General features: G+C 42.5%; 3 protein-coding genes, 3 long non-coding RNA genes and 1 other non-coding gene across 14 annotated transcripts; 5 read left to right on the top strand and 2 right to left on the bottom strand.

Moving 5' to 3' along the window:
• The first annotated feature begins 57,778 nt into the window (after nucleotides 1–57,778).
• On the top strand, nucleotides 57,779–66,722 carry CCKAR (cholecystokinin A receptor). The gene is made up of 5 exons (XM_031436349.2): nucleotides 57,779–58,354; nucleotides 59,038–59,289; nucleotides 62,255–62,516; nucleotides 64,546–64,673; nucleotides 65,624–66,722. Exons 1-5 carry the CDS (start codon nucleotides 58,243–58,245, stop codon nucleotides 66,166–66,168), a joined length of 1,299 nt encoding a protein of 432 aa, XP_031292209.1. The 5' UTR covers nucleotides 57,779–58,242; the 3' UTR covers nucleotides 66,169–66,722.
• A 30,134-nt stretch (nucleotides 66,723–96,856) lies between these two features.
• Nucleotides 96,857–296,264, bottom strand: RBPJ (recombination signal binding protein for immunoglobulin kappa J region). Of its 6 annotated transcripts, none has more exons than XM_031436391.2 (12): nucleotides 296,115–296,261; nucleotides 154,495–154,677; nucleotides 134,913–134,951; nucleotides 119,483–119,578; nucleotides 111,716–111,881; nucleotides 107,325–107,499; nucleotides 103,202–103,339; nucleotides 102,942–103,054; nucleotides 99,033–99,173; nucleotides 97,832–97,987; nucleotides 97,384–97,487; nucleotides 96,857–97,225 (listed from the first exon to the last, which is right to left on the bottom strand). In XM_031436391.2, the coding sequence occupies exons 2-12, from the start codon at nucleotides 154,509–154,511 to the stop codon at nucleotides 96,910–96,912; spliced, it is 1,461 nt and encodes a 486-aa protein (XP_031292251.1). In that variant the 5' UTR covers nucleotides 154,512–154,677; nucleotides 296,115–296,261; the 3' UTR covers nucleotides 96,857–96,909. The 6 variants fall into 6 exon arrangements, with proteins under 6 accessions (XP_031292251.1, XP_031292245.1, XP_031292234.1 ...); XM_031436385.2 differs by lacking the exon at nucleotides 296,115–296,261 and adding an exon at nucleotides 188,268–188,509; XM_031436374.2 differs by lacking the exon at nucleotides 154,495–154,677 and having other exon boundaries at nucleotides 296,115–296,264.
• Nucleotides 189,934–213,784, top strand: LOC116148146 (uncharacterized). Of its 2 annotated transcripts, XR_010381723.1 has the most exons (5): nucleotides 189,934–190,037; nucleotides 195,134–195,219; nucleotides 207,498–207,680; nucleotides 212,112–212,373; nucleotides 213,497–213,784. It is a non-coding gene; the product is annotated as an uncharacterized LOC116148146 (long non-coding RNA). The 2 variants fall into 2 exon arrangements; XR_004131662.2 differs by lacking the exon at nucleotides 213,497–213,784 and having other exon boundaries at nucleotides 212,112–212,413.
• A 16,010-nt stretch (nucleotides 296,265–312,274) lies between the features above and the next one.
• LOC116156539 (uncharacterized) lies at nucleotides 312,275–379,381 on the top strand. 2 transcript variants are annotated; one of them, XR_004140394.2, is made up of 3 exons: nucleotides 312,275–312,420; nucleotides 378,063–378,171; nucleotides 378,993–379,381. It is a non-coding gene; the product is annotated as an uncharacterized LOC116156539 (long non-coding RNA). The 2 variants fall into 2 exon arrangements; XR_010381736.1 differs by lacking the exon at nucleotides 312,275–312,420 and adding an exon at nucleotides 377,354–377,432.
• Nucleotides 379,382–412,346: 32,965 nt separating this feature from the next.
• On the top strand, nucleotides 412,347–438,126 carry LOC116148147 (uncharacterized). Its single transcript, XR_004131663.2, has 3 exons — nucleotides 412,347–412,470; nucleotides 415,328–415,451; nucleotides 438,101–438,126. It is a non-coding gene; the product is annotated as an uncharacterized LOC116148147 (long non-coding RNA).
• A 48,669-nt stretch (nucleotides 438,127–486,795) lies between these two features.
• SMIM20 (small integral membrane protein 20) lies at nucleotides 486,796–498,600 on the bottom strand. The gene is made up of 3 exons (XM_010991062.3): nucleotides 498,379–498,600; nucleotides 488,246–488,302; nucleotides 486,796–487,476 (listed from the first exon to the last, which is right to left on the bottom strand). The coding sequence occupies exons 1-3, from the start codon at nucleotides 498,485–498,487 to the stop codon at nucleotides 487,439–487,441; spliced, it is 204 nt and encodes a 67-aa protein (XP_010989364.1). The 5' UTR covers nucleotides 498,488–498,600; the 3' UTR covers nucleotides 486,796–487,438.
• Nucleotides 498,601–520,807: 22,207 nt separating this feature from the next.
• Nucleotides 520,808–520,880, top strand: TRNAD-AUC (transfer RNA aspartic acid (anticodon AUC)). Its single transcript has one exon. It is a non-coding gene; the product is annotated as a tRNA-Asp (tRNA).
• The last annotated feature ends 21,758 nt before the right edge of the window (nucleotides 520,881–542,638 follow it).

Below are 542,638 nucleotides of genomic sequence, written 5' to 3' on the forward strand. Positions count from 1 at the left end.
AAGGCATAGTGACATGTGCAAGGCAATCATATATATCAGAATAAGACAGCCACGATATTAAGTCCTTGAGATCAAATTGAAGATTGCAGTGGGTCCTGTCTCTGTCTACTGTGAAAATTGTCCCTATGGATACAGATGGGGAATTAGGATCAAGTTATAAACCTAGAAAGAATATCAAAAGCCATATGTCAGAGGCCCGGTCATCTGAGAGCAGAGCTAGTGAGGGGCAGAGTAAGGCCTGCTGGTGCATAAGCAGCATCCCACGACAGGTTGTTAACAGGAGGGGGCCTGGGGAAGGGGCCGACAGGTCTGTTACCGGGACTTAAGCCCGAGCGAGACAAGCTCTATACAGTGGAAGGACCAAGGCTATGAAGCCTGGAATAAAGTGGGTGTCACAGCAAGGAGAAACTTTCAAATGGGAAACTGAATTACATGTTTGATAGAGGGAACTTGATAAAAACTACACTAAAATAGTGGTTCTCGACTAGCTCAAGGCACCTTTGAGTTCTCATGCTTTATCTCAAATATTCACGAGACCATGTAAGTATTCCAAAATATGCCTGTGTTTATTTTATTTTATTTTAAATTTTATTTATTTTTAAGCCTTTGGGGGGGGGTATAAGGTAATTAGGTTTATCTAATTTTTTTTAATAGAGGTACTAGAGATTGAACCCAGGACTTTTTGCATGCTAAGCACACACTCTACCACTGAGCTATACCCTCCCCGCCAAAATATGCCTGTGTTGATTTTAATATAAAAACATTTTAAGTAATGCAACATCTAGAAAATTGATGCACCATTTTTTTCCTTGATATTCAGCACATTCCCTGGCACAGAGCTGTATGTCCCCAGCGCATAGAGGGCCCCAGTGTCAGTGGCATTGAACTTAGCCCACAGCTGTACTCCACTTACTAACATTCACTTCCCTGTCTGCTTCCCCACTCCCTATCTGTTTTTGCTGGGATCACCTCAACACACTATTTATGCTCAAATTCTTATTTCAGAGTCTGCTGCGGGGAGAACCCAATCTGAGTGGAACACCAAATAAGTTGCCCAGAAGGCAGCAGGCCCAGCTGGTCAAAGGGGAAAAAGACCACTTCTCATTTTCTGTAGGCAGGGCTGCTTGGCTGGAGTCTTGCAGCTTTAAACTCAAATTTCCAGCCCAAGAGAGTCTTCCAAACTTTACACCCTTGCATTAGAGAAGAAGAATCACAAACAGAGATATTATCAGTCAGGATCCTCCAGAGGAAAAGAATCAGTAGGTACAGATGTAGATATAGACAGAGATAGATTTTAAGAAATTGACTCGCATGACTGTGGGGACTGGAAAGTCTGAAATCTGTAGAGCAGGTCAGCAGGCTGGAAATTCAGGTAAGAGTTGATGTAATCTTGAGTCCAAAATCCATAGGGCAGCAGGCTGGAAACTCAAGCAGAATTTCTAGGTTACAGTCTTGAGGCAGAATTCTTTCTTCTCCAGGAAACCTCAAGTCTATAACTGATTCCATGAGGCCTACCCCCATTATGAATTTATGTAAAGTCAACAGATTGTAGGTGCTAACCATATCTACCAAGGACCTTTACGGCAACATCTAGTTTAGTGCTTGACCAAACAAATGGGCACCATGGCTAGCCAGGTCGACATGTAAAATTAACTAATACAAGAGGCTCTTTAAGAGCCTTGGTCATACCTCCCTCCCTCCACAAAGTCCCATTCTATTTTGACTCCTCTTTGTCTCCCTAACATCCTGACATTCTTTACAGAATTTCCATTCTGATTTTCTGTTTTATGGGATTCTGGCCCTTTACCGGGCTGCATTGTTCTTCTGTCTGGGTTTGTCCGTACTGAACTGGACTCCACTTTTGGGGACTGACCCCTTGAGCTGGGTCCACAGCCCCTTCCAGGGTGCCCCTTGGACCTGGGTCCAGTGGTGCATTGTGCTGGGTCCCAAATAAACTGTGAGATTCTCTTTCCAGATTCCCCAAACAAAGTTTAATTCATAGAACTAAACATGAAATGTATGTCAAATAGCACTTTTGTTAAGAAGAAGGGAAGGTGGCAAAATCAAACTGGGATCCCTAAAGGGAAAGGATAGGTGGCTGTGATTCACCACTAGCATTTTCATCAGACCATATATGTGTTTGTGTGTGTGTGTGTGTGTGTGTGTGTGTGTGTGTGTGTGTGTGTGTGTGTGTGATGCTGCTTAATATCAAAACATACTGGAAACACTTTAAAAGAATATCATCCATACATTACATCAGATAAATAAATGTTTCCATCTCAACTGACTCATTTGCTGAAACAACACTCCACAAAACAAAGAAAAGGGCCAAGAAATGGAGATGGTTAAAAAACACATTTTAAGGTTTTTAGGATATGGGGAAAAGTGTATATCTTTAAATAAATTTTAAGAATTACATTTTATATTCCTGCACCATAAATTGTCAGAATTAGAACAAACCTGGGAAGCCAAAAATTTCATCTCCTTTTGACAAGAGTGAAATTTGCTCTTTCCAAGAGTAAAATTAAGAGAATTATTTCAAGTCACACAAGAAGATGGAGGCAGAACTCCAAGTTTACACCCAAGTTTTCTGACAGTTTATCTCAGGCATTCTCATGATTCCAGAATTTTTATTTTGGTATGTGTGGTTTGTTGTCATTATTTTTTTTCTTTCCCTCCCTCCCTCCTTCCTTCCTTCCTTTCTTTTCCTTCAGAGCTGCAGAGATTCAACCTGGAGGGAAAAAAATTAATATTATCTCATTTAACTCTTGTAATGCCACATAAGATATGAGTTATTTTCCCTAAGTTTTATAGAAACTGAGACTTGAAAGTTAGGTAACTTGTCAAAAGTCACAATACAGTGCGTAATAACAGAGCTGGGATCTGAACCAGCTTGTTTAATCCCTCATCTCCTCTCTGGGGCAAATGAAGGTAATTTTTGCCTCAAAAATGTTCAGGTCCCACTTTTGTTTTGCAAGCCCAAGTAGTGACAGGAATGAAAATTCCAAAAGTTTTCAGAAATCCTCCCTTTTAATAATGATAAAATTTAAATGTGAGAACTTCTATTGACTAAAGAGATTACAAAGTACATGAAGGAAGAATATCTTCTTCTCATTGTGCATTTCTGCGCATCTCTATAGGAAGTTCCTCTGGACAGCGTCTAATATCTCCTTCTACATTATTAACTTCTAGGCATTAGAAAAATAATAGGATTTTACTAAATCATAGAGATGCAATCTTAAGACTGTAAGGAATATTGTTAGTAAGGGGGAAAGTATGGGGGACTCCACAGCTAAATAATACTATATCGATCTTTTCTTCTTGCAAATGTAAGAGGTTTTCTCTAATAAATGGGTGGACCTAAAGGTCAGTTTTGTCATTCTTCACTTCAAAGATAACAATAAAATTCAGGGAATTATTAGTTTCATTTAAGAGAAATTATTCCCTCAAGCTATTCCTTGATTTAAATCGGCCTCATTAGACTTGGAAGTAGTCTGGCATTTATCCAAGAGACTATCGTTTGGTTGGAAAAGTTTTTGTTAGCCCAATATTTGTCTTTAGTAATTGAAGGACTTGGTCAGAGAGACTGAGATGTATTTAAGTTTTAAAAAATTACTTGAAAAAATCTGATTTAAGTTTAAATGAGATTCATCTTTAGGGTCTGCAAAGAGAGATCATCCAAGCAGAAGACTCTAGTGGTCATGAACTTGGGGCTCATGGTCTAAGCTCCTGGGTACTTGGGGTCAGATGCTAAGATCTACCACTTACTTGCAATGCGATTTTGGGTACTTTTCTAAGGCTCTTTATGCCTCAGTTTTCACATCTGTAAAATGGAGATAATACTACTTTTGACTTTATAAAGTCAACAAGTCACTAAATATCCAGTGCTTAGAAGCATGTCCTGATCCCTGGTAGGCTTCAGAGAATGGTTAAACCAGAGTTCCTCAAACTCTGGTGAGTATTAGAATCTCCTACGTAACTTGGTAAAACTACAAGGACTAGGGCCCTGTTCTACCTCAATGAGCCTGGGCCTTCGTGTTCTTTATTAGCAGATTTAGAACCACTCATTTAGACAACAGCAATTAACATTTGTTCATTGTATCATGCTCAAGGCCAAAGACACAGAGGAGAATGCATCAATGTGGGTTCAGTTGTTAAACCTTCTAGCTTTCTTAAGCAGAAGGAGATTTTATATAAACCATTAAAATACTTATGGAATAGGAAAGACTTGAAGAGCGAGTTCTAGACCAGGGTTCCAGAGACAACGCTGTCAAGGTGACTCACAAGGTGGCTGCTACCCCTGGCACAGTCAGCGGTGGGAGAATCAGATCACCTTCAGGAACTGGGAAGTTTGCAGATACACTGCCTGGGCGGCCATCTAGCAATCAAGAGGCGACTTCCACCACGACGACAGCTGTCTTTCAACACCCTCAAAGCTGGGATCTGGATACAAGAATGCTGTTGCAGAACAACTCAGCATCTTCATGATCGTGATTGTCCCAGCAACACCCACGGCAGCCCGAAGACAGCCCCTGCCTCACTTCCACCTTCCAAATCTCCCATAAGGACATCTAACTGGGGAAGCTAATTTGCGTTCAAGACTGAAAGAGAAGACTTTGAGCTCTCTGACTCTACACTACAGGAAGACACATTGGAGGGAGGCTGGAAGGCTTGCTGAGTGCCAAGCTACCATCTCCACCACAGAGGACGGTATTAGTTGGACAAGGCTGCCATAATAAAATGCCACAGACTGGATAGCTTAACCACCAGAAGTCTGTTTCATGTGTTTTTTCTCCACTATTTCCTGGACACCAGGAATTTCTTGGTTGAACTCTCGGAAGGTGCGTGTGAATGCTTGAAACTGAAAGTTATGTGTGGATGTTCCTTCCTGTTAGTTATCAGTAGAACTCAGGGCTTAGCCTTCCAGAGACCTGCCATTATATTGAAACTTAAAATGATTGTCTTAGCGAACATTCATGTTTAAAATATACCTCATTATGTCGACAGGATGCTGGCTTCTGATTATACACTGCAGCTGGATTGCCTCCATTCTATCTCTTATGAGATATTTTTCCATCTCATTTTTGATTATATGAGTTGTACTGTTTCATATTCAACTAAGCAATGTTCATTCATTAAGCTAGCAATCATTGAAATCTGTGCCTAAAATTTCCAATTATATTCCAGGTAGAAACAAATTGTTCCTTGAGGGTAATGCAGGTTTGAATGCAACTGTGTCCATGACTGTAAATCTGGATGATAAAATAAATTCAGGTAGTCATATGATACTTGCAGAACAGCCATATGTTTGTCATTAGGTAGCTAAAATACCCAGACAATTGACTGTTGTTTTTTTTTCCCCAATTTCCCTCCAGATGATTCAGCGAAGATGCAGCCAAGGAAATCTTTGAATCATAAATTCTCAATTTTTATAGCAGATTACAAATTTCTACAACCAGCATGAGTCATCAGGTTTTTCTCAGAAAGAACAGCTCCTCCAAGGACCAGGATCTTGGTATTTCAGTTTTTTAAGGACTTCTTTGATATTAATCTTGATTGTAACCTTTGGTCTTTAAGATGAGCTTCTGAATTTTCAGCACAAAATGGAAATACTTAATGAGGGAAACAGACAACAAACAACCAGTTCAGATGTCACTGGCTCTATCACTCAGTTAAGCATCTTCCTTTCTTGTTAGGCCAAACAAAACAAAAAATTGCTGAATGGAAAAGTCAACCTCTTAAAGACAACCACATCATCTGAGAACATTTCCAGTGAGCTCAGAAAGCCTGGGAAAGAACGCTTAGTCTCCTCTCCTCTTCCAAAACTGGATTTACTCTAAAGGAATCACACCAGTCAGCATTCTCTAGTTTTGAAATACATGGGATAAGTGTCTTTCTGGAGCCACCTTTGGGCTTATTGTAAAATGGTCCATGAGGTATAGTGGACGAAGAGCTGGACACAGATTCAGGGGATTCAGGCTCTCAATTCTGGCTCTACAAACTAGATGTATGGCTCTTTGGGTCTCAGTGTCTCATCTGCTTAGCCACAAGGTGTATCTGAATAAGATGATCTTTAAGGATCTTTCATCAAAAATCTATGACGGTGTAAGGCCAGCAAGGGGCCCAGCAACTCAGTGATACCATATTTTAAGGAAGGACATCTTTGGCAATGTGATTAAAGAGCTCAGTATTAAGGAGAATTAGTTGACTTTTCTAGTATTCTGCTATATATTAAATTTCATAAATATACAGAGAATAGTATGAAATTAATGTAAATAATAACGATTAGTCTTGGGACAAAAAGTAATGATTACGCTTGATCAAAACGCCACATTGAGAAGCACCGGAATTGTAACATCCCACTGCTCAGATGTAGTTCAGCTGGCTTTAAAAAACCACAACCACCACCACCACAACCACAGCAACAACCACCAAAAATAGTGTTCCTGGTCTGTATCTAAGTAGCAACAATACATCTCAAGAGACTTTTAACTTGAGGTTTAGTCTTTATCAACTTCCTTGATTATTAAAGCACTTGGATCTTGTGGCTTTAACTAATCAGATTAAGACTTTCTTGCCCTCAATTTTCTTATCTATAAAATAAAAAGTGTGTTCAAAATAGTTCTAAGATTCTCCCAATGTCTAAAGTCCTGAGTCAGTATTTTTGGATGGTTTGAAAATCTGGACTCTAATTAATTAAATTCAACTAATCTAAGAAACCTATGACATCAACTATGCAGACCTGGAGAGAGAAATACCTTCCCAGAGAGCAAAATGGCTTCATAAATAGCTTCATTTTTAAGGATATCAAAAAGGACATTTCAAATCTCTCCTGCTGCCTGACCTATAGAATTACAGATTCATCTGTTTAACTTAAGACCTTATCTTCGGGTAAAATATAAACGCCTGTAGAAAGGTCACACATTAAACATTATCAGTCATTTTTACCTTTGTTTGAATGAATTTTTTTTTCAGTTTGATCTCATCTTGTTCCATAAAGGATATGAAGCTGCTTATTGAGAATTAGTGGAGCAAATGCATTTCTGAGATCAGATTTGGTGAAAGTCCGCAGGGACCAGGGGAAACCATGAGGAGGAGGGTGCCACCAACTAGAAAAGCTCTATGTAAATTGCAAAGTGCTGTAAAAATATTAGAGATCATTATTAATAAAAGGAGGAAGGTGGATGGCTAAAGATAAACCTCATTTCCCAATAATTCAGAGTCTGTTATGTCAACAGGTCAAATTATTCTTCATTCTTCTTATGGGGCTTAATGTTCCTTGTCTAATTCTTTGGACGCTTTGTTAGAAAAAGAAGTCCATTCATAATTTGCTCTTTATCTTGCTCGGGTTGCTTTCCTATTTCCTGAAGGGCATAAAATTCTATTAGCCATCACACTGTCTGGGACCACTATTTGCACAGTCTCATAATCGCCCCTATTTCCTGGAAATGCAAAGATCCGTTCTCTGTCTTTGCGTAAATAGGTGTCTATTAAGCCCAGGAAGGAAAAGATGACTGATTTTAAATGGTTTTCTCAACTTTGTCAGAGCTGATTGTAGTGAAATGGATGGTTCTGCCATTAACAGCAAAGAAAAGTCATAGCGCATTTTCAAAGGTACAAAATGGCAAAACACAAAAAATTCAAGAAACTTCTAAATTGTACTGTACTGACTATTTGGTTTAGATCACAAAGATAACACAACCTTGAAAAAGAAAGAACAAGAAATTTTAAGCCCTGTCAATTAGACTGGAAATATCTCACTTTACTGAAGATGCCAGTCCAAGAATGAGATCTACTTCTGGGTATATAACCTAAAGAATTGAAAGCAGGGTCTTTTGTAGGGGGAGGGTAATTAGGTTTTTAAAAAGTTTTTATTGATTTATTTAATTTTTTAGAGGAGGTACTGGGGTTTGAACCCAGGACTTTGTGCATGCTAAGCATGCACTCTATCACTTGAGCTACATCCTCCCCAAAAGCAGGGTCTTGAAGAGATACTTGTACATCCAAATTCATAGCAGCATTATTCACAATAACTAAAGAATGAAAGCAACCCAAGTGCCCATTGATGGATAAATGAATAAACAAAGTGTGGTAGATACATACAATGGAATATTATTCAACCTTAACAGGGAAGGAGATTCTGACATACACTGCAATATGGATGAGCCCTGAAGACATTATGCTAAGTAAAATAATCTAGGCATAAAAAAGGCAAATGCTGTATGACTCCACTTCTTGATATACTTAGAGTAATCAAAATCATAGAGACAGAGAGTGGAATGGTGGTTGCCAGGGACTGGTGGGAGGGAGGAGAGGAAGGTTAATGGGTACAGAGTTTCAGTTTTGCAAGATGAAAAGAGTCCTGGCGATGGATGGTGGTGATAGTTGCACAAAAATGTAAATGTTTATTAATATCACCAAACTCTACACTTAAAATGGTTAAGATAGTAAATTTTATGTTATGTATACTTTACCACAATAAAAGATTGCTTATTAACTTGTTTTAAAATAATAACAAAAATTAGTGAGAAAAGGACATTATTTTGGATTTATGCACACTTTTTGATGTCTGGCTTAATAGAAGACAGCTGGATTCTTCAGTCTGTGTGGCATTCAATCTGTGGTGCTGTGTTGACTCCAGTTAATGAAAAAAACCCAGTGTCACACAGATATGTAACTGGGAAAGGGAGAACTGTCTTAATATCCTTTTCAGACATAGTGGATATTCTCCACTGATAGCACATCAAGTCACATCACAAAAAAAAAAAAAAAAAATCAGGCAGGCAAAACACGAAAGACCTCTACTACTTTTCAGCAATATTTAAAATCATATGGTATCGGTCTAGTCCTTTACAACATTTTGTTACATTGACTGATAAATATTTAGAACACTCACATGAAATGTTTTTAGACTTGAAACCAAACAAGCCGCACATGATAGGTGGAAACACTGGTTCATCCCATGGCTGTGAAATGGCTGAAATGATACATTGAAAATAATATGATTGCAAACAAAACATTCATCTGTCAGAAAATATTCTTGGAAGATGTACCCAAAAAGCTGCCACAGAATAGAATAAATCAGTATTAGTACAAAGTTAGCAGCATGGGAAGTTTGCTGTTCTGTTATAGGTAAACACAGTCATGACTGCATGCTTCACTGGACAGAGTTTTGGAGGTTCTGTTTCAGTAACAAACAAAGGAAAGACTGACTCCTTTTGTGTATGCATGGGAACCTCTAAGGAAAAGTGTCCAGTAGAAGAATTCAATAGTGAATTCTTGGGGGAGGGATAAATTAGGAGTTTGGGCTTAATGGATGGATACACACTACTAAATATAAACTAGATAAAGAACAAGGACCTACTGTATGGTGCAGGGAACTATATTCAATATCTTGTAATAATCTATAATGGAAAAGAATCTGAAAAAGAACATATATATATATGTATGTATGTGTATATGTGTATATATATGAATCACTTTTCTGTATCCCTGAAATTAACACAATATTGTAAATCAACTATACTTTAATAAAAATGTTGTTTGTTTTGAAAAAAAAATAAAGAATGGCTTCCATTTAAGAAAAAGAGAGAGAAATGTTTTAGTGCAAATTACTGACGGGGCCAGAGCGTTGATAGAAATACACAAACACATTCCCAGGGAAAGATGACAAAGTTAGCACTCCCTGTGGGAATGCTTGTGTAATATGTTTCAGTGAGATGAGAAATGACCGCAAAACTCGGGAATCTGTGGTGAACTGAATGTTTGGTTTCAATTCTTCATTCTCCAGCTGGAAAATTATACTTCAATAGCTTTGACACAGATTCAGCGTGGGCAGAATGTTCTTTCCACTCTTGACTTCGCGTTTAGGGTGTGACTAGTTTGGGCCAATCGGATGCGAGAGGCTGTCACATGCGGAGAAGCGTAAGATGCGCTACCCAAGCCCTGCGCACTTCTGTAGCCAGGAGAAGAATATGCTCTGAATTGCTGCCACCTGTCTGTCTGGGTTCCAGACTAAGACACATGAAGCAGCCCAGAGCCAAGCCCAGTCACCCACAACCAGGACCAGCGTCTCCCAGATCTGTGAGCAAGAAATGATGTCTATGCCGTGGGTCACTGAGGTCCTCTGGTTGTTTGTGTTACAGCATCATTGCAGCAACAGTAGAGTTGCTGCAGACAAAACACAGACAAAGCAGCTCTCTCAAGTTAAAATCGTCAAACTTTTTAGAAATGATACTCATTTTTCTTTTACAAAAAAGCATAAATATTAGAAGTCTGCTGACCTTTCCTGTGATGACAAGTAAATGTCACTAGAAGGCTACCTAGCAAATGTTTTTGAGACAAGTAAATATGTTTAATCTGTCCCTTCAAGGTAAGGGTGATTTTTAATGATGAGGGGAAAAAATGTCATTGTTTTAAAAACAGTATTTATGCTATGGAGGGATCAGTTTGGAAACTAATGTTGAGAGTTTTCCAAGGTTGTTTCATTGTTGCTGCAGACAGGTTATGTTTGTTACCTATAAAAGCAGCCATATCTGTGCACTTGAAAAACTTGGAAACTGAAATTTCTACTGCTTAAAAATCCTCTATCGAGCTTGAGATCAGTGTACTTTACTGTGTGCTATCACTCAGTAAAAATAATTTTTTTCCTAAACAAAGAATTTCAATAGGTTTAAAACCCATTTGTTAAAAATACAGACAGAATGCCTTACAGTTAATTTATGAGAACAAGTGACTGACACTGGGAAAGATGGAAATTTCCTAGCTGAATTTCAGTCACAACCTTTGCATAATTGATGAGTGGGAATAAAAAGTGAATATCATAAATTAGTAAGTAAAGCAAATGATAACACTACTTCCAGTCAAATCTGCGTTTCTCTGCAAGGTCTCTTTTTCAGCTAATAATCAAGTATTAAAATAAGCTAAAATTAGAACCAGACCTTTGAATAACTATAATACAAAATGTTAAATCAAGATTTTCAAAAATAGTGAAGCACACTTAATCACTTTGCTGCGACTAAAAATATTATTGCTATTAATAATATATAGTCATGAATATAAATATTTTAAAAAGGAAAGATTTATGTGTCATGAAAGTTAAAACTATTTTAAAAGATTTCATTTTCTGTCATCATTTTAAATGCACTTGCCTAATTTTATAATGATTTAATAATGCCACATAAGTAATTTGTAAGTAAATAAATACACTTGAATTCACTGTAAGCCCTCAAAAATATTTTATTGATGGGAGTGGCACAATCGAAAATTTCAAGACCACTCACCTAAGAAATGCCTATCCTTCTTACATCTGGGTGCTCACACATATGCCCTTCATCTCTAATATTTTTAGTTCCCTGTTGGTGCCTCTTCCTTCCTATCTTAAGCCTCCACACCTCCATCCTGTCTCAAAATCAAGCACATAAGAGCATCCTCATCTGATCCTGTAACTTCCTCTGTCTGAGATTCGACTTCTCTCCTTTTTATTGCAGAATTTCTGGACCATGTGAGCATCGAATATTCTCTGTTGCTTGAATAATGATACCTTCATTGATTCTTTTTGTCCTCACCACCAGCCCCAGAATGTGCGCACGCACAGACCCTGTTGGTGAGTCCCTACAAATATGACTTCATTCCTTGAAACCAATGGTTTGGATGTTCCCACAGATCTTAATGCCAAATCAAAAAATCTTTCCTTGATTTTTGACCTCCTTACCCACAGTCAAATGTATTGCTCTTTCGTGTTACTTTTAAAAGCTATATTCAAATAAAATCTTTTGCCCTCGTTCTGCATTCCTGCAAGAAACCCAGTGTCTTGCCAGATCTAGCAGAAGATTACTAAGTGAGAGATGCTTGTCCCCTCCCTCAAGCCTAGTTATACAAGGCTGCCCTGTTGGGGACCTCTTCCCATCTTGCTTCTGTTGCCCAAGTGTGGGCACAGCCCCTTCCCTCATTCCCCGTTGCCCTGCTAACACAATTTTACTATGAGGAATTACCACAGAGGACAAAAGAATTCAATATGGTATCAGTCATAAGTTAGATACCACAAATCCTGAAGTTCATTGGCTGGCCCTTTCATGAGGGACAGGCGTGAAGAGGGGACTTGGGGGATAGTCAACATTGGCTGTCTACCTCCTTAGCCCAAGGCCAGCCACCATGATGATGAAGGTCCACTGCTCATCAGATCAAAGTCCCCCTCCTATCTTCTCTCTCACAAGTTCCAGCCTCCCATGTCTAGCCCCAGGCAGAGGAAGATAAACTTCCAAAAGCCTCCTACTATCTCTACCAAGGAAGACCGTGTTTTCACCTTATCATATAAGACAATTTAGTTCGGTTTAGCTCAGTCCGTAACATAATTGCAGTGATTGGACTGTACCTGCAGGGCTTCTGATTCACATGTCCTGAACTGGGGTCAGGATGCAGTTATGTTTTAAAAGCTCCCCATGTGGTTTAATGTGCAGCTGGAGTAAAGAAGTCCCAGCATCCCTGCTCACTGTTTCAGCTTCTCGATTCCAGTACGGGTCTTCGTTCTTTTGCCCATAAAGATCTAATCTCTCCTTTCTCTCACCCGAAGTGAATCCCAACTGATGACCTTTAACAAAATAAATAACAAGCAGAAGCTTTGAAATTGTTCGTTTTTCTTAAAGGCTGCAAAGACCCCAGATCAAATTCTTAGGCTGAAAGAAGGTCAAGTGCTCAGGCTTTTTCTAAGTGGGGGAGCTTTCTCTGAACCATGGGGGGACCAGTGCTGATGTGGGTTAAGAGGGATTATGGTGGTGAGCTGAGTCTCATTTCTCGCTTCTAGAACTAGCTTAAGGGGCTGTGACTTTACAAATTTTTTTCACCCTTTTCTGATTCCCTGCAGTAAACACTGTCATGTCTCCATTTTCAAGGAAATTTTATCCTATCCTGGCTACAGTTTTTACCCCAAAAGGGGAAGGGAAAAGACCTCACTTCTTGTCTTACCCAAAAGATAAGAATTCAAATGGGAGATGGAAGTGTTGTGTAGCAAAAGATTTTAAAGGTTTTGTTTAGCAAAGGGAAAGTACACCTCTAAGAATGGCAGACAGACAGATCCAAGCAGTGGTCTTTGTTTTTCCCTTCTCTTATACCCTTGCTTAGAGGTGGTCTCTTGATTGATTGACAGCTCTGGCCCCTGGAGTGCTTTGTCATGCTTGTCCCCTTTGCACATGTCCTTACCCATGATGCACACAGAAAAACCCACGGTGGCGAGGGAGCCTCAACTGCAATGCTAATTATATTGCAATAAGTATTGGGTCACTCAGGTTATCTCCTTCTCACTACCACGCAGTTGCGGCTGTCGGATTCTAACCAGTTCCTTGCTGGCACTCATTTAGAGGAAGTAAAGCTCCTTTATGCTGGAGGCGGACATACAGCCATCTTCCAGACCATCCTCCCTCTCCACCTATCTGCCTGGTGCCCCTATTTACCTAACTACCTAACAGAGTGGTGCTTGGGTCTCCCTCCTCAGGCTCACCTCTGTTTGGCTCACCTCTCCCTCCTCTTACTCAGTTTAATTTAGGCTCTTCCCAAGGCTCAGTCCTTGGCTCTCAACTTTACTCTGTCTTCACATTTCCTCAAATAGGTTGTTCGTGTTGATATCTGCAGCAATTATATCCTTTATTCCAAGCACTGTGTGCTCAGTGCTGAGGATACCATGGAGCTTAAACAAATGGGGCCCTGCCTCATATCACAGGGCTTACACTAGTGGGAGGACATCAGCTTATCCAAAAGAGCCAACAAGCAAGTGCATCAAGGCAAGTTACCTTATGGAAAGGAAGAGGACTCTCTAAGAATATATAACAAAGGGCTTTGCAAATTAAGGAAACTGACATTTGAGCTGGGATCTGAAGGATGAGAAGATGGAATCAGCATGCGCAATGGCGTTGAGCATCCCTAACTCCTTGACACTGGGTCTCAAACTTGCTGTTCCCAACTTTCAGTGTCAATCTTTGGAAACTCAGTAAATATATATTGATATCAGATTTATTCCAAATAGCAAAGCATTTCTGAGGTGACTGTTGTTTTTGTCCACGTAGCACATCTCCTCCAAGTAGAGGAAGAGATCTTCCTCCAACTGAACGATGCCCCACTCCTGCCCTCTTCCCCGGCTCCTCAGCCGTTCTCTGTGGAAGGTCACAGTCTCCCATTCCCCTGGCCAGGGAGGATGGTTCAAGGGTGAGAAAGTGGCCATGCAGGACCAGATATGACTTTCTCTGGGATTTCTCTATTTGAAGTTGAAGGGACAAGGAGATAAAAAATATATATGAAAACTGGAGCTGCCAGTGGGCTTTTCCCTTCCACACCAAGAAAGCTCATCTTCTGCAGATGAGAATGAAGGGAGACCAGAAATATGACAGATAGGTGATACAGAGTCCTGGGGCACTGGAGTCCAGTTTCAATCCCATTTGTCCCTGGAGCTGCCGTGATTCCTACAAGACTTGCTTTACTTTTGTGAACTACCCATCACAGGATCCACAATTAACTTCAGCCAACTTGAGTTAAAATTCTGCCCCTTACAACGGACAGATCTTGTATTTGTTGGCTTAACTACAATTCACAAACAGGTTTGAAGGGAGGGGTCTAATTTGTCTTTCATTAATACGAAAATTGGTGGCCATTATTTATTATAAGTAAACTCAACAAACCATATAGCACTGGAACTATAGCGATAAAAAGAAGTGGGTGCTGCTGTCACGCCCACAATCAACAGAGGAAACACTCAACAAGTAGCTGCACCGCAGTACGGCAGGGAGCGATGGCAAGTTACACACAGGGTACAGTCATTTGACTACTGCCTCATACTTCCAGTCTCATCTTGTCATTTCAACTTCCTGGAGAACTAGTGTTTAAATGGCATTTGCCTCAGTCCTCTGACTACCCCAAATGTGTAAGTGGACAATTTAAAGAACAGTGCAATTTTTATAATCTTTCAATTACCCTTTCCTATTCTATTGTACGACCATTCATAAGTTCAAATGAAGTAGACAATCAGCCTGCGTTTTTCTCAGTTGCAAAGTAAGAAATCGTTTTAGAGTAGAAAGGGTTAGGAAACTTCGTTTCAGCCCTCTCCCTCCTTTACCATGGAAACGTTGGCTTTTAGGCTTTCTTCACACATTTCCATTCCTTTAAATCATTTTTTCTTGGCTCCTTCTCGGGTTGTGTCAGATTCTGTCTAAAGCAGAATAAATTTGGACTCAAAGCTTTCTCAAGATAAGAAGAGCTCCCTCAGATTTTTTTGTGATTCCCCTGGGCATATATTCAGTGCCAGACTGGGTGTGCCTCTTAGGGACTTGTGACCTGGGAGAAGTTACTTACCTCTGTGAACCGCGGTTTGCTTGTCAGTTAAATGGGGAGATAACATTACCATCTTATAGGATTCCAAAGTGCCTGTCTCTTAAAAAGTATCCAATGAATGCTGGCCACTATCATGCTATAGTGTTAGGTCCAGCGTGAGTTGCACTAAGATGCCAAGCCTCCATCTGTCCCGTGTACACTCAAGTCTGTTACAGCCTGACTCACTGCCATTCATTTCCCCCAAAATTGTTTCACTTGCTTTTTTTTTTTTTTTTGAAGTTTATTTTTATTTTCGATAGACCATTTGTCTTTGGTAAAGGTGACTTTCAATTACATTTATTTTCCCCAATGTGTTAACAAGAAGGCTCAGTGGAGTAATCAACAAGCAATATAAACAAGCTTTGCAATGTTTTTATTCACATAATAAGAACTAAATCGTTCTGACCTCTAACTTACGGAGCACCAATCAGTGTGATTCCCCGGGGTGACTTTCAGCCACCTGTCAGTCTACTTGTACTGCATCTTCTTGGTTTAATGAGAAAAATCATTATCATAATCAGATTTTTATTAACTGCCTGAAGCAGTGCTAAGAAGGAGGGAGGAAGAGAGAGAGAGAAAGGGAGAAACACCAGAAAGATCTGATCCTGCTTACAGAGAGAAAAATGCAGAATACGTAAACTTAAATAGGCCGTGTAGGGGGAGAGGGTATAGCTCATGTGGTAGAGTGCCTGCTTACCATGAAGGAGGTCCTGGGTTCAATCCTCAGTCTTCCTCTTAAAAAAAAACAAAAAACAAACAAACAAAAAAACCCCCCAAAACAATAAAACCTAGTTACCTCCCTCTGAAGAAAAATAATAATAACAAAAGATTAGAAAAATAGGCCATGTAGGTAACTAGAAATAAGACAAAGAATAATATACTTAACTGTCATTTAGGGTGGGAGTCACATTTGAGGACATTTGCTCCAAGAAATTACACTAAGCCAGATCCTGTTCTAGACACTGGAGATATATGACTAAATAGTTGAAACTCCCTACCTTCATGGAAGTAAATCTAAATTTAGTGGGAGGTGACAGGCAAAAAAAGAAAACAAAACCCAAATAAACATATAAGTGTATATATTACACTGGGTGGTCACTTGTCCTTATGAAGAAAATAAAAGCAGGTGATAGGGAAGAATGGGGTGGGAGGTGGGGTGATTGCATTATTTTAAAAATAATGGTCAAGAAGACTTTTTTATGAAGTGATACTTAAGCAGAAATCTTACTGGTGTGGGTTATCTGGCCATGCAGATATCTGTGGGAATGCTTCTTAGGCAGAGAGGCAGTTGGTGCAAAGGCCCTGAGGCAGGAGTAGTTTGACGTATTTGAGAAACAGAAAGAAGGCTAGTGTGGCTGGAGCAGGGGAGCAGGGGAGCAGGGAAGGAAGGATGAGGAGATGAAGTCAGAGTTGGTGGAGTGGGGATGTGGGTGCCTGAATCATGTAGGCTTTTATAGGACATTAAATGGCTTTGGATTTTGTTCTGAGTTAGCCAGGAAGTTTCTGGAGAGTAGTGGCAGAAAGACCATTTAGGGGGCTTTTGCAGTGATACAGTTGAGAGAAAATGATGGCTTAGACAATGTGGGTAGTGTTGGAAGACAGCGGGTAATTTTGGAGGTAGAACGGACAAGATGTACTGATGGATTAGATGTGGAGGATAGGAGAAAGCAAGGCATCAAGGATGAGTCCAAGAGTTTCAGCCTGAGTGACTGGGAGAGGGAACTAACATTTGCTGAGATGAACAAGGAACAGGTTTGACATTGGGGTCAGTTGGAAGGGGGTGGGCTGGAGAATCCAGAGTTTGGTTTCCTATTTCAAGCAGGACCAGGATCAGAGTGAACAAGTGTAGCACTTGCCTTAGGCAGAAAATTGAAAGGGCACCAAAAAATTCAGTAATCAATAAAAACAATATTTTAATGCAATATTTTTAATCAAAACTAATGCGAAACTTGATGTTGAACAAAATATCACACTTTTAAATAGAGGTAAGCTGTTGTTATTTATTTGTTTGCTTCACGACCCTGCATTATGCCACAGGAGCAATCATTTCCATCAGCCTGTGGTTCCTAATGGAACCTCCTCGCCCCACTTTACAAGGGTTGACAATGGCATTCGAACAGATGAGGCCACCCAGGGCTGTACATATAGTCATTTTTTTAAATGTAGAGCTTTTAGTATCTTTCTTCATTTGGTTCAAAATACTAGAGTATATTCTGATAAGCCTAGGGGCTCACATGTCTTCTTTTGCCTTAGGCAGCAACGTGCTCGGAGGGGCCCCACATCCAAGCAGAAATGCTGAGTCTGGATGTAGACCGAGTACAGGAGAAAAGTTGGAGCAGGGGATATAAATGCAGGCATGTGGGCACATAAAGTTGGTATTTAAAACCATAAGACTGGTTGAGGTCGGATGGAGGAAAAGTGTGAAGACAGAGGAGACAGGAGCTCTGAAGAGAGCACCCTGGGGAGGGACAGGAGGAAATGAGGGGAGACCAGAAAACGCGACTGAAAAAGAACAGTCAGAAAAGGACTCCAGAGAGAGAGAGAGAGTGAAGTCACAGAGATCAAGGAGCAAGAGTATTTATAAAAGGATACAGAGATTACCTTTTTTCCTGTGTCCAGTATTTTTGCTTAAGTTTCTTTGCCATAAACATCTTTACCATGAGTTTTTTTTGCCACTTAACTAATCCTTCAGGCAATTTTGCTGTGAAATTTAAAATAATCGGTTGACAGTTTGTTTTGACAGTTTGGTTTCAACTGGTTGAAATATGTTAGCATTTCTTCCAGGTAGTGACATTATTGATGGCTTCGTGGGGCTGACAGATGATGATGATTTTCCCCAAGAGATGGTTTCTTATTTTGAAACACACTATGTTGGACGAGAAAGAGTCTAAGGGCCTCAAAGTCATGAGTTGAACCCACATCTCCCATAGAACTTTGGAAGGTCTGTTAACAAACACGTGACAATATGCCGAGAACAAGAAACTGTAGAGGCTTTCACAACAAGATGCAAAGCTCAGTTACAAATGTGCATCCTACCATTTGGAAACTGATGCCTCTCTTTTTTTAATGAGAAAATGTATATTTTATGTTTAGTAGTGGAAGTGGAATATGACCAGAGTATTAAACTTTCATACACATCCAACATATGGGGATATCGTTAAAGTGCTGACTCTCACTCAGTAGTGGAAACTAATACCTTTTAATGAAGGAAGAAATTTCAGCAAAGGACACAAATCAATAAGCAAAAAATATGTATATAAACTACCATGAACAAAAGACTTGTCAGCAATACATTGACATGAGAAGCCCCCTTTGGAGGGTCTGGTCAACTCCCCATTCTTCAGAACAAGTTGGCTGTCCTTTGCTCTCTTGTGAGCCAGAGACACTGACCCACAATTGGTGAGTTACCCATCTAGGGCTTGTTTCAAGGGAGAAATAAAGACTATTACTGTTTGGGGGGAAAAAAAAAACTTGGAAGACAAGGGGTTAGGCATGAACCACAAAATAAAATTAGTTATTTGCATAGTATAGCCATGAATCTATATACATTTTAAATCTTTCAAATGTATTTTGTGTCTTGCAATAAAGTCTTTTAAATCTTATTATTCATTTTCATGTTTCATTATATCTTTTTTATTGTGCCTCTTTTGTGTTTCATTGTTTTATTTTTTATGGGAAAATATGGCAATAAATGTGCAATTATTCTTACCACAGGGGAACCATTTGATGCCCACTTGGTCCAGAAATTTGGAAATAAAAATGAGAGAAATAGAATCTTAGCCAGAGGAAGTTACAGGATCAAATGAGGATGCTCTTATGTGTTTGATTTCAAGACAGGATGGAGGTGTGCAGGCTTGGATAGGAAGGAAGAGGCACCAAGGGGAACTAAAGATGTTGGAGAGGAAGGGCATAGGTGTGAGGCCACAGATGTAAGAAGGGTAGGCATTTTTAGGTGACAAAAATGCTTGTGGCAAAGATGCTTTATGGCTAAAATACCTAGAACCTATATTTTCATCTGTAAGGTTAGTAAAGAGTTTTTAAAGTTTTAGTAAACTTGTAATGGGTTGAATAGTGACTCCCAAAGAGACAGGTCTTTGCCCTGATCCCTGGAACCTGTGAATGTTACCTTATTTGGGAAAAGGGTCTTTGCAGGTGTAATTAGGTTGAACATCTTGAGATGAGAAAACCATCTCAAATTATCGAGGAGGGTCCTAAACCCAATGACAAATGTCCTTATAAGGGGGAGACAGAGGAGCATTACACAGTCAGATGAGCACAAGGCCATGTGAAGATGGAGGCAGAGACTGGAATGATGCAACCACAAGCCAAGGAGCCACCAGACACTAGAAGAGGCAAGGAAGGGTTCTCCCCTAGAAACTGTCGAGTCAGCTTGGCCCTGCCCACTTCTTGGTTTTAGACTTCTGGCCCCCAGAACTGTGCAAGAATAAATTTCCATTGTTTTAAGCCATTAAGTTTTTGATAATTTGTTATAATGGCCTGAGAAAATGAATACAAACTCTATAAAGAAGGCATGGGGAAACAAATTCTCTCCCCACTGACGAGAGTAAATTGGATGGCAACTTTTATGGAGGGTAATTTGGTAGCATTTATCAAAATCACAAACACACAAATCTTTTGAACCAGCAATTCCAATTTCAGGAATTTATCACACATCTATACTCACATGCCTATAAAATAATATATGTGTAAAGTTATTCATTGAAGCGTTGTTTGTAGCAATAAACTGGAAACAAACTAAATGTGTTGACATGGGTGTTAAATGAACTTGACTCTCTAAGGTACAGGAAAAGCACAACTTTAAAACTTAACTTTATTTTTTTCCCTCACCGTTCTCTGCTCTGGATGAAATCTCAAGCTATTCTTGTACTTTTTCCTCTAGACATTGAGATAATAAAAACACCTTCAGTAATTTTAATTACAAGGCTGACCCTATTGTATTAGCCTGAATATCCAGCTCAGAGGAATATTAAAATTAAAAATCATATTCTTATCCTACCTAAAGATGTCCCCTCCCCGTTCAACCACAGGTTGGAGGTTTGCAGTGGGCCCAGGACGGGGCAAGGCTGGTTACTTCTTATTTTCCTTCCTTGCTCCTTCCTTCCCTGCTTCACACCAAGTCTGCCTCTTGGAGGGCTGGGGTGGGGAGGAAGGAAATAAAGGTAAGGAACATTAAAAGTCTCAGTTTTTTGTCACAAATAAAATCTGGTAATGGTGTCCGCTAGGTGTCCAAGTATACTAATGAGGTTTACACTAGCTGCAAAAACAACAACCCCAAATTAGAGTGAATGTTTATTGAGAAATGTGAGTAGGGTAGGGCAGCAGGACTCTGCTCCACACAATCATTCAAAGCCCCCACTTCTTCCAGTCTGTCGCTTCTCCATCTTCTAGGGTCTCACCCTGCTCTGCTCTTGGTGGAAAAGAGAAAAGGCACTGAGGATCCTGGGGATGTACTTTAGTTGTAAAGGTGTCTGTCACATCACTCCTGCCCACACTCCACTGGCTGTAACTCAGTCACATGATCCCACCGAACTGCAAGGGCAGCTGGGAAGTGTGGTCTGTGTATTCAGAGTTGGAATGCACAGCATTGTCTCTACTGTATGGATATTCCCAAAGCTGATTCTCTCTCCCGTGGGTGCTTTCATGGATTCCCCAGAGATGCCCCATGTGTTCACAGCTTGCTCAGTGTGGAGGATTCCCCCCTCACTGGCTACTTATAATTCCTCTAAGCTTGGGGGCATCTGGCTGTCCACTTACCCCTCTAGGTTTTCTTGGGTAGAGCCCAAGATAACTCCAACCTGGGTCCTTCACATTTGTCCTGCAGCTGGTCCCCCAGGAAGCATCTGTGCTCTCCATCAATGAACTACATTTTACTCCCCAGTGTGATTTCTACTCAGTCACCTCAGGCATCATCACGTAGCCACCTGCCTGTAGAATTTTCCAGAAGTGGGTCAAATACAAAGCCCTGTGCTTCTTCAACTCCAGAGGACATGCTCTTTTGCAACCTGCTGAATGTGGCTTATGGTGGGAAGGCAGCACTCTGCTTCCCATCCTCACCGAAGGAAGAGAGAACACATAGCAGGTGCAAACCTCTCTCCTCAACGCTGGCTCTTCAGATCATTCATCTTGGGGCCACAAAACATCATTTCGGGGTTTTTCAAAATATCTTTTGCAAGTCCTGAATAGACGGTCTAGCACCTCAGTTTGACATGTAGGAGCCCTTGACGGATTGCTTTGCTTATGATGGTTTTGTAAAAAGTTTTTGTTGTTGTTCGTTTGTTTAATACAGTTCAATTTGCCATGCTTTTGACCTTGGGTCCAAGAAAAATTCTTATCCTACTCCTGATGTAGGAACTTCAATTTGCCTTTCATTTTTCCCGTTACTAACTGAGCTGCTATGGGCAAATTACTTACAGATTTAAACCTTGGTGTCTTTACCAGTAAAATGGAGTGATAATATGTAATTAATGGAATATTATCTGGGAAAGCACCTAACACTGTGCTCAGACAGACTAAACGTTCAACACGAAAGCTCTTACGCCTTCATTCTATTCTAGAACAGAGATGTCCAAGCTGCTTCTAAACTGTGAATAAAGAAATAAAGATGGTTTTCAACTTATGTTTATGATTAACAAAAGGCTTTGAAGAGAGGTCCTACCAAGAGAATACATTTGCTAGAAATCTAACCCGGACTTTTTTCTTTTTATATGCCTCTGGGTTAGACTGCTGCAGGCAGCCTGCTGCTGATTTAAGGTAAACTAAGAGCTTGGAATGAAAATGAGTTTAGATTTCACTTCATTTCAGCCACCTCCAAACCCAATCCTGCACAAACACTGCCAAACTGTGAAAGCTATCTATCGCTCCCCAGGAAGATCTTCTCTGACTATGACGTGCCCTGGGGAGATAATCGCTCTGAAATGAAATAAAGAAAATATATCCAACTTGCAATGACCAATCAGTTCCTGTTCAGTGTTTAGACACTATTTAGTCCTAATATAGCCAGGGAGACCTGTTAAGTCTGCAAACCCGAGGACAGTGACACGTGTGGTCCTGGTGTGTTACAGCCAGCCCCTGCAAGTGCAGTTAACACAACAAAATTGCAAGACAAGCCTGACGGGTTACTCTGACCTGCTGGGGGGCTTCCCTCACAGTTTGCTCTAAAAAGGCATCTTTCTCTGAAAAACTCAATGTGTTTGAAAAAGGAGCAGCTCAGTTAATTTCAGGAGTCAGAGATGAAAATTTCAACCATTTCAGATTCCAGGGGCTTCAATCAAGCTCCTACCTTGTGTTGGGGTCCATGCCAGGACCCAATAAGTTCTGAGCTAATTGAGAAATAAGGCAAAGGAGTTCTTTTTTTAGCCAATATTTGTTTGCTCTCCTCCTATGTATTTGTCTCTAAATCAGGAACTCCGTGCACACGTGTCCGGCTGAGGTGGAACAAGTCAGTGCTCTGCCTTCTGGCTTCAGCTCTCGTGCTGTAAATAAGTGCCCCTATGCAGTCTATTTAGAGCTATGATTTTTGCATTTTTGTGCTTTTTGTTAATAACGTCTCTCTTTAAAATAGTCCTCATGTGTAATGGTGAAGGGCTGTCTAGTCTTCCTAAGTGCAAGTGTTACAGAGGCAGATAGCTAGATATGAGCAGAGAAAGGGTGAGGCAGGCCAGATGGCAGGAAACCATACAGCATGTGAACAATGGGGGTCCTTGGGCAGAGAAAAGTAGGAACCTTGGGACTCATAAGAAAGCACATATTTTGTGGTGACAAGTGTCCTGGAGGCAGGCAAAGAAAGGTGGAAAAAGGCAGGAATCTCGTGTCCGAATGTAACTTTTTGCTCATTATGCCCTCATTACAATAAAATTAGCCTTGCAGATTAGAAGTACCCATCATGTACTGACACCATGACACTTCCGATTCAGACTAAATAAGGACAAAAGTCCCTCTGTCCCTCAGGAAGGTGGAGTTGGGATGAAAATCAGGGAATGTGACCCCAAACCCCTTCCTCTCCAGTGAATATTCCCTTCATTCATTTTTTAAAAATTCTTATTTTTCATTGAAGTGTAGTTGATTTACAACGTTAGTTTCAGGTGAACATTAAGGCAATTCAGTTATACACATACATACACAGATATATACATTTTCAGTTTCTTTTCTACTACAGCTCATTACAAGAAATTGAATATAGTTTCCTGTGCTATCCAGTAGGTCCTTGTTGTTTATCTGTTTATATACAGTAATGTGTATCTGTTAATCCCAAACTCCTAATCAATCCCTCTCCTCCCCTTGCCCTCTGGTAATAATAGTTTGTCTTCTATGTCTGTGAGTCTATTTCTGGTTTGTAAATAAAATTTGTAAATGTTTTTTAGATTTCACATGTAAGCAACATCATATTTGTCTTTTTCTGTCTGACTTACTTCACTTAATATGATCATCTTTAGATCCATCCATGTTGCTGCAAATGGCATTATTTTACTCTTTTTTTAATGGACGAGTGATATTCTATTATATATATATGCCACATCTTCTTTATCCAGTCATCTGTCGATGGACATTTAGGTTGTTTCCGTGTCTTGGCTGTTGTAAATAGTGCTGCTGTGAACATTGGGGTGCATGGGTCTTTTCAAATTAGAGTTTTCTCTGGATTTATGTCCAGGAGTGGGGTTGATGGATCATCTGGTAACTCTACTTTTAGTTTTTTAAGGGACCACCACATTGTCCTCCATAGTGGCTGCACCAATTTACCCTCCCATCAATAGTATAGGAGGGTGCCTTTTTCTTCATGCCCTCTAGCATTTATGATTTGTAGACTTTTTAAAGATGGCCATTCTAACTGGTGTGAGGTAATACCTCATTGTAGTTTTGATTTGCATTTCCCTCATAATTAGTAAAACTGAACATCTTTTCATGTGCCTGTTGGCCATCTGGATGCTTTCTTTGGAGAAATGTCTATTTAGGTCTTCTGCCCATTTTTTGATTGGGTTGCTTGTTTTTTTTAATATTAAGCTATATGAACTGTTTGTATATTTTAGAAATTAGTCCCTTGTCAGTCACATCATTTGCAAATATTTTCTCCCATTATGCAGGTTGTCTTTTCATTTTGTTGATGGTATCCTTAGCTATGCAAAAGCTTTTAAGTTTAATTAGGCCCCATTTGTTTATTTTTGCTTTTATTTCCATTTCTCTAGGAGCTGGTTAAGAAAATATATTGCTGCAATTTATGTCATAGTGTTCTGCATGTGTTCTCCTCTAGGAGTTTTATAGTATCTGGTCTTATATTTAGGTCTTCAATTCATTTTGAGTTTATTTTTGTATATTGTATATTTTTGTGTATTCCACCCATTCATTTTTACACTCTGTATAACCAACTTGCCAAAGAAACTCAGCACAGCTGCTCACCTTAGCAGCCTGCTCTCCCCTTGAACGCACACTCTCTATCCCCTAATAAATCTTCACTTTACTTTCTTGACCTCTGTGTATTTTCTCTGAATTCTTTCTGTGATGAGACAAGAACCTAATCTCTGCCCTGCAGAGAAAACACATGTGTGAGCTCAGAGTCATTCAGGTATGAGTTATGGTGCTGTTGGCCATGAGTTCAATGTTAATGAATCAACATGATGTGCCAATTAAGGTGTCTTTAAATAGAAATACGCATGAAATAGGTATATATTGATCAATTGATGAAAATGTTGTGACTAGAGGCTTGCAGGTTTGTAACATTGTATTTCCTCTAGGAACAATGGTTCAGTATTGTTACTGAACACAAGTTTGTGCACCCAACGTACAGTGAGGTTAAAGGAACCAAAATGTTGGAATCTGGAGCTGAGAAAGGTTTATTCCAGAGCCAAAGAAGGAGAATGGGTGGCTCATGCTCAAAAAGCCCAAACTCCCTGATGGTTTTCAGGGAGAAGTTTCCACAGGCAAAATTTGGTGTGAGGGCTGCAAGGTGTGTGACTTTCTTCTGATTGGTTGGCAGTAAGGTCACAGGACAGTGTTCCATGAATCCTGCTCAGCGTGAAGTTACATCCCCCACCTGGGTGGGAGCCTTAGTCCCTGCAGAAGAACTCAAAGATATTGCCACGTATCTCCCTTGAGGAGGAGCCGGGACCCTGCTTTAACAGCTGCGCTGGCCTTTCTTGATTGTTCCTCCATTGCTCTGGCATTCCCTGACTTCCCTGATTAGCAGCTGTTTGCATCTGCTCTTCGGTATTCAGGAAGGTCTAGGAGGCTGAAACCTTTATCCTGCAAATAATAAACTGGGGAAGTGGAAAGGCTTTGTTCCTGCAAGGGCTCCACAGGGTTCTTCTCGGTTTTAGTATCAACTAATTTAAAGTTCTCAGCAGGTCTTTGGAACATAACTATTGCAAATGATAAGAATCAATTGTATACAACATTGTAAACTAACTATATTTCAATTAAAAAAAGAATCAATTGTAATAATAGCATTAATAATCACATAGCAGTATGGTCATTTTGTTATCATTTATGATATAGTCATTAGAACTATTATTATTATGAAGGAAGAATAATTGGCAATGGAACATTCTGGTCCCCAAGTCTCATGGTAACAGAAGTTAAAGCCTGCTCCTGTGGACCAAGCAGAATCCTAGAGGCCCCCCTCCCCCCCATCCCTGCCACCAAGTACAAAACTGAGCAGTTAATGATTAGGACAATAGAGTCACAGACTCAATGTCTGATGCACATGCCTGAGTTGTTTTACAGGTACTATAACTGCCACTAGAGGGGGAAAAAAAGCTAACTGATGACCAGACTATAGGCATGGCATAAGCAACTCCACCTTGGGCAGCACTGAATCTGTGGCCAGCACAGTTCCAAGAACTGGCCTCAAGAGAACAGGATTAACACTACTGCTCATTATAATCTATATCTTTGTGGGTATCAAAATAATTGTAGCTTGCTCTGCTCTTATAGAAGTGGGCAACCAAAACTGTCAGCAAAGAGATGCTGCAGACCTATGTTGACTTCTTCCACTCTGAGGCTACAATACCCTGTGTCAGCACGAAGAAGTTACAGAAGATGGACTTTTGCCCCTAAACCCATAGAAATAGAATGATGTTTGACAGGGGGGAATTGAAAGTAGCTCTTTGCCCCTTTCCTGTTTGCTCATTTCTGTCCCTCTCTAACCTTAAAAGAACCTAGTTATTGGAATGAGATTACTAAGCAATTGAAACTATCTCCTGACTTATGCTCTCCTGAATGCACACCATGCCTTGCCTAACCTGTTGATTCTTTTCTTAAATGAAAAGAAGAAATAAGTAGTTAAAGAATTATTTGCTCTCTACTCCCAATAGCCCCCTTAGCAATCCTACAGGCAGATCATGAGGGCAAGATAACATCTGAAGAGAGAGTCAGCCAGTCTGTGTGCAATGGAGAATGATGCAGAACCCAACCTCCTGCCTCAGTGATTGGCTGAGAGTCTTCCCCCCATTTTTCCCTTTAAAAACTGTCATGGCTGAGCAGAATCTTCAGGGTTAGTCTTGGGACATAACCCACCTTCTCCCCAGATTGCTGGCTTTCTCATTAAAGCATCTTTCCTTTCTATTGACACTTGCCTTTTGTTTATTGGCTTTTGAGCAGTGAGCAGCTGAACCTGAGTTTGATGACACCTGGATAAGAGCTGCAGGAACAACTTAAAGTGTGTTGGTGATATAAGCATTGCTGGAGGCCTCCAGGGGCCCACTGAGTCACGATGCCTTATTTAGCCCTTTCTCAGATACAAGTGATCTGGTAAGCTTGTATTTCAGACTCTCCAAATGTCTGCTGCAGGAGGTGAGTGAAATGTAATTATTTTTCATAATTGGTGGGGTTGCCGATAGGAAGTGTTAACATGATGAAAGAATTGGGAAAATCGGCTCTAGGAGAAAAGATTAACAAAATTGGTGTCATTTTCCTCAAGTAATGGGGGAGAAACTTCCGAATAGCCTTCCAACAGTGGAGAAAACATCATTAAGGTGTTCTATGAATAGGTGTTCTCTTGGTCTGCTAGGGACAGATGAGTTGAGCTGGGGGTAAGCAAAGATTGATACTGGAGTTGAGACTTCTGGTGAATCCATAAATCCCAAATTAATAAAGAGTTCTGAGCTACTTTTTATTTGTAATGGCTTTCTTATTTCTATGACAATAGGAGCAAAATAATTTTAAAAATCAGAAAATACAGAAAAGTATAAAAGAAAAAGTTAAATTTGGTGTAATCCCATCAACAAAAGCCAGTAATTGATAGAGATGAACTTTGAACCAAGGTAGTCTGGCTCCAATCTGTCTAACAGCCTCTCAAATAACATTTAAATACTATTAGAGCATTGCGTTTATAGAGAATAAAAGGCTGGAGAAACCAATAAAAGGCAAATGAAATCCTTAAGTCTTAAAGATTGCTTATCTGAACAGTAAAACATGGGAAGAGGCACAGAAAACAAGATGACGTGGAAAGAGTTCAAGCAACAGTATTAGAGAGAACTGGGTGTGAGTCCCGCTGCTGCCCCCTCTAGACCGCACGACTTCAGAAACTTCACTTCACCCCTTGAAGCAATTAAGATCCCACTGATCAGACAGCTCTTCTTTATCTCCTCCCCACCTGAGGGTATTGTTCACCCCTTCACCTGCCGCGGAGTGGGCTGCGCCCCCCACATCTGTACTGCGCAGGCTCAGGCCACCAGCCTCACACCCTGCAGCGCTTCTCTGTGTCAAGTCCCTGATTTGCTCTCCTTCTCCATTTTCTTTGCAGATTCAGTTGATTATCATCTGAATGATACATTTGAAATCTAACAAGAAGTCAAAAAAACATAAAGCACGTATTTTATGTTGTCAGTAAAAGGCACTTGTCAGACCCTAGCTAGCCACAGGAGCTAAGTCCCAGTGTTCCCCAGAAGCTGCAATGAAAGGAATAAAAAGGATTCTTTTTGACTGCCCCACATCCGTCTCCACTTTAGCAATAATACATTCAGCAGTAACCTTGTAAACAGAGCTAAGGGAACGGCAGGAAAAGCTGACATTGTGACCCAAGTCATTCCTCTTTCTAATTAAAAGAATCTCATAAGTCTAGACATGGATTAACTTAGATTCCTCTAAAAGACAGAAAGTAATTTGGACAGTAAAAATAATTAAACTCCCAAATATGTAAGAGCAGTTCTTAAGAGACTAGGAAAAACAAAAGCTTCTTCCTTAGAAATATAAATAATCCTCTGGGGTAGAACAGAGCTGGATTTTAGGCAATTCTGAGAGGGCTGAAATAGTTTCATTTGGACTCAAATTGTGTGATTGCTGAGGATCTTCCAAATATATTTTATTCAGCTGACTTCGGCCTTATGCATGTGCGTATATTAAAGGGGGCAAATGCCACGTGGGGTGATCAGTCAAGCGGTTCATGGCTTGCTTGATGTGAGAAAAATTGGATTTTTAAGCAGTCCAATCTATTGATCTGTTCCTTTGTGACTTATTCGATTGCTTTTTTGCTCAGAAAGTCCTGCCTTGTCCCAAGATCAGTTTAATATTTGCCTGTATCTTTTTCTAGTCTTTTTAGGGCAACTTTTTCTTTTTTCTTTTTTTTCCACAGTTAACTCTGTAATTCCTAGAATTTATTCTGAAGTATTATAGTGAACATTTACTATGTTTTTGGCTGACCATCAACTTAGACACCATCCTTCTAGTGCGTGTGTGTGTGTGTGTGTGTGTGTGTGTGTGTGTGTAGGGAGTGTTCCCACCTTATCTGTCTGTATTTCCCTCATGGTAGAAGCCAAAAACTCAGTGTTCTGCAGCTTTGCAAATGGGGCTCAAGTCTGTGACCAAGGCTCTACCAATCCCTGTGAAATTTCAATTTAGAAGCCAGTGATAAGCGGAGCAGGGGCCTCCAATGATCCGTTCCGTGCAGGGTGGTGGCCCAGGTGGCCCGACCTCAGATGCAGTCGTGGCAGAGGTGCTGGTGGCCCCAGCATTCGCGCAGCTACAGTGGCGAGGTCTGGAGGTCAGTACTCAAGAGTGTCGACGTGCGAGCTGGCCTGTGCTGTAACTCCTGGCTGCCTAGTCCTCAGGCGTGGTTCCTGGCCATCAGAGAGAGGGAGTCTCAGAGCCACTTAATACCCTTCAATAACATAATTTCCTTTTCTGCTTAAACCAGCTAGAGAGGGTTTGATTGTCTGCAACCAAGGACACTAACTATTCAAGTATGCCGTGAGGTTAAGAATAGAACTCAACTTTTTTCAAATAGACAATCGCTTCTGTACGAATTGTTGAATAAAAAACAATCTATTTTCCCCCAGCTAACTTGAAATGCCATCTGCTATAGACTGAACGTTTATGCGCCCCCTAAATTTTTATGTTGAAATGCCGATCTCCAACGTGATGGTATTTGGAGGTGCTTAGGTCATGAGCATGAAGCCCTAATAAATAGGATTAGTGACCTTAAAAAAGAGAACCCTCCACCGTGTGAGGATACGGAGAAAACAACTGTCTATGAACCAGAAGCGGTCTCTCGCCAGACACGGAATCTGCAGGCCCGCTGCTCCTGGACTTCCCAGCTTCCAAAATTGTGAGAAATAAACTTCTGTTGTTTATCAGCCCCTTAGTTCATGGTATTTTGTGATAGAGGCCCAGAAGGACTAAGACACCACCTCACTTTCTTAAACACACTGGGGTCGGTTTCCATGCTCCCGGCTGTGTTTGACTGATTGACAGCCAGTTAAATCGTCTGGAAGAGGAAGGAAAGCAGATGACCACAGACCTCCTTCTGGACTGTGACAGCAAATCTTTGCTTTCTGATTCCACCTGAAGATAATTGGATTCTTGTCTTGACTGCTATTCATATCGTATAAAGTAATGTGATTTTTACATTCTGAGTCACCGCTCGAATTTTTTTGCTTCGACAAAGCCAACTGTGCAGACATCTGACCCTCCCCACACCTGTGTCAAGCAAACATCCTGATGGCAATTAGAGAATTCTGTTATTAAGCTGTTTGGGACTAGCAAATACAAACTAGGGTGGTAAACAGAAGTTTTCCATTTCATTGTGTGGAACAGGCTGTGTAGACAGCTCTCTCCCTTCTTTTCTTTGGAGGAAGGGTGAGAATTAAGCAACAAGTGTTCTGAATCAGTACTTTACGATCCAGTCGATAATGGTCAGGATTGATGACATCAGGGGCTTTTTGCTTCAGCTGCTTCATTCTCCACTCTAACCAGGTGTTCCCACATAAATTCCTCCTACAAGCCTCAAGCTAAACAGGTAAAGAGTCTTAACTGAGACATCATAAGGACCAGGTTCAAATCCCATTCTACCACTAACTGGCTGTGTGACAGGGGGCAGAAGTTTCCGTAGGTGCTACAATAGCCAGGGTGGGGTTGGAAAGGGTGTGTCTGTTTCCTAGGGCTGCCACAAAAATGACCACACACTGGGTAGCTTGAAACAGCAGAAATTTATTTTCTCACAGCTTTGGAGGTCAGAAATCTGAAATCAAGGTGCTGGCAGGGTTAATGCCTTTAGGTGGTTCTGAGGGAGGTTCTGTTCCATGCTTGAAACCTGGGATCAAACCACCTTAGCATTCTTCAGCTTATAGACACATCACCCCAACCTCTGCCTCCAACTTCAAGTCACCTTTGCTGTGTGTCTCTGTGTCCTGTTTCTTATAAGGACACCTGTCATTGGAGGTAGGGCCCACCCTAAATCCAAGATGATCTCATTTTGAGAGCCTTAACTTAATTGAATCTGCCAAGACCCCATTTCCAAATAAGGTCACATTCTAGAGTTTTGGGTGGACACGATTTGGAGGGGGGACACCATTCAATCCATTACAAGGAGCAAGGAGACACCAAAAACTAGAGTCTGTCTGAGGTCAGCACCTGATCCCTGCATCGTGATCTGGTTGCCTGGGAGCCCAAACAAGCTATGGGTCAGAGCCAGATGGCTAAGTGAGGGGAGCAAGAAACCCAGCTCATCACAGAGACGTAAGGCAGGAGGGTGAAATGGGGATGTCGTCAAGATTAAGCAGGAGGGCAGAGATACTTGGAGATGTATGAATAGAACCAAAGGACCAAGGGAGGTTGCTGGTCTAGCTCCCTACACTGCCCTCAGCTTCCCGAGTAAACTGGGCTGGGCTCCAGCCTCCTGGAATCCACAGGAGCCAAGCCGCTCATTCCCATACAGTCCTTGGGCTCATACTTACCAGACAATCAGCTCATACCCTCCAGCAACTGGAGTCCAAAATTTGTTTTGCAGAACAAGTATATGTTTTGCCTGGGAAAGCTCTGGCCCACCAGGCCAGCTTCTGGTCCCTAAGCCTTCTCTTTGCTGCTCCATTCCCAGTTCCTTCTGCACCACCTCCTTGCTTTTCACTAGGGTTCCCCACATGGACCAATCCCCTATTTATCTGCCAGGTTAGACCTTCTGGCCCATGTTCCACCACTGCCTGGGGGCCTGCTTCAGGCTGGACATCTTGCTTTTGCTGCTCACACACATTTGCCCTCTTCTGGTTTTGCTCTGAAGGACCAGTTCCTCCCCTACTTTCTGTCCTTGTGCCACAGGTAGACTTCACTCTACCCCAACTCTAGGGGGAGCATGTGCCTTGGGATTAGCCAGTCAGATATCATGTATCATGTTTCCCTGACCATAGTGATGAGTTAATGGATGGGCCTGTCACCCAGTACAAGCCAATGAGTCCTAATTAGGCTTCTACTGGGACTTTCTGGAGAAGGGCACACACTCTTTTCTACTGATTATGAACCTGGGAGAACGTGGCCCTGGGGCTGCTGGTAGCCATCTTGCCACAAAGTAGAGCCTGAGTTCAGAGTAAACATACAGGAGCATATTGTTCAGAGATGGTGAGACTGGATTCTGGTAACATCACTGGAATCTCTGGATCAAGCCATATTTAAAGTCAAAATATTCTTGTACATTTCCATTTCACTGGGCAATAAAATCCTCTTTTTGCTTAAGGTATTTTGAGTTTGTCTTTATTTCTTGAAGCCCAGAATTTTGATTACTATTGCTCCAAACTTGCTAGATCCTCTCTACCCCAGAATTAAAACCCTGCTGATGCCTGGCTTCTGGGGTCACCACAGCTGGGAGTTTCTTGTGGTCTTGCCTTTTCTCTGCACCCCAGTATCACTCAGGATCCTCTTAGTGGGATGGGTATTCATTACTTTTGGCTACCCCGAATCTGTGCCCCACACCCTTTCTGGTCAAATGGATCCTTCTCCCTGGTCCCTGGCCACTTTAGCAGGGGTATCTGGACAGGTTTTGAGACTCAGTTATTCCATCCAGAAGATGATACAAAGATGCAGGGACAGTATTTATAGCAGAAGCAGCAATTTTTAATCCAGTGGCCACAGTGGCAATGGTTGCCTTGCTGGAAAGCTCCTGAAATGTAGTCATGTTTATGTTTCTGCTAACCTGGACTCCTGCCACTTTTCCCAACTGGCTCTTTAAATTTTCCAACATTCTTATTAGAAACAGAATATCCTTCTAATGAGTCCCTTTTCTGTCCCAGTTTACCAAATTTAGTTTCTGTTGCTTGCAGTCAAAAGCCCTGGTGATACATTTGGATGTGTACACCAGTGGAAATGAAACCTATGGTTTCCATGGCCCACTGGACACAAAATTTTGTACAGAATGGAGGTGTTCAGGATGAAGCAAGCAAGAGAGGTGGTGAACAAAGAGCTTTCCTCCTGAATCAAATGCTGCTTGAAGCTGAAAGCAGAAATATATACTGTTCACCGCATGTAGGATGGCTTAGTTAGTAAGTCAACAAGACAGGTCTCCTTACCAAGAAAGAGCTTAATAGAGCCACCTAACTTCCATGTGCTTTCTTTTCCTCATCTGTCGAGATGATTATGTGACCCTTACAAGGTTTTGAGAGACGTAAATTCCCCACTAGGTTATATATTCTGTGGGCAGGCACCATGCATACCTTGTTCACTGTTGTGTCCTTAACACCGACGGTGCCAAGAACTTGGTAGGCAATCTGTAGACATTTCTTGAATAAATTAATAAAATAATGTTTGTAAATCACTTAATGAGCTCAATTGTGAAAATGTAACAAAATTATTAAGATCACTCATCACAAGAAAAACATTGTTTTCCTATTTTTTTAATTTTGTGCATGTATGAGATGATAGATGTACACTAAACTTACTGTGATAATCACTTCATGATGTATGTAAATCAAATTATTATGCTGTATGCCTTACACTTATACACTATTGCATGCCAATTATAGCCCAATAAAACTGGAAGAAAAAAAATATTAGGATCAGATAGACTCAGCCCCAGGATTATTACTCAAGTGTGATAGATCTCCAAGGTCAGGATATCTTCCAAGCAAAATTCCTAGTCTCAAGAAAGAATTTCAGAAAGGTCAGACCTTTTCATTGGATTTTCCAGACAATAATGTATCTAAGTATATTAGTTAGGACAAGTAACTCTAGCTGCTGTAACATGTCTCAATGACTTAACAAAAAGACATTTACTGCTAGCTCATACAAAGTCTGATACAGTCAGATGATGCTATTGGACAGAGTGCCTTTTATGATAACTCAGGGATCCAAGCTCCTTCTACCACATGGCTCTGTCATCTTAGAGAACTTTATTTCCAGCCATGCAGCTGAGGAACAAAATAGCATGGAGAATGGCACACTGTAGCAGTTAGGGTTCTGCAGAGAAACAGAATCAGTAAAATGTGTGTGTATATGGAAAGATTTACTTTAAAGAGTTAGTGCACGTAATTATAGAGTCTAGCAATTCCAAAATCTGCAGGTTGGGTGGGTGAGCTGGAGACTGGGCAAGCGCTGAGGCAGCAGGTCAAAGGTGAAGGCCGTCTGCTGGCAGAACTCTGTCTTGCTGCAGGAATGCCAGTCTTTTGTTTTATTCAGGCCTTCAGTTGACTGGATGAGGCCTACCCACATTATGGAGAGCAATCTGCTCTGCTCCAAGCCCACCAATTTAGATGTCAATCTCACCCCAAAATACCCTCACAGAAACATCCAGAACAATTTTTGAGCACATATTGGGAAATTGTGGCCCAATCAAAATAACACATAAAATTAACCACCACACACATTGTAGTCTATTGTCAGACCTGAAAGTAGTGTGTATCACTTCTGATCACATTCCACTGGCCATAACTCAGCATGAGGCCCCGATCTACCCACAAGGGAAGGCAGGGCATATAATTTTCCCATGTGTTTAGGAAAAGGAAACTGGATTGGTGAGCATCTAGTTAGTCTCTGCCAGTAGGTTTTCAACATAAAGGATCTTTGATCCAGGAAAGAACAATCCCCAAAGCATTGGAACCAGCTGAAGAGGATGCCCATCAAATTGCCAAAAAAAGCAGAGGGTGGCAGAGTGTAGGATGTCCTGGGAACTCAGAGCAGAAGGCAAACCGAGGGCACAGTGACCAAATCTATTACCAGGAATACCATTTTAAAAGTTCGGTAGAATTAAAATAATTGTAAGTTTTGGTCAACAGCCTATGCTGAATATTGTTTTTGATAACATAGGTATGAAACCATGAGAATAGAAAATGTATTCCTGTTTTAGGGTTGGTTCGTTTGTTTTCCCCAATTCTTAGTGCAAGGGAAATCCCTTAGGAGAACAAACTGACACAGGCATCCTTCCTCTGCATGGAAACCAGGGGGTCAAGAAAGGGTAAAAAGCAACAGTTTGGGGAAAGCTGATTTCAGATCCAGGGGCTAGTAATACAAACACGATATAAGAAAAACAGGAGTCAAAAATTACCATTGCTGCACAGTGCCTGGTGTTTAAAAGGAGGATGACAGAGAGGAAAGAGCACTTATCTTACCCTGAGACAGTTTAGGACCAGGGTTCCACCACATCACACATTAGGCAAGTTTCTTAATATTTCTAAATCTTATTCATTATTATTTCCAAATGGAGATTTAAAAATATATCCACAAAAGGAGCACAGGGCACGTAGTGGGTCTTGGACTTGACGTTCCCTAGGAATATACCACTTTTAATGAGCCAGGCATTCAATTAAATGCTCGCCATATCTTATCTTAACTGATACTATTATTGGTCATATTTTCCAGATGAGGAAAGCATGGTCCAAAAAGGATTAGTCCCTTGCCCAAAGTCACACAGCTAGTAAATGGTATAGCCAGGACTTGAAGCCAGGCAGTCAGTTGACTCCAGGGTCTGTGCTTTGACCATACGCTGCATGTAATGGGTAACTTAGAGCACAGATATACGGCAACGCTGGTTCAGAATATGCATGTATAATCCTGGAAGAGAGCAGGGCGTCCAGAAACAGAATAAAGACAGGTTTAGGAAATATGATAAAGGTGGTATTTCAAATCAAAAGAAAAAGAATGAACTGCTATTCAACAGAGTATGTTGCAATAATTGACAACCAATTTATTAAATTTAAATGAAGATCCTACTTCATACCAAATAAAATAAAAATAAAATTAAAAGGGTTAAAATGTATTGGAGAAAAATCAATTATTGATTGCAGGAGATTTTCCTAATGATGAAGTGAAACCAAGAAAACCACTATATTAGGAAAAACTGACAAGTTTGACTACCTAAAAATGGGGGGAACTCTTCTATTTGGAAAATTAGAATAAAATAAATAACCATGGATCACAATGTAAGTAATCCAATAATCTAAAAGCTTTCAGGGGACCTGAGATCAAGCAAACAAACAAAAAACAATATAGAGAGTTCCTACAAAATCAGTAAGAAAAAGGCAAACAACTCAATAGGAATATGGTCAAATGACATATTAAGGAAATTCACTGAAGAAATATTAATGGTTAGTAAATATTAAAAAGAGCAAACTGCTACCAATAGTAAAAGAAAAGGATTTAAAGTCGCAACAAGATTTCATTTTCCACCTGCTGTCTGGCAAAAATATAAAAAATTGATTACCTCTGGTATTGGCAAGGATGTTGAGAAATAGGTACTTTATATAAAAAGTGTATGCAAAGTATACAATTTTGATGACAGTATAAACTGATAAAACATTTTTGGAGTGTTATTTGACAATATCTAAAAAATGAAAAAGTACATATATATTTCATCTATGACCCAGAAATTCCACTTTTAGAAACTGAACCTTCAGAAATACTTGTGCCTGTTTATAAAGATAACATATATGAGGATATTTGTTGCTTTATTGTTTATAATTATAGAAAATAGACAAAAATTAAGTGCTCATCAACTGGAGAATGATTAAATAAATTATGGTATAAATAGACTATGAACTATCATGTAACATTTGGAAAGAATGGAGTAGAACAACGTATGTTGATCCATCATATAATCTTAAGTAAAAATCAAAACTATTGCAGAACAGTACAAAATATCCAATTGCTGCCCTAAGGGAGTGAAATTTGAGAGTGGGGAAAAGGAGTATTTTTATAAATATATGTACTTTTCATTTCTTCAAAGAATATGTTTGAAATGCAAAAGAAATTAGTAGGAAAGATTCAAATATAATTTGTTATATTTCTGGATTCCCTGTTCTGTGATTATTTTCTGGAGAATTGAACTATTGGAGGGTGGGGGTATGTTTTTAATTTTATGTTCTTTATTTTAAAATTTTGCAGGAAATATGTATTAATATTGTAATAAAAATCTGAGAAAAATTTTTAAAATGCAAAAGAAATAAACAAAAATATCATCACTAAGGTTGGCAGCTCTTACTGTTTTCTCCTTAATCTCTGTCTCTACAAATAGAATGGCTGAGAGTATTTAGAAGTTGAACGCACTCCAGTTAGCCGAGCTTGATGGCATTTATTCTAAGGTACCCAGGGGATTGGAAAATGCTACTGCAAAGCTATGAACTATTATTTTTTAGTTCTTCAGAAGGACAAAGGAAGCTTTTAAAAAATGAGAAAGGTCACCATTCTACTCAAAATGAGAAATGGGTGACCTGAGGTTTACAGGCTGGACATTTTTACTCTGTTTTTATCACTGGAAAGATATTAGAGAAAAGCCTTAAACAGGTAGAAGTGCAGCTGCTGGGAGAAACATGAAGTTCTTGGCGGTGCTGGGGAGCAGTAAGGGGGTGACATCACAATGAAGTGGCCCCTGTGCTCTCCAGTCACCCTCAGATGGGTGGGACAGCTGGTCCTTCGAAGGTGGCTCTGAGGAAGAGCAAACACACCAGGGGCGGAATCAGGTGAGCTGGGTCACGTTGGCTGGGCTGCTTTTGTGCATGTGGGCTGTGATCAGGAGTTGGCCACAGAAACCCAGCTCACCTGGCTTAAGTCAGAAGGGGTGGGTCTTGGCTCGCTGAGCCGAAACTTCCAGCTGGATCCAGGTTATAAAGAAGCCAACTGTCTTCAACTCCGCGTCCTTCTGCATCAGCTCCGTTTTCAGTCATCTCTTTCCTCCTGTGGGTCTTCCAGCTTCACAAGCAGTAAAAAAGAAGGCCTTTCTCAGAAACGCTCCCAGGATGAGTTTGGGTTGCCTCTGAGGAGGTCACTGACCAATCTGCAGTGACGCTCAGGTGGTGTGTTACTCTAATATCCGTTTGTGGAACCATTGACTGATTCAGCCTCACAGGGACCTCACGCCCTGAGACCGGGGAAGTCGAAGCCAAAAAAATTGGGACAGTGTTTAAAAAAAAGGGGAAATGGATGCCAGGTAAACAACAAGCATCCACCACAATCGCATTGGACAAAACACCAAAATCACCTGGGTCTCAGTTTTCTCATCTGTATGATGGGTGTAAAAATACCCATCTCATGAAACTGTGGAGACGATTAAAGTCAGTGAATGAAAGCATTTGTAATTCAGAGAGCACTATTCAAACAGAAGACATTAATATCACTATTAACCTTGAATAACAGGAAGAAAAAAACTAAATGAGCAAAGAGAAAAAAAGTAGACAGGAGTGAATCCAGAAAAGATATGTCATTCACAAAAGAAATGAATAGGGCAGTAGGAGAAAAATTAACCAGGGCAACAAATGAAGGAGTAACACAGCAATCTGCTGGAGAATTATTCCTGGCATTGGCATAGAAAATATCTGTCCTTACTAACTATTATATATAAAATAGATAAACAACAAGGTCTGCTGTGTAACACAGGGAACTACATTCAGTACCTTGTAATGGCCCATAATGAAAAAGAATATGAAAAGGAATATATATATACATACATATATATATCTTTCTGTATAACTGAATCAGTATGCTGTACACTGGAAATTAACACAACACTGTAAGTCAATTATACTTCAATAAAACACAAAAACAAACAAAAATATCTGGAACTGAGAGCAGAGGCAATCTCAACATCCTGAGCATGAAGGGGGCTTTCTGTCTTGGCAGCGGAGGGGATGGGGAGCAGCAGCCCCAGACAGTGGTGGGAACCCAAATGTTAGCGTTCTTCTGTGGACAAGGAAAGCGCTGGACAGTCCTCTCAAAATGTAAATAAAGGCTTACTCGGCCTGCCTCTGTTCCCTGGCTCCCTGAACGGCCTTGTCGGCACTACACACATTTGGAAAGATAAAGGCATTAAGGTTCGTTTTATGAAAAGCAAACATTTGTCCAACAGTTAACTCGTTAAGGGCTGCGTGGGCAGGGTCATTAGATAGCACTTTTCTCTCCCGAGGGAAGGGGCCTTTTCACTCCGGTGGTAAAGTGGTGTCTCTGTAGAGTAGCAGCTTTGAAGGCCAACATCTGGTTTAAATCTCACCTCTGCCCAATCTTTGCTAAGTGCTTCAAGACCTCTGTGCTCCTTTGTCCTTATCTTTAGAATGGGGATAACGCAGACACTTGATTTATAGGCATGATGTGAGGAGTCAACACATTAACACCCCAAAACCCCTCAAGTGCAAGCAGCAACCATTAGCCAAGATTCTTATTATCACAACTAATCAATGTCACGTCAATCAAGGGGGTTGCTTGTCTGTGCAGGTGTGAAATCAGGATTGCAACGAGACCCAAAATTTCCTTTTGGTTGAATTATCTCCTAAACTGAAGAAAAATGAGGACAAGGTTATAGCTCAGTGGCAGAGTAAGTGCTTAGCATGCACGAGGTCCTGGGTTCAAACTCTGGTACCTCCATTAAAAAAAGGGCACTAAAATAGATAGATAGATAGATAAACTTAATCACCACCACCCCACAGAAAGAACAATGACCACTTATTAAGATCCCTGAGGGCAAGACCATGTCCGTCCGTTTATTGCTTCATTTCTGCCACATGGAATAGTGACAGGTACATGTTAGGTGCTCAATATAGCAATTCCACATGCCTTGATTTATTCCTCATAACATGAAAAGGTAGATTTTTGTGTTGTTTTGCTTTTTGTATTCTCCGAAAGGTAGATGTTAATCGCGCTTTTACCCACAACCCAAATAAAACAAGGCCACCTTAAAAGAAGCACCAGTTTGACCTGCTGGCACTGAAGGCTACGTGACTCTCTACTGAAGGTTGCACTGGGGTGGGAGACGGATGGGGAGTCGAGGAGGAATCAGAGCCTCGCTGTGTATCAGGACTCCCCTCACTTGGAAACTTTTCATTCTGGAGTGATTTGTTTTTCAGAACCTCCTCAGAGACATTTGGAATCGACTCATAACTTTATCCATTAAAAAAAAAAGAAATGTATTCATGATTCCTGTAATACGCATTATTAAAAGGCAAGGCTTTTAAAAACAAACGTGATAAGCTTTCCTTATAACCAAGTAGCTGCTTCTACACTTGCTGCAGTAGCAGCGGACGGATGCCTGTCTGCAGCCTCTGCCTCAATTGATTTTGACTCAAAGACAGAAGTCCTCAGCATCCTTACTGTTTGGCTTTAGCAATACTTTCTGTGAAATGGTAGTGAAAACCATGGCTTTACGTAGACAAATGGATTTCTTCACATTTCTCACACTTCGCTACCTGTGTATTCAAATTACTCACTTGCTCCGTGATTTGGACTTCTCCCCAGTTAGAATTCTCTGCTTGTCAGTAAGGTTGAGCTCTCACAAAAGACATGGCCAAATTCAGTTTCCCCATGGCTGTGACTTGGCTGATATTAAACCAATGAAATCTGTAACTAAGAAAAGTTTCACCTTCAGTCCCCAGCATGAATCCTCTGATATGAGTAAGGAGTGACACGGGCTAACGGGGTCTCTATGTTCTTTTTATTTGTAGGGTTTGGTCAATGTATGGATTGCCAGTGTCTGTTAAAGTCTTCTCTACCTTCCATTATTTACCTGGGAATTCTGAAATGTGGATCGATGTTTGAGCTCTGTCTAAAGGACTTCCTATAAGCATTGCCTTTGTAGGGCTTTTCTCCAATATGTTACTTCTTTTCATCTTATCCTTTTAAAATTCATACATAATTTAGAAATAAATAAATATCCTATAGTAGGGATACATGCTCAAAAACTGGGGGCTGATGGGGGATAAATGAAAAATGTTTGAAAACCTGTTTTAGTCTCTCATATTTTGAGTATTCCAGACCCTTTACATTTTTTCATTTTTTTCATTCATTCACTCATCAGATATTCATTCAGCCCCTATTGTTCTACCCCCGTCCCAGGTGTGCAAATACAACACTGAAATCGGTCATTTCCTTGCCCTCATAGAATTTCCTGGGAGATATAGATGGTAAGAAAATTATGTAAAATATTTTATATTATATTTATGTAAAATATTTTATGTAAAATATCATATTTTATATCTAATATAAAATATACAGATACAATTAAGTCAAGCAGGTCAAGGGGCTAGAGGTGACGGGAGGTGCTATTTTAAATGAGGAGATGTGACCCCAGAAGAAAGGCCAAAGCAATGAGATGATGTAAAGACCTCGTTGGCTATTGCTGGCTTTGGAGATGGAGGAAGCCAACCATGAGTCTTCAGAGCTTGCAAAAGACCAAGAGACACATCCTCTCCTAGATCATCCAGAAAGATACAGCCCTGCCAACACTTACCTTTAGCCCAGTGAGACTGCTCTTGGACTTCCAACCTATAGACCTATAAGATGTAAAGTTGTGCTGTTTTAAGCCACAAAGTATTTGGTAATTGTCAGAGCAGCAATAGAAGAGTAACACGGCCAGTTGAACAGTGACTATCAACCCTGCAGCCATGACGGTGTATAGGGCGAGAGCCGTCTTTACCCCTTCATCTACAGCAGACATGGGAGCATGCATCTCTAGTCTACCATCGAGAATGAACATGCGGTAGCTGACAGCCTTGTGCTGCAGCACCTTTGGCACCTTTGGCACCTTTGACAGCAAGAAGAGTAAGGCCATCCCTCCCTGGGCTGCTCCCAGCCAGTGTGCGTGGTGGAGGGTACTTGAGCCCAGCCATTGCTGCCAGTGCATGCCTCCTCTCCCGGGCAGTCTGGGCTCTGGGGCTCCCATCAGCCTGGCCAAGACTCCCTCAGAGCTGCACTGCAGACGAAAGCTTTCATTCAACCTCCTTCCTTCTAAGTTTCTTCACAGATGTCAAACTTCCCTCCTGTTCTTCCCACTTCCTCTCTCTTTTATTTTACAGGCATTTCCCCAAACAAATCTCTCTACTGCTAATTCCATCTGGGCATCTGCTTCTAGGAAGATGCAAAATGACCCATCTTCTAAGCCCCAGCTCCACAGCTCCCGTGTCCTTGTAAATGGCCAGGAAAAAGGCTCCCACTTGCCCCCTTCTGGCTCACCACCGCCCCTACCTATCTTTCTTCAATAATGTAATCTGGCTTCTTCTGGTTTCTTTAATTTACCTCTCCCCGTCTCACCTTGGTGGAACACATCTAAAGCCCAGTGACTGATTACATAGGCAAAGAATGCTTGCTCATTTCAGGTGTGTTGTATTGTGGAGTGTGTGTGTGTGTGGAGAGAGTGCAAGTATTCATAATCTAGTATCTTTTCTTCTTTCTCTGTCACATGAAGATAAGGGACCCAAGGCTCAGAAAGGGCACACACTGAGCATGTGATGAAAGCACTTTCAGTTCCAGCTCTTGCTCACGGCAAAGCCCCTGCTCTTTCAACAGAACCGTGTAACACTCTCGTATGCTTTCGTGGGCACTCCCATGGGCATTTCCTCCAGGATTCAGCTGCATCTCTGGAAGAGCAGTGCGGAGAATCCTATCAGGACCTATCTGCGTGAAGAACAGAAGCTCACCCCAGGTAAAGTCAAGAGCGCAGACATGATCCAAGCTCTGCAGGATTAGTGCGGAGGGAGGGCTGGAACTCAACATGAGACCCACTTCCACAGTCTGCCCTGTGATCAGCCCCCAGGGACTCACGCCTGAGTCCTGGGAAGAAGGAATTATAACAAACAAGCTGTTTTTCCACGTGTCAGTAAAGATGAAAACACCCAATGTTAGCATATCCAGTTTTAATAAAGCAAGCAAGAAAGACACTCAGAGAACAGACACGGCGTGGAAAACATTAACCATAAAAAAGCGCCTCGCAAGGGGGCCAGGAGCAAGAGCAGGCTGGGGCAGGCTGAGCAAAAGAAGCAAACTGCCAACAAGACAGGAGCAGGAGGAGGCCCAAGGGAGAGCAAGGTAAATGTTCCAGGGAGCAGCTGCTCACCACTCCTGCGGGGCTGACCCCAGTGTTAGGCGCTAGAACATTCAGTGCTGGGCAAAGTGCTCTCTATGCTCCGTAAGCAACAAAGATCATTCCACATGAGTGCTCCTCCCTTGGTTTTTTTTCCCCCTCTCATTTAAAAGGGAGGTTTTGAGAAACTTGCTTTTTTATTTCAACTCCCAGCTTAGCATGGTGCCCAGCATGTGGAGTGTGTTTAATAAATGAATGAGAGCTGGTCTATTTAAAATAAAAGTAGCAGCAGGCACTCCAGACAACTTAGAAATTAAAGGAAAGAAGATGCCATCCTCACTCCCAAGCTCCTGTGCTAAAGAAAAGTAGAAAAGGTTCTACTTGGTCCTAATGCCTGTTCATGTGCTGTTGTTATTTCATGGCTGGGGTCTTCCCCCAGATTCTACATCAGTTGTTCAGGAGGGTCAGCTCCTTGAACCATTCCCCAGGGGTGACAGGGAGCATCAGCAAAGATGCGGGGAAGGACAATGCCCTCAGAGATTTTCTCGGGGATCCAATAAATCACTGTGTATATGCGCTGGTGCCTGCGTTCTTTCTCCGTCTCCAATGCCAGCTTCGATCTAGGCCTTCTCTTACATCACTCCTAATTCAGTGAGCTCCAAAGAGGGTACCTGAGAAAATTCATTGATACCTAGGAAGTTCTATTTCTCCTTTTCACCTTGTCCTTTTAAAATTCATACATACTTTAGAAATAAATAAATACCCTATAGTAGGGATACATGCTCAAAAATTGGGGGCTGATGGGGGGGGTAGATGAAAAAAGTTTGGACGCCTGTTTTTGTTTCTCATATTTTGAGCTTTCCAGATCCTTTAAATTGATTCATTTTTTCATTCGTTCACTCATCACACGTGATACCCCCGTCCCAGGTATGTGAGCGCAACATTAAAATTGGTCATTTCCTTGCCCTCATAGAACTTACTGGGAGATATAGACCATAAAAAAAATTTAAGATATTTAATATTATTGTAAATCAGCTACACTTCAATTTAAAAAAATATTTAATGTTATATAGTAACAGATAAAATTAAAAAATCAAGCAAGTTAAGGGGCTAGAGAGGATGGGAGGGGCTATTTTAGATGAGGTGGTTGGGGGAGGTCTCTCTGCGAAGGTGGAGATCAAGTACAGGTTTTAGACAGAGCATAAGCCAAACAAGGGCAGGATAGGCTGCTGTAACAAAGACACCCCACAGTACAGCTGCTTTAACAGGTTAGATATTTATCTCCCTCTCACCCAACAGACTAAATATAAGTAATCTAGAGCTGATAGGATAGGAACCTGGAATCTTTCTCTGGCTTATCTGCCATCCCCTAGAACAGGAGTCAGCAAACCATGACCCATTCATGGGCCAAGTCTAGCTCACTGTCTGTTTTCATCAATAAAGTTTTATTGGAACACAGCCATGCCCATTCCTTTATATATAGTCTTGCTTCCTTCATGCTCTAAGTGGAATTGAGTAGTTGCAACAGAGAACACAACGCTCATAAAGTCAAAAAAATTTACGCTCTGCCCCTTCACTGAAAAAGTTTGCCAAGCCCTGCTTTAGCTTATTGTTTGGAGAACACATTTTAAGGGTCACCTTTCCCTGTCATTAAGCAGATAACTTCACTGATGCAGGGAAGTCCCAGCAAGGAAAGGCAGGGGCCATTTCCCTTGTCCTCATTGTCAAGGTCATTCAGAAGGGCTGGGGATTAAGAGTGTACAGTAGATCCTGTAGTCCTCATCTGCACTCTCCCCTCCTCCGATAATGGGATCTTTGTGTTGTGACCCCATCAGAATCACCATCCTCAGAAACACCTTCATCCTGCACCCCGGTCCTCCCTCCTCATTGCTATCTAGTCTAGATGCCCCAGGGACAAGGTAGCAAGGCCCAGCTAGGGGGCAAATGAGGTTCTGATGTGCCTATAACCCTGTCAGTATAGGAGGGGCCACAGCATGCAGGTCTCTGAGCTACAAAGCCTATGAATGATTTGCATTGTGAAATAAGGAAACCCCAGCAGGCCAGTCAGGGAAGCAGCCAGCAGGGCAGGATAGTCAGAGGGGATCTGTGGGGCAGATCTACCTGAAACACCACCTCCAGCAGGCAAGCACCAGCAGGCCTGGGCCCACGTGACCCTCCCAGCTTCAGAGGCCAGTGCTCCACTGATGGACTGCACCACCGCCAGGCTGGCCAAAGGCCCAGGAGAAGAATGTGGATCTGCAGCATGTCAAGATTTCACAAAGAGAGAAAGGCAAAAAAGGAGCCTCTTCTATCCATCCCCCGTGTTTGTGAAGTTGGTCAAGAGTGAAGCAACTCAAATAACTTCATGATTTGTGGCTATGAGGTCTGACATCATCATATCTCATTGTCAGAGTAATGTTTAAATCGCAGATAAAATAAAGAGCATGGGGCTTGAATTATTATGCATAGATTATTTTAAGAGGCCGTGGTGCCTCTTCCAAAGTCTTGAGGGGGCAGGACCATCTTTGATCTAGTAGCCTGTATTATATCAGTATTCCCCACCTCCCCACCACCATCTTGGAGTCAAGTTACGAGGGATACATTAGACCCAAGGGAAGAAGCCGTGATGTGAGATGCCGCTGCACTTGGGATCTGATAATCCCCTAATCCAAAAGTGTCTAGCCTGGGTCTCTGTGCTAATCATGCAATATGAAAGGTTCGGTGAAAGGAACCAGTTGCACTGTGTTCATTGCTGTGAAACAAGAGGGGAGAACTGGTAGATTATAGGGAAAAGAAGGGGCGGGGCGGGGGTCACCCTGGCCAATTACTGAGAGTCAGTGTGAGTGAGCAAAGCTGCTTCAGATGAACAGGGCTGACAGACAAACAGCGCTGCATCCCTCCAGATACCCAACTCCCCTGGTTTCTCTATTTCCCGGACCAGGTCCACACTCAGGAAAACCCAGATGGGGTTTGTTCTAAGGAGAATATGACTGATAAGAGCCTATTGTGTCCCAATCCTGAACATCTGCTTTTTCACAAGGATGAAAGATGGAATCTGGTGCTTGGAAGGGAGGACATTCAAAAGCCAAGCAGGAGAGGCTTGGAGGGGGTACATCTTCCAATGCCCCTTATGGATAGCTGCTTCCCGAGCCCCGGAGTTCAGGGAGGCACCTGCAGGCATTCTGGCCTTCTGCAGGGCGCAGAGAGGGGAAGTCAGAAAAGGGAAGCCTGGGAAAAGGATCCTATCCCAAGAGAGGGGAAAAAGGAGTTTTGTTTTGTTTTTTTTAAAGTTTTTATAGTGCAAAGGTGAGAATGTTCGACAAAGCCACTCCGGAAAACAGTTTGGCAATTTCGTAAAAAGTTATATACATAAGACTCAGCAATACCACTCCTGGGAATTTGCTCTAGAGGAAGTAAAACATAGGTTCACATAAGAACTTGGACATGAGTGTTCATAGCAGCTCTACTTAATTAATTGCCCTAAACTGGAAACAACCTAAATTGTCTTCTGTAGGTGAGTGGATAAATTCTCTGTGCTTCAGCCACACAAAGGCATACTTCTCAGCATGAAAAGGACAAACTATTGATACACACAACAACTTGAATGGGACTCCAATGCATTATACTGAATGACAGAGACTAGTCTTAAAAGGTTCACACTGTATGGTTCCCTTTATGTGACATTCTCAAAAGACAGAATGATAGTGATGGAGAGCAGACCAGTGATTACCTGGGGTTGAGGTAGAGGACAGTGTGACTGTAAAGGAAAGTGAGGGAGGATTTAATGATAATTGAATAGTTCTGTCACTTGATTATGGTAATGAGTACACAAAATCTACACATACCCTAAAATTCATAGAACTCTATATATACACCCACAAAAGTCGATTTTACCATATGATAACTTTAGACTTTAAAAAAATGTATTAATACATCTAAAAAAGAAGTACTCTAGATGGCTTATGAAGACCTGGGTATCATTTTTCAGCAGCTATGACAGTCATCCATCTATCCATTCACCCACCATCCATCCATGCATCCATGCATCAATGCATCCATGCATCCATGCTAGGTAGATATTAAGGATGCGTAGACAGAAGATAGAGTTTCTGGTGACAAGGAACTCATCTATTGAAGGAAATCACACCTCATACACATAACTTGAACATGGTTTCATAGGTGTGTACATGGTGGGATGGAGGTGCCAAGAAGGGGACTCCAAATCAGACTGGGAAAGTCAGAGATGGCCTTGCCACCCAGAGCCTCTGTTTCTTTATTTGAAAGTTTAGAGGAAATAGTTCTTCCTGTCCTACCTATTCTAGAGGCTAGTAGAGGGAATCAAGTTCATGAGCAGGTCTCTGACCTGTAGAGCATGGTTGTTCAGAGAGTCTTATGACCATTCAGACCACTCAGAGGGAAATGTTTGGTCTCTTGAAACAAACGGGTGGTTTTAAGAGCAATGATGTTGTGGTTAATGTGATAGCAGGAAGAAGACGGATGTCTCTGCATCTTCCCAAGCTGTTATGAAAAATGTTTTTTATAAATTTGCTTTAAAAGTTTTTTCAATAAAAACAATTTTACTTCTATTCAGGCTTTCCCCTGCTGTGCTAACAATTTGATTTCTACAACATTGGCTGGAAGTGAAAATAAAATAGACCTATTCTGGAATTTATAAACTAAAATCAGGTGTGATGTTTTCCTACATTCATCCTAAAAGATCTTTCAGGTTTTCATTTTTGTTTTCCTGTAAAAAACAGATCTATAACCATGGGGTAAAAGTTGAAGGTAGGCATTATTTTTAGTTATACATGGAAGAATCTTTAAAGATTGTCAATGAATAATAGTAATAATAAATTTTGAGCGCTTATTATATGCCAGGCACTGGGCCAAGCATTTTATAGTCATATAAGCGTGTATAACAACAACCCTAAAGGTAAGTGCTACTTCCAGTTCGCAGATGAGGACTCACGCTCCGAGGGTAAGTATTTATTCAAGTCATTCAGAAAGTCAATGTTAGAGCCAGGAGTTTAATCCAGATGTGCATATTACAAGCACAAGAGACAGATGGACAGAAAATATTTGAAACATACTAATATATGCTTAGTGTCAGAGTATAAGAGAGAGCTCATAAGTCAATGGCATAAAAGAAAGTGCATAGAAAAATGAGCAAAAGAAATGAGCAGGTCACTCACGAAAGAAAAAACACAAGTGATCAATAGAATGCCAAAAGATGCTCAACATCATTAATAATCAAAAATGCAAAATAAAATTTTCCCATCAGATTAGGGAAAATTGAAATGATTGGTAAAAGTCATGACTGAATGTGGTTAAATACAGATCTTGTACATTGTTGGAGGGCTGCAAACTGATATTGCTCTTTTCCAGGGAAATTTGGTGGTATTTTTCTTTTATATTTAAAAAATGCACATATTCTATGACCCAGAATCCCAGAGTTTTGGTGTCCTTCTAGACAAACACTGGCTCACACACTTGAAAAATCTGTATGAAAGTGTTCACTGTGGCTTTGTCTGGAAGAGCAAAAATCTTAAAACAATCTAAAGTCACTTAGACTTTAAAGTAAGTAAATGGTAATAGTGTGGTGCATCCACGTTATGGAATACTACACAGTAGCTTAAAAGGATACGGCAGATCTAACTAGGCTGAAAAACCTCTAAGACGACTCTTAAGTGAAAAAAAAGCAAGTTGGAGATAAAAAGATATAACACAGTGTCATTTTTGTAAACTCCCCAGTAGCATGCAGCCATACCAAGTAATTGCCATGAGTACCTAGAGAGGTAGTTAATGTACAGAAAATGGATATAAAATGATGACCGTCGTTACTTCTAGGAAGGGTCCTGGAATTAATTGGCCAAAAGGAATTTAGATATTACGCCTAATGTTTGATTTTCACTAATGAACATGTACTCCAATGTTAGTTCTTAATTAATAATTAAAACTTTAAAAACGATAACAACAAAGACAGAAACCAGGCATGTCTGATTCCAAACCCTAAGGATATTGTCACATTGGTTGTCAACCTGTGGTTTACGGTTAGATTTTGGCAAGTCCATAAACGTCCTGAAAGTGTGCACAGCTGTGCATGTTTTGAGGCATGTGAGCTTTTCCTTAGGCGGAAACTCATAATATCGGATTCAAAAGGAGGATTTATAACCCAAAGAAGATCAGAAACAAATCTAGTGGAACATGTTCCTTTCTGGCTGTGGTTTTGGGGAAAGTTACTCAGCCTCTCTGGGAAATGGGGATCATAGTAGTTCCTCCCTCCCTCAGGGGCTAATGTGAGTACTACATGAGTCAATGTGTATCAAGTTCTTGAAACAGAAGTCAATAAATACTAGCCATTATTATTACTTTCATTGTTGCTGCTATATTATTAATGGCTTGGAAAGAGCCCTTCGCTCAAGAGACTTGACTTCTGAAAACAGTTCTATCACAATTAAAACAAGGAAGATAATTCTATGCAGTGTGGAAAATCCCACAATTTCAGACTCCTAAGTTTTCCTCTGTCTAGAAGAATGATAAAATGACATTAGATGACATCAATCCTCCCATCTGCTCATGCATTTACCCAAGAAACATTTAGTGAATGCTTACAATGCGCTAGACATCGTAGGAACAGCTGGAGATGTAATTGCGGCAAATGTGGCCAACAGGGTCCTGCCTGCAAGGAGCTCGTCGCCCCTGAGGAGACAGGAGGAAGGCGAATTACACCACCGCAGACTGGCTGCTCAGGTGCTGTAATTACTCTGTGACCTGTTAGTACCTTTCTAAGATAACTGAGTTTCAAATCTAAGCTTGCATTATTGACAGGCATAGAAATCAGATTTTTAAATCCTTAAATCTGACACTTCTCCTTTAATGTATTAGGCCGTGAGGGGGGCTGAGATCAAGAGTTCTGTTCTGACCCTACTTTCAGTGGTAATTAGGCCAGATCAGCATTATGGTGCTTAAACATTTCAAGGCACTCGTGCTTCCAACTGCTTTCACGTTTAGTCCAGTTAATGGATTCCGTAGCTGTTAGAATCCCAAAATAGCAAGTGGACACGTGGGTGGACCAGATGCCAGCAGCCACAGCTCTCTAAAAGCTTCCGGTAAGAGCAGTGTTGCTGGCTCCCCACACCTCTGAGGCATGTGAACCCCAGGTTTTTAGTGACCTCCCAGGGTGTGGCAGCCTCTTCCTGGCATAACTGGAACACACTGAACAACGGTAATCACAATGGAGTAAGACATCTGGCCGGCAGGGTTGGGACACAGACCTCCCATCACATCCGGCTTTTTGCATCCACTGACATCCCCGGGAACTCTGGATTTTTTTTTTTCCCTTTTTCTTTCTTTTCTCTTTAAATTAAACTATAGTCAGTTTATAATGCTGTGTTAATTTCCGGGGTACAGCACAGCGATTCACTTATACATATATATTCCTTCTCATTATAGGTTACTACAAGCCACTGAATACAGTTCCCTGTGCTCTACAGTAGGATCCTGTTGTTTATCTATTCTGTATTTAGTAGTTTCTATCTGCCTGTCCCAGGGCTTTGGTCTTTTAACTTAGGGAGGAGGAAGGCGTTCGGGTGGGGGAGTGCAGCAGGAGAGTGGGAGATGGGGAGGAGGGGGCCAGCGTGACCTTTGCATGGGATTTGAGGACTGAAGCTGATGGAACAGTTTTCACAGGAGGCTTTCTGAGGTTCTTGCCCAAATAGAGCCATTCAGGTGCTCGGTTCCCATCTCTGCCCAAGGACTGGCCACGGCAGAGATGGATGGGGACAGCATCCTTTCCACGGCCTGTGGCGTTCTCCTGTGGGATTCCAGTGCTTGCAAGGGTAGTGTATGTCCACAGCGGGATCCAGGGTGGGAGGCAAAGTGACAGATGTCATGAGGGAACAGTAGTTAAGAGAACAGCATGGAGGTGCCCTAGAGACCTGCTTTGAGGACTCCCACACTAATTGGAGGGCACTCTGCGGTGGGGCAGCGGGTCTAATTCCTGGGACTCTGACTCCCTCATAGGTAAAATGGGATAATCGAAGCCACCTCACGAGGTTGTGTGAGGAAAAGCACCTCATGCTCAGTGAGGGAATGTTCATGCTCAATAAATGGTGCTTTTATCACACAACTCTCTAGTGTCAAACAGAACTTTCGCACACATACCCCATCCCATGGCATCCTTACATGAGCCTGAGGGGTTCTTCTCATAATCGACACTTTACGAATGAGGATCTGAAATTTAGAACCATGAAGGTCAAGGGTGGAGCCCAACTGAAACCAGGTCATAGAGCTGGCACAGAAAGGACACACGCTGGGGTCCTGGCGTGTTCCTCTCCTAGCAGTTGCCCACCGATGTCCTGCTCTGAGTGGTCCCTGGAGACCCCACGGAAGAGTGGGAAAATTCTAAGCTACTTGTATTTTGCCCTCCTGCTGACTCTCAAGTTATGGGATCCTCTGCCCCCATGTGTCTCCCCCAGTGTCCATCATAGACTGTGAAATTCCATCTGGAAATTCACACCCTTGGGTCTTAAGCCCCTTCCACATCTGTGCTGAGGACCAGACGGGGTGGCAGTAAGTCAGTTGTTGGTCTCTGTTCTCATCAGACTCTGAGAATTGTTCTGATGGTATTTGTACTGTCCTGTAATGAAACGAGTGCAGATGTTGGCACCAGTCCTACTTGGGTCTGAAACTGATGCTGCATTTCCAGTCTCTTTGTATCTTATCCTCATCTACCAAAAGAAATTATAATAATAGATAATTATTACTTCCTGGAGGTTTCACAAGGAATAATGCTGGACACTTCAGTGGAGGAGTTACTACAGTGATGAGCAAAATGGACATGGCCCTTGTCTTCACGGAGCTTCAGGGCGGTGGAGAGACATGGTGATCCCACAACCTCACCAATGTAATATACAGGCCATAGTGTGTGCTGTGTACCATGCACAGTAAATGAAAGAGAGGAGACCTGTATGAACATCCAACAGAGAAACTGGTTCAGTCTGGGTCCTGGGGAGAGTTCCCTGAGAAGGTGACATCAGAGAGTGGGGGTGAAGGAGGGTGAGACAGAGCAGCTGGGGCAGGAGAACCATGTGTGCCAAGACTCTGGGGAAGAGAGTGGATCCGGAATGTGGCCCAGGAGGGGGAAGAAAGCACGCAGGGCACCTGCAGAGCAGGGGAGTGGGGCGGGGGGAAGACTGTAAGATAAAGCCATGAAGGGAGGCAGAGACCATCCATTCTGAATTGGGCTGGAGAGTTGGAGGTAGACAACGACATTCTGGTCTGTGTTCTTCAAACACCACTCAGGTTACTGCATGGAGAAGGAAAGGGAAAGGTCAAGGGAAAGTCAGGACCTCAGTTAAGGGTAATGTGCACGGGGGTACAGCAGTGGAGATGGAGAGATGTGAGGTAATTGGAAAGAAACTTATCTTCAATCTGAGAAATAATGAAGCAGTTTGGTTAAGTCTCAGTAAGGGGAAGGGCGGTGGCAATTAAGAGAATAAGAATAAGAGAACAACTAAGAGAATAAGAATAAGAGAATAAAAGCCACAAGTCTGCAAACTGGAAAGCTGCTTGGAGAGGGCCTTGAAGAGTGGAAGACTTTGGTTAGGTGGGAAGGGGTGGCTGGGGACTAAGAGCAAAGTTGGTGAACTGAACCCTACCACGATGTATCCTGACTGCAGTTGAGAAGCGTGAGAAAAGATAAAATGAAATATGCAGACTCTAATTCACAGTGTTTTAATCAGGATTAGGTTGCAATTGGCAGAAAACCCTAAATAACATCGGCTTAAAAAAATTAATTTATTCTTCTTTCTCACATAAATGAAGTCTGGAAGTAAGCAGTAAGGAGTCCAGGGCTGGCTAGCATATAAATTCTAAGACCATGAAGAATCCAGGTTTCTGTTATACTCAACACTTCACCCCCACCTCGGGGTACAAGATGGCTGCTCCAGCTCTAGTGCTCACGTCTTCATTCTCACCAGAGGAAGGGTGAAAATGAAAGAAAGGGTACATGCCTTCTTTATAAAGAGACTTTTCAGGAGCTGTGTATTCATTTCTGCCTACTTCCCATTGGCCAGATTTCGTCATAGAGCCACATTTAGCTGCAAAGGAAGCTGGCAATATACAATATTAATTCTAGGCCGTTACGCACCCCTGAGGGTGCCGATGTACATCAAATGCCTCAAAAATATATGTGCACAAGTGTCACTACAGGGTCACTTATAAAAGCTGAAGGCTACAAATAATAACTAAATATCCAATTGTGTGGAAATCATTAAATAAACTGGAGTACTTATTCTTTTTTTTTTGGAGTATATATTCTTAATGAAATGATAGAAATCTCTAAAAATAATACTATGGAGAAATACATGATGATACAATAATGCTAAGGGAAAATAATGAATCTACAAAATAGTATGGACAGATGGATGTAAAACACTTGTTACATTCTCTGGATGATGAGATTGTGGATTTTTTTTTAAACTTTTTAATCTAAATTTAAAAAAATACATTTTCCAGAACACTACAAAAACCCTATTTTCCAGTTTGAGGGAAAATACTGTCTTAAAAACACATTTGCAAAAAGTGATAGGTAGAATGAACACCATATAGAGTATGATTCCAAACTTGCTTTTTATTATTAAAAATTTTTTTGCTACATATTGCAAGTATTTTTATTCTCACTTTTCAGAGAAGCAAACAGTAGTATTAAGAGTTTAAATTATATCTTCATTTCCTAATTCAATGTCTCCACACATCAGATGCACTAGATTTTCCAAATTTGCTTTTTAAAAACTGTGTTTAGAGGTAAAGGCTGGATGGATGTCCATGAAATCACTAACAAATGTTATCTTGAAGAAGTTGCATTAAGTATGATTTTGATGTTCCAATCAACATGAAACATGGCTTATTATTATCATCATCATCATTATTATTATTTACTGAGCCCAAGACATGCCAAACACTCTGCTGGGTGCTTTACATGCACCATGACAAGTAATGTCCCAGCAGCCTCCTGAGGTAGACGTTACCTCTATTAACCCATTTTACAGGTGAGGAAATGGAGACAGAGAGGAAAAGCTATTTGCCCAAGCTCAGCCATGACTCGCTAAGTGATATCCTGGCCAGACAGACAGGCATGGTGCTCGCCTTCCTCTGCAGCAAGGAGGGTTTTTTTTAATTCATCAGAAAGGATCCACCAGGATTTCTCAAGGAGGACAGCCAGTGGGAGAAGAGCTCTGGGGGGTGGTGGCACACAGACCTCTGAGGGCAGCAGGGCTGCACCAGCACCTCGGTGTCCATGCTCCTGGGGAACCCAGCATGGCCAGTGCAAGGCGAGGAGGGAAGGGAGTCCCAGTCAGGCCTTTCCAGAAATCTGAGACGGTTAGAAGAAGGAAAAGAGGAAGATCCTAGCAGGCAGCAGTCTGGGTGAGTTTGGGAAGAGAATGAGGAATAAGGAATTTAAAGAGTGACATTCGGAGCAGCAGAGCGGGAGCAAATTGTAGACAAGGGGCAAGAGGATTTTAAGAAATGTCAGACTGCCCTAGGGACTGAATCTCCTGCAACACGCAATTACCGGTTAACTACCTCTGGCTTCTGAACTGAGTTTCTCTGAGGATAAATCACATGGGGACCTGAAATATATCTGTGCAATATTTATACTCTTTTATATTTTTCTTTATTTAAAAAATTGCAGTGAGCATGTGATTAATGTTATCATGAGGGAAAAATATACATCTTTTCAGTGTTTTAGAACAACTGTTTCTCAAGATGGAGAATGGTTTGGGGGAGCAGCTACCAGTGTCTTTCTCCAGGAGCCCACTGAGATTGCTCATGTTCCATCTTCCTAGGGCAGCGTTTGCCAGAAGGGAGTTCCCAGCACCCAAAGGGTTTGTGGACCGCAGGAGGCACCCAAACGGTGTGTCCCGAAGGAAAGGGAGGCACTTAAACCATTTCAATTCAATTTAGCATCTTTTTTACCAGTTCTGGATCTGCGCCCCATCAGAGGATAGGGCTCCGTGGCGAGAAGGCTGCTTCTGTTTTGCCCCATCTGTTTATGACCTGAGAATTTCCTGAGGGTGGGATTCCATCTATGTGCCTTAGGGCTTATCCCCAACACCTGACACAGTGCCTGGCACTCAGGCGGCTTTCAATACATGTGTGCTGAGGAATTAAATCAGGGCTAACACCCTGAGAAATGCATCAGCTCTTCCCTAAAAGCCCTAATGTCTCTGATTGGAGTTCTTTCTTGTTAAATTTAACTCTACAGCTTGGAAACCCAAGAGTGAAAAACCCAGAGTTGACTAGGAAAAGAACCAATACAACAGAGACATAAAGGGATAGACTAAGCCATGCTACCTCGGCTCTCCTGACTTTTCACTCCTTACTCATTTCCATTTCCTGAGCACATACTGTGTGCCAGGCACGGCACTGGGATGCTGGAGATATGAACCCTTAACCCAGCCTTGATAATGCGGGTCAACAGAGCATCTGTAGGATTAATCTTATCCTCTAATAATAATAATTAGAGCCCAGCCCTATGTTCCAGGTATTGTTTGAGGTGCTTTCTGTGCGTTACTCTGTTTCTAGGTAGTGTGACATTATGTTTTACAGATGAGCAAGCTGAGACTCAGAAAGGTCATCTGTTCACGTTCTGCAGCTGGTGGGAAGACCGGGCTTAGGTCTCTGCTGTCTGACGCCTGCACTCATGCTCTCAACGGCTTCCAGGGAGCTTCCTGAGAGGCAATCCTGAGATCACTGGCCTCTGAATCACCGGCGATGCTGGATGAAAATGCAGAGTCCAGGCCTGGGGCTGAAGGATCAGAATCCCTGGGAGGGGAGCCTTGGAATCCCCATTTTTCAACCCATTCACCCGGGTGATCAGATTTGCGCTAAAGTTTGTAAAGCACAGCACTCAGATGTGCCACGCTTGCCCCTTGTGAGTTTATGAAATCTCTAGTACCCATCCACCCTTGCCTCCTGCTAACAGATGACCAGACGGATAGACAGGGAGGGAGAAGGGCAAAAAGAGTGAAGGAAGGAGGGAGGGAGGGACCTGCTTCAAATTTGGCTCCATTTCAATTCAGGGCAGGCTGATACGGAGCCCTCTGCTCTTCTGCTCTTGGACCCACAGCAGCGTTCTCCCTGAAGTGGCTGAAGCAGCAGCCCATGGACCAGAGGACCCTCAGCAGGAAGCACCCTCTAAGGATGGAGATGTCAGCCCAGTTAAAGCAGCTGAAGCAGCCAGCTGCGAGGCACAGCAGTGTAGTGGAATTTAGCCATGCTCAAGGCTCAAACCCTGAATGTCCATTTCTCCCCAAATCAGGGCAGTACTGCACGGGGTCCCCTCCTGGTGGGCAGGGTCTGTATCAATCTGCAGACTGGGAAGACTCAGCCAACAGGAACTGTGGCAGAAAGGAGAGGCAGAGACAGGGGTTCTGGCTCCAGACACGCTCCAGGACACTAGACTGACGAAGAAAGCGCTACGCCAGAGGGAGGGGAGGAGGACGTGGTGCCGGTCCACGAGGGTGTCACCGCTGGTTCTCACTGACAAATCACGTGGCCACTCTGGGTCAATTTCCTTGAGTGTAAAGGGAAAGGAACAGTAATTATTATTACCATCTGTGATTTATTGAATACTTGTTGTGTGTCCAGCATTGTCTTGGGGCCATCAGTCATTCATAACAAATAGCTATGAGGTTATCTGGTCCTCATTTGACGGAAGAAGGAAATGAGTCTTAGGTTAAGAAGCTTGCCCAGGATTTCCCAGCAGGTAACCAGTGGAGCCAAGATTTGATCCCAGGTTGGTCTGATGCCAAAGCCTGTCCTCTTAATAATTACTGAGAGCTTCTCCAACATTCCTGCCATTCCTAGTTTCAATGACTAAGGGCCTCCGACAGGAGCTGTTCATGGCTTCCTCAGCCTGGATGGTAAAAATGCCCATTAGTTCATCTGGGTCCAGCAGGGATTCAGCAGAGGCATAACACAGAGCTCTGTCGACTGAGTTATCAACACACAAGGGGCCCCAGAGGTGTCTAGAGCAGGTCTCAGCTGGGCCAGGCAGCGTGGGAGAAACACTGGGCCCGCCGCTGTCACCTGCTTTCCCAAAGGTCTCAACTGAGGAGCCCACGTGTACAGTGGAGCTGGAGGAGATTTCAAGCACCGGAAAGCCTCACAGAAAATCCAGAGCCCCAGGCCAGCTCCTCTCTCTAACCTCACCTCCCACCCCTTGCCCCTCATTCACTCCTACTTCTAACTGTTCCTCAAAAAGGCCAAACGCATTCCCACCTCAGGGCCTTTGCTCTTGCTGTGACCCTCTGCCAAAAAGTCTGCTCCTCCTGCTTCGAAGAATCTTTCCCTAGATCTTCACAAGCCTTCCTTCTCCCTGTCATCTGGGTCTCAGTTCATGGTCACATCCTCTGGGAGTCCTTGCCTGACCACTCTGTCTAAATTAGTACCCAGATCTGCTCCTCTCCCTTACACTTTCCTGCTTGACTTCCTTTGTGGTGCTTTATACATCCAAAATGACCTTGTTCGCTGCTTGCTTATATGTTTAGAGAAGTACCTGGCAAATGGTTGACTCTCAGTGAACGTGGGCTGAATGAATGGACGAATGAATAAACAAATGAACGGAAATTCTTACGAAGTGTTTTTGTAATAACGATCCAGGAACCTGTATTTAAAAGTGCCCGCCTCCTTTCAGTTAACAAGGGCAGAGACCACAAGAAATAACCCTGTGGTTGGTAACAACTTAACAACCAGCTGACACTGATATCCACACACACTGCTGGGCACGCTTCCAAAGCTAAAAAGGCACTAATTGCTTTTATATAAGGAGGCAGAAATGCAGTCCCTCCGTGTCCTTTAGTCCTGATGGTCTGCATTGTGGTATCTGTTACTGTGTTCATTGTTTCTGTCTCACAGTTGGGGCTTTCTCCTGCAAACGTCTGGGATGGTGACAGGTCCCCAGACAGAGAAGAGAGGTACTGGGGAAGCACGTGTGTCTGCGTCCATGCGTATGTGTATCCACGCACGTGTGCATGTGTGTGGCAAAGCAGCGACGCTCCGGGAAGGGTTAACTTGCAGTCAGGCCGCATGTGCTCAGGGCCCTCCGGCTGGCCTGGGAATGGAAAGGGGTGGGCCTGGAAGGTGGGAGCGGGCTTGGCTCGCATGAGCTGCCCTTTCCAAGACAGGAGTGCAGATGCTTGCCCAGCTGGACTGAGCGTGCTGAACTCACGTCGCCTTGGAGAATGGCTGCAGAAGCCCACACCTGGACATCACCCCCTGCACCCGCTGCCCCTCCACGGCAGGTTGCATTTGGGAGCCTCTCTGGCCGGTCATTAGAGGAGTGAGCCGAGAGGGAGCCGTTCGCGGGCTCACCGGCACTTGGTGGAAAGCAGCAGGCAAGGATGGATGTGGTCGACAGCCTTCTTGTGAATGGCAGCAACATCGCTCCCCCCTGTGAACTGGGGATCGAAAATGAGACGCTTTTCTGCTTGGATCAGCCCCGTCCTTCCAAAGGTAGGTGTCAGAGTCTATTATTTAATTCGGAAAACTATGAAGTTGGGGGAAGAAATCAGCAAAGGCAAGGCTGATTGAGAGAATATAACAACGTCTTCGTGAGACAGGCTGGATATAGTCATCTGTTCAGAAGTTTGGGTAAGAGATCAAAAAGCAGAATTGAGTCCAATCCTCTTATTGTTCCCCATGGAAGAGCTGGGCTTCACGTAGAGGACTTGGGGGCACAAGAGCAGTGGGAGGAGGTGCTGAAGTGTAGCCAGAAGGGAGTACAAGTGTCGGAGCCTGAACTTACAAGCAGCAGAGAAAAGGTGCTGTCACAATCGAGCTGTCGCCTTTTCTTGGGGGAAATCAGTGTGAAAAAGTGATTAAAGCGAAATAATGCTTAGCAGCTAGAAAAGAAAGCAGCCCCCTATTCACTAGAGGAGCTTTGTTCTTAAGAAAAAGGGGTTCCCCGAGTGATCCTTTAACAGACTAACCTTTTAGAGGCAACTGAATGGCTCTGCACTCTCCTCACTTTGTTTCTGCAAAATATTGTAAGTACAGGGAGAGCTGGGTTCGATGATGTCCACCCCTGGAAAAAAAAAAAAACAGCAGGAAATCCCTGTTCACTTGGTGGGCTAAGTTTTTAGCATTCTGCTCTCATCACCTCCGTCCCTCCATCTCGTCCCTGTTGCTCCCTGCAGAGTGGCAGCCGGCCGTGCAGATTCTGCTGTACTCCCTAATATTCCTGCTCAGCGTGCTGGGAAACACGCTGGTCATTACGGTGCTGATTCGCAACAAGAGGATGAGAACAGTCACCAACATCTTCCTGCTCTCCCTGGCTGTCAGCGACCTCATGCTCTGCCTCTTCTGCATGCCATTCAACCTCATCCCCAACCTGCTCAAGGATTTCATCTTCGGGAGCGCCGTCTGCAAGACCACCACCTACTTCATGGGTAAGTTGCGGCTGGTGACTATTCCTGGAGCTCAGCCCAGACCCCACTCAGCCCCAGACCTTCCCAAACCCCTGACAGCCTTAACAGAGAAGCCCTGTGGAGTGTAAAAAACCAAACATCTGGCTTTGTGGGGCTGGCTATGTGCAAGAACACAGGATCTGGCTTTATGGGGGGGTCAGTCCTCATAACTCCTCAGAAGTCAGACCCCAGTTTTAAAGGTCAGTTTCTCAAAGTGGAATAAGTTGGTTAAGATGTACAAAAGATGTTGCTTTGCTTGCTTCTGTTAGAAAGAAAGACAGATTTAAGCTTCTCCGTCCCTTCCTGGAAGTTGATTGTACTCTGAGCTCCACCCAACCCAAGGCATGGCATGCAGGGTGGCGAGGGTGATGGAAGAAGGCTCTTTCTGCTGTTGCTCTGGCTTTCCTAGGGAACAGGGGCTATTTGAAAACCGGTCTCATCAGAGGTCTAGACTCCCTTCTTAGGATTCACTTCCCAGTGTGTTTTCCCAGGGGCTGGGACCATCTCAGGCAGAGAGACAGACAGACAGACAGACAGACAGACAGACCTTTGCCACTAGATGAGGAATTGAATTTTCTTCTGGGGTCTGTGGGTCACTGAACTGACCCTGACTGGCTGAGATATGCAGCTCTCTGCCTTTGCCAATCGAAATGATGATGACGATAATAAAAATCACAAGAGTACTTTTTTATTTTGAGCACCAGATGTTCTACTAATTGCCTTCAGTTTTCACTTCCATGATCATATTTTATCTCCCCACCATCCTATGAAGTATATTCACTGAGGAAGAAACAGAGGCACAGAGAGGTTAATAATGTACCCAAGGACACACAGGTGGTAAGCCACAGAGCTGAGACTTGAACCCAGATCGGCAGACACCACAGTGGTGAGTGAGTACACTGCCCCCGTCTGCCAACTACCGTGACTCTCCTGAAGCAAAAACAAGACATGTCTCTTAGTCCCCTCAGTTGGCTAAAATGCCTTGTCCTTTGCCTGTTCTGAGAACTAGCTAGGGGAGGAGGAGGCCAGGTGGCAAATGAGAGAGGAGTTGGTTTTTGTTCTGATCGAAGACTAGCAAAATCTGCAGAGCTGAGTTGGGCTGGGGCGGTCTTCAATGACCGGAAAACTTTAAAAGCCTTTATTTCTCCCAGTTGAGGAATCAAGACTCAGCACTGACAAGATGATGATGAATTACTGATCTGCCTGCCACGGACAAATAACCAAGAAAGCGTCAATCTGTGTCCAAGTCCTCCAAAATAAAAATGGACTCACCAATGAAAAGGATCGTTGTTAAATGATGATACAATCGTAATAACTAGCATCTCATGGTGCTTTAGGTTTTCAAGGCCTGTCCATATAGGTATCTTATAATAATATTGAATAATCTTAATCAGGGTTTGTGATAGGAGATTTAAAATGAGGGCATGTGTAGTTGCATAACATTGTGAATGTGCTAAATGCCATGGAACTGTTCACTTTTAAATGATGAATTTTATGTAATGTGAATTTCACTTCAATAAAAAAGTGTTTTTAAAATAGTTGGGGTCTCAGCTGGGGGCATTAAAACTCTTCCTAAAAACTTCTAGAAAATTAAAAGCAAGATAATTCTGAAAGTGGGTGCAATATTGTAATGATTTGGTTGGATATCTGATTCTAGTGATTTCAATTCTTCCCTCGGTTCTGTGTTCTCCCCAAGACTATTTCAATAGTCAACACTCACTAAACTCCTAATACATTGACAAAAAAAAAAAAAAAAAAGAGTGCCTGTCTGGTGGTGAGCTTAAATTACAGTGGACCCATTATACAGACTTGACTCTGAGGAGTTTGGGTCTGTCCTCTCTAATTTAAACGTCATGAACTCCTTAGGGTCAAGCCCTAGAAAACACAGCAAATCCTGCCCTCAAACCTGAGTACTTATTTAATGGTTTTGGGGTTATAGATTCCTGTAAGTCTCTAAGGAATACAAAGGTTATTCTCCCTAGAAAAAGAACATTTTTATAAATACTTTCACAAAAGACCCCAGCCTACGAATTTCTCCTCCCAGACTTAGTTTAATTCCAAGATTTAAGAAATCATGGTAAGAGATAATCATGAATGGTAAGAATTAAATCATGCATGGTAAGAATTCACGGATGAAGAATTAATGGGAGTTTAAAAGGGATAAGAAATTATAATGAGGATCCACACGCAAAACACAAAAATTAAAGACAATTAAGCTTTTTTGACTCGGTATAAGTATGTCATTTTAAATGAGGCGTTTTGATGTCTTTCTCACTGATGACGCATGTTCCTTTTACAAAATACAGAAAAGCAAAGACAATGAGAAGGAAGACACTAGTTTTCCCACCCAGAGAAAACTTTAGTTACAATACCGGATTTTCATCCTTTTTTAACTATTTTTTTTCAACACTCCATTTTGAGTTTAGAATGTTTCACTCTTAAAAATATTCTGTAGTAGAAGTTTTCAGGAAGAGATTTAATCCTCCCAGCTCAGACTGCAGTGAACTTTCGGCTCACAGTCCTTGAGAATATTGGGTTGAAAGGTCAACTTAACTATGCAGATCATGCTCAGAATTAAAGATACTCTGCAGGTTACTCAGAAACCTCTTGTGTGGGACAGAAACATATTTCATCTGCTTGGTTATTAATTAATGAGCACCCTCAGCCTCAGAAGAAGTTAGGTTGTAATCAAAGTTCAATAAACTTATCTAAAAATTGGCAATAAAATGTATTTGCAAATACATTTCTTTAACCACCTCAAGTCCTTTTTGGAACAAAGCTGGGAATAAATCATTTTTTAAAAATATACATACACAGTATTTCTTTACCTTCTCAACGTTTTCCTTTGATATCCATCAAGCCTGTGTAGATCAGGTATGCTTAAGCTAATGTGCAAATAAACGTTGGCTTAGAGCCTACGTAACCAGCTTGTTTGTTCCTTTCCCAGGCACCTCTGTGAGTGTATCCACCTTTAATCTGGTGGCCATATCGCTGGAGAGATATGGTGCAATTTGCAAACCCTTACAGTCCCGAGTCTGGCAGACAAAATCCCACGCTTTAAAGGTGATTGCTGCTACCTGGTGCCTCTCCTTCACCATCATGACGCCGTACCCAATTTATAGCAACTTGGTGCCTTTTACCAAAAATAACAACCAGACCGCGAATATGTGCCGCTTTCTACTGCCAAATGATGCTATGCAACAGTCCTGGTAAGGCTGTACGGGTTTATCTGTTTCCTACAACTTGATATAATTGTACAGCGTTGATAAAAACTGGAATGTATTGTCCAGAGTGTCTGGAGGATCAGTTTCCTGGAGACTTTTTGAGAAGAATCATTCTAACCTCTTTCTGGGATAATAGTGATAGCAAACACTTAAATGCCATACATATATTCATTCAATCAATCCTCTCAAAACCCTATAGGGTAAGTACTACTATTGTCCCCATTTTACAGATGAGGAAACTGAGACAGGGAGAGGTTGAGCATGTTGTTCAAGGTCCCAAACCTGGAAGAGATGACAGAGCTGCTGTGTGCTTCTGGATGATCTAGTGGGGTTTTGGCTTTATGACTTAAAGTATTATAATTTTCCAGGAATTGGAGACGGAGCTGAAGGTGAGTTTCAAATCCCATGTGGTCTTTCTCAGAGCTGTAGCTATGGAACTCACACAGACCACTTTATGAGAAATAAAAAGGCAAAGTTCTCATATCTGTTTCTATACCCACTAGTGGGTGATGTTCCACAAGGTCACACAACCTCCCCGACATTCAAGTTCTGTGTCTACAAAAGGATTTAATGACAGACATATTTTTTAAATCTACCTCTTATAGATGGATGTAAGAGACAAATGAGAGTATGTTTATGAAAATTCATTAAACAACTTTAAAAAGGCTACACAAATGCAGGGCATTATGTTTACTGCTTCTAATCATGTTTTAGAAGCAGGGAGCAAGACATTCCAAAATGGCTCAAAAAAGGAGATAATCTCTGCGTTATTTGCCTTTTTTTTTTTTTTTCATCTCAACCAAGTAACACACAAAAAGAATTATGTTGCAAATGAGGGACATTTCCAAGACTTGAAAAGAAATCTTATCAAAACATGTCCTATTGAAATGAGAAATGGCTCAGCCACTGTGAGCCTCTGACAATTTTATGGCCTAATCGTGTAACCTTACACATACCAGACTGCAAAAGTGATTTAGGGGCCAAACTCATAAAGAAGGAGGCTGCAATTCTTCAGGAATCAACTATGTTTAGAGAAAGCATAGCTCTGGCCCGCCAGACACTAGAATGAGCTTACTACTGTGCCAATGGGTCAGAACAGCCAGAATGCCTTATTTTGCAAAACCAAGGAGGGTTTCCATCACTGCTACCTACACATTTGATGATTCTGTTTTATAAAATCAACAAATGATATATTATGATGCTTAAGAACATAAGTTCTAGAGTCATATTGCTTGAGTTCAAATCCCACCTTTGCTACCAGCTATGTGACTTTGGACAAATAATTTAATCTCTTTAAGTCTCAGTTTCTTCATCCATAAAGTGGGTATTATGTTAATAGTACCTATCTCAGAAGTTGTTATGTGAATTAAATGTAGCAATATATATATACTATATTGACATTTAATGTTATCAATGAATGTAAGCTCATTAATTATTATTATTATTATTATTATTATTATTATTATTATTTTGGTAACAGCTTTATTGAGATATTCACATACTCTCATTGGTTTGGATTTTCTTAAGCTCTCATTAGTTTTTTGGGGTTTTTTTAAGATTTTTTTTGTTTTGTTTTCTGGTTTTTTTTTTCCTGTTTTGTTTTTGGGTTTTTTTGTTTGTTTGTTTGTTTAAAGTGGTACTTAGGTTTATTTATTTATTTATTTAAATGGAGGTACTGAGAAATGAACCCAGGACCTCGTGCATGCTAAGCATAAGCTCTACCACTGAGCTGTACCCTCCCCGTCTCATTAGATTTAAATGTAGACTTGTTTCAGGCACAGACTTACACCAAAGTTTCCCAATTTAACTAGCCCCTCATAAGAGAATTCATCTGAAAGAAAGAAAAGAAGTAAACAGCGTCTAATGACTGAGCCTCCAGACATGGAATTTCCAAGGCTATTAAATACTCGTAATTAATGTGTTTGCTCAGACCCGTTAAGATGGAGATGAACTCTATTTATTCCATCCCAAATACTGGAGCTGCTGGTTATTGGATTGCTTTTTATTTTATTAGGCACACGTTCCTGTTACTCATCCTCTTTCTGATTCCTGGAATTGTGATGATGGTGGCATATGGACTAATCTCTTTGGAACTTTACCAAGGAATAAAATTTGATGCTAGCCAGAAGAAGTCTGCTAGAGGTAACTATCTTTTAGCTTCATGTTTATGCCAAAAGATTACCACAGCTTGTTCTCTGTAACTTAAATAGATAGACCCAGAGTGTGCACAGAGTATATTCAAGACTTTACAAGGTATTCTTAGGAGGCCCTGGGTCATAAGATACAGTCATGAGACCCAGTGTCTCTATTTCCTCATCTGTCAGATGGGAAAATTATTCCTCTCAAAAGGGTTCTGAGTGGGATAAAATGAGGTAATGCACACATCGGCCAATTACAAGCTGAGAGCCCATGGGTCCCAGGCATTCTGTGATGTTGCATCCAAATGGACCCCCTTCAGCAACCAAAGCAAATTGTAACTGCAGCCCCCAGACTCTCTCCTCCCCTTCACTCACGCTGCACCTGCCACAAAGACCCCATCTCTCCCCACCAGTTACAAGCCACCCTCCCCTGAAACCTACACGACACCTTTGTTGGCATAAATCCACCCCCTTCTCACTCCATCCCTTTCCTCAGTCCTTTTTCAAGTATACAACTTACAGGTCTTCTTAGGTCTTCTTTGGTTGCTGTTGATTTTTGCTCGTTATCCAGAGTCTTCACAGTAAAAACAGTCTGGAGATCTACCAAGTGAACAGGAAACTCCCCCTTGAAAAGGTGGAGAAAGGAGGAGGAGCATAAATATTCATTCTTTGATAAATTTTAATCTTTATAACCTACATACATAAACTATTATTTTACCATTATAAGTTGTATTATGTCCATCATATACTATACATCATTTTATTAGTTTTAAGCAGGTGTTGAGTTGCAGGAAGGGACTCGTGTAGTGCGTCCCCATCAGTGCGTCCCAAGTTGCCCACCCAGGTCTGCAGTTCACATTTGGTCCGGCTCCCTGATGGAGGCGGCAGGGGTTCCATGCCTTCTGCCTGACGTGACCCATCCCGAAAACTAAGCGATGTCGCTCGCCCACCCAGAAAGGAAGCCGAGCGCCGACAGCAGCAGCAGATACGAGGACAGCGACGGCTGTTACCTGCAGAAGTCGAAGCGCCCGAGGAAGCTGGAGCTGCAGCAGCTGTCCACCAGCAGCGGCGGCAGGGTCGGCCGCATCAGGAGCAGCAGCCCCGCCGCCAACCTGATGGCCAAGAAGCGCGTGATCCGCATGCTCATGGTCATCGTGGTTCTCTTCTTCCTGTGCTGGATGCCCATCTTCAGCGCCAACGCCTGGCGGGCCTACGACACCGCCTCGGCCGAGCGCCGCCTCTCCGGGACCCCCATCTCCTTCATCCTCCTACTCTCCTACACCTCCTCCTGCGTCAACCCCATCATCTACTGCTTCATGAACAAACGGTTCCGCCTCGGCTTCATGGCCACCTTCCCCTGCTGCCCCAACCCCAGTCCTCCAGGAGCGAGAGGCGACGCGGGGGAGGAGGCGGAAAGCAGGACCACGCGGGCCTCTCTGTCCAGGTGCTCGTACGGCCACGGCCACGGCCACGCGAGCGCCTCTGCCCCGCCCCCGTGAGCTGCGCCCCGGCAGCCAGGGCGGAAGGATGGAACGGGGGCTGAGGGTGAAAGCAGAGAAGGAGGGAAAGAAGAAAGCCGGAGGAGGAGGAGGCAGGAAGTGAAGGAGAAGGAAGGCACCATTCCCAGCGGGAACAACTTAACAAGACAAGTCCACTTGGCATCCTTCATCCGGGTTCCAGGGGAAGACTTCCAGGTTGGGGCCATGGCTAAGGCCCCACCTTAGTTCCTGGCAGGACATTTTCAGTAACATTCATCATCAGAAAAACCTCAGCAGGCCAGTAACAGGCGTCCAGCAGGGCTCCTGCTGCTGCTGGTGTAATTGCCAAGCACGTGTTCAAAGGGGGATGTGGACCCTACTGAGCTTTAGAAGGTTCTGGCACATCCAAAGTGGGCTCTCATTCCCCACAGAGACAAGTTTCTGTGCTCTGCTACTTCTGTGGATGCAGAATTGTGGAGGCTGCTTTGCCCCTGGGGAGTCCATCACTCTCCTGTACATTTGGTAACCACCCACCTCGTCAGGACCACAAACAGGAACAGGAAGCAAACCCTCTTCTGGCCATTTTCTGTAGAAAGAGAAGAACCTGGCTTGTTCTCCTTGAGGTCGGTCAAGGACATTCAGAAACACAAGTTTATGTTGTCATCAGAAGAGCATACGGAACATCATCTCAAAGATGGAATTTGGAACTTATATTTCTGAAAAACAAAAAGGTATATAGCAAGTAGCTAGAAGGAATGCTGTCTTAGCACAAGGAATGTTAAATGCCAGAAGGGGCATAGAAAAGTTTTTCTTATTTTAATAATATATATTACTTAACTCCACCTTTATATGGTGATATTATAGCCCATGGCTTCTTTGCTGCAACTTAATTTCTTACACTTACCATCTTTTCTGGAAAGGCCTCCAGGTACAAAGGAGAAGTGTAGCTTAGGTGTACCTGGCCAAGATGGAAACACGTGGAATCGGGCCAGAATAAAAACTGGCATACTTGGACTCAATTAACAAATAGCTTTTGAATGTCAACTTTGTCTATGCCTTTTAAATACAATCTGTGTGTTTGTTAATAATTGTCATAATTTTATGGTTATGTGTAAAACGAACAAAGAAGTATGTTCTTTCCATGTAAGTATACTCTTTGGTGTGCTTCAAAAAAGAAAAAAGAACAGTGAATGGAGGTTGGAATTCACAAAGTGTTATCGTTCCACATTCCTCTACAACAGTTGGAATTTCATGTGAACTTTTTTTCTTTGCAGAATTAGTGTTGAAATCTCTCTCATCCAATGTAGAAATCTCAATTTAAAATAAGACATGAGCTGTGCATTTAGATACCAGGAAGTGCATTTCTAGAATAGAATGTGTCAGTCCAGTCTACCAGCGCCCCCTTCTCTCTCTGTCTCTCCATCTCTGTCTGTCTCTGTCTCTGTCTCTCTCTTTCATAGTTTTCATGCCTCCAAGTGTCTGGGAAATGAGCTTTTCTTTTTCCTGTTTTCATGTGTCCACAACCACCCATTGATCCATGCCTGACTGATATTCTTTGTTAAGCACAAGTGCTGGTGATTTCAATTCTCAAACATATCCATATGGAAGGGGGAAGGGGCGGAATAGTGGCAAGAAATGATCATGAAGAGGGGAAAGGATGTTGTATAATTTAACAAGATGCAAGTGTCACCATTTGTGGGGTTTTTTTGGTGGGGGGAGCAGTGGAAGAGCCATGTGCTAACAGAGAAGAAATTATTGAAGATGTGACCATTTATTATAGGGGATTTTCAAGCCAGATGTTAGTTTTTTTTGTTCCTAAGATTGCAATCTACTTTTACTGTTTATAACCAGTCATCTCAGTCAAAAATTTCAAGGGAAAAATTCAACCAACTAAAATGTGCACTGCTAAAATGGGAAAGATAAAAGGTGTAAGAAATGAAAATGTCTCCAATATTTGAGTAAATCCTACAAAACCTACAATTTTTCTACCAAAAGAAAAAGCCTTCCCCTCTGACAGTGTCAGCATATAAATGAAGAAAAATTTGGTCCCCCCAAAATATTGGGAACCTCTGGAAATGCCAAACATTACATTAACCTAAAAATAGGGTTGCCAGATTTAGCAAATAAAATACAGGATGTTCAGTTAAATTCTACTTTCAAATAAACAACTAATAATTTTTTTTTTTGGTATGAGGATGTCCCATGCAATAAAATACATCTTCTATTTTATCTGGCAATCCTACTTTAATTTTAAAAGCATGTAAGGATATAAACAAGCCTTCCCAAATATAGAGCAATAACATGCCTCTGTTCACTAAATTTATTGGAAAGTCTTTCACGTAATGGAAGCTTTAAAAAAAAAAAAGAAAAGAAAAATAAAAATGCTGTTAACTTCAGAATCTGTGCCTGACCTTCGGAAATCGTACTATCCACAGAGTGATTTTGCTTTAAAAGAATTTTTTTTAACATAAAGCTATTCTAGTACTTTGTTGAGTCAAAAGCCTTTATTTCATGCTAAACTGAATTATTAACTTAAATCTGAAATAAAGTGACCAATAGAGTTAAGAAAACAGATTCACCACATTCCTGGTGTTTTCTAGTATCTTTTGGTAGCTTCCACCCCTCTCCAGGGTGATACGTTTGAACTTGAGAATTGAAATGTATCTTTGATCTTTACTTAACCCATGTGCTTCAATGGCTTCTTGTGCCCCAGTTACTGCAGCTAACTCTCATAATAAACTTGTACTAGTGAGTAAGGAATGCATGTGTCTAGATGCTGGTTATACGTGTTCATGTCTGTATCTTACCCATGCATGTAAAATATAATCACGAGACGAGTGACTGGAGCTGTCGACCCTTCCAGTGTTTTGCCCAGTACTCTGTACACCACGAGTCTCAATAAATGTCGTGACTGACTCCTATTCCGCTCCTGTGCTTTGGGGAACTCTCTTTCTGGCCACAGCAGGGGGTAAGCTCTTGGGGGAGTTCCAGAATATCTGGAGGGCTTTTTCCAACTCTGTGTGTATCCCTACCCCAGACCTGGCTGTGTGAGCACTGGCAACCATCTCTCCCTCCCCTGGGGGTGTGACTGCGTGAGTGCATATAATCTGAGGTGTTCCCCATGGGAAGCTGTTGTGCCTGTGAACGGTGCTAAGACAGATTTTTTTTTTTTTTAAGGACAGGGGAAAAGGACAAATACTGTATGATTCCATTCCTATGAAATATCTAAAATTGTCAAAAATTATAGAAATCAAATGTAGAAAGATGATTTCCAAGGCTGGGGACTTAGTATTTAGTGAATATAGGGTTTCAGTGTTTCGAGATGAAAAATTTCTAGAGATCGCTTGCCCGACTATGTAAATACACTTAACACTACTGAACTGTACACTTAAAAAATGGTTAAGATGGTAAATTTAACATTGTTTCTAACAAAATTTTAGAGAGAGGAAGGGATGTTAACCACTGGTCTATAATATCCCTCGGTTTTGCTCCTTTCTGCCCTCATTCCCTTTAAGAATAATAAGAACCGTCAGCACCTCATCCAAGCTCAAGTCCTCATTAGGGCTGATAAGTATTATCAAAGCCCACTTGGTGCCCTGAGCTGTCCCCCGCCACCTGTCTGCTCTCCAGCAGGACTCCCCTGGGACAGCCTCTGAGCATCCTTGAGAGCCCTCCTCTACCTGCCCTACATCTGAGCCCTGTGGCTGGCTCTCAGCTCCAGCCAAGGTGCTTCCTCGATTTGGGTCCCTCTGGCCCCTCCAGCTTCTGAGTCACCCTTAAGTAAAAACACAGATTCCAGCTTGCCTACACCTGCTGTGGCAACAGCCGAGGGCCAGCCCCACAACTCTACACCCGACCCCAGCTCTGAGGAGCCCGGCCTCGGAGGAATTTCAGATCCTCCTTCTTGCCCAAGAGGAGAGGTCAGACAAGGGTAAATTGTCCAGCACCCACCCTCGTGCGTAGCACATAACAGGGGCTCAGGACGTGTTTGGGGGTGAATGACAGAGTGAACGGGCGAGTACGTTTGGAGTCCTGCCTCAGTGCCGGCTTTTCTGGGTCCCCTGGGGGATGGCACCATCCTAACCAGAGGCATCCTGCCTAGAGTGCTGAGGGCTCCTGACAAGAGGTGAAGCTGGCTGAAGAGCCACACCGTTTCCAACTCTCTACGCTGTACATGGAGTCCGTCAAATCCTGCTTTCAAGTTCGCTGACCGCAAGCACCTCCTCTGTGGGTAAAGAGGATGTACCTTGGAACCCAAGTCCAGAAATCTGTGTCCGAGTCTTAGCCCTGTCACTGACTTGCTGTGTGGTTCCAGGCAAGTCATACACCCTCTCTGAGTATCAGTTCCCTTGTTCAACATGAGGGGTTGTCGCTCCATCTCTGGTACTGTGGGACTCCGTGGGTCAGAATTGGCTATGTGCTTTTATTATTCCACATTCTCCTTTAGTTTCATTGGCTTCCTGTCGTCTTTGCAATCAGAGAAGCTCCCAAGCAGAGAACCACCTCTGAAGAGAGCTTGATCTTCAGGGAACCTCTAAGAGAAGGGAATCAGGGTGAGAAAAGAAAGGTCTCAGAGAGGAGTCTGCAAGCTCTCAGCCCCTTCTAGGTCACAGCTGCCCAGAGCACCTTGTGGGAAACTAGTCCCTGGAACATGAGCCCCATTTTCACTGAAATGTAGGCATAAAAATCCACTCCAAAACCAAATCTGGCCTTGGTGAGAGGGGTACCAACATTCAGTAAAGCCTGCTTCATGCATCAGGCAAGTTGCTGGTGACGGCAGGAGCCAATAAACTCTCGCAGAAGGATGGATGAACATCTGGAGCATGTGGGGTTAGAGGACGATGTTAAAAAGCTGTTTCCGCCGTTGACCCCCGAGCTGGACCTGGGTAATTGGAAGCTCCCCTTCCCCTCTTCCATCCTTGGAATGTGCTTGACACTTGCCTTCCCCACTCACAGGAGCTGCTCCAAGGATATAGCTTTGAGATGGGAACGTGGTGCTGAGGCTGCTGAGCTGTGCAGGGGACTGAACCCAGGTGAGTGCTCTGCGTAAATTTCTGAGTCTAGTGGGCGGGCTTGGGGACCTACTCCTCTTACCGCCCCCCGGGAAAGTTCCCTTGCTTGTTATACCTGCCACTGACCAGTCTGGAGGGGCTGCCTCTGTCTTCCGTGTCTCCCTGCCCTCCACCCAGGAGGCCAGTTTCAGGTCTCACCTGGGAAGCCCCTGAGAAGGTTACTCATGAAGCAGCATATGGTTTCTTATTTAAGTCTCAAAACAACGTGTGTAGCGTCATTTTCCACATTTCAGAGATGGAGAAGTTGAGGCTCAGAGGAAGCAGCATTGTGTACAAGGCCAGCTGTTGAGCGGCAGGGACAGATCGGGCCCCATTCTAATGCCACCAGGCTGCTGGTAGGAATCTAAGTAATCAATAGCTGGTGATTTCCTTTCCTACGATGCTTCACAGTTTCCAGTCCTGGTGCTGTAACAACCAGAAAGGTGAGAAATCCCGTGTCTACGCCCACACCCCCCCTCCTCCCAGGGACATTTGGTCCTCACTCTGAGCTCCCTGAATGTGGGAGATTTGAAAGCTGGCCTTCTGCACTGGTGTCTTGGATGCTTCTAGCCCTATGTTTATTTTTAGAAGGAAGATAAATACACTCTGCCACCTCATGGGGAAACCAAGAGATAATATCAGTCAATGAGATTTCACCTCTTGGACGATTTATCAACATTATTAAGGTAGATCTGTTTTCTCAGAATAATCAGAGAGGAGACAAATACAGGCCAACTTATCCATCAGCCTCAGGTGGAAAGCTTCCTGGTCTGCCTCTTAGCCTGTTACCTTTCTATCAAAAGTCCCCCTTCCCCAGTGAAATTTGCAGATTGTTATTACCCACAGGCTATCACGAGGATGTCAGGATGTTCCCACAGCCCCAGACTTGTTATATCTGAACTGGAACGATCTGTCACATCTCACACCACTTCACTGCCTGCTAGTGGGACCCTCGTTGTGTCAGATTCTCAGGCTCAAAATCTGGCTCATTTTTGAAAAGGTGGTATCAGGAAGTACTGGAGAACATGGAGCACCCCCCTCACTGTCCAGGAATTCTCCGTGGCTCCCCACTGCCTGAAAACCCCACTTCCTTAGCGTGCCTTCAAAGTCCTCAGCAGTTGAGAGTTCATCTTCTTCCCTGTCAGTCCGTGTCCTCTTCCTTTCACAGCAGAGCGATCTGCTGTCCCACGAGCACTGCCTCGCATCCACGCCTCCCTCAAAGTGTGATCTTCTCCTTTTCTTTTTAGATCTTCCTGCTAAAACCCTATTCTTCTTCATGGCTCAGCTCACATATTATCTTCTCCATAAAATGCCCAAAATCCTCTGTTGGAAAGGATTTCCCCCTCTTCTGAGCTCCCAAAACACTGACTTTGTATAAGTCTAATTGCCTAATTAAAGCTCGTTTCCCCACACCTTACTCATCACTGCTTGCTAATGAAGTCCTGTTATATGCAGGTATTGGTGGCATTATGCTCAGGGGGGAAGTCCAGGTCCAAGGGGTAAATAATGGTGGGTCTGTGTCACACAGGACAATCTTACCCCTTTTTGCCAGTTATTGGTTTAGACATAAGTGTGTGTCCCATTTCTGGCCAGTGATATTTAACAATGGACCCTCCAGTTAAAAAAAAAAAAAGGCCTTAATTTGCAGCAAGTTTGCTGATTTCCATGGTGTAAATACCCCCACTATGGCCAATTTCAAGCTGCCAGTGTGACATTGTTGAACTCAGAGAGCTTGGAAGGGTTGTACAGCAACACAGCATTTCGTAGGAATTCCACCCACCATGCCAAGACCGTAGACATAAATAACCTCCAGGGCATGAGTAACAGCTAAGGGTAGTAAAATAATTAGGAAGTGATGCATTTTGAGTACAAGCAACACACCACTGGTTCTAGCCCATCGCTATGGACAGAATGTGAAATTTGTATGTTGAAATCTAACGCCCAATGTGATGGTGAGGTCTTTGGGAGGTGATTAGGTCATGAAGGTGGTGTCCTTAAGAATGGGATTAGTTCCCTAGTGAAAGAGACCCCAGAGAGCTCCCTCACCCCTCCCACCATGTGAGGACACAGCACAAAGATGACCATCTATGCACCAGGAAGCAAGCTCTCATCAGATACCAACTCTGCTGGTTCTTTGACCTTAGACCTCCAGCCTCAGAACTGTGAGAAATGTTTGTGGTTTAAGCCACCCAGTCTGTGGTATTTTGTTATAGCAGCCTGAATGGACTAAGACCCCAATGCAATATAAGGAGAAGTGTGCTTGGGGTTTCTGGGTTTATTGGTCAATTTTTGCTGCCTTATGCTTCATTAGCAAACAACCCTGAATCTAGCACAGAAGATCATATATGAAGTTCAAGTCACATATTTGAACATGTGTTCAAAACATGTTTGATATATGCATCCTTCATCTATAAGATAAAGTATTAGAATAGATGAGTGGTTTAAAACTTTTAACACAGAGGAACCTCTTTTTCCCACCAAGCAATTCTGTATGGAAGCCCAAGTGGAAAAGAGATGAAGGAATGGGAGCTTTGAGATACTTCCTTCAAATCTTGGTGGAACCCCTTGGGTTCCACAGAACATGATTTGAAAACCACTAATTTAGCTCCATTTGAGGACTAATAATCTGTGGTCCTGGGAATTGTGATATTAGTGTGTCTTCCATCAGGACTAGCCAGTGGCTTCAGTTAAGCTTGGCCTCACAAGGTCAGGGTCTTGATTTCCAAACATGCTGTGCCTTTGGCTTTGTTGAGTGAACAGACCACTTGATACACTGCAGCATTCAGCTGTAAGGAGATCCTGGGACTGTGGGTCCAATGTGCCTCCTGTTATGGCCTGAACTGTGTCCCTTTAAAATTCCTACATTGAGGCCCCGACCTCCAGCATCTCAGAATGTGACTACATGGAGATAGGGCCTCTAAAGAGGTAATTAAGTTAAAATGAGGCTGTGAGGGTGGGCCCTAATCCAATCTGACTGATATCCTTATAAGAGGAGGAAATTGGATACTCAGAGAGACACTAGGGATACACGTGCACAGAGAGACAATTGTGTGAAGAGGTAGCCCATCCCCAAACCAAGGAGAAGTCTCAGAGGAAATCAGCTCTGCTCATCTTGGACTTCTGAGCAGTGCGAAAACAAAAATCTGCTGTTTAAGTCCCCCAATCTTTGGTATTTTGTTACGCAGCCCTAGCTGACTAATATACCTCCCCTCCCAGAAGGATACAGGGCTCAGAGGGCCACTCTCATTCCTAAGGCCCTGAACCAGCCCAAACTGGTCCAAGAAGATGGAGCCTCATAAATGCCCCTTGGTTGGTACCCCCAGAATCCCTGAGAGTTAGTTAAGTCTTCATATCTGCTCCTAGGTCTCTTCTCCCTCAACTGCTCTTTCTTTCTTGGGCCCTAATTTCAGTTCCATTCCTTGAGCACAGAAGCAGCAGCAGCAATAATAAAACAGCCAGCAAATAAACGAGATGGGCGAGTGAGAACAGAAGCGCCAGCCGAGTGGGTCCAGCCCAGATGAAAATCTCCTTCGGGTGAAGCCAACGAATCCCAAGACCTAACTCAGCAGGTGTTTCCCTGGGAGCCTTCCAGGTGGAGGCTTGCCAGACGAAATACAAGATGCCATTTAATCTTAATTTCAGATAAGCAATGAATAATGTTTTAGCATAAGCATGTTCTGGGTAATGTGTTTATTCACTCTATCTGGCAACTGCATTTAGGGGCTCTCAGGTGCTGGGGGTGGGGAGGAAGAACAAGAAATTGACTGAGAGGAGAGAAATTAAATATGATCACATGCTGCACACACAGAGGACACCACGGGGATTAGCACATCATAGATGCTGAACCAAGTTGGGAAGAATGAAAGGAGTGCTTCTTGGTGATGTGTCCTGTGGGCTGTGGGGCAGCCAGGAAGATTGGTTGAGGTCTTCCATTGTCAGTCTTGATCTGTCAGTTTCTTACTTTTAACTCGGCATTAACATACACTTATTAACTATGAAAATAACTGTTATGATTGAATTTCCTGTGGGAAAGACAATCTCTTTATGGTGACTCTGAAATGCTAGCTCCTGGCCCCCTTACTTCTTGTTTTTACAGAGGGAATTTTGAGAAATTCAGGTATACTGGACAATGGCTGGTTTTTGTCAGGGAGGGTGGTGGTGTTGGCCCCTGCCCCCAGGATCTGAAACAAGAATAAAAAGATCCAGGGGAGGAATGGAATGTGATCAATTTGGGCCCAAAGAAGTAAAGTAGAGCAAGGAGTGTTGGAGTGAGGTGAGAGTGTTGGCCAGGGGAGGAAAAGAGACTCCTTTGCAGAATAAAATGATGGTGCATGAGAGAGTGATCTGATTTAAAGACCCTGAGCCTCACTTGAGATTCACTGTCTTAATTCTGTGAGGACCCAATAAAACTGAATAGGTTGGTGCAATGGGAGGCTTACTGTGAGGATGGTCAAAGTAGCCTTCAATACCCAGGCCTGTGGAAGACTATCGTTCAGCAAATATTCTTTCTCTTGATGCCACCTGCTCATCTACAGGAGGCATATTGTTCCCTGCCCCACAGATATTGGGATTGGCCATGTGACTTGCTTTGGCCAAAAGAAGCTGGGGGTGGGGAAGTGAAAGTAAGTTTTGAGCCCATGACAGAAGAAACATAGAGTGCTTCCATTTATTCCTCCTATTTGCAGCCAGTCCAAGAAGGATGAGAGACACATGGAGCAGATCTGGACTTTACCAACAGTTTGGATGGAGCCAAGCCCAGCAGAGCCTAGCACAGATCAGCCAAACCCAACTTGATCAACAGACACTTGAGCAAGAAATAAATGTTTTTATGTATCACTGAGCTTTGTATGATTTGTTATGCAGCAATGACTGATGCATCGTCCTTTCCCTGTTTTCTACCACCTCTCTCTAAGTGTCTTCCATCCTTTCTCCTCTGTCAAAATCAAAATCTTTCAACCTAAAAGATCTAAGATCAACCTCTTACCTCTTAGACTGAATCTCAATTACAGACATTCCCCTCCCCAGTATATGTGCTTTTCAAGACATTGTCTTTTTGCAAAAAGAAAGACCTTCCTATGAGGATTTCAAGAATCAGCAATCAGATGAGAAAGGCATTTACAGACTGGGTCTCCTGATTTCATACTCCTAGTAGCCTAGGGTGAGGCTGACCCCAACATGTAGCTGATTTTTCAGGAAGGCTCAAAATACTAAAAGCCAAGCTCAGCAAAAGCCACTCAGCTGCTTCCTTCCATCATTTTCTCGGTAGAAGTGGAAGCACAGATTGGCAACTCTAGCTGAATGGATGAGGACTTCTCCTGTCCACCCCGCCCTTAGAGTTTGGCCAGCTCCCCAGTCCAAGCGGCAGCATGTGTTCGGGAAGATGATGAATGTTAGCAGAAGGCTCCAGAGACTCTCTCAGGGCCCTATTGTTTATTAAATATAAAAACCCATGTTTAAATATAACGTCGAAGTTACAATACAGACCAGCATGACCTACGACAGACTGCTAGCTCTAATCTTCAACAGCTAGACATTCTTCTAGTTCTGACTTCTGAGTTTAGAGCCTCTAAAGATTTTCCGGGAAGGCTCAAACCTCTCAACGAAGAGGTCAGCGGAGGCCGACAAAGCCCATCTATTTCTTTCCATCATCTATTCTTAATGGCAGAAGCTGTGACTTTCTGTCGGGCATAGTATGTAGTCGGTCTAAAGCTTGCCCCATGGAAGGCGGGCGTTCCTGACTGCTTGGCCTGGGAACGGCTCTGTTCTCCCAGAGAGCCCAGATTCCATGCTCACACGTCCACCCCTTTAATAAAGGGCTGGGTGGCCTCCGCAGCTCCAGGACCTGGAGGCGCATGGAGTGTGGACAATGCCCAAGTCCCCTGGTTTAGGCTGTTGAGGTAGAGACACCAGTAAACGCAGAGTGGTTTGGGAACAAGGACTCTGAAGAAAACAAAACAGGGTGACTTGGTACATGTGAATAAATGAGGCACCTCATCATTAGGTAGGGTGTTCAGGGGATAACAGAAGTGAAGGTTTCCGTGCTGTTTCCCCTGCGACGGACACTGTTTGAAGTACTTTGTGTGTATTAGCTCATTTAATTTTCACAGCAACCCTGTGGGGTAGGCATTATTACTGCCCTTTTACAGGTGAGGAAACCAGCGCACACAGAAGTGAAGTAAATTGCTCTACATCACACAGCCAGTAAGTAGTGGGGCTGGACGCAGGCCCAAGGGTTGGCGCCCCAGTCCTAATTCTCACCCGCTATGTGAGCAGGGGACATTGGAGCCAAAGTCTGGGTTATAGGAAGGGGCCGGCTGTGTGAAGATCTGGGGAAGAGAGTCCTCCCAGGTGGACGAGGGGACCAGTGCAGTCCTCTGGAACCAGAGTGGCAGCTCTGAAATCTGTTTTCACTCTGCGGTGTTACTCCTTGTTCGAAAGCCACGTTTCCCACTAAAGCCTATGAGGGCTTGTCCGTCACTGCTTTGCTCATCTTATGTCCGAATGCCTGACCCCGTGCTTAATTCATAGATATATTGAATAATTCTTTTTTGGATCAATGAACATGTTAACTAATTAATTAATAAGCATGAGACCCACCTGATGTTGGTTTGAATCCTAAAGCCTTCACCTGTTAACTGTTCAACCTTGGGCCAGTTACTTAACTTCTCTGATCTTCGTTTTCATTTTCTGTACAATGGGGATAAAAAGAGAATCACAAGGTTGGGTACTGAGAGGGTTAAATGAAAGACCTTTTGTAAACAGCCAAGAACAAGGTCACCATAGGAGAGGTCCTACAGAAATGTTGGTGTCCAACTTTCTTTCCCCACTACATGCAAAACCAGGATTGTTCCTGTGGCATGAACCTATTATAGAATCTAGAGTTGAAAGGGACTCTAAGCCCTTGTTCCTTGGACTGTGGGCCAAGGACTAGCCCATCAGAATCCCAGGGGAGCTTGCTGGAAATACATAAGCCCAGGTCCCACCCCAAACCTACTGAATTAGAATTTCTGGAGGAGAAGACTGGTTACCTGTGTACTTAATAAGCACCCCTCTCCATCCCAGGTAATTCTTATCATCATAGAGAAAGTCAGGGTAGGTTGAGCCTGCTCAAGTCCAGGGTTCCATCTCCTTCATATTGCTCCAAACGCATGGACCCCAAATCATGACCGCTGCTGCTGCTTGCTGCCTGGGCCTCCACATTGCTGCTAACCCATTTCCTGGCTGCCATGTATCAGACACCATCCACTCCGAGCTGGGCTCCCAATATATTGACAGCCGCCGCATTAGTTGTCCATTCTGGACCAATCATCTGGGCTATGGAGGGTCCAGGAGCATCACACAAAACAGGAGCCAGAGCCTGACTGGCTCGCTGACTGGTGTCACAGCTCCCTGCTCCCTGTGAGAGGTGCCTTCTCTCCTTTGTAATCCCCCCGGGTCACTGGCTGTGCCTCAGGAAACAGAACTGGATTCTGATGGACTGTGGAAGGCAGCCTCATTTCTGAATCATCAACCACATCAACAAACCCTAAAGACAGGCACAGGAGAGGACAAATTCTTACTAACCCATCAAACATTCTCCAGGCCTGTTTAGGCTCATGGCTCATTAATCAACTCTGATCTCAGGGTGTCACAAAATTTTGTTTTCTTTCATTTCTAAGATATGATCAAACCTTCCAGAAACTAAATTTTCTTAGCTGGTGTGGAGCTCACTTTAGTGAGGTGTGGAACCTTCTATTCATTCTTGGCAATTGTACCCATTTGGAGTTTCCAAGGAGCCAAAATAAGAATGCCTTCCACACCACTCTGTAACTCCATGCTTTGAGCCTCAGTACACCTGCTTGAAACATTGTTTAGAGACCCTCTGTGTTGGGATGGTAACCCAAGTGATGGCGCAAGGACATAGCTTCAAAATGGTGGTGATCCTGTCTGCCATGATGGCCCCGCCCGGCACAAAGTGGGGTTTTGATTTATACTTCTTGATAAATAAATGCCAAAAAAGCATAGAGATGTAAATGGACTTTACAAAGATGCTCATCAAAACAAGGATTGGAGAACATATTGGGCTCACACATTGTTTGCCTTTAAATCTTTACTGTGCAAGGGCTGGCATTCATACTCTGTCCTAGCTCATTAGATAAAGTCTATTTCCCAGGCCAAGTTCAAATTTGCTGCCATCTACTGGCCAACACTTAACATTATATTTACCTGTGTATATTTAAATTTTAACTAAGTCATGTAACATGTAAAACTTAAAATATTTGCAGAAAATTATGGAAACATGATCTATTATAAAGACTTGGTAGTATTATTCCATTTCAAAAGAATAAATATAAATTTTTTTGGATTAAGTGTTTTTAAAGCTTAGATTATAAATTAGAGCACAGTGAATTTTCTAAACAGTAGATAATGTTACAGCCTCAGTTGCTGGAGGTGTTGGTTCTACTGGGTTTTATGGTGACTCCTTCATAGTCTGTGAGTTTGAGAAAAAGCAAATTGAGTCTGAAAGTCGAAGAATGTCTCCTAAAGATCCTCAGGCCCAGAATGTAAACATTCAGAAAAGTCTGGCAGGTGCAGTGGCCCATTCAGTACAACATGCTAGGAAGTCCATCTTCTCCGCTCCCTATCAAAAAAATGTGTGTGTGTGTTTGATATACTTTTTAAATATCTGAACTGCAAGCCCTGAAGAACAGTAGATCTCACCCTCCTCCCTGCTGCATATCAGAGGGAAGTCTGGCCCACGTAAAACTCCCGCAGAAAGAAAACACACAGACACACACACAGCTCTAATTTCAAAGGTGTTTTTGAAACTCAGTGTGGCTCAGGAATGGCTGAGAAGCTGATGGTTCTGGAATAGGCCTGGATGTTTATACTCATGGACCCAAAGTCTGGCTGGTGAGTCTTTAGACTGATCAGAACTGCCACTGCCCCACAGAACCACAAAAAGCTCCCTCTGGCCAGAAACGGGCAGACAGACTACATTGTAGTCCAGGAAATGTTCCCCTTTCTTGAAAACAGATTTAGCATCTCTGAGAATTAATGTTTTAATGTTTGTCCTTGGGAACAGAGTGCGTGTGCGTGTGCGTGTATGTGTGTGTGTGTGTGTGTGTGCATGTGCGTGTGAGTGTGTGTTTGATTTAAGAGTTGCCTCTTGGACAACTTCTCACTGGCAGGGATCACCAAATCTCCCCTCACCTCTCCACCCCTAGCCCTGCCCAGTGACCCACTGGGCAACCCCCACAGAGCCCATCCATTCTACAAATTCATCCAATAAACATTTATGGAGCCTTTACAGACACTGTTCTAGGCTTTGGGGACACAGTGACAAGGCAGACGCTGCTTCCCTTCTCCTGGACCTTGCCCACCAGCGGCGGACGAGGGGACCACACAACGCAAGCTCAGAAATGCAGGGGCGCTGGGCGCTGGTGGAAAAGAGAACAGGGAGCGCAGTGAAGAGGGCATGAGCCAGGCGGGCCCGGACGGGCTCACTAGGATGGCCGTCTTTTTCTGGAAGAGCAGACACCTGCACAAAGAGGGGCGACAGCCAGGTGAAGGTGTGGGAAGCTCAATCCAGGCAGGAGGAACAGAAGGTTTCAGAGGTGGGAACCTCTCTGCACATTCAAGGAACCGCAAAACAATCCACGTCACAGAGCCTCAAAGAATCTCCCCAAAGACCTTGAGTAGTTAGTGCTCTTATTATCCTCGCTTTACAGATAGAGACACTAAAGCCCAGAGACGTTAAGTAACTTGCCCAAGGTCATCCAGGTGGCAGATGGCAGAACTAGGCCAGGAGCGCGGGTCTCTGGCCCTCGAAGAATCTGAATTGACATGAGAAGGAACAAGTACCACGTGTCACCTGGAAGAGCTGCAGGCCGGGGCGTGTGGAGGGTTGGAAGGTGGATCCCAGGACCAAACCAGTCTTTGGGGAGAAAGGGTGTTTTCCTTCCTCTTGGGGAGAATTGTAGAAGAGATTCTTCCAGAAGAGGGCGTACCAGCTGACAGGAAAGGGAAAGGAGTACCTAGAGTGTGCCTGTGGGGTCCCCAGGGAAGTGTGTTCGGGTGTGTGTTCCCTCTGTTCCGGGGACAGTCACACCGAGTGTGTCATTTTAAATGCCTCCCCGCTTTAGACCTGTGTGTCCTAACGACCTGGGTCCTCTGTGGAGTCAGAGGGTCTACACCGCTGCCCACTGACCTCTAGGATGAGCATCTTATATTGGGAAGAAGAGGGAAGGGCGACTGGGGAGGAAATACGAACGTTCTGTACCATCAGAGACAGGGAGCTGGGAATAACAGCAATAATAATGACAGGCATTTGCAGACAGCCAGCTTCTGCTGGGCTCCATTCTCAGCCCTTTACAAGTGCTGACGCAGTCCTGGTAACAGTGCTGTGGCTAGGCAGTATCCACGGTCCCCACCGCACAGAAGAAGCTTAGAGAGCTCAAGTAACTTGCCCGAGCTCACACGGCCGAAGATCATCAGAACCAGGAGTCAGCCTGCGCAGTCTGTGCCCTTAACCGCAGCACCTGTAAAAACTGCTGAGAAAGCACCAGCAAGGGGCAAATTAGTGGGCAGCACTGCAGCTGATACCCAGGGCCAAGCAGGGCCCTGACGCGCGACAGGTGTTCACTGTTTGTCAAATGAATAAACGGTGCCCTGGTCCCACCCATGTGCATTCGATGTCCTCAGACTGCAAGTGACTCGATTTCTGGGAAGCCGCGTTCTGCTCCCCCCGTATCCTCTCGGGCTGGAGGCTCCTAGTGGGTGCTGACAGTTTTATTTTTAGGAGAAAATGAATAAATAATCATGATTGGAAGAAATAGCCTCTCCACCCTCTCCTTAGGGAGGGTTCTTATTCTTTCATCCACCTTGAATTTTCACCCTGGGCAGAAATTCCTGAAATGACTTTTCTGGGCGATCTTGATACCAGTTCTTATCTCTGCTCTCCTGGGAAATCTTTCTTCAGAGACCACACCTATGCCACTTGCCAAACAGCAGACAGGGGCTGCCGGGCCCCACGTGCTGTAGACTCGCAGATCTACGCAGACACCTGCCCGACAGAGTGCCTGGATGCTGAGGGTGCTGGGGACAGAGACAGCCCATGGTCTGGAGCCAGGCTCCCTCTCTGGCCAGGGGAGTCTGCTGGGCCCAGGTGGGCACTGCCCAAGCTTGGAATTAGCTGCTCTGCTGGGTGGTGCTTTTCCTCTAAGTAAGGTCTGAATCGGACCACCCAGGGGTGCGAGTAATGCCCAGAGCATTCATTCATTCACTCACTTCCTCCCTCCCTAGTCCATCCTTTCACTGACACTTATGTGAGCCTAACCAAGTGCTAGTCACGCTTTCAGTTGCTGGGGGATTAAAAAGAGGAAGAACAAGATGCCTCCCCGACGCCCTCCTCCCACCAGACCCCTGCTCATTCTCCTGTGAAGCTGAGACCTCGGGGGATCAGGCAGTAACCAACTAATCACACCCATCTCTGAAAGACCAGGAGCTAAGTGAGCATGTAATGAGGCAGCTGGCAGGTAGGGCCGACAGCGGAGCAGGGAGTGACAGCAAACAGCTGCCAGCAGAAGTGCTATCTAAGCCTAGTTCAGTAGAGTGAGAGGGAATTCAAGGTGAAGTGGGTTGAGGGGACAAGCATTCCGGCAGAAGGCAGAGACAGGGCAGAGGTGGTGAAGAGGGACTGACAGAAGCAGGTGGGGGGTGCAGAGGTGGGGGAGGAAGGAGCGATGACGCTGGCAAGACCAGGAGGGGTCTGACCCTGCAGGACTTTGTAGGATTTGTTGGGAATTTTGTCTTTCACTAGAGGACATTGAAAATCTAATCCTGGGGAATGGATTTAAGCACAAGAGATGTGATTCAATTTCTGTTTTAGAAAGTCCCGCTGGCTGTTGTGTGGCAAACTAGAGCAGATAAGGGGAGAACCATTAAGGGGTTACTGGAGAAATCCACACAAGAGATGATGGAGGTTTGGACAAGACTGATGGCCTTGGAAAGAGGCGGCATGGACAGGCCAAGAAATGTTTGGGACTCAAGTCCACAAGGCAGCTCTGTGACCAGGGCAGATTCAGAAATGTGTGTTCTACTCACCCCTCCCACCCAAGACAATCGTAAGACCCCGTGGGCCCTTTTCTTGGAGGCCATGCGCTACATTCATATGAAATACCCACATCCCATATTAAACATGGTTTTGTAGTTTTTAAAAAATTTTTTAAAAATTGAAAATATTTTAATAACTGCCTTTCAAATTATCTAGCTACTTGTAAAATTAATATATTTAATTTGAGAATGATCACAGTTTCTTGGCAACCATCAGGCCCATCCCCAAATCCTAGCCAAGTGAGAAAATCAAACTTTCAAATTGTTTCCAAATATAATGAAAATTGTTGAGTGTTACACACTGCATAATAAATTAGGTCAACACCTTCACACAGGCCACAAATTTAGACCTTGGACATGACCTCCACACAGGGCATGTGCTATCATTGTTTTTATCCTGGATGTGACAAAAGTGTGGATTTATTCAATATACCACAGTTTTGAGAACCCTGTTTTGGCATTTCTTCACTAAAAAAAAAACATTAGATTTACTGTGGTACCACTTACATCCAGGAAAATTCCATCTTTTGATGTGCATAATTCTACGGATTTGACGAATACGTAAAGTTGTGACCCGTGACCACAATCAAGAGATAGAATATTCCCTTCACCCCAAAAGTTCCCTGGAGCCCCTTTGCGTTCAGTCCTCTCCCTGCCCCCCGGTCCCTGGCACCACTGGTGTGATGTCTGACCCAGAGTCTTGCCTTTTCTAGGTCCTGTGATGGAATCGCAGAGCACGGAGCTTTGGTGTGTTGGCTTCTTTCACTCAGCACGGCACGTGTGAGATCAACCCAAATTTGCACATGTCAACGCTTTGTTCCTTTTTGCAGCTAAGTAGCATTACAATGTGCAACGTACTACCAGGAACTTGTTTATTTCTCATAAGTTTATTTACAGAAATGGGTCTTCCCACAATTCTGGAGGCCAGGACTGCGCCTCCTCCAGAGGCTCTCTAGGGGTTTGCTTCCCGATCTCCTCCAGCTTCTGGTGGCGCCAGGGGTTCCCTGGCTTGTAGCTCCATCACTGCAGTCTCTGTCTCCGTGCTCATGTGGCCTTCTCTGCCCCCTTCTCTGTGTGTCGTTTACAAGGACATTGGATTTGGGATCCACCTTGATAATCCAGGATCATCTCACCTCAAAAGTCTTCATGACATCTGCAAAGACCCCTGTTCCAAAAAAAGGTCCCATTCACAGTTTCCAAGGATTAGCACATGGATATGACTTCTAGGGGGCACCATTCAACTTGTGACACACAGGTGGACCGCAGTTTGTCTCTTCTCTTGCCAGCCAATGGGACTGTGAATGAAAAATCATGCCTGCCATATCAGTAAACAAAGGATGCTGAGGCCATCAAGCTAGCCCATTGCAGCCTCCCCGACGGTGTCCCCAGGAGATGCAGAATAGAGACACAGGACACTGACTGGCCCTAGAGAGCTAAGTGCAGATCAAAGGAATGATTTCAATGAGCCCAGACTTTTGTATCCTCCCCTACACAGAAAAGCGCTAAATTCCTTAACTTGAGACGTCTGGTTTTCTTTTATTAACACTAATCTTTTGATTTTCTGACTACCTGGTCTTTGCTGCAAGACTCCTATACATCCTGGATCCTCCTCTACCTCAGTCTCTTAGAGTGATCTGACAGGCTGCCTCCTGGGCTTAAAGTCCTCTGAAAATGCCCCGAATAAAACATAACTCTCAATTTACACGTCCCGCATTGTTTTCAGTCCACAGGCATTCAGGCGGTTTCCAGTTTGGGGACAGTATAAATACAACAGCTCTGAACCTCCCCGGGTCTTTGCCCAGAGCCATGCAGTCATTTCTCCTGGGTGTGGGATGAGGGGGTCATTTCCTACACTTTGTTACACAGGAGGCACTTCAAATCACGGCAGTGGGCTGTCGCCCGGTCCACCTCTGGGCAGCCGTGCCCCGGGGTCTGTGCCCCCCAGTCTGCTGGGCTTCAGGCCAGTTCAGGTCCTGTCTGCCCTGCCCCCAGGCCCCTGCACTGATATAAAATGCTTTCGGAGAGGAAGAGCCCAGCAGGGTGCCGGATGGAATCTCATTGCCCTGGACCTGCTTCTTCCAGCGGCTCCAGCCTCAGACGTGGCGCTTTCTCTTCCTGTCACTGTCCCTGGGAAGCCAGATCCACCGTCCTGCTGCCGTCTGAGCCTCTGCTGGCCCACCCATGACCCAGACCAGCAGACGGGGCCCCGCTGGGCTGCCATTTTATCATCAACCTGTAACTTCGTTATCTCCAAAAATAAATGAACAGTCGATACCGCCAAGCCCCTCGGGGTCCCCCGCCCAGCCTGGCTTGTGTTTGGCTACACATGTCCTCCTGTTGGTTCAAAGGACTCCTCTGTTTAATGTCAACATTTGCTTTCGAGCCCTTTCTTTCTCACTGTTTGCTTCTGCTTGTCCTTGCCCAGTGTGGGAACATCCGGATGCCGGGCCCTTCTATTCCCAGGCCATCCGCCCCTGTGAGACCCTGCACACCTGTGTGACCCTCGAATCCCAGCTTATCTCACTCACGCTGACGGCGACACCTTCAAACTCCCGGACATGAAAGAGCCAGTGAAGTTGTTTGGAAGAAAGGCTTGCTGGGGACCTCACCTGTTCCCCAGGGAAGGCGCCTCCTCCCCTGCAGGGGGTGGGGTGGGGACGGGGGAGAGTCTCGCTGGGGACCAAGGAACCTAGACTCTCTTCCGGGCTGAATTCTGTCCTTGACCCTCCCAGCTGTATGGCTGCACTAACTCAGCGGGTCACGGCTGAGCTAGCGCTTCCCTCCTGGATTCGTTCCCTCCATTTCAAAAGCCCCTCTTGAGCCATCTGTGGGTTGAAATGCCTGCTTTTGTTGTTGTTGTTTTGTTTTGTTTTGTTTTGCAGGAATTCAAAATCCTAACAGAAGGCCCGCTTTTACGGGAGAGATGGAGAAATCTGGCTAATTTCTTCCCAGCTTAACTTTTATATTCTCTCTGAATTTGCAAACTGCACTCGGGAGTAAGGGAATCAGTTAGAAATGAGGGTTTTTGTTTTGTTTTGTTTTGTTCAAACCAAAAAGTTTTACGACTCAGGAGCTGGTCAGCGTTCCGCAGACTTGTGGGTACAGCAGTTTGGTCTTGGGTGCTACAAGGTTCTGGAGTTTAGGACGTACAGTTTATGTGACACAGGCCTCTGTGCCGCGACAAGGATTGCCTGTCTTTAGGCAGGCGGCGTTAACAGCCCTGTAAGGAGAATCTGATGAGCCTGTTTGTGACTTGGTGTAGAAGGTCTTCTCAAGGGTGTGAATGAAATACTGCAAACCATATCAGTAAACAAAGAATGCTGAAGTCATCAAGTCATCAGTGGCTACCGCCACCCCCTGGGGAAGACAAGCCCGCAGCCCAGCCTCTGCAGCCACTCACAATGGTGCACCCTGAGGGGAGTCAGAATAAGAAAGGACAGGATACTGGCCCTAGGTAGCTAGGGGCTTGTCAAAGGAATGAATTCAATGAGTCCAAATGTTTGCTTCCTCCCATACATAGAAAAGTGCTAAATTCTTTAACTTGAGATGCCTGGTTTTCTTTAGTTAACAAGTAATCTTTTATTGTTCCAACTACCTGGTCTTTGTTGTAAAGCTCCTATATATCCTAGCTCCTCCCCTACCTCTTCGGAGCAGTCCCTCACCGCGATCTGGGAGACTGTCATCCCGGCTCGAGTCTTCCCGCCAAATAAAACATAACTCTCAACTTTTAGGCTGTGCAGTTATTTCAGTTGACAAAGGTAAAGAGAAATCTTGACTCTGTACTTCAAAAACAGGCTAATTCTAAAACCATCATGAGTTAATTGTGACTTGGAAAGCAGTGATGTTAGTTAAGAACAGTCATTTAGTGGAGTGAAGAGGCAGGTTACTCTTTTTGTCAATCACTCCCATCTCTGTCCGGGCATCCTCAGGGCCCTCGCTACTCAAAGTGGGGTCTCTGGACCTACAGGACCAATGCAGCATCGTTAGAAACGCAGGATCTCAAGACCCCTGCCCACCGACCTAGAGTCAGATCCACATTTTGACACCCTCCCTTGGGCTATTCCAGCACAAAAAACGTTTGAGAAGCAGTACTTTAAACTGCAGGGGTCCGGGGTTTGGTGGTCTTGGACCTCTTTTCTACCTACCCTTCCTGGTGATTTCATCAGGCGGATGGCTTTAAATCTCATCTGTATGTGACTGACTCCCGAATGTGTGTCTGCAGCACACACCACCCTGAGCTCCAGGTCTGGACCTCTAACTGCTTACTCAGCTTTCTAACTTGAAGTCTAATAGGTATCTTAGAGTGAACGTCCGTGACCCTGACTCTTGCCTCCCGCACCTGCCTTTCCCACCACCCCCCACCTTCTGCCTTCCCTGTTTCATGAATGGCATCTCCATTCTTCTGGCTGCATCTCGAGGCAGGGAGAGAGGTCACACCTTAATCAAACCAGCAGAGATAGCAGGACGTTGCCCCTGCAGGGCTCCTGCCCTTCCTCAGACTTGCTGCTCCTTCCTGGCCTCCAACAGGATTGGCTCTTCGCTGGGGAGGGTCTCTGTCCAGAAGCTTCGCAGACCCCATGTAAGTATGGGAATCCCAGTGGGCTTCCCCTGACAAAGACTGTCTTGTAGTCAGCTCTCGATCGTCCACAGGTCACAGCACCTCACCCTGCTCAGTTAGCTCAAGACCCCAGGAAAGACAACAGGGACAAGCCCAAGAGCCTCAGCCAGCTGCACGTGACTGTGATGTGTGCACAGCGTCCCCACTGAAACGACTGGCCAAGTACTCGTCAAAGACTACAGATTTTTATATTGAATGTTACATACTCAGTACCTCCGGGACACAGTGATTCTTCCTTTTATGCTCCTGGATGCTGCTGAGGACTTTTGATGGTCAGGTTCCATCATCTCTGGGCTCTCGATGGTGGCATTTTCAGTAGGAGCCCTTTAATATGTAAGCATACATGAGGTATGCATTCATTGATTTTTGCCTGTCTCTCTCCACTGGGAGAGCCCCATGAAGCAGGACTTTGTTACTGTTTCTGCAGTTCTTGGCTGGAGCAGAGCTAAATTAACTCAGCAAAGTTATTAATATTGAGTCAAGGGCAGAGGCCAGGAATCTAACCAAATACTAAGGGATGGTGCCTCCACCAGGAAGACATGAATTGCACGACACTGTTACAGATGTGGTTGGAGATTCCTACCCATCTGACCCTTGTAACCTGTTAAATTTACACAAAATCATGTAGTAGTCAGTCCCTGAGAGCCCATCCCAGGGGGCATTTCTAGGGAAGTCTGGAAGGCTAGATGAGATGGGAGGGGTTTTGATGACTGGCTCATGATCTGAGCATCATTCACAAAACTGCCTGTTAAACTGACTTAGGAATTTGAGGAATATAAGAAACATTTCTTGTAAGGCCCTTAGCATACAGAATAGATTCTTAACACATTTTATTATATAAGTTATTATTTGTAGCCACCTGGAGCAGCTGCCCAGCACCTATTCCCCTGTCCTAGCTACCTCAGTTTCCCTTTAGGGAAATTCTCTCTTCTCCTATTGGTTCTAAATCCAGGCCTCATTATGGACAGCAAAGAGCCTCCTGAGGTTCCTTTTAAATGACCCTTACCTCTAAGTGCACAGGGCCAGGCAAGTGACCTAGGCTTATGCGACCAGTTGCTCTCATCTGCAAAACTGAATCTGGAGCAGCTGACTTAATGACAAGAGGGAGTGCACTAGAGCAGCGGCCCCCTGAGCAGACGACTTCCAGGATCCAAGGGTCCCTACCCTACAGGACCCAACTTCCTTGTGTGTCTAAGCATGATTCAGGCTTTCCCTCAATCCTGCGAGCTTCTGCTCTCCTTACAAAATCCTCTTTCCCTAAGTTAACCAGGCTTGGCTTCTGACTTAACTCATTACTCTAATAATGGCTATCACATTGAACGTGTACATTTAAAAATCTTTTAAGTATTAAATGCAAATCCACCATATCACTATTTTCTTGAATGAGCAGCAAAAAGTCCGCAGACTAAGCTCACAATGATTCTGGAAGACCCAGGCCAAGGGGTCCCCCGACCTTGACAATCATAGCGGAGACCCGGGCTCTAAGGTGAAGAAAGCCAGGACCACAGCTGAGGGCTCTTCATTTGTGCTTCTCTTAAGTGCTGTGTGTCATTTACCCCATTACAAATGAGACAAATGAGTAGTGGAGACCTGCAGAATCAGCCACCCCAACGATGTTTATGATTTGAGCATCTAACCCTCAGGTCATCATTTCACACTCTTGTCTTCCTGAAGCCAACATATGAGGTCCAGAAACTCACCTGAGTTAGAATTAACTATTAGATCTATTAAGAGATGAAGATCATTATCTTCACTCAGAAGATGGAAAATGTTCTGGAGTGTCTAGGATGGTTCTCTCTAGAGTTGTATAATTTAAAATCACTTTTGTTGTTGTTCTTTTGTTTGTTTTAATGGAGGTACTGGCGATTGAACCCAAGTCCTTGCACATGCTGAGCACACATTCTGCCACTGATGTGTACCCCCATGCCCTAGTTGTGTATTTAGCACATATTTATGTGTAAGGCTTGGCTAGGAGGACCACAAGCACTAACCAAGAGGTCAGGGCACCAAAGTAATAATGAAAGCAAACACCTGGCAATTAAATAGCACCTTCAAGCAAATAAAGCATTTCCAATCCATAAGCACATTTAGGTTTTTCAACTTCCTTAGGGCTCGGTTTTCCTCAACTGTAAACTGAGGATGGAAACAGAATGGCTGTTCCCTATGAAGCTCCTTAAGACAACTTGTCATAGTAATCCCAGCCCCTGCTCCTTTGTGACTTGAGAAGTCTAGTGGCACTTAGAAGCATGACTCTGGGCCACCTGGGTCCACAGCTGAATCCCAGCTCTGCTAAATTTACCAGATGACGTTGGACAAACCCTGAGCCTGTGTCTTCATCTCTAAAACAGGCACATTAGCTCAGAGTTGTGGTCAGGATTAAATAATGGCCATAAAACAATTAACAGTGGTTAAAGTGACTTCTTCCTCAGTCTTGCGTCTCCCCTTGTCCCTCAGCCCAAGTCCATTTTATCATCTTAGCTAACTAGTGAGAACTCCAACCAGGACTTAAAAGTGCAGGAAACCTAAATACCATCCTGTAGACGGGCATCAATAAACTGTAATCTAGGTTTTGGGGAAGGGTCCGGTTATGGACTGAATTGCTTCCCTCCCTCAAATTTCACATTGTAGCCCGAACTCCCAATGTAACTGTATCTGGAGATGGGCCTTTAGGAGATGATTAAGGCTAAGTGAGGTCACGAGGGTGGCGCCCTAACCAGATAGGACTTCAGAAGAGATGAAATCTGTCAGGTGAGGATACACCTGAAGAGCACACAGCAGGAAGGTGGCCATCTGCAAACCAGTAAGCGTCCTCTCCAGAACCTGACCATATTGGCATCTTGATCTCAGACTTCCAACCTTCAGAACTGTCCATGAGAAAATCAAGTTCTGTTGATAAATCTACCCAGTCTATGGTATTTTATTATGGCAGCCTGAGCACAGTAAGACAAGCCCTTAGGGAAAATTTTCAGGGAACAGCCACACCCTACTGAGCTCAGAGACCAAAATATTATGGGCCATTTAAAAATTCCTGGTTGAGTCTTAACTAATTCCAACCTCTGGCACTACCCAGATATAAAAGGGATGGATATTCATGCTTCTAAGCAAGTAAGGTGCGTATTCCATTATCCTCCATGTAAGGTTCTTCCCAAAGATCACACCATCTGCACCTTTGGAATCTTAACGACAATGTGAAAATTCCCAGGGGACCTCTTAGACTCTCTAGAATAATCAGGGATTAAAGTCACAATGATTGTCCTCAAAGTCATGGTTATTTTCCAAAATTTTTCATTATATTATCTATTTATCTGAATTAAGAACTTAGTTGTGAACGCTTAAGAAGAAAACCAGAATCACTCACATTGTGTTGTGCGGCGAGGAAGGAGAAGTACCTTGCAGGGAGAAAACTCAGTTCTAGGAAGAAAGAACCACTGTTCCGGACAGCTCAAGAGGCCACCGGGCATGGCCTCGTCACACTCGAATCCTTTACATGAACATCAGGGGGGTTTCTGGATTGAGAGTTTGGGATTTAACTGACCCCAATTTGTCCAGCACCAGGAGAAAATCATCCAGGCCAAGGTGCTGGGAAGGACTGACCTGGATGTCTGACTGGCGCGAGTGAGTGGGCAGTGGAATACAAGGAGGTGGAAAGCAGGGACTACAATGGATTATGCTAGAAAGAACTGGACACACACCTAAAAGTCATACTTACCTTTTAAAAAACGTGCCATAGAATACCACATTTTAAAGTACCACTTCCCCAAAGTAAAACATTCCATCAATTCCAAAAGCTGTAAAATCACCTATTTGTTTAGCATGTTTCTTATTATAGTTAAAACTTTGTCCCTTTTCTGGTTATTAGAGTAATTATCTGCCTTTTCTATAAACCAAGATGAGTCATGGTTTTTACATATGTGTGCATAACACCTTAAACTATTGACTGAATACCTGTGTACCATGCACACAAACGACAGTATCCTTAACACCGAGAACTGTGTTTAACTGTCCAGTCTTGCAGGTCCTGGCGGGCTGTGACATACAGTTCCAGCTCTTGGCCTTAAGCTTTAGCGTCTAACATAGGTCAAGGTGAATCATCTCATTTACACTTTATATGCATCAACTTAATCTGTTGCCCTCACTGTTACTAGCACTAAACCAGGGGTTTTTAGGGTTTCTTTAGTGTATCTTTCTAGATTTTGGTTGTTTGCTTGTTTGTTTTGAGGAGAAGACTTCCTTCTGTCATCACTCACTACTAGAACCTGATGTAGCTGCCCTGTGAATTTTTAACTGGAAACCATCTAGGGGTTCAATGACCCCCCCCCACACACATGATGCTTCTTTCCTAACCCTGCTTAGAAAGTGATCATGCACTGTTTACAGCAAGGGGTACAAACATTACTCTCTTCTAAATTCTAAATTAAGGAACTGTTACCAATCTCTGCTGTTAAAGACCTCACAATTCAAATTCCAACTAAAATGTTTCTTATTTAACAGTCACTATTTTTAGAGGAAGGTATCTTTCGCAAAATCCTGATAACTTTGCTCTTATTTTTTCTTTCTGGGGGAGGTCAGATAAATGAATTTGCTGATTTAAAAAGATACGTAACTTCCCCTTTTACTTTCTGTTTCCCTATTAAGCAAAGTATACTCTCTCTCTGATTAGGAGCCTCCACCAAAAAGCACAAACCATTACACGTTCTTTCGTACACCAGACCAAATGACATCCTTATATTGGAAAAGCAAGCTGTTGTTAAATAATGCTCTCTAATCTTGTTAAGATTAGCTCAAAACGTTCCTGAGATACCCCTTGAGTGACAAAGTCCATCTCCCCATTTATAAGGAAGGAAAACACAGTAACAAACCCCCAAAACAAACAAACAAAACTCTCTTTAAAGCACTACATAGTTTTTAAAAACATTGTAAAAAAATCAGCAAGGCCATCACTTTGATGTGATGTAGATTAGACAGCAAGGTAAGACTGTAAATACACAAACTAATACAGAATTTAATATCATCTTTATGAAATATTCTGAAATCAAAGACGGTAATACATGCATCAGGCACATCCAACAGAAGACTTTTACAATGGTTTACATTTCCTTTTTATTTATTTCTTGAAACTGCCCATATTGCAGGTTTCTCATGGATGAAATATGGAACTGAGCAGATTCTTTTTTCTACAAAATTATGGTATAAACTTGCTCAATGTTCTATCTTATTGCTAATAAACCTTACAGGCGCACAGTTTGTAAAATAAACCCCTTAAGGACTGAATGTGTAGAGCATGCTGCAAGGTACAAGAAATAAGCTAAAAATGAGCATATAAATCTACATCTGGACCAACACAGTACTGAATGCTGGCGAACATTTATCACAACACAGGGAAAAATTAATAAAAGGAGATACAGTTCAGTCCTGAAAGGGTTACATAGAAACCCTAATATATTATTGTTTCTAACCATTCATCCCACATTACAGTGCTTGAAAACAAAGTCAAAAGTCTGGCACAGAAAATTACACACATTTGTTCAGTACTCATCAGAAACACAGCTGCTTTTGAAATCAAAATAAGTAACTTGGTTAATAATTGAGTAACATTTTGTTTCAAAAAGGACCTTCCCCAACCCTGCCCCCCCGCCCTGGTGTGGATTATCTGATTAAACATGACTAGTTAGTTTAGTTCTCAAAACTGTGTTGGATAATTTCTGTGAGGGTACAGATGGTGCCGGTTTCATTAAAAACAAACAAAAAATTAACCTGTTGTAATCGCAAATAAGTCTGTGCAGTAAGAGTGACAAGTATTTCACTAATTAATACATACATGAGGATGCCTTTAGTTGCCACAGTTTAAGAAAAGTCAGCAGCAGGTTAAATATTTAATACTAGTGTTCAACTCGATAAAATCATTCCAAATAAAAAGGGCACTTTACATTTAAAAAAGGCTTTACATTTAAAGCCTTTGGCTTGCCTTCCCAATCTATGTGATCAATTCATTGTAACTAATAAAAACATTGGATAAGACTCAGCTTCTATGCATATTTTGAGAAACTGCATAGACTCATGAGAGCATAGGATACACTTCCAAAATAAAACATAAAAAAAAACCCCCAAAACTTAAATGTGCTATACTTTAATTGAAGTGGTTACCATCCTGAGAGTCTTTATGAGGAAAAATGACCAGCATCGTTAATAATGCCACCACTGGGGGAGGGGCCATGTTCTACTAAACCAGAGGGCAAGGCTCCTATAAATTATACTTGAAAGTAATTCACAAATCCGTGAAAAAGGTTTTTAAGCAGCTGACAAAAGAACTACTGATAAACAATAAGCCACAAAAGACAAATCATTTCAGTCTTAAGTTTATGGTATGCAGAATGGCATAAAATAGTGGGGATAAATGCCTGTATAAGTATATTCTTGGACTTTTCAAAAAAAAAAAAAGAAGAAGAAGAAAAGGGTTTACAGTCTAGATATAGTTAAACAGTAAACAAACAAAAGTTCATTTTAATAAAGTCATAAACTTGAAAAATTATTTTGAATTGCAATCTGGGCATGGAATAATTTGTTCTTCAAAAGCATCTCATATGCTATCAGTTAATTAAATACAATTTTGTAACTAAATACAAAACCTGGGAAGTGGAGGAAACTTGTGGCCAATTCAAAGTAAAGCAGCACTGAAAACATTTCTGCGCTCTGAACAAAAAGCACTGTGTAAAGACTATTTCCAGACTCAACAGAGAGAGGAATAAATACTACTCAGAAATACACAAGTTTGCAAGAAAAAGCAGTAAACAGTTAAAACAAAGAAAGATAAGGCCACAATGAATTCTGCCCTTGGTCACTGAAACAGATTTATAGTATGAGGCAGGATTAGCTCACAAGAGAGAAGCCAGTGACTGGAGCAGACTTGAAGAGAGAAAGGCCATATACAGTATAATGCGGCCTGTGAGTAATTTAAAAGGCTTGCAGTAAAGAGAGAAGCACAATAACTTTGACTTAACCACTAACGTGTTTTACAAATGACCTCCCCCTTGAAAACTGAGGAAAAAGTGATTTAAAGATGCGAGGAACTGTATTTACAATGACATAGTCTGAGCAAAAGAATGAATGCTGAAGATATCAAAGCTGAGGGGGAGAAAAGCTACAAACAGTGAGGTTTTAAAATGTCTACTGATGGAAACTTTTCAAAATAGCCCAGGACACCAGAAAGACCATTTCTGTAGGGAAACACTGAAGAAAGTTACAGTTTTGCATTCGTAAGGTACTTGTGGCTCCTGTTTTATGGGACAGTAAAAGCTTACCACAATCTAGAGGTAGTTTTTACTCTAAGAAAGATGATTGTATGACTAGACCGTGTCCTTGAACATTACACACATGGTTCCTGTACTAAATGTAGCCCAACGAGTCTGCTGCAATTTCTAAGAAACTGAACAAAGGTATAACCGAAGTGCAGGAACAGAAGTGACATAAAAACGGTGAGCCCAGCATGCACGGCCAGCACACAAACCTGAATCTCAACTGAATGAAAAGAAATGCTTTCTGAGTAGGAGACATTCGTGAAGACACTCAGTACTGGGGAAGACAAGACAAAAAAAGAAAAAAAAAAAAAAAAAAAAAGGCAGGGAGAGAAATGGAAAGAAATTATATTTGCATTTTTATAATCTTACAACTATCTGTTACTTAAGTACTGTCTTCCAGCTATTTTAGTTGGTCATCTAGTAAAAGCATCTTGCTTTAGGGTTACAATGATGTTTTGGCCTAGGCTACCAAAAAAAAAAAGTAAATAAAAGCATGCTTTTGCTAAGATTTTCCTCATTATACAATAAGGGCACCATCTACCAATTGGTAGCAAATACTTCTCATGATATTTTTTTGTTATATGTCAACAAGGCAGAAAAACTCCCTGCTGAATGAAATCACTGGGAACATTCCAAGTTCAAAATAAAATGTTTAACTTACACATAATACAAGTTATGTACAAGATTAGGAGGGGGAAAAACCTGAACAAATCCTGGAACACAAAGATACATTTCTGCAGGGGAAAGGAGGAGGGAACACTGCAAAAATCAACATGTTCCATGCCATTAAACTCATTAACGACTAAATGGCCACATTTAATTCCAGGTAAAAGTTAGAACCTCTTGGATTACCACTATAAATACATTTAAAAAAAAAAAAAAAGGAACACAGAGAAATAACTATCAATGGTGACTGAGAATAGAGACTAGGTTAACGTATGTTGCATGTACTGCAGGCAAGGCAGAGGCATTTTTTTTTTTAAAGCTTTTGCACAGACTTCATATAATCTTAAAAAAAAATAGGCAGGCCTTTACAAGATTTGACTTGCTGAAATCCAAACAATTTCAACCCATGAAAAGTCATAAGACTTCAGCTTTAAAAAAATAATAATAATAAAATAAAAAGAACAGTTCCAGCCTTAGACCAAAAAGACCTGGAAGAATATGGTAATTAGATTAACAAGCATGGTCAGGCTTGGAACCTGAATGTACTTAAGAGCAAAAACTCCAAGGGGGCAGGGAGAACCACCTATTTGGTAACAAAGGTGTGCTATATATTGTGATATAAAAAAAGGTATGGTGAAAATGTACCTTTTACTAAAGCTTATACAAGTTCCTTGGTCCATGAAAACTATGTTAGATTTTTGTCTTCTAGTTTGATTAACTTTTACTCCGGCCACATCTCTATTTTTTTGCCCATTTAAACAAAACCAAACAAAACCCAACCAAACAAAAATTACAGCTGAAAAAAAAAAAAGGATTTCCAAAAGTTTGTACATTTTGATGGGTTTTTTTGTTTGTTTTACTGTGGCTTCTGCACTTCAAATCAGCACTTGTAGGTAATGGGGTTTCTGAATAGTAATTATCACCTGGTATGAAAAGTTTTCCCAAGAAACCACAAAAGATTGTTCATTTTTTTCTTTCTCCTTTTCTGTCAACACTGTGCAGCACTTAAGTCAGTGTGAGTCCTGGCAAAGGACGGCGGTTAGGACACGACTGTCGCTGTCGATGACGTGACGTTGGTTGAATTTGTGCTGACATTTGTGTAGCTTCCCTCGCTGTTTGTGTTTGATTCATTAGGGGGCACTTGGCTTGAATTGGCTCGAAGGATTGCTCCCGCCGCACTGCAATGTGGCCGCGGCCCTGGTTCTGGTGTGTAGGTAAAGGTAAGGCTGGTGGAATATATGATTCCGTCATTACGGACCAAAGTTACTGGAACCTGGACTGGCTGCCGGACCCATCTCCAACCTTCTCGGAATGCAGAAATGTCTGGGACAACACAGAGCATACTCTCTCCACATCTGAGGAGGAAACAGGAATCACTTAAAAGTGAGGCAAAGTTTAGAACTGAAACTTAAAATAAGGTTGCATAATACATTAAATTAGTATCAGGAAAGAATCTCACATACCCAGCCCCCATCAAAAACTCGGGATGATGTAAAAAAGTTGTTTTAAGTACCTGTACATAGTTTCAGCTTCTACATCCCCAAACCAAACTCGTAAATTTGGAGTGAAATTCTGTCCTGTAAGTTCAAGCATTGCTACGTCCCCACCGCCATTCAACTGCAAATCACAGAAAATCAGAACAATGTTAAGAAAACTTTCCATTTTTCATTCAAGTACACAGATGAGTTTCTCATTCGACTATCTAATTTGTGAGAAAATGGATAGTTAAAATGTTTCCATTAAATGAGATGATTAAGACAAAGTGAACTAAAAATATCTCAAGATAACATACAAATTGACTTAAATTTAAATTTCTTGCATAAAACCATGCTCCTTCTATTTTCTTTTTTTAATCAACAAATGATATGTAACAAAAATCTAATTTATTGTGAAATGAAACCATGCTAAACCACAGCTGGGAGTGGCTGCGAAGGGCTCAGTCAGTGAGTAAGTGGTCTCACCTGAAGGCTTTCTACGACAGGCACAGGCGTGACTGGGGCCAGAACAGGGCCCATCCCCTCATAAAACGTATACTCTGCCTTATCCGTACTGATGATTGTCCAGGAAGCCCCATCATTTATCATCTCTTTATTTGGTTCTTTCGGGCATGGAGTGGCCTTATGAAAAAAGAATGTTTAGAAATTGAGTTTTATATACATCGCAGTGTAAGAATTTTACCAAATAACACTCATAGACTGGCATTAACATGAAGAGAACTTAGTATAAATTTATAAACTTCCCAAACATGGTGCTTAGCCAAAGCAAGCAGAATGTTAATATGCAAACCTCACATACAGGTAGCAGTTTTATTTTAACACAAAATATTTCAGTGATATATTAAAAATCTTTATAAACCAACACAGCCTTTCAGGGTAACCACTTAAGAGTACACCAGCACCTGCATAATTTCTTTAATAAAAGATGAGTATTTGTGATATAAACAGCTGTTTAAAACTCTTCAGGGATCCCTAAGAATGAGAGGGAATGAGAGCCCCTCCTGCTCAGAGATCAGCTGGAATCTTCCGTACTTTCAGCAGGAAGGAACCAAGATGCTAACTGACGATCCTCTACCCCTACCTTCAAACACCTAGGCCAGACCACCAGGGCTGGGCTGAGGAGACTGCCTGGGTGCGGCCATCTCGCTGGAAAAAGTCTCCAGGTGTTCACAAATGAGTGTCACGGGAAAGTGTAACTTCTATTAAATGACTCGTTCGTGTCACAATGTCCTCGTGAGAAAAGCCCTCAGAGTAAATACAGGTAAGAATTAGCTCTTGCCACCTGCCTTCATTACCACCTTGAGACCCCACTGTAAATCCGATGCGAATTATAAACCCTCCCCCAAAATACGCGTGCATCTATACACAATGTCATCTGTATGTAACCTCAGGGGATTCACTGAACATTCAAAATCTACTTTTGGATAACCTGAGGGGCTTTTTGTTCCCTGTTTCTCAGAGAACATCTTTATGGTTTTGAGTTCTTCCTTGAGGCAGGATGACTGCCATGTCTGAGGAACATCTGGGCTAAGGACCCTTGAACTTGAGATAAATACCTGAGCACAGCTTCATGTATTTGGGTACAGTTAACATTAAATGAGCTTCTATATGCTGCTAACCTAATAGTTCGCACATTTTAGATTTCACTGGTAATTTAAAAACATACCTGAAACTGGATTATTCTTTCTTGAGAAAGGCACAAGTACATTCTTTCTGTGTCCTTAAGGTAGAATGCACACTTATGGAGCTGTGACACAGGATCGTCTGCATCCAGTAATGCAGTCTGCTTATCAACTTTCCTAATTATCTATATTTCAACAATTAAAAAAGAAAAGGCCATCACATATGGAGAGTTTTCATTTCATTCACTGTCAAGAGTATGCAGAAAGAACATGCTATATAATAATACATCACAATTATCTGTCATATACTTACATATACAAAAGCATTTACAAACAAAGCTAGGTATAAAAAACACTTTGAGATGTCAAGCATGTTAAGAATGTGGAAATGTCACTTTGTTCAATGAACTAAAAAAAACAGAGCAGGCAGGTACTTGTTTTCTGTATCAGTGCTTTTCAAACTTTAATGTCCATACAAATCATATGGGGTTCCTGTTAAACATGTATCTGTTCTGATCCTATAGACCACATGTGGGGCCTGATAGTCTGCATTTCTAGCAAATTCCCAGTTGATATTAATCCTGTTGGTCTATGAATCATATTTTGATCTGCAAGTTCAGATGACCTTTCCAAATAGACATAATTGACAAATATTCATTCCAACATCAAAGGAAAAATTATCTCTGAAGGCCATTACGGGTATGCTAGTCAGGACAGTCCATTATTATCTTATATGTTTTTTTTTTAAAAAAAAAAACCTCTAATAGGTATCATTTTGCAGATTGGGAAACAGGCTCAGAGGTCAGGTAAGTACCTCAAAATCACCTGGTTAGTAGCTGACCGGCCAGAATGACTCCAGTGCTGGCTGCCTGCCTGGCCTGAGCTCTCTCCATTACACACTAGGACCTCACAATCCATATATTCCACAAAACACACATGGATATCCGAGATCATCCTATCAAACCTTAGATGTTACTTATCACATGGAAAGTAATCACTGAGTGTTTGATGATTATGAAGATCACTCCCAACAGCATACAAACACATTAGAACTATTTCTCTTCTAAAATCAGAAGCAGGGTGGGGAGGGTGTAGCTCAGTGGTAGAGCGCATGCTCAGCATACGTGAGGTCCTGGGTTCAATCTCTAGTACCTCCACCAATAAATAAGCAAATAGCCTAACTGCCTCCCCCCTAAAAAAAAATTAATTAAAAAAAATCAAATCAAAAGCAAAGAAAACTCTTCCATGATTACACGTAAGTGCCCTTCCCTCTTACCACCCTGTTTCTCGTTCCCCTTTATGGAAAAATTCCTCTTCTTTACCGCCCCATCTCCTGAAATCTCCAGCCTTTTGTCTCAAAGTCTCCACTGCAACTGCTCTTGGCGAGGCCACTAAGTACTTCAAGACAGATGAATCCCACGGGCACTCCTGTCTTCATTCTTACTAGCTTTCTCAGAAGCATCTGACCCACACGTTCTTCTTCCAGGGATACACCTGCTGTAACTGGCCTTTAGTGGCCCAAAGCCAAGTCCTCAGACCTCTTCTCTCTCCACACCCCATACTTGCTACACTCTTCAAAGGCTAGCAACTTCTAAATTTCTATCTCCAGCCATAGCCTTTCTCGGGCACTCAGCTTATATATTTAACTACCTATTCAACAGTTCCACTAAAATTGCCTATTAGTAGGCCTCCCAGTCTTAAACAAAAACAGAATTTTTGATTTCTTCCTAAACGTGATCCTCCCTCAACTCACAGCTCAATAGATGACACCACATTCACTCGATCCCCAAACCTTGGAGTTATCCTAGACTCCTTGCTTTCTCTTACATCCAATCTGTCAACAAATTCTGTTAGTCTGTTTTCAAACAAATCAGTCACCTCTCATCACCTTACCAGTACAATCCCAGGTCTAAGATATCACCTCCTGCCTGACTTATGACAAAAGCCCCGCCACCTTCCCCTCTGCTTCCACTGCTTTATCTCTATGCTGTCTTGTCCATAGAGCAGCCAGGATTATTCTACCAAGCACAAACCAGCCATCATTCCCTGTTTAAAACCCCCCAGTGGCCTCTCACCACACATAGATAACGTAAAGTCCTTACCCCAGATACAGAGAGGGACTTGACAAGGTGCTGTCCTAGACTAACCTGGCGGCATCGTTTCCTGTCACCTGCCCCTCCATCCCTCCCCTGGCTCTGGCAATGGCTTCCTTGCTAGTCTTCACACATTCCCTTCCACCTTAAGTTCTTTTTGTCCTCATTCTGTCTGCCTAGAATGTTCCTCACCCACTTTTTGGTTTCCCAGCTTCATTCTGGTCCCTGTTCAAAGAGCCCTACTTCCAAAAGGCTTCCCTGACCACTCTAAGCAGTCCCCCAGCTCCCCATCCCTTTATCCTGTTTTAATTTGTCTTCCTATCACTTATATTAACCTTTTTAGTGCATTACATGGGTATTTCTGTAGCTGGTTTTTGTCTGTCATACTACCAAAACGTAAGCTCCAAGAGGAAAGGAAGTCTACCTTGCTCACCAATGTATCTCCAGCATCCAGACAGTGCCTGGCACATAGAAGGTTATCAGTACGTTGTTAATAATGGTACTGCAACTTTCCCTAAGGTATTCTCTGGGTCCTTCTTTTTTATTGCAGTATTTTTATACTCAGAGCCACATAGTTTTGAATGTTAAAATATTCAAATAAAGAGGACTTTCAAGCAAGGCAGACTGGTACTTTACATGAAACTGTAAGTGAAAACACTATTTTAAGATTTGAGTCTGTCTTCTAAGTGGTCCATATATAGGCTGTTGCTGATCACAGGCATAACCTCTGAATTGTGCTTTTGTAGCACAAACATTTAATGCCAAAGCAAATAAACATTATTGTCCTTAGAATAGAATGACACAAAATGAATGAGAAGAGAAAAACTAGAGCAGAGGTTGCTTTGATTTGTTTTTCTTTCCAATTTTTACACCCTTCTTTCCCTACCTTTCCTCTTTTTATAATTTGTTTTAGTTTCAAGCTTTTATAACTTAATATTACTATGTTTCATATATTTTGGCTTATTAAGTTGAAATGGGAAATAAAATCACCTTGTACAACCATGATATAGAAAAATATAACAAAACAAAAATAAAATGATGCATTTACTTAGATTAATTATAGATCAACCCAGTACTGCTGTAATAGTCCCAGAAAACATCAGCCAATGAAATAGTCCATCAAAGAGATAAATACAAAGCATATTCAGGAACAGTAAAGCTAAATGATCTTCTGTTCACTCAACACTGACCTCGAATCAAACTTACTCATAAATCCCCTCCATCTTTAATACAACTACATCGTGTTCTGTTTCAGAAAAGGAGGGGGAATACAGTAGAGGGTGTTTAAGGGGTTTTGCTTCATTTTGCTAAGAAAAGCAGTTTTTTTTTTTTTTTTTAGTTTCAAAAAGCCCTAACCACTAATCCTCTCTCCAAGAGTAAAAAAGATACCAATTTTATTTAACTTTTAAATCTATCTTCTTGTGGGAGAGTAAACTAATAAAAATTATGCTTGTATTTTTAAAGAAATTTAAAATTTCTATGCTTTTGAAAACCTGGTCCTATGTTGGGATGCAGCAGGTACCACAAAAAATGAGTAATGCATCTGCGTTAAGAAATCATACATCATATTATAATTTTATAGTGCCCTCTATCAAACATGTTTAATATACAACCAAAATTTATTAAACATAGTATAACAGGAAGTCATTAAGAATGTATTGATAAAAATTGAGTAATTGCTTTAAAGCATTTTTTAAATAAGGTGGGCTATAATTGCCAATGATAAACAGCAATGATTATTGATATATTCTTTCTAAATTAAAAAGCATGAAATTGAGGTGTATTTTTACATTTGAATGTTGTGACTTTTCTGTTTTCTTAATTTTTACTACATATATCACTAAAAAAGTAGAGCCATACCAATCTTGGGAGTGCCATGCCAGTAACTGAACATACAAGTTTGACCGTTTGCCCATAATGGATGTATCCATCGCGGACTGTGAATTCCTCTCCTTCTGATTCATCATCATCCACTGCAGCGCAATGGAAACAGAGATCAAATTATCATCTATTAGAATTCACTAATCTATGACAAAACTTAATATATTTGTATGTCTTTCTATCAAAAAGAATTTAACAATTTCTCACTAAAAACATCAAATGCATATTTTTATACTTACAGAGATGAATGTAAAATGCTCCCCACTGCTGAGAACTGGCATGGAAATTACCTCCTTCTACATGCAAGTATCTGGTACTAACTGTCTGGGATCGAAGTCGATTAAACAGAGCCACCTTTGTTCCTGAGGCAATGCATACTGCAAAGAAAAAACAGCTCTTATTTATGTGATGGGAGTGGGGGTGGGAGTGGAGAGCAAGAAGGGAACTGTATCTGGTAAGTTATGACTATTCTTTATTATAGTTTAATAATTAATAAATTCTAACAATTTTTAATCCTCCAAGAAAACACAGATACCCCCCCAAAATCAAGAGAACTCTTTATAATGCCAAGCTAAGGACACATAATATGTCCATAAAAATCATTTTTAAATGAGAGCTACACAGTATGTTTAATGTAGTGCTATTCATTAAAAGGAAGTTACTTTTAAAATAATAAATGTCCATAACCATAACGTTACCAGGGAAAGGGGGTGGGAAGGGACAAATATGGGAGTTTGAGATTTGCAAATGTTAACCACTGTATATAAAAATAGACTACAAACAAAATTCTTCTGTATAGCACTATATTCAATATCTTGTAATAACTTTTAATAAAAAAGAATATGAAAATGAATATAAGCATATATATGCACGACTGGGACATTATGCTGTACATCAGAAGTTGACACACTGCAACTGACTACACTTCAATTTAAAAAAAATTTAAAATAATAGCTGTCCAACAGGAGGAAATTGATTGAATAAACTATATCATTCACCTATTTAAATAATGTATCTAAATGTACTGAAAAGAAAATACCTCCCCGAAATGTCACTGAATGAAAAGCAGAATATAAAACACTCTTTATGCTGTGGTTTCATTAGGTAAATATACATACATTTTTAAGTGGCTGCATGTGTCTCCATATGTTCACATCCAGTCCTATGGAATATATTCATAAAGAGGGGTCTAGAAGGATGTTTACCAAAGTTGATGGCATTGCCTCTAGATACTGTGATTTTAGAGATTTGGTTTCTTTTAAATACTTTAAATATAGCAAAGCATGAAAATTCTTGAAAAAATAACCACATCTATGTAAGTGGGAAATACTCCAAAAGTGAAATACGTTCTCTGCCATCAAGAAACTTAGAGTCAACAGTAATACAAAGTTAAAGAGGTTAAATAAAACCATGTAATTTGAATTGGAAACAGCCTAAACGCATATTATCTACCTCCTGATGCAAGGACACTACATCACTATGAAGTAGCCTTGCCCTCCAGCAACAAACAACAACAAAAAAGGACCAAAGAACAACAAACTTAAATCTGATCAAGCTTCTAAGAGTCTCATGCTCTACGGGCTGAGCTAGCCGGGCACACTGATCAAGCTTCTAAATTAACTACTGACAAAGACTCTCTCTGGACCAAACTTCAAACAGGCTTCTCTGAGCCCTGTTTTCACTAAGATCCTTCCTTAGGCCCTGTCACTGCCCTGCCTAGACCAATTATTGTAAGAATCCGAAGTCATCCTCCCACCTTTGATATGTGATCAAGTTCCTTGCCCCCAGCTTTATATCTGATCACCTAGGCCTGTCTTTACAAAACTACTGGTAAGCTAGTTTGTCCAAAATCCCCCTGCCCTTATTATCTCCTCTTGGTAATTTTCCATCTACTGACCCCCTCAACTCTGCTCCTTGGCTATAAATCCCCACTTGTCCTTGTTTTTATTTAGAGTTGAGTTTAGTCCTATACTGAAGTCTCAGTTCACTACCACAATAGTAGTGAATAAAATCTGTCTTAACCACTTTTAGTTAGTTTCCAGCTCCGTTTCTAAAGCTTTGGCACCCAATTTATAGAAAAATACATTAAACTACACCAGGGAAATACAATTAGCAAATCCAGTATGTGGAAATCTCTTGTGGTCAACTGACTCAGTCTCTTGAATAAATAAATTAAAAGAAAGGAGAGAGAGTGAGAGTGAGAGAGAGGGAGAGGGAGAGAGAGAGAACAGAGAGATGGAGAGAAAATCCACAAATAAAAAATGCTCAAGGACATGTCAACAAAATATATAGTGTAACATCTCATGGATCTTACTTGATTTTGATTCAAACAACAGGCTAAAAAAACTCCCCACATTTTAAACAGTTTTAACTTTGAGCACTGACTGGGTATTTAATGACACTAAAAATTATGTCTTTTTATAGTTGGCTTATGTTTGTTTTTATGTGATCATGGTACTGTAATCATATTAGAAAATGAGATTCTAGATATTTCAGAGATACACAGAAACATTGATAGATGATATAATGTTTGCGGATTTGCATAAAACTAAAATGATGGCAAAGGAGAGTGTGGGTAAGGTAGAGTTACAGATGAAGATGAATTAAGCCTGGCCTGGAGTTAAGATCACTGCTGAAAGTTAAGAGGATGAACACAAAAGGTTTCATGTCATTATGCAAGCTACCTTAGTATGTTTGAAAATTTCCATAATATAAAGCAAATGATGATAATAATGACCAAGTGGACTAAAAACCATCCATTATATAAACCCCATAAGTTCATAATAAAACAAAACAAAAGCAAGGAAATAGACCAAAATCCTAAAACCTCACTGGTCACCTTCAAAGAATACATTGCTATTTTGCAAATTATAAACAAGCACTTATCCTGCCTTTTCTCCAGACTACATTTAAAGCAAACATCCAACAAATGTAAAGTTTAAGAATAAAAAAGAATTAAGAAAAGCATCACTTTGTGACCCTTAATGAAATGCTGCATTTAAGCAGCCATCATCAGGGCTACTAAAATCATTTGGCTACAGGTTGCTGAGGAACTTTATAACTGATGAATTAGGCTAACAGCTCACCTTACTATAACCCATCTTAACATAACAAGAAGTGGGATAACCACATATTGTGACTTCTGATTGGTCAGAAATGAACACTTATAGGACCAGCTAACTCTAAAATAAAGTCTAACCAGCAGTTTATGGAAAATATGAGAGGCAGAGGAACGTGTAATCAGCCAGATCCAGAAAATGGAAATTCCACGGGAAAAATGGTCAGTCTCTTCAACAAATAAATAACACGGAAGGAAAAAAAGGCTAGTGGGGAAGAGAAGAAACTATTACAAATTATTATTAAAATTTATGAATTTTGTTTGGATCCAGGTTTGAATATATAAGTCAACTTAAAAATAACAACAAAACCACAACTGTAAAAAGATATTTCTGAGATGATATGGCAAATCTGCACATGGACTGGCCATTAGGTGGCATTAAAGAACTACTATCAACTTTTGTTGGCATATTGATGTTTAAAAGAAAACGATCTGTTAGAGAGTCACTGTTGCAAAAAAGGTTGAAAGGATAAGATGTTTGAGATTTACAATAAAAAATTCTAGGAAAAAACTAGAGGAGGAAGGTGGTGGTGATAGAGATAATGAAACAGAAGTGGTAAAACCTATTGAGGCCAGGTGGATGGTCACCTTACACTACTTTCTCCCTTTTATTTAAGTTTGAACGTTTTCATTATAAAATGTTAGAATGAAAAAAGAAAAATGGCTGTAGAGGTTGAAATGTATAATTCAAACAGCATTTATCTGCCATAGTCTAAAAATGTGCTGGTGAGATAGCAGTCTCTGCCAGAGCAACCATGTCAAAATTTTTGTTTTAGGTCTCAGGATGGCCTTCCAAAGCCCATTTGATGTAAGAGTGTTTCTCAAAGGGGTGCTTTTGATACTCTGCATGGACCAACTCTTTGTGGAATAGGAATTATCTTTGGCACTGCAGGACACTTAGACACTCAATGCAAACATTACTTCCTCTGTCACTGTGACAGCAAAAAGAAAAATAACTCCAATATTTCCAAATGCCTCTGGGGGGGCAGTGAGGAACCAACTCTGGTTAAGAATTACTTCCCTAGACCAGGCACTGCCCATTTTGAGTTTAAAAAAAAAAAAAAAGACAATAAAGACAGCAATAATAATTGAATGTGATATTTTCAGAAGTGAGGGCCACAAAAATATTTGTGAAGAATGAATGGGCTACTGAAAAGCAATTTTTAATTTAAAAAATAGTTGAATTTGTCTTACTAATTCATGCTGAGAGTTGGGGATAAAAAAGAAAACTCAAGTATACATACAGTCAGCATTTTTCAACGACTGCTTCTTTTTGGAAGGTTTGGAGATGACTTTTATCCGCTTGCTGAGGAACACACCGATGTCATCACTGTTGCCATAAAACATCTTTACAGACAACATGAAGTGCTTTCTCTTGTCCGAATCAGATATGTACAATGTTTTGGCCGTGCAATAGTTCTGCAAAAGAAAAGGAAAGTTTTAGTGGCACCAATACCCTGTTAGTTATGCACCTACCACTCAGAATGGCTATCACTAGGTTTGGTTAGACTTAAAGGCAGTAATTCCACTGAAGAGCTTGATAAAACCAACTGTAAAAAGTACTGAAATTGATCTCTGAAAACAAAGTACAAAGTCTTCCTTATCAAGTATACCAAATACTAACATTGTATTGTTTTGCCCATCAAAAAGACTTCTAAAAGATAGTCTTTTCTTGTTCTATATTGTTCTACAACTATTTCACAGAATTACCAGTGTTACAGCAGTATTTTTTTTAAAATAAAATTCTACAGTTAAAAAAAATCCACAATTGTCTTTCTGCAAATAAAAAACAGAAAGAAGGCTATCAGAATTCAATCAAATTATGTGAAAGATTTTACCACTGGTCCTTCTCAAAATAGTACATACAATTTTTTTATATATAGCCGAACACTAAAGTAACCACTGTATGTCTGAAGAAAGCAATGTTAGACTAACTGGATGATTACACTTTAAAGAACTATTTTTTTTTAAATGGCCAACTTTGCTGAATGGGATAATTCATATTGTTTCACCAAAAGAACAGAATTTAAAGGCACTAGAGAAAATAAATACAGTAAGGTATTACATCAGTTTACCAGAAAATAAATTCTGGTAACTGAGAAGACAGTATTAAAGAGTAACAGCACTTGCAAAACAATTAAGATACTCTGAAATGCTGCTATTTCAACTATATATGACAATTCTAAAATCTTTTCTATTCCCCTGATCTCTGTGAATTAGGGAAGAGACTAAATTATTGATCTCCGTTTCCAGATTGCGTAAGTAATGCTCAAACACAGCTTAAACATTTAAAGTACCTGAATTACATTTAAAAAAAAAATCAATGCTATACTTTAAAATTAGGCTGAACAAATTTCTTTTACTACCTCTGCTGTGTGTTCCTTTTAAAAAGTAGGGCAAATGCCACTCATTCAGAAAATAGCTAATGTGTGGAGGTTTTTGAGTCTTTAAAATATTACTCACAGCCAATTTTAGTAACAGAACAAAAATAGTGCCATAGTTTATTTAATTTCTTAACAGCAAAGTTATATAAGAAAATCTAGGTGCCATCTTGAATATTTTACACTTGATTAAGTTTTTATAAATTCAAAAGCTTTGAGAGGCTTTGTTCGGCAGAAAACAAAGTTACGATAAAGCTAATAATAGTAAAATAAGAAAAATAAAAAAAAAACAGCACTTTGCACTCACACAACTCCTTTCACTCAGGGACCTCCAAGTGCTCAGGGATGCTGAGTCATCAGTCCGCTATACTTTAAAAAGCACTGAGGGTCAAATAAAGCCTAAATTATGGGACTGTTCTGCAACATAAGACAAAGTCTAGGAAAATGGGTATTGATACACTAAAGCAGACAGTTGCAAATGAAATTTGTATCTAAATGATGGCAATTACATTCTAAAGGCATAACAAAAATAATGAGATCACTTAATTTGAGTGTTAACATCAAGGGATATGATCTATATCAGAAAAGAGAAAATACTGAAATGTAGCATAAATTAGAAGATAGACGGGCAAACAGGAAAGGAGAAAAGAGCAGAGAAGATTAGATGGTAATACCTACACTCAAAGGACTTGATTTCGTTTGGAAAAAAGCAGATATACGTATACCTCCTTGGAAGGAAAGGAAATACATCCCTAATCACAAAAGTAAGTATTTCAAATCTAAATCCTGAGATAGCTTTATTAGCTTATATTTTAAAAGACTGTAAGACCACTAACCACAAACTACTCAAATTTCATAAGAGAAAACCGGGGAAAGTCACTGACTCAAGAGAAGTATTACGACTTTAAGAAAATAAGTAAATAAAAACTGAAGTTACATAGGCTTCATCATACCAAAGGCTAAATTAGATAACAAAATTCTAGAACATGGCATATAATAAATTTTTCTATAAGACAAAGAACAGTTTAACTTAAAAATTTTGAAGCTCTTCAGGCAAGAAAACGTTTGCCCTGAAATGAAAAAGAAATACTAGGTATAATGCTACAAAGATATTATAGAAATATTTGAATTTTAGAATTTGAATTATAGAAACAAAATAATGCTAGCAAAAGAAGTGTAGGGGATATAATTTTTAAAAATAAAAATACAAGTGTGCTTATTAGATAAATAATTCATGTTGCAGAGCAAACTATGCAAGACATAAAACTGAGGAAACGACTATTTAAGAAATTAAAAACATCAGATCCAAAATATTATCAACATATAGTCAAATATCATGACAATAAAAATAGGGGCTACATATACTAGAACTCTGCCATAATGAATATTAAAGTAAGCACAAATACCAAATAATGCAAAATAAATATTCCTCCCTTTTCTATAATGACTAATTAATTCAATGAACAGACTTGAAGGAAAATATTACCTTAAATGAGTGGAGGTTGAGACAGGAGTCAAAGTACCTCTTTCTGAGGTTCAGCATCCATCCCACCACTTGGTCCATCCTTGCCTACCTGGATCCAAACTTACCTCGTTTTTGTACCTTTATGCTCCAAGCATGTTTATGTTGTTCTTTGTGCCCAGAATGCCTCCTCCTGACTCTCAACAAGTCTTACTCTATACAGACTTCTCTAATAGGATTTTTGATTAAAACTAAATAGTAACATATAATTTTGGCTTATAGACACTCTACCAGCCTATAAACGAGGTGTTTCAAGTACTAGTTAATGCTCAAGCTCTCAGGTTTTCATTTTCTCTTCTGCAAATTTCTAGGGCTTGGGGAAAGGATATAACAATAGAAGTTGAAGAAAGATGTGCTAGGCAATGATGCTGAGAAAGGCAAGTGGGGATGCTGTTTGGCATCGCCTCCCTTAAAACTGCTGGAAGCTGAAATCGGTCAAAGTGAGCACTGAAGGTCAATTAACACAGTTACATGCACATGTAGCTAGAGTCCCTGGCTTCTCACGACCTATCTGGTTATCATTCACAGTTCCAAGTGTCTAGATGCACAGCTTGGAGACATGTAACTGAGACTTTCTATACAACGAAAAACAGATGAGATATGACCAAGGATTATTTGTTCAACCCACTACTTAAATATATCTTTTACTTTGGCTCAAGGGTTATAATTCAGAAATATTTTATACTGCTCTATTTTAAGATGAAACAACTTTTATTGTAGGTTTTATCCCACACCTAATTTAAAATACATAGTTGACAAGCCTTACCGATGAAAATTATAAAGACACAAATGACATAAACATACTCAGATTTGAAGAGGTTGATATTAAGTCTTCTTATTGTGCTTGCTATCTGTAAAGTGACTAAAATTGAATTTGAGAATACAGATCCCCTAGTTCACCACCCTCAACCTTGCCCTCGAACTCCTATCCCTAGTGTCAACTATAACACAGCAAATACTAAGATATTCAACAAGACTTACTGAATAAGGATATAGCTTTTTATGCACTATTTTAAAAAACATTCTTGTGGTCAGCTGGGATCAGAATTAAATATTTTTCAAATTTTAATATCAAGGGAAAACAAAGTAATAGTTAATGCTAAGTCAGTGAAGAACTATTTTTGAATACTAATGGTAGAGACTGAAATGACTGCTTTCTAATTTCATAATACACAATTACTAAAACTAATTCATAGATTTTATTCCCTAGCAAGTTAACCAAAGAAAATCCCTGTAAGTGAGTAAAGCTAATTATGGCTGTTCTTGTCTACACAGCATAGTTCTGCTCCACAGTGAAAGTAAGTAAAACATTTACGATCTTTATATAACCCATTATACTTTGCTTCTAGTATAAGACTAAGATTAAAAGAGTGGAGTAAAACATTATTGAACTAGTATCCTCATTGGTGTTTGAATACCACGCCCCTGTCAGACGGATGAGCAATTAGCCTCCTAAATTTATGACTGGCACCCAACAGAAATCAGATTCACAGCCTGCTAAAACTGCTGGCAAGCTGAGGACACTTTCTGTGTGCCACCTTTATGCGTCAACAGCTCAAGCTCCATGAATCACGACTAGACTGAGAAGTTTAATTCTGGTTCTGATTTATATATTCAAAAAGTGCTGCCAAAAGCCATAAAAGAAAAAAAAATCAACACACAAAAACAAATAAGGAAACTATATTCCGGTACCATAGAACTTTTATGGGGAACCAGCATAGTATTAATTTACCTTTCCTTCCAAGTTCAGCTGCTGCATTTCCTGGTCACTATTTCCTATTCCAATAAATGCACATGGTTGAGATTCTTGTTCAGAACAACCATCGCGTTCCATTTGTTCTTTTTTTTTCTTCCATCCACTGCCCATAAGATACACACAAGGAGGAGGGCAAAAAAACCTAAAACAAGGGGGAAAACATAATGCAATTACATTCGAGAAAGCATTTCCTTTTTTGAACATATGAATACAAAATCATATTCAACTACACAAAGTTAGCTCCTAAACATTTTGGTGAGGCTTTTTGTAATGCAAATAATTATATAACTGAAATTACACACTCAGTTCACCTAGATATTTTTTAGAGCAGAGAATATCCCTTTAAATTTTTGCACAGCTGAGTTTTGGACTACTGCAGTTCAACAAATTCAGCGTACTCTAACATATTACAAAACATGGCATGCCACCCCAGAATCTGCAATTACTGATTAAGGTCTACTAGAAATGAGGTATTATTAATTAATGACATTCTTGGTATAGATATTACACTTAACTTTATTTGGTAATTAACCTGGAAAATGGAATTAGAGCAATGGCCCAAAGTACAAACTTTCAAAATATTAATACAACTAGGTAAAAAATTAAAAACAAAATGAATCACTGGATTACTATGTCTTCTATATCTTACATCCTGCTGCATAAGGATGACTGCATGCATGTGGATGATGGACAGAAAAATACACTATATCCTTTCAACTCACAGACAACTAGCAGATTTGTTTTGCTAGCTGCCAAAACCAACTCACAAATTCTTCCCACCTAGATTAACTTCTGTATAATATTCTCTTAGCAATTATAAAATTATCTATTTCAAAGCATAGCTCAAGGCCCATACTTTACATAGTCTGGACCACCAATCCAGACCTTACGTAGGGTATAATTCTTTTGTTCAATCACACACACTGACTTATACATACTTTAAAACATTTACACCATGTCTCATCAAGGGGCCTGAAAACTCAAATACCTACTCAAATAGCTGCCAAGTAAACTCAAATAGTAGCCAGGTAAGTAACATAAATGGGTGGGCCAGGTGTACAATAAGTAAGTAGGAATTTAACCCAAAGAAGTAGGTTCCCTACTTGCTTTCTTGAAACACAATAGCCCTCATGGTAAGTCCCATTTTTTTGTATAGTTATGAGCATAGAAAATATTTTCTTAATTCTTTTAAACCCACCGTAAGGAAGAAAAAAAAGAGCTTAACTGCAACGATGAACAGCCACTGGTGTGTGACTCTCGTGACAAGGAAACAATAGGGAATCAAAGCAGCGAGGATACGCGCGCTGCTTGCTTGTGGCTGAACTATGGGCACGGGGGCCCAGTGATGGTCACATCCTCCAACAGTTCTGATAGATGCTTGAAGTCAAATTTTATATGAAATTCCTAATTTTAAAATCTGGCAAAAATTTACACTTTTTACCACTTTTTAGGCCAACAATGTGCAGACTTAAAAAAAAAAAAGAACTGTATTCACGCGTATGTCTATATATACACACACAGACACCATCAAGCTGACTGAGCTCTCAGGCCATCCTACGGGAAGGTGTGTCTCCTTGTTTGCTCTCCCCTCAGTACCTACCACAGTACTGGTTGAACTGAGTCAAAATATATGATAGCACCTACTTTCTACTCAACTCTCCAAAAGACGACGTTAGAGGTAATTTATATATAATTTATAAGAAGTGAGCTGGGTTTATTTAATATTCATTAATTCACCAAAAACTTCTTTACATCCCTAATCTGTACCAGGCACTGGAAATATACTAGTTAAAACAAACAAACAAAAAATTCTTGTCCTGATGGAACTCACACTCTAATAAGAAAGACAATTTAAAAAAGGTAAATGACTAAAATAACATATATACTCTGTCAGCTGATGGTCTAAATACTGAGGGAAAAAAATAAAGCAGGGAAAGGGTACTTAAAATGTAGAAGACTTGGGTGGCCAGGGAAAGCTTCTTTAAGAAGGTGACCTTGAGTCACAACATACAGCCATGGGTATCTATGGTAAGAGCACTGCAGAAGAGGGAACAGCACGTGCAAAGGTTCTAATGCAGGAAGGACCACAACGGACAGTGGGTAAACAACAGACCAGTGTGGCTGGAGCAGAGAGGAGGAGGAGAGCAAGAGGAGATGAGGCCAGAGTAATGGGGAAGGAGACCAAGTAGGCTGGAGGGGTCAAGCTAAGTGAGGAGGGAAAACTTCTGGGGTCTTCTCCTCTTTATCTGAACTAACAGAAAGGAATTGGAGCCACTTTTGTGCCTGCATACTGTCATTGTGGCCGTGGACACAGAGGTCACAGGCGAGGCAGTGGGCTCAGCTCCAGGTCACTCCAAGTGTGGAGGGATGCCTGGACTAGCTGGGTTGGTTCTGGAGCTGGCTCAGTTCAAGCCTACAACAGGGATCTTGCTGGCCTCTGATGCTGGGAATCACCCAATGCTTACCATGGCCAGACTCAAATACCTAGCTGGCATACTATCAGGAAGTTGAGAAGGCATCAATTTTGGAAACCTGTTTCCTATTGGCATTTTATTGAACAGTGACAGGTATTAAGACTCCTTTAGTAGGCTGGTATACTAGTTATAAAACTCAAAGAGCTGTGCTTTAGTATAATGTACCAAATATAGTAATCAAATCAACAGGTTATCACAAAAGGTACTTGTATTTCACATCCAAAAAATATAGAGGACTGAAACTGTAAAAAGCTCAGGTGCTCCTGGTTTTCTCAAGGGCACTGTGAAAAAATGGCCTCAAACCAACAGGGCACAAAATCAGACAGGTTGACAAGAAATTCTTTATCACTTAAAACATTGACCAAAATTCTATACTGAAAGTGCTTTCCAATCATGTAATAAACCTAAGAAAAATGAGGACTCTGCAACTGCCTCTGAACTAGCTTTATTCTTCTATCAATTGTACAACCACTCAGGAAAAGCTGTGATGCACGGGAGCACCAAATCCAATATAAGCATTCATATTATTTCCACCACAATGACAAGATCATATTTTAAATATTCCAACATTGCCACTCCCTAAAAGTTAGTTGATGAATCAAATCTTTTATTCCAGAGACTTTAGTAGTAATATAATAATCAAATAAAAGATGAGCACCTATACAAAAAAATGGGGGCAGGGTATAGCTCAGTGGTAGAGCACATGCCTAGCAAGCACGAGGTCCGGAGTTCGATCCCCAGTACCTCTATTACAAAATAAATAAATAAATAAAATATAATTACTTCCCCCTCACCCCCATAGAAGTATACAGTGCTGTATGTCAATTATATCTCAATAAAAACTGGAAGAAAAAGTATGATTTTTTAAAAATACAGACAAAAGAAAGGAAATTAAAGAGAGTAGGGGGTGGGGAGGGTATAGCTCAAGTGGTAGAATGTATGCTTAGCATGCCCAGGTCCTGGGTTCAATCCCCAGTATCTTCTCTAAAATTAAATAAGCCTAATTACCTCCACCCCCTTCCAAAATAAACTAATTAAACAATACAGTAATAAATAAATAAAATACAAAACAAAGCTGAAAAAAATAGAGTGGGGATAAGAAAAAATGCCACTCAATTAACACAAGAAAAATTAGAATACACCTTTATAATGGGATACGAATTGATGCTTTTCTGAATTTGGACAGTTGGCCAGTTTGCACCACTCAGTGAAAAGTCTGACCAATAAGTGGCTAGCTTCCAGCTTAACAGCTGCTATCAAAGAATATTTTATGAAACAATGTGTCTTTATTTTCTAATGTTTCCCAGTAGCTACCTCTAAGCAATTATGACAAACAATGCTTTTGTCTGCCACTTGGCGGTGATATGCACACATTTATGATTTTATTCATTTCCTAGTTCAAACAATCAGTCTTTTCAGAGAATGATTCAACAACTTTTTCCTCAGATTCTGAGATGAGGTCTGGAAAATACCTTACAGATTCAAAGGAGCCTTTTTATTCAGCCCAATATATAAGGTTAGACAAAATCCAAACACTTCATCATTTACATTATCTGACTATCTTGGCAGAATCACTGCCCTTTGATGATTATTCATACTTCCCCTGACACAAAGTTGAAGGAATGTTAGTATGTCAAATGGCATTTCCATCTCTTCAATGGAAATTTTCCTCCAGACAAAATAATTTTGTAAAATTTATTTTCCAATATAGAAAGACCTTCTTTAATAAAACAGCAAAACTAACCACTAACATAAATGGGATACCGGATGTGTTATGCAAACAAATACTCATTATTAGGCAAAAAAGCGGATACTGAGAACAATTTAATATTTTAGGATAAAACTTCCTGACCAAATATTTCTAGCATCATTCACTGGAATTATTTTGTATGCCAAGAGGACTGTGGTCATGTCCCCACGTTACCTCATGCCTAATGCCTTAGCAGCTTTTCAGAAAGGCCTGAATCTGATCAACAAGAAAGAAATCAGATCTTCCTCTTTCCACTGCACTCCACCGATGAGTAAGGGACAAGACCTCTTCCAGGAAGAAAATAAGTCTTGCCAATCATCCAGGAGGCTGGACTGTGCTAGCAGTCTCTCACTACTAATACTGTTTTAAAAATCAAATACTTTTAAGAAGTTTCTACCCTTATTGTACCATCAATGCATGTCTTTTCTGGAAATTTTAATAATACAAATAAGTTAAAATATAGGCAAGTAGTTACTCTGGCTTTTTCATCATTTTTTCTTCACTCTTGGGAGTCTCGAAGCTTAGATTCTTTGAGCTTTCTTTAACTGGGGTTTTAGACTGACCAGACTATTGCCAAATAACAGAAAGAAACTGAAAACAGAGGCAACCATAATAAAAGATAACCATTAAATCACCCACTTTAACTTGGATAAGCCACTATAGCTTTGTATTTTTAATAATGATTAACAAACTGGAATCTTATCTGGACTTAGGTGTAATTTTGAGTAGCTCTCCCCCTTCTGTTATCCCCACTGAGCCTCAGCTATTCACTGTAGTATTAACTTAGACAGGAGGGAAGGGGGCAGGGCACAACCATTAAAGAATGACACAGCAACTGCGGACAGGACATAAATTGGTTAGAACCAAGACGGTGGGAGAGTCAACCCCCAGTAGACCTTGAGGCCCAAGATGGCAGAAGATTCGACTTCCAGTAAACCTTGAGCTTCATTATGCACCCATTGTATTATACCAGCATGGGAAACGGCATACCCACAGGTGCCATGACATTTCCAAGGCTAACCATTCAGGCCAAAAAGTGGGTGGTGGCCCAATTCCTGGGAATCCCCACCCCTTCCCCAAAGCAGCTGGAATAATTCTCCCACTTGCTAGCATATGAAGTTACTGAGCCCTAGCCACCTCCACACCTCATGGCCAATCCCACTTTCCTAGGCTGACCCCATGCTCTAAGGCTGCCTCTCGCCTCATGAGATGGCACGAATTCTGTCCATGGAATGTGTGTCTCCTAAGCTGCTCTCCCTTCTGAGTGAGACAGGCCACATTCTATGGAACGTGTGTCTACTAGGACCTCTCGTGCTCTCACCCTTGGAGACAGCCCACACTGTCTATGGAGTATTTATCTGCCTGAATAAATCTACTTTCACTCTACTATGGCTCACTCTTAAATTCTTTCCTGCGCGAAGCCAAGGACCCTCAATTGATAGGGCACGTCCCCAGGAACTCGCCTGGGACCTGGGACATGGCCATCCTCTCCCGTCCCATTTTCCTGCAACAAAATGACATAGTGACTTTTAAAATTCCTAGCAAGGAGTTTTTTGCATAGTACTTGGAACCTAATGGGTTGTTAGAAATGAAGAATAAATGAGTTAATAAATGAATCCAATTGTATGAAAATGGATCTTAAAAAATCCAGAGGGGAAAAAAGCAACACTGCCACTTGGCAGCTATACAATGAACATCTGTTTAGTCATAGTTCCATTAGATCCAGCCCAGGCTCACTCACTAATGGTAAAAGAGATAATCCAGGGCAAAGTTAAGATTACAAAGTTTGTGTTCTTTTGGCATCTTTAGGTTCTCTAGTTCTTCTCCATCCTTAAGCCATGCTGTAGATAATTAACACTCAAACACGACACGGAAGGCCATGAAAATTAGAGGAAAAAAACCCTGAAATTAAGAATTACAGACCCAGGAGTTCTAATCTTGCCTCCCTCAATTCCTAACTACAGTGAAACTGAGCATATTTAAAATCTCTGATTTTGTTTCCTCACTCACAGAATGGGGATTACAACATGCCTACTCTACAAGATTACTCTGAGGGCATCTCCAGAACAATGTCTAGCTCACGACTGATAAAGGCAAGCGATTTCTTCTTCAGATTCACTATGAAGTGCAGGGCTAGCCTTCTAGACTCATCTCAGGTAATGAGGGTACTGACTTGTTCTGTTTTGCTTAGGGGGAAAAAAAGACAATCTCCTAAATACACACAATTCCATTAATGGAAAAAACAAAACAAAACAAACAGAAACAAACTCCTGAATTTCCAGTATCAACTTCATACAAAAAGGGACCTCTATCCTGATCTGGTTTCTATGTCCCAAACTGTAGATGCCAACTTCTTCCCATACTTAACTCTAAATATATGATTGTTTTATTAGTAAAGTAAGATAAAATAAGCAGAAACTTAGTAAACTTGAATAACTAAAAAGGAAAACTTGGTTTGAGTCCTAAATACTGTTTTCACCTGTTTATCCTCTTTGAGGATAAAATTATCTAGAAAGTTTCACGTTCTTTTCAGCTCAGATTTAGAGGTCTCTGAGGAAGATACTACTCAAATTTCTTCTAGCACATAAATCATTGAATATACTACATTTCCCTTCTCTTATGCATATGCTGAGATTTCCTTTATTTCCCAAACTCTAAAATTCCATTCATTCCTTTCAACCCAACACCCAAGCCTGAGTTTCCATTCCTTCTCCCACTTCAGTTTTGGTCTTTCTAGCCAATCCAAAAAATATCTTTCATCTTCCCCCATAAGCAACATTTGTCCACAAAATGCTTATCGCAAAAATGCTATCTGAAGACAAAGACGTGAGAAACTCAACAAGAAAATTCCAGGAACCAAGTGAGAAAACAAGTAACAAAAGCCCACAATTATACTCCAAAAAAGCTGAAACTTGAAAGATATTATGACAAATATTAAACATACACAGCCCTGTTATAACTGAATTTGACTAGTCTGATGTAGAGGTAATTTCTGTGGTGTCACATTCATGTGGAATGAGTACCAGCTCAGCCTTGCTGGTTTTCTTCATCTGAACAGGCACAGGGTCATGGTGGAGAAAGCTGGGAGGATTTTTCTTTACAATCACCCCATAATTCAATTTAGGGGGCTGTTTAGCCTTTTCCTTTTAAAATGGTACTTTGGGGTCACCTTTCTTTATAGAACTACATTTTCCACCAAAAGGAAAGCTACTTTTTGTATGAGCTAACATATCACAGAAATACTTAGGGACCATCGTGCAGCCCAAAATAAAAATTATGGATTATTTCATTTTGTGAAATCAGAGATCCTGCCATAGGACCTTTACTAAATAAGCCACAATTTACTTTGTTCTGCCTCTTCAGTAGAGACAAATCCTCTAATTTTCATTTTGTACTTGCAAATTAAGCCAAGAATAGAAACCACAGTCTTACTTGCATAATAATACATCGTTTGCAAATTCTTGTGATAGTTATTATTAGCTATTAATTAAATATCCACCAGAAAAACAATAATCTTACCTTTTCTCGTTTCCATATGACTTCTGTGCAACTTTTGCGTGAAGAATAAGTACTGTTTGATCCCCTCGCTCTTTTAAATAATTTCGCATAGCTTCCCTAAAATAAAATATAAACATTACTATTACAAGGGTAAGGTTTAGAATGTTACCAATCTCTGCAATGAGAAGAATGCTTAAGAATATTTTCCAAACAAGCAAATCTAAAAAGGAAAATAAAGCAAAATAATTTCATAAACTAAATTTAAAGATGATACAATGGGGAAATAAATACTGCTCATCTTCAACTCTATACTTTGTTCTTTAAAAGAACTGTCCCTCACTCTTGGAATTTATGATGTAACTCAATTAAACCACAGTTACAACTTACAGAATAACTAGAATCACTGTGTACATTGTTACTTTGGCTTTAAACTGTTTATAAAATTAATAACATACAATATTTTTGTATTTAATAATCTAATTTAATACCACCACCTCTTCCCTGCCCCTCTCAGCTATTAGAATGAGTGTTTTTCACTGAATACAAAGCCAAAAGAAATCATTATGTCATCCAAATTTATTATTATATGTTCTTAAAACAACCTTCCATAAGGACTAAGGGCTATCATTTATATATAAACACATAATTACCCTCAAAGATATTGTTAAACATATAAAATTTAATAAAAGCTAATACAAATTAGTGGAAAATTGAATTAAATTTTGGAAAAAAAATACATTACTTTAAATACAAAATACTCCAACTACCTATTTATTATGCAAATACTGTATAAGAAGTTCAGTGTCCTAAATATATTTATTCACCCAATTATTTTGCTAAGTAATACAAGAGTATAAAGAACACAAGGTCTACATAGATTAAACTTTCACATTTCTGAATTAACTGCATTCCAATTCTTGAGATATTTTATACATTACAAAATCAAAGACAAAGTGCTTCAAAGACAATCATCAAGAAACCTCTTTTAATAAATTGAATGCTATTTTATTTATAGTATAAATAAAAGACAAATGTGTAAGGGGATGGCTGTACAACAGGAGTTATTAAATGTGGCGAATTCTAGCTTTGTAGCAGCTAGAAACTAAGTGGCCTGGGGCAAATCGCTCAACCTCATCCAGCTTCAGTTTCAGTATCTGATAATAACAGTGATGCTGACATATACAGAGCGGTTGTGAGTGGGGATTAAGTGAGATAACCTGGATGACAGCGCTTATGTTTACTGACTGAAAACCTGCTGGCTTAAGGCAGGACAGGTAGCACTGGGTTCCAACAGATTTGAGAATAATCCCTACCACTGAGAAAGAGCTCAAAGTCCAGTAAAGACAATAAAAAATGTTTGGAAAACAAACTGAAATGAAATACATGAGCCAAACAAAAGTATGACAAAAAGCTCCAACAGGGGATGCTTATGTAAAGGAAGAGAGGGGTGATAAAGGACCACTTCCCAGGAAAATTTTCTTAGAAGAGCCGACTACTAGAAGAAAGAGGACTAGACACAGGGAGTGGGAGGGAAGAGCATGGCATTCCAGGGCCTGGGAGTAGCATGAAGAGGCAAGAATGACCCTGCACATCTGGGTACAGGGAGAGACTCAGGCTGAGTACAAGGCAGCCCAACAACACAACAGCAGCTGAGGTTTCTTGAGTGTTTACTACATGCCAGTCCCTGAACTAAGCCCTTCACATGCATTATTTCATTTAATCCCCATAATCCAAAAAGATAAGTATTGTTAACACCATGCTGAATGTCTTGCAATTAATAAATAAATGCTAGTCAGGAAGTTGAAACAAATTCTCTAAGACTGGAAAGTAAGCCACGGCAACGAATAAAACTGACCAGCTGGGTAGTCACATTGTGAAAGGCCTGTCAAACGCCTCAAAAATCTGACATTTGTAAACTTACATAGTATGTATAAAAGTTTAAGCCAATTCAAATACCACCCTATGACAGATGATGATAAAAGTGGTTAGCAGGTAATAAAAATTTTTAAGGGACCTAGAAAAAACTTAAAATGTTAAAATAAAAAAAAATCCATCTCTTTGAGAATTGGTTAAAGATCATCATTTAATTTGATCTCAACTCCATTATAGAAAAACACCATGCCGTGGAACGTGGATTTTCAATCTACACAAATGGCAAGCAGAGATTTTTTTTTTTAACATACAGTTAATTTTCCTTTTTAGTTAATTCTAGTAGTGGAACAGAGAAAGGGTTTTAGAAAGCATAGAGAAAAGACAAACTTGAAAAAAGACTGACACTAAGAAAGAGGTAATGGAAGACAATACAAAAGAAGAGTCTGCAAGTCTTTTCTTATGGGAGAAGGGTACACTGATAGGTTCTGTTTGACAAATGTCAACCCTGAAGGGCCCTGAACTCCACACTGGAAGTGTTCAATAGGTCGTTGAAAACAACCACCTGTAGTTCCAGAGAGGGATCTGGACTGGAAAAGTGGGGTTCACTGGTATATAGTTCACAAATGAAGCCACGGAAGTGAATGAAATCTCCCAGAAAGAAAACACAGTGACAGGAGAGTTAAGAAAATGCATAAAAGGAAATGAAGAAGAACCAGTAGGGGCAGAACTGAGACCGCGTATTAGATGCTATGGAAGAGGCAACCTCAAAAGAGGGGAACCATCAAAAGGTGAGATGCTGCAGAGGTGAAGGTCACTTTAGAGCAAGTCTAACAGATACTAGCTAATAGAAAGCCTTACAAACTATTTGAAATGAGAGGCCATTTGATGTTTAACGGGTTTAAGAAAAAAAAAAGCTGTAAGTACAATTTGGAGACACCCTCTAGGGAGTAGAGAAGGAAACTGACTGCGAACAAATAAAATGACTAAAAATCAGTACTGAAGGACTAGCTACTGCTGGAATCCATAAATGATAGTGCAGATTCCCACTACCATTCCTAGAGTGGGACTGGAAATAGCATACTCTCAAATCTGCTGGGCACTGGACAAGACACGTAGCCTGGAGAGGATAATGGTAAGGGATTTGAGGGGTTGCTAGGTCAGGTGAACAACCAGAGAGTTCAGGGTGGGTGAGAAAACAAAAGCAAAGCTAGGAGAAAGCCAGTATTTTGACAGAACTAGCACAGAAGTCCAGTTGCTGGCATAAAAGGTGAAAAGTGGCTATATACTTGAAAAAAATTTTTTAAAGAAGTAATTTCAAATCTACTTCCCCACACTAAATTCTATTTGCATTTATAGTCTCTCTTACGTCATTTAGCAATTACTTGATACGTTTCACATCTTTTTACATTGTCTTCCCAAACAGTATGGAAAAGCTTTAAGACATACTATTAGGTGTATTTTAGAAAGGAAGGAGGGGTTAAATAACTTTCCCAAAATGATACTGAAGTTCCAGGACTCAGAATTAGTCTAGCTCTTGTGGACAAAATTACACCATCATATATTTTGCACTGGCTACGAGCACAGCTTTGGTACAAAACAGACAGGGGTCTGAATTTTAACTCCTGTCACTAAGCCTGAGTCTTCTCATCTGTTAAAAAACGAAGACAGTAATAGTTCATAGTGTGAAAAATACTTTAAATTAAGTAACTCTAAGTAACCCTACTACTGAGTGTCAGTAAACTCTATTATTATTTTCTTAGAACGGCTGCAGGAGGGAGAGGGAAGAAGGGGCCAGAGGAATTCCACTGAAGTTTGAGAGCAAACTTGAAAAAGACCTGGAGGCAAGTGATCAGGCATCTTACCTGACTTGCAAGGCACACATTCTGCAGACATAATAGGTATGCTGCACTTTTACCCATTTTCCCATTAAAGATTTACTGAGAGCCTATTACACCCCAGGCACTAATTACTGTGCTAGTCGCTTGTATTGGAAGTAACTTCACAGTAACGTACATGACAAAAGAGTTCAGGTCCCAAGGTGTTTACGATGAATACAAGATGACAGCTCAAGTTTTCCTTGTCCTTTCCCTTTATATTTATAATACAAGTTCTTGAAAAAGCAACTTGAACTTTAAGTAATCATTAATAACAGTTGTCCTGTAATAGTAATTTGCCAAATAGCTTCTTTCAACAAGAAAAAAAACTGTTAGTAGAACATGAAACATTAAAATTATGTTCTCTGGCAATTAAAGGCTGATAGCTTCATTCTGCATCTTAAGGAGCTTTTTTTTTTTTAAATTTTTTAAAGGCAATATACTCAAAAGAAACACAAGTAGTAAAGCCCATGGACTGACAGCCCGTGTGCTTTTCATTCAAAGTACGGTTTCCGTTTCGGCACTGTGGACGTACTGGACAGAACAATTCTTCGTTGTGAGGGGCTGTCCTGTGCACTGCAGGGTGTCTGTCAACATCTCTAACTTCTACCCATTAGAAGCCAATAGCACCTTTGGAGTTGTGACAGCCAAAAACGTCTCCAGATACTGCCAAATGTCGGGGGGTGAGGGGAGGTACTTGGGTTGAAAACCAATGGATCAAAGAAAACCAAACATATTCCAACAATAAGATAAGAAAATCACACAATGTCTTTTAAGGAAAGAATGAGGGAGATTTTACCACTGGAAAACATAACGTAGGTGCTATGAGAATCTCACCAGTAGAATTACTACTTTGTATACCTCCATTGTTAAAAACCAGTACTGACAAAGCTAAAATTCATAATTTGTTAAAACAGTTCCTAACAGGTTTTGAAGTGTATTCTTTATTATTATTCCTTATAAAATATTCATTCTGAATGAGTCAATTAAAAATTATCTGAAGAACACAATGGAGCAACTATTTCTGAAAGTTTCCTTACTTAAAACATGAAAGCTTTAATGTTTACAAAGTGGAAATTTTAATTTTGTCAATGTTTTTACTAACATGAAATCATGGCAATTGTCATCCTAGTTTGACATGTTTAAACTATCATCCTCTTGGTCAAATTTTTGGCTGTGTTTTCTTTGATAAATTTCAAAATTTTTAATACTGCAAACAAAATTCACAAAAAGAATGTTCTTTTGATGTTAACCCCCATTCTTCTGAAAATAGATCCTCTAACTTTCTTACCACACTTACATACACCACCGTGATTGTGCCAACGGTGAACAAGTGGTTTAAACCAGAAGTAGGTGTGTGAGTGTGTGTGCGTGTGCGTGTGCGTGTGCATGTTTGTGTGTGTTGGGGGCTTGGGGGGAGGCATTTGAGCTGGCAGCTAAACATAGCGAGCCCCAAGTACTCAAGGAGAGAAATGGTCCACAAAGATGGGAAACCCAGCCATCCTTACCAACAGCATTAGTCCCTGTACTTCTCAAGTTGGATTTTTGTCACTTGTCAAACCCAGATAATAAAGGTTCCAACACGAACTGTCTTCTAGTAAAGGAACCTATTTTGTTGTATCAAGTGTTTCCAAAGTAACTGCACACACGCACCCCACCTGCAAACATTTCAGAGAGCTGCAGAGTATGCTTTGAGAAACAGTACTATAGGCCACAGGTCACAAGCAAGCTGGCAGCCTGTTTCTGTACTTTTTAGAAGCTAAGAATGCCTTTTACATTTTTAAAGGGTTGCAACAGAGACAGCATCTGGATCTCAAAGCCTAAAATATGTACTACTTGGCTCTTTTTATAGAAACATTTGCTGATCCCTCCATAAGCAATAAAAACTGAAACGATTTTAAAAGAAAAGCTGCAAAATAAAAGACATTCTAAAATTGTTTATTCAATTAAGTACATCACATGGCTGATATTTAATAAAGTTTTGTGATTTTTTTTTTAAACTCTTCATCAAAATTGGACTTGGAGACAGCTGAGAGTTCAGGAGGCTCAGCCGGACTCTTCTCACTTCTTCAGAATGCTGCCAAAAGGCATTCCAGACTTACATGTGACCACCACCACCACCGCCCGTCCCCCCACATAAACGCCAAACTCATGGAGCTGCTCTCATTCTGTCAGATTCCGGCAGTTAAGTCTTCTTTATTATCTCAGACAACATTTCTCAAGGTAACTTCCACAATAGTTATGATTGGCAATTAAGATGTTCCCTTCAAAGTTTTAGAGAACCAGCTCAAATAAAGTGAAACCAACTGCAGGACTACTCAGTCTTAAACCTTGAAGAGAGAGTATCTGTATACAGTATTCCCAACTGTTAAACTAGACCAAGATTTGTTTTTCCCCCAAGCAGAGAAAACACTTCTCAAAACTGCATGCTACGAATAGGAAAGAAGAGATTCAAAATAAAATTTAAAAAAAAAAGGATCTTACTCAAAGACAATGGAATCTCCAAAGCAATACAGGAAATACAGAAATATTTACAAAATAAATAAAACCCATGCTGAGGTGGACAACAAGAGGTTATGGTTATTTCTTAACTATTACCTTAGGAGGTTATTACTTACTTTGGGGCAATCTCCAAAGCAAGCCAAGAAACAGCTTCAGAAACTGAGTTTTTCCACAGTCTGAACAGGGCAGTAACGGAGGCATGTACAGGTACAATGATAAAAGAGAGGTGTGGCAGTGAGACTGACAGGGGATGGGGCTTCAAAACGTGTTAGACCGAGTGATGGAGAAAAGGTTTTCTGAGCAGAGAAAACAACATAAAATTGTTCCAGCAATCCTTAAAGAAATGAACCCTGTGAATGAAGTCCCAGTACTAAATAAATTCAAGCAAAAGCATGAGTTAGTAGGTATCAGTCTGGAGTGTTAGAGGGGAAGAAAGTTAATACTCAAGCCTTTGAAGGTTGCTTACAACGCAAGGGTCTCCAAGATTCAAGTTCTTACTTTTTGGTTATTGACAACAGGACCAAGTCACTTAGTACAATGGTGTGTTATGCTGAATAACATCTATGGTTTTTTTTAAAGCATGTGGTACAGGCCTGCTGCAGTCATAACTTCAGAGCACAGACCTGTTCTTACATGAGGAATGAGCACACTCACTGTGATCTGTCCAGCATGCCTGGAGACTTGACACCTAACTGCGTTGACAGCTAGTGTTTTCACTGATGACATCAGGCCCTAAATGATAAAATGAGAAGTCTCCACAATAAAAGAACAGTCGTTTCTATAACTCAGTATAAGATCTGGTTATTCTGTGTTGGTTTTTAATCCACAGTGAAGTCATTTACACCTGTGTACCACATTAAGGGGACTATTTCAAGAGGATGGGATGCCCCTGAGAGTTACCAACTCCTACTATCTGTATTTCTGAAAGAATGTAACACTTAAAAAAGGCGAAACGCTGAATAGTACACAGTGTTAACTACTCTTAATCAAAAATTTAAATGCTGTGCTTTTCGAACACTACCTAAAATATTGTCCCCTATATAACAACACACTTTTCAATATTGCATAATTTTGGAAGATAGGAGTTAGGATATGATAGGTAGGTTTAAAAGTTTGTTTTTTTAAAAGGGAAACTGAATGAAACTGCCCACTCCTCATATACCTCAATGAAAGTGGATATAAAATTCCTTTTAAGATATTTAAGACTAAAGTTTTTGTAACAGGGAAAACTCTTTAAAGAAGAAATGGGAAAATATGGTGAAAAAGAGCCAGATGGGAACTAAATTTGCTATACTATCAAAAGGGGAAACTCTGATTTTTAACTTTGGGATCAAGGTTAGGTCTTTATCACAGAACTGGGAATCGATTTTGTATTCCAGTCTTCTTTTCTATCCAAACTGTTTAGGTAAATAGTTTTGATAATTAAGAATAAAAATCTGTAAGTCTGCCCTCTTTGAGAGGTTTAAACAGAAATGAACGTTATCTAAATTCTCTTTTAGAAGATATACTAATTTCTTTTCAGGTATTTGGGGGGAGAGGGGTGATCAAGATAGTGCTTTTAGTACTTTTAATTTTTCAAATTGAAGTAGGAAGCAACCCAAACAACCACTGCCAGATGACTGAATAAAGAAGTTGTGGTGTACACACACACACACACACACTCTCTCTCTCTCTCTCTCTCTCTCTCTCTCTTTCTCAATGGAATACTACTCAGCCATTAAAAAGAATGAAATATGCCATTTGCAGCAACATGGATTGGCCTAGAGATCATCATATTGAGTGAAGTCAGACAAAGAAAGACAAATAGCATATGATATCACTTATATGTGGGATCTTCTGCACTTATTTTCAAGTATACAGTTTGGTGAGTTTGGGCATCTATATACACCATCACCACAGTCTAGAAAGACAGTCATCATTCCTAAGTTTCCCTTCTGCCTCCCCACCAAACACCAAGAAACCACAGATCTGCTTTGTTACATCAGTTTGCATTTTCTATTTTATATAAATGGAATCATATAGTATGTATTTTTTCTTGACTTCTTTAGAAAATTGAACACAATTATCCTAAGATTCATCTACATTGTTGCATGTATCAACAGTTCATTCTTTTTCACTGCTGAATAGAAACTCAGTGTAGTGAATACACAATTTGTTGATCCATTTACCTGTTCTGGATTATGCTGTGTGGCTATTATGACTAACACTTCCTTTTCAATCTTTGCATTAACACATATTTTCCTTTTTCTTAACTAAATATGTAAGAATGGAATGGCTAGGCCATATGGTCGGGGAACGTTTAACTTCTTAGGTGCCAAGTTACTTTCCTAAGTTGTTGGACTATCTTACATGCCCACCACTGTATGACAGTATTCGTTATTCCTAACAGGTATATGTAGGCAGGCAGACCTCATTTTATTGTGTGGCACTGTACTGCGCTTCACAGATACTGTGGGGTTTGTTTTTTTTTAAATTGAAGGTCTGTGGCAACTATGCACCAAACAAGTCTATCGGCGCCATATTTCCAATGCATTATTTTTTAAGTTTTTTCTTTTGGACATAAGGCCACAACATCTTAGACATGATGCTATTATAATATAGTATAAATGTAACTTTTATATGCCCTGGCAAACAACAAAATTTGTGTAACTTGCCTGATTTGCAATATTCACTTTTTCACAGTAGTCTGGAATTGAACATACATTATCTCCAAGGTATGCCTGTAGTGGTATTTCACTGTAGTCTTAATTTGCATTTCTCTAATGGTCATTTACCTTATGTATATATTATTTGGAGAAGTCTCTGTTCAAATCATTTTCCCATTTAAAAATGGGTTATTTCCTTATTATTGACTTTTGAGAGTTCTTTCCATAATCTGGTTATAAACACTTTGTTTCTAATTTTGATGAAGTTAAGTTTTACATTTAGGTCTATTTTGATCTAATTTTTGCATACGGTTCTAGGTATGAATCATAGTTATCAAAATAACTATGTTATTTAAGTGGTACGAGCATATGGATATCCAATTACTCCAGAATCCTTTGTTAAAAATCCTTTATCTAACTTTATTGCCTTTGACCTCGATTGAAAACCTTCTCTCAAGAACAACTTCTGACCACCATTCTGTTACAATGATCTACTTGGTTGTCTTTAAGCCAGTACCATCCATGATTAATGTACCTATCTAAGGAGTTTTGAAATCAGGTAGTAAGTTCTTACCGTCCTTTTTCAAGGTTGTTCTGGCTATACTAGGTCATTTACATTTCCATTATAAATTTTAGAAACAGCTTGTCAACTGTTACAAGAAAAGCCCACTGAAATTTTGATTGGGATTACATTGAATCCATAGACAAATTTGGGAAGAACTGACCTCTTAACAATATTGAGTCTTCTGCCCAAAGAACATTTACTTAGGACTTCTGAGCAGTGTTTTGTACTTTCTAGTATATAGTTTTTGCACATCTTGTATCAGATTTTTTCCTAAGAATTACATACTTTTTGAAGCTACTATAAGTGGTAGTTTTTAAAATTTCAATTTCCCACTGTTCATGACAAGTATAAAAAATAATTCATTTTTGTATATTTTATACATTGGTCATGTAGCCTACCACCTTGCTAAACTCATTTATTAGTTTTAATACTTTTTTTTTTAAAGATTCCATAGAATTTCCTGTGCAGAAAATCATGACATCTACAAATAAAGAATGATTTACCTCTTTCCAGTTTGGCTGCCTTTCCTTTCTTTTTCTGGCCTTACTGTACTAATTAGAACCTCAAGTACGTTAAATGGAAGTGGTTAAGAGTGGACGCTCTTGCATTGTTCCTGATCTTAAGGGAAAATATTATCTTTCAAAATTAGTATGGTGTGACATTTTGTTCATAGGTATCCTTTATCAGAATGAGGAAATTCCCTTCTATTCCTAGTTTGATGAAAATTATAATCAAGAATGAATGTCAAAAGTTTTTTCTAAATGCAATGAGATGACCATATTATTTTCCTTTTTTGTTCTATAAATAGATTAAAATGACACACTGGCATCCATTTCTGAGATAAAGCTCATTTGGTCATGATGTTCTATTATCCCTTTAATATATTGTTGGATTCATTTTGAAAAACTATTAAGACTTCTTACAACTGTGCTCATAAGGATATCAGTCTACAGTTTTATTTTCTTTTAATGTCTTTGTTCTAGTAACAGGGCATTGCTGTCCTAACAAAATGAACCAGGAAATATTTCTGCTCTCCAGTTTTCTGGAAGGATATCTATAGAACTGGCATAATTTATTTCTCACATATCTGGTAGAATTCAACAATGAAATCATCTGAGCCTCAAGTTTTCTATGTAGGAAGGTTTACAATTACAAGTTCAATTTATTTGGATATAAGACTATTCAGGTTATCTCTTTCTTCTTGAGTAAGCTTTGGTGGTTTGCCAGTTTCGAGGAATTTGTGCATTTCTTCAAAAGTTGTTGAGTTTATTGGCAGAAAGTTATTTCTAATATTTGCTTGTTATCCTTTAAATATCTATAGAATCTGCAGTGACATCACCTTTCTCATTCTTGATACTAGTAATCTGTACAGAATTAGATTTCTATTTGCTATGATTATCCTTTTGCTTGAAGGATTTCTTTAACATTTCTTGTAGCTCAGACTTGTTTGTGATTAATTCTTTTTCAGTTTCTTATACCTAAAAAAGGTCTTTATTTTGCCTTTGCTGGGTACAGAATTCTAACTTGTCATATTTTCCCCTTGAGTACTTTAAAGCTCTTATTCCACTGTCTTCTCCCCAGCAGGGTTTCAGATGAAAAGTCTGTCATCCTTGTCTTTGTTCCTTTGTATATATCTCTTTCCTCTGTTGCTTTTTACATTTTCTCTTTATCATTGACTTTAAGCAATTTGATGATGATGTGGTTTAAAACAACAATAGTTTTTACACTTAGAGTTCATTGAGCTTCTTGGAACCATGGTTTTATAGTTTCTACAAAATTTAGAAAATTTTCAGCCATTTATATCTTCATATATTCTTTCAGTCATACCTTTCCCTTCAATGACTCCAATTACATGTATATTAGTCCATTTGAATGTAATCCACACCTCATGATGATCTCTTTTTCCAGACATCTTCTTCATTTTGGAGTTCCTATTGCTATGTCTTCAAGTTCATTAATCTCTTCTTTAACAGCATATATCTGTAATTAATACCATCAAGTGTCTTTTTTCCATTTAAATAGTTTTCTTCTCTAGAAATTTGATTTGGTTCTTCCCTTTTTAATCTTCCATGTCCTCTATTTAACTTGTTCACTCTTTCCTTTGGCTTGAGGATCTGCAATTAAAGTCTATAAACCAAATCTGATCCACTGACTATTTTAGAAATAAAGTTATTCTCCAATATACAGACATCTCCATTGGTTTACACATTATCTATGGCTGCTTTTGTGCTGCAACAGAGTTGGGTAGTTACAACAGAGGCTATTTGGGCCACAAAAACTAAAATATTTACCATCTTACCCTTCAAGAAAAAGTCTGCACACTCATATAGAAGACAAATAAATGTAACTGTTTTAACATCTTTGTCTACTTCTATCATGTGTCATTTCTCAGTTGGTTTTAATTGACTGATTTTTCTCATTATGAATCGCATTTTCCTGCTTTTTAGGACTGATGTATTCTAACCAGATGTTAAGACAATGGATTTTACTATCTTTTTGAGTGTTAGTTATTTTTCTATTTCTTTAAATATTCTTGAGCTTTGTTTTGGTACACAATTAAGTTATTTGAAGAGTTTGATCCTTTCAATTTTGCTTTTAAGTTTTGTTAGGTGAAACCAGAGGAGCATTTAGTCTAGTTTTAATTTTGCACCATTACTGAAACAAAACCCTTCTGAATACTCTAGTGAATTAATGTGAATTATGAGACTTTTTCCACTCTGGCTACTAAGAACAGGCATAACTCATAGCATTGAGGAAGCTCAAGGAATTCTTTCCTCTGATTCTTGAACTTGTTGTTACCCACAAAGGTTGATCACCTGCTGATCAATACTCAACTCAAGACTAGAGAGGACCTTCTACATATTTCTGAAACTATGCACAGCTCTTTCCTCTTCAGTTCTCTGCCCTAAGAATGCTGGCCACTTTAGCCGCCCTACATTCCCAGCTGCATTTCCACAACACAAGGTGCTTACTAGGCTCCACCTGGATTCCCCCTCCCTACCTCCTGTCCTGGAAACTTTCTCCAGGCACTGAGCTGGGGCAACTGCAAGGCTCACCTCATTTGTTTCCTGTCTCTCAAGGATCACTGTCCTCTCTTGCCTGTCGTCCAATATCTTGAAAACCGCTGTTTCATATATTTTTTCCAGGTTTTTAGTTGTTTCAGGCCGAAGAGTAATTCCGGTCCCTGTTACTCCATCTTGGCCAGAAGCAGAAGTCCTAAAAGCTACTAAAATTTTCCAAACAGGGAAAACTGCTTGAAGGGTAAATGGAAAATCATGATAAAGTAGATGGGACCTAACTATATTATTGTATATATTTAAGGGGAAAAAATTCCCTTGTATGATATTTATTATCATCATATTGATTGCTATTTTTATAGAAGTATCCATTAAAGTCATTTATTCATCAAAATATATTTTATTGTTAGCAGTCACTTGAACCTATTGCTGTTGGTAACAAAATAAAAATAATTATCTATTAAATTTTAAATTTCAAAATGCCTATACATGTGAATTAAGCAATTCCAGTTTAATTTCTTCAAGATATATAAAAACAAGTAACTGAAAATACATTTACATGGATCTGTGAGATAAGTTATATTTTCCTAGCCGACTTGATCAGAAATATTTACAAAACGCCTTAAAATTTTTTTAAATTTTTATGTAATTTCAGACATACAGAAGTTACAGAAATAGTACAAAAAATTCCTACTCCCCATTTCTCCAAGACTCTCCAAATGTTAACATTTTACCATATTTGTATCTTATGTATTTAAAACCATTTAAGAGCACATTGTAGACATTAAGCCTTTTTACCTAAAATACTTGTGTTTATTTCCTAAAAACAAAGATATTTTCTTATACAATCACAATGTAATTATCACTGATATACCTTTATCTACAGATTTTATTCAAATGTTTCCAACTGTCCCTCTAATGTCCTTTCCCCAATAAAGGGAAATGGTGTTGAGAAACTATTACCCTCAAGCCAGAAAGGCTACCAGTCTGTTTTGTTGTTTTTAAATTAAATTAAGTTGAGCTGGAACAGGGACACCCTATTCATTTACATATTGTCTATGGCTGATTTAGGGATACAAGAACAGAGCTGAAAAGTCACAACAAACTCAATGTGGCCCTCAAAACCTAACACGTTGATTCTCTGGTCCGTTACAGAAAACATTTGCCAACTTCACTTTTAGGGTACAAGTAAAATTTGTTACTGGCACAGATTTAGTTGAATTTGTCATGTTTAACTTAGCTTTTTGGTCTCCTTTACTCCGGTATTCCGCAGTCTTTTGCTATTTATTTTACAGAATGCCCTTCCATTTGTGTCTGTCTGATGTCTCCTTATGCTTAGATTTAGTTTATGCATTTCGGGCAAGAACACCACAAAAGTGATATTATGTCCTCAGGATGCATGTGACATTTATCTTTCCTTTGTTAATGATGTTAATTCAGATCACTTAATTGAGATGGTATCTGCCAGGTTTCTTCACTGTCATGTTACTATTTTTCACTTTATAATTAACGCTTACTTCATGAGGATATGCTTAGACACTATAAAAATACTTTGTTTCTCATCAGACTTTAAACCAGTAGTTTAAACATTCACCAATGATTTTTGTCTCAAACAATTATCACTGTAGTGGTTGCCAAAGTGTGGTTTCCTAGTTCCATCATTCCTTCTACATTTATTAGGTGGAATTCTTCCGTAAAGAAAAGCTATCTCTTCTCCTCCATTTATTGAATCATTTATTTAACTTAGTGCAGACTTCCAAACTGTCATTTTATTTTGAGTTTTAATCCATTACTGTCATTATTTTTTTTAACTGAAGTATAGCTGATTTACAAAATGTTGATTAGATTCTGATGCACAGCAAAGTGATTCAGTTATATCATACCTGTGTGTGTATATATATATTCTTTTTCAGATTCTTTTTCATTATAGTTTATTACAAAATATTGAATATAGTTCTCTGTGCTATACAATAGGACCTTGTTGTTCATATATTTTATATAGAGTAGTTTGCATTTGCTAATCCCAAGCTCCTAATTTATACCTCCCACTCCTACCTTTCCCCTTTGGTAACCATAAGTTTGTTTTCTGTATCTGTGACATTACTATCATTATTTATTTTGATGACCAAAGTGCCCATGATTTGTGTGTCCTTCTGGTATGTCCCTCATCATTCTTTGAGGGAAACAGCTTTTCTAATAATAGCAATAATGTGGAAATAACCCAAGTGGCCATCAATGTGAAGTGTCAAATAAAGAGCAGTGTGAAGACAATGGAAAACTATGGAGACATTAAAAACAAGGCATGAGATCTATAGTTCACAGAACAATGACAGAGCATGATACCAGATTCAAAAAGGAAAAGGTATGTTTATATATGCATACAATTTTCTTGAAAGAGTCTAACAATGCAGGATAGCATTAAGTCTAGGACTGTAACTGTAGAACTGAATGTCTTACTTTTTATTTTACAATCACTGCTAGAAATTTAACAAATCATGTTTAAGACTAATAGTTTTAAATTTAATATTTGTAATTAAAATGTATACTGTAAAATTATATAATTAGAACACAGTAAAATATTTAGTCTCATTAAAAATGGATAAAACCTTTAAAAATTTTTTTCTAAAAGCATTTAAGTATCTTTCAAGTCCCATCTGTAATCAACAAATTGTGATTAGCTAAATGACGTTAAGACAGAAGAAGCTATCTTTACATTCTAGCCCTTGTTATATTTACTATAATACTCAATATTAATTCTTGAAAGGTTTCATTTTCCCCTTTGAACTGTATCCTCTTGCCCGGTTTTTGTGGGAAGGAAAAGGGGAGACGTGGAGGAGGGAGAATGGGAATAAGCTTCTATGATCCAAATACCATTATTTGAATAATTCTTTTCAAGAACATCTAATACAGTTTCCAAAATAACAGGATCTAACACTTTAATGAAATGTTTGAGTGAAAGACTAATATAATGCTTACCTAGTAAGTCGTTTAGGTGGAGGCCGCTCACCAAATTTTCTGGAAAAAAATAAGAAAAAGAAAATTTAATGGGCTGTATGACGCACTCCACAGTAAGCTTTTCAGGTACCATGAAATCTCATTGATTTATATGTCAACCTACTGAAGACTAGTGTAAAAAGAAATCCTCTAATAAATACCTATACCCAGTAATAACAAAATATATACTCTAAATAAAATTGTTCCTAAGTAGAGTGGATATAGAATACTTTACAAAAACCAAGAAGTTTAAGACAATCTTTAAATTACTTCTTCATGTATAAATTTAAGAGCAGAGTTATTCTTTTTAAAGAGAAGCAAATTGGGGTCTAGCCAGAATCTACCTAAAGGCTTAAAGTGGTGAAAATTTTAGAGAGAGAAACAGTTAACAAATGAGATAAAACTTTTCAATGAGCATCATAACGCCACTGCCCTCTGCAGTAGCTAATAACTCCAACCATCAAGCACCCTTTGGGATCCAACACAGAATTTTAACATAGGTTTATCACATGACTAGGAGATCCACTGCACTCAAAATTGAAGTCCAAATTTTGTTTTTTGGTTCTCTGAAATACTTTCAAAATTAGATTAACAACAATGTTGATTAAAATATCTGTCCATATCCTTTTTTTAAATATCCATTAGGTGAATTTAACAACCATATAGCATGCTTGTGCAACATCACTCCTACCCCCATAGAAAACAGGAGGAATGGAACACAGCCATTTGCCTGCTAGGCTTGAACAGCATTTCAAAATGATACATTGTTCTATCTAGGCACCAACCTAAGGCTAGAAATTTTATAAATGTTGAGATTAAACTGCTTCTTCAGTATATAATAAAGCATCTCCAATAATTGTTGTGTGCAATCTCAATCCTCTCTTTAATGCACACGCATCACATTCCTGTTTATCTCATTAAAACTAATGGTTACTGTATGTATTAGAATGGGGGAAGAATAAGAAATTGTTTTTTTGAGAAAATTTATGGAAGCATTTAGTTCATCATGAACTAAATTCTAATTATTTAATAAAATTCATATAGGTCTACATATTTAAAACTGTCAAGTTATACCAAGATACTATATGTATCCTACACTTATCAAGATTCATTTTCCTCTACTAATCTGATGCACAACACACAAAACTTCAAGAATTATCTACTACAGAAAGAAGGTCTATCTTTAAACATAAGTGACTGAAGAAAATTCATGATGTAGTATTTATTATGCAATCAAAATAACCACTTTTCAAAAGCAGAAGTAACAACAGTCAGCTATCAATTACTCAGAGGCTGATTATAATTCAAAGATTAAGTTGCCTCTCCCTTTTGCAGTAAGGGATGGTGAGACAGGCTGATACAAATTTTTTATCTTTACCTGTAATCTGTTTTTAAAACAAGATATCTACTAACATATGTGTTAACAACTAAATCAGAAACAAAATTGGATGAACGAAGTTTAGACCACTCTTCTGTAAGACACATTTCATAATAGGTGCATGGTATACTTAACAATGCAAAAAAATAAATAAATAGATCCTTAAGTACCCTAGGGACACTTCTGATTTTATGAAATACTGAGTTAATTCCTTATTGTAACAAAGAGCCACTGCTATCCAATCTATCGTTTTGATATTGCAGGTTGTCAATCTCATTTGAGTCAACAGGTTTCTCAAATTTTATGCACACTGTGTAACGCAGTTTAAAAAAAAAATTTTAGGGGGGCAAGGGGTAGTTAGGTTTACTTATTTATTTATCTTCAGAAGAGGTACTGGGATTGAACCCGGGACCTTGTGTATGCCAAGCATGAGCTCTACCACTTGAGCTATACCCTCCCCTCCAAAGCATAGTTTTGATTAAATGTAATAACCAATCCTGTTACATGTTTAAAGGAAAAAAAGCTATGATTCTGGCCTTTCTTAAAAAATAACAAGCAAAAGTTAGTTTATATAAAGTTGATTATACCCATGTCCTTCTCTTCTTGTTATATTCTGTACAGTTTTCCCTCAGGTTGGGATTGCTGAACAAAAAACACAAAGCCTATGAGCCACCTTACTTAGGAATGCTCATACAACACTGTAGCTCAAGAAAACTTAAATTATCCAAAGTATATGTCTTAGGTATAATTTTAAGCTAGCAAATTCATTTTACTTTAGTTCGCTAGCTTTCCTTTTCTAAGTTAACAATGATCTTCTATTCAAAATAGAAATAGCTAGGGAAAATGTTCATTATTCATTCAGTAATTCTATTTCATATACCTGGCAGTGTGAGGATTTTTAAAAAGTTGCCATCAATCATTAAACATAGTAGTTCCTACCTATAAATAGTACTGAGGTTCCCACATATCTGCCAATCCATTAGAATTTTCAAGTAAGTTTTAAAAATTAACCTATAATGGAAAAGAATCTGAAGAAGAATATACTCTCTCTCATACACAAAAACACTGAATCACTTTACTGTACACTTGAAACTAATACACTGTAAATCAATTATATTTCAATAAAATTTTTTTTAAAAAACCTGCATACACTTTACTTAACTTCTTTTTGCTCATGGTGGAGATGCAATATTGTTTTCTCCCACAACGGATACATTTCCTTCTATATTAACCACATCTGTTAAGGAAGTATATATGACCACAAATATATTAAGGACAAACACGATAAAGGTTATCAGAACTTCACCATCCTAACACCTTTTCTAGTTAACAGAGTCTTCACACAAGAAAACCAGGTCAAAAATCAAAAGATGGGGTGCAGAAAGATAAGAAAAAAATTTTAAATATAAATAATTTAGTAATTATACTGCTAGAATATCATCTAGTAACAATATTAAAATTTCGATTTTAAAAGCATGGAGCCAGCTAGAAAAGCAAGCTCAAGTCATGTGGGAAACTATTCTGCCCTTGGGTGTAGAACTAAAAGTAATTTCCTCTGTTTTTCTGTATTTCACCAATTTTCTGCTTAATGCAGAAATGAAACTAAAATAAATTAAGATGATACACTGGTGCACTATTTGCAGGAAAAAAGTAGAAAAGAAAGCATGAACAAACCACTCATAATTAAACCAAATTTTACATCGAATCTGCTGTAAATAGTATATAAATTTTATATCGTTCAAAAAAGTACTGGAATTTTTGAACCATGATTTACGATAGTGAAACGAAAAAGCATTTTGATCAGGGAAAAATAAGGAAACTTGATTTATACCCTCAAGAATCCATACCTGGTCATTCCACCAGTAGAAGGAAACATAGGTGATACATGTTGTCACTATATTCTATGATAACATGTAATGTGAAACATAAAGCAAATGGTACTAGGAAGCTGTTCAGTAATTTACTCACAAAAAATAGAAGAGGTTAATTAGAAAGTTACACATCATGTTGTGTGTCCTTGTCTCCAGATTCATTCATTCACCTAGTACAGACCAAGTATAGGTACTTGGTATACAACAGTGAACAAGAGACACAAAATCCATGCCCTTAATGGAACTTACAGGCTGTTAGGACAAATGGATGACACCACTATGTTCAAAGATGTTCATCTATATAATTTATAAACACAAAAATTTTAGAAACAAGTATACTTATTGAACATGACTGAAGAGATAAATATCTGGCCAATTAAAAATATATTTCAAGTAAATGTAACTTTACTTCTAAAAGCATATTCATTCTATATCTATGGCAGGAAACAGCCTATGTATTAACTCACAAAACGTTGAGCAAGACATGTCATCTTTCATCACACTTCAATTGCTAGTTCTGAACCTACTGGTACCTTAAGAACCACATTTAATAAATAGCAATAATGCTCAAAACTTATCAAGGTGTAACTAGTGATCTTGGCTACTGCAACAAAGACAATCAAGGCATGATGTAATCTCCTGAAGGATCACATTTATTAAACAAATAAATGTGTTCTATCAGAAATCCTATGGGGCAGACGTCAAAGACACGCCATGCTTGCAGCTGGCCCCATCAATGGAGAAACATGCTCCCCTTCTTACTAACATACTGGGTAGAACATTTGAAAAGCACTGTTTCCTTAATTTTTGAAGTCCCTTTAGTCTACCTTTCCCTTTTCAATTAAGACAACAACAACAAACTTAACTTTGTAACAGTCTATCAGCAGTTTGTGAGAAGCAGGAAGATGAGAAAGATGCAAAGGAGGGGTGACTGAGACCTCAGTCTCCAGCTATTCTCAGCATCTGGGTTTTTAGGCACCTCCAATGTTATTACCAGGTTAGGTTACAGGTGCCTGCCTCCAGTTAATCTGCAACTGCCATGAGCCCCACCACCCAGATAGCACAGCATTGGGCATCCATTAACACTGCATATGAAGATCTTTTATAAAAAGTATGTGTCTTAAAATCTATGGTGTCAACAAGAGGGAGCAATGAGACACTGCAACTACTCCAATTTCAAGAGACTGAATGGGACAGACTGATATCAAATGCTTCCTAACACGGCGCATAAGAGCACAATATCACTTCTCTGATATCACTGACAAATAACAAATACCCTAAATCTAAACGTGAGGAAACATAACCAACCTAAATTGTGGAATAGTGAACAAAATAAATGGACTACACTTTTAATAGCATCAAGGTTATGAAAGACAAAAAAACTGAGGAACTGGCCCAGATTAGAAGAGACTAAATGCACATGAACACTGAATACAAGACTATCCAGATTTACTTCTATAAAAGGACGTTATTTGGACAACTGACAAAATCCACATAAAATGGTAGAATAGAGAATAGGATTATATTAATTTTAATTTCCTGGTTTGGATAACTGTACAGGGGTCACATAAGAGAATGTCTTTTTTTTTTTTGAAACATTCATTGTAGTATTTAGGGATAAAAAATCATGATGCCTACTTACCTTCAAAGGATTCAGGGAAAGAGTGTGTGTGTGTGTATGCATGTGCGTGCAGATACACAGAGGGATAATGCAAATGTGGTAAATGTTAATGACTGAAGTATCTGGCTGAACTTCTTTGTAATATTCTTGCAATTTTTCTGTAAGTTGAAATTAGATCAAAATAAAAAAGGCCACAATCAGAGAAGCACTAACCTCCTGATCAAGCTACTGGCCTGACCCTGCTTGCCACAGAACCTGGTGGTGACAAACCTATTAAAAAACATTCATTGGAGGTGACACGTAAGAGACTCTAGGGACAGCTTCCTGGCATATCTCTTATGTTCTCATGTCAGTCATTTAAGAATCGCTTGCTGTAGATTTAAAGTTTGATAATACCCAGTGCTGGTGTATAAGTGGAGAAACAGGAACTTTCATGCACTGTTGGGAGTTTCAATTTGTGCAATCTTTTTTGAAGACATTTGGTAATATCATAATTATAATTAAAATGTGCATTTCTTTGAATTCCTAGCCATTTCTAGTCTGGAAATTTATTACATGGGTGGACAATTTGTGACTATGCAAAAATTTGTATAGAAAGATATTCAATAGAGCATCATTTGTATTAACAAAAAATTTTAAATACATGTGTACAATAAGGAAGAGTGCTGGTTACACAGAGCACCTCCCAGTCATGCCCATATACACCACTCTCTCCCACTGCAAAAAAAAAACTATCCTGTTAGCATTAATTTTGGATGAGGAAATGAGATGTACATTTTCATACTCCCTACCCAAGTGCATAGATAAAACAACACACACATATATACCCCCCCTACACACAATTACTAGTGCTAACGGGCAGCAGCAAAAATTCTATTTTGCTCTAGAATGCATTGTATAATTTGACCTGTTTCATTCATTACTAAGTTTGGCTTAGGTAAACAGCAAAATAAAATTGCAATATCTAAGTATCCATTAAGGCCACTCACAACAAGTCTAGAATACAGGTGGCTTAAAATAAAAACAGAGAAAGGCATATAAGTTAAGAATTTACACCCCAAAATTGTCTCAGTACAATTTTACTAGCTGAAACATTTTAGAAAAAAATATGCCAGACTCAAATAAAGAAATTTACACCCTTATGGAAAACATGTACTTCCACAAACGAAAATACAATACAATCTAAAGAACTTTAAAGAAGTTCCAATCTTAAAACCGTCTATTTTGTTTTTGCTAAGAATTCAACTTTTGCTAAGAACTCCTTCAGACACCTCACTTGATCTCATACACTCCCTTTAAGGCAGTATTTAAGAGGTGAAAAGTGTCATCTGATGAGAGCACACAAAAAGCCTGTCACAAAAACAAGTCATGAAAGAGGCAGCCATGTATTGTGGTAAGGGCATGGACTCAGGGACTGGGTTGCTTCAATTCAAATTCCACCTTAAATGCGAATTAGTGGAAGTTAAACTCTCTGTATTTCAGTTTTCTCAACTGAAAACACAGATAAAAGTATGTCCATATAGGATTCTTCCAAAAATTTAAAAGGCTCCTAAGTGTACAGCACCTAAAAGAGTTCTAGGCACTGAGTAAACACTTGATGAAACACCTTTACTCCTTCAGGGCTGGGTTACTGAGTGATATTTACAGTAATATAGTAAAACTGAAATAAACCCCTCAAAACAAATACATATTTATAGGCCTTTAAAAATAAGTATAATGAATCACACATATTATAAGAGATTAATAAGATCCAGAATTTGTAAAGAACTCCTACACAGACATAAAAAATAAACTTACGGTTACCGGGGGAAGGGGAGAGGAATAAATTGGGAGTTCAGGATTTACAGATAATACATACTATATATAAAACAGATAAACAACAAGGTCCTACTTTAGGACCTAGCACAGGGAACTATATTCAATACCTTGTAATAACCTATAATGAAGAATAATATGAAAAGAATATATATATATATATATATATATATATTTATCTGAATCACTATGCTGTATACCAGAAACTAACACAACATTGTAAATCGACTATACTTCAATTAAAAAAAAAGAACTATTATAATTCAAGAACAAAAAACCTTGAAAACCTGATTTAAAAGCAGGCAAAGGATGTGAACAGACAGAAGATATATATATCTTGAAGAAATATACGAATGGCCAATAAGCACATAAAAGAAGCTCAACATTACTAATTATAAGGGAAATGCAAATCAAAGCCATAATGATACCACTCCATACCCATCAGGATGACTATTATTGAAAATAACAAGTGTTGGTGAGGATGTGGGGAAATCAGAACCCTTGTACATTGGTAGTGAAAGTAAAATAGAATGGTGTAGCCACTGTAGAAATTAGTATGGCAATATTAAATGTACATTTACTACAGGATCCATCAATTCCACCTCTGGGTATACACCCAAAAAAAAATCTTTTGAAATGTTCCTTCCAACCCTATAAAAGCTTCAAAAAAAAAAAAAAAAAAAAGGAAAGGAGAGGAGAGGAGAGAAAAGGGAAGGGAAAGGGAAAGGAAGAGTAACAAAAGTAGAAAAGACATTTTTTCCCCTTACCTAAAATGAAATTTAGAAAGCCATAAGGTATAACCATCTATAACAGGATTCCATCACCTGTTCTCCTTGGGTTCTATTCTTGAAAATATATGCAACATTTTGCGTATAGTACATTTCTCTGGGAAGGTGTCCAGTTACCTGCTAACCACTCTACAGGATAGGTGTTTGGCACTGATAGGTCAGATCCCCAAGAAGTTACCATCAATGATTTCTGGTAGGGAAGCTTGGCTATAGCAGAGAGGACACTTTTAGTGAGGAAAGATACAAGGAAGATAAATAAGTTAACATTCCACAAGGCCTCTCAGAGAATTGCTTCCACAGAATTAACAAATGGAAAAATATGTAACCTATGGAAAAATAGGTAATTTTCCGTTTTAAAAAAAACCTACTAAGCCAAAAGACCTTGCAATTTTAAAGCTGGACTCAATATAGAGTCCTAACACCCTACAAATAAAAATTTCCAAGCAATTGATGAGGAATCAAAGGATTAAAATTGGTGGAGAGAGGCCAGGCATTGTATGTATGCTTCCATCATGGGAAGAAAATATGAGTAGAAAAGAAATATTTCCCTGTAAAAGTTAGGCTCAGTGGGCCTCTCCCTAAATTAATCCTGGTTCAGCCTGTAGAATGGAATAGTCTCAGAATCGACACCATGCAATTAGGTGGTACCTGAAGGCTCAGGACTTTTCATTAATAAAAGTACACCTGAGAAAACAGTAATACTGCTAGACCTTTGGCAATAGTTTAAAATATATGCTTGTTGACTTGAGATTATTACTGCTGATGTTCAAAAGGAGTAAAAATTCTATACCCCTACAAATGTGAACAAATGTGTACCAAAAGACATGAATAAGAATCTCCACAGCATCACCAGACATAATAACCCCAAACCAGAAACCCAAATGATCACTGCCAAAGCATTAGAAAATCACAAAATTAGACAACAGAGTCTTATTCAGCAATGAAAATGAACAATCATTACAAATTCAGTAGTGTTGGTTACTAGCAAAAGAAGCCAGATTCAAAAAGGTACAAAAAAAAAAAAAAAGATTCTATTTATATAGAATTAAAAAAATTTTAAAAAGCAAAATGAATCTACAGTATTTACCAAGATACAGGCTACCGCTGGAAGGAGGGTGCCGACAGGAGGGGCTGTAAGAAGGGCTCCTGAAGAGCTAGTAAAACTCTTCGTCTGTGTGATGGTCACACATGTATATTCACTTTATGAAAATTTAATTTATTGCACATTTATGATTTGTGTGCTTTGCTTTTCTGTAGATATATTACTTTAATTTATATATTTCTAGATATATAAATATTTAAATTTTTTGAATGAATGATCAGTTTTGGGAAAAAAGCTCTTCCCTAGATTTTACTCCTATTATCTTCAAATTTTATTTTAACATCAAAATCTTAGAAAGCAGTGATTTCTAGTCGTTGGGTGTACCATTTCAGAATGTACGTATTTCATACCAAGAAAAGCTAGCATAAGGATGTAAGTCCTGAGAAAACTGGTCTTCTCTCCATCCAAATAGCAGATCAAAATTTCCAACAATCTTCTCTCCTACTTAGTAAGCAAAAAATTAGGATCAACTGTGGTCCTCTGTTTGGCAAATCATCTATCACAAGAATATGCATTTTTAAAAAATTACTAATTATGCAGTGTCATGGGAAAATGCTGACTGTGTACTAGGATTAGAATGTTCCTACTGTTAATTTTTGAACTGGCTTCCTTTGCCTATCTCAACTAAAACCAAAATGAAGAGGAAGGAGAGAGAACGGCGTAATTTTTTCCCCACGTTCTCATTCCTTTGTTTGGTCTTTAATCATTTAACATACATTTCAGTGCCTATTGTATGTAAGCACCGCAGCAGACACTTGGAACATACAGCAGCAAATAAGAAACATGGTCCCTATCCATACAGAACACACTACAACAGCAACATGAGGCTACATGCTATGCATGCATATTTCACTTCAAACATGTATCAGTCTTATTAAGGTAGGTGCTATTATCCTCATTACACAGATGAGGAAATCAGCTGAGAAACTACCCTGCCCAAGTTCACACAATGGTAAATTTGGTTCAAAATGTAACTAGAGTATAATGTCCATGATTTTCCAAATACTCTGTGTCAGAATTTAATTACAGTTCAATTCTGGATACTAACACGTGAAGAGGGTGCCCAGGGTATGAATTTTTATGACATGCTGTAAAGTACACTAACTGATCCTAAAACCTTCTATGATGTAGTATAGACTTGCTTTGCTTCAGTGAGGGGTCAACAAAAAATCTGAGAAAAACTTTTTTCACTACCCTCCCAATTTTCCAGCTACTGACTAATTTTTATATAGGTAAAGGATAAATTTTTCTTTGATTACTAGAAAGTGAAAAAATTGTTTTCTAGAGCTATAAATACATAAAAATCAGGAAACCTAAAGACACCTGCTGTAGGAGCCATACCTCTACTACTGCATACATGTACATAAACAGGCACACATGTGCACATATATGTCAAAAATTTGACAATTATTCTTGCATATGCCCTGCACAAAGACAATATGTTACATTGCTCATGACTAGTGTTTATACTATCAATTCTAATTCTGCAAAGTACATTTCTTTTTGAGTTGAAAAGGACCAAGAATACACAGACTTCTTCAGTTTTCTGTTGGTAAAAACTATAAAAACACAATACCAGCCCCAACCTCCATCAAACTATTTTTGGCCAATTTCTTAAACAGCCAACCTCTAACATATAGTTTGGAATTCTAAAGTATTTAAATTCATCAGTCTGGCTGCCTTTTATTTTCCTTTTAAATAATGCAGACCAGAACATTTATGGATGTATAGCCCAAATAAGGTCTAATTCATAAAGCAAAGGGTATGATTTAGGTTTATAAGGAGGTAAATTGTTTCAAAGAAGCCTGATCCTAAGGGAAAAAAACAAAAGATGTCAATCATCATTTTAAAACATGCAAAATAGGGCAGTGAAGGGAGAATACTTAATAAACAAAAATAACAAAATGATCAAAATTCTTATGTTCAGAACGGGGAAGAAAAGATTTCCAGAACGTTTTTTATAACACCATTGCATGAATAAGGACATGCCTTTCTGCCTGAGTGTTTATACCCAAAACAATACATTTCTTTGAACTGTAACTTAACTTTCTGTTATCATATGTCATATTACAATAATCAAACCTATATTTGTGGTAAAGCCAGAAACCACTGTGAAGAAGTGGTCTTAACCACAATGCAAAGCTTATGAATGGCTTTCTGCCAAAGTGTATCTGAGCCATTAACCTGTCATGCTACTTTCATACACTACTAGGACCAAAGGAGCAGGCCCAGCAGCTGGTATCTGCTCACGCAAGCCTTACAAGGGGCCGCGGGGCTCTGCAAGGGGAATACACAGCACAGGGCACAGAAGTTGACGGTAGGAAATTTGACGGGCAAACTGCTTTGCCTGGGGTGGGTGGTACTACAGGCAGCCTAATAATTCCACAATCTTCTGAGGAGACTTGGCTCGGCACAGGCAAAAGAAAGATTCTGAATTGAGAATCACTGAGAAGTGACTAAAAGTACTGATCATCAGTAACTTGGAGTAAAGCACTAGAACAGGAGGCAAAAGCCTTGGGAGTCTGACAGCGGCAGTGAGGAAAACAAGGCAAGACTCAAGCAGGTACAGCCTTAACAGTCACAGCTTGGGCCACTCATGCTGTATATTTACTTGGTATATCGCTGTGCTGACTTTAAACTACGCAAACTGCAAAGCTGTTGTGGTGTTAGTTAATTTACTAGTTAATTGGCTAGTCAACTGCCCTACATCAGACTGTCAAACTAGAAAATAGGAGGGGAACAGTTTTCCTTTGAAGATGAGCTGCTCCAACGTAGCAACTTAATTTTTAACATTCTCTCACCAACTTCCACACATGCACATTCCCTAAAGACATGTGGTCTCTCTTCTCTGCTGTACTAGTATCACTGAACTTTCCCCCTCATTTTTGCCTTCCATCACAAGCAATTCATTGGCAAATGCTGTCAAGAGCATTCCCAAATTATCTATATCTCCACTCCCCGATTCCACAGACAAGCACATAGCAACAAACAGAATACATCTGCTTATATACGCTCTCATTTAACTCTCATTAACAATCCCGAGACAGGCATTATTTCAAATTTAGAAGGGAAAACTGGAGCTCAAAAAGTCACAAGGTAGGGCTTTCCCCTACTTCTGATTACACACTGATCATTACTAAGGTTGAAGATTATATATAAATATATAAGGAAGCCACGCTCTAGTGTTTGAACCATGTATCTTCTTTGCCTTCACAAAATATTGACATTTCCCCCTCTACTTCACTGATAAATTAATGCCTATTCGATTTTTTCATTAAACAAACCACCTGTCACGTGAAAATTTATTTAAATGTGTTAGAAAAACAACTTCTTAACCTGTAAACTATTTCTCAGCAAACCAGAACTATTGACTCTCAAGGATGAAATGCTGTACTAATCCAACTAGGGAATATGAAACAATGCTATAAAGTTAAGTAAACCAGGAAAATCTGATTGTTTTAACAACTCTATAACGATTAGTCAAATCTAGAGCCTTTAAAGAATTAGAAGTATCCCAGTAATGAAGAAAATGCCAACCTGTTCACATAATAAACTGGAGAGGCACCAGGGATTTTATTTTTTTGGCCATAACTTTCACGCTGGACAAATTTTCTTTTAATATCAGAAGTGTATGTTAGAGAAATACATCCAAAGCTATATGCTTGTATAATTCACATTAAGGTTGACTCAACTGCACACATTAACATCACGTTTTCAAATACAAGTCTGTATACAGTATATGCTCACCAAACAAATGAACTATAATAACGGCAAGTCATCTGTCAAAAAAAGACACTAAAGCAAAAAACTGTCATGAAATCATAGTTCTTAATTATTTAGACCAACAATTTTGAATTAACCAATGATTATGAACAAACTGATCTGAAATGTCTAATAAGTTATTTTCTAAAATAGAGGAAAAAATTACAAACTGTCCACCAAATGAGCTGGTACTAACGTCACAAATTTTATAATAAGGAGAAAAAAGGAATTAATTTTACCAAGTCCAAAGAGCTAAAATGATGATTAATTTTCTCACCTTAATGAAACTATCTACTTTTCCCATGAAGAATGCCCTGCAAAGATACCATGCTATAGATAACTGCTGTTGGTCCACAATAGCAATGTACTTTAATGAGGCATGCTGACACTTCAAAAAAGTGATAATCCACAGTGTTGACAGATTCTATTAAGAAGTGGTATCAAGATCTAAATGGGGCTACAAACAATACAGCTGAAAAGAGGTCCTTAGAAGTTTATGTTCTTTTATGTAGTTTCGTTGAGTCTAAAACTAATTGTTAGGAAAACTTGCATACATCAGGAGCAAGTCTTTAGCAATTTCACCCAGGCAATTTTTTATAATAACAAGAATCAAATGCTAATACAAGACCTATTGTGTGTAAGCAAATATTAATGATGCCGTTAACAAATTAACTCCCTGGGCTCTTTAAATGGTAGTGTCTCCTAGGTATGAAGGATAGTTTAAGACTGAAATTAAATCCTTCATTCTAAGTATAAATTTGAACTTTGGAATGAAAATTAAAGTCAAAGGAGAGTCATTCTAACTTTTGATTTTTTTTTTCTGGTTATCCATCGATGCCTTGATTTGGTTCTAGTATTCCTCAAGAAATTAAGCCTGCTAGTCAGGCATTATACTCAACAAACTGTTTATTCTGAAAGAGGACTACTACTTTGTCCCGGGTCAGCCCTCTTCACTCTTGGACAACTTCCTAGGACCTACATTCTATGCTATTTTCATAGCATCCTCATTTCTCACTTGGCTTGCCAGGTTCTCAGACTCAAAAGCACTGTTCACATATTATTCTAAATGGTAGGAATGTAGAGTTAATGTTCTCATTTGCTCAGGTTGCATGTAAATGAGGGAGAAGGAGAGGTGAGGGTTAGAAAAAAAAAAAGAAGAGAACATCAGAGTGCAAGAGATCGGTAAAAAAGGAGAAAAGACTGCTTGAAGAAGTGTTACAGTCACTAAGTTGAGGAGACATAAAAGAGAGCAATGGAGTGTCTAGTGGCCATAAAAGGGCAACTGTCCGCCTCCTAACAAACCAAATCTGGTCAATCCCAAGTATGGAAATGTTTTAGTTCAAACACAGAGCTTTTCTTCTGTGAGATAGGAGCATAGCTTCTTTCCCTATAAAAAAACTCACACTTGGATATCTCCCATTGTGAAAAAATCTACTGAATTGCTCTAACCAAAAAAAAAAAAAACAAAAAAACAACTCCAGCCCTCTCATAGTTATTCTAGAGCTTCAGTTTCCACATTTGTAAAATAGGAAAGTTAAGTGTAAAAACCTGGAAAGCTGGCTGAAGACTGAATTAATCCACTAAAATACATGGAGGGGGGCATTTTGTAAGAGCTGTACCTGCTAAAATGCTAGCTATTATTACATATACAGATTTTCTTGGCCTTTAGATTTACAAACCCCAACTCACCAAAGAGCTAACAAATGACAAAACTGTACATATTAAGATAATCTCAAAATAAGAGTACTTCCTTACATACCCACTCATTCTCTCCATTTCTAAATTAAAACATTGATATTAAATAAGAGAAAGGCCTGTTCTGCCAGGAGAGGACAGATGCATGTCTTAAGAATCTAGTACTATCAAAAAGTTCATTCATTCAACAAATATTTGCTAAATAACTGCTATGACTAGTCACTGTCCTGGGGCTGAGGATACAGAAGTCGACAAAACAAAATTTAAATAATGTGGGAGTGGGGGTGGGGAGGGAAGACTGGAAATTGGCTCCCTGCAGAGGAAACTACAGCTTTTATTTCAAAAGTGAATGCTTTCAGTGGATTTTACCTGCTCCAAGTCACACTTGTTTTATATATTTATGTTACCTGCCTCTGCCCAGTCCCTAGGCTAATTAAATTAAATTTCATGCACTTAATTAATCTAGCTGCCTAGCTGCTACCACCAGCACTTCTACATACATTTTTTTAAAGGATGCATGCATGTATGTACGTATGTATTTATTTATTTAGTATTTATTTTTAGTAGAGGTACTAGGTATTGAACCCAGGACCCTCATGCATGCTAAGCACTCACTCTACCACTGAGCTATTACCTAATCCCCTCTACCTACATTTTGAATCACCATCATCTACCCATTACTGTGATAAAACACAAAAGCACTCAAAATAAACGCTTTGAAAACGTTTTCTGTCTTATCCCCCTCCCCAGGAATCCACAGGATTCCTTACAACAAATAATTATGGGGTAGGGGAAAAGGAGGCAGTTGTCCTTCCTGAACACTATCTGCTAAAGTAGCACATTTTCAGTCATTGTTTTCAAAGATGACAAGTTGCCCTGCTAGCTGGTAGAGCAGCACCGGCAGACGTGTCGGGGTCGGCTAAAGCTGCCATCACTCCATTTGCAGCGCTCTCCTCCGCAGCTGTGGGCACCTCGCAGCGCTCACTAGTGCGCACGTGGACTGTAGGACCCTAGCTCAGGGCCACCTGGGCTCCATAAACGAAGCTGCACTCCTCACGGACGCAACAAGTTCGGCATTTCCAGGAAAGAAGGCATCCACATCTTCCTGCTCATCTACACACTTTCCCCATAACCCGCTAACAGTTCAACAGAACAAGATCAGCCAACCTCATGGTATTTTTCAAAAGAGATTTTCTAATTTTCACAACAATTACTGACACAGCATATTCTACTCAAAAGATTTTTTAAATCTTTTATTATCATCAGAATCTAAAATATCTCTTAAAATACTTTCAAAGCAGTTAATCTTCATTCTTAGAGGGTGTTTTTGAGTTTTTAGTAACCAAATGCATACTGGAGCCATATCTAATAATTAACATAGTAATTTATGAAATGTGCTTACTTCAAAACCTAGATGTGTGATTGGGGTTCTGCCTTTGGCCACTGATCTCGGTTCTGGGCCAACTAAACTAGAATGTAGTTTCCTTTTAAACTACACTTTAGGAGGAAAAAAATCTCTGCAAGAAAAAGATGACAGGTTGCTCTCGCGCTGATGACCAAAGTAAATGGGACACAGTTGTGAAGAAACAAATGCCAGTAAGGTGAAAACATGAAACCCTGCACCCAGCAGGATACGCACCATGAGGCAGAGAGTGATGAAGCTGGGAGTAAACACGACAAATAATGATGAAAAGCCAAGCAGTGCTATTGATACCAGTAGGAAGAGTTGGACAGTCTGGGAGAAGACCACGACTAGACAGTGGCTAGAGGAATTTGGGGAAACAGTAACAGACGAAAGAGAGTCAACTCTCCCATTCTCTGAATCCACAGGTTCCTGTTCTCCGCCTGCATCACTAGCAACATTGTGTCTGTACTCACTGATGCTAAGAAAAGCAAGCATCCATCCCGAAAGTAGTTAACCCACTGGGGTGCGGGGTTGGGGGCTGCTTTGCATACCTTCTTTTAAAAGACCATTTCTAAGTTTAGTATCTTACAGTCAATTCAGAGCAGGAGCTATATATGTCTGACTCAATTTCCAAAACTTGGAGAGAAAGATGAATTGTGCTTATTATCTTTTAACCTCTTATTTTGGCAAAGATTTTTTCCACTTTTCAACTCCCAAGTGTAGAAAACTAATGTACAAATTCCATTGCTATGAAACAATTTACCAGAAGTCTTCATTCTCTTGTTTTCTAGGGAGGAAGAACCTGTATTTCAAACACAATCTTAAAACACACATATGCTGACACTGCCCTACATTGAAGTTTTATTTTTTAATAATCCACCAGAAACTCTGATCATCTTCAATAAATCTATAAAGCAAGTGTCTGCTGTTACTAGGACACTGTAATAGGCAGAGGTACTAATCCAAGAAAAATAATACTTTAAATATTATCAAAATCCTCACAAAAACAGAAGCTCTAACATTTTGACCACCTTAAATACTTGTAACATATCTGATTTATGGGGGTTTTTTTTTCAACATTAAACTTCATATTTAACTTCTGAATTAAAGAAGTACCAATTAATGAAAAAGTCCTAAGACAGAAGGAACGGGGAAAATGCAGTAGGTGGGTTTTAGTATGTATCATCAGGTTTTTGTACTTTTTCATTGCACAGGTCACCTTAATCAATGCAAAGAAATTCCTCTGCAACTAGGAAATACTATAAATTTCTTACCCATGAGCCTTTAAAGTATTTATCAGGGCAAGTGTGCGCGTGTTTGTGTGTGAACCCCCCCCCCCAAATAACACAACAAAAAACAAGGTTTCATAGCTAATTAACTGTTCCCTTCCATCAGAGATAAAACTACTGAGATAATAATCCTGTTTTAGGTATCTGACTGAAGTCTTCTCTGGCTGAGGTCAGTTGGCAATATAGATTGATAAGATTGAGTTTCACACAGTTTCCCAGTTGAGCATTACTAGAACTTAGGTTTGCAATCCAGTACGCGTACATATCCTAGAAACATAAGTTTTTACAAAACTTTATTGTGTGACACATTCATGACATTTTCCTATTCTGTTCTTTTCTGCTTCATTTAATGGGACGGGGAAAGGAGAGGCAGCAACTTATTAAACTGACTCCAGAATGGCTGCCACTGGCAGTTTGAAAACCACTGAGTTGATTAACACCAGAATGCATGAGAAGGGGCAGTATACTGGATTACTCTGCTTGATAAAACGGACTTGGTTAATGCTGCTCAAAAGCTGCAGCTATTACGTTCTCCTTTTCTTCTCCACTCCTTAGATAATTCTCCTGTAATAACCTTCACTTCAAATGGAAAGGATGGTAGGGGTATCCTTGAAGGCAATACAGAGAGTATGGTATGTACCATTAGAAGCCACAGACTGGAACCTATCCTGATCACTTCTCAGCAAGGCAAAACAACATAAAACTAATACCACTTCTGAGGGACATCTGCGACATGGCAGGGGTACACTTTAGTGGAACTAAATCCAATCAACATATATACAGATGTGTATATATTTTGTTTATTTTGTATTTTTAAAAAATGAAACAGAAGTTTAAAAAAAGTACTCTTTTTTACATTCACTGCACTGATATTTTATTTTCTATTATAATACATGTCTTAATGCTGATAATAACACAATATATCAATTTCTTGATCCACTAATGTATGGGTTGAAACCTGCAATTTGAGAAACACAGCTTTAGAGGACACACAAACCTACCTAGCAGGATAAGAGGACCACAGGTAAATTACCAGTCTCTAGTGGCCACCTTCTTTTACTGATGAGAAAAAGCTCAAATATTTGAAAACATCAGCAAAGAATGACTGTTTATTCAACTCTAGGAAGATCATAAAAGAAAGTATGAGACTCAGGATAAGAAAAAATGTAATAGCATCATACCCCCCAAAAAGAGGTTCCTGATCTGGCATTTAATAATCATCACCACTGTTAATCTAACACTGGCTTCTTGCATGCTCAATCCTGCACTAAGTATGTATATCACTTATTTATATGTATATATACATACATAAACACATACATAAAATGCAATATATAAATTACATGCTTATGGTATTCTATTTTTAATATATGAATTTATATTTTTTTCCACATCATCCTTACAACCCGTCAAAACAAAGTATTGCCAGATCTGAAACACAGGTTGGCTGGCCACAGAATCTGAGCTCTTAACCACTAAGCTACAACTCTTTCAAAGGGAAAGGAGTTCCCTCCCACCTCTGGCTGTGCATCAAGAATCCTCTGTGGCATTAAAACAGATGCCCAAGTGCTATGCTAAAAAGATTTTTTTAAGTTGAGGTGGCAACTATTACAGAGAACTATATCTATACATTGTAAACTATGTATAAATATCATCTCCAACTCATATCAGAAAAGATCTTTTTGGAGAAAAAATTCTGTTGTATTCGACATAAAATACCTAGTTCAATTTGATTAATAGGTAGTTGACTTCACCTTGAACTTAACTAGACCACTATTATTATAGTTTACAATTTAGTATAAAGCAGTTTTGTCTTAGGTTTAATAACTAAATTCCATTAAGAATTTAACTGCTGACAGGACAAAATGATCTTAACATAAGGTAGCCTAAGTGATAAAAATTACAGACTATACAAGTGTATTTCTATTAAATTTATACACCCATGATTTAATCTTTATCTTCCCAATATATTTTCCTTCATTACCTAAAAGATAAAGAATTCTGAATCTAATGTAACATTAATAAACTCAGCATTCTTCCTGGGTTGATTCACTTCCACCACCCTTAAGAAAACACTTGGTAGCAAGTACACGGTACAAACTTAGGAAGTTTCCAAGGTTCTGAATAATTAAGAAGTGGTTTTGACTACATCACTCAAATAAAATGCTATGAACATAAAAACCTTAAAAGATTTGATGGTTAGGTGGGTAATGTGAAGCCTAGAATTACAGCTACTAGCAACCACAAGTAACAGTGGGACTACATACCACAAACACATAAAGGATTAATTGCATACGTATAAAACAATATCACACAACTAATAATCACTCATTTTCCTCTCAGTAAAAATTCTTTGTAAAAGAAAAAAGCAAACTATTAATGGTCCAAGTAAAAATTACTTTGTTTGGTCAAATTAATACCTCAACTGAAGAATTTATCCAATTACTTCCTGTTTAAGCTACCACAAAATGACAGCACTGCAGAGAAACTAGTCTATGATGTAAACCAGAAATATAATTACAGACTAGCACATGAATAATCCCTAAACTATTTGGTCAAAGAAATTATAGCCCCAAACTATTAAAATCTAGGGAAAATATCTACCCCGAATCTCCTATAACCGTATCTCAAAAAGGAAAAGAAGAAAAAAAATTTTAAGAAATCACTCAAGGTTGTGATATGTGATTTTTTAAAACAAAAAATACTTGCATTAAACCTATATCCACATTTGCAATCTAAATATTAAAATATCTTAAAATACGTGATAATTAAATATAGAATCATGAGCGTTCATTCTACCCATGACCTTGGGGTCACTGGAAGGTTTCTAAAGCATACCTTTTAATCCACGCCATGGTACTTCAAGAACATGTTAAGGTAAGCCACAGGTTGGAACACTTCGATGCACCTCAAAACACCTCAGCCAGTGTATCTGTATCATTCTCCTTTCCTTTTGAGATCATAATGGTTCCGAAGAACTACAATGCTTCCATTTGAATGATAGTTTCATAATTTCAATAACTTAAAAACAAAAACAAAAAATAAGGACTTAAGTGTTGTTATGTTAAGCCACTAGTGCGCTGTGTTAACTGCTCCCATGACTAAGAAAAACAAAGCAGCTGCTGCTGCTACTACTACGTAACACTGTCATTTCTAATGTGACCCGCGTGTGAACGAGGAGGAGTGCATGCTTAGTGGTCAGAGTGGACGGCCTTTGCTTTTACTGAGGTCTATCCAAAGCCCACAGATCTCTTTGCCCCAACTGATTCTTCAGTTTTCCTCTCAAGGAATGAAAATAACCTAAAAGACAGGTCTGAACACTTGGTAGGTGCCAGATCCACCTCAACTGACCAGCTATTCTACTCTGTTTTGAATGAGAGCTGGAAATCACCCACATACCTGTATAAAAGGGAATCTGTTAACAGACACCACAGGGATTCCTTCAAACAATGTCACTTCTGGTGTTAATATTATTGACTCATTTTAATTCCATGGAAGTCATTAAGCTGTAAGGAGATTCAGTTTCTAAAGCTTGCTTCTATGAAGAGCATGCATATAAATGAACAGATAGATGGCTATCAGGTTTTAGTGCTGCTCTGTGATTGCCTTGGCAAGTTACCTGGTTCCTCCTTCCTCCTCATCCCACTACACCTTTCTTACATAAAACCATTAAAAACATCATTGTTTAAATGATACAGTAAGAATTCTACGTATCACATTTTAAATCTAAGAACTCACTCTACTTTTGCTTCAAGTTTGACCCTCAAGTTACAAGAAAGAAAGAATACGCAACTACACAAAGGAAGTAAAACTGATAAATTATCAGTAACACACACGTCCATTCATGTTGTAAAGCAATTAACATTACTTTAGGCTGACTGATAAGGAAATTTTTAATAAAAGCAAGCCATAAAAAGGGCTTCTAAGGAAAGAAAGTAGCTGGGAGAGGTTTGTTATACTCTGGGTTTGTGGAACAGCTTGTGTAAAGTTTAACAGTCAGGAATGGAAAATGACAAAAGTTTCCCAGCTAAAGCTAAAAAGTATGTGCTGGAGAAAGAGAAATTATTTCCTGTTTGAAAGGGTAGATTCAACTGATGAAAACCTCTCAATTTCACTGTCAGAAAAATTACACACTCCTGAGATTTAGATTTATTGCACATTGTGGGGAATGCAGATTACAAAATGTAGGTCACTCTTCAGAAAGCTGATAATGGTGGCAGAACTGCATATAGGAAAACTCTACAGGGTAGGCGGGAAGAACTAATGAAGAACAGAAACAAGGGCCCTGGTCCAATGAAATAATTGCAACCACAACCATCTTTTTAAACTGATCATTTTACCACTTTAGAACAACCCCCTGACCCTAACCCCTCCAAGCTTAAAACCTTTCAAAGCCTCTTTAACAATGTTACAATCTCCTGGAAGGACACTCAGGCTGTTTCCTATATTCTGCTGCTCCAAATAAATGCATCCTAAACACAACTATCAGGTTAATGTTCCTGAAGTACAGCTCCTCCCTTGCACATAAATAATGTTAGCCACTGGGAAATAAGGTAAGATACAAATACATTAGATAATAAAGAAAAGAATAAAAGCCTCAGTCTGCAGCACTCATTATCTTTTAGTTTTCAGAACCTGTTCTACAGGAGAAAACTGACACTCTGTGGTCAACTTACTGATCCAAGAAAACATGCAACATGAGAAAAGTACTAGGACTTAAATTTAGATCCTATAGCTTTAATGTTAGCACTTTTTCTACAAAATACTGCTGTAAAATATCGTTGGGGGATAGGGGTGTACTGGGGCCAACATCTGTTGACAATATGCAAAGAACCATGCTAGGCTTTTAGCGTTATTTTATTTCATCCTGATTGACCACTCATTAAAACTGACTAGTTGCCTTTCTTTCCCCCCTGCAGGTGAGGGGGTTGAGGCTCACAGAGATTTAGTACTAATCTGTTTAACATAATGCATCAGAGACTGAAAGTGGTGGATCAGATACTTCATCACACACGTCCAACTCAAAAACCCACACTGCACGTGCTGCTATGCCAAGCTATCTCCCAGAAACAATCAGAAATCAAATCCAACACTTAAGCTTATTTTTCAACCTGGCTGATAAAGCAATAATCTAATTTTATAACACTTCTCATTCAAATGTAGTTAATATACATAGACAGATTTTTGGTTATGGTTTAGCAACAGACTGTGTGTACATTCACTAATGCCACTAAGAAAGGTCAGAATCATATTTACTCACTCAAATCGGAAATTTCATTTTATTGCTACAAAGGAAATTCAGTTTTTTCATGAAGTTATGCACTTTAAGATCTTTTAAGGTTGATTTGTAAATCAAAGCAGCTATCAATATAAGCTTTAAGTGACAAAATAAAAATGAGGATGACAGTTATTTTCCTTAAGAGGACGCACTGCCATGTTTTCCCAAGTGGGCCCTGGCCCATGGTCTGCCTTGTGGGAAGCAAAACATTTACTAGCTGAGGGAAATGAGGCCATTCAGTCAGGTCATCAGGAATAAAAAAAATAAAAATTAAAAAAGAGCAGATGGTCAACACTCTACTATGCTTCAAAACACGATTAAATTAAAAGAGTAACAAAAAGTGCTGAAAAATTCCCCAAATTAAGGACAGGAAACTCCAAAGGAACTTCAAATTTGAATAGAAACCATGTACTACAGTGCATTCCAAAACTAACTGCAGAAGTGATCAACAGAACTACGTCAATGTTTAGTAACAAGTTAGATGACTCAAAGAAACCACTTTTTAATTGCTGAAAGAAAAATTTTCAGTTACTATATTTAAGGGTTCAAAACTGTCATAGGAAGAAACTTCAATGGCCCTTCAAAAACTATCTTCATCAGTAACAACATAGCTTCTGTAAAATTCATTTTTAAGCATTAGATAAAGTCCAAAATAGTTGATCATAAAGGGAATGTCCATTAGAAATTCTGATGCCCAACTACATACCGTTTAACTGCAGAATTAATGTATATTAAAGACCTACGCAGCTGTCTACAAAGCATTTCACTTGTTATAGAAGAAGCAGAAATACATTCTCACGCCAGTTGGTACAGCCTCCTTCACTGCGCTGTGTCCAAAGAGGGTAGCCAAGGTAGTGTTTTTACATTAATTCTCACAGGCTTATTACATATAAGAAATTTTAAAGAAAAATACCAAATAATGAATTAATGAAACAAAGTATTTTAAATTAGATATCAAAATTTAGGGGATGTGTTCTACAGACACTTGAATTTTAAATGAGTTTTGTCCACCAAGTACTTGGAAACAATTACATAAAATATGAAAATCACATAATAGGAATGTCAACTGTAAACTATTTTTTGCCACTGCTAACAAGGATTTCAAATCTAAAGTTAAACCTAGTTTTAGTAATTTTCAAAGAATAGTCTCAAGAATCATAAACAATTCTGATTCCAATCTTGACAGTAAAACCTGACTCCTTTTCCAGTTAAACACTGGGGGTGAGAGGACATCACGCACCTATACAGCTCAGAGGCTAAACTCAGGATCAATGAGGCCCAATAACTAAAAGACACTCTGGATCTAGCAACTGGTGGAAGAGGAATATTTAGCTAATTTTACTTTTGAGGAACTCCCAACCAGGGAAGCTCTTTTCTTAAAATGTATGTACTAATTTTTAGTAGTATCGATAAAAATTTCTATCAGAGTGCCTGATGCTAGTGCTGCCCTTAAAGTGGCAAACTGCCAGGGGTCAAATGGGATATGCCCGAATTTTTTGCTAGAATTCTAGATGGCATAGTATGGACAGGCGTAATTTAAACATAAATACATGCATGCATACACACACACACACAACTATCCTTTCTGGACCGGTGTTAGCAAGCTGTTATCAGTTTGGGAGACCAAAACGTGGAAAGGGAGATGAAAGAACAGTACACTGTTCAAAGTGTGAGTTAAGAATGTTAAGGAAGAAAAGGTAGTGAAACAGTAAATCAGCTCATAACAAATACTATACATTTATTCAAAACAAGCAAATCAACAGAAGCTTCTTTCCTTTCTAGGATTTGAGAGGAACCTAAGTAAGAAACGCTAAAAAGCCTAAATCAAATTTACCTCTACTATCTTTTTTTTATGTATATGTTTATAAAAATGGTTATGAGTGAATTTAGTTTCTCTGTATCATTTTCTTTCTCCTTGAGTTTAGTTGCTCAGGTTTCTCTTCGTTTACAATAAAATCTAAATTTTGATAGCTTGAAAAATTATGTGGTCATGGGTATAAAGAATGTGCTGATCAAGTTCTGGACTTGGGAGTCAGGAATCGTAGGTTAGAAAGTCACTAACTTCTGACCAAGTACAACTTCTCTGTAGACAATAACAGGAAAAAACTGCAGCTATATAATGCTTAAATAATACTTAAATGTGCAAGCACCTAGAACACTGCCCACCAGAGTAGTCACAGACACTTACTAACTTTGAAGACACAATATGAGAATCAGTTACTGCCAATGTCACAGTTCTAAAACCAAAATAAAACATTTTCCTGTGAGTGTTTTAACTTACTATTCAAGAAATGACTTATGCTTTAAGTTTAAAAATTTTCACGTTTATTTCAATTATGTGGGTGATATCCAATCTGTGGCTCTAATTCATGTCTTCCAGCATGCTCTCCTTTCTCTTCATAAATTCATTAGATCAACAAATATTTGAACACCTGCAATGTATCAGCTTTTTTAAGCACTGAGGATACTAACATCCTTGGCAGCACAGCTCACGATGTAATTAGAATGTCAGATGGTGGTAAATGCTTTGGAAAGAAAAAAAGAAAGAAAGGATAAGGAAGTTGGGGGTGGGACGCAATCTTAAATCAGCCCTCACTGAGGTAATATTTGAGCAAAGATCTGAAGGAGGTGGTGAAAGGATTCCATTCAAAGGGAATGAACAGCAGGTCCAACAGCCCTTAAAACAGGAGTGTTTCAGTGAGGAGACCAGTGTGGCTAGAACACGGAGACTGCAGGAGAGGGTATGAAGAGATGAGAGGTTACGTGAGTTTGCGTGAGTATGGTTGGGGATGTCCATGTACAGTCTTGGGGACACCACAAATCAGGAAAGTCTTAAGCTTTATACTGCATATTTTGAGTCAAGGAAGATCAAGATCTAAGCAGAGGAAGATCAGATGAATCTGATCAGCAGATGAACCTGGCTGCTGAGCAGAGAAAGATAAAGGCATCAGGGAAGAGGCAGTGGAGACCAGCTGAGAGACCACGATGACCATGTGGGTTAAAGATGACAAAACCTTACACCAGAGTGGAAGCAGTGGGAAGTGTCACAGGTGATGAAACCACGGGTATAGTTTAAAAAGAAAACTAACAACATCTGCTGACTCCAGGGATCACGGAGCTGAAGAACAAAGGAGAGCAATGGTGAGTCCAAGGTTTCTAGCCTAAGCAACCCAAACTGAAGTTACTTACTGAGATGGGGAAGACTTCAGGGAAGATTAAGGAGGTGGGTCTATTTCTTTAATTTTGTCACTACATGAGTTGATGGTTGTTCACTAAACCGATTGTGGTAATCATTTCATGATGTATGTAAGTCATCAGTATGCTGTACACCTTAAACTTATTTAGTGCTGTATGTGAATTCTCTCTCAATAAAACTGGAAGAAAAGAATACATTAGAAAAAAAGTAGGGGGATTTCAGCAGTTCAGTTTGGACACTAATAAACCGGATATGCTCAAATATTCTGAGAGTGTATTACAGTTTATCAGAACTTTCCACAAAGAGTAGGGAGATGTGACAAGTCAATCTAGTCTATCTAGTTCTTGCTTGTAGTTGGATTTTTTTAAAATGATGTAAAAGCATTACTTATTGAACAATGTTCTAATAATCTTAGTTTTAATTATGCATCCTCTGCCATCTGTATCTATCAGTGTTAAATAAAACGTCATGTGGGAAAAATATTTAAGGCTGATGCTCTCTAGCCACTAAAATGATTCTCAATCTCAATCCCATAGATTAGAAATAATAAATTTAACAGACATTAATGGAGTGCTTCCCACATGCTAAGCATCCCCTTTAAATTACCAACTACCTTCTATTAGCTCATCTTTTACAATGAGGCTGAAAGAAACTAATAAACCTAAAGAGCTATCCTGTAATGTTAACCACCCTAAAACTAGTTTAAGAGTCTCCAAGGACTTCTTTTGATCTATTGCTTTAATTTTCCATTCCTATTCTTCATCTATATTTTATATTCTGTTCATGCTTTTCAATTTGGCAATGCCAACTGTTACGCAAGTTTGATGTGCAGCAATTTGTGTGGGTTTATGTTTTAATAGGAAATGAACATGAAGGAAAATCATATGTTAACGAGTTCCAAATGTAACACATTTTCCTGAGATGGAGTTGTGTTGAAATCTATTTATAGAAGTCAAAATTTAGGCTGTGGACATAGAATTACAACTCGGCTAAAAAGAAATGAACTACAGAGAACTTGGAACATGAATATGTGTTTTCTAGGGAGTGATGACTAAAGAGAAAGGAACCTCTCAATATACTTACTCTCTGCTATGAACACTGGGGTGCAGGTGTCTTTTTGAATTAAGGTTCCCCCTAGATATATGACCAGGAGTGGGATTGTTAGATCATATGGTAAGTCTATTTTTAGTCTTTTGAGGACTCTCCATACTGTCACTTCTCTCATTTTAACTTAGAAAATTAGTACCACAAAGGAATCAAGATTTGTAGACACAATTAACAGGTAACACCTACTTGATGGCAACTCATCCCTATTTTATGATACCTCTATCATGTTATTTCATCAGATGCAGAGGTTGTTTTATTTCAACTATTTAAAAGTCAAATTCTTTCAAAAACAGTTCTCCAGTCAACCAGCCTAGGACAAGTATTACAACACCTTCTCTGTTTGGGGCACTTGACAGTGTACATAATTCTATACATTTTACTCAATCCTCACAATAATCCAATGATTACATTAAAACTTCAACTCTAAATCCAGTTAACTTTATACTAAGCCTCTGACCACTATGGTGTGTCTACTACTAATAGGATAAGCATTTCGGGTCATTTTTCCAGTAGTCATGATATATTTGAGTTGTACAGAATAAGATCTTCTATAATCATCCCTGTGGTAGCAAACACTATTTTCTAACAGTGGACCTATACAAGAGTGCAGTGGTTTGTACTGTCTTATCAAACTCAGTTGTATTAGATCCACTCTCCAGTTACTTAGAAAAGGGAGACCCACCCCAACAACAAAAAAAACCCCACAAAAAACAAAAAAAACCAAATGCACCCCATGTATCTGCCAGCAGATGAATGGATTTTTAAAATGTGGTACATCCAAACAATGGAATACTAACTAGTCTAAAAGGAAGGAAATTCTTGGAGGTAGGGGTAAAGCTCAGTGGCAGAGTGCATGCTTAGCATGCACAAGGTCCTGGGTTCAATCCCCAGTATCTCTGTTAAAAAATAAATAAAAATAAACTTAACTGCCCCCCGCCAAATAAAAATAAATAAAAGGAAGGAAATTCTGACACATGCTATAATATGGATGAACCTTGCAGACATTACACTAAGTAAAATAAACCACACAAAAGGACAAATATTGTATGACTCCACTCATATGAGGCCCATAGAGCAGTCAAATTCACAGAGGTAGAAAGCAGAATGGTGGTTAACAAGGACTCAGGATAAGGTGGAATAGAGTTTAATGGGTTCAGAGTTTCAGTTTAGGAAGATGGAAAAAGTTCTGGAGACAGATGATGGTAACAGATGAACAACAACACAAATGCACCTAGTATCACTGAAATGTACAATGAAAAATGGTTTAATATATTAAATTTCAAGTTATGTATATTTTGTTACCAAAAAAACTGACTATACTTTGTAGAAACATGTCAACAGTGGACAGTAAATCATCTTCTTCCTTATATTTTAATAACTTTTCACTTATTTTACCCCAAACCTATTTCTTATTCTATTTTTATTATTTTCATAAAAGGTGCCATCTATCCACTCAGCCAGTCACAGCATTCAATCTTCTTCCTTCTCATTCTTAGCCACCAAGTCTTACAAACTGATTTTAACTCTATACCATGGCTTTTATATTTAACTATATAACATTTTTTATTGATTTATAATCATTTTACAATGTTGTGTCAAACTCCAGTGTAGAGCACGATTTTTCAGTTACACATGAACATATATATATTCATTGTCACATTTTCTTCTCTGTGGGCTGCCATAAGATCTTGTGTATATTTCCCTGTGCTATACAGTATAATCTTGTTTATCTATTCTACCATTTTGAAATCCCGTCTATCCCTTCCCACCCCTCCGCCCCCTTGGCAAGCACAAGTTTGTATTCTATGTCTATGAGTCTGTTTCTGTTTTGTATTTATGCTTTGTTTGTTTTTGTTTTGTTTTGTTTTAAATTCCACATATGAGTGATCTCATATGGTATTTTTCTTTCTCTTTCTGGCTTACTTCACTTAGAATGACATTCTCCAGGAGCATCCATGTTGCTGCAAGTGGTGTTATGTTGTCGGTTTTTATGGCTGAGTAGTATTCCATTGTATAAATATACCACATCTTCTTTATCCAGTCATCCGTTGGTGGACATTTAGGCTGTTTCCATGTTTTGGCTATTGTAAATAGTGCTGCTATGAACATTGGGGTGCAGGTGTCATCCTGAAGTAGGGTTCCTTCTGGATATATGCCCAGGAGCGGGATTCCTGGGTCATATGGTAAGTCTATTCCTTATACCATGGCTTTAATTTGATTCTTTCCTTTCATTTCTAATGTCATAGCTTTTATTATAGCACACAATCACTGTAACAGTCTCACAGCCAAACTCCCATCTCAAAAACCTAGCCTTCATAGTTACTGCTCCCGAAATAAAGCTCATGTGTAAAACCTTTCCAAAGGCCACCAATGTCCATTCAAGTTTAAAGTTCTGAGCCACACATTTAAAATAGTTTATTTGATCCAACCTACCTTTCTGGACTCATCTTCCACTAGCCTCTATTGCTTCCTATAACCTACACCAGATTCTTTACTCGCTTTGCCTCACCATATTTACTAAGCTGTCCTACCTCCATGCTTTTACTCACACTTCTCTGTGCAGAATTCCTTTCTTTTCAATTCCTATTGAAACCTATTCATCAACTCTCACAAACTGCTATATATATGGGTATGAGTAACTATAAGATTCTAGAGCTGGCAGCATCTACCAAAACTACAAATGCACATATCCTTGCAACCAGCAATTTCACTTCTAAGTATATGACCTACAAAAATACCCATGCATATGTGGCTACTATAGCCTTGCTCCTAAAAGAAATATATCTACCTGTATGCCAAATGGGAACTGGCTAAATAAATTGTTACACCGATATTATGGATATGGAACACTACAAAGATTTTTTTAAAAAAAAGAAAAGTAATCCTAAATGTATGCTAAGAACTCAAGGATTATTAAATTTTAAAAGTAAAGATAACACATAATATACAAATACAATAATATGAGCCCATCTGCCCTGAAGAAAACCCAAACTATATTTATATACTCATGTGCACTTAAGTACACAGAAAACTGTCTGGAAGAATGATCCCAAATTTTTAATAATGGTTACCTCCAGGGAAGAAAGTAGAACTGAGGGCTTCTAAACTATCATAATAACGATCGAATATATTCCCATATTAATTGAGTAACATTTCAAAAGGGTTACAAACAAGCAGGAAGCACCTACACAGACAATCTCTTTCCCTGCTGATCTATTTGGCCTTATCTAGCTCCTACTCTATCTAACGAGGGACACAGAACTTAACTGAATGGCAGTGACTACAAAGAGCAGAAGCACACACAGCCTATCTTGGCACAGACTTATCTTGGCCCAAACTCCCTAAGGGCACTCACAGCTGCCAGTGACACACTCCTCAGGTCCAGCTCTAGCAGAGCTGAGAAAACAGCCACCGCCTTCTCACCCAGCTACTACTCAGGCTACACTTCTACTGACTTTTTCTTCCATTTAAAGGAATGTTTACAAACACTGGCATTTGTAGTTTTGTTTTGTTTTGTTTTGAATAAATTCACCTGTCTCCAACAAGAACCACCTCCTGACTGGGAGGGACAGAGAACAGAGACTGTATCCAGGTACTCTTGAACAAAATCTCTTGCCTCCAGATTTCCAGAACTCAACTTCTCCTAGCATAATTTAAAAGTTTAAAAATAAGAGGAAGAGCTGCTCCATGATTAGCTGATATCACCAATCTGAACTAATCATTCCTTGTTCTATACCTCAACATTCCTTGCAAAATGTCTCTTTTATAGGAGTGTTCTTCCTTACATTATAGTTACTTGCAAGCATAGCTGGATTCCCCACTAAGGCACAAATGGCCAAGGACCAAACTGTTAATTCATCTTTTATAACACTTAAAGTGCTCAAAGTTCTTGCCTGTTAACAGGTTTTCAAGAAATGACTCCTGAATAGAATTTGTTGAAAATAGTTCAATGCATGATACTAGACAGCTCACAGGTGCAATGTGTTTAATTTCAGAACCAAAATGTCAATAGGCAATATCAAATCAAGTAAGGATCAAAAAGAAGTTTTAACCAGAATTCCATTTCAATGTATTTGGCTAAATGAAAGCTTCGAGCTGGAAGACAGAAAATAGACCTCAAAAACCACTACATGTCACAGACAAAAGCAGTAAAGTATAAAACTTTTAATGGCATTTGAACAGAAAAAAGTTCATCTCTATTGCAACCTAACGAAAAAATGCTGTTTGTATCCCCTTTACATCACATGAGCCTAAATACAATTACAACTTCTGTATCTTCTGATTATTTGATCAGTTTCCTGTGTAAAACTATGCCAAAAAATGAAAAATACAAATCACATTTACTACATTTTGTATCAGTTTTCTTTGTTACCTACAATTGACATTAAAAACAAAATCCTGCCTTCTCACTCTTAATATTTTATGTTAGATAAAATTAATAAGGATGTAAAAATTATTTGAAAAGGTTTAACTTGTTGAAAATACTCCTTGCTAGTGGTATAGTCATGCCGTGCTCTTTAGTATATTATGAATTATAAATGACAACTGCAAATAAAAGTTAACACTTATTAGTAGTAAATTCGGTGTGTAAGTTTGTCCAATATTATCTCATTTATTTACTACCAAACTCTATGGGCAGGTATAATAATTAGTTCCATTTTATAGATACAGAAATTGAGGCTTAAAGAAGTCAAGTCACTTGCAGAAAGTATATTTCAGCAGCAGAGCTAGAATTCAGAGCCCAGTCTTTGTGATTCCAAAACCAATTCAGTTGATCCCTGAATGACACAAGTTTGAACTGCACAGGTCCACTTATACATGGATTTTTCCCAATAAATGTGTACTACAGTACTACCAGATCTGTGGTTCCAAGGATGCAGAACTGTAGGTACAAGGAACCAACTACAAAATCATGGGGATTTTTCACTGCACAGGGGTCTGGGGTCCCTAACCCCCAAGCTGTTCAGGGGTCACCTGCAACTCACCCTATGCATTTAACCCAAATCAAAACAAAACAAAAGTAAAATCTGTTCTTATACAATGTATGGGGTTTTTTTGCTGTGAATTTCTTCTTAGGCAACTAGAAATAGGGGAGTAATGCTGGTGTAAATGGAGGTCATGCTCCTTCATACATGATTTTTCCTAGTATGTTAATATTTTGAGGCCACTGGGAACAAGCTTTTCCACAAATAAAGATCAAAAACTTAGTAACAGATGAATATTTTAAGAAAAAGACCGGCAAATCTACAAAAGTACTTTTCTTTCTTGTAAGTAGTAGTTGGTTCAGTGGCTTCAGGAACTGTTACTCTTTCAGCCAGGTTAACCTATTTGACAAAGCTGCCGGGGCAGATGAAAAAGCTGCAGAAAAATTCCCCTTGTATTAAAACAATGGATTAAAATGAAGAAGGCTACATATGGGTTAGATTTTTAATTTAAATGGAAAGTCTCTTAGAAGTAATGCCCTCCCAGGACCTACAAGTTCAAGACTCCGAAGACTGATGGCAATTCAAAGTACAAATGCTAGTCTTTTGTTTTTTATTAGGATTGCTATTGCTTTTAATTAGTATCCAAGATCAGAGTTTTATGGATTTTCACTAGTCTGCTTTCAACCCTTTTTTCCCCCATAAGCCTTATTACTTTTACTGCACAATTCTGCAGAACAAGTTGCTTCAAGCTACACAGTCATCCCTCAGTATGTGCAGGTGATTGGGTCCAGGACACCCTCAGACACCACAATATGTAGATCCTTGAGTCCCTTATATAAAATGATGCAGTATTTACATATAACAGATGCACATCCTCCTATATACTTTAAATCATCTCTAGATTACTTACAATACCTAAAGCAATGAAATACAATGTAAACAGTTGCTGGCACGTGGCAAATACAAGTTTTGCTTTTCAGAATTTTCTGGATTTTCCCCCCAAATATTTTAGACCCACAGTTGGTTGACTCCTCAGAGGTAAAACCTGCTACAGTGAAAACAATGAATGTATGTTAAAATTGCTACCATTAGAACAAAAATGCAGTAGTAGTGATTGATGCTACTGAATGATTTGTTGTTGATCTTTAAACAAAGACGAGGGGTGGGGAGCAGGGTAGTATAGCTCAGGTAGAGCACATGCTTAGCATGCAGGAGGTCCTAGGTTCAATCCCCAGTACCTGCATCTAAAAAATAAATAAATGAGGATCCATGTCAACTCGTTGTGATCCCAGACAAAGTAGACATGAGAGACACACACCTGCCCCACCCATACACACACACCAAGGCAACTCTTAGTATACTTTCTTTCTTAACATAACCAGAGAACACGATCCCATGGAGGATCAATCTACTGAATAACCTACTGTATAAACTCAGGCAATGAAGTGAGCCGATCCAGCATGTGTGTATTTCCAAATTTATATAGTACCAAAACAGAAAGCTCATAAAGAAAGATAAACATAGTTTGTACAGACAGTAGGCCATTTAAAGCAGATTATTTTGATACACAGTTAGTTATCTAGAATTAATTGTTTATAACATAAAGCATTCTCAGAAAAAAAAGTCTCTCAAGTGATGCCTGGAGACTTAAGAATAGGGTTAAATGGGTTCGGGTTCTGGTACCAACTCCAACATGGAGAGGAGGCTTCCCGCACCAATAAGCAATTCCCTGGACACCAGAAAGGTGGCCTACAATTCAACTCAATTTTGACACTATCTACCCCAAGATGGTCAGATCTCAGAAGTTCCCACGACCCCCGCCTTGGGTTTCAGAAGCCAGTCTCAAGCAATTACCTCTGTTTCTGACCATCCAGCTACATAGATCAGAAGTTCCCATAATCCACCCTCTCCTTGGGTTCGACTAATTTGCTAGAGTGACTCACATAACTCAGAGAAACATTTTGCTTACTACATTACCAGTTTATCATAAAAGGATATAACTCAGGAATAGCCAAATGGAAGAGATGCATAGGGCAAGACACAGGGGAAGGCCTGGAGCTTTCAGGCCCCATCCAGGCGCATCACTCTTTCAGCACTTCATCAGCCTGGAAGCTCTTCACCAGCCTGGAAGCTCTCCAAACCCTGTCCTTTGAGGCTTTATGGAAGCATCATTACAGAGTCACAAATGACTACATCACCAGCCACTGGAGATGGGTTCAATCTATAGCCCCTCTTCCCTCCCTAGAGGTTAGGAGGTAGAACTACAAGTTCCAACTCTCTAATCCCAAGGTTGGTTCCACTGGCAACCAGCCTCTACCATGACATACTTTCCAAAAGTCACCTCATTAGTCTAACAAAAGACACCTTTATCACTCTTCTCACTTAGGAATTCCAAGGGTCTTAGGAGCTGCCAGCCAGGAAATACAGACAAGAACAAATATGTATGAGAAATATATTTTGGTCACTTGATGACCAAATACACGTATTTATAAATCACAACATCACAGCCATCAAAAATGTGCTTCTTTTTCCCATTAGTCTTAATATTATGCCTATTTCCGTTTCTATCTAAATAGATCTCAGTACTTACATTCCTCATGTCAGAGATTACATACTAATCTGTGTAATATTATCATATTTTAAATCCCTGTTTAAATCAAATGGGCTGGGGGGAAAGTTATGGATTTTAATAGAATAAAGCAAAAAAATTTCAAGCAATTATTTAGGTAATCCAAAATTAATGTATAAAACACTTTCATTTACTGCAGGAAAGTCCCCTTCCTTTATTAACTACCTTCGGTTTGTGCAAGTAAATTAGTTCATCTCCCCTAAGTATCAACAGTTTAAAGCAAAAGTCATTCAAAATCGTGTTTCCTGCCAAGAGCTTGTCTGCCTTGACATTTTTAAACCTCTCACCATGCAAAATCCAGAAGTCATACAAGTGACTTATCCTGTGCATACATCATCTCCCAGTCTTACACCCAAAAGCTGTTCCTCATTTCAAATGAAGGCAACCCTGGAACTGCCATTGTTCAGGCCAGAACCTGTGGGTTAGCTTTGACTCCTGTCTTTACTTCACATACCATATCTAATCTATGCATATTCTGCCTCAGGGTCTTTACATTTGCTGTTCCTTCTTGCTGGAATGTTATTCCCACATAAAAACATGCCTCAAATTCTCACCTTATCCTTAAGATCCTTTCCTCAAGTGTCACCATCTCAAAGAGACCTGTTGCAACCCCTTCCTGACATTCCCTACCCTACTCCCAACATTCTTTTTCTTCTAAAGCCCTTATCTCGATAAATATTTAATTTATTTGGTTTTTGTCTGTCTCTCTCACTAAAATGTAACCTCTACACACTGGCAGAGGTACACATATTTTTTTGGTCTGTTTTGTCCTCTGGTATATCCTAGCTCCTGGAACACAGCTGGCACTCAGAAATCTTTGAATATATCACTAGGACTCAGTCTGTCAGATGAGCCCAAACTGAGGGGAGAAGAGGTATTTCAGGATGTGAAGGGTTGATAATGATGTTTTCATTGACTGATTTGTTTCAGCACATCACAAATTACCTATTTAATGACCTCAACGCTCAGGAAACAGGTGAGGGTTTTAAGATAACTTCTGCAACAAAAGAGGTACTGGAGATAATACTAATAATTAAAGCACATTAAATAAATGGCAGAAGGGTACCTCTTCCTCCTAGTACTCCCTCTTTACCAAGCAAAAATAATGAGTAATCAGATATGGATATAATAAAAGAGTCAAAAAGATAGAAATAACCAAGACAACTTTTAAAAATACAGATTTACATCTGTTATCAATAACTTCACCCTATGTATAAATTTTGCCCCAAAATGTGTAAATGAGTGTAAAGCAATCATAATTAGTAAAATACTTAAAATTTTAGGTACATAAAATTTAATACATCTCTAGAGGTTGTGAGTCTTTGCTGGAAAGGTTTAAAGTCATGATTTTCAATTCAGTACTTTGGAAAATTTGGGTTTAGATGCATCTTTTATGATTTCTCATAAAACAATGTAAGAAGCCACATACCACAGGAAAACTTATTCCTTCTGTCATGGTAGAAGAGGCTGAAATATGACCTGGGGAATAACATGATCATAAACCAAAATGTATTTTCCTGTCAGTAAATTACTGTCTAAATAAGCACAGAAAACACTGTTGAAGATTATGAAGGGAGAAAAACTAGCATTAGAAAAAATTACACCACGTGGGAAATTTGCCATAAAGTAGATTAAGTTACAGAGGTTTTTTTTCTAATGTGCCTCAGCTTATATAGCCTTTTCTAGCTTCTTAATGAAATGCAAAAATGTCTAAGAAAATATCTCTAGGAAAACATTCTCAACTGCCAGTTCACTCTATACTTTAATATTTACTGAGTGCCTTTTACATGACAGGCACTCTTCTAGGTACAAGGGATAGAGAACTGAGTAAGAGGACAAAGGAACTTGAGGGAGCTTCTTTGATCTCCTTAATTAAAGCTTTTTACAGACAATCAGTAAGAGTATTATCTGCTGTGAGAGTGGCTGCTTTAAACAAAATAAAGTAAGATTTCTATAAAAAGCTTACTGAGATCCCATCATACAAGAAACTCATTCATTTCACCTTTTCATTAGCAAGCAAAGAAAATCACAACAGAATGGCACAAAGTACTACCAGATGTCATGGATATGGCTAGCTCTAGAAAACAATATATCTTCATGAAATAGGGATAACCATGAAAATCTTTTGTACACAGTTTGCTGTTTATCTCGTGGCAAAGCACTTGAAAGGGTTGTGAAACCTGATGAGCTACTCGTTTTTCTTATACAAGGTCCCCAAATTGATTACGTTTCCTATGAAGACATGCAGCTTCCTGCAGTATGCTATGGAGCAGTTATGTCTATAAAATTAAAACAATTTAAGGTAAACATGACATTTAAACAACGGCTTTTCAGCTATGAAAATCACCTGATTTTCACAGAAATAAAGTGAACTTAGAACTAGCCCTTCGAATGACTCTCACAATTAACCAAGACTTTTTAGAAGTAATTACGTATATTATGTGTAAACAATTTTAAAAATAACAAAATAAACTTAAATCGTAGTGAGAACGGTGTATTTGGCTTCACATGGATCAACTAAATCCACTATCTCAGTTAATCACCAGGGACACCAAGCAAAAAATGAATAAAGGTCATCCCTTGAGGAGAAAAATGATACAGAATATTTTCTCTCATTAAAATGGGATAGTCAATGCGGAAAGACTGAAAAATTAAGGGAATCAAGTTTATGAATGTCTTCATTGTCACAGCAGTATTGAATGTGTGTCCCCCTCCTCAACAAAACCGCTTTTACTGTAGACTTTCCATTAATAGATGAGCAACTGTATAATGTTATGGAAAAGGCCCTAATAGGAGTTTCAATCTAAGTTTCACCCCTTCCATCTTTGTGTTCCTTCCAATTAGCATTTAAACAAGTCAAGCCTATTCCACCTTAAAAAGGTCCACCACAACACCTAGGTTCCATTCCCACCAAGTTCAGAATCACTGCTCTTGAAAGAATGGTCTCCACTCCCTCAACCCATGTCAGATCACATTATAGCTCCTACCAGTTCACTGAAATTGTTCTTGCCAAGGTCTTTCAAGTCCTAAATCTGGTGAGTATTTAGATTTATTTCATTTACCGTCTTTGGAGCATGTGACAGAAATGACCAGTGTCCCTCCTCCTAGAAGTATTCTCTTCATTTTTGTGACGCTACATTGTCTAGGTTTTGTCCCACCTCTTTCATCATTAGCTTTCCTTTTCTGGTTTTTACATCTCTACCCATTCCTTAAATGTTGATGCTCACTAGTGGTTTGTCTCTGCTTAACTCCAACCCTCTCCAAGGAGATTTTGCCCACTCGCAAGGTATTAATTACCATCTAACAGTCTTCAGGTATGGATTTCCAACCTTGACCTTTCTCCTAACAGGAATCTCTCCTCACAGGAAACACAGACATAATACATGTATGTAACTGGCCACTGGATATCTTCATCTAACTCTCTCACAATGGCTTTAAACACAACATGCTGAAAACCAAAAACTTCTCCCCGTCAACACTAACTCAACTCCTCTACTGTGTCAGTTCATCTCATCTCAGCAAATGGCACCACCATCCCCCACCCCCAACAACATGTGTAAAGCATCAGAATTTTTTTCCTTCTTGAAACACCCACCATGACTCTATTCACTCTTAAAACCTTCCCCAACCAATTATATTAAAGAAATAAAGTCCCACTCTATCTTTCCAAAAGGTAACCTATCCTCACAAATTTTGTCCCTAGATTCCTTTCAGATGGCATCAAGAAATGACTTCAAAACAGACATTTCTCACTATAGAGTAAACACAGCTGACAAACACAAAGTTTTTAGAATCTTAATAGCTGACTTACGCTTTTGAAATTTCAGGAGCATAAGTATACATGTGGATCCCCAAAATGTGTGAGTGTGTGTTTTAAAATGTCCAAAAGGAGAAGGAAAACAGACACATTAAAAAGGGGGAAGATAATCCTATTAATAACAAGTAAAGTCTCAAAAAAAAGCTTCATATTAAGAGCTGAAAAAAAGATATGATTTTTGTAATTTTAAGTCCCCACATCACTGTAGTCTCTGAAAAATCTTCCTCGTCCACCACAGAAACCTATCCTTAATCCTAACAAAAACCTCCCAATGCCTCAAAGCCCAGCATGGGCTAGTCACATGCCAAGCAGAAATTAAACTAACACGCTGAATGTCAGAGCTAATGAAAGTCAAAAAGTGGAAGAGGTAGCTAAGGCATCCCTGAGAGGATAGCTAGGGCATCAGTATCCATTACTAGGTGGCTTCTCTCACAGGAGCAGACTACGTTCCCCCAGAAACATGGGAATTACATATACTTCCAACCTTTAGACCTTGTCAAGTTCACTAAGTCATTTTAACGTCTACGTCATATTCTATTACCAGGTGTCATCTTTCAAAAGTATACCAAGTTGGTGTGATTAGGAAATTGTCCAACGTAAACAGGAACCTCAGTAGGCAATGTTAGGGACCAGTGCCGGAAAAGCCATCTGTTTGATGGAAATAATATTTCTACTTCCCTAGTGATTACAGCTACTAGTGACAACTGTGAAATCCCAAGAGACGAAAAGAAAATTTAACTGCCTCAAAACTTTAATTATTCATATAAACTAGCCAAGAAATTAAAGTTAAATGTTACACGAAGGGCTCTCTAACCCCCTAATATTTTTTTGACTAATTATTCCATTGGTAGTCTACATCTGCTCTGCTAAAGTTTGGTTATGAATCACAAGTAACTCACTGGGAATGCTCTTGTATCTAAACTGACTATGGATAATAACTACAATTCACAAAAACTCTTGTTTCCAATGTGTACAAAATCCTCCTGAAACCATGTCCCACACAATAAAATAGATGTTCCAGTCAAAGTCTAAACGCTATTAACCACTAGGAAGAATAGGACTAAATTTAACAACAAAAAGTTAATTTTAACAGCATATTCAATTTGTACCTTTTGAGTATCTTCAATATAATCAGGAAGCATGTTAAACACTGCCTTTACAAATCAAGTGAATTTATTAGGATTATTTAACTACACAAATAGTTCAGAGATTTGCAAATACATACTCTAATACTCTAAGATCTTCAGAAATACTGACCACAATCCTACATACACAGTTGTGGGGTTTTTTTTGGTCAGGGAGCCTCATTTGTTTCAACTATCGCTCTTCCACCCTTTTTTTTGGGAAATAAACATTTTCTAAAATTCTTTTATTTTGAGAAATTTATCTTCCAGATTATTTTGATAGAAAATACCAAGGCTCCCATATTTCCTGTAGCTCAGCTCCTGGTGTGGTCTTTAGTATCTTAGAGTAAAACTACTTTTAATAACTTATAGTTAACTATTTGGACCTGCTCGACAACATATTAAAACCATACACTTTTGAAATGGAAAAGAGATATATGCACTGTACCTAAAGCTACATGTCTGAGCTAATCATATTAAGTAGAAAATACTTAATTCCAAACAATCCAACATTCATAGCTTTAGATAGTAGACACAGTAAGACTTCATCCCTAAGTGCTATTACACACAGTAATTGTTGAGAGCAAAAATATCTGATGACAGAAACCATGTCTATAAAACATCCTAAAATTATAATTTGCCTTTACAGTACACATATCCAAGGAATAAATTTAAAGAAAGATCATCAAAAAGTCAAGCAAAACATTCCAAATTTCTTCAAAGTCATAAGGAATAAAGAACAGAAGCAGAAATGGCTGCTCCAAAGATTCCCAGAATAGAAACACTCTCTCAGTTGGTACTATCCTAACTCACCCCCCTCAATCACCCTTAGGGATTCACAAATAACAAACACAGAATTCACTGCAACTGTGGCTACAATTTATAAGCAGCCTTTCATTGCTCCATAAAGGCTCATCATTGTAGATATTCACCAGTTTTTAAGCTACATCCACAGCTGCTGTCTCAGTTAGAAAAACAACAAAATTTGACAGCAAAAACTTTAAAGTAACATTTATAGAATAGTCTTACATAAAACAAAACTCAAAGTACTCCAGTACAACATAAAGAATGAATCTGGAGTACCAGAAACATGAGACTCTTGAGTTACTTTTAACAGAAATACCTTTACAAAAATAGTATCATTTTTAACTTAAAGCCTAGATCAAAGATATCATTTGTGAAGTAGGAATATTATACTAAATTAGTTGGTGGTGAATAGAATCTGTTTCACCACCAGTCTGTTCTTTCCATAATCTTTCTTCCAAAATCACATACTAAAATTCAGAGACAAAAATCTCACATAAAACTGTTCTAATTAACACATTATAAACCAACTATATTTCAATTTAAAAAAAAAAAACTTCTAAAAAAATAAAGTCTACTTTTTAAAAAATCCCACATAAACCAATTTCCTGTTCAACTTTACCCTCCCGCCTCAGATCTATTCTCTGCCTAAACTGAGGGAAGGGGCTCCCCTGCTTGGTGAGCACAGCCAATCATGTGTTGATGAATGACTAAGAGTTAACCAGATGTGGGGCAGGGAGGGGGGACGCCCAGCAGCATCACCGCATGGCTACATTACACAACCACTAAAAGACTTTCATGGCAATGAACCTGGAATCCAAAAACATGAGTCTGAATTTCAACTTTCCCAGTAACTAGCAGGTGAACTTAGTGTTCCTCTGTTTTACAGAAACTTAACCATCTTCCTAACCAGACAACACTAAGGGTTAAACGTAAAGACAGACCTCAATTCTACTGAGTAATAGATTATATTTATACTGGGGGGCCCATTAAACTTTATAACATATAGTAGTAAAAGAAGAATTTCAAATCAATGAGAAAAGGATAGAGCATTCAAAAAGTGATGTTACAACACTTCATTCATTCTTCCAACAAATACTTATTGAGTACCTACTATGTACCAAGCACTGTATTCTAGTAGGGGAGAGTAATCAATAAAAAGGCAAATAACATATACTGTTAGAAGTTGATACATGCAAGTGAGAAAAATAAAACAGGGAAGGAGCGTAGAATGTAGGATAAAAAGCAAGATAAATATGGTAAAATCAGAAAGCACCAGACAGAAGACCAGGAAAAAGGTGCCAGTGAGGTGGGAAACCAGAAGTGAGTTTCTGAACCCAGAAGCCAAATGAACAGAATGAACAAGAAGGGAGAGGTCTAAGATGTCAAATGCTGCTGATCAAGTCAAGTCGAATAGCATCTGGAAAAAACTGACCACTACACTCACCTATGTGGAAGGTACTGGTAATCTTGAGAAGAGCAGTTTTGTTGATGTGATGGACACAAAAGCCAGGCTGAAGAAGGTTTAGAGGGGATGGAGTATGAGTAATTGCAGATAGAAAGAACCCTTCATAGAAGTTTGTTGCAAAGGAAAAAGAGAAATCAGAACTAGAGGGGAGTGCGGAGTCCAGAGGAGAAATAACAGCATGTTTGTATATTGTCAAGAATGCTCCACTAGAAAGGTAAAAATTGAGAGCAGAGAGAGAGGCAAGGTTAGCTTGCCTAGTCCAATGTCCTAGAGTAGCTGAGAAGGAAAGGGATCTAGGGCACAAGTGGACAGCTTGCCCTTAAAGAGGAGTCCCTCACAGTGACTTGTAAACTTCCGGAGGCTTCAGAATCACCTTGGAGAGCTTGCTGAAACAGAGTGCTGGACTCCAGAGCTTCTGATACAAGAGGCTGGGACAGAGGGGAAGAATCTGCATTTCTAACCAGTTCCCAGAGTATCCTATTGCTGTGGTCCAAGAACCTCATTTGAAGAACCACAGCTCTAAATCAACAGATGGCAGGATGGAAAAAATTGAGTATATGAGAATAAATGCTGTACATTTCATTATACATTTGGAAAATATAAAGTCAGAGCCTACATCACATAATACATAGCTAAATAAATAAATAAATATCCTCTCAGAAGGGTTAAAAAGGGCTATATCATGTTTTAATTTCTAAAAGAACATATACAAGAAAAACACATACAAGAACGCTTTCAAAGTCTTAGAGTAAGGAAGGTAAGCAAAACACAAAGCCAAAGGAAGAGCTACAAATTTGACTACATAAAAACTTTAAACTCCTATAAAACAGTAAACAAATAAAACTAAACGACAAATTAAAAACTTAAGAGAAAATACTCAATATAAAATTGACAAAGAGTATTATCGGGAAAATAAAAAGTTCTTACACAAAATGAGAAAAAGACATATACTTCACAATGAATAATAGTTTTACAAATATCAATCTAAACATATAAGGTGATGATACAGACAGAAAGTCAAACAATAGATAAGACAAGAAGAGAAAGACAAAGAATACAAACCACAATATTTAAGACTGAAGGAGTAAGTAGAGAAGATGGAATGTTCAAGAGACAAGATAACAAGTCTTAGCAGTCAAAAATAAAGACATCATGGTGAACAAAAACAATGGGTGTAGAAAAACTAAACAGGCTGATAACTGAAATGAGGTTTTGGGATCCAGTTGAAGGGTTATTTCTTGACGGCCTAGGATGAAAAACCAGTGTAATAAAAATGATGTAAGTGATAAAGAAAAGATCTGGCAGTGCCTTAAATGAGAGGTAAGAAAGGAAATCGATAGTAAGCAATTCTTACAGACCAGCCTAGCCTGGCAGCTCCTTTGCAAATATATATTAATTTGATCCTCATTAGAATTCTGAGATACGCTCTCCATTTTACAAATGGGGAAACTTAAGCTTACAACACAATTATGTAACTTGCCCAAAGCCATATAGTGTGTATAACAAAATAATTAAATGGCCTGAAAATTGGTCTTAAGGCAGAAAAGGAGGATTAACTGATAGAACACTTCCCAGAAGGACTTAACACAATTATTCGTAAAATTATACAAAATTTTAAAGGTAAATGATACTTCAGAGAACTCTTTAAGTTCAAACACTTGTCAAGTCTATTTCTGAATGCATTTCTAGAACATAAATTTATTTTTAAAGTAATCTAATAGGGAAGAATACAATCTCCTTTACCTTAAAGCCTTCTATAAGGCTTACTTATATCTGGGACTGTCTTGTCACCTAGTAGAGAGCCTGGAAGCTTTCAAATGATTACCATTTAGGTGGAGAAATAAACAAAAGTTGAGTACAGGGCAGTGTAATGGCAAAGGCAGAAGCAAAGCTGTGTGAACCTGAGTTAAATCACTAATCTCTGACCCTCAGACTTCTCCGTAAAATGGAGATACTGTCTCCCTTCACAGTGTAATTAAGGACTCTGCAGATATTCAAGAAAACATCAGTTCCCTAATCCCCTTAAATATTATGTTTACTAAACTACTGACATTTTTAGTATAAAACAGAATGTTAGCATTTCCACTTAAGACAAAAAAAGTTGAAGAATATACTTCTAATTGATAACAGTAGTTAATTTCCTAGTAGAAGACTGAAGTGGCTCACTTTACATGACATATTTAAATAACTGGAATTTCACATAACGTTATTTTTCTAATTAGAAAAATAATCAAAATCAGCGTTTACGTATGACTTAACCCTTAAGAAAAACTTCCACATCAAGATAGTCACTTCTCTGAAATAATTACAGAAACAAAGTAAAATGGAACAAATATAAATTAACTGCATACCTAAGCTACCAGGTGACTTTTAATTCTAATGCAATTTAAAAGATACTTAATTTACCAACTGACAACTTCCAGGAGTTAAAGCTAAGAAACTAGGTTCAAGTGAATGACATGCCACTAAATTCTATATTCAAATGTACACATCACATTATATCATAGAGGAAGGCCAGGATGAAAAATGATTACCAATAATTATGGAATAATCTTTGAAAGCTACAGCTATCAGGATTTGTTTTTTTAACAGTGAAGCAGCAACTCCCGCTAATTCTGTACTATCCATTTAATCAAACAATGACATTCATTATTATAAGCTGTAAGTAAATTACCAAACCAAAACTATCACTACTATCTTTGGAATGCTGAAATTAATTTAATTTACTTCCTTGACTTATGAATAAGCATAGATGATGGATACAATAGCTTTAATGAATTCCATAGTCAAGAGGGTAATACTGTCCTGACAGAAATACACTAGAAAACTCACTGCATGAAAATCATCAGGTTCATAAACAAGCCCATCTTTCAGTATACAGTCTCAAAGTGTGGCCTCCTTCTCTCTATGACAATCTGTCTTCTTTCTCAATCTCCTCTTCTCTCCTTCCATTTTCTCTTCCAGAGGCTTTGGGAACAGCCAACTGCAATTTAGTGCAGGTAGCAGAACTAAGAAGCTACAGAGGCAAGAGGCAGAAACTAGAGCGAACCAGACGTGAACCCAGGCAGTTCTTGAGTAGGGATAACTAGAGCAGAGTGGGTGAGGAGGTGTGCGGGCCCTCTTGGTCAGTCTGAAATACAGAACAAGGTAAAGAAAGCAAGCAGCACCAGCAACGGGAAAACAGCAAAGGAGGAAAGAACCGGCAGGCTCAGAGCTGACCGTTTATTAAGCAACATTGGCAGTAACACTCCCAGGCTTGGAGCGGAGAGATCTGTACTCTTGGTCTAAATTCACACACAAAAAGGAGAGGAAAGTATTTTAAAAAACAAAGTGCATGTAACTTTAAAAGGCAGCTCAGAGGTATAAACAGAAAAGTGTAAAAGACCAGCATAATTCTCTCTCCAAAAGACAAATCAGGAACTAGTCTCAGCCATTAACTAACTGATTAACGTTATTTAATCTGTCTGTGCCTGTGTTTAAATGAGTGGTTACTTTAGAATGTATGATTAACAAGGTATTTTCTAGGTCTGCAGTTTCCTGAATCTAATGGATTTAATAATCTATTAACATTTGTCACACAGGATGTAGTTACATTCTATGATATGTTACTCCACAACAGGGGGAGTACAATATACCAGAATATAAATAAGAGAATATAGAACCATAGCCCAGTATCCCTACAGACCACACTTCATTATCTTTCATGAAATCCAGGAAGAAAAAAATTCCCAGTCTTCCCCTTTAAAGCAATCGACATACAGTCTTAAGAAAAAACAATGCCTAATATCTAACCAGCAGGCTTCACTTTAAATACATTCAAAGATGGAGAATTTGGTCACTTGTGGATTTCACTGACCTTGACTTCAGCTTCTTTCTAGAGGACATATTCTAATGCCATTATGCTTTTCTATTTTTCAACACTCTTAAGTGAGGTTAGGTATTTGCTATATGTTCCATAACCCGCTTCAAAAAGTATAGTCTAGAAGTGGCACAAAATTGACCATAACCCAGGGAAGTGAGTTTATCCATGAATTCTGCATAGAAAAATCAGTCTATGATAAATGTCAGCCCTATCACTTAGACCAAGTGCCACCTAGTGGCAAGTGTTATATATTAGTAAATCCATTCAACTCATGTTCATTCAGCAAGCAACAATCTGGCAGCTAGCAGTTGCTCCTTAATTATGCAATATAAGTAAAATATTGGTCATGTCCTTAGGAAGCTTGCTGAAAGATTAGATAAACAGATATAGACAGAGAAATATAAAATAGGTATATTTATATAATTGTAGAAAGATGTCACCACGTAAGTATGCAAATATTCAGTATTTAAAAGCTAAAAGAAAGAAAACAGATAGGTTCTCTTACACCTGTTCATCTCACTCAGACTTTCCCAACTGTAATTACTTCATTACCCAAGTTTTGATCGTTCAGTTGTTTTTTTTCTCCCCACCTTCTCTTCCACGCTTCTTCCCACCCCCATCTGATAATCTTTAAATTCTATTCTAGAAAGAGGGGAGGAGGAGGACCTATTTATGGAGCACCTACTACTCCTAGAACCAAGCTAGGCATTTCATATCCAGTATCTCTTTTAAACCTCATATCAATACCATTGAGTATTATTTTCTCCCTTTTTTTAGACAAAGGCAAGACTTAGATTACATGACACACTCAGAGCCACAAGATTTAGACACTGCATTGATTCCAAAGCTCCCTATACCACCCTGCCTCAAAAAGAGCTACTTTGTTCTTTCCATTCTTAGGCCTTGCACCAAGATCAGACCTTGATTATATACATCTCTCTTATGGTCTCCATCAACTCCAATCTATTTTACACTACAACTGACCCTCGAACAGCATGGGTCCACTTACACACGGATTTTTTCCAACAGTAAATACTACAGTAGCACATGATTCAAGTGGGCCGAATTCGAGGATGTGAAACCACAGGTACTGTGGAACCTTGGATACTCGAGGGCCCACTGTAACTCACACACCCGTAGCCCCCCATGTTGTTTAAGTGTCAACTGTATTTTACATGCAGCCTCAACTCTTCAAACAGGCTCAGTGCCCCCAGCCCAATATCCCTGATTAATATTCAAATTCTCAGCTTAGCACCCAAGGTCCTCCAAGAGGCCCCAACCAGTTTTCCAGTTTTATTTCCTACCACTCTCTATGAATTCTCCTCTCAACTTAAGAGATAATGATTCACACCTGTGTTCCCACCAACATCTACATCTGTAACACTTATAATACACTTATAATACCCCTTATTGTCTGTATACTTTCCACTAAATCATGAGATTCACTGGACCACTTTTTAGCCATCTTTAAAGACCAGTATATAGCAGTCTTATACCTATCAAGTACTCAGCTGTTTCCTTAATAAATATAGTTATTAAAACCATTATAAAGGAGAACCACAAAGGCAGAGTTATACTCATTTCCCTTAACCCTTCCTTCATGTCTCAGGACCTCAGTGTTTCTATTTCCTCCAGGTGGTGCATGGATCAGGAGCTTTGTACAAAGCTATATAGTTTTTTGCATGAAAAATTTTTTCATACTCAAACCAAAAGTTAAATTATTTGAAAAAGTATGCTAGTAACTATGGAGACAATAAAAGTTCAGTGGTTGACAGGGGTAAGGGAGGAGCAAGCAGGGGACAGGCAGAGCACAAAGGATATTTTAGGGCAATGAAACTACTCTGATACTACAATGGTAGATACGTTTGTAGAAACATTATACATTTGTCCAAACCCAAAGAATGTATACCAAGAGTGAACCCTAATGTAAACTATGGACTTGGGGAGATAATAATGTGTTAACTTAAGTTCATCAATTGTAACAAATGTACCACTCTGTTGGGGGATGTTGGTAATAAAGACTATTTGTATGGAGGCAGGGAGTACATGGGAAATACCTGTAACCTTCCCCTAATTCTACTGTGAACCTAAAACTGCTCTAAAAATAAATTCCATAAAAAGAAAAAAAAGCAAGATCTTAGTGGATTTGCAGTTTTCCAAAAAGGGAAGACCTTTGTTCCAAAATAAGTTGTTTAAAATAATAAAGAAAAATCCATACCACTGGTTCTCTATTTTACAGGGCAACTAATATTGCTGTTATATAACACAATCTGTACCACACTACCACACTAATAAAAGAAAAAAAACCGGGTTTCAAAAAGTAATAAACATTTCCTAGTTACATAAACATTTTATGAGAAATTATTCTTATTCATTTACAACTCTAGCATCTAATTAACAATGCACAGAACAGCTCTAAGGCGAGGTTAAAACTACTGAATAAGAAAAAAAAGCATGGGAGGGGAATTTAAAAGGCTCAACTTAGCTTTCTAGTGTATTCCATCTCACATTCAACTGGTACAGCACTTTCACTGCAAGGCTTTGCAACTTAGCATACCTAAGAAGCAGGGGTTTCTATCTTTTCATTTTTATAAATTTAAAATAGTACAAATATTCCCCAAACTGCCATGAACTTGACCAACCTGACTGAAGAGCTGTCATGCTTATCACTCTGCACCGTCTCAACACAACAAACCTATACAAATATTTATACATATAAGTAATTACCACCAATTATATAAACCAAGCCAGAGTGCCTCTGATGCTTGCTTTTCCCCAGTAGTAAGTTGTGTTCAGGAAATGCATTACCCTTTTCACACCATTAGGATATTATTTCATTCCCTGAGGTAGAAGCAGGCCTAATGAGGCATAAGCGATGATGTTGTGCCAGGCCTAACATCCAGAACTGTGGGCAGGGTGTCTGAGAGATGGTAGCAGTTGGGAATTCAACATTCCTACATCATTATGGCTGCCCAAGCAGAGAATAGAGCAATAAGCAGCAGACCCCAAAAAGTTGGGGGTGACTCAATGACAACATCCGTGGTCAGGCTGTAATTTACCAAATATGTCTGCTCAAAATGCCAAGGCACATATTTCAAGGGCTGCGGTCCTCTGTACTAAATACACTGCTGCCTTCCTAAAACATGACCCACAAACCACAAGCTGCAATATAAAAAGTCCATCTTGAACCCTGCCTGTGAAAAGTTACCAGGAGAAACCGATTATTATAATTAAAGTATTTGTATAGAGTGCTTTACAATTTACAAATCACTTACATATAGTTTTATTTGACCTTCATAATTTCACATTTTACCTTACTTGATACTCACAATGTGCCTGGCAGATAAATACAACAAAATTATCATTCCCTACTTTATAGAGGTAGAACCTGAAGCTTCGAGAAATTATCTATAAATAATCTGTCCACAAAACCTGAGTCTTCCTGAAGATTATCAATTTATTGTTTGGTTCAAAGGCATGGATCCTCCCCCCCACAAAAAAAGTCTGTGGTGTCTTAATGTACATTCCTATGCATCTAAGAATTACTTAAAAATAATGGAAACTTTTGAGAAACACTGGATAGTCCACCATACAAAAAACAAAATGTGGTATTTAAACTTGTCAGTTTGTACAAACAATACAGTATTTTTTAATAACCCAAAAGGAACTTCTGCTTACGAGTTTTAATACAATGTTCACAGGAGCTATAAGACTGTCTATAGCAGAAAATATTAACTCCTTTGTGTACTTCAGCAATTAAATTCCCTATAGAATCAATATATTCCCTGTATACATCAAATGCTGCTTACACAAACCATGTTGTATCAAGGTTTCAAAGTACTCTGAATCCTCTGTTCAAAAAACCTTTTTACTGAGTCCCTATCATGTTCGAGACACTCTTTTAAGGATAAGAATATATAAATGATTTTTTTTAAATGCTATCTGCCGTCAGGTAACCAACAGCCTTTTTGGGTATGACAATTACAATTCAGTATGACACTTCCAAGAGAATTATACTCAGTTCTTTAAGAACCCGCAGGAGAGGCACTGAACCCAGCCTGGCGGATCTGGTTAGAGTATCCTCAGATAGAAATCTTGATTAATAACCTACTAACACCAGCACTTTTCAAGCACAAGGATACAGTAAACTGCTGAGGCCATGCAAGGAACTCCAAGTTCTTAAATACGGATGGAGAATTGAATACAAAAGGAGAGAAAGACAAACAGTTCAACTGGGGAAAAGGTAAATGAAATAGTTATAGAGAACCCTCTATGCCATGACAGTTAACATTTTTTGAGCACTTGCTATGTGCCAGGCGTCCTAAAACGTTTTCCTGCACTTAATCCTCACAGCAACCCACTGAGCTAAGAATAATTACCTTGCAACTGATGGAGGAGGCAAGGAGAGGTGAGATTGCTTGTCAATTACAGAGGTTTTAAATGGCAGAGACAGAATTGGAACCCAGTTCAGATTAAATCCTAAATGTGAGCTCATAAATTCTCTACTCCGCTGCCTCTCTTAATGAAGGCTGCTAGGGGGAGCCATTGAAAGGTTTTTAAACTAAGGAGTGAAGTGATCAGATTTCCTCTTTAGAAAGACTCTGTGGAAGTGGGATAAAGAGGGTGAGTCTAGAAGCACAAAGAGGAAGCGGCCAACGTCTGTAGTAATCCAGGTGAGAAATGATGAGAGCACAAACTGTGGCAATGAGGATGAAGGAGACAGATTGAAGAGATTTTTCAGTAGGGAAAATTATCAGTTCTTAGTGATTATATAAATGTAAAGGGTTAGTGTGAGAGAGAAATACAGAAACCTGGCTTGGGGAACTACTGGGACATGACATCATCTACCAGGAACAGAGAAGCAGGTTTGTTTTGTTTGTTCAATAAACATCTATAGTGTCTCCCAAATGCAAAACACCTTCCTAGGTCAAGGGTTAAGTCTGAAAATATGGCCCTGGTTGTTAGAAAATATCTTTGAGTGTAAATGACAAAGCATTAAAAAAAGGTACACTGAAAATTAGTCATTACTATTAACAGATTTGGCCTAGAATCTAATGAAAACATTTTATGCTACCATTAAAAAAAATTACCACATGCAGAAAGGAAATCAAGAGAGGAAAAGCATTCCATGATTTTATAATGTTACTACATTTGAGTTTGACAGATCTTCAGTCTCTTATACAACACACACACCACCCTGTAATTTGACTTATCCATCCCCCTCTATTAAAAAAAAAGTATCTATTTTATTACCCAAACTATAAAACATATTCGTTTTTTTATCCCACTATCACCATTGTGACTTGCCAAGAACTTAGTTCATAACTTCCTACTTGATTTCCTATAAAATATGACCTACTTATTTCAGTAACAATTCCTAGACTTTTAACCACACCTTTCATCCAAGGATGCTCTCTGCAAATCTTAAGGCACAACAGTCCTGTGCAGATGTGGCAAGTTACTACAATTCCCATTTTACTACAGAGTTAGGAAATTGGCCCAGGGGAAGTAGAGTAACTTGGAAATAATCACAAAGCCAAATGCCAAAAATAACAACTTTCAGTCAATCCATGAGAAAATACTGCCCCTAGTTGAAATAACATGAAATTTACTATTAGGAGGAAGCAAAATGTGAAATAATGTTTTAAAGCCAAGTCCTAGGTTTTTAAAATTTATTTTTTAAAATGACTGAACACCACAATTAAGATTTGTAAGAACCTGCAAATACACCATTTTTTCCCTAATATTTTATCCCTCCTGAGTGCCAAAGATTATTTAATGAATTACAGCTGGCAAGAGTGGCTTTTTTCCCGCATAAAATCATTTTTATCTTAGTCACTTAAGACACTATAGAGATCTGTCAGTATGGAACAACAGGTAACATTTAAACAAACCTATTTAAAGTCTAATACCTAGACCCATGTATTAGAATCGGTGTGAAGATACTCCAAGTGAGCCTCTTACATTTTTTCCTGAAATACACCCTCTGCAGTATGCATGGACAATAAATTTAAAGCTTTGATCATCAATACTCTGAATGAAAGATGCCCCATTTGTTTCTAGACATGCTGCTGTTTGATATAATCTAATAAAGGTACTGTTTTATCTGATCACAAAATAAAAGCCTTACATGATTTAGAAACAAAAAGTACAACTTGAAATTTTTAAAAGCTGCTTATGTTTGCGTGACCATTCTTATCTGTACAAGTCAGAGCAAAATACCTTCCATTACAAGGTATTAACACTTTGCTTACAGTAAGAAACAAGTGTGCTCAAGATTTTACCTTCAAAAGAATGATTCTGCACTAAGAAAAAGAGAGACAAATGATTACGAGTAAAACTCACTCATGGAACCTAGATTGCAAATTTTCACAAAAGCCTCACATATCAATCATAAAAGGTTATTTTCCATTAATTAAAATTCAAGCTAACTCATACTAATTCTAATCACAGTCTTTGAAAAAAAAAAAAGCTTTCCACTCTGCCAACATTCCTCACACTTGTATAGCCTCTAGTAGCTGCACTTCATGTAAACTTTAGTTAATAATGAAAAGACACTCCAAATCATTTTATGAGTAACATCTAAAAGCAGTGATCAACTGGGGGGTGGGGGACGACCTCCTGAACAGCATAGTCAGCCTAGTAATTCCGGTAAATCTAATACCTCTATTCCCAGTACCAGAATATTCAGGCTATTTAAATACACTATATCACCCTCCCCCACCCCACAGCCACAAAACTCAAGCTTTTAACAATATCATTACAATAAGCACTCTGAACAAATTAAAGCTCCTTTAACTCTAGAAGTGCCTTTACCTTACTTACGACTATTACTTAAAAGTCTTTTAATTATATTTGATTAATGCATTCCACAAAGATTCTAGAAGCAGTATTCATCAACTCAAACTGCACTCTTAAGCGCTTTCCTCATTTCAACTCCAAAGATGGGTCAGAAGGGTTGTCAAAAATTTGCACAGCAAAAGCACGTAATTGCAAACTATCTAAAAAGTAAGAAAGCGTAAAACATCAAAATTCATAAGCAGGATGCCCTCTCTTTTTCCTTACGAAGCAGGAGTTACTGGTAAAATAACTCTAGACGTAAACTCTTGAAAACGCTGAAATTCTCCATCCCAACATTCACAAGTTTTTAAATGCCGAAAATCACTCAACTGCTACGGACATACATAATGAATATCCAATGTGAGTATCTGCAACTATTCTCACACATCATCAGATAAAAACACCTTACGCCTCTTCTAACCTTCCTACAATACCCTCAGGTAATCCAGATGCACAGCTAAGACAGCTGCCCTTGGCCTAGGCCGTCAGAAACCAAGGGGCGGGGGCCAATAACCAAGAGACCAGATCTTTTTTCCAGGGCTACTGTTTCCAAGCAAAACAACCACGGGCCCAAAGAGACCGGGAAGAAAACTGAAGAAGACATTGTAATCCAGAGAGAAAGGGGTGGTGGGGAGGTGTGCACGCAGTCCCGAGAGAAAAGGGTGCGGAGAGGAGGTGCGCGGAGGAGGAGACTAGTATACCCCCGCATCTTTCAAACCCACAAAAACAACAACAAACCGTAGGGTCCGTCTGCACGTAGAAGCACCAGATGGAGTCCCCGGGGCTGAGACAGTTGAGCCGACAAACACCGTGGGTAGTGGATAAATCAACCGATGATGGGAGGGGAAGGAGGGTGCCAAGCGAATAAACCCCTGGATGGGGGAGACAAAGCCTCCGGGGGTGATCAAGGACCAAACAGAAAGGTGAGAGGGAAAGCATGATAAAAAATAATGGGAGAAAAATTAAAAGACAGAAACCTGGTCCCTGGGCTGTGGCAGGTCACTGAGTACCGAACAGAGAGGGGCACAACAAAGGGGCACCGGAGGAAAGACAGCTGAGCGGACGAGATGGAGAAGGGATGCGGGGCGCGACGGGTCGGACAAAGCGCCCAAGGCGGGGAAACAAAGGGCCAGGGGTAGAGTCGCGGGGGGCAGCGGGGAAAGACAAAGCGCCCGGGGCCGGGGGCACCGGCCCGGCGAGACTACGACGGCCGCGAGGAACAAAGCTGCGCGGGGCCGGGCAGCAGGGCCCGCGAGCGGCGGCGCGGGAGACGCGCGGCGGGCACGACGCCCGCGGGCCCCGCGCGCCTGGCGGCACTCACGCCCGCACCCGCCGGCCTCGCCGCCCCCGCCGCCCGCCCTCACGCGCCGGAGCCCGAGCCACGGCGGCGCAGAGCGGGCAGCGCACGGCCACACGCCGCCGCCGCCGCCGCGCTCGGCGCACGCGTCGCCACCCCCGCGGCCCCCGGACACCGAGCGCGCCGCAGCCCCGGAACCCGCCGCGGGCTGCGAAACGCCCGCAACTTTCCCGGTTCCCAGCGCTCCGATTCCCCCAGACTTACCCTGTCACAACAGGCGCCATCTTCCACAAACTCTCGCCAAAACTCCAACCCTCGCGAGATTCCCCCTGATGCCTTCCCTGGTCCCTCTCCCCCGCCCCTTCCCTTTTTCCTCACTCCTCGATTCCACCCAGCCCCCGCGCTCTTTCTCCCCTCGCAGCCGCCGCGAAGAGCCAGACGCCTCGCGCCGCCAGCGGAGTAGGGGATCCAGCTCACAGCCTTCCCTGGAAACCTACCCAAGCGATGGAGCATGCGCAGGCTGCTCCTCCGCGGGCGAGTCCTCCGTCTGGTCCATGGGGAGCGCTCCGGTTATCCGGGTTTTGGGACGCGCCCTGAGGGACGTACGTGGAGACTGAGGAAAACCGGAGGGGATTACAACGGGGACGGGGAATGGAGGGGTCAGGAGGCGGGGCCGAGGGGAAGGGAGGAGGGGTCCTGGGAAAATCTGCCGCGTTTCACAGGCCTAGATGAAACACCTCCCCAAATGGGTGTTTTCCAAGTGGCTTCCCGCTCACTTTAGTTCCCAGCCCTTTTCATTCATTCAAACGTTCATTGGACGCCTCCTTTATGGTAATGTTAGCATTAGGTGCTGGAGCTACAGAGATGCCTGGAGTTCGGACAAGTAAACCAGGAACTCTCTCAGTTCATTCGACCCCCATGCTAGCAGAGAGACAGACAAGATAACAACGTGTTTCGACTCTCCAGAGCTCTGTAAAAGGAAAACTTTTGCAACTGAGCTCTGTTGCCTTAGCTTTCTTTTCCTTGGGTGTAAAATGAGGTCAGGCCTTTGGCAAAAACACCCCTCAAGTCCACCTCGCATACACACGCCAGCGCGCCGCGTAGCTTTCTCCAGAGGTGAATACTGGGTTGTAATTGAGAGCCAACACTTCCCCACTCCGCACTGAAGCCAGAGGTCCCTCTTGGACAGAGCTGCCTGTTGTGTAAGCCTCCCTAGAACCTCATCCAGCCCCCAGACATGTGTGAACCCAGGTGTATAGGGAGACAGGCTCTGCCAAGATCCTCCCGTGGGCCTCGCACAGTCAAGGACGCTGCTCATTGCCCGAAGTGTATCTCAGGCGACCTAAGCCTGGAAGCCCCCGAGCAAACTTGGCCCGTCTGGGCATCTAATAGAAAGGTGCAGGGCCCGAACCCCGCTCCCTCCTTCCTACCTGCAGCACTTCTTCCTTCCCCCCACCCTTGCCCTTTCAATTCCTAGAGATTCCCAGATCCAGCACTGCCTCCCACAGGGAGCCCCAAAACCCGGAGAGCTGGAATCCATAGCCCGAAACCTGCTCTAGGCGCTGCAGGACTGGCGCGGCACGCGCGAGCGGCACTGCGCATGTGCCCAATGCGGGCAGTCCCGTCTCACGCTACACCTCCTTCCCACCGCCTTCCACTACTCGATTCAGACACAACACGGGCCGTGGGAAATTTCCTAAACCTCGCGAGAACGCGCCCACTGTTGCCTAGGCTTTCGCCCCAAATCTCGCGGAGCCCAGGCGGGACAGGTGTTTGTCTAGAGCAGCTCCGGGCGCTGTTCGTGCCGCGCGTGCCCGGGCGGCGGGCGGCGGGCGCGGGCGGGGTGGGAAGGGAGCGGCTCGCTGCGGAGGCGGGGCGGGGGGGCGCGTGGCAGGGCGGGCGGCTAGGAGGGGGCCAGACTTCTCGCACACACACGCCGCGTGATGCTTTGTGGAAGGAAAGCAGGGGTAGTGGGGCGGCGGCCTCTGAAAGAAGAGGAAGCCAGGGGATTAGAAACTCCTCCTGGTGCGGATGGTAAGAGGTCAGACTCTGGGGCAGGAGGAGCCCCAGGCCGTTCCCCGGGGAGGTTTCCTGTCGCCCTCCACGCGCCTGGTACTTTCCTAAAATGTGCTTGACGCCGCGCCCCCGGCCTCCGCGAGCTGACTGCCCCAACTGTCGGGTTTGAGTCATGCCTCTGAGTCACTCAGTCTGGCCACTACTTTACTTGCTTTAAAACAAGTTTGGACTCTCTTAGCTACTCTTTTCTAGCAATTGGTTGTTTTCTTTCTGATCTACCCCCGCTGCTCCGGCGAGTTGGGTTCGGAAAAAATTCTGCTCTCTGCGCTCTCCCGCATTGTTGCATAGATTCCGCCAGCCATTCGAAGACACAAGTTTTGAAAAGATTTCTTCCCCCTCATCTCTCTTCCTAGCCTTTTGAAGTAATCCCTGTATATCTGTTTCTGTTCTTTTTTTTTTCTTTCCTCCACTAATATGACTTAAAGTACTAGTTCTGCTTTCCTTGACCTTTTTAGGGGGTAGGGGATGTATAAGTTTACTTATTTGTTTTTAGAGGAGGTACTGGGAATTTAACCCAGGACCCTGCATATGCTAAGCATACACTCTACCACTTGAGCTATACCCTTCTCCCTCCTTGAGCTTTTTATGTGTTTGTTGAAATACTCATTCCAAATTTTAGGTATTGTTTCACTAAAAAGTTGCTTTAGTGACAACTTTTTGAAGTGCTTTCTTTCTTTTTGGATTACTTACTTGTCCAGTGAATTCCTGGTTGCAGTCTTCAGTCAGGAACATTTCAGATTGCCCCAGTGTGCTTTCTGTACCAGTCTCGCCTGACATTGTCTAGAACTGGTGTCTTGATGACGTCAGAGACCCACAAATGTAGAACTGAAGTGAGTTTTTCATTTTGGGAGGACAGTGAGTCCTTTAATAGGGGCTCTCATGTTCTGCTGGTTATGTAGTGGACAAGAAATCAAGTTTCTTAATTGCTTTCAAGGTTGTGTGTGTGCATTTGCCTATCCCTTTGATTAAATATTTTACACAGAAAAAGAGAAGGTGTAAGAACATTTAAGGCAGTATCTCAGTGCAAGGCTCAGGAGGAAGACAATCCCCATGGGCACATATTCCTTTGAGCCTTCATCCCAAGAAGGAATTTCAGTCATGGTCTAGTCCAGCCACTAATTTAATTTGGAATCCTGACCATCTGAGACCCCCAGCCATGGAAAGCCATGGTAACTCCAAGTCATATCACAACTCATCGTCATTCTAAAACATGCTCCCCCTGCATTTGGTCTTTCTCCATCCCAGGAAATGACAGTTCCACTCTTCTACTTATTTGAGCCAAGAACCTTAGAGTCTTTCTCGCCTCCATTCCCCCTCACATCCAACATCCAATCTGACAAAATCATGCTAGCTCCACCTTCAAAATAGACCCACAGTCTAAACACATCCACACCTCCATGGCAACCAGCCCAGGCTAACTCATCTCATTTCTCACCTGGTTTCCAGGAAGTCTCCTCACTGTTTCTCTCTTCATCCATTCTTGCCTTCCCTCTCTCTATTTTCATCAGAGCATTCAGAGTAACCCTCTGGAACTCTCCAGAGGTTTCCTCCTTTTCCTCTGAGGACGTGTACAATCTGACCTGCTGCCCAAACCCCATGACTTCTGTGACCTCACCTCTTCCCCTTGCTCACTGAGCCCTAACCAGCAGCCTTCCTTGCTGTTCCTCGGACATGCCAGGCACACTCACCTCCCACCTTCGTTCTTTCCCCCCAGATGCCTTATGGCTCCTTGGCATACTGCTTTCAGGTCTTTGCTTAAATGTCATCACCATGAGGCCTTCCCTGACCACCTTTCACAAAAGTAACTCCTCATACTTCCTATTCCTTCCTCCTTTATTTTTCCCAGGGTACTTATCATAAACTAACGTACCATATGTCATGTCTGTGTATTGTGTTTACTCCGTGCCTTGCCCCATTACAATGTAATCTTAATGAGGGCAGGGACTTTTGTCTGTTTTATTCATTGTTCATGCCTCACCTGGAATGCCTGGTGTGTGGTAGACGCTCAGTATTTGTAGGATGGATGGAATGTTTTCCACTTCTAAAGCAGAGTAGAAATGATTCTGAAAACTCACTGAGCCTCTTAGGGTTTAAAGCCATGTGGAGGTTAGACCAGTAGTGAACACTCCAGTGCCAGCTTGCCTGGGGAGGAGAAAGGAGCCTATAGAGCAAACACCTGTGTTGACTTTTTGCAAAAAGTAATCTTACTCCTGGGTTAGACCAGTAGATGAGCCTAGCTTAACTTGAAGGGGTTCCTTTAATTTCCAACTTAGAAGCTCAGCAAACACCGTTGGCAGGACATAAAGACACAGATATTCTCATGTGTTGCTAGTGGGAGTGAAAATTGGTGTAATCTTTAGGGAAACCATTTTGATAAAACTTATCACTATCTTTTAATCCTACAGTTCCATTTCTAGAAATCTATCTTACAAATATCTCACTTGTGTGAAATGACCTGTGTGTTTATTGTAGCATTATTATGGTAGAGAATACTGCTAACCACCAAGATGTCAATAAAGAGATATCTTATTTTTTAAAAGAAACACACCTGATATATTCATAGAATTGAATAGTATGTATCTGTTAATAAGCAGAGGCTGCTATTTATCTACTTATGTGGAAGGATCACAAAGTTAAAAAAACAACAAAGTGCAAAATAATGGTAGATAAATATATACTTATTTGCCTACGGGTATCTAAAATGGCTTTGAAAGGGCACACGAGAAACTAAAACAATGACTGCTTCACTGTAAGGGACTCAACTGTTGGAGGATGTAGTTGAGGAGATCACAGTCAACTATCTGGGAGCCTTTGACTTTTGTACCAAGCACATGTATTGCCTATTCCAAATGTAAAACATTTTAAAAAGGGGGAAAGAAAGAAAAGGAAAAAATGTGCAAGAAGAAAAAAATGACCAAATAAGATGTTTCCTTTCTCCCACTTGCTAGGAAATTATTTTCTAATAGAAATCATGTGCATGATCTCCCATCTCCGTAGAATTGAGAACTGCAGAACTGTCAGTCCTTCACTCTGATCATTTAGTAACACTGAACTCACAGTCCATTCAAACAACAAATTGAGAGCCCCTACCACTCCATGTCAGGCATGATCTTTGTTGGTTTACAAAGATGGATAGTGTTGGGGGGAGAGTATAGCTCAGTGGTAGAGCACGTGCTTAGCGTGCACAAGGTCCTGGGTGCATCCCCAGTACCTCTATTTAAAAAAAAAAAAAAGATGGATAGTGCAGAGATCTCAGGGGAATCCCTGGCTAACAGAATACACAGACCAATGGCAGGATATAGGGTACAGTGGAAGGAGCACCTAACTCTTGCCTGATGGGCCCAGGGAAACCTTGGGGAGGACTTTTGAACTGAATCTTTATTAAGTGGGAGTTCAGAAGACAGTAAGAGGAGGAAGTATAAGAAGCACAGGAAACAGCATGTTCAGGCTCTGAGGTGTGAAAGAGCATCTTGTATTCAGGGGAACTCCAGGTGGTGCATGTAGAAGCAGGGGTAGGCGGCCTAAGCAGGGTCACAAGAAGGACCTGGTAGAAAGGTGGTCCTCAAAAGTTGGTGGGCATCAGAATAACCTGAGTTATTCCTTCCTAAGACCATGAATGAGTAAATCTGTACTAAAGCCCAGGAACAGGCATTTCTAGCAGGATGATCAGGAATTCCGATGCAAATTGTCCATGAACTGAGCTTTGAGAATCTTTGTTGTAGGAGTTAGGTATAATCTTTCTTTAGGAGTTTCACATTAAAGGAAACAATGGCGTATAGTTTCTTTGTTAAAAACAATAAATGAAATATGTAAATATTAAGAGGAATAAGTTTGGGAGTGTATATCTAATAGACATGTGAAGTAGATAGTGGCGATGCATTTCAACATTGGTTTTATTCTAAGATTAAGTTATACCATCTCATATTCATGAAACACACTAAAACACTGAAAATTTTACTAGGTGGCCCCATGATGGAGAACACGGGCTCTAGCACCGCATTGCATGGGTTCCAGCTGTAAGACCTTAGAAAATTATTTAACCTGTCATTGTCTCAATTTCCTCACCTGTAAAATGGAGAGAATAGCACCTAATTCATAGGGTTGTCATGAGGATTCAAAATGCTCATTTTGTCTAAAGCACATGGAATGATACCTGTAACATACTTGTGATAGTAGTGTTAATTTTTATCATCATTATTTGTATTCAGTGAATCCATAAATTAACTTCATCTCATGAAAATTCTTGCAAGACATGTCATAATGTGTTTAACACTTCAACAATCAATGTTAAAATCGCCAAACATAGTAATGATTTTCTCCAGGTTGGTGTTAATTCACTTCTTTATCATCCCCAGTCAGAAATGACAGTATCGTTAGTATTGTTACTTAATTTTTAAGAAGTTCCTTGTCCAAAAAGTTTGGGAAACCTGCTGTCGATGGCTAACTAGAACCTCTGAAGAGATAAAGCAGGTCATGATGTGATCAGAGTTTGAGGTGGCTGTGTGCCTGAGAAAGCCTTACTAATAACTTACACGAGAAATTAGGAGGTAGGGCGGAGGGGAAAGCTCAATGGTAGAGTGCATGCTTAGCAAGCATGAGGTCATTGATTCAGTCCCCAGTACCTCCGTTAAATAAAAGAATATATAAATAAACCTAATTACCTCCTCCAACAAAACAAAGAGAAATTAGGAGGCTTTTCCTCCACAGTAGTTTCTGAACTCAGAGGTTTTGTTATCCTTGTAACTTCCTTTTTAAATGAGTATCCCTATCATCTTCCACTATGTATTAATCAAAGTTAGTAAAATGCACAGGAGATTGAAAGGGTATCAAGAAGGATTCCATAAAGACTATGCAATTCTATAAGGAAAATAAGCTCTAACTCTCAGATTAAAAGAAATAAAGAGAATATTGAAAGTGAGTCACCAAGTGGGCTTCAGAAGAATTTGAGAAACAAGAATAAATATTCACCCTTTGCTTTCCAATTGTGTTTGAGTTTAAAGAGGATTCTTTGGCCCTGGGAATTTTATTATAATTATTATTAATTTTTTTGGCAGGTCCAAGTTAAGCAAAGCTTAACATGTGCAGCAGTTTAAGAAGGTGAAGCCAGAAGAACAGGCCATTTTCTCTAGTGATGGAGAATGTGAGTGGAATCAAATGTACATTTGGTGAGAAGAATGTGTATAAGTCTAATAATTTGTCAAAAGTTTTCATAGCTAATGTAATTGGAAGAAAATGTTTCCATGTGTGATTGCTATTATCTTGTTCTTTTAATGACATAAACAAGATAAAGCCAGTTAACACTATCTATAACAAAAATGACAACACTGTATGTATCATAAAATTCCAGTTACCTGTTTATAAAAGAATATACTTGAATTTTGATTTCCTAAATATTCCCCTTTGTCATGTATCATATTTTGTAGTAGTTTTTGGTTCTGTGTTGAGTCAATATTGAGCAGTCATAATTAAATAAACAGCCAGGGTAGGAAGGAAAAAGCATTGGACTAACTCTACCACTGAACCCGACCTCCGCCACCAGCCAGCTGGCTAATTTAGGGCAGCTAATCTTTCCTCATCTGCAAATGGGGAATGTAAAACTTACTGTTTACAGTCATTTTGAAAATTAGTTGAGATATTACATGGAATAACTCCATAGTAGGTACTCAGTAATTGTTCCTTCTTTAGGAAATTCTACCACCCACACCAATGCTCAGTTTTCTTTTCTACTAGATGTACTAAGACTACTTGCCTTAGAGATCCTGTTGCACAGATCAAACCAGATTATTCTTTAGATAACTAAATGGCAAGAATTATCTTTAAGTTTACTGGATTTATTTTTGGTTAGTGCATTTATTTGTAAAAAATTGAGTCTGGTTATATAGCAAATCAATAGAAGAGGAAAAGATCCCTATATTTTCTCCTCTGGCCCATGTTACTGTTAACCTGGGGCACAGAGATGACCTTTATCAGTTCTTCAAAGAAAGCCTACCAGAATGGTTTCACTCTTTGCATCTGTGTTGCTCTCTGTCAGAGATAGTGTAATGATAAGCATCAACTTGCAGATATGACCTTTGTGGCTAGCACCCTTGTCCAAAATAGACTAAGGACTAAGAAGATCAACTTTGGAACCAGTCTAGTCAAGCACTGACAAATAGTGAAAGATAACAAACAATTCCTATCTTATGAAATGACCTAACTGTCAAAGACAGCCAACTAATGGAGAATCCCCTTGAACATCATGATCAAAGTTATACATTGTCACTTTTTAAATCTCCGTTATGTCAATATGTCAATATTTTTCATTTCACTCAATTTTTAAAATTTTAATTGTCATTATGTCAACATGTGGGAATTAAAGAAGTAGATCTTTTTGCAGCAACACGGATAGACCTAGAGATCACTGTACTAAGTCAGACAGAGAAAGACAAATATCATATGATATCACTTACATGTGGAATCTAAAAAAATGACACAGAGGGGAGGTTATAGCTCAAGTGCTAGAACAAATGCTTAGCATGCATGAGGTCCTGGGTTCAACCCGCAGTACCTCCTCTAAGAATAAGTAAATAAATAAACGTAATTACCTCCCCCCTCAAAAAAAAAAGAATAATAAAAAAATTAAAATAAAAAAATGACGCAAATGAACTTATTTTCAAAACAGAAAGAGACTCATAGACATAGAAAACAAACTTATGGTTACCAAAGGGGAAAGGACAGGGAGGGATAAATTGGAAGTTTGGGATTATCATATGATATATAGAAAAGATAAACAACAAGGTCCTGCTGTATAGCTCAGGGAACTATATTCAATAATTTGTAATAACCTATAATGAAAAAGAGTATGAAAAAGAAAATGTATCTATATACATAACTGAATCACTATGCTATACACCAGAAACCAACACAACACTGTAGATCAGCTATACTTTAATAAATGAATGAATGAATGAATAAACAAACAAATAAATAAATAAATCTTTGCCATTACTGCAAGAAAAAAGCATTTAAGATAATTTCTGATTAAGCTATCAATAAATATTGAGCACAGATTTCATTTTATGCAATAGGAAAAATAGAAAAGTTTCATCTCAGTCTCATAGCAATATATTTAATTTGTAAAATGCGTTAGAGAAACTCTCTATTTAAAGGAATCTTTAAGGACTTTGTGTTAGATATTATAACTGGTATTGTCCTACATGTACTATTTGCCTCTTAAATGGTTATTTAACAAAATTCTAGCATTATTAGCATTCTGTGGAAAGTGAAATAAATTACATTAAAGTATTATTAATACCCCACTAGTGGAAAAAAAACATTTCTCAAGATTTTTTTTTCGGGGGAGGGGTGAGTAATTAGGCTTATTTATTTATTTTTAGGAGAAGCCTAGGGATTGAACCCAGGACCTTTGCATGCTAAACAGGCACTCTGCCACTTGAACTATACCCTCCCCCCATTTCTCAAGGTCTTAACTGCAAATCATCTCCCATCTAAGTACTTTAGGAAGATTTGGAAATTTATGCATCGGTCTTTTTTTTTTTTTCCTCCCGGCTTTCAAAACACTTGCTTAAGTTCTACCCTCAGAATTACTTCTGACTTCAGTGAGAGTCATAAACTATCGTCTGGGAGAAGCATTTGGCTCCAACTTTTAAAGTCTGAAGTTCTCCAGAAATGGTCTTATGAAATGTGAATCTGATTTTCATCACGCACTTCTACCTACATAGCATCATATTTTCCTTCACCAGCAAACACTAAGTATTTTATTTTTAACTAGCAAAGCTATATCTGTATTTGCATGGTACTTTCCAAGTTTCCAAAATAGGCAACAAATCACAAAATCTAGGCCAAAAAAAAAAAGGACTTAAGAACTGAAAGACAACTTCTGAAAAACTGATTACATACAGAAGTATTCAGTTTTATGAAATAGAGGCTTTTTTAAAAAGTTGTACACCAATCCAACACGCAGCAGGACAGCTTTCTATTTAAAGGGATACTGTGATATGCAATTTGTGACGTGACAATAAATATGATTGAGTCTATGTTATCCCAAGCCTTCTCACAAACATTTTCCCAGTCAGTCCTCAGGACAAAGGTGCAAGTAGTTAATTTTATTCTTGTTGTAGCTGAGACTCAGAGGGCGTGACCTGCACAAGTTACACTTCTAGAAGTGGAATTTATGATTGTGAGCTTTGTTTCAGTTTTTTATTTTTGCTATAGAAACTTAAATTATTTTATTATTACAACCTGATAGAGAACATCTTGTATCATATACTCAGAGTATCAGATTATATTTCTAAAATTATTTATATAACTACAAATGTTAAGGAATGTAAAAAGGTTTCTATTCAAATAGCTGGTAATATAATATATATGTATATATGTGTATTTATAAATCAATCATATGAACTAGTACCAGGGAGTGGCTAAGGATGGGTAGCCAAGGCAGGGAGAAGACCTAATACCCTTGTGGATTTTTAGCTATTTTTATTATTTAAAAAAAAAATTCACCACAGATATTATAAGAAAAGAAAACTACAGATGAATAAATATAAACACAAAAATTCTCAACAAAATACTTTCAAACACCAAACTAACTAGGAATAGAAGGGAACTTCACTAATCTGATAAAGGTAGCTACAAAAAATCCAGAACCAATATTTTTAAAGGTAAAAGACTGATGCTTTCCCACTAGCATCAGCAAGAAGACAAGATTTCCATTCTGACCACTTCTATTCAGCGTTGTACTGGAAGTTCTACCCAAGCCATTTGGCAAGAAAATTAAATAAAAGGCATCTAGATTGGAAAAGAAAAACCAAAACTGTCTCTATTTGCAGCTGATAGGACTTTATATATACAAAATATAAGGACTCCACCAAAAATACATAAGCACTAATAAACAAGTTCAGCAAGTTTGCAGGATACAAGATCAATATTCAAAAATCAGTTATGTTTCTATACATTTGCAATCCCATAAGCATCAAAAAGAATATAATACTTAGGAATAATTTTAACAAAAGGAATATAGTTCTTATACTTCAAAAACTACAAAACATTGTTGGAAAAAATTTTTTGAAGATTGAAATAAATGGAAAGACATTCATGTTCATGGAATGAAAGATACTATTAAGATGGCAGCACTCCTCAAAAACTGATCTACAGAATCAACACAATTGCTATCAAAATCCCAACTTTGCAGAAATGGACAAGCTGTTCCTAAAATTTATATGAAAATTTAAGGAACAATAGCCAAAACAATCTTAAAAAAGAACAGCTGGAGGATTTATACTTGCCCTTTACAAAACTCACTATAAGGCTGCAGTAATCAAGACTGTGTGGTACATGCACGAGGTAGACATAGCGGTTCAGTGGAATAGAATTGAGAGTCCAAACAGAAATCCTTATATTTATGGTCAGTTGATTTTCATCAAGAGTGCAAAAACAATTCAATGGGGAAAAAATAGTCTTCAACAGATGGTGCTGGAACAACTGGATATGCACATGTGAAATAATGAAGTTGGGCCCCAAACTTTACAACATACATTAAAATTACCTTAAAATAGGTCATAGACCTAAATGTAAAACCTAAAATCATAAAACTCTTATAAGAAAGCATAGGGATAAATCTTCATGAACTTGGAGTAGCAATGGTTTCTTAGATATGACATCAAAAACACAGCAACAAAAGAAAAAAAATAAATAAATTGGACTTCATCAAAACTAAACTTTTGTGCCTCAAAGCACATTCTCAAGGAAGTGAAAAAGACCCTCCACAGAATGGAATACAATATTTGCAAATCATATATCTGATAAGGATCTAGTATCTAGAATATATGAAGAATTCTTAAAACTGAATAATAAAAAGACAACTCAATTTTAAAATAGCAAAGGAGCTAAATAGATATTTCTCCAGACAAGATATGCAGATGGCCAATAACCGCATAGAGAAGTATTCATCATTAGCCATCAGGAAAATACAAATCAAAGCCACAATGAGACACCAATTCATACTCACTAGGATGGCAATAATCAAAAAGACAGATAATGACAAGTGTTGTCGAGGATGTAGAAAATTGAAGCCGAGGATGTAGAAAATTGAAGCCTTCATATGTTGCTAGTGGGAATGTAAAATGATAAAGGCATTTTGGAAAACAGTCTGACAGTTCCTCAAAAGGCTAAAGATAGTTACTGTATGATCCAGCAGTAGGTATATACCAAAGAGAACTGAAAAGCTATGTCCAAACAAAAACTTGTACATGAATGTTCATGGTAGCATTATTCATAACAGCTAAAAAGTGGAAACACACCAAATATTCATCAACTGATGAATGGATAAATAAAACGTGATATATCTATAAAATGGAATGTTATTAGGCCATAACAAGAAATGAAGTACTACTGATACATGCTATAACATGAATTAACCTTGAAAACATGCTATATGAAAGAAACAAGTCATAGAAGGCCCCGTACTAGACAATTCTGTGTATTTCAAATGTTTAGACAAAATTATAAAGATAGACAGTAAATTAATGGTTGCCTAGGGTTAGGACTTCCTAGTATTGGGAGGGTTGTGTTGTGAGTGACTGCTAAAGGGTATAGGACTTCTTTTGGAGTGATGAAAATGTTCTGAACTTGATTGTGGTCATGGTTGCACAACTTTGTGAATATACTGAAAAACCACTGAAGGTACACTTTAAAGAGTGAATTATGTGGTATGTGAAGTGTATCCCAATAAGGCTGTTAACCAAAAATAGGCAGGAAAAAATTAAAATTTATTCAATTAGATATTTTAAAAGTCCATATGATCATAACCTTAACTTAGTCATATGCTGATATAAATGTTAGAATGTGGACAAATAAATAATAAGCTGCATGGAAAATTAGAAAGTAGCCGTCACTATGTCAGTTGATTTACCCTTTAGCGTCATAGTAAGTTTGAGATTATATGTCTGACAAGGATGAGATTCCTTAACATTTCAGAAGTGAACAGATTTTATTTTAAGATAAAATTAATAGCTGAAATTATTGAGTACCATCTTAATCCAAGGGATTTCATGTACATGATCTCATTTGATCCTCTCACACCCCTGAATAAGATTCCTGCTCCCCCTGTTAATAGCCAAGGAGGCTATGGCCTGGAGAAATTTAACTTTCTAACTAAGTTGCAGATACAGCCAGAATGTGAATGCTGTGGGCTTTTCTGATCTTTCCTGTCATCTGCCCTTGCTGGGCCTACTGGGTCACTTTTTCCTTTACCTTTTGACTAACCCAAAGGCTTGGGACTTGTAGGATAATTACATAATAGATATGCTCATGTTACCTTGAGGACCTAAGAATTGAGACACCACCTCTAGGCTACTCCTGAGAGCTGGTTACAGGGAATTTGGTGGGTAGGGGTGTGGAGGGGAGAAATGGAATTGGAAATGGAACTTCCATATTTTCAAATGTAGAGGAAATGATAGAGAAATGGAAAAGAAAATCCGAAAGTTTCCTTCCAGCTCTAAAGCTCAATCTACTTAAGTAGTGGAGCTGAAGATACCTGAAATTCAGAAAACTATTTCTTCCTCTCCTGACTTACTCTTGTCCCAGGATCCATGATTGAAGAGGTATTTTCTTTAGGTCTCCAGTGTCTACAATTCCATCAGGAAGTGTGTTTTCAGACATTTTTCCCCCTTAGCTGTTATCTTCTGGCAAAATGGATGCCAACAAAATCATCTTTGCAAATTTAGCCCTTTTATACTTAAAAAAAAATTATCCTTAGGCCTCATTTTTAACTTTAATCTATACCATGTCTACTTCTTGTCCTTAGCTAAAATTGCCTTTAAATATGTGGCAAATAGCAAAAACTGCTTTATTTTCCTAAATTTTATTATCTCTAGAATGGGTATTGTATACACATGGAACAAAATTGTAAGTTCACAGCAGAGAATGCACATTAGGGTTGCCAGGAATAGCAAAGAAAAATACAGGACAACCAGTTACAGTTGAATTTCAGTTAAACAACAAAAAAATTTTTAGTATAAATTTGTCCCATGCAATATTTGGGACATACTTACACTAAAAATTATTTGTTATTTAGCTGAAATTCAAATTTCAGTGGACATCCTGTGTTTTAGTTGTCAACACTAAATGCAGAGAAAAGTAAAACTCCCTCTGGCTGTGGTCTCCCAGGAACCCAGTTGCTCTCTCCAAAGAAAATCCTATCACCAGTGTCTTGAGTATCCTACCAGGATAGTCCATAATCAACTTTCTTTTTTACAGCAATCAAGTTTATCAAGCCTCAGCAAAAAGTAGAATCTGAAAAAAAGGGATCTAAACAATATAATGATGTCTGTTTTTAATTTAGACCCATAACAGTTACTAAAGGAAATTAATGGAAGTCGTGTGATGCACAGGGGAGGGAATTTATTTCATACCAACTGGCTAACCTTGGGTATGTTCCTTAACTTCTGGGATCACTTGGCAAAAGGGTGTTAATATTAGTACTCACCTCATATGTTTGTAGTGAATAAGATACATACAATACATAAGCAAAAAGCCTGTCATAACAAGATAGGCATCTGATCAGCAGAGTCCCCTCCTTGTTTGGATGTTTTGGGATATTCATCTGTAACTTTCATAAGTTCAACCCGAAGGTCCCTGTCTGGAAACACAGGGCCAGATGGACTGAGTCTGTCTGAGTATAACCTTCTAAATTTGCCATCAGGTATCTCAGTTACCTCCTTACAGCCTCAGCTCCACCAAATACACCATTCAGGGCCCTGATGGCTCATTTTGTCTTATCCAACTTTCATCTTATTGAATCTATTTCTCTGTCATTCATTGATTCAAAAAGAAATATTTACTAAGCACCATGAGCCATGTACTCTGGTAAGCGCTGGGGAGACAGGTTTGAGCAAGCTAAGACAAGATCACTGCCCTCAGGGGACTTGTGTTCAAAGAGGAGACAGATAATAAAAGGGTAAACAAATAAGTAAGGCCGTTTTAAATAATGATGAAAGCTATGCAAAAAACTGAGCAGGAGTAAAAATGCTAGGAGGAAAAGGAAGTTGACTTTATTCAGATCAACTGCCCTCTTCATGGTAAATTCCTTTCATTGTGCTTAAACTGCTCCAAGTGCTTCAATTGTGTAATTTCTTTTTAAAAGATTTTCAAACAATGCAAGTAGAGAGCAACAACCTTTACAATTTTAAGCTTACTCTTAGACTCTAGCAGGATGTAGATACCAAGGCCTTTCAAAAGTATAGACTTGGATATTTCTACCTTTCTTTGGTGAAGTTTACATAGGAAAAGGAAAGTGATGAGCATTCAAATTCTCAGTGCCAATTACAAATGGGCAAAGCCTCTTACCAGCTATTCACATTATAATCCACCCGCCAACTCTTACCCCTGACCAAGCGCTGTTAGATGGTTTTTATCCCTATTTATAGGTGAAGGAAGTGAAACTCCCAAATTTCAGGTGATTTGCCAAAGGACATCTGGGTCAGAAGTGGACAAACCAGATTTGATGCCATCTTTCTGCCTTCAAGTCAAGAACTCTTTTACGTATACCGGATAACCTATAATTTCATGCTATTTCTACTCCTCCAGAAACATTGCTTCTTCATTAAGGGGTTTTCACTAAAAAGAAAAAAAATATTACTGTGAAAGGAGTGGCAGTATGTTGAGGTTTGTCATAAGTGTTAGAGCATCATTTAAAAAAATTTACAATACGTAACTTCCCATTTCATTTTGCCTGTTAGGTCATGTATTATCAGAGCTAATATTCAGAAATAATTATCTATCTAGAAGGGGAGTGATTACTATGTTATTTTAAAAGCAGTCATAACTATCATTTCTGAGAAGCAGTTTGTTGTCAGGATAATGTAATTCCTGTTTGTGTGTTATAAAATTCGTATCATTTAAACAAAGAAAATCTTTTTCCTTTGTTCTGCCCAGTGAATTGATGCCTTTTCATGATGATTAAAAGCAAAACAGCCTAAAATGCTATGTTAGTTCATAAAAGTTTCTCAGAACAGTGTGTTAAAACTGAAACTGAAACACTATGGAGGTGGTAAAATCTACTCACATTCAACTATCTATGGGCAAAAAAAAAAAAATAATAATTAGATACTGTCGGTGTCTGCAGATCTACATTAGGTGTTAATAATGCTATTGAAAATAGCATGAAATTTAGGGTGAATCCTCATCTAAGGATGTTCTTCTCAACAGGTTTAGAAGAGTTGATAAATTAGTAGACCCCCCAACAGCTGAGGTGTAAAATGAGAAACACTTAAAGATAGTACATTCAACTTTGCAAGAAGAATCATTTTGAATTGTGACTGGGTTTCCTGCATCTTAGTTGGAAGAGTCTCTGTGGGAGCCCGGGCCCTGGCCTAAGATGAGGGGGTGGATGGCGAAGGAGAAGATGAACTTCTTTCCTTTCTTCCTTGATCCTTTCTTCCTTTCTTCCTTTCTTCCTTTCTTCCTTTCTTTCTTCCTTTCTTTCTTCCTTCCTTCCTTCCTTCCTTCCTTCCTTCCTTCCTTCCTTCCTTCCATTCTTTCTTTCTTTCTCTCTTTCTCTCTTTCTCTCTTTCTCTCTCTTTCTTTCTTTCTTTCTTTCTTTCTTTCTTTCTTTCTTTCTTTCTTTCTTTCTTTCTTTCTTTCTTTCTTTCTTTCTTTCTTTCTTTCTCTCTCTCTCTTCCTTCCTCTCTCCCTCCCTCCCTCTCTCTTTCTCTCTTTCTCTTTCTCTCTTTCTTTCTTTTCTTTCTTTTTCTAGAGGGAAACGTGATGTTTCTACAGGACAGGTTGCATATTTTCAGATAATAATAGTTTTCACTGCCCTAACTTTTCTCTTACAAGTTTCAATTTTAAATGCCTCTAAAATGGTTAGTCTTAATTCTACTTCAATCCATTTGACAGATTTACTTCTTAAAAGTGCTTTTTCAGAATCTTACTTTGTGTTTCAATAACTCCACTGGTCTTCCTGCCTCTAAAATTTGGATTTTCCTGACTTGGTGACATCATTTTTGGTGTTGTCCATTGTCGTTCTTTCTACCACCCCCTCCCACCCTGAATCCGTCTCCACTGTTAATAATCACCTAACTAACGTGTTAAAGAACTGCCTGTCAAGCGTAGAGCTTTGAACTTGAGTTTTATAGGAACGTATAAGCCAGAATGTTTCCTCAAATTATGGTTATATTGAACAAATATTAGTTATCAAGAAGGTCCTTTTAATACTTCTTCCTCTTCATTCACCGTAAAGGGTTTGGTTACTTTTGGAACACACAACGAGTCTGGAATTTAGCTTTGCCCATCTCGTGTAAATCCTCTGTAGGGTTTGTAAAACTGCAACCCTTAATCCCCCCTTGAAAAAAACATACTGATTATTTGTGCTTATGCTAGTTTCAAATATTACAATAGTTCCTGGATTTTTGCCACATTCCTCTCTAGATGGTCATTTGGGAGACTTTGTTTATAATGTGTGTTTTGAATGAAATTTTAAAATTCCAAGACCACAGGATGTAAGACTCAATTGTGGGTTTTTCATTTTTACAAAGAGACCCTACTTAGATTACAACAATAGCAAACATGGAATAGAAAATGAGAGAAGGTATGTTTTTTCCGGGGATTAGTGATTGAAAGTATATAACAGAAAGCATGATATATCCAAGGATTAGGGAAGGTTTTCAAAATGGCCTGTAGCATTCAGTTGGTAGTTTGGATAAATTAAAACATTAAGCTGTTTTTTGGATATCAGGAGAAACATTTTCTTTAGTGATTATGCTAATTGTGATTTTAAAACCAGAAACAAAACAGGGGAGTAGGTGTAGCTCAGTGGTAGAGCGCATGCTCAGCATGCGTGAGGTCCTGGGTTCAATCCCCAGTACCTCTGTTAAAGAAAAATTTTTTTTTTAAATAAAATAAAATCAGAAACAAAGCCCTGAATTTAAAATAGCACTCTTCCCCCGAAAAAGTAGTTAAGTTCATGGGGATAAACCATGTAATAACATTTTTTTTTTTTTCAATTTAAGGCAATGTTAAAAATATAAATGCTCCTCTGGGACTTTTTCCTTCTAATAAATTCTATTTTTTTCCTTCATACGCTCTGTTTATTTTAGAAGCTGAGGCTCATTTAAGAACCCTGAGATTTTATAACAAAATGAATTGAAGTTTTTTAATGTAAATTAAGGCTTTTTGCATCTGATTATGACTTCAAGAAGGTGTTTTTGTTGTTGTTTTGGGGGGGGTTTGTGGGGAAGGTAATTAGGTTTATTTATCTATTTACTTATTAATGGGGGTACTCAGGATTGAACCCAGGACTTTGTGCATGCTAAGCAGGCACTCTACCACTGAGCTATAATCTCCCCACTCCAAGAAGTTTTTTAACTTTACAAATGATAGACATAATAAACTGATATGACTGACTTTAGTTGTTTGGTGGTTTTTTTCACCTGTTGCCACTTGGGTGTATCCTTTTATTCTCCTGCTTATAAAACTGAAAATAGTGCACACAATAAGCAACACATGGAAGTGAAGGCCAGCATCCTCTGTGGACATTCTCAGTCACTATACGCTGATGGATTTCTCCTCAAGATGTTTCAGTTTACATTCTCTCCATAAGTCTCTCTCTGTCTCTCTCTCTCTCACACGTACACATACACACACATACACCAGTGATTTCTATGACATAACCTTTCTGGAATTCTATAAACATAGGATATTCAACACGGGTTAACCACTTGTCTAGAAAGGAAAATAAGCAGACAGTTGCCCACAGAGTACATCTTACATTTGGACTTCTATGTGTGCCAAGAAAGTGATCCAAGGAAGTGATCGCCTTGAGTGCCTGTCTGAATAATAACAGAACCTTGAAAGCAGTATTGCTATTTTAAATGGATGTTGCTTGTTAACAGAATGCTCTTTCTTTTGTTGTGACCTTGATCTTCAGAGAGGGTGTGGTAGGTAGCCAACTGCAAATATGAAGCTTGTATTAGGTGCAAAGGAAAATATTCTACTTGGGAGAAAATAGAATGTAAACATTAATGTCACTGGTTAAAATAAAATCATTTGTCATTCATCAAGGTAAAGAGTAAGATTCTAATTGTTCGTATATGGCAGCTTCCTTAAAACATTTATGAAATAGAGTGGAGAACAGATGAGTAAATAAATGCCCTAGTGCTTTTCTTCCCTAAGCCACTAGACTGCCACTGAGCATGATTAACATTGCTCTGACACAGGGACACCATGCACAACTTTAGACTTAGCAGCTACATTCAACAGCTGAGTTTCAGGCCCAGTTCTACTCCCAGCTCCCTAGTGCTGAAGAAAAAGAGCCTTGTCAGAGGCGGGGTAGGTAGGGATGTGACTAATAGTTTTGTGTTCCTATAATTATAATGGGAGATCACTGTGCTCAATATGAGCATCTTTTCTATTCTACAGAAGCAACGACATCAGGAAGCCATGCCACGACTGGTGATTACAGAATCTGCCATTTCAAGGCGTCCAATTATTTCCTCTAAACTCCACTCACGATGGACTCAAAGGCAGGCTCTTCAGTGGAGGCAGAGGGAACACTTTCACTCCACTGCACCCTTCTGGACTCCTCTGGGCTCATTCATTCAGGTGTTGTCATAGCAGTTCTAAATGGAGAAGAATCTGTTTTCTCAATTACTGATATCAAATAAGCATCACAAGGGTGAAGTGATTTACTGTGGTTATATGGTTACACTATTCCTCTAATTGCGCCCCTGGGGTAACTCTCCAGCACCACGGTCTGAATGTGAGGCCAGCAGAAAGGCTTAGGAATTCCTTAAGGGGCTCCTTTCCCTTCAGACATCCTTAAATTGTATAATTATCGGACGAGCAGGGACCAAGGTGGTGAACACCTATAACCATTGCCCTTCCTTTGAGCCCCAAATCAGCTCTGTGATTGATTCCTTGATGCAGCCTGGCCAACAAGGGTGGAAGGGACCTCCAGCTGACTTGCTTTTTTCATAGAACCAGTTCTGAGAAGTGGGTATAGGAGGGTAAAGTGGGCCTTTGGAATCCCTCACCTGTTACCTCCTCTGCTGCCGTGAGCATTTTCTCTCACCCCTATCTCATCAGTGTTCTGTCCTGTGCTCCATCACGTCAGAGCCAACTCTCTGCTGTCTAAAAAGACGAGACAGTTAAAGCAATTTACACTGTGAATGGGGGAAGAAGCACTTTTCTTCCCCATACATGTGTGCACCCACACACATCCACACTCACACCCTTTCCTCCTGCATAGCAGCCACACTTGTCATCTCACCCAACAAAGTCATTCTGATGGAGGAAATGTAAGCCTAATGGAAGAGAAGAAAAAATGAACTTGTCATTTCCCTACTTAAATGTTTTCAGTTATTTACAGCACTTCATCCCAAAGCCCAAACTACTCAGTTAAAGGAAATGTCTAGAAAGGCTCATAGCTAGGAAGGGCAAAGCCTGGTGAGCAGGGCAACACCTATCTAGGTGCTCAGTGGTTCATCTTTTTATTATTTTTTATTTTATTTTTCAACTTACTATTGCACTATTTGATTATTTTATCTTGGCAGGGGTGGGGGAGGTAACTGGGTTTGTGTATTTTTGGAGGAGGTGCTGGGGATTGAACTTAGGACCTCCTGCGTGCTAGGCATGTGCTTTACCACTTGAGCTATACCCTCCCCCACTCAATGGTTCATCTTCGATTCCTGTCTTTTTGTCATCAACCCTATGCAATCCATCGGCAAGTCCTGTGGGTTCTATCTTCAAACTGTACCCTACATGTAATAATTTTTACCATCTACCCATTACATCCTAGTTCAGGGCACCATCACCTCTTTCTAGGTACCTGCACTGCCTTCCCACCTTCTCCCTCCTTCTCCTCTACCCACTACCCTCTACAATCCATTCTCTGCAGAATATCCCAAGTGATCTCTCAAAAATGTAAATCAAATCATGTTACTTTTAAGTTTAAAACTTCCCATATACAAGTCTGTTACTTTTCTTATTCCTCAAGCATTTTGTCATTGTAATTAGCATTGAAAATCCTTTCACCACCAAAGCTGTGTGCTGTCCTCCAGGATACAAAGAAGCTGGGAGCTGAGGACACTCCCTTCCAGAGGCAAGAGAAAGGGTGGGTGGCGATTGCTATCAGAGGGAAGAAAGCTAGCAGAGCCTCGAGGGCCTGCAGCCAACGGAGAAAGGAGGATGCTGAGAGCTGACGCAGGCCTGATAAGGGGTCCAGGCTGAGCCAGAGAGGACCCCTAACATGCCTGTGAGGCTCTACAAGTGTGGCTTCTGCCCCTGTCTCCAGCCGTTCCTCCCATTCTCACTCCCTTCCCTGAGTTCTGGGCTCCAGCTATATTCAAATGTCTTTCCTTCCTGAATGTAGGAAGACCTCCTTGCCTTGCCACTCCTTCTATCTGCTCAGAAGGACTTTCACTAGCTTTTCTTCTTGGTAAATATTTGCTCAGTTCACACAATTCCCTGATAGACTTTTCCCCTTCACAATTTAGTGTCTTCATTTTCCCTGTTGCTCTGAAGTTGTATGATTGTTAAGCCTCTTCTGTTACTCTAAATGACAACTTTTCATAACATCTTCCCAGTAGTTTTCCAACTTTTGGAGTTTTCTATATGCCATGAAAATTAATACTCACAATTCTATTTGATATAAAAAAAAAGATTATGCTGAACGATGTCCTATTAAATCAGAAAGGCAATGCATTGTTAAGGCTAATGCAGATGTTGGCCAGTGGACCAGAAGAGCATCTAAATATACTAGTCAGTCTGACAAGTAGCTTCTCCACACTAATTGCCTCCTTTTCTGGACCCTGGATTATTGCACAAAGAGTAACACTCATTTCTCTTTTCTTTTCCCATGCACATTCATTCTGTCTCTTTGCAACACTTCTCTACCAAGTATTGTGGAAATATAGGTAATAAACAGAAAGCAAAACCTTGTAAGTGAATATCTATTTGCTCAGGGCACATAAATAGTGTTCAAGAAGAATGCTTTTTATTTTTTTAACTAAAGGATTATTTACTTTATTATCTACCTACTTCATCGAAGGAAGACCGACTGGTTTAAAACAGAAATAAGGGCTATTAATTTTTATGCATTTCATTCACAATTCTATTCTAGAAGGAGGAGTCCCATTAATAAATGGAAATATTTATAAGTACTATAATATCTAAATCAGAGTATACGAAGTCCTGTTCTTTGGGGTGAGTATTTAGAGTGTATTTTTCAGCTGAATGGAGAGATACTGACAGGACCAGAGTACTTGGAAGAAGGCACATTATCACTGGAGCTAAACTTGAGTTCTTTTATAGCAGGACTGGACAGCTGCTTGCACCTGCCTGAACTTTTTTTCAGGCTGAAGTTATCTCTTCCAGGATCCTATGTCATGCGGCATAAAGCTTTGGTTTCAATCAGTCACTAACACAGGAGCTTGGATATACTTGAAATTCCTTTTGGGGAAAAAATTGGCCAAGGCTTTTGGCAGCATAGCTTCTCACACCCAGGCCAAAGTGGGCTGGCTCTCCATGGGGACAAGAGTGCATATTGGTATCTCACCCTTAAAGTCACAGAATCACAGCATTTGTACCCAGAAAGGGACTTTAGAGTTCATGTGGTCCAACTTACTTTACATTTTTCTATAACATTGTATTAGTGTTCCTTGCTCCCTTATAGCAGATAGCTGAAACCCTTCATTTAGTTGACAAGATAGAACATTAGAGGATGTGAAGATAAAGAAATGAGATTTAGCAGGTCATTCAAGCAGCCTCACTTATGATTCCTGATACTTAAGGTAGTCCAGCAGTGGGGAGGGTATAGCTCGGGGTTAGATCGCATGCTTAGCATGCACGAGGTTCTGGGTTCAATCTCAGTACCTCCATTAAAAAAGAAAAATTAAAAAAAAAATGTTTTAAAGATAGTCCAGCAGACAGATTAACCATTTTTCATGTATATTCTCCAAGTACCGTTTCTTAATTTATAAAGGAATTAGAAGATGATGTGCCCTGGCCATGTTTTCCTTAGCCTCTTGCTCAAATATATTCATCAAGTTAAAGGTGATGTATGTCCTCTCTGTGTATATATACAGGGTTGAAAATGAGACTGTCTTCCGTACAAGCAGGATTGAAGATACCGACCACGATGTCAAGTGGCGTTATCTCTACACAGATCCATGTGCTAAATTCCTTCTTGAACTTGATTTCGGGCGATGATAACTTGTATGCTCACGCTTGTCAGAAAGTGAAACCCTGTAACCTATCATGTTTCTCTCCACCTTCCCTGCCAGAAAAATGCGAACCGAAGTCATTGCCAAGTGTGGTAATCTGATCAACTCTGGTGCCTAGAAGTATTTACTCCTCCTACTTTCTTCCTAAATACTTCATTTGCAGACTGCCTCAAGTAATTTTAGAAGTATGTAAATTGACAATAGATACTGAAATTAATAAAACAGGAAAAATAGGCAGTAAAGAATAGTCAAACTCACCAGGGACACTTGTCGGTGCAAAGGCCTTTTTGCCAATTTTCCCATTTGAAGGGTTGTGAAAAGAGCTTGTGTTTTGTGTCAGAAAACCTGGTTTTCATTCCCAGCTATACAACTCACTTGCTGAATAACCTTATAAAAATCATCTAGTCTTCATTTCCTAATTTCTAAATGGGGATATTAATGTTGTCAATCCACTGGGTTGTTGGGACAACCAAACTTGAGAAAACATGGGAATATGCTTTCTAAACAGTGAGTCACTCTAGAAATGTTCCTTACTGTGACTTCCATACCCTTGCAGTGCTGGTCCAGTCTACTTTAACCGGCACGTGATATTTATGGGGGTTTTCAAACAAGTTCACAAATTCATAAGTAAATTCACAAATTTGTTGATATCCCTCCTTTTAAGGGGTCGAGCTCCATTTCTTTTCCATAAGAGTGTGGGCTGTGTTTAGTAACTTGTTTCCAGCAGATAGAATGTGCCAGACGTGACAGAGTGACTTGCAAGACTGGGTCATTAAAAACTTTGTGGCTTCCTTTTTGCTCTCACTCTTAGATCACTCAAGAACGGGTGAAGCCAGTTGCCAAGTCCTGAGAATATTTAAGAAGCCCTACAGGGAAGGCCATGTGATGAACAGCTCAAGTCTCTTGCCAACAGCCATGTGAGCGTGCCATCTTGGAAACCAACCCTTTGGCCTCAGTCAAGTCTTCAGAAGCCTGAACCCCCAAACAATTTCTTACCTACAAACTCCTGAGAGACTCCCAAGTCAGAACCATGCAGCTAAGCCACTTCCGGATTCCTGACCCTCAGAAACTCAGTAAGAGAATAAATGTGCATTCTTGCTTAAAGCTCCTAAATTTGTGGGTACTTTGTCACAATAGGTAACTGATAAAATGTCTACAGTTACCTGTCTATCCTCTTGGAGAACACTGTGAGGACAAATAGCAGAACTTGCTCTTCCCAGATGTTGTTATTAAAGGAAATTCTAGTGCCCCAACACCTTAGAATCATTGCATTGGAAATCACGTCAGAGTCATGTGGTTCAATTCCCTCATTGTGCAGAGGGAAAACTGAAGCAGAGAAATTAAATGAGATGCTCAAGGACATTTAAGTGAATGGCAAACTTAGGGCTAGACCCTTCCCTAGTCATCTTCTTCCATTTTATGTCATCTTTCTTTTCCTTTCTTTCTTTTCTGTTCTTAATGATCTAAAAAGCTCCTTTGTTTTTGAGCAGAGATCTAAGAATACGGGTAAAATGGTTCAAAACCAATACTCACTTTTTCCTGCCAGACCATGCTATTTTTCCTTGGCTTTTCTCCACTTGAAAACATGCCAACTAGAGTTTTTAGCTTACAACATCCTTTTACAAAAGAAAGGATGCCCCTCAGATAAGGAAATTACACAAACTGAATTAATGTTGATGTAAACACCTGCTGTTTGTAAGATACCGTACAGAATCAAAGAAGATTAACTCCAAATTCCAGCCCTTAAAGTCCTCACAATCTGGTAGGAACAGGATGTTCTAAGCACAATCAGAACAATGAATTATGGGATATTGGGGGACAGAGAGATCACATGTAAGATAGAAAAATATATTTAGCCAAGAGCCCACAGTACATGTTCTATAATCACTTTCCCAGAGTGATGACTAAAGGCAGTCTTTGAAATTACTATACTAGGATAAAAAAAAGAAAATACTTTGAAGATTTTAGAATAAACACTTAAATGGACTCTTAGTGGGTAATTTTGTTCACATATGCAGCAAACTAGCATCAGAAGCTGTGCTAAGCTCTGGGAATACATGTAATAATTTATATTCAGGCAAGGATGGCTCTAGAATTTCTGTGTAAGAGAAGATTGAGGAAGTAGCAATCTGGGTGGAAGATGGTGCTGGGGATTTTTCTGGAATCTGCATTTGGTAACATGCTATTTTTACATAGGGGTTCAGTGAGGACTTCAGAGTTGATGGCAATCACGACCCACGGAGCCACTACCATGGATAACATATATGCTATAGATAATGATGTTTGTCTTTGGCCACCAAATTATAGCCACCTCCCTTCTCTCACAGTCTCTCTTTGCAAGCTGTGGAAAGAACCAGGCTGTAATATTTGTTTGCTAAAATGTCAAGACAGATCTTGGAGCAGACTCTCTGAAATGACAGTGGGGGATTTTACCACATCTACTGATAGAGATACAGCTGTTCCTGTACTGGAGACAGGTGGAATGAAGAGGGGTAGAGCTAGTAGATGTTTATGGTAAAAGTTGGGGCTGATTGGTTATGCAGCAATAGAACACTGAAAGAAGGTGGCAGATCCTGTTAGTTCCAGATCGCCAGGGCCTGGGCACCACCATAGTAGTGGTGGTCTGGGGCTTCAGAACACTTTTCTGGGGGTGTGGATGCTATGCAGAAATGCCATTCTAGAGTCTGGTCACTGAGATCCATGTTTGAAGGAATATTTAAGCTTAACTTGTTTTAGGGATAAAGGCTACACAATAGGCTTTCTCATCCCAAATGAAACAGAAAATATAAGTTGATATGAACCAGATATGATACTTTGGGACAGTCTCGACTTGGTAATGTCAATTTCTAACCAAATAGTTGTTAGTTGCAAAACCAGAATTTATTTCCACTAGGTAGGAAGTCGGGGGGCTGAAAAATCTTAATTACTGTAGGGGGTTTGTTAGTAAGCAGAGGACAACCTTTACAAACCCAACAACACAGCTATTAAGGAAATGCTCTATAGTTCGTTCCGATGAGTGTGAAGCCAGTTGCCCTGTATTCTGTAAGCTTTTTTCTCTTCAAGCCTTGTTTCTCACTTTGGGATTTTGTAGGTAGCATAATACAACAGTTGAATAGTACTATTCAACAGAACTTTCCAGTCTGAGAGGTGCTTTTAATAGTCATGACTATATTTAATCCTTTAATTTGGATATATTGATTAATTTGGGTATTACGAGAAAATGAATATGTTGGAGTAGGGTGGCCTATTCAACATTTACCTCTGACTTAAATCTTCTGGATGTCTTACCAAACCACCAAAATCACTGTATTAAAAAGCTTATTTAAATGCATTTAGTAGGAAAGAAGAGAAAATCAATAGCTTCTGACTCCTTTTGCTTTAGAAAATCCTGTAAGAGATCTTTATTTTAAAAAAATCAGAGTCTACATTTAAAGAACGAAAGAGCAATGTTTTCCTGGTCTCAACTAAGTATTTCCTTCTACTATAATGTCAAACTGTCAAGAAATAGATCAAGCTCATTTGATATGTTATCACTTAAATTTCTTGGATACATATTTGAATATGAAATCTATCATTCAACTCTCTGTCTCTTGTATTAGTTTATTTTGGTTTTTTTTTTTTCTCAGATGATTTTGGTTCATGTTCTCATATTTACCTAGAAACTGGAAAATAAAATACAAGTGCAATCTCATAGTAGCATGGGGATTTTAACATAGTGTTGACATTTTATCCCAGAAGAGATAAATGCACGGGACATGGACATGTTCTTTTTCAAGGATTTACTTCTCTTGGTGACCCGATCGTACTGTCTGTAGCAGAATTCCTTTTTAGATGATTCATAGGCAAGATTTACATTAGCAAAAAGAAAAGGAGGATTAAGGATGAAGGCAATTATTTATGTCTCATAAATCCCTTGAGAATTTGATAAAACGATGACCTTCTTCCTAGATAAACACATACACATCACGTTTGCATGGAAATTTGTGGGAGGGAGGCCCTCCCTGGTCTGGATAATTTGGAAAGGATGAAGCTCTTTCTTTGAAAGAGCTCTGTAACTCAGAAAAAGAAGATTAAATTAGAACAAAAGGGTTTTAAGAAATAACATTATAAGACCAAGACTAAGAACTATTAAATTAGCATAACTCTTCTGTCCAGACCTTAAGAAATTAGGAGTCTAATGTCTATGATTTACTTGTAGCCAGTTGAAGGTAGGGGATAGACTTATTGGATATTTCCATCTTTTTGATTTCCCTATTCTGAAGATAAATATACATCTCGCTTATATTATATTTTTTCATTGGCTGCTAAAGCAACCCGCAGAGTATAAATCTTTTTTAAACACTAAATATTTTATAATTATAACAATAAATAAGCCAGAGAGAATTTTAAAATGATGTAGTAGAGTGGTTTCAAACTTTTTTTTTTAAGCAATGGGTTCTCAACAGTATCCCAAAATATAACAGATTAAAATGGCATTTTTAGCATAAATCGTTTTTTTATATGTTAAAAGTAAAGCTCCTCATTATAATGTCATTTCAAGGAGCTGTTTTTGTTTAACAAAAACAGTTAGAAATAGGACTTAATGGAAAATAGTTACAGCCTCATCCTCCAATGTATTTCTGTATTTAGCTTTGGTTACTCAATAAATACCAAAACAAGTCTGATTTGGATATAAATGTAATTGCAAATGGTAACAATTTTTATAAATAGTCACCTTTTGATGTCAGGATGTTCTTCAAATAAAGATGGGATTAAAGACTTTATTCAAAGTCTACATAAAATCTAGATAGCATATGTGAAGTCTCCAATTTCTGAAAATTTAGTATATAACTCATTGAATATGAATTTGCTTTAAATTTTAAAAACTTGTAATAAAATACATATAACAGAAAATTTACCATTTTAATCATTAAGTGTGCAATTCAGTGGCATTAAATATATTCACGAGGATGTGCAATCATTACCATTATCCATTTCCAGAAGTTTTTCATTATTTAAAACCATTTGCTTTTTTTTAAAGATTTTCCAGTTTACTTTTTAAATTAATTTATTCCACTGCCCTCCTTTAGGAAGATTCACATTAGAAAGGTGAATTATCAGTCATCTAATCCACATCAGTAATGGGAAATCGCTGTTTGCAGGGTATTGGAAATATTAAGACTAGGAATTCCTCATGTAGGTTTGTCATTCTACTCCTGCCCCATCTGAGTATGACAGCTAATCCAGAGCAGGACTCCCCAGGGAGACTGTCCCCTGATGGTAGGGGCCACTCTGACCCCACTCTCCTAACTAGAGGGAGGATGAAGCTGTGAGTGGGACTTCTGGTAAATGCTTTGTCTGGCATTAATCAAACCATTTGCTTTTCATAACTAATTTTTAAACAGTAAAAAATGAAATTTGAATCAAATGTTTGTAAAGCTACAAAAACACTTCCATAGAAGAGTTTAAAAAGTATGTTTCACTCAGTTTCCTGAGGCTCAGAGAATGATCTGGTCTGGACATTTGCCACTATCCATGGTTAGGCCAGGGCAGGTATGGGGCTTTCCTGGCCGTGGAACAGAGCTGATTTTCCTCTTCTGCCCTTCCATCCCAAGGAGCAACATCTCTTTATGATTTTAGTACTTAAAATACAGTTTCACCTCCACTCGCCTGAACCCTTTCACCTCTCTCTACCTGAAAATGAGAAGTTAAAGTGTGGCATGCGAAAACCTGCTATCTTCTTGGGAGGTTTTCTGAAATTCATCACTGCTTGTCTAGTCTGGTCTTAGAATCATCCTAAATTAAAAGCAAGTCTAAGCGACTCTGAGAATTGGTGTAAACATTTCAAATATCTTTTGCAGAACAGCCTGCTATGCAAGACTTGTCTTCTGTGAGTGGCCCCTCTGTTCATGGCTAGTTGCCGATCACCAGCCTCCTCCACCCCACCCACCCTTCTGTTCAATCAGGTCTAGTTTAGTGATGTTTATTAAGAACTACCAGGTCAGACAGACATTGGCCACAAACAGTTAACATTTATTGAGTGCCTACTGTGTGCCAGGCCATTTTTCATCTATTAGTAAATCCTTCTCAGCATTCCAGATCGCCTACATACGTATTTGTTCTTCAAATTGTCCTTTCAACTGGTTGTAACATCTTTCTGGTTCTCTCATGAATTAACGAGTTAAAGTCTTTAGCACATACTCGTTTTATATTTGTATGAGAGTCATGGTTTTATCTTTCTTTCTTTTTTTTTTTTGGTTTATCTTTCTGAAAATTATATTTTAACACCTTATCTTTAGACAGAAAATTGAAGATGAATAGGAAGTACATGTGATAAAGTAACTAGAAAGCAAAGAGAGCAAAGAGAGGATAAAAGGCCAAAATCACTGAAGAGGTTCTACTTAGAATGTCGAAGTCTTGGCATTCTCCGGCACAATACTATATACACTGCTTAGCACCTAGTAGGTGCACAAGAAAGATTCAGCAAAGGAGCTAGCTTGGGAAACAAGCTATATATTTTCATATATATGAAATATGCACGTAAATATGAAATAAGCAGCAACTAGGAAAAAGAACATGAAGATATCACGTACAAATAACTTGTAAAGATGACATGGATGCTGAGTCCAATTTTTAATAGCATGACAGAAACCTATAGGGAAAAGTAATACATTTAGAAACCCTAAGTGTGCCAGCAAAATCCTTCCTCTGGGCTTTTGGGGCTAGAGCAGGTCAGGAGAGCATTTCTCTCAGGGAAGAATGTAAGCCCATATGTCCAAGCTAAGTCTCTCCCTTCTGCTGACATTTGCCATCTTTTCCTGTATCACTGCCATCCTAGATAGTTTTAAATCCTATAAAAGAAATGAACAGGCTGTGTACCCTTCACATCATGTTCTTCACAGATCAAGTTTTCCCTGGCGCTTTCCTGGCTTTCTTGGGCACCTGCAGCCTGGCCAGGCTGGCACTCACCTAAGCAAATCTCAAGGGTAACCCACAAGGGCCATGGATTGGAGAAGCCAGGCCCCACAGCCCTCAGGTTTGTGGCCTAGCTCCAGACCCAAGAAAGGAGAGAGGCTCTTGTCTGGTGGTACAAGGGGTGGAGTAGAGATTCCTAAATCATTAACTAAGGAATTCCATAAATGTTGGATTTTTCATGAAGGCTAGTGTTACAGAGTGGGATCAGAGCCCAATTTTTACAAGTTTGGCTTTTTTGCTTATATCATGTGGCCCAATGATTCTGTTCCGGCCAAGATAGAATACGATCCAGACAAAAAGGAAAAAAAAAAAAAGTCAAAACCGATTTCACAGGTTGAAGAAGAAAGATATTTGACTCTGCCCTTGCTGCAAGGGACACAGAGAGAAAGATTTCTTTGCTAAATAACCTTTCTCCAAAGCTACAGGGACACTAAACCTAACACTCAAAGTATGTAAAGCTTTTTTTAAACACAGTATGTGCTCAATTAAACATCAAACGATCAAAGCCGCTACTGTAGGTCTGATGTTATGGTGACGTCAAGACTTGTTTATTTTTTTCTCCCCGACTTAAATGATTCAAAGTGTTTCACATACAGCATTTAACCAGCAAGTCCAGGAAAATGGAAAAGTAATCATCAGAGACAGCATTCCAGTGTGTTAACAGCAAAGCAAGTACAAGCCTAGAGCCCAAGGCCACTTTAGATTTTCCATAGATTGCATCTTAATAGACTTCTGTGGATTCACCAGGTCTTGTAGCATCCACCCTCACATCCAGCCTGCCTGGCCTGCAAAATCCCTGAGCCTCAGGGCTCCCCAACATGCTACAATTTCTAAAGCTTTGTTTTAGTCACCGTAAGGAAAGAGCTTTAAATTCCCTACAGCTTCAAAGTTAGCACGCCACTCAGTCTTTCTCGTGAGCCATTAAAACTATGTGGTTTGGAGAAGAGGTGACAATTGTGACTTGTCAAGATACCTCCTGCCCTGGTGGTTTTTCTCTGGGCCACTGACTTGACATGTTTCTTAACCACACAGCCAGTCATACAGTCTCCCTGGCCTTCAATTTCTTGTTCCGGAGTTATTAACACTCGTTCCCTTCCTCCCCACTGGGCTGTTGGGAGGTGTAAGTAGAATCATAAAATGCCAGGTCCCACCCTTTTATTTTCTTCATAGGGAAACAGGTACATACAGAGATTCAGAGCCTTGCCAAAATCACAGAGGTGGGATTTGAATCCAGGTCGGGGTGCACGTTAATTGAATCTGGTTAGCCTTTGTCCCGAACGGGAGTCAGGGAACCAATGGCAGTGTGGTGGAAAGGGCACCACCCTATGGAGTCGGGCACCCCTGCCACTTTCTTTTGCTGTCAGCTTAGTAAGCATGTAGAAACTTTCTGCCTCTGCTTCTTCATTTGTGTCATATCAACAAGAACACCCAATCAGTTGTAGTTACTGTAAACATTCAATGACCAAGGAGGCAATTCTCCATCACTTAAACACTGCCTTCCACCATGCCGTCCCATCCTTTCCCTCCGGCCCTGGTATCTTAGATTCTCCTCAGTCCAAAAGTATATCCTCCTGTATCTTCTTTCTGGTTTCAGAAATTCCTCAAATTCATTCACTAGTCAACAAACACTGACTGAGCACTATGTACCAGGTGCTGTCCTAGATGAAGTGGATCAAAAATCAACTCTTTTCCCTCAAGTCAGGGATGACTTAGATGCCATCAGGAGGAGCAACCGTGGGCCTAGGCAGAGTCCCAGGAAGGTGCCGATGGAGCTGACCGAGTCTTGACTGTGGAGCCCTTTCGGGAAGAGGGAGGAACAGTTGGAGTCCCCGCCTCTGAGAGAGTGACTGCAAGGGCCACGGAGGGAGGCTGTGGTCACCACTGATGAAAACAACAGCCCACTTCCCACCTCTCCCTGAAAGCCGATGAGGGGACAGAGGCTGTGGCGTGACTAGCTCCCTGGCCCAGTTTTTCTAGGCTTTTCTGAAGGAGGGCGAGGGTGTGCGTCATTGAGTAAAAATGGTCCAGAGAGTGGTTCTTCTCTGTCTCGTAACGGATGCCCTTCTTCTTGCAGATTCCAGAACGGCCTTGAAAATCTACAGGCCACTCTGCTGCCGGCCACTTGCAGCCAGTGAGCGCTGGGAGGGCCTTCACCCTAGCTGCCTGCCAAGGCCAGGAGGCCCGGGCGGGCAGCATCCCACCCTCCCGGTGGGCGGTTGCCAGCCAGCAGGCTTTGGAAAACAGGGAGCTTGGAAAAGAGTCACTTGAATTTTATAAAGTGGTAACTACTGTGGGGCTTTATGTAATTAAACCTAAATGCCATTTTCCTGCTAAAGCTCTCTGGTGAGGTAACAGTTTTCTTTAACGTCAACTCAGGAAGTTTTACCCAAGAAAAAGGAGGTGGGGCTGTGGAGGCGGGTGCTGCTGTTTGCCAAATCAGGAAATGTGAATTAACTGACAAGGAGCTGAAAAAAAGAGAAGAAGGGAAGTGGGAGACAGCAATAGGGAGTCGTACAATTTGAGTAAACTTGGGAGACACAGGCCAGTTTTCACTGCAAGTAAATTCTGCTGGGTGAATCTTCCTTTTTATTGTGGGCTGCCCTGAAAAACTTGGAGGGAAAGAAAACCCCAAACTTAACACCGTCTTCATGGAAGGAAAACCTAAGGTATTAACAGGGATTCCATCCCCTATAATGTAAACATTCACCTTGGGCATGGAAACTCTTGCTCTGAGAGCTTGCTTCAAGTTGCCTGTTTCACACCACAAATCTAACCACAGCTTTCTGCGCAATGTATGATTTTAAACAATGAATATATTATGTAGATCAAATAGGACTTTTCTCCACCCCCCCACCCCTCCCCTGGTATTAGACCTACCTCATGGTTTCAAACATGGTTGGCATGCCCTAAGGACAGAGAGAAGAAAGCCCTGTTTTTAAACAGGTGTTCAGGAACCAAGAAGAATGAATCACTGGAAAAAATGAAGGCCAAATGCAAGTTCACCCGTCACCAAATCTGTAGTGAGTTTTAGAAAATAGAATTAACCTTTTCATTTTCTCTTTCCTGCAGATATCCCTTGGTTTTTATCTAGAAACAGAAGCCAAAGGCCTGAAATACAAGGAATTTTGTCCACAGAGGTTTTGCCCTAAAAACAGCTCTTTTTTTCCCCTACCTTATTTTCAGACTCAGCCTAAGGGCTGCCCTGCACAGGAGGCATTTTAAGGAATGAGGCAAGTGACCCCAGGCACTGGCCCTGCAGAGACCTGGAATCTTCCTCGAGCTCGTGTGCACTTCACATGCGAGCATGTCCGTGCACGTTTATGTGGAGCAGTGACACTGGGCAGAACGAATAAAAGGACATCATAGTTGATATGCTAGAGTCTCCTGGTCTTTCCAAATTGACAACCCTGGCTTTCCCGTAGAAGGCTAGCTAGGTCTCTGATGAAAAACACTGTGCACTAATTGGACCTGAGTGGAATGGAGGGGGATGAAATAAATTCAGGAAAGACCACATCAATGCTTTTCAAACTCTAGTACCCTGGGTGCTTGTTAAGAAATCTCTGAGGTCCCGTCCCCAAAGAGTTTGTGCTCGTGGTCCAGGGTGGAGCCAGGAATAGGTCTTTTAACCACCATCCCAGCAATTTCACTGGTTGAGGAACACCCGTTGACTTTGTAGGCCAGTTTCTGTTTCCATGCAATCTTTCCATTAACTCTTTAGTGTGTTGCTTCCTTCTGAGGGCCTGGATCCTTCTTAAAAATAAGTATTAGCTGCCTCAAGGTAATTTGGGGTGCCAGCCTGAACTCTGCTCTTCTCTCCTTTGGGCATCCCCTCCCTCTCTCTCCCTTCACTTCCCTCCCTCGAATTCTCCCCTAGCCCCTCACCTGGTCCTCCTTTTCTTTAGTTTAGTTCCAGAAGCCATTTCATGAGCTTCCACTAAAGTTTAAGGTGCTGGGGTTATCAAAATGAATTAAGACTGGCCCCTGCCCTTAAGAAGCTGATGTCTGGTTTAAAAGACTGACAGACTGAACAGATCATTTCAACAGGGAGAGCTATGTGTTAAAATAACTGCCAGTCCTGGGGCTCAGAGGGGAGGGTACTTGAGAAGGTGCTTTGAACAGCCCCGAGGTGTATGGTTTTCCAGTCGGCTGAAGTCGGGGTGCGAGTGTTGGGGGGAAACCCTGGTCTAAGCATCCCAGTTCTTCCCCCCATCAAATTAAAGCACCTCTATTTGCCAATTGCCAGTTTACCAGAAGAGACTAAGAAGCCAAATATTAGAGAAAGAGAGGAAAACCGATTCAAAGTTATGAGATGATATGGTGTCCAAAATGCACAGGAACTGAGCGTGTGCTTATCGAGTTAATATATGAAGTCTGTTCTAAATGGATTTTCTGAATTTAGATTTTTGCTTTCTTTATTTGCATAGAAAAGGCCTTGCTTGGGGGATGAAATTGAAGAATTCAGAGGGAGATAGTTAGCCTTCCCTGGCCCCCTCCAACCCCCTCCACTGCTGCTCCCTTGCCTTTGGCAATGCTTAACCTTGAACATGACACTTTGTTTTTTTTGGTTTCCAACTCGTCAAGTAGGCATAAGAAAACACCTTTGCTTCCAGCTGTTTGACAATGACACTGAGAAGATTTATGCACTAATTCTGGCAAAATCACCTGGGCTCTCGGAAGGAGAAAACAGTATGTGAGCATCTAGTGAGGAAGGGAGAGGCAGGAGACCCACATTTTTTTCACTGTACTCCTTGCTGGCTAATTAGAAGACAGATTCATTAAGGCTCAGGCCAAAGAAAAAGCCCAAAGCATGGAAGAGACCAAAGAGAATTACATCATTTCCTCTGTATCTTCCCTGAGGGCATCCTGGTCTTGGAGAGAATGACTCAGGCCACAGAAATGAAGCAAAAACAGCCCAGCTTCCAACCCTGATTATTTTGGATCAGAACCTTACACAGAAGAGAATACTTTTTTGGAAAAATAAAGGAGTGAGGCAAGCAAAGAGCGTGGTTTTCTGACTGGGCTGAAAATAAGACAGGGAAGTTGACGCTAAATCAGAGCGTGTGCTGTTCTTTCCCTTCTACGCTCCATACAAAAATCAAAACAGCTTACAGCCTTGCTCAACTAAGTTTCAGGAAATTTAGATGAGTAAAATTCTTAGAATAGAAGCGTTGGTTTAGAAGTTTACACTTATTCATTTCATTCCTTTGGTTATTTTTACAGGAATGTCAGATGTAATTGGGCAGGTCAATTAAGTAGGAAGATTTTTGTTTGTTTTTGGTTTTTTTTCAGGGAGGGGGGTGGTGGTGGTAATTCAGATTATTTTTTTATTATATTTTTTAAATAGAGATACAGGGAATTGAACATAAGACTTCTTGTATGCAAAGCACGTGCTCTACCCCTGAGCTATCCCCTCCCCTCAGGAGGATCTTTTTATTTCTACTTCTGCAAGTAGCTGTTACTCTTAGATCAAAATTGTAAAGTTTCCTGCCTTGTGAATGCCTCATCAGATTCATTCCGTTGCCTCTAGCAGTAACAAGCACTTAGAAATCTATTGTTCTTGCTCAGGTGATGATAGACTACTGATATTTACATCAGAATATGAGTTGCTGCTTCTTTTTTTTTTTTTTTTTTCTCCAGCTCGTCTAATACACTCAGAGGAACCCAGGAATGATCCTTGGGCAGCTTCCATGGCAAATTCCTAAATTGGGTGTTTGTTATTCTGGCTGCTGAATTGCTTTTACACTGGGAGGCTGGACCCAGGACAAGCCTTGTCCCATCTCCAAGCCCCATCCCTTCGGGCTCCCAGACTTTGGAGCACACACAAGCAAATATGACATGGGGAAAATCAGGTCCTCTGATATTTCACAGATCTAGAGATCCATCAAGTTCCATGAGTCCCAGGAAAAAGAGGTAAAGTAAATGTTGGGCTTCTGTGTAACCATATCTCCTGCTCTATATTGAAATCAAGAGAAAAGACAACTTATCAACTATTTGCACCACCAGAAAGTACAAGTTTAAGGCCATTTGGGTTTTAAAAATTAATGTTACAGAAGAGAAGAAAAGCACCTCTTTGGAACTTTGGCAGTAAGATTAAGAGGTTAAGATTATGGAAAGAAACTTGAAAAACTTTTTGATAATTAACACTTCTATCTTTAGCACGATTTTACCTAGGAATTTGGGTGTTTCCATCACTGAAGCTTTCTTAACTGATGTCACCAGTGATATCTGATCTTTTTAAAAGTTGAACTTGATGGCTCACAACTTTCCTCCTACTAAATGTCATCCATCCATCCCTCCATCCTTCCACCAGTCTGAGACAGGAGGGAAGGGGGCAGGGCACAACCATTAAACAAATGACAGAGCAATTGAAGATTCAACACTCAGGAGACCTTGAGGCCCAAGATGGCAGGAGATTTGACTTCCAGTAGACCTTGTAATATATTAGCATGGGAAATGAGACATCCAGACCGTCCAAAGCTAACCATAAAAAGTCAAAAAGTGGGCGGTGGCCCGATTCCTGGGAATCCCTGCCACTTCCCCAAAGTAGTTGGAATATTCCTCCTACTTGTTAGCATATGGAGTTCCCAAGCCCGTAAAAGCTAACAAGCCCGCACCTCCTGGTCTTTCTCTTGCCTTTTAGAATAGCCCATACTCTGTATAGAGTATATATCTCTCCAAAATAAATCTACTTTTACTCAACTATGACTCACTCTTGAATTCTTTCCTGCACAAAGCCAAGGACCCTCACTTAACTGGGCGCATCCCAGGGACTCACCTGAGGCCTGGGACTCGCCCATCCTCTCTGGCCCCATTTTTCTGTATCACATTCATTCATCCATCCTCTATTTCCAGGATGTAGACTATGTGCTAAGCAATGTGTTAAGTGCTGGGAACACTTAACGTACGATGTGGCAGGGCAGTCTGCTGGCAGAGAAGTACTTGATAACTTCAGGCAAACCATAAAATACCCACTACAGTAGGCAGAGGGCCATGGGAGCACAGGGCAAGGGCACCAACACCATCCTGAGGGCCAAGGGGTAGCCTCAAGAAAGTGACAAACTAAGCCGAGACTGGAAGGGAATGAGCAGTTAGCCAGGGGAGGGGTATGGTGCTCTGGGGGGAGGTGTCAGGGTTTCAGTGTGGCTAGACTGGAAAGGGAGAGAGTACTTGTGGGAGTGTGAGTGAGGGTGTGTGCTTATGTGACAGGAAGGAGTGGAAAGAGAACAGTGATGAGAAGTAAGGTGGGGAAGATAAACAGGAAGAGAATTGCATGGCAAAATCAAGAGTTTTGAGGGCAATGAAGAGCTGTAGAAGAGTTTTAGAGGAAAAGAGATGGCAGGATCAAAGGCAGAGTTTAGGAGGATCACTGTGGAGAGGCTTTACTCCAGAGGGGGCGAGGAGAAGAGACAGGTCAGTTGAGAGGCTGCTGTAGTGCTCCAGGCTAAATCTGCTAGAGATCTAAATTAGGAAGGATTTACTGATTCATTCAGCACATATTTATAGAGACTTATTGAGACCAGATTGTGAACAAAAGTGCATCTGCCCTCACAGAGCTTAAAATCTGGTGGGAAAAATGGACATTAATAATGTAGTCATGGGGGGAGAGGGTATAGCTCAGTGGTAGAGTTCATGCTTAGCATGCACAAGGTCCTGGGTTCAATCCCAAATACCTCCCTCTAAATAGATACATAAATACGTCTAATTAACTCCCTCTGTTCCCCCTCCCGAAGTTAAAAAAAAGTAGTTGTATAAATAAATGTAAAATGGCAACTGTGACAGGTGCTATTGTGGCAGAGACTGCTTTTCCCCCAAATCTGTTGTGTGCTTCTTTTTCCAGGGAGATAGCTGAACTACATTTCCCAGCCTCCCCTGCAAAGGAGTGTGATCATGTGACTAAAGTCTAGCCAATGGCATCTAAGTAGAAGTGATAGGGTGTGATAGAGAAATAAATAGAGAAGAGACAGGCCCCCTAAATGTGTGGAGAAAAGTGGCACTGACAACATGAACACTAGCCCAGGAGTGTTACGTGAGTAGGAAATAGTTCTTGATGGCTGAATAATTACTTACTTGGGTCTGTTTGTTATATCAGCTTAGTCTACCATAAACCAACCTATAAAAGAGAGTCACAGAGTAAAATGAAAGAGTAAAATTGAGGGACCTAGCATAATCTGGGGAAAGTCAGGAGGATTTTATTGTGGAGCTTTGAGGATGAGTAGGAGTGAACCAAGCTTGATAGGAAGTTGACAGTTCAAGAAATACTTAACAGGTAGACTCCATGTGACCAAATAACCTGGTGTGTAGTGGAATAAGAAATTAAAGGTAACATCCAGTATTTTGCTTTGGGAAACAAGATGGATGACAGGAAGAACAAGTTTGGGGGAGGGAGGCAGGAAATAGGATCAATTTTTGGACGGGACAAGTTTGCAGAGCCTGAGGACCACACTGTAGATATCCAGAGCCTTTGAATTATGGTTCTGAAGCTTTGTAGAGAGGAATTAGGTGGCAGATAGTGAATGGGGGAGGCAGGTATCTGTTTCTGAATAATAATGAAAACAACAGAAATAGAACATGTGATCCAAGGAAACTGTGTAATGTTAGAAAAGCAGAGAATCAGGGATGGATTCTAGAAAAATGGAGGAATCTAGGAGGAATTCATAAGGGAGGAATCCAGGAAGAGGAGTCTTCAATAAAAACTGAGGAGAAGCAGTCAGAGTGGAAAGAGGAAAATTGTGTCCTAAAGAGAGGTGTCCTGAAAGCCAACAGAAAAGATGTCACGTATCTGTCTTGAGTTTCTAATTTAAATAAAATTAGAACTAATTTTTCTCCAATACTTTGCATGATGGGCAGGACTCTGGTGTCAAACTTAGAATGACTATAAGACATTGCAGATTAGACATCTGAAAGTTCTGATTTAAAATGGTTGAAAAATTCTCATTTGATGACAAAGAATTTAAACGTATGCTTTAGAAATTTGGCCTGCAATTATCCAAACTGCACAGAATTTCAGACTCAAAGCATCACATGCCTGGTCACATTCCCGGTCCTGGAGGAGCATTCAACATCTCCAGGTGCTATTTGGGTCTACATCATCATTAGATTAAAGCAGAAGGTGGAAGTAACTTTCAAGGTATAGTCAAATATTTCATGTAACAAGTAAAGTATAATCTAGACTTCAGTTCCTTTCAATGTGGTTTTCTTTTTTCCCTTTAATTTTGCAAAGTTGTCAAAACTCGATTGTGTGTGGAATAATTTTAATAACCAAAAAAAGGATCAGCCACTTCCCTCTCTTCTTCCCCTTTATCTTCTATTTACTTTTCTCAGTTCTCTTACCTTTTACCAAGGGATAGAGCCTTCCTCATTTTTTTTTTCTCTACTTCCCAAAGCTCAAATTAGCTCTTCTGATTGACATAAAGCATTTTCCTAAGGAGATGATAAAAGTGCTTTTCTGCCTTTTTCTTCTGCTTTTGTCTCTCATCTCATCCTCTTAAAAAAAAAATCCCTCCTCTGCTGCTTATTTGCTCATCTTAGCGATCCAGTGACGCATCTCCTCCTTTTCTGTCTCTTCTCGCTCTTTTTCTTCTTACTTCTTTTACTCTTTGCCTGAGTCCTCTACTTCTACCTTTAAATCGTTTCTTTTTTTGCTTCTGCACTTTAGGGCCACCATGAGCAATATTTTCCCCCAATTCCCAAATGATGTGTTTTAACTTTCTCATCTATAAAGTGGGCACAATCATGCCTTTTCCCATGCATCCCCCTCCCCTATTTTTTTCATACCTTTATATGCAAGATACTGTTTTAGGTGGCTTAGGGAATAAGACATTGCTCATTTTCTCTGCCTGTGAGGAATTTACCATAAACAAGCAAAAATTCATGGTTTCCTAAAAGTAATTATAGCAAGACGTGTCCATGCATGAACAGCAGAGGCAATGAGACGATACCAAGTTCAGAGAAAAGAAGGATCACGTGGATTCAGGAAACCAGATGGCTTCATGGAAAAGGAGAGGATCTTTGAATGGGGCTGTGAAGGATTTTCATTTTATGGTTTGGCAAAGTCAGAGCCCCAGGGAAGTACAAAGGAGGAAGGGAGTGGCATTTCAATGAGGAGGACTTCAAAAATACAAAATGGTCTGCAACTGAGCTGTCCTATGATTTCCATCCCCTTGTCAGTCAACCCCATTAACAAAACAACTTCAAAAACCTCCATTGTTTAACCATTTAAAAATGTCAGATTTATCAGAACCTCTGGATTATAAAAGAACAAGACAGGTAACAGATGCTTTTTGCATCTTGAGTCAACTAAAATTTCTGACTAGAGATTCAACAGGGAAGAGAGTTGAGGAGCAAGGGCATTAAAGAAGTTGAGGGTGTCCAATTCTGAGTATGCCGCAGCTAAAAAGGGAACTCTAGCGGAAGTCTGCAAGGAGAAAATAGTTAGCAAGGACCCTTTATTTTTTGGTTTCTACCCTTAAGTTTAATAATTTTTTTTTCAGTAAGAGCATTTGCCCTGATTAACACCATCAGTACATGAAATAGGATTTGCATTTGTACCAGACAAGCCATCCAAATTATTTGCTGTGCTCAAGGTTCCCTTCTAGACATATAGGTCCATGCTTTGTTCTCTATGACCCTGCTACATTGGCTGCAGCTAATGGACAGAAAGATGTGTCTTTGGTGAGGCAGTGAGGAGAGGAGTGGGAAGGCAGTCATCTACAGATCTGGGGATCCCTCTACCCAATGGGAGCACCATCTACTCGATTCACCAGTAGATCTACTCATGGACCCTCTCTTTCTCATGGGGTTTGATCGGAAACCCTTCAGGAGAAAACAAACAAACAAACATGGGTGATAAATAGAGGCAGAAGAGAGGCCAAGAACAGAGAGAGGAAGGAGAGAGAGGTCGGAGAGGGGAATACAGAAAAGTCAGCTCGTAGTGAGCAGGCTAAGAGATGGGACAGCAGCAGAGAAGTCAAGTCCTGAATGTGGTGGGCAGCTAGAACTGCTACTGAATGACCAGAGCTACTATTACAATGAGAAGAAAACTGATGCTTCCTGAAGCCTGCCCGCAGCCACTGAGACCATTTCCTGCGCTTCCTCACCTCTTCACGTATTCTTGCCTCAAATTTCCCACTGACTGACGTAATATGAATGTGGTTCTGCTCCTTCTTGTGGAAAAAAATCTAGCCCACTTAGTAATTTACAGATTATATTTTTATACCAGGCCAGCATGTGCAGAAAACGTGCTCTCATGGTCCACAGCCGTACGTGTTGCAGTTTAAGCATTGCTGATATAGTGAAATCCTGGGCTGTCCAAGTTATTCAGGTTGCAGATAGTCTACTCTCCTTTTTGGTTCCTCTGTCTTTAAATGTCTCTACTGCCAGCTAATATTGAGAAGTTAGGTGAATGCAGGGAGAAGCAGCTCGGGTTAAGCTGCTTGTTCTTCTAATGTTTGGTGATAGCAAAGTAGAAACTAATGAGTACATGGAATAGCACAGAGAAGTAGCCTTCGGATTGGTTTAAGGGGATGTACTTAAGTTTGAACTTCAGTGTGACTCAACCACTTTATGACTTAATTTCTTCACCTATAAAATAGAAGTAATACTACTACTTTGTAGGGTAGTTATGAGGAATAAATGACTTGTTAGATGTAAAAGGCTTAGAAAAGTGACTGTCATTATTACTTAGCCCTTGGGCCAGTTGGGGATAAAATAGGATAAATAAAAGTGACACATAGTACAGTACTTGACATATAAACTCGAACAAATATTAGCAAGAACTATAAATACATAAATTAATAATATAATTCTTCAAGTGGTTTCTCAGTTCATGGTTTTATATTCTAACCTACCATGTTCTGTGATGTGTTGGTACATATGATTGAAAGTTGCAAGTTACCAGTGTCTCATTAAGGCAGCCGGGTGTGATGAGAAAAGCATGGAACCATTGACAGGAGACCAGAGGTTTTGTTCCAGCTCCAGCACTAATGGGGTCTATGACCTTGGCCTAGTCATTTGATCTCCCTGAGTTTCAATTTCCCCATGTGTTAAATGAAGATCACAATGTTCTTTCAGTTCAGAAATGCTGTGATTCTCAGCCTTCATATGGTTTTAAATTTTAAAAACTTGGCTTGTAGCTATGCGCTTACAAGCAAATTAAAATCTGATATTGACTTCAATTCTTCTAGACATGAAAGAAATTCCCTTTTTCATTTCTTAAGATCATTTTTTACAAGATCTGAAATAGAAATAATGTAAGTTCTAATGTGTAACATTGCTGTCTAGTCATCACTGTGTTGTTTTTAATGTCTATTTCTAGCATATTGTAAACTAAGTGGTTACATGTTAAACATATACAAGGAGAGTCATTGTAATTAGGTGTGGCCTAGAAAAAGTAATTTGGACATTTCTCTGGCATTATCTAAAATCTGATATCACTGTATCCTATTAGCTTCATGGAGTTTATTATACAAGAAAAAAATTTTAAAGTTATTATCAATCCTGAGTTGCACCCTGATTTCTCTAGAAACATCATACTAGTTAAAATTTGTGCAGCATATTTTTTTTCAGAAGCCAGGGATCCTTCTATTCCATTTTTATTTCCAAGGGCAGGGTGGGGCTGTGGCTTGGCAGTGGAGGGTGTGGTTTTGGTGGGGTTGGCTGGGCAGGGGAAAAGAAACACTACAACAGTTGTGAGGACAATTCACTGTCTAGGGACCGTGCATCCTCGAAAGGTTTGTGTTTAGGCATAAAGTGTCTCCAACTGGTTTAGAACTGCTGGTGAATCCAAGGGAGTGCTGCTGCTGACAGAGGGAGGAGCAGAGGGAGGGAGAGAGAGAGAAAAGAAGGAGGAGGAGAAGGAGAGGAGAAAAGGACGGGAAATTGGAAATAATATTTGAATATGAACCATGAACATATAGAATAGGGAGCGCCCTTAATGGCCATCTAGACCAGCATACTGATTATTTCTAGGGAAAGCCGAAGTTCAAAGAGTTTCAGTATTTGCCAGAGGTTATTCCATTACTCAGAAGCCAGGACTAGAACTGAGGTGACTTCTGAAGTTGGGTATTTGTTCATTCATTCTTTCATTCATTCATTCATTCATTCATTCAAGCAACGTTATTGAGAGACGTCCATGTATAGGCATCATATTAGGCACTGAGTGACAGGACACTCCTGCAGCTTACATTCTAGGGGGAGAGATGCTGTAGCATAAGCCAGCTACCCGACAAATGATACAGATGAAACCAGAGTGTTGAATACTTAAGAGAAAATAAAATAGAGCGTTGGACGCAGAGTGATGGTGTGTGTGGGGAGGGAAGACGTCTCTGAGGAGTTAGAAAAGGAAGGAACCGTGCAGATTGTGGAACAGAGCGTTTTAGGCAGAGGACTAGGCAAAGAACTTCCCTTTCTTCTCTTGTCTCCTTCTTCTTCCCCTTCTCCTCTCCCCTCCCCCTCCTTCCCTTTCCTTTCCTCTCCTCCTCCTTCTTCTTCTGTCTCAATGCTTTAAAAATGTTAAATATAATCCTTATAGCAAACTTGCAAGTTTCAGATTATTATCAGTCTCTAGTTCAAAGAAGAGCTGAGGTTCAAATGTGGTAGTGCCAAGACAGAAAGTGCTAAGACCCTAACATGGGAATGCATTTGGAGTATCTGGAGACAGAAAGCCCACGGAGCTGCAGCACAGTGAACAAGGGGAACAGTGGTGTGAGTAGAGGTGAGAGACGGAAGCATGGGACAGATCAGGTAGGGCTGTATGCATCACAGCCAAGGACTGGATTTTATTCCTCATGCAGTGGAAACCATTGGAGAGTCTTAAGCAGGTGGTGACATGATTTGATTTACAGTTAAGAAAGGTCAATCTCACATTTTGTATGGAGAGTGGATTGGAAGAGGCTAGGGTGGGAGCTAGGAAACCAGCTAGGATGCTGTGCATCTGGTGCAGGATGATGTGAACCAAGATGGCTGCATTTGAAATGGGGAGAACAGGACAGATTCTGATGCTCAGAGAAGAAACAATTAGGCATGTTTCCCAAACTTATTCTGAATATTCTTTTTACTAATATGGGAAAAGATGGAATTTATAAGTAAAGCAAAATTCCAAAAGCTTTAAACATCATCATTTTGCACCAGTCTTGCTTTAGACCATATAATTGTTTAAAATATGGTTACTATTTCTAAACTCAGAGGGATAAGAATCTCTCCTTCATTATATTCCAATTATAGAAAAAAAAATCCATCACAAGGAAGCAAGCAGGTATCAAGATTTTCATACATATAAAAATAAACTTCTGGTTTATGATCTGATAGATTTAGTTCAATTTCATGGACACCTTATTACTTATACCCATGTAGACATTCACATTTCAGTGATTTTAGTCTGACTGGGGATGCTGAGGCAAATCTACAAAATTTTACTGGATAAAAAGTGAATTGGCAGACTTCAGAAATATTTCCAACATGGAGGGTTGAAATACTAAACTATCTAACTAACCAGAAGTTGATAAAAATTCAATTAATTGGATTTCAATCTAAGAGCTTTTATGATTATATGTATAATATTGGGTTACTCAGTTTAAAATATTTTCCCAAGTATGGAAAGAACTTAAACATGACATAAAGCTCATGGAACATCCTCAAAATCTACAGGTCAAATGTCCCTGTAATATCAGTGGCTATCATTGAACACCAGTAATATTCCCCAGATGCTTTAAATATGTTAAATATAATCCTGATAGCAAGTTTCGTATTATTATTAATCTCTAGTTTAAAGAAGAGGCAGCTGAGGCTCAAATGTGGTAGAAACAGGTTAGGAAGCAAAACCAGCCTAGTCCCTAGGCCCAGTCTTTCTGATAGAGATTGGATTAGAGAAACATGTATATTCAAATTCACATTCAAGGTCAAAAGCTGATGTTCTCCAGCCAAAGGCCTGTATGGTTGTTTGTGCTGATATTTTCCCATGTTGAAGGCCCTGGCCTGGAAATTCTGCATCGAGTTACCTGCTAGGTTAGTGTTTCTGAGACTTGAGCAATCCTTTGATAGAGAATAAAATTGTATTATTGATTTAACTTAGTCCAAAGAACGTGGCTTTAAAATGTATGAACAGAAAACTAGTTACAAACTCCTTATACTTGCAGTTTTTACACATGCAATGATAGAACCCAAGACAAATTTTAAAATTATACTAAAAGGCAACTATTCAAAACTATAGAAATTCTGTGGTCCACATCACTGCAGCTGGCTACCCTCACTGTGAGAACGGAATTGACTACTCCGTTAGATTCTTTTCATCCGGTTTCTCCCTACTGTGATGATCCTGGTCTTCCACAACTTTTCTCTATTCAAACCACTTAAAAACCTTCATTCCTACAGTGCGTGTTACTGGGACTGCAATTGGAGCGAACTTACTAGCTTTGTGTCTATTTTTGTGTGTTACTCCTTGACTTGGCATCATGGCAATCATAAATATAATAGGGAATAAGAGTACCAATGCTGGTTGGCAATACTTGGTTAGAAGCTGGTCATCCAGATGATCCAAAGAATGCCTAAACTATATTTTAGATGATCTCCAAAATGTAAGTACAAAATTTCATTTCATAAAGAAAATGTACAGACTTAGAAAAAGTGTGTCTGTGGAAACATAGGGTTCCACAAACTCCACTTTGAGAAAACTTGTGTTTACAGTATACAGTCTCAGTTTCTGAGGCTAGGAAACTGATACCACCAGCTTTACATTTTATTTTTATTTTCAGTGCCAAAACCTGGGAACAAATCCACTGGCTTTATTTTTTATACTTCTGAATTGTTAGGTATTTTACTGTGGACATGATTTAATTTGTAACCCCCAAATTGTCACTAAACCTCATAAGTCATCAGGAAAATGCAAATTGGAACTTCAATGCAATACCATTATATATCCACCAGAATGTTTAAAATGTAAGAAACAATGCAGGGTTGGGGAGGGTATAGAGCAACTGGAACACCTATATATTGTTAGTAGGAACATAAATTGGTATAACCACTTTGAAAACTGTTTAATAATATCTATTAAAGCTACAAATATAAATGTTTGTGACCAGCAGTTCCACTCCTTGACTTACAGCCTACAGAAACTTATACATGTTCATCCAAAGACATATGCCTTATAAAATGTTCATGGCAGCACTATTCTTAATACTTCCAATCTGGAAACATCCTAAATGCCCATAAACAATAGAATGGATAAATAAATTGTGGTATATTCATGCAATGGATTATTATACAGCAGTGAAAATAAAGAAATTTTGCTACATGCAACTCCATGGAGGAATCTCAGAAGCACAATGCTGAACAAAAGAAGCCGGATACAAAAGGTACATACTGTGTGATTTTATTTATACAAAGTTACAAAGCAGCTAAAATAAGTCTATGTTGTTTTGTGATTACCTTTGGAGGGGGTAGAGGCTAGGAGGGGACTCAAGGGGAACTTCTGGGGAACTGTGATGTTCTGTTTCTTGTTTTCAGTGGTAGGTAGCTGGAAGTAATAATTTATTGTGCTATATGATTTGTACACCTTTATTTATCCATGCTATAGTTTAATAACATGCTTTCTTAAAAAAAAAAAAAAAAAAGACCCTTCCAAAAGTCATCTCTTTTGGTATTAAATAATGCCATTTTTTTCTTTTTCGTTTTTTAGGTGTTCTTGTTTCTCTCTCTCCTTGTCTATTAATTCCACAACTACCAAATTTTTTTTTGATAACCAACTGTATACAGGGCACTATGCTAGGCAAGGAATGCCACTATACCACTAGGAAGATGATACCAACAGGAAGTTATGTTTTGTGAGCTTGAAAATCTCTGTTCTAGAAGCTGCTTGTCAAGACTTTCTATTAATCTTCAAGATTCTTTCCAATCAGAGTTTTGTATTCCCTCTTTGGCTTCTGCATGAAACTGTTTTGACATAGTGGTCACCTCCCAGCTGGTGTTTTTGGCTTTTGCCCAAGAAAATCCTGCTTTCTGATCTCTGGTCTCTTGTTCTCCCCAGCTGTTCCTAATCTTTGAACTGTTAATCTGCCATCTTGGATACATCAGATTCTTCCTGGCTTCTCTCTCCCATCACTTCTTTTAAGAATTTAAGGAATGAAAAATTCCTCCAAGTCTCTATTTCTATCCCACGGAGATTCAAGCTTAGTGTGCTCTCAGGGAATTATTCACTATTATATATCCTTACGTATATGTATATATGTTATTATATTAATGTCTATATTATAGATATAATTGTTGTTGAATCCCCAAAATGATATAGTTTACCTTCCTGTTTTGTATTAAAGTTTGTATTGGCTAGAAAAATTTTGAAAGCAAATACTCTTGACTTCAGTAATAGATAAATACTACCACTATTATTTAGCTTTATTTGGGAGGTTCAACTACGTAATAAGATAGGAAAAACAAATGAAAATTTCAAATATTGAAAAAGAAAAGGCAAAGTTATTTATTTATTTTTTGAAGTATCTATTTTTTTAACTTTTTTTATTGAGTTATAGTCATTTTACAATGTTGTGTCAAAGGCAAAGTTATTTTTGTTTGTATATAATATGCTTTTATGTCTAGAAATCCTAAATGACTCAATTAAAAATATTAAAACCAATAAGATAATTGGTAGAATAACTGAGTATAAGATAATCTTTTAGTTGAAATATAGTTGATTTATAATATTGTGTTAGTTTCAGGTGTACAGCACAGTGATTCAGTTATTTTTTTAGATTATATTCCATTATAAGTTATTATAAGATATTGAATATAATTCCCTATGTTGTACAGTAAATCCTTGTTGCTTATCTATTTTATGTATAGTAGTTTCGATCAACTAATCTCATATTCCTAATTTGTTTCTCTCTCCCCTCCCCTTTGGTAACCATAAGTTTATTTTCTATGTGTGTGAGTCTGTTTCTGTTTTGAATATAGATTCATTTGTATTATTTTTTTTAGATTCCACATTTAAGTGATATCATAGAGTTTGTCTTTGTCTGACTTACTTCACCAAGCATAATATTCTCTAAATCCATCCATGTTGCTGCAAATGGCAATTTTTTCATGACTGAATAAAAATTGTACATATATATATACACCACATCTTCTTAAACCAATCATCTATTGATGGGCACCTGGGTTGTTTCCAGTTGTTTCCAGGTTGTTTCCACGTCTTGGCTATTATAAATAGTGCTGCTATGAACATTGGGATGCATGTGTCTTTTTGAATTAGAGTTTTTGTAGTTTCCAGATATATACTCAGGAGTGGCATTGCTGGATCATATAGTAGCTCTACTTTAAGTTTTTTTAAGGAAACTTCATACTGTTTTCCATAGTGGCTGCTAAGACAAATATTTTTTTAAAAACAATAACTTCTCTGTATATTAGAAATAATGAGTTATACATAGAAATTACAAAATAAATTCTTTAAAAATAGTGTCATGAACAAATTTAACAAGGGAAGTCTAGAGCCTATAGGAAGAAAGCAGTAAAATTTTATTGAAGGAAATAAAGCATGCCTTGAATAAATGGAGAGACGTACCAAAATCTTGGATTAGAAAAAAATCATGATAATAAAATCCTTCTCAAGTTAATATAAAAATGTTATTGAATCCAGTCAAAATCCCACTAAGGACCCAGTAATGAAAAGAATATTAAAAAAGAGAAACTCAAAAATTGTCAAGAGAATCTTGAACAAGAATCATAAAGGACAGTTTGCTGTACCACATATTTAAAAAAGTTAAAGTGACTGCAATAAAAATATTACAGCACATCCTATAGATAACAGGTAATACTTTTACAGCCCAATAGACCTTTCTTTTTATGAACAGGGTGCTTGTAAATGAGCCACATCTGACCACAGTGGGCTGCGAGGCCCCTTAGTGAGATAAGATCCCACTGAGCTCTGTCCCCTGAGCAGTGCCATTTTTAACCCGCTCCATTTAGTCGATGAGTCAGGCAAAACACTTCCAGCAGGCACCAGACTGGGCTTTAGAGACAGAACTGTGCAGAAGACCCTGTTTTAGCTCTCAGAGTTTGAAGTCCAGTAAGAGAAACTGGCGGTTACAGTACTGAAGTACAGCACCTCTAGGGAGGGAAGGTATAGCTCAAGTGGTAGAGCACATGCTCAGCATACATAAGGTCCTGGGTTCAATCTCCAGTACCTCCTTTAAAAATAAATAAATACGTAAACCTAATTACCTCCCCCTCAAAAAAAAAAAAAAATTGGCAGAAAAAAGAAAAAGAGTGCAAACAAAAAAAAAGTACAGCACATTTGCCTGTGGAGTTCTTGCCTCTTCCTACTTCCAGGGGTTTATCTGAACTGATAATCTGATTATGTGTTTATGATCCCTTAGCTAATGGCAGCAGTATTTTCCCAAAGAGCCAAGCTAATGAAATTCCCAGAAAAGTTAATGTCCTTGTAGCAGGCAATCAGTATGTAAATTTTAAACAATGGATTTTCAAACTCACACTCTTAGGTATTACAGCAATCAGTATATCAAAATCAGTTGTTCCTATTTACAACAGCATTGAAAAGAATAAAATGCTTAGGAATAAGCTTAACAAAAGAAGTACTAGACTTGTACACTGGAAACTACAAAGCTTCATTGACGTAAATTAATAAAGAAGATCTAAATTAATGGAAAAACATCCTATATTCATGAATTGGAAAACTTAATACAGTTCAGGTGGCAGTACTCCTCAAGCCGATCCCCAGATTCAGTGCAATTCCTATGAAAATGACAACTGACTTCACTGCAGAAATTGACAAGCTGGTCCTAAAGTCCATGTGGAAATAGAAGAGACCCAGAATAGCCAAAATAGTCTTTAAAAAGAACAACAAATTTGGAAGACTCGGCTCGCCCATTTCAAAACTTATCACAAAGCTACAATAATCACGAGACTGTGTAGTATAGGTGTGAAGATTTAGAGATCAAGAGAATAGAATTGAGAGTCCAGAAATAAACTACACATCTATAGTCAGTTAGAATGGTGTTGTCAAATGAAATACAGAATCTCCAGTTAATTTTTTTTTTTAATTTAAGTATAGTCAGTTACAGTGTTTCAATTTCTGGTGTACAGCACAATGTCCCAGTCATGCATGTATATACATATATTTGTTTTCATATTCTTTTTCATTAAAGGGTATTACAAGATATTGAATACAGTTCCTTGTGCTGTACAGAAGACATTTGTTTTTTATCTATTTTTATGTTAGTGGCTAACATTTGCAAATCTCAACTACCCAAATTTATCCCTTCCCACTCCCTTTTCCCCAGTACCCATAAGATTGTTTACTAAGCCTGCAAGTCTGTTTCTGTTTTGTAGATGAGTTCATTAGTATCCTCTTTCTCTTTTTTTTTTTAGATTCCACACATGCTTGATATCATATTCCCCAGTTAAACTTGAATGTCAGATAAACAACAAATAATTTTTTAGTAGGTCCCGAGCAATGGTCAGAATATACTTACACTAAAAAATTGTTCATAGTTTATCTGAAATTCAAATTTAATTAGACATCCTGTATTTTTATTTGCTAAATTTGGCAACCGTAAACAGGGAGGCAGGACACACAAATCTTGCCCACATTGTCATCTGCCAAAGCTCTGAGAAGGGGGTGGTGGGAGTTCTAAGTATTCAGTTATTTAAATTTCTGCTAAAAGGGTTTTATTCTCTTTACAATAACATCCTTTACAAGAAAAATATTGCAAAGTGGTAAAATGCATTTTACATCTCATTTTTTAAAAAATCTCTTGGCTTTGAGTAGAACCATGATTAAAACAGAGAATAAAAGAGAGTGTAACTGGATTTACCATAATCACTGAAATAATTAAGGAATGCTCTCCACTTCCCCATAAACATAAAGTTCCACTCTGTCAGGTTCTTTCTCTGTGTCTCTCTGTGCCTCTCTCTCTCCTCCAGGCACTGTGACTGTTCTGGAAGTGTATGTATCCCAGGATCCTGGGTTGGTATTTCCTTTTAGTACCTTCCCAAGTCACTCTGTGCAAGGTTTACAGTTCTTTCCTTGATTACATTGTGCCCAAAGTGTTAACCCTGTTAGCAGTCACTGCACAGATTTCCTCAATGAGACTCTTGTGCGCCTGACAATGTGACTATTTATCTGTAAAGTCACTACCATTGACATTTGTGCTGCTCAGTGTGGTGTTAGCAGTGCTTACTTTATGTCACTGTTTCTCTTCAGTAACCAAGAAAAGCAAAACAAAGTACAAATAACTGCTTATTCAGAAAGAAATCTCAGATTGTTCCTTAAACCTGCTCCAGGCAGCCCATACAGACTTTTGAGTGATCTGGAAAATATGAAAAGCCCTTGGCTGGGAGACAAAACCCAAACTGATCTGTGGTGATGGCAAAAGCAGAAATAGGAGCTCCATAATAAAAATAAATTTCTGTACGGCTGATCGTGGCTTCAGGAGGGAGAAGAAGTCCTCAGAAGCTGAAGTGTTATCTGCATAGCCGTTGCTTGGGGCACAGAGTGGGGGGAGGGAGGGGAACGGGGCTTTGCTTCAAGGCTGGTCGCTCAATCGTTGGCTGATTGATTGAAAAAGGCAAATGGGGCCGCCATCTCCCTGCCAAGGGTTTTATTCTGCCTCAGCCCTCCCTGGGTGCCTGGAGTGTGGACTCTCTGGCCCTCACCTGCTGCTTTGTTCCAACAAAGCTGGCGTCTTGCAGCCGCCACCACTCACTCCTGCAAGCCGTTGTTCCGGCTGTCCTGAGTATGTAAAACCCTGCCACCCCCATCTGCCCAGCCACCTGCCTCCTCGTCTTTAAATATCTTCCTGCAACCCCACCGCTTCTGGGAAGCTCTCCGGAATCGTTGCCACCCACTTGTCTCTAACTGCCGACACACTCCTCTCCCAGAGCCACTCTGAAATTGACCATGTCTCATTTCTGTTGATTGTATGTCACAGCAGAGGGGGAAGCACATGCACCCTGAGGCAGCCGGGCTAGGGTTCATTAACTGAATTTGTTCCTTGCCAGCTCTGTGACCTCTGGCCACAACAGTCATGATGATACCTGGACAACTAGCGAGCTCTCGTGGAGTGCCAAGCCAGCGCTCAGCGTGTCTCTGGCTTCCTTTTACTGCATCCCCATGTTAAAGCTATGAGATAGGGGCAATTATTCTCCTTGTTGTACAGACCGGAAAGCTGATGGAGAAGTAAAAGGAACTTGGTCAATCAAGGTCAAACAGCTCTTTCATGGTGGAGCTGGAATTGGAACCTTAAGGGTCAAGCTCTTACTGGGACTCAAATACCAAGTGAAGTACCTTTATTATTTAATTTTCTCAGTAACCTAATGAAGTGAGTATTATCCACATTATACTGATGGGGCAAGTAAGGGCCAAAAAATTTTAGTGGCTCATCTGGGACAGGAAGCAAGGGGGCAGGGCATAGCCATTAAAGGAATGACACAGGAAGTGAAGATCCGACTCTCATAGAACTAGAGCTTCATTATACGCTCACTGTAATACGTTGTCATGGGAAACAGCACTCCCACAGGTGCCATGACAGCTTTAAGGCTAACTATAAAAGGTAAAAAAGTGGGTGGTGGCCCAATTCCTGGGAATCCCTGACCCTTCCCCAAAATAGTTGGAATATTCCTCCCACTTGTTAGCATATGAAGATACTGAGCCGATAAAAGCTAACAGCCCTGCACATCCTGATCGCTGTCTCTGGCCTTCCGAGATGGCCTGCCCTCTGTCTATGGAGTATGTATCTCTCTGAATAAATCTACCCACTAATAATCCTCTACTGTGGCTCGCCCTTGAATTCTTTCCTGCCCGAAGCCAAGGACCCACACTTGGTGGTGCATGTCCCAGGGACTCACCTGAGACCTGGGACACAGCCCTCCTCTCCCACCCCATGTTCCTATGTCACATCCATCATCATGACTTGAGGAAGTTGGCAATGCTTCCAAGCAGGAGGCTTACACCTGCAGTGGGGAAGAAAAGAGTACGTGTATTGTGTTCTAATGAGCTTGCAAAATGCCGAGTCAAATCTAACTAAACAAGTTTTTTTTTTCCTTCTAATTTTTTATTTGTTTAACCATAGGGCTTCCTAGAGTCTTGAACATGGCACAAAATGTGTGCTGTAAGTCTCCAAAAAAAGATCTCATGGGCAGCCTTTTCAAATGTGTTGGACCATGCAGCTGCTTTGGAGATCCACTTAGTAATGCTTTTTTGCAGTAATGCTTCCCTGAATATGTTTGGAAAGCACAACACTACACTATTTAAGTGACAGCACCTGCAAGATAAGACTGTAGCTAGAGGTGCACTGGTTGTTGCTGTTGCTGTTTAGGAGGGAGTGACAAGGTACTCCAGGTGCTTCCCAGCCTGGGTGAGCTGTTGAGCCTGCCAAGGGCAAGTGGCTGCCCTGGTCCTCGGAGCCTGGCCCCCATATGTCATTTGCTAATTCATCTGTTCATTGAACTCATGTTTGTTGTTGTTGCTGTTTTGCCTGAGATCTGTGGCTTTCTGGGTTCTTCCTGCTGGGTTCTCATGTGGGATCAAGCATTTCACAAGGTAGCTTCTTGTTAAAAATCTAATAAAATTAAACTCAGGGTAGAGTTTGGAGTCAGCCCCAGCCCTAATGTAGGTTGGCATTTACTGTAGACATTCTGTAATAACACTTCCATTTATTCAGTGTTTATTATGTATGCAGTTTAACATGGGCTATTTTATTTACTCTTCCTCACAACCTATGGGGTAGATACTGCTGTAGAAGCTTCTACAATGACCCTGCATTTCCCCTCCCACCCTTGGGTGACCAATAGAATATAGCAGAGATGCTGGTAGGTGACTTCTAAGTCATAAGGCATAGTCATTGCAACTTCTGTCTTGGTCTCTTGGAGGGCTTGCTCTGGATGAAGCCAGCTGCCATCCTGTGAAGACACTCAAGTAACACTGTGGAGAGGCCCACATGGAGAGAAACTAACTTCCCAGTCATGTGAGTGGGCCTTTTTGGAAATAAATTCTCCATCCCCAGTCCGACTTTCAGATGACTGCAGACCCCAGTTGACATCTGACTGCAACCTCATGAAAGAACCTCAAATTTCTGACCCTCAGGGATGACTATTGTTATTTTAAGAAACTAAGTTTTGGAGTGATTTGTCATAAGCAAGAAATAATTAATGACAATTATTATTAATATCTCTCATTTCTCAGTTGAGAGAATGGAAACTGTAAGAGAGATTACTTACTCAAGGTCACAGGACTTACTCAAGGTCACAGCCAGAGTTTATTTATGTAGCTGAGGAAGGATGCTGCAAAATCTAGAATTCTACTTCTAGGCTCATTTATTCAGGGCAGTTATGTGATAACACAGAAAGTTTTGGATTCTGTCCATTCTTTACCTCTCATGAACTTTAGTTCCTCAGAGAGTAATATCATTTACCTGGTTGAGGATGAAATAACTTAATATGTTAAAAGTTCAGGCAGATTCTAGGCACTGGATATTTTAAGTTTCCTTCCCTTCCAACTGCTCCTGTAGCATCAGGTCTCACTTTGGTGGTGAGGAAAAAAGAAGGTTAGTCCAGCCAACAATCTGTCATTCCCACCCTAGAGGGAATTAGCGCAACAGGATCCAGTCCTAACTGGCAGGAGGCTAAGGAAGCAGACTTTTTGCTTGGAGAGCAAAGGACAGGAAGACATAATTTTTGAGTATGGTTTACTTCGGGAGCAGGCAGGCTTGGATGGATGCCCCAGAGGGCTTTTGGAACAGCTAGAGGGTACCAGGAGAGCCCAGAGAAGCCACCAGAAGTGGGAAGGAACTTTCTTTACAAATTGATGTAAGGCCTGATACATCCAAGTCGCATTAACAAAGGTGACCATTGTGCAAAGCATCACCTTGAATATCTCCTGCTTCAGTTTCACCTAGAAGAGGCTAGGCAAAGAATGCAGTGGTTCTCTCTTTAAATTTCTTCATTTTTTGTTTTGTTTTTTAAAAAAGTCCTTGGCCCCAGGTAGAAATATCTTCAGAGATCCACAAAAACCAAAGTTAAATGTCTTGGTTGAGGTCACCCAGCTAAATAGAGGCAGAGTTTGGTCTAGCATCCAAAAACCTGTGTTGTAATCACTATTTTCATCAAATCAATCTGTTTGGGGTTGAAAGGCACACGTTACTTCTTCCAAGAAGCTTTTTTTCATTAACACTGCCAAATCTTACTTATTTTGAAAAATTTCAGCATTAACATGTCGTCTGGCTTACCCTATTAAACACTATATTAGGCCAGTTTTTTGAACACCTACTATGTGCCAAGTACTCTACCATCTGCTAAGGATTTGGCAATGAACAAAAGGCAACTCCTGCTTTTATGAAAGTTACACTTAGAGGTGGGGGCCGTAAGGCTTACAGTGCGTAGGATAGATGATATACAAATTGTGTAATAAGCTAAAAGGTGATGGAGAAAAGTAAAACAGGGTTTATGAGACAGGTGGTACAATTTATATAGAGATTGGTCAGGGAAGTTCTTACTGAAAAGGTGACATTTGGGCAAGACTTGAAAGAGGTGAGGAAGTGAGCCATGTGGTTACCTAAGGGAAGAGCACACCACTAATTTATATATAACTAGGGAATTACTCTTGGGTTCCTTCATGCTGGCAATTTTATTATTCTTCTGTCCCCTAGTAAATCCTCAGGAGTGTATATTTCATCTTCTGCTTCCTCAGGTATAATGTAAGCGCCTTCTGCAGAAATGTTATTTGTACCGCAGGCTTTTAATAAATGCCTGTTGAATATTTTGGTTAAAGTCATTTTCTCACTATTGCCCTTTTTAGGCAAGAAATGAAGGGGAAACTACAGTAGTTTAGTACTCTGTCCAATAGTCTAAATTACTTAGAATGTACAAACCAACATTTAGCTGCACGATCCAACATTCTGGGATAGTATCCTTTGCCTTCCATAAACATTACATCTAAAAAGATTTTCGAAAGTCTTGGCTTTTCCTAAATTCAAAACAGGAAGCCCCTATAATCGCTAAGCTGTCTTTATTCACCTCCAAACCCCAAAATGGAATCCACCATGACTATTTTGTAATTATAATCTTTTTGTACAATGAGCTCTGACATTTTTTGAAAATGATTTCCTGCCTAAGCTAGGGATATCCTGTTACTGTTAATAAAATTCTTTGCCACCTAAATATTAAGGTGCCCTGAATTCACAAGGACAGAACTATACATGGCTGATAACTCACTTGTTCCTCTTTGATTTTTGCCAAAAGAGACATTTCACAGAAACACTTTCCAATTTCCTTTTGAACAAGACTCTCAGTTTTCATATCAATGAGTCTCTGACCTTGTCTGATTCAGTGCTTCCCACAAAGGTGCATAACCTGTGCTTCTTTTATTTGCTCTTGATTTTGCTTTGAAAAGACACACTGAAATGCAAAAGAATTATAACAGTGTTGAAGATCCTAAGGACCTCAACAATTATGGTGTTGGGGAAAATTTAACAGAAAACCAGAGTCAGAAGACAGAGTCAGCAGGTGAATAATAAGCTAACATTACACACACGAAATAGAGACAAGGCAACATCTTAATGAGGCTGAAAGGACTGGGGAATCAGAGGGTCTAATTCTCTAAAGGATAATTGAATACAACCCCAAATGGGGAAGGAAAACTTGTTGCAAGAGACAGATCAGATGGTGGGTAATAAGAAAATCAAATGTGTAAAGAATAGTTTGCTACTTTGACACTTATGGTCACATAAGCGCCTCTAAGAAAGAATATTGGGATAACAAGGGTGCAATCATTCCCAGTTTTTCCCCCCAGTATTTCAATTTATAGCACACATATTCTGTCCCCGACAGTCCTCAAATGTATTCAGCAATGCTTTGCTCACCATCTGGGGAAATAAATGTCCAATCAAGCACCAACCATCCCAAATCTTAATCATTTCAGGATGTCAGATAAGAAAAAAAGGGACTGTCTTAATTCTTTCTACAGTGCATATGCTACTACTTGAACATCTGGAGAGGGAAAAGCAGCTGCTTGCTCTGTATGTGAGACCTTGGGCAAAGTATTTACCATTCTGAACTTCACTTCCTTTAACTGTAATCCAGGGATAAGAATACAAAACCTAGACGGTGCTTAGGAACAGAAAAACAACAGCCAACTTATACGAGTTTCCAGGCATGCTTTTCAACTCTTTATATATATAAATGTATTTAATCCTAATGACAATCCTATAATATAGGTATCATGATTTACAGATGTGGAAACCAAGTGCAGAGAGATCCAAGCCATTTGCTGTCAGCCACACAACAGTGGAACGGGCTGCAGAGACACCTACTCAACTGCCACTGAAGTATTTCTCTAATGACGGATGTAGCGCATATAGTCAGTGCTAAATAAACAGTTATTATTGTTGTTATGGGGAGGAGAAACAATATTTCTTACTTAAGCAGATTCAGTTACAAATTGATCGCTTCCCTGAGACTACCAAATGCATACAAGTGGGAAGAAAATCGGAACTGATAAAAACAGACACTGTAAAAATAATTGGACCTGGTACAATATTTCCTTTTGGAACACATGTCTTAGATTTACAATTGGGCTGAACTGACTGGTTATCTCAAAGAAAGGACTCTGTTAAATGAAAATGGCAATTCAAGCTAATTGGCTTAATCAATTATTTAGTTTTACTTAAAATAATCAACCTGTTCATGAGGCTCCAGCCTTGTTCCTATGACTTTGTGGTTATTTGGGGGTATAAAATGGAGTTAAAATATTTCTCCTTTCAATCAATAAATCTGTAAACAGGTCACATCATCGAAGTGGTTGATTCTTCCACTGACACGTTTTTATGTTCAGAATCCATCACTTTTGCTGATGTTTATAAAGCCCACTTACACATTTCCTTGTTGGATATTGTCAGAGAGCCTGGGGGAGGGATTTATTCTTGCCACCATCTCAAGGTAAGGTGATAAAAATGACAGTCCAGTGGAGCACTTTCCACAAGGTGTCAAAATACATCAGTGGAGATATTTTATCAGACTTCATTACAAGGTGGCAGAATGCAAAAGCTATGCTTGTCATTTTTATTTTACTATGAATATATTTTGTGAACCATTATGATGTCAGGACAAAAGTGGAAAGCTAATGATTAGTTGAAGAAAAAAACAGAAGAGAAATGAACTGAACTTACTTGCAAGGAGATAAAAATAAACTATCAGTTGTATCAGAAATAAGGAGCATCTAAAGAAACAAAAGAACCATTATAACAGACTAATTATGTGTGGGCAGTAGGTCTAGTGGTTAGAACAAGGACTTGGCTGAATAAGTCTTTCAAATTCAAACCCTGACTGCCACTTCCTTGCTATCTACTGTATAAGTGTTAAATATTGTTATTGTCTTTGGTGCATTTGTGTGAGTTATAATAAAAATATAAGTCTGCCTAAATTATGGTTCCTAGTAAAGTAAGAATGAGGCAAAAAGCCAGTCAGCCTGGTTGTTTCCACCTTTGGGTTATTGTGAGTGGCACTGCAGTGAGCATGCATCTTAATGACATTTTAAAAAAATCCATTTTATAGGCATTGGTATGGCACCGTCATGACCTGCCAGACTGCCTGGATTTGAATCCTGGCTCAGTCCTTTACATTAACTAACTCATTTTATCCTTTTGTTTTTTTTTTTCCTACTATTATCTCACTGTTCTTATTCTACTATTAGCTTATAATAATATCCATACAGTATTGGCATTGTTATGAATCCACATTTTGTAGAGGAGGGAAACTGAAGCTCAGAGTGGTGAGATCTCTCTGCTCAAGGACACAGAGCTAGTAAGTGGCAGAGGTGGGATTTGAACCCAGGTCTGTTTACACCTAAGTCGGTGCCCTTGCTGATTACTTTTTTCTCCCCGTAAGGAAAATGTTTTGATGAGGTGGAGAAAGATGGAAAAATTAAAGGGGCAAATACTTCTGGGTAGGAGGAAACCTGGGGATGGGGTGCAGTTTCTTTAAGTAGCCAAGTTCAGGGCAGCCTGGGCCAGACAGGAGCAAAAAGACCTGGCAACAGAGGGCCACTATGGAACTTTTCATCCATTTCTTAACTGTGCCAGGGTTCAGCCCTAGAGGTCCAAGCACGCTGACCCACTCAAGAGGAGTTCCTCTCATTTCCCTCAGCTACCTTTTTGGTTTTTTTTAATTTTTGTTTTGTATTGAAGTGTAGTTGATTTACTGTGTGACTTTCAGGTACACAGCAAAGCAATTCAGCTATACATACACATACATATATGTGTATTCAGATTCTTTCCCATTATATGTTGTTGTAAAACACTGAATATAGTTCCTTGTGCTACACAGTAGGTCCTTGTTGCTTACCTATTTTACATATAGTAATGTGTATCTGTTAATCCCAAACTCCGAATTCATCCCTCCTCTGCCCGTTTTGCTTTGTTTTCTATGTCCATGAATCTATTTTTGGTTTGTAAATAAGATTTGTATTTTTTTTAGATTCTACATATAAATATATGATATTTTTCTTTCTCTTTCTCCCTTACTCCACTTAGTATGATGATCTCCAGGTCCATCTACGTTGCTGCAAATAGCATTATTTTATTCTTTTTAATGGCTGAGTAGTATTTCATTGTGTATGTATATATACACCACATCTTTCTTTATCCAGTCAACTGTTGATGGACATTTCGATTGTTTCCATGGCTTGGTTATTGTAAATAGTGCTGCTATGAACATTGGAATGCATGTATCTTTTTGAATTAGAGTTTTCTCCAGATATATGCCCAGGAGTAGGACTGCTGGATCATATGATAAGTCTATTTTTAGTTTTTTAAGGAACCTCCAGATTGTCCTTCATAGTGGCCACACCAATTTGCATCCCCATCGACAGCATAGGAGGGTTCCTTTTGTTCCTTTGTTTTGTTTTGTTTCAACTGCAGCCCAACTCAACTGAAGAGGTGAATTGGTTCACCACAAACACCTGCAGGCTTTCTGCCTCATTCAGGACAACATCCCATCCACCCTCACAAAAAAAAAAAAAAAAAAAAAAAAAAAAAAAAAAAAAAAAAAAAAGAGAGAGAGAGAGAGAGAAAGTGAGAAGAAAGGCACTGAGTTTATTAAATTTCTTTTAGGCTCTGCCTGATTCTCCATCCCACTGCCTAACTTGTTTTGATTTCTCCCAAGGAAGCCCATGGGTATATGCTGATTTGCTTGGCTACAGTCATGGGTGCTTTTAAGAAAAACAAAGCCAAGAAGAGCTCGAAAGTCTCCCGTGACTGGCACCCTCAGCCAATAATTGTTTTATTAAGTGCTGACTCCGCCTGTGGAGCTGAGTTAATGGAGGTGGGAAAAAAAAATCAGGGCCAAAACAAGGCACCATTCAGATGTAGGACTGAAAATATCAAGGTAACAGAGAGTTTCTGTGCCCAGCGCTGCGGGGCCAAGTTCTACATGAATGAAAGGGGAGCGGCTCTACATCTACCCGGTCAAGCTATTCATAGTGACCCAGAGAGAGGGAAAAGACCTATTACTCACGGCCTCTCTCCCAGCCAACTTAAGATTATTCCCGATGGGAGAGTTCCTAGCATTTTGTCCAATTTCATGTAAAAATTTGAGTTTTACCTAGAATTTCGTTGATTAGTCACATGTTGTGTTCTTGGGTGTTGTTTTTCTTCCCCTAGTTTTCAAAAGAGGAGGATTGCAGAGACTTGACGATGCAAATCAGAAAACATAGGCCTGAATAAAGAACCTTGCGAAACTCGAAATGTGGAACAAAATAGGAATCGGAAGGGGGACGGAGAGGGATATAAATCATGCATATCAGAACAAAACATCACTATTGATGACAAATCCCTGTGGCAGTGCAATCTAGACAGGCACCTCGCTAGAACTCTTACCCTGGACAGCATGCCCATGAGTGGGCGTGTGTGGGGAGTGTGCATGTGTGTAACTGCGTGTTTGGGTGTATGTTTTAGAAGGAATAACCCAAACAGAGACAGTCTGCAAAGCGGCAACTGGGGAAAATGGCAAAATAAGGAGGGATGGATAGAGTAGCCAAACTGAGAGTCTGCTGCTGAAATTACAACCAGATTGCCTCTGAAAAGCAGAAAGCAAATAAGCTCGAACAAATAAACCCCTGTGGCTAACCCCCTGTGGCAGATTCGCTTTCACAAGCGTACCTGCGAGACAATGTCCAGATCCCAACTTCCAGATGAAAGGTGGATGGCCAAGAGGAGGCAGGGGGGCGATGCTGGCTGCGTGAACGGGGAAGCCGTGAGCATCCTGGGGGCCTGCTCATCACGGTGGGACCGACACAGGAGTGAGAACTGCTGCTGAGGCCTGGAAACAAGTAGCAGTCAGGAAACACAGAAAGCAGAGATGCTAAGGAGCATTCTCTTGGGACCCTGGGGAAGGAGAACATAAGAGTAGCCAGAGAAGGGATAGGTCGGCAGGGAGACGTGGAGTAAAAGTGCTGACATCTGACATCTATCAGCAGCACCCGGACGCTCCGTGACTAAAGCGAAGGCTGCTGTGCGTTTCTGGATTTCCACATCACAAGCGGCAGATTCTGGGAGAGCGTTCTTGGAATGAAGTGGACCTATGGTTGTGTACCCTGGGCCTGCTGCTTCAGATGTTCTGAAACAGCAGCAACTCCAAGTGGAAAAGAATAAATGAATATAAGACAGTGCAAAACTCCACTCCATGCGGGGTGAGGATAGTATTAATTCAAGGTCACTTAGATCCCAATATAGAGTCTCACCTTGGGCTCTTTCCATGGACTAGATGAATATTAATAACGAGCATTGCTAACACGTATTATTGCTTACTGTGTGCCAAGCTCGTTATTTGGATTTCCTTACTGACTCTTCACAGAGACCCTATGAGGGAGCCATTTAGTAACATCCGTCTCCATTTTCGGTGGTTGTTGGGTAACTGGCCAAGTTGCCATTGCCAGGATGAGGCAGAGCTGAGATCTCAGCAGCAGGAGCTGCTCACACCAGAGTCAGCTAACCATCCTGCCGGAACGACTGAGGTCCTGAACTCAATTAAGAAATTATCCAGGTCTTTGCAATGGCAAAGGAGACAGGAAAGGATTCAAATCTAATTACATGACTGCCAGTCAGGCAGGATGCAGCCATCAGATGACTCAAATGAAAGATTTTTTTTTATTCTTCTAATGTTCCTGCATAAACGTTCTCTACCCTGCTCTCCTGAGACACAGACACAGCGGAGTATCTGGGATTTATGCAAAAGGGCCACTTCCAGGGCTCTTCCTTATGGTCACTGAGAATTCATGCACCTCTCCCAGCCCCTACGTCTCTGCAGTCCTGAAAAAGCAGTGGCATTTGGAATGACGCATTGAGGCCCTGCTGGATCCTGGAGTGCCTTCCTCATGACTAAGGACTCATCACTGAATAAATTTAAATTTGGTCTGGCCTAGTTTTCTCCTTAAACCAATTTTATTGCATGCATTCTAATTATGAGAAAATTGGATGGCTATGTATGGTATCCATGGCAACCTTCACTTAAACAGAATATGAAATGAACCAGGCCACTTGGTGCCTCATACATTCTAGATAAATGGAGCTGACCGCAGACAGAAGCATGTTGGCAGTCTTTTCAAGGCAATTTCAGGAAGTCTATGCCCACAGTGCCCTAGAAGGGTCAGATTGGGTTCTGTCTAACCCCACTTGGGTAGACAGAGCCAATCTGAGCCTCAGTTTCCCCATTTCAGAATTGTAGAATTTGGGTGGCTAGCTCCTTTAATTGCTCCCCTACTACTGATTCTCATTGTATTGCTCCAAATTTTTAATTTTTTCCCTTCCTTTAATGGTATGGCAGTTGAATATATCCTACTTCTATTTTACTAGTGCTTGCCCTTGATTAAAAAAAGGAGTAAGATTATTTTTTACAGCTGTTTTAGGTTTACAAAAACATTGGTGGGAAATAGCAGAGTTCCCATATATCCTCTCCCCAACCTCTGTTCCTCCTATTAATAACATTTTGCATCGGTGTGTTACATTTGTTATAATTGATGAACCTACACTGATACATTGTTATTAACTACAGTCTACGGTTTACATTGGGCTTCCCTCTTGCTGTTGTACGTTCTGTAGGTTTTGACCGATGTTTAATGACACGTATCCACTATTGCAGTATCCCACCCACTCATCCCTCCCTGCCCCCCAGATCCTTGGTAAACGCTGATCTTTTTACTGTCACTATAGTTTTGGCTTTTCCATAACGTCATGTAGCTGGAATCAGACAGTCTATAGCCTTTTCAGACTGGCTTCTTTCACTTAGCTATATGCAATTAAGTTTTCTCCATGCTTTTTCATTGCCTTTGTTTTTTTTTTTTTAACAAACATATAAGCCTATATTTTTCTACCAAAATAAAGAATCAGTATCTATAACTGTCCTGCTTTCCTAGACAAAGCAATGCATGTTTTTATCTCTGTTTTTCCTCATATCAGCTACCTCCAACCCAGGTTTTGTTGAAATTTTGGTTCCAGATAGATATGAATTTTTAAAATTTTATATCCCTTATATTGGACAAGTGGTATCTTAATACACGGAGCCTCACAACTCCATTGTCATCAATTGTTTAGGCTTTGTGTTCCTGCTTTTTTTTTTTTTTTTGGCTCCTCACTGTTTCTTGCATACTACATCTTCCCTTTATTGGATTCTTTGTCCTAGCTCTGATTTCAAAGTCTCTCCTTGGGGCTGGGTAAGCAGAGGTAGATAGGATGGGACAGGAACTCCTTTGACTGTTGGAGTTCCACTGGCAATGTAACCAGACGCCTAACTCCAACCCTCCTGGACTGTCTCTGGAAAACTGGACTTCCCTACTTGGCATAAATTTAGCAAGCATGTATTAAGCAATGACTACATGCTCACACTGTGCTTCGAGAGAACCATATGTCACCTGGATTCTGTCATCAAGAAGGTTCTGTTCTCACTGCTGTGGATGAAAGATCAAGGGGAAGGAACAGGATGGTGGTAATTGTTATCTAAGATGTAGTCTCTGAGTTAGAAAATGATGGAGATCAATTCAAGGTAAGTAACCAATATTAATACTAATAATATTAATTGTTAACATCTATTGAGAATGGCAAAGATTCTTCTAGACTCTTTATATTTGTTCATTAAATTCTTATAACAACTGTGTGAGGTAGGTAATATTATTCCCATTTAGGAAACTAAAGCACAGAGAAATCAAGTAACTGCCCTAAGGTCAGAGAGTTAGTAAGTCATCGAGCGTGAATTTCAACTTGGGTGATTGCCCTCAAGTTCTGGGCTAAAGTGGGGGATTAAAAATAGTTTCTCAGCACTGAGTCTCTCCTGGCCCCCATCTGTACTTGGATGCCACTCACGCTATAACCCTAAGGAAAACTCTGCTTCTGTCTCTTCCTGCTGGCTTTGCTTCCTAGGGGCAAAGCTGGGAGCACAGAGCCCTTTCCCACTCGGTCCAACTTTCCCCTTACATCTGGTGCCTCCCATCCCCTCACTGCAGCCTCCCTGAATCTTCACTCTTCCCTGCCTCTGCCTTGGTGTGTTAGGACTCTCTGTCTCTGCTCCTTCTCTTTCTGGAATGTCTTTCCTCACCTTCCTTACCAGGTAAGCTCCTACTACTTCTCTTTCAAGACCACTCTCAGACATAACCTCCTTTGTGAAGATTCTCCCCAGAGTCCTAGGCAAAGTTGGTCATCCCCATCTCCAAGCGTCCACACATCTACTCCTGTCCCTGTGATAGTCCTTGACAAAGTGGGATGTACATTGCTCTCTCTTTGCCTGTCTGTGACCTTCTCAGCATCAGAGGATGTCTGTTCTTCATCTCTGTGTGCTTAGCCTCTCATGGAGCCCATCCCATGGTTGTCCCTCCATGTGCAACTCACATGGCGTATACAACATCAGTGAGTCCTGTGGTCCCCCATCTCCCGGAGAGCCCCTCAAAGAAGCACATCTACCAACGAAAATGAATGAAAGTATTATCCAATTGCTTCAGGAAACATCCAAGGATTGTATGTTTTTTGCACCTTAAAGCCTTTAGAAAACTCCCCTCCTTGTCTCTGCCACTTTCAGTGCCTCCATTGACATGACAGCTCTTCATTCATTCATTCATTCATTCAATTGTTTATTCACTTATCCAATCAGGAAGCATTTATTGAGAACCTACTAGGTACCAGCTACTCTATTTGATACCGTTCCCTCCAAAATGCTCTCTCCCCTGTACTCTCACTTTTCAAATCTCAAAATTCTCTCCAGAAATCTAACCTGAGGGCTTTACTGTCCCTCTCCTCTCATACTCCCTCTTGTCTTTATTCTGAAAGTCAGATTAACCTTTCCAGCCTCTTTATTTTTTGTTGGTTCATTAACAGCATTCCCCTTGATAACTAACAGTCTAGAAGCTGACCCAGAAAACTAGAATCCTTGCCCCATAGAATCTATCTAAGGGGACAGGGAAAGATTATGAAAATTGTTAGTGGGAATGCCAAAAATGGTGCAGCTCCCATGGGAAACAATATGGAGGTTTCTCAAAAAACTGAAAATAGAACTACCATATGATCCACTCCTGGGTACATATCTGAAGAAAAGGAAAAGACTAATTGGAAAAGATACATGCATCCCAAAGTTCATAGCAGCATTATTTACCAGTAGCCAAGATATGGAAGCAAACTAAGTGTTAATCAACAGATGAATGGATAAAGAAAATGTGGCATATATATGTACAATGGAATATTACTTAACCATAAAAAGAACGAAGTTCTGCCACTTGCAACCATGTGGATGGACCTGGAGGGTATTTTGCTTAGTGAAATAAGTCAGACAGAGAAAGACAAATACTCTATGTTATCACTTATATGTGGATTATAAAAATAAAGCAAATGAATATAGCAAAACAGAAACTGACTCAGGTTTAGAAAACTAGTGGTTACCAGTGGGGAGAGGGAAGGGGGAGGGGCAAGATGGGGTAGGGGATTAAGAGATACAAATGACTATGTATAAAATAAACAAGCAACAAAGATTACAGCACAGGGAAATATAACCATTATTTTGTAATGACTTTAAATGGAGTATAAATTATAAAAATATTGACTCACACTGTGTTGCATGCCTGAAACTAATAGAATACTATAAATCAACGATACTTCAATAAAGAAAACAAATGACTAAATTTAACACTAACTTCAGAAAGAAATAAAATTAATGCATTAGTAATATTGGCTTTTGTTACAGGCTAATGTGTACATACACACACACAAAAATAAGGATCCAGGCAAACATATTCTGAGTTCCAAATGAATGATACAATCTGTAGATGCTGTAGGATTAAGGGCCAAAATAATGTGTTTGAGCCCCAGATGAATTTCCTCATGGTGATCTAACTGCTGGAGTGGAGTGAAATCCACACCGGACCTCAGGCCAGGGGATTTCAGCTCCTGGCTCTGCCTCTTATCACTGGGTAAGCCGTCTGGAACAAGCACCTTAACTCTTTTTGATCCAGTCTGTCATCTCTAAGATGGGTATGTTTATACCAATAACACTCCTCTCCCAGGCACTCAGAGGATTTGAGGACATGACAGATGCCTGATCCTTCAGAGCTCAGGGAATGGTTGTTCAATCTGAATCCTTCAGTTTTAAATTCTTTATGTGTGGAACCCAGTGAGAGGTAGAAAATACGGGGACCAGAGTTCAAGGTCTGTGCCACAACAAGATAAACAAAATCCTCCAGCGTATAAGCTTGGTGAGGGCAGAGATTTGGGGATTTTGTTCACTGATATATCCTAAGTGCCTGCAACAGTGGCTGGCCCATTGTGAGGGCTCATAAAATATAGGTTGAATTTTTAAAAAAGTTCCTAGAGCAGTGTAATGATATAGTTCAGTTCCTTGGAAACCTGGGTCTCAAACACAGTTGCTGAGAGTGACTTCTGGTACAGACTTTTGAGGGGCAATTAGGTGGAATCTTTCCAAGTTTAAAATGCACACATACACCTTTGCAGGAGGGATATAAAAGCTTACCCTCCAGCTATTCAATTAGATATAACAACAACTCATCTGCACATTACCTAGGCCTGCAGGCATCATTTACTGAGCACATGAGGAGTGTAGTGTCTGAGAGCACAAACTATGAGGAAGGGCACCTGGATTTAAACCCTGACTCTGCCAAATACCAGCCAGTGTGACCTTCATCGAGTTACTTAACCCTTCTGCATCCTTGTCTGCAGAACATGGAGGGTAACCTCACCCACCTCATCCTTACCGGGTAGCTAAGAGCATTAAGGGGAGTCACATGTGTGAACGTGTGCAGTAGCACCTGCTATGCGAAGGCATGGGCTCCCTTTTCATTCCTGGGGATTTCCGAGGTGAACCGTAGGCTCCTTTGTAGCTGAAGCGGAGGGAAGTTAGAGATGAAGGCTTTGAGCCGCTGGTCAGCTGCACAGCCAGCACTTGAACTTTGGTCGGTCTATGCCCGTGGCCGTGGGCTTGCCCAACTCTTTCCGCAGCGACAACAGGCAGTACCAACACAGACTCCTTGGCTGACAGTATTTTGTCCCGATGCATTTTTTCCAAGTGCTCTGCCTGGATTCTTGTCCAAGAAAGCACATACATCTTCTTCTCTGGGTCATCTTGCTTTCCTCAGTAAAGTTCCCAGGACTCACTGGCTGAATGGGCAGGCAGACCCCTAACTGGTGACATAACAGGGTAGCCAGAGGGTCCTCTTCTGAAAAGCCAGCCCTTTCTCAGCCTGACCCCCAAACCAGAATTTCCACTTTAGATAATCCTATCCTTATTTATTCTTGACTCATTTTTCTTTTAAATTTGCTTCATTAACAGTATCATTTCCATTTTAAAAAAAATGTCTGGGTAGATAAACAACAAGTTCATGCTTATGGTGCAGGGAACTATATTCAATATCTTGTAGGAACTTCTGGTGAAAAAGAATATGAAAACAAAAACATGTATGTTCATGTAAGAGTGAAGCACTATGCTGTACACCAGAAACTGACACATTGTAAACTGACTATACTTCAATAAAAACATACATACAAAAAAAAATTGCTTGGAATCTGGGAGTTGGAGGTTAGCCCTGAAAGGGGCCCAGGCTCGGCCTTGGCCTCAGCCGTGGGTCTGAGGCTCTCTGGTGGCCGGCTCTGGACAGGAGAGGCAAGTTAATTTCTCCTCAGTGCTGAGGCCTGCTTCTCGTCGGTGCTCTGGCTCCACGTGGCTCCGGGAGACTCCATGCCCTCCCCGCCCCACCCCACCCCAGTCGTCCTCTCCCAGGCTCTTAGCATCCTGACAGGGCTTATTTTTAAGGGTTAATCAATAGGTGGTATTGAGTGCCTACTGTGTGCAGAGAGGGGGCTGAAGACCCCAGTGGGGAAAGGGAGAGGCTATGGCAGAAACACAAGGAAAGGGCCAGCCCTGAGGGGTTAGCCTTCCTGCCACAGGCAGCAACGGCGTGGCCAGAGGGTCATTTATGAACCAGCAGGCCACTTAGGCCCCAGAGTGGGGCCGTGTTTGAGCTCACTAGCACATGCTGGTAGGAGCGCTTCCAACTTAGTGCTTTTTGGATCAGGTGACCTGACCTTCTGCGGGGAGAGAGGCCTGGACGGGAGCAGAACCAGGCATTCCTGCCCTCAGGTCCATCAGGGTGCTTCAGGGAGAATTTCCTCAGGCAGCCACGGTTCTGGGATGGACTTTCCCTTCTGTCGTTTGAGCCATCTTCTCGGTTCTCTTGGTTACATCACTGAAAACCTGTCTGCGTTTACTTCCCCGTCAGCAGCGGAGAGTCTGCTTGCACGCGGCCGCAGACCACAGCTAGGGGGATGCTCTGGCGCTGGATTGCCGTTGCGTGGGGTCCCCTAACCCAACTCCTCACTTGAACAAACTGTGTCCCAGACAGGGCTCTGGGCTTGCGCAGGGCTAGGAAGACCCTGAAATGGGTCTTGCATCTTTTCTTTCCCTGGGCAGGTCTGGTGGTAAAGCAACACTGCCTCACGCAGATGATCTTACTGGGTTGTGATAAGGCCCTGTGCTGTTTTGTTGTATTCTCTCCCCTTTCCAAAACGTTTGAGCACGGTCTGCTCCGTGACGAGGATTTCCTGAGCATGTCTACATGCCTGGCACTTGTGAGACAGAGATCCGCAGACTCAGGCTTTGTCCCCGGGCAGAACTGTGGAGCCGGACCAGACCCTCCTGTGAGATATGGATGGTCCCAACCCAAGCCTGACCTCGAGAACAGCCCCAGTCCCAGAGAAGGCTGGCTGTTGGCGGGGAATTTAGCAGTTTGTGTCAGAGTAGGAGGCATTAGGTGAAAATACCAAATCCTGGTTAGCATTTTTGGTGGTTTTTACCAGCTGGGCAAATTCTCCGTCCACTTCTGGCTTTACCCTGAAGGCAAGCAACACTGCCAGGAGAGGAAGGATGTTCTACTTTCAAATCGGGGGCCCACGCCACGGTTCTGAGTGGGGGAAGGGGTACTGCCCTGAATCCTGGGACAGCTGCTTCTCACAGCCTTTTGAGTTATGGGGCATTCCATTTCCTCGAGACAATAATTGGGCTTTTAGGGTCTGCTCGGGTCCTTTCATCGCGGGGATGCTAGCTGAAATCTCCCAGGCCATAAAAATACCAGAATGAAAATACTTGTGACAACCACATGTCCGCATGTTCCATGCAGAGACTATCACAACCTCCAAATTACACCAGTATTGCTCTTCAAGGCCACAAAAGAGCACCGCTGAATGGAGAAGGAGGGGATATTTCCAGGGTGAGTTCAGCGCCGATGATTATAAGCTTTCATCTGTCCTTCTAAAAATGTCTTCTTCAAGCCTTTAAAATTAATTTATAAAGGTCGACTCCCTTTTTAAATGGTTTTATCAGACCACAATAAGGCATGGTCTTTACATATTGCCTTCCTCAATATGACTAATCAAATCTCTGGTTGGGAGAGGCAGTCCAGTAAAATTTGGTGGTTCTATCCTTTCTGCGCTAAAATTCGTCTGCCACCCATCTAGTCCAAACCACTGCTGTGTTCTGATAGACTTCCAATGAGCATCTTAACTGACCTGTCTAGCCCCAGTTTTCCTTTCTCACATCGATTCTCCACAAGACACAAGTCTTATTTTTCTCAAACGGACACCTGGCCATGACCCTCCCCTGTTTCAAATCCTCAGCCATCCCCCATTGCCTCTAAGGCCAAACGTTTTCCCAGAGCTCAGCAGGCCCCCCATGATCTGGTCCTGCATAACTTCTCCGACCTCATCTAGCTTGGCCCATGTCCTCAAGACGTTCCACGCTCTCTCTTCAAGGTCTTCAGATCTGCCAGAGACCCTGCTTGGATGCCTTCTCTCTCCTTCTCTCTACAAGTTCACGTTCACATTCAGGCCTCAGTTACTATCCTGTGAGAAGATGGAGCAAGTCTCTCACTCATTGCTCAGTGTCAGTTGAGGGATGGTCCCCTCTCTCCCAAGATACGTCCATCTAGTACCTGTAAACGTAACCTTGTTTAGAAAAAGGGTCTTTGTAGATGCGGTTAAGCGTCTGCAGGTGAGATCACACTGGATTATCCACGCAGGACTTAAATCCAACGCTAAGTGACCTTATAAGGGAAAGGCAGAGGGAGTTTGGAGGCCACAGAAGAGAGGGCCATGTGAAGATGGAGGCAGAGACTGAGTGATGCGGCCATAAGGCAGGAAGCACTTGGAGCCGCCAGAACCTGGGAGCCGGAAGCAAGGATTCTCCCCTCGGGCCTGAGAAGGGAATGCAGCCTTGCCGATTTCAGACTTCTGGTGTCAAGAACTCAGAGAATAAATTTCTGCTGTTTGAAGCCACCAAGTTGGTGGTAATTTGTGACCATAACCCAAGGAGACATCCACACGGCTGTACAACTTTCACCCACCATGCTGACTGTGAGCACTGGGGCCTCAACAATTTCTTGAATGAACCAAGTCCAGGAGACTAGCAGGGAGATGAGAGGGACTGGGGAGAGTGGGGATGGGGAGATGAGCCAAGAGATGCTAAAAGGCAGCAATTTCCGGATAAACCTCCAGTGTGCCCCGTTGCTCTCCTCTTAGATGAGGGAGCCTGGAGTGGGACTTGCAGCCCTGTTCACAGGATACTCCAATGTGCCTCCTATTATTGCAGGAGGTGCTGCAAAATCTCAGAAATGTTCTCTCAGCACAATTGGTTGAATTCACTTTGAATAGATAGTTGTTTACTTAAAAACATATTTCAATTAATTAGCAAGTACATTTGAGTATCTATGAGTCCCTTTAAACTTTACAGGAGTTGAACAGACTCTTGATATTTTCCCCCGAATCTGTACCTTTACCAGCCTTTCCATCTTGGTGAATGGCACCCCCCTCCACTGAGCCGGGCAATCCCCTGACTTGAGTGATACCTTTATTTTCTCTGTTGCTATCACCTCTCTTAGCCAGAGCTGTTCGTTCTCTGTTCAGAACACATCTCCAGGTGTCCTGCCTCTCACCCACTGCAAACCTCCCCTCTGGTTCAAGCCACCATCCTCCCACTACTGGACTTTGACCAAGGCCTCCCCACAGATTCACAGCCTGCTGTCTTACAATCTAGTCTGTACTCAACAGCCAGAGTCATCTTTCCAGACATAAATCTGCTCTTGACAATCCTCTGATTGAAATCTTTCAATTGCTTTTCACTGCATTTAGAAGAACACCTGAACTCACCACCATGGCCTCCTAAGTCATGGTGGATCCAGCCCTTGTCAACCTTTCCTTTTTCATCTGGTACAGCTGTCACCAATGACCCCCATGCCACAGCCTCACCCATCATCCCTCTGTTCTTCTAACTGGCTAATCTCATTCCTGCCTCAGGGCCTTTGCATTTGCTGTATCCTCTGTCAGGAATGCTCTTTTATGATGCTCAGAATAGTGGCTCCTTCTCATTTTCCCACGCGAAGCTTCTTCTCAAAGAAGGCTTCCATTATGATCCTCTGTACAAAGTAAAAAGTAACCCCCTTTCCCAACTATCCTGTGGCACCCTTATAATTTCCTCTGTAGGCAGACTGCAAGCTAAATCGGGCTGACGAAACAAAGTACTGTAGACTGGGTGACTGGAAGACGAGATCACAATGTTGGCAGGGTTAGTTCCTTCTGAAGATTGTGAAAGAGAATCTGCTCCTGGCCCCTCCCCCAGCCTCTGGTGGTTGCTGGCAGTCTGGGGAGTTCCTTGGCTTCTGCTGCATGACTCCGATCTCTGCCTTTAGCTTCAAATTGTGTTCTCCCTGTGGATGCATCTGCTTCCAAATTTCCCCTCTTTATAAAGGGGATGAGGGGCGCACCCTTCTCCAGTATGACCTCATTTCAACTAATTACATCTGCCATAACCCTCTTTCCAAGTAAGGTCACATTCTGAAGTACTGAGGACTAGGACTTCAACCTATGAATTTTTTTGTTTTTGGTTGGGGGGAACACAATTCAACCCACAACAGGGTTGTCCACTTGCTTGATTACTTAAAATTTACTGTCTGCCTGGACAGAAGTTTCTTGAGGGTAGAGATGTCATTCCTCTTGTTTCCACAGCTACATCCATTGTACGAAGAACTCTGCTTGGCACAAAGGCTCTCAGTAAGTAGTCCCTATTAGATAGTGGGGATGGTTACACAACTCTGAGTTTACTGAAACCCACTGCATTGTATACCTTAAAGTTGTGAAGCTATCGTATATGAAATGTTTCTCAAAATCAAACAAATAATTCCTTCATGAATGTACAGATGTAATGATTATTTATTGTGGCAGGATCTATTCTTTCTGGGCTCACTTTCTCTCTCTGTCAGATGTCCCAATCCCCAGAGGTTTAACAAATTAACATTCTTGAGAATCTGATGAACATTTCTCCGCAGTAAAATGCCAACAGGCACAGGCATGTGTGTCCACACACAGCTGCGTACACTACTTTCTATGGGACCTCAGAGAGGTCACGGACACCTCACGAACACCTTGAATAAGACTGCCTCCATGGACTGAAGTCATGAAGCTTAGGTTAGTGGATCTGACCAAAGACCCTCCGAGCTCTGAAAATTATGGGATTGCGCACACAGTGTGCTCTGCAATGTGCAGGGGATCTGGGTAGAAACAGAATACTTTGCCTGTGCTTGCACGGAGATTATGGTCAACTTGGAGAGAAAAAAAAAAAACAAACCATGTAATCCAAAATCACGTGGAGAAAGGTTTCATTCAGCCTCTTGGGTTGAAAGCACCCATGACTAGGCTTTCCTTTGGCACATGGACAAAAGAGCCAGACACACGTAGGAAAAAGGACAGAAGGAGAATTTAGGGGAGGGCATATCTCAGTGGTAGATTACATGCCTTGCATGCATGGGGTTCTGGGTTCAATCCCCACTACCTCCATTTGAAAAAAAAAAAAAAGAACTGCATTCATATTAATAACTTGCTTGTGAGAAAAAAAGAGAATGCAAGCTCACTTCAGGGTCTGAGAACCAGTGTAGTCAATAAAAGTAGGTCTGACATAATGAATTTAACAAAAGTCTCATTGATATTTGAAATAAACATTGAAATAAAAGCGATTTCCTTATTTTCCTTTAAAAACCTGTTAAAGTCATACAGCTCTTATTTTAAACAAAATACTAATGATTTTTGATTCAATGAGGATGATTCTGAATCAATGTCATCACATTCTGCTGCTCTCGGCGCCCGGACAGGCCAGTTAGCCAGGCTGCAGAAGAGCCAGTTTCTCTATGTGGACCGGCCTTAACCCTCCCTCCCCTCATGTGCTGAATAGATATTCTCATAACAAGAGGTTCAGTGAAGAGGAGGGCCTGGGCTTCTAACTGGCTGCTAGAATCTTTATAAATTCAGGGAAGACAACATTCTCAACTGTAGAACCTTGTAAAACTCTCCAAACTGTATTGAGGTTTGTCTCTTTTCCTCTAAAACAACTGTGGCCAGTACATATCCCATTAAGGACACTTCAGGAACCCTGAATAAAAAGTTGAATTAGAAGAAGGACTTTCTGGAAGACTGGCTAGAAGGAAAACCAATCCAACAGTTGTTTTAAGTTCTGTGGTGATTATCACGTGGATTTAGATTGGCAAGATCACTGGCCTCAAAGGTGTTTTCTTATTCCACCAACGTCACCATAAGTTAAGAGCAAAATCTGCCTCTGGGAATGAAAATGGCATGAGAAGTAAAGGAGGTGAAGTGATGGAAGAAGGAACAGAGGGAGGAAAGAAGGCAGGAGGTAGCATGGAGCTTGGTTGTTTGTTTGGCTTAAAATAACAGATTTCAGTTTTTCAGTTTCATCAATTTAAATACAGAACCTTTTCCACAACCTGATTCTCGAATGACTGAGTGATTGCTACATGGCTAAGGTTTGTATTTCAAATTAGTATATATCCAAACCTAAAGTCTTATACTTCAGACAAACCTGGATACAATTGCCTACTAAGAAAGCCTTTGTTGAGATAGAGAACCAAAAGTCCTTATAACCAGCAAAGATCCTATTTCAGGGGGAGAAACTGTAGTTTTGTACCAGCTTAATAAAATCGATTGTTAAATTTTCAGGAATTTTGCAAGCCAGTTGACATCATGCTGGTAGCATGAGCTTGGCCATGGTGAGAGAATTTATACTGAGGGAAATGCTGGAGATCAAGGCCTTTTTTTTTTCTTTTTTCCCTGGAGGGCTGGCTGCTAAACATTTATCAGCACCCTGTTTTTATACTTGAATAGTTATGGTTTTAACTCCAAGAAAACAAAGAACAGCAAATCTCTCTAGCCAACCATTTGAAATAAGCACAAAGATTTCTGAAGGGCAACTTAGAATTCATCTTAAAGATCATCATTCAAGCAGTCCACAAACACTGATTGAGTACCTAGGTTAATCCTGAAAGGCCAATGAAAGCATTCAATACAGATCTCAGTTATTGAATATCTTATAATTTGTTTTGGGGGGACAGGATGCGAATACATGGAATAATTATGTGAGAGTACAAAGCAAAATATAATTACATGTAATATTATCTTGTAAATACAGGGTGGAGCCAGAGTTCAGAGAAGACAGACATCACAGGGTGGTTAAAATTAAGCAAGAAAATCATGCAAATCATGGTCCTCTATTAATTCAAAGGAGTAACAGATAAACCAGCTTCATCCTAATGGGATGTATGGCTTGCAGCAAAGGGATCTTTAGACAGTCCTTTTAAAAAAAATCCTTTGTGTTTCTTTCCCTCTTAATGTTACGACCACTCTTGAACTATGTTATTAACACAGAGAGACAATTGTTCTTTGTAATAGGTGGCATCTCTGGTGTGTCGCTATTCATGTGTTCCTGGCCAGTTGCTCAATGGACCGACCTTTTCTGCACTGAGAGAACGCCTTGCCCTTAGGCCTGGAGCTGCAGCCAAGGTTGGAGGAGGCTGCTTAAGTTTGAAAGACAAGAGTTTGAATCCAAGCTTTGCCACTTTTTAGCTGTGTGGCCATAGGCAAATGATTCAACTGTTCTGTGTCTAAATGATCTCATCAGTACGATGGGGAAAATCATCACATCTACCTCATTGGGATTTCTTTTTTTTTTTTTTAACATTTTTTATTGATTTATAATCATTTTACAATGTTGTGTCAAATTCCAGTGTAGAGCACAATTTCATCGGGATGTTTTAAGAATTAAAATGGGTCAACTCATATAAAGCTCTTAGAATAGTGCTGAGTATGTAGTAAGCACTATATTTATTGTTATTGCTATTGTTCTACTGAGTTTGAAGCCCAGCCCTGCTATGTGCGTTTCATGCCTTGTGCAAGGCATTCTTGGTCTTGAAACCCCTCTTTCCTCATCGACAGGACAGGAATGATCATTTCTGCCCACCCTGCAGGGCTATTGTGAGGACTGTAGGAAGCAGTGTCTGTGAAAGCTCTTGGTAGACTGGAAAGTTCTGTACAAATGTGAGGTGTCGGTGCTGGCAAAAGATGTCTGTGGTCAAAATTAGCCTTTGGGTTCTTGGTCTTGTGATGGCTCAGTGTTTGGTGGGCTGTGGTGGTTTCCAAACTCCCATTGCTGTGTCCCAGAGCGCAGAGTCACAGCTTGCTGGCTTCCAATTGTTTCCTTCCTCTTCCTGTCTTTTGTTAAAGAGTATCACATAAATGTACTCAAGGTATCTCCTCGAAGAGATTAGTTCATTGTTCATAATCTACGTGCTCTCCTCCCATTAAAGCATAAGCTCCTAGAGGGCAAGGACTCCTTGTCTGTTTTATTCATGGCTGGACCCCCCAGAGTCTAGACAAGAGCCTGGTATGTGATAGGCGCTCAATAACCATTTGTGGTAGGAGTGGATGCTTGCGTCCTCAGCTCACGTCTCCTCCAAACCAGAAGAGTGAACTGAGCAGCATCTCCATAGGAAGTGATCAGTATTCTGTAGGCATCCACAGAGGAACCAATCGATCCATCAGTCAGCAGACTCTCAGCTACATGTGCGTACAAGCCATTCTGCCAGGTCTTCTGGGGGGAAGGCAGGTGTGGAGGGGAAATTCTGGTCTCTGTTAAGACTCTTTTTTTTTTTTTTTTTAGGAAAGAAGGTGCCCAACTTGAGATCTCACAGATCTAACTATTATCCCACCCTGCTTCCACATCTGAAACCTGACCTGCTTGTCGCTGACACCAGCTCCCAGAAGTGGATGCTCGTCTGGATCTAGAAGAACCACGAGGAACTGGTTTCCAAAGCACCATCTGCTCACCATTTACTCACGAAGGTTTTCCATTTCGGAATCAGACGCGAGCCACAGAACACTTTGCCTTACTCCAAGGGGCTTAGAAAAGACTCTGTCATTTCCACATTAAAAAAGAGGGCTAGGAAGGGAGAGGGCTGTTGAGTCTAAATCTGGAAAAGGCTGAATTGATTTATGGAATTCTGCAGGTGGGTAGCCATGGAACAGAAATGCAACCCTTAGTCACCTGTGCAGCTGACACGCCATGATTTTCAGAAGAGGTACCAAGATTTAAGGGACTTTTATGTAGATATTTAGCATAATCCTCCTTTTAAAAGCTACCAGAGTTCAGAGGAAAAAAGACCCAAAAATGTTTTCTTGGCTATGTTTCTTATAGTGACTGTGAAAACCCATGAAGGAGGAAAACTGGCCAAGAATTTTTTTTTTTTTTTGAGGGTATGAAAGCCTCTCATTTTTATAGTTTTGAAAATCCTTGGAGTTTAACTTTGAACTTTAACCAAGAAAAATTATATCTTATAAACAATGGCATTTGTTGATTGGATGAAGGACTAGATCAATATTGATCTTGGCAACCCCGTTTTTGGCTGCAGTTGCCTCCAGAAATATGCTGGTTGTGGTGTTAAAAAATTATGTCAGTTCCTCACCATGTGCCTCTTTTTCTTGGAGTTTTGCCTGGGCATTAGTTTCCAAAGATACTTCCAGAAGTTAACCTAGATCCTGGCCTCGGCAGTGAAGGAAGTTACACATAAACTCTCAGAAAGCAGCCGCCACGGTGAGTTTCTGGGAGGGACCGAGGAAGAAATCGCGACCTTTGGAGAAAGGAGATAACCTGGGGCGACTTTTAATTCCAGGAGGATGGTCTCATTGCCTCTCACTGCTAAATTTTTCACTTAGACTCGTCACACTAAGAGGGAAAACCCCAAACTAGACAAAAATAAATCAATGTTGGTAAGTGAAAACCATTGCTTTGAAAGAAAATAATCATATTGCAGATGCGATGGGGCTGTCTACTTTAAAATGTCTTAAATCTTTCCATTTTGGATTGGGAGGAGTGTGGCGGTGGCTGGGATGTTTAAGGAGGGAAGTAGGAAAGGTTTTGTGTTTTCTTTTAGACTATCATATTATCAATTTATTTTGGGCATAAGCCTCTACGCCACATGTTTACATGTGCATATATTTACAAAGAAAACATGCATTTATCTACTCAACTCAGCAGATTGGGTGGGGTTATTTGTCCTTATTCTTTGTAACTTTGGTCTGGATTTTCATTTTAAGTGTAAATGCAATGCCTAACTGTGAGGGGTGGGGCGGGGCAATAAGAAAAGCTAGAAAGGAATCCCACATCATCACTCCTGAATCTACCAGCCTTTTTCTGCCTTTCACGGTCTGCACTGGGTTATCCTATGCTGTGAAGACGGTGGAGCAAAGTCCTATACGCTAACAGTTGGCAATGAAAAATGGCACAGGGCTGGAGCTGCCACTGTGCCCTGCCTGGGAAAGACTGAGCCAAGAGCTGTCGCCACATGTCCCCTCTGAGGACCTGCTGGTTGACCCCTAACCTGTGCTCCTGGTGGCCAGTGGGCACCCTCTGTCTTCCTAAGCCCCACCCACATGTGACTCTGCTATCAGAGACCCCTCCTTTCAGCCACGTGGCCCCTGGTGCTGAGACGGGGAGCTTGGCATGTCCCTTTGGAAAGGTGGCCAATTCTGCCCTTGCCAGATTCTTGCAGTTTTCTGACACGTGTCTTCGGGTGAAATGAATTCAGAGGGTGGGATTATTTTCAGCCTATCTCAGGAAGGTCATGCTGGACACATACTGACAGTCATAAAACAAGGCTACTGCTAACAATTATTGAGCGCTTACTGTCTACCATGCATTGTGATAAGCACTTTGCAAGCTTTATTTGTATTGAATCCTGACAAATGTATTATGAGAGCAGAACTATGGTCGAGATGAGAAAATTGAGGCCGAGCAGCTTACAGCTAGTAACAGTGCTGGGATGTCCAGGTGTGTCTCACAGTGGAGCCAGGTCACTTCCAACTTGGACTAACAAGCAGGTCATTTCGTCCCACTGTGCTACCTCTTTGCAAGGCCTCATCTGTGAGGGTCCCCACCAGCTACCCTTGCCCATAAATACATTGGGTGATTACACAGATGATGGGGCTGCACCTATCCAAACCCAAGGACTTGGCCAGCTGCCTTCCTTTGTGAGTCATTTCCAGAACTCTCAGTCTTCCTGAACAGAGCACTCAGGGAACCTTTCCTTATGTCCTATCCTCAGAGGTTATCTCCTCTTTCACGGGAATGAGAACAATTTCCTTAGCTAGATTCAATATTCCTTGAGTGCAAGAACTGTGTCTTCTATTTCTTCCAAATTAAAACAAACAAACAAACAAAACAAACCACTGACGCTTAGGGTTGGAAAGAATCCTTAGAGATCACCTGCCCAACTGAGTCATTTTAAGTCGATGGAATGAAGGCCAGGGGAGGTTAAACAACAAGGCTGAGGGTCCACAGCAAGAGAGAGGGAGCCTCAGGACCAGAACTTCCCGCTCCTGACTGTCATGGCAATAAATCCTCCTCTGGTTGATCTGAAATGACTATTTGGGTAGAGTGGGGAAGAGCAGAGAGGTCATGAAGCAATTATCGAAAGGCCAGTCCCAGTGGGCCCATCCCTGGTGCATGTCACCCTCTCATCCCAACCTACTCTTCAATGCATGCGCTCAGCAATGCTTGTGATGGAGAGACATCCCTGGGCCGCGCATTAGAAGAAAATATACCAAAGCATCTTCTGCCTCAGGATGACGCTTCATCCCACAGGACCCTGCAGACACCCAGCTGTGGGACTGATCTGGGCGCAGGTCTCCTCGCAGCCCCTCTCCAAGCCCCCCGTGGGGCCTAAACAGATGCGCCCCGGTCTGGCTCCCACCTGCCAGCAGACCCAGCTCCCGAAAACACTCCCGGGCAGAAACCTCAGGGGCCCTCCACACAGGGCTCTGGCCCTGCGCCCCAGATGTCTGGATTGAGCTCTGGATGCTCTGTACGCCCCCCCTCCACCAGCCCTCCACCCCTCCACCCAGCGATGCCCTGCGCTGGCTGCGGGATGCTGGATCCCCCAGGGAGCTGCGCTGCCACGGAGCCCGGGAGGCGGCCGCGGGGTCTCAAAGGCACCTAGGCCAAAGGGGTCAGGCAACCCCTGGCCTGGCCAGGCCACCTTCTCCAGCGCCCTGAGGCCCAAGCCGAGCCGATTTCTGGAAGGCAGGTCGCTGGAAGAAGTAGGATTGTGTGTGGGAAAGCTTTACACGTTAGAGTGAGCATGGATTTGGGAAATAATTCAATGAATATTACTGATTTTAACGTTCCCCCCAACCTTCCCAGTGTAGAATGGCTTCACATCAAGAATAGATACATTCATTAAGCATGGACTTCCAGTTGAAATTGTGCTTGCTTGTATTAACTTTGTGTATCTCCTGTGTGCTGTTCTGGCCTATGGTTAAGTGTTAGTGGATATTTGATGAAGGAATGAATTTACTCCTCACAGCAGCCCTACAGTTATCTCCAACTGAGGGAAGCTCTGAGAATGGTTCAACACACCTCTCTCCAACCATGAGTTATTTTGATGTGAAATTTTACTCTACCTGCCTAAAATGGGGCTTTTAAGAGCTATTACCTTGTGTATCTGTCTCTTTTTCTCTTGGGCACCAATGGCTCTTTCTCTCCCCTGCCCTCCTCCTCCCTGCCCCTTCCCTTCTTCTGCCATAAAATCCTCAGAGAAGAAAAAAGTCTCTTCAGAGGTCACCTCCCTTATAAAAGAGACCAACATTTTACAAAAATAGTAGTGAACACATACCATGATTCCAAGCACTTAACATAAATTAACTGCTTTCATTCTTACAACAAACCTCTGAGGAAGAGACTCTTATCACTTCTATTTTGCAGATAAGGAAATTAAGTCAGAGAGAAACTTGCCCCAAGCCACACAGCGGTTAAGTAACCAGGATTCGGATATGCAAGAATTTGGCCTCCAAAGTCTATTAAGTATGTTATGCTATATGCATGCTTTGCAGCGTTCTCCTTTTCTCTGGGGGAAAAGTAAGCAGTTTGACTTGTATTTGAAAGGTGGTGGTGAAGTTATAGTCTGCAAGGCAGGGAGGAGGCGTGGAGGGGCAGATTAGGTGAGTGGTAGAGAAATACGCCCTGTGCTAATGCCGAACCCCTGAGGCACGAGGTTATTCGAGCAAGGCTGCCTGGGAAGCTTTGAGGGCTGGGAACGAAGGGCAGTGAGTGTGGGAACCTTGGCAAAGATCAGAGAGGATCACTGCTGGCAGCCTTTCCCTCCACACGGGTCCACAGGCAGCAGCATCAGTGGCCAATCATTTACTCACTCAACAGACTGAGCCTGTAGTCTGAGCCAGGTCCTATTTAAGAGTGGAGGATAGAGCGGTGAATGAAACAGACTCCCTTCTCTCAGTGAGCTTACACTTCAGAGGAGGGAGACAGACCGTTCAGAGATAAATACCTTTATGACAAATCATGCTAAGGAACATAAAGAATGAAGCTGGCAAGGGGACAAAGAGAGACGGGGGAGATGACATATATATATATATATATATATATAGGCTGGTCAGGGATGGCACCACTTAGGAGGCTGCATTTGAATTCAGACATAAAGGAGGTGTGGAAATGAGCCAGATGAGTATTTGGGAAAGAGTATTCCAGGCAGAGAGAACAACATTGTGAAAGTACTTGCAGATCATTGTAAAGTCTTTGGATTTTACTCTGATTGTGATGAGAAACTATTGGAAAGTTTTGAGGATGGAAGTGACATAATCAGAATTTTCATGGAAAAGGATTACTCTGGCTGCTCTGTGAAGAATAGATTTAGGGGATAAGGACACAAGTGAAGCAAGTGGAATCTTTGTGGCAATAATGCAGGCAATGATATGCTGGTGACCTAGACTAGGCTGGTAGAAATGGAGGAGGCGAGAAACTATACAAGGCAATCACATTTGTTGATGGATTGAATGTGAGATAGAGATAGAGAGATGGTGGGGGTGGGGTAGAGAGAGAGAGAGGTGAGGGGGTCAAGAATGACTGCATGGTTTTTACCCTGAGCAAATAGTATAATGAAATTGTTTTTACTGAGATAGGAAAGAATGCAGATGGAGCTGAATTGGGGGGAAGAGAGGTGATCGGGTTTTGGACATGTCATATTTGAGATGTCTGTTGGCATCTAAGTGGAGCTGTCAAGTAGGCAGTCAGCTCGATGGGTCTAGAGTTGAAGGGAGAAGTTGGAGTTGGAGGTCACTTCAGAAATGATCAGTGCAGAATGATGATATTTGGCGCCACGGGGCTACACGGGCTCATCTACACAAGGAGTGAAGATGGAGAAGAGGTCTAAAGATGGTACACCAATTTTAGAGTTAGAGAAGAGGAGGAGGAACCAGCCAAGTCACTACCAGAAAAGGGGAAGCACAAGACAGAGAAGGGGAAAGAAAGATTTCTGGGGAAGAGGGAGAAATCAACCATCTCAAATGCTATAAGATAAAGACTGAAAAAAATTACCATGGCGTTTTGCAACTAGCAGCTCCTGGGTATCATTGAAATGATGGATGGAGGACCAGGGGCTTTCCCTAAATTTCTAATCTGGGTAAGCTCCAAATTTCTTGTGTGATGCAGGGGGCAAGAATAAATCACGGAAGATTTCTGGAATTTGGTAACTCTCAATCCTTTTGAATGCAGGGCATGATAAAGGTTTAATTTGGTTTAGAACATTAAAGAAAAGTGGCATTTTAGCCACTCCAGGGTGTGACAGAACAATCTACACCTATTGCTTTGAGATTCATTTCAGTGTACCTTTTGTTTCCTGAGACCGTGAATTGTGGGTCCTGCCTGTTGGTGGTGGAAGTTGAGAGGCAGAGGTAAAGGCAGGGAAGGGTGGAGGTTTTTGCAATGAAGCCGTGGGAGTAATATATGGAAAATGAGGGCAAAATCTACCTGGTCCTTGGAGTCACACTGATGCCCTTTTAGGGTGGAGGATGGAGGCACCTGTAATGGGAGGTCCATGACATGTTTTTTTTGGCCCAGAGCTAACATAACAGAGCTAAAGCTCTTTAACCTTGAGTACCAGAGACAGAATTAAGAAATACCTACTCGACTATGTCACCCAGTTAAGTAAAAGTTACGCCATCCTTTTTCCATCTACAATATCCCAATTACACTGCAAGTTTGGAACGACAATTTAAACCAGGAGGACAGACCCTAGAGGCAAAAATAGTCAACAACTGTCAGTTACAAAATTTAAAAAGCATCGAATATTTGAAAGGAGAACCCATCAGGGGAGAGGAGCTTTATTTTATGTGCATTATCTACAGCAAAGCCAAACATTTCTGGAAATTACTGAGTAAGGAGACCCTGAAAAGTCTCCTGAGAGTAAAGGATGGTCAAGGGAAAGTCATGCATTCATTCAATTTCATTTTGGAAAACCATCCATATGCCAGGCCCTGGGGATAGATCAGAGAATGAGGTGCATGTGATTTCTGCCCTCACACCACTTGTCATCGGTACAGGTTAGTAAATAGGCAATGATGGCCTTAGTGGGGTAAATCGTGTGAGAGGAGAAATGCAAGCACTAGAGAGCCACGGAGGAGGGGCACTTGATCAAGGGGTCAAGAACGGTTCTGAGATGAAACAATGTCTAAGCTGAGACCTGAAGATGAGAGTGAGGAGAATAAAGTGATTCTGGGCACCTGTTATGTGGGAGGAGACATGGTACAGAGGTACTGGATTCCATTGCCTGGGTTCAAATCTGGGCTCTGCCACTGGCTGTGGACCTCAGTGAAGTTACTCATCTTTCTATGCCTCAACTTCCTCACGGTCTAAGACTACCTTTTTCAAAGAGTTGCTATGATGATTAAAGAAAGTCTGGCGCTTGCTTCCGCTGCACATATACTAAAATTGGAATGATCCTGTGCAAATATGCCATCCAAATTCATGAAGTGTTCCATATTTCTTAACTACTATAGTCCTACTGTCTAGCACAGGGAGCTATATTCATTAGCTTGTAATAACCTATAATGAAAAAGAATATGAAAAGGAATATTTACATGTATAACTGAATCACTGTGCTGTACACCAGAAATTAACGCAACATTGTCAATCAACTCTACTTCAATAAAAAAATGAAAATAAAAACAAGAAAGTCTGTAAAGCATTAAGCATAGCACCTAAACATAGCTAAGGAGATAAGCTGAATAAAATGTCAACAATATCTTCCTCACTTGAAGTTATGTTTTGTCACTTGGAATGTAAAAATATATTTCCAAGGGCTTTACTAACTTCATTCAAAATGCTACTTTCCTTACAACAATTTAAGTTCTGCAATAGCAAATGCAGCAACTGCCAGGTCTCTAGGCTCTGCCCTTGAGGTTGGGGAGAGAAATGAGAACCATCAGAACTGGGTGTGGAAAGGCTCCTGGAGGGTGGAAGGTACCATCCTCAGTCACTGAAAAAATAAATCACAGGGCACCGGCCGGACCAGAAACATTTACAAAAGAGTAGCAGAATCACTGTGACTAAATGATCCTGGCCCAGATTTTTGTGTGTATTTTTTTTATTAAGAATTCTCTTTATTGAGATATAATTCACAGACCATAAAATACACCTTTAAAAATGTACCATTCAGTGGTTTTTAGCATGTTCCCAAGGTTGTGTGATCATCACCACTATCTGATTCCAGAACATTTTCATCACCCCAAAAGGAAACCACTTGCCAGGTTTTGGAATGGTGCAAGGCTGTGCCAGAATTGCTGATGTAGAAATAAAAGTGTCTGTGATCAGGAAATTTATAAACAGCATCAGATTGGAATTAGAAGGCTTGTTCCAGGAATTTTCAGCATCCTGCCTTTCCATCCCCTGCAGGGTCACTTTAGACCTTCAAACTCTGCTGACCTAGAATTGTCACACAGCAACACTGTCCTGTGTTCCGTTCTGACATGTGTGTATATTTTATAAATATTCATATATATATAGTGTGTGTGTGTGGTGTGTGTTAGTGGATACCTGTTAGCTAGCAGTTAACCTGTCCTTTTATCATCCTTTCCTCTCCCTGTCTAACCCCCGCATATAGAAGAGGGGAGAATCATACCAGCAGGACCTTTGGTTCCCTTCCCCTGTACTCCTTGGCATCTTCCCTTGAGTGTTTCACAAGACCCTCAATTGAACTTGTCCACAATGAAACTGATTAACTTCGCACCCCACACAGCACCTTTCCTAGGGCCCTTTATGTTAGTGAGTGGGTGACTGGTAACCATCACCCATTCCCTTATTCAGACTAGAAATCCAGGCATCATTTGTGACCCTCTCTCTCCCTGTAATCATTGAGTCCTGATGATTCTGTTCCCACAGTCACTTTTTTTTTAATTGAAGTATAGTTGATTTACAATGCTGTGTTCTCTCTCTTTTTTAAAATGGAAGTGCTAGTTTCTGGTGTATAGTGTAGTGATTTAGTTATACATATATATTCTTTTCCATTATAGGTTATTACAAGATACTGAATATAATTCGCTGTGCTATACAGTAGGTCTTTGTTGTTTATCTATTTTACATACAATAGTGTGCATCTGTTAATCCCAAACTCAGGGGAGGGAGTTTTGCAGTGCAGCCTCCCAGTCTTCCCTTTGAGCCCTCCCTGGATGCCTCCACATACTTCTGTTGAAAGCAGCTTGATGTCCTCACCCCACTTTGGGGGGGCCTCAAAATTAAAAAAAAAAAACAACCCACAAGTATGAATGATTAGTTGGTGGTAGAATGTTGGAATTTATAACTGCCAACAGAAGAGCAAATTTCAAGGGTAGTAATCCTTATCTGTTCCTCTCGAATCATTCCACATGGCTGACTTCCCTTCCAGCATCTAATCCTGGCCACATTCCTCCTTGTTAAGAATTTTATAGGAAAAGGGAATTAGTGTTTAATGGGTACAGAGTTTCAGTTGGGGAAGATGCAAAAGTTCCGGAGATGGATGGTGATGATGGTCACATGACAATGTGAGTATCTCTAATGCCACAGACCTAGACGCTTGAAAGTGGCTACAGTACCATAACGTAGTACAATTTTATGTTATGTGTATTTCATCATAATTTTTTTTTTAAAAAGAATGCTACAGGCTGTGATTGTGGTAGTTTGTGATCAGACAGTTCTTAGTTGGGACCTCAGCTGGCCCTACAAGCTGTGGGACTTCAGTGTGAAGCTGAGTGTCTGAATCTGCAAAATGGGTGTGATTATTCATTTAACAAATGCTTACAGAGTATCCACCAGGAGAGAGGCAGAATAACATCATGGTTAAAATCAAAGGCTGGTGGCCTGGATTCAAATCCTGGTTCCATAGCTCTTTAGCTGTAGGGGAACAGGCAAGCCCATTTTTTTTTCTCTGTCTCAGTTTCATCATCTGGAAAGTAAAGAGTAGTTTTTCCATCATAGGGTTGTTATGAGAAATAATTGACAGAAAAAAAAAAGAGAAATACTTGACTTAACGTCTGAAAGTAGAATAGCATCTGGCACAAGATAAATGCTACCTACCATTCTTCTTTGCTAGAGTTGCTACGTGAAAGTACTTAGAACAGTGTCTGGTATAAGTTTTACCTATAATTGTTGTATGTTATTATGTCCTAGTTCTGGAAACTGGAGATACAGCAATGAGCCGAATAAAGCCTGCCTTCCTGGAGCTTACCATTTAGTGAGGGCAGCAGGCAGTGGCTAAGAAGTGTATGGTACAGCAGGGAGCAGCTGATTGTAGGGAAATTACATGAGATAGGATAGACGAAAGCTAGTGGATGGAGTCAGGCCCAGCTCAGCTCACAATGGGCACTTAATAAATGTTATTGTCAAGTCTCCACCCCTCTCCTCTTCTCTTTCTCTCTCTTCTTTTCCTTCTCTCTCTTTAGAGAGAAAACCAGTTAGAACAGGCAGCCCCTGGGCCCCAGGGAAGTCACGCCCATCAGCCGAGGAAACGGAGGGAGCAGCTTAGGCCTTGCAAGGCTGATGGCGATTTCTGCAGCAGGTAGCTTTTCTTTTGCTACTTTAGAGGAAATATGAATCATCTGCTGTTTGGCTTCCATTTCCTGGGAGGCTGCAGGCCCAGGAAATCTGTGGTTTGAGCATTATCGCAGAGATCAAATGAAATGGCTATTGGCGGTGGAGTGTGTTGCTAGGACCACTGACAATCATCTCTTGAGCCAAATGACTCATCTTGAGCTGGCTCCTCAGCCCTCTGATTGTATTCAGCTCATGAAATGAGTCGATTTTCTGGGCATAGGCTGATTCTGCCTTAGCTGTGCTGGGTGGTAGAGCTCATCTGGACCGGGCTGGGGCAGGAGTTAACAGGGGTCCAGCCTGTGTTCTTATCTCCATTTTACAGTTGATGGAAAGGAGGCTGTTGTCTGTGCGACAGCCAATGTGTGGTAGGGTCGGGAAGGCTTCTGATTCTTCCGCTGTGCATCATGCTGTTTCCACAGCTGCTAGTAGATTCCAGTACATCCAAACCATTGGCTTCTCCACCAGCTTTCCCATACCCACCTCAATTAAAGTCCACTTATTTGACACAGTTGTACTGCAGAATAACAAAACAATGGGGACAAGCTCATAGTGTTTTTGAAAGGAGGGTTACCAGTTGTTAGACAAAAAGAGAGAGGGAGAGATTGTTACGGATGGCAGATGTTAAGAATATTGATCAAATATTTCTATATCATTCTTCCCTTGGGGTCCTCTTTCTTTTCCAAACAATTACTTTGAATCAATTTAAAATGAAGGAAAATGGCCCTCCATGATGCAGGGATTGTACTTAACTCTGCACCCTGCCGTGGGGTGATCCGGTCCTCTCCAGGATAGCAGATCCCGGCACAGGATAAAGAACACTGTGACATCAGTGACACAGTGGAGAGAGATGGGGGAGCTCTGACGCAAATGAGGCAAAAACTGACATCTCTGTAATCTCAGGGGGAGGTAATGTCTGTTACGTGATTTGGTACTTTTATGTATTTTGGCATATTTTGTACTAAAAAGACATGGAATTGAAGTCAGAAAATCTGAGCCCGAATTCCACTTCCTCAGACAGGTGACCCAATATTTCCATGTGCCCACCTGTAAAATGTGGATGACAGTAAGTAATTCTCAGGTTTGTTATGGTGATCATGCAAGATAAAGCATTTAAAGCATTTTGTAAATCCTGAATCACTCCCTAAATGTTGCTGATGGTGCTGACAATAGTGACAACAGTGGTGGTGGCCCTGCCCTGCAGGGAAAGCTCCTCCCTGAGAGAGGTCAAGTGGAGGATGACATTGAAGAAGAGGACACCTGGGATGTGAATGAGGACTCCTTTTGTCCTCTTTTGTGGGGAGGTCAGACTGGTGACATCTTTTCCAGCTTGGAGATTCCACGGTGGTCTTGACCAAAAGCCAAAAACTCAAAGACCCAGGCCAGGCAGAAAACATAGTTGAGTGAAGTGGGCAAGCTTAGAGCTGAGGATGAGAAGAAGTGGAGATTGTGGAGAACTGGAGGAAGCAAGCTTCATTTAAAGGGGCAGCCGTTACTCAGGGGCAGCCAGTAACACCCACTACGCTGTGTAGCTCCATATATATCAACACATGCATGTGTCTATGTATATATGTTTTAAACACTTCAGTTTTTTTTTTTTTTTAGTATATTCGCTGAGTTGTGCAACCATTTCCACAACCAATTGTAGAACATTTTCATCACTCCAAAAAGAAACCCCATACCCATTTAGCAGTTACTCTCTATTCCTGCTTTCCCCCAGCCCCACGCAACTACTAATCTACTTCCTGTCTCTACAGATCTGTCTATTCTGGACGTTTCATATGAATAGAATCATACAACATTTGGCCTGTTGTGACCTGCTTCCTTCATTCAGTGTAGTGTTTCAAGGTTCATCCTTGTTGCAGTGTGTATCAGTACTTCCTTCCTTTTTATCACTGAATAAAAGTCTGTTGTATGGATCTACCGCAATCATGAATCCATTCATCAATTGATGGACACTCGGACAGTTTCTACTCTGGGGCTATTATGAGTAATGGTGCTGTGAACACTTATGTACAAGTTTTGTGAAGACAGATGTTTTTATTTCTCTTGGTATATTCATAAAGGCTGTCAGATATTTCAATATTCCAACAGAACCAGAACCAACAGAACTCTTTCTCTCTTTCTTGCTGTATAAGCACATGCTTGAACAATATTGACTCAACTAAAAAAAAGAAGTCATGTGAGCCAAACACAAAACATATTCAGGGACCAAGTTTTAAGTTTGGTATAGAGCTTAGTTCTTGTCTGCAAAAGGGGAGAAGAGAAACAGCTGACCCCATGGATTCTTTCAGCTTTTAAATTTTACTTTCCTAGGATTTTATTCAACTTTCACATCCACATGCATCCATTTACAAATAAAACTCACTTCTATTTCCCAAGAGATTTTGAATGACTTGTAATATCAACCTGAGAAGGCAGTTAAAAATCAGCTCAGAAAGAGAACTCATAGTTGTACAGGGACCTGAGCTGAGAGGGTTTGTGGGAGACTGAAATTTAGTACCTCACTCGCTCCCTGGTAGGTACAGGTGTCAGTGTAGTTTGGAGGATTTGCAAAAAGCTCGAGGAACAGATATGTTTTGGGACCTCTGATAATAGCTACTTGTTTAGGAAGACTTTTTTGGGGGCTTCTTTTGTGTGTTCGAGTTTGAAAGACATACTCCCCATTCTGAGGAGCTCATGTCTCCTAGGGAGACACTCAGGTCCACACACTTAGAATCCAGTGAATTAAATGCAAAGATAACTTTGGTAGCTCTGAGCAGTACTTGGAGGTGTTGTGGAGGTGAGTGGGGGTCCACAAGGATCAGAAAAATTGTGTTGGGGGTGATCAATCAGCCGAGCTCTCTGAAGTCATGCGAACTAGCAGCTCCATCACTAGAAGGCTGTGTGGCAGTGGACGTGTTGTTTCACCTTAATGGGCTTAGCTTCCTCATCTTTCAATGGGGACAAAATAGTACCTGCTTTACAGGTGATTTTTTTTTTTTAATTAGAGAAACAAAGTGCTTAACACAATGCCTTGTGTGCTGTAAGTGCTCAATAGTATCTTTTATTGGTATTTTATCAGTCTCCCTTAGTGTGTTCTCATCTGAGGTAAATGCACATACATGCGTGTGTGCGTGCGTGCGTGCGTGTGTGTGTGTGTGTGTGTGTGTAGTAGTGGTGGGGTGGTTATACGCTGAGGCTGAAACCTCCGGGAGAGTCTCTTACCTGGGGCTGCAAATAGTAACAGGTTCATAGGAGTAATTATCATAGTGTCAGCTGCCCTGTTGGGAAGGTCAAGGTCGAAAAGCCAGAGAACGGAGGTGGGTAGGTCAGTATGCAGCCAAAAAATTAGAGACGGATGACACAGGAAACTGTAACTCGAAAATAAACAGGAAGGATGTTCTGGACCCACACCTGTGTGTCTGCCAAGTGCTGTTACTGGTGATGCTGGGACAACTGGATGTATCATTGAGCTAAGGAAAGAGACACAGTTAGTCTGAGGAAGGAGGAGACAAAATTAGTCTGATGGAAAAGGGAACAGCTTTTGCTGTAGGTAAAGGAAGCAGAAGCTGCAGGTACAGAGGCTTGAGAGAATCTGCCGGGTCTCTGGACAGCTTGGTAGGGCTGGAGCATGGGAGAGTGTGGGCGAGAGACTCCAAGTGAAGCTGGGTGGCAGCCGTCGAGGGGGCAGATCAGAGGGGATCTGGATGCCAGGCTTAGCAGCCTGCTCTTCATTCTGAGCATAATCCGGGCTGGGGGAAGAATGTGAGCACAGGAATGACACTGTCAGATTTCTGGGGTAAAAAGCTCCCTCTGGCTACTGTGCGCAGCTGAGCTCCAAGAGGACCGTGAAGACCATCCGTCGGCAGAAAGAGCAATTACGTTAGAGCTGAGAAGGTGCTTACTTTGAACACAGGGTAATAGTTACATGATTTATTATACTAGCAATTATAATAATGCTAGTGTTCTGGAGAGACTTAAATGGTAGAGTTAGGGCTCAAACACAGTGGAAAATATTCAGGAAGGGAAAGTTTTGAAAAAATCTTCAAGTAAAAAATTGACACTGAAACAAAGAAAAAGGGGAAAATTTCAAAGCACCACCAAAGTCGGTTTCGTAAAAGTAAAAATGAGAAAGAGCCTCTGTGGATAATCTTTACTTGTTCCAAAACTGAGATAAGAGGCACCTTCATTTTCAATACGGAAGCAAGAACTTGTTTGTTGCTTCTTAGCTGCTCAATGTGTTTCCTGGTTATATTTGGGCAGCAAGCATGTTGCTATGATCAGCTTGTATAAAATGGTTTTTAAATGCTCATACGCTCCTCTGATCAATGGCTTTTAATAGTACTTTGGAGATTGTTTCAGTTTCCTTTGCTTCTGTCATAACTTACCACAAACTTAGAGGTTTAAACCATCAAAAATGTATTATTTTACAGTTCAAGAGGTCAGAAGCCTGACATGGGTCTCATGTAGCTAAAATCAAAATGCTGGCAGGGTTGTGTTCCTTTCTGAGCGCTCAAGGGGAGGATCTGTTTTCTTGCCTTTTCTGGCTTCTAGAGGCTGCCTGCATGCCTTGGCTGGTGGCTCCTTCCTCCATTTTCAAAGTCAGCAATCACGTCACTCTGACCTCTCATTCTATCGTCACATCTCCTCGAACATTCATTCTCCTGCCTCCCCTTTCACTTATAAGGCCCCTAGTGATAATGTTTTGCCCACCTGGATAACCCAGGATATTTTTGTAATCTCAAGAGCCTTAAATTCATCAATCTGCCAAGTCCCTCCGGCCATGTATTCACAAGTTCTGGAGATTAGGACATGGGCATCTTTGTGAGAGGGATGAATTATTCTGCCTACCACTGTGGTTGTTATTATGCAATAATAGTGGTTAATTATGGAATGGAAGTAATAAATGGAGTCATGTGCCAGCAATATGTGTGAGTTAACCTGAGCTCTGGGCACATGCATCCTGAGTCTGCACATGGCCTCCCCCAACTGCCCGTCCTGTGGCCTCTGAGTGTCTATTTCCTTATCTGGTCACGGGAATAGTAACCAGACCCACCTCACGAAGTTGCTGTAAGGACCAATTAAGTGCTAGCATATGTCAGGAACTTTGAATAACGACTGGCACATAGTAAGTGCTTATTAAAATAGTGGCCATTACTATCCAATGGATGGGTATTTATAATCCTTTTTTCCCCTGTGGTTGAATTTAGTTATTAATGGCAACATTTGTGTGTGTGTGTGTGTGTGTTTGTTAGGAGAATTTGTGTTTAAGAAAAGTCTGATTCCTTATTCCTAGGACTTGTCTTTAAAGATCTGTGAAAAAAAGCACCCCCTGACAACAGCTGAGTTGTCCAGGCCAGTTAACAATGCTAACTCTTAACAGATGCAACTAGAATATTTTCTGGGGTTACTAAGATTTCCATGATACATTACATAAAACCGGCAGATAGAAATTTTAGGTTCTGTTTTTCAGACACTGTGTGTGCCATGAGGCAGTTAGAACTGATGTTATAAGATCATATATGTATTTCCTCCCTCGTGTGAATAAACACTTGGATTTTTGATATGTGCTGGCCTGACTTGTTTTAATAGTATAAAGATACATATCATTTTCATATTAAGTGATATCATTAAACCGAAGAATTTGAGCACGAGGCTAATGAAATTAATAAAATTTTTTCCTGATATTTAAACATAATTCTTATTTAATTATTCCCCAAACCACATCACAGAGTTAGATGAGTACATTCATACCACTTAAGGAAAGGATATTATGCCTTCTGTCATATTTCTAACTCCATAAATAATAATTTTAGCAAAATAGTATGTCATTTTATTGCAAATCAAGTAATGAGAAACAGCATTATTATCCTATTTTACATTTTTGCTAAATTAATTCTATCAAATCCACATCAATGTAAACTTGGCTGCTTTTCAGGAATCTATTTTACAGGATGACTTCCATCATTTATTTTTCAGTGGTTTTTATAATATTCTCCAGAATGAACATTAAGACACTTACTATAACTGAAAAATAAAGTCACACTTTTAAAAATAAGAAATACATCTAATTTGGCCAATTGGTTAGACAATTGGTTTATATACAGGAACATTTTTCATCCGTTGAAAGAGCCAGATCTGAAGCGCCAAGATTTTGACAAAATTTTATCTAAGCCACACAACAAGATAAAAGCCTTAAAGTGGTTCTACTCTAAAAGATGAATGGAAAGAAATGTTTTGACTTTCTCAACTCTTACTGAGACAAGTTTAACAAAAATTCGTTTTTAGGAGTATTAGAGTGAAAAAATTTTGAAGTCTGCTGACTTCGTTTCTGAGTGGCCGTTAGCAGTTCTGTGAAAGCTAGTGGCCATGCCTGGACTCGTGTATCCTGCCGGACCACTTCTTGATTTGTTTCTGAAGGACTGCTCAGCCCTGACCTCAGTGTGTCTCACCCAGATTCATTCTGCAGGGATGAGAGCGTCAAATTTGTAGGGCGCGGTAAACCTTCAGATTATGCTGCTTAATTTGATTAAACATGATTATTTTCTCAAAGTGTATTTATCAAACACACAGATAGCACTTACTATGTACCAAACACTGTTCTAATTGGTTTATAAATAGTAACTCATTTCAGCCTCATAAAAAACCCTGTTGGGTAATTACTGTGATTATCCCCATTTTACAGATGAGGAAACTAAGGCACAGAGAGAATAAGGAACTTGCTAAAGGTGGCTGCTAAAGCCAATAAGTGGTGGAGCCAGGACTTCTTATACATTGATTTTTTTTTTTTTTCCAGAGGAGCAGAAAGATTCTATCCTCAGTCCCCAAGGTGGACCACCATCAGACTACCTTCTCCCCAACAGTCTTGGTAGCTCATGCTCTGTTTTCTGTACCCAATACTTGTCCGGATTACAAGTACATCAGATTTGCCTGTGAGAATCCAAAGAATCCCATTCTGAGATGCAATAGAATTGAATTGCAATGGTCTGTTTATTGACGCTGGCTTCCATAGCCATGAATCATCATATAAATAAATGTCTTCTTCAGACAGGAAGGCTCGGTAATTAGTATCACAGGTCACTAGTAAAAGGCATCAACCACCCCCCTCCCAAAACTATTTTTTCCTGGCCTCCTCCAGACGAGCTCATAACTCCAGTTTCAGAGGCTTGGAGTGGGCAAAGTGCTCTTACAGTTTCCTTTACATCAGTGAGGAAAACAAATTACCCTGACAGCGTAGTTAAGGGGAGAAACAGTTTTTCTGCCATCTGCCTCTGCCTTCCAAATGACTTCCATTGGGCTTGCCATTTGACACAGGCAGAGGGTGTCAAAAGAGGTTGCAAGAACTTTGAAAGTGAAAAATACCTTAGGAAGTTTGCCACTTTGCAAAAGGAAAACTGCTTTAAAAATACAACCCCCTCCTGAAAAAAATCCAATCCCCCAAACAACATAACTATCTAAAAAAAAAAGTTCTGCATTTATAGATAGATCGGTATCTACCACCATGCTTTCCTGCAAGTGAAAATTACTTTGGGGCGTCTCTGGGACATTTCAGTGTCCTTAATATTATAGAGGGCACTGAAGAGCTGTGAGTCAATCCTCACTCCAACTTGTTATGAGGATTTTTAAAAGCATCATGGACTAGAAGTCTGGTAAGAAGGATGCAGGAATCCACCAACAAGCCTTAAATCTATTAGAAAAATCTCCCCAAACCTCATTAATTCTAACCCCCCCCCATGAATAAATTGCTTTCTAGTTTTCTGAGTTCTTGGGTGCATCAGGAGATAGAACTGAAGTGAATAACAAGTTTTGGTTTAAAAAGAGCTATACCACTGTCAGGGCCTATTCGTGGCATTGGAGAGACATCTCTGTGTGTAATGGGGGAGATGGTCATGAATATGACCCTGTGCTCCAGTTCTTCCCTGTCCCCTGCTTTGTAAAAAGGAATTAAGTAATAGAAAATAGAGAGGTGGAGGAGAAGGGTAGGAAAAGAGGGTATGTCTTTGCTAACCTTTGTGTGAGAGGAGCAGTGAAGCAGCAGCATCGAGCTTGGGAGGACCTGGGAGGTATGAGTGTTGCTGGGAGATTGTGAATTGGTCCTTTCCAATTTTGTTTTGAAAGATGCAAACCAGAGGTCTATATTTTGCACCTCCAATGGCTATTTTGACTGTGTTTCTTTGGATGTGACCTTGTGGCTGATATTGGACAGCTCATCTGGAGTTAGAGCTGCAGAAAAATCAGGAGAGGAATCTTAACAATAATTAATAACACACTTGCCACTGATAAGTGTTTAGTGTTCCAGAGCCGAGATGGTTACTGTTCATGTTGGGCTGTTTTCGTTCTGAAGAAAATGGGGAGATGTGAACAGATGACTTCATTGCTATGGTCTGAATTTGTCCCCCCCCCCCCCCCAAACTCATGTTACATCCTAACCCCCCCAGATAAATGTATTAGGAGGTGGTCTGTTTCCAGACCAGTGAGGTTTTGAGGATTAAATGAGACCTGGGAAACTCATTTATTCTAGCATGTTCCACATTATAGATACTCAGCAAATGTTTATTAATTCAGAATTACAGATTAAATTATGAATGTAAATGCATTTTTGTTGAAGTAGTCAAGGGGCCCTAAAATGTTTTAAATGGGTATAATACATTAAAAACACATTAATTATTTTGAACCCCCTTGGAAAGCTGGTTTAAAAATACAAGAGGAATGTTTGATCAGTCTTTTTAAAACATTAAGTTGAACAAATGTGTTTTGATGAAATTGCTGTGGGTTCCAATGGTGCTGGGCTCTCTCTGTTTTCCCCCAGTCAGCACAGTGATGCTGTTTTATTTCTTAAATAAGGATTTGAGGCCTTACTCTGTGCAGAGCTGTATGTCCAACTCGGTAAAATGCTAATTTCCAACTACTGGATAGGACCTTATAGTTTACAAAGTGCTTCCACACACATTGTTTCATCTGAGCCTTACCATACCCTGCAGTGTAGACAAGGTACATTAGCTGACTTTTTATGAATTAGGAGCAAAATGCTTTAACGTCTTGTTTAAGGTCCCACGTCTAATAAATGGTCTAGGCAGCATTTAAACTCAGGGCTTCTGACTCTCCAAGTCCTATGCTCTTTCTGCATCACCATGTGTTATGGGCTGAACTTTGCCCCCCAAATTTCATACGTTGAAGTCCTAACCCCCAGTAACTCAGAATGTGACTGTGTTTGGAGACAGGGCTTTTACAGGGGAAGTAAGTTTAAATGAGGCCATTAGGGTGGGCTCTAATCCAATCTGACTGGTGTCCTTTTAAGAAGAGGAAGGTGAGACACCAGTGGAAAGGTTGCATGAGGACACAGGGAGAAGGTGGCTGTCTGCAAGCCAAGGGGAGAAACCTCAGGAGAAACCAAACCTGCCGACACCTTGATCTTGGACTTCTAGACTCCAAAACTGTGAGAAGTAAGTTTGCGTTAAGCCACTCAGTCTGTGGAATTTTGTTAGCAGTAGCCTAACAAGGCACCCGTCTTATTCCTGAACATCAATGGCTCCCACTGAGTGTAAATAAATTCTAATTCCTTAGACCGGCATTTAATACTAAGACTACTGTGACTGTCTCCAGCCTACTAACCTCACTTCATTAGAACTTCTTACACATTTAGCATCATCTCTACCTCTTTGGTGATATTGTTTCCTTCCTGTATCTAGGGGTTGAACTATTTCTGGTTCTTCGAGGCGAAGATCAAATACCATCTCCCTGACCTTTCTCATTTACTTTGCTTCTAGGAATCTCTTACTTAAAGTTAGGAGAACACACAGCCTCTGGAAACAGATGGCCTGGGTTTTGAGTGCCAGCTCTGCTACTCATGCTGTGTGACCTTGGGCAAGTTACTTAACCTCTCTGAACCTCATCCTCTCTCCTATGCATGGGAATAGCAGTAGTATCGTCACACAGAAGTTGGGAAGAATAAGTAAGACAGTGAGCCAGTAAAGCCCATTGTGAGTGTCCCTACTTCCCTGGCATCGTAAAAGTCCAATATACATACTTTATTTTCTTATTATTCTTAACATTTTCAGTAATTTTTATTTTCATTTAATTCTTCAAAAAAATTTCTGTATGATTTCATAATATTTTATCTGTGCTAATGTAAAAGCACTTAGGTCTTTTTATAACATTTTAAATTTGGTTGAAAATTCTGATTACAGAAGTAATGCATGCTCACAGCAAAAATTTTCATAAAAAAAGAAAAACAAAGATGTATCAACTTCCATCTTTTTTCTATATATAAATGCAGAATTTCAAAACAAAAATGTGATCAGAGTAAACATATGGCTGGTATAAAGTACTTTTTTTCAAAAGGGTAGGTATGTGTCCATATTAACAAATACAGTCTGCATCAGAGGTTCACCTGGGTGGCTTGTCCTGTTTCAGTCTATAGGTATGTTTTGTTTAGTATTCATGGTTAAAAAATTTTAGCAAACAAACAAAAAAAATCAGGATAGTTTACAGAAAAGTCACATTCTCCTGCTTTGGAAAATCTGAAGGTCTAGTCATACTGGGCCTGCGTTCCAGGAAGCCAGTTACTGGCTAGAACTTCTGTTCCAGTACTTTTACGTTGTACTCCTGGCCCATGTAGATCCCTGGTTTATATCACCATCCGTGATGGGTGTGTAACATTTTCTGGCTGTTTGTAAACACATCAGATCTCCTCACCCAGAATAGGCAATGTGAGGGCAGGACCTATTCTATTTTCTCTCTTAACCCTTAGATCCTCAGTGCTTCCTACTACTCAGCTCTTAATAACTATGTGACACAAATAAGTGAATGAACGGACTCCTGCGCGACCTTTTGCATATCCACACCATTCTAGGAGTGTATGGAGGATTCTGGACCCCATTGGAGCATCAGGCTTCTTCTGTCCCTGACTGTGACTCCCACAGCTGGACCCAAAGTGGGGCTCCATCCACCATGGTAACTTTGGGGAACCTGATGTCTTTCTTCCTGGAGAATCCTTAAGAACTTTTAAAAGGCACTATGTAATAATTGCTTCACTTCCCACCCAAATGCGGCCAACTCTGAAGCAGAAGATGACAGCTCTTAAACAGCACCAGTCAGCCTTTTAAAACATCTAGGGTTGGAAGAGAGTAAAGAAAAAGAAGTCTGCCATCATCTACCAGTGGTTGCGATGGCTTTTTTGTTTCTCTTCACTGTCTTTTAAGCAATGCAAGTGTCTTTTAGGCGCCATGGGGTGCACCCTGCGTGAGTTTTCTGTGGGTGTTGGCTCTCAAAGTAGAAGCTGGATTCAGGGACAGCTGGAAGGCTTCCTTGCTGCTCCACGCTGCAGGCTGCACGTGAGGCCCAACCACAAGATGCGAGGCGGGCCCTTTTAATCCTACACTGAGCCTTGGCTTCCAAAACCTGATCCTCCAAAATTTGGACTTATATAACTTATTTGTTTATTTTTAAGCCAGCCCTGTCCAAGCTGAGAACACTTAAGACTCCCTTTTAGAGGAAATTTGGAACCAAACATTATCATTAACTAAATCAGCAAGCAATGGTTCAGTAAAAACACCAAGCGGCACAATTCTGAGGACTTTCATCGTCCCCTTCCCGGTGGAATTACATCGTGTGGTGGTTTCTCTGAGAATCGTCCCCGGGACTCTCTCTCTCTCGCTCTTCCCCTCTGTCTCTCTCTTGCTCTCTTTCTGTCTCTCTGTCTCTCTCTTGTAAACCATGGCCTGAGTTTAAGGAGCGGGGCGCAGAGACTTCTTGCTCGCGTAGGAGCCTCTTTCATTTGACAAGGGACCAGGTTGTCCTTGTTCTATAATCACCGGCAGTGGTTCTCCAGCGAGCTCAGTGGATGGGGCCTCTGGAAGACACAGTGCCCTTTGGAGAACATGGCAAAGCAGAAAACACGATAAGACACATGTCTTTGTAACAGATCGAATGCTGTTTTATATTAGATTCTAGACATGAGGCTACAGGTGCCAAGGGTCTGATAAAAATGTCTGTGAAGAAGATGCTCTCTGCTATGCTATTTCTAGAAGGGAAAACATTCTACATGCTTACCAAGAGGGGAATAGGTAAATAAACTAGGACTATTTTCAATACATCCATTAAAGATTCATCAAAAGATTCTTTGGAGAGTCTTTAATGAGGTTGAGAGAAGTGGCTATGGTTTGTTAGATTAGAAAAAAAAGTGGAAATAGAGTCATGTGAAGTATGAGGCCAACTACATTTACTATATAGTCAGAAATCCTTAGGAAATACACCACAATTTTAGGACAGGTTATAGTTCTGCATGATGGAATTATAGGTTGTTTTTATTGTTTCTTTATGCTTTTCAGCATTTTCAAGTGTTTCCACAATGAGCATTTATTATTTTGATCATCAGAAAATAATGATGATAAGTAGCCAATTTTCTTGGTGGCGGCAGATTGGGGTCCACATTTTCTAACAATATCATGTTTTTTTTCTTTACTACTCTCCATCCTCCCAAGGCTCATCCAGTGAGGATCCAGAGGAAAAGACTGGGACTTAAGCTGAGGAGGATAAGACGGTCTCCTCTGCACAGAGACAGCGATTTCCCTTGGGACTGGGAGGTTTGTGAGCATCTACAAGCTGCATGTGTTCTGTCTGGATTTCTGCCTACAGATTCATAAAGCGTCACTCATTTAAGAAGGAAACGAGGCTGAAGGAACTTTGCATCTATTGACTGACCTCATCTTTGGGTGAGAAAGAGTTCTGGTGGGACTCACCTTCCCTCTTAGCTCCATAGCCTCTGCTCCCCTGAAACCACGTTGATGGAAGTGCAGACAGATATTTTCAAGGCAGCCTGGTTCAGGCAAGGTGACTGGACTGCACATGCTGAGCTTTGAAGGGTGTCTGGCCAAGAGGGGACTGGTTTATTCCTTGGGCCAGCCAATTCCTTCAGGCCTGCGGGTTTCTGCCATGTGTTAAATGGATGTAACACGACTCGAAACTTCTCTTGGCGCTGTGTCCCATGACTTCATCTACCACTGCCTATACGCATGGGGTGAAGTGCTCCCTCTGGGCGTTGAAGGGCAGTGTTGAAGGAGGACTTGAGCTGGGAGTGAGGAACAAGTCTTAGGATCATTTTAGGAAAGCAGCAGTGTCTTTTAGCTGCCAAGCATGGCGATAATTCAGTTCACTACATTCACCAACTGTTGATTGATTGTCTACATTTTGAGCAAGGCATCCAAGAATCCCCCAAACTCCTTAGAAAATGCCTCAGTTTCCTCCACTGGCATCCCATCTATATCTTTGGTTTAAGTCTTGACTCCCTGTGTGGTGTGGAACCAGCACTGGTCTTGAAATCTATGGGTCTGGATTGAAATCTCATCTCTACTCTGTGACTTGCAAGCACTGTGGCTTCAAGCAAGTTGCTTAATTTCTCGAAGCCTCGTTTCCCCCACATTTAAAGTAAGAATAAAAATGCCAGCCTCATGGGGTTGTGTTTGAGGAGGGTTGCTAAAATTAACAAAAATATAGATAGCTAGTTAAATTGGAGTGCCAGACAAACAAGTACTTTTTTAGTATCAGTGTGCCCTCAGTATTGCACAAGACATATTAATTACTAAAAAATTGCTTGTTTTTTTATCTGACATTCCAATTGAATGGGGTGTCCTTCATTGTACCTGACAACACTTTCAGCCTATTCTTGAGGCTGAAATAAAGGGGTTTGTCTGAAAGCTCCTGCTGTGGCTCTCCCCATGAGGCCCCACAATTAATTGTTTTCTTTTCCATGGCAGGGGAAATAGAGACTCTGATGAGGTTGGTGGAAGGAAGGTGAGGATGCTCAGAGAGAGAAGGACATCTCCATGGGAGGAATAAGGGGAGAGAAGACACAAAGAGGCTGATATGAGATAAACTGCTGCTTAACAGACATGTTTAAAGGCCCCAGCAAACAGTGTCCCTTGGTCCTGTGCGCCTTTAACACGCTCCGTTTGCTCTCTGCAAGCCTGACAGTGGACGTGACACCATGGGGCCACAAGGCGCTCAGATGGGGATGCTGAGCCCAGGGAAACCCCGTCTGGGCACGACCATTCATAGGCTTCAAAGGCCAACTGTTGTGTCAGACGGCGGGACTTTCCTGGAGGTGATTTTTACAAAGAAGGGGTAAAGGGGACGGGGTGCCCCAGAGACCTCACTGCAGCTCGGGGGAAACCCGGGGTGTGAGCTGACACAGGTCTGTCCTTCTGCTCCCTTTTCATGTCTCCTCTGCACAGTCTCCCCCAAACTGGAATCCCCTCTAACTTCAGCTCCAGGCTCATGGGGGTGGAGACGGACCAGCAGCAGGTCCACTCTCTGGCCTTCATGTGCACCGCCCGCTGCTCCCACGTCCCCAGAACCTCAGGGTGTAATTTTCCTTCTCTGAGCATCTGAGTGCTGGGTGAGGAGCTCAGCTGTCATCGGCTTCAGGGAATTTTTCCACCAGGATTCAAACTGGGGCCAAAAAAGCATGGGCACGCGGAAGGCATTCTGTCTACTATTCCAATATGCTTTTCTCTGTAGTTGGGGCATTAGAAAATATTGCCAGTATCCAGAGGCCTAGGGTAAAGTTTTGAATTTCATCACAGTGAGAAAACACACGAAGGGAGGCCATCTCTTACTACATTTCCTAATCCCTGTCATGTTTCTCCCCCTTTTAAAAATTTAGACATTAAATAGTATATAACATTAAGAAAAATGAAACGAATTCAAGCCAGGCCCAATGCAAAAGAGGAAAAAAATAAAAAGAAAAGAAAAAGAAAAATTCAAAGGGACACCCCAATCTGTTGGTCTGGTCCTCACTCTGGACCACAGTCAGCTTGTTACTTTTATTTTGAGAAAAGACGTAACATCTGACCATTACTTACTAGTTTTCTTTAACTTAATTTACTTTCCAAAATTTTTTATTCATCCTAAGAAAGTATATCTTTAAAATCTAGGGTTTGATGTGCTATATATATTTCCCCCAATATATGAAGATAAATATATGCTATTAAAATTTTAAAATGTTCATCTGTGTATCACTTAAAACTCTTTCAATTTGACTTCATGAAGTTGCTCGACGCCAGAGTCTTATCACTCAGTTAACAACAGCCAGTTGAGTGAGACGTTTACTCCATTTTGAGACGTGGACTTTGCGTGTATTAGCTCATTAGTCTTCCCAGGAACTCTATAAAGAAGGTGTTTTTATTGGCCCCATTTTACAGATAAAAGAAACTGAGACCAAAAAGGTAAAGTCAAGGTCATATTGCTGGTAAATGAAAGTCAGATTCAAACCAGAGCAGCCTGAGTTCAGAGTCCATGCAATCACCCCCTCCCTAACCACTTAGGAAAAAAACACAGGTATTGATCCCACCGCTCACCAGGAAAAAAGCAGGCAACAGTTCTGTTGAAGAAAGAGTTCATTCAGAATGAAAAGGTAAGAGCGTCCTTTCGGTAACTTCTAATGCCTTGCATGCAGTTCCCAACTTGCAGAGGGGCTGGATTCCAAAACTTGATTTAAAAGCAGTTTCGCCGTCCTCTTGCTCTGTGCCCCAAGGCATTCTGTACACACCTCTCCTGTTACACTCAGCACATTGTCTCTTAGTTGCTTACACATCTCTCTCCCCCAGGGCTCTGGCTGCTCCAGGCCAGAGACTTTGCCTTACATTTCCTTTCGTGTTCCCAGCACCCAGCACAGTGCGGAGACCCAAAGTGTACACATGTTGTATTAAATTACAAGTCATTTGTTTGGAACTCAGCACACATTTCCCAAAAGAAACACATTACAAATGGGAGTGGAAGCATTATGTTTCCAACCAGCCCACAAGAGTTTATTTAACCTTTCTAGTAGTCTACCAAGAACACTAATAAGTTATCTGGAACCGTGGGTAGGGCAACAGGTAGGTGGGGAACAAGATAGAATCTTCCTCCCCCTTTCCTGGGTCAGACCTAGATGAAATTTCATGTGGGTCAGAATTCATCTTCGACTCTCTCCAAACTGCTCTTTTTGCTACATCTCCCGTCTACGGGCGTCACTGTCTCCAGGCTTCCTACTCAATACCCAGCTGTGGTCCCTTGCCTGGGTCTTCCCTGTTCTCCTACTATTCTCCTACATAACCTACTTGAGACCTACTTGCCAGTCACGTTTCCCTGAATGCAGGCGAGCACAGCTGATTTTCCACAAGAAACATTCTGATTGAGTTAATTCTTATTAACCTGTGAGTGACAGCCTCTACTATCCCTCCACCTCCATTTCATCGCCCCTCCCTCCCCACCCAGCCTGTCCTCCACCCCAGTGCTAAGCACGGGACTGTTTACAGCACAGAAGTTAAGATGATAGGATTTGGAGACAGACCTAGTCTTGAATCCGGGTTCTACTTCTGAGTTATGTGGCCGAGGAAAAGTAATTTACCTTCTCTAAGCCTCACTTCTCTTATCAGCAAAATGGGAATAATTGTGGTTAATAAGAGAGCTAATACTTCAGAAACACTCAGTGTTATACCACTTATCAGTCACAGAGCTAAGGAAGTTTAGTTCATTAATTCACTTTATCCTCTCAATAACCCCATGAGACAGGTCCTTTTATTATTGACTGTAATAAAGGAGAGTGATTCATGAAAGAGATTCCTAATGGTAAATTAATGGTTATTTATTCTCTGCCTTCCTGCTTCCCAAAAGGCTTTGAGGCCAAATGCAACAATGGCAGAATTTCTGGCGGCATGGATGGGAGAGGACAGTCATGCCCAGGAGTAGATTTTTCAGGGCAAAGGAAGTGGGGGGTGGGGTGGGGCTGGGAGTGCTGGGGAGAAGCAGAGGTGGTGGGGGGCGCCTGTTACCAGATTACTGGGGATTGAAAAGGTATCCTGAGAATCCATTCCCTGCTGTGGTTCCTGTTTCCACAGCTTCTTCCTTTCCTCTGCCTCTGAATGTGCCGAATCTGCAAGTGGTCCAAGTTTTTTTCTAACCCCTTTCTTTCTTTTTTAATTTTTTCACACAGCCCATGGCAGCTGCAAGGTGGTGGGGGCCGGGCGGATGGCAGCAGCTGTCTGTATGTATGCGGTCTCTGTAGTCTTTCTTTGTGAGGCAGGGGCTGTCTGTATATATCACGAGCTACCACCTGGCAAGACATTTAGTTCCATCTATGTTGTGTAAATGTTTCCTGGATGATATCATACATGCATAAGGATGGGAGGAACTTCAAGATGTGGATTTCCAGCCCCTCACTGCCCTACGCTGGAACATCCTAGGGGGATTTTACCCTCTCACTAAGCAGTCAGCTTTAAATTTGCTCCGCAGTCCTTCCCATTGCCCCGAAGCAGAGATTTGAAAGCCAGGGGGGTATGCATCTGAACAGAAGCAACAGTCGTGGAACACACTGAGCAGGTGGCCGGCTCACCCCTGAGCCCCCTCAGTGGTGTTCTGGTGATTGAGTAACTTCACTTCTCTGGATCTCAGCTTCTTCTTCTGTCAGACGTGGAGGGTGGGCTGCACTATTCCTGGTCCCTCCTGAGCGTTAGGACTCTCCGATAAATTACCCAGGACAGATGGCTGCTCATCCTTTGTGATATCCCCCCAGGGGGCGGACAGTCCACCGTGACCCTTGTAAGCCTGTTCAAAGGTTTCTCCATCCTTAATACTGAGAAATTTCCCCTTATGCTAACTGCAAATTTCTTGGAATTTGAAGGTTTTTTTTTTTTATTGTTTTGGTTGTCATTTTTATCAGGACTTCTGAAAATATAGATAGAACTCTACTCTGTATTCCTATTTCAGTGATATTTTTGTACATATAGTGACATGTCTTTTTAAAGTTTTCAAAGAATTAATAGCAGTGAAAATCTATTTTTTATGACATTTATATTTAAAAGATATTTCACATATACCTTTTATTAGAATCTTAAGCTAAAAATAAGAAGGTAAATTCTATTCGTTTTTATAAGTGAAGAGATTCAGGATGAATAAACCTCAATTCCTTCAACAATATTTCTTCCTACAGTTACTAAGTGAAAGAGTCGGGACTCAAACCCAGGCCTTTACTCAGAGTCTAGTGCTCAGGTCACAAGAATTCATACTTAATTTAAACCAGCACCGCCAGCCAACATATGAGATCCGACTGCCTGAGTTTCTGCTGTGTTCTGGGTGTCTTACTAGGTGCTTCGCATACAGCAAACATTTCAAATTCTTGAAACAACTATGCAACGAGAGTATTATCACCCTCAGTTGAGAGATGGAAAAAAATGGAAGTTTGGCGAGATTGAGTATTAAGGAGTTTCCTGATGGCTGTGTGCTGAATGCAAAATTCAAACCCAAGCCCATCTTTTTCTTGGTGCTATCTTTCACTTAAATACGCATTGTCTAAAACAAGGCCCATTATAATTTAATCTTCAGGATTTTTTAAGGTCACACGAATTATATTTCCATGGAAGTACAGTTAACAGAAATGCTTGACTGGTGGAATTCCATTCAGCCGACTCGAGCCTCACTTAGTTACTTTTAATTTTTCCTGTTGTGAAATACTCTGCTTCTTGGTCTTTCTTTTCTGAGGTTTTTCTCTATTCTTTCAAAAATATGTTTTTACTCCTTTTTTTCCCTGGGTCCTGTTAAAATGTCTCTACTTCACATTTAAGAGATTGGCATTTAAAGGGAGCATGGTAGGGGGAGGGTGTAGCTCAGTGGTAGAGTGCATGCTTAGCATGTATGAGGTCCTGGGTTCAATCCCCAGTATCTCCATTCACAATAAATAAATAAAATAAACCTAATCACTTCCCCCTCAAAAAAAGTAAATAAAAATAAAGTGAGCATGGTATTCTTAATTAGAACTTGGATGATCTCCAGTAGAAGAATGGGGTTTTCGCTTGTCTTTTCCTTCCCAAATTCCAGGTTGCATGTTCCAAGATCATTTTAAGTTTATTCACAATCCATTTTCCTGACAATTTACCTAGCTAACCCTTGCCCATTTTGTATCTGCATAACTCACTGCCTATTCTTCAACACTCTAACTTCATCTATGAAATGGGGATACTGTGTACAATGTGGGGAGTATAGCCAATAATTATATAGTAGCCTTGTATAGGAACAAATGGTAACTAGACTTATCACAATGATCATTTTGAAACGTATAGAAATATTGAATCACTGTGTTGAGTAACGGAAACTAACATTGCATTGTAGGTCAATTATACTTCAAAAATAAACAAACACAGAGAAAAAGAGATCAGATTTGTGGTTACTGAAGGCAGGGGGTTGGGGGCAGGGGGACTTGCATGAAGGAAGTCAAAAGGTACAGACTTCCAGCTATAAGGTAAATGAGTACTAGGGATGTAATGCACAACATGACCAATATAATTAACACTGCTGCACGTTATATATGAAAGTTGTTAAGAGAGTAAATCCTTAGAGTTCTCATCACAAGGAAATCTTTTTTATTTTTTTCCTATTTCTTTAAAGTTGCATCTGTATGAGAAGATGGATGTTCATTGAACTTATTGTGGTCATCATTTCATGATATATGCCAGTCAGATCATCATGCTTCACCCCATAAACTCGTAGAGCACTGTTTGTCAATTATATAATCAGTAAAACTGGAAGGAAAAAAACCAAGGGATGGGGATAATGATTCCTGTCCTTTCTACATTTCACAGATTTGGTGATGTTCAAACAAACAACGTGTGGGGAAATCACTCGGAAAAGTATAAAGAACCATGGGCACAGAGAATTATAGTATATTTTGCTTTAGAAAAACTTAAACTGTAGAAATGGAGCTAAACAACAGGGATTGTTCGGGGAGGAGAAGATTTGGATGTTCTGGATTTATTTGTTTGCTATATGTCATGTATACTAATTATATAAAATAATTTAATATGTTATTAAATAATTTTAAAAGAAGGGCTTTATATGCATTATTTAGAGTAATGCCCTTTTCAGACCATAGCCTGACGTGGGTAAGTGTTGCTTAGACACAGGATTGATGCCTTCTGGTTTTTTGCCTGTAGATTCTTGGCTGTTCTACAAACCCCACACCTGATATTGTTACGCCTCGTGTCAGCCCTCTCTTGCAGAAGTTCCCATATCTTCCAGTATAAGGAAATATTTTCTAAATATTAACTCTTTTTGTGCAGTTCCATGATGACAATGAACTCTGGCATCCATTGAGAAAATGCTCAAGGGCAACAAGGACATTACAAATTCAGTAAAATCTCTAAATGGATTCACATTTAGTTTATTACAACTGCATCCATATAAATACAAAATATGCAGACATGTCTGAGACACTCTTCCATCAGGCATGTATATGACACTCAGGAAATATTTGTCAAATAAATGCATGGATAAGAAGAGAATATAAATATGCAGGCAATGCTTCTGATATATGTGGATATTTTTGACTTTTTTTTCATAAATTCATTCCCAACCCCTGCCCTGGTGACCAGAGCTCAGAGCTTGGAAACTCCTTGGATAGCTTACCAAAGACCCAGTATACAGTAGGCACTCTCCAGTCATGTACTGAACATACGTATGAATGAATGCTACTCTTGTCTCTTAATTAGATTACAATTTGGAGGACAGCAAGGACATTGCAGGCCCTTGGGCGTCCCCAGCAGAACCCAACACTGTGCAAAGAGAGAGCTGCCTGCTTCCAAATAAACTAGGAACTTGATCCGTGTTACCTACCAACAGATGCACGTCTGGAAGACCTTATTGAAAAGGAAACATTTAAAATTTAAAATACCTAGAAGGAATAGAGTTGTCTTTGATTCTAGAACATTCCTTGTGTTTCCCTGTGAGAGTAAGTGAAAGAAAGGACAGAGTAAGAGAAGCATGAGGAGAAGGGGAAGGGCCCACGAAGCAGTGCTGTTGGCTGTGAGGACGGGAGAGCATCTCATTAGGGGCATAGAAACCTCATCTCTTGAAGCCCGCCTCAGTCTCTGCTGAGTAACCTGAGGCCTCCTCAGAGAGAAGGCGATGTACCCAGCACGCTCCCAGGTGGAGATGAACGGGCAGAGGAGAGAGTTCACTGCGTCTTGAAGTGGCAGTGCAAAAGCAATTTACTTATTCATAGATCATAAACTAAAACATATTAGGTATTTTATGGGCAGTGTGACATCGAGAATTCATTAGAGGATTCACTCACCTCAACAATGCTGGGTAGAGCAGTCTGATCATCTTGGAGAGAAACTCTTAATATGGGTTCTTTTTGGAGGCTCGGGTGCAGAAAGAGACAGCCTTGTGCACCCTGAATCTGGTGCCCACTTCACCTTGCAACAAAGGAAGTGAAAGTGTCAAAATGAAGAGAAGAAAGTCAACATTCTCTCTGAGGGGAAAAATGCAGACATAAGCTTTTTTTTTTTTTTGGTGGGGTGGCGTGTTCGGAAGTGCTTTGATTACAGAGGATATCTGTAAAGGCAAATAAGAAATCATCTTTTTTTTATTTCTCCTTTTTCCCTGGGCTTGTCCTGAAATCTGAGGCCTGATTTTTATGTAAGAGTGGCCTGCAAAACAAATTACCAAAGGGGAAAAGGAAAGAAGTGATGTTACAGCTGCTTTAGGTTAATTTGATTTTCTTTCATGTTTCCTGGCTGCCTTGATATTCCTGACCTCAGTTAGTTCTGTAGAATTGAAGTCATTGGGTGAACTGGGTCCCCCAACCCTAGACAGAACCTTAACTGTAGAACTGTAAAACGTCACAGAACTGTAAAACGTAAGTGACGTTGAACGCGTGACTAGTTGAAGAAAAGGGATGAATGAATCAGCAGTGGGATGTTGGTCAAGACCCCTGACCTCTCTGGCCCTTTCTAGCCCCTCTTAAGTGACATCGTGCAGCTCATGAACCCACTGGCCTTGCCATAAGGTGACCAACTTGTCCCAGGCTTTGTCAACTTTAGCAGGGAAAGCCTCTGTCCTGGGAACCCCCTGATAAAGGTAGACTGGGACAGAGATCACCCTGGGCCCCTGTGACCCTTGCTGTGTTTCCAGGGTAAACTGATGAGCAAAACCCTGAGCCTTGAGCTGCCCTATCCTGCACCCCTCCCTTCACCTTATCAGTGGGGAATGGATTGGGGTATGTCACAGACGCTAACGATCGTTTTTGCCAATTCACCTTTCCTCATCACCTCCTTCATTGTTAGCAGAGTCCTGATTTTATCCTTTTGTTCCCCTGCCGACTGTGCCCAGAAAAGGTGACTGTAACCCCAGGTCACCAAGATGGGGAGAGATCTTGATTAACCTAAGCCAAGCATGCAATTGCACTCTCCTTGCCAGAGACTGAGTTAGCAGGGAAACATGGTATGCACTGGTATGGTATTGCTAGCTATTAAAACATTGACATGCTCTATAACGTTTGGTAAAGAAATGTCCCAGTGCCCCAGGTCCTGCCCCAGGAATGCTGTGCTAAACCTCCCCCATTCAGCTACTAAAGAGTTAATGTCTAGCAACACTGGGGGCTTCCTGGACCCTGGCTCCGGGTCTTCTGCTTTGTTGGTTCGATGCCCTTTCCTTTATATATTATTTAATTTATAGACTAACTTGCCTGCGTGTGACCTAATTCTGGGGACAGGTGGCAGCAAAAACAGCTCCATCCTCTTTCCTAAGGACAATGGTCCCAGTAGCTGCTATCAGGGTCCTGGGTCATGGTGCAGTCTCAGTGCTGCTGTTCACCACGGCAGAGCATGATTCTGTGGCCGTAGTTCTATGATGTGCTGGGCATAGCCTCTAAGCTTCACGGTGCCCTGGTTTTTCAGGTGATACAATCTTTTAATAAACTCCTTTTCTGCTTAATTCACTATGCCAGTTAACTTTCATATGTACCACGCCACCCAAAACTTAATAATGCCAAACAATAACCATTTATCCAGCTGTGGGTCATCAGTCTGGACTTGGCTCAGTTGGGCTCAACCGTGTATCTGCTGGGTTGGCTGAAACTGGCTGAACCAGGGTGACCTTAGCTCAGATGGCTCATTTCTGCTCCGTGTGATCTATCATCCTAGCAGATGAGTCCTCCAGGGACTTGATCACAAGGTGATCATATACTGAGCACATGGTGGTGGCAGCCTTCCGAAGGAAAAGGTAGTGATAGGGTACAAAGCCTCCTGAGCCCCAGAACTGGCAGCATCACTTCTGCCCCATTCTGTTGGTCAAAGCAAGTCACAAACCCAGACCAGATTCAAGGGCTGGAGAAATGGTCTCTGTGACTCGAGAGTGTGAGTGTAGAAACAGGGAGAGTAGTGTCTGGAGACATTTTTGCCAGTTACCACAATCATTCAGAGCTTGTATTTGGTGCTCTAACTGCAATAAGACAGCAGAAGACCAGGGCGAGGGGAGGCCCCTTTCTCCTTAATAGACTCAGGGACACTGTGGGAGAACCAGGGTGGATGAGAGCTGCCTCAGTTCTGGGAGCGAAGGCCTGGTTTGAGGGAGATGCATAGGAAGAAGGTTATGAAATACCATCAGGCTCTACTTTGATTTCCTCACATTTAGATGTGGTGGTTCATGATTCATCCCACACTCTTCTCCCATCTTGCGAAGTTTACTTTCAAGTTTCCTCCCCACTCAAGTAAAAGTGAAAATGAAAGCCAAGATCAGTTAGATGAATGCTTTTCTTATATTGCCTGAGTTCTAAAAGGGGTTGAGTTTAAAGAGAGAGAAACAGAGACAGAGAGGGAGAGAGAGGGAGAGAAAGAAAGAGAGAGGATAAGTGAGTCTTCTTAAAAGTCACAAGGAAGGGCATTAGATCCTTTTTGGGCTGTGGGATACTCAGAAAGAGAAGTGACTTTTAGTTCCTCATCTTTCAAGGATGTGAATGGCCTTAGGCAAGGAGTGAAGAATCAGATGTGCTTGTGGGTTTTCCCAGTAAAGCTAAGGATGACACACGGTCTTAGAATTCAAGTTAACTAGGAGTAATTCAAAGTCTACTGACTTGGCAGAATTCTCTTTAGTTGCCAGTCTATAAATCAAGGAAAAAGTTGGGAGAAAATTGAGCCAAGAGGACATTTACATTGGAGACTCCATGAGGGTGAGGTTGGTACCTTCTTTTCACCCTTTCTTCCTCTGCAGAGGCCGGCATGGTGTTCTGTGTACAAGGAACGTTCAAATATACTTACCAACTATGCTTGCCTCTTGCCTCAGAAATCTAGAGGGTCAAACTTTTCAATGGGGACTTTTATTCATTAGGAATTTGGAGGTTATGGGATTAAGAGATACAAATAACTGTGTATAAAATGGACAAGTAACAGGGATATACTGTATAGCACAGGGAATTATACCCATTATCTTATAATAACTTTTAATGAATTAAAATCTGTAAAAATACTGAATCACTATGCTATACACCTATAACTAATATAATATTGAAAATCAACTATACTTCAACAAAAATTTTTTAAAAAGAAGGAACAGAAAGCAAAGCTAGTTATCTTGAAGAGAAATGGAACTGATCTGAAGGATACCAGGGAAGCTCATCAAATATAAGGAACTAGAACAACCAGGCCTTGAAAAGAGCAGAACCAAGGCAACCCCAGACCCTCAGCAATGACAGTAGTTGGGCCAGCCATCTACAGCACTGCTGCGATGCGAGTGGGAATGTGATTGGCCCAGTCTCACACAGGGCTCACTCTTGACCAAGAAACTATGGCCAAGGGAGCAGGGCAGCTATGACTTAGGGGCAATGCCTAGAGATTGGGGATTTACTGTGAACCCAGCAGCCACCCAAAGAACCACCTGTGAAAGACTGTGAATGAGTTACCTTTTGTGCATGACAAACCATCTCAAAACTGTTTAAGACAACAACTGTGTTACTTGCTCATGATTCTGTGGGTTAGCAATTTGGGCTGGGCTCAGCCAGGTGGCTCATCTGTTGGTTTCACTTGGGGTCAATTTTATGGCTGCCGGTATCTGGTAGCTTAACTGAGGCTGGTTGGTCCAAAATGGTTTCACTTACACGTCTGGAAGTTAGTGTTTGTTACCAGCTGAAAAAAACCTACTGCTACTCCATGTGGTTTCTCATCCTCTAGTAGGCTACCCTGAGGTTCTTTACGTGGTGGTCTCAGGGAGGCAAGAGAGGGCACACTCCAGTGTGCCTCTGTCTAAATCACATTTGCTCTTGACCTGTTGATCAAAGTAAATTACAAAGCCAAGCCTAGAGTCAAGGTGTCAAGAAATGAACTCTATTTTGTGGTGGGGGGAGGAACAAAATCATAAAACAATGAAGAATGCATACAGGGATTGCATAAATTTATGACTACTTTTTGTCACTCACCTCACTTTATACTGGTCTCCGTGTATTCCCTAAAATAGCATAATTAATTTTTCCTTAAAAAGTAAATAGGCTGCTTAGAGCATTAATATTAACCTATAGGAAGATTTAGTTTTAACCAGAAACCCCAATTCCATATTTGTCTGAGTAAATCTGGAACTGGATAAATCATTAGCCTGATGCTTGAGACTCAATCTGATGGGTTTTTGAAATGCAATTCTTTGTCAGCTGATACACATAACACCAGATTGTCAACTTGACCTTAGATTCCATTAATGACAGTAGTCATTCCTTGAGTAGGTATTGTGCACTAGGTAGTGTTATACAAGGTCTTTAATCCTTGCAATACTCTGTGAAGTGGGAATTATTATCCCCATTTTATGGTTGAGGGACTGCAGCCCACAGGTTAAATTTCTTGCCTCCATTATAGAAGTTGTTCACATCAGAGACAGGGTTTGAAATCAGGTCTGCCTGAATCCCTGGGCTCTATCTACCCTTTTTGGCACCTCACTGATATTTGTTTGTGTCCAGGAGAGAATCTGAATTACATGGATAACATGGTGAAGAAACACACACTGTACTGTCTTCTCAACATGGTCAATATGGTGAATGGAGAGAAAATGTCAACGTGTCAATGGTCAAATGGAATTTCTTTCTTCTGTGTCTTCATTGAAGAAACCTCAAGGATTACCAGGCCTGATCTTCAGGCTTCCACTGTGGAAGCAGTTGCATGTTTGAAAAGCCTTCCTTACTGATTTTCTTAAGAAAAAGGTGAGGAGATCAATGACTCAGAGAGCATGGACCTCAGGTTGACTCGTGGGTCCCCTGCTCCACACCTCGGCTTGAGGGCTGAAGGGCTGAGAAAAAGATGGTATTTTATTGGTCACTTAGAAAATGTTTTAGTAACTGTAGGAGTTAGTTGGAAATGGTCAAAATACATAATTTTTGTTTAATAACTGGAATAAATACATATAAGGAAATGATTGGTATAAATATATACAAGCATGTGTATTTACCTCTCAGTTTCAAAGGATTGTGATCCACATGTTTGCTGGGAGTTGAGTATTTGGAACTTGGTTTGCATTTTCCCCTATAAATGATATTTCTAAAAATAATTAGTTTCCAAAACTTGTCTCTGGTTTGTTTAACTCTTAACATTCTTCAAGCTCAGTCTAGTTTTCAAGCCACCCAATCTCCATTTCCAAACCATGTTCTCAGGATGAAGATATATGCTGAGGCCCCAGTCAGATCAGGAAACACATACAAGTGGAAGCCAGCACCTCCCCTGGAGTCAGCATGGAAGGTGTGTGTGGGCAGGGGGTGAGGGGCAGGGATTACAGGCAAAGGGCAAGGGCAGGCAGGAAAGCAGAGGATCCACGCCATGTTTTTTGGGTAAATTCTTAAAGGAACTAATATCCATCAAGTACCTATTATATGCCAGGCCCTGTCCAAGATACTTGTCAAACGATCCCAATTTCTGCTCCCAATAGTCCAGTGAGGTAGGCATAATTATCTTATGTGTTCCATTTTATAGGTGCAGACTTTCTCAAGCAACTCACCCAGTCCCCAATCTAGTAAGTAGCAAAGTTGAAACTTGAACTCAGATCTGTTTCCTTCCAAAGTCTTTGTTGTTTCCATTCCCCGAGATACTGTTTGTCTGCTGTCAGAGTGGGAGGTAGACCTAGTATCTTCATTTGTGCACCAAGAAGAGGGTGGTGGGGGTGAGTATAGCTAAGTGGTAGAGCATGTGCTTAGCATGCACGAGGTCTTAGGTTCAATACCCAGTACCTCCATCAAGAAGGAAAAGGAGGAGGAGGAGGAGAAGGAGAAAGGTAGGAACTATAGGTCAGTAGCTGAGCAGGATTTCTAAACTGAAGAAGGAGTTAAGCAGGAATGGAGACGTGTCAAGGAAGCAACAAATATATCCACCTCCTTTGTCCATAGACAGGGTGTTCCTTAGGTAATTGTTCATAATTTGGGGTGGGTCACATTATTGTTATTCTCTTGACTTTATAAGTGCATGAGTGCCATCTGACAGTCTGATACTGGTGAGAAAATGCAGTCTACTCTTTTTCAATCTCCCCAGCTCTGTGTCCTGAAGAAGTGAGCAAGGATACAGCATGAAGTAGTCATTATGAAACTGGGGTATGAATTCAGAGCAATCTGGGTTCCAGTCCTGGATCTGCTCCTTTTGAGCAATGTGAGCTGAAATGTCCCTGATTGAAATATTGGGAGAAGAACTCTACATACAAGTTACAGGGTCACTGTGAGGACTCATTAAGGTAATATAGGGAAAGCACTTAGCATAGTTAATCCAACTTAGTAGGCATTCGTTTAATTCTGGAAAACTATTTTGGTTCAATTATATACCAGTTATGGGAGCTCATACAAATTTACCAGTTGGGAGAGGCTAGATCCTGCTGCTGTAACAACCATATGAAAACACTAGTGGTTAAACACACAGCAGAGAAAGAGGGCTTGCTTATATGACATGGCCATTCTGCACTGGCTAAAGCTTGGCTTCCCCACGCCTCTCTGGGACCCAGAGCCACCTCTCTCTGGAACATTGCCAGCCAGTGTGGCACATGGAAAACAGAGGAGCCCAACATGAGCTGGAAGACATGTGTCACCTTTGTGTACTTGTCATAGGCCAATACCAATCATCCAGCCACTCCTGAGTTCAACAGTGCAAAGGTGGAAAATCCTCCTGTAGGGACGGAAATGGAAGGGAAGCAAATTGTAATATTTTATCACATAATCATATAATTATTCACCAGCTAGTCATCCTGAGTCCCAGCTTTCTGTAGAGCATCTGTACATAGTAGGCCTTCTTGAATAAGAATATTATCATTAATCTTTCAAGTGTTTATGGGGCCCCCTTTCCCTTTGTTTGGCCAAAAGAGGTGTCAGACCCCAAAAGTCCAAGTGTGTCTTAGGTCATTTTGCTCAACATCTGGAGAGACTCAGCTCTACCACATATTTGTTCCTAAATCACTGAATTGCTCACTGAATTGGCTGCTGAGCCACTTTTTCCAGACAGGAGAAGAGGAAAAACTTACTTGCAAAGAGAAAGAGAAGGTTCCTCTTGGCCAGGCTGAGGCCTCTTTTGGAGATTGGCCATCATAAACAGAGGAAATTTATAACAAGGAGGATACCCCAAACAGAGAATAAAATGGAATTCCAGGGAGTTGGCGGGGAGGCACGGAATGAGGGGCTGCTGTACCATCAGAAGGCTGGCTGTCATCCGCCCGCCGTGTGAGCTCAGACAAGTTCCTCACTGCCCCGTGCTTCGGTTTCTTCATCTGTAAAAGGGGGTGGTTGTGGTGGGGGTCCTGACTATCTCTTATTGAGCTGGGAAGAGAGTAAGAGGAAATAATATATATGATGAGTTTTACAAACCATAAAGACTATTCCACTGGGGTTTAACAAAAGTTAAATTTAACCGAAACTATGATGGTATGTGAAGTATACCTGATTCTAACAATAATTTGGTAATAAATACGGAAGTGGTTGTTGAGTCCAAAAGCACTAAGCAAATTCCCAGTTCTTCAAGCTCTTCAAAGGGTTGCAAAGAAGAGAAAGTTATATTATTTAGGTGTTCAATTTGCTGGCAACCATCTCACGCTATAATTCAACATTAGTCACAGTTGAACAACTTTTTTCTCTAGACAATTAGATGAAGCTTGCAAACACAAAGACACAGCATGGCCTCCCAGAACAAAACAAGACGCACCGAGTCTTAGGGCAAGATTGAGAGATCAAAGGCCAGGTGGGCTGCTTGCATGGCTGCTTGGGTACCATTTGGTATTGTTTCTGTATTTCACTCAGTCAGTGTTGCTCAACCTCCACTTCTCCAACATCAAAAAGTATTTTTAGTCCCTTTCATTACAGGAAGCCCCTGACATTGTTCTCAGAGTTGGTCAGATGGGGGAACACGAGTTCTCCATTGTCAGTCTGCCTGTAAGTAAGGACCAGCACGCGTATCTACGTGTTGGAGGGAACATTCACTCCCATCCGAAGCAGCATTTCACATGTGACCATTGGAGGGGACTAGAGAAAATGTCCCCTGTAGTCCCCTAGAGGCAACGTGGCTTAGCGCTTCACCAGGTAGGTGGCTTCCTAGGAAATTTTCTCTCACCTGTTAAGCCTGGGGCAGGGGCCCTCTTCCTCCGTGTTCCTGTATCCACCACTGTCCTTGTACCATTATTTGTATCACAAATACTCAGTCAGGCAGTGCTTGTTCTGCCTGGCACTGTTCTAAGCGCTGTAAGTGTGTTAACTCATGAGACTGTCACAGCCACCCTAAGAGGTGGGGACTTTTTAGAATCCACTTTTTCAGATGGGGAAACTGAGACATAGAAAGGTTATGTAGCTTCCCTCAGGCTGTACATCTCGGGCTGTTAGGAGGATTCAATAAGGTGATGTCTGTGAAGGGCTTCACCCGGTGCCTGGCACATAGGAGGTAAATATGCAGAGTCTAGGACCGAGCCAGACTTCAAGGGGCTGACCACATTTGTACTAGCTGGGGGCCAGAGGTCTGCTTTCCTGACTCCAGTCTCAGCCGGTGAGAAAAAAGTCCCCAGGAAGCTCCCTACTTAGCCTCTTTCTTGCAGTGGGATCTTGGCCAGGTTACTTAGTTCCTCTAGAAATTGTGGTCCTTATCTATAGGATGCGTCTGATGACTGGGCAGACCTTCCCGGGTCGAAATGTTGCTGGTGTGGACACACGAGAGAGGGGGCAGCTGTAGGGAATATGGCTAGAGAGTTTGCCGTCAACATCTAACGTTTAGGAAGAGCCTCTGGGGTGGGGGTTTGCTTGTGCCGAGGAAGACCGTTCTCCACTAAATTCAGAACTCTATCTGATAAGAAAAGGGGCTCATTTTTGAGACATGCGAATCCCTAGAACCTCCGAACCAGACACAGTGATAACATCAGAGCATGGTTTAAGGGCACAGAGACTGCGGTTAGTGTGGGAGAGTTCTTAAATGTGAACCGCAGCGGCACTTGAGGGGGCAGGAAACATAAATTCCGTCTCTTGGGGTCTGGGGGCAGAGCGGATGCTGAAAGAGGTTGGTGAGGTGGGCAGATCTAGCAGGAAAGTGGGGGGAGAGGTCGATGAGGGAGGGCCAGCCACCAGAGTGGCAGTGGTGTGGATTCCCCAGTCACCCATGTGTTGAGTGTGACACTGGTTCTTACTGGTACCCATGATAATTGGTACTACTGAGTCCACCCAGCCCTTCCGCCTTCATCTCGAACTTGACCAGAGCCAGGACAGATTAATCTCCTCACTCCTAGTCTGGTGGATGACTGGAGGGAGGCCTAGAGATATTAAGTGGCACCTCCACCTTCTTACTGAAGGTGGCTGAAGTTGGGGAGAATTTGAACTTCAGACTCTGAGTCTCATACAGGCTCCTTCTCAGCCCTCCAGAGATTCACGTGATGTAAACTTTTCCATTTCCTTTCTGACTTTGGAAAAACTGCTGCTCACTTCCTTCTTAAACCTGACTCTACAGATATCAGCCCATCCTGAAGCACTTCCTTGTGGGGCTCAGTGAGGGGAATGTGTCCCCCACGCCCCACATTTCCTTGGGGGCGGGGACTCTCGGCCCCCTCCCAGGAGAGAAGCACGTGGGAGAAACATGTCTGTCACTCCCCACTCTTCCTTCTTCACCCCCTAGAAAGAGAAGTGACTTCCTCTGGAGGGTGAGATAGGGGAAGGCTCTTCTAAGGCTCTCCCGCAGAGCAGCCTGCTCTCTGGAAGCAGGCATCCTCGGCGTCCGGGTGGAAGCAGACCTGTGGGTTAGGGCTCTGGCCCATCTTCTGGGAGAGGGTCTGTGCCAAGGTCTTCAGTCAGGGGAAAATATTCAGAAGCCCAACCATGTCTTAGACAGAAGCCTCCACCTTCTCCAGCCTCACTGCCAGAAACAAAGCAGCTTCTTCCCCATTTCTGACCAAGCCCTCTGTCCATTTCTCATTTGGATCTGAACCCAGAGAGGGAGTGGCTTGTGGTTAATCATTACCATTATGGGCCGCAATAGCTAGTGCCTTAGTTTTCATGTTGGGTGGCATTCGTCTCCTCTTTGGATACGATTGGGTGTGTGGGAGTGTGTGTGTGTGTGTGTGTGTGTGTGTGTGTGTGTGTGTGTGTGTGTGTGTGTGTAGTTCTTAAGGAATATGCAATTCTGTTGAATTCCTTTGTCCTGCCCACAATAATTTACTAATTGATTAAGTCAGCAGGCATCCATTGGGTACTTGGATTGAGCCTGGTTCTGTTCAAGGAGTCAGGGATACAAGACGAGAAGACACATTTGCTTCTCTGGAGGACCTATTGATCTGGTGGGGAAGCAAACCTGCAAATAAGCAAATATAAAACAGAAATGGTTGTTGCAGTGGAGACACACTCCATGGCCTTCATGGAAGAAGGCGGCTTGAGCTGGGAGGTGAAAGATGAGGAGCTGGTTAGGTAACCAGGAGAAGGGAGGGCACCCTTTCAGACAGAGAGGCAGATGCTAACTCAGGGGAGCACAAGGAAGAATGGGGTGCCCAGGAGCCACAAGCAACTCCCCGTGGCTGGAGTTGGAGTGCTGGGGGCGGGGTAGGGGAGTGGCAGGAAGCTGGAGAGAAAGGATGAGGCCAGTTTACCGAGTCATATTTGTGCTTTGCTAAGATTCTTGAACTTTAACCTGTGGAGCAGTGTTTCTCAAACTGGATGATAAGCATCACTTGGTTGACTCTTGATCAAATTCTGGATGCCCCAGACTCACTCCAGAACTGTTGGGAGGGGTGTGGGGTCTGACTAACAAACGCCCTGGTGATTCTTAGAATTAGGAACATTTTAGAAACACATTGAACTATGGGGTTTGTGGCTAAGGACTGACGTAGAGAGAATTGCCTATTTCATGAAGTCAGTCTGCTGCGTGGAAGGTGCACTGGAGGCCAGATGGCAAAATCAGAGATCTAGGGACAGATGAGGACGCAGTTTGTCTATATGAGAGTCTGATGAGGGGAGGGGTGGGAGGAATGGGAGTTGAGGAGAAGGGTTTGAAGGTACTAATGTAGCAACGTCACAGATTTGTGTACCTTACACTCACGTTAGCAAAGAGAAGGAATCTTCTTGATATTACGTATCTACTCTGGACTGGCTCGTGGCCGCCTCCCAGATTCATGCACTGAAGCTCTAACCCCAGTGTGATGCCAGTACTTGGTTCTTAAACTCTAGCGTGCTTCATAATCATCTGGGTGGTTTTTTAAAGACAAATTGCTGAGCTACACTCACCCTCAGAGTTTCAAATTTAGTAAGCTCAGGGTGGGGCCTGAAATTTGCACGTCTAACAAAGTTTTCAGAGGATGTGGATGCTGCTGGTCTGGGCCGTGCTTTGGGAGCCACTGTCCTATTGTATGGTATCCGCTGGTCAAGTCTCTCACTATCCCTCACCTGAAATGCTGCAACAGCCTTGTGATTCTCCTTCCATTTACTGGATTTTATTATGTCTTCTGACTTCCTAGTAATTTTAAAAGCATACTTCTTATATATGAGAAAATGCCAGCCTTGGAAGTTTTACTCCCTGAATTAAGAGTCTAGAAAACTCAAATTCCCAGCTTCCTTTGCAACTAGGATGCAACCTGGTGACCAAGCTCTGACACTCAGCATGCTTTGGAAACTTTGATTTCACAGGGAGCAGCTTGGAAAAGGAATGTCTGTGCAGATTTTTTTTTTTTTTTGAAACAGCGAAAGCTTTGGGGGTGGCAAGGATGCCAAAGTCAAGTTCAACACACAGAAGTACCCCCAGTGGAACATCAGCAGTGGGGCTTCCCCACTTGTGGTTTTAGGAATTGTCCCTGGACCCTTGACCCTAAGTCTTGTTTTCCAGGTCCTCCAAAAATATCTCTGTGTTGCCCAATATTCTTTTAAAATAAAGCCCTTTAAATAAATTAATTAAATTAAATTTCTTTCTGCTACACCAGCCAGAGTCAGCTTTGTTCATTTGCAGCTCAGAATTCTGAGTGATACACCCTCTTGGACTCCATTCTCTGTTCAGTAGAGATCATTCTTTGATCTGACTCAGTTACTTTTAAGGACAGACACTTTTTCATCTTAGTTTACAAAGACCTCTGGGGCCAGGCATCCTCCTAAGTCTCCCACCCCATCTGGTATCACTCTCCCTCCTGTCCAAATGAACAGAGCCTCACCTGCCATCGTTTCTTGTCCACCTTAGGGCCTTTGCACATGCTGCGGCTTCTGCCCATTGGATGCTCCCTATGGTTCTTCATGTGACTGACTCTTTGCTTATTACTCAGAGTTCAAATTGCTTGATGTAAATGACATCTCAGCAAAGAACTCTTTCCTAATTACACACTCTAACATGGACAACAGTCAACACATCACAGTCCTTTTGTCTTCTGCAGAGCACTAATCATGATTTGACATTTTGTTATTTGCTAATTTGTGTCTGTGTGTCCCCCATGCCCTCTAAAGAAGATAAACTCCGTGAGAGCAGGAGTCATGTTTGCAAATATTTTCTCCCAGTCTGTTGCTTGTCTTTTCATTTTCTTAATGCTGTCTTGCAAAGCACGAAAGTTTTTGAGTTGCATGAGGTCCGACTTATCAATTTGTTCTTTTGTGGCTCATACTCGTGACATATTGGTGAGATCTTTGCCTAACTCACGGTCTTGAAGATTTTCTCCTATGTTATCTTCTAAATGTGTTATTGTTTTAGCGCTTACATTCAAGTCTACTATCCAATTTGGGTTAAATTTAGTGTTTAACGTGGAGGGAAGAATCTTTCTGCCTCTGACTATCCAGTTGTCCCAGCAGCACTTGTTACAAAGGCTGTCCTTTCACTAGTGAATTGTGTTGGTACCTTCGTTGAAAATCAATTGACCACAAATGTAAGAATAAATGTAAGAATTTATTTCTGGACTCAGTTCTGTTCCATTGATCTGTATGTCTGTTTAATGATTTGTGTTTGCATCATCTGTCTCTTTAATCTTTCTGGAATTTATTTTGATTCATGGTATGAATTTAAGGCTGAAATAGCATTTTTCCTCCTCAAGATGTCTGATGAATATCCTGCCATTGTTTACTGAGTAATCCTTTCCTTCTCCATTGATCTGTTATGTTTATTAAATGGTTAAAAGAGGTTTTTATAGAAACATCCTGCATGTTACTGTGACTCATCCCATTTTTCCCCATCCAGCATTTGAGAAGCCCCTAATCCTGTATTCTGTTTAACCAAATGACAACAATTGTCCCTGCCTCAAAAGAGCTCATGATGGCAAATAGGAAGAGGACGTTGACATGTTAGAATAATAAATACAGAACAGATATTTGCACTGGACCTCAAAAAGGGCTAGTGCCTTTGTGGAAGAGTAACTGAAGGGAAGGGATTCTCAGGGGAGTTTCATATTGACTTTGGGTGGGGCTGTGGACACTTGGTCTTAAAGTCACCTTACCCCTGCTTACATCGTTCCTACCTATTTGTCTGACACTATTTTTAAAAAAGTATTACCATTTATTGGTGACAAACACTAAGTTTAACTTACATTTCACCGGGAGAAAAAATTCCAGTGTAAACTGAGTCAAAGCAGTACTTAACTCATAAAGCTATGGTGTTTTTCTTCTGGACGCACATATGCACATGTTTCTGTGCACAGCAGCACAACATCAAAGCAACAGAGTTACAGAGATAAGCGTGGTGTCTGACACTATTAATTTTCTGGTAGAGGTCGTGAAATTTTTAAACACTTAAATGACTATGAAATTCTGCAGGAAGGCTCCATCCACTCCAGTAGAGTTTAAAAGTTCAGCAATTTTCTCAATGAAGACACCCCAAGACATACTTGTAAAATTTCCAGAAGACCTAAGGCAGAGAGGAATGGCTCGTATGACAGGTCATCCAACTAAGGTTCAGTTGGACTTGACAGGTTGGGGAGCACCATTGAAAACAAGAATGAAGATGAAATGAAATTCAGAAAAATGTAAACTACTGTGTTTTGTCTCAAAAAAAAAAAAAAAATCTTCCTGAAGAATGTCATTCTAAGTGAAGTAAGCCAGAAAGAGAAAGAAAAATACCATATGAGATCGCTTATATGTGGAATCAAAACAAAAACAAAAACAAACAAACAAAACATAAATACAAAACAGAAAAAGACTCATAGACATAGAATACAAACTTGTGCTTGCCAAGGAGGCGGAGAGTGGGAAGGGATAGACGGGATTTCAAAATTGTAGAATAGATAGACAAGATTATACTGTATAGCACAGGGAAATATACACAAGATTTTATGGTAGCTCACAGAGAAAAAAATGTGACAATGAATATACATATGTTCATGTATAACTGAAAAATTGTGCTCTACACTGGAATTTGACACAACATTGTAAAATGATTATAAATCAATAAAAAATGTTAAAAAAATCAATGCCAGGGTAAGGGAAGCTTAGTAAAAAATAATGAAATTTTAGCTGCCTGAAAACTCAGTGTGGTTGTATTGATTTAGACCTGTTCTGTTTGCAAGGAGCAGTGACAAGCACTAGACTAAAGACACATAAAAAAGAGTTAAGAAATCACAGGAAGGAACACAAGGGACCGATTTCACCTGCTCCGTAGCCAGGCTGGTCTCCCAGACTACACAATGGAACCGCGTCTTATCTGGGGCTGGGTCAAGGGCACCACCACCACCACCACTGCTGCCAGCAGTATATAACAAAATGTATTTTAAAATATTGAAAATTTATCCAAATTTCCTAAGTCATCAGAAATCGGGCTCCTGGTACCTCAGCCGAAGAATTAACTTATTCTATTTCTTTGTGCATTTCCTTTCTGGGATTTCGAGGATAATGTCTGCTTTAGACTGTAGGGGGTTTAGAAATAAATGAAAGAATTTCTTTTCTTTCCCTATTCCTCTCTTTCCCTCTATAAAGAAAGCAGAACAAACAAATCACTGGCAATTCTGTTAAAGTCTTGAGTCGCATTTTGCAACTTGTTTATACCTACTATGGAAGTGAATTTACTAAAAATTCAAGCTACATGAGAACTTGACAGAGAACTTACATACTAAAAAATATTTTTTGTGTTATACATACTGTCTTATAACCTTTTGAAATTTAATGCACAATGAAGCATTTATCTGTTCATTAAATATTTTTCTGCAATAGCGGTTTTTGAATCTTTTTTGCAGTGAACTTGTAAGAAAATTCTGAAATCTTAATGGCTATCTCTTGCTGTGTAACAAACCACCGTAAACTCACAAAAATCATAGTTGTTTATTCATTAGTGATTCTGCAGTGTCTTGAGGCTCCACAAGGAAGAACGCACCTCTACTTCATGTGATGTGAGGTGCAGGGGCTGTGGGAGCCATTTTCAAGGTGGCCCCACAAGTGGGGGGCACACGTCACCGAGGGCCCTGAAAGTCATCCCCTGGGAAAACTTTGGCTTTTGCCTTTTGTGAGATGGGAAGCCATGGGAGGGTTTTGAGCACAAGAATGACGTGATATAACTTAGTGTTCACAGGTTATCTTGGCTGCTGTGTTGAGAATAAACTGAAAAAGGGACGGGCTGTCAAAGGGAACCAGTTAGGGAGTAACTGACATAACTCAGGTGAGAGATAATGGTGCTTTGGACAAGTGAGGCAGCGAGGGGAGCTGATAAGGTGTGATTGGATTTGGACTAATATTCATCTATGCTTTCTCCTTATTTTATGGCATTATTGTGCTCTATAAAGTTAATCTGGGTGTATACTTCAGAGGGAGTCAGCAACTAGACAAATATTTCTTGCACATCTATTCTTTCTTTCGTGCTTTCACAGTGCAGGAAACCCATTGGTTACTCAGGACAAGTCTGTACTTTTGACTTGAACAAATAACTTAGCTCAGGTTAAGATCTGAGCACCTGATCCTCTGATGGGGATGGGACACAAATGAATACTTGGCAATTTAGACTATTTCACAGTAAAGCCAGCTCTTCCCCTGCCAGGAACCTCCCACTCCCGCCCTGGGCAGAAACTGTATCTTATTGATCCTTCTGAGCCACCATCTTCCCCTGACAGCTGCCCTGCGCTGGCTCCACGGAGGTGGGCTGAGCTGAATTGCATCCCAGCAGCCTCCATGCAGATCGGAGTGATGTGGAGTGAGTTTCCTAAGATTAGGTCCAATTCTTGGAGGCCTCTGAGTGCTGGCATCTTCTCCTGGGGTACGTTTGGCTTTTTTCTTTGCTTTCTTTCCCCCTTCGGGGAGCCCCAGTGTTCTGCAGCTGTTACATCAGCCGGCTGCCCCGGCTGCCAGATGAGCAGAACAAAAGAGGCAACTTGGTGACTATTCACATCTGTACTTCTCGTAAGCAAACAGAACAGATGCCCTTAGCAACGGGGCTCTCCAGCTCAGGGCAGGGGAAATAGACCCTGAAGAGGGAAGTTTCTCTTCCAAGAGCTGACAGAGCCACTTAGCGATGGCAAGGAACATCATGAAACAGAACATTAAACTTTCATGAACTACAAGGCTTTGGAGGTCTAAGCCGCGAGTCAACAGAGAGGTTCAAATCTATATAAACACTCTGCATGCAAATTCCGGCACAGCTCTGGGCCTTATTTGGATCATGTGTTTCACTGCCTCCCTCAGGAGAGAGGGCTGTGAAGGCAAAAAGAGATGCTGTGGTTTTCTTCTGAACTTGGGGGTAGGGAGCACTCCCTAGGAACTCCTTGGCATTGTTGGGTTCCCACCCCTGGGCCTGTGCTCCAGCCTGGCCTTCCTGGGTCCTGCACTCTTGACCCCACTCTCAGGAGGGAGTCACTCAGTCACAGAGGGCCGTCCCTGCGCCCTTCTCTCCTCTGGAGGCTGCTAGCCCAGAGCCCAGTGCTGAGTGAGCAGGAGCAGACATGTAGGAGCATCTGCTCACTAAGAACAACTTCCAGTGCAAATTCACGATTTACTGTGGGCCAGACGGGCCTTATTCTTTCATTTAATCTCACAACAGCCCTGTGAAGTACATAGGATTACTGGTCTTGTTTTATAGACGAGCAGGCTGAGGCCCAAAGAGGAAAAGTCAGTTGCCCTGGGTCGCAGAGGCAGCCAGCCAGGCAGCCAGAATTTGCTCAAGGCGGTCTTATTTCCAAGTGTGGATTCTTCTCTGTCAAGCTACAACTTGCCTTGACTCTCATTTTGGGGATGGAAAGAGGTGAGGAACTGCTTAGAGGGAGATGTTAAGGAAGAAGAAATTTTCCTTCCTTTATTATAATCCTCCTCTGCAATTCTCAAATATCGCAAACTCTTTTTTTTTTTTTTTTTTTTTTTCGGTGGAGGGGAGTATGTGGAGTTTGTCTATGTGGCCTTATTTCTGGCTCTAGGGGTGGCCCCTGACCCAGACCTTGCTAATCAAAACACTGGGGACTACTACATGACCAAGTCAGGCCAGTCAGAGGCAAAGAGATTGGATTGAGGGCTTTCATTTGAGCCTGTAGGGAGGCAGCTTGACTCTTTTCTCACTAATTGTGAGCCAGGGAGGGGGCAGCTCCTGCCGCTGTTGGCAGCCATTTTGTGACCATGAGTAGAGATCCCAGTCTGGGAATAGAGTTAGCACACCAAGTAGAGCCAAGTCGACAGAGTGACACCAGAGCCTGACCTCACCCTTTGAGCATCTGAACTAAGCCATGCACTCTTCAGTAATGTGTGCTCATAAAATCTCATTTTTGCTGATGTTGGTTTGGGGCAGGTTTACTGCTACTTGTAACCGAAAGAATCCTAAATGGATACATGAAGCCCTCTGTAAATGTGTGATTGGTGCCATAGTCTGAGCTGTAACTGGGCAATTAAAAAGGCCCCCGTGTCTGAGCTGGGAGCTCAGAGGCTTGGGGAGAGCTGCAGGGCCTGGAGGAATGTGGATTAGGGCCATGGGCACAGTGTCAGCAAATACTTGTGTGGCCTTTCCCAAGTACTGTTTTAAGTGCTTTCACTCATATTAGCCAATTCAAGTTATCATTATCTCCACTTTTTAAAAAGATGGGAACTAAAGGCACAGAGAGGTTGGGGAACATATCCAAGATTACACAGCTCTTAAATTGGAAGTGTAGTGGTGCTCCTTGGCCCCTCTGCGTCTCTAGCTCGGAGCCTGGCACACTGTAAGTGCAAGTGTTGAATGATTAGAGAGGGGCGAGCATCAGGCTCCTGTTTTGCTCGCTGCTGCTTCCCCCTCCCAGCCTCCCCACTGGATCCCAGTCCCCTTAGCCCCAGTAGCCAAGGGGCTGACATGTGCTGAGTTCAGCTGTGTGCCAGGCACTGTCCTAAGCACTTAACACGCATTTACTTATCAAAACAATCTCATAAGGGAGGAATTATTATTACTCCCATTTTCAAGATGAGGAAACTGAATCTCTAAGAGATTCTTTGAGGAGCCCAGTTAGTATGTGTTGGAGCTGGGGACTGGCGGTTGGGGCTCTACCCCTCGTGGACACACCCCTTGGGTAGTGACCATCTCCCCAGCACCCTGCTGCTGTGATGTGTTCCCTTCTCTTGGAACTTCAGGTGCTGGCAGTTGCCTGATTTGCCCCTGAGCTGGCCCAGCCTGTTGGATGTCCTGGCTTGTGGACTATTACTGTATTGTCCTCTAGGCCCACCCTCTCTCTCCCATCTTGGGTTCAGAGCAATTTCAGGTGGTCCTGGTTGTCTCCAGCTTCTTGCCTGGCACTTCAAGGATCCACTAAGCCTCACGCTTTGTCTGAAATCCTGCTACCAGGAAGGGCTGTGTTGTGCACTTGGGTTCTTGTATTGACTCTCATCGGTCGGTGAGATTGGCCTTCAGGCCTTAACTCATCTTGTCCTTTGGGGCACAGAGGAAGAGGAGCAAGCAGAGGTGCTTACACGCTGCTCTCCTAGTGTCTGTGAGGTGGCCTGAGGTGTTCCAGATGGGTCACTAACATGAGGTGGCCTCTGCTCCTGGCCCTGGAACTCATTCTGAACATGATGGTTTATACCTCTGGAAAGACTCAGGATTCCAGAGCAGTGATATTTCCTTGGCTGTGCTCGGTGGGGATCAGCACTCTCAGCCAACTCTTGATTATCTGTGGGAGAAGGGAGAGGATGGACCACTGACATTTCCAAATAACTGAGAACTTACTCTGGCTGACAGCTCCAAGTATCCCTTGTTGGACCTCTTTCCAGGGCAGCTACCAAGAAGTCAAATCTATGGATTTGGCTTTGAAATCCTTTCCTCTTTTCTTCCCTCCTTTTTTCCCTGTGAGAAAGAGGCCTCCAGCAATGGACAAGGAAGGAGAGGAGCAGCAAGGGGACTGATGTAGCAGAGCATTCTGTTGTAAATAACAGAGAATCCAACTCCAGCTGGCTTGAATAGTGGAAGATATTTGTTTAGTCATAAGAATAACTAAAAAGTCTGGTGGTTGGGATGACATTAGGTAAGGTTTGCTCCAGCAACGAAGGCACCAGGGCCCCATTTCTCTCCTTCTGCATTCCACAGCGTGGGCTTTATCCGTAGATTTCACAGGATGGTTCCCTGGCTGTTCCAGGGTCTTGTTTCATGCTAGTCACGATAGCTATGCAGTATCAGACCTCACACTCTCTGAGGGAAGATACCATGTCTTCTTTAGCTTCTGTTACTGAGCCTTTCGATTTGGGCCCCAACAAGGGTTCTCCTGCCCAGTGTCACTCACACCAATAGAACTAGAATGAGTTGAGTTCAGAAGTGGAAGGAAAGTTTTATTCTTTGATCAAAGAATGGAGAGGTGTGAGCTCAAGCTCTAGAGCAGGCGATGGGCGGGGCTGCTTTGCAGCGATCTAGGCTGCTGGGAGGGGGCGGAGCTAACCGCTGGGCACAGCGCCTCTGCGCATGGCCTGCCCCCGCCATTGTGAACTGAGGCGCATGCGCAGGGCTTCTGCACATGGCCCGAGAGCAGCAGCGTTGGGTGGCCGCAGCAGTTCCGAGCTGGGAGCTCTAACCCTCTGTGTTCTGTGCAAGGCCTCTGCACACAGCCCTCTACAGGCAAGTGCAACTAGACTAAGCACAAAAAGAGAAGTTAGACCTTATCTTATCACCTAAATTTCATCTTATTTTTCCCAGGGACCCCAGTGGGCTTTGCTGGTGACAAATCCCTCCTCTGCCTTTCATCCTGCTCCTCATTCTTGAGGGGCTCTGAGGGGCGATGGTCTGTCCTCCGTAACTACTTCCTGCTGAGTTGGGCATTGTCATAACCCCAGGGAGACAAGCAGAACTTCTTTCCAGCTGCCTTTAGATCTGTTTGGCTGTCCCAGGCCTTCGCCCTGACTGTTCGTTGCCCTGAGTGACCACCATTGGAAGTCTTATAGATTCTAACCTTTTGGAGGCAAAGGACACCAGGCAATTTAAGACACACAGCCCAAATATTAGTAAGAGAACAATGGTTGTGAAAGGGCCCAGGAAAGGTAGAAGCCAAGTGCCGCTGGGGAGGGCCTGTTTTACCTCGCTCTGCATTTGTTTGGCCAGATGAGGCTGGCTGACTTCTGTCTGCTAAGTTGTGTCTTCCAGTGATCTGTCTGCACTTTTTCCATCCAAGCTACCTGCACTGACATAAAAGCAGTATTGGCCAGCACACAGAGCCTCCCTGGTAATCTAGGAAGAGAGGTTCACACAAGTAGTTAGGGGCGTCCATTGTCTCTGGCTGGGGCTCGGGGGTCTCTTCACTGGAGGGCGATGTGCCCACGGAGGGATCCCCTGCAACTTCAAGGCAGAATGGGTAGTTAGGATCACCAAGTGGAGTCCGTTTCACTTAATGAGCTGATTTTGTGAACTGCTGGGTTTCTAGGTTTGTAGGTCTAGCCGGAAGGGGTGGAGGGCCAGGTCAGTGGGTGTGGATAGCACCTGGTTACCATATTCCCTGACAGCTTCCATGGTTCTCCTACCTGGATGGCACACTTGAGTTGTTTCATTTCAGGGACATTAAGGTGTCCCTTCTCTCAGGCTTGGGGAATATGTCTACCATACATGAATTCGAATGCACTAAACTTTAACTTATCCCTTGGGACTAAGGGCATGCGGAGCAGGGCAATGGGAGGCAACTTAACCCAATTTTCTTGAGTTTCCTGACATAGCTTGGCTAAGGTCGGTTTCAAGGTCTGATGGGATCTCTCTGCTCTCCCCGAGGCTGAGTAGGGCAAGGTCTATTTTATGCCCGGAGCACTTGTTATCTGCTTCACCATTTGAGATGCAAGTGCTGGACCATTATCACTTTGTAGGGATCCTGGGAGCCCAAACCTGGGGATTATTTCTTTTAGTAATGCCTTAGTCACTTCAGCTTCCTTTTCAGTTCTAGTGGGGAATGTTTTTGTCCACCCAGGAAATGTGTCTACCATCACCAAGAGATACCTGGAGTTGCTTGGTCCTAAGAGGATGATGACATGATTGTGAAATCAATCTGCCAGTCTTCTCCAGGATATGTTCCTCTGGTCTGAATGGGTCTTATCTGGGGGCCTCTGGAGGGGTCTGGTCTTGGGGTTATTTATTGAGCAAATGGGGCGGGTCTCATCTACCCCATTGATTGTGCTCTTCATGCCCGGGGTCACCATGATCTCAACCAGCCAATTATATAGGGCTTCCCTCCCATAGTGAGTTCCTTGATGGGCCTCCCTGATGGCTTGACAAACTACAGTTTGGGGAAACAGGTGTTGTCCATGTTTATTAACTAGCCACCCATGGTTCCCCAAATCCCAACTAAAGCCCCATTTTCGGGTTTTGCCTAATTTTTCCTTTGTGTAGACTGGGGAATAATTGGATGAATCTGGCCTTCGGGGTATAAGGAGCAGTTGCCGAGTTACTGGTTCTAGGGCTGCCCTGCTGGCAGTTGCATCCACCTTGCTGTTTCCCCTTACTACCTCTGCTTCTCCCTTTCGGTGACCCCTGTAATGAATCACTGCAAACTTTTTTGGAAGCTGTACTGCTGCTAAGAGTTTCAGTAGGCTTAAGCCACATTCCACCTGCGTTGTCTAGTTCTAGCAGTGACTCTGCTAGATACAGAAACAGTAGAATATAGGCTTTCAGGGCCAGGAGCACTTGGATTTGAGTTTGAGGTCCACCACTTACTGATTGTGTGACTCTGAGCAAATGACTTTAGGTTTCTGAGCTTGAACTTTCTCATCTACAAAATGAGCGAGTAAGAGTCCTGGCCCCTTAGGGTCATTGAAATAAGACGAGTAAAGAAATTAGACGTGCTAAATGCTCAATGAATAGATTACTGTGCAGAGTAGTGCGTGGCACAAAATACGTGGTAAAAACACCAGCAATGATGATGAGGATGATGATTATGATGTTTCTAAGTGCCCATTATGACTGACTTCTCTTTTCCATCTAAGTCATCTAAATTTTTGACAGGCCTGACCACCGCAGGGTGCTGCCAGGGCAATCCAGGGTGGAGGCACGCCCTGGGGCTCCAGCAGCGAGCTGTTTTCTTGCAACATCTACTGCCATTTGGGTCTGTTATTTCCCCCGCAGCTCCTTGCTTCTGGGTCACTCCAGGGGACCTGCCCTCCAATTTCCTCACCACGGCAGCAGGAGTGGCAGCTGGGGGTGTGGGAGTCCGCAAGGAGGGACTTATGGGGCAGCCTGGGTGGCAGTGGGTGAGGTTGGTTGGCACGGGGGAGAGGTGAGAGAGGAGGAGCAGGAGGCCTGGGTATGGTGCCCTGGGAAAGAAGGGATCCTTCCAGCTTCCTGGATTGTGAAGCTAGGTCCACATCTGACCTTCCTCCCTGAGTAGAGCAGCCAGGTGTGGCCCTGGAAGAGAGACAACCACCACACCTGGGGCCGACCCCTTCAGGTCCCAGGATGTGCCAGAGATGTTTCTCCAACAGAGGCTGATGCAACTTTTGTGTGTGGGCCGCGGAGGTCAGGATGCTACGAGCCCTCACTAAGCGGAGGCTCCCTCCTTCCCGCTGAATTCAGCTCCTCCCTTAAGTACCCAGCAGAGAGCCTCTTTGGTTTCTGCCAAAGAGGGCTGCTAGAAACTCAGTGTCCCCCTCCCCAGATTCATACTCTGAAACCTCATTCCCAGTGTGATGGTTTAGAGGGGACACTTTTGAGAAGTGACTAGGGCATGAAGGTGGAGCCCTCACCAATGGGACTAGTGCCCTTAGAAAACAGACCCTAGACAGTGCCCTTGACCTTTCTGCCTGTGAGGACACAGGGAAAAGGGTCCATCTGTGAGCCAGAAAGTGGCCTTCCCTGGACACTATACCTGCTGGCACCTTGATCTTGGATGTTTAGCCTCCAGAATGGTGAGAAATAACTTTCTGTTGTTGATAAGCTACCCAGTCTATGGTGTCCTGCTATAATGGCCTGAACAGACTGAGACGAGGATGAAGGGAAGACAATCTGGAGAAGCACAGAGTGAGTGAGCTGGGAAGACCCTGGGGCCTGAGGTCAGGCTGCTAGGATTCAAATCTCAGCTCTCCTGCTTATAGCATTCATGCTTGGGGAATCGCCTAACCCACTGGGGCCTCAGTTTCCTCAGCCATAAAATAAGGATTGCTAACATTTGCGTTGTCTGTCTTGCAGAGTGGTTGTATTTAAAGTCCACCACTTCCTATGAGGGAAGGCCGCAAGTCCTCCTCAGCTTCCTCATCTGTAAAATGGGGTTGCAGATCCTTCCTCAGAGGGTTGTGGTGAGGCTTAAATGAAGTGAGGGATGCAAATTGCTCACCACAAGGAGGCAATCAGGATTTCTAAACTCCAAGATGCTTTTCTATCCCATGTCAGGAAAGAAGCCCCGTTTTCCTTTGGAAATTGAAGGGGACTTAGACATAAACCTGGTCTACCTGTGAGGCACACGGAGGGCACTGAGGGGAGAGCAGGTGCTTCCAGGACCCACAGAGCCCCGGGGGGATAGAATTCCAGAAGCAGCAGGACTGCTTGAGGATCTCAGGGTGGAAGCGCGGTGAGGAACAAGGCAGACACAGGCCGTCCCCTGCTTGGGTGGCTGTTCCTCAGGGGGAGTTCTGTTCAGCTGAGGATGCTTCATGCCAACACAGACCAGGGATGCCGGACATGAACCCTCCTGGTGGCTGGCTGTTTCAGTTCACAGACCTGTGGCTGTTTCCTCCAGGGCACACCCAGGGGACCAGGGCCACTGGGTCAGCTGCGTACTGGGGTTTATAAAACCATCACATTCAGGAAACTAACTGCTAGTTAAAAAAGCTCACTGCCTAAATTCTTAAAGGGAGGTTGTCATTTCCATCAGACTCTCTTGAGATCCTTGTTAAAACACAAATTTCTGGGCCCCACCCAGGAATCGGAATGGACTAGGAAAGTTCTGGGAACCTGCCTGTGCAGGAACGCCCCAAATGGGTCTTCTGGCTGGAGAACTGGAGACTGACAGGAAAGGAATCGAACATTCCATTAAGCATCAAATTCTCCTAACACCCTTTCCATGGAACAACCCCCTATTCTCAGGACTGACTTCATGGATGGAACCTCCCATGCTTAGAAGGGCCCCACCTTTGGCTTAATGCTCTGCTGTCACCATCTCTGAAATTCTTAACTTCTGAATGAGGAGGCCCCATAGTTTCACTTTCACTGGGCTTGTGCAAATTATGTAACAAGGCCTGTCCACCACGTAGGCGAGAACTGCAGAAAGGCTAGCCTCGCCCAGGGCCACCCAGCTAAGGAGTGGAAATGAGTTTGGAATCCTGAGGTGTCTGATCCCAAAGTTCTGCTGCCCCGTGACGCTGAGACACAAAAGGAATGGACTCTAATAGTGGAGTTCTGGTTTCAGCCACCTTGTCAAGTTCTAGGCTGAAGGCGGACCTTCCTGGGCGCCTCACACCATGCCTTGCCCATGAGAGTAAGGCCCACGTATAAGGTCTTTCAGCTTCAGGGTCGAGAAGATTCTGTGTGACTCCAGGCTGGCGGCCCCTGCTGGAGGGCGAGGATGGAGAAGTCCTCTCTTCTCTCTCCTTCATTTTAACTTTACTATACACAGAGGATAAGGCAAAGGGGTGGAGTGGACAGTGGACAGGATCTAGAGTCAAAAGATGTGGGCCCAGAGCCAGCTCTGCCACTTACTAGATGACCCGCACAGAGTAATGGGTCTCTGGAATTCTGAGCCCCAATGTCTCCATCTATAAAATGAGTGATGCAAACATAACCAATATCCAAGAGTGCGGTGAGGGTCAGATGGCCAGATGGACATGAAAACAGTATGTGAAGGTCAGTGCTGCCCTGGTTACATTCATGATTCAATGGGGTTGGTTGGTGGACACGTAAGGAAATGGTTTGGCGAGAGAAAAGGACACTCGGGTCCCACAGAGGGAGGTTTCAGGGTTGGACCTCTGGTGTCCCTAAGGTGGAGCTGGAGTCTGTGGTGACCCAGAATGGGAAAGAGGTGGGCGTTTCAGGTGCCACAGGGATTGGAACTCCATGTACTTGTTGCTCAAAGCTTTTCTTCTACAAAGGAAGGCAGAACTATGAATAATAATAATAGTAGTAAAACCCACCTATGATGGAGCAAGACAAAAAGAACTCAGAAGTGCAGAGAAAGGCCTTTCGGCTGAGATAGGGGCGTTTGGGGCGCGAGCGCAGTTCTTGCTTGTCAGGGAGGGACCCCACCCCTTCTTGCATCAGAGCCAGACATGGGATGTGGCAGTTTGAGAGCCAAGGAGAAGCAGAAAACAGGCCTCAGAGAAAGAAGCTTGTTTTACCTGAGGCAATGTTTCTGTTTTGTTTTGCTTTTAAAGCAGCATTTTACTCAAATCTTTGCTTCTGAGACCATGGGGCTGAGATGAGTGAGTCCTCTGACAGCAAAGAACCAGGGGCTCACGGGACCGGAAGGACTGTGAGGCCCCGAGGCCGAGCCAGGTGGAGGGCAGGTGAGGGCAGAAGGTCAGGGTGGCTCCAGCCCGCACAGCTAAGGGCAGGTCCACCGAGGCCAAAGACCTGCCCTGCTGGGCAGGTGGCCCACGCGACAGGGCCACGTTGAGGAGCAGGTGCCAAAAGCAGGTTAAGAAGGAAGAACAGGTAGGCACAGCCTGGGGGTGGACGAGCCCACACAAACTAGGCTTAAGGTGCAAAAGGTGTTAAAAGGATAAATACTGGCCTGATGCTGGAGGGAAGCTGATTTTACTGAGTTTCTCATACTGGGGTCCAGGGTCCTGGAGCGCCTGCGGATGATTCTTGGGAGTCCACAGATTCTCTGTGAGGATATTTAAGTTTTGTGTTTTCATGTTGATGGCGACCTGAAAAGAAGAGTTAGTCAGTCTAAGCATATCCTGGGTCGTCTGGATTAGTGGCCTTGCACCTTGTTTTTGGGCATCCACCCACAGAAGGAATGCATTTTACATCACGACCTGGTTCCCAGACACTGATATTCACGCACGCCTAAGGAGAGCTGACGGGCAGCCCACCCAGACCAGTGCTGCTGCACCAGTTGTAAAATATGGAGATATTCCAAGCCAGCTGGCAGGTAGCTCTGAGCCCCCTAAGTGTCCCTGTCCCCACCGCCCTGATAGACTTGGTGCCGCCTTTGGGGTCACCCTCGCCCAGCCCAGGAGGCAACCGCCGGCAGAGGCGAGGGGAGGGGCACTGCCGCAGGCCCCAGTTACTGCTGTAGCAGATGACCACGGACCGCACGGTTTAAAACAGCCGACACTTAGTGCCAGACATCTGAGATCAGTTTCCCTGGATCCAAACCAAGGTGTGAACAGGGCTGTGCTTCTATCTCTGTCAAACCTCCCTCCACCTTTCTCTTTTCAGAACACTTATGATTGTGCGAGTGTGGCCCACACAGATAATCCAGGATAATCTATCCATCTCAAGGCCCTTAACTTAATCACTTCTACAAAACCCCTTTTTCCTTATAAAGTAACATTTACAGATTCCAAGGATTAGGACCTGATATTGTCAGGAGCCGTTATTCAGCCAACTGCAGTGGGCCTGCAGGGCCATGCTCTGGAGGTGATGCTGGCGTCTCTTTGCATTTGTCCCGTCTGTGTGTGTGTGTGTGTGTGTGTGTGTGTGAAACAATTTTCTGTGTATGATACTTATTCTGACACCATGTGGTACACGCTGATGTTTTTTTCCTCTCTCATTTAAAAAAATTTTCACTGTTTTAAATCTAATCTAATCTAATTTTATTTTATTCATCTATTTATTTTTCTTCCAGTCTTGTTGATATATAATTGACATACAGCACTGTATACATTTAAGGTGCACCACATGACGGCTGATTTACATACATCATGTAATGATTTCTACAATATATTTAGCAAACATTCATCAGCTCATATAGATACAAAATTAAAGAAACAGGAAAAAAAGGTTTTTCTTGTGATGAAGACTCACACATGAGAGGATTTATTCTCTTTCACATATAACGTAGAGCAGTGTTAATTATATTTATCAGGTTGTATATTACATCCTTAGCCCTTATTTATTTTATAACTGGAAGTTTGTATCTTTTGACTGCTTCCCTCACCTCCTACCTCTGGTAACCACAAATCTGATCTCTTTTTCTCTGAGTTTGTTTGTTTTTGAAGCATAATTGATGTGCAACACCATGTTAGTTCCTGTTACACAACATAGTGATTCAGTATTTCTATACATTTCAAAATAATCACCATGATTAGTCCAGTTGTCATCTGTCACCATACAGAGATATTACATAATTATTCACTATATCCCTCACGCTGTGCGTTTCATGCCTGTGACTCATTTATTTTGTTACTGGAAGTGTGTACCTCTTAATTTCCCTCACCTATTTCTCTCTTCCCTCCACCCCTCACTCCTCTGGCAACCACTTGTTTGTCCTCTGCATCTAGGACTCTGTGTCTGTTTGATTATGTTTGTTCATTTGTTTTGTTTTGAGATTCCACATATAAGTGAAATAACACAAGTATTTCTCTTTCTCTGTCTCATGCATTATCAGCATAATTCTCTCTAGGTTCATCCATGTTGTCATGCAAAAGGCAAGATTTCATTCTTTTTCATGGCTGAGTAATATTCATATAAAATACATATTCTTTATCCATTCATCTATTGATGGACATTTAGGTTGCTTGCATATTTTAGCTATCATAAATAATGCTGCAATGAACATTGGGTTCATATGTCTTTTTGAATCAGTGTTTTCGTTTTCTTTAGATAAATACCCAGAAGTGAAATTGCTGGATCATATGGCAGTTTTATTTTTAACTTTTTGAGAAAACTTCAAACTGTTTTCCACAGTAGTTGTACCAGTTTACATTCCAACCAATATCGCATGAGGGTTCCCTCTTCTCCACATCCTCGCCCACATTTGTTCTCTGTTGTCTTTTTGATAATAGCCATTCTGACAGGTGTGAGATGATAATCCCATTATGGTTTTCTCTATATCATTTTTTGGAACATGCTTTTTGCGCACAATACATTAATTTCATGACCCACTGTTAGGTTGTGATTTAGTTTGAAAAGCAGTTCAACCATTTTATAACCTTGAAACCTAGCAGTGCCACAGTGTCCACTGCCTGTATTTGTGTCTTTATCACAATGGCATTGAACCCACATTATTGTAGGCTAAGGGGAAAAGAACAGAGAGGACTTTAATATGTAAATGATGTAGAATTTTTGACAAGAACACCAAGAATACATAATGGGGAAAGGATAGTCTAGGGTGGACTATCATTTAATAAATGATGCTGGGGCAACTGGATATCCACATGCAAAAGAATGAAATCAGATGCTTATACTATGCACAAAAACTCAACTCAAAATGGCTTAAAGACTAGACCTGAAACTGTAAAACTTGTAGAAAAAACTTGGGGGGAAAGTCTCCTTGACATTGGCCTTCACAATGATTTTTTTGGATATGACACCTAAAACTTAGACAACAAAAGCAAAATTAAATATGTGGGTCTTCATCAAACTAAAAAGCTTCTGCCCAGCAAAGGAAACAATCAACACAATGAATAGGACACCTATGGACTGGGAGAAAATATTTGTAAATTGTATATCTGATAAAGGGTTAATATATAAACTCATACACCTCATAGCAAAAAGCAAAACAAAAACAAGAAAACAAACAAAAAACAGGAAAGCAACTTGATTAAAAAAGTGGGCAAAGGACTTGAAAATATATTTTTCCAAAGAAGACATACAAATGGCCAGTAGTTATATGAAAAAATGCTCGATATCGCTAATCATCAGAGAAATGCAAATTAAAACTACAGTGAGGTATCACCTCACACCTGTCAGGATTGCTATTATCAAAAAAGTAAAAGGTAACAAATATTGGTGAGGTTGTGGAGAAAAGGGAGCCCTAGTACACTGTTGATGGGAATATAAATTAGTATTGCCGTTACGGAAAATGGTATGAAAGTTTCTCAAAAAACTAAAAATAGAGCTATCATGTGATCCAACAATTCCTCTTCTGTGTATGTACCTAAAGGAAGTAAAATCAGTACCTTAAAGAGATGTCTGTGGTCCCATAGTCATTGCTGCATTACTCACAATGGCCAGACATGGAAATAACCTAAGTTGTCCATTGATGGATGAACGACTAAAGAAACTGTGATATATATATATATACACAATGAAAAATTACTCAGCCTTAAAAAAGGAGATCTACGATTTGCAACAACATAGATGAATCTGGAAGACATTATGCTAAGTCAAACAAGCCAAACATTGAAAGAAAAAAAAACTGCATTATCTCGATTATATGTGGAATCTAAAAAAGTCATACACAGAAGCAGAGAGGAGAATGGTGGTTACCAAGGGCAGGGAGGTGAGGAAGTCAGGGAAGTGTTGGTTATAGACACAAAATTAGAGCTATGTAGGATGAATAAATCTAGACATCCAATGTAGCATTGATGATTATTGCTAATAATACTGTATTAAATACTGGAAATTTGCTGAGAGTAGATTTCAAATACTATCATCACACACACACAAAAGTAACTCTATGAGAAGATACGTTAATTAACTTGTCTGCAGTGATCATTTCACTGTGTATATATGTATATCAAATACTCATATTGTTCACCTTTATTTAGAAATATGTAAACGATGCATTTATGATATGCAAAGGCTCATTGGCGTGTTGAACAAAGGAGGGCTTGGCAGTAGTGTGGACAGCAGACAAGGATGGGAGGATTGGGTTCCCACGTGGCACACGGTGGCAATGGCGTGCCACACTCTATGAGTCCATGCTCTGACAGCCCACACCACAGTCACAGACTGTACAGAAGTTTAATTTCAGCAATTTAAAACAACATTGTCTGCCACAGTAAATTCCTGCTGTTAGCTGAGATTTTGTAGTGTTGTTTGTACTTTGTTTGTAAGATTGTTTTGGTCTTACAGATCATGTGAGGACTATAAACCTAACGTTTTTTTTTTTTTAATCTATTTTTATATTTGCACATGTCCAGGTGATATAAAAAGGAAAATCATTTAATTTCAGCAGAGTGGTAATGGTGGGAAAGCCACGAGAATTTTTTTCTTCTAATAGAATGAGTAGTTCATCATTCAAGTTTAAGAAATACCTGTCTGTGGCAGGGAGAGTGATGGGCTACAGGAACGTGAAACTACAGAGACAGAAGTGGTGACAAAAGGAAAAGGAACAGCAGCAGGATGTGAAGCTTGAAAAATCAGGATTGAATCCAGGCAGCAGAATCCTGAGGAAGCCCTCCAGCCAGCCCCCTCCTAGAAAATCCAGAGATGCTCCTACCCACAGAAGTTGACAAATCCAGGTGGACAAGTAGGTAGGCCAAGAAGGATGACACAAAAACAGGCCAACAGGGAGGTTTTGCTGCCAATGACTTGTAGTTAGAAGATTTAACCGCTCCCTGGAAAGAAGGAAGGGCAGCGAGGACCCAACCCCTGTGTTTCATCTATCGAGATGGAGTATGTGGGGCCTAACTTCCTGTTCAAGAAGGTGTATGAGATTTACTTTGATTCGTTTAAACCTGTAGATTTGCTTTGGTTCTTTAAAATTATTCCTTTGCCTCCAATGTTAAAGAAAAAATTCACATGATGCTCAAGTGGAAACACCCATCCCAGTCAGACCACGTTAAGGCCAGGTGGGGAGCACCTGTGTGTGAGTGGTGGGCCACCACCACGCAGACGCTGGTTCCTCATCAGCTCCACCTTGAGGCTTTGCTGATTTCAGTGTTGCTAGGTAATCCAGTCTTAAACCATGCCATCAGCGTGTCTCTAACGATTGGGAGGAAGCATGAGTTCATAAAACCCAACCTGCTGGCTTTTCAGAAGAGAAAAAGTCTGAAAGAGCAAGTTCCTTTGTCAAGGTCACTGGTATTCATGACAGAGCAGACTAGCACCCAGGGGTCCTGCCTCCCAGCTCAGACCTCTTTGCATATAATCTTTACTTCATTTTACTTACTGCTTTCTTTAGGAAATGCCCACTATGTGAAATGCAAGCACAAAACCAATGTGTAGTCATTCTGAGTACATTTAGGGCACATACACTCATTACGTACATATGGATGTAAATATCCTTGGGCCTCTTTGAAATGACTCACAACAGTGTAGTCTGGGAAGCCAGACATTTATTTGAGGTCCCAGGGTAGCCTCTCCTTGCTTATTCATTCACTTTATTTTCCCTGAGCCTCCATTTCTTCATCTGTAAAATGGGATGACTCCCTTATTGGACTAATATGAAGATGAATTGAGACAATGTACATGAAAGAAATCTGTGTGAATAAATTGTAGAACATTTTCAGACATCACCTCATAAGACACCAGTTAAAACATCAGAACACCGGCTAAATCAGTGATAGAGATGGAGGGGGTTCTTGGGCTCAAATCCACTTACAGGTTGTGAAATTTAGGCAGAGCTACCCAACCTCTTTTGTGCTTTTAGTTTCTCGTGTGAGAAATATGGACAATAATAACATATATCTTGGCTTTTATAAGGACTACTTGGATTAATTCCTATAAACTATTCTTCGTACATAATAAGTGCTCAGTAAATGTTAGTTACTATTATTATCTTGCAGACTTGCTGATGGTGGTGACTTTTTCATTACTATAGATGTCTTCTTCATTGTTGTGCTTGTGTGATGCTTTAGAAGTCAGCAGACTTTGGTGCTTCTGAAAACAGTAGATGGAACATTTGCACCTCTCCTGGGAATCCTTCCATTCTTAGTGCTGAAACAGGAAGAGCAGAGCTGCCTTCCAGAGTCATATTGGCAACTAAACCCACCTGTTGCCCTCCCCTTCCCAAGGCCTGGCTGTCAGCAGTGGGAGCCTCAAGGTGTGAGGACAAACCAGTATTTGCACTGACCTGGCTGCTGCTATTGTCTGAAGGGCAGCAGGGGCCCCAGGCCAGGCCACCCCACGTGGGGTTCCTGGCAGAGCACACAAATCAAACAGGATCAGGGTGGGGCATGACTTGGCCCAGAGAACCCACTGGCAGCAGCTTATGAAAGGCGGGAACAGGGAGTGCCCCCGATGATTCAACGAGTGGCATGTCTCCCTCTGAGCAGCTGCCAAGAATGCCTCCCAGGCACCTGGTTAAGAGGCAGTGAGTACAGGGGTGACTGAAAGGCAGCCCCTTCGGGGCCACTCACATTTCTCTCACACCTCTGTGTCTGTGTACATATGGTTCTCTCTGCTTGGAAAGTCTTCCTCTACCTCCTGCTGGGCAAAACCCTGCTCCTAGCTCATCCCTTCTTCAAGTCCTAATTCAACTGTGGGGAACCTTTCTGGGCTCTACTAGGCAGACCTAGGTGTTTGGGCAGCACAAAAACTGTACTTATATATATCCTCTGTCCACTGGAAACAAATACTCCATCTTATATACTTACACACTCCGTGCACCACAGCACATTACAACTGTTGGTGTGTGGTCACGCCACTGGGACGCCCACCAACAGGATTTCCTCCAGCCCAGTAGTCCACGGACCCCTGTCAAAGGCGTGAGTCTAGAAAGGCATGTTTCTTTATATCTTATGATCCTGCTTCCAACTGTAGCTCAGTGGACAAGGGGAACCAATCTCCAGATGGTTAGTGACCTGTGATGTGGGCCAGGCCAGATCAGATTCTGCCAGGGACTTGAATCAGGGAAGACTCCAGCAATGAGTAGTAGAAACTGAAGCTGAGAGGTCACGACATACAGAGCCCTGATGCAGTGGACGCTGGGGTGTGCTGCTCAGATCCCATTAGGAAATGAAGGATTCATTCCCCTTGCTGCTGGGAGTGCTGCCAGCAGACAGCCCTCAGTTGTCAGCTCTCTTTAGGGATTGTCTCTCTTGAAGAGTTCCCTCTAACCTCTGTCTCCCCACCCAAGATCATGCACCCTTTCCAGGGAAGCCCATGTCCAATGGCTGGTTGACACAGAGCAGGGTTCACCTTTTGGGAAAATTTTGAAGTACCATCTCAGCTTCAGAGTGACCTGTGTAGTTGGCTGAGACCTTCCTCAGTATTAAGGTGACCAACTGTGCAGGTTCACTTGGGATAGAGAGAGTTCTGGGGACATGGACTTTTCAGGGCTAAAACCTGGAAAGTCTCCAGCGAACCAAGACAAATTGATCATGCGAGTCTAGACTGCAGAGCAGCTCAACTTGTCTCTTCACCCAGTTCCACCCACTTCTTTTCCCTTCCGTGAGTGGGAATGCCAGGAGCACTCCCTTATAAACCTCTGGTCTGCTAATCTCCTTCTCAGGGTCTGCTCCCCAGGGAACCCAACCTGACGCTGGAGAAGCTATAATGTAAAAGCTTAAATTATGAGGCATCAGAAACTCTGAAGAAGCAGAAACTATAAGGTAGAGAAAAGATATATTATAGGGAGTCTATAATTCACCTGGTGGTGGGGCTGAAAGACGTACCGAGGCTAGTAGTCATGTCAATAGCAGTTCTTGGGCTGAGGGTCCAAGCGTTTTGAGCCTCTAGTAAATACGTCTTCTTCATTCTTCCATAATTTTTATCATAAATTGCAATATTTTGCTTATCAGTTCACTATCATATATTTCTTTCACTGGAATATAAGTTTCTTAAGGGTGATTGATGATTAATTAAACCCAGAAATATGTTTACGCTCAAGCTTCATAAAGACTCTCCTGTAATGGTGTCTGACCTTACATTTAGGCATCTCCATTTCCCAGCTGTGTTCCTACAATAAACCCTTTACTTTTTTTGAGATGGGTTGAGTAGGTGTCTCATCTTTGTAATCAAAAGATTAGCATTTCTACATCAGCAAAAGATTTAGCTCTTGGCCACGAAACCAATTCTGGAAATCTTAAGAGAAAGAAAGTGACTTACTGAAATGGTATTAGGGGTTCTCAAAATCAAAGAAAGACTCTAAGGCCAGGGTTGGAAAATGGGCAAGAACCAGAGTACCTGCCACCAACATCATGTTGATTATAACCTCCAGCCAGACCCAAGTTTCTTATAACACTGTCAACATTCCATGTCCTGGGAGAGCATCTGTTTGGCTGGGCCTAATCATGTGCCCACCCTGTGGCTGCACCAGGAATGGAAAAGGAGGAGGGAGAGGGGCATCTAGCAGCTTCGGCTTCTGTGGTCGAGAGGGTACTGCCCATCCCAAACAAACAGAAGTGGGGATTTCCCAAGATAGGGAGTGATTGGCTAAGAGGAAGTTGGGGTTGGGGGCTGGAAGCCAAAAAACAACAGATGTCCCCTTCAGTGTCCATCTCCTTCCTAGGCTAGAAGTATTTATGACAGGGACTATGAATTTTCATCTTTGTATCTCTGATGCCTGGTGCCTGGCTCTCAACAGGTGCTGACTAGATTTTTTTTTTTTTAAAGAAACTACACTTTAGATAATTTCTTTCATTCAAGGAACCAACACATATGGAAAGGATGGTATTTGCTCCTGTGGAATTACAAAGGTGGATACACAAAACACTAATTCTTTATGGACTTAAACATCTAGACGTGGGATTGGGGCACACAGGCAGTGATCTACCTATGCACATATGTAGTATGTGAGACATACGGAGGAAAACAGCTATGTCTGTCCTTGCACGGGGTGGGGCAGGTGGAGCTCTGTCATTTTGCCCCTCTAGTTGCATTGTTGTCATGAGTGAACGCCTCGGTCGCCCTTTAATCCACTGAGAGGGTGCTTGCTGGTAACGAAGGAGGAGGGTTTATCTTCCTCCTTCCAGATACCACTTTGGCTGTCCTCTTCAAAACAACCACATGAAAACCTGTCTTCCAGGGGAAGTTTAAACATCCTTTTATTCAGAGATTGCAGGGATACATGGAAGCTTCCCTGAGCCGGGGGTGTAGAAAAGTTAACCACTGTGCCCCCAGACTCTATCCCCTTTCCACCAAAGTGGGTGGGGAGCGCTCACTGCCCAGACCTCAGGCTGCCACACGTGGGGCTCCAGATCCTGCCTCCCTGCAGATGCTCTGTCCTGTCCTATTGCTTCCTTTTCTAGCTCTTTCTTTATTTTCTCCTCTCCTTACCTCTTCCTTCCCAGACTAAGTCGTGGCTTGCTTACCCAACCGCATTTTCTAGGACATTCTGTGCTTCTCAGTATTATTCACTAAGTCCCATATCCTCTTTTGTGTCTTGTTGTCCAGCTTCTGAAACCTGCTTGCAAGTCAAAGGCGTAGTCTGGGCCATCATTTCTGGTGGTGGTGGAGAGACTTGAACCTGGAGTCCCAAGATAGAAAGGTTGAGAGTGTTTCTCAATCCTAATGACCCTTGACTTTCTTCTAAGCATTTAAATAAAAACCTTATATATTTTTCACTGCTGAGACTAGTCTCTTGCTGAAAACCCTCAAGTTTAGACAAGATAGTCACATCACTCCTGGTAATATAACTTTCATTTACTATTCTTAAAGGGCACTTATCTACCTTCCCACTTAGGGTTATATTACAAAACCTACTTTACTAATTTGACAATGAAGCCACCTGTCCCAGTCCGTCCTTTTTCCCTGGGCTTCTTTCCAGGCTGTGGGATGGGGACAGAGGGGCGAGAAGACAGACTGCCCTAACATGCATGAGTGCATTAAAGAGAAAGGAGGACAATTGTGGCAAAGGCAGATATTTGTCTCTTAATATCTGTTCTCCCTCTTTTCTGTTGTTATTTTTGTTTTTTGGGGGGTTTATTTATTTGTTTATTTATTATTTTATTTTATTTAATGAATGTACCAGGGATTGAACCCAGGACCTCGTGCATGCTAAGCACACACTCTACCACTGAGCTATATGTACCCTCCCCTCCCTCTTTTCTAAAGTAAAAACAAACAAACTCTAGATTTAGATTCCACAGAATATAGCCTCCTTTGCTGTTGGATGTGGTCATGGGACTAAGTTCTGGCCAATGAGGTATGAGTGGGAGTTATGTCTGCAATTTCTTCCTGGCACCCTTAAAGGGAAGGAATGTGCTTTCCTTTTCCATTTTCCTCTCCTTCCTCTTTCCTTCCTGCTGGCTGGATCATGGATGTGGTCGTAAGTCATCTCAGACAATGTATATGAGGGTGACATCCGAGGGGTGGCAGAGTAACAAGATAGAAGGGGTTCAGGTCTCTGACATTATAGTTGCCATAGCGGCTCTGAATTGTTTATGCTCAAAGTGTTCCTGAGAGAAGAGTGCTTTTCTAGTTTATTGTTGTCACTATCATTTTGGGTTTTTGTTAGAGCAGCTGATCCTGTATCCCAGGGTTCAGGAAACTACGGTTTGCAGGGCAAATCTGGCCCACAACTTATTTTCATACATAAAGTTTTATTTTAACACAGCCATCCCCATTCATTTTAGTGTCATCTATGGCTACAATGGCAGGGTGCAATGGAGACTATACTGTTCACAAAGCTTAAAATATTCACTCTTTGGACCTTTATAGCAAAAGCTGGACAGCCCCTGCTGTATCCTATCGATTCATATGTATACCAAGATATTAAGGATGGTTACCTCAGGATATTTTACTGTCTCCTTTTGCTTCGCTCATTTGATTACTCAATCCTTCTCCAAAAACATCTCTGCATGAAATGAGTGAATTTACTCTAGACTCCACCCTATATGAGCCTGCAATATCCAGGTTTTTACTGTCTCTCTCTTTCCTGTCAGAAATATTTGAGCCACTCGCCAGCCCTTACAAAAATTCTGGATCCGGTGGTGTATCTGGTAGGATAATTTTGATTGCTTGTAGCCAAAATCTGACTTAATGGGGATAATTTATTGGCTCTCTCTTCCTCTCCATCTCTTGGCTCTGGTTATCTATAATAATCTGTTTAAGTGGGCCCTTTGTGTTCAGAAGACATGGCTGCTAGAAGGCTGGAGCCTGAAGGCTATCCTTCTGGCTAATAGTCCATCAGTATGTCTACATAGCAGACTTCAGAGCCAGTTCTGATTGGCCTTACTTGAGTCAGTGTTTATGCCTGAACCAGTCAGCATGTCCAGAAGAAGGGAGTGATTTGATTAGCCAGATGAGGAGGCTTAAGGTCAACAATAGAATGGATTTCTGTCAGGAAAGAGTGGTTTTTCTTATCTCAAAAAGGAAAACGGAAAAAGAAAGCCCAGGAGATAAAAACAATGAAACAGTGGCTGTTCATGGCAGGCAACTTAGGGATCTTGTATGTAGTCTTGATTGCTTCTAGGTGTGTGACGTTACATTTATTCAAAGGGCAATGTGCAGCTCTGTTGTCTGATTTGGATGCTAATTGATAATCTTTAAAATTACTAGGCCAAGCTCAGTGCATCACAATGTCTATGTGAACTCTGAATAATTCTTTTATTTTTAGAATTAATTTTAGCCAAGACTGTAGTTTGCAGAATTTCAATATCTGGTTGAAAACTGAAATGTAGGCAACAACCGGCTTTCTCCAAATAGCAGGATGTAAAAGGTGGAATCTTGCAGTAGGAGATAAAGGCTGGTATAAGGAGTTGGATGATGTGGATTTGAAGCTCTGACCTTCTGCTTCTTGGATGGTCATGACAACTTATTTAGCATCTTTGAGACTCACTTTAACCTTCTCTAAAATGGGGATGATGAGATTGATCCCTGATGCTTGTTTTGAGGGTTAATTCCCTTTTCTGCCAGTTGGTTTTATTCTGGGCCTTCGGTTATTTGAGCACAAACCTGTCTCTGCCAATTTGGCTTTTAAGTTATTGACAGCCCACAGAGGAGCACTGGCAAGAGAAAATTTGTTGATGAAGTAAAATTCAGAGGTGAAAAAGCAGGGCAGCCAACTGGCTTCAGATCCATGACATTATCAGATTAAATCTTTGCTTGTGCCCACGGAGCTTGATGCTTTAGGTAAGTGCTTGAAATCTATCATTTTCTGGAGGTTTTGAGAGGTCTCCCAGGAGGAAGTCAATCATTTTGTTAAATTGCTGCTTCAGTTACTACCCACTTTTGAAGATGGTAGTTTTTTTTTTCTTTTCTTCTTTTTTTAAAATTCATGTTCATTCATCTCAGCCTGATCATACAGGGACTAAGCGAGAATAAGAGCTAAGTATCTCAGGAATTCTAAGTGATATTCTTGCTTCTAAACCGCAGTACCTTTGTCAGACTTCAGTCTGTCCGTGCCCTGACTACCTCACGTGTAAAACTGTGATAACAGTCTTGAGTAACCCATCAGGTTAAGAAGCTGACATATGGACATTAGGAGACAAAGGACTGAGACAGAATTTTCAAACAAAATGACATTAAGCAATAAGATGCCAAGGTCAGGATAAACGCAGTCAGGTCTCAAAACTTAAGACATTTACTGTTTGAACAGTATAAAAGGCCATAGGCGTTTATGCATTTCACTAAAGTGCTCTGCAGCAAGACAGAGAGGACTAAATCTGTCTCCAAAGAAAAACAGAGGCACCGAGAGAACTGTTTCATGTCTGGTGTACTATGGGAGGCTCTTCTACACTGCCGAGAACAAATGTTTACTCAGTTGCCCAAGGTGATGGGGTTTGCTGTAGGGGTGTTGGGCTCGTGAGAAAACATAGAAAGTCAGCATCAGCTGAAGAGCCCCCCCAGGGGAGATCTGGAAGGTTGCGCAGAACATCACTCCAGTCCAGGTCCTGGCAGCAGCCTAGTGGTTCATCTCTCTGGTGACTCAGCTTTCCTTTTGTTGCTTCCACCGGACTGAGTCTGCATCTACTACTCCTGCTGACTCCTCGCTTCCTCGGCTTTCTGCTCGACTTCATGCCTCTTGAGCACTCAGAACCTCTGCCCCGCGATGCCAGCGTACTGGCATCTCTTGCAGCTTTTTAGGTTCTCTCAAAGCCTAGCTCTTCCAACTATTCTCTTTCTCTGTGTGGCTCAAATTCAAACTTTCCTAGAAGGAGAACCTGTCTGTAAAACAGATGGCTTTGGCTCAGGCATAATTCAATCATTTGTAGCCAGGGTGGTTGGATCTTAGCATCCAAAACATGGTATTTTATATATATAAGCTATGAAGAAAAAGGCCTATGTAACTCTCAGGCATTTCAAGTCTTCATACCATGTCCAGTACTTGAATATATCTATTAGTCTCTTCTTCAGAACACAAAACGTTTGAGGCTGTTACACTGATAATACCACCTTAATACAGAAGGTGACCTATATTATGTGAGGTGCTTAAATGCTCTTTGGAAACTCAGACAGAACATTGATTTAAAACTGGTGATTCAGGAAGGCTTCATGGGTCAGGGGAAAAAGTAAAACAGAGCATTAAAGGAAGGATAGAATTTTGATACAAAGGAATGAAGAGGACAGGACATTCTAAGCAGGAAGAACAGTGTAAAGAAAGGACAGGCATGAAAAGTTAGGGGGAAGTTGATGATACATCCAGTTTGAGTTGGTCAGAGTCTTTCTTGGGAGGGAGCCAGGGGAGCTAAATCTGAGAAATTCAAATGCCAAGTTGGAGAGTCTGAAATTTATTTATTGGGTTGACATTGGAGGAGTCACTAAAGATTTCCAATCCAGGAAGTGAAGGGATTGGAGTTGTTTTTAGGAAAAATCTTCTGACAGCTATGTATATAATAGATTGGTGGTGGGAAACAATGGAAGACAAGAAGGTTATTATTGTCACACGAGGGTGTGTCAGAGAAAACAAGGTGAGGCAAGCGATGCGAAATACCTGTCAGAGGTAGCAAATAAGAACTTCTGGTGACAGAGTTTACTATTTGCAGCCTGTGCGAAGGGCTTTCCTTATGATATTTTATTTAATCCAATGAAGATAGTATAAGGTAGGTATTCTTTGTCTTATTTTACAGATCAAAAGATTGAGACTCAGATCAGTGCAGTGACTTCTTAAAGATCTCTTGTTGGTGCATAATAGAGCTAGGATTTGTACTCAAGTGTGGAAGATTCCAAAAGTCATGCTTTTTGGACTACTCTCGATTGCCTCCCAAAGTCATTGGCAATTGACGTAATGAAAGGGAAGGGGCAAGAAAAACAGTGATGTCAAGGAGGGTCAAAGTTTCAGGAGTGGGTGACAGGAAGTATGGTAGTACTGTGTATAGAAATTAGTCAAAGAAGTACCTTTTTCTTGGGAGTTGGGAGTTTTAAAGGAAATTTTGGAAGATGAGTAAGGTTATGAGCTTATTTTGACCTTTCCTTAAGGTAAAACACATGAATCAACCCATGTAACAGTGGCAATTAGTGGACACAAAGAGGTCAGAGACTCAGTGTTACAAAAGTGGACCAATAGATTGTCCCATCTCTTGTCTTGCATTTGGGCTGGCGTGAATGACCTCTCTGTTCTCTGTGCCTTGGCCACCTCACCCTGCAACCCTGCCCGCTCTTCCACCCCTGCCTGCCGGTGCTAAACGTCAGCCTGTGGACCCAGTCTGCACAGTTTCTGGAGGGGCGCACCACCTGCCGCCCTAGGGAGGAGGTGGCAGCCGTGTTTTACATCATATGGCCCTGCCCACTTGGCCACAGCTGACTGGAGACTAACCAAACCATGGATAAGACCAATAACCTATGCCCCACTTTGTGGATGATTAATGTTGAAAGATAAACTTTTTTCAAAAACAGTTTCTCAGGTCTTCACACAAATGAACATCTGGTAGACCCATAACTCTAATGCTCCAGACCCTTCTAGCCGCTAAACTGTCAGTGTTTTCAGGGCAGGGCTGAGTCCTTATTAGCCCTGCTGGTCACTCTGTCTTCCAGGTCTGTGCAGTGTGTGGCACGTTGTAGGGTATCAGTAAACATCCATGGATGAAAGTGTATTTAAATCTTAGCTATGGACACAGATCTGCCTCAAGTAAGGATCTAGAACTGTGTATAGTTGTTTGTGCTTTCACTGCACTACTAAATAGTTTATTTTACGATATCAGAGGCAGTTATGTCCATGCCTGTGTTCCCTAATAATTATTATAAATGCTGGTAGCGCTGGGTGCTTTTCTGGCTGCTATTATGTTTCTGACTTGTTACCTCTTCATAGCAACACCAAGCACCAGATATCTTCTAATCTCCATTTTAGGGATGAGTAAACATATACAGAAAAGTTAATTCTTTTGTCTAAGGGTTACAAAGTTAATTAAGTGGAAGAGCACACCTTTCTCTCCAGGATCTGTGCCCACTGTCTTTTATTCTACACCACCCTTCTGGAATAGATGGTAAACTCTGAAGTCGGTCTGATTCATCCCCATTATTTCATACTTGTCATCTGGCAGGTGGTCAGTACATGTGTGCAATGTTGAATTGAGTTATCTTTTCCCAACTTGGCCAACATGGGCTGTAATATTTCATATTATGTATATGTGTATTGCATCCTATATGAGGTAGAGAGGCCTGGTCTTGTTAGGTATAGTGAGAGTTCAGATCACACTCGGGAAGATGGTCAGAATCTGGGGACTCGTAGGGAGGTAAAGTGAGCTGTTTGGGTCCAGAAAGACCAGAGCAGGATGGCTGGGCTACAAGGATCTGCATACACTGCTTTGTGATCACTGCAGACATTTGAGAGGATGTGGAGTTACATGGGGCAGGGGTGTCTAGGGCTGAAGGTAACCGATGGCTCCCTTCATTTTGGAAGACCACTTTGCTCTGTAGAGCAGGGTTAACAGTCCTCTGCTTCAAGAAGTCAACTTCTCTGCCTCAATTAACATTTAGTGGGTGTTACAAAGTCAACAGTTAATTTTGACTATTTGATTTTTCCTCAAATATGGCTTTTCCTCTGGGGGAAAAAATGGCTGTGGCGTTCAGTCTATGGGAGACCAGGGTTTTACTTAGAATTGAAGCTATTTTCAGCACAGGGTGCACCCAGGCCTGGGCTTATACAAGTGCGCCTTGGTAAGCTTCCTCCTGGCATGTCCTGGGACAGAATTCATCCTCAGAGAACCCAGGTCCTACAAGTGGTCCACAGCAGGTGTCCTGGAGTCAGAATCTAGCAGCCTGCTTCTCAGATTTCCCTCTGGTTCAGCCACGGGGCACCACAAGTCTATTCAAGAGAATCCACGTGAGACTTGGAAGCCCAAGTCACATCACCATGGGGACCCACACTGCAGAGTGCGCCCGCAGGAGGGGCAGAGGGTTCTTCCTAGTGACAGACAAGGCGCAGTGCTTTGGTGCTACTTTGGGCTGTTTGGGGCAACTCTGGAAGCCTGTGACTCCAGTGGCGGTGGCCGCAGGGAAGGGGTGGCACTGGCAATAGCAGGAGGTCAGGCATACAGTGAGCGGCTTTATGGAACCCTGAGTGGTTTGACCATACCTTTGCCATTTGTTTGATGCACCTTCGTGGGCATGAGAAGCTTCTGCTGCCATTATTTCTAGGAATCAAGGGCTACAGAAGGGAAAAAAATGGTACACCCAGGGTAGCTGAGAGGACAGTCTCGTGAGTACACACCACATACCTCCAAGGGACCCCCCCAGGAACTGTTTGGGGGGACTTTGAAGATGGAGAAAGCTAAGTGTCCTGCAATAGCAGGCTGGAAAAAAATGACAGAAATAGTATGTGAAGCTCTTCCCCTCAGGCTGGTACTCCCCGAGAAACTGGCTTACATACAGATCAAGAACGGGTAAAGTTTTCTTTTCCCAGCTTTTCATAGCATACCTGACATTCCATATAATAAGCACAAGCTGCAGGCAGCATTGATGGACCCGTCTTCTGACAGCATCCTTGTCCACTGATGGGTTTGACAGCCTGTCAGCTCAGTGCAACCTGTTGATGCCGCCACAGGAGTCAGGCCATTAGAGGCTGTCAACATGAGTGGATGTGTATTTTCAGTGCTGATAGCACAAATAGGAAATGTTGGCTTGGTTAATATTATTGAATGAGAACCTGATGAAAATTTGCAATCTTGGAACTAAATGCTGACTTTGGTATGGTTTTATGTGGAAAAATTCAATTCGTGGTGCCTATTTATTTTTAACAGGATGCTCAAAAGGGAGTCTCTCTATCCTAGAGTGTTTTTCAGAAGATCAAAAGCTGAGAACAGTAAAATAAGTGCTCAGTGCCACCTTGTCTGCAGGAAGGGGCTAGACCTCCATATACAACATAATAAGAAATGACAAAGCACCTTCTGCCAGCTTTGGCCCAAGCACCCTGCCTGGGTTTATGGAAGAAAAGAAAGAGGTGAGGAGGCCAGTGGACAAAAAGAATTCCATGGGGTGCTTTGTGGGGTTCTGGGCATTTCTGTCCCCACTACATAGGGGTAAGGAAAGGAGTGCCTTCCCTTCACCGTAAGCCGAGTGAGAAGGGCTGCTGGGAAGCTGCTTGCAGAGATGGGTAAGAGTCTCCTGGAGCTTAGAGCTGCCGGGACTGGTGTCTGACTCTCATGAGAAGAGTCTGAAGGCTAGAGGCTGGCATCCCTTAGCCTTCCTCTACTGCCCAACTGAATGCGCCGGGCCTTAGCTGTGTCCACGCCACGCCGGTTCCTTTAAGAGGGCACTTCTGTTAGCACAGAAGCAGCTGGCTTTTACTGAGCACCGAAGATATTTCAGCCACTGTTCCGTGCACTTCAGACACTTTCCCGTGGAATACCCCCATCAGCTCTGCAAGGTGCGTGCTGTTGGCACCCTCATCTCACAGATGCAAAAGGTCAGGCAAACTTGCCTGAGAACTATAGAGCTGGTGGGTCGTGGGGCAAGGGTTTATGTTCAGGCAGCCTGGTGCTGCAGAGCAGACTCTTAACCACCGTGTTCTACCACCATGGGATGCACCAAGGCTGAGTTAAAAGGGAAAAAGCCCTGCCTGCCAGTTTCCTCACCTTCCAGAAGTAAGAGCAGGAACAATCTTCCTCCTTCTGCCTCCTCTGCCCTTGCCTGCTTTCCTCCACCTCATTGAGAGGAGTTCAAGGTGAATCCGCCCTCCCATCTGAGCCTGGACGCCATCTCTCACCTCTCCTCTGGGACTGTGCTTCATATAAACCCTCTCTGCTATGTCTTCACATCCATTCTCTACCCTGATTTAAGAGCTAGTGGTAGAGGACCTTTTAGGAGACAGACTATCTCAGTGGGCCATTTTGCCTGGAGAGAGGGCCATCTGGGCAGGCCAGGCTGGATGAGGAAGGGGACAAGAATGTAAACTGCTCAGTAGAAGAAATAAATAAGAATTTGCTGGAGGGAAAAAGAAGGTCTTGACATTATGACAGGGTGAGACAGGAACCCAAGTAAAAGAAAGAACCAAAGAGAATTCTTTGAGGACCAAACTGGCGAAAGGATTTTTAAGAAAGGGACTCTCGTCCAACGTTGTGGTTTTCTGTGATAAGCTGTGACGCGATACCCCAGCGCTCGGGTGAAGCTGGCTACACACTGTCTTGAACTGATGGCCCTTTGAGCAGTGAAGGGTTTGAAGTGGGGCCTTGGGGAATGGAGAAGCTCTTCTGGAGGATGGAACAGGAAGCAGAGAGGGAGAAAACAGTAGAAATGTGGAACTGAGGGAATTAGAAGAAACTCGAGTCACTTCTCCTTTCCGAGGCAGTCTGGTGTGTAGGGAGGAATGACAGATTTACTAGGATGTGTAGGAATGGCGTCTGAGCCAATTTCTACCTAATTCTTAAGGACCAATTGATCACAACAACCTGAAAAACTTGGGGTCACCCAGAGTTGCATCTCTCTCCTTGGTCCACGTTCTCAACTTCTTTGTTACAGACATTTCAACTCATCCCTGATCTCTGTCTTCATCTTAGCCACTCCTATTTAACACAGATTTAATGTCTCTTCTGTTCTGACCTTGGCTCCATTTCCTGGCTTCTGATTTTCTCTCTTCTCCACAACTCATCACTTCAGAAATGCCCTCCTGGGTAAAAATCTCCCTAGCTCAATCAGCTCCTGGTAACACCCCTTCTGTTTTCTGCTCCACCCTCTCTTCTCATTCAGGTTATCTCAGGTCTGTGCGCAAAAACCGGGACGATGCTGGGATTTCTGTAGATGTACCTTCTGGAGGAGGTGCAGTGGTTAGGGCTCAGCTGTTTCAAACACACTCTGATCAGTTTAAAGCATAAAGGGATTTATTAAGGAGTGTTTGGTGGCTTATAGAATTATTGGGAAGTTTGAGTTTACAGGAAAAACTCTCAAAGCCATACTCCAGAACAGGGATAGCAAATTAGCTACTAAATCTTCCATAATCAGAAACCTACTCAGCAGATTTGGACACTGCTGCTGTAGCTGCTAACTCTAGACGCAGCTCCTGTGGCCATGATCAGGAATCCAGTACAATCTGGGCGCACAGTCAGGACCCCAGCGCCATCAAGAGCTTGCCGTAATCAGCGAGCTCCTGATCCTTGCCGGCTTTAGAATCCATACTCGCAAAATGGATGGCTTGCATCTTGCCACGCGACTCACACAGAGCTAACGGGTTTACTGGGACCACACCAATTCTGCCATGGTGGGTGTGGGCTTGCAGGAGTTGCAGAAGCAGAATGTAGCATCCATACCACTAGCCACCTCAGTCTTGCACTAGTGATTCCAATGAGTGGAATCCAAATGATATTTAGAACTCTAGCTGCAAAGAAGCCTGAGAAATACTGTTTAGCTTTGCAATCACTTCTGTACAAGCAGGCACATCAGAAGGAAGCTGGAAGGGATGTTGTGCTTTGACCAGTTGTGTTTAGCACAGAGGGTTAACCTTGCTTTTCAATGGCTCTTTAGAATCTCTTTCTCTAAACAGATTTATTGCCCACCTCTTTGGAATGACTGAGGATGGTCCTATTTGGCTCAGGGAAGGATGACTCATTATCAGACTATTATTTATCATAGATTGCACTGTAGCCTCTTCCAACTTGTTGACGCACAGTAATTTAGCCATGGCCAAGGGTAGATAAACAGCCCCCTTCCCTCCACGGCACTAAGTCATTGCACACGTTTGTTCACAATCTGTACTACAGACAGTGTGAGGTCCACCAGGTAGATCTCTTTTCTGGAACAGTAACAAAAGCAGAAAAGATAAAATCCTTCAGATTTTTTTTCCAAGGGAAATAAAGAAGCAACAAGTCAAGTAGCAGATACTTATTTTCAGCACCATGTTTTAATTATCTCCATCTCTCTTGCAGCTCAAAATAGTATGCACTATCTTTTCTCTTGTTTTTTGAGTGTTCTCCAGTTATGTCCAGCTGGTTCCAGTCATTAGTGGACTCTTCCTCAGATAGTCCAGTCCTACTGGAAACAGGAAATACTGGAAAATTCACTAGAAAATCAGGTCTATTTCTGGCCTAGTTTTGCTAGAGTTTTGATAAGTATCCAAACTTTTGCTTGTTTATTCAAATTAAACTTCTGAATCTCTTGAGATTCACCCTTTGCAACTGGTAAGCCAACAGCCTGCAGGAAAAAAAAAATGACACATTTTCTGGCTGAGCCTTGGAAAAATGTCTTTCCTCTCTGCCAGGTTTACTAATTTACATGTGTTCCAAAGCTGAGGCCAACTGGTTGAAATTGGAAAGAAGATTTTTTAACAACTGAACTATCCAACATTGACAATTATTAACTAAATTAAATCTTATTTATTCTTATTTAAGGTTATGAAAGAATATGTGCATTATTAAAAATTATATAGACTGAGTTTCAAAAATATAGTTTAAAATGCATAGTGATTAGGTCATAGAATCCGAGAACTTGTACTTAGACTAGAACTTCTGAGTACCGATATTCTGATAGGTTATCCTCAGTTGTCCTGGGTCAGTGGGTGTTACTGTAAATATGGTTTAGTTTCTAATCCAATGTTAGAAAATCCTTGGCAGGCAATGAGAATGCATTTGTTTGGAGAAAAGCAATAACTAGTATCAGGGAAAAAACATGACATTAAAATAACTCTCCATCAGAATTTTCTGTTGATTCAAATTGTGGGGCCAGTTACTTGAACTTGGTTGAGTTATTTAACTTTTCTGAGCTTATTTTCTCATCTATGTGGCATTCAAGTGTTTCTGTTCTCACCAACCTGTTGGTTTAGAAGGGCTTGGTTTAAGGGTGATAAAGCATATCCAACTAATTCTTGTTTTAGCTAGTTAAGAGAATACTCAAATATTTCTGAAAGTCTCAGTCTTGCATTAACTCCCGGGCAAGTCCACTTAGCTCTCATGTTGACTGCCATGTAGAGTACATCTTCTTCTTTTATTTTTCCTCTTCTGATAGGCATCATCATATCTCCTGGTTACTGTTGAGAAATAACATCTCCTGCTGGGCACCACCTCTCCAATGCCAAACTTCTCCTGGTGTAGGCAACAATGCACTGCATGCTTTGAGGTGTCAAAGCTATAGGGTGGTTCATGGCCAAGTGGGGATGAGGCTGCCTCACTCCATGTGTTAATTAGGATGTTTCTGGTTGCAGGTTAATTGAAAACTCTACCCAGTCTGGATCAAAGAAGTGGAATTTACTGTCTGTTAAAACAAATTAGAAGCCCAAAGTGTAGAAGGCATTATGTACCAGTGAAGATTAGGTTAGGCTGTGAGAAACAGAGAACCAAACTAACAGTGGCTTAAATGAGCTTTGTTTTGCCCCGACACATACAAGGCCAGAGATAGGAAGACCACGGCTTCTAGCGTAACTGTACTCAACAAAATCTGGAGAAACTTTCATCTTCTTCCAGGCTCCTTCCAGCTTACTACTCTGTCATTTCCTAAAGGAGTAAGCACTGTTGTGATAGTCTGAGATGGTGGCCAGAGCTCCCCTCGTTGTATTCATGCTCCCAGCAGCAGGGAGGAAAAATGACGAAGATGTCCATGAACCAGCTGTCTTGTAAGGAAGATTCCTAGAAACTGTCACGGCTCATATTCCATCAGCCAGAGCTCAGTCACATGGACAGACCAAATTGCAAAGAGATGATGTATTTATTCTGGATGGCCATGTGTCCAGCTCTAACAGAGACTCTAATATATCGAAGTTGGGGAGAATAAATGTGGGAAGGATAGTTTCTGCCAAAACACCTTCAGGTTGATGAACTCCAGGGGCTTCAACTCTGTTTTCTCATGATTCTGTTGGCTGTGTTTTACTCAGTGTTTTGGCTTCATTCAAATTTGGTAACAAAACAACAGAAACAGTTCCAGAACATGCCCACCATGACAATGTCCAGAAAAAGGAGGTTGCTTCTGGACATTCTCCTTAAGGAATGTAAGAGAATTTTCCCACAAGACCTTAGCAAAGCTGGATTGCATCCGCCGCTCACTCTTGAGCCAATCAATGGCCAGGGGAAGGGATTACATCAACACCAGTCAAGCCCATCAGCAGACTAGTCATGGAGCCAGTTTCCACATGGTAACCTTCCTCTTTAAGGAAGAAGAGTGGGTAACTTCAAAAAGTTGGGATTATGTTAGGAAAGAAGAAAGGAGGAGAATAGATATTGGGTAGAGGACCCTCAAGTCTGGGCCAGGGATTCAGAGGGGTAGGCATACAAAGTTTTTAGAGAATGACTCTTTATGATTTTTTGTTTTGTTTTTATACCATTAGCTTCTTAGGACCCAGATACGAATCCTTTTTTGTGGATTCAAAGATATCAATGGCAAACACCACATTCTACTGACCCTTTCAATAGAGTGTTTGTAACTGGGTCAAGATCATTGTGCTCAGCTTCCTTTAGTGTGAATTCCCTTTCAAAGTTCTTCAGTCCTTTATACAGATAGACATCTGATGGCTTACTCTACTGGGCACAGCAAGGTGAACATAGCTTAAGGCCAAGTTGGAAACTATTCTGTATATAAAATGGGAATAGTAGTTACCAACCCCAAAAGGTTTTTAGGAAAATTAAATATGTGGTCTTTGAGTGTAAGTTCTCATCTCTTCACACCTCCAAATCCCCAAAGAACAGTGTAAGACACATGGTAGTAAATAATACATAGTTGTTAGATGTGTTTGGCACTAGATTAAACAAGATAGCACATGTTGAGTACTTAGCATAGAGTAGGAATTTTATAAATGTGAATTCTCTTTCTGGAGAGGCTCTTCATTTCATCAGTCACCACCACTCCAGAGGAATTTCAACAACTGAGGACTATTCACTGGGTTTCTGGTTTATGTCAAACATCGAGACCAAATTTATTTTTAGACTACCCCAAAATCATGTCCCATGCTGAAACACACAGGACAACAATTTATTTATTTTCCCCCCTGGGAGAGGAGTGAAAGGAAGAGCATTCTTTCACTGTAATTTAGTGGAGAGAAGTCCTGTTGAGGTGGCAATCATAAATAGCTGAGTCCAGTGTGTTGAGCACCTCGCAGTATGGAAATTGAGGAGCCCTGGGTAAATGACTTGACACTTGCGTTAATTACTGAATGAAACATTTTAATGAAGAAGGAGGCAATTGTTAGCAAATGCAGTTTAACTGCAACGAGGTGGTAAAAACTTGCATCTTATTATTGATCTTACAAGGGCTGTAAGTAAGAGAAGAAATGGTGAGAATTATAGGCCATTTTCTTTTTATTAGACATTTCATTATAATCTTTTCAGACAAGGCATGGATATTTCCTGGGTTGTTTAAACTTTGTCTAATTATGTAAAATTACCTTAGAGCATTTGCAGTATTACTTTTTTTTTCTATTTTGAACAGTGGTTATCCTACTGGAACTTCATATATTAGTTTTAAAGTATACTGTAAAGGTTAAAGGCTCTCTGATACAAGTTTATGTGTTTGTAAACATGGCGTTGACGTGTGTGAACTGAGTGTGTTAAATAACCCTCTAGGAGTTATGTGAAAGGGCTGCTTCCTCTGACAGAATTGATTTTCTTCCTTTGTTCTCAAGGAAGATGGTGTAAGTCAGTCATTCCACACCTGCAGTGAGAATCAGGGATTGGCACTTTCAGGGGCTGGTTGGAAGATGGCCCCCTTCTCTCCTCCAGCCTTATTAAATGATGTCTTTTCCCCAAACTCAATCTCCCGTCTCAGTCCTGGAGGAGAACATCCCCTTGAGACAGAAAGTTCACAGACCAGAATCTTCCAAATGGGAAAACTGTTAGTGTTTTACCAAGTACTTTTACACATAGAAATAGTCCCTTCTGCACTCTTCAAAGAACCTCTCACTGGCTCTTCCACAGGTATTTATGATGCATTGTTTGACAGTGATGAATAGGACAGAGGAAGCCTCTGTTTCCATGGTGCTCCCATGTTCAAGGAAGAGACTGACCAAAATCTAGTAAATTAACAGTAATAACCATGATAATGTCAGATAATGAGAGAGCTGTCAGAGACTAAAACAAGTACAGTGGTGAAGAGTGAATAAGACCCACATTAAATGGGGTGTGCCCAGGAAGACCTCTTGGAGGAGGTGACATTTGCTCTGGGACCTGGTTGAAAATGTTTTTATTGTTTCTACCTTGAATCATAGTTTATTGATTTTAATTTATACCCTAAGCTTCTTAAGGGCATTATCTTTTTCTAACTCATCTTTGTATCCTGCCAAGCTTATAGCCTTGAGCCTTACACTCAGGAGGTGTCCAATTAATAGTTGTTAAATGAGTGATGATTATCTCATATAGACGAAAAAAGCTCTCAGAGCTAAGAATTATTAACTATGGTATACAGAGAGGTCAAGACACTTGATCAAGGTGGTAAGTGGGATATTAGGATTCAAACCCACTCCATCATGCTGATCTTTCAAGAAGCCCAAGGGTAGATTTTTTAAAGAATGGGAATGCAATGTTTGGTAGGGATTTTAAACTTTCTAAAATCACAGAGATACTAGTTTAAAAAATACAAAACACCAGGATCAAGAGGTTGAGAATTCTGCAGTCTGTTGGGAAATGATGGTTCAGGTGGGATGCAGAGCATGGATGGAAGAGAATGGAATTTTATCTGAGTTATCAATTTTTAGTCTCTGAGTGGAGAGCTGCTTTACATCAGAGAGAAAAAATTTTCAGCGGTTTAAAATTTAATTCTAATTATCTAGGTTCTAGAATAGCCCAGCATTTTCAGTGAAGTAGTGCTGTGAATTAGGTGAGCAATATTGTGGGAATTTAGGGCATAAATTTAAAACATTCTAAGGTTATCATCTGGTTTAACCTGAAGTTACTTCATTGCTCTTTTGTGACTTGAATTGGACTTTGTGATATTTACCTTTTAACCTAACTTGGAAATTCATGTTTCTGAAGGTACTCATTCCAGGGAAGATGCCATCTACTCATCCACAGGCAGAGTTTGGGGAAATATTAATCAGAAGAGAAATGTTTCATTAGAGAAGGAAAGTGCACAAAGTTTAGATTACAGATATAGAATGTGTTAAGTTCATGAATTCAGGGTAACTTGCGCCAAACAATGAGACATTGTGGGAGAGTGGACGAGAGAAGGAGGAGGCTATGGAATGTTTACGTTCTTATTTGTGCAAGAGTATGATGAGCCAAGAACACAGTCGGAGTTCAGCTAGATGGAGCATTCCTGGTACTGCCTCCTCATGGGATTAATATCATCATGAGAAAAGTCACATATAAATGAAGGAGGCTGTAATTAGGGGTGTACAAATAATGCCATTTTGGAAAAAGTTTGCTGAGGAGCTTAGGAAGATCTGTGTACTGAACAAAGGGTGAGGTTATAAAGATCTCATGGTGCAAATGCAAATGATCGTACTTGAGTCTGTGGACTTGGAAACTTCTTGAGTAATGAAGACCTGGTAAATTTCTTGCTGACTTGGTCACAGGCAGTATAAATTTGACAAATGTGGGTGAAGTCAAATTGCCTCGTTTTTTCCAGTGATGGTCTTTCTGAATGGAGGACACCAGGAACTATTCCTCTTAATCAAATCATGCAGCAGTTGTGGGGACTTGCTACTGTTACTACTTTTCCTGCTTCTCTTTGTTACTAAGGAGAGTCCGACCCACTGAAAGTGGTTAGGATTGGGTGGTAGGAACCTCCTGGTATTTGTGTCCTTGTGTAATCCCCTTCCCTTGAGTGTAATTTGAATTTACTAACTCACTTCTAACAAATAGACTATGGTAGAAATAATTGGATGCCCTCATGAAAATTTTAGGCTATAAAAAGACCGTGGCTTCCTCTTGGGCACATAGTCTCTTGCTTTCTCTTTTAGATCCCTCAGTCTAAGGGAAGTGACTTTCATGTAGTGAGCAACCCTATGGAGAGGCCCAAGTGGTGAGGAGTTGATTTCCTTAGCCAACAACCAGCAAAGACCTGTGGCATGCCAAGAGTCACGTGAATGAACTTGGAAGTGACTCCTGCTCCAGTTGAGCATTCAGATGATTGCAGCTTCAGCTGATATCTTGGTTGCAATTCTGTGAAAGACCATGAGTTAGAAGCCCCCAGTTAAGCCTGACCTGGAATCGTGACCCACACAAACTGTGAGATAATAAATATTTACTGTTTTTAGAAACTAAGTTGTGGAATGATTTACTATACAATAGATAACTAATACAAATAGAAAAAAGGGAGGATCAATATGAGACAGAAACAGCTCCAAGGGAGAATTTTAACTCATAGTAAATTGTAAAACAGTACATCACTAAACCTATTTAGTTGTGATTTTGAAAGGCTTAATAATGTTTGATATATTAGTTTAAACTTGTAAATTTTTGTAATTTCTATCACTTCACTGATATTCTCTATTTGGGAGACAGTGTTCTCATACATTTGTTTAGTCCTTTAAACATGATTTCCTTTGGTTCTTTGAACATATTTAAAATAGTTGATTTAAAGCTTGGTCTAGGAAGTCCAACACCTGTGCTCTGCAGAGACAATTTCTACTGACTACTTTTTTCCTGTGTATGAGCCATACTTTCTTGTTTCTCTGCATGTCTTGTAATTTTTTGTTGAAACTGGACATTTTAAATAATATAATATGGCAACTGTGGAGATCAGATTCTCCTCCATTCCTAAGTTTTGTTGTTGTTGTTTGTTGTATTATTTGTGTATTCATTTTGTGACTTTTCTGCACTAATTCTGTGAATTCTGTATTCTTTGTTATTAATTCATCTATTGCTCTACTCACCCTACCAAAATCCATGAACAAGTCATTAAAAGGATCTTTGGCTCTAGCTCCAAAATATAGTCAAAATCTGTGCTTTTTTCTCCAGCTCCACTGTTACCACTACCTGCTACTCTTTTCTAGAATTCTCCTAAATGGACTTCCTGCCTCCTTTCTTGACCTTCCACAATCCATTCTCCATGGAACAGCCAGGATGTTCTGGCTTTTTTCAATTCATCTTGATACCTTCCACCAAGGCTACTGCACTGTGCCCTGCAAATAGATGTTCAGTCAGTATCTACTTGTACATAGTAAATTAGATTCTGTAATTCCTCTGTCTAAAAGCCTGGAGGAGTGGTTTCCCTTTGCACTTAGAATAAAGCATACAATTCTTTTCCAAGAAACCTGGAGTTCTGGAAGATATAGCTCCTCTTCACCTCTTTGACCTCATGTCTTTCCACTCTTGCCCTCACTCAGTGGGCTCTAGACCTCTGGTTTTCTTTCAATTGCTTATACACACCAGGCTCATTTCTGTCTTGACATCCTTGGACTTCATCCTTCCTTGTTTGGAACATTCAGGCCAGCACCTTTTTGTGACTGCCACTTCTGTATTATTCACTTCTCAGCTCAAACTTCATGTCCTCAGAAAGCTTTTCTTTGACACCCTCTCTGAAGGAGTGACTCTCCCCAAGTCAATTTCAAATCCTCAAGTCAATTCCTCAATCCTCACAGCAGGTATCAGTACTAGAAATTGTCTTACTTGTTTTTGTTGTCATGGTGATAGTCTATCTTCCCCTTGAGAATATAAACACCATGGAAGCAGGGATGTTGATTGTACTATTTTCCAGCACCTGGAACAGCACTTGACATGTAGAAAGTATTAAGTGCTCAATAAATGTTGAATGAATGAAAGAATAATTGAATTAAAAGAATAACTTGAATTAAGAAATAATGAATGCCTGCAAAGGTAATAAACAAAATGTGTGGGCATGGGTGCACATTAAGAGGAAGATCTGAAATAATTATAATAATAATGGTAATAATTAATAAATAAATAAAATAAAAATTATGAAAATATCAGATGTGATTGGTCCCTAGGAGCAGTCTTTGCTTTCATCTTGTTCCCATAAAATAGCACTTAGCTCTTTGTCACATCCTCTCAAAACCAAAAAAAGTTGAATTTCAGAACGTATTAGTAGGTAGTAGTAAACTATGTGCCAGGCCAGTTATAAGCCTTTTACGTGTATTAATACATTTAATTCTCACAAAAACTTTATGAGGTAGGTGCTATTATTATTTTTGTTTTACAGATAAGGAAATCAAAGCATGAAGATGTTAGATTAAATCACACAGCCCATGGTGTGTGTGGGCCCAGGAGCTGAAATGTGGCGTCTGGCTCCAGGATCTGGGTTCTTAATCCCTACACTAAGGGAAAAGCTGGTGAAGGCACAAGAGAGAAATACGTGGTGGAGAACATTGTATCACACAGTACAAAGCACAACAATAGAAATCTCCATTAAACATCTCAGTTCTTCTGGCAATGTTTCTTTTCAGCTAATATGCTCTGTTGTCCTCAATCTCCCTCAAACAGACCCTGTAGCTTTATGGACACCAGCATTTCTGGCCTGTCCAGAATTCTCTTTTTCTCCCCTCTCCACTCTGTCTCTTCCTTAAATTATGCTAGCTGGCTCTCAAAAGCCTTCTCCCAACTTGCACAATAAACATCCATCATCTTACTTAGCATGGATGCTCAGAGGGTCATCCTCTTTAGAACCCAGTGGGGAATAAGAAATGACTTTTCCTGCCACAAATATAGTTTTCTTTTTGTCATATTAATAATATTGATATTAAAATATTAGCATTTGGGGTGGCGGTTGTGAGATTTAGTAAGATTTCTCTTTCTAGTTATTTTCTTCCTCTACAAGAAGAAAGCATGGTAATACCAATTAAATACATTAAATACATATACAAAATCTGCTTACCCTTCTACTGGCTTTATCTTTTTTAAAAATTGAAATAGATTTAACATATAGTGTGTAAATTTCAGGTGTACAATGTGTCGATTTGATACATTTATATATTGTTATATGTTTGCCATTGTAGCTGGCTTTGTCTTTAATTGTGCCTGGTAACAAAGGTAGCCCATAAAGTAAAGATGAAAATATAAATTCAAAATAGAAAAGAAAGAAGCTGCCTGCAGAAATAATATAGCCCAATGGACATTAACTATGCAAAAAGATGCTTGATAATGCTGACCCTCAGGCGGCAGGGATAGTGAAGGGCTGGCGTGTGCTCCTTATCTCTGCAATACTTTAAGTGATGGAGATCTGTCTCCCCAGCCCATATAAATTGAGGAATACTTATCCTTTTGGGAAATAAGCTGTATTTGGTAACTCCCTCGACTCTCCCCTTTTCGCTTGGTGGCCAGGCTTATCCCTGGGCATGGCCATAGATCTCTCTGCTGTAGGTGTGACCGAGAACCAGAATGACCTGCTCTGGGTGACCCTGGCCCCAGGGGAGCCCAGAAGGGATCAAACCCTTTGTTGAGGACCTTATATCCAAGCTTCAACTCATAGGATATGGGCTAGAAGTGAGAGTATTGTATTGCATTTTAGGTGAAGGCATCGAGCTGCAATATTTTGCTTAATAAGTTGGGTGATTTAGCCCATATGAGCACACTGGGTTTCCAGGAAACAACAAGAACAAAGCAAAATAATCACACGTAGAAATGTTTGAGAATGGAATCACTTTCATAGAATGTTAACACTGGAAGGCCCTTAAAGGTCCTCGTCTAGTTTGCTAATCAAATGCAGCAGCAGCTGAAGTCTGGAAGCTGACTTGCTGAAGCCAGCTAGCGCAAACTAAGTGTCACAACTCCCAGCACAGGGCTCCTTGCACCACGTGGTGCCACCTGTCCTTAAAGCTTGATTCTGTCCGATTTCAAGCAGAGGCATGTGGACAAACATAGTAGCGGAAGTCACACATCTGTCTGAAGATGGTGGCCACTTGTAAAAAGCTGAGGCAACCTAGAGCTTGACTGGAAAGTATAAATGTGATAGTCTAACACTTCTCTTGACCTTGTGACCTCATTTACCAAATGTCCTGTTACTCTTACTTCCTTTGGAGACACTCGGTTACAAGAGATATCTGTACCTGTTGTTTGCTCTCGTTTTTACTGCCTCTGACTAAGTAAAATTTCCTGGCTAGAAATCTCTTTAACCGTGTCATTCAGCTTCTATTTCCACCACTTTGCTAAAACCACTTTGGCAAAGGTCATCAATGACTTCACGTTACCCAAGCTGATGGAAGATTTCCACATCTTCCCTTTTCTTTCTAGAACTCTCTGTGACATTTGACACTGTGGGCCTTTTCCTGTGCCTTGAAGTAGTTCTCCCTTGTTTTCTGTGAGGCCCCATCTTCTTTCTCTCCTCCTGCCTCTTTGAGCATTTCCTTTCAGTCTTTTTTAGGGGGCAGCTTCTACCCACCTGAAATTTTTGTTCTCCCCAGAGTTGTTCTTGTTTTATTATTTCACATAGTCCCTTGGAGATATCTCCTCCAAGCTCAATGTTTTAACCTTTATCTGTTTTGGTTACGTTGCTACAACAAACTGCCTGAAACTTGGTGGTTTAAAGCAACAAAGTATTATCGCCACAGTCCTGTGGGTTAACTGAATGATTCCTTCTGCTTTTTGTAGTATTGGCTAGGATGCTGAGGGGATCATAGTCCCAAATTGGCTTCACTCACATGGCTGGCACTTGGTGTTGGCCACTGACTGGGAGCTCAACTAGGGCTGACTGTTGAGGGTCTGGGTGTTCTTCTATAGAGTCCTTGCCTCATGGCTGTTGAGCTTCCTTACAGATGGTGGCTGTGTTCCCAAAGGAAAGAGCTGGAAGCTGCCAGTTCTCTTAAAATGGAGATTCAAAAATCCCAGATATTTTTTCTGCTGCATCTTATTGACCAAAGCATTCACAAGGCCAGCCCAGGGCAAATAAGTTTCATTTCTTGATGGGAGAGTATGATGAAGATTCTCTCATTGACTAAATTCTACTCAGACCTCCCTGAGCCCTCTTCCAACTAGACCTGACTTTGTGTTAATCTGCATTGTCCAATTTTAACAATAATCTTGTTAAGTTGGTTTAGCCAGAATCTCCCATCCTCTATATCTTGATTACCCTCAATGTCTAATTGGGTTCCTTGTTTTCCACTATCCCTCAGATGATGTCTGGTCATCCTGGCTTGTTTTCAGCAAGAATCCTGCAGGTCAGTTTAGCCAGAATTCTCTCTTACTCCTGATATTTCCTTGTTATAATTTTTTTATCCACCAACCCCACCCTGTTCCTTGGCTGTAAATTCCCACTTGCCATGCCATATTCGGAATTGAGCCTGAGTCTGTATTGAGGTTCTTTTCCCCCTAAGGTGGTAGTCCTGAATAAAATGTTTTCACTATTCTAACTACTTTCCAGCTATAACAAGTAGCCTGTACCTTCAAAGAGAGAAGGAATTGATGGTGGACATATTTAGAGATTATTTACCATGGTTGACTCTCTGACCACAATTTAACAATACTCCTGTGTGCAAAATGCACTTGCCTCCTCCTTAAAATTCTCATTCCATTATGGCATTGTCTTAAAGTCCAGAATATCATCATTTAAATCAGGTATAAATGAAGAAAGAGCATCTCTAGTCTGTTCCTTGAATTTTGCTTTTCAGCTGCGATATCTTGGGTGTGGAGATTTATGAGACATAAAAGCATCCTATCCTACATGCTAACACACAATTGTGAAAAAAGGACAGAACAAAGCAGTAAATGTTCCCACTCAAAAAATGGCTAGAACAGAAGGCACGTAACTACCCCATTCCTCAGCAATTCTGAAATCCAAATGGGCACATGTGGACATTTTCTCTGACTTCAAGGGTAGAGACTGTTCCTTGGTTAAGAGTTCATTTCTCGTAGACTCACAGACATAGAAAACAAACTGTGGTTACCAGGGGAGAAGGGGTGGAGGGATAGATTAGGAGTTTGGGATTAACAGATACACATTACTATATATAAAATAGATAAACAACAAGGACGTATTGTATAGCACAGAGAACTATATTCAGTTTCTTGTAATAAGCAGTAATAGAAAAGAATCTGGAAAAAATATATATATATGTATGTGTATATATATATATATATATATAACTGAATTACTTTGCTGTACACCTGAAACTAACATTGTTAATCGACTACACTTCAATTAAAAAAATAAGAATTAAAGAAGTAGAGATAATAAAAGAGGTTAAATGGTTAGTTAAAAAAAAAAAAAGAGTTCATTTCTGTTCCTTGTGAGTGGTTTTCTATGGTTCGTGGCTCCTCCCTCTGGAATCTTGGCTTTACCTTCTGAGTTGTTTCCATTTCCTGTAAGTATACCCTGTGATTGCTACTGAGTACCTTTCTCAGCCTACTTCCTGTTCATAGGAAGGTTAGAGTCGGGGGGCCTTTTTTTCATTTTCTACTATCTGTCCCTTAACATACCTTCTATATCTATAATCCAAACTTTGCGCATTTTCCTTCTCCAATGAAACATTTCTTCTCTGATTAATAGATCCCTGCTTGTTGAGCTTAAACTGATACAATTCCTTTTTAAAAAGTTGTGGGCTCCCTGTGTATCAAATTATAATCCATGTCAAGGACAAAAACCATATCCACAAACCTCTCTGAGAGAGGACCCTCAAGGTCAGTGTGCTGTGGGGCAAAACTGTTAAGGTTCTCAGATGTTCTACTGTCTGACTGAGAGGGTCTAGGAAGCCCTTTTATCTAGCTGAGAAGTTTATGAGGGATAACTTTAAATCTTTCTGAAATGTCAGCAAAGGGTCCTGTAACCACACCCTTGATCTGATCTTTACTGGCAGGCTATGTTTTAGTAGAAGCCACTGGATTTGATTTTTTTCCCTGTGACCATTTCTTACTTTGAGAATCTCTTGTTTGCCAGAGAAGCTGCAAATATGAAATTATTTAAAAATTTTCCATCAAACAGGGTTTGCGTTGGAAATACTGTCTCTATATTCTGCTTGAAAACTGTAAGAGTTCCTTCTTATGCTGATCTTGTTCCTCTTGTATTTTATCATTGGCAGCTAAAGGAATCTGCCACTCTACCTGGAAGTCTTCTTAGCAAGATCCATAGATTTATTATGTACTCTTTCTCTTTTTCATGTTGCTGTAGGCAACATTTCACAAATTATTCTAAAATCCATGACTCATGTCCCTTATTTTCAATCTTCAATAGAAATTTCCTCACGTCCCTTCCAGCCTTTCTATCTTTTCAAAGCCCTCCCAACTTCTGCCTGCTGCCAGATTCCAAAGCCAATGTCATCTGTATTAGGTTTCTGTTATAGCCGTGCTCCGCTTTCAGGTGCCAGTTTCTGCTTCTATTGCTATGTATTAAGCCATTTAAAACTAGTGGCTTGAAACAACCACCACCACCATTCATCATCATGATTCTGTGGATTTACAGCTTGGGCTTCCTCTTATCATGGCGGCTACATCCCATGTTATGTTCCAAGAGAAAGTAACTAAACTTTGCCTATCCTCAGGACGCTTGAACTCAGAAGCCCCAGAATGCCTCTTCCACAGCATTCTACTGGTCAAAGCATTTACAAATCTAGATGAGATTCAAGTGGAGGGAAACAAACTCCTCTTGTGGATGGGAGAGTGGCATGTGCATACCGGGAGGGAAGAAAACTGATGGTGATCATCTTTGAAACCAGCGATCACAGCCTCTAGACAAATAAGCCCAAAATTTGCATTTCCAGCTCGGTCATCACTCCCTTGGTTTCAGACCCATCTACCTCCTGTTGGATGTTTCCACATGCGCCTTACACAAAACTCATCATTCCTAGACATATTTCTCATCTTATTCTCCATGTTTCAGTAAATGGTAGCCATCCAGGCCAGAATCTAGAATCCAACCTGGTTCCTCTGTTGCCACCTCGGCTCCCCATGAACACATAGCTGACACATTTTAATCCTTAGCTCTTTTTCAAATATTCTTCCCTCTTCTCTGTTTCTAATATCTTCCAGTTCAGGCCCTAATTGGGCAAGAATCTCTTGCCTGGCTCATTGCAGTATTTTCCTACGTGGTCTCATGTCTCCATTTTAACTCCTGCAGTGAAATGAAGATGAGGTAAGGTTTGGGGACAATTTAGCCACTTGATGAAATAAGTAAGATAAGAGAAGAAAGAAGAGGAGAAAGAGGAGGAAGAAAGGAATTAAGGAAGAAAGAAAAAGAAATAAAAGGGGAAATAAAAGAAACCTGGCCAGGCATATGTTAAACCTCCTCAGGCTGATGATGTCATGGTTTAAATTGTGGAAGAAAAGAACTAAGTAGATACTATGTTTGGACTAATAGACTGACTTTTAAAAAGAAAATTGTGACATCAAGGCAAAACTTTTCCACTTTCCAACCAGTTTCTGACATAAGGCCTCCCTATAAATAACTGCTTGAGAAGACAGATAAACTTGCCCCTTTCCCTCTTAAAAAACACTTCACTACTATTGCTGAAGTGATCTTTCTAATATGATAGTAGTTCTTTGCTTAATCCCTCCAATGGCCACCAAAGTCCTTAAATTGCTGACAAAGCCATGCTTGGCTGGACCCTCATGTGATCATTCGAGTGATGTATATGACATACCTTTAACATGTTACGTTTCCAGCTATCGTCTCTCCCCTCCCACCTCCTCATGCTTTATACTGCTCTTACTCCCCCACTGCAATTGCTCCTTGTATGTACACCCTTTTTATTCCTGCTGTCTTGGTTGGTTTCCCCCTGCTTCTTCCCCTACCTTTTTCCTACCCACTCCTCAAGATCCTAGTTAGAACCCACCTCCTCTAGGCAGTCCTTGACCCTGGATTGGATGAAGAGCTTCCCAAACACCCTGCTCATGTCTATTATCTTCTGTTCAAACAAACTGGTATTATCTGTTTGTGAGTCCATCTCCTTGTAACCTTCTTGAGAAAAAGGAATTGTGCCTTAAGAGACACTATAATACAGTGATTTAAAGCCCAGACTCTGAAGACTTATTGTCTGAGTTTATATCCCAGCTCTACCACTTATTACCTGGATAATTCTGGGGAGGCACTTAGCTTTTTGCTGCCTTGCTTCTGCATCCTTAGAGTGAGGAAGATACAAACAGGTACAAACATCACAGGTTTGTAATGCAGGTTGAGTGAGTTGATACATAAAACAGACTTAAAACAGTGCCCAGCCCCTGAAAGGGGGACAGCAAACCTGCACTGTTCTTATTATTGTTATGATGCTGAGTCATCCAGCCCAGCCCCTAAGGCTTCATAAATCTTTGTTGACTTGAATTCCTTCTTCTTTCTTTTTTTCACTTTATGTTGAAACCTTCCATTCTTTTGCCAATTTCCACAATTCTCTGGTCAAGTCACAGGTTGTCTTTAACCTCTGACAGGTAGGATTCCCCACCCCCACTCCCTCTGTCAAAGACTCAAGGATACACTTCTGCTTGCCATGTCAGCCCTGGTGAATGTCTCCGTGGCTGATTGATTGCTATGTTTCTTTCCCAATACCAGCCAGACAGAGGCAGTATCTAGCGTCGTTACTATTTCTTCCTCTGTCCACATTCTGAACAAAGCAGATGGGGGAATTCTTTGCATACACAGAGGAGTCCCAAAGGTCAATAGTCAAATGTGAACACTTAATTGCCAACCATGATTCAAAGAAAATGTAGCAATGAAGAAGCATGTGAGTCCTTTGTCATAAAAACAGCTCTCTGACTGAAGAAGGGAGTGTCTCCCAAGAGCTGGAATCAGCCAAGAACCAGAAATAATGAGCTCATTTCTTAGCGATCCCTTTGGCTTCTTGTATAAAAATAACATAAGGTTAATTACGTTTGCACCTTAATCCCCATCAATATGGCTGCCCCCACTGTCAGGGCACATTTTCCAACAGCCCTATTCTGAGTTCTTCTCCTCCTTCCTCTTCTCTTTCCCCCTTTTCTTCTTTTTAATTCCTTGCACTTCCCTGGAGTTTCCTGCTCTGGCCATCCTGACTTCTGACTTCACTTTTATATATTTTATATTTTCAAAGGATCACATGAAGGGTTACATGATTCCTTTACTGCTTCTCTTCGGTAATAGAGAGGAAAAGCCTCGGCCTTTCTTTTGTCCCCATTTCCTCCTTGTGCTCTGTGTGCATGAGGTACTGATGCGGGACAGCCTTTGGGCTTGGCTGGTAGCTGAGAACCTCTGTATAGTATCTTGAGTAGGATCCCAAATGGAGAAGACCTTCTGTTCTCTGGGAGTTCTTGATGTGAGTATGGCATCTGGAAGGCTGGTTTGGAGGGTGGGGGTGTAGCTCAGTGGTAGAGTATGTGCTCAGCATGCATGGGGGCCTGGGTTCAATCCCTAGTACCTCCATTAATAAAACTCAAAAAGTAACTAAATTTTTTTAAAAAATAAAAGGCTGGTTTTACTCTGAAAAATGTCCTCCAGTCCTTTCTTGGCACTTTAGAAAATGTGTCTCTTTATACAATAACAACAAAATGATTTGGTTGTGTTAAATATATAATACAATAAAATAAAAACACCCCCAAAGAGCAACGACCTATCTCAAAACAAAAGCAAACACAAACAGTAACATCCTTTCTCTTTGTCAGCTAGAAGATGTGCGTTTCATACAGATTTAGCCAGGAACGGCCTGTGATTACTTTAATGCAGTGCTTCTCAGTGGGACATTGAAAGAAGTTGGGCTTTCTGGCTCCCTACCTTCTGAAGGTCATTAATGCCTCTCTCTTCTCCCTTCCCTTCCCAAGATATCGAGACAGCCCAATAGAATTCCACAAGTTTCCAAATACCATCCCCCATCCAGGGACAATACCAGATTCTTCCCCAAACACCCAGCTGAACACTCTGCACTAAAAAATGCAAGCAGACATAGAAACTTAAAATTCCCATATGCCTTAAAACCTTCTTAACATGTTCTTTAGGTAGGTAGATACTGATTCCACTGGTCGCTGGCTTACAGAGATCACCCTGCCTGAGGACCACCTGCCCCTGCTCTTAGTGGAGTAATCCATGCCGATCCAACCCAAGCTGAGCAATCAGCTTCTCTCCTCCCAGAACTGATCACTCAGAACTTGAAGTTGTCCCATGAATGCCAGCTCCCGCTGCTGAGGACGCTGAATTGTCACGGTCCTTGCCTTTCCCAAGGTATGTTGATTCTCCATTTCATTGGATTAATCTCTCCAATATCTTTGCTTACAATTATCCAATTATCTTTTTCCATATGCCAACTGCAGTTGGTTTTTTGCTAGCAGCCAAAAATTCTTTGCTAATTTTTCACTGTAATCCCCATTTTCCCCCATTTTTCTGTTGTGGTTGAGTGGTAGTTGAGAGGGCAACTCACACCGACGAGGAAACCACCAATGGGCTCAGATATTCCCAAGCGAGATGACCAAGCTTTGACTCCTTCCCTCAGTAGCATCCACGGCCACCATGCTTAGCAAGGATGAGAACGGCCAGGCCACGGTCCTTTTTCATCTCTGGAAAAGTCCACCCTGACTTTGAGCCAGAAAAAAAAATTGCCTATGTTCATAAATTGGCAAAATATACCTCTTGCTACAAGAAACAAGATTGCTTCTCATGGGACCCTTTGGATAATTTCCCTAAAGCTCCCTGCATCTTTTTGTCTTTCTGTCATCCCTGCAGCCCACATAAACATTGTCCAGGTCTCAAAGATGTGATGATTAGCTGGTTCTTTTTTAGTTCATTAGCCCTTCTGATATATTAGTAGATTATCAAAAGCAGTTTCAGTGTATCATAAAATCTGTTTGGTATTAACTTGATACATGATGTGCTTTTCTTCATCCAGCTAAATAGTTTCCTTCAAATCTGGACCAGATGAGCACCCTGGGACTTGCATGAGCTCATGTGTGAGTCTGCATGGAATGCAGTATGGGGTCCCCTTGGACGCGTGGAGCACGTGTTTGGCCCAAATGGAAACATCCTTAGGCACTGATGCCTCAATTAAGGGAAAGATAAAGACACAAGATCAGATATGGCATCTGTAAAATGTTAGTGTTCTGGTGATGCTCTCCGTTTAAGTCTGGTTTTCAGTTCTGTTTGATGGCTAGTTTAGGCAAAAATCGTGATGTGCATGAAATTGCCTTTATTCGGGACCCTTTGGGAACAGCATCCCGCTCCTCCCCTGCTGACCGTGACTTCTCACTGCCTCAAGCTTACTAAAGCCCCATTGAGTGCTCCTGCTCACTTAGGCTGAATGTCTCCTTTGAGCACCTATTATGGGGTAGATATAGGGGAAAGGGAGGAATAAGGACATCGTTGCTTCCTAGATTTAGGGGAGGGGACAGAAATGTGAACAAACTCCTGTCCTCCTGCAGGACAAACATGATCAGGAGCTGCTGGAGCAGGTGAAGGGGCCCAGCTGGTCTGAGGGAGGCTGTGTGAATCAGGGAAGGCTTCCTGCAGGAATAGCCCCTGAGCAGAACCCTGAAGAACACCTAAGAATTAGGGCTGCTGCTGGCCCAGTGGGTGCCTTTGGGTGAACAAGAGAAAAGTGCCACTTCTGGCAAGAGGCAGTTTCATTCAGGGCACATGGCTTGGCTGGTCAAGTGTGAGCTGGCTTTTGTCCCTACTCACCCTCTTATCTAGGTACCCTTGTGACATCATCCACCTTCCCAGCTTTCCAGGAGACCTTGAGGGTAACCCATGTGTGTTCGTTTCCTTGGGCTGCTGTAATAAATTACCACAAGCTGGATCACTTGAAACAATAAGAATTTATTCTCTCACAGTTCTGGAGGCCAGCAGTCCGATATTAAGATGTTGGCAAGATTGCGCTGTCTCTGGAGGCTCCGGGAAGGGGAGAATCCTTCCTCGCCTCTTCCAGGTTCGTGGCTCTAGAAGTTCTTGGCTTGTGGCTGCATCTCTCTAATCTCTGCCTCTGTCTTCAAATGGCCTTCCCCTCCGAGTATCTCTGTGCCACAGGCTTTATATGGACACCTGCCGTTGGTTTTAGGTCCACTCAGGGAATCCAGGATGGTCTCATCTTGAGATCGTTAAGTTAATTACAGCTGGAAAGACCTTATTACCAAATAAGGTCACATTCTTAGGTCCTTAGTTAGGACATGGGGGTATCTTTCCGGGGTTCACTATGCAACCCCCATACCTGTAATGGAGGGAGGGAAGGAGACATGCGACTGAAGGAGCAGGTACGGAAGGCAAGGAGGTGTTGGGGGGCATGCTGGGGCCTGAGGACCACCAGGATGACAGGACACAGGGTGGGGGATGTGGCGAGAGCTGAGGCCGGGTTGGGAAGCAAGGAGCTGGTCACAGAAGACTTGGTGTGCCAGCCAACAGCCTTGGACTGTGCCCTGGAGGCAATGAGCTGGCTTTGCATGGACTTAATTTTAACTTGGAGAGATCACTTGGGCTGAAGGTTACAGAACAGACTGGAGAGCAAGACCGGAGGTGAAGAAATTCCTTTCCGAGGATGTTGATGCTGCTCAGGTGAGGAAATCGATGGCATGATCTTTGGAGAAGAAGAAATGATCCCGTGATGCTGAGGAGAGGAGACCCGAACGCAGTGATTGGTGACTCGATGAGCTGAGCGGGGAAGCGGGGTAGAATCTGGATGGATCCCGAGATTTCTGTCAACATTCCAGCCCCAGCTCTGTGCCCACCCTGTCTCACCACATTCACAGGACACTGGACATGTTAGCAGGGCTCTGTACACACAAGCTGTTTGCACTTTAGAACTTGTTCAAGTTCTTGCGTTATTAAGAAGTTGTACTTTGACTCCAAAGAACTTCCCCCTGTACTGGGTTGAATAGTAGCCCTTCAAATTTATGTCCACCCAGAACCAGCACATGTGACCTTATTAGAAAAAGTGTCTCTGCAGATGTAATCAGGTTAAGATGAGGTTATACTGGATTAATGTGGGCCCTAATCCAGCGACTGGCGTACATCTAAGAAGAGAAAAATTTGGACACAGGTACACAGGGAGAACACCATGTGATGACAGAGGCAGAGATTGGAGTGATGAGTCTACAGGCCGAGGAAGGCCAAAAATTGCTGGCAAGTGGCAGCCGCAGCTCGGAGGAGGCAGGGAAGGGTTCTCCCCTAGAGCTCTCGGAGAGCCTTCCTCCTCCCCTCGTCTCTTCTTACCTCTCCTGGGAGAGGGAGGGCGCCCTTCCCTTTCTGTCCTTCCATCCTGTGTTATCCCTTTACCCCTTTATCCTCCTTTGATTCTGTTTTATGGTATTTGCTCTCCTTTTCCTGAGGCAAAAAAATGAGGATGAGCTGCAGGAAGAGAAAGGAGACTATTGAAAGTGGAAAATACACTGCAAAGTTTTCCAAAATCTTGTCCCTTCCTTATCCCCATCTTTGAATTCTTCCGTTAATTATTGTAGTGGCTCAATTGGTGGCCCCCCGAAAAGAAATGTCTGCATCCTAACCTGTAGTACCTTTTAATGTGACCTTATTTGGCAAAGATCATTGCAGATGTAATTAAGTGAAGCATTGCAAGATGTGACCATCCTGGACTGTGCAGGTGGACCCTAAATCCAATGATGAGCACCCTTATATGAGACACATGGAAGGAGAAGAGAAGGCCATGTGAAGATGGGGACAGCGATTGGAGTGATGTAGCTACAAGCCAAGGAACTCCAAGGGTTTCCTTGGAGTCCCCAGGAGCTGGAAGAGGTGAGAACACTTCTTCCCAAGAGTCTCCAGAGGGAGCATGGCCCTGCCGACACCTTGATTTTGGTTGCTTAAACTCCAGAACAGGGAGGGAATAATATCCTGCTGTTCTAGGCCACCAAGTTTGGGGTAATTTGTACGGCAGCCCTAGGAAACTAAAACAGATTGAAGATGAGCATGAGATACTTTTGACATTAAAATAAGAAGAAAAAGGCAAGTGTGCAGCGCCTATGGAGGGCTTGGCGCATGGGAGCTCTCTCGTAGTAACCTGTCTTGTTCTAGTGGGAGCGGCAGCCTCTTCCTGTGCCTCCAGAAACCAAGCTGTCTTGACCTTCTTAGCAACTTTGCAAATCCCTCCACCTGCTCTCTTTGCTAATATAGCTATTCTTTCTGTCAGGCTGGTGTACACTCGGGATGCTGACAGAGTTCAGAATCACTGTCTCTAGATACAGATTGTGCAATAAAAATGGCAAGCTGATTAGTCAGCTGGAGAGGAGAAGCCTTTTTCCCATTATAAGCATGATCTAATGCTGTAATCACCTAGTCTGCAGCCAGCAGCCAAGTGCCTGTGGTCAGGCCGAGGCCCCACAACAGGTGAACCCTGTTAAAAGGCATCCCGCTACATGGCTCCAGCTGCCCTGTCAACCAGCGCAAGTCTCCTTCCCTGAAACAGAAGAACGACAGAACTCACGTGTCCCCGAGTTTACAACAACCTTCAGGGTCACCCTTTTAAAAAATATGCAGATAAAATAACTCCAGCTTCCAAGCTGTAAGACTTCAGGAAATCCAGGGCTCTGCCAAGGACTGTAGACACAGTCTTGGTGGTTACCATCTGAATGGTGTCCCTGACCCCAGTAGACTCAGCACCTCCCTTTACCTCCAAGGCAATGTTAACATGAGGCTTTCTGGCTTGACTTAAAATATGAAGGAATTTCAGTGCACATAAGGGAAATTTAAGCTCAGAGCCAGCCATGACCACACCCAAGTTCCTGAGCCATATCGCATGCCACACAGTCCCTGCCAGTCTTCCTTGATTTTCAGGCTCCTAGCATATTGCAGAGTCCAGCCTGTTCCCTCCTCACCTCTACACAAGAGTCCACTTGACTGTGTCTTTCATCCCCAATGGTGAGACCCAATATCCTCTTCCCTCCCTCCCACCAGAAGAAGCCCCAAATCCATCAATATCGGAACAATTCCCCACTCTTTCTACTTTGGTATACACAGAACGTAAGGGTCCCTTGTCCAGACTTTCCCAGTCCAGAATGGAATTTCCTTTTGTACAGATAAAAGCCCAATTAAGTGCTTTTTCCCAACAAGAAAGCCCTAGCCCCCACAGACCAATTTGAGTTTCGATTTTTAGCAGCACAAAGAATTGTGAGAATCTTTGAAATTACAATCCTTCCTTAAAGTCTCTGAACAGAGCCCAGATCCAATTCTCAGACACGATCAAAGTCCACATATACACTGAATCCCTCTCCCTTTACCCCCATCACAGGGCAAGTTTTCCTTCAGCCCCCAGGGAACTTGCTCTTTATAAAGCGGAAGAGACATTTCTTCCTCCAGCTACAAGCATTGCATGTCTGGAAAGAAGCCTGTCTGAGCCTCAGATTCTCTCCGTCTATAAAATAGGATTAATAATACCTTTTGCACAGGGTTAGTGTAAGAATATTTAAAGAAAGAACTTACTCTCTAGGAGGAAGTTATAGCTCAGTGGTAGAGCACACATGTAGTACCTCCATCAAAATAAATAAATAAACCTAATTACCCCCCCCACCCCAAACCTCTCTAGCATGGTGCCAGGCACATAAAAACATTCAAGAAATCCTAGGCTCTACTTCTGTCTCTGTTTATACGATTAAACACTTTGTTGCCTTACACGTGTATCGTAATGTAGTGCTAAGGATGATATAAAGGTTCAGAAACTAGTTCACAAAGATACACTCAGCCCCCAGAGAAGCAAAAATGCCCTGCTTTATTGACATTCTTTTAGCTATGTCTTTGCACATGTCTGTATATATTTCTTTAAGATTAATTCCTAGCTGAGGAATTGGTGGGCAAAGCGTATGTACATTTTTAAGACTTTTGCTACTCATTCCTGAATTGCCTTCCAGAAGGTCTGTACCAGTTTACATTCCCCACAGCAATGTGTCAAAGTGCCTTTTTCTTGAAAGCTTGAGTTTTTCTTAAAATTTATTAATTTGATGGGTGAAAAGCACTGTCTCACTATGGTTGTCAAATTGATTTTCAAACGTGGAAAACAAGGCTTCAACTCAAGTCCAACTCATGGATTTTAAAGATGAAGATCCTAAGATTTAGAAAGATTAAGTGACTTGGCCAATTCATCTCGTTAGTGGGACAGCCCAAATTCATATTGCGTGTTTCCCGACTCGAATTCTTTCCAATGTAGCACTCTGGAGAGGACGAGTTTGCCTGGGGTAAAACCACTCAGGGCCTACTTAATAACAAGGTTCAATTAGACCAGAGCAAATGTGTGGTAGAGGAAAGAGTCAATGAAGGGAACTTTAATTAGTGTCTGGCTAATTCATCATCAGATAATGAGGACCAACACTCTCCATGTTAGCACCACCTACTGGTGAAAACGTAAGCTTGCACAGGATTTCTCTCTCAAGTTGAAGGTAGGATGGGGAAAATCTCTGGGAGATTGGGACCAGTTTAAATGGTCTTATCCTAGGAAGAAGTAGAAGGAAAAAGAATTCAGTATAGAGTCACTGAGCCACGAGCCGTGGGCACCTGACTGCTGCGGTCTCCTGAATTGCTGTGAATGAAGTTCCAGCTTCCTGAAGCAGCAAAGTCAGTTTCCTGTTCTTCTGCTGTTCACGGAGTGTAACTCTCTTCATTTTTCTGTAACCTAATTTCTAATGTAAGCCCACATTCTGCTAGTGGCAGGAAACTTAATATCTAGGGACTTCCAGAGTCAAATCTCTTTGGTGTTCATTCACTTATTTCGGGTTTCAGTGGCTTAATTCAACATTTCCTCCCCTTCCCTTCTTCTTGGAGTTCAGCTAAGATCTTGGAAGCTTGGGATTGTTTCAGTGTAAATACTGGGTGCTGGGGGACCCTTCCCTGAGGAAGGGGTGGGGGTGGCCAGTCCATGGCATCTTTGGTCCGATGCAGGTCTGGTCTTTGCCCACTGGCATCTATTCATACAGGCCCCCGGTAGCCATACTTGGCATCCAGGTCTCAGCTGTTAAAAAGCTTGGCATCTCAAACGTATCCTCCTTGTCCCAACTTCAAGCCCTGCCTGGGTCTGCCATTGTGTGCGCATTTAGGGGAAAGTGGGGAGCAAGGGGAACTTTTAGATGCTCTCCCATATGTTTCTGGCTGTGGGCCAGAGGGCTTTCTCAGGGCCCCTCTGCTTGCATTGCTCTGGTGCCTTGTCTTCTCCACTATTTCACAGCACACAGAACAGGAGTCAACAAACTAGGTCCTGCAAAGGGCCAGACAGTAATCATTTTAGGCAAATCCTCAACTCTGACATTGTCACACAAAAGCAGCCACAGACCCTTTGCGAATGAGCGGGCATGGCTTTGTTCCAATAAAATTTTATTTACAAAAGTAGGTAGCGCACTGATGTTAGCCCTGGGGCTGTGGTTTGCGGACTGCTGATACTTATCTGTGAGGTCCTCCCTCGCTGAGAGCAAAGCACAAGTCTTCCCAGATCTTGGTGCCCCCTATGTCTGTCTCGGGGATTTATTATTCACACCCCTGAAAATCACAAGGTGAGAGAGAAGGCGAGGGACTGGGCCCCTCAGGGATGGGTCAGCCTCTAGTCTCTCCCTTGCCTCTCTCTCTAGCCAGAGTGACCAGTCTTTCTTCTCTCTCCATTTTCTTGTGTATAGTATACACTTGATGTTACTAGGTGGTCAGCCTTTAGATTCCACTACACTTGGCCCTGCAAATCACAAACCTTCACACTGGAAGCTCTAAACTCTGTGCTAGAGTCAAGAGCTCACATGGCTCCAGGTCAAGAGCTGGATGTTCTGTTCTCCAGCTTCTCTGTAACCTTCCTTTCTCTGGGAGCACTCGATGACGCAGGTGACTGGGCTTCATGGTAGGTGAACCCTCTCAACTCTTTCTAAGTCTGAGCCTTGACCGAATCCAGCCCTTCTCTTAGGGCAGCCAAAAATTAGTTTCCTGGCCAGAGTCTGTTCATTGGGGTTTATCTTATGAGGAACCAAGAAGAAGCAGGTTGACCAGAGATTCACACACATGAATAGAAATAGATACTTTCAAGACACCTGTTTAGAGCAAAGCATTCCAAACTGCAGGTTGCAAACCATTAGGCCATTCGAACAGGAGTAGACACACTTTTTCAGAAAAGGGACAAATTAGTGTTTAAGGCTTTGTGGGTCATATTCAACACACAGCTCTAAACTGTCATAATAATGAGAAAGTGATCATCGACAATGCATAAATCAGTGAGTGTGGCTGGGTAACAATAAAATTTTATTTATGGACAGTGAAGTTTTAATTTCATATAATTTTCATGTCATAAAATAGCATTCTTCATTTGATCTTTTCCAGCCATTTAAAAAATATAAAAACCTTTCTTTGCCTACTGGCCATACACAGAACAGGTGGCTAGGTAGATTTGGCCCTTGGGCTATAGTTTGCTGACCTCTGCCTTGGGGGTCAGGAAATCAATGAAGTGAGGTTGGATCAGGAATTAAAAAAAAAAAAAAGAATTAGAACCTGGTAGGATGAAGAAGATAGAAAATGCCAGACTGCACTGTACACAGAAAAGTTTTCATGAAATGTTTATTTCAGTTAATTGACATCTGTATGTGTGTATTGAATTAGGAGGCAAAATGTACTTCTTGCTGTAGAACGTGGTTGAAGGAAGTTTGAAAATCATCCACTTCGAGAAGCATTCCTTCCAGTATGACATTTTTATCTCAGAAGAGTTATTCTCTATTCACCCCACACCTCCAGATTTGATGTTAGTGTTGCCAGATAAAATATAGGACAGCAAGTTCAATTTGAATTTCAGATTTAAAGAAATGAATAATTTTTTCGTATTAGTATGTCCTATGCAATATTTAAGAAATACATATACTGAAAATATTTATTTTTTTAATCTGAAATTCAAATTGAACTTGGTATCTTTTTTTTCCCTAAATCTGACAGCTTTATTTGGTATGTTATGAATTGTTTTAACTATTACCATAATGACCTAAAAGTCAGGTAAGCGCAGTCCAGTTCAGTTGGTAATTTAAGGAAAAAAGAAACTCTGATATTTAAAAATGCATACTGTATGCGAGGCTCTGTGTTCTTTCACAATTGCATAACTGCTAACCCTTGTTACGCACACTAAGAAAGGGACAGCTTTGTTGTCTGCACTTTACAAATGAGGAAACTGAAGTGCAGTTCGCCCACAATGACGTGCAGAACAGGGATGAAAGGATGGCTCCTCTGACCCCAGTTCCTTGCTGCCTCACCAGGTGGTTCTCAGAGGCAAGCTCTGCGGAAAGGTCACTGGTGGTTCACGATTCTAGCTGTGCACGGTGGGAGCAGTCCAGCCAGGGTGCAGACCATAAGGGGTGCATTGTCTGCGGAGAAGTTAAGCACAATATAAAGCCGGTGACAGTCTGGTTTTTATTATCACTACAGTGATATATACACCCCTCTCCTCGGGGCAGACTTCCCCGCCCTCCAGTATGCCACTATGTGGTACTCGGTGCTTAGTAAATGTTACTTTCCTTTCTGCTCTTCTTTTTTTCTTTCTTTCTCTCTACCATGGGGCTAGCAAATAAGTTTAAAACCACTTGCCAACTCTAATTGGTGATGGCAGCCTGGACTGTTGGGTTGAGAAGGATTCTCTGAAGTTCAGTCTTTGCTCAAAGAGGGCTCTGCTGGGTTAGTAATGTCTGCCCCAGGAAGGTGGGTGAGGCGTGGCAGCGTTGATCCATCCCACATGTTTGCTATCACATAGTTAAACTCTGTTGCCTCCAGATAGCAAATGACTATGCTGGGCAGTTATTAACCATGAATTCAAAGCTTCTTCCCGCTTCAGAAAAGTAAGAAGGGTCCAGGGAGAGGATTTCTATCCACTGTACGTATGACTCCTCCTGCTCAAACACGCAGCTCCTGAGTGACCTGGAGCTACATGCTGTGTGCACATTGGAGGCATAAGCAGGCAGGCAGGAAGGTTTGCTTGGGGCCAACAGCCAGGGGCAAATTAATATCTCCAGTCCACAAACTCTCACCGCTGGAAGCTTTTGCCTACGCTTGTCCATGGTGTGACCAGAGGCCTCTGCTGGCGTGTGCCTTATTGGAAGCAGCGGAGAGGAATGCCTTCTCTAATTCAGATGTGTGTGTGTGGCTGAAGACAGGGCTACAAAAATAGGCTGAAGGCAGGAATTTCCATTCTTCTATGTCCCCAAAGCAGTTTCCTCTTGGACACAAACTTCTGCCTTCCTTAAATTCCCAAATTGAGTAACTACTTGGAAGGCTTTCTTGGTTTTCTTATTTTAAAACTATTTTTCCAGCTGTAATTTTTCTTCAATCTGGAATTTTGCTCTTTCTGTTTCAAATTTCACTGTAAATCCAAGTTGAAAATCAGACTTCTTATAAATAGCCTTTGTGTGCAGCAGGCATTTGGGTGTACCATGTTCTAACAGTGGAATAGTCTTCCATTTAGATGATCCCATAGTTCCCCTGCACCTCAGTCAACAGTTTACCCACCACCTCCACCCCAGAAATTGGAGATAATAATAGAAAGGCCATGGCAGGCCTTCAGATGGAGGAGCTGATAAGTTTAAGAAAGCCTTTAAGGTCAAGGAGAAGGAATGTTCAAAGGCACATAAAAATATTTGGATAGCTTCTTGGATATTTAATAGTGTTGGAAAAACCTTATTTTGTTGAGTCAGTAACTTGTGGGTCTAGAAATGGCTTCTACAACTATCTGGTCTATTTCCTCTCAGGGAGCGGTGGCATGAAGGGGCAGTGGTCCTTCTTATGTCTCATGCCAACTTTGTATTTTGTACAGAGGTCAAGATATTGGCCACAGAGGGAATTACATCCCCATCTGCCCCCCTCCAAAAGATATTGGCCACAATATAAAGAATATAGCCTTTTGATGATTCTGGCATATGTATATCTAAAATTTGAAGATCTGAGTTTTTCTTAACATACTGGTGAGGCAAGGATCTCCAAGGAAATGGGTCTTGACTCTGTTGCTTTGTTTTGTATTGTTTCAGCTAAATGATTTGGTGAGTCATTCATCACGCTTTTCCCAATGGATTCTGTGTTGTTTTCCATTTTGTCCTTAAATCCAACTTCTAGGCCACTTAGTTGGATCTCTTCACCAGACTTTCTGTAGCAACATTAATTCCTACATCAAAAACTTTGTTCCCACTTAGATACTCCCAATTTGTCTCTCCCTCTATACCTATTCTCCTACCCAACCCAGCCTTCAATGTACCTTGGAAGTCAGGTCAATCAAGCCACCCTTGACTATTTGTCCAATGTCGTATGATTTCTCCCATGTCCCAACTCCTATTGGGAATCATTGTCTAGACTCAGTCTTTGCACTTGGTCTCTGATGATCTCCTACAGTTGTTCACATTTTTCCTGAGGGAAAAGACCATTGTCATATACTTTTCCTATATTTTCCAGAAGGCCTCGCCCATGTTGGTTATGCCTCAGGCAATACTGGATTGATCAGTGGTTGAGAAGTCTTAACTGGGCCTACAGCTTATACAGAAGACTTTCCCCTATCTTTGTGGTGTTTGACCAAAGTTTGCCCCCAGCCTTACCCAATTACAGGAAAAATAGTGTTTGAAGTAGGAAGCTAGTTCTGTGAATCCACATTTCCTTTGTTGGGCAATGATCTAGCTGCATGTGGCATAGCTTTTGCTGACACACAGTGTACTCACTCTTTTCTTTCTTTTTTTTTTTTTCACGTCAGAAAAAGACTATTTCCATTCAAGTCACAAGTGGTGAAGGGTGGTAGTGGTTTCTCCGTGACCTTGGGCGAGTCATTTCAACACTGTCAGCTGCAGTTTCCTCTTCTACAACTTTTCCATCTCCAGTGTTCAGCGATTCTATAGCTTTGTGGCTGCTCAACTCTTCTCACATCTCATCCAACAGATTTGTTTATATGACAAAGGGAAAGAGCACCTCCGTTCCCTCTTCATTCTCTGCTCTGGATCTAATGTTGAAGGATGGAGCTGGTGAAGTTAATGACCAGTGGCCTGGCTGGGCCTCCCCTGCATAGTGACTGTACTTCCTTATGTCCCACTAGCTAAGACTCAAAGCCCACCTTGAGGACAGTGGCTTAATGTGTCCACCAGGAACATCTAGACATTCTGGTTTGGGGACAATGGTTCTGCTAATCTCTCTCCCTGCCACTGTGTTTATCCTCGAGAGCGCAGACTCTTCTGCCTGTGGTTTTACAACATTTGGCCACATCAAGTTTCCCGTTTAGAGCGTTTAGAAAATTCAAGACATGTACTAGCGACTACTAAAGGCTTTATTAGATGCCCTTTCTCTTTCTTTTATGTGGTTGATGGCAACAAGACTGTCTATCACTGTTAGCCATGATTTTATGAGTTGTTGCCTTTGGTGACATGTTTCTGCCATATCATCTTAGGTGTCACATCTTGAGGACAGATGTTTTGGGTGAGACATGAGTTGATTTTCACAAATCAAAAGTTGGTTCTTGCAGTAGAGGCAGAATAGAGGAAACCACTCTGTTATTAGGTTTTCAAATGAATGTTTACATCCCTGTAAAGCTAGTTCTGCCATGATTGAAGAGAGATCTAAAGTTAGACCGAATTAACAAATATCTATTATCTAATTGCTGCTGTGTTTAATAAGCTATTCAAGCTTATTATTTCAAATAGAGAAATTATTTTGTAGAATGTTTAAAAGTCGTTTAATTGGATGCACTTTGGTCTCCTAAAGCATTTGCAGCATTTTTCCCTAAGAAGGCATTGTTCAGTGGGAAGTGACAGTGGGGTTAGTCCTCCTTGTTAAATAAATTCAGTGATTTATGTGCTTACATTTCCATGCACACTCAAGGAAGTAATTCCCCTTTGAAACTTACAAAATAATGATGCCAAGAAAGAAAAAAAGAAAGGAAAATCAGAGTTTCAGGAGAAAGTAAGTTGTCTAGATTAGAACTGAAACAATGTGGGGCCCAGAAATCTTGTAATATTCTGCCCATTAATAAATAAATGTGCACATACAGAAGAGAGGGGGAAAAAAGCCATCCATTTAGATTCAAAAGCGTGTCAGCCTAATTATGTGAGACAATGGTGAGCTCAATAATTCCACTTTTGATCCACTGCTGTGTGAAGTTCATTATTATCTGTTTCAAATTATTGTTCATTTCAAGAGCTGTACAATGAAAAAAGCGTGTAAAGACTTTGAAAGAGCCCTCGGTGCCTTCCCCGAAAGCTTTGTGAAACATTTCTTTGGAAAGATTTCTGCTGAGGCTGTGCATTGGCTGTGAGTGGGCGTAGGGGATGGGCGTCTGTGCTTCCCCTTTTCAAATCTGTTTACCTTAAATACGTCTCCATGGAAACAAAGCCTACTTCTGAGTTGACTTTAGGGTTGTCTATAAGAGGAATGATCAGAAAAATAGAGAGAGCTGAAATTCTCATATAGTCCTAAAAAGGTCAGTCTAAGAGAGGGAAACAAAGGTCCATTCAGCCTCTCTTTAGGACTGGTGATTTAAAATAAGTTTTCTCCCTTAACTCTGAGAGTTAGATGGCATTATCTCTGTTTTAAAGATGAGGGCCTTGAACTGCTGAACATTTACTCAAATAGTAAGTAATAAACCCAGATTTGAACCCAGGCCTGTCTGAGTCTGAGACCCACGCTCTTTCTATAAAACCACATTGCCAGTAGTTTCAACCCTTCCTTCTACCTCCCTCAAGCATTTTCCAGCACTGTATAAAAATGGGCCATGCTTGATGTTAACCTTCTTCAGGGTAAATAAAGGGCTTGTGAAGAAAGAGATACTAGAAAGAAAGAAAAATGTGTGGCCTGGATAAGCCAAGCATGGAACCAGCAGCAGCAGCAGTGGCAGCAGCATGAACAGTTGCCCAAAATATTTCTAGAATCCTCGGCTGGTCCAGTAAAGCTCCATTTAACTAACAATCTCTTCAGTAGGAGGGCCTCCATTTACCAAGTTCCTGGCTATGCTACACTTTGGAGAGGAGACAAGGCGATGGACTGGAGAGTCCTGCAGATCTGGGTCCGAACCTTGACACCTACTTGTGGCAACCTGTGCTAGACCCTCAATAACTTCTCTGAGCCTCAGAAGTAAACAGAGGGTTCTGATGGGGATGGCTCTGGCCCCCAGGTGTTTTGACCAGGGACAACAGGCAACACCCTTCACAAATCCATTTACACCTCTGATCTCTATCTCAGATACATACAAAATTCAAATTGTAGGGTCAACAGGGCTAGGAAAGAACCCACACTAAGGGAAGTGGTCTCATGTGGCGAGATGGCCCCAGCAACCAGGCCTGGGTATTGGAAAAAAAATTGTGGTCCCAGTGCGTGTTGTGGGTGTTATTAGAACTTAGCCCCATCAGCAATTAAAAATTTTTGACACTTTTACCTCTTCTTTTCTGATTTGGATCCCTTTTATGTCTCTCTCTTGCCTGATTGCTGTGGCTAGGACTTCCAGGACTATGTTGAATAGGAGTGGTGATAGTGGGCATCCTTGTCTTGTCCCAGATTTTAGTGGGAAGCTTTTGAGTTTTTCACTGTTGAGTGCTATGCTGGCTGTAGGTTTGTCATATATAGCTTTTATTATGTTGAGATATGTTCCCTCTATACCCACTTTGGTGAGAGTTTTTATCATAAATGGGTGTTGAATTTTATCAAATGCTTTTTCTGCATCTATTGAGATGATCATGTGGTTTTTGTCCTTTCTCTTGTTGATGTGATGTATTACATTGATTGATTTGCATATGTTGAACCACTGTTGTGTCCCAGGGATGAACCCCACTTGGTCATGATGTATAATCTTTTATATGTGTTGTTGGATTCTATTTGCTAATATTTTGGTGAGGATTTTGGCATCTATGTTCATCAGTGATATTGGCCTGTAATTCTCTTTTTCGGTAGTGTCTTTGCCTGGTTTTGGTATCAGGGTGATGGTGGCTTCATAGAATGAGTTTGGGAGTATTCCCTCCTTTTCAATCTTCTGGAAGAGTTTGAGAATGACTGGTATGAGTTCTTCTTTGTATGTTTGGTAGAATTCCCCAGCGAAGCCGTCCGGTCCTGGACTTTTATTTGTAGGGAGGTTTTTTATTGCTATTTTGATTTCATTTCTAGAGATCGGTTTGTTCAAGTGGTCAGTTTCTTCTTGGTTCAGTCTTGGTGGACTGTATGTTTCCAGAAACTTGTCCATCTCCTCTAGGTTATCCAGTTTGGTTCCATATAGTTTTTCATAATATTCTCGTATGATATTCTGTATTCTATTTTATTTGTTGTAATTTCTCCATTTTCCTTTCTTATTTTGCTGATTTGTGCGCTCTCTTTTTTCTTCTTTGTGAGTTTGGCCAGAGGTTTGTTGATTTTATTTACTTTTTCAAAAAACGAGCTTTTGGTTTGATTGATTTTTTCTATGTTTTTTAAAATCCCTATTTTATTTATTTCCTCGCTAATCTTTATAATTTCCTTCCTTCTGCTGCTTTTTGGGTTTTTTTGTTCTTCTTTTTCTAGTTCTTTCAGTTGGTGGGTCAAATTGTTACTAACTGCGGGACCCCTGAACTCTCACTGTAACTGAGTGGAATTCAGAAGGAGCATTCGCCTGTTTATTTCAAGTGTGCGAGATCTCTGGCATATGGAGGTACAGGTATTTTCAGCTCTAATGATACTCAGGCAGTGGAGACAGAGATGAGGCAGTCAGTCTAAAGTAGCTTCTCCACGGAACAGTGAGGACCTGAGGCCAAAAATTCTAGCTCTGTAATCCATGGAGTTAGTAGACAATCAGGTGGGGTCCATGTGACATCTAAGTGGCCCTCAGCCTTCTCAGAATTATATGGATAGGGCCACCCTCTAAATAGTGCACTTCCTCTGGTCAAAAATGTAGGGCTTTGGAGCCACCGGGATTTAGGCGGAGATGATAGTGAGACAACTGCACTCAGCAGAGAAGCTGAGTTAGGTTATTGGGATGATGACATACAGTGCCAGGCACATAGTAGGCCTTCGATAAATGCTAATTATCTTGACCTGTCTGGAGCATAAGCAGGGATTGGCAAAGTGGGCCAGCAGAAGACACAGACAGAACCTTGCAGTGCTGCCCCAGATCTCAAGGGGCATCCAGCCAAAGAGATCAGCTATCAGGGTGTAGTCTGAAAGAAATATTAGACAGGAAGAGGAGGGAAGGTGTAAATCCAGAAATAAGCTGGGAGGATCTGGGTGAAGAGAGGCCAAGACATGAGGCCTCCAACTGGAAGGGCTGGAGAAGGCAGGAAGGGATCCAGCGGGTGGGGACACTGAACTCACTCCGGGTCAGGCAGGGACTGGAGCCCAGGGGCTCTCTTCTCTCCTTTGCACTTTTTTGTTTTGAAATAATTTCAGACTCACAGGAAAGTTACAAGAATAGTACAAGGAAACCTCATATACCTTTCACCAGTATGTCCCAAATGTTAACATTTTACACTTTGCTTTATTCTCTATCTCGATTTCTCTCTGTACCTCATACTTACTATATATTTTTTGAACTGTTGGAAACACAATGCCTCTTTACATATATCAGTGTGTATTTCCTAAAAAATAAGAGCTTTTTATTTATGAATGGTAGTATGATCATCACATTCAGGAAATTAACCTTCATACAATATCATTATCCAAAGGGCTGACCTTATCCAGATTTTACCAGTTGGCCCAATAATATCCTTTAAGGCAAAAAAAAAAAAAAAAAAATTGCAGATCATACATTGCATTCAGTTGTCATATCTCTTCAGTTTCCTTGAATTTACAACAGTTCCTTCATCTTTGTCTTTCATGATACTGATATTTTGAAGAATACAATTCAGGGCTCACACAGGCACCTCTCAGCTGTGTGGCTTGCTGTTGTCTATGGCAGAGTAACCTAATAAATTCCTTTTCTATTTTCAAAAAAAAAAAAAAAGGAATACAATTCAGCTACTTTATAGAATGGTTTCAGTTGGGATTTGCCTGATGTTTTCTCATGAGTAGATTCAGATGAACATTTTTTGGCAGAAAAAACACGAATATGATGTTGCATTCTTCCCATTGCCTCATATCAGGATGCACGTGATGTTGATTTTTCTCTTAACTTGTAACGTTAACTTTGATCATTTAGCTGAGGTGGTGCCTGCCAGGTTTCTCCACTGTAGGGTTGCGATGTTTGCTTTGTCATTAATAAGAATCTGGAGGACAGACACTTTGGGGCTATATAAATATTCTGCTTTTTCTCAAACTTTCTACTGTTCATACCATCTTGATGCTTTTGCCCAAATCAATGATCATTGTGATGATTGCCAAATGGTAGAACCCAGTCTCTTTACTTAACTATTTCTGTTTAATGAGCAAGGAATGTGTATGCCCTTCACACGTCCTGCATAATCTCCATAAGCCTTAGCTTATGTGCTGCTTCTTCCCTGAAATGCCCTCCTACCCCTTGTTCCTCAATATTTGCCAATAATTTCTTTCCAGACCCAACTCAAGATTCAACTCCAAGGACTTTTTCCATGACCCACTGCAATGGACAGTGACCATTCTTTTATTTTCCTTTCCATTTCTGCCTTTAGATGTTTCTTAGTTTTAAAGTATTTCTTTTTTTAAAATTTATATATATATATATATATATATATTTGAATAAAATTTATATATATATATATATATATATTTGAATAAAATTTATATATATATATATATTTGAAGTATAGTCTGTTTATAAATATGTGTCAGTTTCTGGTGTATAGCACAATACTTCAGTCACATAGGAACATACATATATTCATTTTCATATTCTTTTTAACCATAAGTTACTACAAGATATTGAATATATTTCCCTGTGCTATACAGTATGAACTTGTTGTTTATCTATTTTATATATAGTAGTTAATATCTGCAAATCTCAAACTCCCAGTTTATCCCTTCCTACCCCCTTCCCCACTGGTAACCATAAGTTTATTTTCTATGTCTGTGAGTCTGTTTCTGTTTTGTAAAAAAGTTCATTTCTCTCTCTCTTTTTTTTTTTAGATTCCACATAAAAGTGATATCATATGGTATTTTTCTTTCTCCTTCTGGCTTACTTCACTTAGAATGATATTCTCCAGGTCCGTCCATGTTGCTGCAAATGGCATTATTTTATTATTTTTTTATGGCTGAGTAGTATTCCATTGTATAAATATACCACAACTTCTTTATCCAGTCATTTGTCGATGGGCATTTAGGTTGTTTCCATGTCTTGGCTAAAGTACTTCTTGAAGTCTTGACTTCTCCTTACAACATGACCAAGGCTACATCATCTTTTATAACATGTTTTTCAAACTATCTGTGGTTGAAGGGCCAGTTTTTGAAATTTTCCAAAATATTCAGGAAGAATCTGTTGTCCTACTGTACGTGGCTCAGTATCCAAGTTCAACCACACTTGAAGTGGCCCCTGTTGCCCTGTTCACTGAGTCAGGTCCATTGACCGTGTTCTTGAATGTCATGGCAATGTCAAATTGCCCTAAAAGTTTCTAGACTTAACATAAGCTGGTAACATTTTATACTTAAAATTTTCTGTACTTACTATGGGCTGGTAATATTTTGAGTGGCATGTTTTAGGGCATCTCCTCCCCTTCCCCACACCCACCCTGACTCCCAGACCCAAGAGAGGTAAATAAGGGAAATCGGATGACAGAGAAAATCTTTTTCCACTGATTGCCTCCGTCTCACTTGATTTCCATCGAAATTGTTTTTAGTGACATAATTGCCCCAAAGAGACCAAAGACTTCATGGGGGAAGAAATGATGACCAGTGGCTCCTAACAATGAATGGGTTTGAGAGGCTGAAGGGAACATTAGGATTATGGTAAGTAACCCCTGCCAGCATAATATTCAAAGGACTAGGCAGATCTGCACTTGTCACTGGAATAGTTCAGTCTCTAACAATCAACTCAATGACATTGCTAACTCTTCTGCTTCGTTTCTCTTGGTGAAAACGGAGCTCCTCATCTAAGTCCCTAACATTCACATAGGAATGCTATTTAAAAGAAAATATTTATTGATTCTCTATCAGATGTCACTTGGGCACCAGAACCAATAGGTGCTGGGAAAAGGGAGGGAAGCAAAACAGTCCCTGTCCTCAGGAAGCTGATTTTCCACTCAAGGAGGCAGTGATAAGGCTGATAGAGGATCAAAACAAGGAGCCCTGAGAGCATAGGAGCTACTGGGGGGGTCAAAAGTGACCTCCTCAAGGGAGTGACATTAGTGAGAGCCGAGGTGGACAGAGGTGGGAGAGGAGGACGGGGGTGTTGGCTCAGCAGAGATGTCAGCTCAGGCAGAGGTGGGGTGGGGTCCACACCTTGTAAGGATGTCCCGAGGGCTGGCATGACTGGGCCCAGAGGGCAGGAAGGGTCCAGACACAGGGCACGATCTGCATACCGGCCTTGTGGGCTGGAGAAGGTTCTGGGAGGGAGGAGCCAGATTGCGTTTTCAGGAGGATCTCTGTTGTAGAGAGACTGCTGGAAGGTCAGGGTGGGCTGTGCAGGAGGAGTGAGAAGCCCATTGTCCCAGGTGACAATGGCTCAAATCAGGCAGTGGAATCTCTTGTTCATCTTTGGGGGACCTGTCAACAACCCAACTAATCCAATCCTTTGAGGGATGAGGGGACAGCGTTCCTGTTTTTTTCAGATGAGGAGACCTTTAAAGAGGATCTTCCTAATCAAGATATTCCTGCCCCAACGGGTAGTGGAGAGAAACAACTTCTGGGAAAGGCCGAGACTCCAGGCCACGTGGAGCCCAGGCGTGCGGGCTGCTGAAGGATCAGGAATCGATACTCCCTCTGGTGATGCTCAAGAAGACACTTCTAGCTCCTTCTGCCTCACCATTGACAGGATTTTCACCCAGCAGATCTTGAGAATGACGGCTCTATCATAGGAAATTAAAGCTGAATTTTAGTGTAGAATCTGTAACAACCCAGTTCCTAAAAGTCTTGCTGATTGGGAGCAGAGGGCAAGGCTGGCGAATTAGTTCAAATTTTGAATTAACAATATGTTTTAAAAGAAACAATGTGCTGACTTTCAAGGATAAATGTAAGTCACTTAGGAGTCATGTATACAAAATGGTTTTCCTTTCTCTAATACACAAATTTGCAGCACAATGTCATTACACACTGGTGTGTTCCAATCAGCTGGGAGGCATATTGTTAAAATGAGAAGAAAGTATCAATAATAAGGTAGTTATTATCTATTGAGTATTTACCAGGTACCACGCACACAGCCAAGCCTTTAGATTGAATAATTGGATCCAGCCCTATCGATGAACCCTCCATGGTGGGAGTTCTATTATCACACCCATTCTGCAGATGAGAAAGCTGAGGCTCAAAGAATTTAAGTACATTAATCAAGGCCACACAGCCTGTAAGTGATGGAGTCAATGGGAACGTGAGACTGTTTGACATCCAAGCTTGTAATCTACTCCCAGCAATGGGGAAAACATCAGGGTTCTGCATGATTTACTTCTTTTGTGAATTAGAGTGAGCTCACGGGTCTCCCTCGGTGAATGTCACTCTCATCCGCAGGGACTGTGGCTCCTGGAAATGTGTAGAACCCTGGGTGTGTCGATGTGAGTCTGGCTGGTGAAGGTCCAGTGCCTTGTATGTCTCATCAGGAAAAAGGTTGAGAACTGAATGTCTAGTAAAGAGATAACTGAGGCTGATCCTGGGGTGGGGCTGCCTTGCACACTCCCTTTGATTTGTACTCCCTTCCCTTCTACTCCACGTCCTGAGGTCCTTCCTCACAAGTGCTGGTTTGGTGCGACAGTGTGGCTCTGTGCCTCCCTAACTCTGGAAATACCTGCATGTGCAGTCTGAATCCTAGGGACATCCATCTGCTGTGGGCGCCCAGGCAGTGAGGCTGGTTGGGACCCAGAAGCCCCCTCCTCTAAGGTAAGCTGAGCAGCCCCACCTCCGTCCCCTCTATACAGTCTCCCCGAGAGCAGTGGGACGGAAACTTCTGGAGGTCAGGCTGACACCGTCACTCACCTTGAGGTCCTTGCTGGTTCCCCCTTCTCCTTGGTGTGAAGTGACGATGCCTCTTGGATCTGCCCCCCTCCTCATCCCCAGCCTGGGCTCTTGCCAGTGGCGCCTCACTCTGTTCTCTGGCCATATTCAGCCACTGACAGTTCCCCAAATGCCGCAGGACACTCTCACCTCCTTAACTTTGCATGTGCTGAACCCACCACCTGAAATGCTCTTTCTTCCCTTTCTTCCGTTTACCTGGCCACCTCCCTCATCCTTAAGACTCAACTCTCGGGTAAGTTTTTTAGAGGCATTTTCCCTTGCTTCCATCTCCACCTCTGCTGGGTTCTCACCTTCTTTTCAGTGAAGGCATATTTCTATTGCAGAAGTTCTCACATGGTGTTACATGGGGTGTGTGTTTGGGTGTGTTTTTGGTTGGTCCCCCCGTTCTCAGTGAGCCCCGGGTGATCGTGTGCACATTGAAACCAGAGAAGCACTGTTCTAGCTCTTTGCTCAGGAGACTTGCCAGTCTCTGCCAGGTTTGTTAAGGGTTGTGCCCAACAGGGCATGCAAGTGAAGCCATGTCTTCTGATTGCAAGCCTGTGAGTGTCTCTAAATTTAGACAAACCTAAGTCCCACCCAATCTGAGACAGGAGGGAAGGGGGCAGGGCACAGCCATTCAAGGAATGACACAGCAATTAACATCAAAATGGTGGAATATTCAACCCCAGTGGCCTTGAGGATCAAGATGGCGGGAAATTTGACTTCTAGTAGACCTTGAGCTTCATTATACACTCATTGTAATATATTAGCATGATAAATAACATGCCCACAGGCGCCATGACGCCCCAAGGCGAACCATAAAAGGTCAAAGAGCGGGCAGTGGTCCAGTTCCTGGGAATCCCAGCCCCTTCCCCAGGGTAGTTGGAATTCCTCCCACTTGTTGGCTTGTGAAGCTACCAAGCCTATGAAAATTAGCAACACTGCACCTGGTGGCTGCCTCTCACTTCCTCATCTCTGGAGGTGGCCCATACTCTGTCTATGGAGTGTGTGTCTACTTTTACTTTAACCTGAGCTCCCAACCCCCCTACCTTGTGGCCTTTCTCTCGCCTTCTGAAACAGCCTACACTTTATGTAGTATGTGTCTCTCTAAATAAGTCTACCTTTACTCAACTGTGGCTCATTCGTGAATTCTTCCCTGCACGAAGCCAAGGACCCAGACTTGGAGGAACACATCCCAGGGACTCAATGGAGACCTGGGACACAGACCTTTTCTCACCCCACATCTGTTTTTTCCTGTATCAAATCTACCACCTGCTACCTATGTGGCTTTGGGCAAGTTGCATGACCTCTCTGAGCTTTAGTTTCTTATCTGTGGGGTGGAGATAATTAATGCAAAGAAAATACTTCATGCACAGCACATAGCAAGTACTCAGCAAACGTCAGCTCTGGGTGATTACAAAAGGCTGCAATCATGCACGGATGTTTAATCTCATCGAAGTAGATATTCAGTTACACACATACTAATTAATTATTATTTAGGCTGTTTGCCAGATGCTGTAAGAGAAAAAGATGGCATTCTTCCTGAAGAGTTCATACAAGATTTGGGGAATAATGCTTATCAAATGACTCAAATTCATAGAATGAAACCCACTGCAGAAAGTCAGGGCTTTGAGGTTTCAAAGAAGAAAAACCTCATATCCTGTCAAGTGATTAAGAAAAGCTTTATGAAGCAGTCAGTATTCGAGGGGGCCTTGAAGTCTGGATAGAATTTCACAGGTCTAGGGGAAGAGAGGGCACTCTTGGCAGAGGAGGGAAAAGAGTTGGAGCAAAGGCATGGGGGGTGATTCATAAAAGAGCAAGTTTCCAGGTGACTTTTCACATAGACTAGGTTTGTGAGAGTCTTGGGACATAAGCCTGGAAATAGAGGTTGATGGTAAAATTTATATTTAATCTCAGAGATAAATGAGGGACCCCTGGATGCCCTTTCTTACCCCACAGATGTCAGTATTTTCCATGCTTCTGAAGTGCAGTTCATCTGGTAGGAGGAATAGGGGCAGATGGTTCCTATTAGTGCTTTCCCGACTGCCTGTGGTGGATGCTGTTGGTGCCCCATCCAAATCGCCTTGCCTGGGCTGCTGCACCCATCCCCCAGCCGCTGTGAGTGTTGGATGCTGGCAGCTCACGGCTGCCCCTTCTCCAGGAATTCTGCTCAGCCCAGAAGGTTAACTCTCCCCTTTTGGGGCAGCCTACTGCCAGTGACTGATTGCAATAGGCTATAACAGGCCAGTCCCTTGCCTCAACGCAGGACCCCCTCCATGGGGGAACTCACACTCCAGAGCTGCCCATGGGATCAGGCTGACTCCACATCCTCTGCCCTCCCCAGCCTCCCCCACTCCCTTTCTCTCCTGAGAGTCTCCCTCACTTAATCACATGCACCTGAGTCGCCATCACAACTGTACTTCTAGGGAACCTGACCTTAAGACACCGTCTCCCCCAAGGACAGATTTCTCTCTTTTTTCCTCATACTTTCTTCTGTTGACTTTTGACTCTGGTCCAATCATACAACTTCTTTCCACTTTTCTGGAATTTAACCAGCCAGTGACTACTGAAAACACCAGTGACACTGTCCTGACACCTGGATGATGGATGGATAGGACCAACAGGCTTCAAAGTGGCCAGAGTGAATTAGAGAGAAGGGGGTTAATAAGAGCTTGGCTTATAGCACCTGGTCCCTGCTGAGTATACAACCAGGGAAATATGATTTCTTATTTACTTGTGAATCTTTCAGTTGCAAGTGTCCAATACTCAACCAGTTATGACATAATAATAGTAATGCGGTAGTCAATAGGGAACCTGGCAGGACTTCCCTTCCCTCCCCTTTGAAGCTGAGTGTGGCCACGTGACTTGGTTTGGTCAATGAAATGTGAGTGGAAGTGACATATACCTCCTCCTGGACAAAAGCCAGTGTATCCTTTTTAAAGTTGTTTCCCTCTGTCATGGTGACCAGCAACATTATAGTTAGCAGCTGCCCTATCAGTTTGGATTCCTGAGTAACTACAATAAGCACAATGCTTGCTGATCTACACTGGATAAGGAATATGTGCAAAATACAAAAATTTGTTGTTTTAAGCCGCTAAGATTTTGGGACTGTTTGTTACTGCAACATACTAACTGATACAAATAATTTTTAAAAATAGCAACCAATATGCCAGATGCTATTCTAAATGCTTCTTATATGTTAACTCATTTTATCTTCATATCAACCCTATGAGATAGACACTATTATTACCTCATTTTATGGTTGAGAATATTGAGGACCAGAGAGGTTAAGTGTCTTGCCCAAGGTCATACAGATAATAAGTGGCAGATTCAAGATTCAAATCTAGACAACCTGATTCTCAAACACTATGTATATCCCACATAAAAGATAATTTAATGCCTCCTGCACTGCAAAGGTACTACTTCAGGCACAGCTGGATCCAGGTGCTCAAAAGGTCTCAATTGGAATCACTCTCTCTGTTCTGCTTTCTTCTATGTTGGCTTCATCCTCAGATGCTGTTTCAATGAAGAAGCCTCCTCAACTCTAAGCTTATATTCTGATGCTAAGCAACTACTTAGAAAATAACATTTTCCTCCCCACAAATTCTAGCAAAAGCTCTTTAGAGAACCATTCATTCTCCACTTCCAGTCACTTGGTGTGGCTTTACCTGAAAAGGGATAAATGAGTGCAGGGCAGGCATATGTGGAATGACAGAGGCCCTGAAGAGCTGAGAACTTCTGTGAAGCTGCCAAAGAGCCTGAGAATTCAAAAATCTGCAGTTGCTGGAGTCGTAAAAATAAACAACCCCCCCCCCCCAAATGAATACCATTTATATTGTCAAACGTTGTCATGGAATTAAAGATGGCAAACCTCCAGACTGGAAATCCTTGGGACTTGTACATGTTATTGGAAGGATTTCTGAGTTTTATTTCCTTTTTCTTCCCTGCTGAGTTCCTCTTATTCTCCATCCCTCAGCTGGCGCTGCATGCTCACACACAGTTCTGTGCATGGGTATTCTTTCCCCAGACCCCCACAGACACACACACAAACACACACATGCACATACACACACACACTTTGCTATTGTCTTCAGAGTAGTAGTAGCAGGAACACTTGATTAAGGGTCAGGAGACCTGGCCTCTGATTCGGCTTTGCTCTCTGTGAACTTGGAAATATGAAGACCTAGTTCTGGATCTGATTGTCCATCTATGAAACATGGCCTTAGACCAGATGATTCCAGACAAACTTCTCTCTTTCACACTGTTCTTGGTTCTAGCTGCCCCCATCTCAACTTCCTCCCTGAAGCACCCCCCCATCCCAGAGCCCTAGGCCCTTCCCTGCCCTCAGCACAGCTCTGCCTATAGTGTGCCCCCTCCCAGGGGCTCCCAGCGCTCAGCTCGCCCAGGACAGCCGCTCCTCTGCACCCCACTGGCAGCGGCCGTAGTTCTCAGGACTGCCCTTAAAGAAGGCAACATCTTCCAGCCACTCATCCCTGCCTCCTACCTCAAATGGGATTCATCAAAGGCAAAAACGCAGGAAATTATAGAAATATCCCAATAGAACTAATGGTTCATGATGCAGCACAGCACGTTGCATTGCCAAAGAAATACCCGAGGTAGCATCGAGGTCTTACTCTGCACAGCTCACAGCCTTCGTGGAAGTCTTCAGTGTCTCCGCAAGAGGAAGTGTGGTTCAGAGGGTAAGGGGCATACTTGGATTCCAACAGGGTCACCTCCAGAGTTAGTCTCCCCCTTAGCTGCTGTGTAACATCTCAACGAGCCTCAGCTCCTTATTGTAAAACAGTGGTGGTAACCGCAGCCCCTGGTTCCCTCGCGGGTCTGGGAGGGTTAAATAAGATCATGTGTGCCAAGCGCATGCCAGGTGCTGGCCCATTGGAGGCTCTCTGACTGCTGAAGACAATTATTTTCTGCAACAAAAAGCCATGTGGAATATTATAGAGCTGTCTGAAAACGAGAAAGTTCTCCATGCATGGCTATGGGACACAGCGCCCAGTGACAACAGCAGGGTGGAGAGCAGCGTGTGCTGTTTGACAACTTTTGTTTAAAAAAAAAAGGCAGAGAGAGAGAAAATCAGAATTCAGTTCAGACAAATGTAAACAGATGTAAATACACAACACACACATACACACTGTAACTGACTCAGGAATCTACAGTTACGGTGACAGATGGGAGGGGAAAATGAAGTGAATGGGGGGCCAGGGATGGTTTCCCTGCAAGCCTTTGGATCCATCTTTCAGAAATTTGCCCCATGCAAATACAGAACCTGTTCAAAGGTCGAATTTCACTCTGGGAGAACGCCCACCAGCCTGAGGAAATGTCACCTTCAGACACCTTGGAAAGTTACTGAGGAGAGACTTAAGGCTCTGCAGGAACCCAGTCTCCGGTGGGAGGGTCCTCCGAGGGAGATGGAGCAGGTCAGTGAGCTATGAGCCACTGTTTTCGTCATCATCACCAGCAGGAGGATCCGACGGAACGTTGTGTGATGCTTTTACCTTTACACAGTGGTTTCACACATCTGACCTCACTGAGTTTTCCAGTCTACAGTGAAGTCAGCCTTCAAGTGTTTATCAGCCCTCTTATTATGTCTTTTTATGGTCTGTAGCGGGCACTGCCCTTGCCCCTCCCTCAGGCCCTGGGCACTGCCATCCTCGTGGCTTCTTGTTGTAAACACCGGGGGGCCCTCCTGAGGGCTTTCCCTGACCACAGGTGCTAGTGCAGCCTTGCCAGAAATGTCAAGGAGTTACAGCCCTGGGAGCAGCCGGATGAGACCTGAGTCCGATGGGAGCTGATGGCCTGTCACCCCTTGGGTCGGGCATCTCTGGGGCCAAGGCTGCAGTCTCCCCAGGGTCCCAGCTGCGCCTCTGTAGTAACCTGCTCCTTCAGGCATCCTGGGGCAGCTCCTTCCCTTCCCTCTCCCTCCTGGTGTTTCCTGCCATCCCGGAGCAGGTGAATTATGTGCCCTCATGTCTTTGTTTCAAGGTCATTCTCTAGGGGAAGCCAGCCCTCGTCAAAGTCACAGTCCTAGTGAGTGAGGGAGCCGGGGCCTGACCTGGAGCTTGCTGTCTCCACACCTCTCCTCTGCTTCCTTCAGAAGCTCTCACAGAAAGAAACCTCTCACAAAAGCCAAGACCAAGAGGGCAAACTTTCTCTTCAAATTCAAGCTGAAAGCTGCCAAGCGGAGCGCAAAGAGCTCCAAGTGTGCCAGTATTCAGAGCAGAGTAACCTGGTCTCAATTCCTGAGCGCAAGTATTTAAACAATTGTTCCTCCTGAACAACATTTTAAAAATTAGGGATATAACTCTAAATATTCATCAAGGCTTTCTCACAAATTTACTTTTTTTTTTTTTTTAACCTTACCAAGAAATAAAATTGTCACCTGAAGTTTTTCAAAAAAAAATTTTTTTTGATGGAGGTACTCACTGGGGATTGAACCTGGAACCTCGTGCACACTAAGCTATACCCTCCCCCTGACTTAAATTTGTTTCTTATGAAGGCTGATCATCTCTTTTTTTTTTTTAAAACTGAAGTACAGTCAATTACAATGTGTCAGTTTCTGGCATACAGTACAATGTCCCAGTCATGCAGATACATACATATATTCGTTTTTGTATTCTTTTTCATTAAAGGTTATTACAAGATATTGAACATAGCTCCCTGTGCTATACAGAAGAAACTTTTTTTTAAGGAAATTTTGACAGGAGCTAGTGTTTGGGCTGAGACCCTGCAGGATGCGGAGGGGGGTCCAGCAGGCAGAAGGTTTCGGGCCCCTGGACTGGGCCCAGAGGCCAGGAACACGTCCCTGAGAGGAGGGCTCTGGCCCAACTACTGGACCAAGTAGAATAAAGGTGTGAGTGAACAGGCTTGTGCCCCACACTCTCCCTCCCAGACACGGTAACTGAGAAGAAAGGAGTGGCGAATGGGGCTACTGGCCTGGTTTCTGGGGGTCCAAAGGGCCCTCATGCCCTGGCACCTGCCCTGAGGAGGGCTTTGTCCTGGGGCAGCCTGGAGACAGTGTGAGTCCTTGCGGCGGGGACTGTCTACAATGGCAGGACACTGGAAACTGTGTTCAAGACCCAGCTCCTCAGGGAAGACACAACCTGGTGACCAGGTCCAGGGGTCCATCCAGGAACAGGAGGGACCTTTGGGAGGGTGTGCAGTGTGTCTAGCTGGCTTGTGTACTTAAACAAGTTGAATGACAGAGACGCAAGATTTATGAGCTTCGAACCCACTGCTCAATTCCAGCTCGTATCACTTGTGTTCCAACAGGTGGGGCTTATGTCTGAGGACATGGTTCCAGCAGGTGGGGACCAGATTTCACGCATCTTAGAAGGTCTGTTACCCACCATGGTGCCGGCCCACAGGTAGGGCTCAGTCGACGGGTATTGAACAGAATGTATATGGAAGCATTCTATGTTCCAGCATCTTCTCTGAGAGTGAGTTTGGATCAGGGAAAGGGAAAAGGTTGATTTTTTAAAAATTATTATTTTTTTTAATTGAAATAAATTGTGTTAGTTTCTGGTGTACAGCATAGTGATTCAGTTATATATATTTTCATATTCTTTTTATTTATAGGCTATTACAAGGTATTGAATATAGTTCCCTGTGCTATACAGTAGGACCTTGCTGTTGATCTATTTTGTATATAGTAGTTTGTAGCTACTAATCCCAAACTCCTAATATATCCCTCCCCCGCTTACCCTTTGGTAGCCGTAAGTTTGTTTTCTATGTCTGTGAATCTGTTTCTGTTTTTGTAAATAAGTTCATTTCTGTCATTTCTTTAAGATTCCACATATAAGTGGTATCATATATTTGTCTTTCTCAATCTGACTTAACTTCATTTAACATGATCATCTCTAGGTCGCTTTTTTTCACTTCAGTCATTACAGATGAGTTGGATTGACTGGTGACCCACAGTGAATGCGTCTCTGGGTGAAATGCTATGGCTCTGGGTCTCTGACTGCCACCTGGACACCGCAACAGCACCTGCAGGGGGTTCACTGCGGTGGTGACTCCCGGAAGATTCATCTCACTCAGCTTATGTGCTACATCCATGCAGAGTCTGGAGGGTCCACACTCAGGCATTGATTTTCCCCGACACTGTCATCTTCTCCTGAGAAACAGGGGTGCTGCCTTTGTGCCTTTCCCTGTGACACGGCCTTCTGACTGGGTACCCCAAGAGTGCCCAGGATTAGTGTAGAACTTTGACGAAGAGGGAGTGAGGGTACTGGAGCCTAATTTTGGAGAAGGTATTGGAGCCTAACTTTTGCTTACAAGGCAATAAGAACAAGAATACTATGAGAAGGTTTTCCCTCTCACCCTTTGCCCTACACCTCTCTCCCTTGCCCACCTCCATCTATCCCTTAGCTTCTTTGTTTTTCATCTGACAAGTCTGGTTTTCTCCCCTTTAAGTCTCAAAGGTGATGTTTCATTCCAGGAGCACAGCCTGCTGCCTGGGTTCTGACCTCAGAGTTCACTCTTGCCAGCAGAGAAATAGTAGGCCGGTTACTTAACATGCCAGTGCCTCAGTGTCGTCATCTGTACACCGTGGATGATGACACTGGGGTCCTCCTGACAGGGCCATTTGAGGATTAAATAAAGAAACAACTGTAAAAGGCTTAGAAAACTGCCTGGCATGCTGGACGGGCTGTATAAGGGCTTGTTAATGTTATTCCCGTGGAGCATTTTGTGATGATTAAATTCTGTCCTTGAAAGGATATGCAAGCTCCTGGGGGTCTGCAGAGAGCATGAAGGTCATCTGGAAACAAGATGGCCTTGCATGGGGACATCAGGAGCCAGTGACTTCATGTTCTAACTTAGATGGAGTCTTGACCTTGCTGTGTAACCTTGGGCAAATCAGTTAATTTCCCTGAGCCTTAATTCTTTCAACAGCAAAAAAGAGAGAGAGAAGGAAAACAAAGTAAAAGAATACACTACAGCCTTATTTCACACAACAACTTGGTTAGCAAGGAAGACTGGAGGGTCTAAACACTGTTCGGGGATGTTCGAAGTTGATGCTGGTTGACAGTGATTTACCTGTCATCTTTAAAACTCCTGAGTGCCTGGGGTGAACTTGTGGTGAATGAGATAGAGCTGAGCCCTTTCAGGTTGTTTCCAATGAACGTGAATTAATGTCCGTTAAAAATAGAAACATACGTTCTGGAAATTGTGGTTGATCAACATCTTCCTTATCACTTGTCTGACCACAAGGAAAGGAGACAGCTTAGCTGAGGCTCAGAACTCATTGGTCTGTGTTTTAACCCTCCCAGCCCTTTGGAATGTCATTTTTGAAAACTAAATTGGGACACAGGGTTAACCAAAGAGTTATTTCTCATTTGTGAAGCTATTTAAAAAAGGCATAGAAATCAAGTTACATTTGGATATATACATTATTTCATTGTTGTTTTATTTATTTTAAAGACTCATTTTCAGAGCAGATTTAGGTTTATGACAAGTTTGAGAGGAAGGTAGAGATTTCCCAGGCCCCCCGTCCCCCACATGCATGGTCTCCCCATTATCAACACGGCCCACCAGAGTGGTGCATGTGTTACAGCTGATAAACCTGCAATGACACATGATCATCCAAAGTCCAAAGTCCACAGTTCACTTTCAGATTAACTCCTGGTGGTGTACAATCTACAGGTTTGGACCAACGTATAAAGGTATGTATCCACGATTATAGGATCATACGGAGTTTTTTCACTGCCCTAAAAATCCTCCGTGCTCTGCCTATTCATGTCTCCCCTCCCACCCCTGGCATTCACTCATCTTTTTACTGTCCCCATAGTTCTGTCTTTTCCAGAATGTCATACAGTTGGAATCATACAACATATAGCCTTTTCAGATTGGCTTCTTCACTTACTAATACGCATTTAAGTTTCTTCCATGTCTGTTCGTGGCTTGATAGCTTCTTTCTTTTTAGTGCTAGATAATATTTCATTGCCTAGATGTACCACCGTTTATTTACTCATTTACCTACTGAGGGCATCTTGGTTGCTTCTAAGTTTTGGCAATTATAAGTAAAGCTGCTGTAAACACTTGTGTGCAGGTTTTTGTGTAGACATAAGTTTTCAACTCCTTTGGGTCAATACCAAGGAACACAATTGCCAGACTGTATGGTAAGAGTATGTTTAGTTTTGTAAGAAACCACCAAATTATCTTGCAAAATGGCTGTACCATTTTGCATCCCCACCAGCAAGGAATGTAAAATCCTGTTGTTCAATATCCTCATCAGCACTTGGTGTCAGTTCTGGATTTTGGCCATTTTAATAGGTGTATAGTGGTATTCATTGTTGTTTTAATTCGCATTTCTCTGATAATGACCTGACATGTTTTCATATGCTTGATTACTGTCTGTACATCTCCTTTGGTGAAGTGTCTGTTAAGGTCTTTAATCCATTTTTTGATTGGGTCATTTGTTTCCTTATTGTTGAGTTTTAAGAGTTCCTTATAAATTTTGGATAACAGTCCTTTTCACATGTGCCCTTTGCAAGTGTTTCTCTCTATGACTTGCCTTCTTAGTCAGTGTCTTTCATTGAGCAGTTTTTAAGTTTAATGAAGTTCAGCTTATCAATGTTTTCTTTCATGGAGTGTCCCTTTGGTGTTGTATCTAAACAGTCATCACCACACATTTGGTTTTACATATTTTAAAAACTATTTATTTATTTGTAAAGGGAGGTAATTAGGTATATTTATTTATTTATTTTTAGTGGAGGTACTGGGGATTGAACCCAGGACCTCATGAATGCTAAGCATGCACTCTACCACTTAAGTTATACCCTCCCCCTTGGTTTTATATTTTTAAAGGTATTATATTTACAAAAACAACAAAAGAAATAGGAAACTGGGGCTGCCCTGGACAATCAAAGATGAAGTGCGGTTGACAGGTGTCTATTGATCTCACCAGCATCCATCGTCACCTCCCAGGAAACCTGACTTCCATTGGTGGTCCCTGTATCGCCATGGAAATTGACACCACCTGGCGTTAGGAAGAGAACATATGATCTGGCCAATCAGTGGGCACAGGCCTTGGCCACAGTGTTTGGCGCAGTGTTGGGCAAATGTCCAAAGCCGGTGTAAAGTGAAGTTGGGGGCCCTAATTTAGAAACCTGGGGCAAAGACATTCTCTCTCTTCCCTCAGAGGCAGTATGGCTTATATATATAAGCAGTGGAGTTGCTACAGCCATTTTTGCTACCTGGAAGGTGGCCATCCTCAAAACAATTCACATACAGAAGAGGTCAGTGCTGAGAATATGTTAGAAAACAGAAAGGAGTCCTAATAAGATTCAGATCCTCTGGAACAAGTCGTACCTGAACACTGTTCTCAGTCTGGGCTTTTGGGTTACATGAGCCAATAAATTTCCTCTATCAGTTGGGGTCTAGTCAGGAAAAGAGAAACCACACTAGATATTTCAAAACACAGAAACGTAATAAAAGAATTTCTTACACAAGTGAGATCAAAAAAGAGGATGCTGAGGAAACTCATAGATTAATAGCTCCTGAAGTCAGCAGAAAAATGGGGAGAGAGTGGTTACCAGAGCTTAGGACCTTGGAAGGGGGTCTCATGAGACTGGAATTTTGTTCCTGGGGGATAGGAGCTATGTTGTTTGCATTCAGACCCTTGAATTTCTCAGACCCCTGAGGAGAGGGAGAGGTTTGATAGGTGCTCATATTCCCAAGGAGGTACCAGGGATTGCTCTGATGCCCCAGAGCACATGGCCCAGTGGGTGAGGAAGCCCCTCCCAAGGGCCATGGTGAATGAGAGGCCCCAGTCCCTCTTCAGGATGTGGTGAGGAGGGTCTGGGAGTGCCAAAAGCAGCTAGGAAGTGGAGTTCCACTGTCTACTCCAACTACAGGGACACTACCAGGAACTGAAAGACAGAAATGAAGTCCTTCTCCTTTTCTCCTGCCTCCCAATATCCCTCTAGTGCCTCCTATTGGCAGAAACTTGCAGAGAGTCAGCTGTCCCCAGAGTCTATGAAACATAAATTGTCAGGTACCATTTCAGCATCACAGAGGAAAAGGGGGAGCTGAGTGATGAGAGAAAGGTAAAAAGCAGGCGTGATGGTGTGGCCAACTCAAATTGGGCTTTCTGTTACTTGCATCCTATTGATCAACCTGATTAGCATAATTACCCTAATTGTAGCCTTATCCCATTTTTCCTTGGGTTATAATCTGAAAATCATTTTGGTAATCCTAAATTTGATTGTTTACTTATAAATCCTCTGTTGATTGTTGAGGTGTTCTTGTCCATTCTCTTTCATGAGAAGACCAAGCATGGGGAAGTCAGATATCAAGTTCAGGCCAAGCTGCCCACCTCCCTTTCAAAAAGCTCCTGGGGGATGGAAACTTTGGGATTCACGGCAAGAAGAAAACCTGAGGCTTCTTTTTGGGATGGGAATTGGACTAGGATGTTTTTGCCTATAAGAAACAGAAACCCTGCCTCAAATGACTTAACCATAATAAAATACATCATCTCACATAACTGGAACTCCATGGGTAGGCGGTCTTCCGTTTATGCGGTATTGTTACAGCCCACATTCCTGTGTACTTGATACTCACACCGCTCAGAAAGTTAATTCATCTGTTCAACTATATCATCAAGGACACAGGTTCTTTTTATCTTTTCTGTCTTGATCCTCAGCTTGGTCCCTTGGATAACACCCCAGCGTGGTTACAATGGCTGCCTCAGTTCCAACCATGATATCCTGATAATGTCCAGTAGAACAGCACCATCTTTTTTTTTTTTTTTAATAGAGGTACTGGGGGTTGAACCCAGGATCTTGTGCACACTAAGCATGAGCTCTGCTACTGAGCTATACCCCACCTCCACCCCCAAGCACCATCCTTTTTGTGTATGTCTCTTTTTCAGGTAAGGGAGCCTTTGCCAGAAGCCAATGACTGGAGTTCCAGTCACGGGCTAGAACTGGGTCATGGGTCCACACCTACCAGCAAGGGGACAAGGAACACCATGATTGGCTCAGACCAGCTAGAGTTCAGTCTGGACCTGGGGCTATGGTATCTATCAGTCAGGGTTCAATCTGGAACCAGTCGAATCACCTTCTAGTGGTTCCTTGTAAACCTGGAATTGAATTTGTTGCAGGGATGGGAGCTTCTGCACTTGTGAGAGCTCTAAACTGTCTCTACAGGGCAATAGTCTGTGAATCTGTGATAGTTTCAAAGTCCACAGGGCAGGAGGTGGGGGAAGGAGGATGGATGTAACATGAGAGAGCACAAGGACAAGCTGGACCCTGCAAGGATGGACTGGAAACCACGTCGTGGATTCTCATGGCCCCTGACTTGGTGTCCTGCAGGAGAAGCTGGTGCCCTTTGTCACTGAGATCTGGCCCAGGCATTAGAGAAGCCAAAGGAGGCAAAGGTGAAGCCGCTGCCACTCCTTGACACTGAGGTGGATCTGGTGACCCTCCAACCCCAACCTTCCAGGCTTAACATCTGCCTCCAAATCTCAGGCAAAGATCTCTCTTGTGATCCAGCTGGAAGGGAGATTCAGGGAAGCCAGCTTCAGGCTAACCCAGCTGATACCCTGTAAAACACCAGAGTAACGGCCACTGAGGAAAAGATCTTGAATAAAACTGGGGTTTTATAAGCAAGGAAGAAGGGGGAACAGACCTGGGGGAGGCAACCAAAAGTGTCTGTGCTCCAAGGGGCATTTTCAGCTGTTCTGTGCTGGGACCCAATGTCAGGAGTGGTGTGAGTGGCAAGTACATGTGAAGGTGGGCTGTCATGATACTGCATGTAAGGAAGGCCGCCGCCTCTGTCTCTCTCTCTCTGACTCTGGGTTTATCATGGACCAAGCCCTGGCACGAAACACTAAAGGGAAATAAACTCACGCCTTCAGCAGTTAGTGGAGCGCCTGCCCTTCCCCTGAGTCATCACTGCACTGTTTGTTCACTTCCTCTGCTTGGAACCCCCTCTCTCCACTTCCTGTTCTCATTCAGCAAGCACCCATTGAGCACCTACTGTGTGCTGGGTGCAGGAAATCCAAGATAAGAACCTGAGCCCCGACTCTAGGGGTGGACCTCCTTCCTCTGCCCTAAATGCTCCTCCCTCCAGAAAGCTTCCCAGATGTCTTCCCAAGCACTCCAGCAAAATCCTGCAGCCCTGCCTGGGTCTCTGCACGGCTGTAAGTGATTATCTACAAGTATGTGTGTATATGGACATGTCATTTTGTTTTTAATGAATGCTTTATTTTTGTTGGTCCCATCTTCCCCCTGGAGCGCATACAAACTTTGAAGGTCGGGTTTCTGTTTCCTTCGCTGCTCACAACTACGTGCAATGTGCGGGCGGCTGTGCTCAAAAGGGAGAAATCCATCCAGGGTTTCCAAAGACAACAAGCAGCATTTCCAGTGCTTTGGAAATGGGTTCCTCCTACCCACCCGCTGTGGTCCCAACACCCTGACTGGATCGCTTCTGTTGTTATCAGTCTTATCACCGTCCCATTCCACCAAGGGAACTGAAGACTCGCACGTCGCATAAGCAGCAGGGCGCCAGCACCTGCTCCTGCCTCCCTGGGGCCGCACTCGGATTCCCGGTGCCACTAACCTCAGCCCTCGGCGGGCGTGGGCCTGGGAGTGCTGTGGCACGTTCACTGTGGGCTCATTCTGGGGTGGGCACTGAGGCTTTGCATACTCCATTGGTAGGCGTTACTACTGTTCCCACTTCTAGTGGGGAAACTGAGGCTTAAGGAGTTGATGTAACTTGTTCCTGGAAAACCGGGAGCTCAAATCTAGATTTTTTTAATACAAAATGCACATTATAACTGCTATGCCATCCGGCCGTAATTGTGATTTAAAATGATATGAGTCAACTTCTAGAATTCACTTTTCCATGCCTGTGTCGCCAAGGCGCTGGAGTTAGAACAGCAGGGCAGCCCTGGGCAAGATGCTTCATCTCTCTGAGCCTGTTCCTTCCTCTGTGCCCTAAAGACGAGGCAAACTAACCCCAAAGCAGTCCCAGTCCCCTAGTTTTGTTTGAGGATTCCGTTCATGCTCTCCACAATGTCTGGCGTGAGGCGAGGGAACAGTAAGTGTCAGCTTTCATTCTTATAACAGCAATAATTTTTATTACTGGCCCCATCCAATCAGTGTGGTCAAAAGCTTCCCTAGAAAAGCCGTCTTAGTCAGGGCATTGTTTGTGCTGAAAGGCCTGAATTCTGAAGAGCCTCGGGTTCCCCCAGAAGCTTGTATCAGAACTCTCCCTGCAGCTGCGTAGGGGGGCCTGTGCGTGCAGCCGGGCTGCAAACCCCAGGCCTTACTGATGTCCTGTCTTAGCGGCCCGCTCAGCTGCTCCACACATGTTCCATAAATGGGAGTCATTAGTGGTGAGCCCCATAAACACCCCCTCCTCCCCATGCTGTGCCGCGTGTGCTGGCTGTGTGGCAACCACTCGGTCAAGCCCATCAGCCCAGATATGAAACAGCTATCAGCGTGTGTGCAAATCAGCATGCCCTCAAAAGAGCCTGCTAGGGGCCAGGCAGGGGCGGCTGCTTCTGGCTGCTAGAACAAACTGCTCTTACTCATCTCCCTGAAAAGGACCAGCTAGTTCAGACAAATAGTCACAGGGATTTGGCTCAGACTTCTCCATGGGGACATTTGAAAGTGATGATCTTCTTTGCATTTAATAAACTTTCTTTATTAGTTTCCCCATCCCCCCAAGTTAATTGAGGGAGCAGATTCATTGCAAAGGGGCTGACAGTCTTGGGTTTGCCAAGCTGAACCGACCCCCATCGCAGGCACATGCAAACGCTTTCCGCATGTTTGAGTGGTGGAGGCAAAAAGCATGAGGAGCTGGGAGCTGTGTCTAAACACAATCTTGCTCACTCGCAAGGGGTTCTGGGTTCTGGTGGTGCCTGGGATATGGAAAGAGCCATAGCACACGCAAAGCTTATGCTAAACGGGGGTAGGGGAAGGGAGTGGAAGCACGAGGAAGGTGAGTGTCTCAATGAAAGGGTGCAGAAGGTGCGTGCATCAGAGAACTGGAGGTTGATAGCCCTGATGCAACCCTGTGGACCAGATCTTTCCCCAGAAGAAGGAGGAATTAGGTGCATTTAGCAAGTGTTTCCTTAGTTAGGTACAACAATTGCAGCAAAAGCTCTGGAGACCGCTCTAAGCCTCAGTTTCCCCATCTGCAAAATTGAACTAGGTATAGAAGGTCAGGTGTTGGAGGCAGCAGTGTGTCTGGGCTGCCGTTACACTTAGGGTGGGCACGAAGAAAGACAGTCATTGTCCCACTCCCCTAAATGCCCATGAGGGTGTTTCAGGAGGAGAAAGCCCCCAGTGCAGACTGTGGCGAGGGGGTGAGGGGCTTTTGGGGAAACCACGGCTTAGTAGGAAACCAGTCCTGAGCTTGAGGCCACAGAGGCCAACTCCCAATTACTCCCTGGCCCTCTGCCAAAGGGAGTGGGAAGAGAGGGGGAATCCGAAGTTCAGAGGAGCAGAAAGAGGAAGAGAAAGAGAGAGGGGGCGAGGACAAGGCGGAACAGAGAGGAGGCAACTGGCCAGCTGGGGAGAAGAGGTGGGCAGGAGGGTCTGCAGGGCAGATGCCCCAGCCGCGGAGCCATGGGGCCCCCGGGTCCAGTCCAGCCGCTGAGGGGATTGGGCGGGTGAGGGGACTGCCGGCTGTCCTGAGGCTTGGGGAGATTTAAGTCTCCCTCTGCCTGTCACTTACATGGCCATGAGCATTAGCCCCACGGGAACCTCCCAGAACCCCAGGCAGACACCCGATTGAGGCTGGATCACTGTCCCCCAGGACTGGAATTTTTCTATCACAGGCCTTTGTTACAATGCAGCTTCCTGCCTCTTGGTGATCTCTTCTCGGGAGTCCTGTTGGTGGGTGAGAGAGGGGAAGAGGTGAAGGGCACCCAGGAGGGAGGCAGGTGCTACAGAGAGAAATGGGAGTAGGGAGGGGAGGGCCACCATCATCACTTTTCCGACTTTGGAGCCAAGATGGCGCCCGAGATGGACGCAGGTACTGGGGACAGGCAGGTCCCAACAGCAGGGAGTAGAACAGTCACTGGCTGAGGGACAGGCCCCAGTCCCTGAGCACTTCCCACCAAGCCACCCACAGTGCTTCCCCTGCCTGGCCCCCTGAGCTGACACCAGGGCGCGCAGGCGCGGAGGCTCAGGAAGCCCCACCTCCCGGCTCCTTCCTCCTCCTGCCCATATTCAGAAAGCTGCCTAGTCTGACAATGACCCAAACCAGAATGAGGTCTCTCTTTGCAGAGGGAACTCCTTATATGGCCTGGATCCCCTTATGAACTGTCTGTATTTCTCTGTCCAAATGACATCTCGCTTTAGCATTCAGGCAAGAACCTTTTTCACTAATTTCTTGACGACACTGTTTCTTATTTCCCCATCTCCTGCTTGTCTTATATTTCAGGCCTCTGAAATATGTCTAAAAGGATTTGTCGCTCTTCCTGAACCTTTATTACTTCGCTCTTTCTGTCTGCCCTGCTGCCCTGGTCCTGCGTTAAACGTTAATAACTTTAGAAGCATATCTAAGGAGTTGCGGGGAAGTGCTAGGCTGTTACCTCCTGAACATGCAGGTGGAAATTCCCCCTCCCCGCAAACCCCTGACATTTCTACAGTTTGTTCATTCCTTCCATCACACCAGTCACCCCTCCGGCTTTATGTCTTGTTTATTAGCCCTTTAAATTACATACCCCCTTAAGAGAGAAACAGAAAGTTTGACATGGAGAACAAAGAAAGTTAAGGCCTTTTAAAGCACGTTTATGGAGGCTTTTCATGAACTTTACAAATGGAGTAAAAAAAAAACAAGTGTGAAAGGATTTTTCAAGGAAGGAACATGCTTTTGCAATTTGCTGGAAGTTTTCCCTTGTGTTCCAGAAAAGCAGCCTCCCCATTACTCACCAGGGAGGCACGCAGGCCAGGGAGGAAGGGGACTCAGGGAATAAAAACAGGCCTTCCCCCTGTCCATGTGCAAACAGCACTTAATAATCAAATTGAAAAAACACACAAATGAAATTAAAACGTTTTCCAAATGGGCTGCAGCCCTGAGGCCAGACTTCATGGGGCCATGGCTGGGCGAATTTGTATCTTTGCCTTAATTGGGCTCCAGGCAAAGCGGCTGTTAGAAAAGCCAGATTCTGATGTCAACAGGAGGGTAGGACACGGCCAGTGGAGGCAGAGCGGCCGGTGGGGAACGCATCCCAGCCTCTCTGTGTTCTCCTCCCCCTGGGGCATCACCCATCACCTGGGACTCAGCTTCTAAATCTGCTCAGACCTCTCCCCTATGGCAAGACCCTGCGTTTGACCCAGTGTCTGCCTTGGGTTACTCACTCGCTCATTCACTCACTCAGTCCCATCAGCACACAGCTGGATATCTTTTCTCCAATCTTAAAGCAAAAACAGAAAAAAACCCCCCAAAAGCCAAAAACTTCTCTTGACCCCCCTCCCCTCTGGCTGTGACCCCATTTCCAGGCTCCTGTTTCAGCTATCTGTACTTGTGGTTTCCAATTACTCCTTTCCCAATCTCTCCTGCACCCTACCCGGCCTGGGGTTTGCCGACCTCACTCCACCTAGACTGCCAAGATCAATGTCAGGGGTCCCTCTGTCTGTAGTGGATAAATTCAGGTCTCAGGCCGCATCTTTGACTCACTAGCACCTCCTGCTGGAGACACTGTCCTCACTTGGCTTCACCCCACTACTTTCTCTGGGTTCTCCTCCTCCACGCGGTCCTTCAGAGCTGTCTTGGCAGGTCCCACCTCTTCCCCTGCCCTCTTGCGTCAGAGCATCCCAGTGCGCACTCCTCGGACTTTCTCTTTATGCTCATTCCCTTGATGACCTCATTTAGTCTCCTGGCTTTGAAATCATCTAATAAGCTGAGGACTCCTACATTTTTATATCCTTTCCCAGCTTCTCGCCTGAACCTCAGACTTGTGTACCCAACTGCCACCTCAACATCTCCACTTTGAGATCAAATAGACATTTCAAACTTAACATGTGGAAAATTGATTCAAGTACAAAGTCTTTACAATGAGTCTCTACTTTCTACTGTCCTTAAAACGTTTTCACCCACCTCCAGCCACGCTGGGCTCCTTGCTGTTCCTTGAAAAAGCCCGGCCAAGTCCCCCTCGGGGGCCTTTGCCCTGACTGTTCCCTCTCCTTGAAAGTTCTTCTTCCAGATACCCACACAGCTACCTGTAGATATTTAAAAAGTGTTTTCCCCAGACCAGAATCCAGTTAAACACAGTGTGGTGGTGAGTCTCTTTAGACTTTTTAAATCTAAAACTTCCTCAACACTTAAAAAAAATGATGATTTTCTTTTAAGAAACCATCTTGACTATCTCATAGAGTGTTTCGTGCTCTGCAGTTTGACCATCTCCACTTTGTGTCATTTAACTTGTTCTTCTAAGCCCATGTTGCCTGTAAACAAGGCCTCTTTTCAGTCCTTCTCACACTTATGTCTTGATAGCATTAGCCGTTCCTTCGTGTTGCCTTAAGCTCTTGGTTGGTCCCCTGCCTATGTCATCGGCAGCTCCTCTTCAGCCAGCCTCCTTTGGGGTTACTTATCCTTCCTCATTCATGTGGCCACCTGAAATGTCATTGTTTCCCAGCCACCATTATTCTCACTATGTGTAAATTCATTTATTTACATTTCTTCATCTACTCTCTTTATGCTAATTGGGCCCAAATTTATAGCTCAAACTATCTGCTAGAATCTCCAGTTGGATGGTCTTCATTCTTCTACTCTTTCCCCCTCTCTCCCGTCCTCTCTCTCTAGAACCCACTACATGACAGGCATTGCAGACGGCATTATGAACAAGACAGATGTACTCCCTGCCCTCATGCAACTCATTATCCATCAGGAAAGAGAGCCTGTAAACAAATAGAATGGAGAGCGGACAGGGGCAATGCCTGTGAGGTAGGCTAGGTCACATGAAGGACTCTGGACTATAGCTAAGAGGACAGAGAAGCCCTTGATCAGACCTAACCAGTTTGCCCTTAAGTCAATCACTTAGACTACAACGCAGAACACAGAGCTGAAGGGACAAAGCCAGTGGGCTTGCACAGTGGGGAAACGGGTGAGAGTTGATGATGCCATCCCAAACTCAGCATAGCCCAGCTGATCATTATCTTTTCCAAAAACTTGCACTAGTTTTTCTTATCCAACCACCCAATTTCTTAGGCCTGAAGCCAAGAGTCACTGCCTTAATTCGGGGCCTCACGGTAACTGTAGTGGTCGCCTAGGTGACGCATCTCCCTCTACTTTATCCTCACTGCGGAGAGTATCGGCTTTTCTTCATCTCTGGCTCCTTTCCCCCCAACTTTCTGGATTGGGAAGATTAAGGGACTCGAACATCATTGTAACGTGACCCAAAGAGACCCTCTATGCCACACTTAGGTGCTGGAACTCTGCTGGCCAACTTCCTTGTACACCGGGAGACATACCTGGAATATTTTTTAAGGCATCCCAATATCAGAACAGACTTCTGTCTTAAAATTGTATCCCTCCTCTTCCACCTGGGAGGCCTCAAGTCCCTTCTGTCCCCAGCAGGCAATTGGGCCGGTGAAGTGGGTAGTGGCTGACACCTAAGGGCATGCCATGGAGCGGAGTGAGAAGGGCAGGAAGAGAAAACCAGAAGCAAAGGGGCTAGGAAGGGGTTGAAATAGGACTCGAGGAAGAGCGTCTTAGGGACTCTTTGAGGGCTGAAGGGTGACTATGGGGTAGTCCTGATTATTTTAAACGTTACTATGACATGGAGAGGAGTTAACTTATCCTAGGAGCCCACTCAGAACTTCTCAACACGCTCCAGACTCGAAGTGAGTGGACTGTAGCACTTGAACTTTATTAGGAAGTGAATGAATTTCTTCAAACGGTGTGTACACCCGTGTGTGCATGTGCTTCCCCAGTTAGGGAGGCAGCGCGACCTGCGCTCCCCTTCTCACATGTGGGCAGATACCTGGATGCCTCCAGCATGAGGACAAAAGGCTAAGGAAATGAATGGCTAGATGGAGAAATGAATGCCGTGCACTGTGATGTGTTGGACACATTATCACCCACCGCAGGTGAGATGCTTTCTCCTTTCTGAGAATCAAGATCATGTAGGAGGAAGAGGCCAAGAGTGCACACTAGGATATTTGGGAAGAAAAAACAGAGCTGATGGGGTGGAGCAGAGCCAGGAAAAGAGGAAGCTGAGGGTGGCAAGGTACCTATGGCCTGGCGTTGAGGTTTCCCATGGCTCTCCTATGATACTACATTCTTTGCCTACTGTACTTACCATAGCAGAGTAGTTCAAAGATCTGAGAAAATGCTTTCTAATTCTGAAGTCGAGAGTTCACTTCAACTCTTGAACTCACTTGGCTCCCCAGGTCCTCAGCCTTGAGCACAAGTGGAAAGGTCTGAGTTGCCAGGTTGAAGGTGGAAAGGAAAGTTCAGCTGGCTTGAGGCTTCCCATCAGGGCTTTGTAGGTAGCTGCATTACGGGGTCAAAGGAGGTTGCATTTCAGAGTATTGAAGCATTGTGTGTCACCTCCTCAGATATCCAAGGACATAAGGACCCTGTGGCAGCCAGAAAGTGCTTCTAAGGTCAGATCTTTGTATTGGATCTCTTCCAGGAGCAAATGGACAATGAAAGTCAACATTGACTCATATTCCTTGAGTCTCTGTAGAGGTTGGACCTGAAGAACCCAGAGGCAGTTCCTAAAATAATTGTTCTTAAATATTTATGCTGCTCTGACAGTGGGCGAGGCATGATATCTGGAGGAGAAAGGTAAACAAGATACACTCCCTTTTTCACTAAGTTATGGTTTAGTAAGGCAGGAAGACAATGCCCTCAAAACACCATGATTCAGTGAAGGAAGAGCTATAAGAGAGCATAGTCCGTGAGGCTGAAGGAGTGCAGAGAAGGGCATGGCCACCTCTTCTGGATCAAATCAGGAAAGGAACTTTTGAAAGCAGTGTTGATGGATGGATATGAGTTCTCCAGGAAGCGGTGAGGGAGATGCCTCCGGGCTGACTGTCTAGCCCAAGGAAACATGTAGTATTGAAAGACATGGGGAACAAGAACTGAAAGTAAGGACTTGAGCAGACACACATGTACTAGTGCTCCCAGCAGCACTGCTCATAATTGCTGCAAGATGGACACAACCCAATGTCCATTGATGATGAATGAATAAACAAAGTGTAGCATATACAGACAATGCAATATTTTTCAGCCTTCAAAAGGAATGAAATTCTGACATATGTTACAACATAGATGAAACTTGAAGCCATTATGCTAAGTGAAAAAAGCCAGACACATAAAGACAAATATTGTAGAACTATATTTATATAAGGTAGTCAAATTCATAGAGACAGAAAGTAGAATGGTGGTTGCCAGGGGCTGCAGGAAGGGAGAATGGGAATTTATTGTTTAAGAGATTCAGAGTTTCAGTTTGTGATGATGAAAAGTTCTGGAGATGGATGGTGGTGATGGTTGCATAACAATGTGAATGTACATAATGTTACTGAACTGTACACTTACAAATGGCTAAATGGTAAATTTCATGATATGTTTCTTTTGCCACAATTTTGAAAAATTAACAAGAAAAAAAGATGTGGGGAGAGGAATGATTGTGATGTATTTGGAGGATGGTTAATGCATGGATATGGTCAAAGCTTCAGGTGTGGGTAGAGACTGACCAGCTAAACTCAGTTTTATACTCAGAGAGGTGGGACTGTACATTAGGCACAACGGAAAATTAGCAGAGGTTTGAAGCAGGGAGGTACCAAGGTGTTTTAGGAAAGTTGTAGCCTTCAGAAGCTGAAAAGGCTCTGAAGAGATGAAAGGCCAAAGAAGAGGCTACTGCAGTGGTCTCTGTACGATTTGATGAGAGCTGGAACTTGGGCGGAGATAAAGAGAGGGTGGGAGCATCAAGAGGGGAAGTTGAGGGATCACGGGAAGCTGAGGATGCATCTGAGTTCTTCCAGTTTGGGTAACTGAGTGAACAGCGGGACCAGCCACTAACTTAAGGATTTCAGGAAGAAGAGTGTGTTTCATGCTGAAAATGCACTTGTATATATAGTGCCCTGTGATTATGTAATGTCTTTTGTCATTATTTCTTTCACTGTTTGTTCTTGCCTCTAAAGCTAGATTTTTAAAAAAACTTTTTTTAGGTGGAAGGTACTTTTTTTTTGTACTTATTTATTTTTAATGGAGGTGCTGGGGTTATGAACCCAGGACCTTGTGTGTGCTAGGCAAGCACTCTAACACTGAGCTATACCCTCCCCATTGATTTTTAGGCACACAGATCTGATGCATTCACTCACTCTAGAAGCATTTACTGAGCACATTTGCACTATTCACTTCAACTCTATTCCACCCCAGCACCAAGAACGAGCAGTGAGTCTGGGCATGGAATCCAGGCACTCTGCTACTCGGTTTTCTCCACTGCACAACAGCTTCCTCCACCTGAATAAAGCAAGCAGGGTATAAAGCAGGCTCCCTCTGTGCTTGAATCTCATTTAAATTCTCCCAACAACCCTATGACATGAGCACTGCTATGATTTTTCAGGGAGGGAAGGATTATAAAGGGACAACAGGAGATTTGGGGGATGATGGATATTTTCGTTATGACTGCAGAAACTATTTAACAGGGATACATATATGTAAGTTAAAGCTTGTCAAATTATGCATTTCAATGAGGAAGGGTATAGCTCAGTGGCAGAGTATGTGCTTAGCATGCGTGAGGTCCTGGGTTCAGTCCCCAGTACCTTCGTTTAAATAAATAAATAAATATGAACTTGGTTATCTATTATATATATATCAGTTAGTATCTGCAAATCTCAAACTCTCAATTTATCCCTTCCCACCCTCTTTGCACCCTGGTAAACATAAGTTTGTTTTCTATGTCTGTGAGTCTGTTTCTGTTTTGTAAATAAGTTGGTTCGTCAATATCTTACAGTGACTTATTGTGAAAAAGAATATAAAAACAAATATATGTATGTTCATGTATGACTGAAGCATTGTGCTGAGCACCAGAAATTGACACATGGTAAGCTGACCATACTTCAATAAAAAATTTATATAGCTAAAAAAATAAATAAATAACTTAATTACCTCCCTGCAAAAATAAAAAAAAAGTTAAAAAAATTAATGTTAAAAATTATATATTTTGAATTTGTAAAGCTCATTGCATGCTAATTATACCACAATAAAGCTGTTTTATAGAATTTTTAGTCAATAACAACAAAGTAACTTTTGATAAATAACTCACTTTGACAAAGTAATTTTTGAAAAACAAACACAAATCTGTCTTTCTGTGTTTCCCTTTATTTCTTTTCTTGTCCTTTTGACCTCTGTTTTTCATTTTTAGGTGGCTATGTCCTCCCAGCCCTACCCCACCCCACCCCAACCTTCTCCAGAGTGGCTTTGCTTCAAACAGAGCTGTGTTTTGTTTGTTTCAGGTATAATTTACATAGGTCAAATTTACCCTTTTTAGTGCACAGTCCTGTGTGTTTTGACAAAGACATACATACATGAACCACCAGCATAATCAAGACAGAAAGCGTTTCCATCCTCCCCCAGATTCCCTGTGTCCCTTAGAGGTTCTAATCCCCTTTCTTCAGCCCCAGCTCCTGGCAACCACTGATGTATTCTTTTTCCCTATAGCTTCGCCTTTTCCAGAATGTCATATAAATGGAATTATACAGTATGTAGCCTTTGGAGTCGGCTTCTCTCACTTGGCACCGGCTTTCTCAACCTCAATACTATTGACATTGGGGCCGATCATTCTTTGTCGTGGGGTTTGTCCTATGCCCTGTAGGAAGTTTAGTAGCATCCCTGGCCTCTCCCCACTAGATTCCAGTAGCATCTCCCTCCCAGATTGTCACAGTCAAAAATGTCTTCAGATATTGCTAGATGTCCCCTGGGGGGGTCAAAGTCACCCTTAATTGAAGATCAGAATAATGCATTTGAGATCACGCCTGTTGCTGCATGTGAGGTTTGGTCCTTTTTACTTAGATAATCCTAACTACTACCACGTACTGTTGGTGCAAAATAGGACAATGCAGAAGGAACCCAAAAGAACTGAATGGACCCAGACACAAACCATGGTTGGAATAGACTTCTCTGGGATGGAATGAGCCGATATGAAGGGGGAAGATTCATTTTCCCCTGAAAGCATTTCTTCGTCTAGACAGAGACTTGAATTAACAGCAGCCAACTGCTCTCAACCCGAGTAGACAGTGTTGGCCAAAATATCTACTGAGACTGAACTTCCCAGAACGAAACCACACTCAGGCATCGACACCAAAAAGCTGGCAGAATGATGCAGTGACGGTGAGGGGTGGCGCCCTCACCCACAGGCAGGTGAGCAGATCTCCATCTATCTCTTGGCGACTCATATAGAAAAGAAGGTGATGGAACGAGTGGGACGAGTGGGACGGTTCGCGCTGCCGCGAGGAAGCGCAGGGAAATGAAGCAAGCGAGTTCCCTTTTCTGCGATGGCACGGCAATCCCACACTCTGGTTTCCACTGTTTGCTTGCTGGCTCCCTCGTGCATACTTCAAGCCGGCTGTCCGCTCACGGCCTGCACCCACTTAATTGTGTGTGACCACACATCTGCTGTGCTGGTGAGCAGCCGGCAATGCGCTGCAGGGGTGGGGGACGCCTTTCAGCAGGGAGATGCTCTCCAAAATTCTGGAGCAGGGACTAGGGAGTGAAAAAAATGCCCTGTGCTTGGCCAGACAGAGTGCCTTTGAGATCTGGGCTGATTGGATTGGGGGCATTGAGGTTTCTGTTTGGGAGAAAAACACTTTCAGGGAAAACATGCGTGGAATCCACCTTTGCGTTTTCCTCTGGAGAAACACTTTATAATAATAACAATCACGTGATTTTGCAAAGCTGCATTTGTTGACTGGTTAAGTAAATAAGTGAATAAATTTAGTATCCAGCTGGCTCAAGGCGAAACGGGGAAATAGACAAAGCTGGTCATGGGTGCTTTCAGACTCTTATTTTCAGCTCTTTTCTTGCTTTTTAACAAATTCAGCAAATATTTACTGAGCAATTCCTATGCTCCAGGCTCTGTGCTGTGGAGTAAGAGAACAAAGTGACACAAGTATGACACGTGTGATGTCATCATCTTGTATACTTTTTTTTTGTTCATCTTTCTTTTTTTTTTAATTGAAGTACAGTCAGTTACAATGTGTCAGTTTCTGGTGTACAGCACAATGTCCCAGTCGTGCATACACATACATATATTTGTTTTCATATTCTTTTTCATTAAAGATTATTACAAGATATTGAACATAGTTCCCTGTGCTATACAGAAGAAACTTCTAAATATCTATTTTTATATATAGTGGTGAACACTTGTAAATCTCAAACTCCCAAATTTATCCCTTCCCACCCCCTTGCCCCGGTAACCATAAGATTGTTTACTATGTCTACGAGTCTGTTTCTGTTTTGTAGATGAGTTCATAGTGTCCTTTTTATCCTTTCTTTCTTTTTTGGATTCCACATATGTTGTATACTTTAAATAGGCGCAATTTTATTTGTCAATTATACCTTGGTAAAGCTGGAAAAAACAGAGTGCAGGGATGATAAAACATAGCCGTCACCCTCAAGTAGCTTTCAGTTGTGTCATGTGACAGCTGGGGACAGTGGATTCCTGTGCGATGAACCAACAAGACAAGCACAGGGCAGCCCCTGCTTCTCAATGCTGTGCTCCGATTTCTCATGTCACGTGGCCAAGACTTTTACCTCTCAGATGCTGGATCCCAGCTTAATTCATTCAACAAACATCTAGACACTGGCTATGTAGCAGTGGATGAAAAAGGAAAAATAAAATCTCTGTCCTCAGGGCTTTTAGAGTCTCGTGGGGAGAGGCCCACAGTACAAAAACGATTAGTTGAATGCTATAGTGGGTCCTACAGAGACACATAAGGCAAGTGAGAGAAACAGGCAGGGCAGGGGTTTGGGTGGAAATTTTTACCGACTTAGTCAAGGAAGGCCTTGTATTTGAACAAACACCAGAAAGAGGAGAAAGGTCCACTATCTCTGGAAAGAACATTCCAAAGCAGAGAAATTTGCAAGTTGAAAGGTCCCAGGGTAGAAGCACAGCATTTGAAGGACAGTAAGGTCAGTGTGTGTATAGAGTAAGCTGGGAGGAAAGCAGGAGACAAGGTTCAGGTGTTGGGCCAGATGTGGAGGACCTAGCAGGCTATGGTGAAGACTCGGTTTTTATTCTGCATGTAATGGTGTGGGCTAGGGTCTGAATATTTCTGTCCCCCCTGCCAACCTCATTCATATGTTGGAATCCTATTGCCCAATGTAATGGTGTCAGGAGGTGGAGCTTTGGGGAGGTGATTAGGTCATGAGGGCAGAACTCTCATGAATGAATTCATGCCCTTGTAAGAGAACCCAGAGAGCTCCCCACCCCTTCCACCAAGAAGTCTGTGACCCAGAAGAGAGTCCTTACCCGACCATGCTGGTACTCACCTGCAACTTCCAGCCTTCAGAACTGTGAGAAATCAATTTCTGGCATTTATAAACCACCCGGTCTGTGATGTTTTGTTATAGCTGTGCCAACAAACTAAGACCGTATACTATTGGAACACTTGGAGCAGAGACATGCTATGACTTGTGTTAACAGGATCGCATTCTGGCTGCTGCATTGAGAGTAAACTGTAGGGGGCAAAGCTAGATGAAATTAGGATGCTTTTAAAGTAATTCGTATGTGATAAGATGGTGGCTTTGACCAATAGAGGTAACCAGAAATTATTGGGTTTTACATCTGTTTTCAGGTAATACCACTGGATTTGTTGACAGATTGGATGTAGGGTGGGGAAAAAAGAGAAGAACCAAAGATGACACCAAGACCTTTGGTCTGAGCAACTGGAAAGATAGAATTTCCATTTACTGAGATGGGGAAGACCATGGGAGAAAAACACTGGGGGAGGGGGCTGGAGTTTCATTTTTGGACACATTGAGGTTGTGAAGCCTATTAGCAGTCTAAGTGAGGTCCAGTGGGCAATTGGTTATAAGTATCTGCAGTTCAGAAGAAAGGTCTGGGTAGTAGACATAGAACTGAAAGTCCTTGGGGCTCACAGATAGCAGGAGCATGGAGTGAGTAGGGACAGAGGAAAGACAAGCTTTGTAGATTCGACTTTTGGAGTTTGAGGACAATGGGGAGAAGTAGTCAGGGATGTAAGAGGAATTCAAGAGAAGAAAAGGATTCCAGGAAGAAGTGAACAGCGATGTTGAATGCTGTTGATAGGTCAAGCACAGAGAGGGCTGGAAACTGACCACTGGATTCAGTATCATTAGGGTCACTGTTGACTTAATAAGAGTGATTTGTGGTGTGGTGGGGACAAGAGCCTAAGAGAGTGGGTTCAAGGAGAGGAATGGAAGACTGTGGATGCGAGACAGATAAAACATGGGGCGGGATCCACTGTGAAAGGAAGGGGTGGAGGCAGGAAGGGGGTATATGGAAAGAGACTGTTTTGATTAAATGATGGAAAAAAATTCCTGCCGTGTGTACACTGGTAGGACAGTCCATAGAAGAAGTACATCAGTGACGCGGGACCTGAATTTGTAAAGCTCTGACTTTGAGACTCTGGAATGAGATAATGTAACATTATTATGTAGATTAAGTAGCAACACAGAAATACTTACGTCATAATGTTCTGTGGTTAAAAAAAAAAAACGAAAACAGGATAAACAAAATGGAACGGCTGTATAAATGCAAATGGATAAAATGATACAAGAACTTGAGCAAATCTGTGAGGGAAATACGCAGCGTGATGACTGTTGCTTTGAAAATTATGGGTCACTTTTTTCTCCTTTAATTTCTAATCAGTCTGTAGCATTGTTTTCTTGATATTATAAAAATATGTATTAAATGAAATGAATTAACCTTGCAACTTTGCACAGGACAAACAAGGTAATGGGAAGAAAGACTCTGTGCAGATCAAATTTATACTGGATTTTTAAACTGATCTATTTGATTTGTTCATTCATTCAGTAGGTGTTTATTGAGCACTTACTACATTAAAGTGCTCGAAAGAAAGTGGTGAACGAACCAGCCTGAGGTCCCAGCCCTCAGGATCAGACTCTGGTTATCAGAGAGCATGGGGGCAGCCCAGTCGGGCTGGAACGATGGAGACCAGGAGAGTGAGGGGCACATTATTCTCTGAAAACAGCATTTTTTAAAAATTTCCAGCAGCTGTGCTGCTCACACCTGCCCTTCCACCTTGACCCAGAACTGGGGGCCCCTACCCAGCACCTTTCACAGGGACCCTTGCAATGATGGTCTCCCTGCCCTCCCTACTCTTCAGATCCGTATAACTGCTAGGATTCTGCAGGGCTGGCCTGCCCTGGCTGGGAGTCTCGCGTTGGCATCACTTTACTCCCAGCTACAATGCAGCTTTGTGTGCACGTGGAAAATTTCTTTCCCAAGGCTGTGCCCAGTACCAAAGTTTGTGTTCTCAGTCACAATGTGACATGGCCTCCAGATCCCTGGGCTGTATCATCCCCAGGGTCTACCCCCTCACCCAGGAGGCCCACCTTGCAACAACTGTCCTTGGGAAACAGTACAGGAGCATAAAATAGCACTGGTTGTGATGACTTTTAAATACTCCTTAAACTCAATCTTGAGATCACTCAACATGAGATGGCACTCTTTGGTCCTCAAAGGTACTAGAAACCTTGGCAATAAATAACCACTTGTTCAAGTCTCTTAGGGAAAATAAGAAATGGTGCCAAGATAAGAATAAAATGTCATTTACATACATTGAGAGGCAACATAGTAGGAGAAGGGTGGGGGAGTTGGTGTGAGACCTGACCCACCATCCTGGCCTTATCGCTCCCTCGCTGTGCAAGATGGAGCCAGAGATAAAGCCTCTGTGCACCTCAGTTTTCTCACTTGAAATGGAAATAGGGCCACTCGCAGGGTTGTCGCAGGAGTAAAGGAATTAAGTGTGAGTAGATAGCCCATTAGAGGAGCTTCATAGCGGGTAGCTGTGTTATTCCTAGAGCTCTCTCACAGAAGCTGGGGCCCCACAGGTGAGCACGTGCTGCTCACGTGTGTACGTGTGTGTGTGACTGTGTGGTCCCAGCTTGAACCCACCTGGGCTCATCCATGTCAAGGGGTGGGTGAACTTCCAGGAGCAGGTTTGTGGGAAGATATTCCGGTAGAAGGAGATGTGGGGACAGTTTGGTCAGATGATCCTAGGTGGGGACAGGGAGAGTTGGCCTTAGACATTGTTGCCTGACTGGGTCCCAGAGATGTGAGTTAGAGGAGGGTCTGCAGGAAGAGGCTAAATTAGTTATTTTTATGAAGGGCTGGGTGGTGAAGAGACCGGCAGAGCAGAGGGGGGCCCTCCCCCTTCTGAGAGGCTATCAAGGTGCTGTCTCATGGGGGCCTGGGGAGAGGACAATGCCACCTTACACAGCAAGAGACTGCAGCCTTGTGTGGCAGAAGGCGGTGGCTTGGGCAAGGCAGCATTCTCAGGGAGGGAGGCACCCCTTCCTAACAGCTTTGGGACATCACTGAGGCAGGTTGGACACTTTGTCTTGAGCTCACGAGAGATAGCCCCAGGGATGCAGAGAAATTGCCAATGGGACTTTGAGGGGAACTGGACTCTTGTTTTACCAGCTGGGGCTAATATGCAGGTGATTGCTGTAACCGTGCGCCGTGAGCTGACCCTGGGCCCCTCAGCCTTGGATTCATTCCTTGTCTTTCCCCTGCTCTGCTCTGTGTTACAGGGGCAGCCCTTGCAGGCTGTGTCTCTGAGGCCCCTTATTATGAATGCCTGTGTCCCCCCAAATTTGTATGTTGAGAGTCTAACCTGCAAAGTGATCATATTTAGAGGTGGAGACTTTGGGAGGTGATTAGGGCATAAGGGTGGAGCCCTCGTGAATGGGATTAGTGCCCTTGTAAAAGGGACCCCAGAGAGCTCCCTCACCTCTTCCTCCCTCACAGGGAGAAAACAGCCATCTGTGAACCAGGAAGTGAGCTCTCACCTGACACCAAGTACACTGGCACCTTGATCTTGGACTTCCCAGCCTCCAAAACTGTGAGCAATAAGTATTTGCTGTTTCAGCCTATGGTATTTTTGTTACTGCAGCCTCATTGGACTAAGAACCCTTGCAGCAGTGGGCTTCTGGACTGGGTCAGCCAATGAGAGGCACCAGCAAGAGATGGCGGCTTACGAGGAAGGGAGCAGTCACTGCCTGGGTAGCTTCTCCAGCAGTGGGTCTGTCTCCTCGGAGACTCCAGCCCACAAGCGCATCACGGTTCTAGCTTGTACCAGATCACCCTAGTTCCTGGGCTTTATAATTTGGCCTCCTCTCTTGTCTTTCCAGGCTTGGGGTAGCAGTGATCCACTCCCACTACCTGTTGCTCATCCCCAAGGTGCCTCTGCTCCTATTTGTCTCTCTGCTCCTCCATCATGAGTAAAACCAATTTCATCTGTTGTAGAAACTAGAAATGGTGTGTCTGTTTTCCTGCTGAGACTCTTTGCAGCTACACCGCCATCTTTCCCATAGGCTGAAGGGGCCTGAGGACTCTCAGGTTGGAAATATATGCAAACATGGAGGAAGGGGATGTTATAAAATTTTACGAGATGCTAAAACTGACACTCACTTGAGTTATTCGATTCTTACAAATCCGAGCATCTCCCTATCCCTAAATCCCCAGGAAATAGCAGGCTTATTCCAAAAACCCAACAAGATCATTCTCTGGCCTTTCTTCCCTCAGCCTGAGCTCATATGGACTCTGACTCGCATGCTTTGCATCCCACTGAGGTTAGGGCGTTCGATTCCATTTCAGATTTACTTCCTTCTTGTGGGGACACGGTTACAGTAACAGCTCCCAGTGGAGCCTGGGCTCCCTCCCTGGCTCCACACCCTGGTGTTGTCCCCTCCCACGTTGACTCGGAGCTTGGCTATGTGACTTACTTTTGCTAATGGGACAGCAAACGGAACACAAGTGGAGATTGGAAAAATGATTGCGAGTTGAGCCTTTCCTTCTCTCCTGCTGCTTTTGGAACCTGGCCATGGTGTAAGGAAGCCAAAGCGGGTTTCTGGAGACTCACGGCCCAGCAAACAGCCAGCCTCCATGACTAGAAGGTAAGTGAGGCCATCTTAGACTACCCAGCCCCATTTTGAGCTGCCAGATGACTGCAGCCAGATGACCCCAGGTGAGATGAGCAGAAGAACCACCCAGCTGAGCCCAGACCACACTGCTGACCCCCAGAACCATGCATAATTGGAACGGTGGTTGTTTTCAACAGCTGAGTTGAAGGTGGAGTGTTATGGACCAAAGGCTGGCTCATGCAATTCTCTTCCTATCTTTTGTCCTTTTCTTCCAACTTACTGGCGCTTTCATCCTGCTGACCACCCTTTCCGGACAACAGTGCCCTCTGCCCGTCACAGGCTCCCCAGCTGACCTTTCACCAAATGAAAACTCATCCTCCTCCCAGAAGCATGGGTTCCATCAGCAAAGCCCAGTGGCTGCCTCTGTACTGCTTCCTCTTAAGAGTTAAGCCCTGACTTCATTGCATGCAAAGTTTCCCTTGTTTTTTTTTTTTTTTTCGGAAAAAAATGTGGTTTTGCTTCCAAATGATGTTCCAAATGTCTCTGGCTCACCAAAGAGTAATCCCTCAGCTGGAAAACGCAGCAACGCTGCTATTTTAGTATGGCACCAGGCCTCTGGCTTCTTGATCCTGCCAGGGCTGCCGACGCTTCTTTGTGGAAAACTAAATCCACTGCCTAAGATACAGAGACTCGTCCCAAAGGGGTATTTCAGAAAGGAGAGGCCCTTCGCCTTCGTTCCAGTCTGCTTCTCTCTAACCAACCCCTCACTCCCCCAGCCAAGGATGGGTCTTCTTCCTCTGGGGCAACTGAACTTTTAACCTACGTAAGTGGAGTCCCATCTGTTGTCCCCGACCCTCTGGCTTCTCCCCACACTCGGCCTAATTGTTCTCTGATGAAGGCTGAACGTAAGCCGATGTAACACTCCAAAAATGCATGGCTGGCCGACCAAACATTAACAAGAGAGACAGCTCTGAGAAAACAATATGCCTGTTTGCTCAACCTCCCTTTCTGCCGGCAGACTCATTCTGGAAACTTTCCCACTCTCAGAGGGAAGAGGTGCTTCGCTAATCCCGCCAAGTGTCAAAATGGATGGTGTTTGAACAGCTTCCTCTGGCTAGGGCTGTGCCTCAGCTGTCCCCAGGGAGAGACTCCTGTGGATTCTGGGCAGAAAGCGTCTCCCCTGGACCCAGTAAAGAGGGCAGTTTGAGGAGGGGTCACTTCCTTAGGGAACTAGTTGCCTTTTCCCAAGCACTGCTCTTTCCTGAAAGAAGATTAGCTGGTGAAGGTCATTGAGCAGGAGCAGCAGGTCAGAGGCCACCTCAGGTGCTGCAGATGACTCATCGGCCACAGAGAAAGGCACCAGGGCTGGGAGTAAGACCAGTAGGGCTGGTCTAAAAGTCAGCTGTAGCAAAGAGGATATAGCTCAGGGGTAGAGCATGAGCTTAGCATGCACGAGGTCCTGGGTTCAATCCCCAGTACCTCCATTTAAATAAATAAATAAATAAACCAATTACCTCCCCCACGAAGAACAGACAAACAAAAAACAAACAGATAAGTGTCAGCTGTGACTACATCTCAGGAACTGCATTTGGGATGGATGGTTCCTAGTCCTGGCCAATCAGGGTCAGAGAAGGCTCACGATGACAGTAAAGACTGGGCGCCCCTTGCTTCTCTCTCTCCACCGGAGTTCCAGGAGTGCTCCCTTCTGTCTCACAACTTCAAGGAAGGCTTTCGTGTCCCACTCCCAGCAAGATCAGCTCTGGGATCTTTTTGTCTATCTCTCCCTCCTTTGTGCCCCTACCATGTCCTGGACACTTTCCCATAGAGAACTTCTGCACTCAATTACGCTTACTTGATCACAGGGTTGTCTCCTTCTAATGAACTCAGGCCTCCTGCAGACAGGGAACCTGCTGTATTTACCCCCTATCCTCAGCTCCAACCCAGTGCGTACACACACACACACGTGCGTGCGTGTGTGCACACATGCACACACAGGTCACAAGACAGTACGAGCAGAATTAGAGTGTCAGAGATGGAGATAATCTAAGTTATCATGGAACCCAACTCAATTGTTTAACAAATGAGAAAACTGAGACTTGGGAAATTAAATTATTTGTGTGAGTTGATATGCTTTGGACCTACTTTAAAATTTGGTCTAGGGCTATTCCTGTTGATAGTCACATTCAATGTCATTTACCCCGTAGTCCTGTGGAAGATATATGACTGAGTGACACACAGTTTCTGCCTTCGTAGAGATCTTAATGTAGCTGGGGAGAAATACAAACATAGCTATAAACACAGCACAGGACGTGAGGGGTTCCAAGTAGTTCAGGCCCTTAGAGGAGGGAGAAATTACATTGACTTAGCAGAGTCAGGAAAAGCTTCACGCAGAAAATGATACTGAGATGAGCCTTGGAAAAGGGCTGGATGATGGAAAGTTTGGGAGGGGATCACAGCACATGCAATGGTGCAGAGGCAGGAAAGCGCATCCTGTGTATCAAAGGAATGGTACCATCTAAATGGTAAATCTGCCCGAGGTCTGGGCTTTACCTGCAGGTGCAGGATGGGAGGTGAGGCTGTGGAGGAGGGGGTGCGTGGGGAGATAGGGGGTGGGGGTTGGGCTGGGGCATGCTTCAGGGTGATGAGAGCAGGTAGGAAACTAAAGCATCTCCACCTGGTATCCGAGAGGAGAGCTGCTACTGACAAACCCCTTTGGGAAGTGAACAAAAGGGACAGAGACTTGCGGGTTTAACAGGACAGTGAGAGGAAAAGAAAAGCTAAGTAATTTGGACCCAATGAGAACAGAGTCCTTTAGGCTGTAAGAAAGGGGACGAGGGATACTGTTTTAAGGCACTAATATGCTTTTTTCTTCTGTTTCCCACTTTCCCAGGTTCACCCCAGATATCCATCTTCTTCTAGGAAGAGGGATGTGTGTGTGCAGTAAAGACGAGGAGGAAGAGGGAGGGATGCAGATACACACTGATCACAGAAGGAACTCCCAGAGAGAGACCCAGGTAATGTTCAGCCTTGGCCATTCAAAATAAGATTTTGCAGGAAGTTCCAGCCTTATGGGCCAGACCATTATCTCAAGAAGGGATTTCCCAGATTCTTCTTCTTCCTCCCTTAGTACATTAAGACAAAGCCTGAAGCTTGGAGTTCTCCCATATACACAGTGAGTTACCAATGCCAGTCATTTAGGGCTCACAGGAGTCAGAAAAGAGGAAATCGAAGTACTGGAAAAGCCCACCCCTTTTCTGTACCTGAGAATCTTAAAGAAAGAGGAGGAAACAAATAGGCCGAAAATAGCCAGGCTATCAGCAGAATTGCCCTGCTGTCCCCACCTCTGGGCCTGCAAAGGGAGGGTGGTTGAAAAGTGAGTGTGACCCTTGGGACTCCGGGAAGAAGCCATGGCCTGTGCTGCCTCATTAGGACCCAGGGCCCAGCCACAGTAAAGGAGATCCGCGTGGTCAGCCTGGGCGAGGCCAGCTTCCCCGGGCCGTCTTCTGTCCCATGGGGCAGAAGTTCAGCTGGGAGTCAGTGGGCCCACTGAGGGGGCCTGTGTTTTGAGACAAGGTGATCTCCCAGCCAACAGACTGGAGAGCTGCTGGAAAGAGGCAGGGCTGCAGCCCAGGCTGAAACTGAGACACCAAGTCACTAGGAACACAGTCTGGGGGCATAGGGGTGAGAATGGGGCACACTTTGAGTACTGAGACCAGGAGATCAAGTAGAACCCAGGCAAAAAAAAAAAAAAAAATCTTCCCGAAGACCAATGGCCAGCACACATCCAAGGGCCTTTGTGGGATCAGAGAACCCACTGTCCTGGTACCCTGAGGGGAGAAACCTGCCTCACCCCACACTCACTGGCTTCTAGAGCGGAAGGCAGAGGGAGTGGGGGCTGTCAGAGGCACGGAGTGCTTTCCCTGAAGACCAAACATTATCTGAAAGGTTTAAAATATCAGCTCAAAGTTTAACTGGATTGACATTAGGTTTATCCTGCCCATCCCACTAACTAGTGGGTGTGGCTCAGGAGAAAGACCAGATTAGTTCCAAGCAAAACAACGGCTACTCTGTTTTCCCTCCACATCCGATGTGTGGTGGGAGTTATATTTGTGCTTGGCTACGCTGAGTCCTTGGGACGTCCGGGCTGATCGGAAGCTCGACTCAGGCCTGGGGAGCAGCGAGCGAGCTTGCGAGGACTGCCCCCAGGCCTCTCTGCCACCATGGGCTCCACAAGGGGGCCTTCCTGGCAGAGCTGCACGCCACCCCGTCCGCCACAAGGGGCCTCGTGGAAAGGGGTCCAGGCAAGACATGGGGGCCTCTGCTCCACAAGGTGGGGGTCTGGAGTGGGGCTGGCCCGCAGCGAGAAGAGGACGTTCTGGAGTAGTGGGAGCTGATACTGAGAAGAAAACAGGAGGAAAGTGAGATGCTGGAGAGACTCAGGAGGATGAGAAGGGCGGGCTTGGCGTTCCCAGGAGGACCCAAAGCTGGGCCAGGGTCTTTGCCACATGCCCGGAGTTTGGAAAATGGTCCACCGTGGGGTTTGGAAGCCACAGCGCCCGGCGATAAGAGACTGGGAAACTGTGGGGAAATTCTCCAGTCTGAGCTTCTGTGGACAGAGGAGGTCTGAGATAAAAAGGGGAGAGGAGGGGGAGAAGGTGGACAATGATGATCCTAAAGGCTGAGCACTGTGTGCAGATTCAGGAGTTGGGCTTTCGGAGGTTGCTCCCGAGTGGGCGAAACCCGGGAGGAGAGCTAGGGCCCGTGGGGGAGCAGCAAACCCCGCAGGCCTGCTGGGCTGGCCCGGGGCCCCCCACCCACCTGCGGGCGGAGCAGTAGCGCACCTCCCCCGCGCCTGCCGGCCTGGGAGCGGCGGGCCTTGCGCGGGGCGCTGCTGCCCCCTCCTGGGGATGCTCGCAGGCCCTTGCTGTCGCGGGAGCCGCTCGGCTGGGAAACTCGGGGCTGGGGCGGGGGCTGCGGGGCAGCTTCCCGGCGAATCCCGCTCCGGTGTCCGCCTCCGCTGCTCGCGCCCCGCCCTTCTTCCGCACCTGCCTTCAAAATCGCTGAGACCCATCTCCTGTCTCGGGCCGCATCCCCGTGTCTTCTCTCGCGGCCCCACTGTCTTGTGCCTCACACGTGGAGCTTGGTGATGAAGGTGCCATAGTGGGCTCAGACGGTCGTCAAGGACCCAGCTGGGTCCTCAAGTCCCTGAGTCTCAGGTGCTCGCTGGCGGAACACGGTCGCAGTGAGGATGCTTGTCTAGACGCTAGTGACACCGTTCCTTGCGTAGTGTGAGTGCGGGTCACTATCATCCACCTTCTCCATCTTCCTCATGTTATCTCTGCCCTCTGTCTGCAGAAGCTCAGACTGGAGACTTTCCCTTCAGTTTCCCAGCCTCTCCCTGCCGGGCTCTCTGGCTGCCCAATCCCACGGTGGGCCATTTTCCACTCTCTGGGCACGTGGCAAGGTCCCCAGTCGAGCTTTGGGTCCTCTCACAGACATCAAGCCCGCCCTTCTCACCTTTCTGAGTCTCTAGCATCCTACTTTCCTTGCGTTTTCCTCTCCTTTTCAGTTCCCATTGCTGCATCTCTCTTCACCTTCACACAAACTTTCTCCTCCATCCTATTTTTTTTTTTTTTTTGCACATATATACTTTTATTGAAGTATAGTCAGGTTACAATGTTGTATCAATTTCTGGTGTACAGCATAATGTTTCAGTCATACCTGAACATACATATATTTGTTTTCATATTCTTTTTCACCATAAGTTACTAAAAGATACTGATTATAGTTCCCTTTGCTATATACAGTATGAACTTGTTTTCTCCTCGATCCTTAATTCTTTACCTCTCCACTGACCACACTCTGCCTTCCAGCCCCATCATCACCCTGAGTTACAATGGCCCGATGACCCTCAGTTAACCATGGGGCCCCAGTGACCTCTTTGTCCCTCAATCCTGGGCCAACTTCTCAGATCTGATTTGATGATTCTGCAGCATTTAGGCTACTGATGCCTCTTTCTGCAAATTTTCTCTCCCTTAAATTTTCAGACACACTGCTTTTTCCTATGACCTTGAACCCAGTCCTCTTCAGTTTCCTTGATGACTCCTCTTTGTCCACCAGCACCAGCCACAGGGCTCCCTCTTGGCCTTCGTCTTTCATTCTATCCGCTCACCTGAGGGCTGTGATATCATGCCCTGGAGCTCCAGCTGAGACCCTTGCCCAGCTCTGTATCTACCTCCATGTGCAGGTGAACACGGGTCATCTCCACACAGATGGCCAGAGATACCACCAACTCTGCAGATCCAAAACTGGAATCATTGTCTTTCTCCCCAAACTGGTTCTTCCACAGAAGTCTGGGAAATATTTTAAGCTCCTTTCTCTCTCTTACTCCCCCCTCCTACCATCCCACTGGGCCTAGCATTCTGTTGATTCCATCTTTCTGCATGCGTGGCCCCATTGAATTCTCTTAATAATCTCATGGAAGTAGGAAAGGACTGAAGCATTGAGGTGTCATTTGCTCAGGGTATTATAGCTAGTAAGTCACAAAGCCCAGATGGGCCCCCAGGTCTTGCTGAAGGCACAACCCTTGTTTTTTCAGCACTGTTGTGCAGCGTTATTTCAAGATTGTGTCATTCCTTGCAGAGATTGTCACATTGACTCTCTTACTAGTTCTCTTGACTTCATTCTTTCCCCTCCTTTAAGTGTAGCTATCAAAGAGATGACTTCCTCTCTGTTGCTTCCTATAACTAAAATTCAATACTGAGACTCTCCTCAAGTCCATTCAGTGGCCTCTACTACACTTAAGCTAAAGTCTATACTCTGGAGTCTGCCCTTTTACCCAATTCTTTCCTACTTATCCTTCATAATCTAAAGGGAATTGTCCCTGGATCTCCAAGATTGTATCAGGTGATTTATTAGTTGGGACTACATTCAGCTGTATGTAACAGAAAACCCAATTAATGGCTTCAATGAGATCATTAATTCCTTCCTCTTAAAGAGCTGGAGGAGGCAATTCAGGGTTGCTGTGGTGGCTCCAGTTTATCACCAATTACCCAGTATCCTTGTGTTTTTCTGCTCCACCATTCCTCATATTAGCTTCAATTTTCAATGCCACCTCATGGCTGCAAGATGGCTGCTGCAGCTCTAGCTATCTCAATGACATTCCTAACAGCAGGAAGGAAGAAGGGTCAAGAGCCAAAGTGTGTGCCTCCCAATTTGCTAGGCTGTTTGATAAGCTTTCCCAGAATTTCTAACCAACAACTTCTGTCTATATGTCTTTGGTCTCCCAAAAGAGAAACTGGAGAAGGTAGTTTTTGAGTTGGGGACACTGGAAACCCTACTAGTACAAAGGCCCAGTAGTGAGAAAAAGAAAGGAAGATGGACATGGATTAACAACTAGATGTCTCTACCCAGATCTCCTTCCTCCACACTCCCCTAGCGCTCCTGCTTACATCTGCCATTGCGCTTTCCACGTCTCACTGTAGATATCTGCCTGCTGATCTGTTTCTCACACCAGTCTGAGCACTCAGTGCAGAGGACAGCACCTTGCACACAGCAGGTGTTCAGTAGAGGCTTGCTGTTGATGGCTCTTGATGTTTAAAGAGGTCCCAGAACCCTGGATCGCAGACCCAGTCCTGAATTCAATCACTGTACCATGGTCAGGTAAGAGAATGCCCTCATGCTTGGGAAATGCATGCTGACGTGTTTAAGGAAGAGATTGTGATGCCTGAAGCTTGCTCTTAAATGGCTCAGCTAATAATAACATGTATTTTACTTGGATGTACACATTATATATGTGTATAAATGTCCTGATTAATAGGTAGGTAGATGATAAAACAAGCAAATACGGCAGACTTTTAATGGTAAATCCTCTTGGAAATTTATGGAAGCTCATTATTCTATTCTTGTAACTTTTCTATAGAATCCTTTTTATAAAAGTGAGAAGTTAAAAGGGTCACAAGGGCTGTACTTTCAGGGATCATTTCTACAATTTATTACTAGAGAAGTTCCTCTGAACATGTAGAGCACCACCCAGTATTATCTTGTAATTTTTTCTTTTTAAAAAAAGGACCACAGAACTCCAGAATGTGAGATGTAAAAGGAGGACCTTGTATATTTTCTAGCCTACTGTCCCAGAGAGGTGACATCCCTTTCCAGAAGCACAGGCTGCCCTGGTCTCCCACAGCCATAGTAACAGTTAACTGCTTACATGTGCCCACAACTCCTTCTCTACAGAGCTTTGCCCATTGCTGTTCCCTTGGCCTGGAGTGTTCTTTCTCCCTCTTGTTACCTAGTTTCTTCTATTCATCCTTCAGGTCTCTGATCAGGTGCCACTTCCTCAGGAAAGCCCTCCCTGACTCTCCTGTCTGTGTCAGATTTCCCCTGTTACAGGCTTCACCACATCACGTTTTCCCTGCATCAGCTCAGCTCTGTTAGACGTTTGTATCAGTGCATGTGATTGATGCCTGTCTCCTCCACTCCAGAGACCGTGAGTGACGCTCACACATGGTACTTACTGTGCACCAGGCTCCCTTCTAAGCACTTTACATAGAGCTAACGCCCACTGCAAGTCCCAAATCCACGTGTTCGGGGTGGTCACCTCTCTCTCCCGAGCTTCTGACCTGTATTTCATACTGCGAATTGGGGATGTCCACTTGGATACCACACAGGCATCTAAAACTCGGCACTGAACTCTTCATCTTCCTTACAGGATTTCTCCTCCTCCTCCTCCTCTTCTGTTTCTATTTCAAGAAATGGCAGCACCATCCACCCAGCTGCACCCCGACCCCTGCACTGGGTGCATCTTAGACTCCCACCTCCTCCTGCCATCAAAACCACTCTATCACCAAGTTCTGTTCCTGTCCCTCTAAAGTGCCTCAATCCATCCACTTCTCTCCTTCTCCGCTCTGAGTCCTCCTACTGAAATCCCCTTTTATCATCTCTGCAATCGAATTCCATCAGATCTTTGTCTCTGTTTTACCCCACACCTCCATTCTCTATACTGTAGCCAGGATTACCTTCTAAGTCATCCTTCACTGTGCCACTCTCCTGCTGAAAACCAGCCCAGAGACTTGGTGAGCTAAACTAACTTGGAAACCCATATATATAAGTATAAACACCTAGAAATTTAAATATATAGCTGAGTTTGTAAAGATAGAAAGATAAAAACTCTCGTGTCAAAAACAAAAGGGACACAGAAAATGAGAGTGGCTGACGCAAGAGTGGTTAGTGCAGGGTGGTTAGCATGTGAGTTGATGCCATGGGTGTCCTGGGGGTGATCGTTGGACCTTAAGTGGGCCCTAGTGGGAGGGGGCTGGGTTTGGTCAAGAGGTGCAACAAAGTGGAGCTTTGGCCTCTGTACGTGGCCAATAACTGCTCTTCAGCTCTGGCTTTAGCTTTGGCCTTTGGAAATCCAAATATTCAAATAGTTGTTTCAATGGCATCCTGGCATCCTTGAACTTGTGCATCATCAATAATCCTGTGATTATATTGGGTCATTTACTCACTGATTTCACCAATTTTTCCTTTACGTCCTCTCTCTATTCCAGGGTCCAATCCGGGGTACCATATTGCATTTAGACTTATTCTTTTAGCTATATATTCTTTAATCACCTCTTCATGTGATGATTTTGTAATATCATTTTCTGTAGACAGACTAGAAAGAGAATTCATTTTCTCCTCTAACATGGTTAATCAAATTTGTTTTCCATTATTGATAACTTAAATTTTTTTCTTTAAGCTTTACAACTCTTTTTTGGTAATGGCACATCAGTGTTTAGGATTGTTATCAACTTTGGAAAAACCTCTATGAAATTTCTTTCTCATATGATGAGTTGTAAATATATAATGTATTTATAATTGCATGCACTGCATTCTCAAATATATTTTAACTCAATTTTTTAATTAAAAAAAATTTTTTAGATTGAAGTAGTCAGTTACAATGTGTCAATTTCTGGTGTACAGCACAATGTCCCAGTCCTGCATATACGTACATATATTCATTTTCATATTCTTCAAATATATTCTTGATGGAATAAAACTTCCATTTTGACCAGACATTGAATAATAATGAACCCCCCCACTTACAGTTTTACATTTCTGATATTAGAAGAATTTTCCACAGTCTGTAAACTTAGCAATGGCTCTAAACATTGTAAACCTTGTTTCTCGAACACCTACATATTTTTGGTGCCAGGTATTGTAGGATTTTTTGCATCTCCATCCAACCTCTGACACTGTGTGCCAGGCAAGGCAGCATGTGGATGGTAGGAGTATTTCTGGAAGCCATTCTAAAATCTGTACACCCCACAATAACTAAATTATACATGGAGATGACTGCAAACCACCTAAAATAGCCCATGAAACCCAAAGTAAATGTAGGCCAACTCATCTTCCTCCTACTCAAATCCCCAAAAGACCCATGGTCATTCCAGAGCCACCATCATGAGGAGAAGTTAGAAAAAAATTATAGTTAATTAATTTAAAAAGTTGTTTTTCTGGATTTTATAATGTTTGTTTTATTTGTCAGCTTTCTAAACTGTCAAGATTTTTTTTCTTATTGTCAATATTTACTTTCATTCTTAATCTTGTTTTTATAGTTTGTAATGTTTTTCTTAAAGAGGGCCCCAAATTGCATAAACTTCAGGCCCCAAGAAAACTGAATCCGCCCTTGACTGAAAGAGTTCACTACTCACAGTCATCAGTGAAAAATTAATAAAAGATGGCCTTCAGGAAGAAGGAACTTGAACTCAGAAGGAAGAGACGGGATTCAAGGGGCAATAAAACAAAGAAGTAAATGTTACTTAAATAATAGCAATAATAATACAAAGCCATTCCTCGTTGCTCTGGTGTACAGCAGAAACACAGTGGCGGGGCTGCCAGGGTCCTGTATGATCTGGTCTCCATTGGTGTCCAGCTTTATCAGGCACCACTCCCACTCACCACCTACTGGAGAACAGCCCTGACTCTTAGTACGCCCGCCCTGGTGCCTCCAGGCATTCTCACATTCTGTTCCTTCTCACTGCAACAAAGTTCCCCTCCCTTGTTAAGGAAGGACACCTGACCTTACGAGCTAGACTGGAGGCCCCTCCGGCTGCTGTCCCACTCCCTCGCATTAACTCTTTGCTTGTCTGCATCCCCCACTAGGCTACAGTCTCCTGAGGCAGAGCCGGAGCCTGGCTTCTGCCCTGCTGAGCCCCGGCACCGAGCGCAGAGCCTGACTCGGGTAGGCAGCCCGTAAACATCTGCTAAGTAAAGGGCCAAACAGCAAACCGAGAGTGGAACCAAAACCTTCCGCTTTTCAGCCTTTGTCATTTGAACTCATGCCAACGGGTATTCGTATCCATCCACCTTTCTGACTCAGTAAACACACTTGAGTGGAAACAGTCCTGTTTTTCGGATGACTGAGCCCTTCCTTATGTCAACTTTGGGTACAGCAGATGCTGTAGACAGGCTGGTGCCCCTTCCATAGCCCCTCAACCTACCCCGGAAGTGGCCTCCAGAGGGTTCCACGCTGGCCCGGGGCTTCATGTCTCTCTCTGCCTGAGGACATTCCCTGGCTGCGGGAGTGTATTTGGAAGTGCCAGGGAGTTAGCCTGCCAGGAGCAAACCTCCAACAGGGCAGCTTGCTTGCCCGTCAGTGGGACCATCTGAGTCATATTCCACACAGCCTCTCACAGGGACCCCAGCAGGACTGAGCTCCAGATGCCCAGTCACCTCCCCTCTCCCTCGTGTGCTTCCTGGGCTCACCTCCCCCTAAATGACCTGCACCCAAATCCTCTAAGACACGGGGCCAGGTTCCAACACGGGGCCAGGTTCCTGGCCCAGCCAAGGTTGCAGTAGCAGATGTAGGAGATGGGGCAGAATTTCGTTTGACCCCAGGGTCTAGCTCTAGAAGACAGTGCTTTGAAAAGAAATCCCTGAAATGTATGAATTTCAATAGAATACGTCTTCCTCCTAAAAGCTTCAGGAGATTTCAAACTTCAAACTCTAAAGGAAGAGTCTTAAAAGCAGAAAAGTTTACAGACCCATTCAGAGGGAGAGAAGCACTGAACAACCAAATCTTGGTTAATAGAAGTTTCACTGCAGTGACTCACTATGAAGGTACTTCTCCGGCCAACACGTTGGCGGGTCTCCTCCATTTAACGTAGGCAGCTGGGCAGGGGAGACTGACCGTCAGAGATTCTTAGGCTGGGACCCAGCTTCCAAAGAATTTAGGAAACCTGCTCCTGCCGCCTATATAAGCTCTTAGTATTTGAAAACAATCAGGACCACTTCGGCCGTCTCTGTCCTCTGACTCATCACGCCAAGGCAGAGTTACTGGAAAGAAGCCTCCAAGAAGGGACCCTGGAGTGGTCTCGCCATTGCCTCAGCTGCATCTTGCTCATCCAGGAAGGGTAGAGAGGCTACTGCCCGGCGCCTCCCAAGGCTCTTCCCAAAGCCCTGGACTCGGGGTCAACCGGCCAGGAGCAAACCATCCCCGTGAAGTCGCTCCCCTTGGACAGAGGAGCTCAGCCAGGCGCTTGGCAGTTTCCCAGATTGTAAATATCTCTGCATTTCGCCGGAGGTGTCAGACTTCAACCCTCAGCAATGAAAGCAGAGAGTCTTCAAAGCTGAAAGGTTTATAGATAGATACAGAGGGATTGGAGAGTCCCTCTCTGGACCGGTTTCTGGAGAGAAGGAGGCCGACTCATGAAGAGGTTTCCAGCGAGGGCTAAGTGCACAGACGGCAAAGCCATCAGCGGAGGCCACGCCAGAGATTGCACAATGGGTGCCCTGTGCGCCGTATGGGGACTTTTGTGTTTATATGTTTGGGATGCCTGTCCCCCCTGCAACCCCAGGCTGGGGTCTGCTAAGAAAAATAACCTGGCTCGCAACGGCATTCTTCCAGCTCCACTTGAACGTTTGAAAAACCCTTGGATAGGAAAATAACCTCAGGGAGCCAAAGCTTTCTGCACTTGGCGAAGCCCTGGACCCAAAATACACAGAAGAACACTTTGCTTTGAAAGGCCTACAGTATTCCTATCTGAGTCATCTGAAAACAAATAAAAAGAGACCTAAACAAACAAACCTAATTGTGCGAGGAAACCCGGCCAGGTTTCCAGCCTGGCTCCCCCTCTGTTTTCATTAGGCAGAAGCCAATATATGCAGCTTTCCTCGTATCCAGAACAAGCAAAATATTAAAAACAAATTGCCGAGGTTTCTCCTCCTCCCCTCCTTCCCTCATGGTGCACGACACGGGCCAAGTTCCCGACTTCTCTCTGCCTTGGATTTGAACCTCTTTCCTTCAGTTTTGATAGACAGCTGTTTGCTTACCTGGCTGCCTGGCATCGACCAACAATCCCAGTTGACAGTGACATTCATGAACGTCAGCTATTACTGGACACAGATGAAGTTAAAAAAGAAATGTCTAGGTCTTGAGATATAATCGCTTTTACCAACAATCAATGCCACTGGTTTGAAAATCAGGCCTGCCAACCCGAATTCGCTTAGTATAGACCTGTCCACTGCTCCTTGCCCACATCCTACCAGCTTCCTTCCTTTTTCTTTCTTTTACTTATTTCACCATTAAGTAGGCATTCCATTGTAATGACAGCTCTGGGTTTTGCCCAGGCATTGTCCCTTCTTTTAACCAAGTTTTTCTTTGGAGAACCAGTCCTCCTCCAAATTTTAGTGCCGGTAGTCTGGTTGGGGTTTGCCTCACTCACCTTGTTTCAGGAGTGTGTGATCAAGGCCTGGCCAATTAAGAGTCACCAAAATTGGTGTAGGGATGGACATAAAATCCAGTTCAGGTTATAGAGACACAAGGCTGGGATTTTTGCAAAGACTACTGGGGAAGAAGCACATTTATTTCTCCAAAGGTGGCAGAATGAAGTCTGAAGCTGCTGATGGTCACAATCTGAAGCTGCTGATGGTCACAATGACACCATGTGGGGAGAGCTTGTCTGACAAGAAGAAGTGCAGAGCTGAGTGATCAAAAGAGTAAGAACTCACACAACATCATCTGAGCACCTGGATCCAGCCATGACTGAAGACCATTCTACCCTGGACTTTTCTTTTGTATGAACAACTGAAACGTCCATTTTACTTAAGTTACTTTCAGTTGGATCATTTTCTCTTGCAACTGAAAGAGGCCTAAAATACACACATGCACACACACACCTTTCAAAATGCTGTGGGAAATTAAAGTTCTGCATCTTCCAAGTGGACTAGCATTCATGTTTTTGTTTCAGGAGGTGATCTTCTCAAAAGGAAGATATTTTTCCTGGTGAATTTCAGTTTCAGCTAACAGTGGCAGGGAAGTCTAGAAGACCATCCACTTTAGCCCTGAGTCCTATGAGAAAAATGACCTCTGTCCCTCACAGTGTAGTAAGAGATGAATGAATTCTCTCACCTAACTCATTTTTGACACAAAGAATAAAATAATGTAGTGATTACTGAGTAATTTCTTTGCAGTCCTTGGCTTATTCTGATGACAAACTCTAGGCATCTTATTCTGTGAGGCCAGGGGACATCTAAGTGCCAAGATTAGTCTAGATCCAAGGCATGTGAAAAACAGCAACAATAAATCCCTGCCAAACAAAAACCGAAGTAACCAATGACACATGGACAATTTGGGGGAGCAATTGAAACTGTAAGGCCAATGTTTTTTTTCCATGTCTCATATGCCATGAGTAGGTGGGAACTTGGGCCTCTTGTCCCCTCCTGGTGACTATCTAGAAAAGGAACTAATGTTAACTCCCTTTCTCCAAGACTCCAGTTAAGAGTATTATCAGGATGGCGTGGAAGATGGCACACAAAGATGGAACAGGGCCTGAGGAATTGGCTAAGTAATCAGAAAGATGAACACATTTTAAAATCATTCATTTTGAAACTAATGACTATCCTTCTCAAAGGAGTTTCATCAGAGGTTGGTTCAAATGTCACCTCCTCCAGGAAGCCTTCCGTCATGCTTCCATTAGAAAGTATCACTCTTTCCTGTTGCTCTTGCAGAAAACTCAAAATGCCTGGTATTAGAAGCAGTTGTAAGAAGAAGAAGAAGGGTTTTACTCACAAAAGTCTCCTTGGGGAAGACACCAGAATAAATAACTTGGTAAGTCCTTTGTGATGAGGCAAGGGATAAGATCTCAAAGTACATGGTCGAGTAACACAAGATGGTTCCTACCCTGAATTCTAAGCTGGGTTGGTCTAATTTTGCAAATAAAAGAAGAAGAAATATTTTGATGTGGAGGAGATGAGAGAGAGAGAGAGAGGGAGCTGTGGTGTCTTGCATGACAAAGAGGAGCAGCACTTCTGCAAAAGAATCTGGCAAGAGGAGGAAGGGAGCTAGTGAGGCTGGGGGGCTGCTCCAGGGAAGGGGTGGTGGTGGATAAAATGCCCCTGGAGGTGAGCAATAGAGGAGGAACTTTGAAGGACAGAAACATCCAGATGGGTTGTTTAAGCTGATGACTGTGATGGGTACCAGGTGCCCCTTTTTTTGTTTCCCCAGTGAAGCCTCCAGTAAAATTTCCATTGTTCACAAACATGTTTGTCTAGTGTGGAATTCTGAAGGGGAAGGATTTCTGTGTGAAGGTTGACACAGGCGAAAGCAGCGAAGACACTTTCAGACATCAATCTGAAGCTCATGTTGACTTCTGGGTTCCATTTACCAGCATGCCTCTCCCAGTGGATGATAAAAATCCTGGGAGGAAGGGGGAGGGTGCACTTTCACTCATTTGAAAATTTTCACTGAGATGAATGAATAACCTAACCTGCAAAGAAACACCTGCAACAAAAATTATGGCCTGCAAGTCAAAGAAACAAAACTGTTGTCAGTGACTTAACTTCTGGGGGTCCATATATATTGGGCCATTATTACCATTACTGCTGGTCACAAGAGCACTAAGGAAAAGACCAATTGCTGGAGCTGGAGTGCTGGTGGAGCTTTCATTCTATATTTCATTTTTGAATTATACACGGTTACAGTAAGCAGAGCCCTGTCCTTTGGTTTTCTCTCCCCGACCGACTCTAGACTGGCCTTGAACTAACCTTGAGCAAAGGAATGTTAGCAAAAAGAGGAATGAGAAGTACGATGTTGCAGCATCTCAGAACCCCGTGACCGCCACCCTGTGAACCACCTCGGGCTGGCCTGCTTGGTGGTGGGGGCGCAGACACCAGCCAAGCCACCTCCATCACCCAGGCAGACATCCAGTCAACTGCTGGACATCTGAGCAGGCCATCCTAGGCCATCCAGCCCCAGCAGAGCCAGTCCAGACCAGAAGAACGCCCAGCCGTCCCACAGAATTACGAGAAAGCTTAAATGTCATGCTTTCAGCCACTAAATTTCGAGGATGGTTCATTACCCAGTAGAAGATGACTAAGAGACCATTATCCCATGTTATTCGTTAGGTAATCAAGGCTCAGAGAGACTGAGAAAATTGTCTCAAGTCAAATCTCTAGCTCACTGGTGGGGCTGGGATTTGAACCCAGGTCAGTCTTATGTCAGCCGCTAGCTCCCTATCCGTGGAGTCCCACCGCCACCTTCACCAGAAGGAGCTTAGTTTCAAGCCCAGTGGAAGAGCTTACTGGCCAGCACCGGGGAACCCATGATTAGACGGGGCCAGACAGCAGGGCTGACTCGAGGCTGAGGTGCTGGGTGTTGACCAAAAATGCCTGCCTCCCAATGGCCTTCAAACTTGTCTGCACATGAGGATCATTGAGGAGTTTTTACAAATCCTGATGCCCAGGCCACACTCCAGATTAAATAAGTCGGAATCTCTGAGGGTTAGAGTCAGTATTTTAAAAATACCCTCATTAATTCTAAAGCACAGCCAAGTTTGAGAATCAGTGTCTTTAACTCCCCTGAACAGGGAGGGTGGAGGTTGGAGAAAACTGGAGCTATATAACCTAGAAATGTCTCCAAGGAAGCGAGGGAGGGGCCTTCTGAGAAAGAGAGACCAGGAATAACAGCATAGTTGGCTCAACAAATGCATGACACGCACCAGGCGCGGTGTTAGTTTTCCCTGCCCTCAAGGATCATGGAAGTGACAGTTACATAGATGCGTAATCACAATAGCACTATGACAGATGTCATGCTTATGTGATCCAGGTCAGAGGAATGGCCAAGAAGAGGAGGTTACTCTTTCAGTTGGGTCCGAGAAATGTGACACTGGCACTGAATCTGAAGGAGTGGGGAGGAGATCTCTCTTCATTTGTGCTGCCACAAGTTGACTGGGCATTCCAGAGAGACAGGTCAGCCCTGGAAGCTGGGAGGATGCAAAGGGGAATCTAACACTGACAGGACAGATCAGAATGGGCAAAGGGGAATACTGGCCCCTAAGAGCCCAACTGAATACAGATCTTATGTATCTCTTAAGAGATCGGGTACCCCCTCCTACACTATTCGTGGGAATGTAGTTTAGTGCAGCCATTATGGAAAACAGTATGGAGATTCCTTTAAAACCTGAAAATAGAATTATGCTATGATTCAGTAATCCCACTCCTGGGTATATATCCAGAGAAAACTTCAATCCAAAAAAATACATGCACCTCAATTGTTCACAGCAGCACTATTTACAATAGCCAAGATGGGGAAGCAATCTAAATGTTCATCAGCAGATGACTGGATAAAGAAGTTGTGGTATATTTATACAATGGAATACTACTCAGCCATAAAAAAGAATAAAATAATGCCATTTGCAGCAATGTGGATTGACCTCAAAATTGTCATACTAAGTGAAGTAAGCCAGAAAAAAGAAAGAAAAATACCATGTAATATCACTTATATGTGGAATCTTAAAAAAAAAAAAGAGACATGAATTATTTACAAAACAGAGATAGACTCACAGACATAGAAAACAAACATGATTACTGGGGGGAGAGAAGATGGGAAGGAATAAATTGGGAGTTTGGGATTATTAGATACAAACTACTATATATAAAACCAGATAAACAACAGAGTCCTACAGTATAGCTCAGGGAACTATATTTAAAACCTTGTAGTGGCTTATAATGAAAAAGAATATGAAAAGAAATACATATATACGTATAAATTATTCACTAGCTGTACACCAGAAATTAACACAACACTGTAAATCGACTATGCTTTAATTAAAAATAAATAAATAACATTTAAAAAAAATTGAGTCTCCAAGCTTCCGGCAGGGCTGGGCCTTGCTGGTGGGGGTTAGGTGGCCCCAGCGGAGAGTCAGCTGATCATTGTCACAAGGGCGCTCTTTGGATCCCTGTTTCTGAAAATTCCAAGTCCTGACTCCAGAGCAGTAACTGCAGAGCCTTCTGGCACTTTCTTTCTCAATGTGGCACCATGCTGAGGCAGCATCAGCACCACCTGGGGGCTTCCTAGGAATGCAGAATCTTGGGATTCACCCAGCTGAATCGCGTTTTAACAAGAGCCCTGAGCATTAAAGTTTAAGAAACACTGTTCTAGTGCCTTCTAGCCCCCAGCGGGATGAACATATTCCCAGCCAAAAACCAGAGCACCCCTCGCATGTTGAGCCAAGCCAGCCCTGGTTGGGGGGTAGCAGCCAGCAGGAGTTGTCAGTCAGACCATGGCAGGGACGTGTTAGAGGATATAAAGATGTATCTGGAGCCAAGCTCAGGGTCAAGAGCAGGGGACTTGCATCAGGAACAAGGATGCTCTGAGGTCAAGAGTAGAGCTCCTGGCCCCTCCCTGATCCCATCCTTGTATCTGTTTACTAAATAATGTTTGCAAACCATGAACGTTGGTAGAGTCAGCAAACTGCAACTACGGATCTGCCTTCAGCCACCTTTCCTTCTCTTTCATTGTCAGATCCAAGGATTTATGGGTTTAAAGACAAGGCTGAGTTGCTCTGCCAGGTCTCAGGTGGTCAAAGGGTCCCAGAAGGTCCACGTCCACCCCTACATGAGCCTCATGATGCTCAGCTGAGAGCCAGCCGAGAGCAGATCCATTGCTCGCTAAGGCAGACTGAGGTCCCTGGGGACATGCTGATGGTCCTGCCGACTAATGACTTCCCTGCTCTTTGCTTCCAAGTCCCCAGCAAGCTGCATTCCTGATTGGAGATGTCAGGGGGACCTCATGTGAACTGCCAGCCACCAAGTAACTGGCTTCTGAGGTTGGAGGAAATCGCTGGGAGGCTGCTTCACCTTCCAGCCTGGAACCGGGTCAAGTGCAGTCCCGTTGCTCACTCGCAGTCCACCCGCTTGGCTCTAGTACAGCTTTGGCAAACCTTGCTCCTGGCAGGCTGGCCTCACAAGAACCCTGTCATTTCTGAGCGTGTGTCAGGATGTGCGGTGAGAGAATGCCATATTTTGCCAAAGGGAAAGCCAAGGCCAGGGGAAAATAGCCCTGCACGAGGAGGGGAAAGAGATCCAGTCCACAGCAGGCCTGAGAGGGTTGGGGGTCAGAATTTCTAGACCTTAAAATGATCCTTGTGAGGCACCTGGAGGTGTCAATTCTGAGGATCATGGGAGGGACTGTGGGGTCAGTAGTGGCCTCTAAAGCCATCCGCAAACATTTGGCTCAGCAGTAAAACCTGATTGATAATTTAGCCCAGCACCACCTCCTCCAGGAAGGCCTCTTTGGTTCCCTCTACCAGCTTCTTTGTTGGTGGCTGCTCCTGAGACCCCTAGTCTAAGAGGGGACGATTCTCTGCTAAATTTGCCCCACCACTAAATTCTTCCTGTAAGGTTTTGTTGAGGTTTAGGACCATGGGATCACAGACCAGAGAGGGCTTTATGACGACTGCTTGAGCTCAGCGTCTCTACCTCCCTGACAGAACTACAGGCAACATGGGACCATGGCACTCCTGTTCCCAAAATGGTGCTAGTGACCATGAACTTCCCCAAGAACAACACTTCCCCGGTGTCTTCTTCCATCACAGTACAAGTCCAACTGCCCTTTGGCCCTAGGAGAAGAGGAAAGTTTCCTGCTCTCTAGACTAAGACCCTGTCATTTTCCTGACCCCAAATGATTGGTAATAGAAGTATCTCTTGCCTTTAAGAGAAAGCTTGTTGATCAGTTAATCCATTGACCAATTGATCTATTGCTTGGAAAAGAAATCTTGTCCCCCGCCTCATATAAGACACATTCAAGTTCATTTTCAAATGCACTGGGTTTTTCTGTCTTAAATGATACCACCTGGTAGCCTGACTGTTCTGGCCTGGACCAGGTCTTGGTCATAGTTTTACCTCTGGCATTAAGAGCAGAGAAGATCGGGCTTTCTGTCCTCCAGCCACAGCTACCTTCTCCATCTCCTGTGACCAAAGGTAGGACAAGGGAACACACAGCTCCCAAAGACAAGAAATACTTTTCAGTTGTGACGCTGCATAAACATGGACTGAGGAAGAAAAAGTTTCTCTAAACAGCAAAGACACAAAGCTGGGAGCACAATATTGTTATTGTAAAATAAATAGAACACTTTTCAGTCTGTATTTCCCCTACGTCAGGCTCTTGGGGATCCTTGTACCCTGCCCCAGTGGTAGGTTAGCACTGGCATTAGAACTAAGAGTTCCTTCCAAGTGGTCCCTCTCAAAAGGAATGGGGAACAGGTCCCACCAACAAAGCGTTTCCTCTAGCCTACAACTAACTACAACCTGGCAGATCTCCTGGCTTCAATAATCTAACACCCATTGGTAATTGTTACAAATATGTAACAAATAGTTACTCTGTGCCAAGCATGGACTTGAGGGCTTTGTGTGTAAGACCTTTAATTCTCACAGAAATCTTGGGAAGTGGTTCCTATTGTTATTTTCAATTAACAGATGAGGAAACTGGGGTTCAGAGAGGTTAAATATATTGTCCAAAGTCCCATAATGAGTGGCTGAGGCAAGATTCAAACCCTTGGCAGACCCCAAGCCCATTCTCTCAGCCCCAAAATGGGGCAACATCACGACGTGTGGGAGAAACTCACACCCTGGAATTTCTGGGCTCACATACATTTCAAGTATCCTGTGCTTTGTTCTCATAAAAACACTTGAACTTGTCAGCTATGTCTTGATCTGTGTTTTGGCAATATGATCCCTCTAACTCTGTTTTCCAAACCTGCCTCAACAAAAGCCTGTATCCTGGTGCTTTTGAAAATACAGGTCCCAGCATCTTACCCCAAATCTATGAAGTCAGAATCTCCAGCAGACAAGTCAGGGCACTTGTATTTCTAAAACAAATCCCCAAAGTGATGCTTAGATCAAGTAAACATAAGAAACTGTCTCCAAACTACACCTAGTCCTGCCAGATGCCGAGAGGGAGGGAGGGAAATAAAAGATGGCTAAGTGATGGTCCTTACCATCAGGAAGCATGTCATCCAGCCAGGAGCCCATTAGGAGACTCAGAAAGAATCATGGGAGGGCTGCATGGAAGAGGTGGAACTTAAAGTGGGCTCTATGGGACTGAGGGTGGGAGAAAGAAGAAAGAAAGTTATTCTAGACAGGAAGAGCATCAAGTACAGAAGCTGTGAGAAGAGAATGAGTTTGGCATTTTTATGAGGCAGGGAGTGGGTCAGCCCACAAGCCTTGGGGTGTAGAGAGAGGATGTGCAGGAAGAAAGTTAGCCTAAGCAGGGCAGTTTCTGGCAAAAGGTTAGTTAACATATGGGTAGCACTAGGGAACCATGGCAGGCTCTGGAGTGAGTGCTTGCATGATAAAAGGGGTGATGAAATAAAACGGAGACCCCTGCTCCCCAGGCCCTTGAGCTGTGATAGCAGATGAGAAGTAACACCTCTAGCTCCAGTGGTGCCTTAAATCTGGGGGTCCCTGAGGCCTCACAGAGAGCTTTTTCAGCAGGACTCCTGAGCCTGCAAGAACTGTCTTCAAGTGAGGTGTCAGGCTGAGATGGAGGCATTTGGGGAATGGGGTGGTGAGGCTGCACACACCTGTCACCAAGATGGAGAGGTGAGGAAGGAGAGAGTGCTGACATGTATATATCAATACAGGGAGAGGCTCCAGGCAAAGCCAGCCAGCACTGGAAATTCAGCATAAGCTACCTTAAGCAGTTTGCTGTGCCTCTAAATCATCTTACCATGAAAGCCTGATCAATAGTATGGAAAGAAAAAAGTGCCAAAGAGAGAGGCTTATGCTGAAAGAAACCAGGAGCCTGGCCTGATTGCCCTGACACAGACATGAGCCCAAGCTTGCTGTGGAAGAGGTGGGACATTCAGAGGAACCAGCTCCACTGGTTGTCATGAGCTATGTGCCAAATGAGTCGTCCTGAAAATTAGAGGCTGAGTTGTTCAAGACCCTTGGTTTAAGTGACGGGAACCCAAATTCAATGTAGTTTCAGCAAAAGCGAGATTTACTGGCTCAAGCACTAGACTCCTTTGGTCATTGGCTTCGGGCATGGCCGAATCCAGAGCACTCTTGTCATGTAATCAGGACTCTCTCTGGGCAGTTCTCAGCTTTGTTTCCCTCCATGTGGCCTCATTCTCTGCCACTGTTTTTCCATGTTATAGAAAAGGGCATGCCTGCCAGCTCCAGCCAAGGTCCTTTAGAAAGAAGGGAGATACTTCCTGTCCCAAGCCCATTCTGGTCCCTGGTCCATCCCTGGGTCAGTCCCTGTGGCCCATGAGTTTTATGTTCATTCATGTGTGGCCAAGTCCTGGCCCTTGATTGACAGCCCATCAGAATCCCAGAGTTCTGGGACGAAGGAAAGTCCCCAAAAGGAAAAAAATGTGGGGCAGAAAAAAAAAAAAAAAGAATCAGATATTCATGACAGTGCTATAGGAGTTCAGAGTCTAGAAAGGACGGTCCTGAGAGGCTTCCTCAGGGAGCAAAGGCACTGGGAGAAGACAATGAGGCGTCAGGCAGAGGGCTAACCATATGACAATACCATATGATATCACTTATACGTGGAATCTGAAAAAAAAAAAAAAAAAGACGAACATTTGCAAAGGGGAAACAGACTCTCAGACATAGAGAACAAACTTGTGGTTGTCAGGGGTGGAAGAGGGTGGAAGGCAGTGGATTGAGAGTTGGAGATTTGCAGATACCAACTGATATCTATGTATCTATATATACACACACATATACACATTTATATATTAGATAAACAAGTTTATGTTGTGTGGCACAGAGAACTATATTCAATGTGTTATAGCAACTTATGGTGAAAAAGAACATGAAGATGAATATCTGTATGATCATGTACGACTGAAACATTGTGCTGTACACCAAAAATTGACACAACATTGTGAACTGACTATACTTCTATATATATACACACACAAAAAAATTAATTGTTTGAGACCTTGTGTTCAGACAGCAGTTATGTCATGTTAACGTTCTTGGTTAGTACCAGGACTTGCTGTTTATCTGTTTACCTTTTTTTTATCCTCCTTCTCCACTCTAAGGGCACCTGCCATATGTTTCATAGATATCCTTGAATATTATCCATGGGAAAAAATATATATTCTTAGACATATATACACATATGAATGTGTATATATACATGCATTTGTATAGGAGTGTACTTTAAACACACACACACACACACACACACACCCCTACTTCAGCACTAACAGTGTGAGTTAGAAATCCAAAGCCCAAGGAAAATAGACAAAGAAAATTTCACATTGCTTTGGGGGCAGAACTCGGCTTCCATCCCAGACATCTTGATTCACAGGCCAGTCCTTTCACCAGAGCATACATATATTTTAAATTCGCATAAATTGTTTATTAGCCAGGATCTAGCAAGAAAATCAGAAACCACTCTAGGTCTTTCGAACAGAGAGAATTTAATATAGGGGATTGGTTAGACCAAGGATGGGAGAAAAGAGAAGAGAAGTACGATGATGAAATTACCCACCACAGGAAACCACCCCTACCCCCACCCCCAGAGCTGTCAGAACAAGGGGAAGAGTGATGCCATCAGAGCCCAGAGCTAGGGCTTATGAATGGGGCTCCTAACTGGGGACTGCCTGGTGGGATGTGAACAATTGGGAGAAGAACCACTGAAACAGAGCAGGACCCTGTGGGGCCCTCCCTGCTTCAAATCCTTTCTGTAACCACCACCCCCTACCTTTCCTTTTTGTTAAAAAAAAAAAAATAGGCTTCATTCAGCTTCCTTGACCTTCCTTGAGTTCCAAAGGGCAGATTCAAACAGTTGCTAATAAGGGAAAGGAGGGAATACAGAGACAAGGGAGGAACAGCAGGGAGACAATAGTGCAGCCGTGGGGCAGGGTCCTGGCTCCTCCTCAAGGAATATACGTAACAATATCTTTGAGTTCTTCTGCTGGAATTGAGGTCTCCACCCACATGGAGGAAGACAACTTCAGCCTGAGCACAAGATTCCTGGAACATCATCCTGTCACCTCACCACCAACCACCTGGAAGAAAGTCATACACCCTGCTGCCCTCACCCCAAATTTTGCCTATAAAAACTTTTCCCCTCAAACTGTCAGGGAGTTCAGGTTTTTTGAACATGAGCCACATGTCCTCACTGTTTGGCCCTGCAGTAAATCATTCTCTGCTCCAGACTCTGAAATTTTGGGTTGTTTGGCCTTGTTAGAGCAGGCAGATAGCTAGATATGAGCAGAGAAAGGGGGACACAGAACAAATGGCAGGAATTGGGCAGAAAGGAGGGGCACAGGCCAAATGCAGGACACCACACATCATGTAAGCAGCAGGGCTCCTTGGGCGGAAAAAGAAAAGCAGGAACCTTAGGGCTGATAAGGGATCATGCCTTTTGGGATGACAAGTGGCCTGGAGAAGAACAAAGAAAGGTGAGAAAAGGCAGGAATTTCTAGTGTCTGAATGTAACCTTTTGCTCATTATGCCCTCATTTCAATAAAATTAGCCTTGCAGATCAGAAGTACCTGTCATGCACCGACACCATGACACTTCCGATCCAGACTAAATAAGGACAAAAATCCCTCCTCCCTTTGGGAAGGTGGAGGTGGGATGATAATCAGGGAATACGACCCCAAACCCTTCCCTCCCCAATGAATATTCCGCCCATTCATTTTTACACCCTATATAACTAACTTGCCAAAGAAACTCAGGGCAGCCCCTCACCTGAGCCTGCCCGCTCTCCCCTGAGAGTGTACTATCCATCCTTTAATAAATCCTCACTTTATCTTTTTTTTTAACCTCCAAGTCTTGTCTCTGAATTCTTTCTGGGACAGGACAAGAACCTGGAACACCAGTTGCATCTATCGGTGACAGCCTCACTGTGCGTCGGGCACATGAACTTTTGTTTGGTAACAGTATCAGGAAGCTCAATGCATGAAGTGGAAAGTCACTTTTTACTCATGGCTGGACTGATTCTATGTGCCTAATACTTGGGTGAGAAGGGTCAGAATCCGTTGTCAAAGGGCCACAGGCAGAACCTGAGATGGAGTCAGAGCCAAGAGCATGTGAGAAGTGACTCCAGGTCTGGAAACATCCAAGGGACACTGGGAATCTTCGTCAAAGGGCAGGGTTGATGAGTGGGAGAAGCAGGCTCAAAGGACCAAGGTCTTGGCGAGAGGACACATAATTGGCAGCTTTATGTGATGTCTCTGAGGGATTACTGGAATGCCCCACTGTACCATTGTTAAATGATTGCATTTTGTAATTACAAGTCTTGAGACCTCTCCAACTGGGAGATTTGCACTAATCTGTGGCTCAGCCAGTGTAGAGTGTGGTTCATTTGGACAATTGCTGGCACCTCCAGGGACGGATGGAGACCATTTATCTATGCATTGTGTCCCAACAGGTCTGGAGTCAGTGGTAACAACAGCAGATCCATTTTTTTAAAGCACCATTTCTATTCTGATCCTCCTGGATTGAGACTCTTCAATGACAACTATTACCTCCAGGGAGAAGGCCAAACGCTGCATGTGGAATGATCTCCGTGTCCTCTACAGCCCCCTTGAGTTCACATGTTGAAATCCTAAGACCCAAGGGGGTGGGGCCTTTGGGAGGTGCTTAAGTCATGAGGGCAGAGCTCTCACGAATGGGACCCCACCGAGCTCCCTCACTTCCTCCACCATGTGAGGTTATAATGAGAAGTTAACCTGCAACCAAGCAGGCCTTTGCCAGAACCTGACTGCGCTGGCACCTTGAGCTTGGAGTCCCATCCTCCGAACTAAGAAATGGGTTTCTGTTGCATGTGAGCCACTCAGTCTCAGATAGTTTTATTACAGCAGCCTGAATGGACTAAGACAGACTGCAAATAGAAAACAATTTAACAATGCGCATTAGTCTCCTGTGACTACCATGACAAACCCGGTGACTGAAAACAACAGAAATGTATTCCTTCACGGTTCCGGAGACCAGAAGGCTGAAATCAGCGTGTCCACAGAGTCGGTTCCTCCTGGAGACTCTGAGGGAGAATCCATCTCCTGCCTCCCTCCGAGCTCCTGGTGGGAGCTGCTGAGCATTGCTGGCATTGTTTGGCCTGTGGATGGGTCGCTCCAATCTCCACTTCCATCTTCTTGTCACCTCCTCCCTATGTCTTCTCTCCTTCTCTCATAGGGATGCTTGTCCTTGGATTTAGGTCCCACCTTAATCCAGGATGATCCTATCTCAAGATCCTTAATTAATTCCATCTGCAAAGACCTCTTTTCCAAATGTTACATTCAGAGGTTCTAGGGCAGGGATTTATCTTTTGGGTGGACACCGTTCATCTCACTACATGGTATTTTAAATAAAAAGGACTTTATTCTTTTCATTTAACAAGAAGTCTGGAGGTCTGCAGCTGCCAGCCCTGGTTTATGCCCTCTCCTCTCTGCAATTCCCTCAGCAGGTAAGATAGCCACCCAGGCTCATGTGTCACATCTGCAGGGGGGTGGCAGCACCAGTCACGTCTACCCCTGTTGTCACAAACTTTCTCAGGACCCCACCCAGCAGATATCTTTTCTGGAAGAAAGCCTGAGAATATGAGGCTTGAGTTTTTCCTGCCTCTGAGGTGCAGGTGGGCGAGGCAGCAGAGGATGATGTGTGTGTGTTGGGTTCAGTGTCTATCACAGTAGGGGGACACAGTGACCAGCACGCTGTCCATGCCCTCAGGGAGCTGAGCAGGATTGTCTTATTTAACCCTCATGATATCCTTGTCTTAAAGTTTATCTGGCAGAGAGAAATGGAACCCACTGGTGGCCTGTGTGATGCACTGCCCAGAGTATCCTTCAAGGAAGGATCTGCTGCCCCAGCTGTAGGGACACTGTCAGGAGACCATCTTCAAATGTCAGGTCCCTTGGGGACCAATTCAGCTGCAGAAAGTGGCCTCGCCTAAAGTCATGCCCTTCCCAGGGAGGCCCCCATCCAATGCTTATCCATACGGATCTGGCCATTTGGGTCCAATTAGAACAATTTTGAAGGGTTATTCTAACTTCAGAGCTTTTCACGGTGTCATGGCCCAACTGGCTTCCCTCCCAGTCATATGTTGATGCCCTCACCCTCAGGACCTCAGAATATTGAGACTGGGACTTTAAAGAGGCCTTTATGGTGAGCCCAAGGTCCAGGATAACAGGTTTCCTTATAAAAAAGGAGATAAAAATGTCTGCCCTAACACAGACACACACAGAAGGAAGACGGTGTGAAGACAGCAGAGGAAGGCAGTCGCCTACAAGCCAAGGAGGGAGGCTGCAGAAGAAACCAACTCTGCTGACACTTTGGTGGAATTATAGCCTCCAGAACTGGGAAGAAATGGTTTCTGTTGTTTAAGCCACCCGTCTGCTCTCTGTTACAGCAGCCCACAGACCAGTACCCATGGGTGGGCTGAGGCTCTGGGCACATCCCAGCGCAGCTTCCTCCTCTGCCCACTCCCACTTCCCTCTCTTCCTTCCTGCGGTGTCCATCCCGAGGGCGGTCCTCAGGAAACACGGCACCCACTTAACTTCATCTCAGAGTCGGCTTCCGGGGACCAGCCCGGGCCTCCACTCACACTGGCTGAGGGAACGGGGAGAGATCTCAGAGGCCCCAGGGCAGGGAGCGCAGGGCCTCCTGAAGGGTGGAAACTGGAAGTAGAAGCTGGGAAGGAACAGCGTCTCTATCTGACTATTTGTCTCTGTACCTCTCCACCTTCTCTTGCCTTGGTGCCTCTCCGAGCCCCAGCTTCCTTCTGCAGAGTCTCCCTGAAGACCTACCCTCCTGGCGGGCTCCTTTTCTCAGGTGCCTTCAAGAGGACCAGCCCCGCCTGAGTCTAATCGGGTCACCCCTGACATTCCCTCTCTGTTCCTTTGTTTCAATTCTCAGAGAATCTGATTGTCCCTGCTCATGGCCACGTGGTGGGGGCAGGACCTCCAGGCCTCTAGGTGGCGCAGTGGGGAAGAATGGAGGTGGGATGGGGCAGGTGAGGCCACAGTCTCCCTGACAACCCTTTGGAATTTTCTGAAGAAGGGATGGAGACCCAGGCTGTAGTGCTAGCTCCCGTTTACCATCTGGAGACCCTTGTGCTGCCGTGTGTTGTTATCATAAATTTCCCTAATTTGATGGGAATTAGAAGGGCCTCGGAGGCCAGCGGCTGTGTATCAGACTTCTGTGCATCTTCGTCTCCCCTCTGAACCCACACCGCGCCCTCAGCCAGGCTTCGCTCAGAGCTCATGCCTAATGGACATTTGTGGACTTGAGGATGCAGGCCAGGATTTCAGATCAGTTACATCCATTTTCTTTTGTGATCACAGCCTTTTGTGATCATTTGAATTGTGCCAGCCATCTCCAAGAGGCATGAGTTGAAAGGTAGGGGTGCAGCTGGAGCTATGGTTCTAGACAAAATTACTTAATTGCTCTTTTTTTTTAGTTGTAAAATATACATAACAAAATTTACCATTTTAATCATTTTTAAGTGTAAGTTCAATGGCATTAAGTATATTCACATTGTGCAACCATCACCACTATCCATCTCCAGAACTTTTTCATCTTCTCCAACTGAAACTCTGTACCATTAAAAACTAACTCCTCCCTCCTCTCTCCCCCCAGCTCCTGGCAACTACCATCTACCTTCTGTCTCCATGAGTGTGACTACTCTTGGTACCTCATATAAGACTAATCATACAGTATTTGTCCTTGGTGACTGGCTTGTTTCACTTAGCATACTGTCTCCTGAGTTAAAATTTCCTTTGTTTTTAGGGCTGAATAATTGTATGGCTATAACACATTTTGTTTCTCTATTCATCTATCAATAGAAACTTGGGTTGCTTCCATCAATAGCCATTTTTAAGAAAAAAATTAATTTAGCATTTACTATGTACTAGGCATTGTACCCAATTTCTAATAATGCATTAGTCAGTGACTCCTCCCAGTAACTTTAAGAGTTGAGTATCATTATCCCCTTTTAGGATGAAAAAACTGAGGCTTGGAAAAGTTACAGAAATTCCCACCAGTTGCCCACAAGTAAGTTGCAGGGTCAGATACTCTCCCAGGGCTGTGTGATGTCAGAGCCTCTAAGCTTCCCACCCCCATGGAAAGTGACATCTCAGTGATGCACTCAGCAAAATCCTGAATGGGCAAACTACAGAACTAATGACCTCGTTCTTTCAACAAGTAAAGTGGAAAGTTAAAAAAAAAAAAAAAAAAAAAAGAGGAAGGCAACCTAGAGATGAAAAGAGATTTAACAGACAAGTCAACCAAATGAAATGACTGGGCTTGTTTGGATCCTGATTTGAAGAAAACAACTGTTGGAAAAGGTGAACAATTAGGGAAATTTAAACAATGTCTGGATAATCTCTGGTGATATTAAAGTATTATTATTGTTATTATTTTGGTGTACTAGTGGTATTGTGATTGTGTTTTAAAGAGACAGTGAGAGTCTTAGAGGTAACAACTGAAATAGCTAGAAATGAAATCTATGATGTTGGTGTCCAGAACTTGCTTCAAAATATTCTAGAAGGAGAGGTGGGCAAGGGGTAAGGGGAAGATACAGATAAAATAAGGTGGATTTTGTGTTGATAATTGTTGGAACCTAGAGATTAAACAAAGCTTAAGAGGCATACCAACCAAATGCAATGTATACACCTTGTTTTGATTCTGATTCAAATAAATGGAGTGAAAAATAATCCAGGTGACAATAAGAGAACTTTGAACTCAAACTTTTGATTGACATTAAGGAAATAGTATTAATATTTTTAGGTACTGTGATGGCATATTGGTTACTTTAAATAAAAAAAATAGTTCTTATTTTTAGAGATACATATGGGAACATTTATGAGTGAAATGATGTGATATATTGGATTTGCCTCAAAATATCCCAGAAGCAGTGTATGGGGGAAATAAGTGGAGATTAAAAAAAAAAATAAAAAGGTTGACCATGTGTTGATAATTATTGAAGCTGGGTGATGAGCACTCGGGGATTCATTTTATTATTGTGTTTACTTTTGACTATGCTTAAAATTTCTACAATAAAAAACTTAACAGCAAACATTTGTTAAAAAAAATAGTATCTCATTTCTTTCTATAAGTAGCAAAACTGAGGCTTTGAGAGGGTAAGTCATATGCCCAAGGTTCAGGTATTCAATATTTCGACAGACAGTTGGGGGCAGGAATGGAAGACGGTCATCTGTTCCAACTCAGGGGACAAGGGGTTAACCACTGGAAAGCCTGCTGTTCCTCCCTGCTCAGGGTCTGCTTTCTCCTTCTGTTAATAGTACCTTGACTTTTCCTGGGGGACCAACTTCCCCAATTCTTAGCCACATGAGAGCGAGGCTGACTTCAAGAGTATCTCCAGCTCCAGGCCTGGGTACATAACTCAGGTCTAAACAATCAGATTATTCTATGCTTTGCTCATGGTGGTTGCTTCAAAGTAGGGGACCCAAAGAGACTCAATCCTTCGAGTTTTCTAGAGGTGGAAGGAGAAGCTCCTTTTCCTCTAGAACTGCTAAATGATAATAGTGGCAGTGGAATAATATGTATTGAAAGCTCACTGTGTGCTGGGGAGTGTTCTAAGCACTTTACATATATTAATAGAGATGTTAATTATTATTATCTATTATTAAGTATTCTCATTTTACAGATGAGAACACTGAGGTTAGGAGACCTGGTGAGGATCTGGAGCTGCTGAAGACCACTAGATAAAGAAAATCTGCCTGAGGTAAAGTCAACATTGAAGGGGGTAAAAAACAGCTCCAAGGAGGCCAAGCTGCTGTCACCTGAGTCCCTGAATTTGAGCCCCTGGATTCAGCTTTACTTTGGACTTTCCTCTTTCTTGGGCCAGGACTTCTTTACTAGTACAAGCCAGTTTAAGTTGGGTCTCAGCATTTTGCAGTCCAAAGAGACTTAAACCATAAAATGATGGAGGTCGTTGAATGCCAGGGGCAGGGGAAGGAAGAGAATGAAGAGGAGCCAATAAAAATTGCCCATCACTGTGCTGGAAGCTTTACACACATTATCTCATTTAAACATTGCAAGAACCTGTTAGATGGGTAGTGTTCTCATTTAATAAATTAGGAAAATGAGGTTATGAAGCTTTAAGTCCATTGGTTCATTAAACAGAGATTTCCTTCTGAGCCAGGTACTCTGATAGGTACTGAGAATTCAAAGCTAACAGCAACAACAACAACAGCTCACATTTATTGAGTGCTGGCTGTGTGCCACACACTGTTCTCAGCAACTGACATGCATTGTCTCAGTTAGTCCACTGAACAAGCTTGTGAAGTAACTTTTATCATTATCCCCATTTCATGGATGAGGAAATTGAGGCACAGAGAAGTTAAGTCATATGCTTAAGGGCACATGGCTGAGAAATGGAGATTGGGTAACATCAGGAGCCAGGAGCCAGGACCCTAGCATGACACCACACACTACCAACTCTCCCTATAAGAAATTCAAAGTAACTTGTCCTCGGGTCACACAGCTGGAAGCTGTCCAAGCTGGTCTGCCTGCCCTAAAGCTCAAGGCCTTTCCTAGGTCTCATGGTGCCATTGCCCATTAGAGTGGAGTTAAGAGGCAGGCTTTGCAGGAAGGAAATCAGAAGCCATGGAATGGTTTGGAGTGGGGGGTGGGGATGGGGATGATGATCTCATCAAAAGTGTACCATCTTTCAAAAAAGATGGGTCCTTCACTGAATCTACACTGACCACAAGGCAAAACATGCCCCTACAAACAACCCCCTGGGGGTGACACCTCTTAGTGTGGTTTACCCTTGAGCCATGACGCACAGAAGTGAGTTTCATTTCTGTTTTTAGGGAAAGAACTTCCTGTTTATCCCAGCCCTGAACCCCTTGCAGCAGGACACATTTCTGGGCAGCCTACAGGACTCAGCTTTTGTCCGTGATTTCTTTCCAACTGCCAGCAGCCTTTACCCACTTACTCTGGTAACTGTTCTCCTCTATCCTTTGGCAACTGAGCCTCCTTGATCCCACATGTGTCCTTTGGGGCTACTGATCACGGGACCCACTTACCAAATAGTGGTACCCCTGGGCTATAGTGATGGGTCCTGAAGCAGGAATGACATCCTAGTAAGATCAGTCAGGCTCTTGGGATTTGATGTCTGGCATTGGGAGAGAGGAGCCTAGTTTTTACTGAGATTGGATGATATAAACCTGAACCCATCTGTGATCATACTGATCCTCTCCCCTCAGAAACCCCACAAAGCCACGTGAAGGAAGAGGTATGAGCCCCCATCCCAAGGAAAGCGTAGCTGAGAAATGGTCAAAGAGAAATGCAGGGAGAATAGTACTGAGTCCAGTCATGCCTGAAACCAGCTCCACTCCAGGAACTCCCAGTTTCTGGAGTCCATAAATATTCCTTTTGCTGAAATTGGCTTGACTTGTGTTTCTGTTGCTTGCAACCCAAAGAGTGCTGGCTAAGCCATGCTTTGTCACCCAGAGGCTTCCTTGGCCCCAGCTTGTTCACTGTCTATTCTCACATTCAACTTTCACAAATGGCAGTAAGTCAGAGTGTGTGTGAAGATCTAATGACAAGGAAACTAACTGCAGAATTATTTATTCTGGTAAAGGGTTTGGAAAAAATGTAGATGGCCCATTATAAGAGATCATTCACCTGTACAATCACCTAGGGGTCCTAGGTCTGATGAGTTTGTGGTAAAAAGTGACATCCAGTGATATTAATGCCCTGAATATGATACCCACACAGAGGTTCAGCTCCACCCAGAGTTCCCCGTGGTTGTGGCCAGGGGTCCCCATGGTGCTGTCTCACATAAGTTCAAGCATAGGCTCACTTGTATGTTTCAGCTCTGAGACATCTCACCACTGTCCAGGGCTCTCCAGGAAAACACTGCTCCCCATGTGATGCTGGCCCTGATGGCTGCCATCAGGGTTCTGGGCATCAGAGCTGGGTCAGGTCTGTGGGGGTGGGAGAAGCAGGGAAGGGAATCACCCTGCAGTGTAATATGGGTTTTATGGTTCTTCTTTCTCTGTTCAACAAGCTTCCCCATTTCCTTTCTCCTGCTAACAGATCCCATGACCCAGGCCTGGCCAGAGCTTCCTCTCCCCCTGACAAGGGTGAGTGGTGGAGAAGTGACTTAAGACCCAAGCAGGACAAATCCAGAGCCTTCCTTGGGATCAATTCCAAGGGACAGAAAAATACTATCTCTCTGTCTCTCACTATATTATCAGGAAGAGTCAGATGGAGGAGATTGTAACTGAGCAGGACCCTCTTGTCATCGGTGACCATCTGATATGTTTGCAATGGTGTTTGTAACTGCTTAACTGTATAATCATATGAAATTTGTTCTTCTCTGTCTGACTTACTTCATTTACTATGATAATCTCTAGGTCCATCCATGTTGCTGCAAATGGCATTATTTTATTACTTTTTATGGCTGAGTAATATTCCTCAAACAACCAACTCTTTATGTCCCTTTGTACACAGAGACACCTCCCAAGTTTGGGAGAATAATGTTTGACTTTAGACACAGCATTCGCACCATGGATATGATGCACAAAACTGGGAGGGAGGCAAACTTCCTTGTCTGAGCCTCTCAGCATCTCTCCCCATCCTGTGGGTGGTGACTCCCATGTACTGAGTGATCTCTGGCTGCTCAGAGCCCTCTAATCAAGTGGGGAGAAGGAAAAATTAATGTTAGTGGACAACAAGCAGTTTCTGGCAAAACAGAGGAGTAACATCTTTTAGGGACGATCTCTGGTAGCTGGTGGAGGTAGGCTGCGCTGCTGAGGAGATAAAGGCAAGATAAAAGAGGTTTAATGAGGGAATCCACCCCTCCTCTAAAGAAACAGCTGGAAAGTGATGTATGACAGTGCAAAGCAGTGGTTCTTAACCTTCTGACCAGCCCACGTGCTGCCATGCAGGACTCTACACATTCACTGATGACCTTACACACCCACGTCCCCAAGCCAGGGAAAGCCATTCCGGGCTTGTATTCACAGCCACTTCTTCGTGGACCTTTTGCTGAGAACAGGGAGCCTTCTCTTTCTGACCCCGACGCGCTGGGGGAGGCGGTTCAGCCCGGGAAGGCTGCTGGCGCCATCTGGTGCCCAAATGGAGAACCCGCTCAAGCGCGCGCCTCCGAGCTGGGATTTCAACCCACCGCTCTGGGCTCTCCAATCCCCACCTGCCTTTTCAAAAACTTCGCAGCTTGCCAATTTGCAAATATTGGGAAATCACTGTGCCTTGCAGTCTTCCTCCTGAGCCCACTGAAAGTAGAGCCTGCAAAGACTGCCAGACAATTACCTAAGCCTCAAGGAGCTCCTGGCAAATTGGACGTTCTGCGCATTTAAAACCCACCATCCACATGCACAGAATCACAGGAAACTTGGCATCCAGATTTTATCCTTAGCCTCTCACAGGGGCTACCTGAGCTTTTCCCAAGAGAAAAATCTCTCCCCTGAAGTGTGAAGACATCTGCTTTTCAGAGTTCCCCACCGCCACTATCTCTAAATAACAATTTCAAAACCAGTTGTTGGTTCACATTTAAAATTTAGAATCACATTTTCTTTTCTCCTTAGACAGGGGAAGATGGTAGCTGTTTCAGGGTTCATTAAACCCTAATTTCTTCACCAGGATTCCAGGCGTAAATGGTTTAGCTTTTCCACCCCCTGTTTGTTAAGACACTCTGCAATCAGATCCAATCTCGAAAAATGAATTTTCAGCTACAACTTCTGGAAAAGGGCCTTGATTTTTTTTATAATCAGCTAATGTTGCCATTCAACAGGAAAGAATAATAATAACATGGGAAATAAATTTGAGCACTGAGCTAGGGTGCCAGATTTGGGAACCCACTGTTGTTTTTTGGTGGTGGTGTTGCTCCGAAATAGACAGGGAAGAACGACAAGAAGCAAGCTCCCAGGGTGGACATGAATGAGTCATAAATAACAAAACAACTTATTTTGACATTCTGCTTCCACGGGGAGAAATAGGATTCAGGTCAGGGGGTCTTTTCCATTAAAGACTTTATTGCTATTATGACCATCCAAAATTTGTCAGAAACATCTTTCCCTAATAACCTGGACAGTGATTTTGTTTTGACCCAAGGCCAAGGTCACCCAGCAGCTCCCAAGACCCTCCTCCCAGGCAAAGGGAGGTGTAGGGAGGTCAGAAGTGGGAGAGACTTCCCTCTCCCCTTTTCCAGCAGCAGGCTCGTGCCAAAGGCGCTGGAAGGAATTGCCTTTTGTCTTTCAGTTTCGGTTGGATTTTAACAGGCCCCTTTTACTTTCTTGTCAGCTCCTCAATTCAGGCAATTTCATGGCTTCTTTTCTGCGGCTGAGACGAGAAGGGTTTGTGGCAGCCGGGCTGTTAGATGCAGCCCCGGGCTGAGGAGCAGCTCAGTTGCTAAGCAGCCTGGCTTTGCTGGCAGCCCAGATTGGCTCTGGAGGTTGGGCTGGCAACCCGGGAACAGCCCAGAGTTAACAGGGCGGTGAGGGTAGCCCCGAAGGGGGACGGTGTGTCCTGGTTAATTATTCAGCACAAGTGGACGGCTGAGAGCTGTCTGCGTACTTCCTTTCAATGAATCAGACTACAGTGAAGTAGAGCGCATTCATCCATTTAACAAGTATTTATTGAGAGCCAGGCGAAAGCTCGGCTGGAAGTAATTAGCCAATTAAACAGAACTGCGCTGGAGGGAGGAGTGTTCCAGGCAGAGGGAGCTGCAGGGCCGGGGTCGAGGTCACTGGCTCGGCCTGTTCGGGGAGGAGCAGGAAGGCAGGGAGAGCTGGAGGCTGACGGAGAGGCGCAGAGGGGTGGGCAATGAGGCTGGAAGTAGGAGCCCGGCTGGGAGAACACATCACCTAACGCTGTCTACACCCCAGTGGGGACTTGGGATTTTAGTCGGAGTAGGATGGGAAGCTACTGCTGAGCTTGAAGATCACGTTGCTTCAAGTCCCATCGCGGCCTTAAAACGCTCCGACCTTTGGGACGAAACCCCCTCCTTGGCATGGCGCCCTAGAAGCTCCACCTCCAGGTTGTCCTCCTCCCCTGCCCTACCCCCAACTAAAGCACACCAGCCATAGAACTCTTGTGGCAACATCCCTGTTTCTGCCCTGCGAACTCCTACCTACCCTTCAAAACCCAGTGTATGTGTCACTGCACCTCACCAGCCTTCCTTGACTTCCTCCGACTGTGAATTCCCCAGTTAGCACCATAGACACACTCCTGTTGTATAGGGTCTGTGCCATCCACTTAAGGGGTCTCCTGCCCTCCAAGCCTGGAGGCCCTAGAGGGAGGAACCTGGTGCTGGGCTGGGGTCAGAGCCAGCAGAGTAGGAGAATGGATGAACAGATGAATGAGTGAAGGAGAGTGAACCCATTAGCTCCTTGTCAACTGTCCACACCACAGTGGCAAGGAGCGGACCAGAGCTGCAGGCTGGCCTGCAGCTACTTGGGTTTACATCCAACCCCCATCAATTACTCCCAGGGACTCTTGGCCAATGGCTGTGCCTTGCCTTCCTCACGTATAAAATAGAAACGATAATAATGCCACCCCCTGCCCAAAAGAGTTATTGAGAGGAGCAAATAAATCAAGGCATAAAAATACTAAAAATGTGTAACACACTATAGTCGCCCAGAAAGTACTAGTATTATTAGGGGAGCTATTGCTGTTGCAAGGGGAGGGGCTGCAGGTGGCCAGGATTGGGTGGCGAGCTCCGCTGCCTTCCTCTCAGCTTGGCCTGGGGCAACTCTGAACCCCAGGGCCATGCATAGAGGCCATGTGTCAAGGCACTAGAGGAAACCGTATTTTCATTAATCTCCCTGGAATGCCAAAGTCAAAATTGCTTTTTATTCCCAAACCCTTCCCTACCTTCTTGGGACCAATTCCTATGCTGGTTTCTTAAGGAGGGCGCATATTTAGGGAGGTGAGGGCAGGGTAGTTTAAAGAAGTTGGGCTCGGAGCCAGCACACCCAGTTTGGAGTTCTCACACTGCCACCTGTCAGCGGCGTGGGGCAAGACGTTGCGCCTCTCTGTCCTGATGTCTCCGCTTCAGAAAAAGGCTGATGGTCCAAGACCTGCCTCTGCGGGCTGGAGCAGCGTCTGGGCAGTGTTTCCACGTGAGGCTGCAGAGTCAGCGTGTCATGGCTCAGATTCCGTCCTCTGTTAGCTGTGGACCTGGGTGAATTACTCACTCTCTCTGGGCCTCAGTTTCCTCGACTAAAAAATGGGATAATAATAGCGCTTACCCTGTTATGGGTATCAAATTGATTTAAGTCCAAACAATCCATTTAAGTCCTAACCCCCAGGACATCAGAATGTGATTGTATTTGGAGACAGGGTCTTTAAAGAGGTAATTAAGGTAAAATGTGGTCATTAGTGTGGACTCTCATGCAATGTAACTGGCATCCTTATAAGAAGGGGAGACTGGGACACACACAGAGGGAAGACGATGTGACGGTACGACCTGAAGGTGACCTTCTACGAGCTATGGAGAGAGACTGCAGCGGAAATCCACCCCAGGACACCTAGATCTGGACTTCCAGCCTCCTGGCCTGAGAGGATATAAGCTTCTGTTGTTTATATACCAGTCCATGGTACTTCGTCCCGGCAGGCTGAGCAGAGGAAAATGAAGATACCCTGTCTTCATCTGGGTGGGAGATTGGGAGGATTAAATGAGATGCTGAAGGTCAGATGCTTTGAGGAGGGCGGGGCAGGCAGCAAGGTCCCCACGTGCCAGCTTGGCTCCCTCGAGAAAGGGCCTGTGCACACAGGGGTCAGAGAGATGCCACATCTGAAGGGGTCTCCTTCTTTTCATTCTGCTCAGACCCCATGGCACTGTCAGTAGTGGCTCCAGGTCGCAGGTGCCAGGCAAGCCCAGGCGTGGGTGCCACACAACCAGGGGTGAAGCAGGTGTTCTGTCTCCATGGAGAAGGCGGCCTCACTGCCTGATGAGCAGAGAGAAAAGGGAGCCGTGGAAGAAGTAACTCCTCACCACAGGAACCAGAGCGAAAACAACAGTGGGGGACTGCACTGCACAAGAGAACTGGGGGTCCCACAGGGGCGGGGACGGGGCCCCAGGGCCGGCTGAGGTGGACCTGGAGAGAGCGAGGCAAGCCCAGGCAGCAGCAGTTTTCCTCAATTTAAAAAAAAATTTTATATTAAAACATTTTTTTAATTGAAGTATAGTTGGTTTACAATGTTGTGTTAATTTCCAGTGTACAGCACAGTGTTTCAGTTATTCATATATATTCCTTTTCATATTCTTTTTCATTATAGGTTACTACAAGATATTGAATATCTTGTGCTATACAGTTGAACCTTGTTGTTTATCTATTTTATGTGTAGTAGTTAGTATCTACAAATCCTGAACTCCCAATTTATCCCTGCACCCCCAACTTCCCTTCCTGGTAATTATAAGTTTGTTTTCTATATCTGTGAGTCTGTTTCTTTTTTAAAAAATAGTTCATTTGTGTCATTTTTTTTTAGATTCCACATATGAGTGATATCATATGGTATTTTTCTTTCTCTTTCTGGCTTACCTCACTTAGAATGATGGTTTCCTGGTCCATTCATGTTGCTGCAAATGGCATTTATTCTTTTTTACAGCTGAGTAGTATTCCATTGTATGTATATGTATGTGTGTGTATATATATATATACCACATCTTTATCCAATCATCTGGCGATGGTCATTTAGGTTGGTTCCACATCTTGGCTCTTGTAAACAGTGCCAGACAGCAGCATTTTAAAACCTGTGGTGGAAGGAGCCAGGGGTGCTGTGGAAATAAGAGGCCGACAATTGGTGAGGAATCAGGATTCCTTCCTCCCTCCTTTTTCAAGGGTATAGACAGTGGAGCTGCAGTTAGGTTTTGTGCCCCAAATGAGCTTCAGTCTCCTGATCAATAAAATGGGGGGAGTGTGTGATTGTAGTGTCCTCCTAAAGTTGTGAGCATAAAAAGGTAGGGTGCTTGGAACAGTGCCTGGCACGTGGGAAGAGCACTGTTACCTTGTGTCATTATTTTTCTCCAAAAGTAATGACAAGCAGCTTTTATTGAGCACTTACTATGTGCCAGATGTCTAAAAGCTTTACTGGGAATATCTCATTTAGTCTTCAGAGCTGCCTTTGGAGACAGGAACCATCCTAATTTTTGTTTTACAAATGGGGAACTGAGGCATGTGCACCTTGTGTCCAAAATCACATGGCCAAGTGGGTGGCCAAGCCAGGACCTGGGATCTGGGTGTGGGCCCCGGGCAGGGGAGGCCGATGCCATCCTGGCAGAAAACACCACCTCTGCTGGTTCTTTCCTTCTGGGAGTCTCACAGCTGCCAGCAAAGAACGCCGCCCCGAAGCCTCCCCAGCCCCCTTGGCATCTGCAAGGGAGTCCGACCCTCTCCTCCTCCTCCTCCAGAGGCCCAGGAGGGGGCAAAGCTGAACTGTAAATTTCTAGCAAGTTAAGAGGCTCTGGGCTCTGCCTTGCTGGTCTCTGTTGAAGAGATGGACGTGTTTTATTCTTGCACTGTTGAGGGGGCAGAGCCCCGAGGAGCAGAACAGAAGGTGTTTCCTCCTCATGGTCACTGAGGCGAGAACCCAGTGCTTCAAAGATGTCCTCACTGCAGTTTTGGTGACGTGCCATTTCTGTCCACCCAGAGGAGGAGAGATGCTGGGGGCCTGTGTGGAGTCATCTTTTTTGCAGGCAGCTCCAGATGATGCTGTAAAACAGAGGCAGGGCTGGCCTGGAGGAGGGAGCAGGGACGCAAGTCAGGGTGAGCGGTGGCTGGCTGGCAGCCAACATTGATCTCCCCGACAGGTCCAGGTACCCAGCTCTCCAGGGCTGTTCTGGTTGGCTCTGAGAATCAAGGCCACCCCTGAGCACTGCCGTGTAGAAGGCCAACTTTGCCTCTGGGGCTCCCCTCCACGTTCTTTGTGCTGTATCAGTTAGGATTACTTTTGGTTGCAAGCAATAGAGATCCAAAAAACCCAAAAAACAAACAAAACAACAAAAACAAAAACAGTGGCTTATGTAAGACAGCTATTTATTTCTTCCTCACATAAAAGTGGGAAGCCAGAAGTCCAGGGCTGGTATGATGCTTGGCCAAGCCCCTGGGACTCAGGTTCCTTCCAGCTCATTCTTTTAACTTCCTCGGGGCCACAAGCACCCCTGTGGTAACACGATCACAGCTAGCTCTCCAGACATCATATCCGTATTCCTGGTAGGTGGGTGGAAGAAGGCACAGGGGAAAAGATACTCAACTATCTTTTAAGGGAAATTCCTAAAAGAGCCACGTGACAGTTTCACTTACCTCCCATTGGCCACAGTTTCATCACATGGCCACATGCAGCTGCAAATCAGACTGGGAAATGTAATCTTCATTTGGGATGGTCAGGGCCCACCTCAAAATCTGGGGCTCTGTTATTATGAAAATGGATGCAATTTTAGGGGGCTACCTACCAATCTCAACTACACCTCCTTCCCACTAAACTGTCCAATGGAAGAGAAATGAACATTTTCTGTAACATGTGGTGCGTGATGGACTTTCCCAGCAGCTAAGTCACTTGGTCAAAAAAAGCGTTGAGGGATATGTAGGTGTGGGGCTTCTAACCCTGACCTGGCCACGCACAACGATACCTCGGACCAGTAACTAAACCTCCCATTTCTAATCAACAAGATAGGGATTGTGACCCCTGTGGGATGAGCCTGTGATAAGGATTAACCAAGAGGGCAAGTGAAGTTCCCGGCACGCGCTATGTGTCCAGGGCTTTGCCAAGCTGCTAAGCCTCTCTGAGCCTTAGAGTCCTCATCAATGAAATAAAGATCTGCTTTATAAGGTTGTAATGAGGATTGAGTGAGTGTTTAGCACTATACTTAGCTTTTAAGAAAACGTGACAGTTGCTGAATGGCATTATTTAGGCCTCTCAAAATTCCTATAAGATGTCAAAATATGATTTTCAAAAAGTTAAAACCACGGCTCTTTTTAAAAAATGGCTCATAAAATATAGAATGAACACAAGTCAAACCTTAAAACTTGTTAAATACTGAGGGAACCAGTGGGATGTCAAAACTGACTAAGACTATTTGAAGTATTTACAGGCAAGAGGGGAAAAGAAAGAAAAAGGATGTCAGAATAAGACCCATAGGTTAGGTAACAAAACTGGTTCATATTCTACACGGCAACAAAGTCATAGGTTATCTTTTCTACCAGGAAGAAATCATCTCCATCTTTACGGAAGCAAAATCAGCAAGTTAACGTGTAACAGTCTGCGTCTGGCCTCTATTCAATCATAACAAAGTCAAACGCAGGTATGTTCTCCTAGAGAAAAATAACCCTTGATGAGCCTGGAGGCCTCAGCAGTCGATTGGAAGGACGTGTAGTCATTTTCTTGCTTTATTTCCACATTTTGGAAAATTTTCCTTAACAGAGATAACTCTCAATTATTGAAGAGATACTTGCTGGTTCCTTAATGCGCACCTGGAGGAGGACAAGAAATGACCCCTGGCCTCTAGGTTCTTCCTGTCTCGTGTGTGTGTGTGTGTGTGTGTGTGTGTGTGTGGTGGGTGAGGGGCGGGGAGGACAGGAGGGAGACCGAGCTTGACTTCACTCTGTGAACACAGAGTTGTCCATCCAACCCTCAGAAGACGTCCAGGGAGGCAGAAAGATGAGGAGTCAGGTTGGAAAAAGAGGAGAGGAACTTTCCAGGCCACAAGGTTCCTGCGAGATGGCCAGAGTCGGGGGTGGGGCCTGGCACACGGAGGGAGCTGCAGGCCACTCAGTCTGGCCCTGGCAGCGAGCTCCTGTAGTTACAGCTGAGCAGTTAATGAACTTGTTCCAGCCCCTCGGGTGGTAGGCGGAGAACCGGGCTTGTGCGTCCACTCTCTTTCAAGGCACCACCTCTCCTCTCACGCTCTGTATAATCCGCCCTCGAGGGACCAAAGCTCTGCGCTTAGTCATTTGCACTTTGGCATTAATTTAAACCAGTCTGCGGCTTCTCCTGGGGCGGTTTGAATTTTGGGGCCTGTCCTTCTGAAGTGACATGGAAGGTGTTGACCTGTGTTCAAGGAACCCCTGGCTTCCCTGGTGCTGGAGGGGAGGGCGCTTCCCCCTCCCCGAACCCCAGCAGCCCCGAGGGTTGAAGCTGTTGGAAGATCAGTGATCAGAAAGAGACAGGAGCAGGGAGACCGCATGTCTGCTTTATCACCAGATGTCGGCTCCTCTCACAAGCCTGTTAGGTTTGATGAGAAAACGGCCTCTGGGCCCAAGGATGGAGGTAACATGATCCTCTGACGTATTCAGCCCTGTAAAATTGGCAGTGGTTTAATTGCCTGAGAAGCAGTTACTTCTAGACTCGCCCCGGCCTTTGCAAAGACTAAGATCGACGGTGAAGCCAGAGGGGGTGGAGGAGAGGAGGCCCAGCACCATAGCCCTCCACATTCCACACTTGAAATTGTTTCTTCAGGAAGTCCCTGATGCCTAGGGCTGGGAGAAGAGAGAAGTCTCACTTCAGCCGGCGTTTGAGTAATTCATAATCAGAGGCAACCACTCTGCCTCGCCACCTTCCACGCCAACCTGTTCAGATCCGGTGGGGCACCTGACTCTGCAAAGGAGCCTTGCCTGTGGCCACCCTCGCTGCTCACACAGCCTGTGCCTTCTGCCCCTCTGAGCTAAGTGGTGCCTCTTCCTTCCCCCCACCTTCCAAAACCCCTCAAGGTCCAGGTCTGCCCAGCCGAAGCCTTCCTTGGCTTCTCACTTCCCCGAAGTCAGAACAGGATGGTTTCTGTCTTTCCCGCAGTCTTTTCCTCATCCATTCACTTAACAGATAAGAGTCAAGCACCTTGTTTCATGCCAGGCCCTGGGACTATAGCAATGAGTCAAATGACCGTAGTTTCCTGCTCTCATGGAGCTTAGGTCCTCGTGGAAAATCTGCTCTTCTTCCATCATGTAAGTGAGAACTGCGACCTTATGTTAAGCTCTTCATTTATTCAATCAACAGTTACTACTGAGTGCCTGCCATGTGCCAGGCACTGTTGCAGGTACTGGGGCTACCACAGGGGAACAAAGAGACAAAGCCCTTGCCCCCTCAGAGCTACATTCTAAAACAGGTAGGATAGACCACGAGTAAATAAATATGTCAGAGAGTCAGTGATTTGGATAACGAGTTAAAAGGGGATGGTAGGGTGGATGGTGCTCGTTTAGATACACTGGTCACGGACGCTCTCTCTAGTGCAGTGGCATCTGAGCAAAGACCTGATGGAAGCAAGGGCCAAGGGGATGGGTGAGCATAACGCATGTCTACACAGCTTCCAAGAAGCCGGCACAAGTCTTGGTATTGATCCTCCCAGCCATTCTCTGAGATGGGGTTGGGCAGCTTCCATGAGCTTGTCTTATGGATGGAGAAACTGGGTTTCAGAAAGATGATCAGACATGAAAGAAAGGAGTCTGAAGCCCTCTGTGGGGAAGCTGTTTCAGAGAGCCTTGGTGTCAGCGGGTCCAAAGCACTTAACACAATGGCTTGGTTTCCTTTCTCAGCTCACCATCAGCTGAGGATGGCGCTGCTCAGGGTCCTGGCGAAATGCTGGACCTCTGCTCCTGGTGTGGGTCTCAGGTCTGTTCCAGTACCAGCACACGTGACCTTATTTGGAAATAGGGTCTTTGCAGATGTAATCAAGTTACGATGAGGGTGGACCTAGTCCAAGATGACTGATGTCCGTATAAGAAGAGAAGAAGAGACATGCAAACAGAGACAAACAGCATCAATTCCCGTGTGACCACAAGGTAGAGACTGAAGTGATATGTCCACGAGCCAAGGGACAGCAAGGATTACTGGCCACCAGAACCAAGGAGGAAAGCTTGGAACAGATTCTCCCTGGAGCCTTCAGAGAGAGCGTGGTCTTGCTAACACCTTGATTTTGGACTTCTGGCCTCCAGAACTGTGAGAGAATAAATTTCTGTTATTTTAAGCCACCAACTTGGTGGTACTTTGTCACAACAGCCACAGGAAACTAATATAGGTGACACCATAGGTCTTTGGAAGAGCTGAGTACTTAGACAGGAACCAGAGACTTGTGCCCTGGTACCAGATCAGATCCTTAGGGATTTGCTGGTGCCTGCAATTCTGGAACCAGATGATGGAATCCTTGGGGGCTAGTTTGGAAGTGATGAGAAAAAAACCAGAGAAAGCTCTAGTTTAATCCTCCACCACAGCCCTTGCAACCCATGACTTTAGCCCTAAGTACGGGGGCTGAGTACAGGGGCTGCCACAGACTTCCCAGCTCAGAGAAAGTGAGAGTTCACCAGCTTTTTTGGACCGTATGCCAGTACTCACGAAGCCGTCTGTTTAAATAAGGATGAAATCGGAGGCACGGGCCTTCACTGGCGCTTACCGGAAACCCAGATTGTAAAATGTGAAGGAGAAGGAATCAGAACGATCTGGCCAGGGTTTGGGCCAACATTCCAGAGGACTGATTCAAGACAGGGAAGAGACTCCTGGGCCCCCAGCAGTCTCCAAGCTCTCGGTAAAAATATCAACACAGGCTAAAATGAAATCGCATGGGTGGATACAGAAACATTTACCCGTGGAGACCGAGAATTACAGCATCTTGGGAGTGGGAAGGACCTTAAGAGTCACCCCATATTGTACAGCTGTTGGAAGCAAGGGCTTTGGAGACAGTCAGGTTTGGGTTCAAGTCCACCTTCTTGACACTGAGGAGTGACAGTTCCAAGCTCTGTGACTCTGGGCTTCTCTCCTGTAAAACGGGGACAAGGTACCAACATCCTGGGCTCTAAAGATGCTTGCAAAGCACTTCTTGCAGGGCCCGGCTTATCACAAATGCTGAGAGAGTGGCAGCTCTTGTTATTGGGTTGTTGCTATTTAATCCAACCCCCCAGCAATGCCAGGTTCCCCTTGATGAAGGGCCCTCCTGCCTATTTTCAAGTGTCTCCAGCCCATGCCTCTCCAAATACCTCTATTAGAACTTTCTTTGCTACAATGAGGTAGGTTTCTTGTAAGGAAGCATCCCTTGGCTGAACTGTGCTTTGTGTTTACAGACAGGCAGTGGCATCAAATGGTGAATCAAGGCCTGGGCCCCAGACCACATTCAAATCCTACCTCTCCCACTAGGGAGCTTTTTGCCTTTGAGCAAATTACTCAACTGGTCAGCTAACTCATGGTCACAATGGTTAAAGAACCCTTTTCAGTATGGTTACACAGTGCTTTTATATCCATTTCTGTGCCTCTCAGCTTTCTCAGCTGGGAGATGATGATGACGACAATGGTGCCTACCCTCTATGGCTGTCATAAGATTAAATTGGGTAACATTCATAAGGCACTTAGAAGACAGATGCATATAGCAGGTCCTCAATAATTAGCTGTTGCTGATGTAACTTCCATCCCTTGATTTAATCCTATCATGTCCCTCCCCAAGTTTGTTTCTGTTTTTAACCTTAATAAACTACATCTCAATCAGCTCAACCCAGCAAAACACCAGTCTCAGCCCTGGAATCACTCACCCAGGACCCCACACTTGGTTTTCTGACCTGCGGTCTCCATCTAGACGTTCTTAATAATTTTTGAACAAGGGGCCCCACAATTTCATTTTGCACTGGGGCCCGGAAGCTCTGTAGCTGCTCCTGCCTGGAATATTGGCCCTGCCTGCTTCTTGGCTTCATGCAGAAGCAGAAGCAGGCAGGGCGGCCGTCAGCTGAGCCTGGTTCTCCCCCTTATGCCGGCGGTCGCTACATGTAGCAGGGTTGTGAGTTGAGGGCTTGGTTGCACAGCACACTTCCTGTCTTCTCTCCTCATTCACCACTCCCTTCCCCATCCTTTGGTCTCCACCTCCCCTTCCAACTCTCCCTGCTTCTTCTTGGCAGCCAAGCTCGGCACCTTTTGCCCATGCGCAGATCAGCTGCACCGGGCACACCCTCTCCTCCAGAGGCGTGTCCCTCCTTTCCCCACAGTGATGGTAGAAGCGCCCTACGTTTGTGGGCTTGCAGTGGTGAAAATGAATACTGTCTTTGACAGAGTGGAAATCACAGTGGACTTTCTAAACCCACAAAGATTATAGAGTCAGAATTCTGGTTTCCTAGCCTGGAGGTGGAGTGTGAGAGTTAGCAAAGAGTTCCTGGCAGGGAGGATGCTGGGGTGAAGGATTGGTAGGCATCAGGCTTTGCTCCCAGTCGAGGAAATCAGGAATGACCTATTATCACCATTAAACTGGAGAGTTTGCCCACCTGTCATTTGCCCAGGGTCAGTTGCTGTCCTGCTTCTCTGGTCTCTAAGAAGATATGAAAACTGGGTTTGTTCTCAGCAAACATGGTGGCCAGCAGGAATTTTCGGTCCTACCTGCCACATGAGGAAATCTGCAGGGGAGGCAAGGGGACTGAAGATGAGATGGGGCAGCATGTGCTTTAAGATGTAGAAAAAGAGCTAAGGGATCTGAGCTTGGAGAAGACTCACAGCCACCAAATGTTTCCCCTGGAAGAAAGACACGGGCGAGACCGTGGGGTAAAAGCAGCCTGCGTCTCTAAGGCAGAGCCATGGAGGGAAGGAAACGCCTCGGCTGCCAGGAAGAGAGCGGGCAGCCCCAGCTCTGCCTTGGGCCTGGGCCCTGGGGGATCCTTGAGGCTGGGGCTCAGGCTTAGTAAAGGGAAAAATAAGGCCTCGGAATTCCATTCATGCTGCTTAAATGTAAGGCCCCAGGGCTCTGTAATCAGGCAGGAGCCTGACTCCTCAGAATGGCAGATGGGGCACTGGGATCCTCCTCCCAGTTCATACTGAGTGAACTGGCTTTCGTCTCTGAACCGCACAGGGGCAAAGCCTCCTACAGTTTCTCCCAGTAACCAGAGACTCCCAGTGCAGGCTGGGGTCAACCTTGAGGGCATCTCCGGAAGATAGTGGAAGGGCAGGGACGTTGTGGACTCCTGGGGCTTCTCCAACCACTGCAGTCTGCTCCCGACTCGGAGCACTGAGGCCTGGAGCAGGGCTCTGTGCCTTAGTGACAGTCTGCAAAGCTGCTGCCTCCTTCTTCTCTGTTGCTTCTCCGGAGCCCAGACATTTCCCCAGCACAGGCTCTAAGAGACAGGAAGGCCTGTTGCTGCTAGAATGTTTACTTAGCCCCAAGGCCTGGCCACTGCAGACTGCCAGAAAGGCAGCTGGACTAACCACACCACACCCAGGGATGTGAAACAAGGACCTGATCCAGCAGGAGGCTTGGGTGGGTGGGAGGTGCAGGGCGGCCTCATCCCTTAAGGTCATTCCTCAGGCTAGGGCTTTAAGTTGGCAAACTCCATCTGGGGTTTGGGAATGAAACCCTACCCTGCAGGGCAGGTGGGTCCACGAGGAGAACCCCCGCCCCTGCGGCAGGTGTTAGGGTGGCGGCAAGAAGAGACTGCGCTTGGCCATGGGGACACAAGTTTGAGCCCTCACCTTGCCACCCGCTTCCCAGCAGAGTGCAGACGTGTCACTTCCCCTCTCTTGGCCTGGTTCCTCATTTCTAACTCGGAGGGGCTGGAGCCGTCTCCTAAGGGAGCTTCCAGCGCTGAGTTTTTGATCATTTGAATTTACGCTGTCCTGAGCTGGCTTTGCAGAGCACATGTGGGGAATGAGGAAGCGGTAGAGAGCTGACTGGTGATTTCCCCGGAGAGTCTGGGGCCGTCAGGGAAGCTCCCTCCAAGGTAGGCAGCCCGGGCCCCACATGGCAGCTGGCCGCGTATGTTTAGCTGAAATTCTGTAGAGGGGAGCAAGAGGGGCTCATTAGATTTACCTGTGTCAATCGGTGCCTTTCGTAGCTGAGCGTCCTGGGGAGGGGAGGGCTAGGAAGGCAGCTCATGCAGGGAGGAAGCCCTGCGTTTGAAGACCAGGCTGACCTAAAATGAGGCTGTAGAAGCATATTTAACGGCACAGAAAAATGTTCAGTGATAAAGTGGAAAAAAGCAGGTTATTAAAAGCAGCCTATGTAGGACAGCTCTCCTTCATGGGGAGAAATATTCCCTCTAAATATAAACACACACACACACACACATATACAGAAGGAAAGGCCCTAAAATGCAAGGAGTGATTATCTCAGAGTGCTGGGATTTCTTGTGGCTTTTACTTTCTTCCTTTGTGTTCTTCTATATTTTCTAAGCTTTTTTGTAACCATTAAATAATAGGTTTTTTGTTTTTTTTTTTTTCCACAGGAAGCTGGGGGTACTAACCCTGTCAAATACATTGGCGTCAGGTACACAGGCTTCTCCCAGAAAAGATCCTGCCCACAGCCTGGCTGAGGGTCAGTTTCTAGGTGGCCACATCTTAATGTATACAAACCCATGGCGGCTTCAGAATTCCATGACTTAGCGGGACACTCTGATTGGCAAGAAGTTGAAATTACACTTAAAATAAAATTGAGAAAGCGTCAATTGCCCATAGAAAAGACTGCTGTGTCTTCTCCCTCCTCCAGCACAGCTGATTGGACCAGCTGTGATCAGCTGACCCAAGCACACCCAATCCATGGGCCGGCTAGCGCTTTATGCAAAATAGATGAGCTGGGCCATCAGATTCCCTCCTGTGGGATTTGAACTGAGAAATTAGAAGAGGGAGGCAGTTAGCAGTGGGAATAGTGAGTGAAAGATGTAAAGAGACAGCACGTGGTAGAGCGAGGGCTGTGAGGGGTTACAGATGATGCAAGCTATGAGAAAGTAGAAATGACTATTAAAATGTGCAAGCAAAAGACGTGAAAAAGTAGAGCTATGAAGTTTTTTAAAAAAGGTTGCAAAGATGAGAAGAAAGGATAAGCCAAATGGTAACAAGAAGAGAGCAGAGTTGCCGCGAATTCCCTCGGAAGCAGACGCCGGGACAAGGATTTGAGCACAAATTTGCACTCAGAATATTTGGGCAGTGGTCCCAGGAAACTCCAGCAGATGAGTGGGGAAGGGATACGGGCGAGGAAGGGAGGCCCATAAACGGTGCACTATCAAGCTAGCCACAGACACGGGCGTCTGAAGCTTCATCCGGGGAGGGGGAGTTGGAATATGCACACCTCAGAGTTATCCCTGGCTGGGAGGTAAGGGGATCAGGGCGTCTATACAACTACACCCAGGGAATTTGATTTTCTAGCACTCTGACCTACTGCTTGCGGAAAGAGCTGCCTTCCGTGGCTCTGGAAAGAAATTCCATAGGCACAGAGACACAGATACTGGCAGCTGTAATGATCAGAGGCACACTGCAAGGTCTGAGGGCTCTGGGGAGGGTCCTGGGGGTGTCCGCCTCACCGGGAGAGGAGTGACAGACAGACAGATGGATGCTGCAGCCTGTGTGAGAGAGATGATGAGGAAATAGTCAGCCCTGTGAGCTCTTCATTTTTTTCTTTTTGTAGCTGCCTGGTTCTTGAGCTTCATTGCAGCAAGCCCCTGAGATCTGAGCTGACCAGAGTCAGCCTGACTAAGAGACTGACAGGGAATAAGGGGTCCCTCCTCTTCTCCAAGATACCACGCTTCCCTGGCCTCCATCAAGGAGAGGTCCTGTTTTGTCTGAGGTGTAGGAGCTGTAAAAGATTGTCACCTTGGATTGAGTCTCTGATAGTAGAGTTTGGGTTACTACATAACCCCTCATTCCCTCCTTGAATTCCCAGTGATTATGCTGAGAAATTATTCAGAAGTCCCCCAGGTATGGGTTGAGCAGCCCTAAAAGCTTCCTATGCTTGTTTTCTGTTCACGCTGCATCATGACCTCACCGGACAAATGTAATCAAGTCTGCTGGGCTTTGTAGACATGACAGGACCTACAGTCTAGCTCCGGGTGGACACAGACCCTAGAAATTCCCTCACAACAGGGCAAGTGTTAAAATGGAACTGTGCTCACAATGGCAGGGAGCCGCCAGGCAGAAGAAGTGAATTCTGCTTATGGCAGTTAAAAAAGGCTTCATAAAGAAAGTGGCTTTTGGGCTGGGTCTTGAGGGATGAGTAGAAGTTCACTGGGGAGACAGAGGAAGGGAGACCAATTCAGGCAGGGAGCAGGGCCAAACAGAAGCACTGAGCGAGGGAAGAACCTGGCTGGTTTGGAGAATGGATACAGCAAAGGCTAAAAGACTGGAAAAGCTCCCATGCCGATTGTGAAGGGCTTTTCATGTCAGGTTGAGCATCGGTTTTATTCAGTGACCGCTGGGGGCCCACAGAAAGCTGTCCATGGGAACTATTAAAAAGCGGAAGCTCTGGGAGGGTAACAATCATCAGTTCTTTGAGACAATGAATGCGTCAGATCACTTTCCCACCAGAAAGCCAGATAAACCAGGATGCTGGGCAAACACAAGAACCGAATTTATTTTCTAATACTTAACTAATGTTATAAAATTAACTGAGGCATATTACAAATTATCAGAGTTTATCTGAGCAAAAATCTATTTGAATTGGGCAACATCCAAACTAGCAGACAGAAAGGAGCTCTTAGGAGCTGGACAAAAGGAAAGACTTTTTATAGGCAGAAGGGAGGAAAAACAAAGTTAACTAGGCAAAACAACAAGATTACTTCCTTTAGGCAAAAGCAGCAGAAGCTGGGAATAGGCAAGGAAAGAGTCTTTTGTGTCCTTCAGAGAGCACAGCCCTGCTGATACCTGCATTTCAGAATTCTAGTCTCCAGAACGGTGAGAGAATAATGTCTGTTGTTTTAAGCCACTTAGTTTGTGGAATTTGTTACAGCGACTCCAGGAACTAATACACCATTTACATGATGAAAGATTCCTGAACAGAATCAAAAAGAAGAGGGATGCTGGGGAGAGCGTACAGCTTAGTGGCAGAGCATTTGCTCAGCCTGCATGAGATCCTGGGTTCAATCCCCAGTACCGCCATTAAAAAAAATCAATTAAAAATAAATACATAAAATTAATGATACAAAACAAACAAAATGAAGAGGGATGAACAAAGAGAGGCCTGCACTGTTCTGCAAGAGGAAAGGGAAACAGGAAAAGTGGAGGTGGGGGTGGAAGGAACCCAGGGAGAGAAAAGGCCTGCAGGAAATAGTGTGTGAGAGGAATATACGCCAAGGGTGGAACTCCCACTGGTGGGAGATTGCAGAGGGGCTTTGAGAAAAGCATGTTTAATGTGTTTGCTGAATTTTAGGATGGCAGAAGTGAGAGTTCCACTCCCTTCTTGTACCAAAAATCACCTTCAAACGACAGGAAATACTTGCCTAGCCCCTTAAATCACCCATAAGCAAAACCTACTAATGGGCAAGTGGCCTTGCCTCACTTTTCAGAGATCCTAATCATCTTTGAGTTTCCAATCAGCTCTGAGATTCTCAATCTTAAGTAAAAGCAGGTTATCAAGGATCATCAGAACATTCAGAGGAAAAGGGGAAAAAGAAGCTAGAGGAAATTAAAAATACGAGAACCAAAATCTAAAATGAGTTTTTTAAATTGTAAGAGAAAGTCAAATATGTTTATCAGAAAGTAAAAAAAGGGCAAGATGATAAACAGAAGGAAAACGTTTTTAAAAGTAGGAAACTCACCCATTAGAAGGATCATCTTCTAATGAATAAGAATTCCAGATAAAGAGAAAATGGTGAATACAGTATAGTGAAAATTACTGAGGAAGTGATACAAGAAAGTTTCCCCAAACTGAAGTACACTCCCTAAACTAATAAGCTTCCTGATTAAAAGGACCCCCAGAATGACCAACACAATGAATACAGATAAATATATCTTTGTGAAATGGCAAAACACCAAAATACTAAAAGCCTCCTAAAAGAGAGATGGAGGCAGGGAAAGGGACATACACAAAAGATGAGGACTAAAGATGGCATTTGACAGCAACACTAGGAACTTAAACATAATAGGGCACATCTTCAGAACTGAAAAAAAAAAAAAAAAAGAATTTTCAACCTAGAATTCTATACCCAGCCAAATCAGCAAGTGTGAACTTACATACATAAAGACATTTTCAGACATCCGATGTCTCACAAAAATTATCTCCATGTACCTTATGTCAGGAAACTACTGGAAGATATCTCTTAGTCACAATGAGGACATAAACAAAAAAGAGGAAAATCAGTAAGTGAGATTCACAGGAGAGAGGCAAAGGGGATCACTGGGAAGATGGAGAAGACAGATCCCAGGTCTGCAGTTGGGCAATTGGTTTAAGGGACAGGAGGTCAGAGGGTATCTGAGAAGAAGGGTGTAGTGTTATGGACTGAGTGTTTATGTTCCCCCCAAAATTCATCTGTTGGAATCCTAACTCCCAATGTGATGGTATTGGGATGTGGGCCCTTTTGGCAGGTAATTAAATCCTGAGGGTGAATCCCCCACAAATGGGATTAGTGCCCGTATAAGCAGGCATGAGCACTTGCTTTCCTTTTCTCTCTGCTTTCTGCCACGTGAGGGCACAATGAGAAGACAGCCATCCGTAGGCCAGGAAGCAGGATCTCACCAGACCCAGATCTGCTGGCCCCCTAGTGGTGGCCTTCCCAGCCTCCAGAGCTATGACACATAAATGTTTGTTGTTTAAGACACCCAGTCTGTGGTAATTTGTTATGGCAGCTCAGACTGACTAGGACTGGTGGAAAATGACAACAACAAATTATCTGACACTATAACCAAGTGGAAGATTGTGTGGAAATACATTGTACAGAGCTGTGATAGGATGTAGGAAACTTAGTCATAGGTTCAAAGAAAAGTCATCAAATGATGCAATTATTAACTATAGAAAAATGAAAAGTTACACAAAAGTGAGTATATAATCTGGACACTGAATGTCTCTGCAGTGGGTAAGATTAATATAATACAATGAGTGGATAAGCAGTCCCGAGATGGAGGAAATAGAGAATTCATTGCAGAGGAGGAAATTATTAAAGAAACAATACAAGAAAACTTGCCTAAATGGAAAGGCATGTTTCTTGATTGCAGGGACACACTGAGCATTAAAAACACCAAATATTGGCTTGACCAAAAATCGTGATAAAACTGTATTTGGAAAATGGAAAAAGGGACAGATTTTTAAAGAGTGAAATCCTCATGTATCATAATAGTAAGCCAAGAGAAAAACTTTAAAATGATTGAATTAAGGAATAGTGGTATAAAGCAGTTTGTGCCTGAAAAAAACCCTCAAAGAATGATTGACTTTCCAGAGGGAAGTAGGGATGGAGATGAATAGGGCATTACTGTTTTTTAAATTTTATTTTGTATTTTGTAGTTTTTACTGACTTTTTAAATTCTGATGTGACACTTTGATTAAAAAATAATTTAAAATATATTAAAAAATTAATTTTTTGCTGTACTGCAATGTAATAGCCCAAGCCTTCAATGGAGGTTGAATGTGCTGCCATGGGAAGTTCAGGGGGAAGGAAGGACTGGTAGGGCAGAAAGGGGACAGCTGATGGAGAGGCTGAAGGTGTGAGATGAGCTCCAACCATGTAACCCAATAAGAGAGCCCTTCTCTGGGCCCAGCTGGGAAAGCCAGTTTTCAGGAGGTTGGCAAGGACCATGGGAGAGCAGTCAGAAGAGGAATTAATCGTGTAGGTGTCTCTCAAACTGCAACATGCAAACAAGTTACCTGGGGATCTTATTAAAACTCAGATTCCATTCATTCTGCATTTCTAACAAGCTTTCAGGTGGTGCCTGGGCCAAAGACCACACTTCGAGGAGCAAGCTGTAGGCTGATGAGGTCTGAGTAGGGAGGAAGGACCTGGCCTGGGGCCTTGATGGGCTGGGAGAGGGAGGAACAGGTGTGGGGCAGCTGTGGCTGAGTTCATGGGATGAAGCCCTAGACTTGTGGGGCTTAGACCAGGCAAACTGGACATCAGGGAAGATGGGGGACACATCAAAGACAAACCCACCTCCCTTGTCTGGCCAGGCCTGACCAAGCGTTTTGTCCTAAGCTGCCCGGGCTACGGGCCAAGTGAGGAGATGCTGCCAGTACCCTGGACACCTGGCCTCACCCGCCCTTTACTGCCCGCACCAAGGAATGGCATCTACTCGATCTGCACTGGATCCCTGATCCAGAGGGTGGTGCGGTGGGCTCTCACCCTGGGGTTCCATAACTCGCAATTGTTTCTCCCACAACTCTCCAACCCCAACCCAGCCTTGGATGCCTACATCTTCCCTATCCCATCAACCATGGCTCCTGTAGGTGGGAAACAGGATCCCTCCTGCCTTTCCCACAGAAACTGAGTCTGAATGGTGGTAACACTACAGACCTAAGGCTCTTTAGAATAATAGACCAACAAAAACAATGACCGTGACTCTTATTTAAAAGAGCGCTTCCTACGTGCAATCACTCGCCTTCGCACTTTATGTGCGTTGACTCATTTATTTCTCCTAAGGATATTATTACTCCTATTTTATGGATGAGAAGACTGAGGCAAAGGGAAGTAACTTGCTCAAGGATACACCAAGAGTGGAGCTGGGGCTCAGACCAGGCATTCTGGTTCCAGCATAAATTCTTCTAAGGGGTTATGCTCTTGGCAAATAGTAAAATTGCACCACATGTAACTTTTTATATCTTTGTGATCAGGGAGAGAAAAAGAAAGAAAGTAACAATTTAAATGTGTAGGCAACTGCCTGCCAGTCTCCTCAATTAGCCATGCCCCAGAGAGAGTGTGATATCTGCAAGGCATCAATCTGAGAGCCCTTGGTCCGTCTCATTTCCTTCTAGCTTCTCAAAGTCTAATGGTACAAACATCTTGGTGCAGTGAATTCCATTCTAGTTTAAAGACATGTAATTTTTTCACGCAGCACAAACTCTTAGATGCAAGCCAACGACTTCATTCCGTGTTCCACTAAAGAAATAGCTATCTGTTCTCATGCTGGAAGAAAACCTGATGCGTGGGACTCACTGAGAGATGCCCTGGATGCAGCTCCACTGTAGTATTCTTCCTACTGTTGTTCTTTGTCATTACATTACATGACATGGGCTAGCCTGGGCACCCACTCATCCTTTAAAGAATCACCTGCAGTCCCTCGCCTCTCTGCCTTTCTCGGGCTGGTTTCTCTTCTTGGCTTGCCCTGAATACTTCTTTGACTGGCTAATATCTATTCATCTTTCAAAATCCAGCTCAGGCAGGCACCACCCTTACTGGAAGCCTTCCTTTATCCGCTCTGGTTGAACTGAACCTCCTGCTCTGTACCCCATTGCTCTGCATGATCAGGGTCCCCTAACTAGTCTGAAGCTTTCCCTGTTAAGGTCAATTCCTTGAGGATTGGATGATGATTTTATCTCCATCATTGTTGAAGGCAAACCCCTGCCTGGTTCCTAATAGACGTTGTACAAGCGTAGATTGAATGGTTATGGAGAGTGTTTGAGCGTGTGTTTCTACCTGGGATGACATTCCCTTCTCCAGTGTGTACATGCATGTGTGTGTGCCTCTCTCTGCAATCCAAATCGTATTCATCCTTCAGTCTTGAGTTAAAGCATCCGCTTCCAGGTCCTCCAGCTCCCCATGCCCACCACACACCGGACTTCCCCTTCTCTAAGACACATCGCTCAAGTTACTGTTTTCTCAACATTAGTCTTCCTGGCCAGGCTGTCCCCTCCATAGGGACCAAACCTCACCTGCTGCCCCTTTCAGTGTGGACCACAGCATCGGGCACTAGTAGGCACCCAACCACTGTTTGCTTAATCAATGAACAAACAAATGAGTCAGTGGACAATTCTATTTTTGAGTCGCCCAAAGTCACGATTTTCATTTGTGGCCGTATCCTGGGATTACTACCCACGGCCAGGAAGAGAGAGACAAGAGGAGTGTCAAGGGCACCAAATTTAAGAAGGCGCTCACTTCAGATGCTAGCTGTGCACGTGCGGGAGCCTGAGAGTGGGGCCCCCTTGCCCTGTAGGTCCAGGCACCTTGCTGGCCTCGTCTAGCCCTGGCCCTTTCCCAGTCTGTCCTTATATAACTCAGGCTTCTCTCAATGCAGGCAACAGAAATCTAACAGACATGTATCAAGCAAAATGCTGGGATTGATTGGCTTGTATAATAAAACCACAAAGGTGGAGAGAGGGTATAGCTCAGTGGTAGAGTGCGTGCTTAGTATGCATGAAGTCCTGGGTTTAATCCCCAGTGCCTCTATTAAAAAAAAAAAATCACAAGTATGCCTCAGCTTCTTACAATGGAATACTACTCAGCCCTAAAAAGAATAAAATAGTGTCATTTGCAGCAACATGGATGGACTTGGAGATCATCATTCTAAGTGAAGTAAGCCAGAAAGAGAAAGAAAAATTACCATAGGATATCACTTATATGTGGAATCTAAAAAAAAGAAAGAAAAAAGAGGACACTAATGAATTCATCTACAAAATAGAAACAGACTCACAGACATAGGAAACAGTCTTATGGTTACTGGGGGGAAAGGGGTGGGAAAAGATAAATTTGGGAGTTTGAGATTTGCAAATGTTAACTACCATATATAAAAATAGATAAAAAAAAATTTCTTCTGTATAGCACAGGGAACAATATTCAATAACTTATAAGAACCTTTAATGAAAAGGAATATGAAAACGAATATATGTATATACATATATATATGCATGATTGGGACATTATGCTTTACATCAGAAATTGACACATTATAACTGACTATACGGCTATATACATACATATATATGTGTATATATATCAATGAAGAAAAATCACAAGAAGGGCAGGGCTTCAGGGTTCCTGGAACTAGGAATTCCAACCTTATTGGAGCTCTGTTTCTCTTCTTCACTCCCCTCTGCTCCTGTGTGTCATTCTCTCAGACCAGCTTATTTTATACACATAGAATCTCCTATTGGTTCTGTTTCTCTGGAGAACTCTGACTAAAATAATCCTGATAAAAGTTTCTGGTGAGAATGAATTCATCTGACCTCCTCCACCGCCCCCCCCTCCCCGAGGCACTTTCTTCTTTATCTCCCAGGTCATGGTGTTAAGATAGTCCAGAGGGCAAAGGGGGCCCTGAATGCCAAGAAAGCATGCAGTGGTTGGCAGCTCCCAGAACACCTGCTCCAAATAATGCAGGGGAGCCACTGGGCTGGGAGGGAAATTGTGACTGAGACAAAGGGGAACAGCTGGCACTCTTTCAAAGGTACAGCCCAAAAGGGAGGAGCAGGACAGTGTGGTCTTTCATAGCAACCCGGCCAGAACCTCCCACAGTGCTCCTGCTCTTCAGAGACCACAAGGGTTCGAGGAGGAGACAGACCCTACACACAGCCCCTCCTCTCTGTGCATCACCACCCACCGGGCATATTTCCAGACTGTCCTAGGGAAATAAAGTCCCTCTCCCTGCAGTCAGAATCTGGCTCCTGCTGGACCGCCTGGGGACCCTAGGTCTGGTGATTCAGCTTCCTGAAAACTGCTCATTCTTCTGTAAAAAAATGGATCAGAGTGTCTACCTCATAGCTATGTAGTGAGGTTTCTCAAAGATAAGGCATGTAAAGCACCTAACGCAGGGCTTCGCATGCGCAGGAGGCACCTGTCAGTGGGCATCAGCAGCTGTGGGGTGCGCTACCACGATTGTTGCTATAGACTGAGGGCTGGTCTGTGCAGGGGAGAGGCAGACAGACTGATGGTCCTTTCCGCCCCCAAAGGGCATTGGTTCTCAAACTTCAGTGTGTGTGAGAGTCACTTGGAGGACTTGTTAAAACAGCTTGCCAACCTCCACCCCCAGAGTTTCTGAGCCTGTAGGGCAGGGCACGGCCTGGGGATCTGCATTCTCCGTAAGCTCCCGGGGGGGCTGCTGCTGGCCTGGGGGGCCACACTCAGAAAACCAGTGGTTTTCCATTGGCTTTGCTCAGACCCGGCTGAACGTGAAAATCAATGGGGAGCTTTATCACAACCCCCGCCCCGAGATTCTGATTGATTTGGGGTTTGGCCTACGCATGAGCACCTTTTTAATGCTTCCCACCTTTTCCGTGGGAGCTGCAGTGGGGAACCCCGGCCCCGATGGCTGGTTGAGGGTGGTGGCAGGACGCACGATGTCTCAGTTAGGAGACTGGGGGCCCCAACAGCTTAGCCACGCAGCTTCCCGGGGAGGACCTGGTCCAGCTCCCACACTCAGTTGAGAATTTTCCTCTCCTGGTGCCTTTTCTAAGTCTCACCTTGCTTTCTCCACACTGGCATCTCCTGCTGTGCATGTCAGGGTCCTGTGAGGTGTCCCCCCAAGGCACGGGGCCTGAGATCCAGACCCCAGACTGAGGCACTAGGCCCTCTGTTGACTGGCCTCTGTCTCTGGGCCTGAATCTCTCGCATTGGGCTTCCAGGTCCAGGAGCCCCACCACTGACCACTGGGTCCTCCTGGACTCCAGGTTCTGACAAGTCGTGGGCCCAGCCGTCCTCCCACTGGGCCCAGGGTGGGCGCTCGCCCCTCGGACTTGCCCCATGGCCTGTTTCTTTTGGACCCAGTTCATGCATCTGGACTTTTGCTTCTTTTGTGAATCCTGTGATGTTCTAGGCATTAATTTAAAACAGCAGCAAGACATTGAGAGGTAAAGCCTTACATTTAAATTTCAGAAAGGGACCCTCCCTACCCTTTGATGTTCACGGCACAAACAGATCTTCAAAGAGTATAATATTTACCTCAGCACCTCAGCTCCTTGAAAGAAAAAAGTGCTTCATTACTGAAACACATCATTTCTAATTAGAGCCTTTGTGGGGCTGAGGACGCTGGGGAAGGGCCCCTCCCACCCCCTGCCTCAGCCGCACCCCCACCCCCACCCAGTTCCCTCAGAGCCTGGTTTCCCGCCCCACATTGTACCTTCAGTCCAGTTTCTCCTTCCTGAGACCCACGCACTCAGAGGACACAGCTAAGACCTTAGAAGACAGTCAGTTGCCAGCTGTCTTTCGGGATGGAGGTGGGCAGGGTGATATTTTTCTTCTAAATTATTTCCAACATATTTCCAAGTCTCGGCAGGGACTTCTCCACTGCCCAGGGCATCTCCAGGCCTGGGTCGCCTTCCTCTGCATCAGTCAGGATGTGACAGGTTATGCTGCTGCGGCTGCATCCCCAGATCTCAGAGGCTCATCCTCAGAAAGGGTTTCTTCTCACTCAGGTTAAATCTGACGCAGGCTGGGCGTTCCTCTTGCATCTTGAAACTGCACTGTCTCCAGTTCTCTGGTGATTGAGGTTGGCATAAGTAACTGAACAAATAAACTATTGATACAAGCCCTCTCTCCTAAGACAACAAACTAGTGAATATAACGAAAAAGAAGCAGACTCACAGAAAGAACGAACTAGTGATTTCTGGGGGTGGGGGGCAGCAACATAGGGGTGGGAGAGAGGGAGAGACAAACCTTTGGGTGTGAGACAGGCTACCAGGATGTATTGTACAACACGGGGAATACAGCCAGTATTTTGTGATAACTATAGATAGAAAGTAACCTTTAAAAATTGTATAAAAATTTTTAAATGCAAAAAAAGAGAAAATCTCCTATTTAAGAAAAAAAAAACTGTGAATTTATTCAAAAAGCAAATTAAAAAAAAGACTTCTTTCTTGAGATACATGTGGCCTCTACAGCCTCATTGTGTGAGAGGAAGAGATGGTGGCGGTGGCACACTGGCCCCTAACTGCTTGGGCCAGCGTGTGACAGCCATCTCCTCTGCTCCCAGTCCTTCGGCCCGAAGTAGTCATGCGGCCCCAAGCTGCCTGCAGGAAGCACGTGGAATCCGGGTGAACACCAAGTGCTACGTCTCTTCTTCCCAGTGTGTGTGACTCAGGGAACATACACTGCTTTCATGATGTCCTGGAGTCCCCAGTCAGACCAGTCTCTGGGAGGCAGGTGAGCTGTTAATTCTGCATTTACCCTTCTAGTTCCAGCCTCTGTCCTAGGACCTGGAATCTGCTGGACTCCTCTGTCTTTTGACACTGAGTTGAGTTCAGCCAGGGGACAGTGAGCACTGGGAAATCACCCGCAGGAGTGGCGAGCTACCAGCAGGAATCGGGAAGCGGGAGGAGGGAGGAGGGAAGGCCTTTTCTCCCGCTCCCTCCCTGCCAGCTTGCCAGGCGGCCCTGGCCCCTCGGTCCCGCCAGTGCGCATCACCTTTCCCTGATTTCACTTCCTCCCCCTGCCCCGCCTGGAATCCTGCTCTTGTTGGTCCCTGGGTGCTTCATCATCCTTTATTGGCTCCCTTAACTCTGCCCAAGCCTCTGAAAATAGCATCTTCGTCTTCATTAACCTCTTTTCAACTTCCATTTGAATTAACCATCTCCCTACTTGGAAAGGATCATCTGTGCAGACTATCCCCCAGCCCTACCCCAGTGATAACATCCACTAACACGTCGGGGACACTGGCCAGCTGTCAGGCACTGTTCTAAGCTCTTTTCCTGGACTGATCCATATAATCCTCATGATCACTTTGTGAGATAGATTGTTTCATTTTCCTCAATTTTCAGATAAAGAAACCAAGAAACAGAGAGGATAAGTAACTTGCCTAAGATCACACAGCCCTGAATGGCAGCACTTGAATGTGAGCCTAGACAGTCCTTGCTCTTAACATCTACCGTGCTGTGCCACACTTCAGCCACAGGTTAAACTGCAGGCCCTGGTATGTGCTGGAACAGTGAAGCCCAGCCACGCAGGCCTGTGGGCTTGCCAAGTCTTCCCTCAGCCTTTGTCTCCTGGTTTCGTTGATTAATCTGGCTCCCAGACCCTTACATGTCTAGGATTTAGGGAGGCGGCAGTTGTATGATCCTTGGGACTCTATCCAGTGTGAGGCCTCTGCTATCTTATGGTTAAATAATGCATTTTTTTTAAGCTCCTCAGTTCAGCAGGGTTGAACTGTGTTCCCTCAAAAGATATGCTGACACCCTACCTCCCAGTACCTGAGAATGTGCCCTTATTTGGAACTAGGGTGGCTACAGATGTAATTACTTACGATGAGGTCATACTGGAATAGGGAGGGCCCTTAGCCCAGTATGATTGGTGTCTTTATAAGAAGGGGGAAATTTGGACACAGACATGCATGGGGAGAATGCCATGTAAAGATGGAGGAAGACGTTGGAGTGCTGTATCTACAAGCCGAGGAATGCCAAGGATTGTCCACAGTTACCAGAAGCCAGGTGAGATGCTTGGGGTGGATTCTCCAGAGGGAACGAACCTTGCCAACACCTTGATTTTTGTCGCCTAATTTCCAGAACAATGAGACAACAGATCTTTGTTGTTTTAAGCCACCCAGTTTGTGGTACCTTGCTATGGCAGCCCCAGTAAAGGAATTCATCGCCATGGTTACCACCTCCATCCTCATCCCTCACCACTGCCCTCTCTGACAGCAGTGCTCCAGCCCCACAGCCTCCTTGCTGTGGTCAGGGAAGTCCAGACAAACTCCTGCTTTAGGATCTTTGCACTCACTCTGCTCTCTTTCTGGCATGATTTCTCTCGGATGTTCACGTGATGCCTTTCTTCATAATACATTCTTAGGAGGTGGAAAGTTTTAAGGAACACTACCCACACTTTAGGCACTCAAACCCTCTTAGAAATTACCAGAATTTGCCAATACTATAAAAAACAAATCTTAAAATCGCAAGAACTATTCAGCGGAAGGCAGCAAACCTACTGCAAAGACATCGCTGAGGAGCGGACAGTCTAGAGCTACATTGAATCGATTTTCTCATCTTGGCTCTTCTAGACCATCTATTCTACTGCTCCACATCATAAGCTGACTGTCTAAATGGAAACTTTACAATGTGTTTGTCTGCCCCAAAATTCTTTGGCCTCCAAAATATATAGAGAACCAATAATGAATGCCACCGTACATTTGGAAAACAAAAACCCTCAAGAAAAGGACAGACTTTGTAAAGGACCACAGCAAGAGAGCAGAACTGAAGATAAGGCAGCCAGTCAAGTAAAAGGAACTGACATAGGGGAAATGCAGATTAAAACCACCTCACACCCATGACATGGCTATTATCAAAAGTAGCAAATGATAAAAGTCGACGAGGATGTGAAGAAATTGGAACCCTTGTGCACTGTCGGGAAGAATCTAAGGTGGTACAGTTGGTATGAAAAACAGTATGGCGGTTCCTCGAAACATTAAGCATAGAATTACCATATAATCTAGCAGTTCTACTTCTGGGTATATACCAAAAAGAATTCAAAGAGGGTCTTAAAGAGACCTATGTTCATAGTAGCATTATTCACAATGGCTAAAAGCACCCCAGATATCCAGCAGATGAATGGATAAATAAAATGTGGTAAAGACACACAGTGGGATCTTATTCAGCTTTAAAAAGGAAGAAAATTCTGACATAAGTTGCAACGTGGATGAATCTTGAAGATGTCATGCTAAGTGAGTAAGATGGTTGCAAGCAGGCAAATCTTCTATGATCCCACTCATATGAGCTACCTGGAGAAGTCAAATTCATAGAGACAGAAAGTAGCGTGGTGGTCTACATGGGGCTCGGGGAAGGAGAGAATGGGCAGTTACTGTTTAATGTACACAGTTTGAGTTTTGCAAGATGAAAAGAGTTCTGGAGTTTGGTTACACAACAATGTGGGTGTGCTAACTGATGAATTCTACACTTAAGTGTGGTTAAGGTAGTAGATTTTCCGTTACGGCTGCCATGTAGAACTGTGTCCCTAGGCCATTCCCTCAGCACGTTCTGTGGGAGGTGTTTCTTAAAGAAGAGAGGCATGAAAGATGTGGGCCTCTCCCCAAACTTAAAATTCTTCATAGGTTAAGAGGTGCTCTAGACTAGAAATCCCCTGCTTAAAATAGAGGAATAAATGCAATGCTCTTTTTTTTTTTTTTGGTTGTTTTTCATTCAAATTGCACTTTTGAATAGGTAATACATGCCTGTTGTCCAAAACTCAAAAAGTACAAAAGGGTACATGGTAAATTTCCCTTCTACCCTGTCCCAGCCACCAGTTTCTCATCTTTGAAGCAATAACCAGTGACTTCTTTTACTTCTCCCAGAGGAAGGTAGATTTACCCTCTCACCCCATCCCCCGTTTTTTTAAACTCAAATGGCTGCACCCTAAGCCCACTATTCTGTTTCTTGTTCTATCACTAAAAATATATCCTGGTGATTATTACATCCTGTATATGGAGATGTTCCTCCTTCTCCTCCTCCCCTTGTAGAGAAATATATTTCATTAACTGACATTGAAAGGACCCCACAGAACCTGTGGTCTACACCCACCTTTAGAACAACCAGCATTTGAAAGTAACCACCACTTCCTCCTCCCAGTGTTTTTTTTTTCTCTCATTTTAAACACAAATAAGGAGACTAGTATAATGAAGCCCACATACCCATCATTCAGATAAAATAATTATTCTGTGACATTTACTTTATCTCCATCCAGTTAAGAGTTCTCTTTGTGTTTTGTCCTTGGCTGATGTATTCCTAAGCAAACCCTGGCATCAGGTCATTTCACCCCTACGTTCTTCAACATGTAGCTCAAAACATGTCAACTTGGTTTCGCATAATCACAAAGTTAAGACTGCGCCTAACAAAATTAACAATAATTCTCTGATACTGTCTTATGCCCAGTCCATAAGCAATTTCACCAGCTGTCATGAAGGTATCCATTCTGTAGTCAGTTTGTTCAAAAAGATTTATACTTTTTGTTGGTTATGTCTCTTCATTCCTTTTTCATCTTTCCCCCCACCCCATTCTCTTTTAATCTTGAATACTCCTGCCACCATCTTTTTTTCACACCACTAACCTGTAGAAACTGGGTCAGTTGTCCTGAAAGACACTACACTTCCTTGTAATGTCAGGTAAGTCATTTTACTTGTTCTTTTATTCCTCCATAATTCCTATGAATGGAAATTAGCTCTGGGGGCATAATTGGCACTTGTGGCAGGAATCCCCCCCGGTGGTACTACGTGCTACGTATCACATCACATTGGGAAACAGACAATGTCCTGCTTTCAGTGATGCGAAGATGGATCATTGGTTCAGGCAGTGACAGCCTGATCCTTCTGTGGTCGAGTTTCCCATCAATCTTTCATCCAATGAGTTCATGCATTGATGATCACTGTCTGAATCAATGTTTTCCTGAGGAGTCACAGAATGATGGTTTTCTAAGTCTCTCATTCCTTCCACGTTTATCAGGCAGAATTTGGCCTGTTTTTAAAGAGCTGGAGAACCTAACTTATCCACAAGTCTTGTTCTGAATTACTTAAGGCTATTTAAACTCAAATTCACCCCTAAAAGACCTCATTTCTCTACCACTGAGGAAATTCCGAAGACTGTGACTTCGACTCAGAAAGCAAGAATGAAAAAAGAACTGTAAAAATTATTTCCCCAGGGGTGGCATCGTTGGGATAAGCACATGGCAGTTCAAGGTGCCTGATCACCTGAGCATATAACTTCTAATAGTTCTGCTTAAAATAGAAATTGATCACATTACTTTTATTACCACAGCTTTGTGCACACGTGCACACACACGTGCAGAGAAATATTGCAAACAGATAGAGAATTAAATTCTAACTCAGGATTTACTGTAGGTCGTATTCTTTCAAAAACCTGTGTTTCTGGTTTCTGCCCCTGGATACCCACCATCCCACCATGAGAGAGACCAGGTTGGGATGATGACATGACATTGTGCCAAGAGTTCTGGGAAGATCTTGGTCCGAAAAAGACACACTCTGAAGCAGCTTGTTTTCTTCAAAAAAGAATCTAAACATAGGGCTTTGAGGAAATCCATATTTTAGCAATCCTCTTGCTCATAACTTTCCCTGGGTTTTGTCAGAGAAGGGCCTCTGGCCTTCCCTCCTTCCAGCCGGCACCTGGGTGAGAGTAATTACCCAAGCATCACCTTTGGCTGCAAGGAGACAGGTTTCAGAACGCCCCTGCTGTGGTTGCCCTCACTCCCATTTGTCTACTTGACACCTCTTTGTGCATCTCTGAGCTGCTTGCTTGGGATTAGCCCGACTGAAGGGAAGGTGTCATTTTATTTTTTACTCGGGTTAAAAAAAAAAATCAATCTCAGAAGCAAATCAATTCCAAATCCAATAAAATCAGAGATTGTGAGAGTTGAAAAGGGATGTGTGGGAACATCGAGGCCATCAGACTCAGAATATTTGAGCTAAAAGCCCTCTTAGAGAGTTTATAATAGATTCTCTATTTACAGATGTGGAAACTGAGGCTCAGAAAGGTGGAGTGACTCACCCTGGGTCCCATGGCAAAGGTACGACTGGAAACAAGGTCTTCGCACTAGATTGTGCGCTCCCCCGTCCCACATTTTACTTACTGGGAGAAAGAGGTCTGAAGGGGGTCGCATCACTTGCCCAAGTTCGAAGACTTAGGTACTAAGAGCCTACTACGTGCCAGGTACTGTGCCAGGCATGTAATTACCGACAGTGCTTCCGGGTGGAGCGAATATGTTTTTAGTGCTATTCTTCAGGGGGCATGCAGCTGTTTCCCACAGAGAAGCTCATTTGATCTTGTAAATATTCAGCATTTTGTCATTGCAGCTAATTTATCTCCTAATGGGTAAAATTCATTCACTGTGCTTTTTTAAGGAACATTTTGGCTCTATCAAAACATTCTCCAGATGAACCACCAATCCCAGATTCTAGGGGGAGGGTATGGCTCAGTGGTAGAGTGCGTGCTTAGCATGCATGAGGTCTTGGGTTCAATCCCCAGTACCTCCATTTAAAAAAATTAATTAAATAAATAAACCTATATTACCTCTGCTCTCAGAAAAAAAAAAAAAATCTGATTCTCCACAGTATGTCATTCTCCTCCTGTGTGAGGTGAGGGGTGTGGAGCTAGGTTCCACGTTCTAGCCCTGGCCCTTCACCCCCAGCTGAGTGACCTTGGCCAAGCCTCTTGGTCTCCCCTGACCCCAGATGCCTCCCAGGTAGAACAAGAGGGTTTGGATTAATTTAGTGGTTTCCAACTGTGCTCACACCAAAAGCCTCCACTTAGAAAGATCCTTCAGACATTAATGTCCTTGATGAAGTAGTAAATTGTCTTCCCTCTTTGTAGAAATCAATCGTAGATCTGTAATTGCAATCACTTTTGATCAGCATAATATACAGTAAGAAGGAGCGACACCTCCAGCCCCAATGGCTAAAGGTTTAGCCTGCATGGTTTGGTCATTGGTAAATGCATGCTTTCTCTCAGGTATCAAAATATTGAGAGCAGTTCTTAGATCTTCATTCCTACCTCGATGGAATTCTGTCTCTAACCCACCCCAAGAAGTCTTGGGATCCACTGGGCTCAAAGCTTTCTATGACCCTCTGGTTCTAAAATTCTGAAGGAGGTGAATCCTGTGATCTTCCTCAGGGTAAATATTTGAGGCTTCATCTACTGGTCAATCCCAAAGCTTGTGTTTAAGAATGTGGCTTGTAATCTTAGCACTTCAAACCGAGAACCTAAAGCTAAAGGCAAAAAGCTAAAGAAACAAAAGGCTAAAGACAGTCACTGAAACAGGGATTTAAAGCCATGTCATTTATTTGGGAGGTGATGTGGGAAGAGGGAAGGGGGACAGGCAAAAGAAGGAAGCCAGTTAAGGGATGTTAATAAGTGGATTGTTGCTGTGTAGATCTGGGGCTCAGTCCCACAGTGGGTCGTTTCCCCAGCTCCCAGCCCCTGCTGGTTGGGGGCTGCTCCTTGGGGCTGACTCCCTGGTGATTCTGATTTGTCCCTTGAGTACACGGTCAGAGACTGAGGATGTGTCAGTTTCCTGGGAGCTGTCCACAGCTGACCTCTAGGGTAGGTGGAGGGGATGTTAGTGGAACACCAGCAGCTTTTCCAGGGAGACTAAACATAAAGCATTTTCCTGTTAAAAGCCACAACAATATCCATCCATTCATTCACTAAGTACTGATTGTCAGGTGCTGCTCTGAGTGCACGGATGTGTCAGTGAACAAGAGGGACATGGACCTTGCTTTTGTGGAGTGTATTTTCCAACAGGAGATGCAGCGAACACATAAGATACATGATAGATAAGTGAATTATACATAGTATTACAGAATAACATTCACAATAAATGTGTGAGCTCTACAGTGCTGGTGGGGGGTGGGAGGGGTTGAGGGTGCCAGGTTCTGTGTGGAGAGGTTGCAGTTTTAAATGTGGAGATTAGGGGACCCTCTTTGAGAAAAGGTTTGAAGAAGGTGATAGAAGAAGCCATGGAGAAATTTGGTGGGAGAGAATTCAAGGTGGAGAAAACACTTTTTGAGGTGGAAACACACACAGGCCTGATGTGTTCCTGGAGTAGTGAGAAGGTCGTTGTGCCTGGAGCAGAGAGAACAGGAGAGAAAGGAAGAGATATGAAGTCGGTGGTGGGAGAGGCCAGATCATGGAGGATGTCCTGAAGTGGGGTGTATAAGTTATCCATTCTTTGTAACTAATTACCATATACTTAACAGCTTAAAACTGTGCAAAATATTGTCTGTTTCCTGGGTCAATAGTCTGGGTATGGGTTATCTTGATCCTCTGTTCTGGGCCTCACCTGGATGAAACCAAGGTGTCAGCTGGGGCTGTGATCTCAGAACCCTGAGCTCAGGGTCCTCTCCCAGGCTCACCAGTTGTTGGCAGAATTTATATCCTTGTGGTTGCGGGACCAAGATCCCATTTTCTTGCCAGCTGTTGGCCACATTTTATTTTACTCATCTCTCTAAATATCCTGTCTTCACATACAGTCACATTCTGAGATGCCGGGGATTAGGAATTCAACCTATGAATTTTGAGGGGACACAATTGAGCCCATCCCACCTATGTTTGTGTAATGGTGTTAGGCATTCTAGGGGCTAGAGAAGCAACCTCCCTCACTTGTCTTCCCCTTCCTTTACTGGACACACATGCAGGAGGCCAGGGCCTCGGGGACTTGCTGTACCATGTTCTCTGCTATTAACTCACTGCAATTATTCTCATCATTACTGAAAACCACTGTGTTTGGCAAGAGCTGGTGCGACATTAATAGGGAGCCCTAACAGGTCAAGGAGTCATGTGTCTTGTCAGTGGAGAACAGGAGTGACCCTTCTGAGATTCTCAGTCCGCTGCCTGACTTGTTCTCCAAAGCCACAGGCTGAACCTTCAAAAGGCAGGGACTGGCAAAAACCAAGTCCTGCTCTCTTTGTTACAAAAACCAAATGATGGTTTTGTGCTTGGGTATCTTACGTTTGCAATGTGAGTCCACATTGAGTGGAAGCACAAATAAAAATAAAAAATAGCCATTTTAGAGAGCAGATTTTGCTTATTCCACAAGATTAAATCCCTGGAGCTGCCATTTTCCTAGTAATTTCAAAACCAGACATCGGTTGTATTTTTTCCTAAACACAATTGTCTTCATTTGAACTTCTCAGAGGGAGTACGCCCCTTCAGGCTTTTGCTCAACTTAGCAAGGGCCGCAAACAGCGTGTCCCTTATATATGTTTACTCTGTATCCCGGCATCACATTTATGAGGTTAAGTGGCTCCAGTGTACTCCAGGGCACATGCACGTAGCAGGAAAGCTCCGAAGCTGGCAACTCACATTTGCCCAAATTGATTCCACATCTGCCTTAAGTAGATCCACTCCCTCTGATACAAGCATGCTTGCTTTTTTTTTTCTCTCCCCTTGCAAGTCAGTGTATGCTATTAGAGGTTGAAAATAAAGGGGATGTTTTAGAAAAGAAGAAAAACCAGTTAAAAGTCAGCCTGAAGTTCAGAATACTACTGTGGGGTACTGTTCCTTCTTGGAAGAAAACTAAGTAACTGCTAAGTTATAAGACATTCCAAGCCTAGCTCATTTGTTCACACTGCACAACCCTCTAGTGTGAAAATCTTACGGTAAAATTCTCAACCAACAGAAATATGAAGAAACCTCACCTATCCAGAACAATGCAGAAACAGAAAGCAAATACCAAAAAAGAAAAAGAAAAAAACAAAAACAAAAAAACCCAAAAAACACCTCGGGGCAGCCAAAATGTCACAAAGCCCTTGCACTTTATCCACACCAGAGCCTCTAAATCCACATTAAAAGCGTTTACTTTTACTTGATGCCAGATTCCAGAATTTTTGCTAATGCGTCCCAATCTCACTGCAGACTAGAAGCAGCAAATCCGAGATGAAGCCAGAGCCTCTTCCTTATAGCTGTGAGGCAGGGCAGAGATAAGAAAAGCCAGAAATCTCACAAGCACAGCAGGCAAACGTCTGACCTACCCCCAAAGCCCCTTAGACACAGCTGTACAAGAATAATAAGCTCAAATTACAAAGGGAGGCTGAATTATGTTTAACAGCCTTTATTTAAGGTGGAAATGACATGTGGGATACATTTTAGAAAAAATGATTAAAATATAAAATTGAAATGCCTCATCAAGACTCTTTTGGTTGCATGTGACAAACCCAATCTAAACTGGTGCAAAAAGGGAATTTATTGACATTATTCATTCATCCAGAGATATCCTGCTTCAGACATAAATGAACCCAGGTGTGAACATCATCTGGATCTGGCTTCTGTCTCCTACTGTTTCTTTCTATGATGGTGTTTGTTAGTCTTAGACCAGCTCTGCCCTCATGGTGGCAAGATGGCTGCAAATAGCTCCAAATCTGATGAAAAAGAAACCACACTAATCCAACCACATATGCCAACAGGCAAGCTTAACTCGAGCTAGACCTCATTAGTTTGATTTTGGTACCTTGCTAACCTCAGATCCAATCTCTGTGGCCAGGAGTTTGCACCATGTTCTGATTGGCCAGACTTGGACCGCATGCCTGCTCCTGCGGCATGGGGTGAAGTCAGCACCCAAAGCAGGGGGAAAGAGTGGGAGAGGGAAGAACTAAACTGGGGTTAGGAAGTGGGATTAAATGTCCCCATGAGACAGGGAGTGAGATGTTGGGCAGAGAGTGACTAATGCCAACCAGGAGAGAGAAAACCTGTAACTGTCTAGGACATCCAGCATGACTCTTTCTTTTGGAGGTGCTGGGCTTAAGCACTTTTTACATTCGCAGATGATTGTGATTTATGTCTTTTATAGTCTAAAAAATGATTACAACTGTAGAAAATGATTATGACTCTGGAGTTTTCAACTACATGACCAAATTCCCTTTTAGCACCATGTGGAGTTTGGTTTTCTGTCACTTACAACCAAAAAAGTCTGGACAAAGCATCTCTTTTTTTTTTTTTTTGGCATTTATTGTAATCACAGATGGTAAGAGAGAGAACCTCAGGCAGAGACCGCCATCCCTGTACTGTTGCCCGGCTCTCAGAAGGAGTGGTGACTCCTCTTTTCACCCAGTGTGTTCAGACGATCAGTTTGGGAAACACCACTTAGCAGAAGCAGAGGAGGGAAGGGCGCCCTGCTGCTTCCAATCAGCTGTGGGGTCCTCAGGGAGGGCGACCTCCTGCCACTGCCTGGCTGCCCTGCTCCAGGAAAGAGAGCAGCTGAGTTAATGTCCCTCTTCAGGCCACATTCAGCAGAGCAGCGCAGCAGGCGACCCAGCCTGCTACCTTCCCACACACTGGGGTTGCCAATGAGCTGTATATTTTGTCACCACCAGGCAGAATAAGCTGTGGAAGGCTTCCCGCACTCAGCAGGTGCGAGTGAAGTCTGGGAGAGTGAAATTGCTTGTCCTTGGAGTCCCGCCCAGGGCCAAGAAACCCGGGTGTTTCATCTGCTGATGCCTCAGAACCTGGAGCCTGTCAGCTGGCTGAGCACACAGGGCTTCTGAGCCGCGGGGTCAGGACCTGAGAACACCTACCAAGCCCCGTCCTCCAAGTCAGAGCTTTGTAACTACCTGCGGCAAAAACCAGTTATTTGCTTCTAACCACCAATCTGTCAAAGACCTGGAAAATACGATAAAATTAATCTCATTAAAAATTTAAAAAAATATATAGAAGAGCCAAATTTTAAAACTCCGATTCATAAGATAAAACCTGCTATTAATGTTTCTCAATAATTATTCTTTGTTTCTGTACCTGTCACGTGGACAGGTGAGTCTCACACAGACCACTTCCTGCTTATGGTACTTCATGTCTATTAATTAAATAAAGCTTATCAGCTTGATCTTTGGGCCTTAAACACCATTCTTTTCATTTGTTCCCTCACTCATTCTTTCTACTGCTCATTCGATCCATACAAATACTGACAAGTGCCCGGTGTATGTCCAGCCAGGGCTGGTGGTGCACAGGACAGGTAAAGCCTCTGGTTCAGTGTCTCGCCACACAGGCCTGCATCCCAGCCAAACCATCTCTCAAATGTGAGCTTAGCTTTGCTGACACCACACCTGTGTCTCTCACTGTGTGTCTGAATCCCAGGCACTTTTCATAGCTCTGTTCAAATGTCAGCTTCTCCATCAATGATAATAGCGATCGTTCATCTGACCTCTGCCAGGTCAATATTTGCTGGGTACCTCACATACAGTATGTTCCTAATTTCCCCAACAACCCTGCGGTGTAAGTTTTACCATCCCTCCTGAAACCCGTACTCCTCCTGCTGGACAAGGTGGTTCTCTGGAAAGTTTCCTGATTCCACAATCTTTATATCTCTTTTTTAAAAATTTATTGAAGTATGACATACATTTAGAAAAGTATGTGAATTTGTACAGCTCAATACACCCAAGTAACCTGCACTCAGATCAGAAAAACAGAACGTTATCAGTGCCTTGAAGACTCCTATACCCTTTCCCAGTCACTACCCCGCCCCCTCTTCCTAGGAGTAGTCACTATCATACCTTCTAACTCTATGGCTTAACTCATCCCATTTTTATTCTTTATCCGAATGGAATCTAAAAGTACTCTTGTGACTGGCTTGGTTCATTCACATTGTTTGTGAGATTCATTCCATTGTTCATTCTCACTGCTGCATTGTATTCCATTGTGTATGTCAGTTTATTTAATCATTGCACTGTTGATGGGCATTTGGTAAGTTTTCAGAGCTGCTGTGAACATTCTAGACTGTCTTTTGGTGAATTTTGGATGGATTTCTGCTGCATAAATAACTAGAATTGCAGGGACACAGGGCTTGCATGTGCTCAGTGTCAGAAGACACTATGAACCTCTTTTAAAGGTACTTTTAATAGTTCACATTATTTTAATCTTATCTGTGAATTTACATCATTTCCTTTACTAGATTGTAAATGGCTTTTCAATTGAATAAATACTGTTTGTGCCCTAGCTCAAAAAAAAAAAATGAGGGTTCTAACATACAATATAAGATCAAAAACTAAAGTGGGAAAGGAGAAAGGAAAATAAAGTCGGGAAAAAAAGACTGAAGGGAATGTAATGGCTCAGATAAATTCCACAAGGTCCTAGGTACTTTTTTAAAAACTAGACCACAAATGTGGTTGAGCTTCCTATCAGCCAATACAAAGAGGGAAACAAATTATACAAATCAACGTTCACAGGACATGCACCAACTGTTCGGCAGTGTGGCTATTTCTGGTGCTGAGATTAGAAAAATGTCAGCCAGAGTTTTCCTAGAGAGGGTATTTTTTGACGTTGAAAATGATGGAGCCAACAACTTCATTTCAGTAATAACAATAGGAAATTTTGTCAGTTTCTCCTCTGCTCTTATAACCTCCCTCATTATGGACATGCCTAAGCACAGTTCACAAGCAACTCTGAGCGAGTGCAAGCAGATACACATTCTTCAATAGGTCTAAGTCCAAGAAAAAGAAAAAACAGACAACCAGACTCAAAAGTGTGGTCCAGAGACCTCTCCAGGTCTCTGGGACCTTTTCAGGGGGGTTGCATGATCAAAAGTATTTTTACACTACTATTAAAGCTTTTTTGCCTTTTTATTCTCATCTTCTTATGAGTGTATACAGTAGTTTTCCAAAGGCCACATGACGGAGCAACAGATCAAATGCAGAAGTAGAAATGAGAATCTAGCATCTTCTATTAAGCCAGACATTAAACAAATGTGCAAATTATTTTTTTGTCTTGGAAAATAAAATTTTCACACAAAAATGTCATATTAACCTATATGGGTTTATTATTGATATTCTTAAATGAGTTAATATAGTTTAAAAAATATTTTAATTTCTAATACAGTAAGCATCTCTAGATACAACCCATAGAAGAAACACTGAAATTCTCAAAAATGTTTGTGTGTTAAAGGGGTCCTGAGACTAAAAAGTTGGAGAACCACTGGTCTAGCAGAGGATTTCCCCTAAAGGATGTTGGTGGTCATTAGGTCCAGAAGATAATCAGTAAAAAATGCTCTGTGATAAATACATTTGGGAAATGTTATGTCTCTCTTGGAAATGGTCAAATTAGAAGCAAATAAACCTAATTAACTTTAACTCTGTTTCCTAACTGTATTTGATGAAGATCCCTCTTTCCAGTGCTTCCAGCATCCTCCCAGAGGCACACCTGGAAGCTGCCTGGAGCCACTACAAGACCCTCCGTCAACACTCTTACAACCCGGCTTTTGTCAAGCATGGGCAGCAGAGTCTGACATTACACCTCTGATAACATCAAGAGTGACCCTTTCAAAAACATCAAGGCAGCTGAGCAGGACAGGAAGCCTCTTTATCTCTGCAAAGAGGTAGACCAACGGCAAGGTCAAGACCAGGACAAAGATCCCACCCAGGAGGCTAAATTGAATCTGTTCCAGGCGACAAGTAAGCCATCAGGGCTGCCAAGTTCTTCTCTACAACATTTAGACACAGTCATTTCAGCTTGGATATTTTCCAAAGCAGATGGGACCAGCACTGGCCACTGTCACAGATAAGTCTCAATTAAGCACCCACTGGATGTGACTTTAAGTCACACGACCTTCTAGTGCCCCTTCCAAGGAAAACAGTGGTCACACGTACGCTGAATGAGTCAACTTCTTTTATTGGGGTTGTTAACTGTAAGTCAACTAAATGTTAGGGAATGCCTACCAAAATATGACGACTTTGGTTTTGGAACTATCAATCTTATTTCTTTTTGACAGTAATCAACATAATTATGCCAGTTGTCTGTTAAGCAAACTCCCAGTTCACAATAATGAAATTATGTCATCAGGCAGCTCATCTCAAAGCGCACACATGCAGTAATGAGCGAGGCGCTCTGCGAGACAGAAAAATGAGGGGTGTGTCTCTTCAAAAGCACATCATCTAGCAAGCGGGCAGAAAGAGCACTAGAGCAAGAAGGTACCTGGTAGAGAATCACATTCAATAAATGTCTGTCTCTGCAAATCTGCTCTTTACTTTTAAGATTTCTACTTGTATACAATTTGACAACCACCACACAAATACCTAGTCAAATATAATCTAGTCAAATAGTACTTCTTGGTACAATTTAATGAGCTTATAAAAAAGGACTTACAAAAAACACTTACACCATTGTCAAGTAAAAAGAAATCATTTTAATACACACATTTTTACTTCCTTTAACTCAGCACTGGTTTCTGCTACACATGCACACCCATTTAGTTTGAACTTGCTTCATATTTATTTTCCAACGTGCAGCAACCTTCCCAACGAGCTAGTTGAGCTGAACTGTTTATTCTTAAGTAATAATGTACCTTGTCCTCAAAGAGTTTTATCAACTTTAACATTTTCGAAGAGCCCTATGAGGCTGCTCACTATGGTGGCTTTTAGCTGAAATTTCCTTTTGGAAGATGGCAAAACAGACAAACAGACTAGGATCTTCTCAATTCTACTGGTTGCTTACATTCATATCACAGCTCGGTTGGGTAAGAGGTAGAGACGGAATAATAAGTAGATCGCCTCCAAACACAGCTGGGTGAGAGAGCTTCATTTTTAGAAAGGAAACCGAATCATGAAAGCCTTCCTAATGGTGTGATTTGTTCCAGGGTTCTCTGATATTTAAGAAGGGAATTAATTCTTGTGCACAGCACTCTTGACGACATTAGAGACTTTTCTTCTCCAGCCATCATTCTCTAGCCAGGCGATTTATTGAACTTGGGGCAGTTGAAAGCACAAGGACTGTCTCCTTTCACAATCAGAGGTGGGGACAGCCTTCTCATTTCCGGCCAAATGGATCCGACCACACTTTTAACCCTATAGAGAGAAATAGGAATAAAAACAGGATTCGTTTGTAGACTTCCTACCACTTCCCTCAACACCAAACAAACAAGATGACATCAGAACTGAGTTGTGCAATTTCTACGCAGTTTGAGGCAGGGCGGGGAAGCTGTCAGAGCCCCGGAATGGAAGGGCTAGGAAGCTGAGGAATCCATGAGGGACTTTAAAACGGCTCGGAAATGGCCCCGTGACAGGGAGATATGTATTTGGCCTCGTTAAAAAAATAAATAAAAAAGACCACAGCCACAGATTACAAGTTTTGGCTAATAAGCTGGAAACCTCTCATTCTCAGCCAACTTGGATCGTCTTAAAGTAACTAACCGTTCAGCCATAAAGGGAACTTTTGAGCTTTTGTATAAAGCTGAATCCTGCATCAATTAAAAGAGCTCACAAATAAACAGTACTTTCCCATGAGGGTAGTGTTTAAATAGGTGCTTGGTAAATAAGCCTGCAAAACAGCTATTTGCGCTTCATATTTAATTGCACGCTTGTTACACGTTGGTGCCCCCTGATCAAATGCAAAAGAGAAACGTGCAAACGTGCAAAAACTATTCTTGAGTGAAATGGTAAGATGAAGTCTTGGGGTGGCACCTCTGAAGTGGCAACTGCTGTGGAGTAAACAGCACAATCACAATCGAGCCTCGAAGTGAAAAAGATTTCTCCCGCTACAAAGCAAACATCCCCCGCCTCCCGCCCCAACAACACAATAGTCCACGTGGGACTGTGTTTTGATTTTTAAGTTTACCTGGTGGCTGCACATCTTCTTGAACAATACCAGCTCGATTTACGGCTTGTTCCTTCTCTAAGAAACACAACAGAGAAATTACTCTTTAGAGAGGGGTGTGGGGGGCAGCGGGAGTGGAAATCCTATCTAGATGGGAAAATTAGAAAACAATAGAGCTGAGTGCAGGCAGATTCAGAGCCGCTATGCAAAGCTTTTAGGTTATGGAAGTTAGATCCCATCAAGCAAAAAGATTGGATATTTTCAGTAAAAGCAAGCAAGCTGTACTTCAGAAGAAAAGCTCCCAACGAACATCTTTTCTCGGTGATCTCAGCAGTTTGGAAAGGCAACAAAAACAACAGAAAAAGAACAGTTTTGAAAGAACTGGTGGGTGTGATATTAGGAGGGCAAGACTGCTGAATTGAAGAAACAAGTACAATTAACAAGAAAACGATGTAGTTTATGTGTCGAAAATGTACTCCACTGAAGGCCTAGACCCAGAGCTAAATATGCTGTTTTTGATAGGAAATAGAGCAGAAAATTAATCTTTGGGTGGGTGGCTTTGGTTGGGATAATTGAAGCTTCCCTAATTGATTGCAGGTGCTGCGCCAATTAGTAAGCACGTTTTAGTGACAGCCGCTTAGCCGATCTCTTTGGAGATGTCCAACAGGCGAGGGCCAAGAGAAATTGGGCATTTTATGTTTGTGGGCTTCAAGCACTCTGACACATCTTTCTAAGTGGTTTCGAATAAACCCAAGGGCTGTGAAAACAAAGACTTATTATTTTAGGTCTCTTGACAAACAAATGGTGGCTTTTCAGGAGAAGGACTTAGAGCCAAGGGATGTTTATTACTATATTATAGTAATTAAGTGTTGTAATTGGAACTTTATTTTAATCAGGCTGACAGTGTTTCTTTAAATCCACATTTAGCTCTTATTTAATATTAGGCAGTTTTCTTTATTCTGGCCTCTGGATTCGTATAAAGTTACACAAGCATAACGGTACAAGAAACAGGAATTTGCCAAACTGGGAATATTCATTGAACTTGCTTCTCCCGTGATGTGACAGGAAGTCAATCCTAAGTGGCCTATCTGATAGTTTTATCAATGCCAAATTTTGCTTTGGCAAATAAAACACTGGGCAATAAGAATGATGTGAATCTTGACATCCAACCCTAAGCAAGAAGACACAGCATGAGGAAGCCCCTTATAGACAACAGTCCGATGGTTTCACTGGGCCTCTCTGAGAAGCAGCAGGTGAACAACAACCAAGACCCTGTGGACCAAGAAATGCCAAAGACTTCTCCCATCCAGAGTGGATGATAATGGGGCCTCTCAGGTGTCAGACTTTCTAAAATAACTCAACACAAAAGCCGAGCTCATTTCCTAAGAAGTTAAATTCCTGCAGGATTGAGCCCTACTGCACCGTCAGTAAGTCTCCAAGTATGGATGTGTCTCAAACACGCTCTTAGAAAATGCCAACCAGGAAAAGACTACTCTGTCATCGATCATGCCAGGGCCAAAAATAGATATCATTTTTTTACACCTATAAGGTCTATTCTCCAGTATTATGGAAGAAGGAAGAGATGAGTTTTTTAAAAATGCTGGATTGCCAGAAAGCATTCTAGACGTCCAGATTTAAGACAATCAGACATCCTGGTATACCGAACATGTTCTCCGAGAGGCCCGGTCCAGCAAAGCCAAAGAAGCTGGCAGACTGCCAAGCATCACAGGAAGTTGACTTCTGGTAGCAACAGAATGCCTAATTGTGCTCTAACCTCTTACAACGCAATGGAGAACCAAGGGAAGAGAAAAGAATCCGTCTTCACACTTCCTTGCTAATTGCTAATGAGGTTGGAGAGAGGCTGAGGATTTATTTTAAATAGACCATAATCTCTTTATAATCCTTGTCCTTACGCAACCACCTCTTTTTTCAGCTTGGAGAGGCAATTTAAACCGATTTGCTGAACCAGTTCCTACCAAGCGATAACCAGTATTAGCATCCTATCTACATCCCCGGTTCTTTAATCCATTAACGTCTTATAAATACTCTAAGGCCACAGCAGTCTTACACAAACTCGTGATATGACACAAAGACACTTTATTTGTGAACACAGAGCATGCTAAGGGGAAAACAAGCTGGTCCCTCAGGATTTAGCAAGTACATCTTGATGAGGTTTCTATTTTGCTATCATTAGAGAAACAGCAAACGTCTATCAACCTCAGGAAAAGGGCAACGCAGAAGTCAGGGGTTTAACTATGTGGATAGATCAAGATAAGCTAATTACTGACTTTTCAGTAGTGAGCACGTTTTCTATCAGGAGTGAAATGATTAAAACACTAACAGACAACACTGGGCCTGGAGCTTTGCGACGCCGGTTAGGAAAGTCCCCACTTGGGCATCTCAGCAAGCCCGACTCTGCCCCCTGGTGCTAAGGCAGTGAGCTGATTTGCAGCTTTAATTGAGGATCATTCTCTCTACTCAAAGGGCCAGGTATATAATTAAAAACTCAGCAATACAGGCAGACGGGCTCAGTTCTGTATGGGACGATAAGAATCCACCTAACAATTTTTAAGTCTTTGAAAATGAAACATATCCTTATATTAAATGTCCATATTGTGAAATAATCTATGTGACTTGCTCCTTTATTTAACTGTCACAGCAAATGAATACAGCATACCCAAGCACCAGCCCCCTCAGCGGTCATCACTGACTAGGCGAGGGCGCTCTAGGGGAGGACCAGCAGGTAGAAACCTAGAAGCGGGTGCCGGTCTCGGGGCCCTACGCAGTGAGACTGCCACCTCCGAACACCCCCGCCATCTCCTCCTGCCAATGAACAGTTAAGATAAAAGCAACTCGCAACCTGCAGTAATTGGACAAATGTCAACATTTGAATATGGGCTGTGTATTACATAATAGCATAGTGTCAATATTAAATTTCCTGGATTGGATAATTGTGATTATGTAAGAGAATGTCCTTGTTCTCAGGAAGTACCTGCTGAAGTGTTTAGGGATGAAAGCTCACAGTGTCTTCAACTTATTCTCAAGTGGTTCAGCAAAATAAAAGTACACCATTAAAATATGTGTATATAATTACACATGTATATATATATGTGTCTATGTGTATGTAGATATAGATATGTAACATATATAGAGGGAGAGAAAGCGAATGTGGCAAAATGTTGACAACTGGTAAATCCAGGTGAAGGACCTAAAGGGATTGACTGTACTATTCTTAAATCTTCTCTGTAGGTTTGGATTTTTCTTTTCTTAATAACAAAAATAAACAACTGCAAAACCAGTATAAGGCAGTCCAATAACACTGAGACTGCTCCATGATGATTACTTCGAAGTATCTTTTTTTAAATGGCAAATATAAAATTAAAAATACTTTTTCAGTGCTCCCATTTTGCTGCAGTCTGACTGCGGGGTGATTCAGGACTGGATATCTACCCTGGTGGCGAGTGTGAGCCAGCGGCTGAGGGGACCAAAGGGCCACCGGAAGCATGGATTCCTCCCAATACTGAGGACACTTGTTTTTCACCAGAGTGTGCGGTGGAATCCAGGCAGCTTTGTAAAGCCAGTTAGAGAATAAGACTTTAGTCTGTGCACTGACCTTGTATTTGACTCTACTGTGAAAGGAAGAAAAAGCAAATTCTTGGCACCTGCCACGTGCGGGAAGGGTATAGCTTAGTTGTATGGTGTGTGCTTAGCATGCTCGAGGTCCTGGTTCAATTCCCAGCACCTCTGTTTAAATAAAGAAACAAACCTAAGCACCTGCCATGTAAGCAGGAAAATGCTCTTCCAAGGTCAGAATCATTTCTGCATCAAGTGATTTCTCGCAGCCCTGTTCCGGTTTGGGGTGGGAGGACAGAGGTAGGAGAACTGGGGTCTCACGGCTCTTCTAATGTAACCTTTCTCTTTGCTGGCAGGCGCTTTCCCCTGTCCTAAATGCAGGTGAAAGAGGAAGTCATTAAGCAGCAGACAAGGCCGGGGAGTTAGGGTGTAGCGTCTACCCAGCAATGAATATATGCTGAATGACCTTGGACAAGTCATCTAAGCGAGGAGACTGAATGAGCACCGGGTTTCTGGCAAAACCCTAGGATTTCATGCTCCTGCACATCTAACTAAAGTTAAAAATGAACAGGATCACAGAAGATGATCTTACTCTGCCTCATTTCATAGGTTGCCCTGAAATGGATGTTATTTTCAAAAGGCCACATTCAGGATCACTGTCTGGTTCTATGATGCTAAGACAAAAGGCAGATCAGGCTTCGAGTTACAGCACCTGTACCCTTCCCCAGACATGGGCTCTTCACACAAACCGTGCTGCGCCGATGGGGTGAAAGCTAAAAAGCACTGTCAGGGATTCCCTCCAGAGGCCCAGCACAACTGTCCCCATCCTTCTGGTTTGGGACCGCCGACTACCAATGCCAAAGGCCACCTCCCCAGTGTTCATTTCAGTACTGAGGTCTCACATGTCGAACTGACTATGTATTCCACCTGAAACCTGACTTGGTAAAGTCTGGCTGAGTTAGTGAAAGGGCTGAAGATCACACTGCACGTCAAAATGAAATCCAGTACTACAATCTTGTGGTAGTGGCCTGCCTGCTTTTGAATCATGGAAGATCTCCTTGGCTTTCTTTTACGTAAGCAGTCTTCTGCCTCTTTTCTACTGCCTTGACGCTTACTGCAGCAGGGGCCCGGGAACCTAACTGTCCCCATACCCAGGCTGGCCAGCATCAGTCAGGCTGGCCCAGCTGAAGGGTCTGCGCCGACGGGACACTTGGGCCCTACATGGCCTGGGTTCCTCCCTTGCCAGCCCCGCTCCCCTTCTCAAGGACTGGGTGTCTGCTCTGCCCTTCCAAGGACTCTGGGCTTCTCCTCAGTCCTCCTTGGAATAGAAATGTGTGAAGGATGCTCAGCAGAGGAAGACCCAACAAGAGAGGCTAAGGAGAGGCAGAAAGGCAGGAGCGAAAGAGCAAAGCCGGGAGTACTGGCGGAGGGGACGGTCACAAAGCCCAGGGGAGAGAGAGTCAAGGAGGGAGCGGCTGGCCGGGGGCCCTACCTCTCTCTTACTCATTGTTACCTGACCTCCTGTGTCACAAAGACAACAGAAGCCGCAACAACCGGGAAGTGCCTACAACTTGCCAACGTCACACCTACGTCTAGCTGGACCCACACCCACCCTTCCTCCTGAGCTGGTGGAAGAGGTGCCCTGCCTTTGGTCCAAGGCTTCCTCTTCCATCTGATCTCAAGATCCCTGCCACCTCCCACTCTGTGGGTCATCTTCTCTCTCCAGCATCCTTCTCTATCTAGAGACTCTCTTGGGTCTCCCACTGCTCCCAGCCAAAACGAAAACAAAACTCCCCTGAGCTCCCTTGATCTGCTGCAAATATAATTTGTCATTCTCCTCTCCATAGAGCCCAGTATCTTTAAATAGTCAACCTAATAAACTATTTAGTCTTCAGTCCCTTGCAATCTGCTTTCTGCTCACTACCACGCCACCGAAAGCATTCTTAACAAAACAGCCAATGAGCTTTACCTTCTTCTTGCTAAATCCAATGGATATTTTCACTTCTCATCCTTTTCACTGTCTCCCAGCAGCCTAGCCCTGCTGACCACACACTTTTCATGAGGAGCTGTCTTTGTGGGACGTGTGACCACAGCCTCTTCTGGCTGTAATTCTCTCTCCCCGGCCACTCCTTGTCAGTCTCTTCTGGGGGCCCTTCCTCCCTGACCGCTTGCTCTTCAGACCTTCACCTGCACCCTGCCCTGGACCAGCTGTCTTCCTCCACCTCTGAGTGCTGCCTGGGAGCCCTGCCCACCGCAGTGACTCTGCTTCCCCTCTGGTGCTGACAACACGCCACCTCTAGCTCCAGCTCAGATCCTGCGGCTCAGCTCCAGACTGGCCCATCCCATCACCCAGGGGAAGGCTCCAAGAGCACATCCGGGTGCCTAAAACTTGATACATCCAAAATTGAATTAACTTGTCCTCTCATCCCCCCAAATCGATTCCTTCTTGTGTTTCTTAATGAGTAGTACCACCATCTCCTCAGCTGCTGGAGCCAGAAAGCTGGGTGCCAGTCTCATCCCCCTCTATCCCTCACCCTTGAGTGAATCAGTCACAAATCCCTGTAGAGGATTTATTTCTTAAGTATGGCTCCCAAATTCAGTACTCCTCCCGAGGCCCATAACCACTGCCACTCTGGTCAGTCACCTCTCCTGGATGCCAAGGGAAGCACACCCTTCCTGTACCTGGCCTTCTACCTCCAACCCTGACCCTTCCAGCCCCTCCAACACATACAGACAGAGGGAATCCGATCACCTTGCTCTGATTACAATACTTCAGTGATTCTCCACTGGCTGGACTCTGAGGACAGCAGAGGGTTATTGAAGTATTTTAAACAAGCAAGTGAGATGATCAAATTCAAAGAACAAATAGCACGACGGTCGACTTCTCAACAGCCACAGCAAAAGACCTGGAGTTCTACACTGACACACAAGAGTGGATTTTCCCAGTTACAATTTCTCATCAAAGAAATATAAACAGATGTATTTCAGAATGGAGAAAACTGAAACTAGAAAGGAGTGAGATAAAAGAAGGATCAGTGAGTAAAGAATGAGGGTAAAGAGAGACAATCAGTGCCTGTGTAAAACGCTGGTGGTACTAAGTGATTTGGGGAGCCACAAACACCAGGCAGGGTGAGCGGGGCACATGGGACGGGGCTGCCGCATCCTCAGGTCTTTGTATATTTCACAGGAGGTGAAGGTATTGACTAACTTTAAACTGTAATCACAATGGAAGAAAAATACAATGTAAAACTTTCAAACTAGTAGAGTGGGAGAAATTAAACAAAGAAGGCTTGCAGGCAGAAATGGAGAAAAGAAGGGAGTAGAGAAACAGAAGAATAAATAGAAAACACAAGACAAGGAAAATAAATGTAAATATATCAGTAAACATAAGTGAAAATGATTCCAATCTAACAGTTAAAAAAGATGATCAGATTGGATTTTTTAAAAATCCCAGTTTAGGGTGGTTATAAGACTTAAGGACAAATAAAGGCTAAATATAAGAGTGTATATACACACACACACACCAGGAAAACACTAACCAACAGAAAACTGGTAACGATGATAGTATCAGATAAAACAGAGTTGGGGAGGAGTATTAGGGGTAAAAAGGACTCTTACATAATGATAATCGAAAAAATTCTCCAGAATATTCTAGATTGTGTGCACTGAATAATATGGCCTCAAGATATCTAAGTAACAGAATTAAGAAGCTTGTTCTGAAACCGTCACAGACAGAACTCTGTACCCCAAACCGAGAGGACATACATCATTCCCAGCACACAAGGAACATTTGCAAAAATTGACTTGTACCAAGTCACAAAGCAAATCTTGACCAACATCAAAGAGTCAAAATCATAGTCTGAATTCTTTGACCCCAAATGAAAAGAAGGTAGATCAGCAACAACAAAGCAGCTAGGAAGACCCCCGTGGCTGCTGGGTAGAGAGAGGGTGGTCGCGGGGGCCTAGTGGAGCAGGGAGACCAGCTCAGAGTTCGAGGACTGGGCAAGGGTGGGGACAGTGACATGAAAGAAGAGCTCTGACCATCTTGTCCAGTCATATACATCCAGCATCTAACACAGTGCCAGATACATAGCAACTGCTAAAATTCGGGTTTTAAAAAAATGAAAAGGAAGCTAAACAAATGCTAGTTGAATGTGTCAAAGTGAACTGAAGCTCTGTCCTCACAGCGGGTTCCCATGACCCAGTCACTAATGCCTCACCTGATGGGACCTCAGTTTACTGCCAGGTCAGCCAGCTTTGGGTCTGTCCACCTGTTTAAATCCCCTTGTCTCATTTCCCTGCCCCTGTGGCTCCTTATTTTTGAAATGTTTTTATGCGATGCCTAACATAAGACAAAGTGTTTCCACATCTGTTATCTCATTTAATTCTCTCCAAAACCTGTACATTCGGTTCTGCTAATTCCACTGTTACAGATGAGGAAAAAGGCCAGGCTCAGAAAGGTTAAGTAACTCACCTTAAGATCCTCATCTAGTAAAGGATTTAGACCCTCATCTAACTTATTCTCACCCTCTTAGAAAGGCAGCATGGTTCCCTGGTGTAGCGATTTAGGACACTGTTCAAATTCCAGATCTGTGACTCATCGGCTGGGGGTCCCTGTGCAAGGTAACTATTCCTACCTTAGTCTGTCCACATGCAAAATGGGGATGATGATCCCATAGCAACTACCATACACAGTTGTTATGAGAACCAAATGAGTTAATATATATGAAGTGCATGGAAGAGTGTCAGACATACAATAAGCTTTCAATAAACATTAGCTGTTTTGTGTCATTTACCCATTTAAGGTATCAATTACAACTCTCAGATAAAAGTTGTCCAAATTAAAATTGAACCAGGAATGTGGGCAGGTGTAGATCATCTTATAGTTAAAAATGCAGCTATTGTAGCCACGAGCACTAAACGTTCACTTAAAAGGCCTAATTTGTCTGTCTCAGGGTGACTCACTCAACTACGGACTCTGGACTAGCCCTGTAAGACTGCTGTTGGGAGACACAGCACAGACGCCTTGATATTCTGACCAGGGCAGGGTTTCTCAAGCTCAGGGCTGATCACATTTTGGGCTGGGTAATTCTTTGTCATGAGCGGGCTGTCCCGTTGCACTGCATAAAGTTTAGCAGCAACCCCGGCCTCTACGCACTAGATGTTAGTAGCACACCCATCCCACCCCACCCATTTTGTGACAAGCAAAAATGTCTCCAGATAGAACCAAATGTCCCCTGGGGAGCAGGGGGACAAAAATCATCCCCAGTTGAGAGCCAGCTCTAGTCTTCACAACTAAAACTTTTCTAGTGGGATCCCAAGCAGACTCCCTTGTCCCCAGTTCAACTCTAGAGGTTGTAATAAAATAGCCTGGAGCAGGGATCCAGTACCCAGGGGTAATGTAGATAGATTATTCAGGGCTTCACACAGTCCCATGTTCACCCCCACGCATGGTGCATGGAGATAGGCTGGAAGGCAGAATGCAGAGGCCATTTCAATCCTGGCTACAAGGAAATTTTAGTGTGTACTTAAAACACTCTGCCTCAGAAACCAAATGTAGCATTTGTAACGGGCAGAACATTTACACGGAGCTTTCGCCTTCAAATCACCAAGCTCTCAGCCTCCGCTAATACTCTCAAGGGGCAGGTTTGGCCCCCTTCCATCTTCAAGATGATTCAGGTTTCGTGGAGAACAAAATGAGCCTCTAATGCCTTATATTTTCTCTCTGACAGATGGTTTCAGATGTATCAAAGTGCTAATCCTTGCTGAGGTATAGGTCTCAGGGAAGGAGAGTTTGGCTTTTCGAATGATAGGACTTGAATGATTAAGGAAGAAAATTACTCCCAGGATATTCACCATTGTCATATGAGCAACCAGATTAAAAATGAAGGAAGACAGCAGAATCTGAAAAAAGATTTGAGGAGAAAGGAGTGGAAAAACTCAAAACCCAGGTTAACAGTTTAGGTTTGAAACATTTCCACTCAAAGACATCTTTGGGAGTGGAAATGAAGTGCAATAAAAACACCTTCAAGTTCAAGATTAATTAAGGCCCATTCCCACATCACCATTCCCATCTTCAGTGTGTGAAATTATGTCTGGAGACAGAGGCTGGACTTGGAATATTTGTCTTGCCCCATTTACCAGCTGTGTGACCTTGGGCATGTTATACAACCTCTCTGAGCCTCAATTTCCCCACCTGTAAAACAGATAATACCTACCTCAAAGTAAGCTTGTGTAAATTAAACGATCCAGTGTTTGCCTTACGAGACTACATAAGCCTTCAGTGAATGTCACTGAGTATAAACTAGTATTTAGTGTTGACCTACTCTGTGAAATTTTTGAGTCTCACCGGAGAATAGATGGTTTTATATTAAGGTACTGTAGAAACAGATAACTACTGATGAGGATGTTGGGGGTCCGAGAGGTTGTCCAAGGTCACACAAAGGGGCACATAGTGGGATTCGACCCCGCGTCTCCCTGACTCGCCAGCCACCTCTCTCCATAGCCCCACGTGGAAAGGACGAAGGGAAGTGGGGGAGTTACTGGAGCCAGGCCACCACGCGGAGTCAGAGGTCACTCACGGTACTCTTCTAGCCGCATTAGAGGCCGGAAGTAGATGGGGTAGAAGGCGGCGCCGATCAGGGAGATGAAGCCGCCGAAAATGAAAGCGGTGCGTAGGTTCGGGGACATGGCTACAGCCAGGGGCTGCCCTGACCCGCTGAGCACCCCGCACTCTCGGAATTCAGACTCACGCCGGCTAGGTCGTGACCCCGCTCGGAGGAAGAGTACCGGCTTTCGCTTCCGGGCCTTGGAGGCGGGGCTAGGAGGAGGGGCGGGGATGGGGCGGAGCGAGGTTGGGGCAGGGGTGGAACCAGAGGCGGGGCCTAGGGGCTGGGTGGAGCTAGGGCGGGGCGGGGGCGGGGCGGGGGCGGGGCCTGGGACCCGGGGCACTGCCTCCCCGGCGCTCCCTGACTGCGCGCTGCACTGGGCGAGCGCCGGCTGCGATTTGAATGTGGACCTTTACTGCTCTCTGTTCCCTGTTCTGCCCGCTCAACCTGGTTCTCCTCTTAGCCGCTCCACCAACCACTCTTCAGACCTCGTTTAGCACTGCCTTCATTACCAACCACGCTTTTTCGTTCTTCCCCCTTTGATTTGATTTTAGTGACTACACCGTTAGGTGGAGGCTCTCTATGGCTGGCTGATTTAATCCTCATATCATTTACAAGTGAGGGAATCCTGGCTTGGCTGCTCAGATTTGGGCCCAAAGGGCGGTTTGAGGGTATTAGAGACAACGGTGCAAATCGCCAGGCCCAAGATGGCCTGCAGGGAATTCTGAAATCGGAGCCAGAGGGGCTCCTGAATCGAGACTAGCCTGGGAGGAATGTTGTTTCAACATCCAAGCTACAAGTAGATCTTTTCTGACTCCGATTTTCCATTCCCTCCTCTCTCCCTCTTCCCTTTGCTGAATGTCAGGGTTATGAAGCACAGTGGGGAGTAAATAGAGATCAGTGCAGGGCAGGGAGCCTGGGGTGGAAACCACCGAGGACAGACACCTTCTTCCTCTTCCTAGGATCGCCATCCTCCGTGCTTCTAGGTGGGCTGCTGCAGTATAAGACCTGCCCCTTCCCCGGCCCAGGGGTACTGGGCAGCTGAGACCAAGATTCCCTAGGCTTTCACTCAACCCTTTGTAAATAAGAATGCTACCAGCAGCCGGGAGCTGGGGAACAAAGACGACCCCAGAAAATCTTGACACCCCCCAACATCGTTATTTAGTCCAGAAAATGGTGCAGAGGACACAGATTTCCTCTTTCTCTGTAGTTTTGCAGTTGAGTCAGGCTACTATTTACCTTCGTGGTTCCAGGAGCTTATAAATCAGGTATTTGAACTGTCAGCCGATTTATAGACTGTCTGCTGTGCCCCAAACGCCAGGCAAAGTGCTATGGGGGATACAAAGATGAATAAGACGTGACCCTTGCTCTCCAGGATCCTGCCATGTGGCCAAAGAGACAGGACATATACATAAAAAGATAACTAATGACCGGACGCAGCCTATTGCTGATGAGTGATACGGTCCTGCGGGCTACAGAAGTTCAGAGGAGGAAGACAGATGACTGTAGGGTGAGACAGCTGCTCCGCGGGCACTGCAGGAGCTTGTTAGGGTGAGGACAGAAGCCTTTATAGCAAAGAGGGAAGCTGCGATGCGTGCTTTATATCACCTGATCTGAAAATCTCAAGCGTTCTGTGCATTTGTCATTTTAGCCACCCAGCAGCCCTTTCTCTTTCTGTTAATAGTATTCCAGATATCTTTCATTCCTCTCCTCTACCATTCTTAATCTGTGAGGTAAACGGGGGCTTCACCCCCTGCCCTACTCCTGACTCTTTCCCAGCTCTGGGGGTTAAGCATATAATCAAACCTGACCAAGCTCCCTCTCTCATCACAGAGATTGATTGGCACTGGACCCAGGCCTGATTGTCCAATGGGGCTGCATCTTTCTGGCCAAATGACCCATGCTCAGCCAACCATAGTCTATCCCAGCTGCTGGAAAGCTGGATTTGAACCTGAAGGGATGAGACTCTGGAACTGCAGGGGACCACCATTTAGAGATGGAGAATGAGGACAGTAGAGCAGAGGGAGAGCTGAGAGATGGGGAGAAATCAGATACTGACATACATTTGAGCCCTGAAGCCAGTTGTGCCTGAATTTCTCAGTAACACGAACCAATAAAGTCCCCTCTTCACTGAAGCCACTTTGAGTTGGGTTCTGTCTTTTAAAACAGAAGGAGTTCCAGATGAAATCACCATGGGTGTGACTGCATTTGCTCAACACCTCCATGAGCTCCAAGTCGGAAATTACCCTATTTTTTAGATCAGGTCACTGAGAGCCAGAGACCGCACACCATTGGCTGAGCCAGGACCAGGGCTGAACTCTGATGATTCCTAATCTGGTGTGCTCCTCCGTGACATCTTACTAGTTCCATGATCAAGCTTGGCAGATGGCTGGCTGAGCCCTAGCCTCAGAGGCTCCGAAAGCCAGTACAGAGAATGCCGGGATGTCCTCATGAGGTACCAATAGTGCCTCCGTGGCAGGGACCCCACCAATGTGGGACAGGTGAGCCACCCCCTCTCCAGGGTGATGTGGAAAGTAACGTGGTTTCTCTGCCCCTCATGCTGATCTAGAGGTTTTAGTCTGGCCAGCAGCCAGCCTATAATCTATACAAACACAATAATCTATACCAACGGCATAGCCCATCTATAGCTTATTAGCATCATCCTACTCAAACTAGTTACCTATCACTTGCCTGCAACTGAGTCCTACCAAATACAAGTTCATCTTTTTGATCCCAGTGTTCCCCCCTTTCTTGACTATCCCACCGACCTATAGATTCAATCAGCAAATACAAAGCACTGTGCTAGTTGATTAGGAACATAGAAGGGAAGTGGTCAACATTTGCGTGTTTGACAAAGGTTCACTGAGCCCAGCACTTTTCCGGCCCTCTTGGATGCGGCAGTGAATTAACAGGAGGGTCTGTTGTCCTCAAGGTAACTACAGTCTGGTGGAAGGATAAGATGTTGGCTGTAGATAGTCATTTTGGACACTCGGCCTTCCCTAATAATAGCTCCTGATTCCTTTCAGAGAATGACCTCTCGTCTTGGCATTCTTGGCTGGGGCCCTGGGCATTCCTAGCAGTACTGATATCAAGGCTGTAGGACACTTCCCCTGTGCCGACCACTATCACAGGTTTACCTGGTGAGTACTCACCAGTCCCCGTGGGTAGGCATCCCCACTTTCAGAGAGAGAAGCTGAGGCATAGCAAAATGACTAGCTCAAGGTCACACGGCTAGTAAGTGGCAGAGCCTGGATTCAGATCCAGACTGGCTCCAAACACCTGCTCTTACCACCAGTCTAAACTGCCTCACAAAGTCAGTGAGCTCACCATGTCTGAATATGGGTTCAATTCCAACTGGGCCCAATTGTTCTTTTTCTCCCAGAAGTAAGAATCATGAGGACAGCGACACAAGGACAGACAGCACAGTTGCAGTGGATTTCTTCCATTGCAAATGTCCTGGTACGATGATTGCCTAGCTCCTGCTTGCCTGTGATCCCGGAGCTTCCCTCGTTCCCCCTTGCAGTCTGGTTCTCAGCTGTTCATTGTATTCTATAAGCCACCCCGTATGATTCCGGTAAACTCCCTTTGGACTTCAGTTAGAGTATGTTTCGGTTGCGTACCACTAGGCGCCCTAACAGATAAGGAAATTTCCATAATTACCTCCAACACATGGCATGGCTGAAGGGCTTGGGGCTTCATAGCTGTGCTAATGTTTGCGAATGCTGCAGGAGGTTTGGGTCTGGAAGGTATTCGTGCAGAGGGAGAGACAGCTCAAGGGACGTAGGGAGACAGGATGCAAATCAAATATGTTAGGAGTCCTAGGGTGCATATTTTCATCTCAATCACCGAGATAAAAAATTGGTTTGGGCTTCTATCCGGCACTTTCTCCGTCTTCCCTTGGATGTGAAGATTGACTGCTTGCAGGAAGGGGACCACCAGTGGTGTCTCACACAAGGTTCAGACAGACATCAAAGTTAATCCACTCTCTGATCTAAGCAAAATGTGATGAGGGTTTCCTGGGACAGCAGCTCTACTAATTGTGGCACTGCAGCTGATGTATTTTTAGACTATTGTGGATTCCCAAGAAGGATCATTACCTTCTGCGGGAAATTAGGCAGACTAGAAACTTGGCGTTTGGAGCAGCATGGGATGTAATGCAGGACCCTCTGGACCCTGTGCTTTTGAGAATATGAGAGTGAGCCAGGGAAATGCTTCCCTATTTTTCTTGGGCACTGTGAGTCTCTGAGTCTCTACCCATCTGCATAAATATTTCCCATTTAAATCACTTGTTTAAGTTTTTCTTCTTTGACCTGTTCTTTATATCCGAGAGATTCCCCCCAAATGTCCAGCCCACAATTTTAACTAATGTCTTTATGACTTCCGGTGTCTGGACCCAGCCTTTCTGCTAAACCCCAGCCTCCTGTGCCTGATGGCCATCTTCAGCTTCCACACCCACTTGCTCCTGCTCCCTCCACCTCACTTTCACGGCCACTGGCTTGCTTCGAGGACGTGTCCGCTCGTTTTCACCACGGCTGCCCAACTGTCTTGAACTTGTTATCCTCTTAGTGACATCCTCAGTCAGTAAGCTATCTCACTCATGGGGCAACCAAAGGTAACTTTGGAAACCACAGATCTGGTCAATCACTGATCTTCTCAGAAGCCTTTGGTGTCTTTCTAAAGTATGGATTATTCATCCTGGACCCCAGGTTCTGGTCAGCAGGCCACTAAAGGTCACTGCTGCATCCATGTGCTCCAACTGAGCGAAAGACTAATGCTCGAGGTCTTGGCTGCCAAGCTCTGTGCCCGTGGCTGCAGCTGATTGAATCAGCATGGGCATAAGACCCCAAATCTCTGCCAAGCGGGGAATGGGCTGACCCAATCAGACTTTTTGCCTCTGGAATTTTAGCTGGAAAGTCAGGCTTGAGAGGTTGACAGAGGGAGCAGATGCACAGGGAGAGGTGGTAGCAACACGAGGGGAGCTGTGAGTCAGCCATGGTGATGAGTCAGCAGAAGCTGGGAGAGAAACGCTGGGCTGAGTAGATGGGGGAGGAATTGCCTGGGAAGAGCAGGAAGCAGAGAATGGAGGAGAGTGAAAATGAAGACCCACAAATCCCTGCTGCTGAGAAGTAATGAGATGCCTGAAACTCGAGGGGCTTCCTGGGATTCGTTTATTCATTTGTTGACTTCTACCATTTTGCGGAGCACTTGCTATATGTCAGGCACTGTTCTAAGCATTAGATAATGTTCTCGCCCTTGTGGTGCTTGTATTCTAGTTGGGGAGGTAAATACTCAATAGATTTAAAAAATGAGGACAGTTTGGCAATTTCTTACAAAATTGAACATACCCTTCCCATACAATCCAGCAATTACTCTCCTTGGAATTTAGCCAAAGGAGTTGAAAACTTGTGTCTACTCAAAAACCCACACACGGCTGTTTGTAGCAGCTTTGATCAAAATTGCTAAAACTTGGAGGCAACCACTATGTCCTTCAGTAGGTGAACAGATAAATAAACTGAGGTGCATTCAGACAATGGGATATTATACAGACCTAAAAAGAATGAGCTATCAAGCCATGAAAAGGCATGGAGGAAACTTAAGTGTGTATTACTAAATGAAAAAAGGCAGTCTGAAGTCTACATCTACATACTATATGATTTCAACTACATGACTTTCTGGAAAAGGCAAAACTATAGAGACAGTAAGAAGATCAGTGTCTGCCAGAGTTTAGGGGACAGAGAGGGATGAATAGACAGAACCCAGAGGATCTGAAGGGAAGTGCAAATACTTGGTGTGGTACCATAATAGTGGATTCCTGTTGTTATACATTTGTCCCAACCCACAGTGTATACAACACCATGAATGAACCATCACATAAACTATGGACTTTGGATGATAATCATGCGTCATTGTAGGTTTATGGTTTGTAATGCAGGTACCCCTCTGGTGGAGGGTGTTGAGAGTGGGGGAGGCAGTGGGTATGTGAGGGCAGAGGATATACAGGAACTGTTTATACTCTCTGCTCAGTTTTTCTGGGAACCTAAAACTGCTCTAGAAAATAAAATCTATTTAAAAAAAAAAAATCCTCCCTCCCCCTTCAAAAAATAGAAGAGGTTTAGAAAGCTCTGGCATTGTGTTTTAATTTCTCTGGAAGCCATAGGTGGAAAGAAAGGATTCTAAGTGGGGGGGGGGGGACAAAAAACTAGGGGAAGGGGTTACTCCAGATGAAAGGAAGCTAAAGGGACAGTCCATAACTCACTCACTCACTCATTCACTCAATAAATAAATGGAGTAATAAGTGCTGGAGAGAAAAGTAGAGCCAGCAAGGGGACTGGGGGTAGGGAGTGGGGTCCACTATTTTAAATTGGGAATCAAGGAAGGCTCTCTGAGAAAGTGGCAGAGACCTGAATGAAGAGAAGGGGGAGCCATGTGACTACTGGGAGGATGAACCAGCCACGTGGAGGGAACTGTGAGTGCAAAAGTGCCGAGCCCACCATGCACTCACTCTTCAAAGAACAGCAAGGAGGTTGGTGCAACTGGAGAGGAGTGAGCGGAGGGGATATGGAGATGATCTGGACAAGGACACCATGCCCTCTGCCTCACGGATCACAGAGGCCATTGGATGTTACTGTGTGTGTGATGCAGAGCCTCTGGGTGGGGGTGGGGGGGTCCTGAGCAAACCTCCAAAGCCAGTGTCTTTGGGGGAAGTCCAGCTGCTCTGCGGTTTTCATTCTTTACTCAGATGCCTGTCTCCCTTACCCACAGAGCCCTGATGTTTCCCAAAAAGCCCCTGTACTCAGAAGAGCAGGAATGAGTTTTCCTTCCTGGGATCAAAGTGAGCTCGTCCCCAGAGCCACCATGACGTGACCCTGAACAACCCTCTCGGCTCCTCGTTCTCCCTCTCTCTCGCCCAGCGCCTCCCTCCAGCAGCCGGATCCATTTGCCAGGTGCTAAATGCAGCCTGCCTCTGCCCGCCTCTGGGTCTTTGCTCTAAGTCTTCCCTCTTTCTGGAACGACTTTCTCCCCAAAGCCTCTCGTATAGTCCTTCTCTCCAAGGATGTTCTCAAATCCCACTTCTTCTAGGAAATCTTCTAGATCACTTGACTTGAAATGCACTCTTCTCTCCTAAACTCCCATTTGGATTATTTTTGGCTGCATAACTAACTACCCAAAATGTGCTTAAAAATTAAAACAATAATTTACTATCTCTGGAAATGCTGTGGGTTTACTAGGCATTCTTCTGCATCACAAGGGGTAGCTGGGCGCTGGTACAGCTAAATTCGTTTGGAGGCTTGGCTGGACTGTACGATCTAAGACAGCTCACACCTATAGCTGAGAGCCGGTGCTCAGCTGGACCAAGGGGAGCACTTATAGGCGGCATCTCCCAGCATGGAGGCTCCATTCCAAGAGAGAGCATCCCAGGGAAATCAGGAGTTGAGTCACAGGTCTCCTGATGGCTTAGACTTGGGAGGCACCTGGAGTCATTTCAGCTACATTCTATTGGTCAAAGATCATGGCTGGACTAGTTTCAAGGTGGGAGTTGGGGCATTGGACGGGGGCTAGACCCCAGCTCTGCAGTTATCTTTAATCCAGCACAACTCTCTTTTCCCACATACTGATTAAAATGTTTATCTCCTTTTGCCTATATGAAAATAGTTTGTGTCTTTTATCTTACATACTAGATTTTAAGGCCCTGATGAGAGATCACATATTATTTAACCCAATTCTTTCAGTGTAATAACCACAATAATAACAACAAACATTAATTAAGTGCCTGCTATGTGCTTGATCTCATCTGCTCAAACATAAAATTTCATCTAATCTCTACCCAGACACGACAGACATTATGACATTTTACAAATGGGGAAAGTGAGGCAAGGAAAGATTCGGTCTTGCCTCAAGCCACAAAACTGGTAAGTGGCAGAGTCAGAATTTGAACCCACTGAAGAGTCCGTGTTCTCATTCTCTGTTCTATTGCCACCTTACAATCTTGGCACCAAGGAAGTGTGTTCGAATTAATCTGTGTTGGCTTTCCTGAAGTGTCACTGAGCAGAAGAACAAAAGGGAAGAAGAAAGAATGCAATACAGAAAGTGAGTGATGGCATGGAATCGTGCTCCAGGTGGCTCCAGTCAATACGTGGTCCAGGGCATCATTTGCAGCCTGCTAGATAGAGCGTTTAGGAGTCAGCAAGAAGCAGGAGCATTTATTGGATCTGAACGCCTGAGGCAAAACTTTCCTCCCAAATCCCAATTTTCTATCTGCCAAGATAAGTGATGGAGGTTTATGGTTCACGTTCTAGAACATCCACCCAGGCCAGGGACCTACAAATCTGAATTTTGGCCTGCTTCCTTCCAGCTAGAAGTGAATCTAGATTTACTTCCCATCAGGAACAAGCACCATCTCCCTGCTCTGTGAGATCCTGGTTTTTAGAGGATTCTGCTTTTATTCTGGGAATATCAATCTATGTGTCGAAGGCCCTTCTCTGTGGAAAAGAGACACCAAAACCTAAAATAAGTGGAAACTTCACATCCAGGGAGATGACAAATAAAATTTCAATGTTTCTTACATTAAACAACCTCTTATACCTCTCTGTTCTTTTATAAATACAAGGGCATCAATGGGCCAAAAGTCCAGAAAAACTGCCATAGTTCCTGTCTGAGTCCATTCCGGCTGCTGTCACAAAATGCCATAGACAGGGCGGTTTATAAACTCAAGCATTTCTTTCAAACAGGTCTGGAGGCTGACAGTCCAAGATCGTGGAGCCAGCATGGTTGGGATGGGCCCTCTTTCTGTATGAACGGGGTCCTTTCTGCTGTGTCCTCCTATGGTGGAAGGGGCCAGGGGTCTCTCTGAACCCTCTTTTTTAAAAGCATTAATGCCATTCATGAAGTTCACCCTTATGACTTAAGCATCTCCCAAAGGCCCCACCTCCTAATTCTATCACCTTTGAGGGTTAAGATTTCAACATATGAATTTTAGAGGAACACAAACATTCAAACCAAACAGTTCCTCGGTAAGAATGTGAATAGTCAGTGCAGAAAATTGAGACAGACTGTTTTTAGCTTCTCTCCCAGGTCACCTCCACATTCGTAGGTCTGACGGCCCCCTGCCACTTGCTCACCATGCTTGAAGGACATAGCCTTGGGACAGTGGCCACATTCTCGGATGTTACAGAGCAGGCGTGTCTTCACTGCTTCAAGGATACAGGCAGCCTCTGTGCACCTTGGGAATGAAAAAAGGATTTCACTGGTCAGCCTGGTCAGCCAACATTTTTCATCCTTTACATTCAATCCTCTTTGCTCCAGGCCCACCCCTGAGCCCCTGGAAGGAGAAAAGGGTAAGTCGGCTAATAAAATGTGTAAGTATTAATAAAAATACTGCCTAAAGACCCTAGAAAGTCTGAAGTGGGTGCAACTCTGCCAAATGACAGAGAAATTTGTTCTGAAAATACCAATTGCTTGTGTAAGGTCAATCAAAAAATCGTACTTCTTTAGAGACAACATGCTCTGATACAGACTGTTGGTCCTACTGAATATCTTACCCCCTTTATGCTTGCCATTCACCCCTATAGTCATTCTTCACCTACCAGCCTGCGCTAACTTTGAGAAATTGAAATCAGATTATATGATCTCTTGCCCAGTCACTTAAAATAATATCCAAACATCTTACCATGTCTTGGAAGGTTCTAGGTCACTTGTCCCCACCTACCTCTTCCAACCTCATCTCCCTCCATTCTCCCACATTATAGGTCCCACCACACAAGTTTCCTGTTTTTGAACACATCAAATTTGAGCTGGCCTCTGGGCCTTTGCACATGCAGTGCCCTCTGTCTGAAATGCCTTGGGCCCAGCTCTTGTCCTGGCTTTATTGCTATTTAAACATCTATTCAAGAAGCACTGCCTCAGAGTGCTGTCCCTGACCACGCAGTCCAAAGTAGTCCTCACCCCTGTCACCCTCCATTCATCTCCTTGTTCTCTCTTCTATAGCACCCTCAACCTACCTATTTACACATGAGTATTCGCCCCTCACTCTAGAATGTAAGCACCATGAGATTAGGAACTGTGTGTCCAGCACCGTCCGAAATACTTGGCACATAATAGATGCTCAATAAATATTTGTTGAATGGCTGAAGATAACCGTTTCCTATGTTTTCCAGGCATTTTAGAGAAACTATCACACAGGGAAGATCCTTGGAAATTTAACCTCTCTTGGGAAGGCAGGGAAAGCCTTGCATCACATTAATTATTTAATTACCTTCAAAGCTTGGGATTTCAGGACGATTTTCTTCCCGATTCCACTTGTCACAGCTACATGCTCTCAGGCCTAATCGTCGCACCTGTGACTCTTCTGCTGCTTGCTGGTTTCTGGTCTCCCGATAGGATTAGTACAGCCAAAAAGCATCTGCAGACTGTTATTATTGGCATCTTTTGAGATTTTAATTAATGGAGTATTTTTTTTTTCTTTCTCATTCATGGTCAGGATTTTGCTTAACTTGTTAGAGCTTATCATTTAGAGGAGGCTGGAGGAGGGTGCCTAGGGCTGATGAGAGGTGCCAGGGCTGCCCTTAGCTGCTGGTGAAGGAATCATCTTTGTTCTGGCTGCCTCCCCCCATATCCATGTGGTCCACACCCCATGTGGGAGGATGGGCACGAAACATGATTGTTGGCTGCAGTGGGTGGTTGGACTTGCTGGGACCTCTCTGCTGACCAGACATTTCTTTCCATCTATGGCATCTTTGTGGACCTGGGGGTCCCCAGATTTTCAGCTGGTGAGGCCAGCAGTTAGCAGTTCACACTGTTGTTTTGTTATTTGGGCACCTTTGTCTCAGCATTTGGGCTTCCATCCAGGCTGCCTCAGCACTTTTGAATGAGCAAGGTCTGGGAATAGTCCATCCACAGGGCCAGCTTGGCAGGCGAAGGCTTCTCAGCTGAGCATGGGATAAGTCTGACTGGTCTCCCTCTGGCCTGAGGTCCAGCCATTACTTCTCACTTCCACCTGCTCTAAAGCTTTCACAGCCATGTAAGGCCTGGGGAAAGTTCTGCCTTTAGATGGAACTTTGCAGTGAGATAGATCTGAGTTTGAATCCTACCAATTAATTTTACCTTCTAAGCCTCGATTTCTTTGTCTATGAAATGGGGATGAAAACCATAACCTACTTTGCAGGATTTTTTTTTTTGCGAGTATTAAACGAGACACTGCATGCAAAGTGTTTAGAATAGTGTCAGCTGTTATTATTTGGGTTCAAGTCTGTGTGTGGCACAAGCTAATTTACCTCTCTAGGCCCCAATTTCCTCATCTATAAAATAGGGATAATGTGACTGTGTGATGCTGAAATGAAAGTACAAGATAAATTGTCAATATATTGATAAATTGATAAACTGTACAACTCTTAGCTGATTTCATCATTGAGTCTTCTGCATCTACCCTTGGCCATTAAGTTAAGTTAAGGCCATTAAGTTAAGTTGACTTTCTCATAAAACCCTAAATGTGAACATGCCATCTGTCTTACTTATTTAAAAAAAAAAAGTAGAACTATAAAATGCGGAGGGCTGTATGCAAACACTGCTGAAAAGTTAAAAAAAAAAAGGCAAATAGCATTAAAATGATTATTGCATGAGTGACTGGACTGTCATCCCTCAGGGGAAAATATTTTCCAGTTTGCTTAGAGCAGCAAAAAGAGGAGAAAAAAGATTTGATAGTTATTTCAAATCTGTCTCCCCCAGGGAAATTAAACCTGAGTTATGGGGTATTTTTCATAAAGCAAAGTCTAGTATAAAACTAACAAGTTAAAAAAACACCGTGAGGCTAACTTAAGTGGATTCCGGCAGGGTTTCCCTTAGTGCCAGAATGTATGGGCACTCCTGCCGCAGATCGTCCTTTTCCTCCCACCCCATCCCACTTCCTCGGCCTGATGGGACCCGGGTCTATCCATAAGGACGTGCCTCACCTGGCTGTGCTCCAGTCTCCCTTGCAGGGACATCCTAGCGTTAACAGCTGATACACTGACAGGCTTTCTCAGTCTACATCTCTCCCAGGAGCCGTCCTCATCCCTAGAAGTAATTGAGGACCACAAAGGCAGTATTTTTATATTGAAGCAGCAAGTTATTATATATAATCTATGGTTTCCTGTTTTTATTTTTTTCAAAAATTACACTGGGTACTTTTCCAGAAGCCTGATGGCTTTTAGCCTCCTTTAAAATTTTCTGTTCTATGGGCAATTTTAAGGATCAGAGGCATTTCTCATTCAAATCTTTCCAGCACCTCTTGCTGAAACAGAACCTTCTTTTCTGTAGGGAACCCATTTCACAGGAGGCTTACGCCACCCTTCCCCATTTACCTGACACAGAACTGCCCAGTCCACACACGTATCCTAGGCTCCTGGCTATAATGACCGGCTCAGATAGGCACTGGATTCAAATCAAGCAAATCGGAATCTTCTTTGGATAGTCTCTGATGTTGTAATCCAGAAAGGCCATGTCTTTCCCCTGGGGTTGTTAAGCCAGGAGGATTTCAGTCTGAGGCTCTGGCAGCCACAGGATGACGGCCTGTCCAAGAAACAGAAGATCGTTAATAAAATTGTTTGTACTCTGGATCAAGCCTTGCCTGAAGCCAGAACAGTCAGACATTATGTGAGCTAATAAATACACTACACCTTGCTTTTTGAACAGAGTTTCTGTTAGTGCCAACTGAAAGCATCCTGACTAATACAGTTAGATTAGCCTATGTATTAGGTTTTTTGAAAATCTTGAAGAATTGATATGATGAAATGAATGTGGTGTAAAGAAATGTGAACTAGAAGGTAGCATGTCGGATTAAGTTTGGAATTTCCTTTAAAAATAGTGCCTTCCATTTACTGAACCTTTACTATGTGCCAGACGTTTTGTGTACTGCATCCTCTGGGCTTCTCACCACCCTCCTACATGTTGCCTTCATACTCATTTTAGAAAGGAGAAAATTGAGGCTCAGGGAAATTAAGAGACTTGCCAAAGATGATCCAGGTAGGAAGTAAGAAAGCCAGGATTTTGCACTCAGATTTGGGGTCAAATAACCCATATCATACAGATCCGGCTAAGATTATCACCAGTTCATTCATTCAGCACTTATTGGACATTAGCTATTTGCCAGGCACGATCCTAGAACACTGGGGATACAAAATAAAAAGGACAGACATCCTTCATCTGCTCACAGTCCAGCAGAGGAGACCTTCATTAGGGTCTTCATTGGTTTGAATTATCTCCCCTCAAAAGATATCTTGAAGCCCTAATTCCCAGCATTGGTGAATGTGACCATCTTTGGGAATAGGGTGTCTGCAGACATAATCGAGTTAAAATGAACTCACTGTTAGGGAAGGCTCTAATTCAGTATGACTGGGGTCCTTGTAAGAGGGGAATTTAGACAGAGACACACAGGGAAAAGCCACGTGACGAGGGAGGTAGAGATCGGAGTGATACGTCTACAGCCAAGGCACAATAAGGATTGCCTGCTGTCCCCAGAAGCTGGGAAAGAGGCTTGGAAGAGATTCTCCCTACAAGCTCTCAGAAAGAACAAGCCTTGCCAACACCATAATTTAGGACTTCTAGCCTCCAGAACTGTGAGACAAGAAATTTCTGTCGTTGCGTGCTACTCATTTTTAGTCTGGGGCACTTTGTTACGGCGGCCCTAGGAAACTGACAGTCATCCAGGGCTTCACCTTGTTTATTTGAGTCTTGCCTAGGATTGCTCTGCCGGTGGCCCACCCAGCTGCACCCCAGGGACAGGTCTCTGCCACCAGGGAGTCACACCCTCTCCTTCCATCACACCTCGAAGGTGGGCTTCTCCTGGCCATAGCCCCCAGCCCTCTATGCCAAAGCTGTGTGAAGCCACAAGGTCCTGGAATGCTCGGCACCGGGACCCACCCTATATGACAACTCTGCCCTCGCCTGCCCTCTAAACACACTCTGGCCCCGGTGGCTGCCCGGGGCCCCACTGTTTACTTTGGACGGGCAAGCACCTGGAGGCTGTGGACAGCTTGTACCAGGGCGTTGCCCTCCCTTTATATTCCAAGGCTGTTCCGTTTCCAGGATACGGGTCTCACGAATTCTCCTTTGTGATTAACGCCGAAGCCATTTCTTGATGTACTGTCTTAATAACACGGTGAAGGCACACAGCCTTTGGTTGCCAATTGTGACAGCACTTTTATCTGACCCACCCTCCCCCAGCCCCTCCCTGTGAGTCAGGCAGGCTGCACAGAGGTGGAAGAAGACGCAAGAAGAGGAATTCAAAGTCAGAAGTAATCAGCGCTTTGCCTAGGGTAGTGATTAGTTACAATGTGGACCTGCTGCCTAGCATTTTAAGCAATGGCCCAACTTCCTTGAGTTACCAACTCTCTCACAGTGCCGACAGGACTCTTCTAATAATACGCATTCACCTGCTGATGTGTTCGGAGGGCGAAATGCCAACTCATTACAAATGGTGATGCTCCTGGTAGCTAAAGCTTTCCCTGTGGGTGAACTTAAACTTTCCATACTCCCCAAGAGGAGGGGATGGCAATCATAGTTTCTCCCAAGTGGGTGCCTTCCTATCAACTAGACCATCAACATCTCAAGGCCAGTGCCCCAGTCTTACTTTTTCTTTGTGCCTTTAAAAATATCTAACAGAATGGGTGCTTCTGGCCTGCTGGTTGGCCTGATTAAGTACAGAGATTTCATTTGGACCATGCTGTTCCCCGATATGTTTTCATTGGGTATCGTGGTTAAGAATTTGGGCTTTGGGGCTTGGGAGTCAGACTGCCTGGATTATAATGCTAGCTTTCTGTGTGACTTTGGGAAGGTTTCTAAACCTCTCTGAGCTCCAGCCTCGCATCTATAAAATGAGATGTTAGAATGAGTCCGTGAGATATGTACCTGAAGTGCTTAGCACTCAATAAAACGACAACCATTATTACCATTATTAACAGGCGACGGGCTGAGCTGGGACTTACTCAGTCTTATCTGACTCCAGAGTTCCCGCCATTGCCCATTTCGGAAACTCAGCGTGCCTTCCACTGGATGGCTCTCCCGCAGCATAGGTGAGCTCTCATAACCAATGCAGGACCAGCAGCCTCTTGCTGGAAGAGCCATGCAGGAGGTTGCTGAATCTCTTCCACAGATGGTTGGGCACCTATGCTCCCAAACTCACTGCCAAGAGCCCCCATACTCCCACCCTAGTTGACAATCAAGAAATCTAGGAAACGTCTTTGCCTCTTTGGAGGGAAATAGAGGCTTTCCAGGCTCCTTTTAGGCCTCTCTCTCCCCCAGGGCTTGTCGAGGTCTCATGTTGTAAGGACAGGAGCTCAAGGAGGGAAGACTCGCTTTAAGGTTCCACTCAGCACCGCACGACCCCCCCGCCTCAGGGGTACCAGTGCCCATGGTCTCTCAGATCTGGAAGCAAGGTTCCCAGCTATCCATCAATATCAATCTCCTAGGACTGCCATAACAAAGTACCCAAAGCTAGATGGAAATGTGTTGTCTCACAGTTCTGGAGGCTGGAGTCCAAAACGGAGGTGTCGGCAGAGCCCTGTTCACTGTGCCCAGCGCTAGGGGAGGATTCTTCCTTGCCTGGTGCTTGCCAGCACACCCTGACCCCCTGACTCGTAGATGCATCATTTCAGTCCCGTGACGTCTTCTCCCTGGTGTCCTCACTCGGTCTTTCCTCTGTGCCTATCTGGCCAGGTGTCCAAATTTCCCCCTTCTACAAGGACAGCACTTACACTGGGTCAGGGCCCACCCCCAAAGACCCATTTTAACCAGATTACCTCTGCAAAGCCCGTATTTCCAAATAAGGCTGTATGCTAGGACTGCAGCATATCTTTTTCTAGGAGACACAATTCAGCTCAAACCACCACCTGTGATGGTTAATTTAATGTGTCAACTGGGTTAGGCCACGGTACCCAGAGTTTTGATCGAACACAATTCTAGATGTTTCTGTGAAGTTCTTTTTCCAGATGAGATTAACACTTAAGTCAGCAGACTTTGAGTAAAGCAGATTAGCCCCCATCTGATCAGCTGAAGGCTTAATAAAAAAAGACTGATCTCCCTGGAAGAGGATATTCTGCCAGTAGACCACCTTTGGACTCTGACAGAAATCCTTCCCCAGATCTCCAGGCTTCCAGCTGACCTTGCCGATTTTGGACTGGCCAAGACTCCACAATTATGTGAGCCAATTCCTTAAAACAAATTCTCTCTCTCTCCCTTGCCACCCCCCATATAGATACAGTTATAGATTCACATGGTGATACACATGGTCTGTTTCTCTGAAGAGCCCTGACTAATCCACCACCTGAGGGTCCCTGTCCCCAGAAGCCCTTCTCCTTAGACCTCAGGCTCTTGCTGCTGCAGACGTGGCAGGGCGGGCAGTGCCTCACCTGCGCAGAGCTGAATGCCTGAGGCTACCTTCCAGCCCACTTTGCTTCATAAACAAACTATTAGTCAACCACTGAACAAGCATTTCTGAGCCTTCAATTTTTATTAACCCCTTGGCAAAGGAAGGTTCCACAGTCCAGTCTTGGGGTGAATTGCTATAAGAGATGATGGGGAAGAAATGAGAAGAAATTCCTTCACTTCCCAAGTAAATACAGTTCTGGAAGCTGCTGTTCTGCATAAGGAGCTAGAGCAGAATCATTCTTTTAAAACAAGGCAGAAAATTTTAAATTCTATCCCAGAGTTCGTGGTCTGGTGACCCAGTGTGGTATAATGAACTGCTTCACAATGGAGTGGCTTAAAATTGTAACTGTTTCATTTGTTCGTGACTTGGAGAGTCAGCAGTTGGTGCTGGGCTCGATGGGGTGGTTCTTCTGCCTGATCTCTTGTGGAGTCACTGAGGCAGCTTCTGTCATCTGGCAGCATAACCGGGTTCAAGCTGCTATTACAAAAATATCATAAGCTTTGTGGCTTAAACAACAGAAATGTATTCCTTACTATTCTGAAGCCTGGGAAGTCCAAGATTAAAGTGCCAGCCAATTCAGTTCCTGGTGAGGACTCTCTTCCTGGTTTGCAGGGGATGTCACCTCCCTGTGTCCTCTCATGACAGAGACAGAGACCATTTCTCTCGTGTCTTTTCTTACAGGGACACTAATTTCATTTATGAGGGCTCCACCTTCATGACCTCATTGCCTTCCAAAGTTCCACCTCCAAATGCTATCACATTGGGGATGAGGGCTTCAACATGTGAATTTGGAGGACACAAACATTCACTCTGCAGCACCGTGACTAGATGGTTCAAGATGGCCTCACTACATGTCTGGCAGTTGGTACTAGCTGTGGCTGTACCATTGGAGTTCTCATCTTCAAGATGGCTAGCTGGGGCTTCCTTTACCTGGTGGCCATGTGTTCTAAGAAGGTAAGAGCAGAAGCTGCAAGGCTGTTTAAGGCATAAGCTCAGAATTCACCAAAATATCACTTCCATTGTATTCCTTTGGTCAAAGCAAGTTACAAGCCTTCCTATGTTCAAGGCAAGGAGGAATAGACCCCACCACTCGACAGCAGGTGGTTCAAAGTGACATTGCAAAGGGATGTGCATGCACTGATATGAGGATTTATTGCAGCCAACTTTGCAAACAATCTACCATGTTCACTAAGCAAATTAAACTAGTGAATGTAAAGGGCAAGTTCTGTCTGGATACATCAGTGGAGGTGACAGCTTGATACCGATCAGAGCCAGAGATCAGAGGGGCATCTCGGACGTGGGAGGGCATTGCTGTCTATTACGCCATTTGATTGAGAACCTGGAGGGGAAGGTTTTTGGACTTTGTCTGATTCAAAGTCTAGTCTATAAATTTTTTCCTGTGAAATTAGATATTTGCCTCATCTCTTGTTACAGCACAGCCAGAGGCATCTTGCTGGACCAGCTAACGTATATATTCTTAGATTTTCCTTGGCAGAAATTAATTTTTTTCTTAAGAATTATTTTTCTTTTCCAAGGCTAACTCTTTGGGTTAATATCAGGGATCCACAATTCATAATTTGTTCCTTGTGGTTCATTGTTTCATAATGAGACTTTTGATAGATTCCAAAGACTTAATAAGAGTGCCGCCTAGTCACATAATGAAGTTACTGTACACGTGGCTGACAGGTAGTAATTTATTATTATCCTTGCCCCTGATAAGAGTCGTGCCATGCACAGCAGGTGCATAATAAATATTAGCTATAACAACATAAGCAATGGAAGAAAGTTTGTCCCTTTGTAACCCAACCAACCATTCCTAATGCATTCTTCTATTACCATGGTGTCTCTTTTCTGTTAATTTTATCAGTTATACTTGGGGGGGAACCAGAGCCGTGTGTCATTATTACTGTTAGTTTAAATGTCCTAATTTATCCTGTCACCGTGTTTCACTTAGCATAGCAAGTCACAATATTGTCTGTCCCGGCAGTAACAGACTGTAGTAAGCTGATCTTGCTAACAAGAGATAATTACTAGCTTCCATGGGAATGTTACTGTATATGCATCACTAAGCATTCCAGGAGGATTAATATTTCTGTGAATTTTGGACAAGACGAGGTAGCAGCGCAGAGAGATAGGGCTGTTTTTAATGTTTGTCCCTGTTCCATTTGCATCTCCATCACTGGTAATTTGTTATCGCTGCTTGTGTTTTGTCTGAGGTCACGTCGAGAATTAATGCAATTCCACTGACTAATACACCCAATTCCAAAGAGGATGAGGCAAGTCAGAACCTTGGACGATTCTGGCAGTCACAAGGTTTGCATTCAAGACTAACTTCTTCACAGGGTGATGCTTTTCTGAAAAGTCAGCAGTGAAATGGCAGTTTAAAATCATGGTTCATTGATGTTCAAGGGTTTCTTCCTCAGATGAGCAGAGCTATTCTGGCACTCAGAATTGCACAATTTTTTTTTTTTTTGCTTATTTGTTTGTTTTTGTTGTTGTGGGGAGCAGAGAGAGGGAAGGCAAAGGGATTTAAAATTCAGCAGAGGATCACCGAGAGTCAGAAGTTGGTGGGGCTGGGATATCTTTGATTGCCAAGCTGATTGTCTGAAAGAAATGGAAACCTTCTGAAATATCTGGGACTATTCACACCTTGATTATCCTAGACACACTAACCAGACTGCTTGTATGTGTTTATATTGAAGGCATTTAATTATTTTAATGTTTCCCGTATATTCGTCTATTTAGGGAAACTTTAGATAAATCACAAATAGGTAAATGATGACATATAACCTTGAAGTTGGAATTTGGCTGTCATCCTTAAACCTTTATGAAATACCTAGTTCAATCATCCATTTCCTCAATCAACAACTAATCATTGAAAGTCTCACGTGGGCCAGATGCGTGGTGGTGGGCTTTGGGAATACCGGAGGGGTTTGCAGCCTAGACGGGGAGAAAGACAAGCCAGTGGTTACAATATGCCGGGATTTACGTTAGGTGTCACGAACACACAGATGGAGTTGGGGGGGGGGTCTGGGGGAGCCCCTCTGGAGGAAGTGACCTCTCAGGTGAGGCGGAAGGTGTGATGAGAGATGAGGCAGGAGGGGTAAACAGCCCAGGTCTGTGGGATTTAGACCCATGTGATGGAGTTTGGCCCATGGGAGGCATGGAAGTTTTTAAGAAAGGAAGTGGCATGATCAGGCTGAGGTTCTAAAGATGACTCTACTTGCAGCGGGGAGGGTGGTGTAGAGAGGCGTCCTGGGTTGGGTTGCCAAGACACTGAGCCTGAGACTGGCTTTTCGGGCAAGCAGTTCCTTGAGGGCGCTCTCCTCGGTGAAACCTGGAAAGGTGTGAGGGAAGCGCAGAAGGGCCGGCGGAGGTGTGCTCTAGCCGCAGCCTGACCCCCACAGGGAGCCCTTGCGCCTAGTTTTCAGGCCATCCTGGTTGTGAGCTGTCCCCAGAAGGGAAGCGAAACCTCCCAAACATTTCCAGATGAAAATGCCTGTGCTTTTCTCTCAGAGCAAGTCTCAGGAGAAGGGAGCAGCTGTGAGCTATCCGCAGCCCCCAGTCAAGGGAACGTGGGTTGGGTACCGAGAGCATCTCCTTGCAGAGGGAAGGAGGAGCCATGGAGGGGGTTTTGACCCCTCCCGTGGGGCCAGACTGAGGCTTGTGGTTGCTGGAAGGGCAGGGACAGATCGACTTTTCTAATGGAAAATGCATTAGACTTTCTAGAGAGAGCTGCTAAGCGAGGGGTGAGAACCATGGGACATTACCGACCATGTGTCTGAGGGCAAAACCAAAGAGGTACATTCATCAGCCAGGAAACAAAGAGGCCCACGATTCAGAATTAATCAGAGATAAAGAGTGTGGGATGTGAGCAGCACTGCAGTATGTGTCAGGCCAGGCAGGGACGGGGCTATGCCAACATTCCAAAACTAAATAATTCTCTCCTGTTTCTATCCTAGGCACACAAGATAATTTGCAAACATTTGCAGGCAAGTATTCACCAGGCTGAACTGCAGGCAAAGCTCCTACTGACTTCACAGGGAGCTCCCGAGGGACAGGCAGTAAGGTGAGGCCTCGGTTCTGGGTAATTAAGACTTAACAGCACCCTTGTTAGTGAAGAAATCCCTGTGCACGTCATTGACATGCAGTGGGCTCCGCAGCCCTACGGCCCCTCGGCGGCTGGTGGCCATCTGAAGCCCACTGGAGCCATCATTAATTTTGCTATCCTTCGCTTTCTGATATCAAAGGATGACATCATTTTGATTAAGAGGAACAGTCACGTTACAGACAATCAGTGGAGTCAGCCTGCTCCGGTCAGTGTCCTTAGAGCCACTTACTGACAGTGGGGTTGCTGCTCCCCCAGGGATTAGGAGTTTGCGGAGAGAGAGACTGAAGTCCACTGTCACCTTCGGAAAAGGCCAAATTCTTCTCAGACCCCACCTGCACTCCTTCCTTAATTACTGTCCCTTTTTACTTCCCTTTCTATCTCCTTGTCTGAGACACAAATGTGCTCACTGGTGGTCAAGCCTGGACAGGAGGAAATGTCCCCAGAACACTTTGGATCCCTCCTCTGGATCAGGGTGGAGGAGGGATGGATAACTAAATGAGCAGGTGTCTCTGGATCTCCATCACGTGCAAGGTTCTGTGCTGGCAGCTAGGAAGGATACAGAGAATTCCACAATGCATTCCTGACTCTCGAAGAGCCTGGGATATTGCAGAAGAAGTTCATCTCTACCACCCAGCACAGCTTTAGAGGCAGACAGCCTGGGTTTTAATCCTGGCTCTGCCACACTGGCTGTGTGACGTTGGGCAAGTTATACAACCTTGAAAGTCTATGTTTTCTCATCTGTAAAATGGGGATAATGAGAGTACCTACCTCGTAGGGTCCTAGTGACTAATAAACATATTAACAAAAGGGCTTATATTATGGTCATTAGTCAATAAATGTGAGCAAAGCAACAAGCATTTGTGGAGTAGTCACTGTGCTAAGTGCTTCATATGCTCTGTCTCACCCAGTCTACAAACATGTGAGGTGAGTACCATCAGTATCCCCATTTCACCCACACGGAAGTGGAGGCTCAGAGAAGTTAAGTAACTTGTACAAAGCCACAAAGCTAGGAAGTGACGCAGCTGAGATTTGTACCCAGAGCCAAGGGTCCCTTTAAGAAAATCCATGGGGCCCAAAATGCTCTAGGTGTGCAGGGAACAAAGAGCTCCCTGAGAACTGGGGCAGTCAAGGAAGGTTTCTGCTGAGTCTCCCATTTGCAAGGAGGTGGTTCATTTGTTTATTCAGCCAATATTTGTCAAACACACAATATGATTGGGGACCTCGTGAGTAATGCATGGTTTCTATTCACAGTTTAAAGAGGAGGAAGTAAGCCATCAAATGCCACAGTGGCAGGGAGGCAGCTCTGCAAGGGGTCACTCTGAGCAGGACCTTGAGTAGGGAGTGGACAAATCCTTCAGGGATGGGGAGATATGGAAGAAGGGAGAGAAACAGGAAAGGATTCCTAAGGAGGCGAAGGCTTATGGCACAGCATGAGCAAAGACTCAGAAACAGCTCGAGGAAACCTCAAGTATTTACATGGCTGAAGCCAAGGGTGAACGTGAATAGGATGATAAGAAATAATTACAATAACCAGCATCCTCTGAATACTCATGGTGTGCTAAGTACTCTGCACTATCTCTTATTCTTTCCGTGAAGTAGGCAAACCGCGGGCCAAATCCCATCCGCCACCTGTTCTTGTTTTTAAGCCACAAGAGAAGAATGAATTTTACAGATGAACATTTGTGAAAGATTCTGATGATCGGAAACACTAACTTTGAACCTAATTAAGCAAAATGCTATCTTCCTCAAAATAGAATTTCATTGTTCTCATTAATGGGTCTGTATTATTAAAAAAAAAAGTCCTCAATTATTACTATATTTTGAGCTTTGTCAATAAAATGTTGTGGAAATTTATTCTTTCTCTAGTTATATTTTAAATACCTATGTAGGGGGGAGGGTATAGCTCAGTGGTAGAGTGCATGCCTATCACGCACGAGGTCCTGGGTTCAATCCCCAGTACCTCCTCTAAAAATAAATAAATAAGTACACCTAATTACCTCCCTCCCCCACCCCCCCAAAATACCTATGTAATAGCCTTATTTTTGCATCTTGCCCTACAACACCGGAAATACTACCTGGCCCTTTATGGGGAAAGCCTGTCAACCCCTGTTCTTTCCAAATGCCCAAGAAGCATCATTCTGATTTAAGGATAAGATATATGTATGTATATGCATGACTGGGACATTGTGCTGTACACCAGAAATTGACACATTATAATTGACGCTACTTCAATTAAAATTATTTTTTTAATCAATTTAAGGATAAGGGGACTGAGGCACAGAAGAATTGGCTGACATGGCTCAGGTTGCAGAGCTAAGGCGGGGTTGAGATAGGATTTGAACCCAGGTAGTCTTGTCCTGGGCCCACGCTCTGAATGGCACTTCCGCCCAGCGTTTGCAGAAGTCCAGGGAATTAACTAACGGCTGGAACTGGAGCAAGGGGAGAGGAATGGTGGGGATAAAACAGTCCCGGTGTGGGAACAAGCAGGAACGGGCGGCTCCTCTGGCCGACCTGATGTGTGTGGACTTGGGCTCAGGGCTGGAACACAATGCCTTGTTCCCCAGAAAAGAATTCCTGGCCAGGAACATAGCATTTCTTGCTTGGATGACTGGGCATATTCCCAGCGCTGCAGGAAATGCCGGAGAATGAGCAAGTCTGGTGGGCTGAAGGTGGGACAGATGAATGGAGCTGGCAATGGCTGGGGGATAAATCTGTGGAGATGTTCAGGCAGAGGGTGGGTCTTGGAAGCCCAGGGTAGAGTTGGGAGTCATTAGCAATAGGAGCTGAAGTTTTGGAGAATCAGATTTCATGCACTAATGGAAGAAATTCTTCCCTCTGTTTACAGAATGTTAAAAAGTTCACCTTCTCAGAATGGGAGCAGGGACAGGGCACTTACTCATCTTTGAACCTCTGGGGTGGAGGGAAATGGAGCCAAGTTCCTGGATTGAGTGGATCCAGGCGAAGGAACCAAAGCTATTTTTGAAATGGGTTATCTATGTCAGTATATGATATCACTTTGCATACACACACTCCAAGGGATCATAAAGGATGTATTTTTAAAACTCCCCTGTGTGCATAATTTACACAGAATTATCTGACTAGCTTCAGAGAGCTTCAGAAGACTTCCAAGGAAAAGCAGAGGGGAAATACTCTGTGTGATTGGGAACAAAAGGGGAATTTCTTTCCAGTGAAGTTTCCAAAAAAAAAAAAAAAAAAAACCAAACCTAAAAAACAACAACAACAAAAAAAAGACAGAAAGAAAGAAAGGAAAAAAAACAAAGGAAGAAGCAGCCTCTGATTACATAATTCCTACCTGGGAAAGTAAAAATTTTTGATTATCTGTTTATGCCCTGCCAAACTCGGAGCCCAGAGGAAATCAGACACGCCGAAAAGAAACTGATCTCTACCACTTCCCCATTTTCCCCGCTCTTGTTTTGTGGCCTCTGTAACCTTGAAGAGCAGGCCTATGTGGGCTTAAGGCTGGCGTGGAGATATAGGCAGGGTGGATTCCCCACTGGAGCAGGAGCTGCTGGTGAGGGAGAACAGGATAAAGGCAGAGAAGGGATGAGGCCACCTCCTAACCGGGGGCAGGACCGAGTCACCTTTGCCCACTACGGGGATTCTCATGGAACTTCTGTTTTCCCAAGAATTCTTGGGGCAAGTAAAGAGGAAAACATGAGGCTGTCTGAGCTTTTAGAGGAAGTAAGGGTTTATTGAGAATTGGGGTGTGCCCATCTTTGGCATTTTTGCCTTGGTTTTCCTTGGGGCCAGTCCTGGTCTATAAGGTGCCTGTGTGTAAGTTATAAAAAGACGACCTGCTGCCCCTGGCCCCCTACCCAGGGCAGCCTGAGACTAGGACTAATGGCAGGACAAGGGTGAGGAGGCCCCCACTTGCCCTCTTGGCTGGGCCTGAGGGCAGAGCATAACTGCACATCTTCCCCCTCCCCTGTCCTGTGTGCCCTATGCCTTAATTTGCAGAAAAAGCAGCATCTGAAAAGTGGGTGCTGCAGAAAACCTGATGATGTGGCAGCATGCAACTCAGTACTTAATGCGTGTCTGTCTCGAACATCGGTTTGTCTTTTCCTTGGACAAACAATGTAACAGTAGGCCTGGGGACACCTGTCATTTTTTGAGCTCTATTCTCCTCTGGGTTTAACCCTATGAGGGGTCATCCAGGAGGCACTTTGAAAAATTGCAGCCACCCTTTGAGCTGCCAGGATTCCACTGAAGAAATGACCATTTTGGTGTCCTAAGTGAAACTGAAGAGCAAATCAACAAGATCTAGGAAATCCATTAAAAGAAGGAAAAATACAACATGGTCCCATATCTAATACGAGAACGAGATTTTCATGAGACATCTGCCAAAGAGAAAGCTACATATGCGCAAATACACAGCAGCTGTAGAAACTCAAACAATTATCTTTCCTGATTTGAAGGGAGCATATAATTTAGGTGGAGGAGAGATTTGTTATATTTACTTCTGAACCTGACTTGATTTTAATGTCACTCTGTCATTTGTGAACAGCTCCCAAGTACCTTGTCAGAGAGTTGCTTATTAAGCCACAGCAAGTATATTATAAAAATAACAATCTAAACTGTGAATCATTCCACGAAACCCCAGTGGCCCTGACACAACTGGATTCTGCCCTGAGTTAAACAGTTGTGCAAACATGAGCTCAGCTTCCTTTTCATGGCAGATCCGGTGCTAACTCCTGGGGAAGGAAGATTCACTAGGCATCGCTGTGTCTGTAAGTGTCCACAACCCAGTGGGGAAGGAGCAAAGAAGTTATAAAAATACATTACAAGATAAGGTAAGTCATTAGAGATCAATTAAAGGGATCACTCTGAAGTAGCACTGATGGAGTATAGATTATATGTAGAGTGTGCTGGGAATACAGAAGAGGAGGAAATTCACCCAGCCTAGGGATGCTGGAGAAACATCAAGGCAGATATTTGAACTGTGTCTTGAGGGATGAATGAGAGTTTGAAGATGGCATGGGGAGTCTTCTCCTCAGAGAAACAGGATGGGCAAAAATTTGGAGTCATGACTGCACAGGTAACAAGCGAACAAGGACGATGTCGGCATGGTTGGATTGCATGGTGTATGTGAAATTGATAAAGGATGAATTTGGGAAAGAAGGCAGGGTGACTGGGCCAGGCTCAGTGTGAATGTGAGCCCTGAAAGTTTTCAGGCTGAGAAGGGCTCAAGCAGATTTGTGTTCTGGATGGAAGCTTCTGATGGTCTGATCTGCAGAGCTCAGCCTCGCAACGAGATCCACCTTAAGGGTGATACATAGTAGTATTGTTCTCACTGATTCCGAACATTAATCCATTTCCTAAAGTTCTTTGCTTATTCTCAGAGAGTGTTTATCCCCTAGAACAGGGGTCTGCAAACTATGGCCCACTGGCCATATCTGGTCCGCCACCCATTTTTATAGATAAAGTTTTATTAGAATACAATCTCGTCATTCTGCTGAGTACCATTGATGGATGCTTTCATACTATGGCTGACTTCAAAGCAGAGTTGAAGAGTTGAAATGGAGGCCATATGACTTGCAAGGTCTGAAGTATTTATGAGTTCGTGTTTCACAGAAAAAGTTTTCCGACCTTCGCCCTTTGGTTCTCCAAAGTCTTTGCCATCTTTCCCATCAGATCAGAAACTTCAGAGATCGCCTTGAAGGTTTACCTCATTACCTTTTGTACTGATCACGTTGGTCTTTATCAAGTGGCCAGATTTGATTGTGTTCTTCAAGCCAGGAGTGGGAAACAGAGTAGAGAATCACGTGCAAAAGAGGCAGCAAGACACTGAGCACAGGAACTGGGCATGTCTGGTCAAACCACTCCAGTTCTTTTCAGCAAGAGTCCCTGAGAATGAGATCAGTAGCCTGCCAAGAACATTGATTGCATCAGAGTTCACAAACCTTATAGGAAGGACAGAACTGATTAGCTAGTTGTGTTGATGGTCAAACAATGGTTCCCAAAATATACGGGTGAGTGGGCTAACATCAATCTCGAAGATCTCTAACAAGTTTTCAGCAGACTCTGGACTTAGTCCTGTCCTGCTCAGCATTTTCATTGGCACAGATGAATCAGAAGCCATGTTACCAAGCTGAAGTTTGCCCATAGCTGAGGGGTGAGGGGGACAGTAATAACTGGCATTGATATGTCAGCATCATTGTTCCAAAAAACTTCTCTGTAAGCTAGAGCAGTAACCAAAACGTGCTCTCCTAAGTGAGAAATATGAGGCTCCTGCAGGTCCACACCCTAACATTCCTCGGCCCTGGGGAAAGAGTACAAATGAAGACCAGCATTCCATATATCCAAATATTTAGAAGCTATAAATTAATCTAACAGACTTGTGTTCTATCTTCCTACCTGGACACCACCTAGAAGCCTAGATTCAAATTCAGAATTCTCTGGGTTAATGCTGGAACATGGCAGCATGGGAGAGCCAGTCCTATTCCCCTAGGTCCCAGCCCTTGACCCATCTTTTTATTTTCTGACCTGCACTTGGACTCCTCAGCAACTTTTGTCCAGTTGCTTCCTCTTTACTGCCTGATCAGTTACATTTGTCATTTGATGTCATTTATCTGGCTCCACCCTCTGGCTTCTATACATCAACCCAATTCTTCCATTGTTGATTCATCTGTTTCCAGTCTCTTCAGGTAACTCTGGTCCAGTGCCTACATTTAGCAGTCCCCAGGCAATAGTGTCCCGGATGGATTCCCCCTAGGGCAGGGAAACAGAATCTGGACAACTCCCATCTACCTTCCAGCTCCCAGGTCTTGTATGATAACTCCTCTCCCTTGTCAATATCTTTTGAATTTAATCACAAAGGATGAACACATACTTCAGCAAATTTGGGGCAGCAGGAGTGGGAGGTAGTCCTACCTGCCAGCAGTATATTTCTTTGAATGCTAGTGCTTTTATTTTCAAAGTGTCACACATTTTAAGAAAAATGTTTTAACCATTGGAATATGATTTATGTATAACATACACTCTAAAAAGTACACAAAACATAGACAGTTTAATGAATCATCACAAGACATGTAACCATCATGTAAACAAATGCCCCAGAAACCCCCTGCCCCTTTGTGCCTCCCTATCTTCTCCCCAAAGGAAACCAAATACAATTGTTGGTTTTGCCTACTTGGGGATTTTATGTAAATGGAATCAAACACTATTTATTCCTTTGTGTGTGGCTTCTTTCACGCAGCATGTGTGTGAGGTTCATCACTGTGCCCGGTGTAGTTCAAGTTCACTCACTTTCATTGCCATGTGTCCATTATGCCATGGTCTATTTATACATCTCATCGTTGAGGGGCATTTAGGCTGGATCCAGTTGTTGGTCTTTATGACTAATACTTCCATGAACATTCTTGTAAACACCTGTTAGCGCACCTGAGCACGGATTTGGGCTTGTACATCTGGAAGTGAACTTCTGCATAGTGGGTTTTGCATTTCTCAACTTAGTTGATACTCCCCAACAGTTTTCCATAGTGATTGAACCGATCTGTACTCCCACCTTCAGTCTGTGAAAGTTCTGGTAGCTCCACATTCTCATAGGTTTTTTTTTTTTTTTTAAAGAATTTATTCTCCATGAGATAGCCATGTTTGTTTCTATGTTGGAAAATGTTATATATGTATATATACATATATATTTTTTTGGTGCTGAAAAAGGAAGATGACCCTTCTGGAATAGGTACCAAGTTTATCCTGTGGCTTTACGTGTCCCAAAGTGGAGGAGCTCAACCAAGCTGACCTCTTGGAGGTTCTTGAATCAGAGTCTAGCCTTTCACCAAACTATTTCATATTCAGGGGCCAGCTTCCCTCCTCTGTCTGTGAAAAGGATCCATTGTTGAACTTCAATTCATTTTTCCAAGACAGCACTTATCTGAATGCTCTTATTTTGATTACATGTTCATCTATTTGTCACTTAGATTTGCCTCCAAGTCCTTTCAAGGAAACGGACCATATACTTCTTTAATATATACCTCCATCACCTGCAAGAATTCTTGGGACCCCACGGGGAGCAATCAGTATTTGCTAACGGACTGCCTGGCTCAATGTAGCTTAAATTCCATCTTTATTTTTATATGATAGTTTCAGTGATTTAATGAGTGGCTGTCACTGACAAGGCACTTGAGCACTGTGCATAAAATGACCAATAATATAGAAATAAAGCTTTGCTCAGAGACTAATACACAGAACTGCCTTCCATGTACACATTACTCTTTATCCTAGAGGAAACAATTCTTTCTTCAGTCAAGTGCAGTTTGTTTTCATTGATAAAAATAAGTAAATACATATTCTCTTCTCCTGCCTTATTTGAATGCCTACAAAATCAGGAATCATATATAATATTCAACTCAGCATGAATATGCAGAAAGTGCTGCATCTCTTTATTTAGGGATTTTAAACATTGTAGTCATGTTCATCATGGTGACTGTAGGCTTTTATACCTAAGACAGACTCATTTCTCAAAGTCATATTTAAATATCTCAAATAGTAGTCTTGGCCTCTTGGGTATTGCACAACATACAACTGAAGAAGGAAGGTTAACCTCGCCAAAAAGAAAAAAACAATGTAAAGAAATGGTGCAGCTGTGGATATATTATGTTGAAGAAGAAGCAGGATCTGGGGAAAGAAGAGGAGAATTCTAGGAGAGCCAAGTCTGCAGTGGGAATCTGGATGTTGGCTTCATCTGAGAGCACAGTGTGGGAGTTGTTCTCTAACTTAATGATGCTCTGAGTGAGGTATACAATTTTTTTCTCAGTTGCATGTTTTGTAGGCAAGGTTTCTCTTCTGCTCCTTCCTATAATCTAAATATCAAATACTGACAGTCCAGATAGTTACCTGGACCTAAGCACACACACCCAGCTTCACACCTATGGCTTTGCTGCTGACTTTAGATTTTAAGACAGCTTCATACTTTCATTCATTCATTCATTCATTCATTCATCCATTCATTCATTCATTTGTTGTTTCATTCATTTGTCCACTTATTTAACTAAACAGTCAGGCAACAAATACTTATGTAGCATCTATGATAAGCCAAGTGTTTTGCTTAGTGCTCAGAGAACAATGATGTGTCATCGCCAGACATTATTTGAATAATTACACGAATAATCGTAAAACCTCGAGTGTGAGTGCTTTAAAGGAAGGACATGCTACCATGGCAATGTGCATTACAGGGATTTGACTTAGGGAGGTCTGGGATGTTTTCTTGAGGAAGAGATGACTGGGCTGATATCTGTTAAATGAACAAGTGAATTAACTTGGTAAAGTGGGGGGAGTTGAGGGGAACTTGAGGAAATGAGAATAACTTGTGCAAAGGCCCTGTGGTAGGACAGTGTGACCTACACGAGGGCTAGAATGAAGGTCGGTGTGGCAGGAATGGAGACAGCAAAGGGTGTGGGCAGAAACTTGTGGGCCCTAAAGGATCTTTGTCCTTATCTTAAGATCAAAATTGACACTCGGGGAAGACTAGGTGGAACATAGGAACAGACCCAATTTCACAGTGTGAGTTGTGGGACTCAGAGGCACTCAAGGAAGAGGGTTTTAGAACTTTTTGTTCTTGCTTACATAGTCCCTGGTCCTCAACTTGACTCAATTACAGGTGTCCCCTGACAGCTGTTAGCTGTCAGGCAGGCTGGCCTCCCAGGCCTGAGCGGATAATGGGGAGGATGCTCAGGGGTGGCAGAGGGCCATGCTCCAGTGGTCTGGATCTGCTCTCTTCTCTGCGCACAAGAAACCATTTGAGCAGGATGTCTGTGCTTGCTGCTTGAAGATCCAAACGTGTTTAGCTGTAACAGTCTGACAGGGAAGACTTGTTTCAACGTTAATAGTACACAAGATGCCCAACTGACATAATCTCTCCCCTGAAAGGTAGCATGTGGCCTTTGTGCACTGAAGCTTTCATCTACAACAGAGATACAATGTAGATAAATTCAAAATATAAACTTAACCCCATTTAGAACACTAAACATAAAATACATCATAAATGGCATTTTCAGACTCCAGGTATTGAACATTTGGAGATGTAAAAGATCTGAAAAAAATTTGATTCAAGCTGTTATAATGCAGAGCATGTTAAGACAACAATAATAACAATAAGAATTCAGGCAGAATTCTGGGCGGGGAAGGAAGGGGAGGGGTACCTGTTTCCTGAATATTGAATGGATTTGTCCTAGAGCAGAGTTTCTCAACCTCGGTGACCTTGAACCCTGGAGCCGGATCATTCCTGGTCGTGGGGCTATCCTGTGTGAAGTAGCATGTTTAACAGCATCTCTGGCCCTTACCCACTGGACACCCACAACACGACATTCCCTCTCCCACTTGTGACAACCAAAACCATCTCAGACATTGCCAAATGTCCCCTGGGGGAAGAAGTCCACCCTCCACTTTTGAGCCCTGAACTAGAGTATCCATAATTAATGCACTTGGTGTAGAGGCTTTGGTGTAATAAAAATAAACATTGCCAATAATTTGTTGATTGTTTTACATAAAAGTGTTTTTAACATTTTCCATAGAATGTGGCCAGAGGTTCTGCAGCCTGAAAGCAGTTTTACTTCTCAAACTATTTAGACACATAGCATGGGTAGGAAGATGACCACACTTGACACTCCCAGCTAAGGGCAGGCCCCTTTTTATCCCCTGAGGGCAGGTGAGCTTAGGATTCTGCAAGTCCACCGTTTCACTTTAAGTTGGAAGTGCAAAAACACCTTCGCCATGTCTTCCTTCGCAGAAGAACAGAAAAAGAACGGGGTGTTCATTTTTTGTGCTCTTGAGAGCTTATATGATTTCTCCCCATCTCGGGTTTGGTGGGAGACGGGAGAGTATTAACAGCTGTAATACAATCATCAGGATGCTTACGCAAAGTCTGGAAGAATTGGAAAAGCTTTGGGAAATTTCCCAAGAGACTGAAGTGCTCTGACAGGGGTCCGGTGCTCCCCCTCCTCTGCTGGGACCAATTGCACTATCCGGCTTGGGTCACCGCAACCGTGTAGATTGAAGATTTTTTGTTTTCCATCTGTTTGCTGGGCTGTACTTGAGTGACCTTGAAAACTGGCCAAATCTCCTTGGACCTCCACCGTCCTTTTCTCTAAGAATGAAAACAAAAGCAGCAGCTGAATCCCTTATCCGAGTGTCGTGAGGTTTAATGAGATCACAGTTGGGGGATCTGGTGTTATCATTTAAGGAGTGTTACTTCTCACCTTGACGCTGCCAGGGCTTTCCCGTTATTTTGCCTACTTCGTTCTGTTAAGTTGGTTAGGTGGGCAGATGTTTCTTTAATATAATTGGAGACGCAGGATTTAGAGATGTCACAGAAGTACCTGTCAACCACCCTAAATTTAAATTTGGTCAATTGAGATTCGATATAGACAAAGTTAAGCTTATTTCATGTATATATAAAATATATAAGTTATATAAACTTACGTATGCAAAATAAGGTTAAACTTGTCTATAGTAGTTTTGTCTATATATGTAATATGTATATAGTTGTTTTCCCTGTATAGGTAATACATAAAATAGATTCAAACTATATTATAGCAAATATCCTAGAATAGATTCATAATGTAAATAATAATAAAATACTATCTGAAAATTTTAATACCTCAATAATATACCTTAATAATACCTGAATGGCTTACATGATTTGAAAGGCTTTTGGTGTTTTAGATTAGGACTTAGAAGCTATATCTATTGAAAATGTGAATGGAGTTAGTAAAAATTAGTTGGTCTGAATGTCAGGAAGCCCTAGACAGAAGTCACCCCAGGCAGCCCTTGTGTTTATCTTGGAAAAGGAGAATTTATCTACTACCCCTGAAAGGATATAGAGACAGGGATTGTTTTGTTTTGTTTTGTGGTCTATGTTGCTGGCAGTAGGAGGATTAGGAAGGAAAATGTTGGTCCATTTATGTTAAGACCGAAGACTAGGATCCCTGACTGATAAGAAATTAACCAGATAAACGGGGGTTGGTCTAGCGAGGAAAGCAAATTATAAAAATGAGACCAACATCTTTGAAACTGGAGCATGATTTTGGAACATTCCAGCAGCAGCAGCGTGGGATGTTAGTCCATGGAAGAGGGTGGGAGGGAGAGACCTGTGAGTTTTGCAGTCCTGGCACTCAGAAGTGTGCGCCCTGAACAGTAAGACTTTCATCCCTGTCCAAAAGGATACAAATAACCCTGCATTTGTGTAGTTTGCAAAGCACTTCTCAGCCACCATTTCGTTTAATCCTCAAGACAATCCTGAGAGTGGCTGTCATCATTTTCAATGGATAAAGCCTGCTCAGAAGGGTTAAGGGACTTGCTCAAAGGCTTTTGATTGGAAATTGGTGGAGAATCAATTCTAGCTCCTACACCAAGTTGCTTCCCTTAAAAAAAAAAGAGAGAGAGAGAGAGAAGATAAATCCCCTTTTTAAAAAAGGGTAAAATAAAATAAAACCTGAAAGCAGTCAGGACTCCAGGTGGAATTGGGGATCAATAGGATGGTTTTGTTTGCTTTTTGGAAAAGTTTCTTCCCTTCCAACTTACCACCCTTCCCTTTTTAATTTTAATTTCCTGCTAGTGGTCCTGGGGTAAGATCATCTTTCATTTTAAGAAGGTGAGAAAACCTGTCTTCTTGTTAATCACCATCTCTTTCCCACACTGAAACTTCCTGTAGGCTAGCTGGCCAAATCTCAAAAGTAGCTTCCGGCCACCGTGTCGCCGAGTGATAGGTACATGAACAACTGCATGTTGTGGTTTTAATCACTGTGATCTCGCCAAGGACCGTGTCTGTCTGTCTCTCTCTGTATGTGGATTCCCATGTACCAGTTTTAAGATGCACTGAACACAAGTCTGTTCCTGTAACTGACTGAGAGATCTTAGCCCACGGAGGTGCGGCTCTTCCGATGAGTGCACAGCTGCCCTGCTCGCTCACGGCAGCCACGCCCATAGCACCGCAGCAGCTGCCTCTTTCACTTCTCAGTTTTTATTTTTTTTTAATTTCTCAAGTTTCTTGTTTGTTTTTGCCCTCCACTGATTTGGCAGATACATTTCTACTTTCCGGAGAGATGTTTAAACCATTCATGGTAAAGGTATATTTTTTAATGTGTGTCCTGTCAACAGTATAGCGAGGATACAATTTTAGGCACTCAAAATATGTTTAAACACAACCTAGTAAATGTTATGGCTCATCATTTGGCGTTTGGCCTTTGCAGTTTCATTTCATTTAATGCCACATTCGATGTTCTTGATCTGAAATCCTTCCTTTTATCTTCGTCTTGAAGGCAGTGTTTTGGTTTTTTTTTTCAAATGTGCCCCATTCGACTTTCTTCTAATAACACCCTCTCAAAATATACTGGATTCCTATAGTAATTCATATCAGTCTGTGTGTCTGCCTGCCGGTCCGTCTGTTCTGTAGCATCATTTACCCATATAAACAAAAAATGCTTACTCTGGAAGGTGCTAGGACATACCACCAGACTATCAGACCAAAAAGAAGTCTTGTGCTCTGTGGCCTCTGTGAGCGCCACACGTATTGCCTTTTCAAAGCAAGACATCTGGCCATCGCTCACCCACCCCCTCGGCCTTTCATGGCATAATTTGGCTGCCTCGCCACTTCACTCAGATTTGAGAGTTAATTATTTAATATGTTTGCAAAGCACATTGGGTTCCCTAGAGAAAGTGTGCCACATAAATATATATAAATGAATAATTAATTAAAGTTTAAGCAGATCACTTGGTGAGTTCTTCCTTAACTGCCTCATTTTCCTAATGAGATGTTTTGAAGTTCCTGTCTAAGTTTGGTTCCTCTACCCTCTTCCTTTCTGGCACTTTCTCTTTCTTCCTCTTCTTTTCTTTTTTAATTTTTAAAAAAAAATTTTGAGGGGGTAATTAGGTTTACTGATTTATTTTTTTTTAGAGGAGGTACTGGGAATTGAACCCACGACGTTGTGTATGCTGAGCATGTGCTCTACCACTGAGCTGTACCCTCCCCTCTTTTTGATTTCCTTCTGTTTAATTCTTTTTCCCTTCTGTTGGTTCTCTCAGTGCCCACCACGTTGTGGGCAGTCAGTCAATCACAATGATTTAGCGCCAGATCTATAGGTAAAAGCCTTCATTAACTTCAACGGGCGTCATAAGCTCCTCAGAACTCTAGGGTGAGATTAATAATGAGACAATGATTCTAATGCACTGTCAAAATGAGAAGCCAGGCTCATGAGGTGCTGAGCACTGGCGTGCTGATCAGTAATCGGGAAAACCTTGTTTACTGACCCCTTTCAAAACCCTGATCTGTTTCAAGTAAAACAAGAGATCCCTAATACTCTAAAAATTAACATAAATCAAATCAAATCCCCCCTACTACCTCGACTCCTCTCAAGGGCTAGAATGAAACAAAGAGGTGGCAGTTTAAGAGTGTGGTTTAGCGGTTCCTTGGATTCTCTCTGAGGGAACAGCGGACTAATTTAGATGGAGTCTGAAGGGGTGACATAATTGCTTATTGAAGGCTGACGTCCAAAGCCTCATTATTCCTTTACCAGAGATTAAGGGGAATTAGGGAACTGTTCACGTCCATCCTGCTAAACCTGACCCAGTTTATTTACACTGTAATCTTACTTCAGAGCAAGAGAGGTAAAATGAGCTGCTCTTATCAATTAATAGCTGAAGGAAATTTTAGATTTCAAGTTCAATGTAAGAGCTATTTATTCCAAAGCACTATAGAAATGAAGAGGCCGGCTGGTTATGCTGGGGGAGGGGAGGGATGGAGGATGGGGAAGTGCTGAAGAGAATTCTTTTCTTTCCCTCTTGAGAATTTGAATTACGGTGCAATCTTGGATTTTCTAGTGACCTGTGTTAAAGCCCTGGGGCTAAAGCAGACCTATAATGGATCTATTTCTGAATTGTTCAGCAGGGCTGGAGTTTAAAACAGCAGTCGTGGTACACGCATTTAATGAGGCCAGTGCTTCCTGTACATCCAGGAGGGCACTGGTCACAGCCCTGCATGGCCTCTCAAAGTACAGAGGAGACCAAGCTCTTCCTCAGCCCACTTCCAGAATCCTCCAAGGTAGCCAGCTCTGTCTTGAGCAGACACAAAAGTTGGCTTAGGGATAGAAAGGATCAGTGCAAGACTGCCCTTGCCCCCAACTCTCCCCAACCCCAGGCCCACATTCCATTCTCAGAAATTTCCTTCTCTGGGTGAAGGCATTGTTCCACATTCAAATACCTCGGGGAGTTATAACGCATTCTCTTTACCAGTCGTTAATAATTTAGTGTTCATTCGACAAACATTTGTTGTTTGTTGAATTTATTCATAACATGAATTAATCAGAGCCAGGGAATAAGAAGAGGCTTTGGAGTCCAAGGCTGCGTTTCTGTTGGTGGCAAGATGCTTCTGAACCTCAGCTGGCACATCTGGAAAACCAGGAAGACGGATCAGGAGATCACCCATGTTATTTCCAGTGCCAGCACCGTCTGTCTCTGAGACAGCTGTGGGAATAGGTACACACCAGTCAGTGGTGATGGGCGGTGGGTGGCTGCGGGGAGCTTGAGACACAACAGAATGAGCATGGAAATTCACCAGGTGGCTCAGGGTCTCTGATTTGCTTTGTATTAACCTATAGCCTTGTGTCTGGGTTCCAGAGCTCAGCATAGAGCCTGGTACACAGTAGGTACCCAAGAACATTGGATTAAAAAGCATAGGAAAAATGATAACACCTATATTTTAGTTTTCCAGGGCTACTGGAACAATTTGTCCCAAACTGGGTGGCTTGAAACAACAGAAATGTATTGTCTTACCGTTCTGGAAGGTAGAAGTCCAAAATCAGGGCACTGGCAAAGCCATGCTCCTTCTGAAACCTCTAGACAAGGATCCTTCCTTGCCTCTTCAAGTTTCTGGTCGGCCCAGGCATTCCTTGGCTCATGGATGCAAAACTCCAATCTCTGCCTCCATCTTCACATGACCATCTTCCCTCTGTGTTTTTATGTTGTCATCCTTCTGTGCATGTCTATGTCCAAATTTCCATCTTCTTGTAAGGACAGCAGTCATATTGGAATAGAACCCATCCTATGATCTCACCTTATTTTGATCACATCTGCAAAGACTATACTTTCAAATAAAGTCGTATTGGCAGGTCCCAGGGGTTAGGACTCCAACACATCTTTGCAGAGAACACAATTCAACCCATAACTTACTCCAGAGGATTTTGTCACAATGCACTGGACCACGTACATGAAGTGTCTTGCTGATTGGAAAGTGTTTATGCAAATATAGGCTAAGGAACTCAGCTGGGATTTGAGTCCAGCACGTTCTCCCAACCATTAAGTTATCCACAAAGAGTTTCAGCACAAGGACTCTGACATCCAAGCTACAGGTATGAAGACAAGTGAGGGTGAAGAGTGTAGAAAATGAGATCAAGGACCCAGAAGACAAGGTTCACTACCTTGACGGGGCTGCATGGATCCAGTTCAGGGCCCAGGTGACAAGGTCACCTCAAACACCCCATGTGCTAACCCAGAATTCCCCGAACGTCCCAGGCCTTGATTGCCTGCTGGTCCCATCTGTCAAGGCCACACTGGAGAGAATGGAACTCACTGATTCACACTCATTTTAGTTCTTTTATTATCATAGACTTGGAAGGTCACTTAGTGAAGAAAAGCTTTAATAAGTGCCAGTAAGATGTTAAACATCTCACTATTCAGAAGATAGATGTAGTTCCTGACCTTTCAGAGCACCGGTTCTAAAGGACCCAAGGCACAAGTGCAACCGTATATATATTTTATGTGGTTTTTTTTTTCCCCTTTTCCTTTTTAGGGGGTTAACATCAGGGAAGCACTGCATTCTAGTTGATTAGGAATCACAAGTCTAAATTTCAATTCTGAGCTGAATAGTAATTTTTCCTGAAGGTTTGAATAAATCATCCAATCTGCTTCAGTTTCAACTATTTGCAGCATTTCTATTTTAATAATAATTTTGGCTGCTTAGGACCCTGGAGTCACCGAGCCCATTTGTGACTTAATTTGGGATGGGTATGAGGTGGGAGGCAGAAGATGCCCTGAGAACCAAACAGGAAAAAGTGAGTTCCATTCTGAAAGATTTGGGCCAGATGCAAGGGACATTTTTTGTTAAAGACAGCTACAATTCTTTGGTTTGCTCCAGCAAGGCAGATTACAGAACCTGTGCAACTGTAACTTCAGTAAAGAGAGGAGACGATCTCATGTAAGGAAGACAGTTTACTTTTCATTTTGATTTGATTGCAAACAGATGGGTCAGATGAACTCTCCATTCAGGTAAATCATAATACCTCAAGACAGTAAGAAGTGCTCATAATCCACCCTGTTCCCCTTTTTGCTTTGAATGCCAGGAAGCTCAAAGTCAACTAGACCGCTCAGTTAAAATACTAAAATTAGCCTAGGGCACTGTTTCAGTTATCTATTGCTGTGAACAAACAATCCCCAAACAATCCCCAAACTTGATGGCTCAAAACAACAATCTATTTTTATCTTTCATGGTTCAGTGAGTTGACAGGACTCAGCTGGGCAGCTCTTGCTTGGGGATACTCATGCAGTTTCAGCCCAGTGTGGCTGGGGTTGGAGTCATCTAAAGGCTCAACAGGGATAAACGTGAGAGCTGGTTTGCTCAGTCACAGGGCTGAGATGGCCGGAGTGGCTGGAGGCCGGCTATCTCTCTCCCTCCAGATGGCTAGTTTGGGCTTTCTCACATCGTGCTAGTGGTCACAGTTCACGCATGGTGGCTGGATTCCCCCACGGGTCATACTCGGGGAATTTATTCCTCCTCCACAAGGTTATAAAGGGAGATGTTCATGGTGGGGGTCATCTTTGGAGACATGCTACCACAACTATTTATTAACCTTTTATTATTTTTCATGGTCTTATCAGGGATATCTTTGTGAGCCTTTTTTTTTTTTTAAGTAGTCAAGAATGAATAATACACAAATGATGCTTTACTCTTGTCTAGGGTTTGATAATTGACTATGCGCCCACCTGTGCTACCTTACCTGGCTTTCACAATATCGTGTAAGGGGTCAGATCCAGTGACTTTATCCTTATTTTTACAGATGTGGGGATTGTTTCAAAAGGGATTAGTGATTTGCCTAAGGTCACACAGCTGGAAGTGGTGGGATAGCACAGCTGGACAGGGTTGTCTGAGACAGCAGCCTATGTTCTCAAGCACTTGGTGAAACCCAAACAGAAACCTAAATCTGAAACCCGGGTGTGACTCCCCGATATGCTGCACAACACCTGCCTGCCTCTCCATCACCCTACACCCAGTGGGAGTTTCGTGTAGTTGTGTGAACATGAGTCCTTGAGCAAAACTGAATCCCAGCTGGTGCTTCCCAACCGTGGACCTGGGATCTTTTAAATGACTCAGTTTCTTCATCTGTAAAGTGAGGTTGTTGATGATAATAATGCTTACTCCCTCAGGGCTGTCATATGGATTAAATGAATTAATGCATCAAAGCTATACTCGTGAGAATTTTAAAAAGAAAACTCTCAGTGAAAAGCTGTAGAGATAAGTAGCTATTAAGAGGGCTCTGGTCTAGTTTCCCCTTCTTTATGCTTTTCTTGATGTTATGCGGACCTTACTAAGTGTCCCAGCTGATACTGACTTGATATTGCGTATTACCGGACAGACTAAAAGCCCTAGGTCGATGTTAATGCCTGCCTCAGTATCATGACTTCAGCTGCAGGATGCACTTATAAAATACTGTCAGGGCTTGACAACACAAGCTGCTTTCCCCAAGCTCTCAGTGCTCCCTCTTCCTCTTCAATTATTTCCACCAACATTCTCTCCCTCAGTGCCCAGCTGCTCTCTCCTCACTCTGTCCCAAGTGGATCTAAATGTTCACACCCAACTTCTCTCTACTCCACTCCCTTTCCACACATGTTCTTCTCAACACGCTTATCCAAGGACATGCTTCCACCTATGGACACATGCCCTTGACCTTCTGCATCCCAGGGCACCTTCCTTCCTCAGACCCTCGGGTACAAATATTTCTGTTCTCACTGAGCCTGAAACGCCCTCTCTCCATCCCAAGTTCCCCCAAGGATGGCCGGAGAAGTTCAGCACCTATGCCCAGCAGGGCAGGATGCAGACCTACGTATGAGTGAAGAGGCTCTGGATACCTGGCTGCACCTGCTCAGGGATGTTCAGCGCACAAAGCTCTTCATCAGTGGCCAGAGAGTGGATTTCCCTGCTGCCCACCTGGACACTGCACAGACATCCTGGGTGCAGTCAGAGAAAGGACAGCTGCTGCTTAAGGGGACAAGAGTTCCTGACACAGGAGGGAGGAAGGGAAGTTGGCTAATGGAAGCTGCCTGTTTTTTCCCAGCTTAGGGGGGGTGGGATGGGGAGCACTGAGCAGAATATGCACCTATTCAGAAGGGCAACGTGCCAAAAATAACTAGGAGCAACAGCATTTCATCTGACAGGCCCAGAAATAGAGCTCATTTCGGAGCTACAGACCGAGCAGTTCCGAGATCTTCAGCATTCCCAGAGAAATACATGGAAAAAGTCTGAGGTTACACAACAGCATCCATTCTCTCTTCATTACAACTTCTCAGAGTAGGGGCCCTGCGGGCACAGGAGGAGAGTCTGCAGAGTCAGACCTGAGGCTCAAAAGATAAGGTCTGGGGACCAAGACATGAGGATGGTACCTGGTGGGATGTTCTGAGGTAGGAAGAATTGGGAGGTAATTGGTCAATACAGACAGTACAAAACGGAAAGAACAGAGAGATAGGAAATGGATGTAGGGAAGGTAAAGAATAGGTGCCAGGAGAAAAACAGAAGTACTGAACGTTAAAAACAGTGTGTAGGGCTTAGCTGGATCCTGAAGGTCACCCTTGGCAGAAAGAAGGTCATGGTCTTCCGGTCGGAATGGGAGAGCATTGCCTGATGGCAGTCCCCGCTTCTACTTCTGTTTTCTTCTCTTCTATCTTGATGTAAAAGGCAAATGTCACAGTTTATTCGTCTTTATTATGAATATCTGAAATTGCAGAAAGGCAGAGGGGGACAGAAGAGAGAGGAGGCTGCAGGATTCCAGAGAGCCCTGACTGCTGGAAAAGTTGTGTTCTAATGGAAGAAGATGGGGGAGAGAGTCAGGAGTGAAAAAGGCAAAGGAGGAAGGAAGTAAGAAGGGAGGAAGACAAGAAAGGGAGGATGGAAGGAAAAATGAAAAAGGAAGATGATGGGTTCAATTTTATTTAGTGAATCTGTCTAAGGACTTTCTATGCAAGGCAAAGGGGGACTACACAGGGCTGATTAAGAAACAAGCTTTCAAAGGGCTTGTCACCTACCTGGGGAGGAGAGCTGGCCAAGAAACCAACTATGGTGTAAAGCAGGATTAAACTGCTACAGGCAACGCTCAGTGGGAGCAAAGAGAAATGACCAATTGAGGGTTTTTTTTTTTTTTCATATGTATATATTTTTATTTAGTGGCCCTGAAAATTGAAGTATAGTTGGTTTACAGTATTGTGTTAGTTTCAGGTGTACAGCAAAGTGATTATATACATACATTTCAGGTTGTGTTTCCATTATAGATATTTATTTCAAATTATTACAAGATATTGAAGTTTTGACCAGGGAGGCTCCCTAGAACTGGTGGCATTTATGGAGAGGGATAGAAAGAGCATTCTTCACTCCTATGTGGTGCCCTCCCCACCCACCTCTTGTAACCCCGAGGTCAGCTGTTTCTGCAGGAGCAGATCTCTTGACCCTGCACATCCTTAGTACTTAAAAATGTGGTTTCCAAGTGCCCAGCCATAGTCAACACCAGTTGGAAGGTAAGTTTCTACTGGTGCATAGCTAAATGAGACAAAGACAAGTTAGGAGTTTTTCATAAGGAAATTATATTCAGTTTAAAGGATCGTCTTTTATTATGATGTTAGGTCGTTCCTAATTTTTCGCTCATAAAAGTGCCCTGTCTTTTTAATGAAATAATGTTGATAAATGATACTGTTTTTGTTGGTTGGTTGGCTTAAATATTTTTATTCAGCAAGTTAACAGTTGGCCAAGTGCATTGGTCCCTGAGATTTATCTGCTCTCAAACCATGTCAGAACGACTGGCCTCAGATATTATTCGGTGCCCATCCAGGCAGGCAGATTCTCCCTGGCCCCTCACCCTCCAGGCCTCTGGATGCCCCTCCACTGAGTTTGGATAAGCAAGGCTGCCCTCCTCCTTCCAGACTCTGTTGCCTGTGTCCTGTCCTGTGTTGAGGTGTGGTGTTGTTCTTTCACTGTCTCCTTACAGGTGACAAGATAAACTGACTTACACGTTGTCGGTAATGAGTGATACCAGATTAATACACTCTCCCCAGGGGCCTACGTGTTTTAGTGGAGTATTACAACTTAATTCAAGGCAATGAATTGTAATGGTGGAATTTTAAGTCCTCCCACAGGGCAATAGAAAAGAAGACTAATTTTAAATAAGGGGACTTCTACTGAAATAAGACCACACCCTTCCAATTACTGCCAAAAACGTCTAGAGGGGAGTTAAGGGCAATAATGGATTCTGTCTTCTGGATCAAAATGGCACACTCCACTGTGAATAGAAATCCTGACCTTCTCTTTCTCTGCCCCTCTGCAGTACAGAATTAATCAGTCAGTCCCATCCCCCGTGCCCGCCCCCCCCCCATCCCGGGACCTGGGCCACAGACCAACCTGAAAGTCCTTTTAGAGGATCAGATTGTGTTTTGGTCAGTTTTCCGCAAGCCTGCGGCTTCTCTGGATTCCCAGGACCTGGGGGTGGTGTCAGACGCACAGTAGGAGCACAGCAGAAGATGAGGAAGTGAGACATTGGGGATATCATGCTAAAAATAGCCCAGCCCTCTGTGGGGTGTCTCCACAGGGACTACAGTTAGGTAAACTCAAACCCTCAAAGCTCATAAGGCTTGAAAATTTCGATTCCATGAATTCTGATTACAAACAACCTGAGGGAAGCATTCAGTTCCCTAAAGACCAACCCAAACCGTGTGCAATGAGGGAGGAGAGACAACCTGGAGGGAGGCCAGGAATACAGGTAGAAACCCCAGAAATATTACGAAACCCTGTTCTTTGGAACTGGAACAGTTTCCCTTCCACATACATTGAAAAGTATTGTCTATACTTTGACCTAACGTTAAAAAAAATATATGGACACGATCTGGGACAAAGCCATCAAATCTTTTATCCCCTGGGACACTTGATGGAATAAATGTTTTTCTACATCACACGGGAGAATTTTAAGTGCTTTGGGTCTGTGGAAGTGGGACAAGGGGTGGTCAAACAAAGAAACCCTCAAACACTTTAATGTGGTGGCTGCTGGATGAGAGAGGAGCCATGTGACCCTTTCTTATAAGCCGGTGATTCTAGAACCAGCAGTAGCATCACATACGAGCTTGTTAGCAAGGCAGCTTCTTGAGCCCCACCCAGGACCAAATGAAACCAGAATTCGAGCCAGGTTGCTCAGAGATGCGTCTTTTAACAAGCCCACCTGGTGACTGGGATGCAGGCTGAAGTTTGAGAACCACTGACAGAAGCCATTACTTTGCAGCGAGTGACTCGGAGCCTAGAGCCTGACCCAGGGCCACAGCCCTTAGGTGACCTAAAAAAAGTGAGGGATGACTCAGCCAAGCTGCTAAGTGTGGCCAGGGCTGTACTGAGATGTCTGAGGGCACATGCAGGCACAGGGGATTCCAGAGTTGGTCTAACCCCTACCCAGGGCATCCTGTCTTCACACCAGCCTCTCCTGAGGCCCGTCGGGGTCGGGACTTGGCCTGCTGTGGTGGCCCTTCCACAGGGAAAAAGGGCTGAGTCCTCTCAGACTCCCAATCTATTATTAGTTCCAATCCGCACAAATCCACCAGTGCCAAAGGGAAGCCGCTGAGAACTTTCGAAGGTGAGTTAACTGTTTCAGAGCAGCCGAGCGGCCCAAGCAAATTGTCTGAGCTGTTAGACCCAGCCACGCGCTTCCCAGAGCACAGAGCTGGCGCGAGCTGGGGATCCCTCGAGCAGGACCCCTGGCCTGGAGGCGGAATCCGAGTTGGCAACCAGCCAGTCCCAATCTGTGTCCCCAGGGCCAAAGATGCACCTGGATATATGTTTTTTAAAGCTGTTCGCGCACTTCAAGAGCCTCACCCCTTTCACTTGGGGCTTGAGCGCAATTGCATTGGCCTAATTAATTCATTTTCTTCTCGGTCCAAAGTGGAAGCCGTGGCCCAGGGATGCAAATCAAATCCAAAGCCGCTTTGGGCGCTGATACTCTGGACAATTAAAACAAAGAGCTCGGCGGCGGCGGCGCCAGCCCCGCACAAAACCCTCGAGAAGCATCCAGAACGTGCCACGAACCAGCCGGCAGGGTGGGGCACAACCCGGGCTAAAAATATGTCTGCAGGGAGACGGCCCCACCCCTGTAGGTGGACAGGTGTTTGTTGGCAGGGGTCAAAATCCATCCTCAAGGAATGGAAGCTGGGCCGCTGCGTGGCGCAACTCCAGGGGGCACACTCGCCCTGCGCCGGGCGGGAATGGCGCCCTCGCCAAAAAAGCCACCAAACAAAAACCCATTGCACGGGCGGGAACTGGGCTGCGCGACCCGCCAAAGGAGTGGGTGGGAGAGAAGGGATGTGCCGGAGAGGAATAGAATGAGAAAGGGAGGGAGGAGAGAGAGGAAACTGAGAGGGAGAGAAAGGAGAAAGTGCAAAAAAAAAAAAGCGGGGTTACGAAGAGAGAGGTGAGAGTG

This window comes from Camelus dromedarius, chromosome 1 (assembly GCF_036321535.1).
Source record: "Camelus dromedarius isolate mCamDro1 chromosome 1, mCamDro1.pat, whole genome shotgun sequence".
NCBI lineage: Eukaryota > Metazoa > Chordata > Mammalia > Artiodactyla > Camelidae > Camelus > Camelus dromedarius.

Bases quoted from the DNA above. Each gene is read 5' to 3' on its own strand.
- CCKAR (XM_031436349.2), top strand. From the start codon at position 58,243: ATGGATGTGGTCGACAGCCTTCTTGTGAATGGCAGCAACATCGCTCCC. The intron at 59,290-62,254 runs GTAAGTTGCGGC...TTCCTTTCCCAG, and splicing joins GACCACCACCTACTTCATGG to GCACCTCTGTGAGTGTATCC. The intron at 64,674-65,623 runs GTAACTATCTTT...TCGCCCACCCAG, and splicing joins CCAGAAGAAGTCTGCTAGAG to AAAGGAAGCCGAGCGCCGAC.
- RBPJ (XM_031436365.2), bottom strand. From the start codon at position 188,559: ATGGACCAGACGGAGGACTCGCCCGCGGAGGAGCAGCCTGCGCATGCT. The intron at 107,500-111,715 runs GTAAATTAATAC...TTTCTTTTGCAG, and splicing joins AGCTGAACTTGGAAGGAAAG to AACTATTGCACGGCCAAAAC. The intron at 103,055-103,201 runs GTAAGTATAAAA...ATTGCGCTGCAG, and splicing joins AGCATTTTACATTCATCTCT to TGGATGATGATGAATCAGAA.
- SMIM20 (XM_010991062.3), bottom strand. From the start codon at position 498,487: ATGTCCCCGAACCTACGCACCGCTTTCATTTTCGGCGGCTTCATCTCC. The intron at 488,303-498,378 runs GTGAGTGACCTC...TGTGTTTCTTAG, and splicing joins AATGCGGCTAGAAGAGTACC to AGAAGGAACAAGCCGTAAAT. The intron at 487,477-488,245 runs GTAAACTTAAAA...TTCTCTCTATAG, and splicing joins AGAAGATGTGCAGCCACCAG to GGTTAAAAGTGTGGTCGGAT.